This window comes from Pempheris klunzingeri, chromosome 8 (assembly GCF_042242105.1).
Source record: "Pempheris klunzingeri isolate RE-2024b chromosome 8, fPemKlu1.hap1, whole genome shotgun sequence".
Classification (NCBI taxonomy): domain Eukaryota; kingdom Metazoa; phylum Chordata; class Actinopteri; order Acropomatiformes; family Pempheridae; genus Pempheris; species Pempheris klunzingeri.
Genome location: NC_092019.1, coordinates 5,205,240 through 5,781,955, shown reverse-complemented (window position 1 = coordinate 5,781,955; position 576,716 = coordinate 5,205,240). Strand labels below are relative to the sequence as shown.

Genomic DNA, 576,716 nt, shown 5'->3' with positions numbered 1-576,716 from the left:
GTTTGTGTCTACATGTGCTCATTAAAATGTAACTGGAGCACTGTTAATCTGAGTCTTTCATTCAGGATGAGAACATTTATGAAATGATGCACCGTAGCTTTGATTTGGTGTACATATTTAAACTCTGTAGCTGCTTCTGCATTAATCAGTGGTTGTTTTGGAGTTTTGATGAAATTTGTATTGTTTTCTGGACAGAAATGTCCACAAACAGCAATCACAAGCCCAACTTTAAGTCTCTGCCTGACAATCAAACTGAATTGCTATTCTCTTTCAGCCTGATTTTGTATTAATGTTAGTTTATGTCTTCATGGTGGGGGGGGTATTTCTTTAGATTTGCCCTAACCAATTACTAGCAAGTAAGAATATTGTTTTTCACCCCAACTAAACAATATGACTTGAGAGGAAAGTCGAGTTACAGCAAACTGTCATATTTATACTGTATTTTTCATGGATGTAGATCTGAAGGAAAATGATGACCCCATCTGTATTCCCACCTGCAAAACTCTGATTGGTAAATTGTTTGTCCAGCCAGCAGAAGTGGCACTAGACAACACCACACCTGTTTGAATTGCTGAACAAATCAGAGATATGCAGGGATGTTACTAAAGCCAACTCTTCCTACACAAACTAACTGTAGGTTTACTGAAATGCTGTAAACAAACTCTCATATTAACTCACGTTAGGCCATGTTACCCAAACCTTGTGTAATGAAAATAAAAGTGAATGTACCTGAATTGTATGTTTTGTCTGTACATAACAGAGATTATGTAATGATTTTAACATTTACATTATTTTTTACTTCCAAAGCCAGAAAAGCTCCACCTACTCTAAATAAAAAGGTTAGTCCCTTAATACTCGGACTCGAGGCATTTTTAGGTTTGTTCAGAGTCTATTTTTTTCAATTCTCCAAACAAACGTAAGAAACCTTTCTTACATGGCTCCTGGCTCATTTTGTGAGCCAGATTGAGTGGACAGGACTCAGTGTAGGACCAAGAGGAATGTTGTTACCATGTTGCTGACAGCAGCCTGTCCTCATAACTGTTCTAATCTGCATGCCATCTGCATGGATACACCCTCTAGAGACAACACTACAATTGTGTTGCAGCTCTCCGAACACTAGCATTAAGTATTAACAATCTGTAATATGCATCGAATACAGCTCAATACTTGAGTTTTGTTTATAGTTCATGTTTATACTTGAAATGTTGCAGGCTTCGTGTAACTTCAGTACGTAACACAGCCGCAGTTTGACCCCAGGTTTGCAGTTGAAGTCACTCAGCATTATCTTCCCGGGTTGAGGAGGTGTTTGTTCGGATGTCACATAGAGCATTTTGGTTTCCATCCTTGGTTGTCAGCCATGTTGGGTCATCAATTCAAAGTAGTTCCTCCCAGCTGTTTTTGGAAACTGTCGAGACAGGAACAGGAAATAACTGTCATGCCAGCAGCAGCTGAGACGGAGATCTAGGAGCAAAGGCATGAAGGTGTCACAACTGGGCCAGTAATTGCTTTCAGTGGGAGCTGTAATGAAATTACCGCAATATGAGTTCGACTCATTAGTGGCAAAATGATAGACCTGAGGAGGGTTTTTCTTCTTCTCCCAAATCATTTCACAGCTTTTCCACATTTAGCCTGACAGGTGATGTTTACGTTAGTTTGATTGACTGGTGCGAGTGCTATACATACGTGGTGGGATGCCCCATTATAGTGATACATTGTGGAAAGGTGCCTTCCTGTGGAAGCTGATAGCTTCTTCCTCAGCCTCACTTGATGACTCCTCACAAACAAACCAAACACTAAAGAAAGTAAACGCCTTTATCTGTCGTGCCACAGGCTCTGTCCATGATATGTGCCGTCTGTCCTTGGCATACTCTTGTACCATGATGACGATCAATATGTCACATCCCCATCATGGCAGTGGAGCTCATAATGACACGTTGGTAATTACAGTCTTAAAAAAATATCAGATCCGACATTGACCCCCCACTTATCCTGACCTTCATAAGGAGTAATTGGATATGTGACTCTCTGTACCTCTTAGCTGTTGATCGACATCAAGGGGCCTTGCACTTGATTACTTATGTATGCGGAGGGAAGAAAATGGTGTCTGGGGAGTACAGTGCATGCTGGGATGTGCTAACCCCCTGCAAAGGCCTGCTGATCCAATCATGATGAACAGGCTGCCATCCTACGACGCCGCACACTGACTCTCCTTGGAGTGACCTTGAAAGGTGTTGCAACAGTGTGGCTGTGACTCTGTGCATGAAAGCCACACATTCAAAGACATTATCCATCTTGCACTTTGAGGACTTTGTAATGTAATATGCATTAGCTTGGGCTGTATATGATTGATTTGGTCGAATACTAAGTGAGTTTTTGCATCTGATTATGCTGTAACTTGGCCACAGAAAGTACTGGTTTCTGAGAAGGTGGCAGGTGTCCATTATAATCGAATAACAGGAAACCTCAATAGCCTGCTCAGCATTTTAAAGTAGTGCACAAGGTACAGTGTGCTGAACTGCAGATATTGGTAGCACCAGTACTTCTACCTTAAGTGAAGTTCTAGTTTCACACAGCCTCACCCTTAATTTTGACCATTATCCCCGTCAGTGGTAATATTCTGTATTCACCAAAATAAATTCAGAGATTTGGGAAGCAGCGGCTTCACTAAAATGACAAAGAACAGGACAATGGACACAATAAGAAAAGAATATAATCAGACACTAATATAAGTTGCAAACAAACATCTAGGTAAGTTTAACTCTTCTAGAAGAGAAAATGAAACTTCTTTACAAACATCCTTACAGACTGACTGACTTCCTGCATCAACTTTGCACTAAAAAAACCATACCACAGTTGTGTTTGTGTAATTATATTATCACCCAAAGTTTCTAAATATGAAAGTTAGTCATGTAACAGTATACAACTGTATGTGATGACGCAAGATGCAGTATGTTTAATAAGTGAGTAAACATTATTGTAAAAGTATACTAACTATATGAGTGAAGGAGAGAAAGATGATAAACGATATCCAAAAAAGGTTTCTGGCTGGACGTGAACCAGAGATGTTGCAGTTTAAAGTCATCATTTCAACTCCAAGGCCACTGTTCCGCCCTTCATTCTACATTATTATGCGCATCTGTATATAATTATGCTAGATATTGGATTCCAATGTATACATTTCCAGAGTCAAAGTACACAGTATCACAGCCCAAGAGTCAGTCCATCAAGGTCCTGTCAGTGCAGCTACGGTGGAGGTTCATGTCAAAAAAGATGAATCCATTTGAAAACATCAGACGTGGCAGTCAGGTTATGGTGTCCATCTCTTATTGATAAAAGAGCAAGTGCTTCTCTCTAGACTCTACGATTAGCTCTGATGTTTAGCAATCAAACAAGGAGTGATCCACCTTCGAAGAGCCTCAGAGAGACAGACGGGCTCAGTAGATCAGAATGCAATACATCGAGTGGACATGTTGTCTTTTAAGTAAGTTACGGCGAATGTTTTAAATGGAAGTACGCTGTGAAAAGTATTACTGTGTCCTATTTACTATGTCTGAAATGCATGAAGACAAGAGCCATTCTGCGGGAACAAGACATGTAGGAAATCATGCAGTAAAGTAAGTGAGGAAGACTCTGGTCATGCTAAAAACACGACCACACATCATAAATCACACTACCACGCATCATAAATCACACCACCAAGCATCATAAATGCATGCAGGCCTCGGATGGGCTGTGTGCGTTGAGCCTGAGGAGTGGTGCTGCTGAGAACACACCTAGAGAGAGAGAGAGAGAGGGAGAGAGGGAGAGAGGGAGAGAGGGAGAGAGGGGTGCCTGTAAGAACAATGTGGATATAATCAGTCTTGTGGCTAGAGATGTGCAACTGAGTCTGTACCTCCACTGCTCAGCTTAACAATGCAGACGGCAGCAGCATTTTGATCAGGCAGCCTTCGACGTAGCAGGTCCAGGACATAGGAAGTGACAGCATCAGTAATGGAGCCTGAGGACTGCAAAACTCTGCAGGAAAGTGATGAAGTGGGGGCTTTCTGCTGACACAGGAAAGTGGGAGGTATCAAATGTCAAGGGACACGTAAATTCTACTGTTTCTTCTTGGTCCTAAGCAGAGTAGGACTGGATAAATATGCAGGAAAAGGTTTTGTATTTGTCAAGAGTTTGTGCACAACAGCGTTTACACATACACTCAGAAATGCTGAATGCCATAGAAAGCAGCCGAGTGTTACAGGAGCTAAGTTCCATTATTATCTTTTCATTGAATGTTGAACGTGTTTACTGGTTATCTGCTATAATGCCTCGTCTGCTCCACCTGCACAAGTCAGTTTCTCTCTACAATGAAGGTATTGTTCAGTCAAACTTCTCTTATTGATTGAGGGCAGTTGATTTGACTGGCTCAGCCACCCTGATTGATTTTGCACACTATTTAAAGACAGTTTGTGATTTTGGTGTGGAGTTGAACGGAGCACCGGTCAATAATCAGTGGCCGGAGATTAAATCCCAGCTCCCGCTGTGTTTTGACATGCCGATCTTCAGCTGCATTTTGTCTTATTTGTCCTGGATGAGACAAGTCTACAGCTCATTGTAGATTGCTGGTGGCCTCATGTGCTGCACTTTCTCCTCTAGTCATCACCGAACACCATTGGCATGACAACAGCAGATATATGTTGTGGCTGTCTAAAACACATGGCCTTCGTTTTGAGTGCACTCAAGTAACTTTGAGGACAGATCGTATCCTCCTGCTTAAATCAGACTAAAGTTCAGATTGATGTTCACTCTGTTCTGATGAAAGTGGTTTTTAAAAAATCTGCCTTGGCCTTTTTCCCAACAGTTTGGTTTGAGATTTGGGCTTCAGACTAAATTCACTACTTTTTAAATTCACACCCATATTTTTGGTTGTTTTTGTTTTCAAACCTGTGGTCTTCAGATGTCACTGACACTTTACTCAAATGACATCACTGGAGGAAATTCATCTGAAATATTCCTTTTTTTGCAAGAGTACCGTACTCTCTAAGGCCTGTAAACAGACTCCAATGTTTTAAAAAAATTGCTGGATTTCCCCTTTAAAGCTGCATCACTTTTTTTTTGTTGTTTGTTCTTTTGCTGATCACTTGAGGGCAGCAGAACATGCTGATAAGAAAAACAAAAACTTGGTATCTCCATTAAAGTTGTTATAGCAAACATGTTAGCGCTTACACAACATGAGCATTCTTCTGGAGTTGTGTTTCTGAAAAATATAAGCTACTTTAGCGGATAAGCTCCACTGTGTTTACCAGCAAGTTGCTAACTTTGCTGCTAGTGGTCAGCAACTAGTGGATTTGTCAGGAGTTGTTATGCCCCTAAAATCAGCTGCTGTTTGCAGGTGAAAACTGTTAAAAGACTTAAAATGGATCATAGGGTGGAGGGGAACTGCTGAGTTGAGTAACTCTGTGTGGGTTTGTCACAACAAATGACATCGTTTACATTACTCAGTGATTTGATCAAGTATTTATGTCAAAAGATTGATTAGTGCAGCTTTAAAGGTAGAATGAGGATGATTTGTCAGTTGTGATCTGTTAATGCAACATTTAATTTTGACCCCTGCCCATCCCAGGCTCAGTGACAACAGAAGCACACTCCCTCCATCGCGGGTTGAAGTGCTAAGTTTAGGGTGCTTGCCAGCAGTGGAAACGATCTTTGTCCACTTTGTGTTTTGCCGCCATATTCTTGCGTTTTTTCAGCACTATATACGTCATTTTCGTGGCTTCCTCTTGGATGCGTGTCTAGGATCTGGCACCTGATGATTATTGACTGGGGGGTGCACGCCCCCTGCCCAAAGGCTGATTCTCAGAAACATTCGGAACACGGCAAAATAAGAAAATGCAGGCGGAGGGCAGGATCTCTCCAGATACAGACACCACCACACACTTCCATCTAGCCTAGAAATGTCAAGTTATTGACCCCTGAGATTTTAGAAGTCACTGCTCTGTTTTGTTGTTGTTGCTTGCTATCAACTTTGGAAAACTAGAGGAATCAGTAATGTCAGTAATGCAGTGCATATATCATTCACCAGGATATATGCACTGCATATAGAGGCTGCTCCCAGTACTTGTTTGTTTTTATTCATAATATGAGCCTAGCGTTCTCTGGTAATCAAAATGAGTGCTTAGGGATGGGGTGTAGCTCCACCCAAAGGATCCACCTCACCCCATAAACATTAACATATAAATACATAAAAAAAATATCATAAAGTTCATTGCTTTCATAATGTAACATGCATGTTTTCTCTTTGAGGCAGACAGCGCGTTATTTGTCCCACCCCCCCGTCTCCCCCTCCTCGCTCTCTCTCCCCAGCACTTGTCACTCATTTTGATGAGCTGTCTGCTACAATCTAGAGCTGTCCACTTCTAACTGGAGGCTATAAATCTGCAGGAAAAAAGAAACAACAGGACTGAGTGATCAGTGTTTTTCAACAGGTCTCGTCCACGGGTCACATGTTGCTTACTGCTTTCTCCTGTTGTTACTGTGACCTCTCTGTGCTTGACAGCTGCACAACAACAGCAAACACTGTAGGGGTATAGTATAGTTTACATATACACGTGGCTTCTAACACAAAAACAGGCTAATAATTTATTTTATTTTGCGAATTCCATGATGTAACTTAATAAAAAATGAGGCAGTTTTCTTTTGTTTTTTTAATTTATTTTTATTCTACAGTTGCTGCTGAGCTGAGGCCCTTCAATAAGAGTATATCGGGATTGCAGAACAAAGAAAGAGCTATACGTATCCTCAGGAGCCTTAATCAGTTCGAAATGTATTGCCTCACATAACAGATCAATGTACAGAGGTTGAATGTCACCTAGTGAAATTGGTGAAAGTGAGCCTGCAGGCCACAGGCACCAGCTAATGAAATTTTGATGCAGCTTTATTTAGAACTATATTTTACAGGATTACATTCCAGGCTCCGTTTCCAACTTCAAAGACGAGCTTTCACCACTGCTGGGGGTAGCAGGCGTAGCTGCACCACTCCCCAGAATAGGAAGGTTCCTAACAATTTTGTGCTTGGGTTTATTCCCCTTCTTCCATCATTCAGAGGGCTTTCAAGTGATCAGTTCTAATCTGACTCACTTTATTTTTCATCCTTTTCCCACTGCGCTCTGTTAATCCATGAAGTGAGATATGCAGCGGGTTTGTGTGTGGCTCTCTCGATTAGATTAGATTAGTGCTTTCATCACTTGTGGCCAGATGAGAGATAGAATGACTGGGGGGTTTATGGAACTGCCAACTCTTTCCATTTAAACGGTTTTGGAGTGGTGACAGCTTTACCCTAGAATAAACACTTGATGGGCTGTGCATGTTTGATCATGTTAATGTTTCTGCTGCTCATATGCGCTCTTATCCTAGAGGTGACCTGACTGTATTTCACTGGCATATTTTGGTTGTGTCTGCGTTTTTGAGTGCATTTACCAGGACTGCACGATTAACAGTCGTGCTGCCCTGGCATAATGTGTTAGTATAAACGATGGAATTCATTGAATGAAAGTGCTCTCAATTTCTCCCTAAACTGCACCAACAAATGAAAAGTGTGCATTACTATTTGATGAACTGTGCACAGGAAGAGGATTCAAAGACGATTATGATAGTCTAAAGCAATAAAGTAAATAAATAAATAAAGTGCAAGCAAATACAACAACAACAACAACATGAAATTGAACAACCACCATCAACATTATGAAAATTTAACATCATGAAGCTATCAAGGCCACGGGCAAATGCTCGTATCCAGACCATTCAAACACCCACAGTGGGAGGCCAAAAAAGACTATCGAAGCTATAAACATGGCTCTGATCACCACTGCAAAATAAGAGATTAATGCTTTGTGGGGCAAATGTTAATTAATGCATTTCTGCAACTGCTCTTAATGTTGTGCAGCCTGCTATAACAAGGCCCCGACATGTATTTCTATACTTAAACTCTTTCATTTTATGTGCACATCACCCTTCGGCTCTTGAGTGCTGCCAAAACACAAATGAACTACTCCTAAACACTGTGCCTGAATGCATCTTGTGGAGACACGAATGAGGACTTTCCTGCAAATGTGTATGAGCTTAGAAAAAGGCCAATAATGTACAGGTCATGACCTTAATGCTTGTTTTACCTTCAGGAAGACCATAGAGATTGTAGTAAATCGATTTTCATTCAAATAAATGGGGGGGGGGGGGGGGCTACAAATAACAATTTTTTGTTTATATTATTTTTGCTATTTAACAATTAATAGTTTGGTTGATACAGCATCATAAAATAGTGAAAAAGTGTTCTAAAACCCAAGGTGCAGTGTTCCAAAGTCCAAAGATATTCAGATTACTTTCAGTAGATGATGAGAAGCAACAAATTCCCACAAATGGGAGCCAGCAGCAGGTAACGTTTGGTATTTCTGCTTGAAAAGAACAACTCATTCATTCATTTTCATTATTCTTGTTTTGACCAGAATCGTGCAATGCTAGTATACATAATAGAAAGCAAATGAAATCATGGACCACACAGTGCATGCACTCATACTGCAGCCCCTGGCATAGCATACTCATGTTGCATTCAAGTACAGTCAGCCTTCCACTTTGGCCTGTTCTGTCCTCATTACAACCCCTCTCTCCCTCTGATTCTGTCTCTTTGCCTCTCTGTGCTCCTCTTTTTCATTCCCTCTTTGTCCCAGTGCTCCAGCTGGTTGGATGGTTTGTAGCGTAGCTAGGTGAAGCAGCTGGTGCCCCAGGAGATCGCTGACCTGGGGTGAACACTGAAGAAGAGTCAAATGAATGTTTTATTTCATTACTCACATTTAAACACCAGCAGCAGCGGCAGTTCTCAATGTCATCCAGAGGCTAAATGCTGCTCAGCCAGGGGGAAACAACAAAAACATCAATGGCACCATCACAATACAGGGAGACCATACATATTTACATCCACCGTACTGCAAGTCAAGCTGGTGTTTATTTAAATGTGTCTATGTATTTTAGACTACAACAGTTATTTGTAATGCCAACAGCATGTCTCCCTCTTCCTGTTGTCTCTTCCTTTCTTTATCTCTGAGGGTACAGTATTATGTCATGCAAACAGATTGGGCCAGTGGTAGCCAGAGAGCAGCAGAGGGAGCACCTCGGGGTGGTGGGATGTGTTTGTTAAGCATGGTAATTCATTGTGGGGAGAATGCCAGCAGAGCAACTGCCACCATTTCAAAGATAGTGTGCCTCTAACTGTGCTCTCTTTCTCTTTCTGAGCTTTTATCCTTGTAACTGAAATGATTCCATATCTTAATTCCATGAGGACAGATTTAAAAAAAAAAAAAAAAAGGACAGATTAAAATAAATACATATATATACAGTACATATACCCGTTATATGCAAAAACACAGTCCAGACAAAATGGCTTCAAACAGGCAGCAATTAGGAGTCAGATTTTCTGTATGGACGGCTATCTCCCACTGCCATTGCATCTAACTCAATTTGCTGACTGCTGTGACATTTTTGTGATCGTGGAAAAGTGCAGCAGCTGAATTTATTGTTGCAGGGCCTCTGCTTTTTTTGATGAATCCGCTCTGAGCTCATCCTTATCTGGCAGGAAGCACTAAAACATGAATCATACCATTTGTCTTTCTTCCTTTTCTGAAAGTGACTGACCAACAGTGGCATCTGAGGACGCCAGCTTGGGTTTAGGTGACCAAAATCAGGCCAAAAGAAATAAAGGAGTATGTGGTAGTTATTTTACATGTATTATAGATATTTATATATGTAATTTCCCTTTGTAATGATGTCTTTCTAAGATGAACTACTAAGTCAAAGAATTGGGACAAAAACATCTGGTCATTTTATAATCCGTTTAGTTCTCTCATCTGAAGTTGTAGCTACTGTGTGGTCAAACTTAATTTCCAACACTTGCCTCTTTTGATAATTGTGTTTTTACAAAGTCATCCTAAAAGAGTCCCAAAAATGGGTATGGGTAATAAAATGTGATAATTTACCAGTGGTTCAGTGTACTCGCGCAGGGGTAAATTGTAGGTTTTGTTTTGTTTTTTAATTTATTCTTTTCAATAAATGAAACCATATGGTTTTGCTGTATGGGTTTTTCAACATTGCATTGCTCACATTTTGCGATGTTGGTGATGGTGTGTTGAGGTTTAAGATGGTGTTTCATAGGTTCATAGGCCCATAATGGCACTATTGTTGGTGACATGATCAGACAAATGGTTTGTATGTTCAACGACTTTGATCTGTTTGAATATACAGCCTGTAGGGGTTTCTAGCAGACCTCTCTATGGGCCTGACTTTACAGGTCTCTGTAATGTAAGTGAAAGGCATATAGTGGTCTCAGAGCGCCATTAAAACCAAAAGCCGCAAGCTTTTCTTTATTGAGGGGTAACATAATGTGACATTGACTCTGATTTATGACTTAACAACAGATGGCATTGTAAATTTTCAGTGTCATTACTCAAGCTAATATCTTAAACCATTCAAAATACTGTAGTTCGTTCTTTCTTATTGAAGGAATGTTTTTGGAAGACTGATTCTTGATACCTCTCATGTACAAAACAAATTTAACTGATAAAACTAGATTAAGTTATATTATGAAGCTGACAGCCCTGCATGGCTTTTAAGCTGCTTGAATCTCTTAAGGAATGCAGTATCAAATACATGTCTGTTATGAATGCCTAAAAGAGCTCTACAGGTGCAGTCCTCTTGACTTAAAAGCCTTTCAGCCGCCTACCACAGTTTGACGTGTAATGGAGGAGTTGTAGAGAAATCAGAGCATTGAGACACTTTAATGGCAAGTGTGTGTTCCAGCAGTGGGAAGAAGGTGCCGGTTCTACTCATTTTCCACAAGGTTCACTTGAAGGCGAGCAGCATCAACAACACACCAGTGCTCAGCAGCATCCAGCACGGAGCCGACTGCTCGCTCCAATTACTCCACTGTGTGGCCTGTTTTTGCTTACTGTGCTTCAGCTCTGAAGTAGTGCAAGTAAAGTGGCCTGGAAGGCTCCACAGATTGGACCATGTGCTCTGTTTTGGCAAAAAAATCTGTAATCCAGAGAAAGGTGGCTAGATTTTTGTTAAGGAAAAATACTGTATATATGATTTGAGGCCCTTGAAACATTTTAGATCACATATGAAGTTCACAAAAACAAAGAATTGTCTGCATAAGAGAAGATTGACACCACTCACATGTCTGTCCACTAAATAAATATGAAATATGGTGTCTTAGACATCTTTTGGTTTTTGTACAGATATACCAAGATGAGAAACGATATAATGTGTCAAATAGTGCTGGAAGGTGGATTTTGTTACCTTTGGACAGAGCCAGGCTAACATTCCTTTGCCCATTTACAGTTTTTGTGCCAAGCTAAGCTAACTAGTTGCTAGCAGTAACTTCACCCTGCAGTACGGTGGCCAGATGTCCACATGTTTGCAGGGCTGAAATTATGGTCACCCTTCCCTACCCGGCAGCAATGAGAGTTGCTCACATAGTGTTGACTAATTCCTGTAAGATTTAGTATAATCAAACATCGCTTATGTAGGATGCATAGTACAGGGGTTGGTACATTTTGTGACAACCAACAGTTAACAATACAATGTGCTGTGCGTTTTGATTCATGCACTTTAGAAAACTGCATGGTTATGAAATCATTTTTGCCCCTAAAACACACAATCACTCACACACACACACACATACATACACATTTATTTATCTTTAAGTTCCACTGGAGCGTCTCTAAATGATTTCTGACAAACCTACCCAGTGGTACAGAGGCATCTTAAAATAAACTGCCCTTTTCCCTCCATCTCCTCCTGACTGCTCCTGAATTCAAATCACATCTCTTCCCCCCTTTCCAGAGCTCTGTTGCCTAAGGTTGGGCCTGTGACTCATCATAAAAGAAGAAGAGAGTTAGATAATGTGGTACCGCCCTGAACACGACGCACACAGCATACATAGAAAGAAATGCTATATTAGAGTGAAGAATAAGGTCAAGTTCGATAACTGAGTGTTCTGTGGACATCATGTGAATGCACATGGTGTTAGCCTGCCGTACAGCAGAGTCATACTAATGAGTCGTCGTGCACAGGGGATTAGGAATAGATTATGTAAGAGATGGTATGGAAAACATATAAAGCATAACATAAAGACAGTAAGAGCTCAAGGCACATTTATGGTTTTTTTCCATTGCTGATATACAGAACTACACAATGTTTTTAACTTTAAGTATTCAGCTGACTTCCAAAGTAGATCCAAAGTCAAAAAATAATTCAGTAATTATCGTGTTTTAGTTCACGATTCCATGTTCATATAATATTAAAGTTAATAACCAAGTGTCAAGTTAATAAATTATAACTTATTAATGAGGTAATAGATAATGAATGTATTAACTCTTAATTGTTAGCATTCAACAAAAAAAGTCAAATATAAGTAAAAGTAACAGTTAGTTTGATACTTGAAGAACAGAATAGATTAGAATGGAAAAAGTCCATCTAGTTTGGGTAATTATGTGTGTGAGGGAAATATTGTTCTGCTATTACATATTAAAATAAGTAATAATCAGTTAGATTATTAATTTCTTAATGCTAAACTGTGTCACTTGTGTCTCCTCCGTTCACCCAATTAGTGCGATTTCATTTGTTCAGTTTTCTGCAGTCACGATGTGATATATGCTCCTCATTAGGTTTGTAGCACGTAGCACATACTATATGCAGTGCACTGTAAATAATCATGAAATACCATTTTAATAAATCACGATACAAGAGAGGTGCCCCTGCATTTCCAAGTTGCCAAAGCAAATCTTCAATTCAATCCAATTCAACAAGCTGTATTGCTGTAAAATAGAAGGCATTTACAAGCTCTGTATCTGGCAGAAGAGTATCAGAGCAAGGAGCATTTGACTTTCATCAAACATGAGCTGGTTATAAACAAATTCCCGGACCTACTGTAAGTCTGGTTTGTAAATTGTACATTGCACTCCTGTGCATTCTTCTCAAGGCTTGATAAACAACTAAAACTGTTCCAAAGTGGCTCATAGCAGTTCTCTCCAGTTTCACAAATGCTGCCTTTGTAATGGCACCATTCTTCGGCCTCATACTGCTGCTCTGTTCTTATGTGCGTCATGTCTATTGTATGGCAGTATATGTGTATCTGATCCACATCCCAGGAACTGCTAACTCTGAAATCTAATTCTATTCAAATGTAATTCACTCTCCTGACCTGTGAGCTATGAGCTCTCTGCAGTCTGATTGCAGCTTTTGATGTGTTTACAGTCTTACGGTGCTGATTAAGAGCTGGGAAGGTTGTTCTCCACCTGCCACAGCTGAATTAAAACGGGGAGGTGAGAGAGGGCCCGTCATCACCAGCTTTAGCACTTCACACACAAGAGGAGATGTGCCACAAAGTCAGCGGCAACTGCTTACTCATCTGTGATGGTTACAGTTAATTAGCACTACTAGTTTAAAATAGCTGAAATGGAAGGATTTCCCAAATGATTGAGTAAATTCTTTAAAATGCTGGATAGGGCTTTTACAACGTAATTGAATCGAGGAGGGCGTTATCCGAGAGACGTGGGCATGCCAGCTTCATATATTAATTTTCACTCTTCTTGGCCTGTGAAATTGAGACATCCATATTTGATGTCCTGCCCGTGTTTTTCTGAGAACATCCTCTCTTCCGGAAACCAGTCGCTGCTGCCCTGCCATACAAATCATGTGTTTCTGATACGCTCTCCATGTGGGCCCCGACGACCACGCTGTCGATGTCGACAGCGTGGTACTGAGAAATGCATGAATCTCATTTAAAGGACATGTTAAGCAATGACTGGGTGGCTAGCAGAAGTTAAGTCAGGAATTAAATTGTCTACGTGGCATCGCAGCTTTATAAATCATTCTGCCTGGTAGCCTGCAGAGGCACATACAGTCATTGTCTGCATAAATGGAGCATCACTTGCTAATCTTGACATCTGACAGGTTAACAGCGACTGAGATTCAGCGCTGTGTGGGCTTGAATGTTCAGTTATAATACTGCTTCCTTTTCTTTTGAATACCCAAAGACCCTTAGCTGTAATGTGCCTTGTTCTTCTTGGTCAAAGATTTGATATATACACTAACAGAATGTATCCATCCAGAGAAGCTGGCCTAAACTTTAATGATACATAGAAGATGGAGAGGTCCGAACAGGCTGTCTGCTAATCACCTGCCCAAAACTGAGTCTTTTTCTGTTTTCCTCGAGACTAGCCCCTTAGCATTCAGTCATCTCTCTCTGGCATCATTTTGTTTCCTAGTGCAGCCCTAATAAAAAGCCTCTTCAGGGATTTGATTAACTTTGTTGTTTCCTTGGATGATTTTTTCCATTGTTATTCAAGGGTGCAATGCTGTAGGTCACCATGTAATGAGAAAAATGAAATAAGATTTTGAGGTGGCATCACAAAAGGACAACTAACCTGTATGTCACATCCTTCCAAAACCATCATTAAGATAAACTTACAGAAATACAAACTCTTAGATCAGCGTATATCCATGATCATTGGGAAACATCTTAAGGGAGCTGCTCCAATGTTTACCACTGTCTCTCTACTGATGGAAAATATTATTGGCTGGACTCTGTTTTGGTTGGAAGTGGCCTGAAATAAATGAAGTGAACTGGACAGGACTGAATGAATGAAGTGAACCAAAATAGCACTTCAGTCTGATTGGCAAGGTCAGGGCTCAGTGCGGGCCCGTCAGGTTCTTCCACACCAGGCAGGAAAAATACTTACTTGATGGACCATTGTCCTGTTGAACAGTAGAGCCTTTCCCCAACTGTTGAAAACACACTATTGTATGAAATATCATTGTTTGGCATTGTCAGATTTCCCTTAACCCAAATGGACAAAAATAGCCCAGATGAAATGATGGCATAAACTGTGGAGGTTAAAAGCTAGCATGCCTACAACAGCCTTGTTTATAGGTCTTTTTCATAGGTTTGATCATTTCCATCCATGGCCGGATCATAATGCTCCCACACACAGTCAGTATGTCGCTGACAGTGGCTCTAACAAGGCCTGATAAATGATGTGTTCTCTGACCTGAGAGAGGGGTGCAGGAAGCAGACGCTAAAGGCAGTGCAGAGAAACCAACAAGGCTTTTATGACTGCTGCTGTTAAAGGAGCATTTTGCTTGAAAGTGAAGTTGATGTATTACGCAACAGCTGTTGGTGACCTTGACAGTTGTCCTCAGAGCGATACCAACCAACCGACAACGAGTCCTGCATGTGTTTCTGAAGCTCAGTGACGTGATGTAAAAATAACTCATGTGTCAAATAGCAAGTGAAGCTGTTTATATAAGTGAAGTCCAGTGTTTCTTATTAAACAAGTCATAAAGCCCAAATTCAGTCCCACAATCAGAGGAGTAGTGTCTTACAGTGTATCAGTGTCTGAAAGAATGATGTCAACAATTAATACTTCATACTGCTCCCAACATGAAAGGGGCTGCAGCTGCCCGCCCGTCCAGAGGTCATCCTGTGTTGCCATATGGCTGTATGGAAGGTGACAAGTGACAACTGCAGGCACAGCTGGCCCTGTCTGATGTGACGGGAGGAAATCATTTGCTTTATAGTGTGTTACTACAGTAACTTGTGTGTTACTCACCAGACCTGGACAGGTTAGTTTAGATGTGGACTTGTGGTCAACATTTATTTAACGTTAACTAAGATTTGATAAAACTTGGAGGGTAAATGATGAGTAAAAGTACTTTGTTTTGAAGATGATGCCTAATTGGTGTCAGTAACTGCTCAGAACGACGTGACGTGCTGTATTCGTTTCCGATAAGCGCAGAGGGACCTCCCTTGTTAATGTGACCTGTCTAAACCTCTCCTTAGTGCATCACAGAAGGCTCCGCTGAAGCACTGATTGCAGCAAACATTTTGTTTTGCAACTGCTTCACATGAAATTAATCAAAAAGGGTTTTATTTTACCATCAGCCAGCTCCAGAAGATATTCACTAGAGCCTAATCAAAGTTAGCAAGTTTCTATCCCGGAGAAGTAGTAGGTGGTAATTTACATTTTGACATTTTTCACTGATGAAGCAGTTAAGCAGCACTGAAAACCGTTTCCAACATGTTTAAGCAGGGTAAATCCTAATATCACACAGGGCTATGATATTAATGTCTGCTCGCATGCTCTTTACATCCTATGAAGTTCCATTGGATCTCGTATGCCCCCGCTGCCAGCACCAACAGTGCTGTCTTCTGCAGAGACAGCTTGTGACTGCAGGTCCTGGTCTCGCTGTATGATAGTGGTGTGCTCCTCGCCATCCGTCTCAGGGTCATCCTGAGTTCAGTGCCACGCAGAGGTAGTGGAAGCACGCAAGACCCAAGCGGTCATGACCTATACTTGTCAACCTGTCAAGAGGAGCTACAATCAAAGCCAACACTCTGGTATTAGGCTCGCATTAGCTCTTTATCAAAGGATCGAGATTACATCAACATTTCTGCCAATGGGAAACGTAATTGCCGTAGGAGCATATTCTCAAAAGTGGTGTTTTCACGTTTTAGATTAGTCACTGCTTAAAGTGTTTCTTTTTTGATAATTGGTTATGTTGGGCACTGGGTTCATTTCTAATATCTTCTAACTTCTTCTATTTGTTCTTAGGCTACTTCTGAGCCCCTGTAACGTAGCATGATCATAATAGAAGAAGCCCTTTATATGTGTTGATTATTGAAATGATACAGCATAATGCCATATCAGATATAGACATGTTTTTCCCTCAAATTTGTCTTAGAAATGAAGCCACAGTTGCCCACTATCATCAAGAGCAGATAAAACAAAGGTAGGAGATTTAAAAGTACAGCAGAAACGAGACGTAGCACAAAAGGAAATACAGACTCACGTGTGTGCAGACTGGGATTTCTACAAGAGTCCTGTGTATAATTGCAATCAACATCTTTTTATTAGGAGGCAGGCTGTCTTCTCAGGGGCAGAGTCATGTTGGGCCTTCATTAGCAGGCAAGAGGTAGCTCAGCATGATGTGCCTGCTTTCATAAAAGATGCAACAAAAGGGACACTCTTCATCTGGCCTTGTTATCCTTGACAAGTATGACATTTGAAACTAACATATAGTCCAGTGTAGTCATCCCAGTTGCATAATATTCACTCCCAGGCTGAAAGCCCAAGGATGCATGGCCACAATTATCATGAAAGGTCATTTAGTGTAGCAGAATACGGTGCATCCACTCCATTGCATACATAATTCAGGAGCGCGAGCTCAGGGGTAGAATATATTTTCTTGTCGACTCAGTTGCCGCTCAAATATGATGCAGCTCATTTAAAGCTGTTATGGAATTTTATTGAAATAAATTAAATGAGCTTCGGGTTAAGTGATCGAGCAAAGATCTGCTGATGTGAACAGGGCAAACGTCGGCAGTGTTTACGTCAGAATCAAACGGGTGAAGGACACAGTTGGAGCTGCCTCGCACAGTACGCGAGGCTTTTTAGCCCTCAGTTTTCACCCCATGCTGCCAGCCCTTATACCATTGAACTCAGCCTGGAGTTAATGCATGATGACTTGCATGAAGGAAAACCTACATTTGACTGTTGAATAATCACACGATGTGTCGCAGAAGCTGTTCTTGTGTGGTGGAAGTTGGAAACGATGTACTCGGTCTCTATAATCATCTGTTTTCTGGAGAAACTTGTGTAAGAGCTGAATGAATTCAATTGTTCCTCAAAGAAATGGAAGAATTTAATGCTTTCTCCACTCTTGAAAGTCAGTAGTCTGGTGAAATCGAGGTTCTGAAGCTCAGCAGGAAACATTGCAAATGCTAATTTAATGTGTGTGGCTCATATTGATTAACTATAAATTATTCAGTGATTTCTGCTGCTAATGAAGATCCATCTCTTGGTGTACCTGTGAGTAGTCACCCGCAGAGATGTGTGTGTGTGTGTGTGTGTGTACAGGAAGTGTGTGAATGCAGGGAAATCAGCTTTGCTCTGAGGTGTGAGTGAGAGGGAATCCAGTGTGTGTGTGTGTGTGTGTGTGTGTGTGTGTATAAATGCACAGAAAAACAGGTTTTACTCCACAAATGAGGAAAACAATCTCTAGAAAAGACAATATTCTTCACCCCTGAGATCTTTTTGTCTGAGTGCCATCGGCTGTCTGCTATAAATGTCAAAACAATTCAGTTTTTCCCTGGTTAGCCCAGGGATACATGCGTTATGTGTGCTCTTTATGATGTACAGCGCTGCATTGTCATTGCGCGTCTTCATTCCAGGCTGTCAAACAGCTTGTGTGTGTGTTTTATGAGTCTTGGTTGAAAGGTGCCGTCTCTCATGAGTATGTCTGGGCGAATGCATCCTAAGCTACTTTAATCACAGGTAGGAACTGGTTAAAGATAGAAGCAGTGAGGTTTTTACAGTGTTACAACACCAAATGACCACAGTATGTTCATGTGGGGGTTAAAGGGGAAGATCTCAAACAAGAAAACAGTTTTTTCAATTGCAGTTTTTCCTGGCAAAATATATTGTCTGCATGCTTCTTTTTAGATACTAAAATAAGAACCCTTACTTGTCTTGGAGACGAGAGTGTGATTTAGGACTGCTGTAAACTGGGACTCACCTCTCAATGTTGTTGCACTTCCTTTAGTCACCAGTAGAGGCCAGTAGGAAGAGGATGCACAGTCAACATGTTAATGTTGACTTTTTGGCTATTGCTGCTTACATAAACAATTGTTTTTGTACTTGTGCTGGAAAGCCTTAACCTGGTTTTCCACCATGATGTAACCCCTTCTAAATATAAATCTGACAAGATTAATGTCGGGACTGATAATGAATTTTGATGCAACATAAAACTATTTATGTAATGCTCCAGCACCCTCCCCTCCTCCACTACAGGCCTTGGCCTTTCTGATTAAAAGCCTGTTCACCACTGCTCCCCTGTCACAGGCTTTACTCAGTGCATCACAGAGAGAAATGGAGAGATGAAGATAAAGCTCTTTGCATTCCTCTTTGCCAACAGAGGATTTATTTTCATGTTTACACTGGATGTTCTCTTAAACTAACGAATGTCGCCCATGTTATTGTTAAATTTGAAATGACAATACAAACATCAGATTTGACGAGATCTAACTAATAACACACACATAATTTATAAGGGGAGTGCAGTTCACATTGGATTATTAGAAAAAAACAGGAAACACAGAAATCAAAACATAAATGTTACAGTAAAATGAAAAGGGGTGTCTTAGTGGTCTAGCTGCCATTTGCCTTGCCAAACACTCTGACCTGTCCCAGATGGGATTCAACACATTGCTGCATGCTAAACATTAATAAAACCAAATACAGCAGGACCTCCGCCTATAACACATATACAAAGTCAATTCTAACATTATATATACACAACGTTTAAAGAGTGGCTTTACAGCAAGGTATAAAACAGTACTTTCTCTTTTTAAACGTTTGAAGTCTGTTTCACCTCTGACCACCCACTATTACCCATAGGTGCAGTTGGGTGTGGTCACAATTGTTGCTTGTTGCACCTGTGATGATACCAAAAGTGATGTGATGGCATCCTAGAGTACACACATCACTGCAGTAGACGTTGAACCACTAGAGGTCAGCAAAAACTAGATTTTCAGGGACCATTAAGTTGCTCTTGAAAGTAAAATGTGAAAGTAAAATAGTTGACAGAAATATGTAGCCCAATGAATAGAATGAATTCCTGGCTAAGAGGCTCGTTGTTCACAAAGCCCAGTCTTTTCCCAATGAACCAATTTAAATATTGGCGCATCCCATTAGAAACCATTCAATTTCTGACCTCATCTGTTCTGACTTGTTCTTTGCTCTTCAAACGTAGCTGCACAATGTTGGCTTAGAATTTAGCCAAAGATATTTTGTCCCCATGTTCCCTCTCACTTTCCACTATAAACATTTAGAGTGATATTGGCAACATTGCAGAAGAAACAACAAAAAACAATAGAATAAAGAAATGCAATAAAAGAATCTGTTCAATTGTAAAAGAAAGCATTTCAATACATGTAGTGTGACACACAGAACTTAAAGAATAAACTAGAAACCAAGTCAAACTTCTAGTGTAGATCAAATCTTTAAACTCCTGCTTGGCGGGCAGCTGTGCTCTGATGTGTGTGGATTCAGTATATCAGCCAGTATATCCGTTGTTATATATATAACATAACATATGGTGTCCCTTTCACAACAACACAACACTGTGTGACAGTACCTTGTCTCCTAAAACGAGGCAACTAAAGTACCAAAAGAACGAGCCATCTGTTCCTCAGAGGAGAAAGTGCAGGCATCACTTTTTGATTCGTTTATAATGTAGAGAGTTTGTGTGTGCTGGGAGAGGCTCTGACACCCTGCAGCCCTGCACAGGATACACTGATAATGGATGGATAATATAGTCTCAAATGGAGAGAGAGTGATGGGATGAGGTATAGATTGAGTGCTGGACTTTCAGTCTATATCTTTGTGTACATAGAAAGTCAAAAGGGAGCCTTTGTTTTGATATTTGTCCCGTTGATCCCTCTGTCCACACAGAAAGCAGGCTGCTTTTGTACTGACCATTCACTATTTACCAATTACAAACTGTTTCATCATACTTAGACTCAAGCAAACACATACTTGGCCAAAGTAAATGCTTCTCATTGTCTCACAACAGTGCATTTGTTCAATTATTATCTTATTTTTTCTTCTCCTAGAGACTGACTTTCTTTTTACAACTCACTCCACTAAGTTATTTACATCCGGGCAGGTAGATCAGTATTCTGCAGCGCTTGTCTGTCAGGAAGGCATTACAGCCATTTTTCACCTTCTGCTCAGAAACATCATTATGCACTGCTCAACTCAAATCGGGCCGGAATACAGATGGGCCCAGGAGAGGTTTCATTACCCAAAACATTTCAGGGCGAGGGTGGTGTTTTTTCCCAAAGATGGAGACCTGAGATTGTCCTAACCTCTTCATTCTGCTCCCTGCAGCTCTCTGGCAGAGTTTCACAGTGACGGAGAGCCTTGTGGTTTAGTCAGCCATAAAAACTGCTGAGCCATATGACTCTCTTACTGGGCTATTGACAGCCAGTATAAAGACGGTAGAGTTGATTTGTGAGGAAGCAAGCTTTTACCGTCCATACTTAACTTCACTGACTGACTTTAAATGAAAAGGCATTAATATGTTAATCATGTATAAGAGTTCAGAAACAAAAGCATTATTTTGCTGATCTAATTTCACAAATGGTGTTAAGCAGCGAGGTTGAAGCGATGCCTTAGACCAGATCCTCTTTTTCTTAAGGCTTTACACAATCTTTTACCTTAAAGTGAGCTTGTGTAACCTTTGCTAAACACGGTGGCCACAAAAAATAAATGCAACATCATGGTTAATTCTAAGATGTGGTGGAAGAGTAGAACAAGTAAAGAATCTTCAAGTTAGTAAAGTTTCTCAGTGACGTCGCAGTGATTTGAACACTAGCACTGGTAGTTAGAATAAACAACTGAGAAATGTAGTACATTTTCTATATTCCATACCATAGAAGATGTGTAAACCCATCAAAAGGCTCAACTGCTGCTTCATGCTTAACATGTAGAGGCTGATTTCCACTCACTTTGTGCTCTGTCACTCAACATTTTATCAGTAATGCGTCAAGTTTAATGCAGCCTGCTGTAGTCTGAATCTGTACTTTCTCTCTTTGGATGTTTTATCTCCTTTCCTCCACAAGTCCATAGTGGGATAGTTTGCTGCTCTGTGCACACAGGTAGGCACAGATGGCTCTGTCAACAATGCAGCCAGATTGCAGTCAAATGCGCAGTGCCCAGTGTGTTGGGAGGAAACCAAACGCACTTTTGGTCAAGTCATGGCTACGTTCCCTTGGCGCACCGACGGGGCACGGTGCATGCACAGCAAAACATCGCAGAGCAGGCTGAAAAAAAACATCTGTATCTCTTTCCATCACATTATGTGTCCAGTGTGTTTGTGTCGATGTGACTACGTCAGACTGCATGTGCATGTATGTGACGATGAGTAGACAGGCTTATCATTTCTGACAATCACTAGGCTATGAAGCATATAGTCTTTAAGTTTTAAGGAAATATGAAGGACAGGATTGAAAGTCAGACAAATTCAAGCACCAATTCTTCATCAAACCATCACTGACAGTCTTAGTTAGGTGAGACAACTGATACAAGGAAATGGGGGAGGGGGTGGTGGGGCATGTAGCCTGGCTGTGTCAAAAGGTAAAAAAAGATCCACTGACCAACACCTCTAAAGCTCTCCACCTGAGAGTGGCACCGATCCGTTCCCCTAAAGAGACAATAAGCATATTTTCCAGGATATTAAGCTATTTATTCTTGTAACATATACTGCAGGCTCAGCAGCTTGAGAGTAATGCAAGTCATATTGTGCAGTTGGCAAGCATTAGCTACAGGTCTATGAGATTAGGATGACGCAGAGACACAATGCTTAATTTGCTCAAGGTGATAGATATCAGTCCAATTATGATTCGCAGTGTGAGTCTTCAGCTAGTGGCTCTATCTCTGTCTTGCCAGAGGTGCTATTGAGTTTGCATGACAATGATAGATGGATGTGGAGCTAACGGAAATGTTAACTCTGCAGCTTTTATTGCTGCAGTTTTAGGGCAAAGCGCTACCGTGACATTTTGTGACCCATGTGGCAAATCCATGTTTTTAAAAAGTTTAGGGTTTTGAACGCACGAGAACGTGTCACGCGTTGCTTCTTTTTGCAGTTATAATGTAATAGGACAACTTGCTCAAGGCCGTGCAGCACCCATACTTATAAATACTGTCACAACAGGAGCGCTGATCTCGGATCACAGGTCAGGTCACATTAATATGATTTGTTTTTCTACGGATACAGCAGGGATTGTTCAACTTCAATAGCGTACTACGTTTCATTATGCAGTTGCTTCTTAAGCTTCAGTCAAGGATTCATTAGTTTTTACAGTGTTCCCACAGTAAATACAGATAAACTAAACGTATATACAATATAGTTCTGTAGAGCATCATCATTGCTTTATCACAAAGTACAAACCTGGTAGGTACAAGTCAAATATTTCAGATACAAGGTGCAAATGTAATTTATGTTTGTAATTGAGCCCTTTTTTTATAGTGTGGTAACCTATTTAATTTCCAAAACAAGTTGATTAAAAAGCAGTTCAAAATCCAGTTATATACTTTGTTTATATTGTTTCACAAGTGAGAAAATGTGATTTTTCTCTGTGTAATCTCAGTGTTCTCTCTTTTAAAAAAGTGTTTTATATCAAATATGAAATGTATATTGTTATTTTTATCAATAAGTATGTTTTTAAGTGAAATTCTGAAGACAAACTCTGCTCGTCTTTGCAGCACTGTGCTGTGTTTCCTGCATGTACTTGAATTATCTGAGCAGTGAAGTAGGGCTACATGTTCGAGGATAGAGGGCAGTACAATTACGGCTAAACCAGTGTCCCCAGCATGATAAGCGTATGAGCATGGGTACTGGGATTTGAGAGAGTGGAGTGCCTGCTGTCCCAGCCTCAGATGTGGAATTGCAGGCAAAACGGAGGAGAAAGAAAACATAGATTTGGGTCAGCTTTGGCCTGGAGGAGGGGAGCTGTCACACAGGAACAGGGCTGTTTGTGGGCTGCATCTATCTATGAGGCAGCATGCATGCCGCCATCAGGCGTGCACAATACTGGAGAGATTACTGCGTGCATCGCCTCCAGCCTGTCTCCCATATTTTTCGCATTTTATTTGCAGCACACGGATGCATTTTAAGTCATGTTGCTATCTAGAATGCTGTGTGCGATGCATACATTTCACCGTCCTCCATCGCCTTATCATTTTTACCAAATGAGTTAACATACTTTCTCAGCTTCTAATGCTTGAATGAGATCTGTTCATTTATGATGCCTTCTGGTAATATGCCCCTGTTGTTGTTTGATGCATGGGACTTTTATTCACAACCTTGCTAAATAATATGAGTTATCGAGGCCTCTCTCATCACCATAACGTGGATGGAATCTAGATTTTTTTCAGCTTTTACTGATTACGTCTTCGCTGAGTTGCCATCACAATAAATAGGGTGCTAATGCATTGAAGGGACACACACACATGCACACACACACACACATACACACACTCTGATGGCCTGCAATCTCGTGCCCAGTCAGAGCAAACAAGAGCAGAGACAGAGTGACTCATCACCAGATGGCTGAGTGTGGCACATCTCCACCACCAGGAGCCCTTATGCTTTTACCACCTGGAACAGACCCAAAGGACACGGCCTTGGAGCCCGGCCACCCGGGATGCTCAGCGAGGACCAGGCAAAACACACACCCCATCCCATCCCCATCCAGTCTGGATCTTTTTCCTCTTCATAACTGTGCTACTTCTGCATTACCAGCCTGCTGTCTCTGTCTTGCTAGCGCTTTGACAGCTTCCCCATCCTTTTCCTCTCCATCCTGTCTATCTCAATCTTTTCCTTTGTCATCCCATCTACTGTATCTCCCCACATAGACACACTTCCCCCTGCTCCTCCTCCTCCTCCTCCTCCCATCCCTCACGTCTTGGCTCAGGCAACAGTAACAGGCTGAAATCGGCTTGGCCAGCTCAAGCCTTTCTTTCCTCCCCCTCCTCCTTCTCCCTGGTCTGTCTGTGCGTCCCTGCTAGTCTGGGTTATATTGGGTAAATAAATTAGCACAGTGCCCCACTCGCCTAATGAGGACAAGGTCACATGACAGGCCTTTTCCTACGCTTAAGTTAAGCAGTTTGAGGGATCGATTCCATTAGCTCCTTTGCGCAAGAGTCAATGGAACCCATTCTGAAACCTGCTGGGTATGTACCAACTCTTTTCACTGGATCCTTCTTTTTGCCCAAAAGCAATTTCTTTCCCTAATGGTGTCTAAAAAGTAGCTTTATTTTAAATAGAGGTTTGTTTTGAAGGAAGAGAAAGCATAATGAGAGAAAGCTACACACATAATCACAAATTTTGCTGTGCTAATGGAGACCACTGTTGAAGGGAAATAGTGGAGAGGCGTGTTTGTTGTATTGGGGCTTTTTAGCAAGTAAATCAAAGGAGAACTAATGGCAGTGCCTTTTGTGGTAAGAGCTTCTCCCAAAGCTTGAGCTTTGAACAGTTTAATAGCTAATTCTTTAAGTACTATGGTGAATACTTGATTTTCTGTATTTTCTGTCTTCAAACAAGGCTCAAACCCTTTCTTACTGGTTTGGGAGCAACTTTCAATCAATTCTGTAAGGGCATTGGAAAAAAGAACGTTTTAGTTTTAAATGAAAAGACGTAGTCGACAATGCTCACATTTCCTCCCAGGGGAGCTGAATGGAGAGGTTTAAAAGGCTTAGCGGGATTGTGGGGGAAACAATTTGTTTGTCAGAGATGGGTTTGAAAGCATTCATCAAGGAACAGGTAATTTCTCAGCAGTGGCTGTAGCGTCTTAGAAGGCCACTTGAAAACACCCTTCTGATTTTTGACACCAGATGGTACAGTCATCATTAGGCTGCAAAGACGAGCCTTCTGAAGTGGAGCGCGCTGTGTGTCACTTTGCTCACCAGCTTTTCACGGACTCATCATCTCTCTGTGATTATATGATAAGGAATCGGCCGCTAAAGCAGAATAAGGGCCGTCCGGCTGCATAATCATAAAGCTTCAGTGTGGCCTCGCCAGCATCAGACAGCATTAATGGACATATTGGAATAAAATTGAGAAACAGACGAATGTATAAGAAGCTTTCGTTTTTGATGGGAATATTTATACCAGTAGCTGTCATGTCTGGTCAGGAACATTTTCACAGCATTCAGAAAGGAAGGGAGGAATTTCCACTGCAGTGAATTTTTTACTGGATGCTTATTGCTTATTTTTTGGCAAAATGGCACATAACAAAATGCATCTAGGACTACCTACACCTATGTACACGTGGTTACTTCATTCATCTTGTGTGGCTTGGCTAGCTACCCCATATCAAAAGTGTAAATGCACCCAAGAAGCATACAAGACATCCAGGGGTGGTTTGAGACGCATTGAAGCTGGATGTTGAAGAGGCATAAACACATCCATCTCTAGTCTGGATTTTATCTGGATCTGAGTGTAAATTGGTCCTTAAAAAATGTATTCAAATTTTAGCCGCAGATGTATGTATTTTTGTTGCACTGTCACATTAGGAATCAATACTTCAAGTGTGAAGCACATTTGAAGTACTGAAAATTAGAGGAACACGTAACTCAAGTTTTCAGATATTACATACTGTACATCCACACCTTTCCTGGGGCAAAGTGCTCCTTATTATTGCCACCTTATTGGATTTGGGTCTTAATGATGCGGTCAGGACCTGGTGCCCTAGTGGTGTGTCACATAGACACAGATACCTCGGTTGACTCAGACTTTGGCAGAGCAAGTGAAATGAGCACTCCAGGACATGTTTCTAATCTTCACCACTGTACCTTTAATCCACTTTGATCAGAAAAAGTGGATTTGGCGTTTCAGACTAGGCAGGAGCCAAGTGGCCCAGATAGACTCTGATGAAAGCTTGAGGAGGACAAGGCAAGGAAGAGGGCATATGGCTATGTGTCTCTTGAAATTCTATAGTGATCTGCTAATGCTTGTTAAAACTGCACTCCATATTTTCTTGCCAACGATGTGACACATTCCTGTGGAAAGAAACATGAAAAATACATAATCTGACAGTTTAGTTCAGTTGTGGTTTACTTCAGTCATATGGCCATAGGACATATCAGATATATCTTATTGAGGATACATGGTCCACATATGGATGTGAAATCAAATCTGTGTCACTTTGAAGGTAAAAAACATCAGCATTCAGGACAGTCTCCAACTGCAGGGTGAACATTTGGCATGTGAGTGTCTACAACCACTCGACTTACTGACACTTAACAGTCCTGTGGCTTAATGATATTCGTCTGAAGTTGTATGGCGATCACTTTAGCATCATTAATGCTTTATGTTGTGTCAACGCCAGCATGTGTTAAGTCCACAGGGATCATAAATACTCAAGGATGCCTGGGATCACTGCAGTAAGTCTGTTCAGATGGACGTGTCCTTTTAACATGACATCTGCTTCTGCGCACACGCATGCAGAGCCAGCGGTAGCTGTGAAGTTTCCACTCCTCGTCCTCGTCTCTTGACCGTTTGACCGAGCGGCACCATCTGTTTCCAATGAGGAAAGTAATTGATGAGGCAGGGGATTCATCTGAAAGGATGGGAGATGCTCGTGGTATTTTTGGGCACATGTACTGTATGTGGCATACAGTACAGTATTTGTGTACATGGATACGTGTGTGGTTAATGGTTGGATGTTTTATTAAACTGCAGGGAGTTAAAAATGCAGAATTTTGCAGGAACTGTGCTCTGTAAGTTAAGTATTAGACATGAATTAATAAGAACTGAGTCGCACGCCACTGCGTTGGTCTAAGGTGTGTGTGTGTTTGTGTGTGTGTACACGAGGGGGTCACACCTTGAAAGTCATGCATGTGGCAGCTGCATTGTTCTCTGTCGGTTGTGATTAACATTGAACCCTGGAGCAAAAACACGCTGCGTGTGTGTAGTCAGCTCTTTAGACGTGTCTAAAGACATTAAACTCCAGCAAATATCCAGCTGTTAAGGTTATGTAAGCTAAAACAATATAGTTAAAGCATCACATATTGAATTTTAGTCATAAAGATCCTTCATTTGTGTGGAGAGTCATGCTTTTTTCATTTTCTCAGACCAAAATTAAATTACCTGTATTCCCAAAAGACTAAGTAATAAAAAATATAACAGTAAATGTGAAAATTGTTTTGATTACGACTTTTAACTGTAAAGTGTTTTCTTTCATGTGGACATCACTTGGCCAGGCTGATGTATCAGCCAACATTAGCTTTTCACAGATAAATATTCACACATGTCGGCCAATAAGTCATTACAGTTCCGAAATGCCAAAGAGATATTTAAGATAATTTTCATCTACTAGAAAGCAGCAACAAGTTTATTTCTCAGCTGTGAAATATCTCGCATCTTACAGCAGTCGATGTCTGGTCACAACTCTGTAATAACCAAATTGAAAGAATCCTTATTAAAAATATGTGTTTAACATGTGTTTGTGTCTGCAAAAGTTGAAGTCTGAAACCAGGTTCATCTACTTACTCATGAGATAAATCTGTGACTGTAGAAGGTCCAACTTCATCTCAATTTATCAGTGAATTTCTTCTGTTTCCTTTTATAGAGGATTGTTGTTTCTCCTTCTAAATTTGTATTCTGTTCTTTCATCTTACTTTTGCAAGAGCTTTTCTTTTAAATATGCAAAGCAAACAATGGTAGCTTCCCACATTGTTATCTACTACTGTAAATTAACACAGTACACAAAAGCATGAGATTTGTTTACCCGGCTCTTTTAGATGGAGCTGATAGCACTGGTGTTGGTGTGCACATTCCCTGAGGGCTTTCTCCGTGGAGTGAGGTAAACAAAACAGATGTGAATCACAGAGTGGATAAACTCATTAGCAACTTATCATTAAACAGGTTTACATCTGCACTTCCATTTTTGGAGGGCACTGAATCAGAAAAACAAGTACTTGTGTCAGCAGCTATTAGGTCAAACACAAAGAGAGGCCGTGTCTGTCTGTTTCCATCTAGATCATAGTGCAGATATCGATACAGCATTGTACAGCGTGTTGGACAGTGACTCTGCAAGTGCGTGTGTTGTTTCTGAGGGGGTCTTTACTTGAGTGACCTGTTTGTATGTCTGTGTTGAGGAGCAGAAGTCAGCCCACTTGTTTGTTTAGGAAGTTTGCAGGAGATTTGCACTGATGAATTAATGGTGGCAGAGCAGTGGTGCAGAAGATGCTCGAGGGGCGAGAGAGACAGACAGAGAGAGACAGACTGAGAGAGAAGGAGTGAGAAAGCGAGAGAGGTTGGTGCTCCATCCCGCCGTGCTCGACTCCCCACATCTAAAACCCCAGCTGGGGCAGACGATCGCTTGGCGGTGGCGGCGCGGGATGGGGAGGAAGCAAGGGAAGGAGGGGACGGGAGGGAGAGTCAACACGACAAGGACAAAGCAAAGACAGGCTACAGGCTTAATGTGGTTTTTATGTTGGGGTTGGGTGGTTGGGGGGGGGGGGCAGAAGTCGTCATGCTGCACAGTGGCTGCAGCCTTCCACCACATCAACACACTGCTGCTGCAACCAGCGGCCATCAGCAGCGGCCAGTGAAGGGGAAAGGCCAGACTTACTGTTTAATTCATGAAGACTCAAAGTTGTGCGTCATCATGCCTCTTGATGACTTTTGCAGTGCGATGGGGTTAGAATTAGAGTAAGGATTCATTTATTTTCACAGCCTAAGTGCAAATCCTGCAGCTGGTGGAGAAAATAACAGAAACACCTGTAGAATGACTGAGTACTTTGAGAGCACAGTACAATTGAAAATAGTGTTAAGCATGTGTCACAGTGGCACTGATTCACCTCCATGGTTGTTTGACACTATACTATAATGTAGTATATGGTGTTTAATTCAATCTGCTGTTTGTATATAGATCATAAGAAATCTGTTTTCTGTAAGCCTCATTAGAGTAATATATCAACGCTGCCCTGTCAGTCTCTGCAAGAAAGAAAGAAATGTATTTTTTTTAAATGCTGAACTTTTTTCTTTCTTTTCTTTTTTCTCTGCACTAAAAATATTCAAAATACTAGAAAACATCTGCAGCTCCATAACAACTGAGCAAATTTCACCTGCTTATGGAGGCAGCTGGATGTTTTTAGGGTTCGTCGTTTGAAGAAATTTCTAAAGTCAAGGATGATGATAAGCATGATATTGCTAAAGGAGTTTACTGCAAAAAAAAAAAGTAGGAAAACCTTCCTATGATCTAAAACAGCCACTGGTCTCAGAAAGCAACAACACATGCAGCCAGGGGACCCGTGCATACAAATCCATGCTCTACAGCTATCTGGTTCAAATTGACGGGCTAAAAATAGGCAGCAGTTGTGTCTGTGTGATGGCTGGGTATTAGCGAAGATAATACAGGGCAGATAATGACTGTTTGCCTTATTTAGATTCTCATTCCAGTGGATATGTAGCACATACGTTGAATAAAAGCCTTTGTTGGAGTGTGTGTGTGTGTGCAGAGGGTCACTAATCTGTCTTGCAGGTCACCCACATGGTTTCAGTGTTTACTGTTGGCGCAGGAGCTGAAACAGCTTAGCCTCTGTGTACAGCCCAGCATGAATGGGCTTGTACTGTAGTTAATGCACCTGGAGAATAGAGTTTTGTTGCTAGTCAATGAGGTGGGATAAACACAAATTTTAGATATGTTTCCAATGCAGTTATTGCCTTTTCTTTGAAGCATGAACAGTTCTGAACAGTTCTATCTTCTGAGTGTTTTCCTCTTTTATCTTTTGTTGTTCATCTGTGCTGCAGTCATTCTAATGGCAATGATTGTGTGTTAGTAATGACTTCTGTCAAGGACGGTGCATTTTTGCTGAAATTGCTTCGTACGTGAATAGTCAGTAAATGTATACATGTTTTATAGATCTATAATGGAAACGTGTTAGTGTAAATGTACTGAGAATTGTTCATTTTCTGCCTGGTCTTTGACTGCAGGTAAGTGCTGTGCAACTTTATGTCATTTTGAGCAATCGCACGTCTTTGAAAATAGCAATGTTCGCATGTGAACGTTTATCTCTCTTCTCAAAAACTCTGTCTACCACGGTGACAATTGTTCTTTTAATGGACTGACATCTTCTGCCGGAGTTCATCGTTGAATTGAAAACCTTTTATTGAGCTGAGTGTCAGCAATGTGAGGAGACACAGCATGGCAACGGGTATGGGATGAGCAATTTGAAGATTTCACAGAAGCAGAGGAGTAGATTAGAGGGTGTTGAACTGGATAAACCTGTCAGCAGCGTCTACTTCAGGCATCCTGATGTAGCATCAGATGTACAGTCGGTTGCAGCCTTAGGGCAGCAGGCTCTCACATCCAAAGAATCACTCCTCACAGGTGTTGGATCGATTTGCAGCTCGGGTGCTTGTTCTCTAATCTCTCTGTATCTGCATACCTCTCTGTGAATTTTACACTTACTCTTGAAAACAAAGAAGGTGGCCTCCCTTCTCTTAAAAACAGCACAAGCACAGTCGAGGAAAACTATTCACCCACAAGCCCCTTTTATCAGAGCATGCTCAGCCATTAAAGAGTGTACCAAAATATTATCTTAGACTGTATTCCATCAGTTTGTGTTGCTAATTAATACCAAAGCACCATGTCAGTTCATCCACACTCCTTTTGCGATGCCTCATTGTGAGGGGGGTGCTTTTTATGGAGGCCGAGCTGAAAGAAGCTAACAGATGCCCCATTTGAGCTGAGCTGTGCAGGGAATATCAAGTGTAGCTCCCTGCGTGGGGCTAGTTGGCTGCTGTAGCCGCAAGACAGGCTGTTCACTAAGTGCTGCCCGGTGGGAAAGATCAGCCAACTCTCCCTCTCAGCCTGCCCTGACACCATACTGTAAGTCACATGATAACCTGTAGTCAGATGTGGAATGAGTCAGCAGTTTCTGTCAGTCTGTACACTAGGGCTGTCACCTTTTCAAAATATCAAGTTTAAAAAAAAACAACTAATAAAACTAATGTGGATTTGTGTAAAGGGATACTTACATTGTTTGTCTGAGAGTGAAAATGACCTGTGGTTTTACGGGTGTCAGACTGTATCTTGGACTTAAGGAGTCTCCTCTTGTTGCTCGGCAACCTCATGGTCATGATAAGACAGGAGGTCGCAGTGCCGGGTCAAGAATAGCCCACCCATAAAACCATGTGTTGTGTTCACGCCTCAGTTTTTGTGTGTGTGTTAAATGAACAACACTTAATGTGATGATTAGTGAGCTGTCTGAGGGGCCGGTAGGCAGTTTGTTACCTTTGGGTTTCCCCTTTTTCTGCTCTTTATGCTAAGCTGATCAATCAATCAATCAATCAATCTTTATTTTACTTCTAATTTGCATTTTTATTGATAAGAGAACGAGGCTCAGAGGTGGGCGGCTTTCTGTCATGGTCCGCGTTGAGGGAGAGAGAGAGATCGCTAACTGGCTGCTGGTTCTAGCTTGTACATTTACTGCAGCGACATGAGCCGCAATCTTCTTAGTCTTATCCTGAACTATGTTGTAGAATCAGTGTTGAATTTAAGCACTTTTTGTCCCACATTTGAACTACGGCTGTCGATTTTCATTTGAAATTCAAACCTTTTGTTGGATCTGGAACTATTCAGCTATTTTTGTAAAAAAAATCAGCTTTTCTCTGGCAACACAAAATCTGTGCTCTCACCTACAAGTTTGCCACCCCAGCGAGGCAGCAGAGGCACCACAAATGAGTGGAGTTATGTTTACTGTACAACCTTGTCTGCCTGCCTCATGCTACAGGGGTTTCATTCAAATTAATTCATTTGCACTTGACATTTTGGTAAACAGACAGCCTTAATTTGAACTGCTTGAATTTCTAATAAAAGTCACAGTCCTACAGTGCACATTCACCATCTAGCATAGAATTTACAACACAAGTGAAGCACAATTTATTAAGGTAATGTTTCAAAATATATTTAGATACTAATTTAAAGCAACATTTGCTCTGGCTGTATCAACACAGTCACACAGCATAGACCACATGCAGCAGCAAATGTGCCCACAGTCTGCATGGAAGCTCCACCGCTATCAATGTATTACTGTGTGTGTGTGTGTGTGTGTGTGTGTGTGTGTGTGTCTGCATGAGTGAATGTGACTCATTATAAAGCTCTTTACATCACTCTTGGGATAAAACTGCAGTATAAATTCAGTCCATTTTCAGTTTACATCTTCAGATTTAATGGAGTCATTAATGTGGTCTTTTCAGCCATGTTATAGCCAGTGAGCTAATACAGCCGTGGTGATGAGGCTTGTTGTCGTGGAGATTGGAACAAGAGGGCGTACAGGAGCACAATCCATCACAGCTATAATAAGTCCCACCTTCAGAATGCATTGATTGATTGAGAGAAATTTCAAATCGGATTTACTGTTTTATTGATTCCGCCCACATTTAAACCGCATTTCCCGTCATTTGTTCCCAGGCCAGTGGTTGGTTGTTCTTCGCTCGATACTTGTGGCCGTCTTTGAGCTCAAAATGAATACATAGGTGGTGTTTGGTGTAGCAACGCAGCTGCATGTGTTTTTAATAGTAATTATATGTAGTAAAATGAACTCACGCAGGACAGCAGTTCAACTTCATGTCTGCTTGTTTAAATAATAGCAGGCAAATTAGAAGGTTGACAGAGCTTGAAGGAGACTGATTGCTAAAAAAAAGACTGCAGGCTTTTCATTAACAACCGACTTGATTTGACTGGAAAGCACATACACTTAGATCCTAAGTCAGAGGACTGGACTTCTGCTTTTCTGTCCAGATTTGGTGCGAGTCAGTTTGATGTGATTGACAACTGCCAAAGGACAGCATGGAGGCTCTGTCTTCATTTGCCATGTCCATCGCAAGTGTCACTTTCCATTTAGGTGCAATTCTTTGTCTTACTACTCTTGTCTTGTTCTTGTTCTGGGAGATCTGGCCTCTAATGGTCCTTATGTCATCCCTGCATCTCTTCTTATTGAGAGGTTAAGACCTGCCAACGACTTGTCTACTTCTTAAATAAGTAAACCATAGATTCACTCATGTTGTGTGAGAGGTGTGTTGGTGGGTTTGTGTTTGATTGTGGGAGCACACAACATCTTGCAGATTAACATGTTAGATTTATTTAACAGGACAACTCCCACTTCCTCTGCATTTCAGCTTTTACATCAGTTTAATTGTATCACACTTGAGTAGGCTAATGCCTGTGCTCTGTGAATTGAGAGAGTCGCAAAATGTGCCAAGTGCTGCCAATGGTGCCTGCTGCAGAAGGGCATCAGGTTGACCAGCTTGAGCCAAGCAGCCTGCCAACTGGCACAGACAGAAAGAGAGAGGGAGGGAGATGTTTGTTGTGGGAGGATGAAAACTGATGAGAAGAAAGTGGGAAAAGAGGAGAGAGAAGGAGTTGGTTCGGAAAAGTGAAACAGAGAGGAAGGTGGAGGTGGAGATGTGTTACCTCTCACCGCCACTCCAGGCGTCTGCAGCTCATCTTTTTGCAGCAAACCTACATGAAAACTCATCCCATGTATGCACGTCCTGATTTATACTTGACCTATTACAAATACATCCCTTTTACTAGAGCCAGCATTTGTCTGACCTCATCAGCTGGTGCAAGTGACACCATTGGTGACAGATGTTGGTGCCTCCAGCCAGTCATCGCTTTCTACCCTGCAATGAACAGATGTGCAAGTGAGAGCAGTGGCTGGCAGAACGGCGAACACAATACATGAAACTTATGACAATAGACACTTTACTTGCACTAAATGTATGTATGGAAACCAAGTGGCATGCTGTGAATATTTGGGACAAATTTATCACCGTTGTTGTGGTTAGACTATAAGCTTTGCTTTGCAAAACCAGGAAAGAAAATCACCTGATTCTTAGACAGACATTTCAGTCCCAATCGCTGTATTATCTATGGCACAGAGGTAAAAGATCAGACTTTGACTAAAGGTACGACTTGTCAGCATAATACAGAATATCACCAGATGTTTGGTGTGGCAACAGTAAACACAAATCTGTATAACTTTGCTCCACATACAAATCTATCGTCCAAGTCTCTACTGTACATGCTGTAGACTCAGGTCGCATTAAGCTGGAAGCACATTTCAGGAACTTCATTGCAGCTGAAAACTGGGTAAAAGTTCAGATAGTATTTGTGCAGCATGTGATGCCAGCACCAGAGAGGTGGGCGTCTGTGTGCTCTCCATAGGAAAGCAAAGGCTTAACCAGTCCAAGGCCATTTTGCCAGCGATGACATGTAGCGTCCTTCATGCGTAGAGCCCGATTCTGTCTGTACAGAGACAGTGGGGCTGCTCTTTGCTGTTTCAAGGACATGGTGCAAATGAGACTGGCGGGGTCTGGCTCGGCGCCTTTTGTGCTAATGAGAGTGGGCAGTCAATCAAAGGTTTGCTTCAACAAATGAGCATGGTTTCACGTCCACCTCTGCTCTGGATCAGATGGAAGCCTTGTTTATCCGTCTTTCAGACATGCTCAAAGGAGGAAAGGGAAAGAGAATGATTTTGTTAACTTTTTTTTATTGATTTTGTTTTTTCCAAAATGGAACATCCATCACAAAAGTTCACCATGTATCACTGAACCCTCTGCCCACACTGGTCTCCAAGCTCCTCTAATAACAACCAAATAGATTAATTAGTACCAACAAATACACACAGCTCCCAATGAAGCTTGAGAAGAAAGTTCTGCAAACATCAATTCTTCTATCCAAGTTCAGTTAGATGACACATGTGACTGCCTATACATAACTTTTTACCCCTCAGACAAGTGGTGAAAGATTTTTCTTTTCTTTTTTTGAAAGTTCGATATAGACTGCTCAAGGAAACGAAGTACAGCAGGTCAGCTGGACAGTTTACAAATGAAAATAAAGTTTCCAAAAAGACATAAGCTAATATGTTCATATTACCTTTGGCTGGGATAGAACCTCGGAAGACTCAGCTTGTTGGACTTTCGGTATCAAATCTCTTTGTATTTTCTTGCATTTATAGAAAATTTGAATAAAATTATTAGAAAATGGAATTAAAGGCCTGTAAAATAAATTGTTTTATTAGATTCTCAGACCGAACATTGCCAAAATCTTGATATCTTCTTAGAAGCAATTTGACTTCTGTCATGTATTAATCTGGCATGAGATGTGAGCGCAGGATCTTTCACTATAATTTAATAAGTTATCTCTACTACTCTCAGGTTTTACTTTAATTGCAGCAGCTGGTGGTTGTGGGAAACTCTATATTACATTTTCAAGAAATGCACTTTAGTTGCTGAGAGATTTCTCAGCGTGTTTTTCTTCATAACAAATTAGATGCATTGTGGAAAGCCAATAACTATGATAATTAAAACTTTCATTTTCATCTCTGCCGTCTCGCCTGCCCCTCCTGCTCCTTGCAGCTATAATGATCTAACATGATACTCCACACACTGCTGAAAAACTGCCAATACTCAGAACACATCTCTGATTTCTGCACCACCAAAAGCCATAGTGGCATTACGTTGCATCCACTACTTCTGCCGACCAATCGAGTCGCTGCCTGTCGCCGGTGCTCGGCAAATGAGAGCGCGAGAGCAGGACTGAGGCTAGCAACGAGGAGGAGGAGGAGGAGCAGGAGGAGGTGGGGGAGGACAGTAGAAGACTGCAGTAACAGCAGTAACGGTTCCAAGGCCCCGCGGATACACACTGAATCAAATGCTGACGGCTGTGTGTGATTGAGCGGCTGAGTCTGACGGGGTGTGTTTGTGTCTGTCGCCAAGATGGGGGCAAAGAGAGCAAGTGTGCATGCTTTTTATTTCTGTACATGTCTGTATTTGCTGCTTGAGTGATACACAGAGAGCCAGAAAGTGAGGGAGAAAAACATGCCCCGGAGTCACAGCCAGACACTTAATAAAGCAGCTGGGTTTTTTTTTTTTTTTCATCTTTTCCCTTCCCGCCTTGTGTCAGCTAAGATAATTCCTCTGTTAGTCAAGTGAAAGGACGTGGCTGAGGGGTAGTTCTGTGTGATATTGATACATTTTAGGAAATGAATAGCAGCCTTTCCCCCAGCTGTTTGCTTATGAGCCGAACTGTTGATTTATGGACTGGATTGTGATCAAAATGGAGCTATTCGATGTTGTTGGCAGATGCTGCTAAGTGATGAAGAAATCATTAGATGCAGCTCGAAGGCTGGTTGGCTGGTTGGCTGGTGCGGCGTTTCATGTGCTGGTGCCTTCATCTGGTATTGTTTTAGTATTATGTGAAAGCGTTGATTTAAGTGTGCAAACTGATGTCTAGGGGATTTTATTGTATAAATCTCAGCCAGGCTGGATTTCAAACTGAGGCAATGTTGTGTTATTGTTATGGGTCTTACCCTGTGGTGGTATTCAGACCCTTTCAGAATTAGTGCATAAGTAGGATTTTACTGTTGAAGCAGGTCTAGGTGGAGCTGTTTTTTGTGCAACTTTCAGTTAATGAGTGTGGTAGAGTGCTTCCAAACCGAGGGGTTGGGGCCCCTCAGTGGGTCACATGATGAATCATTAACAGGATAGAAAAGAAGAAAACACAACGTTCTGCTACACAAGTCATTTCTTGGACCACTTTTTTTGTGAAACAAGATATTTTTGACTCTTTGGGTTTCAAACTGTTATTCAAATGAAACAACCTGAGAAAATTAAAGAGGAAATCATTTCAAAGTAAAAGTGCTGCTCTCACAATTTACTAAAATGAATTTGAAGTAACAAAAATACACATTATGCAAAAGGAAGTGCCGCGTTTGTGTTTTGGAATTACTTTATATTAATATATTGCATTATTAACACTGATGTATTGATAGATATTTTAGAACGCACCCTTCAAATAAAACAACAGAATATGTTTATCAGTGCACTTTAGAGCGGCACATAGATTGGACTAAATTTACTATTTTGCTTAGGTCATCTTTGAACCCTGACTGAACTTACCTGTGACAACTGTTTCCTTATTTCAGTAACAAAGAAACGAAATGATGACTGTCAGCAGCAAATGGGACCCTTCCATCCATCCAGACCTCTTTTCTTTTCTTGGGAGGACAGTCTTGCATTTTACTTTTGTAGTTGATCCCTACTCCGTTGGGTAATTTAATGTTACGTGAAGGAATGAGTCATATTTTTTGTTGTCATTATAGGTTTGTTTCTCTCTGAAATGTTGTGGAGGACAAGTATGGTTGAGCACAAAAAATGGAAATAGAATTGACACTGTCACTGAACAGCGTACTGCTCCTCCACAGTCAGCCATAAGGTCATTCAGAGTTTCTGTAGTTGTATGCTGCCATTTGTTCTGCGTCTCAGTAGCAGATCTCACTTCCTTATTACAGTGTAACACACAACAACACACACAGCTTCGCATCTTTTTATTCTCCCTTCCACCCAAGCTGCAGGAGTTGGCCTTTGTCTGCCTTCGCCATCGGGAAACAAAAAAGTGAGACATAAAGAAAGTCAAAGAGAACATTGTGGGGGTCTCACAGATTTAAAAAAACAGGAAAATAAAAGCATTTGCTGAACAGGAGATGTGTCGGGAATAAAAAAAATCACATCAAACTAGCTATGCAGCTGTGGGGGGGAATGTAAAATGGACACCCACTCAGTGAGGAAACAGTGCGCCTGATTTCTCGGTAATGGCAAGGCTCTTTAATTTGTTACATAACTAATAAAGGAGATGGGAGGTGGGTGTCACTTTTTGATCGTGTTGCTCAACTTGGGCTCAAGGACTGGCGCTGAAAAGATGCCTTCAAATAGTGAATCCAAACCCTGAGTGACAAAGGCTTGGTTGTTATTCCAGTAAAATATACAGACAGTCTTGCCCGAATCCAGCAGACAGGAAATAATAATTCGGTGCTGGTCATCACTTCTCAGTCCCCTTTGGATCTGCTTTGTGGCTGGCCTTTAGCTGCTACCCTCACCACTTTGATCCAGAGGCAGCCGAAGTTTAAAGCCTCATTGGTCAAAACTGCCACATAACCCTTTGACTCAGAATTGCTGCTCTGGCATTTAGCAAGGGCAGATGAGCGTAATGCGGTGTAGAGCTCCATACATCATTATGCAGAGGTGTCCGACAGCAGAGCAGAGAGCGGCGAGGTCCAGCCGTATTTCATTAGGCTTCCGGATGCAACAGAGGGCCTCATTAACATGCGTGGCCACAGGTTGTTGCTGCCCTCTCTTACTCCCTGTGTGTCAGCATTGGGAGCACAGCTTCAGTCCGACAGCCTTGGCGGTGACTGACTCATTCCTATTAGGCTTAAACTAGTCCGCAGTTGTCCAATTGTTTTGCTATGATTGCCTGCTTCGGAGACGGCAGGAGCTGAAATCCCTGCAATCCATTTCAAAAATTAATTTGATACAAGTCTGATGGATGGATGGATGGTGTGAAGCCAATAGCATGTTGACGAGATGATTAGCAGATTATTCTCTCACAATTAGAAGGCATCTCCTTATGCTCTTGTGTGTAAACCTAATGAGTCCTCATTCTAGTTTCCTTCAAGGAGGATAACAGAATGCAGTATTACTTTTTACAACTCATAATTGATTAACCAAGGCTGTGAAACAAAGTGATTGGTGCCGAGGGCTGGGAATCGGACTTCAATTCTTCTCTGGTACCGACTAAAATGTTTCAGGTAGCTCCAACAGTTGAACTGTCAATCTTGCTCAGTCTTCTTCAGTCTTTGAACGGTTACCAATTTAAATCAGTTTTACAGTTTTTAGACGTTTTTTCTGCGTTTGGATGACATCTAACATTGTTTCATATTCTGGTTATGTATCATGTTCTATTGAAAATGTATCAGTGTTAAAAAAAATAGATATAAAAATCTGCTATCTGAAGAAGGATGTGTACAATGTGCACAGAAAACACATTTTACCCACCTTGAATACCTTGAAACGATTCAGTTAAGAGGTCCTTGAACATTAGTCAAAACTCCTTTACAATAAATAAATGTGATAAGGTATTTCCCTCCTTTTTCCTTTCAGAGTTAAATAAGCAGCATTGGGAATATTGGGACTCTAAGGCATCATTACTGTTAGGCGGGTCATTGTGCTGCCAGCACTAAAACAGTAGTGTATGACGTCAACCCAGCCTTCCCCTATGGACTTTATATAGCACAGCACCCTCTCTGCTGCTATATGGACACACAAATTCCCTGAAAAAATGTGTTGTGTTGTTGCTGCGAGGCAAGCAACGGGAGGCGAAGCAAAGAAGAGGAATGGAAGGCAACGCAAAGGCAGCCCCCTTTTTTCTAGGTCTAATCCCTCTTAGTAGGGGAGCGATAAGCGTGTTTTGACTTAGCCCCAAATTTCCTGTTGTTTATGCATCCTTTGCCAAACCACGTGGATCCCTGTAGAGTCGGATAATCTTAGTGATGCCAGTTTGGCAGGGCTGCAGATATACCACTTCCTCCTGGCCCAGGTCAGATCACAACAGCAGGGTAGAAAACAAAATGCCTCTGCGTCTGTTTGCTTTCATTTTTTTCCCTCCCTCTATTCATCTTTGTGTAAGCATTTGCTCATAGATAGCAATCTGTCACAGCTGGTGGCTTTGTTGACGCGCGCCTCTCATTCCTCTCTGGTGCTCACGAGCTCTTCGCTTGCAGGGGAGATGGAGATTGGTGCAATCATGGCTCAGGACGAAGCCTATTTACCCAGAAAAAAAAAACCCACCCCAGCGTTTAACCAATGGTGTCACAAGCAGCCAGTTCCTCATTGGTGTGAGAGGAAAAGCCCCTTAATCTTGCTGCAATTTCCCACCAGGCCCTTTTCTGGGTTTCACAGTTAAGAAGGGTGCATTTGTGGTGTGATGTTCTCACGGATTATCAGTTATGTTGTGAAACTCCTCGCTTTCTAACACCTCGCACTTCTGGCTTCATACAGGAGGAGATCACTTGTGCTGTAAACACCTAGTGTTGTATTCTTGAGTCGCGCACACCAATCACACTCCAAGTAATTCAGATTGACCGTGCAGCTGTAAATAATTTGGCTTGCACAGATTGACACTTGATGTTTCCAGTCACACTACAATGATGCTATTTATTGCGTACCGTGTAGCTGTGTGTAATAGGTTTGAATCATTTTTGTGCAAAATGTGCCTTTTTTGCCTTGGTCATCATTACAGCACACTTAAGTTAATGGACACCTGCTGTGAAAGAGATGTTCGTAAATTGGATAAGGGATATTCTGCTCATTTGTTGCTCCATTAACAGCAAAGAGAAACTGAAGCTGCTGAAGACTGTAGCTGAAGTAGGTGCACAGCATTACAGGTCTCAAGGTTACCTGAGACAGAAATATGGCTTTCACAGCTGGGACGCACATTCGAAAGTGAGAAAGAAAGCTCTTCCTTCCTAATGGAGCCTCATGGCACAAATGCTTCAAAGTGCCCACAAACATATATGACACATAAAGATGAAAGGACAAAAATAACATCCTGTGCAGCATTTACACATTCTTGTTGTCACACTTAGGTGTGAATGTGACTGCTGTCCCTCGTGGGCCCACACAGGTGATCCGTGAGGGGCTGTGACCAGGACATTGTTACCAGAGTACAGAGCCTGAGGCGGTGGAAAATGTTGGCATCACGGAGCCTGTAAGCAGAAGAAAATGCTGAGCTTACAGTACATATACTGCAGCAAGAACAAATAAAACAAGCATTATTGGACAAAAAGTCAACACCTCAACGGTGGAATGTTTAGGGACAGTGAGGAGAAAAACAAGCTCCATCCTCTGCTGTTAGACCTGACATCAGGTTACAGGGGTGAGTCTGGGATCTTTGTCACATGTCGGTGCCAGTTTACCTCAGTGGTCACTGCAGGTGTTAGTATTGGCCTGGTAAGGTGGCTGTTGTTAAAATGGTGGCAACTGTAAATGCTGTTACAAACCCAGTAGTTACATTTCAGTTTCAGCAAATTGACAAAGGCCTGCCCCTTTTGTAAAACTATTACATCATATGACATGGTGTTATCTAGCATTAGGCTTGTCACAGAAGGAAAACTAACAAAAAACAGTGTTACCAACTTTTAAATAAAAATAAATATTTTTCACACAATCAAATATTTCACATTCTAAAGTGTGAAGCAAAACTAAAGAATAATTCTGGTATTTTCAAGCCAAACTTTTGGAAATGGTCCAGTAGATTCCCTCCATCAGTAGCCAAGAACAGGTAGCGAATGAGATGAAGCGGCTGTAATGTAATCCCAGTCAGAGTATGTCCACTAAAAATGCTGATTTTTGCCACTGACGGGCTCAGATTCTCATTCCAAGTGATTAACATGACAAAAACAATACCTACAGAAATGGACCTTTGAGGTCCTTTTTGTATATTTAGACAGTCATTGCATTGCGCATTTCAAACCCACCAGACTTCATTCACAAAAACAGTGATTTTACCTCTTAGAATGATGGAGTAGCTGGTCTACTGCTGCCTCAAATGGTTAGTTTGTTTGTGTTATTATGTGTTACACAAATATTGTGTAAGACCTGAACTAACTGTTTAAAACACCAAAGTCACACAATAACAGAAACAAACTAATGGATTGAGACAGTGATAGACCAGAAATTCTCAGTATAGAATTACAGTTTTTGTCAGTGGAGGCTGGTGGCTATAAAATGAGCAATACAACTATTGTTTGTGGTTGAACAAAAAAATATCTTACAGGTCTATCTCTGGAGTCTTTAATGTCTGTCCTTAATGTTTTCAGACTCTTGAAATATCAATCTGAGCCTGTCAGTGACAAAAACAGGCACTTTTACTGGACGTAATTTGATTTGGCACAATTGCCCCAAAGGATTACTTGGCTGGTGGTGTTTGCTTGCTGCTACCATTGCCAAAACATTTGTACCTGCCAGCTTTTTGAACCCAAAATATGTAAAAATAGCAGTCCTTAGCCTCTTAAGGTCAGTCACAAAAGTTCTGAAAGTTACTTTGTTGTTTGCCAGACATACTGGGTGATGATTATACTAGTTTGTTTTTTCCAAAGTGCCACTCTTTGTTGATCACATAATTATGTACTGCACTGTCTCATTTTGCTTTCAGACTGACTGTTGGTGCTCCATAAATACAGCGGTATTTTCTGGGACTGTGGTGTTACAAAAAACCATGAATGAACTGAACACAAGTACTCTACACAGGCACACGTGAACATGGATATCATGTTCTTTTTTTTGAGAGACACTTTAACACATTCGACCATTTGGCCTTGTAGCTCAGTGAAACAGAGCTAGAAGAGGGGCTTCTGCTCTACTGATGAGACAGTAATTAGTACAAACTCCTAAGGGAGTGGAGATAGACTTCACACAGCTTTCTCGCTCTCTTTGTCTATCTCCCTCATCCTCCACAGCCACTAACAGCAGCAGCAGGTCTCTACTTTTCACTCGTTCTCCAACCTCATTATGTGCCATCCAAACAAACAGGCAGCTTCCTCAAAAATAGTCATTAGCGCAATCTGGCATATCCAAACTTCTGCGTTTTGTTACACTTTGTGAAGACTTCCACCATATGCAGCTCTATAAGGAAAAGTTGAAACATAAGGAAGAAAAATCAATAAAAATAGAAAAAGAGGGCATTCCTTTAGGTGCTTTCTTTCAGTGTAAGTGAATATATTTGAAGGAAAATGGTCAGTGAGTGTGCTTTTTAAACTAAATAGACTTTAGGGAACACTTCTGTGAAGCAGGATATAATTCCTCCTGGTGTTTATTTGCAGCCAAGCCTGCTTTGTTTGCCTCGGGACAGTTTGGCTTTGTTAGGTTTCAAAAGAACACACACACACACACACACACACACACACACACACACACATTGATGGACAGTATTTCCATAGAGATTATGCATTTTCATTAGCCAGTTAGACACTATGTCATGTGTGCTGCTTTGGTCCATCAGGGGATGGGCACTTGGGTGAAATGGGCAGAAAGATTCTGTTCACTTCAGCAGTTTCGCTGGAATGATTGAAAGTGTGTGCGAGTGAGCCGAGTGCTGGGAATCTTATATTGCTGTTTCAGGACTTTTCCAGACTATAGATAGATAGTGTTTCAGGAGCCATTTTTTAGTAAGATTTGTTTTTTTTTTTTAACTTTCTCTCATAGCATCTTTCTGTGTCAGTGTGTGAGAGCATATGTAAATGCTGAGTGTCTTGGGATTACCTGTTCAGATTAGCCCAGTGAACCCATTTATAAACTGTGTAAACCCAAACCCAGGATTTCACCATCCTTCTAATAGGCTTTGAGGAGTTGTTGTAGGCAGATTTGATTTGACCTAGCTCTGCCAGCCATTACCAGTTCCATACACATTCTCTTTTGCAGGAAAAGGCTTTAGAAGGAAACGTCTTCTTTTAAAAATGCTGTTTTTGCCATTTAAATCCAGCGCAGGAATGAAGGAGCCCATCATTAACAAAGAAAACTACTATATACAATTACAGAATGTTAATACAGCGATTGGCTGTTTGCAGAAAAAATGCAGACCATGAAAAGTATAAAAAAAGGTTTGATTTCATAAATTCATTATACTTTAAGATGCTTCTTTAAGATGGAAGGGGAACTTTACCCATCAATGTCTGTGCACAGCTGCTTGAAAAAGCCTTTTGTATCTTTAGATGAAGCCGAGCAAATGCTGATAAATTGCCGTATTAAGTAAGTAATGTCACTTGAGCCAGCGTCAGTCGGGGGGGCCAGTGTAAAGACATGGGACTTTTTTTAGAGGGTGTGGTTAAAAGCTATGCAGCAGCATTCTGGACCATTTGTAAATAAAAAATTTTTTGCTAATATAGTTAAAAAGTTACTTTAAGAGCTATTTAAAGCATAAACATCATTTCCACCACTACCACAGCCTTCTACACATTTGGTCCAACATTTGTTGTAACTTTGTGTGATTTTGGCTCCAGCGAGGTCTTAACTCTGGACTGCTGCTGTCCTCCTCCGGTGATGGATATTGGATATTGCTTTATCCCTTTTTACTGTAGAGACGGCTGTGCACTGGGAGAGCAGAGCAATGCTAATAAATCCACCCTTAACAAGGGTGTGATTAGCCTATTGATTCTTTCTCCAAACTTCCTTGCCGCTGCAAAAAGTCTGGCACGATTACATTTCTGTGACATCGACAACCTCAGACACAAATACGCTTTGATTTGCCTGCCATTGAACGCTCGTGCCAAATGTCTCACTTCACTGTGTTCACATTGGCACATATAACAGCTTTGTGTGTTAGAAACATGATGATAATGTGCTCTGCCTCTGTGGTGTGCTTGTCCCCTGCAGACTGAAGAAGAAGTCTCAGTCGGTGGATATTGCCACTCAAGGTTTCTCCCCGACTCTGGTGCCGGCCTCGCCCCTCAACAAGGCTGCACCACCTGTTGCCAAGACAACCACCGTCCTCGCCGTGCAGGAAAACAACACTACCAACTCCCAGCGCCGCAGCCCCCGATGTGGCGAGCTGAAGAGAGGCTACACCATAGGTAAATGACACAGGGGCTGGAGGTCTGATCCATCCGCTTGTGTAGAAAGCGATGATGTAAAAACTTAAACATGCTTCTTAAGTGTTGGAATCTTTATGCAAACATTTATCCCCAACATCAATTTTCCGTCTGGTCGAGAGATTCAAACCAACAACCCTCTGTTACAGTTCCATTTCTCTCATCTCTAGGCAAACTATTAACGCAATAAAATGCCAAAGAACATCCATGAACTCATGCTGTAATCATAGTTTTGCCTGCAACGTCAATGTTACATTAATTACAGTTTTCCATCATCATAATATCACCCTTTGCTACGTTCTCAGTGTATTGAAGGGAACATCTAATAAAATTTTGATGTCCAATTATTACATTACCCAGCTGTTATTACGTTATCAATTGCTACTGAGTTTCTGGGGGAGCTTGTGTTATTGTTCCGTGTGTGTATGTCGGTGTGAGGATATTTGAAGTTCACGCACTCTCTGAACTGTTTACACGAACTTCCTGCTCAGGCAAACTTCACCGTGTCACATCCACGGCCGGCACTCCCCGTCTCTCATCTTCTAATTCATTTCCTGCCTACAAATTATAATTACGTGACTCTGATGAGATTTATTCCTGTGATGAATCCTATTTTTGGTGGGGGGGGCAGCTGTCTGCGGTGGGTCTATTTCTGTGTCGACGGGTAGGTTGCTACTGTGAGAGTAAGTACACTTCAGGGAGCTGACTTCTCAGAGATGATGAAATGAGTTTGAGCTAAACGAATTCCAAACTTATAAAAGCAATGCATCTCTGTTCCCTTTATTGATTCGATCTGGTAAGTAAGCTACACAGGTGAAGGTTTGGAGAGAAGGAGCGTGTAAGAAAAACTCTGCAAATAAATGTCGCTAAATCACTGAAAGTAATCTGCAAGATCTTTATTCTTGACTGATTCCTTTTGTATTTGTGGCAACATCTTTGGTGCTTGCTGCTATGCTGAGACTTTTCTATATAGTTCCTTTCTCTGTACTGCATTTTTGTGATTTAATCTATACCACAGCTATATTCATTCCAAAGAACTGCTGTTGCTGCCACAGTACTTTACTTGTGGAATCTGTGTTATGTCAGCCACCTTGAGATGGTAGCAAAAATGATACAAGAATGTAAACCTAAGGAAGTTTCCAAAGACAACAAATATGTCATGTTGAATTTCAGTGACATGCGTACATAATTATACACAGGACATTTAGAATTTTCAATTTCATGCAGAGATTCAGCAATTAAAAATGGCCTCAGGTCTGAAGATTTACCACAAGCATGATATCCTTTCAGTGCAGCCTGAAACAGTAGAAAAAGAATATGTCTAGGATATGTTTCACATACTTATAAGGTTTTTCTAATCTGGAATTCAATAGAAAATAAGGGTTAAAGAGGCTAATTGTTTTACATACTATATTATTGGTATCATGGAAACTGAATGATGGCAAATGTAAAAACACAGAAAAACACAGAGCAGGTCAGTAATGAGAGAGAACATGTTCAAAGCTGTGGGGTCACTCGTGGTGAAAGCCAGCATAGTGTTAGTTGACAAAAATCACTTGTTGTTGCCATAGACTGTATGTAAGAAGTGGACATACCCACAGTGACGTCACCCATTGGTGTGTGCACTGCTGTTTTTAGTTTGGCCGTCACCATCTTGGTTTTGGAGCCAGTAGTGACATTGATTCTGCAAAGACCCTGCCTCTGATTGGTTAGGATTAGGCATGCCTACCTCTGCTATTTTACTCTCAATGTGCCGCAATGTACAAAATGAACATAATGCTGTAAGGCTTGAAACTAGCAGTTGAGATCATAAACTCTTTTGAGAAATGTTTACTGAGGTAAATACATTCATTTTCTCAAAGACTTTCATACAATCGAACTTCATTTTTGGACCCAGTCGAGTTGCCCCCTGCTGGGAGCAGGATTGAGGCACTTCTGTATTAGCTTCACTTGTGTGATCTGTAAGCTACATCCACTTTAATACAGTCTGTGATTGTTGCCTTTTAGTTTCATTAGTATAAACAAACCAACCAATAATGATGGACAGGTATAACTGGGACAAAAAGAGACATTACGTACTGGTAGTTAGCCACTGTATTTAACTAACTCCTTTTTTTAATCAGGAAATACCAAATCACATGGAGGAGGAGACACTCATAACACACCTGTTTAATTAGGCTAAAGCTGAATAGAACAATTAACTCTAATATGGGAAAGTCTCTGCACATGCATACATGTTACCAGGGTTACCAAATGATCTTGCATAATTATAGTGATTGCATACACAGATCATTTACAGTTCAGTGGGCGGATTTAATAATAGTTTAGTTATTTACGCCTTAACTGCACACCTAAATCCACCTTTTCTTGCTTTTACACCTCCATGAACAAGTCAGATTGGTGCTGAACCGAGACTCTCTCTCTCTTTTGGGCGGTCTTGATCTGGTTTTATTGTCCACGCCGGAGAGAGAGAGCTTTCACACCCACCCAAATGCACCAGAGTTTGAAACTGCACCAAACAAGTTGGGTGTGAAAGCAACTTTAGGTAACACAAAGAAGTTAACTCAGAAATACAGTCTGACTTTGTATTAAACATGAGCTGAAATAAAGAAAAACTGCTCATGGCTTCAGCGCATTTTACACCTCCCAACCAAAGTGTCATCAAGATGGATAGTTTTTACTTACAGCATCTCAGGTGAGTTTATGCTGATCCATCAGTTTATTTTCCATTTGACGCCTCTTGCAGCTTTCTTAATAGAGTTCTTGGAAAATCTGAATTTCACTGCATGTCCTTGAGTCTGCGATTAGTCATGTAAATCAGTGCGGCGGCTTAAAACTTTGCAGCAGTGGCTGTTCTGCTGTGGAGGGCAGTGTGTGGGAGGATCATGTCACATGGGGTCACAGGTCACAGTTTGCATCACTGAGGAGGAGCAGAGTCAAGAGTGGGTGAAGGTGTGTTTTTCCCCTCGTGTGTCTGCTGGTGTCACACTGTGATAAGCTTTCTACAGTGTCCTCGTGCATCGACTCTGCTCCTCCGGCCAAGCATCGACATGAGAAGTGTTCAATCTGCAGTCGTCCTTATCGGGTCACTTGTCAATAATCAATGAAGGAAATTGTGGGATAAAAGCTTGGCAGGACAGGTGGAGTGACTGTTGATATTTCAACCCGCCCTTATCATTCATTATCCATTCAATGGCAGCTGTGGGATCTTTTTAAAGCCGCCAGGTTGGAAGTCACAATCATTCAGACATTAAATGAAACGCAGCTTCTTGGGCTTTTACAGCTTTTAACTATAAAGTTACAAAGTGTACAAGCCTCTAAAGCGTGACTCATAGCTGTTAATCATTTGCCTAGCTAGCGTTGGCCTAGTTAAACCACAGATAGATCGAGGCCTGATTTTTCATCACATGATGACGGAAATGCTGCATGTGTCAGTCATTTACGCTGTTGTATCACATAATGAGACATTGATTAGTGACTGTCCTGTCTCTGTAGCTCCTATCTAGATGGGATGCAGTAAGCGGAGCCCTGTGGCATTTTTATATAGTCAAACCCAGTCCAGGCTGCTCGTACAGGGCTTATCATGCTAATTTATTCTAATGGGATAGTAATAATGTGGCAGGCAGCGTGCTGTGCTGTCTGCCTGGCTTCAGACAGACCTGTCATTACAGCCGCATAGCACATTCCCCACCGACATTTTAATAACCCGACCAATGAACCTCCTACCAGGACGAAGCCAACCACAGTTCTCACCTCTGAGGGGAAAGAGCGATTGATATGATGATGATGTTGGTTGATGGCGTTAATGGTATCCTTACTTTAAACAAGGTACTTTTCACATTCATCCGACCGTCCTTTAACTCACAATGAAGAGGAGCAGCATGTTAGCATGAGTGTCAGTAACGTGACCAAAGCAAAAATGGGAGGAAACAAAACGGAGAGCAGAGATGTTTCAGCTCTCAGCAGGTCAGAGTGAAGGATTCATATAGAGAGCATAATATACTCTGGAAATTGTGGGACACGCACGTATTTTCTGTGTGGACAGGAATGACAAGGATAGGAGAGAGCAGAGGGGATATGAAAAGAAAGAAGAATATCAAAGGATAGAAACGGAGCAGAAGCAGAGAATAGCAGAGGAGATGGTGGGGGCAAGGAAAGCAAAACAAAATACAGGAAATCAAGGTTAGGAAGTAAAGGGACAGAAAGAAAGGAAAGGATAGGACAGGAGGGGAGAGGAATTGGAAAAAGAAATCAGAAAGGAAGGGAGAGGTAAAGAAAAGAAAGAGGAGGGAATGAAAGTCCAGGAAAGGAGTGTAAAAGAGGAAAGGAAAGGAGAGATCTCCCAGACGCCTGCAGTGTTGCTTCCCGAAAAGTTGTAACACTTGAAACCAGCTTTCCAGCGCCACGTCTGACCTTTTACATCATTGTAACCAGCCCGTAGCCTCCACCCTGTGAGCACAGTGAGCTCTACTCGCTAATCGAGGGCCAAACAAGAGATGAACCCAGTGTCTCCGCGGCTGTAGACCCATTAAGTATGACTTATAGTGTTCCTGCCCACAATGCGTGCATTTGAAAGGTGTTGCGTCACATTAAGCACACTTCTATCTCTTTGTTTTCCAAGGCTGACTCATGCTCCCTGTGCCTATGCACAGTAGGTGTGGGTCTGGCTCTAGTGTTTGTGCTCAGACTGAAGTTAACTATGACAAAGGTTTATGACTACATTAGGTGAGCGCTTGCAGGTCGGAGATATGCCACTGTCCCTCCTGCAGATGTCTTTGTATGGGTGCAAAGGGAGAGCCTTCACAGCATGTCACTGCAGATAATGGCTTCTAAGAGGAGAGCTGCAGCACTGCTCCCCTCCTTACAGCCCTCCACACCCCCACCTCCCCCAATCCTGTTTTTTCTGCTCTTTCTGCCATTTTGTTCTCCAATCCCTCCTCCGCTCCCTCACCCATTCCATTCCTATTTTTTCCCCTCTGTCTGCACTGTCTCTCACTCTCTCCATCTTCACACTCTCTACCTTGTTATCCTCTAATGTATTTCCTGTGTGTCTGACCGGGGGGGTACAGGCAGAAGGGTAATCTGTCTCAAGGACAGACGGACAGCACCAACAGATTGCTACAAACTGTGGCACCAGGCTTGGCTGCAGTGTTGAGAGGAGGCATTTTATCACATTATGCTCCTGTCGGGCTTATTTCCACGCGAGTGAGACAGCAAAAGTCCCACTTTTGCATACATGCATAAATATACAGCAAAAGGATGACCAGACTGTTGCATTGAGGCTTTGCTTTCATGACAAATATATTTAATTTCAAAACAAAACAGGCCGGTTTTATGGCCTGAATGAGCTTTTAAGGCAAATGCACAGAATTTCTTGACTTACAGTCCCCCAGACAAATATTTTTAGGATCTTCTCTCACAATTTTATATCTAGTCTTTAAATTTGATCATTTTCTAAAATTAAAACTTTCATTAAATCTCTCTGATATTAAAGAGCAGATTTGGACTTGTATGCTGACAAACTAATCAGCCAGAGTCGTCCTAAATATGCCCTCTTAACAAGGCAAATTTTGTGTGTGTGTGTGTGTTTGTGTGAAATTATTCTAATGTTGACACACATTGCTACCTCAGTGAGTATGTGTGACTTGCAGACAGAAACAGAAGTCTGACTCTGCTAACGCAGCATTGTATCTACAGCACCTGACACAGAAAATGCTAATAAACAAGACAGGACCACACGTGTCGGCGTACCCTAATGCCCCAAGAGCGGCGGACCCTGCCACTGCCGCCATGTGACTGATTATTCCCCTGTTAGTTATTCATTGGATTTTCACTGCAGGGTCGAAGAGGGGATGAACCGCTGCTGGGGCAGCAATACTCTAACTGCTGCAGGCTCCTACCAAGCCTTGCTTGATATGCAGTTTCATGAAAGGGACTCGGTGGCCGGAATTAAATTAGCAGCTATTCAATAGATCGAAGGAAATGTCAGGCTGGGTGTCAAGTCACCATCCTGTAGCTTCCTTACTTCTGATACTTTTGTTTTTGTTGAGTGTGGACCAACAGCGGGAGCACTTGTCACACTGTCCTTGAAAAGTATATTTCTAGTATTCGGCAGCAGCTGTATAGTCACAGCATGATCTCGCATGAGGAGCTAATCACTATGGCAGTTGACAGTTATAGCCAGCGCTGCAGGCAGTACACCGGTGTTGCTCTCTTTTTGTGTTTGATGTAATTGTCTCAGGTGGCAAGTCTCTTGTGTTTACACAACCAGATCATAGCCAGGGGTGGCAATTACACACAAGCCACTGTGAGACACCTTTCTGTTTTTTCTATGGAAATGGGACAACTTGAATATCTGTGACTATTTTCAAAGGAGATGAAAATAGTGTGTTTGGCCTTGGTGGTACAGTATTCTCTGGATGATTTGAATTTTCTACTTGCTAGTCAACCTTTAGTTGGATGGCCAAAAATGTCAGATGATTCCAGTCTGATCAAGGCCAGAAGTCCTGTCCACTGCCAGTGACACAGTTAAACCACTGATGACGAAAGACCTACTAAGATCCTGGAGGTCAGGAACCAGATTTGAAATGGAACTGGGTATCGGACTCTGTCTCTGATATGACATGAAAGGTTTAAGGTTCCATTTCTGTGATTTTTGGGCAAAGTTACAGGAAATAAAGACAAATGATGTTTGACAAGAAGGTGGTAATTTGTTAACTAAATAGACCTCTAGGCCAATTGGATCTCTCCTTTTGCACTCTGCCTTTCACAGTCATATTGAAATTCAAGTCAATAAAAAGATAATGGATTATAGTGCAACTCAGCCAGATCTTATAAAGAGCCTTCAGGTCTACTTTTGTTCTTCAACAATTAGCAACTAGCAATAGAATGACACGGTTTACAGGTGTCAGCTTTCTTAGGAACTCTCTTAAATATTCAAATCAGGTTCCTCATGTCATTGAGCCTAAATGTTCATTCATGTTAAACACATCAAGCAGTGACAAAAATAAACCCATGATGGAGTGTATCCTGGACCTTGTTTTTTTTTTCTATCTGTACATCAGCTTAGGCACCGCGGTTGTTAGTAATGATTTGTTTGAGTAATGTCTATTTATCGCTTCTGTAATGATTTGTAGTAGGAAGAGATGGTTTTAGGTAGATGGTTAAATGAAATGATTTAAACACTTTAAAAGGGCTCTTTGTGGTTTGGATGAAAAACTCTTACACACTGTTACAGCAGATATCTACTATTGCCTTTATCCTTTTGGACACTAGCTTAACATTTAACCAGACAAATGGAAATTATGGAAATGTCCTATTTACTCGCCCCCATGCTGTTTATTACAGGCCATGTGGGATGCAGACTGTGAATGAGTGAGAAGAAGGGAGGGATGGAGTGAATGAGTGAGAGAGAGAGAATAACAGAGTGAAAGTGCGAGAAGAGTAGAGCTACCCGTCACGCTCTGACAGCAGCACCCACAGCCATGCCACGCCGCCTTTGCCAGCAGAGCTGCTTGTGTGCGCTGAGATAAGCCCGAGCCCTCTTGCCTTGGCGGTATAGGCTGGTCACGTAGCACCAGAAGGCAGCTTAGCCCAACCACAAATCCAATGGAGGGTCTCTAAAACGCTCTCATTTTCGCTTCCTCCCACACAGTCTTTCTCTGTCTCGTCCTCACTCTCTTTCTGTTTTTCTCAAGGTTGCAGGCTTTTCCCTTCCTGTGCACCTCCGTCACTGTTTGACACCACGTGTTTTAATTCGAGAGATCAGTATTTTTTCCTTCCTAGCAACCACTTAGTGAACATCAACACGCAGGAGGTGGCAACTGGCTGGAGAGGTTTTTGTGGAACTAAAAGGTCAACGGTTTGTAGCATTTCGAGCTGAAATTATAAGTCAAAAGTCCGTAGACTAATAGTCAGCAGACCAAATTTCAATAATCAGTCATTCATTTGTCAAACATTTGGTGGTTACAGCTTGTGGATTTGCTGCGTTTTTTTGTCATATATAATTGTAAGTTTAATATCTTCAGGTTTTAGACCTACGTCCAAACAAAACAAGTTGTCGTCAAGTCGTCACCTGAATTTATTCACTATTTTTGACATTAAATGAGTGATAGAAAAAGTAAATAACAGATTAATCAGTAATGAATATTGTTGCCACTTCTTACTGAACAGCATAAAGCTAGATGTCAGGGTGTAAGATATGACACCCAAAAATATCAAGTGGTCATTGATTAGTAGTTGTAGTCATGCGCAGTAAAGTCTATTGATTCTATTAGATGTGCTGCTTCATATGACGTATAAAAAATGTGTCATTTAAACCAGCAAAAGCGATGCCTTAACGAATAATAATAAGTTTGCTACTTTAATGTTTTCTACATCACTCATTCTAACAACATAGAGATAAAATGTTCGATAAGATATTGGTTAGCTTTGGAGATTAATGAATCTGAATGAATGAATAAATTAGTATTTTGCCACATCTGAAATGGAACCGGGTATCAGACCACATCTCTAATATGACACACAGAGCTAAAAGTTCCATATCTGTGATTTTTTTGGCAGAGGTTACAGGAAATAAAGACAAATGATATTTGACAAGGAAGTGATTTGTTAACTAAACAGACGTCTGGGCCGATTGGATCTCCCCATTTGCACACACGCCTTTCGCAATCATATTAAAATTCCATTCAGTGAAAATGTAATAGATCATAATGTGGCTCAGTAAAAACACTATAAAGAAGGCCTACCTTTGCTCTTAAACAGTTTTAAACTAGCAGTAAAATAACATGGTTTACAGGTGTGTCTCTACAGAAGGTGTCAGCTTGCTCTCTTAAATATTCAAATCAGGTCCCTCATGACATGGAGCCCAAATGTTCATTCATGCACAAACCCATCAAACAGTGAAACAAATAAACCCAGCACTACACAGCCATTCACAGGGCCTTTAGACTCAACAAAGCCAGCCTGCGATTGTCATGTGTTTATTTTCCAAATAATGTATAGTTCTATTCAAGTAAAGCACGGCTTGCAAACTGTCAGGCATTCACAATAATACAAACACATGGACTTGGTCCCCCACACACTCTATTCAGAATTCTCAGCACACACTGGGGGTTAAGGCCGATTGGGTAATGTTGTACAAGAACCACAGTTAATCCTGTGAAAGTGGTGCTGCTCACAGGGTACCATAGTCTGCACTGTGTGTTGATAAGAAAAGCCTGACAACAACGTGCCCCCAGGGCTGCATTCACACTAAACGGCACCAGAGGCAGCCAAATCACACTGCTCCTGCACGTCCTAATTGGGACGTCTGATACATCTGGATTTTGTCTATCAGTGAACAAAAAGAAGTGATTTGCTTTGTTCAGGTGCCTCTCATGTAGCACTGCTGATCTGATGGAGTTGCATCCCAGTGTGCATCAGACAGGAAGGTGTGTCCTAGTTGTCGGTGTTTAAATGTGTCCTCATACAGCTCACTTTGATGTCCTCGCTGAAATAAGGGAGGTGGGCGGGCATGCACTTACACACACACACATACCCACTCTGCAGAGCCCCGGGAGGGCTCTGAAACCACCCACAAAGGTTAATAATATGCTTTAGTCATCCCCAGATAGCATTGAAGCATCCTTGACACTAACTTGGTTACAAGAGGAGAATGTCACCTCTATTTTTCCAGGTTTTGACTTTTTACTCTGTGCTAATTATTCTCCCAGCTCTGTCCATGTTCTTATCCAGACCACACTAGCTGCTCCGCTGAATTAATCACCGCTCTGTGGTGCTGTCCAGAACTTTCCTTTTTTGTCACAACTGCAAATAATAGTAGATAAAAGGCAATGTAAATACAGACAGCATGGCTCTAAAGCAGTGTTTTTTGATTGGAGATGGTTAGCCATATTACGAAGCCTGAGAGAGGCTCGCCGACTGATTAATGCTGGTCTCGTTTCCATTCGGCCCCCCAGAGAGAATGAAAAAGCACATGGTACTCTCAGGCTCAATCAATCTTGCACTAACCAGGTTGCATCCAGAGGCAGATTCTTGACTAAATTAAGGTGAACATCTGTGTAGGCCAAATTTTCAGAAATTAAAGTTAATGTTGTAACTCAGTTTCAAAATAGAAGGACTTACAGCTCCTGCTATTTACAATCTCCAGAGAAATACAGCAAGGTAGCTGCTAGCAGAGGTCAAGACTTGTGATTGCTGTTTTTGGACTTATGCATGCAACACACACACACACAAACACACACCTGGGATAACAGAATCACTTATCCTCCGACTGTCTCAATGTCATGAAGATCAGTATGATGTTAGCTCTGCCATAAATGTCCTTCAGATATTTGGCTGACATTTGTCTTTTCTAAACGTCCCCAGAGACGATACATGTAGTCCTTTAATCAATTCTGTGCTTTTAGGCTACTCCTGTGTCCTTTTGTGGTTTCAAAAGGAAATAATGTAGATAGACTTTGACAGTTCTTTATATTCAGTTGCTTCAAGGGCACTAAATGCAGATTTTCATCATGTGGTCAACGCGGTGTAGATGTGGATCTCTACGCTGACTCACAGCTGGGCCGGAAGCGAAGGCCACTGAGATTTTAACCTACCAAGGCCACTGTTGTTGTTTTTTCCTTTACTTCAGACAGCAACAACAACATCAACATTTTCTTCTGTAGTGTATGAAAGGAAAAAGGGATCAGGCTCACTGCTGAATTTACTGCAGCGCTACTGTAAAAGATCTGAGCTGGCTCGGATTTATTGGCCTGCCAGTGTAATTACGTTGACCGGGAGTCTCTTGGTGGCCCTCTTTTCGTTGGGCTCAATTTATAAATGCCACAGAGCTAGTAATCCCACTGTTTCCCCACTTAGTTTGGAAAGGGCTCCAGCCATCCTCTGCCTAGGATTGATTACAAATAGCTCAAATGAAGAGTAAGCAGTTTTCTTCTGTCGAACGCCAGCACCGGCCCCTGCTATTGATTCTTTTCGCAGCAGAGGGAAAAGATCTGCCACTTCACAAAATTGTTCATATTTGTTTCCCTTTTACTCAAGAATTTATTGGCTCCTAATATTTAAACACAGCTCTGTTTTGCCTGTAACTAATGTACATGTTTGGTTCTGAGGCAGGCTGAGCTAAAAACGTCAGCCAGTGCAAAGCAGTATTTCCTCCCAGAAGTGAGAAAATTAGTCAGTGCCTCCAAGGAGCAGATAAACCATTACACAGTTATGGATGATATTTACATAACAGTTAATTGAATTTACAGAAACATGGAGTGTCAGTTGAAACTGATTAGTTGCGGTTATGTAGATTTTAAATGAATCCTCTGCTCAAGTGTCACAAGTTGTGTTAATGTGGATCCTTAGTAACATTTTCTATCAAAGCAAACCCAACTATTTCTCCATCTGGACTCGGTGTGACATTAGTAATATACTAGTAATAGTTTTTGGATGCTTGAAAAAGTGAGCTCAGCATCAGTGATGACAACCAAGAACTACTGGCAGCTTTTAAACCGCTGCAGAGTTTGCGGCCTATTGAGAAACTCCAGCATCACAAGTTCATTCTTCACCTTGGAGACAGTTTGACAGAAAAACAAATTAAAACAAGTAACACAATTTTTAAAGTCTTAACTCAAGGTCTTCTGACTAGCTTTTTCCGTGGCTTTCAAACATACCTCTGGGTCTTCCCCTGGAGTTGCTCATTCTGAGGAAGACATCCACTGAGGAAGACCCCGAGATGTGTTTTAAAGCTCAGAGTGGTCACCAATTTTTGAGACTATTTTTGGTCTGCCTTTTTTCTCCAATAACCATTCAGGGTATTTTCATTCAGTAATTATCTTCCCTTATAGTAGTTTTCATTGCAGATTCATGGCGGAGTCCGCCATTGCCACAAGGGACTTAAATTGCCTACCTACCAGCACATGGGAGATTCCCAGAAAAGCATCTAATCCAATGTTACAGTTTTAAATGTACTCTCACAGATAGGAGCCTCGCTGATACAGAGCCGTGCTAAGTTATGGCTAATGGAAACTGTTGCTACTGCTTCAAATTTAAAAGCATTCAACTGCTGAAAAACGGGGTGGCTTTTATTGTGAAACAGTCTCAGGAAATGCAATGTATTGGTCACCGGGGTTCGCACTCATTCATCAAAAATGTGTCTACAGAACAAAACAGCAGATTTTTTTCACCACAGATGAGTTTTAAATATTGTAGAGAGTATTGGAACAGGGACGACCGTTAATCTTTAGATTTTACACATCAAAGCTGCTCAAGAAAGATAAAATCGAACATTGTTGTGAACATGAAGTGATACAGTTTAAACATTCTGAGATTTTGAGCAAAGAAAACTCCATTGAATATTTTAGCAAAAAGAAATATGTTAAGTCTGTTTAATCTTTTTATTCCAAGTTTCTTCATTTACATATTTTTACATTCATGACATTACTGAGCAGCAATCACTGTAGCGAAAGAGGCATGCTTTTAGTGCTTTGGGTTTCTCCTTTGTCCTAGTAGGTTTGAACTAATCAGTGGGTTAGATGAGAAAAGATGGGGAAAGCTGGATCAAGGCCAAAATGGTTGGAGTCGAGCTTCAAACACGCCACAGATATGACTCATCCTTATCCACCTTGACGCCTTCCTCCTCATCATCCTTTAGCCTCTTATTAGAGTATGGAGGACTTTGCATTGTACATGCTCCAGGGCCACGTTTGTTATGCACTGGTTTATCCAAGAGGAAGAATAGCTGGGGGACAGGATTTAGCCGGCCAGTGCACTGCGCTGTCTTCTCCGCACGGGTCATTGCTCTGGACATTCACTGGATGGCAGAGCTCTGGAAAACTGTCACAAACAAGCGTAGTTGCAGAAGCTACATACATCAGGTTTGAATGCCTTCTCCTTTTTTCCACCCTGGCTACACAACGCATTACTGGAGGTACAGCTGTGTGGAGTACACGTTGGCCTTAAAGGACAAACTTGTTATGAAAACAGGTTTTAAAAATGGCTCTTGTCATTGGAAAATTCAATTTGGTTCAGTTAAATTCCAGTGGGTTATTAAGAATAAGTGTGTTGTCTTTGGTTTTGCTATTGCTTTATCTAATATCTGTTTAGGCCTTCAATTCTATTTTGTTTTTTGTAAATATCATTATGCCGCATTTTTGTATGGACCCGAAACATCATTGAATTAAGATGACAGCACATTAATCATACTGGTGCTGTATAAAGGATGCTGGGTCATGGCTGTGTTGCCTCACTGCTCTGATGGTTTCTATGTGAAGCCTCAGGTATGATATCGGTCTTCTGGTCAGACATGACAAAGTGCAGGCTGTGGGCATTAATCTGCCACCTTGGCATGATTGACACGTCTTTATGTCATCTGTCCAAGCACATACACATTCATACGCTGCCCTGAGTGCATGTATTAGTAATGTGTATATTTATGTCACAGTCTTATTAAATTACATAACTGTTGCATACGCTGCCCAACTTTTAATTTTTGCGTCCTTAATTTTACTGTGATTTGAAAAACATGAAGAATACATTTTTTAAAAAGTCTCTAGAAACTAGGCTTGTCATGAAGTGGTTCGCCTAGCTTAGTTGTCCAAAGTGATACTCTTACCAACACTAAAGCTCAGTAATTAACATGTTGTGGTTTTACAGGGAGTCACACTTTATGATGTATCTTTAGAGGTGCTGTTAGCCGTATTCTGTGACTTCGTAGAGAGCCAGGCTGGTGGTTTCTTCCTGCTTCTACACAAGTCTTTATGCCAGGCTGACCACATCATTGCTGTACCTCCATACATACCATACATACCTCCTTAACATACAGACATGAGTCGTATCATCTCACACTGCTCATCTCACACTAAGAAAGCGAGTAAGCGTGTTCCCCAGAATGTACTACTGTTCTTCTAAACTATCCCAGTGACTTCCCTACTTTTTTCTCTTTCTTACTTTTTCTTTTCTGCTTGCACCTCTGTTCACTTTCTCACTTCTCCTCTCTCTGTCTGTCCTTAAAGGACTTTATTGCCTCCAGCTCCATATAGGAAAAAAAAAAAGTTCTTACAAAGAGAAAAAACTGCCATTTTGAAAAGTGTCCAAGTTATTGGAAAGGTACAATCATATCAAAGTCTGTATAAAAAAAATCCCACACTCAGCTTTTGCTTAGTGTCATCCCAGCCGTCCCTTGTGTAATAAAGGACTGTAATAATGCTTATTCTGTTAGATTGGAAGAAAATCAGACATTGCACTCTTTCTGAGCACCACGTAATTGCATTGATTCATGTTGTGTTCTTTTAGGATGTTTGTTAGGAAAGACTGAAACAAAAAGAGCAGTAGATATATGTGTGATGGAAAGAAAAACATTATTTGCTAAATAACTTTTAGCCACAGCCTCATTATAAGCTGATTGTCAATACTTTGGAACCCTACAGGATCCTTTGGAACCCTCGAATGTGTTTTATTAACAGAGTCAGTGTGACTCTTGTTAATGAGTCCCTCCTCGCACGGTTAATTACATCCTCATTGGGTCCTAATTCATTAATGTTACTCCTATGGACTCCAAAAGGTTGCATCCATTTAACTACACTAACGTCTCACACCTCGAATGATGCAATATGTCCTCAGCTCGTAATTTAACCAACAAATTATTCATCTACTGCATCTCCTGGGGGGAGAGATTCATTATCCAATTTAGCATACTTGTGGAACGGGCGATATCAGGTGATAAATGAAGAGTGTCCGGGGTGAGGACAGTTTTACAGCAGATGGAGAGCGTGCAGAACCTCTTACCATCTTTGTCGGATTTAGGGTGTCCATTTGGCTCTAATTTCCCCCCATCCCATAGTGCAATGCTGTATCTGTTAGCAGTCTGATTCTTAAGCCCGTCAAGGCGAAGAGGCTTATGTAGAGCAATCGTTGTGCTTTTGTGCTTCTGTTGTAGCTGAGTGATTCACAAGAGGCTTTTTAGTGTAATGATGAAATATAGGACTGTGTCTGAGTTTAAAAGGAATCAATTAACTCCTTTCAAAGAGTTCAGCACGGATAATAAAGTGGACACCGACATAACTGAGCATTTGTTTTGTTTATTTGCCTGACAATGCCTCCATCGTGTAGCCTCTCTTCGCTCTGTATCTCTGTCAGGTTTATTGTGGGCTCAACCTTCAGCGCAAGGCTGGCCTTTATTATTTTAATAAATTGCCCTGTATGAAGAGCGCACTGGTGCGTGCCTGATGCATGTCCCTTCCTCTTCCCTTCCTCCCTCACCCTCTATGTCTCTCTTGTCCACCACCATTGCGCTTTTCCCCCCGCCTTCCCCCTCTCTCTCTTCTTCTCTACCTTAAATTAACAGCACACTTGCTAAGGAATAAGATGTATTCATAGAGGAAGGTGAAGAGAGTAAAAGAGAGAGCCCTCCGCTCAGCAGACGGATGTGTTCCTCCTGCTAAGCCAGTGGTCATCAGTCGCCGGGGCCACCCAGCCTCTCGGGGCGGCCTCAGACAGTGCAGACATCCACAGAGGATAGATGACCGTGAGCGGGGGCAGTGGAAGTGGCGGTGAAAGATAGCCCGCTCTGACGCCACCGGTCATCGATCACAACTAGCCACCCTGTAGAACTGTCCAGAGAGAGCAGCCCAGGCAATAACAGTGGGTTGAATTGTTGCAGCAGTGGGTCATTGTCAGACTGGATGGTACAACAACACCCCAGCCATCACCTCCCTGTTTTCTGTCTCCTGCAGAGTCTTAACATGAAGCCATTAGGGTAGAATATGGAGGCTTTTTTCTACATCGTGTATTAACTGAGCACGGAGACTTCCTCATCCAGCCAGCTCTTTTGGTCTTTATTCTACATTCACTTGACAGAAAACTCTCAGAGAAACAATAGATCCACTTTTTGGATGATTTATTTGGCTCCCTTGCTCGCAAATCTGACTTAAAGTGAGAAAAAAAAACTCTTGGCCGGGGTTTCTTGAATTAGTTAGAGGGAAAAACGCAGATACATAAAAAAGCACAATTGACTGTGACAAGCAGCTTATCTCCTACAATTTGGACAGTTTCTTTGATGTGATTATATTTTTTTGCTTGCGTGCTATTTTTTCTCATGGTGGCATAATGTTGTGGTAGATGTGTCAGCACTGTTGGGAGTATTTCTTTTGGAAGCTAAAGGCTAGTTCCAACCATGGCTCTATAGCCTTTGATATAATATCCATGTACCTAACAATTAGTAGCAGTTGGGGTTGGGATGGCAGATGCCTTGTTAGTGATTGGTTACCTTTACTGCTTTCTACAGGTCAAGGCCCAGTGTTAGTCTGAGTAGCTGTATGCCTCCATGATTGTCTATTTAAAAGCCAATTTTTCACATTACCCATTACCTTTTGGTGTTAGCCTGAAGGTTTGCTCTTGACTTTGACATAAAAAAGAATGACGAAAACAAGGTTGAAATTAATAAGCTTTCAACCAGATCACATAGATCACTTTTCCAAAGTGGATGGAGCCTGATACTTTGATTAAAGTTATGTTATGTGAGGCTGTCTTTGTGATTTTTGTATGTAGTCTCAATTTTTAATGAGTAATGTTGGCATATTGCCTCACTGGGATAGTTGGAGACAGAAAATACATTGAGAGAGGGACAGGACATGCAACAAAGGTCCCTGGCAGGAAGCCGACCAGTTATATGGTACAGTATTCCTCTTTCCCAGTAAGCTGCACGGATGCCCCTGCTGTGTTTAGCTCTCTTTAGTGTGTGCCAGTAACTGGTGACCTGTCTGGAGTGTTTGGTTTCCTTACCTTTCACCCACTGCATGCTGGGTAGGTGCCAGGTACAGAGAATAGTTACCAATGGGCAACACCACTTACTTGTTGATGTCCTTTAACTGTAGCTCACATAAGCTGCTAGATGAGACATGTTGAAGGCTCAGATATGTACAGTGTTCATGTAAAAAGAAAAATGATAAACAAAGTCTGAGTGACAGCAGTCAGACTTACGTAACACAGTGTTGAGTAATTAAACAGCCCCATTCCTCCGGATGATCTGGTGACTCAGCCTGGCATTGTCACGGTCTTAACACAACATTTGATTCATGTTCCCCTCTCATGAATATTTGGGTCCTGCTGCCAGAGTGAAAAACATGTTCATCTGTTGTAGTGTTGACAGCTTTTGAGAGGCTTCACTTCCCCAACGAAAAAGCCTTCGGAGAGGGAGGGATATTCTGACAAGGGCTGTTAAACACCTGTGATTGCCGCCATTGTCTGGATGCCTCAGCGCAATTCCTCCAGCAGCTAACCGTCTTTATTGGTCGTCATCTTGCTTTAATAACAGAGCCGAATGCTCGTGAAACACGGGACAATGTATGTTCTGTGTTGTAAATACACTCCAGAGATGCTCGAAGAAATGCCATGTCAGATCCGTCACTTCTGAGGAAATATCTCTTTTGCCTTACCTACCTCGATGAGCCTTCGCAATAACCACACACTCAAAGGCTTGTTTATGTTTGCCAGCAGGTGCATTTGTGTCGCATGAGTGAACTCTCTTGCTGCATTTTTGCCATAGTGATTTCCACTGTAAACAGGAAGTGTCTGGGAGAAAAGAGCAGATTGTGATTGTGTAAAAGTGTTTGCGTGTGTGTGTGTACTGTGTGCGTGTGTGCACACATACTAATACAGCCATTCCAGTGCACACATGCTGGTTTTCACACCAGCGTGCTGCAGCTCTGCTTATGTAACCGTGCTTGTGTATGCCGTCCATCCGTTGACAGTGGAAAAGCAGCAGCTCCCCAGTGGCCTTTGTGTTTGTTGTTCCGTAATGAAAGCGTTCCTCTTCTCAGGATTAGGCTGCAGCCTACCTGGCTCTCAATGGGAAACTGCTGAGATTACCACTCGCTCCCCAGTGCCCCGCTCTCAGACGATGACAAAGCCTCACACACACGACCCTCTCAGGGCTTTTGCTGGCAGCTGCTGACACCAGGAGGTTTTTATACAGGTTCTTGTACCACTTTAAAGTCATTAAACAGCCCAATTCCCTCACTAGTACATTACTGCACTCTCAAAGGCTGATCTGATCATGTTAGAAAATTAACAATAAGAAAGGTCATATTGAAAGCTGTGCATGTTCTGTAAACAAGGGCAAATGAAAGGATATTTTAAATACTCAAAGTAAGACTGCATAATGACCTATCAGCCTGAAACAAGCAGGGTAATTTGCAAAAAATTCAGAAAAACATAACCCCATAATTGATGTCGGTTAACTAATTAGCTTGAATGTTTCTTTAATCACCTATGAAATACAAAAACAGACAATACATCAAACATGCTAGCTTACATAAGTGGACCAAAGTAACTCTCACAATTTCCATGCAATGAGGCTCATGTTGTCGGATGAGCTCAGAGGGAATTCTTTAATTTTCCCTCTTTGGTCACACTAAAGCTTAATTAGAGAGTGGAGGAGCTCTCAGAGAAAACTAGCCTTTATAACAAGATTCAGCTCCATTGTTTGGTCTGCACTGCTAGGAAGTATATCTCTCAACCTACGAGGTTGAATGGCAGAGAGGAGGAAGCTAAGCAGCCTCCCTCCGAGAATGTTATGGATGATTTGATGACTGCTCTGGGCAGCTGTACAGCAACACAGTATATCACGCAGCTACAAGGCCCTGTGGGGTGGCACTGGGCCAGTCTGAGACCTGTCTAAATACACTGTCCAAGTGCCAAGTGTACCAGCAGGGGCCTGTGCAAGGTCAGGGAGGAAGGGAGCACCAAATAAAATCCCCTGACTGCAAGTCCATCAAGGGTGTCGTACATCAGTGTCCGAGTTGTTGACAGACGGCTTCCAAATGGCGTTTTAAATCAAGCGTAGAAATTTGAAGAGTGTACTCTACATTCTTCAGTTGCACTGTTGCGTAAGACCAGTTTTCCGAGTTTACAAGCTGCAGGTCATTTCAAAGTTTTACAGTTAACTTTTCTCGTAACACATCTTGGATGTTCCACCTTCTCAAATGCTGCTATACTCTGCATATTGAATATCTTTGAACAGTTTGTGCCTTTTTCACTTTTGTTATGACATTTCTGACTAATTCATGAAATTCTTTTCAATTAATCAATAAGATTTGCATCAATAATTAAAATAGTCGTTGGAAGCTGCCTTACTTATTTGCATTCGGGGCGCACCAGGCACAGGCAGATGAGGGTTGTATCCTTGTTAATGGTAAGTTGGGGTGGAGCAGATGTCTCTACTAAGGCAAAGTGATAAAATGTGCTTATTAAACACATTTTGCAAAAGATTTGGTTTTAACATGATCTATCGTTTTTATTATGCTTCCTGCTGCTGTTCACCTAAACTCTGGCTCTGTTCACTGAGGGAGCGTGCGCTACCCAATGCAACCAGCAGATGGAGCACATTCAGTGTTAAATATGGGCCTGACTCTGTCTCAAATCACATTGATTCCAAGTATTCAGTTATCGCAGCTGTTTGAACCTCAGGCCACCTTCTACAGATGCAGGAAGGAAGCACAGGCAGTTTCCCCCTGACAGATAACAGCTTTAAAAGAAATGCTTCACTCTTTATCCTCTGTGGTGTGAATGAGTGGACAAATGTGAACCAGATCTCCCATTTTGATCCATTTTCTAATTCATGTGAACCATTACAGAGCTTCTTTACACTCCTGGCTCCTGTCTCAACACTGTTCTGCCCTTATATGAATAATGCATCACAGTCTTTCTACTTCACTACCTGAATCTGCTGCCCAATTATTACACCCTGTTCTGGTCTGTTGGTTTTTCACTTTTTCCACATTCATTTACGCAGCGTAAATGCCATCTCCTGCTATCCCTCACTTGACGAGCAGACACTTATATGTCACAGGTCTCACCATGCCCCTCTTGAGTCACATATAGTAGCAGAAGTGTACTTTGGCTCCCGGTGTGAAAGTCTCAATTTATTAGACTGTTATTATGGTGGGAGTCAGATGTCACTCTCCTGGGTGTCATAAAGCTCCACGCTTGATGGCTGTGAAATTTCCTAGCAGCACTCTGGAAACTGGTGTGAGTCGAGCTGGGTTGCATCTTCATTTATTTATACATTTATTTGCCACGTTTTTTTTTTTTTTTTTTTTGTTTATTTATTTATTTTTACCATTTTTCTAATGTAATGACTTTTTTTTAGAAGTCCGCCTCTAATCAGCAGCGAATCTGCACCTCATTAATTTCAAATAAACCGTTGGGCCTACATAAGTATCTGTTTAAGACAATGTAGAATTCGACCCTTAGTAAAATATAGGCTAATTAGTCTATCAATAAACTAAATTAAGAAAAGTACATTTTATTCCGTAGTGAAAATGTTCCAAATATCTTTAGATGAACTTTTTTTTATATGTTGGATTGAAAACCTCCTGTGCTGACTTCTTTAGGACTCACTGAAGAATGAAATCAAAGCAAAAATGTGGACAGTATTTGAAATACAGAGTGCCTGCAGTGTAAATGTAGGCCAATGGGGCAGTGGGCTGCTGCAGACAGAGCCACACTAACTCCTCGCACAGCTTGACTCCACTAGGGGCACACAAAAAAAGTTTGCACTTGTTGACGTGTGTCAAATAGTTCCTGTTTTGGAATGCATTGACTGTCAGAGGCTTTTTCACACCACGAGTTTGAGCCTGTTGCTCTACGCCAGTTCTGCGTTTTAAAGCAATGACCGCGGGCTTTGTGACCCTTCCACAGCTTTGTTTTTAGCTAACCCAGCTAGGTTTTGCAGCAGTGGCGTTATGGATTTTATACTTTCTGTAACGGGCAGCGGTGCGAGAGTTGTCAGGGACGCAATCTCTCAGAGACTGTGGCCTGGTGGCGGACAGGAGATGGTCCAAATGCAACAGCCCACTGCTGGGATTACGCACGACAGTATCACCGTCCAACCCAAAGCAGGTTAGTCCAACAATGAATTCCGTTAGCTTATAGTTTGGAGAGGAAAGGCGACGTCGTCACTTTCCCACAGTAGCCAAACCTCCAACGCATGCCTACGTGCAGGAGGGCTGTGCCAGATTCCCTTCAAAAATCGTTCAATTTAAAGTTTCCTCGGCCCCTAGGAAATTATGTTACCTGGTAGGACATATGTTAAGATCAACATACAAACATTAAAGGCCACACTTAAATTCGGCAAAGCTCTTTTCATTAGGAATCATTTATTCCAATAGAATTTCAACTTTTTTCACTTTCACTCTCACTAAAATACAGCGTTTCGTACCTATGAACAGCGTGACAGACGAAAGTTAGGTTTTTAAAAGATTACACTGAGCTCACTCGAATATTTAGGCGAATATTTGCATATTCCACCATACGAATTGGTGAATTACGTGTAATGAGTAGATTCTGCAATTCTCAATCATCCTGCTGTTGCTGTCAGCGAGCAACCTCCATCTGAACAGTGGTGTTTGGTACATCATTTTCTCCTGCAGGGTCTTGACAGCGTGTTTTACAGAGTCTGTGGTTTGAAGTAGTCTCACTGCAAGTAGGGAAGTGGCAGCAGAGATGGTGAGCAGGTACACATTTTCTCCTGAACTAACATTAAAGCTCAAACCTAAGAGGAGTTACATGGAACCTCTTAGTCACAGTAGGCTACTTGCCCATTACATAAAACTAAAGATGCATATGTGTGGGTTTGTGATTATGCATTTGGCTTAATATGGGGATGCAAATGCATTACACAATGGTTGCTGTTGCACATGTAAAGGAAGACTTCCTGGATAGTGTATTAATCAGACTGAGGGTCCCTGTGCTTGCTTCACTGCCTGATTTCCTGCGTCTCCAAATCAGCTAAGCTCATACAGTATCCTCAGTGGTTGCACTGTGCCTGTCCAGGTTTGTTGCGAGGACACGCTCCCCGTAACAACTGAGGCATTCCAAATATTTCAGATCAGCAGGCAGTGCATGCTGAAATTGTCCAGCCAGTGAGTGAACAAGTATGTCCTCAAGGCTTTTCACATCGGGGAGTATCTCCATGTTAATGAAGATTGGATTTTTCTTTTTTTTTTTTTTTTCCCCCTCTCTGCTTTGCCTCTCACACATAATTTATTATGCGACCCATCAGTGGCTTCTCTGACTTTGAATTAAAAGCGGAGAAATGCAGCGCTATTGAAATGAAAAGCAGGAACAGATCTGAGCTCTCGGCCACACGATCCGTCGAAATATCACACAGAATGCTTTGCGCTATTAGCTGGTATTAATTGGTGTTTGAGAAAACAGAGAAAGTTGCGGTGTGAGGGCACACTCTCACCCTGCTCTGGTTTAATGTACAGGGGTTTACAGCTCATGCAGAGTCATCGGGCTCCAGAGCTCGGTGGCAGGCAGGTTAATTGCTCGATCTAATTAGGACAAAGATTAATCAGATGCATGCTCTGCTGCTCTTGAAACGCCACGGATGGCAGTGAGGTTCATTAGCGGTCCCTGTGCCTCTCTCTTCCAGAAGCAGAGTGGACCGTGGGGGCGGCTTGTGTCTGCAGGCTACTGCCCCACTCAGGGGGAAAGAATGAGACTAACCAGACGTGGAGTCAGGTAGTGGAAGTGAGACGATGATATTAGAGACGAGGGTGGGCACAGAGGCAGCGAGTCAGCCATGGGTGGGCACAGCACTGACAAGTTGAGCACTAAAGGGCCCAGTCACACCGTCCACGCTAACCCCGAAACAACAGAGTTTGACATCACCAGTGTGATGCTCACATACCAGAGTACCTGTCTGGGCTCCAAATTCTGTATGAACAATGGAGCAGCACTCTGTGAGTTCACATTACCTGGGGCAGAGGCATTTCTGTGGCCAGTAAAGTGTGAAGCTCATATTTCAGATGTAGCTTAATAAAACTGTTTGTTGCTCTATTCCTGAATAAAAGTCTGTATGTATTATTAGCCACATTTTTGCCCAAGAAAATCAAAGAGGCCATTCACATCCAACTTGTGATCTCACCCCCACATACGTTCACTTGCTATCACATGACCGAAGTTCTACATCTACAAGTCATGTGACGACACCTGAGTGGGCTCCGTCTCCTGAACTGAGGCTGTGAAATGTGGCCTAGGGCAGCAACTCGTGATTATTTCCATAATTGATTCATCTGCCAGTAAGTTTCTCCCTAAATCAATGAATCGTTTGGTCTTTAAAAGGTCAGAAAATGGCAAAAAAATGTTGACCACAAGATGACGTCTTCAGATCGCTTGCTTTGTCAGACCAAATAGATATTCAGCTTGAAACAAGGCAAAGAAGAGGGGCACATCTTCAGTTATAAAACTGACACTAGGTTATGTTGGGTCTTTCTGCGTAATCACTTAAACAATTAATTAATTATCAAGATATTTCCTGATAAATTCTCTGTAAATTAATAGTTTCAGCTTGAATGTGGTTGAAAGATCCGAAAAGCTAGTAAATGGAACTTTTGAGCTTAGATTTTATTTTGTTTGATTAAAAGAGATGAAAACTCAAACAGGATCTTGCCTTAATAGAAAGACTTGGTCACAGTAATTATATGCGTGCACGTTCAATGGCTTTTATAACGGTCATCTCCAGCTGTAGCATCAGATTTCCATTAATTGTGGGCAAGTAACTCAAGCGGACTGCTTAAAAGTTTGCATAAAGTGCTTGAAAAGACTTGGAGGGAGCCTTCAAGCCCTTTCTGATTTCACAGTGAGACAGCCCTGAGCTGAGCTTTATCTGGAATGCGTGTCAAAGTCCGAGGTCACTGGGGTGGTCACTGGGACTGGGAAGTCGCTCCATCTTGACGGGGAAAAGCAGAAGATGCAGTTGTTGTTGTTTTTTCAGCTGCTTGGACCATGATGAATTACAACTGTGAAGGCTGTTTGACATCTTCTGTGTAGTTACTATTAACATCACACAGCTTTGTCACGTGTTGGTTTAAATCGCAGATGCAGTAGTGACTGAGATGAACAGCTTTGCAGAGATTGACTGCAAACTGTTGCAGGCTTACCTGCAAGGAGACAAAAGTGTTGAGAGATTAAAAGGCACCATTAGAGGCACGGCGGCAAGATTTAAGGTATCTACTGTAAATGCAGACTTGTCGTAACTGCAGGCATTGAAAGGCATGCCACAGCACAGCGTGCTCCTGCAGATCATCCTCCGATCATCCGGTCTCAGCTGTAATCATCATCTTATGACTTTTTCCTGGATGTCCTGAGAGATGTCAGCGGTTGAACAGATACAGTAGTGTGTATGCTTGTAATGTGCTTTTTCTAATCTGATTTGATTATAGAAGTCCGTGAAGGAACTAGAAGGACGGAGCTCCACAGATTTCAGATTTCGAGTCGGAGCATTGCCGTGAAGTTTCAGCTTGTATTGATCAAATCTGTGATGAGCAGAGAAGACTTGGTAGCAAACGAAGAAGTAAATCCCAATTATTTTTGGAAAGTGCACATAAATGTCAATTTCTCCCTCTTTTTTTTTTTTTTACCAGATCTTCCAATTTAATCTATATTGAGCTAAAAATGTGCAAAGTCACAGTCAGCTGTGCAGCTTCTGAGCAGTTTATTATAGATCACAGCTCACAGTTGTTCTGGGACACTGATTACCAACCTTTTGGCCTGTGACCTCTTCAAGTATAGCAATCTCCATTTAAGACCAACCATGCATGGCTGCATGCATGTTTGGGTTATGAGCAAATAATCCATAAAGCAATTTGGTACATTTTTGGAGACCTAAGGAGGTAAAACTCCATGTAAACATCCTCCACTTAACAAGGAAAAAAAGATTAGTTAAATAAATTATTTATCTGCTTTCCTGTCCTGTTAATTGTTTTTCAACCCTTTTGGTGGAGTCCCACCTACTGCTCTTGGATTCCCCACTGTAGAAAAGGTGGAGGTGAAGGTGCCATTGGACTACGCTGGAAGGAATATTGCCTGGAAAAGTAGTTTGTCTTGCTCTACATCATGTAGCTTGTAGCTGTTGTGGATTGGTGTTACTGGTGCTGGAATACACACATTTTGTCATGTTTAAAAGCACCACTGACCCAGCATGAGCTCAACTCTGGACAAACTGTTGCAGTGGCCACAATATCACATAAATAGCTCATGCGGCCATATATTAGTAGCAGATGATTCACCAGTGCCACAGTGTAAGAGCAGGTTTGTCCTCCCGACATTGAACTCCTCTATGCATATCTAAGTTCTCTCTGTCCCTGAGGGCGTTCACTGATTTGTCACTGTTCACGTTCACCTCAAGGCTGACACCAACTCTGCTGCAATTATCAGGATGATTCAGAAAGTGCAATCTGCTGATGCCCTCAGTACTGTAATCGGTGATTTTAATCACCTTAATTTCTAAAAAGTCCTTGAGCAGTGTGTATCAGCACGTCACTCGCCCTGCATGCTATTATGAGACCCTCCTGGGATCCGTTATGGCTCTGTCAAGGGAACTTAAGTGGCAGGAGTCCCAGTGGGATCACCGGACCGCAGCATAGTACACCTGCTTAGCACTTGTGTTCAGTGTCTGAACTAATGGCCGCTCCCTGACTTCTCAAGGGTGCTTTGTCTACACAAGCTGGCCTGTAATTCAAGAGAAAACAGTATCAACGGCTGCACTGATACTGTATCTTTCTCCAAGGACTTTGTCACCAAAATGTTGACAGTCTGTCCTACTAACAGGATGATGCATGGGCTATGAGGAAAACTAGAGAAGAGGTCTGCGTGGAAATAAAAACAAGTCCAGATGAAAATAGAGAGAGACAGACTGAGCTCGGTAGCGCCAAATTTAGGTCTTTATGACGAGGAAGGAGGACAGACTGGGACAGATGACGAGACACGTAACGGGGTGGTACTGTAGGCCTGAAAGGATTTCGATTAGTCATACATGTGGCTAATAAGCTGAGAGGCGCTGTACACGTCGTGATTGCCATTTCCAAGATCAGTTATTTTCAAGAGCAGATGTTTCAAAGAGGCCAGATGACGAGCACAAGTGCTGAGTACATTTGACGTTTAAGGGAAGGTAATTATGACCTGCTCTGAGTGCCTTTGCATCTTCATCACTCCAGCTGAGCCAGACGCTGAGCTCTCAGCGTCTGGAAATGTGCAGTCAACATATTCAAGGACTCCACACCTGTGGCAATAATTTCCCTACTAAAAACATCAGGAAAATAAAACCTTAGACTTTGAGCATCCGTGTGACGTTGAAGGTGGGTTTTAGGTTTATGGCTTGCAAACTTCCTGATCATCTGTTAATTGTGACAGGGAAAGCAGCTCTTCCATTCACTGGCTGCAAGCGGGAGGGTTTCTCCATCTTCTATAAGCTCATCAGTGAGGAGCCAAATGTGAGGAGGCCTTTGATCAAGTGTACAGATGATTGTGTCACTCTCCAGCAGGCGGTCAGGGAACACCTGCTGATATCATTTGTCATTGTGAAAAACGTAGAACTTGTGAGCACCATAATTGCTCTGAGGCGAGTGAATCTCTCGAAAAACCTTCCTTGAGCTGACGCTTCTACAAAGACTGGTTAGTAAAGCAGGTTTATCAGACCAGAGACCAGGACTCTGCTTCAAGTAAGTGTATTTAGTCTAACCAGTGTGGCTCATAGTGATCGCAGGTTATTTGTATACAAGATGGACCTGCTCACATTAAGTTACTAAGCGATACAAGTATTCACAAGGCATAACTAAGATGTGCAAATGTACAGTTTTTCTTTTTTTTTCCCCTGAGGGCTTTAACCTCTGTAAACTCATTCATCCTGCAGTTTAACTGCTGCAGTCGACCATTAGGATCAATTCTGGTTGTATAAATGGTGTGTTTTGCAATGATCACCAAAGTAACCACTCATTGTCGGTTCCTATGGTTATATGCCATTTTGCACATATTCTTTGCAGACATTTACCAACCGCTCACACATAGTTAAAGAGGAAGGACGATCGTTACCCTGTCTGCGAATGTTTGACGGAGATTCCCCCTGATCTTATATGTGTGATTCTCACTCCTTACCACACGTCATCTAAAGGAAAAGGGAAGTTGAGGGAAATCCTTCTTTCTTTTCCCCCCATTGGAGACATTAGTCTTTTGTGCCTCCTCTTGCTCTAAGCTTGCTGTATTGTAAAGGATAAACAGCCCACACTAAAACTGTTTGGAAGCTGAGTTTCATTTTATTGCTAAGGAGAGAGACTGTTCATCAAGTTGTCAAGTCTCACCCCTCCTATGTGTGATAGTTAGTCATGCAGATGGATACGCGGAGACGCTGTCTTAATTTTTTGCTCTTGATCTCAGCGGACCTGTCTGAGTAAACGGAAAGCAAGCTGTCTGTGTTAGTGATACAGCCCCTGTCTGGTTGGCCATTACAGGCTGTGGTTAGACACTTTGAGCAGTATTCTATCACATTGCTGATTGTCTTCATATGCAGCGTGTGGGAGATGTTTTCAGATCTTTTACTTTAGTATAAGTAACAATACTGCAATGTAAAAGTACTTACTTACAATTTAAAGTCCTGCATTCACCTTATTTAGTGTATTATCAGTAAAATTCAGCAGAAATGACCCCTCAGTAAATTATCAGGCACACCTTTAAGGAATACTTTGACCTTTTGGGAAATATATTTTTTTTGCTTTTGCAGAGCACTAGTTGAAAAGGTCTACACGATTCTCATTAAGTAGCAGCCAGTAAGCTTAGCTTGACTGGAAAGAGCGACCCTGGCTCTGTGCTGAGGGTTAGAATAGCACCAGTAAAGCTCTCTAGTTAACATGTTATGTCTTGTTTGTTTAATTCAGTGCAGCTGATATTAGCTTCTGATCAGACTGGACCAAGTAAGGCTGTAGCAGAAAAGTTCAACTAGGAATAGTGAGTTATTTCTTCTTTAGGTGCATAATCTGTCTTTGAAGTTATTACCTCTGACACACAGAAATATATGACTATTACCACAGTGTCCTTCAGTGTTTTACTCCCCATACCTCTATTTGGCTGATCCTGTACAGTATCCTATTCAAATCTTGACTCCTGAACAGGAACATTTGCTTTTGGCTCAATAAAAAAGATCTGATAATGCAGAGTTTGTGTTTCTCCCAGCTGAGCTCATCACTTCTCCTGCTATTGATTGGAGCCCTAACCTGAGAGGTTAGTGTTGCTGTTGAGATGCAGAGCGCCGGGGCTCCAAAGGGTGGCATAAACCGAGAAAGATGTGTTGTTGTTTTTTTTAAATCACAAAGGTGGACGACAGAAAGCAGGCTCATGCCAACCCTGCTCCATTTTCTACCATCTGCCTTCTACCAAGAGTTTTCTCCTGAGGTCATCCAAATCCCATATTAAGTGCTAATTAAGTGTGATTACATAATAATGATGAATGGACGCTGGTCATTAATGCCCTTTTGCACATCATCACACATCAGTTGAGTCACAGAGTTGCATTACTGTCATGGTGAAGATGAATCACGTAGTTGTTGTGGAAGCTACAGTGAGTGTACATTATGTATATGTATCATCGCCATCGATCCAGCCGATGCAGAGTTAGACTTCAGCCATACCATTCATCATGCCCCCCTTTACCTCACCCCGCCTCCCCCAACACACACACACAGCCTCCCACCCCCAACTTTGACTTGCAAAGAAATATTGCTCCAAGTGCAATAACCTTAACGCTAAAGGTTGGAGGAATCACAGTGTGATTAGTGAGCCTGGAAACTGAATCCATGTGACAGCTGAGAGGAAGAGGAGGAGGAGGAAGATGAGGACGGGAGGTCTGGAGCTCAAGCCGGACCTCCTGTTTTCAGCTGCATGAACTGTGGATCAAAGTGCTTTCACTGAGTTAGTGAGAAGTACAGTCTTATTTTGGCTCATAGGCATGCATGGTATTCCATCGCTATGTCCCTGTGTGGATGTATATTTGTGGGCAGCAATCAGCAATTGTTGCCATAAACCATTAATCTGACTTATTTATTCTATTAAAAGATTAATAGATTAATCTACCCAAGTATTCACGGTAGGGCTGGTAACAATTGAAATGTTTCCTAGTGCCAGTGTGATTTTCTGAGCTTCAGATCTCTGGCAGATACGTCTGGTCACCCTCCCATTCAGATTCTCAGCAGATCAATCACAGCTGTTTATCTAAAATGTGGCGGGTTTGATACGATTCACCATTGAGGCGTTTTCATAAACTACTGTGGCTGCCGCTGATGTTGGACATTCTTTTGAATCCGTTATTAAATCAGTATTACACCAGCCTGACGGTATACTTTTCTGCAAAAGAAGGACAAACAACTGTCACTGAATACTTTTGTTAATAACAAAGATGTGTTTGCTGTACTTCTGGCAGGATTTGGTAACGTCGCCTGTTGCAGGTCTATCCAATTGCATCTAGAGGCATTTCCCATCAGGCTCGGCTCTACTAATGGAAACTCTGTAGCGCTAATTATGGATGCTAACACACGAAACCAAGGTGGTCCAGTATTTCTTTCTGCTGATCAGGGGTCGAGTCACAGTGACAGCTAAACTAAGGTGGTGATCATCATTAAACCTGCTAAATATCACCATGTTAGCTAGTTGACATTAGCGTGTAGCTCAAAGCGTCACTAGATAAAACTAGCATGGCTGTAGACTTCTGTTTAATTCAACAAGAGAAGACAAACTCTCAGCACAAGCATCCAGGGACTGTCTGATGAAAGAGAATGTAAATGTTATGTATATTTTGAGGATTTACATCAAACAAAAGTTCCTGAATCTCAGCAGACATTTAATGTCGGCCATCTGGCATTAGGTCGTCTTTGTAACCTGTTGCTATGGATACATGTTAGGGAGTACCACAAAGGTTCGATACCCTGTCCTAGCTCAGCGGTTTACGCTCATATTACTTAATAATTCAAATGTAAGGGAACCAACCAGTAGGAATTGATAATTAATACATTAGCTCACAACCTCTATAGAACAGCTGGTTATGTCATCTTTAGCATTAAGATTACAGTGCGGCAGCTTAAGTGCTTCTCTCTTTCATTCAGAACAATATGATTTTAGTAATTATCCCACAAGCTGAAACTACTACTGCGTAATGCAGACAGGTCTTATTTTTCTTTAATAACACCTTTTGCCTTTCAGTCTGCACCAGGTTCGTCACTATGGAAACAGTCATGTACACACCGTCAGAATATTAATTGAAATGAGTGTGTGTGTGTGTGTGTGTGTGTGTGTGTGTGTGTGTTAGCATAAACACACCTCGGTTCAGACCAGCGTCTGGCTTTTAATGTTGAGAATGTGGAAGCAGAATCATCTCGCAGTGTAAAGAATTTAAGCCACATTATCAGCAACACAACGGGAGTGTGATTAGCCGACGTGGGGAGAGTGTTAATGAGAGGACAGGGCAGATCCAGTGCCTCCTGTTCTAGCTCGGACACACACACACACACACACACACACACACACAAAAGTGCAATTCAGCGAAGTTTCCCGTAAAAGCTGAGTGGTGTATAGGCTGGTCTGTGGAGGCTGGCAGTGTAATATAGAGCTGAGTGGTACTGAGAGTGTTGGCAAAAGGATGTTGCCTGTCACACTGTGTTCTCTGTGTTTAAAATGACAGCTCCACTAGACCCATGTACTGTATATTCATTACAATGGAAAGTCTACAGCTTATGCTAGCACCACAGTGGAGTTACACAGCAGTAATGGTCTGTTTCTTGATACGGTGCTGTTGGCACTTTTTCTCTGTTCAGCGGTATTCATAAGTCTTTTGAGACAATGGGACTGTTGATTAAGAAAGCTGACATTTGCTGTTGTTGGTATGATATATTGCCTTTATCTTCCCGCAACTTACAATGAGAGAAGTAATTAGAGGATTCATAAGTGTAATTACTTTCCTGCAGGTCGGAGTCAACAAAATTGTTTTTAAAAAAAAAAAGCGTTATGGAAACCAGCGGAGCTTTATTGGTAAGTCAGCGATGGTATTATGGAATCAGATCTCTAAAGATGAGTGAATGTGCACAGAAGGCTTCGCAGATGTATTTTGTGATTTATACATAAGTGACTCAACAAAAGTTTTCAGTGCACACAAAAATATTTATTGTGTGTATAAATGAAAAAAAAATGCACATATAAAGAAGAAGGGCCCACAAATGTATTTCTGATGCACATACTAACAGTTTTAAATAAATGAAGTAGAAATCCAGAAATATATGAATTTAAAAGTACTTCAAAAACATATTTGGATGTTGTCACACATGTACATGTATACGTATGCAGTGTCCAACCTGCATTTGCAAACTGCTTGTCATGTTTGAACTTCACTGCATTTGTGTGTGGGCTGTTTTTCCTCCTGCCATGATTCAATTCACAAATGCACATTTTATAATAGCTATAAACAAGACAAGCCATTTGCATGTTTCACTATCAATAAATGAGGACTGTGTGCGTCTGGCTGATCTTTTGTTTGCAGCCAAACTTGAAGTCACACGGGTCGCTGGCACCAGAAAGACTCCACACACACAATTCAGTGAACTTGGCCTCTCAGCTCCTTGAATCAAACTACATTAAGGCTTGACTCATGGTAGATAATAACGTGCATATAATAACATACAGTAGCTCGGGATTCATAATGGATGATTTCCTTTTGCACATTGAGAAAGAAGTCCATGCAAGTTGCAGCCCCTCTTCTCTGTAATAAAGTTGTCCATTTAACGACTTGGTGTTAAGATAACGGCACCACCAGCTCAGGTTTAAAGCTGGAACTTGTCACTTGTGTGTGATAGTCAGCGCTTTTTACTCCTGTTTTATTTGAGTAAGCATTTCTGTCGGTACGCCGGCTGATCAGTCTTTTTTCACAGGCTCTTGACTTCATGTTAGAAGTAACGACTCTCCATCTATCTCTATTAGACCGTCGCCCACCTGTCAGGAAAAGAGCATTCACAGTATTTTTTTTTTTTTTTTTTTCCTGCGTTATACTTGTGTTTCTTAAAACAACAGTAACTAACTGAGCTTTCACTCTTTGAGGCTTTATATGAGTTTGGCTGCATGATTATGATAAATACTAAATGACCCATCAGTTATCCTACATGGTGCAGACACCCTTGGCTTTGAAACCCACTAAACCCTCACCTAGTCCTCCTCCTCACCTCCTCTTCCTCAACTTTCATACACTCAGAATGTGACAATGTTGCCGCAAGTGAGGAGCTTGTATCACAACACATTTTGCTCTCAAGGCAGAAAAGCAAATGGCAAAGCAATATTGTTTTGTGTTGTGAAACAGCCTTATTATCTCTTTACCCAACGTTCATATTGGATTTCTGACTTAAGTAGCCAGAAAGTTTTTCTGTAATGTGTCTATTACAGGCTATCAAACTGTGCCAGAGGGTTTTGATGTTGTTCGATTCATTTATTGTCTTTAGATGTTGAGGTCAAAACTTACTTAATGTGTATTTATGTCCAGAATCCCCCCAGTTAAGCTCCCTCATTCTGTTAGTGGCAATGTAACAGCAAAAGCACATGATACATACATAGTCTTATACACAAGGAAATGGACAAAAGAAGTAGTCCCCCAACTAATTAATCACTTCATTGATTTGTAGTTTTAAGTTTAAGAATTAGAGAAGTTGGAAGTTCTTGAAAGCGAATATGATGAAAGTGATTTTTAATTGCTGATTTTTCTGCCAACAGAAGCTCAGAGTCTGTCTGTCTGTATCTGTCTGTCTGTATCTGTCTGTCTGTCTGTCGGACACATTGATTGCCATAAAATTTGGTTCAGACATTTATGGTCTCTTTACTTTGGTTTATGAGCAATAATAGGTTTTGTTCATTGACTTGCAACATCGCCTACAATGGTCCAGCAGAACATTGTTATCAATGCCCATTTTCTTATCTTACCTTATCTATTATTTCAGGTAATTTTTAGCAGTAAACTTAATACAATAGGATGCAAATATCCTCAAACATGAACCATGGAGTTGAATCAGCAACTCTGAGACGCAGTTTTAACAAACAGTGACTATTCTAAGCTTCACAAAAGGGTTGCAGGCCTATTGCATTATATTTCACAGGTATTTCTGTTATTGTGTCCAAGCCATGTGTACAACAAACTGCTGCGCCACTGACTCTGTCCGCCCTCCCTCAAACTTTTGAGGAAAGTCTCCAACTCTAACTAGTCCTGCACAGCACCTGTTCAGTGTGGCTGTGGTGCAGAGCTCTTGCTTCCCCTACTGTTTAGGGTTTTCTAAAAATAACATCTGGGGAGGGCTGTGTAGCCAGCAGGCAGTGAAAACAAGGGAGCAGAGGGAAATTGGCTGCTTGTGTATTCTATCAGACCATGAGGGAATGTTAGTCAGATAGTTGTTGACTCTCGAATTCCCTGCCTGCTTCAGTTTGTTATGGCTGTGTACAAAGTGAGGGGAACTATATATTTAGCAGCCGTGATTCATACTCAACAGATTGCATTGGTACAGAACACAGCACGTTTGAAGTACACCAGCATTTGCATTCATTCCTTGTCGAGAATTTTCCAGATTCATTGCATTTCCTTGGCAGTTGTTGGGTTTGTTAAGTGTAAAAACTGCCTATGGTTTACATAACTTCTTTAATGGAGACACATTACATGTTTTTATTTTCTTTTTAGTTTAGTTTTAATCACTGAGGACATCCATGAATGGCAGGTATGTAAAGAGTCGCTTCACTCTGCACAAGCTGTTCATAGTGATGTCCTTGCAAGACATCCTCAGTGTGCAACTGCCTAATACTTGCTGAATAAGGACAGAGAGAGACCTTCTGAGGACGGCTGCATGTTGTGATAGATGTACACCTGTTGAAGGACTTCTTTTTCTCTTCTCTCTTTATTAAAGAGAAAACTGTGTTTTTAATATATTTTTGAAATGTTATTCCTCTCCTAGAAGCATTTCAGAAACATGTCACGCAGCAGGGGGTTTATCACAGTTTTCATGTCACAGATCCCCACATAGACATATTAAACCACAGAGCTGCAAAAGAGGTGAGAGTCAAACCTGCCACAGGACTCAGAGTCACTGGCATATTTTGTAATTGGGATTATTTGTAGTGCAGGTTGAGCAAAAGTTCACAGTGATGCCTGCTGTGCTCCTGTCTGCAGGCTTGAGTTGCCATGAGGCAGTGGGATGGGATCCATTGTCACGCATTTTTTTTGTAAAGACAGGCATGACTACTTGTGACTGTTTACATCCCAGACTGGTGAGAGGCAGCCTTTGTTTTTCCCGACACACAAGAAGCTCCATTCAGTGTCAGCGAGTCACACAGCTTCTCTCACAGCTGACCCAGTGTAATAGTAATTCAGCACATTAATGAGCCAAGTAAAATGTTCTTTATGGGAAAGACAACTGTAAAATGGCCTACACTGTGGCAATTGTTGTTTTACTTGGTTGAACAACAAATTGGATAACTAGCGACCTCGGCTCACCTCTGTAGACAGGCAGTGGCCACACGCCCGTTTCTTCATGATTTGTCAGTGCAGCCAGATTCTGCTGTTTTGAGCGTGTGATTATCCTGCTGTCACAAGCATGACATGCAATGTGTTACTGTTCTGGTAAAAAAAAGCAAAACCTATGTATCAGAACAGGAAAAATCAAAGTTGAAATACTATCTGGTGTATATTGATGGCAAAAACATTCTTGACTGAAAATCAAAATTCCAATACATCCAAACAAACAGGTGATGATTTGTGGACTTAAAAATCCTTCTATAGAAGCAGTGCTTATTTAGAGTCAACAACAGATGCTTCTGGTTTCCTGTGGAGTGGGATGAAACCAGGGCTTTTGTTACTGAAGATGCCCTGGTGCTGAGCTCCGCTGTGTGTCTGGAGTGTGAATAAAATGCCCATTTCTTTTGCCACCATCCATGGTGAGGTTTAATTTTAGACCAATCACTGGCTCACCATGTGCAAACACCCCTGCAGCTGCTAATGCATATCTCTTATTCTCCTTCGCTCTCCCTCTCTGTCTGTCCTGCTCTTCGTAGCTCACTGTTACTGTCTCCTACAACTCTCATTCTGTGTTATTCGGGAATCTGATTTTTTCTTAAACCTGACTGTGATCAGCCGGCCCCAGTTTAGTGCTTATAGCTGTTCACAAGCACTTCAAGCTACAACAAAAGCAAAACACTGTACGCATCTTTGTTGTCCTTGCAATTGTGCAGCTCACAAAGCAGATCAACACCTCCACTGTTTACTAACCGAGTCAGGTTACATGCAGTCTGCTTCGCTGGCATGACCTGCAATTAAACAGAGACGCAGTGGATTATATTTCATAACAGGAATCACAGTTATGATGTGTTGCCTCTGAATAGCAACTAAAACGCAATCATCCACAACCCCCAGCTCCAATTTGAGTTCTCACACTGAAAGTAATCATCCTTCCAAGGTTTTCATTTGGATGCTGAATAATTGATTTGGCACACGCCCACAGTTTGTGCAGCCATTGTGTTCATTTTCAACTCTTAATCAAAGGTTCTTGTAGTTCTTCAGGTTATTTTAGACGCTATCCTAGTTCGGCAGTCTCGACAAAGTCAAATAGTAGTGCGTCCGAGAGAATGTCTCAACACTGAATTAAGTCCAAATAATCTGGTGGTGACTATTGGTCCTTTTCGAAGACGGTACAAACAAAAAACATTTGATACAAGATTCTTAATGATGTGATTATGCTGAGCAAATGGGGGGGCAGTGCTTTTTGCATTCACATTCAACAATGGTTGAGTGTTGAACACAATGGTTCCCTACCGGGGGGTCCATATCTAATGGGTCACATGATGATCACCGTAATGGAAATGAGAAAAAGTTAACTTCTTCTACACAGAATTGTGCTTATCATTGTAAACTCTTCTTTAATCTCTAATGCTTGTTTTTTGCTTTTTGAATATCTTGGATTGTTGGATAGGTTTGTTGAATGAATCAAGAATCTGAGAAGAGAAAATCTCTCTTTGCTCTAGAGGTGCTCATGGGTCCAAAATGTTTGATCAAAAACAAACTAGCAAAAAAAAAACTACCTAAACTAGACATGCATGAATTAATTTTCAAAAATGAGGGACCCGATCCAAATGGAACCTAAGCACTGTTGGACCCAATCCAGACAGACGTGATGATAAATGGAGCCAATCCAAACTGCAGTTGACCTGAACTGAGAGAAGACAAAGCTATAAGCATGATGAGCTATTACTTAACAAGTCATGGTCAAGGAGAGCAGCAATATGATATTAATGTCCGAAGAACGAATGTAAGATAATTGAAACGGATTCCAGAAATATGCATTATATGCCTCATAGAGTAATTCATAGAAATAATTAAACTGTTTTCATCTCCTGCACCGAAAATAAAATTCATAAGCCAACGGGGCCATATGGAGACAGAAGATAATGAATGTCTGAGAATCAAATAAAAAAGATATTTTACATGGGATTTCCTGAAATATTTTCTTCTGCAGTGATTATGATGTAATACATCACAAAGCTGTTGGTGACTACGTTCGGATCCATTCAGGTGTTGGACATATGCAGACCCAAGACAGTAAAACAAGACCCCACCTATCCTCTTAGGCTCAGTAAAATCTGGACGAGCCCTTGGTTTGGTTTCGGTACTACAGGACAGAGCGGACCTGTGAAGGTTTCTACCTCACAACTCCTAGACCCACTATTTCCTCCAAGTGGATCAGTTTGCCTAAATGCAGCCTTTAAAACCAAGAAATGAATAAATGATAACAAACAAAATCATAGACAGCATGTAGCCTTGTTTGACAGCAGCAGTATTACATCCATATATATTTCAACCCATGCCTATATTTCATGAACGCCACCTACAGTATCATCTTTACGAGACTGATATTTACACCTGAAGCAGCTCTGACTTCCCCTCCCTTCTCACTTTCTACCAGGCAGTCCTGAAACCCCGAAATAGCAACATTGGTGGATGACTCATGTTTTGAGCTATCTGAGATGCCTGATGAGAAAGACAATAATAAAGGGACGCATTGGTCGTGTGCAACACCTACAAAAGAGAGGCATTTAAGGGAAGCATTTGAGGGCACCGGGTCAACGTATGTCCAACATAAATCCTCCACCCAAACTCGGTGACCTCCTCCAATCAGCTCCTTTCTTGGCCCTTGCACTCTGCACCTCAGACCAACAAAGCCTTGTAGATTATTCCTCAAGCCCATTTGCTCCTTGTTCAAGTCAAAGACCAGAGTCAGCCCCTTTTCCAGATCATTCCTTCATTCCCAAGAGTCGCCCTCCACTTTCTTTCATCTCCCATCCTATCTTTTGCTTTCATCTACTTGTTTCAATATTCCATCCACCCTCTTGCCTTCATCTCCGTGCTTTCTCCCAACTTCACCCAGCCCCCCAGCTTCTACGCATGCTTTCTTCCATCATTTTCAGTCACCATTAACACTTTTTATTATTTGTCTTGTGCACCCCCAAAATCAGCCATCTCTACCAATCGTATACTTGGTAGAGATGCCAGCAGTGTCTTCCTCTTATTCTTTATTGTCTGCCTTAATTCAGCCAACAACACACCCTGGATTGTCACCTCTGTATCTGCACCTTCCTATCTGTTCTAGTACCTTCCAAGCCTTCCAGGACCTTTTTTTATTCTGAATATTCCTTTTGAAAATGCCTAAAAACATCTGGAGCTACCACACCTCCACGCTGTTATTCAGCTGCCACTTCCCCATGCTACATCCCCCTGTTACCCACCCAATACGTAGCAGCACTGAACCCTCCCATCTCCTCCATCAACCTTCTGGTTCAGCCCCCACTTTCTTCTTTCCCCATCTCCAGCTGTAGCACCCCACCGCTTCCTAACCGAATCCATCTTCCTCCTCTCCCATCGGGCTCGCATCCAGAGCGGTGGTGCCCCGATGGAAGTCAGCCTGCACTCTGTCTGCTGTAAGAGGCAACAGGGGGAGGAATGCAAGGTGAAGTGGTTTCAACGGCTGTCACTGAGCAGTATGGTGGGCGAGGAGGAAGGAAGAGCGAGCGAGAGAGAGAGAGACAGAGAGAGAGGACAGTGTGATAGAGGGAGAGCGAGGCCAGGAGGGTAGAAGCAGAGCGAGAAGGAAAGAGAGGGAGGGAGAGAGAGAGAAAGTGGTCCAGCGCTCACAGCTCACATCGCTGGCTGGCTGGCTGGCTCGCTCACTGTTGACGAATGAGCTGTCTACCCACGGGGCTGGGAAACGGCAGCTTGTGACAAGCTGGGGAGAGAGGAACATGAATGTAATGCGTACCTTGCCTCGCTTGCTTTCAGATACCGGCCAGAAGAAGACTCCAGAGAAGAAGGATGGGAGGCGCATGTCGTTCCAGAGACCCAAAGGGACCATCGAATATTCTGTGAGTAACGCACCAGCAAGTCCGCTCTGTCTGTGTTAATGTCGTTATGTGTTTTTGTCGCTTTTCTGCTCCCGTGCTGCTGCTGCTGCTGCTGCTGCTGCTTCTGTGTGTGTCTGCTGCTGATGGTCTCCGTAGCTCTGACTAGCTCCAATAATATTCTAGCTGTAGCTGTTGTGTTTGTGTGTTGTGAAGGCACCGTGTCTGCCCATGCTTGGTAGCTCATTAGTGAGGGGGAGAAGCATTTTGTGGATTTTGCCAGTGTAACACGTGTACCTCATTCTCAAAGTGTTTACTTAAAGAGGACAGTGTGTGTGTGCATATGCAGACGTGCAGGGTAGCTGATAGAGAGCGTACGGAAACAATGTATCCTCTGTTAAAGGCTCCCCGTGTAGCAGCACAACACTCAGCTCCATTTTGCATGTTGATGTATAGGTCTATACCTATGTATAGGTATAGATAGATGAATTTGAGCAGCCTCATATGTTTCTTCAAGCTGGATCAGAGCAGGAGTGCTGGCAGGATGTGTGTTTGTTTTTCCATTCGTCTCTGTGCCACGTATTGGAGAGCATTCCACCACAGAGCTTGCTGTGCTCGTGAATGACCTTCCAACTGCGTTGTCATTTCTATTGATTTAGCTCTTGTTTAGGAGAAGGGAGGAGGGGGGTGAGGTGATTGAGAGAGTGAGAGGAGAGAGAGCGAGAGAGAGAGAGAGAGAGAGAGAGAGAGGGCTCTGGTTCCCTGGTGTGAGCTGAAAATGGAGCCCGTCTTTGCTTTGCCTGGTTGTGTTCTTCAAATGACCCTCAAATCCAGCTGCAGTCAGACTGCTTTTCCTTGCCTCTCTGTCCGTGGCAACAGTGAGGAGTGGGTTTGCTGTGGCTCAGCTCCGGCTGTCTGCCTGTCTGCTGAAAGGAGAGGAAGAGATGAAGGGAGGAAGGAGAGAGGAAAGGAACTGATGGAGTGAGGGAGGGGGAGCAAGGTTTGTGGTCTCTCACTGACATCCCAGTTTCTTCTCACAAACTCCTCTCTTTTCGTTTCCCTTTGTGCCGATTATCCTGCCATCGGGGTTTCTCCGGCTGTTGCCCCTCGCTCCAGGAGCTGCTGTAGGTTTCACTGTGATTGGCTCCCGTTCCCCATTCTCCCAACACCTCAGCAACGCCGATGCCACCTCCACATCCACTGCCTCCCCAACCTGTCAGTCATCCAAGACTTGCTGATTGACAAGGCCCTTGTTTATCTCACCGGGGCTTGAACAACCTAAACCCCTACAACAGGATATTTGTCAGAGCCAGAGCACTGTGTCATGGTCCTGATATGAGCAGAAGGGCCACAACAAGTCAGCAAGATGGACAGAAATGCTGGTAGTAAAGAAAAATGGGGAGAGATTTAGTATTTAGTTTGGAAGAAAAAACATTAATATCTCAATCATATAGCATACCAATCCTGTTCTTGCCAGCCATCTCTCTGTTGCTCCTTCCTCCCTATTACCCCCCCCAACTAGATTGCTGCTGGTGTGATGGATGGATGGAGTACTGCCAATGATTGTATCCTGTTGCCTGACATGCTGCTGCAGCACATAGCGAGCAGGCTTCGGGCCGCTGAAAGTGTTAAAGGCGCTATAACCAAGCCTCCCTTACACTGTGACAGACACATGGTTGCCAGTGTCCCAGTGATTGAGAAGCAGCTTTATCTTAAACTCATCTCCTGTGCCGGGGGGATGGCCGGCGATGTTTCCTTATTTCACTCTCCAGCAGATAAGTTCATAATCTATCGCCTGGCACCCACAGGAAAAAGGAGGGCTTCCTCTTACGCTGCCTTATCAATACAATCTCCCTCCCTCTCCCTCACCCCTCTACCTCACACACAGCCTCCCTTTTTTTTCGTATTGAGAAATAACCTGAGCAGCTGCAACCCATCTGCCTAGACACTGATAACGGCAGTCCATTCAGCTAAGTCCAGCTATTGGCTGACCTGCATCCAATTAAAAAAAGTGTTTGAAGTCTGTGGGAACAACAGAGATAGATGAGGAGACAGAAAAGACGCAGACAGAGGTGAGCCACACTGAGAGGAGGGGCTTTCTCTTCCCACTGACTGGGTGAGAGGACGGCCAGTCAAAGTCAAACAAAATGAAGAACTGAGACATTGCAGGCCACACAGATTTATCTCCAGGCACGATTTATCACAACATGGACATAGATGCTCCAGTTGGGAGGCTATTTTGGATTTTACCTGAACTCTGGAGATCCACAGGGTGTCTTGACTAGCAAATAGCCGGTCAAGATACAGGTACAAGATACATTTCCAGGGTATTACAACTTAAGTGTTAATTTTGTCGCTCTAAAACCGAGAGAAAACACACACCTGTTGTAGTAAGGTGCTTGTTTGCTGGCAGACATCCAGACGGGAAGGGAAGCCATGCACACATATTTTCAGTGTCATGCCTCTGGCCATCGGTTATGAAAACGATGCACATTGCAAACAATCCAAGGTAAGTGTAGCTGATCTTGTGACACGGTGGCATCATAAAAACAGTCAGATTTGGCAAGAAAGACAAGCAGTCAGATGATCAAATAGGTTGTAACATTACAGCTCGGGCAGATTATTTTGGGGCGAAAGTGAAAGCACACCCACACAGGCACACACAGGAAAGCTAGAGATGGATAGATAGATAGATAGATAGATAGATAGATAGATAGATAGATAGAAGCGAGTAAAAGTGACCACCACCATGAACACAAACAACAAACAAGCAGACAAAAAAAACAAGACAAAAATGTGGGTAAAGACAAAAAGCTGTACATTTACAGTAGGTTAAACCAGGGAGTTGTTGTTTAAACTGTAAAGGATGTTTACAACAGACTAGTTTGGGTAGTTATACTGTTAGTCCAAATATTACAGGATAACTCTAGAGGTTTGTTTCAGACTTGTCTGATCAGGACCCCATAAAGGATTCTAGGACGCTTCTAGGATGTAGGATGCTTGTAAATAGAGACACATAATGTCCTCAAAAACTACAGCCTGATCGCTTTTCTTACTTCACCCCTGTTTTTTTTTGTTTTGTTACCATATTCCAAGATCTCAGAAAACCACAAAGATAACATCAATGCTGTGATGCACTGGAGTTATTCTTTAATGTGTGAGTCATGTTTAATTTTTTGGCCTGAACCTCCCTACCCACACTCTGTTTCAGTCTATTGCAGTGCTCTCAGCAGAACTGGCACAGCAAAGCTCTCATTACATTTTGTATAGTGACACTAGAGAGCAGTTTTTAGTGGAAGGACTGTCTGGATTCCAGTTTGTAGGCTGGGGAAGAAAGAAAGAAAGAAGATGTCAGCATTCATGATATAGTCATTGTGGCCCAAAACATGAACAGTCAGATAGCATTATACTGAACTCTGTGTGTTCAAGTGGGTTTCAGTAAAACAGTGGTTGTAGTCATTTGCTCTAAAATGTGCATTCACTTTTCCAACGTGTTCTCGGTGTCATTTGAAATACTTATTCATGCTATCGGCTTGGCTCTAGGGATGGCAGTGTGAGTCAGTCAGTCGTTTGGTCCAACATTTTGGTTCAGACTGATCTATCAGGATGGATGATGGTGAGAGTTTGTGCAGGCATTCATGGTTCCCAGAGGATGAATTCTTAAGACTTTGGTGACCCCCACACTGCTCCACTAGTGCCGCCACAAGGATGGAATTTGTGGTTATACATGAAACGTCTCAACAAATATTGGATGAATTACCATGAAAGTTGGTCCAGACGTCTGTAATAGTTTGACCAATGTTTTGCTTTATTACCAAATACCTGCAAAACTCAGTCAAAACCAGTCAGTTGCTAAAGGGCACATCAGCAGTGCCCTAGGGGTGAACTGCCACCTCACCAGCTACCAGTCCACTCTCGATATTGACAGGTCACCCAATGGTTCCCAAGCCAAGTCACTTAGAAGACTGAGCTGGCTGCTAGGATGGCTGTCTACTATTAGTTTTGAACTTCATTCAGTTCTGCAGAACAAAAGAGCAAAAAAGGACAAAATCTCTGAGAATGTCAAGTGCTGTCGAAACACAAGGAGGAACTCTCTCAATGAAAGCGTCTGAAAATGGCAAAAGCATGATTTATATCAGCAAATATCCGATCAAAGAATAAGTAAACAACTCTACGAATCTGAGCAAGTATTCAATGCCAGCTTTCTACTTGGCAGTTTAGTGCCACAGACATGCTTTGGTCAGTACCAAAACACCTGACTGATAACATGTCTACACACAGTTAATGTTCAGTTTTACATGCTTTGTAAATGCTATTCTATTGTAGTATATGATCTACAGTGTGATCCAGATGTGTCATGATTCTGCAAGATGTAAAAAAGATAGAAGCTGATAATGAGCCTTGGTCTCTCAGTCTGCTGGCTGAATGGATTTCTACTGGGCTGAGAGGAAGCACTGTGGGCATTAGAGGACTTGCGGACATTAGATGAGTCATACGCTGTGTGCCAGGTGTGTGTGCGTTCACAGAAAGAGACACACACATCTGCGGCAATCTTAACTCCGCACCCTCCTGACAATCAGTCACTCTGATTGCATTATTCACCGCTGGGTAGAAGAGGAGATCCCACTGCTTCAGCTCTTTCACAGCTCCCTGTCTGGGAGTAGAAGAACAAGTCGGTGGATGATGGAGAAATGATGGGATTGGAGGGGCGTGTGGATGGCAAAGTTAAAAGGGCTGGAGGACGGGGTAGAGGGGAACGCATGTGGAGGAGGCGGAGACTGATGGATGGGTAGCTGGACGGGTAGAAGGGCCGACTGATACATGGCCCAGATGTCAACATCTCACTGTTACATTTAGCCAAACCTTTAAGCTACTGCACACGCTGGAGCCAGTGAGTCTTCTCCTTAAAGTTAACCAAAGGGAAAAGAAAAAAGCTAGAGAGGTAAAATATTCTTATCTTTAATTTTGTGGAATGTATTGCCGGCCAGAGGTGATGAATGACTTTTAACACATTCTGTTAACAAGCGAGGTGACATCTCTAGTCAAATCAGCCCTCAGCCAGGGTTTGAGCCACACCATGTTATTGGGAAACATAAAATGTCCCGTCAAAACAACCTCCCTGCACCCAGCTGTACCCATAAAATCAAGGGCAGGATCAACGCTGCTAGCAGGCTTCTCATTTTTAGACTTTATAAGCTGTATGAACATTTGTTAGTTAGCCAAACTACAAAATGACTCTGCTGTTATCTGGCAGTCTTGCAGGGTAGAATCACTCACATTTTTAGGGACTGAAATGCCACTTTGTATTGTTTTGATATTGAAAAAAAGATAGTGAGGATTTCATGTTTTTGGTGTCAAAAAAAGGAGTGGTTAGTCTGTTGCTCAATAAACATTTTCCAGCCCCGTACATGTAGTGGATATTAAACAATAGCTAGAATCCCTCAGCTATAGTTTAAGTACATCACATTACATCACACTGAAATTTGAGCTGACATTAGCTCAGCATCCAAAGGTGACACTGAGAGCTGCCAACAGGATCAATATAGATTACCTCAGCGTTATTGTCATACTTACATACTTGTCATACATATTATTCTCATATGAGTGAAAATCTGCATGGCAGTCATCACTAAAAATAGTACCTCTTTGGATAAAACTATTAGAGTAATGTCAAAGTAATTTCAGGTATCCCAGTAATTTAGTTTTCACTACGTGACCTACATTAAATTTGTTTTGTTTTCTAGATAGAGATTAAATTTGAGGTTGACTAAAATATTAGTCAGTAGTGCACCTGATGAAAGGAGAGTACTTTCTAACCCTATTTTTCCATCTCTATGATATTTTCATTTCCTAAAATTCAGTTCTCATATCATTTAATGTTTCATAGCACTTCACTGTTTGTGTATTGTCTACGTTGGATAAAGCCATAGGCAGATTTGACCCCTTCCCAGAAAACCCTGACTCCAATATTGCCACAGCTTTGATATTTTGAAGTCATAGTGAATCTCTTTTTGCTTTGCGTGTGTCATTGGGTCCCTATATATATATATATGTTGGTGAATTAGTGGAAGGGCTATGAAAGCCTTGAGGGCCATGGCACAAAGAGAGATCCATCAGAGCTTGAAAGTGAGACAGCAAACTTGTGTCCCCTTGAAAAGGACACGATGGTGTGACTTTCTCCCCCATCACTTTAAAAGGGTCTAAATTTAGGTCTGCAAATGATCAACAAGGGTGTAGTTGCACACAATACACATGCCATTAGGATTGTAATGACAAAGTCACCATAGCAACTGTCATGCTAAAGCTGGGCTTCATCATTCAGTATAAAATGAGGAGCGATAGCTGCTTTCATATGACGTTATGGGCGATTAAACTGTACGCTGTTGAGTTTTATTTCCAGTTTGATGACGACACAGTCGGTTCATTGTGTTGATTATGATTTCTCTTTTACTCGAGTTTTCTCATTTTTTTTTCTTTGACTCATTTTCTCATTTGGCATTGAGAATCTGAGGTGGCGTCAGGGCAAGAGCAGGTCCTACATAAAACTGTGACAGCCAACACCCGTCACAGCTGATGTTTAACACTCTGACCAAGGAGTCGTAGCTCTGACATTGCATCTTTTTTCCTTGGTTGACCTTTTGCAATAACACTCATAGATTTGCACTTACGTTCTATACTTAATGTTCTCACCAAGATGCCAGCAGACTCTTTAATGGAGCTATTAGTCATAGGCTGTCCAGCCAACTGCCCTTGTTGAATCTGTGCGTCCTCTCCTGTTCAACAAGGTGACCATTAGCTAGATGTCAGTCACTCTCAAGATGGCTGCCATGGCCTTCCTCTATCCTTCTGCTCAAAAGGACGGATGACACCTTAAGAGGAAGGAGCTTAATTATTCATCCCCAGTTTGAGATGAATAATGGGTATTATTGATCTGGTGGATAAGAAGATAGGGTGCACCTGACATCGGTGTCTATGATCCTGATTGGGACTGCGCTCTCCTTCTGTTTCCCTCCCTCCCTCATCCCACTGTCAATGTGTCAATAACAGGTCTTTACCAGTGGGTCACATTTGCATGTCTCCTGTCCTCTGCTACTTAATTGAGTTAGAGATAGCTCCCCTTACAGTACGATCAATGACTGCATCTCTCAGTTTGGTGTAGTCACATGTACGTGTGTCGTTTTAGTGGCGCCTTGATGGTTAAATGACGTATGAAGCTAGTTGTGTTGCTAATATTACTCATTTGTGTAGATAAAGTGGTTAATTAAGCTTAAAAGTCAACCTTTAATCATATTATTATTATTATTATTACACCACATTTGGTGCCAAAATCCACCCACCACCTGGCAACGTCGATGTTTACTTCATTGAACACCAGATATTTTTACCCATATTGATTGGCTGAGCTCCTGATACAAGAACTCCCAGAGCAGCTACTTGATACAAAGCCAGCAGCTGTCATAGGTCAGGTTAAGCTTTCAAATATCTAGTTTGAAAGCAAAAAGCAGAGGTTTCTAATGCTAAAGAAACCTGTATTAAAAACCGTATTTTAGCAGCTGTGGACGTCCTGATGTCTGAATGTCCTATGAGCTGGCTTTGTGCTGAGCAACAGAGGAGCCATAAAGCTAAAAATAAATAGTTCATGGATGAGATGGTAGCAAATGGCACCAAGGGAGAATCGATGTTCTGTGTTGAAGCCGCCTAGATGAAAGACCCTGACACTGAAAGAGCCCTTCTGATTATCAACTCCTCATTTTCCCTTCCAAAAAAAAGAAAACACTGTTGTCCCTTAAGACAAGACTTTGAGTTTTCAACCTTAAAAAGGCCAGCCAGGTACCCAGGACATCACACAAGCACAAGTGGTGAGCCAGGGATTGTAAATACTTTTAGGATGAGATGATTGATGATCGGATATGACACACCACAGTAATGATTTTTAATGGTGACATCATTATCCTACTTTTTATGGCTGTGTTGTTGGTACAAGGCGAGTGTGTGTCATTGTAGAGTCACTCAGACTTTGCCACTGTGGGTTTGATCTCTGTGGCGCCGTTCCGTCCTCTTCGAGACACATTATTTATCAAGCTGACATGCTGGTGTCTAAATGAACAGTACAGCTCCCGTTTACTGAGCAGATGAGATGACAAATCAAGAAGGACCTTCATACTGTCATAAGATGTCTAACAGCAAGTGTTAGTGACACAGTTAAGAGCAGATGTTTTGAAATGGGACGATACCTGTCACCACATCCTCAATTTGTCTTTTTTGGGGGGTTTTCTTGTCTAGTTTTTTTTTTTTTTTTTTTTTTTTAAGTCTTGACTTTGGATTGTATTCACTTGATTTCACTCGCTCAAATCCTAGCAAATCTGAGATCATGGAGTGTGTTGACATTCGAACCAGTGCCCTGCTTTTGATCTTACACACAACACAGAGAAATCTGGTTTATCAGCTACTTGTATGCACTACATTGGTTTTCAATTGTTTGCATGAGTCCCGGCACGTCTTGAATCCTCAGCATCGAAGTCACTGTCACTTAGAAACTGAGTTGCCTCAACAGCGAAGGAAGAACTTAGTTTGCTGGATTTGGCCTCTCAATCTGATCCACAATGGAACATTAGAACAGCGATGCAGTTCATTCTTTGCATAACATTATCAGTCTATGACTTCTGATTCAGCTTGAAGACCATCAGTACATTGTTTATATCCAAATGTTTGTTTTGCTGACTGCCTACTGCTGTATGTGTCTCTGTGAAGGATTGCATCTGCACACGGGGAAGATGGTGATCAGAAACCCGGAGAAGGTATTAACAAGCATCCCAGTTTGTGTCTGAGGTATATTTAAGTTACAGAGGGATAAGAGTTTATCCAGGGTTTTGTACAAACATGCCTGCTTCTGTAAGTGAAATATCAGGTCTTGACAGACACTGGAAACATACCTTTTGTTTCTCAGTCCTCCTAAATACTGTGGGTTGGTGGTTGTGTCATTGAATCTACATCCTGAAGGTGGTCACATATCCAAAAAGAATAGAATGGTCTGATTTGCTTGTGATGAAAGACGTTACATTTCTAAACCTTACAGCCATTAGTCGTTGACCCGTGTCTCCGCTGTCTTGGTTGCTGAGCAACCTCCATTTAACTCGATCTCAACTTTGATCAAGTTATTGAATTAATTGTGGCCTGATGAACAAGCATTGAAATTCTAAAGGTATCAAATAACATTTTGAAATATGAAGGATGCTTTCTAATTTGATTAGTTTCTAGAAAATAATGAAATTAACATTTAATCTAGCTGGAAAATTTTATAATCTTGGCAAACTGCTGTTATTGTGTATCTCCACTTTGACCCCTCAAGGAGATCTGTCCATCTGCGACCAGTCAGTAGCCCAGACTGGTCTCCACCCATCCCATCGTCATGTGCAGTGTAGTTCTGCTCTCAACAAAACCTCTGCCAGTGAAACCACAGTCAGCCCTGCACAGCACACTCGCCCAGTCCATACTGCACATCCCTGCTCTGCCTTGTTCATTGTTGTCCAAACAAAGTTGCACACATTGCTGAGTCAGGGAGACTGTATCCCAGCAGCGTGACTGACCTCAGATCTGATTAGTTTGTTCCCCCAGAGGGTAGGGCATCCAAACCCAGTATAGCTTGCAATCTGGGCCTTATTTTAGCATTGAGCACACTCTCAGCCCAGATTTGTCCAGCCCTCGTTAGTTCAGTCCTCTTAGTCCAGCTCAGATTAAAGGGACAGGAAGATAACCAGTTAACCAGTGACAATCATTTTGTCAGCAGCTGAGATTTCTGGACTTGAAAACTCACTTTGCAGATGGTTCTCACTTTCCAAGCCAAAACTGCTTTTATATTGGACTTTGAAAAGACTCTTTCCACCACTTTTTTAATTGCTCCACAGTGGAGGATGGAGCTACAAGCAAATGGCCACAAGACATTTCAGCTCCAAAAGTTTAAAGCTGTTCTCTCGAGGCACAACAAGTGATACAGCAGCATCACTGTCACTGTACTTTAATCATGGTTAGACTTTTACCAGCTGTTTCTGCTGGATTTCTGCCATCATTAGCCAGCTTTATATCATATGACTTACATTAAAAGGGGTGTCATGGCATCAAAGTTGTTGTTTCTCTGGTTGCCTGAAGTGATGTTGCTTCGGCCGTAGCCTCATTATGGATGGCAATTTGCCTGGATCCATTAGTTTGATTTCTAACCAGTTTAAATAACTGTGACCATTAATCATTCCAAATGGATAAACACTATGCTGATATTATTGTAAAATGGATTTGTGCTGAGAAATATACTATGTGTATTATTTAAATTGAAAGACTTGTTTCTGACAAATTAGAAGAAGATGATTTGATAGAAAAATGTCACCTTATGTAGTCCAGCCTCCCTCAGTCCTAGCCTGCCATCAGTTAACTACAAACCAGTCGCTGCTACATTGTTCCTGTCCCCTGTGTTGCCCCGTGTCTCCAAATCTCTGCTCTGCCCAGCAGAAGATGCTAAATAACGCACCTTGAATATATTTGTGCTGATCAGTGTTTGATTTACTTGCCTCTCAGAGCCATAGATCTTGGGGGTGATCCCATAAGGCTTTGTTGCTTTTGCTAAATAAAGTAGACTTTGTGTATTTCAAATATTTGAAATATGAAAAACCAAATCATAGGCTGTGCACATTTCATCTTACAGTTTCTGATTCTACTAAGGAGCTGTCTGACACCCCTGTAATTAGAGCTGCAGTGATTAGTCAATGAATCCATTTGTCAACAGAAAACTAATCAGCAACTGGTTTGACAAATCGACTAATTGTTTAAGCCCTTTTCCCAAAACGTGATTGTTCCTTTTTTCCAAATGTGAAAATTTGCTGCTTTGTTGTACAAACATTTGATGGGGTCACTTTGAGCTCTGTGGGATATTGTGGTGGACATTTTTCATTGTTTTCTAATGTTCTATAAACCAAACAGTTTATTAATTGAGAAAATAATCAGCAGATTAATTGGGTTCAGAAATAATAGATGCAGCCTCATGTGTAATACAGTGAAAGAAGCCTTCTGATAATGCCTTCTAATTTTTCACTTCACCGTGACTTTCAGTTGCTACCTGGAGACAAAAAGTCTGTTTTTGGATCTTAGGTTTGTGCACGTCACCGTTCACTAGTTGCCAAGAACTTCTGAGTTTCTGCTTCTTCCCCTCTGTGTTGTTAAGTGTTGGCATGATCATGATCCTGGTCATGTCATGTGTGACTGCCGCACACACAATGACTCTGTTATTAATGTTCCAGCTTGTCTGTCCTGGTTCCTCAACCACCTGTCTGTGACTGTGCTGTGTGTGCCTCTGTCTGTCTGTCTGTCTGTCTGTCTGTCTGTCTGTCTGTCTGTCTGTCTGTCTGTTTGTGCAAGAATATCCTCCTGGAAACAGGCTGTCATGTCAGGAATTTGGAGAAGCTGTCATTCCTTGGTGTTTTTGTGGGACTGTTTGCACAAGCACACACTCACACACACACAAACACACAGGAAAAGCTGCACACACACACACACACACACAGGCTGAGAATCACTGAGGCAGTCCCATGACTGTTGCACTAAAACACACATTGCCATTATCCTGTCCTAATTATACACAGCTCAGACTCAGTCCTGCCTGTCTGGTTTTCCAGGGTTCTCTCCCCTGAGCTCACTTTTTTTTCGTCTTTACTTATACCCTTATGCCACCTTCCTCGCACACACAGGCACATGGTTGTCATCCTTATTTGGAAGGTAGAAACTCCCACTGGGCATGTTAGATGCTTAACTAGTTCAGACATGTGGAGCACATCTCTGTTGTATGGATTTTAACCGGTGGAGACAAGCAAATGCACCTGTGTCACACTGCAGGGTGCTGCAGCTGAGCACAGGGTGTAGCCACAACAGCACCCTGAAAATACATTAAACCTTGACTTACATGAAGTGCTACATCTCCTGTTTATTTTTGCTCTTATTATGGCTCAGTATGATATGCTTTGTCAGATTGAATTAAATGACTCAATTATTGCTGAGTAGAATAGTCAATTAATCAATTAAGTGACCACCAAAAAAATCAGTCCACTACTATTTTCACTATGCACGCACATGCTAACGATTGCAGCTGGAGCAGACAAACACACTGTTTAGTCCTCACACCTTTCCTCTCTCTTCGTACAGCCCCGTGAACAGCCTCAACATGTGGAGAAGTCTAAGCTTGACAGGCCTGCTGTGCCTAGTTACAGTTGCTAAGCTAAGATTGAACAATCACTGTTCAGAGGAGGGGTTTAGTGAACGGTCAAATTGAAGACATCACCTCAGGATGGGGGAAATTATGGAGGGCTTTTTTCTATTGTTATCTCGTGCTTTGTAGACTAAATGATAAATCAAATAACTGAAAAAGTAATTTAGAGATTATATCAATACTGAAAAAATACACATAAGAATGAAATAATAAAGAGTCTTCTTGAAGTGAAAACAGGTACATGTTGCTACAGGAGTAGCTCACAAGATAACACAAGACTGATGCTGACATTCATGTCATTTCATATTTCTGCCAGCAACATTACTTCCCGTGGGAATCTATTCTTGGTCAACGGCTGACGTCTTTAATTTGCTTAACATCTCAAAATTATGCAAAACGTGCAAAAATCAAGCAGCATGAAAAGCTTTTAAAAGGAATAATCGCTCAGCTCTGTTCAGTTTTTCCTCTCTTCTCTTTTCTCTCATCATCTGTGTCACAAAGTCAAGTGTTCTCTGTGCAGCTTGAAGGAAAAAGCCCCGAACGGAAGCAGGAGTGTGATTTGTGTCCTCTCTCTTGTTTTGTGGTCCAGGTGGAATCGCGGGACACGTTGAACAGCATTGCGCTCAAGTTTGACACCACACCCAACGAACTGGTTCAGCTGAACAAGCTGTTCTCCCGGGCAGTGGTGCCTGGCCAGGTGTGAACCGCCGTGCACGCCCTCACTGATATATTCAGCTGCATCACTTCATCACTGTCCCACAGCAACCTCATAGACACAGCATCCTACTAACCACTCGATCTCACAATAGCTGCTTTTGACAGCTCATAATGCATTCTCACTTTTTTGGCATGATCACACAATCACTAAGCATCTTCCACAGTACGTATGGGAATGTAGGTGGAAAAATTAGAGATGGAAGTTGTTTTTTTTTTTAGGAACATCACATGCTGCATGTGTTTATCCTCCTGCTTTCTCAGAGTAAGTTGCTGACTCATTGTTCACATCCGTACTGTCTGTATCCCCACTTAATTGCCTGCTAATTACAGAGTCACTTGTCCTGTTAGGATGCAATTCCTTGCAAAGGAGCAATTTTGTTTCTAAAAAGGTATAATAGTATGTGGAATCCTTAAATTTTCCCCATAATGTTGTAGTTCTGACACCATGACACAAGCTACCCACCTTTAGCCCACTTAACAGGCTGCCAGCTGCCCTGGCTTTCAGGTTAGTTTTGTCCTTTTTCAGCAATAGACCCAGATTCTAAATTTGTTCTTTAATGGGGGAATGTGACGTTAATCCAAAACGATATTTTGTCTCTGTATTTCTTGGCATCAAAATGAAATCCAAACGAATGGAGACGAGCCACATATGCCAATCTCATTGGCATCCCCCATCTCAGCTCTCGGAAAACAATGCAGAAGTTGAGCTGTGTCCAAACAGTGGGGTGTGGGGAGCACTTAAGGAACCATCATTCCTCCTCCCCTTGCTCAGCTGAAGCAGCAGTTATAGCACAATCAAAACCACTCATTTCTTTAACTATAAAGTCTTAGCTAACTTCCTGTACAAGCCAAAAATGTACAATCAGAAAAAATAAATTCAGTACCAAATTTAATGGCTTTAACACCTAATATATTTAATGTGGCAGTCGTTAACAGGATGCCATTGTAGAGGTATCATTTCTTATATCATAAGTATTCAGGGATACTTTTGCCATCCCTGCATTTGATATTTTTGATGGTAGGCTGAATTTGGAAATGTTCCATGTTTGGATTGCACATGAAGGAGTGAGTAATAGCCCTCTCTTTAAGGATAAGTTCAACATTTACTGTTACTGGCTTTCTTGCCAAGAATTAGATGAAAAACTTGATACCACTCTCATGCCTGCACGCTAAATATGAAGCTGCAACCAAGACATGGTTACTTAAATTAGCATAACGGCTGGAAACAGCTGGCGGGGCTCTGCAAACCACACCTTATGGTTTTTACACTGTTGTTATTCTTGGTACAGATTACACACACCAGGTATAACATCTTAAGTAGTGAGCTGTAGAGGTGCTGGTGAGGATGTTCTTCCAGTCTTTATGCCAGCCTAAGCCAACCTTCTTCTTGCCGTAGTTTCATACTTAACGGACAAGTATGAGAGTGGTATCAATCTTCTCCTCTAACGCTCAGCAAGAAATTATTTAGTGTATTTCCCAAAAGATTAAACAAGAACCTTTAACAGCTACACAATAGATGGAACTCACACTTCATTTTAGATGTGATAGATACGTAGTGTTGTCACAACACACAGATGCACACATTCATCAATATAGAAATACAGCTACATCTACAAATTCACTGGTTCCAGCTTCAAATGCCAATAATCAACACATTAATCAATAAAGAACTTAATTGTTAGCAGCCCTTTTCTGAAATACATTAAATGTAATCACGGAAAATCAATGCATTGCCTACATTCACTGTTTGGAAACCTCAGACACCAAGTAACCATCACCGCTAATTGTGACACGATGACTAACCGTCACTTCTCTCCATTTATCCTTGTCAATAGCATGAGGCTATACACATGATTTCATGTTATTTGTCTTGTCAACCTTGTGGTCGGGCTGTGTGTGTATGCACATGTGTGAAAAAGAGATTCTGTGTTATCTGTCCCTGTGCGCGCATGTGTGGTGTGCAATGAGTGTTTGCACAAAGGCAGCGCCTGTGTAAATACAGACGTGGATTGTGTTTGCAGGTTCTGTACGTTCCTGATCCCGACTACGTCTCCAGTGTCGGAAGCTCCCCTTCCCTCAGTCCCATCAGCCCCCTGTCTCCCACCTCCTCAGAAGCTGATTTAGAGAAGGTGACGGTATGTTGACCACACCTCTGATGCACATCTCACACTCTCAGAAAACAGCAAAGTATATCATCCTTATTGTTGTAGTATTATTTCTGGGTAAAACCAAGAACTGTATGATGCATTTACCACCATAACGATGATACAAAACGTATTACAAATACATGCGTCTTTGTTTTTTGTATGTTATGTTAGCATTCAGTTAATGCTGGGCAAGTTTCAAGTATCATGCGTGTTACAGAAAAGAAGATTTGTTTGATGCAGAGCCATTGTTTTCTTTAATTTGGTCAGAGATAGTTCAACTTAATCAAAGACCAGTTTTCCCTACGTCTTAATTTTAGGCCATTAAACCCACATGCACGCATATTTGTATATGTCTGTGCCTGTCGGTCACCACCATATACACTCATCCTCACACACACGCCATGCACACTGACTTATCCCTCAACAACCGCTGTCACATCTTAAAGCTTTGTTCATTGTCAGCCTAAAGGTGAACATCCAGGATGATGTGTCATGCTGTCAAGGACAGAAAAGACAACAAGAGGTGCCAATAATTTCCAAGGATGGGTCAGACGATAAAACCTGCCTTTTATTTTCCAAGGACAGGAAGTGTGTGTGTGTGTTGGAGTCAAAAGCAAGGACATGCGTGTTGTCCCACTATAATGGCTGTCCCGTCGTTTGCTGTGTGATGGATGTACTTCTTGCGAGACTGTTAAATGATTTCTCCTCGTGGATTATCTCAGAGATCATATGTATGAGAGTATATCCTCTACGTTGTGCTTTCACATCTATAAGACTGTAGGGAATGGAGGAGTTTAGTTGACATACTGAGAAAGAGGACATGAAAACGTAAACTACAAAAAATGTCACTGACATCCAAGGTGACTATAGGAGGTAAAAATCATCTAGAAATCTGTTTCAACTTTGCTAGTAGCTTAATAAGCTGCTTGAACATAGCATGTGTTTAAAAGACTATATAAAGACTTAACAATGAATAACAGTAAATTCAATAAGGCATTTATGACTCTGATTAATATCTGATTTATTTACTTAATATATATATATGGATTCAGCTGCCTGTCCTGTTTCCTTAAACAAACTAGCTGCAGTTTGTCTATTCTGGTGCTTAAAAACCAAGATGGCGAGGGCCATGAAAACAATATGGCGACGCCCTTAAAGGGGGACTCCAGGCCTCAAAGTGGCGGTCCACAAACCAAGCCCTGAGTCCAGATAAAAATTCATACTTGAAATGTAAATACGAAGATGGAATGATGCAGGCGGCACACAAACAGAGGCGGCGCTACGGAAACGAGTCAAGCTTGGCTTCCCCTATACCCGATCTTGCACGCCGAGTGAATGTGACAGCGGGGGGAACACCCTGCAGAAACTCGGCGGCTCAACTCGAGGCCTCTGTTGGTGAGGGACACCCGCTGCATCATCCCATCTAAGGGAGCGGGTCGACTCCAACTCAGTGGGTTTGATCTTTTCAAGGTCTATATACAAACTTCCGTATGACAACTGGTGACATCATCTGTGACATCATTTGTGAGGTCACTATTCCAACCAACTGTGAGGTCACTATTCCAACTGTCATTAGAATCAGAATTAGAATCAGAATCAGAATCAGAATTCCGTTAATAATCCTCAGGGGGAAATTGCTTTTTGTTACACACAGCTCCAAAATAATAAGAATAAACTTCAAACACACAAAGAAAAAATCACCTGTGAAGTAACATAAGAGGCTAAAGCCTTAACACAACAACAGACTAGGGCTGTACTGGAAATGGCCTACTAGACTGGCAGTTTGTATTGAATAGGACAACATGTAGTTTGTCTTATACAGTTTGCAAACAAAAGCAAAATCTGCAGCATGCATGGGACCAGTCTACTTCACCTACTGTGTCCCACAATGCAAGGCGCTTACCGTTGTATGAACAGAGACGTTTCAGAAAGCCATGTAAGGTTTGACTTACTTCTCCTGAGCAGCCCACCTAAAGCTGTTACTGAGGGAATTTCAGGCAAGAAATATGTTGTTCAGCTGCAGAACATTCACTTCTGTTAGATTTACAAGGACAATTTAAGTGCTTGTTCCCACTTTGGTCGACGTGCTTTCTTGGCCGCTAGCCTGTTAGCTTACCAGTGGAATTTCCCATAGAGGTTAGAGAGTCAGGGAGCTTTAGCTCGCAGTTTACTGCATACAGCCAGTGGATGGACTGAACGTATGATGTGGAAGTTACACTGGAATTTGTCATTTTTAATGTGCCAGATTTCACATAACTGGAGTGACAATTGTGATGGAAGTTTCTGGAGCTTCAGAGCTCAGACTTCTCCCCTGTAGTTTGGGATCACTGAAAAGTCACTAAAGTTCATTAATATATGAAAACATGCATTATATGCTGTTTTAAGAAGGCAGCACAAAAACTGCGTGTATATGCTGTGCTTTAATATAAATATATGTCCAAACAGTCCACTTTGTTATTTTCACATTGACCTATGTAGGGAGGCGCAGATTGCCAGGGCATTTATGGAAGAACAGCTTGTGGTGCTTTTTTATCCATGAAGCTGACAGGTAAAATTTACAGAATAAATGTGTGAAATGGGCTATTAGAGAAACTGTCACTGCTAATTTTGGGCTCTTAATTGGTATCCAAGCTGCTGACAGCATTTTATGACCACCTCCAAGCGCTTGTTTTAGGTGATCACACGTTCGCACTGGTGCATGTAAACACTGTATGGTTATAAGCCAGGTTACTTATTAAACCATAAATCTAGGCAATATGCCTTTAATTCCACTGTCACCGTGTTGTCTTGTGGCCAAATTTCCGTGCGTTACATTTCTCCCGCTTGAGCCCCACTAGTGTCACATAAGGCAGAGAGAGACGAGCTAGAGGACGTCAGAGGTGTGTTGTTTGTGTCTGAAGTGACTTCACGTCTGGTCCAGTGAGCCGTGCACATCCTGTCCTCGCCGCTCTAAGACCAGCAGCGTGAGCCGTCTCCCTCAGGTACTGTGTCTGCAGCATCTGAATGAGCCAATCACTAAGCACCGCAGGAAGCCCAGCGGTCCCTTAAGAAATATGACTGTTTGCTCGTTTCCATGGAAACGGACGTCTTGTTTTACCGCTTTTGAAAGACCATGGATGCTGCTGTCTCCATCGCCATCGCTGTCACTGCCGCTCCACTTGTTTAGACACCCTCCCACCACAAACGTTTTCCCCCTTCGTCTGCTCTCATCTCTGTCCGTTAATTTCTCCACGGCTGCCAAGAGAAAGGGCCCCGTTCATTTACTACTTATCTATTTAGGTCATGCCAGCGAGAACAGGAGCATATTCTGCGGCTCTCGACGGGCGAGGATCAGAGAGAGAGGCTGTGACTGCAGAGAAATTAAGCCTTTAAAAGTGATGCCGTGTCTGATATTTAGAGCAACTAATGAACGGAGCAGCTCGCTCTCCCAGACAAGCAGCCAGGCAGCAATTATTCCAGGCAGAGGAAGTGTGCTTGGAAGGCAGAAGGGGAGGGAACATTACCTCACTCAATGTGCCAGCTCTGTATGTGTTTGTGGAGGCGTTTGTGTGTGTGTGTGTGTGTGTGTGTGTGTGTGTGTGTGTGTGTGTGTGTGTGTGTGTGTGTGTGTGTGTGTGTGTGTGTGTGTGTGTGTGTGTGTGTGTGTGTGTGTGTGTGTGTGTGTGTGTGTGTGTGTGTGTGTGTCTATCTGTCAACTCTGCTTTTTTTTTTTTCGTTTTTTTCTTGTGTGTGTGCCGGCCTGCACACTCTTCCTATCTCTGTCTCTTCCTGTGTGTGTTATTTGGTTGTTTTACAGAAGCAAGTAGCATCCAGGTGCCGCTTGGCTTTTAAACCACAGGAAGGACCTTAATAACTCACCCAGCTTCTTTTACTTTTTTTCTCCAGAATCCCCGGCATCTTTTAATTACAAGCCTATTTTGGTGCTCGGCATGCACGTCTCAATGAGGGTATTATCCAAAGAAATGGTTCTGGGAGGTGTATAGTTATAGCAATGCGAGCAGCAAATAGCTAGTATAAACCTGATGAAGATGAGTGCTCTGAAGAGAAACCACTCAGATGCTCTTTTACTTTTAGATATAAAAAGAGTGTGATGCAGCACCAGATGTTTTAAAAAGCCTATTAGATGTTCTGACAAAGAATCGAAACTACTAAACATTATAGAGTTTTCATTGCAGGTTATAAATTTAAAAGTTTCTTTTAATTTACATCAAAATTGAAGTCTAAACTGGAAATGAAAAGAAAAGCATTCACATCATATAGAAAGAGAAAAGGAACCATACTGCCCGACCCAGGGTGAGGACTGTGTCTGTACTGAAAATTATCGTCTTTAGGTCCACTTCTGGAACCGTCTGTGATTCATATGAAGATTTTCAGAGAATTTGTTCCCAGTATTTAACCAGCTTAGAACAGGAAAAGTTACCCATTAAAGCAGCTTTGTGTGTATCTGCTGAACAGGGACAACTGTGGTTGCAAAACGATGGTAAATGCTAAAAAGCACTATAACTGTAGTGCATATGTCAGTGAACGTACTCAGTGATGTCGGTTACACAACAATACCAAGCCAACATACGCTACTGGTCACACCAGACCAAGTAAGGCTGTCGCAGGAAAACCTCTGAGTGTATTAAATTGAGTAAGGAGCCGTTTATTTCTAATGAATGCAACTTTTCATTTGAGGAAGAGTGTGTTAGTTTTTCCCCCAGTAGTTACATAGCCTCGCTTTAAAGTGCCTTCAGCAGAATTACATTTCTTACATTGTGCAGACACCTCCGAGAGGAAGCTGTGGAGTTCACTTCTGGAATAGTTTAACCTGTGTAACGCCTTAAATTGGATCAAGTGCTGCCTTTTATTTATAGAGCATTGGTTTCTGTAATATAAACTATTGTCCGAGGTGTCTTCAGATATTGCTTCACACAGGTCTTTTCCCATGCTTGTCCTAAATGTCTGCATGGGTGGTTGGGCAAGTGCTGTTTGACATGATGCTTTACTCGAAGATAACTTAAAAGAAAGGTGAGTTTTAGGTTAAATGCATTTTTTCTGTAGTTAATGAAAACTAATTAAGAGATTGAAGCTGTGGTGCATAATAACCTTTCAGCATATTGTAATTCATGTGGTCTGAGGGAAAACTAGACTTACGTGTCTCTCAATTGAAGCTGCCAACTTCATTTTGCTGCATGTATGAAGCGAGTGCATACGCCAGTGTTGATGAGTGTATGATGGGACGGATTTAGAGCTGCAGGAGGATTCTGGCGTTTTATGCCTTTTTCAGAAAACTGCCTACCCCAGCTTTAGCACATAAGTCTTCTACTGAATGAATAACCTTTAATTTCCATCATGAGAATGTAGATGAGAAAGAGGTGTCAAATAAAAAGTGTACAGTGTCCGCTGAGTGAAATATGAATCCATCTTATGCATCATATTTTATGCGCTGCTCGTGTTTTAGTTAGCAATCTTAAAGTTTTTCACCATCCTGCCGTGATGTTCAGTGTTTCTCTGATGGAGCTAAAGGCCAGAGAAGGCAGCTCTGAAGTGTCTTCATGCTCTCGGTCTGCCTGCTGGCCTGCTGGTGTTGGCAGCAAAAAAGTAACACATCTTGCAGGCATGGATCGTTGGCTGGCTGTCTGGATGACTGTGTGTGTGTGTGTGTGTGTGTGTGCATGCATGTGTAGCTGGCTGACTTTCTGGCTGGCGGTCTTGCTGTCGTTGGATTATTTGGCAGCCACTGACTCGCTGGCATACTTGCTCTGTGGTCATCTGTGTGGGCAGGCGCGTCCTCTTTGTCCCATCCAGACCCTCCTCCTGTTCATACTGATACGCACACACACACGCGCTTACTCACCGTGGTGGCACAGCTACTACTGTGACCTTCTCTGTCTCTTCCTCTTTTGGCACCTCTTTTGCCACCCTCCTTCCTTCCTTCCTCTTCCACCGGGGCGTGATCTAAAATTAGCGCTGGAGGAGGTGGAACCAGTTTAGCTTATCTATATATCTGGTGCCACATACGTACGCTCGTGATGATCTCATTCAAGTGAACAGGTTTCATCCCCTAAAATCCAGCACCTAATAAAGCCTGCTATGTTTTAGTGAGGACATTGTTGCTAAAAACTGCTCTTCCTGTTTTTTAGCGTGACTGACTCAGTATATAGACTCATCAGGGCGTTGCTTTGAATCTGGCTGTAGTTTTAGGCTAAATAAACTCGAGGACTTCTGGCTACTGACGTTTGCTGAATTCCAACCGTGTATACTCCCTCTTGCAGAACATGGCCGTGTCCACAAGGTGGAGCTGTGGATTGACATTTGCACCATGTGTCACTGTCAAGGTCAAAGCCAGGTGGCACCTGCAGACTTCCTCTCTGAAATTTTTATTATTCCATAGAGAAAAATGCAATTGATATACGTAGCATTTAAAGGGATTTTTTCCAGTTGTGTTAAAGAAATGTACATCCTCTTTATTTATATGGGCTTGCTATACCGCTCATATTTACAGCACATCCCTCCATCCTTCGCTACTACATCACTGCCTGGATAGACGCCATATTTCACAGCCTCTTTTTTTTAGATCTTTTTCCTCCTCGTGTTTTAGCTCAGAGAAACACTGGCTGGAAGAGGATATTGATTTCTGTAGCCCCCACCACAGCTGTCATCTAACACAGTTAACACCCATCTCCTGTCTCCACCATCAGTGTCAGCTCCCCCTCATCGCATCCTGTAGAGCAGGTAGCTGCGATGCCACGCTCAGTCCACCTCCTTCTCACCCCTCAGAGACGAGCTCCTGGTGGCCCCCGTCTGGCCTTGTTTTACCTTGTCTTCTCCTTTGCTCTCGTTGCAATACTCTACCATCCTACCTCCCTCATCTCGTCTCCCCCCTCAGTAGTTACTCACCGTCTGAGGCCAGTACAGCGGCTCTTTCATCTCTGGATTTCAGTGCTATGCTGCTCTGTGCTCTTTCTCTCCCTTTGATGTCACACACACAGAAAATCCTGTTTCCAAGACTCTGACTGGAATCTGGTCACTTCAGCACGCTGACAAGTTGTGACTCACCCCAAATGAGGTCAAATAAAGTCTGTTTGTCTTCATTATGCTATTTTTCAGCGAGGTTGTCTTACCTGTTCACCTTTTTTTTTTGTCTACTACTGCTGTCTGTTACCTTCCTTACCTTAACTTACCTGTGCACTTTTGCAGTTGAAATGTCTTTATGATGTTGAAGGTTAACATAGGTCACAAAAAAGAAATGAGCATCACCCCTCACAGTACTACACTCCAGCTGAGAAAATATTGGATGCCTTAGAGTCCAGGGCAGAACAAACACTGGTCATATATTAAAGGATTTTAGCAGTGCAAAGGAAGCAGCAGCCCAGAAAAGCAATATTCACTTGAAATATGTCTCCTGGCTGTGGCAGCGTGATGCTGCCTTAACTTCCCCAGCCTAAAACTGTATTGATCTGTCAGCGCCATGTATACCACTATACAGATAGAGTCAAATTGTCTGGTTAAGACATCTCAAAGAACTCAGTGCTCACTCTATTTGAAGTTTTTGAAAGATTTCTTGTCATTTTTAACTGTAGAAACATTTGCACAATCTGAAGTTCCTCCAGTCAGTGGGGAATATGTTAAATCTTTGTCAACAAGCCAGTTAACAACTGAGAAATAAAGGAGCGAGAGATAACAATTTATCGCTTAGTTAAGCATTTATTAGATTTTTAGTGGTTAAAATAAGTGTAACTGTAAAAAAGCCCAAGTAAAGATTCCTCAGGCACCAGCAGGATGAATTGCCAGATAATTTTGCGATAAAAACAAAATGTGCCACAGTATAAATCACAAAAAGCGATTTTATGACATGTACTTATTGTAAATGCCATAACTGAAATGAGTAACTTGTGAAATGCCTCACTTGTGTTTTGTGTCCAGTGTAGGATCTGAGTTTGGGTAAAAGGTTGTGGTCAGTGTGTAAACTCTTTTTGCAAGTGCCCCGAAGGATTACATTGCACCCATCACAGCCCGTTCTTGGCTGCAGTCTGAGACGATCTACTGAACCACTTCCAAAACTTTTTGTGACTACCAGTCAATTTGAACCTAAAATATGAAGAAATAAATAAGAAAAATATGAGAAATATAAGAAAAATCATTCAAAAGCTGTATAAATGTTGTATTAAAGGTTATTGGGTTATATTTCATAATACAAGCAGCATGCTATAACAATCCCCAGCCAGTATGCAGTATAGATAGATAGATAGATAGATAGATAGATAGATAGATGTTGTAGTAGGCATAATCTATATAGCATTATAGTAATATAGTATAAAATATATCAAATATATAAACGAAATAATATAATAAATAGATATTTAATTATGTCATTGGTAATTTACCAAGTATCGTTCATAAGGAACCAGACAGCTGGAGGTGGGGTGTCGGAGAGAGAGACGGCAGCACAAGCAGCCAATAGCAGCGTGTAGCAGGAAGGAGGGAACAGCAGAGGTAGTCAGGGAGGAACCACAGGGAGGAACCACGGGGAAGAAAGAGGAGCTGGCAGCTTGATGTGTGTGAGATATGATTGGAGGTTTGGATCAGGTGATGATTCGCTGATGAAGAGAATAAAGGTGGAAATGAAGAATCTATGGTCATCACAGCATCTCCATCAGGTCTCATGCAGGGGCCATGATGTGGTGAAATTAAATTAGTAAGCAAAGTTTTTTTTTTTTTTGTCCAGCTAGAATTTCACATGGAAAGTTAAATAAAAGGACAGATTGTCAGCTTTTGACAATATGCCACCATTGGCAGCCAATTAAACAGACCAACTTAATCTCACTGTTGTTTACTCTTTTCAGTGTATTTACTCTCATTTCAGCCAGTTATCATCCCACGCAGCGGCACGCAAGTCAACATTTGGCATTATATCAGATGAAATCATTACCTCTCACCTTGTGTCGACTCGTGAGCATGAACAGCTCTCAGTTGACGGACAGCGAGCGCGTCTTCCCCGTCTTCTCTCATGTGGACTGTGGGGGACGTTGTGACGGCTGTTATTTTGTTACCATCACATAACACCCATTTCTCCGATGTGCCAGATTTAATGAGAGGGAATAGGAGACAGTGTTTGTTGTGCATGTCTATGAGGGAGGATGTGTTTTGGCAAGTGTAGCTGCTCATTTCAGCCCAGGTGTGTGCTGCACATGTGGACAGCATGTTAGTGTCTGGTCCCAGGTGCGCTCTAGTCAGTGCTAGCTTTCATTTTTTTTTAGGTGGCAAAGGCTGCTCCTCTTTTCATATTTAACCTTGGAGCAGGAAGGCTAGCTTGAATGAGTCATTGGGACATGACTCGCCTGGTAGCGGAGCGATCAAGTGCAGTTGTGTAGGTGAGGTTTGTTCAGTGTAAGTGGACGACGAGGTGGTTTAAACAGACACATTCCTACGTACATTCCTCATCTTCAACAGCTGGGCCTCAGATCTGATATTCGTCAAACAGTAGGTGCTCTCATAACTGAGGGACCCTGCTCTTTTTTTGTTTTACGGATGTTCTTGAAACTATTTTCATCTTCGATCCGTCTCCTCCTTATTGTTATTTTACATTTTTTAGGTTCCTTTGTCCTCTCCCGTTTCAGAGTGCTTGTTTTGGCTGTAACAGATTGGCCCGGCCCCCTCAGCCTTCCCTGGCTGCCAGTGTCTGGGCTGCTTGTGTCGGTGTGGGTCAGTAGCTGCAGGCTGTTTGTCGACTGCACCGGGAGACGGTGAGGGGGAGGTGTGGGGGTGGGTGTCAGGAGGACAGCAGACAGTTGTTATGGGCTCGGGCTCTCTTCTCTAAGCTCTTCACTGCTCTTCACTACACTTCTCCACCGGCTTTTGACATCCTCCCGGTCGAAATCCCCCTCGACGATAACACCCACACACTCCTCTCTGTCCTCTTTTTCCCTTTTGTTCTTTGTCCTCACTCCAATCACTCTCGTTCATTGCCTTTAGCCGTCTTTATCTCGTTGTCTTTTAATTTCTCCGCAGCAGCTTTCCTCTGCTTTCCTTTTTTTAGTTGCTTCTGCTGCAGTTTCTTCTCCTTTATTGCCTTTTTCATCAATATTTCTCCAGTTCCTCACATCTTCCTGTTTAATCTGGCTTCTTTTCAGTCATTCAGTGTCACAGAGAGTCCATCCTGCAGAGCGTTGCTGAGTCAATCAGACCCAGAGTTGATGCCGTCCAGAAAGTGTCCCTGTGGACAGTTATTCAGACAGACTTCCTCAGTCTATCCCCGTGGCTCAGACATCGCATGGCAACGCCAAACCCACCACACCTCGTGTTTCCAGCCCAGTAGACACACCATCTGTAGCAGACTGCAGAGTTACCATGGTGTAGATGAAGAAACAGCAACAAGATTGCCTTTCAGTGTGTGTGTCATAGAATAAAACCGTGTAGTTGAGACACAATACATTCCTTCTTGGCTGTGGATCATCTGACAGATTTTGGAGAAATGAGTAATTATGAGTGGAATTGATTTTTTTTTTAATCATTCTCATATCAACACATCGGTAATCTGTCTTTATTCATTCTGTAGCCATTTTCTCCCAGTTGATGTGTTCAGTTTACATTGTACTGCACATACAGCAACAGGTTGCTCCATTAAATACATGAAGAATACACACACACACACTCACAGATAGATGGATCCTGGTCCTGGTCCTGCTGATGTGGTTCTCCATCAGCCAATGGATGTGCGTTTGTCCTAGGCTACAGCCTGTCCGTTCTTGGGAGCTGGATCTCTCCTTCACTGTGGTGCTCCCGGAGGTTTCTCTTTTCCCACTGGGTTTTTTGAGTTTTTCTTTCCGAAGAAGGAGGGTCATAAAGGGCAGGTGATGCCTCGGACTGATCCACCGGACTGATCCATTGGCTTCATCGACTGCTGGACTCTTTATTAGATTGTTTGTTCGCTCACACTTCTTGTTTATTTCAGTGAACTTTGTAAAGCACTGTGAGACAACTCTGTTGTGATATTGGGCTATACAAATAAATTGAATTGAATTGAAGATACGTGTTAGTGCACAAAGCGTGCGGCTAAATAGACTCAACATCACTCAAGGCACGAGTGGGGCCATGTCGAGGGGTAGTTGGCTCATTAGTATCATGGCTGGATTACTGAGCAGACCTACCGTGTGCAGGCCCTCTGCATGAAGTGACGGGTAACTTTACTTGTTGGAAAGTCAATCAAATGCCTACAAAGAGACACCACGTGGCCAGAAAGTGAAGCAAAGCGACTTAAAAGAGACAATGACCACTATGAGATGCAAAATGACCTCAAAGAAACGCAAAACAACCACAAGGACACTCAAAATGACCACAATAAGGTTCAGAGCAACTACAAATGAGACACAGAATGACTTAAATGAGACACAAAATGACTTAAATGAGACACAAAATGACCTCAAAGAGATGCAAAACAACTTCAGTGAGACACAAAGTGAACAGTCTCTCTCCTCTGTCAGCGGGCTGTGGAGGCCTTGTACGTGTCTGTATGCAGAGGCCTTTTTGTCTCATAATCTGTCTGTAGCTGCAGGATATTTGGAGTAGCAAAACAGCATCTATTTTTAGAATATTACATATATTTACAGTTGTCTACAGTTCTACAGTTGTTGAATAGTCTGGCATTCATTTTTCATTTACACCAAATAAACAGTATAGCTATTAATAATGTACAGTTTGTTATTGCAGAGGAGCACGGATTGGAAGTCTTCACAATATTTTTTTTCTCATTTCTCATATGTGTCCCTCGTCTTTAAAACTGTGCCCCCGTCCGGCCCCATTTCACAAGTTTCCAAATGTGCCCCTGACTCGATGGCATGTTGACTTAAAATAACAGTAACCAGACATCAAATGGTGCCAAAAGCACAACAATTATAGCTTCAGTCTCATAAGACAGTTTTTCACCTAATTGCCTGTTTGAAGCTCAGACACACAGGAGGCACATTCATTTGGCTTCTCTTTCAGCTTCTTTTAACCTGATTGTCTGCTGTGCAGAAAATATCTGTTTATATATAGATAATACATTTAGAGACTCAAACGCATTAGTTTGATGAAATGAGACACAAATTAGTTACAGCATGTATTACCAAGTGAACCAAGCTCTGCCTGTTCGACAGTGCTTATTATTTAGTCTGTTTGGTTGAATGCTATTTAGAGATTTAGACATTAAGCATTCACATAGATGTTTGTGTGTAGGCACGAGGATAAAGTGGAACACAGCTTTGCATTTCGCAGTTTTGGACTCATCACTTAATTTCACTTCACTCCTAACTATAGAATGCGCACTTTTTTTGTTCGTTGTGACAAAGAACAAACTAGTCCAGGCCCAAGAACAGATGGTAATAAGTATTACTAAAGTATGCACTAACAAATGGTTTCTATCTCCTGCCCTATTACACCAATTTCCACACCCCCACCTCTCCTACGTCCAGGACTCTGATGGCCCCCCCAGACCAGAAAGCATTCACCCTCCAGTGTTCTCCGCCCTGCGCCAGTCAAGAGTGGTGTCATCCACCTCCGAGGAGGAAGAGGCCCTCACAGAGAAGTTTCTCAAGATCAACTGCAAGTACATCACTGATGGCAAGGTAACATACCGTACAAAGGACTACACCTATTAATGAGTATGAGCATCTGTTTAAGATTGCAGCATAAATTGTCAGCAGCAGAAAAGCGAACCCTGAACGTGGTGCCTCCAAAGACAGAAGAAGAAGCAGTTGTGTTTGTATCAAAGAATCAAACAAAGTACATAAACGCACAGCAGAGCTGCCGGCTGCTGGTGTTCAGCACACTTCATATTTCAAAAGGATTGGCTGTAAATGTGAAATTATTAAACAAGTTAAAAGAAAAATAATGCACTTCAAATGGAACAGTGAAGCTGTTATTCGGTGGTTTGTTGTTCAGTGTTGCAAACCATTAATGCGATCAAAGACCAATCGCTTCTGTTGAGATTCAGTCATTTACATCAACACTCCACAACACAAGAACGAGTCCGCGAAAATATCAAGTACGTCGCTTTAGCAGACCAGGATCTAATTGCTGAACTATGCTGTCTGTGATGACAGCTGTATATATTTTTTTTTGACTATGAAAGCATAATGTTATGTTGTTGTTTCAGTTACTCTTTCTGTGGCCTTTTGCGATATTCTTAGCAATATCTGAAACCATCAACTGAGACATAAAGTCTGAAGGAAAGTCATTACACCAAAATGCATTGCTATCTTTCGTAAAGTTTCTTATTTTTTTGTTGTTATTTCTCAATTTAAGGGAGAACTCTGGTGTTTTTTTAAACTGGGCCCCATTTTCTACATATTTCGGGTTTGAACTGACATGTACGTACAAAAAGATTTGGAATTGGTCCTCTAGATTATCTTATGTGACAAATAAACTAATCAGTAATGGAAATTGTAGACCAACAACTTCTGTGTTTTACAGGGTAAAATTACTTTTTTGTGTTTGGTGGCGGTGAAGATTGCAATATATAGTCTCTCCCTGGTTAAACCTGTAGGCACCTTACAGGTCTGTCCTTTCTGTTATGTTTTCAGACACTTGAAATAACAATCTGAGCCTGTCAGTGGCAAAAGCAAGCACTTACAGTGAACATGCTTTTGACAGGCGCGTCTACCCCAAAGGAATACGTTATAACCATCATGCAGCTCATTCGATCTACTGGACACAAAATATCTAAAATCAGAGCCCTGGTTTAAAAATACCAGAGTTATCCTTCATGAAAAGAAGAAGGGGAATAAAATGAGAGTACAGTAAATAGTGAGGGAAGATCTGAATAATCCTGTTGACCAGAGCACGAAGAGAAGCATTTCTCCTGCTGACTTTAGTTTAATTCTGCTGATTATACTTAATGGTGTTCAGATGGCCTGTAACCAGGGAGTGTGCAGCTCTTTAAAGTGTTGTAAACTGACTTATCTGAATACATTTTCAGGATCTTAGGCGGTCCTCAGCAGGGTTAAATGTTGTGTTTAAGTCTTCTTTACGTCTGTTTGTTTTATGAAACCGAGTTCAAATTCTAAATCTGATAGCATTATTGTTTGGATCTAAAAATAAAAATGTACAGGTTGGGAGGATAATGATACAGTAACATGAGTAGTGAGTAATAAAAACATACACCAGTGAACATGCACATTTACTAGTGTGTGTGTGTGTGTGTGTTGTAGTTTGGTCATGTTTGATTCAGAGCAGGCAGAATGGCAGCCAGCTACCAGGACGCCATACGTTGAATTACAGGCTCCACCCTGCTGGTCCATCACTGCCTGTCTTTAAGTGTGTGTGTGTGTGTGTGTGTGTGTGTGTGTGTGCGTGTGCGTGTGCGTGTGCGTGTGCGTGTGCGTGCGCGTGCGTGCGCGTGCGTGTGCGTGTCCTGCTCTCAGACACACACACACACACATCCATCGTATTGAACCACTGCTGATTTACTCCCAGGTACCAAATGAAAGCACTGAAGTGGTCAGTACTGGCAGTCAATAAGTTCTACTTGATTTAGAATATTTGTGGTCTCAAATGCATTCGGCCGCCAGTTGTTATTGTGACAGAGGTGCTTTTGATTATCTTTTGGTGGTAGATAAACATTCAAACCTGTTCGTTTTATCTACTAAATGTTCTGGTGCATCCCGTCGTTCCTCACCCATCCCGGTCTTTTGCGGTGTTGATGCAGGGCGCGGTGAGTGGGGTGTTGCTGGTGACACCCAACAACATCATGTTCGACCCCCACCGGATGGACCCCTTGGTTCAGGCCCATGGGTGCGAGGAGTACGGCATCATGTGTCCTCTGGAGGAAGTGCAGTCTGCCGCCATCTACAAGGAGATCACGGACCCCAAGATCAGAGAGACTGTACCCGAGTAAGAAAAAACACGGATTTGTGCGCTGTTGTAGACGACATCTGTTTGCAGTATGTATGGAAAAGACTTCTATGATGACTACACATGTAATAATTGAAAGTATATGCAGCTATAAACACCAACACCGACCTCTAACTCTGATTTACTCCTACATACATTCTTACTCTCATAGTCACACTGCTCATCTCTCTCCACTATTTAAATCCACATGTATTTCTCCCACTCTCACCCTCACAGAGATGCAGCAACCTCGCTATAATCAATGTCACTCTCTGCTGCACCCGTGGTCAGATTGCATCAGCAACCAACCGACAGTTTAATTCTCCCCCCCCCCCACATACCAAAATAAAAAAGGAAACGGCAATTACACCTGGGTTAATGAAGTGTGCCTTCACCCTCCTACGTCCTGATTGCTCAACTATTTATGCAGTAGGAAGCAGTCACTTCAGAGGATTCACTTGTGTTTCCTCCCACAGATTTTGTCTGGGGTTTTTTTTTTTGCTTCTCTTGGATTGTTTTACTGTTGTTGAAGTCAAATTTATGCAGGGATAAATATAGTTCACTATTAGGAAGCCTGTAGTCTTTATTTTATGTGTCTTCTAATGGTAGCAGAGTCTGAGCAGCGCTGTATTTAGCTGGTTGAGTGTTGCCCATGGAGCAGTTATTGTGCGGGCAAATGGCTGGTTTTTGTGCCAGGCCCAGCTGTTTTCTCAGCTGTGGTCCATTGTCTCTGTCTCCTCTCTCCCTGTTGACCCCTCTTCTGCTCTGTCTGAACACACAGCTGAGCAACAAGTCTACAGAATACGATTCTGTGAAGCACGCTGGTCATATACAAGTGTTTCGTCTGTTTGCACATAAACTATAGAAGAAATATAGTTTTTACTTGCATGCAACACTATTTTTTCTAGTTACAACTGGAACTTGTACAGTATTCGGGATATTAACGGTTGTATGCTGTTATCCAAGTATTCACAAAGTTGTTCCAGCAGTATTTGTGCATATGGGGACATCACTTCTGTCCATACAGGTGTACAGTTGGGGTTATTGTGTTGTGCATGCTGTAGTTAGAGCCCACAGGTACGGCACGAGTGGTTTTTCATGCAGCAGGAATGTCAGGTTAAAACATGTCTGACCAGTTCACCTGCTAACATACCAGTTGTTACATTCCTTTCTTGCAAAAGAGATTTTCTGAACTTTGAAACTGTTCAGAAAAGAAGTTTACAGTGTCTGCATACATGACCTAAATCCCTGGATATGCTCAAAATCAAAACCAGTTTAACATGGTTGTGAGGAGCTCAGGGCAGCTCACTGTATTTTTTCACTTGATGAAGGCATCTGTAGACTACAGCCTTCTGCACTGATGCATAAATTAGATAAGCTCTGTTTTAAATTGCCCACATGTGTAGGCTTACTATTCTCTGTGTTCTCCAGAAAAAAGGATTCACGTTTCATCTTTTCAATTTTGTTTGGCCATTTGTTGAATAATGATATTTTCCTGACTTTTAGTCCCTGGATTAAGTCGAGCTGCAAAAACACTGGATCCTACATTTCCTATAATGCCAATAACTAGTGTCTCCTATTAGACCCTCACTGATAAACGCATATAAATTTCAAATTCCATGGCCCCAGTTTGTAAAAGATATGAATTCTCAAGACAGAGCTGAGATCAGGGTAGTTTTTACTGCCTGAGTAACAACTAAATCTGTGATTTGCTTTGAACCTAAGTCCTTATATGGAATGCACAGTCAGTATGCCTACATGCTATATATTCTTCATGCTATAATCTTTTATTATTGATGTAGCTGCTCGTGTCTCATTGCTTCTCTTTCATGTTTCCCAGTGACCTGGAGCCTCTTCCAGCTGAGAGACATCCCTCCCAACAGAAGGAGCCAGAGCAGCGCCTGAGGGAACCAGGGGCCAACGATAGCGGCAGCACAGCCCCACGCAGCACCGAGGGCTCTATCTCCGAAGACGTCTTCACCGAGCCAGAGCTGTCCCCCATTCGGGAGGAGGAGCAAGCGTCTAATGAGGACCTCCGCCAGGACAAGTCCTCGGGCGCATCCACAGAATCTGTGCAAACCGTCACCCAGGTGGAGGCCAGTGGCGCCGGCTCCATGGTCCCAGGCGGTGCCCGCGGCTCAGCCAGCCAGCCGGGGCCCGCCGTGGCGAAAGCAGAGGACAATCCACCAGACACTGCCACAGAAAAAGATAGCCAGTCCCCCATGGGATCCAAGCAGCACAGTGTAGAGAAGCCACCAAGCACACCCACTACCACCAGCAGCAGCACTAGCCAGGCCCAGGGTCCCAGCAGCAGCACCTCTCGTCCAGGGTCCCAAAGCTCAGCCACCCCTGGTGCCCCAGACACCGCCTCCGTCTCAGCCAGTCCACAGGGGGACGCCAACGGGGGGACAGACATCTCCAAAACGGACACTATGCAACAAGGCAAGGAGGAAAAGGGGGATGTAGAGCAGACGCAAAAGGACGGCACACAGGACTCAGCAGACGGTAAACACACTCACTTAGTAACAATTAGAAAACGTAAACCTTGTGGAAAAACGGGTATAAAACGTCTTCTGAAGACTATCAAAGTGAGTTTGTCTCCTCTCTGCCTGCTTCAGAATCATTTCTCTAATGTTGTTTCCTGATAACCTTTCCGTTTCCACTCTGCTGTGGTGCACGAGTAATTGGAACAGAAAGACGAAGGGAAATGGCAGCTTCTCTGTTGTTATCAGGTTGGCGGAGCTAGCCGGGCTTTATGGAGCTTTATGCAGCTCTTTGATCTCTGGCTCTGGTGGTCTAGGCCACTCCTCTGGACGATAAGCTAGAGCCTATCAAACACAACAATGCCACAAACACACCTAGTATCCAAAGGGGAAACGTGATGATGAAACCCGACATCAAAACGCCTTCTGAGACAGGATTCAGAGAGGTGTTATTTATATTTGACATCCGTCTGTGGTTTTGCTTTCATGTGGATGTAGACAGACAAGAAATTCCACAAAGCCTGGAATAGACATATTTCGTGTTGGCTGCCATGTTTAAGATTAGTCAGCTAAGGGCAGGCCGTTTCTGGTCATACCACACATTCGGTCCATCTGACCAAAAGTGAATAAGATACTTTGCAGCAAAGAATATATATACAAAACCAATGGAAAGACATATTTTATATGTATTTCTACATGTATACCTTCAAGTAAAATATACTTATGTGCAAAATATTGAAGTGTACGCTAAATACAAGAAGAAATGAAATAAATATTACAAGTATCAAAATGTTTCCCAAGCTCACTGCAAATTGACAACATAACTCCATCAAAGTATCAAAATGTTCACGATGATGGATTACCTGTGTCCAGCAAGATGATGTTCAGCCTACTGAAATGAAAAGAAAGCAGTGACAGCCTGCAAGTGAGGGTAAAAAAAAAAAAAAAAAGCCAGATGAAGAGAAAATGGCTGTCAAATTCTATGCAAATAGTAGTTGACAGTCTAAAACATGGCGTCCTTTGAGCATATGTGGTTGGCAGAGTTTTGGTCTTTGTTATCTGATCATGGTCTCAGGCTGTCACACTCACTGACTCACTTATGTCCATATAACCCACTCTAGTCGAATTGTAGCTGTGATTCCAAAAGGATTTCTCTCCCTAAAGAGCAGGACAGTGGGAGAGAGATTTGCCATTTTCTCCCCGGCAATTATTCTCACGCAGAGGGCCAGGCTGCAAAAGCACTTCTAATTCACGGGGATCTCAGCAGGGCTGCCCATTATTCTGTGCACATTAGCATAGCCCACACAAGTTAACAGCAGCAGCTTCAAAAACAAGCTGCATTAACACAGAATTAATGCATTTTGAAAATTGAATTGGTCCCATTGAGCTCTGCTGTCTAATAATATTTTTATCTGCCATTATTGGTAGTTATTTTTAGCTGCCCAGCTGACAATATGTGGCAGTACAGTGTCACTGACACATATTGTCAGGAAGCTGAATAAGTGCTCTTATAATAGGCCATTGATTGGTACAAAGGGCATATAAGTGTGCATCTCCATATATTTCTGTCATGTTGTGTCTGCCATAAAATGACTAATGCCAGCTGTAGGAGTGAGTACACAGAAGACAGAAAAGGTCACATGGATAAAGTGGGCATTTTAAAGAGAACACACAGTTAATCAAGAATGTATGAAGAACAAATAGTATGGTTAATGATAAGCTCCCACCACCAGCTGCTTAGCTTAGCTTAGTTTAAGTGTAGTAAGTATCTTAGCTTAGTTTAGCTTATCTTAGAAGATTAAAATGTAATGTTTCTCCCTGTTTCCAGTGTGTATGCTAAGCTAACCAGCTGCTGGTGTGATGGTGCTAGTGATCTCCTCATCTAACTTTCTGCAAGAAAGCAAATAGACATATTACCCAAAATGTTGAACTACTCCTTTAAAATACTTCGTCCTGTTTGTTTTGGTTACTGAACTATATCATAACTACTTTTTAATGCTGTTGTCTGTCTGATGTTGTCCTCTCCCAGGAACAGGGTCGGCAGAGAGGCGGAAGCACCGTTCTCACAAGTTCCTGTGTCTGCGGGTGGGAAAGCCCATGAAGAAGACGTTTGTGTCCAACGCCAGTGCCTCCATGCAGCAGTATGCCCAGCAGGGCAAGAAGCACGAGTACTGGTTTGCTGTGCCACAGGAGAGGTCAGTACCACTGCTACACCGCCCACTACAGCTGAATACTTTGAATACAAGCAAATTATTTTGGTGGCAGCTTTGATTACAGGCAAAAATACAAAGCAAAGTACAGTGTATAGCCTCCTTTGTTAAAGGGGTGGATTAGTCCACTTATAGTACAGCAAGTGAAGTTTTTATTGTAGAAAGAAAGTGGGATTTACCCTCATGTGATCCTACCATATTCTCAACACACCACAATAATCAGCTGAGTTACTGAGGCCCCTCACCTCCAGTCCCCTTTAATATTTGAAACCAATCAAATATGCATTCTTTGTCAGGTCTGACTCCCACTGCGGCTTCTGCCCATCTCCCTGTGCTGCCTCTGCCAGACAGCAAAATGATTTATTATTCATTCACTCTGCAGGGAAACAGAGACACACTTTATTTCTGTGCTGTGGCACACGCACACACGACCTACGCAACAGCAAGGCTATAAAGCTCGTGTGTTTCCTTGTTTTGCATTGTCAGCATGCATTTCACCCACAAAGATGTTCATGAACTTCTTCTGACCTAAACAGAAATTTGTAGTGTTTTACATCAACTGAAAATAGCTTTGACTTGTTTATGCGTTTTTCCAAGTTGGATCGCTGCGTCTGGGTGCACAGTTGCCAAGTCAGAAGTGGTCATAATTAAGTTAGAGCCCTTCACACTGGAAGGAGACACATTACAAGAACACATGCTTCCACACAGGCTGTGTAATACGTTAATGTGGAGAATTAACCCCAAATGCAGCAATAGCTTAATTTAATAACTCACTTTTCCTAAAAGAGCCTTTCATTTGAGTCTAATCTGGAATGGATTGAACATAGCAAAGTCAGTGGTTGCTGTCTACAGAACAGTGATGCTGCTTCGTCTATTTTAATTTCCTAGAAATGAGGAGACATAAAATGGAAAAAAATTTCATAAGGTGAATCTGATCAGTTACTTGTCCAACCTTGAGTTCCACAGACCCTCTCCTGTTTGTAGCATCTGTAGTTTTACAGCAGCAACGTGCATGGTGTTCTCTCAGGCTGCTAATCGCATTTGAATCAGACAAACAGGCGTCACCTTTTTAGTTAGTCACGGTATCATAAATACTTCTTGGATGCACGATGTGTTAAGTGCCTGTGTGCCGTAATGATACTGAATTCCCCCTCACATAATTACCCACCTTGAACTTCAGAAGTCTTGCCCGTTAAAGCTTTGTTGTTCGGCTCATCCACAGGTTGCTTAGCTACAGCGTTTTCCCACCCGGGAAACAAGTTTGCTGCATGCTACTCTTGGGGATGATAGCCCAGAGACACGGCAGAATCAAAGCTCGTGCAGACTCGTACATGTTACTGCTCATCATTATTTCTAACGTGTCTCTTTTAGGACTGCAAGCAAGCGAAGGTGTGTGGGAGAAATGATCAGAAGCTGTTCAAACTGACAACACAGCAGCTCATAGTTTTTTCAGACACTGTTAGACTCTGTGTAGTTCGACCTAGATGGGAGGCGACCCACATGATTTGTCTTTAAGTGTCCTGGCAGTGGTGTGGGAAGAAAGGGAGGCTATTGAATGAGCCATACACAAGCATGACACTGAATACAGCTCAGCCTACTGAGTCTGCCACAGCTCTTTCATGTCAACCAGCCATAGCAGTGCGTGACCCAAACTGTGTTCTGTAGTTGTGTGTAACGTTCTCATGTCATTCACTATCATATCCTAAACTGTTTACATGGTTGACATGAAAAAGCTTCCTCCTCTTTTGCATGAGTGGCCAGTGAATGAGGGGGAGGGGCAAGATTATCGTCATGTGTCAGAGCTACAGGAAACAACAGACACAGTTCCCATCACCACTACACTTCCTTGTTTTGTGGAAGTAGATCGTCTACTATATATATGCATTTAAAACTGCTCTAATCAATATTTTCATCTTCATAATGTATCAAAGGACAATGTAATGAAAGACATTGTTTGAAGTAAACTCACAGCGAATTATCACCCGACTGAAGGTCCCTCAGTTCAGCCGACTGTTTTATGGCCCACAGCTGCACTGTTTTGGTTCTGGTCTCACCATATGCAAATACAACACAAGTTACCAAATAGCTGCTGAACATAGTGTAGCACTGAGCAGCTGAAGAGCCAGATATTTGTCTCAGGAGTTGGAGGGGACCAAAACGGAGCTAAAAGGCGACTGAATATTAGACTTAGATTATTCAGGTGTCCGGAACCTTGACTCCAAATAAATGTTAATGTTGCTGTTTGTCTGTTAGATGTTTAACTGTTAGCAAATGCATTTTTGTAGGAAGAAATTTGGAAAATGATATGTTAATGTTGTGTTTAGAGCTTGTTGCGCTGCCTCAAAGTGTCCAACAAAATCAATGTATGCAGTTTTACTATGTATATTATAAGACCAAATGTTACCTACACTAGCACAAAGCCATAGCTTGTGTCCCAAAATAGCTGATAACAGACAAGAACACAGAGTATATTTGTGTGTGTGTGTGTGTGTGTGTGTGTGTGTGTGCATACATGAATATATAGTTTTCAGTTTTGAGAATTATTCAATCTGTCATTGAGTTACTCTGAAAAAAAATAGGAGTTCAGATGGTCAATTTACTAATTATTTCTAATTGCTAATCATGTACAATGACAGTATATTATATGGTTTTATTCAAGTCAGAGTCCCAATATAAAAATGCTGATATTACTTTTACCTTGAACATTTTGGTGCTGCCCTTAATGTTTTACAGTCACCGAATGACTCATGAGTCACAGGATCTGAGCATCTTCTCTCATAATTTTTCCTGCGTTTCCTCCACCAGGTCAGACCACCTGTATGTGTTCTTCATGCAGTGGAGCCCCGACATGTACGGTGAGGGGATCAGGGGGATGGGTCAAGAGCCTGGGTTTATGGTTGTCAAGAAGAATGAGGTGTCACAAACGGCTGAGGAGGAGCCCATCACTGACCTTAATGTTAAGGAATGGGAGGTAAGGTCTACACAGCTAAATCTGTCCCCTCACCTTGCTTAAAGTGCACCTGTTGTGTTGTCTCAAGCCTCACAGACATGGATTAAATATAGTTCTCCACTATGGTTTAATCCATAAACAATAATCTTTATGTGGTGTATTATAAGTTTATTGTTATATGTTAAACTACATGTTGAATAATTGTGTTGATTTGCTTCATTATGCGATGCATAGTGCAAATTTATTGTGCTGAACTTGGTTTTTAATCCATCAGAATTGTGTAGTCGTCAAGCCTTAGTTTTGTACTCTGCTTCTGTATTTTGCACTTCTATGTACCGCTGCATATGTCTTGATTTTACTGTACAAAATTTTTTGTGAACTTTCTATCACATGTAAGTTATGCAAGTTGTGTGAACACTTGCTTTGCTTGGAAATGCGCTTCTCTGAGCTTCCAACCAAAGTGTTTTGCATGTTTGTGTAATTGTTTACTCTTCTCAGTCAGTGTATTGTAGTTTCATCACATGTTGTGTGACTGTCACTAGTGTTTATCAGCATTTGGCACCTTATTTTGCTGAATGGCAAAAAGGCTAACACCGTTATGAGTTGCTCAAAATATGCAGAGAATGTAAACATCTAGCTTCTGAGCTGGGTTTTTGGTTATGAAATCCCCCAAACTCATGTGGCACTGATGTGGGTTCAATCTATCTTCCTTTTTTCTTCAAACTAACATCTCAAAGTGCCTTTATTGCGCAGTTACACAATGTGAGAGTAGGACTAGGAAGCATAGCTGAGATATCCATCTAGATTTCCAGCACTTTTATTACACATTGCTGCATCATACTCAGCGTGGATGGGTTTTGGTCAAATGAGACTGTTTACGAGGCTTGGATAATGGAAAGGATGCATTCATTGTATGAAGAAATTGATACGATGCTCCAATCCGGTGGCCTGCATTTAAATTTTAATGCAAATGAATGATGTAGGAAACAAAGTGGTCTGATTTGTTTGTCCCCTGACTTCTGGCAAACAGTGGCTACATGATCCATTACAGTTGAATAAGTAAACAGGAACCTGCTGCTTTAGTGTGTTGTGTTGGCCGTACATGAATTTTAAGCACCACTTTTTTTTCATGGATTTTTAAGGAACTAAACAGACATGCTTTAGTAATGGATGTTAGTCAAATTAATAGAGTTTTGTGTAACAAAAAAAACTGAAAAGCTGGTCTTTAATGTTAATTTAGGTTTAGCAATTGGTTTTGGAGTGAACATGTTTTGTTTATTTATTCAGACGCTGGGAAACTACCTGTCAAAATCTAAATATATAGAAATTACACCCCATGGGATAGTGGCGTTACTGTGTCTTTAAATCTTGTCTGTCAGGGGGCGGGATCATCGGTTTTTTAACCAATCACGAGCCGCTTTCCCTCCTGTCCCGCATTGTTATTGGCCTGTAGCCATGTCACACACGTCATACATTGTACAGACCCCCATTAGAAAAAAAGATGTTTCTATTTCAGTCAAGCAGGCTGCCAGGCTTCATACTTACTCCGTCTGTTTGTCTCGGGGCTACACAGGGAGAACTTAAAGGATCTGTAATGTGACTTTCCAGCTTCAACCTCGCCCAGAAAGCAAGACATGTTTTCTAGGAGGGTGAAAGATCAAGAGAAACGCCTGACCCCTAAGTATACCTGTGTATGTTCCTTGTGCCTAGTTCATGTTTTCGGTTTCCAATGATGTATATTCTTGCATGTTCTCTAGCTGTTGTTGTTGGTAGCAAGCCATGCTAGCTCGCTAGCGAGGCTAACTAGCCTGCTAGCTCTTTTAGCCGGTCCTTTCTAGTTAAGTGACTGAGGTTAAACAAAGTAGCCACTATTTGGCCACTATTTGTCAGTCTGGACGGTGCTTTCATCTGATGTCTGTCCTCTTGGCACCGTCTAATAGGATGTGTGTGTCTCTTTAGGTGTCCCAAAGTTTCCAGTGCTAGGTGCCACTTAAAAGATGCAGCTCTTTTTTTTTTTTTTTTCATTCACCACTTTCTTTAACCTTACATGGCCATACATTTTTTTTTTTTAGAGCTACCACACATCATGTTGGGGTTATAGCTCGTTAGGTGACTGTTAATGTGCTTATGACACAGTATTTCAGTCACCGGTCACATCCCAATGCTGACCTTTTTCATGACATTGCTCCCTTCAGATAAAAGCCATTTGATTCACATTGAAAAGTGTGCAGCAGGCTAGCATGCTGCTAGCTTACCCTTTTTCAGGGGACAAATGCACCAAAGTGCCTCCAGCTGGAGGTGAGGAGAGGCACAGATGTATTTTTTATGAGGTTTTGTAGTTTACCGGCTCTGCTACATTATTGAGGGCTGTAACGAGGCAGCTTGTTTCCAGAAAAGTTATTTACACCAATTGCAACAAGGTGAGTGAAGAATCATCTCAGTTGTAAAAGAAAAATGACTGTGTGTGTTTATTATGTATATGATATTGGTGGTATTGGTTCGTTTGTTTATCTTGTGCATGAGGCTTTAAATATCTTTCCTGTATGGAGACAGAGTGGACTATTAAACGCCAACGTTTATTCAGTGGCAGAACAGAGGCAGAAGCTCTGGTGGAGTGTGCAGCGTGGGGTGTAACTTTGCTGGAATGCAGCCATGCTTAGCAGGTCATTGTGTTGGTCTGTCTGGGCTGGAGTTTTGTGGATTGATGGTCCTGACAAACAGATAGCAGGTTCTTGTTCACGTCCTTCACCAGTGTTTTTGCACCAGTCAAACCTCAGCTGTTTTTTTTTTTGTTGTTGTGTGTTTCCAACATCAACGTGTTGGTGGATTTCTCGAAAGCCATGTCACTCCCAAGAATTTTTTATTTTTTTTATTGCATTTTAGTTTGCTAGAAGGAATGTTAATGAGTTTAAGTTTGCTCTCTGCTGCAGTGATGTTTCCACCCTTTGGTTAAAGTGATTTCTTTCACATAGCTGAAGCATCTAATGGTGGTGATATTTAACATATTACACAAACATGCAAAATGACTGAGTCCTCCGAAGGGCCTCATCTTTGTCTCTTTTACCCAAAAAAGGTCTTTAATAGTGGCCTTAAGCCTTTGTTACAGTTTGTTTCTTTTGATATCTACCTTATTATGAAGAGCAGTGTTAAGTTTGCAGGAATCGCACCACTTGGTGCTCATAATACCTTCCAAAACCTACCCTTTTCTTCCCATAGCCAGCGACAGATATGGCAGAGTTTTATGTTCCACCTGTTCCTGTCTTTGTACTACCAGGTAGTGTCTCTGACGGAGTACCACCGTCGGATTGACGCACTAAACAGTGAAGATCTGCGCTCGCTCTGCAAACGACTCCAGGTGCCCTGACCAGCCCTGTCTGCCCCCTCTCTCTGCCCTGCCCAGACCTGCTGCTGTCCGCACCATCATGGTCTCCCATAGGCTCCATACGGCAGGCTTTAGCTGCTGCTGATGTTGCATACTAACCTCAGAAACGCACGGTTTTATTAATCTACATGAAACCCCAGGATTGAGTAGGTTTCATGAGTGTTTGGGCTCACAAAACCTAAACCACAAAAATTATGCAGAATTTGCTATACCAGACAAATTGCTAAACAACACCTCAAGCATCTGCAAATATTTATCAGTTCATTACAGAAAACTTGGACTGATGAGGTTCTCACGTGACAGCAGTCTTATCTCCATGTGTCAGCCTTTCCCTCTTAGACTTGTTGTCGTGGTGTGTTTAGTGCTTCAGCCCCATAGATTAGTCTGGTTATAACACAGTTATTGCTAGTTGTAGACAAATTTGTAGATTTAATTTAGGCCTCACTGAAATGGGCGCTGTGGTAAGAAATTCCCTTTTTATTCTTAAAAGGAAAATTGCCTTTGATGCTGAAATGAGCTAAACTCAAAGAATGAGGCCAGTGCGAGGACTGAGCAAGAGACAGTCAGAGTATTGATGGACAGAGAGACGGTGTGTTTGTGAGAGCGTGGAAGTAAGACTCCCCTGACAGGGTGAATGATGTTTTCTGAGGACAATGCAGGTAGGCCGTATTTGAATGAGGACTGAAACATGAGAGCATCCCATCCACCAGTGGTGAAGCACTCCACAATCAGCCTCTGTTATCGAGAAAGATAAATAACCCAAACAGTCCATTGGTCAGAGAAAATGTCAAACAGTGGAGTGCAAATTATTCATTGGGTTGATTTCCTATTCACTTTGCATTCTCTCCCAGACAGTGTCTCACTGCCCGCTCTCTCCTAGTTCTGCCAGACCAGTCCTAGTCATCTGGCATAGAGGAGTGGCAGGGAGATATTCAGCTGTCATCATCAAATTGTTGGATTATCAGTGTGTTGCTAGCAAACGCTGCGTTTATAATTTTGGCAGGAAAACTGTTGGATTTAAAATGGGAGCTTTTGTTGCTCAGGTTAAGCTATGGTTAAAGGCTAGTTTCCTCATGTTACCTCTTTCATCCCAGCCTTCATGCTACAGCTGTTTAGTTAAACCTTCTTTGCTGTGCAGAATTCATTACTTATCATTTGAGATCCTATGTTTTGGCCTATTCCAGTCTCACTGTGAGCCCAATACTGTTGCCGGTTATTGCTGTAGTTATCCTCCCTGTTTAAATCTGTTGCATCAGTAGCCTGATAAAATGTAAGACAATACAGTGGATTGATGTCAGTAGCTACAATTGAACCCACCCAGTATCAGTGCTTTATGGAAGCAGAAGTGAAACCACTCCTCATCAGCATATATGTGTGTCTAACATTTATTTGTACTTGTAGATCACCACCAAGGAAGAGGTGAACTCCAAGCATGGCACACCCATCAAGACAGAGCTGGAGCCAGAAACGTTCAAACCCAACCTCAGAGAACCCAGTGATCTCCTGGAAGCCGACCAGATAGAGAAGGTACAGACATCTGTCCAAACCTGTCCCAATGCAACAGTGCATCTCATTTATTTATGTGCCGCTAAATGTTAATCACACTTTGAAGGATGGTCACATAAAAAAAAAAAAAAAAACCAACAATAAAGTGCTCCTAAAGAGAAGAAGAGAAAGTGCATCTAAAGCCTGATATGTCTTATCTGTCTGTGCCATGGAGGTCCATTGTTGTCCAAAAACGATTTAAAACACATCAGCAAGCCACATTGTTCCACAGAACATGGGCACTGTCGCTGTATTTTGACTCAATCTCTGGTGCACCAAATGTATATTAATCCCCAACAAATGCATGATTCACTCCGGTTTGAGAAACACTACAGTGGCCAGTTGCTTTAGGAAATTACCTTGCCTTTTCTAAAGTTGAATTACATTGTATTATGATAAATTAAGTATAGGAATATATTTGTTATCTGTTATACGAGCCTTAACCATCAAACATAATGTGTTCTAACTTAAATCATCAGTGTCGTGTGGTTGGCTTGAATGCTGACATGCAAAACCTGAGGACCTTGCCGGTCCTTTCACAAATGTGGTGCATGTAAAACAAGCTAAGTCGTCCATTCCTGGCGCTCCCTTCCAGGATTACTTGTCAACAGTGTGCTTGGTAAATAAATGTATTCACTGCTGTGACACGTCTGCCTAACAGTGGGTTACATTCAGGACTGCATTCAGCAGAAAGAACATTATTTATAGACAGAAATGCCAGCATTCAGGTGACCTGATGACTCCTTACAACACACACAGAAACCAATAAGCAAAAAGTCAGTGGGTTCTGTGTTCTGAGTTAGAGGGGACAACTTGTGCTGTGTGCTGATTACAGCAGAGAACATATGAAGATTGATTTATTATTTGCTGAATTATTTTAATTAGATCTTGATTGTATGCAATTTATTTCAAGAAAACACCTGCTGTGTTACAAATGAGGGAGAAACATTTGAGTCTCTAACCTTGTATGATGTTTGAGGTGTGGTGTGTTCTTTGCAAGCATTGCAAGTTGATACGCACGCACACACAAACACACACACTTCTGAAAATGAGTCCCAGTTGGCATACTGTCCAATAGATTGCCAATATACAGCTTCCTTTAATCACCCTGAGGATGGTGCTCAGAGCTCAGGTCCGGCTCACAGCAGAGCAGAGGTGAGCCAAATCGGGGCTCATCTCCTCGTGGCTTCCTTTCCAGCCTGCTGATTACACGACTGCTTCAGCTCCAGCGCTGGAGGATGTGCTGAACCAACAAGAAAAGAGCAAAGGGGCTGATGAATGTGAACAGAACATTTAAAGGCCTTTGTTCCATACAGAAGAAATAAACGCAGTATATTGTAAAAAGTTGTCACTTCAATTCCATGTTTTAGTCCGTGTCTGTTTTATCTGTCCATTAAAATGAAGCTTACACTGCACTGCTCCTTCAGCGCATTTTGTCTTTATCTCCCCATGCACCACAGCCACTGTTAATCCTTCAGTGTGTCAGCAGGCTCTCTCAGGGAGTGCTGGACCTCTCTTTCTCTCGAGACGGCTCTGTGTTGGGAGCCCTGTTACTCTTTTTTAAACACCAGTCAGTGTTAAAAGGTCACTGCAGATGTAATTGAGCATTGGTGCCTGTGACCTTTCTGTGTTTCATTTCCTCTCCTCTATTTTCTTTATTATTTCCCCCTACAGCTTGCCAGGAATCTCCCACCACGGACCATTGGGTACCCATGGACGCTGGCTTTTGGGACATCAAAGCATGGCATGAGCATTAAGACGCTTTACAGAGCCATGCAGGGCCAGGACACCCCAGTGCTCATGGTTATTAAGGACAGCGATGGCCAGGTAAGCTGCAAACTGAGCAGACACTAATTCAACATGGCAGTAGTACTCTGTTAGATGCTGGAATTGATTTATAGCTTTAATCATTTCCTAATAATTGTCCTACCAGTGCTAGAATTGTATTCCAAGTGTACAGTAGTCAGTTGTTGTTCTGTTTTGTTTCTCCAGGTGTTTGGTGCGTTGGCATCTGAGCCCTTTAAAGTCAGTGATGGCTTTTATGGCACAGGAGAGACCTTCCTCTTTACCTTCAATCCAGAGTTTGAGGTACATTATCCTCCTCACTTTAAAGATGTTAGGTCTTCTGTAAGAATTTGAATATTGAAATGTTTTGGGGTGTTTGAATGAGCAGCTTAGTTAATATGTACCAGCATGTGTTTTCAATGAAGAGGCTTTGATTTATAAACAGCCTTTGCAGCTAGCTGGTGAACATAGTGGAGCGTTTAGCAGCCAAAGAGTCAGACACAAGCTGGTGGAGACCAAAAATGGAGCGAAAAAGAGTGAATGTTGGACTTGTTGGATTCAACAGGTGGACACAAACACGACTTCAAATGAATGTGAATGTTGCTCTTTATCTGCTAGATGTGTTAAGTCGCTGCTGCGTTCACCACATCAACTTTTTATGGTAATATATTTTAGATTAGATTAGATTCAACTTTATTGTCATTACACCTGTACAATACAAGGCAATGAAATGCAGTTTGGCATCTAACCAGAAGTGCAATTTGTAGCAAGTGCAGAAATATATAAAGGATTCACTCCGGTAAAGGATTTTGTTGATATTCAGTTGCACCCAAGTGGCAGATAATGGCAATTAAAAGTAAAGTGTGTGGGATTTTGGCAGAAATGGAATATGATATTTATAATAATGTTTTCATCAGTGTATAATCACCTGACACTGAGAAGTGTGCTTGCATTAGCCTTGAATGAGCCCTTTGTATCTACATGAAACAGGAACAGGAACTAAACAGACCCTTTTCCTCGGAGCCTTTAACAGACTAACTGAGCATTTTTGACAGCTTGAATTTGATGACAGGAATGCTCTGGTTGGAAGACAAAGAATAAGAGGAAGAAGTGGTCACTGGTACTAGCTAATTATTTTGTGCTGTGAGAAGTTTGAGAAAACAAATTCCAGCAAATGGAGGATCAAACTTGAGCTATTCACCTAAAGTAGTTTCTCCTAAGTTAGTTAGGTGTGAGGTAAAGGTTATTGATTGATATCAATATAAATATCTGACTATACATGCTGCTGTTCAAGGTTTGTTTTTATCTTTTAAGAGATCTCTAAAGCCTCACAACTCAGTGGTGCTTTGTGTTTTCTATCTCACATTCTTGACCCTGAAAATAAATGAAGTTCAAGCAACACATTGAATGCACCACTTTCCACTGGGATTGTGTCATTGTTTTTCCTCCATGCACTATAAGAATAAGAGCTGACTGTTATGCCTCTCATTGTATTGTTGTTGACAGTTGTACTGAGCAATCTGCTGATGCGATAGTGCTGTAACTGGATTGTGAAAAGTTAATTGTGGATCCTCCCACTGAGGTAAACATGCGCGGTCTGTTCTCATTAGGATAAAGACTACAGGACAGAGAACATTAGTTTATGTCAACATTGAATATGTCATGCAATATCTTCAAATACGTGTTCTATTGTGTCTGCAACAGGTGTACAAATGGACAGGGGACAACATGTTCTTCATCAAGGGAGATATGGACTCCTTAGCCTTTGGTGGGGGCAGGTGAGGCCAAGCTGCTTTTGATGCTCACAGTATAACTAAACTCTAACAATTCTGTGTCTTAATTCAGTCTGATGATTTAGTATCGTTTAAGTTAGGTCGTCAAATAAGATAATACTGAAAAGGCAGATATGGCACTTCCTCAAATATTAAGAGGGGCTTTTATTTACCTCAACTGCAGAGGGTGCTTTATTTTCTGTATTATGCTGTTGTTAATACAAAATACAGTTTATCAGGGACATAAACACATTTCAGAGGAGTAATCAAGAACTACAAAGTGTTTAACATTGCGTTTATATTGCTGATTTTATTGATGTGATGGAAATATACGTTATGCTTAACTGGCATCCGCCCATGTTTTTATCCCAGACTTAATTTCGAGAACTTGCTAATGGCTTTTATTTTGAGGAAGATGAGGTTTCCTTTTTCAAGACGTATATGTCAGAGAATGTAGAGAGCTGAAGGAATAGTTTGTTCCCCCTACTTAAAGACCATTTGTTCTCTTCTGCCTTCAGTGGCGAGTTTGGCCTGTGGCTGGATGGAGACCTCTACCACGGCAGGAGTCACTCCTGTAAAACATTTGGGAACCCCATGCTCTCTAAAAAGGAGGATTTCTATGTGCAGGACATAGAGATCTGGGCTTTTGAATAACAAAACAGTGCACCACAGGGAAAAAAACAAGTCCTGCAAAGGGCAAATGGAGGAGTCCTCCTCCCTTAGAACAATGGCAACGTCCCAAACCTAACTGCACATCACCAGGGCTCCCCAGGCCGGAAGCCAGCTATCGGATGCTTGTTGTGCGTTACTACTGCAGTTATTACGGAGCTTTTTTTCTTTGTGAAAAATTACCTTTGTGTGTATCTTGTTACAGCCTTGTGCAGCGTCTTTGCAGAGTAGGGGGAGTGTGTAAAGCAGTGAAAATGATGGTAAGATGAGGTGGTGTCGGAGGGATGAGGAGAGGGAAGCAGGGAAGGCCTTGAAGAGAAAAGGACCATCGGAGCTCCTCTCGCCTGAGAGGTGGTGAAGATGATGGCGGCCGAGGTTTGGGACTGCTGCAAGAAGAGAGAACTGCCCTACTGGTCCAGATTGTGTATCTGAACTTTACAGAACCTCAAGGAGTCCCCAGCACCCTCTCAGACCCCCTAGAACTTTGTTCATTCGGTAGGATGTTACTCACTGTGCTGTCAGCCTTGACGGAGAGAGACCCAGTTAGAGGGAAAGAAACAAGACTAAAGCTGAACACATTCCATTACTGTCGGTGACGGTGGAGTGTCGAAATAAAGTTTGAAATTAGGTTTGTAGTAAAACATCAATAGACGAAACTCATCAGCAGCAGGATACGATGACACTTAACTCAGAGAAGAGAGAATATTTGCTGGCGGGGGGGGGTATTTTTACAGTACAGTTTTGGGTTGTCTTCTGAGGCTAAACTATAGAGTATTGTGTATTGTAGTCCTCCTGTTGTTCACTGTCATAGCACACCATCTGAAAGCACATAGCTATAATCAGATCACCCATCGTCGTAATGTTCTGTTCAGTGGGTGTACGTGTGAGTCCAGCTAACACCAGCTCCTCTCGCGAGATGCTGGCTGTACTGTTTGTAGACAGTAACGTGTTGCAATAGATTTGTGGAATATGCAAATAACTGTCCTGTGACCTCAAATACCCGCAGGCTGTGGCACTTTTGCCGCCGCCTGTCACTCTTTCAAGAGAGAAACTTGTAAAGCTTTTACGTCTTGATACACAATTGCTTTTCTGGGTATCATTTGAAAAGCCTGAGACGTGGTTAACTGTTTTACATGCATATATGACAATTATATATTGGTATATATGATTATATATGGGTTTATATAATCATATATATTTTGCTGTTAAGTGTGACAGTGATCTATTTGTGCTGATATTTCAGCTGTTACAATATAATGTATATTACCCTGTAAATTAATGTTAAAATAGTAGATTTGTTCCCATATATATATATGTGTATATACATATGTATGTGTGTATATACATATGTATGTATGTATGTATGCGTGTATATGCACATACATATATATATATGCACATTCATATATAAAGATAAATACATAATGCTATATAAATATATATATATATAATAAAGTGTGGATTGGTGGGTTGCTTCTAGCACTTTAATCTGGTGTAAAAGCGTCAGGCCAGGTTCTTATATTCTCTTAGCAGTAGCTGTACAGTACTTTTTTGTTTAGATCTTTAAGATGTTAACTGTTAGTAGAAAGCTTGCTGCTACCAATATCAACAAGGATATGCCCTAATGCTCTGTGTCTAAAAAGGAGGATTACTCTAAGGTAGGAAGGGGGGTTGAATGTGGCTGAATGCGGCAGCAGGGCGCAGTTTCTCTCCTCATGTGGCTGTCAGGTGAGTCTCAGTAGGTTCAGGTAAGTATGCAGGCAGACTGACCTCTGACAGGCAGATGATGGCAGGCGAAGGGAAGTGTGTACAGTACGTAACCCTCCCCCCAGGAGCTTTCTTCCCCCCTTTCTGGTCTTCCACACCAGTATTTGTGTCCTTGTGGAGTCACAAAGAATAATATGGATAATTCTTCCAATTATTTCACCAGAATACAATGTATCAGTGATGTATAAATAACAATAAAGCTGAATTAATTGTTGTAACCTGGGATATATCTGAATTTGTGATGTTTCTTTTTCTGTTTTTACCTGTATTTTAACTTTTTTTGTCTAACACTGAAAGGGTACAGCTCCGTGGACACGCTTTCACAGTGTTAAAATAAAATGGCGCATTTTAAGAAGCATGATTTAAAGTTATGTTATAAATCTCAAAACAAAAAGAGCAGCAAATTTGCCAATTAATGATTAAGCTTTGCAGTACTATAGTACAATAGTCTGGCCTTCCAAACTCCTGCTGCCTCCCTGTAGGTTGGATTTCATTTAATTCAAGGTGATACAGTGCTTACACATCTTTAAATTATTTAACAGAGCAGCTGTCTTTGAACAAAACAAAACAATTGTGAAATGCAGCTGTAAATGTTTGTGCAATAGTGAGATATGATAGCCTTTTAAACTTTGCATGTCAAATGTAATTCTGTTAAATGCAGTTCAGCTAGAGACAACTATGAAACTGAATTATTAATGAGCAAATGTAACTCTTTATTTTTACTTTTCTACTGCATCATTTAAATGCAATTCGATCAAATCTGAGTAGTTTCTTTAAGTCGATCAGTTTATTAGTTGATTCTAATCACACTTTGTAAAAGTCTGTAATTATTCCAGTGGCTCACACCACATGGACATTTATAAACATGTTGGTCAGAGCGTTGGGAGGCGAGTGGTCACATTACAGGACGACATGATCGTCGCTGATTTGAGTCCAGCCGGTGACCTTTGTTTCATGTCATACCTCTCTCTCTCTCTCCCTCTCTCTCTCTCCCCCGTTTCCTGTTACCTTCCCTGGCTCTGACCAGTAAAGGTAAATACCGCCAAAGAGCATCTTACACACAAACATAAAAACGTGTGTGAAATTGTTCCTCAAGGATTTGTGTATCTGAGGAAGACCAGATTGAAAAAAAAAAAGTACAAATGACCTTGAAAGAACCTTGAATTTTTTTTTTTGGTTCACCACTGGATCTCTATTGATGTAAAAACTTACTATGCTATATTTGAGCATGAGAACTGCTCAGGTTGATGGCCAACAGCTGCATTTATTGTATTGCAGTTGCAGTTGTATTGCGTCATTGTTATTGTGCTTCAGCTCTGACCAACCCAGGGATAAAAAGCTGCAGCATAATGCCAAACTAATTGATAAAACACTTGGGATCACAATAAATCACCTTGGTCCAGTGTATTTCTCCTGAATGGTAAAACACAGCAGAGTAACTTCATCTAGTCTATTGTGAGCAGAGCTGCAACTGGCTGGACGACAAAAATCAAACAGAAATCCTTCAGCTGTGAGTGAGCGCCATCTAATGGTCGGATTTGTTAGTGTTCATCCAGTCAGGTTAAAACTTCTCAAGTTTTCACTGCTATGCTCATTTACTGTCACAGGAGTCGATGCTCAATGTAATAGTCATATTGTGAGGTATTTAATTAACAAGAATAGTTTTCTATAAGTCTGCTGTGATAAAACAGGACAAACGATAAACAAGTGTTGTCTGTCATGTATGATTTAATGAACGGCCCACAGAGCCCACGGCAGGCACAGGTAAACACAACAATGCAGGACGCTGTGATGAATTACAGGTCAGGACTTCCTTGTCTGTGTCAGCTCAGGACAAACAACACCTGAGCATCATCCGCTGACTCGGTCCTGATAGGATCGGCCCCAGTCAACCCCCAAACTTTCCCCCAGGCAACAAGCGGTATCAGTTCTTCACTGACATCCAGCAGGACTAAAATAGTGCAGGGATCATTCTTGAGTTTGGGCATTATAGTTTTGTCAGCATGTTTTCAGGGACCAGAATTAGTTACAAAAACTCCCTTATCACAATATGTAAAGATCAACAACATCAGGTAGGCAGGAGATGATGATTACAGGCAACAAATAAAGTACTGCGGACCTTTTCCTCTTTTTTTGCATGAAATAAGACATAAAATAATAATTTAGACAGTTTACTGTTTTATGACTACGCATCGTCAGTGCTCAAGATTTAAAATTAGGCATTCTTGTAATAAAATATAGAATTCCCTTATTTAATGCAGCCCAAAGCAGCTTAACAGGAAAATATACAGCAGAAAAGTGGCTCTATTGCAAAATTACAAAATCCAGCTGCCATGGTCCACATAGCAGCTCTGTTTGGCAGGAATGATTCCACAATGTTGAATATTCAGTGTAATTCAGTGTGTGAGCCAGAACACTATATGTTGCAATCATTTAGCATATAGGGCAGACTGTGTGAGTGAGCACAAACAGGGCTACACCCACGCTTTGTTGCATAATAAAGTCCAAACTGAATTGAGGCATTAAGTAGGACGTTCAGACGTGACATCTTCAGTAAGGCAGGGGCATAAGGTAGAAAATCCTCAATATCAATCATGGTTTACAATGGCAACGGTGCTTTTTTCAGCAGGAAGGCAAACAAGGAAACTACAGACTGATACCAACTTTTTGGAAGTTGTGTTTTCCTTCCAACTAAGTCAGGACCTCACACTGAGTCTGTGTCCAGGCGACGTGCTCCTCAGTACACCAGGTACTTGAATTCAGAGTAGACGAGCGGGAACATGACGGTGCAGGCTCGGTACAGGATGGCTCCGCTCTTGAATAACGCTAGAGGTTTGGTGCTCCACGACTCCGACTTGAAGGTGAAGTAGATGGCGTACAGTGCCACGGCAAAGAAGTGTCCAATGAGGGTCATGGGTTTGGGTGTCAACCTGGTAAAAAAAATCAGCATAAATTCAACAAAATGTTCAGTCTTTAAAAAAGTACTATGGCATTCTGGGAAATACTCCTATGTGCTATGATGCAGAGAGAATGAGAAGTGTGATGCTATTGTCATTTATGACTCTCTACAAAATTTGTATGCATTGTTTCTTCATTGTGCACGTTGTTTGGCATTACGTATCACTATCCCTGACCATAAACCCTGAGCCTAATCCTGTGAGAGTTTCTCAGATCTACCATATTGATGAAACCTCTCATGTCTGTACAGTAAAAAGCTGCAGCCAGCAGCCGGCTAGCTTAGCTTAGCATAAAATCTAGAAACCAGGGGACTCAAGTAGCATTAGCTGCTTGCTACTCTACACTATGGTTTTTGTACTGCCTTAACAAACGAGATATAATATGTTAATCAGTGTGTTTTAGCTTTATGCTAGCTTTAGCTTAGCATAAAGACTGTAAGCAGCAGGAAACAGCTAGCCTGGCTCTGCCCAAAGCTAACCAAATCTGCCTGACAACACCTTTAAAGCTCACGAATGAATATAGAATATCTTCTTTGATATAGAATATCTCTTCAAAAACCAAAATGTAAAAACAACAAGTGGTTGGGGGCTTGGATCGAGCCAACATATCTGATTCCCTGTTTGCAGTCTTAATGCTAAGCTAAGCTAGCCGGCTGTAGTTTGTATCAACTGTCTATTCCATGTTATTCCTATGAGGACGTTATTGAATGCTTACACTGAGAGGAGCCCGATAGGCCCGGCAATACACTCTCCACCAAGCTTGAAGTACTGGAAGCAGGCTTTCCTCAGCTCATGGAGAGAATCTGGTTAACACAAGACAGGCACACAGACATGATGGGAATCAAAATGAACATTAAGTGTTTTTTTTTGTTTTTTTTGTACTTATGCAATGCAGGAGAATAATCACGTCTGATGCCCTGCCATTGTTTTCCATTTGTTATTAGATGCAGAGGCAGGCAGAGACTCACTGTCGGTGGCTGCAAACAGCTCATACAGGGCCTGGGCCAACACATTCACCACGAAAGAATGTGATGACTTGCGTTCCCAGTGGAATTTTTTCTTTGCCTATTGAGAAGAAGAAAAAAAGAGCAGAGTGTAATACTGCACACTGGTCTGCAAGCTCTCACCTACAGCAGAGGGAATAACAGGGCAGGACTAATGTGATGCAGTAGAGGCTCCAAATATATCTCCTGCTTTTGTGATGTGATTGCTATCAGCGGTTTGTCAGTCACTCATGAGACTCAGGTCTGCAGGGAAACAGTGAAGTATTGGCATTAAAATAGTCAGGTCTAGCTCCTGCATTCACCTGCAGCGTGGCCTCGTCGTCGTACAGGTCGGGGAGATTCTTGAGCAGACTCCTCCAGATGCGGACGTCGTTGAGAGCCACGCTCATCCCTCCTCCTGTCAGAGGATGCCTCATGTTGTAAGCGTCGCCCAGGAGAAGAACGCCTGCAAGCAACAGACTGCTGTTTGTCTCAAAATACATGACCAGTTTTTGTTGGGTTTTTTTTTTTCTCAGCACTTTGTAATCCTCCAATTAGTGCCCGACGCAGTGAACAGGATGACGTCTGGAAGATGACTTTTTAGTGTTTGTCTATGCTTTTTTTTCACATGTTTTGACAGTTAAAACCTCATTACAACAAACTAGTGTTACAGCTCAAATCTAACACACACAGACAGCCAGTCTAATTATGAGGAGCAGTTTGACACCGTGGGGACTTTTTCACTTTCATTCAGAGTTACATTAGAAAATTGATAGCACTCTCATGTCTGTATGCTGCGTATGAAGCTGCAGCAGGCAGCTAGTTATTTAGCACAGAGACTGTATACCACAGATGTTTAAAGAGACCTGGGTACAGCGTTGGAGGCAGGGCCCCCTTCATTCCTATAAAAGTTGCTTAGTGGCGCACAAAGCCAAAAAAGTTCAACTTCCTGGCTATAGAATTACCCTAATCTTCCACATTGTGGGGCCCGTAGACCATGCGCACTAGAGTAACGTCCAGTTAGCTCTCCACTAACTTGAATGGGGATAAACTTTGTAAATGCTATCAGACCGAATGGATCAAATTCTGATAGTGAAATGAATCATGTTGCAGGGGTTGTGACGCACAAAAAAGATGTAGCCACTGATTTACAGAAGTTTCTTTAGCAATTTGAGGCTACAGAGTCTTTGTGCCCAAACTCTTGTTAGTTTGGCCACTGTGACAAATTGATTTCAAAGCCTGGCACACCTCCTTGCTGGAAACAAAGGGAAACGGCTAGCGTTGCTCTGTCCAGAGGTTACAAAATCCACCAACCAGCGCCTCTTAAGCTCCCACAGAAAGCTAATCAGAGTCTTTCTCAAAATGACTAAACCTGTTAAATGTAATAACTGTTCTTTAGGTTAAAAAAAACACTTGTTTTTGTTATCTGTTTAACGGAGCGTGAATTTACAGCAGTTTTTACATTAAATTTCAAACGCAGACTAATTGCAAATTAGCAAAGCTCTTTCATTTGTTTCTTCATACAGTAATGACCAAAGTGATGCGCTACTTTCCAAGACATGCATCATACTGTACATGAGCTGAAAACAGTTCAATAGATTCCCTCTGGCCATCTGTAGCAGCACGGCAGTCAATAGCACTTTAGTACCTGGCTTGTTGACAGGGGAGGGGGGGAGGAAGCTGGCAGGCATGGACCTGAGTCGATCGTTCTGCAGCGCCACCATGAAAGGCTCCTTTAAATGCTCTGAGAGAAAGAAGAGAAAGAGAGAACACAGGCGTTCCATCACTCAGGTGGCTCTGTGGATGAAAACCCAAAGGTGCACGCTGGGCACATGCACAAGAAAAAGCCTTTTCTTTTTGGCGTCTGAGTGTACATTTATCAATGTATCAGTGTGACTGACTCCGCCATTTCAGCTGGACCTCTGTCAAGGTTAGCGGAGCTGGTGCTTTGATATTGTGGCTTTGATATTTCAGCTGAATAGCAGAGCGAAGCATGAATGTCAAATCCCTCCGCTGTAGCTGCCTTCGCCGTCCACCTTACAGCACAGGCAGCAGTCTGGATAAATTCCCACCTACCGTGATCTCTGGCAGCACTGCTTCATGGAAAAGTTGTGGCTGACTTTTACAAAATCTTATTTCAAACTTTGGTCATTTATCACGCAGCAGGGGGTCTCTCTCAGGTCAGAGGTCACTTTTCATTAGTGGTAATTAGAAGAATAAAACCTCAGAGGCACTTTGAAAATGAGGTTTTCATCTGTCTTCTACCTGGCAGCTGTGGGTAGATCTTCTCAGCCATGTACTCTGGGAGGTTGCGAGGCATCTCCCCCCTGATGTCCACGAGTACTCGGGTCTGCGAGGAGGAGACCTGGTAGATGAGCACTGGGCTTGGGTTGGCCAGCACCAGCTCAGCGTGGTTGGCTTTAAACTGGGGACAGTCCTGAGGAGAAGCACGGGGATGATTTTTACTTGAAAAATAGTTGCTGATCAGTTTTCTGTCAGTCACCAGATGAACCGTTTCAGTTTAAGGGCAACTCAGTATAATCAGAGTGATAATAGCAGCAACACCGGCGGCATTTACCGTCATGAGACATCCAACAAAGTGAGAGGAGATGTGAGCTTTCCCGGAGACCAGACTCTTTCTGAACTTGGAGAAGCAGCCATCAGCCACCACGGTCAGCGCTGCGTGGATCTCCTGCAGGACACAGGTCACACGGTCATCACACACCCTGTCTCTCCACCAGGTGACGGTGGGTGAGAGTGGGGGTGGGGGGTGTAAAGTTCTACATGCAGGGCAGAGTTTCCTCCTCTCACCTTGGTGTCTCCAGTTTCTTTATCCCTGTACTGGAGCCCGGTTACACAGCCGTTCTCTTCCTGCAGACTGGTCACTGTGCCTTCTATGAACGTGACACTGGGGGGCGCAGTAACACAGTTAGAGACGTGCAGATGTAGAAATAAAACACTGAAACAACATAAATATCTAATGACATAATGGTTGAAATGCTACATTTTAAGAGCTATTAAGGCCTTTTCCATAAAACATCATTAATCAACCACTGGTAACTGTAAATAGTGATCAGACTTTCCATCTGATTGGGACTGAGAGTGTTATTGTTTGAATGCATATGAGAAAGGAAGTGAGTTCTATCTGCACAAGCAAACCTACATGTAGTCTCTCTAGTCATGTAGAAAATTGAACTTGAACATAGCCGTTTGATCAAAAAAACACTTAACTGAGTGAGTCAGTGAGTGAATCTTGAGTAAGGATGTTTTTTAAATCAATCTAGTCATGTGGTTTGGCTTTGTAGGGCTGAATGAATGAGCATGAGCATGTGAATATGAGATAAAAGGCAGCCACCTTAAACTTAAATTACACTACTGTTCCTTCTAACTCTCTGTCCTGTCAAAAACGATGTCCTCCAACCAGCCAGCTGCTCAGTTGGCATACGGACTCTCTTTCTCAGGACTCTGCTCACTTTGGCTCGGCCAGCGCGGCTCTCCTGAGGCCCATGATGAATCGACCGTGATGGAAAGCACGTCCACACTGGATGCTGTCCTCCTCCTGAGGGTAGGGGATCTCCACCTCTGTGCTGCTCTGGACGTCATGGATCACATAGCCGTTGACCAGATGGGCATCCAGACCCTCCACTGAACCTGAGGGAAAACACAGGCAACAGGTTAAGCTTTCACCGCTCACATTCATCATTCACTCAGCCTGCTGCTGTTTGCTTACTGCGTGTGGGATCCAATGCATGAAGGCTGAATGAGCACAAGTTAAAGCTGCTGTTGGAAGAGGAGGATTTAGTTTAAAATGAGATGAAAGAGTGCAATATGCAGCAGTGCTCTTACCTGCCTTTGTGCCAAGTGCTTGGTATCATTTTAAAAGGTTTAAGAATTCAATTTAACTTAAGAAAAATCAATTAAAGTGATATTTTTAAAGCATATTTAACTCAATAGCACAAACATTCCCTCCCTTCTTTCCCCTAAATTCCTTAATGGTTGGTAAAATCATCCTTTTGGACACTCTAATGCAATATATGTTTATATGGCTGATTTCATCACCATTTCATCAAATGGAAAACGTCTATGTGTATTTCACAATGCTGAATACACATTTCCACCAGATTCATTCTCACATATTTGGTACCTTCAGAAACTTTATGATATCCACTAGAGGTTAAAATACATTTCTGAGCAATAGCTGGCAGAGCAGTGAGGTTTAAAATGTTTTTTCAAAAAATTGTGAGTTTGATTTGAAAATAGAATATAATTGATTGAAGATTGGCAACACCGATAATTTATTGAGAAAAAAAAACATCATCTCATACTGAACTTTAAAACTATCTGTACTGATCACAGAGTACAACATGTAGACAAACAGGAGCAGATGAGATCTACCTTTAACCTTGGGACTGTAATGATTATGCAGAAGGCCTCACCGTGAGGCGCTCTGCAGCAGCTTCTATCACTGACCTTCCAGTCCCAGCTCTTTGAGTGCTCGGTAGCCTCCAGGCTGCAGCAGCTCCCCCACGATCCTGTCAGGCTCCTTCAGGTCCCTCTCCACCACCGTCACCCTCCTCCCGTCCCGGGCAAGGACGGCCGCCATGGCTGAGCCCAGGACCCCGGCCCCGACTATGACCACATCTGGCTCAGAGGCCACAGGGGGGCCACCGGCTGAGGCGCTCAGTGAGCCCGAGGACTCTGGATCTACTTTCCTCCTCGTTCTCCGGCTCTGAAAGCAAAGGAGTCTGATTACACACTGAGCGTGTCATAACCACAGTGAACTGGACTGTGAGGCAAATATGCAGGTTTTATTTGCAGTAGTGGAAAGAAACTAAGTACATTTACTCAGGTACTGTACTTAGTTACAATTTTAAGGTTCTTGTACTTGAGTATTTCCATTTAATGCTACTTTACACTTCTACTTCACTACATCCTGGAGGCAAATACTGTTTTACTCCACTGCATTTATTTGACAACTTTAGTTACTAGTTACTATTTAGGTCATTAATGCAACATATAAATCTACAAACACATTCTGATGTGATCACAGGTTAAGCTTCCCAGCAGTATATAAACTGGTCTCTACCTCTACCAGTTGCAATATTAAAGTAATGATCACGTTAATCACCAGTATTTGTAATCTAATAACATGATATATAAAACAGGCTGCTCTGCATATGAATACTTTTACTTGTGGTATATTTTGATGTGCAAACACTTATGTACTTTTGCTCAGTATTAATACTTGATACTTGAGTATTTTAGACTGCAGCATTGGTACTTAAGTAAATAATTAAAACTGAAATACTCCCTGTCCCACTGATTCTAGCTGCTCCGCTTGGACAATGCAAAAATGTAATGCTTAAATAAAACTTCAGAATGAGAAACTCTAAGTTTAAAAGCTCACAAAAACAGTAAAAAAAAAAAGGATAATAAAAAAAATAATGAAATAAAACACTTCAGATAAAGAGAAACAGCGGACATAGTTTGATCACTGTGTGTCCTCCTTTGTTCCCATAATGAAGCTGACATGTGTCCGGATGAATCGTCTTACCTTCCTACAGTTGCTCTCCGCTCTCTCGCTGCTCTGTGAGGAGGTTTGGGGGATGAAATGGTTGATGACAGGTAAAAAGGACAGGAGGCTCAGAGGCAAATGAAACACCTGAGAGGCTCTGAGCTTCTGGCCATTAAAGAACCTGTCATATGAGAGCAGCAGCCCGACTGTGAGAAATAAGGCTGCGGCCACCACCAGCTCTTTGTGAGCCAAAGGCAAGACTGTGTCGGACTTTTTGTAAAGGTACGTGAAGCTCGCTATTCCCAGGAAAGTCCACATCTTTCTGGATTTAAAAAAAAAAGAAATTAATTAGATGGTGAACGCACTCCTGAGAGAGTTTTCTTGGGCTGACAAAGGAATCACCATGTAATAAGAAACAACTAATAATTACTTTTCATGTGTTTCTTCAGGTGCTCCAAAGACAAGTCAGCCACCCCAATACAAGATGACACCTTAAAAAGTCATAATAACTTAAACACGGAGCGTGGGAGAGATGCTGCTGAATATTTTATGATGATAAGAAAGACGGACCACTTCGGATTGGCTGGTTTCACGTCCCGCCTCCTCTACAGCTCAGCGTCCAATCAGGAGTGACGTGACGGTGAGCAGAGCTCACGCTATTCGCTGATTGGACAGCCGCGCCGGCACCGGGCCTCCCTGCGGCCGCTGATTGGCCAGTCGGCTGGCAGGACGGTAGTATGATGTGATGTCAGTGGAAAGGTGCGTGTTTCATTTCTTTAACAGAGAACGAGAGAGAGGGCGACCTGCTGCACAGATAGTCCTTGTGCGACAGGATACATCACTCTGTGGTGTAAAGCTGGACCATCCTTGAATCTGCCTTTTAAATGTCACAGCTGCTCCCATGATCCATCTCGGGATGGCGAGCTGTTACCATGACAACCAGAGATGTACATGCTAAATAAATGTCAGTAGGCCTGTTCATACAAAAGGCATCACAAAAATACATATTCATGCATGAAATATTTGTGCAGCCGGCTTGTTTGGCTAGTAGCACATCTGCAGTGTGCCAAATGGCCACATCTGTCCATGTTTAGATAAGATAAGATATTCCTTTCTTAGTCCCAAGATGGGGAAAATATGGGACAGCAGACAGGGGGAGATATAAAATATATATATGTGTTCAGTTTAGACGGAGGAGGTATAAAAATAGAAACAATATACATAGAGGGAATATAAAAAAGAAGACAATGGAGACATCCATGATATCCAGAAAAATGTACAGAGTGAGAGCTCTTTCCAATGTCTACAGGTTAAATAAAGACATGTTCTTTATTGGATGGGTTTTGCAAAGCATAAAAGAAAAAATACAGCAATCACAGACACAGAAAAACGACACAAAAACCAAAAAAAGAAGAAAAAAAAACAAATCAGGAGAAAAGAGAAAACCTTGGGAGACTCTGAAGTGAACAGCCGTCCTCATATCTGCAAAGTTTGCATTTTAATATCACACCGAGCTATAATTACACATTTTTCCCGGCCAGATCTAACTTCATCCTTTGAGATTTCCCAATTATTCAAAGAAAGGCTCCCAGATCTGCTAAAATAAAAAAGGGCTTATCCTTTAAGGCTGTGGAGAAGGCTTCATAATAGATATCACAGCATGCAGTCATTTATTTAGAGTGGGAGCTCTGTCAGTGATCCACATGACAGGGATACATTTCTGAGCAGAAGGCAGCATTATATGCAGAAAGGCTTTTACAAAGATCAGCAGGTAGCTCATCAAATAGTCCCAGCAGGCAAGTCCCAGCTAAACCAAGTTCACTTCTGTTAAAATGCGGCTACACAAACTTCAAACACTGGCAGCGATTCCTGAAAAGTATGAGTGGTATTTTAGGTTCAACACCACCTGAGCTCACTTTAGGAATAGACCATTTCATGACTGCAGCGATGAAGTATGTAACCACAAATATGTAGGAGTTTGTTCAAACCTGATCCGCCCTCTCTTCAAAACATGAAGTTAGTAAGGAAATGGAGAGAAAGACTTACAAGATTAGAAATCATGAATCCAAATATAAAAAGTGAAGGAATAGATGGTCAGATAAGGAAGCCCACAATTAAATAGAGGTCTGAATTTACAACAATGTATATAAACATAAGAATGCAGGTTAAAATACTTTATTTTGTGCTCTATATTCTAAAACATCTCTGGATATTCATGGTGTATGATTGTTCAATAGTTAAAATCTGTGTGGTTAGTATAAGCTGTAACATAAACATGATCACTCATCAGCTTCATTGTGAAAATGTTTTATTACATGACATGTGAATAGTTTTATCAAATAAGTCACTCTCAGTCTGTTAGAGATACTTGAATCAGCTCACTACCTGTAGGACTCAGCATCTGTACTTCTTTAAGTACTGCAAACAAGTGCAATTGTTCATTACGGTGTGATTAATAAGGTGCTCCGGTAACACTGTCTGATGTGTTTCATCACAGGTGTTTAAGTAGAGCAGCTTCAACGCTTTTATTATATGTAGTGATTGAAGATGGATTCATATTTTTCTTGCTTCCCCGATGTTACCGATGGCTCACCGTTCTGCTTGATGAAAGCCTGAGAAAACAAAGGAAAGAACATTATAGGTCTGAGACCATCATCTCTTACTGACAAACACACACAGATGACAATCTCAGATGAAAAACTCCACTGATTGGCCAAAAAGCAGGGATGTATGAATAAGTACTGTCTCAATCTGTGTGCTGCTGTGTTGAACTGGCTATGAAAACAAAAAGCTCTCGGACAATAAAGTCTAGGTGGAGATATACAGTAAAGATAAGTGTTACGCTATGCGACAATGGAGATTGTGTAAAAGTAGCTAAATAAATGAGTCTTACCTCCATTTCCTCTAAGGTGGCAGAGCCCTCCTCCACTTTCTGTCCAATGCCACGACTGAAGCTTGAGTATCGCTCCTATTCAAATCACACATAACCTCAGAGACCAAACATAATGCAGCATGTTTCCTGATAACACTGTGCCTGAAAATGAGGGTTTAATTAACGGTGAATCTCAGTTAGCTCCACACACACCTTCACCATACCAGCCATGAGCCCGTCCTCAATAATGCGAACAGCATTTCTGAGTCCTCTTGCAAAGGCGTCCATGGCACCGATGTGAGCGATGAACAGGTCCTCCAGGTCTGTGGACTCTCTGCGCACCTTAGCGTCAAAGTTCAGGCCTCCTGGCTGCAGGCCGCCTTGTTCAATGATGGTCTGGAGAAGATTCACATCCAAACTCATCTTGTACAGTTGATGCACTTCTACTTCTACTAAAGTGATCCAGGCAAATTCTTTTTAAATACTCTAATCTGTCTTCATTCATAAATCAGAGTGTGCAATAGATAAAACTGCACTAATCAATATTTTATTATTATCAATAGATCAAATTACTTTTTACTCTATTAATACTGCTTCGACCACATGAACAGTCTCATATAAAGCTATTTTATTTAGTTTTAGCTTTACACCTGTATCCAATAGTGTTTGAACAATGTCATCTTCACATTGGCAGCAAACTCCAAACTTCCAAATGAGCTCACCTTCATGACCAAGGTGGTGTTCCTGATGTCCATGGGGAACTGGTCTGTGTCCCACCCCAGGTCAGGAGAGCCAGTGTTTGAGTCAACTGAACCCAGCATGCCAAACCTGCCCTCCAGCAAGCAGGAAAGACACCGAATATAAAACTGTAAAAGATGCTGTGAATGTGCCAAAACAGTGTTCACTTAGATTAGATGAAGTTAAATGTCTGGTAACAGTTAGGACGTCTCACGTGGAGGCCATGACAATATCGTGTTCGTATGAGTGTCCTGCCAGGGTGGTGTGGTTGGGCTCGATGTTCAACTTAAAGTGACTCTCCAGACCATAATGCTTAAGGAATCCAATAACACTCATAGCATCTATAGAAGAGAGCAAACTGCGTCATTAAAAGGAATAGTTCAGAGGTACTACTACCATTGTCAGCGTGTCACCTGCAGTAGATGGATGTCAGCACACGTCCAATGATGTTCACAGGGTCAGCAGAAAAACATGTTTCAGTTCCCTTAAAGGCCCACCTAAAAATCTTAATATCAATTAAAATGTATGCAATGTTCAGAATATTATCACTTTGCCATCAGACACCTATACAGGGAACTGGAGCCGTTTTCTCTTTCTCCTCTTCTCTTTAAAGCTACGAGACAAAAACAGTATTTTTACCTCACAGATTACAGGAGTTTCTGGTCTGCTTTTCTGGTTTTCTGCTGCCCCAGCCTACACTGCATTGCTTAGTTTGAATGCCATGCATCTACTGCAAGTAATATACTGGATATGGATAACCACCTCATACAAATACCTTACCATAGTCATACTGGTGTTTGCAGGGCTCCTTAGGCTTGGGTTCGATAAGAAACTGGCACTTCAACCCAATCTTCTCTTTATACTCTGGTGGCAAATACACAGATGCCAAACTGAGAGTGTCACACATCCTGACCAAAACTCAGATTTGGAGTCAAACATATTTTCATGTGCACACTTACTGACAGCCATTTTGAAGAAGTTGGCCATGTGCTTCAGCTCAGCAGCAACATCAGTGTTATGGATGGAAATAAAACCTTCCCTTCCTCCCCAAAACACTGAGGAGACAAATATACCGTGAGGTGGGTAGATAACATTGGTGCATTTAACATATCGACATCTTAGACAGCATCAAGTCCCTCATACCAAAATTTTCTGCACCCAGTTTCTTGGCGATATCCAGCCCCTTCTTAACCTGAGCACCAGCGTAGGCCAGAACGTGACAGTCTGGGTTGGTGGCTGCACCATTCATGTACCTGGCACATAAATAAAAAGTGTACATCACAATATTTTACAACCTAAATGAACATAAATCTCCTGCTAAACCCCAGGCTTCGACTGTCAGGTTTTCTGAATAAAACACTCACCTTGGGTGAGCAAAGAGGTTGCAGGTGACCCACAGGACCTTGATTCCAGTTTGGCTCTGCAGCTGGAGAGCCAGGTCTGTTATTTCATCCAAATTCCTGTTGGACTCCTCCAGGGTGGAGCCCTCAGGAGCCATATCCCTGCAGAAAACAGGACAGACATTAATCAGAGGATTGGGATACACAAGAAACAGCAAATACTTTAGATTCCATTAGTTTTAAATACTATCAAATGTATTTATTGTAAGGGGTTTAAGAATAAAGGCTTTAGGGATTTTATTCCCACACAACCATCATGATTATGTCCTGCTGGTGCTACATAAATAATCTAATAATAATAATAATAAATAATAATAATCTAAGTCTGTTTGTTTAAACCATTTTCAGTTGAAACCTGTCAAAAAAAGCATTTTTTAAGAACTTAAATGGTCAATTACCTGTCATGAAATGTGTAATATTTCACCTGTGAAAATAAGCAAAGGTCACAAAGGAAACACACAATGTAGTTTACAGAGATAGAGAAGTACTCAGATCTTGTATTTAAGTAAAGTAGCAGTGTAGAAATAAATTACTCTGTTATGAGTAAAAATCATGTATCTAAACTTTTAATTCAGTATAAAGGTGCAAAAGTATTACCATCAAAATATACATAAAAAAGTAAAAGTATTCATTAGGCAGAAAGGTCCATTTCAGAATAACAGTTATTATATTACTGGATCATAATCATTTATGCATCAATGTGTTCATTGCTTTGATTCTGAGGCTGGTAATGGTGGGATACATTTAACAACTGAGTGAATACTCAACCTATAATTTTACATTATATTTCATTTGTTGATTGTAGTTTCTATCATTAAGTTGATATAACTAGTAACTTAAATCATCAAATAAAAAGTACAATATTCACCTGTGAATTGTAGTAAAGAAGAAATAGCAGAAAATAGAAATACTCCAGTAAGAGTAGCTCAGAAGTGTACTGAAGGACAGTCAATGAGCGAATGCATTTAGTTACTTTCCACCACTAATAACTTATTTATTCTAATCAGCTGTGTGTGAGTGTGACTTTCATGGTAAAATGATTTCCCTCACACCAAGCTTGGTGAAAAACTCAAAAGCAGCCCGGAGTCGCTTTTTGGCAGATTCCAGGGGAGTTCCCTCATTCCAGGGACGGTGGAGGGTCTGAAACCCAAAAGGATCAGCGCCTGAGAAACACAAAACTTGGTAATAATGCAGAACAAACCACACATCAGCTAACTCCAATTTAAACTAGTGATTCTACTCATCTAGAACAACATCATCATAAAACTCAGCAGCCTCCTGAGTGTTCACAGTGTAATTCCTGAGCCTGATATTATTCACTACCACTGGCTGTGTGATGGCTGACAGGCTGTGGGTATTGGGGCAGCTGTTACCGTACCAGTTCCACAGAAGGAGTGCCAGTAGCAGACGGAGAACCTCAGCCAGTCCTCCATCTTTCTCCCCAGCAGCACCTGCACACAGGAGCACTGACCTCTGAGCAGAAGCCTCACGTAACACTAACCCATTCAATCACTGCATACACAAGACTTATGCAGTGTAAGAATAAGAATAAGAATAAGAATAAGAATAAGAATGACTTTATTTATCCCGGAGGAAATTGTTGTGCCAGAGTGCGGTACAGAGGTCAAGTCACAACAATACAAAATATTGAAATACAAAATTGAACAGAAACTTAGACGCAATAAAATACAATTAAATTAAATAGTCTGTCCCTTTTTAAAACAAAAAGTACAGATTGAAAAGTACAAATTTGTGAAAAGTGTCACAGTGTGTGAGGTGAAGTGAAACTATACAGAATAGACTTTAACAATTAGATATGATATGTGCAAAGTGCAAACTGCAAAACGGGAGACAAAGTGAAAGGATACACAGTGTGTATCCTGTGTGTGTGTGTGTGTGTGTGTGTGTGTGTGTGTCACTCTTACCTCTTCAGCATTATAGTGTTTGAAGCACAGGACTTCTCCTGCCCCAGCACTGGGCACATATGGGATCTTGGGAATGCCTGTGCAGCAGAAATGTTATGCAACATTCAATGAATTAGCTCCTTTGGCTGTGTGATAATGAAACATGCACACAGCCCACTGTTTCTGTCACACACACACACACACACACACACACAGAGTCAAAGGCGAGAGGACAAACAGACGCGTTTGGGCAGATCTATTCAACGTGGACGTGACTGTTGCAGAACTCCAGTTCGGCCTTCACTGTTTACGGCTCGCTGCACACCGGATACTTTGTCCACAGCAGAAACACACACACACACACACACACTCACACACACACTCTGTAAGGAGAACTTTTGAGCAGACATGGTAGGATTTACCCGTGAAGAACTCCAGCTGTGCTGCCATGTCTGGATCCAAACTTCCACAGTTCGTGCAGACAGACTGCAGGTCCACGTCCTTCCTCCAAGACTGGAGCGCAGTTCTCTGCTGACACACAAGAGGTCACTGAATCCTGTTAAATCCCGTTTGTTTCAATCAGGACTGAAGATTTACGTGTTGGTCGCTACTTTTAATTTATTAAAATTTATTTTTACTTTTAATTTATTAAAAGTAGCGAAAAGTTAATTTATTACATGAGTGCAATTCTTATTCTACCGTTTAATCTAAATGACTCTATTTTCTATCCCGTTTCATTTCTCTCCTTTTAAATCCTATTTACAGAACTCTTTTTACAATGTCTCGTGCTTCTTGTGTAGCTTGTGTTAATGTCTTTATGGCTCACGTGAAGCCCTTTGAAATGCTGTTTAAAGGTGCAATGCAAATAGACTTACCTTGCCCAGAGAGGGAGGGCTTCAGTAAAACTGCAGCTGAGTTAGTTCAAGGCTCCCAGAAAAATGTCAATGTATCACTGCAATAGTATATATACTTATAGCACCTCTACATTTCCACAACGACAACAAGATGCTGCTTCTCCTGTTGTGGCAACTTCAGGCTCAGTGCTCACAGTGAAGCTGTGAGCCATGAGATGGTAAATGTCACAAGAAAAACACACCACTATCAGATGCAGGTTTATTTCAATTACAATGGCGCTTTTATAAAATATCTGATGCAGAAACATCAAAAGAAACATAGAAATTATAACAGGACCTCATACACACATAACCCATAAATACGTATGAACACACTTTAGAAAAGTACACGTTATCCTCTGAAGCCTTTGGTCTGAAACCAGGTGGAAACAACAAACATTTGCAGAGGAAAAGTTCTCTATGCACCATTGAAGCCCTGTCATATTTCATATCAGTACAGAATATACAGTGCACACTGATGCTGCGTGGCCTCTCCCATTATGAAACAATGTTTTGCATTGTTAAGGGATTTTACAGTTCTGTGTGATCCGGCTGTCCATTTTTTTAATGCTAAACTTTTTGCATAAGATAAAAATAGAATGGAAGGCAAAACAAATACGACCAAGCACCAGGCACTGTAGAGCGAGGCACTTGAGCACCTAACACCTCTGGTTTGGCATCATGATGTTTGGCACATGAGGGTGGCGTTGCACTTTGAACTGCGTGTGTGTGTGTGTGTGTGTGTGTGTGTGTGTGTGTGTGAGAGAGGTGGGCAATAACAAAAGCCCTGTCCAGGAAGCCGCCGTCCTCTCCTCACTACCTGTTGTGCATCTGAAAACAACTGGGTGAGTTACTTACATTCATTATCCTCATATTTACAAATCCACCCTATAAAGTACACACTCTTGTAACTCAAGAGTAATCTTCGAGCAGCTCTCTCAACGAGCTTTAAGATGAAAGTGTTCGCTTGTTGATCCAGACGACATTACTGAACCATTTGACAAGGCTCCCAGTCTGTCGAGTCGTGAAAACGTACTCTCTTTACTCTTTTCTTGTCTTGGTTTCCTTGGGCCTCGTGAGGTTCGTGGAGTGACCGTGGGCTGGGCCGATGAGAGCAGGAGCTGCTATGATGTGGAAGAGTCTGGCTGGCTGAGGTCCTTCTTCTTCTTCTTCTTCCTCTTCTTCTTCCCACTGCAGGGCTTGCAGACGCAGCACAGGATGCAGGGCGAGGCCAGCAGAAGGAGGGGAGACGTCACCAGCACAATGATGCTGACCCCCACCAGGATCCCCACCACCTGAAGGACAGCACCACAACAGCTTAAAGGCTGCACTAATCTTTCATTTACTACGGTATACTACAACATAGTGCTACTTATCTGACAATTAGATATTTTTTTTTACACTTCTAATACTCTACATCATGTCCTATAGTTCTACATCATATAGCCAAAAGTGTATGGACACCTCTGTCCACATACTTTGGTGTATGTTTAGTACAGTGAACTTTGTAAAGCACTATGAGACACTCTGTTGTGATATTGGGCTATACAAATAAAATTGAATTGAATTGAATTGAATTGAAGGCTTTTTTGAGCTAAGCACTTTAGAATGTCCATATATTTTGGGCCATGTAGTATATATCAATAATCAGTATTGTCAACTATCTAAATCTAAATTTAGAAAATGTGTGATATAAATGCTGCACACAGAAAACTTTATGTGTCTGTTACCGCATTTGGAGGCAGCAATGAAGGAGTTACAGTGGCAGAGGAATTTGTGACAAGCAGATTGCAAAACTTATAGGACCTGTTAGGCAAGGGTGTAACCAAGTCTGTCACAAGTTGTTTTGCAAGCACAACTGTACTTCGACTCTCCATACACGCACCAACCCAGACGCACCAAAACGCAATCAAGAGGCTCACTGTAAACTTGATACTAATCATGTGATAGTGGCATCGGGGAAGGGGGGTGGGTGAAAAGAAAGTAGGTTTGGCGACCAATCATTTTGTTGAACGGATGACGTCATTACAGGGCAGGAATTTGAGATTAGTGCTAGGATTAGTTCAGCTTAATGTCTGATAAAGGACCATTTTGGCAGACTGGTGGAAAATAACAAACCAAAAACAACAAGCTAACAAAGACTTTGTGGGTCTTTTGAAGGGGAAATTCAGCAATAAATGTAGCACCTGGTGAACAGAGCGCAGCTGATAAATGTGCTCTGATGGTGAATGAGAGTGGAGTTACGCACCGTTTTCAGCTTTTGTTTTATTTACAATTAAGTGAAACATGCTGGAATAGACGTTTTTACCGTCCTGTGTGAGTTGCTGTAATGTCGTCACTGGGGAGTATTTCAACAGTGACAAACTGGGTCGGCAGTGCAGCTGGGATGAAGTCCAAAATCTTTACCGTGATGGCACAGTTTTATTAAAACCCTAACCCATGCATGCACTAACCTACCGCCCACGGATGACTGGTTCTGCTGGCTAATTTGTGCAGACAGTAACAGCGTCAGCACAACCCTGAAATTAAACACTGTATGTCTGCTCTGCTGTGTGCTGAGCGGCCTCACCTGGGTTCTGTTCCACATAACCGAGGCCCTCGAGTGTCCCAGCTTGTTTCTGCATGGTCCCTTATCATAATGCCTCAGGAAAATATCACCCTGCGATTAGAAAACACACATGTTCAGACAAGAAATCTACTAAGAACCAATGACAGAGGATATTCAAACACAAGCTTAAGATAGTGAAGCAGAGATGTAAAGTTGGCTATAAAAAGTATAGATTCTTAGAATAGATTCTAAACAGGTGGCTTGGTAGAATAGTTTGTGAGCTTGTGTTCAAAACCATGCATCACATCTGTGTGTTGGGCAGCAGGGGAGACTCACATCCAGATTCTGCAGGCAGTACCAGCAGAAGGTGTGTTTGCAGCTCTTACACAGCATCTGTGCACAGCCCTGGTTCCTCTCGATGTAGATACCACACATGGGACACTGCTTGATGGGCATGTCGGAGTCGCTGCCGGAGCGGGCCCTGTGTATCGGGAGAGTGACGCAGGAGAGACATCAGGTAGGCAGCAAACGGGGCTCAAGAGTCTCTGGGCAGAGTGTGAAATCTTTATTTAGCGGCAGAGTTAAGAGTTTGAACTGGGTTAATTATTTGCCACAAACAAGTTGATGTGTATGATGAGGAATCATTTTCAAATAAGCATGCCTCTTCGATAGATGTGGAAAAATCCTTGCAAGCATTACTACTTCTGTGTTGACTGGAGATGTAGTTAGCATAATGAATATGCCACTCACTGCTGGTGAATCACGAAAAAACAGATGACTTGAACCAAAAGATTGAACAATTAAATGAAAACTAAATGGCATTTCAGAATGGCTGTCAAGCAAGTGTAGAGCAGGCTTTGAGACAACACTTAGATCATGATGTGGGTAGATTAAATGAATGAAATTGGTAAACTAATTGTGAAAATATAAAAAATAATACATGATAGTCAAAAACTATTTCTGAAATACTGCATGAAGTCCTGGTACAACAGCCTTGTGTTTGATGACTAAACCTGCAGGCTGAGGCAAATGTTTTATCAAGTTCAAATTTAAAGTTCCCTTCATTCTCCTCATGCCTGCTCCATCCTCCACAGCACACTGCAGAGACCACCGCTTCACTGCAGTGCACAGGCTCCTTCTGTACAGTGGACTGACTGGCTGGCTGGGTGCCCACCCTCCTCCTCTTCCTCCCCCCTTTGGCACAGAGACAATGGAATTCCAATATAAGTCAGTGACTCCCCAATGACATCAGTCAGTCTGGCAGAGCCACAGCACAGAGCAGCACAGTAATGTCGCCGTACAACAGGGACAGCACAGAGGGCACTGCTGAGGAATACTAAGCTATTAATCCTGAAATAATGTTTACGTTTCCTCAGGGCCTCCGCTGTGAGATGAGGAACTACTATCATTATTCATTCAGTGTAAACATCCCGACACAATATCTGTTTTTTTCAGGTCTGTTTACATTAAATGGAAGGCGAACAGTGAAAGTTAATACGCATCATATCTTGACAAAGTAATTATATGCCTCCACTTTTATAGTTTAAGTTGAATAGTGAATAAGTAAGGATGCTTCAGGATGCGTCACCCAGTCGGGGTTCGTTTTGCGGTAAAGGCCGGCTCGCTGTAGATTATCCCACTTATTCCATGACTTCATACTAAAGAAATCAATCACTTGACATAAAATACTGATTTAAAAATTACTTCATTGACTTAAAAATGATTTTACTGTGTCCATAGCAACACTACACTGCTACACAGAATCGCAGAATGCTGTAATTGACCAATCAGAATTGAGTATTCAACAAAGCCGTGCAATAAAACCCATTAATGCAATTATGATTCATTTACCAGCGTGTTTACAGGAGCAACAAGTGTTTCTTTGCAGACTCCCTTGTGCCCTCAACTAACACACTCATCCTGCTTTCAGCGCAGTATCGTTTTCAAAGAGCAGCTCAGACAGGCGGCGGGTGGCTGACCAAACAGCTGGCTGACTGACCTGCTTTCATGTGAGGGTGAAGGTGAGATCATTGGCTGGCGCTCGGGGCAGGTGTGGCCATCCTGCCAGGGCCCTCTGCACCCGGAGCAGAAGACGGCGTGGCAGGTCGGGCAGGGCACAGCGGCGGGCTCGCCCTCGGTGCTCAGCTGCAAGCTGCACACTGCCTGACATTCAAGCACCGGGCACCAGGCTTTACTCGGGTCCAACTTCACTCCTGCAGAAAGGAAAGGGGGGGTGTGACTGTGCGTTTCTGACGCAAACATGAAGTAACTGAGCAGTTAGTCAATTCATCCGGAGGGGGACAGGGATGCACCAAATTTCATGGAGATCCAGCTGATATCCAAAGAAGATACTTCTGTCTAGGCCTAAGCGGTGGACAGACTGATGCCATCTCTGCTTAGCATGGATAAAAACATAAATGGATTGTTCTCATCTCTAATTGGTTATCTACAAAAAAAACTTTTATTCTACATAGTTTATTTCTAGCAGAAAGGTAGGAATTCAAATAAAGTTCAAAAAATTCTGACGCAACCACAGCAAAAACTGGAGCTTCCATGATCTGACTCAGCTCCCCGTCACCAGCTCATACTGTGATTGTGAATCATAACAGAAAGCAAACATTACTGCAAAACAGCCTGTACTTTGCACTTCATTATACTTCCAATATTATGAGTCTTTCTGATTTATGACCACAGTAAACAATAGCTATCGTGGACTTCTCAGTGTTATGTTATTGTACAAGTGGAAAAGACCAATATAGCTACAAGGCAAACTAACCTCAGTTTGCAATTTGGAAATGTCAACAGAAACCTATTTCAACAGTTATTCTCTTTCTGTTCTCCAGTGCAGATATAAATATTTCCACAACTTATGGTGCAATCGGGTACACATAGGTCAAACAATTTATTTAACTGGAAGGCTCATTATTTCCAGTTTAAGTGAACAGTGACATGAACCTCTTGGAGCATTTGGTATTGAATTTCCTGCTGATAATGTTTAGTTGAACTGAGCCTCCAACCTTCCAGCAGAATAGAATAAAGGGCCACTGGTCACACACTATTCCAGGCATGTGTGGCTCGGCACCAGCTGAAGCGCGACCTGAAATAGCCCAATACCTGTCACCGGTCATCGGCATGCTAATGCAACAATACCCACCTCTCTCGAACTTCAGACGCTGATACAGCTCCACCTGATCTTCTGGGGCCAAGCAAGCTATCTGCAGTGACACAGCACAGAAAAGGGCTTCGGTCATGTTTTATTTACTCAGGGCTTTGACAATGAATTCTGCGCGCATGCAAGAAACAAATAAGGAAAATACAGCATCTTTTTCAAAACCCAAATGCATAAAATACAAAAATACATGATGGTCAAGATTAAACTGAGGCTATTTTGAGTGGTCGCTAATAGTTTAAAGATCATCCAGGATCAACTGATCACTCAGTAACTGTAATTTGCTGCGTTATTTCTAAGACACCTCAGTATTTAGGGCATTTAAGGACACTGGGAGTAAAAAAAATTTAAAGGTTTTTTAATGTCGTAATAAAAAGTTCCAAGATGACATCTGCATACGATTCACGACAAAAATCTTGCAAAGGTCTGCAAATACTGAAGATGTGTCCTTAAACCAATATTAGCTTACAGCAGCAGATTAGTTACAAGGCCAGAAGGCTTTTTTTTTATTCCAATTTTTAAGAACAATTGTCAGATTAAATTAATTATCAAAACTGCTTGCTGTACATTTTAGTTTAGTTTGTCTAACATCTGCCTAATTTCATTATTGAGTAACAGGATAGAAAATACAACAATAAAATCCATTCTACTTTAGAGGGAAGGCATATGAGCACTAGTTAAAGAGGCTTCTCTAACAATAAGTGTCGTGACACAATTGTATTTAAATAAGAAAAACATTACAAATGAGGAACTGAGGAGGAAAAATTCCATTTGTTTGTGTATCAGCAGTTTAAGCGTCCTCTCTTACGTATTCCCTGTGTGGTATCTACAATATGTGACAGCTCAAGGACTTTCCTTTTCTGTCTGACTGCTCAAAATACAAAAGCAACAAGAATTTCCTCAGAAATGTGAGTGAAAATCCAGCTGTACTGGACTTAGATCTTGAAGTTTGCTTGAAGTAGCCAGCAACTTAGAAATTAAAGGAATATTCCAAAGAGACATTATTATTTTGTATTTCATGGCCTCTGAAGTCTTTTTTTGGTTTCACTCATGACCTACGTACTGCTGGTTTTAAACGGAGCATACCTCTGAGTCCAGTAGCGCTCCAGTCTTGCTGCAGGCCATATCTGGGCAGGTGATGGGCGCCCCCCCACCCTCCACGATGGCCAGGTGAACATACTCCTGCAGACACTGGAGGGGGAGAAACAACACAGCAGCATTAGTCTGGATGTCATACCCTTGTAACAGTGACAACTTCACAATATATCATAATAAATATTGTCTTTACTGTCCACGCTCAGTGAAAAATTATACAGAACATTCATGACACATCAAAAGCAAAAGAAAACAGGAAAAGGAGCGGTTGTGCAAACAGGGTAAACCAAATGCGACATGAGTTTATTATCAGCATTTACACCTCAAAAGTCAGGGGTTGCCTCAGCTCTGAGGAAGAGGACTGAGCAAACATTACACAATGGCAGACAGTATTGAGGAACAGAAAATAAAAAACATATAAATGTAACTTTTCTGTGGAAGACAAAAAGTCTTGCATGTGTTTTTTGACTCATTTTTACGTGCAAACCTGTGCTCATCATGTGCTTTCTCACAAAGCACAACCATCCAAAGACTGAACTGGAATTTAGAAAACAAAACAAAACAAGCAATAGTCTGTGCTCTTGGACGAGACTGGAGGAGATATTGTATTTCAGGTTTATAAAATAAAGTCCAACTGATAAGCGAGGTTTACTGTATCAGTTTCCTTCCTTCTCTCCCCATGACGCTGTGTATGTGTGTGTGTTTTATCTGTGTGACCTTGAGCGTACAACACTGACAACTTAGCTAGCCTGGACAGAGATTAACACCTGCCACTATCTGGCAACCTCTGTGTGTCAGGGCATAACACCAACATCACAGTTTCGATAGGCCGGGCACGTATTAGACATGAGCAGTGTATGGTGCTGGACTTCTGTTATAAATACTATAGCTCTATATTGTAGTGATAGCACTTGTTCTGTCATAAAACGCCTGAAAAGGCCTCTGGGAAATGTTTGTGAGCTCCATGAAGTTGTTAAAACATGTCAACAGCTATGACATATCACAAAAATTTCCAAGGACAAGACAAAGAAAGTAAATGTGGCCCTGTGTTGAAACCACTTCATTTAACTGAAGCCGTAATAGAGATATCTATCTAATCTATTTCAAGACCTTAGAGCAGGAAATGGTGCTGCAATAAAGAGCAACATTGAATTCTAAGGAATTCAAACAACGGAGATTTGCCTAAATTGCCCAAAGAAAAGTTTGCGGTTGGATCACTTTTGTGAAATCTTCACCGCCTACAGAGAGTGACTAAATGCATGGACACGAGTAGATCATGATAATCCAGATTTAGCCTTGAGTAACCCAGGTTTGATTTCCATAGCGACTAATGTGTTGTGCTGTGTTTTGGAGACCTGAAACAACCCTGACCTGCTAAAAAAACACCTGGATGTGAGCATCTGTGAGTGTAAATGTCTGGAATAAACTGGTTCTGGTAGTTTTTCTTACCACTGTGCAGAAGACACAGTTGCAGCTCTGCAGTTCCCTGGTGGCTGCTGACGGCTGCTCGCTAAGGCACAGCTTGCAGAAGACATCAGGTCCCGGCTGGGTGTTATCGCCCCGGGTGGGGGTTATCTCAGGGGTCCCAGGTGCTGAATCCTCACCTTCCCGGCTCAGGGTGGGACTCCTGCTGGCCATAGTGGAGCGAGGCAGGCTAGCAGGCAGGCAGGGTGGCAGGGAGGGAGGGAGGAATCAGACTGCTCCTAGCCCTTCTGCTGGGGACGGAGATGAGCTTCAGCCTCCATGTTCCTGAGAAGAGAAACAGCATTAACCTAGTTGTCTCTTCAGCGTAGGTGTGACACTCTTTCCTCTTTGTTACACAACCATTGCCAGACATTCTGACAACACTGAGCTCTGTTTCTGGAAACCTGTCATCTCTTTGGCAACTGGTAAACCAACTGTGATGACTTCACCACTCCCTGAGGCAATACACTGCCATTGTCTCGTTAGCTGAGAGATGACTTCGTCACTGTTTAAAGCTGCGTGGTGCATGAAGTAAAATATAATTATGTGTAATTATTGCAGCGTTATTGATTTTGCATCATGTCTGTTGTTTCTCCATAAACGGCCTGGGTCTATGTTTAGTGAGCCAACAGTTATTGACCAGCTCCTCATTCATTCTGACACCAAGAATTGATTGTCTATCACTTTTAGAAACATGGTCTATACAGGCTCGTGCAGCTACATTAGTGCAGCTATTTTGTTTAGCACATAATTTAGCACAAAATGTAAGGGATTTAAGGGAGTGTTGTTGGACACTTTTCACGAACGTTCAACATTTGTGATCAATGTTTAGCAAAGCTACATTAAAATGTGTCAGATATATGGTTTTAATGTCAAATTACCCATTGTAGTTGGTGAAAAAAGGAATCATAATGGCGCTAGAGGAAATTTAGGGCATCACTAGATTCATCAGGATGCCTCCTCTTGGGACTATGGATGTATGTAAACATTTTTATGCTAATTCATGCAATAGTTGCTGAGATATTTCAGTCTGGATAAAGTGTTGAACCCAATAGCCTGATTAAAATATATTACAAAGTTGCAAGAAGTTGTTTAACACAGCATTAAGCATGAAAGTAATCTGTGGCGTCCGTCTTTGGCTATCAGACGTTACGCACTGGTTGCATATTCTGGGACAGCAGGACAGAGGTGGGTGGATAATAAAGACCTAATCTGATCTTAAATGGAACCAAAGTCACCAAACCCAAAAATCATCCGTTTGGTTCTGTCCAATCCCAAAAAGCATGGGAAATAATAACCCCATAATCTGGGATTTGTGATTAATCCAGTAGATAACAGTGGTTGGACACACAACAGGGTCACACAGGAAACTGTGGCGTTAAAAACACACTCTGCAGCCTGAGCGACTGTTGAAATCACACATTATCCCACACACAATGTTATCTATGTCAGCAGGCTGTTAAAGTTGGCAGGAAACTTTTGGGCAGCTCAGCCAATACAGCACACCACCACCACCAACAAGGATGTCCTAAATTTTTCAGTCAGTGCTCTTTTATTGTGTGCTATCGATCAGCGGCGGCACACTTGCAGATCACAGATAGTGGAGCTTGTGTAGCGTCGCAGGTATTTCTGCACTGTCATGGTGTATCCTCCTGCACTGCTTTCAGACAGGCGAGCTGAGCCGGCTGCAGTCATCGTCCCACAAAGCTGTCAGCCTGTCCTGTCCTGCCCAGCCAAGAACAGCCCGCGGCCTCACATGGGAAAATACCAGGTGTCTAATCGGCTAGCTTCACTGCCTGGAAACTCCTGTATATATATATATATATATATTTAATCACAGGGTAAAGCCTTTGATTCCTGAATAACTTCAAAGTTGAGAGGAATTTGAGATTAACCATCTGACAATAGAGGACTCTAATGGAAGTGTATTTATCTGTCATGCTGCACCTTTGATATCAGAGATATGAGGCACTTTGGTTGGCAAAGAACTGCGGAGTTCATCAACACTTCATGGCTGTCGGACTCTAAGTTCACACGACTGAGTCTGAGGCCTAAACCCTGGGCTGAACACGGCTTCAGAAGCTTGAATGTTTGCATATAGGACTTTATTCTATGTTAAATATCAGTACAGAACGCTGACAACCAGAGGCTTCATCCGAATGACATCACACTATCAGCAACGGCCCTCAAAAGCCCATCCTGACTGTGGTCCCTGCCCTTGAGCAAGCAATTAAAGCTGAGAATGAGCGTCCACATTCTAACTTGAACCTCCTCTGTATTCATTAATCAAAACGCCCTTGTGTGCTAACAGTTCCCTTTAGGTGTGGAGCTGCCCAGTCGGTGATTAGGAGTCCGCACGGATCAAGGTCTAGATGGCATTCCAGCCACTGGGAGGGGGAGTGAGGGAGTGCAGGGGGGTGGTGGGAGTCAAAGCATGATTGTTGACCACAGAGGCCGAGACGGAAAACCAGATATGCCCGGTGAAAAGCTGCTGCTGCTGCTTCTGCACAGGCTTGCCACTGTGTTGGGAAGGAGGCAGCTGGGACTGTGAGCTCGGGGAGTGTGTGGCAGAATTTATATGCCATCATTTATACAGCTGCAATCACTCCCTGTCTGTCTCTCTGGATCTCTGGCCCAATGCTAATCTTTGGGGGAGAGCCTAAAACAGCAGCACTTAAAGTTGAAACACTGCAATATGAAGAAAATGATGGGGTGGGGAAATGCAACCCTTCATTTAGTGCACATCACTTTAACTAGCATCACTGTGGTGGGTATTGAATTAGATTACTGGGATTTAAAGGTGTATTATTCCTGAGGTAATACTCCTAAAAGGGCTGTCTGGGGTATATGCATATTTTTCCTTATTACCCCGAGGTTTGTGTGGTGTATACATCTCATCTGTAACAGGGCATTCAAGCAGACCACACGTGAAATGTGACACATCTGCATCCCCTCAAGGTTGCATTCTCGCACAGGTCAAAACTGAAACCAGCGCACTCACGGTGTGATACTGAATAAATGTTTGAGGTAATGGAAGGTCTGTGTGATGCAGACAAAAGCCAGATGAGCAGAGGGGATAGATGGGGGTGCAGGGGAGGGGGTGGACCTACCTTGCCTGTGGACCACTGGGTGTAGGAGCCGCCTGAGTCCAGATCCACAGCCGCAGTGCTGTGACTGTGGCACAGACACATGTGTTGACACAGTCTGCTGCTACAATAACCTCTGCTGTCAACGCCTAAATCCACCGCCGCCCCGCTGCCGCCGTCCTCACACACGCTCCGAGCTCAAAGGAAAGACTGGAAACATGTTTTAAGCGTCCTGCTCACTCCTGTTCGGCCTGCGTGTGCTGGTGTGCGTCTGTTCTGCCCCTGCGTTTTGTTTCCATCCAGGAAGCTGCGTGCCTGCTCTCTGCCTCTAGGTGTTTTTCACTACATGCATGCGGCGTTCAGGTGCACTGGGAAAAGTGGAAGTCGCATCATGAGCCGCTCATGAGTGAGTGGAGGGCAACTGGCAATGATAAAAAGTCACAAATATAACTAAAAACATCAAGGAATAATATCAGTTTCATGATTGAAATATCATCTAAGTAGTGTTTTAAAAGCCCTTTCATGATTATAAACTTTTTTTTTTTACCACAAAAATCAGATATTGCTTGCTAACCCTGAAACCATCAACCAACTGTACCATCATGGAAGAAAATTATATGCCCAACATTTCAATCTGAGTTGAACCAAAGTAGCCCAGTAAGTACTGAACAGTTGGCTTAATTCAGCTGATCTAATGTAAAACATGTTACCTGAACTCTGAGTAAATGCAGTGAACCAGAGAAAGAAGAACAGTTTACTTACAAAGTGATTTTACACTTGAGGAGGTCTGCTGAGAGAGACCTTTGAATAAAATAAGGCATTTAAATGTGTGTATGCATTTATTTATTCATGTATTTATGTATTTGTTTGCTTGTTTTGAGGTGTAGAGATGATGTAATTTAGATTTTGAAGAGAATTTTGAATGTTAATGTCAAAAGTATATTTCCTGGGGAAAAGAAAATGAGGACGTTTTAATTCATTAGTCTTTATAGTGGTGTTTCTGATTTATTGATATATTCCGGTCAGTGCCATTTTATTTGTAAGTGTGAACAGCACGTTTCATAAATCCTTGCATAATGTGCTGTATTTTAATGCTCTTTAACTTGGAAAACAGTGTATACGACGTGCAGTGAAGGCACCAGCACAGAGAAAGAGGAGCGATAGATAAAAGTCCTATTTGTTCAAACTTAAGAAAATCAATTTGAATTGTTTTGATATTAGGAGGTAGTTGCACTATTACTATTGAGTCAGCCACTGACAGATATGGAGTTTGAAACAAGCAAAGTGTCGTGCAATGATTTCATAGGAGCTCTCAGTCTGCAGCCTGTGCTGTCAACAAGCAGCCGGGTGGAAACTCCAAGTTTGAGGGCGCATGCGCCAGTCGGAGGGGACTTTTGTGAAAGTTTCTGAAGTTTATATCAGTGTGTGCGAGTCGTTTATTAGCAGATTGTATGACTGATACAGAAAAGATGAGCGACTCTGACCCTCCGGCTCTGAACTCTTTTAATAACAATTTTACAGAAGCGAAAGAAAGAACGCCGCTCAATCAGGTGGGTTTGTTATTATTATTATTATTTTTTTTTATTATTGTGGTTATTGTTATTATTGTTGAAATTATTATTGTTCTTATAAGATTGTCGCTAGAGTGATCCTGTAAAACACGTCTGATGACGACAGGTTGCTCTAAAACTTCATGTAACTGTGCATAATGCTGTGGATTGTCAGTGAACTACACTGCATACATCTATATGTCATCTTGCTCATTTTTTCTATGAAACCCTTCTATCACTTTCGCTCACTGTCAGTTGTGGTGTGCAGTAAAGCAGAAAGCCCCTGGCAGAAGAAAGTGCAGGTGGCCTAGAAAAACAGAGCCAAGCCTTAGACGGCCTTGTGGTGTGAACTGTTGTTTGTGAGATATTATGCCATCTGACACTGCTTCCTGTCAATGTCTCTGACTCAGGTGGTGAGCGGTAAACCCTCCAGCATGCAGCGGCTCAGCCAGGTGGTGCAGAGGATGGCACTGAAGAGCTGCAGGAGAGCCTGCCAGCTGTTCTGCTGTCCACTAGACAGTCTGCTCTGTGAAAAGATCACATGCTGCCAAGGTTTATATTGTTCATTTTATAATGACAAGCACGCTGTCCTATTGCTTTGTAAGTCAACATATCATGAGTAAAAATGTAACTTTATCTCTCTCTTTGTTTTAAAAGCTCAAAATCAGCAACTAACAGAGGATAAAACTATACAAGGCAAGTTCTACTTTTTCTTTTCGATTTCTGTTCAGCATCTTTATTTATTCCTCAAATCTGTTTTTGAACAGCTGTTGGTCTTCTTCCTAATTTTACACACTAGCCTTTTAGCCCGGCTTGAGCAGCACGTCACATTTCTCTATACATGTTGCTCTTGCGACAAGTGAATCTTTAAATGCTCCTTGAAACATGAAGGAGTTTTTCAGTGCAGTTTGGCACAGACCCTTTTCTGCTTAGACATGACTGAGGATAAACCACTAAACCGACTAAACCACTTTTGCCAGAGAAACCTCAAATGCTCTCCTTGCTCTGGCTGCCAGCAAAACAGGGGTTTTACCGTATATTCAGGAACTACATGGAACTTTCTGATAGTGACGCATTTCTGTTGTTACGCCACTGTGGAACAGCAACTTCCCGTTCTCATATTCTCTTCCCTTTTCCCTCTTTTCTCCCTCGCCTACTCATTAACAGTGGCCCTGCGGACTCCGCCGTCTACCATTTTGATTTTGAACATCAGCAACTCTACCTTGATTGACTGCGTCATCGGGAATGACACCTACACACCTGCAGTGGCAGAAAGCCAGCCTCTGATGAAGGAATCTGAGCTCCCAATGCTTGGTGAGTGACATACAAATATACAGCATATTTCCTGGAATTTAAAACACTTGTTACAGCAGCAACAGAGGCAGGGGCAAGACAAGCAGTAATAGAAAAAAGAAATAAAGAAAACAACAGTAGAAAATAAGCAATAGTAAATAAATATATATTGTAATGATAATAAATAAATATTTACACTATGAACACATGTGTACAGTATGGAGAGGTTTATGAGAAGATGAGTGAAAAACAGTGCCAATTAGCAACCATGTAGTGACTATGGACTGTTTCTCAGTGTATCAACATCAGCCAGTGATGCTGCTGTTGAAGAGTCTGATGGCCGATGGGAGAAATGACCTGCGGTAGCGTTAGAGTTACGCAACTGCTATGTTGTGTTATTTGCATTTTATTTGCAGTAGATGTACTAGACATATCCCAGCACTCAAACCAAACTCATGAGAAGTGAAAGCATCTAATTTCCTGCTTTTCCAGGTCAGCCGAGGTGCAGCTGCCACTACGGACAGCGGGGGGCAGCACAGACTTCTGCTTCGCCTCCTCCTCCTCATCCATCAGCCGAGGCTCCGAGCATCAACATCCACAGCTCCCATCTCAACTGTGTCATCATCGGAGACAACAACTACATGCACGCAGAGCAGACCCACCCGCCTGACGCAGAGGAGCTGTGTGAGGCTTTGGCCGACAGAGCCGATGCTCACAGTACACACTGAGGCAAAGCTGTCATCTTCAGTGCCCACACCACACTCTGGATTTGACTCTTCAAATTTAGGGCCACATTTATGAATTATTTTCATCATCAATGAATCTGACGATTATTTTCTAGGTAACTGATTAATTGATTGGTCTTTTGAATATTAGAATAGTTGACATCATCTAAGAAAACACCAGATATTCACATTTATGATGCTGAAGGGTAAGAATTTAAGGTATCTTTGTTTAAAAAGAACACCATCTTACTCAATTAGTTACTTACTGCTGGCCAGTTGCAGTTGATTAATTGTTCAGCTTTGCTATTTGTGACAACTGACATCACTTCTATACTTTTGTTTTTGATATTGATTTAAAACCATTACCATATTTCATCACAGCTCTCCAAATGTTGTGAGAACTCCAGCAGGGACACACAAACATCAGCTCCCAAACATTATACTGACATAATGCTGCTCAGTAAAGGGGTTTCCTGTTTTGCAATGCCGGGGCTTCTGCTCCTCTGTCAGACATGAAGACAGAACGTTGGAAGGAAATTTTCACAGCATTAATTTCCCTTATGGAGGTGACTTTATAATGAGTCATCTGTCCAAGATTGCCTGATCTCCTTGTTATTGATATCCACTTATTTTTAATTTCTGACTGACATAATTTGTTCAGAAAGAACAAATGCAACAAAAAGCAGCTGAGGAATTGCATATTGTGCAATTGCATACACAAACAGTACTGAAATACTGCGTGTCTATGACTGACATCTTATCGTGTCATGATAAAGGCATTGATTTTTGTCCAAATGTATGACCTATGGTCAATTACAATAGACTACGTAGTAGTGTTCATTGCTGGGATTCATTTTGATACTGTATCTGGCAATTTTACATTTGGTGTTTAGTCTATAAAATGTTCGTTCGACCTCTTTATCCAGGTTGTATACTGTACAGAAGATATGGAATAAGAGGACTTTGAATCAAGGTTCTACTATTGTGTCTGCTGATATGTTTATTTATGATGTGATGCTAAAATATTCCTTTTCTGTTTCTTCTAAAGTATTTTATAAGACAAGGTTTTGATTTTGTTGTAATGCTGTGTGTTTGGAATAACGTTGAAAAACATGTTTTTTCAATTACAACACAGAGGATGGAGACTTTGGTTTGGATGTGCATTGATATTTATTGTTATATACCATGCAGATGTATTGCAGGCGATCAAGGAATCAAGGAACTGTATTTGTCATACCAACACACATTTACACATGGGGTGGTACGAAATTTAAGCCACAATAGATATATAGAATAAAATCTGAAAAATAGAGGTATTATATAAAATCGAAGTACTAAAGGAAAAAGAGCAGCATAAAATAAAACAAAATTTACACATCTATGGAGAACAAGAAAGAAACAATTAACATAATGAAACAAGCAGCCGAATTTAGCTTTATGTAAATCCAAGGGTGCATAGGGTAGTTAAAAACACAAAAAAGTACAATAGATTTAGGACTATACACACCAAATTAATTAATTCAATAGGAAAAAATTCTGCATTAAAAGCAAATATAAAATATCGCGAGATGTGTGACGTCGGCCTTGCTGGTGAACGCGCCGTGGTTTCGACTGGAATCGGGAAACAACCTCCGCCGACCTTCCTTTCATTCCGGTAATCCGTCTGCGTAGGGTGTGCTCCGGAGCTAGTCTCGGCACACATTTTATTATTATGAAACAAACCAAAAGCTAGAGAGCACACGCAGACATATTTTTATAAGAAAAATAAAAATCGGTGAAGCAGGATTTCATTTGCCTACCCAAGCAACGCGAAGAAGACGCTGCCTTCGAAAACCAACGAAAGACCGAACGAGAGGGACGTTAGCAAGCCGAGCAGTTAGCGTTATTGTTGGAAGCGTGGGTGATTAACGTTAGCCAGCTACTTCGTTAACGACGTATTTCTCCCTTTAAGGGCTTTGTCATTCCAGTTATTATTGCTAATGAGCGAATTTGCTGCGTATACTACAAGTTATACTGTGTGTTAACAGGCTGTGGAAGAGCGCCGGTTTAAAAAAGTCTCAAGTGTGCGAGCCACATCGGTTAGGCCACGCTCCGACATTTTGCTAACCAAGCTAACTAGCCCACGTTGCTAACGCTCTCAATTTTTTTGCGAGGCCGTCGGACAGACGGAGGAAAAGAACAATTTCTCATAGGAGGCTGTTATTGGCAGGCGGTTGTATCGAGCTTATTTGACTTTTTAGTTGTGTTGCCTGAGAAGACGCGTCGTCAGCCATGAATCCCAGCGCGCCTAGCTACCCCATGGCTTCCCTCTATGTGGGGGACCTGCATCCAGACGTTACCGAGGCCATGCTGTACGAGAAATTCAGCCCGGCCGGGCCCATCCTCTCCATCAGAGTATGCAGAGACATGATCACCCGCCGATCCCTCGGCTATGCCTATGTCAACTTCCAGCAGCCTGCTGATGGTAGGTTTATCTTACTGTAATATAGCAAAGAGAGCTACCAGGAGGGAGGGTGTACCAGCTGACTCCATTTTGAACATGTACCATACTGTACATGCCATGTTATAGCGTCTCTGTTGGAAATGGTACCATTGGAGATGTAGTTAACACGTTGGTATGATGAAATTCAATTATTTAAGATGAAGAACTGAAGATTTCATATATCTGTGGCAAAGTTACTGACATGGCATGGAACAAGAGATGTTTTACTTGAAGTTAAGCAAAGTACTAGAGTTTGTTTAATAGGTTAAATACAAATGTGTGAGCCCAGTGTCTGAAAAGTCTCATCATTTGGTGCCCCTTTTTTTTTTTTAGCTGAGCGAGCCCTGGACACCATGAACTTTGATGTAATCAAAGGTAGGCCTCTTCGCATCATGTGGTCACAGCGTGACCCATCGTTGAGGAAGAGCGGAGTGGGCAACATCTTCATCAAAAACCTGGACAAGTCCATTGATAACAAGGCCCTGTATGACACCTTCTCTGCATTCGGAAACATCCTGTCCTGCAAGGTAAGTGCAGTCCTTTCATCGAGTGTGCTTCTGTTTTTGTGTTTGGGTGCTTTACATACAGACCACTCACTACTTTGCATGACTAAAGATTGCACCCGATTGAAGCTGTTTGTGTGTGTGTTTTTGAAATGCATGGTGTTTGGGATTGTTTCTGACTTGATAAAATCTCCCCTTTTCAAGGTGGTTTGTGATGAAAATGGCTCAAAGGGTTACGGCTTTGTGCACTTTGAGACCCACGAGGCTGCTGAGCGGGCCATTGAGAAAATGAATGGCATGTTGCTCAATGACAGAAAAGTGTAAGTGGGAATATAATTACACTCTTGTATCTATAAATGCTTTAGGGAAGTCTGGTTCAACATGTAAGTTTTACATCTAATCAAAGTTTGTGTTTAACTGCATCTTGTCCAATAACTCCTCTGCCAGTCATGCTTAACAGAATTTCGGTTTTCATTCAAAAGAGTTAATGATGAACATCCTGTAGAACAGGACAGGGTTGTAAACATGTCACGGGAGTAGCATTCCAAACTTCGTGATTGTGTTTGTGCAGTGCCGATCATAGGGATACAGCTGGTAGTGTTTAACGTTGTGTACAATGCCAGTACTTTGTAGTGCATTGTAAGGAGTTTCTTTGTCACATTGCACGCTGGGGAGCATGGTTTGACGTGGTCCAGTTCACAATTACACGTTGGTGCCATAGGGAAGATTTCTGAGCTCTAAATGTCTATACTAAAATTGGTTGCAGTCTTTTAGGATGTCCCAGAATAGTCCATAAAGTTGCCAAAGCTCATGTTGCCACCACAGAAACTCATCTATTGAATTTAACTCGAAATATATCCTCCTGAATACAATTTTAGGGTAAATGGTGCTATTGGTGGTCTTTTTTGCCTGAATTTTATGTTTTGTTTTCTCTGCTACTGCTAGAAGTGGTGGATACTCTTTTCAAACAAGTACTTTTGCCTGTCTAAATGATTTGGTTGGAGGCAAATAGAAAATTTAGCAGTGATTTTCTTGAACAGCTTTGGGCAACACCGCTGGGTTGTCCAATTACAATTCAGCAAAATACTTTCAATTCAATACTTGAATGTCCTTGTAATACGGGAGTTGTTTGTCATTTCAGACAAAGCTCCGTCTCGTTCTGTGTGATTTTTGTTTTAACATTTTACATGATTTGTTCAACAGATTTGTTGGACGCTTTAAATCACGTAAAGAGAGGGAGGCTGAGCTTGGGGCACGTGCCAGAGAGTTTACCAATGTTTACATTAAGAACTTTGGTGAGGACATGGACGACGAGAAGCTGAAGGAGTTGTTTGGCAAATATGGTAAGACAGTGAGACAATTTCAGAGACACAGTTTAACAGTTTAGGATGTTATGTGTAATTTCAGCCTGCTAAATGTGCTAAGTAGCTGTTGTATTTTGTAGGTCCTGCACTCAGTATCCGGGTTATGACTGACGAAAGTGGCAAATCCAAGGGATTTGGCTTTGTCAGCTTTGAGAGACACGAAGATGCACAGAAGGTTAGGATTAACTCCATGTTCATCTCTTTGGGATATTAACCCATCATAGATACCTAAATTATTATAAAATTAAATCTCCACTTATGTTACTGCTTTGAATTGATACAAAAACGCCCTCTGTGAATATTACTTCAGTGGTCTGTCGGTTATTTCATTGCAGGCTGTGGATGACATGAATGGTAAAGAAATGAATGGCAGACAAGTGTATGTGGGTCGCGCACAGAAGAAAGGGGAGCGCCAGAACGAGCTCAAGCGCAAATTTGAGCAGATGAAACAGGATCGCATGACCAGATACCAGGTTTGTTGGCCTTCTACTGTGTTGTATGAACTTCATTCAACAGATCACATTATCAGGCATTTTCAGATAGCAGCTTTACATCCGGTTTAGCTGGAACAGGCATCTTCACAAGATCAAAAAACCTTCATGCACACCCTACAAAAAGGGGCCTGGCTCAATAGATAGTGTGTGATTGCACAAGAGTAGATTTCTTTATGTCGCTTTGGATTGACAGATCGTGTTTTCTGTCATTTTCCACATACTAGGGTGTCAACCTTTATGTGAAAAACCTGGATGATGGCCTAGATGATGAGCGTCTGCGCAAAGAATTCTCTCCATTTGGAACCATAACAAGTGCAAAGGTAATGTTGAAATGTTTTGACTTAATTACAGATTGACTTTGTGAATAAGATGCTAATTTATCAGAATAGACTCTTAACTGCTTCTTCTACCCCCAAAGGTGATGATGGAGGGTGGCCGCAGCAAAGGCTTTGGGTTTGTGTGCTTCTCTTCCCCTGAAGAGGCCACTAAAGCTGTAACAGAGATGAATGGGCGCATTGTTGCTACAAAGCCACTGTATGTGGCTTTGGCCCAGCGCAAGGAGGAGCGTCAAGCCCATCTAACCAACCAGTACATGCAGAGGATGGCCACAGTCCGTGCTGTGCCCAACCCTGTCCTCAACCCATATCAGCCTGCCCCACCCTCGGGCTATTTCATGGCGGCTATACCTCAGGTGAGTCTCCGCCCCCTTCCCTTGATAATTAGCTCATATCATTATGTTGCCACCACTCTTTTACTACTGTACTGATGTGCTGTGTCATTAGAATCACTGATGCAAGCCACTTCTGTTCCATTGCTTGGGAAAGAGGAAAAGAGAAAGCAAATGTCTTAATACGTTGGCAGTTAGAGACCATGTAATGATCCTGTCTTTGTTCCGCTCAGGCCCAAAACCGTGCTGCATACTACTCTGCCAACCAACTGGCCCAGCTCCGCCCCAGCCCCCGTTGGGCCACTCAAGGAGTGCGTCCTCAGCGTAAGTAGATGTGTTTACTTCACATTTGACTCCATGTGATAACTAAATATCAGTTTGCCCTCTGTGTTAGTTGGAATGAAAAGGGATGCTGTAGATGAATTGGCAACCAGCTTTTAACTTTGAAAGAAGTGAAGTGTGGGTCTCTAATGTTGTTTCCTCTTCCCACAGACTTCCAAAACATGCCCAATGCTATGCGCCCATCAGCTCCCAGGCCCCAGACCTTCAACACCATCCGTCCCACCACTACCGCCAACACCCAGGTCCCACGCATGATGGCCTCTCAGCGTATGCGTAAGTATTTCACCTTTCAGAACACAGAATCTGCTTCATTTTGCTTCTCTTTCACGGCTCATTAATCACTTGTTTACCACTTTTTCACCTTCAGCCACCCAGGCGCTCAGTCAGCGCCCTGCTGGTGCTTCAGCCACCGCAGCCCCAGTGCGCGCCATGCCCCAGTACAAATATGCTGCCGGTGTGCGCAACCCCCAGCAGCACCTGACCTCCCAGCCACAGGTCACCATGCAGCAGGTGAGAATTCCATTTACTGCACAGCCTCAGTGAGAATCCCTGTGAAAATTTACAATTAATTCATGAACATGATCACAAATTTGGTTTTGTATGCCAAGAACATTAACCAGGATTTGGCAATAAGCAATGTCATTAAGGGTAATTTGAGTTTGTATCATCCAATCCTGACAATATCTAGCACTCGTCATTCACTTGTGTTGCTTGGAGAGAGACTGTGTTGGTCATTTCTAAGTAGTAGTTGTGCAGTCAGTTATTATTGTTGGCTACAATTTGCCCCAAGACTCAAATATTTTCTGTCTCCTTAGCCTGCTGTCCACGTCCAAGGACAGGAGCCCCTGACTGCCTCCATGCTGGCTGCTGCCCCACCTCAGGAACAGAAGCAGATGCTGGGTTAGTAACTCCTCTCCTCAGATGTACACGGCGTCAACATGAACTGAAGTGTTTTTAAGAAACCAGTTTAATTCCTCGAAGTCTCAAAGTCGTTTGACTACAATAGTTTTTGATGGACATTCTTCTTTTCCTCAGGTGAGCGTCTGTTCCCCCTGATCCAGAACATGCACCCTAGCCTGGCTGGCAAGATCACGGGTATGCTGCTGGAGATCGACAACTCTGAGCTTCTGCACATGCTCGAGTCACCCGAGTCCCTGCGCTCAAAGGTCAGTTGATGGCAAATATTTTACAGAAATGTCCACAGGATAATTTTCCCTGTTTTTTATTTTAAGTCTTTGTTCCTCTAAATTTACTTGCGCCTGGCTGCTAGCAGCATCTTTAAATTATGCTGCTTAAATGAGTTCAGTGGTGATGCTTCATATGCTGTAGTTTAATGATGATGTTTTGTGTTTTAGGTGGATGAGGCTGTTGCTGTGCTCCAGGCCCACCAGGCCAAGGAGGCCGCTCAGAAGTCCACCACCCCTGCTGGTGTTCCCAGCGTGTAAGGTGTGTATGAGGGGAGGGATTTTATTTTCAAAAGTCCTAGATAACACAGATTTAAGGAAATTGTATAGAAAATATCACAAGTAAATGAACTGCAGTGTAAGCATTGATATTCATTCTTTTCTCTTTCAGATTGAGCATTTTGAAACCTGCTTCACCGATGGAAAAAGAGAAAAAAAAATTAAACATTGAAAAACCTAAAACTCTGAAAACATCGCAAAATGATAAATCATTTCTTAAAAAAAGAATAAAACAATTGACTCTGCCAGGTCTATGGATGGTTTGACTAGACCTTGATCATAAATAAAAATTTGTGGAAAAAAAAAAGCAAAATAGAGAAAATTGAGATTATAAATTTGAATGCATTCCTCTGTTTTATGTCATTTTACTGTGTCAGTGCTCAGAATATCAGCCAAGTGTTCAGAGAGGTGGTAGCTGAGCATTTTGAAAGGTGATTTGTATTGTAAACTGCTGGCTGTAATAAATTCTCATTCAAAATGTCTGCCTCTTTCATTTCTCTTTGACAGCATGTCCATCAGTAACAGTAATACTTTAAACATTAACACTAACTTGGTTATTACATAGTTGATCAGAACAGTTTTTGTCAGATTTCACTTTGAGCTGTGGTGATTGGGCGGATGCTTTCCTGGGAGTTGGAGTTCCAGCCACTTGTGTTGTGGTGATTCATCAGTGTGATGGACAATACTGTCATCGTCCACTGGGTGTCACTGCTATTTTAGGACATCACACAAGCGTTTCCTTGGAATTGTGGACATTGTTTACCTTATTCATTATGTGTGAGTTTCCTGTCTGTTCTTCCTTCAGACAGTTCTCATGCATCTGTGTTTACAGCTCTACACTTGTTTTCTTGGAGTCGATGTCCTGGGGATTACTGTATAATGTGCAGTAAGAAGTGTAAATATTCTTAGTATTGGATGTATACTGACTGGTAAAATGGCTACACATGCAGCTCTGATTTACATTGATGGTTCTCTATTTACACGAAGTAGGGCGGCTTTACATAGATTAGTGAGTGGCAGAGACTCAGCCAGTGAAACTTGATTTTACTGTGCAGAGACACTGACACCAAAACAGACTGACTTCATCAATCACTTTTGTCACTTTGATTATACTCATTGTGATCTGCTCCACATTTTAAACCATGACAAACCTCTTAGGATGTTCCAAATTCAAATTGATTAGAGGATGGCATTTTTTTGTAAAGGAGATAAACCATATGTATTGAGGTGTGGAAGCCATGCCCAGTCCCTACTATAATGAACAGCACTGTGCTCCTCAGCTGGTGTGTGTTCTCTACCCTCTGTTTACATTGTGGCTGTCACCTGGTTATTGTATCTCATAGCCTCTACAGTTTTTCCTACTACCAATGCCAATTCCTTTAATTTTCCTGCACTTAAGCTAGCGCGCAGTCATATATGTTAATCTTCACTCCATCAAACAAGGAGCAGAAGGGACCTCGTGCAACATCTTGGAACTGACGAAGCGAGTCAGGAGAATGAGGGAGCAGGTCTTGTGGGGAAACCGTAACTGCTGTCACTTATATTTGTGGTAAACATGAGCGACCCAATCATCTGTGCTCCCCTTTAAGATCCAAAAAATCTGTGATGTTTTTGTCTGAAATCTTATGAAAGCTGAATCTATTTTCTTTTGACGCTCATTCATGAAGGGGACCTTCTATATTAGTAGTCTGTATTCAGATAGTGGATAAAACAGCATATTGGTTGTGGAGGCAGAATGGAATCGATCTCTAGTGCAGGCTCAGGGTTGGGAAGCAACTGATTAAACAGGATTAATCAAAATACAAAAACAAGTCAGTAAAATCAGCCCAGATTATATCAGATAAATGACATTAGATTGTAGTTATTACTTGATTTTATTCTTTCATTCTGTCTTTAACAGATAGCGGTTTTAAAATTATGAAACTGTTTTTCATAATTCCTTCCCACATTATGTAGAAAACACACAGCACACCTGTAATTTGTGCCAGTGATGCTTTTTTTTTTTTAAGGGTGATTTGATTCAAGCAACTGTAAATGCTGATTATGCAAAATGCACTTCAAATATTTTGAGAAATGTAAGATAATTGCCATGTAATTTATACTCAGTCACTGATTACATTTTAGAATAGCCTGACCCAACCCTGTGTACGTTCCACCACTGAGCTTCTGGTCATTAGAAATCCCTTTTAAGTTGAAATGCGTGCTTTTACCAGATCCCCAGTGCTTACTTCACTGACGTCATTGTATTATTGGGCCAGGAACCCATTTAATACATCACCACAGAGCCCCACTTTACAGGAGCTGCAGACTCTTCGAAAGTCTCCCCTGACACTCAGACACAAACACACACAGGCTCAAGATCAGCCCTGGTTTAAGCTGAACCAGACTGTGAACATATTTCAAAACCTACATTACATGCCTGACCCAAAACAACTTTCCTGGGGGATTTCATAGGATTATCCGGCTTGGACCCTTATGATGGTTGTTCATAGCTGTTTATGGTTCTCAGAGGAAGGGTTTCGAGCTTAATAGCAGCATCAGTGCTGTTTTCTCAAAGGAGTCTTCTGGTTCTCATGCTTTTTTATTGTAGATGCTTAATGTCCTGTGTATTGTAGGATTTGGAGAACGCATCTATGTGTTCGTTGTGTATACACTGACCTGCACCTAATTGTGAAACAACCCTCAGTTTACCCTAGATTCCTGTTATCACATGATTTCCACAGTCTGGTTCATGCTGTCACTTGTTTTGGGCAGCTTTCCTTCCTAAGTAGGCTTTGCTGCACAACCGTTTCTGACTTGTCTGTGACTATGTGAGCGGCAGTAATGACCACAGCTGTAAAATCCCACCCGCTCATTCATCACTTCCTCTTGTGTCTCTTTAACTAATGATAGACGCAGGGAGAGCTATCATATAATCCTCTCTAGCTTGGATTAGATTTGTCTGTCTGGAGCTGCCCTGTCTGCATGTTCATTAACAAAATCTTTCCTGTACTATATGAGTGACTGCCCATGTAGGTTCAAACCAATTAAAAATAAAAAAAAAGCTTTAGAAGTTGGCCAATCATGGGAGATAATTTCTAAGGCGAGACTCAGCTCAGAGTTAGACTTTAATGTATATATTGCACTTGAGTGTGCACCCTATTTGTTGTATGTTCCTCTTCATGCTTGGTGATTCAACTCACTTTGATCGCTCAGGTTTATTAAACCTGACTTACATTAATGGCATCTATGAGGGGCTGTTAATTTAACCTGATAGATATGATATGTTACATGTCAAGTCCACAAGCTGTAAAAAAGACATGAAACCTTAAAATCCCCTCAATATACATATGCATGTAGATATATTATGCAATTACGTGTCAAAGATGTACACCCAGCAGAAAATAATAGCTATTATTATTATTACTATTAATAAACTTTACTTCCTTTACAAAATCATGTGAGTGCAGTTTGTACAGATGGAGCCTGTGAGTTAACTGTAAAACATGTCTGATATCGACATTTGCTCTAAAATTTAATGTTAACAGCCTCATGTAACTGTGCATAATGCTGTGGATTGTCAGTGAGCTACACTGCATACATCTATATGTCATCTTGCTTATATATATTTAAGAATATATGTGAAGATTACATTTTTTAATGATTATTTATTATGATTATGATTATTATTATCAGTCTGTTTTAGGAATTACATCCTAGACCTCTTGGAAAATGTGAGTGTGGGGTTGAGTCTCGACCACAGCAGAGCAATGAAAACTCCCAAATCTCGCGATACAATTTGAATTTCTGAGCTAGAACGAGAACAGTGAACAACAGAGCGAGCTCTGTAGGAGCTGTTGTCGTCCGAAACGGAGCGGATAGGTGGGACCGAAGACGTAAGTGCTAGTAGCAGTGGGGAAGTAATTCACAGCACTGCACCGGGACCACTGATTGATTTAGTCGAAATCGTTTTTGGACAGCAGGACGTTTCCTTTCGTCTTTGTTGCTGCCTGCGGAACAAGTGTCACTAGCAACAGACGGTATGTTCTCATCGTTTCTAGCTAACCTTGTTAGCCAGCTGCTAACGCTCGGTAGTTAACCTGTGTTAGCTGGCTGGCACTCTGGCAGGCTGGGAACATTTCTTGTGCCTTATAGCTTTATTTTTCTAACGTCATGTGTCCAATTTTCGGCCTGGACACGTGTACCAGATGATGATAATTTGTGAGGTGACGTAAACCGACATTAAACACAATGAACTATGTAGTTAGCTAACCTAACGTTAGCTAACAATCTAACGGTACTCACAAGTCAAACCCTGTTGGAATTACTCCTACTTTTTAAAATCATAATATCAACAACAAAACAGCCGTCAACCAGACACAGTTAAAAGACTGCTGCACTCCAGTTTGTAGCCCGTAAGAAGGCGTTGAGTTGTCTTTTAATCAGCGTCCAGTACTGCAGCAGTGTGTTCAACTTAAGCTGCAGGACTGATGTGCTAATCACTGCCATGACAAGATGAAAGCTGCAAGCAGCCAGAGAAAAAAGTTGCGATTTCAGAGGGTTTTGTAACGTGTCTGTCACACAGTGTGTTCAGTAAAATGTAAAGCAGGGACCTGTGTCAGCTTGAGGAGTGTCTTAGTTGGGGTAGCGAGGTGCTTTTGAGGCGTCTCCTTTCATTTTTCGTGGAAAACGAAGAAAGATGAGAGTCTGCGCTGCATATCTTATTCATCTGTGCTGTGGAGTTTGTCAGGTGACAAGCGGATGATTTTGTCACAACCTTCTGATGCTTCTTTTAACACCTGACATCCCAAGATAAAGAGAGATCACCACTCTGTTGAGATAATAAGCAGCCTCAGGGCTATGAAGATAAGACATAATTGAAATGAATGAGTAGCTGCATACACTGCGTTTGCCCTGTCATTGTCGTTTGCTGGTGGTGACAAGGCAGTTTATCAAACATTGGTAAGGATCATGCAGTCACAAGCTGTCGTCTTCTGGCCTCTCAGTCCAGATACTGCTGTGCTGCCTCATGAAATGAGCCTGAGTAACATGAAACAACACCAAAGTGTATTTCTCTCAATCATTTAGTCAAGGGTGTGAAGTTCATTTTGGGATATATGGTCTGTAAAACACATTTGTTACAATACTAAAACGTATGGATGTATATAAGTGTGGGCTTCATAGCTGACAGTGTTTTTTAAGGATAACATTTTCAGACTACAAACATAAGTAATGGGAATAATTTTATATATCTGTAACAACTACATGAGCTAAATTCAGTAAGGTGTTCTTGATCCTGTATAACAATATGCTTTAATCTTCAAATTCAAATGTAGAGCTTTTTTTTTGTTCTTCAACAGTTTAACTACCCAGTGTTGCCCACTGTTGAGCAACTTATTTATGATGTATTTGCAAAAGGGCTCCAAAGATTTTTGTCACTGCATACAGCAACAGCTATGGCCTTAGATTTTTCAGCACTCTGTGGTGTCAAGGCTCAGTCTTGATCTTATTTTTTTTTTTTTTAAGAGGGACCTTCAGGTTATAGCTCAAATTTTACAATGAACTGTCGTGTGTTCATGGTCAGACTTTCTGAACATTTTCTTATCAAAAGTGTCACCATCTTATGTTGGATTTACACTCTTTGAATGTGCTTTTTTCACATTCTTTGTATAAGCTGTCACCCCAAACATAAACTCTGCAATCTTCTGCCCCTCTGTTACATAGTGCGTATTTGTTTGCATTGTAAAGGGGTGGATAGTTGACTTTTGGAAGGAGTATAACTTTATTCCTTCTATTTGGTTGGCTTTTTTGGGTTGTCACTTGGATAGCGTTTGAATAAAGACTGCAAACCCATTAAAAAAACATTTGAATATTATGCCGAAAATGTATAGAAACCTATCGTCACCCCTTTAATGCTCAAATGTGCAGATTTCTAAAGAGAGCCCTCCATTAGGTTATTCTGTTGAAGCCACATTTGTTGTGTTTTTTGAGTGCTAGAGGCGTCCCCCCAGAGTCATCAGTGTTTTGGTGTCGGAGGCCTCCCTGGGCTTAGCAGCATGTTGTCCAGACCTGTGTGTTCTTCCAAAGAAAGGTCGTTAGCCCAGAATGGCGACCTGGCCTGTGCTCTGTTTGTCAGGACACGTGTGTGACCTCCCTCTCTTGGTCTATGGTAAACACAGCTGCAAGGCTGGTGGTGGCGGCCTGACCAGCACGTCAGGGTGCTGTCATTGATTACCTGACCTGCATCCATGCATTTGGATGATCTGACTCCTCTCTCATTGTTTGGTAGTTTGTAGAGTGGAAATTCTGAGATTTTATCAAGCCACAAACTGCAAGTCATCTCTCTACCCCTCCCACAAATGATGTCATCTGAACTGCATTTCAGATGACTGAAGACTAATAACTTATTAACTGTAAAACGAGAAAGATCTCATGTCTCTTTCCAGCACGTTTCTTTCATGAGCTTTCATCTGCTGCTCATTTAAACTTGTAATGGACTGTTTGCCAAACCGGCTCCTATCACTTGCGTTGCTACGCCTGTCAGACTTTCCATTTTAGCACTAAACTAATCCAGTTTACAGTGATGGCAGTTTATAGCAGTAGTCATTCCATAACCCTGTTTAGATGCTTACTATAAAAGACATACTTGGACAAGCAACACAATGGTTTGATTTATGCTTAATTTTTCAAACATGTTACACTTGAACGAAGATGTGGACTCCTGTAATGTGTGTGAGAGAGCAGCTTGCCATGCAATGGATGTGCACGTCGTGAACAGAGCTTTTTATAATGTAACCTGTAACCCTAAAATAATGCAGCTTGCTTATATTTACTTAAATGAGAATGAAATGAGCATCAGACTCATTGAAATATAGCCTACTTTATCTAACACACCTCATTTTTCACAAGCTACTTGATCCAAATACTGAAGGTTCTGGTTCAAAGCAGTTACGTTAATAAGATTAAATTGTTGATACAATATGAGGGAAAGATTACAGTTCCCCTTGACAGGTAACTACGGTTTTTCTTGTACCCGTCTCCGGCTCAGCTGCCTCTCTGATCTCCACACCATTGTGAAGCTGATGCTTGTTTGTGCCTGTCTCTTTGAGGTGTGTGTAAAGAGGTTTTGATTTCTTCATATGCATAATGACTGGTCCTCTCTCCTTTCCCATTGAAAACTTAGAAACAGGTGTCAGGCTCATGCACAGACTGAATGTCAAAAGGACGTGCAGTGTGTGCATCAGGCAGTGAGTGTAAATGTTACCTTTCTGAAGAAATGCAAGTAGACCTGTGCAAGTAAAATGTAGGATATATCCTACATTTATATGTGTATATATATATATATATATATATATATACACATATACACACTGCAGGCCAATCTATATTAAGTTGTGTATATATTTACTTTTTGCTTATTCTTCAGTGTTACCAGGGGAAATAAATTGCATACTCCCAATTTACCAGTTAATTCCTTTTTATTTCACACCCTCTTCCTGAGCTCTCAGCTGAGCAGAAATGCCAGGATGCTTACCTCATTTCCTCCCCTCTTGAGTGAAGTGAGGGAGGAAAGAGGGGAAGTCTGGGAGGAGGAGGGGGTGCGGGCAGCTGGAGACTGTACTGGCTTTGTTGGGGTTGGAAACTTTTCCTTTTCTTCTCCCTGTCGGCCCGCCTTGCCTCTCTTTGTACACTCAACAATGCCTTCCCTGTTCACGCTGCTGTTGTAGTTGTTGTTTGCAGCGTCTTTAATCCCTTGTATCATGTAGGGTCAGATTCGAAATGCAATGACCATGACCAACAACCTTAAATATTTCTCTTTAATTTGAACTACTACATAGTGTGTAATCTTTACCCCCCTGTAACGGGGGAGATATGCAAATAATTGCACTGATTTGTTTTGATTGTCCTCTCTGAACACACCAATACAAGGTTAAACCTGTCTTTCAGCCACTGACCACTCCCCCAGTTTTCAGCTTGCTCCACAATTTGGTGAAAAGGGTGGGACACTGTTTGACTTTCATCCCACATCAGTCAATAGCTGCCCAGCTTGCCTGCCAGGAGATTGCTCTGTGTCTGTTCATGATGCAGTGGAGGCCTGGCTAATGCATTGACTGTCCCCAGCCCCATAGAAACGCAGGAATGTGCATAGAGGCAGCATTACACAGGAGACAGACAGGCCAGGAATGCAGCTGCAGTGATACAGGGCGACTACACTGGCTCACATTTGTCTGTCTCACATTTGTCTGAGTCCCCGATTCATTCCTATCCTGTCATCATTGCTGTCTCTCTCTCTGTGAACCTGTCCATCTCTCAGTCCTTTGAGCCTAGCTTGTGTCCCTGCTTGTCTCTAGGTGTGCGTCTTATCTCCTAGAATAGCCACGTCCTTGTATTTTAAGGGTGCCTCTTCCAAGTGTATTCCAACTATGTGAAATGGAGTAAGTAATTTCCCATTGTGCTGCTGCATGAATACCACCATGGCAGGCAGTAGCTGATACAGTCTGTTTGTGGGTGGTTTCCTCTGCCCCACACACACGTAACCCCACACACACTGCTTACCACTAATAGACACACAGCTCACTAGTGAGTCTCCGCTGGCTAAGTTTAGACTCAGTTGACTCCCAGGTCTAATTATCAACCGAGAGGAAAGATGGACATTCTTCTCTCCTTTCTGTTAGACTACAGAAAGCGGCAAAAGACCAGGCCTCATCTATAAAAATAGATTCATACTTGAACGTAGTCCTAAGGTAATTTTCAATGGTGTGCTTAGATTTGATTCATAGAATATACTGAGCATTAAAAACCCTGTGTACAAAGGTTCTGAGACGCCCATCTGTAACTTAAGCACTTGTGATCTATTGATCTCAAATGAAATTAAAATTGACAGCAGCTGCCCTTCAATCAGTGATTTCCCCTCAGATAATAGAATTAGTCAGGAATAGCCATGTTGACACACTATTTATAGACCATCAGCTCCTGTTTTTAATTCAAAACAGCTTTTGCCTGGCAATTAATTTCTCACACCATTAATTGATGATTCCTGTCACGGTTCATCTGCACCCTAACCTGCAATATACTCCTATATAACCAGCAGGAAAATCACTTGTGTTAACTGTAGACTTTTTTTAGTGATAAAAAAGATCATCCATAAGATCAAATCACCTGAAAGTTTAAGAATATACTTGAATTCAAAGGTAATTGATTTTGTTTCATCTACACAATCACACATGCAAACCAAACATCTTTTATTAGGCTTATTTGTCATAGTTTTTTGTCTCCTGGCGTCTCATGCCAGAAAACAATCATGATGAAAACACAATCAATATGTACAATGTAGATTGTGTTTAAAAAGGAATTCTGTAAACTTTACTATTTGCATTTGCATCTACAGAAACAATTTAGATATGATAAAGGTTTGAAGAGTGGGAATTTTTGGTTTTAGGTACCTTGAAAGTGCTTGAAAAGTGCTTGAATTTTACTCTTAAAAGCTGTACGAACCCTGGGTTTGCCCTTTGTAATTTCCCTGTAGTTTTGACCCGGCTTATGTTTAATCAGTGTGTCAACATGACAGGAAAAGAATTTAAAAAGGTCCTTCAACTTATTGTTTGTTTAGTCTGTTTGTTTTATGTGCGAGTGAATTTGTGTTTCAGAGTGGTTGTGTAACATGTTCTTCACACCTTGAAAGGACCACTTCACTCTGCTGCGATATAGATTGTTGAGATGTGTTTTGTTTTGCCCAAGTACCCTCTTGTTTGCACTGAAACATATGATTAAATGAGCTGCTGGGCCTGCTTAAAGTAGTGTTGTTGCTGAAGTAACCTCTTCAGATGAGAAACCTTTTTGTATGCTATCTCATATTCTCATTGATCTGTAGCTCGCATCACACTTTAACTTCCCAGAGACTATATCCTTTTCATTTGATTTGAATATTTTTCCATCTTAATGTTGGAATTTATTATAGAGGGAAGCCATTAATCCCTGCAACAGGAAATGTGTGTTGTGCTTTAAAAGCTGAGTGTACCATGTTTCTCAGCTTGTGTCTAGGGAGAGCTGTACTCTCCCAGGCTGCGGCAGGTCAGCCGAGGTCAGCGCTGGATCTGTTCTCTCACTGGAATGCCGAATGAACTCTGTCCCCAAGGAAAGCTCTGGCACGTCTACCAGCTCTCATCTTTCGACCTGCTTTCTCTGTTTTGTTGCTCAGCGCTTACGCACATTCTCACTGCACTGTTATCAACATTTTTCTGTATTACTCATTTGTGCCATACCCAGGTCCCCACTCATGTCAGCTGTCGTCGTATTGGTGATCATTACCCAAGATTACAGAGAGCCTTTTCCTGATTACCCTTCATGGTCATTGCCGTGGTAGAACTGTGTGTAGAGCAGTGTGTCATCGCATTGTGCTCCCCGAGCTCTATTTGAAACAAGATTAAACAATTAGCAATCGGAAATATTTTATGTTTTTGCGTTCTATTGGCTTCCTGTGTCTCTATTGTTGATAGTTCCGCCTTTTTGGGAGTGCCATAACTTCACTTCACTGTTTTATGGCAGCAACCTTTCACCCTTTCATGAAGTTTAGGCCTGTTTTCTGTAAGTGGATCTTCACGGCTGGCAAATAGCTTTTTCTCTGCTAAATATCTATGTGTATACAATATGGGCAACATTTACAGTGACAGTGAAACACTGCTCTTTCTCTCAAAGAAAGAACAGAGGGCTTTTACGGGGTGATTGTGATCTCACCTATGGCCCTAAATAAGATCAAGAATTTGGCGTTTCTTTCACAACGCAAATGTTTTGTTCTGTAAAACGTCATGTGGTTTCCACTAATCGGTTTTGGACACTTGTTTGCAACTGCTAGGAACAGCCTGTCAAATGTGGGTGTTTTGTCTTGTGTTGATTGTAAACAAAGTCCTTATTGATATTTGGGGGCTGTATCAGTGAGAGGAGTGGTGGGTGGGTGTGAAACACACGTGTGTACTGTATGTAGGTCAAAACCTCTCCGTCTGTCCTTGGGCATTTATGCTCTGTTAAAGATATAAATATGTAAGTAATAGACATACTTGATACAGTATTGACAGTGGACCATTACATTTGGGTTTAGGTTAGATTATAGTTGGGCGTAGCAGAGATTTCCTGGTGGAGATTCCCAGTTATGTTGTTATGTTCATGCTTGTGCTCAGGTGTGCTCGTACTTCCCAGTTCCAGTAGGCTGAGATGGTAACGTGACTATGGAGAAGGAAGGAGTTGCAGTTGCTGCAGTTTGTATTAGTTTCTTTGTTCATTTTGCTTCAGTTAAATTTAGTTTTGATGAACTTCCAGGATTTAATTGTGTCTTCATTCTAGTATAAGTTTTGGTGCTTAATGACTTCTTTCCATTGTCTTCCCGTTCGTTTGTCTTTTTAATATTTTTGCTTGCTTCCCCTTTAGAAATGTCACCAAATCTATTAGGGGAAATATCTGTAGTTGTGCGGAAAGCTGCCAAACTGAGGAGCAGGATTTTGTCCTGTGGAGCAAACAGTTCTTCACCTGCTCCTTCAGCACTTTCTGCATTCTGCACTTTCTCTTTCTCATTACTCATCTCTCCAAGTTCGTTGTTGCATTCTTTTCATGTTTTACACTCTCCTCTTTTTCGTGGTTGTCCTTTTCTTACCTTTTTGCTTCATGTCTCTTTATCTCCCCCCTCTCTCTGCCCTCAGTCTCTCTCCCCCAGTTCTAGGCACACTGGGCAGATTTGGATTGTGTTAATGTCCTTAAATCTGCACGCTCAATGAGAAAAGCCTTTACTGCTGACCACAGCCTGCAGCCAATGAGCTGACATAGGTGTTTCATATTGTGAGTGAGACCTAGCCAGGGCCTTCAGATGAGACAGCTGGCCTAGTCTACCTGCATCATCAGTCCTCTCATCACACACACATACACACAGCTATCTGCTCGGCAGCGATAAGCCCCAACAGTCACTCCTTAGCTGATTTAGATGCAGTGGTGGCCTTGTGACAGACATCAAAGTCAGAGTGAAGCTCCTGCCCTGCAATCATCGTTTCATGGTTGAATGCAAACTATTAGCCTTTCACACTCTATTTACTACTCCCCTATATCTCAGTCGCAGTACAATGCACTCACCATGAGTACCACCGGACTCCAGAGTGGCTTGCAGAAGAACGCACAACGCCCTAAGCTTTTTTTCTTTACTGGATTTGTGTAATGTTCCTTTGTTGCTTTCCTTATGGTTTTTCTGTCCTAGTGCTTTGTCAATAGGAGAATACATTTTTACATCCAATAAAAATAGAGGAAAAGGAAAATGTGCAAAACATTCAGTTCCTTTTGTGGGTCTATTCCTGAATCCCATGCCTCCTTCCATATGTACAGGAGATACTAAGGCCAGCCCTGCCCACCACATCAGAGTTTCCTGTTTTCAGTCCTAGCTCAAAGAAAGGAGAGTCAGAGCTGTGGAACAGGGAGGGGATCTCTGTGTGTGTGTGTGTGTGTGTGAGTGTGTGAGTGTGTGTGAGTGTGTGAGTGAGAAGGGGGGAGGTTGTGGGGAGAAAGCGCAGCATGTGTTTCAGAAGTAGAAAAGTGTGGTGCTGGTAGTGTCAGTGGTTTGGTTGCAGCTGTAAAGCTGCTGTGCAGAGTGCTCCTTTTGATCTTTTGGTATAGTGGTACAGATTGTGGAGGTTCCGTTTTACTGCAGTAAGTGCTTATAAAGTATGCACATGCAGTATTTGTGAGACAGCATGATCTGTAGGCCCCTCGAGCTTGTGCGGGTAGTTTATGGGTGTGTGTGTGTTTGTGTCCCTTGGCACTACTTCGTGTGTGTTTGCACAGCGTGGTTCATTGCCAAGGTGTAACCAAAGACACCGATAAACACACACAGACACATTCGGGGATGGACACCCAACAAGCAAGCTGGACCTCAGTAGCAACCCTCTCCTAAAATAACAGACATTCTTTCTCCACCTCCCTCATCACCACTCCCAGAAACACGGAGCACAACACAGATGTAGAATCACAGAGAGCACAGTCAGTGCTGAAGCAAACTGTGGCACAAACCTATGGTTTAACCCTGGTAACCATTACCAGGACAGTGGGCCTGTCAACTTTCTGCTGCTTTTCAGTCCTGTTCTTTGGCCTGAGTGTCGATGATCTGGTCTGTTGAGGTTGCTGCCTCAGAGGACAGTCTGTATTTACTGGCCTCACACTGATTTTCTCATAAAGAGCTGGGCTGTCCAGAAGATGGAATAATTTGCCAATTTCAAATGGTAATTCTAAATCCAGACTTCCGTTTCTCTACAAACGGAGTCCATCTGACCTGTAACAATACTGCATGTAATGACTAGCCTAACAGAGTTTCTTGGACAGTCAGACTAATTTCAAAGAGGTCTGCTCTTGTTGGCTGATATCAAATTACAACACATAAGATATAGAAAAAAGAAAGTTTATCCCGAAGGCTCAGTTGGCTATATTTCTATGTAGCATGTGAGTTGACTTATCACAAATGAGGAAATGGTGATGCAGTCAGTGTGTCTGCTGTTCAAGTGTAGAATAACCTGCTAGTATATATGATTTGTCTTTTACTCTCTGGTACATTTTGAGCACTCAGTGCAAAGACATTATATTAAAACGTAGCAACAGTCCTAACACCCGAAATCTGGTGTTGTTCAGGCTGTAGTTTCTTCTGCCTCTGCAGCTGTGCACTGTTGTAGAACACACACTCTCCCTCTGTCTACCTCTCTATAGCTCTTTGTTTCTCTCACCCTCTCGAATGTGTGAAACTCTCAAGTGGACAGAACACTCATCAGATTGGTGCAGGAGCCATCTGTCCTGATATCATAATTTTGTGGAGTCACCAGGCAAACAAGCGCACTCAGACATGGAGAGATAACAGACAAGTAATTATGTTTTGTCATACAGGAAATTGTGAAATTACCAGACAGATCCACACAGCAAAGTAATGTCGAAATTCAGATGCAAGAGCACACATTCTTGGATTTTTTAAAGAATACAATATGTTAATCTAGCTTTTTGGTGCTGTGTATTGTTACTTTGATCTTCAGCTGTTACAGTTTATCATGGGTGTGATCTTTTTATTTTCCAACATGTCCGTCTCTGCCAAACTATCCTCGAACAAAACATTGACCTGTTTCATTTAGCTCCACAACCGGGCAACGTAATACGATATAAAGATTATAATATAAATGTTTGTTGCTGCTTGAATTAGAGTATACTCTAATATACTCTAATATAGTCTTTCTGTAGACCTTTATTTGCAATGACTGCAGTTTTTTCATCATCAGGCCGTCGTTATCTATCTTTATGGTATGTCCTTTAAACTTCCTTGTGTCACCCGGAAAAATCTCCGGATAAAAATGGTGATGGCCATATTGATATTTATTGTAACATATGCTGTTTATCGCTGTTGATCTTGGTATGATCCACTTGTGCAGCTGCCTTTACAATTGTGACTTATAGTCACAGTCTCGATGCTGCTGCTTCATCGGAAACCACTCTACCAAGGCAAACCCTTGCTCTAATCTGCCGTGCGATATCTCTCACTTCTTCCTGTTTGCTATTACCAGCAGAGGACTGTTTGGGACCAGGCCTTGTCACTGTTGATCTTACAGATACATCAGAGCGCTGTCTCTCTGCGTCAATACTGTCCAAGGTTGTCAACCTTCTGTCCTCTCTTCTCAGCTCTGTGACTGACGCACTGATCAGCTATGCAAACTTGCACTCTGCCAGCTGTGATAGTGACTGAGCAAAAGAGAAAGCAAGCACATTAGAAAACTGCAGTGTTTCTTGAATAAGCCGAGTGTTGGAAGGCCTCGCTCAGGGGAATTAGATGCATGAAATTAGCAGTGCACTAACATTAATGTGCCATCATGCTTGTTTTAGAGCTTACATTATAAATTTAACAGTCTGACCTGAAGACTGTTATTCATCAACCCCTGATTAAGATGAGGCTTTATGATCTTAACAATCATAATAGTTCATGATTACCTGACGGCTGAATTAACTTTCCTTTTAGTGTCTATATATAGTACATCCAAATGTACAGACAAAAGTCTATGAACTAGGGCACACTTTAATCTGTTTCTTCTTCTCTGCCATAACTCCTTCTTTTCTAGTAGAGTAGATGTATGACTGACGCCATTACTTTGCAACGCAATGGTTGCATCGATTATAGGAACTGATGAGCTCTACTGGGACCGGTTCTTGATTCCCATCCATACTACAGACGAGACATCGAAAAAATAATCTGAACTCATTGTCCACTAACTAGCTTTTTCCAAAGCTTTTGATCATATCTCGTTTCTTCATCGGTGGATGGAGATGGCTTTAGTCAATCATTTGATCTACATATGGAACGCTGGTGGTCTCTTTAATGGGATGTCAAGAATCAAAAGAAACTAACATTATCTATACTAAGTACCCATCCAGGTTGTGAGCTTGGTCATTTAATTGATGGATATTTTATGAATCACACCGTCCTCCCGCTTAGACCCTGTTTTGTTTGTATGTTGTGCACACGGAGGCATGTGTGTGAGGATGCAGTGCACGAGTAAAATCAGGGAAGAAGAAAACTACAAACTGGCACACCAAAATGTAAACGATTGTTTCAAATTAATTAATTTAAAAACATTGCTTTTAAAAATCTTAGATGAGAAGTGAAATGCATTAAACATGCCTGTAAACATACAGTTTACACACAGAAACAATGTAGAGAGGAGAGCGAACTTAAACCAGTGCTCTTGTCATATTCACGGTGGATTTTGACACGCACATTCATCTTTTCAAGTGTAATACGCCATTATTAACACAGCTAAACACACATAAAATACTCTTGACAGAATGGCTTACCTAATAGGCTGTGAAAATTATAAAACTCTCCTCCTCCTCCCTCTCTTTCCACGTTTAGAGAAGGCAGTGCCATGCATCAAATTGTCAAACACCATGGATAATGTTCCTCCTCTTTCAGAACTGCAGAATGTGATTTATTTTTTATTGTGTTAGGCTGACTTTGACGACAAGAAGAATAAAGATGCTGCTGTCCAAAAATGGAATTAAATTCCTTCTAGTCTCCCACCTCCGTACTCTTTTCTCTCTCTTCCCTTCTTGCCATTAACCAAAGTTTTCTTCTTTTGCTCTCTCCAGGTTCTGTTGCATCAGTTTCGCTGCAGGTGACCCCCACCCCTTCGCCAAAATCCGGCTATTAGATGTGACCACGAGGTTGATCAGGAGAAGCCACCATGTCTTAAACACAGAGGGGCCCTCCGGAGCCCTGTCCCCCCACCCTAGACCACCCTCCCCCTCCCCCATCCACCACCTTACCCCTTCTCCCAGCCCCATCCCACTCCCAGACCTCCCTGCACATGTGAGGGACAGGCTACCCAGCCCTGGCTCCCCGCTGGCACACCCCTCCCCCCCCTCCGGAGAGATGAGCCTGCAGAAGCACCAGCAGTTGGGTGGGGGTAGCGGTGGGGTGATGGGCTCTGATCGGGACCTGCAGTCCACTGCTTCCTCCATCTCTCTGCCCTCTGTGAAGAAGGCCCCCAAGAAGAGACGTCTCTCCCTGGCCTCTCTTTTCAGAAGGCGAGGTCGGGAGCCCAAATCGGGGCGCCAAAGGTCCCGAGAGCTCCAGCACCCTGGACCCGGAGGGCTTGGAGGGGTGGATGGCATCGCCAGCATCGAGAGCATCCACTCTGAGATGTGTAACGACAAGAACTCTGCCTTCTTCTCTGTGGCTGGGACCGGAGCTGCCTCTGCTGCTGCTGCTGCTGCTGCTGCTGCTGCTGCTGCTGCCGCCTCCACCTCATCTGCCTCAGGGCCTTCTTCCTCTACCTCCTCCTCCTCCAAGGTGGGGGGTGGGGTGGGGTCCGAGCTACTGGAGTGCCCGCTGTGCCTTCTGCGCCACTCCAGGGAGAGCTTCCCTGATATCATGACCTGTCACCACCGCTCCTGCATCGACTGCCTGCGCCAGTACCTGCGCATTGAGATCTCAGAGTCGCGTGTGAACATCAGCTGCCCTGAGTGCTCCGAGCGCTTTAACCCGCACGACATCCGCATGATCCTGGGGGACCGGGCTCTCATGGACAAATACGAGGAGTTCATGCTGAGGAGATGGCTGGTGGCTGACCCGGACTGCCGATGGTGCCCTGCACCGGACTGTGGGTAAGAAGTGGATTTAAATACATGATCACTGCCACAATGACATACAGTGTAATGCAACTCGCGTCAATTCTGACATATAAGCTGTGAGGATTACACACAGTATTTCCAGAAGAATGTGTTTTCCAGTAGATGTGTGCGTTTGTGTCCAGGGTGTCTCAGGTTTATCTGTTTAGGAAGAATGCTGTGTGTGAGATAGAGTGAGGTCCGTGCTTCCATAGTGGGCTGTCTTTGATAGGTGCTATATAAGGTCAAGTATCTGTCATGGAAGAGAAAATGAAAATGTTGAAATAGAGCCTAGATAGAGACCTAGTCTAGCAGCTTGACTTAAGGTGAGGTGTAATATAATGTACCCTAGCAAATGTAAGACATTTAGTTAAAAATTAACTCAGTTTCTTTGTCTAAACATTGTAAATCTTTCCACCTCAATCTAGTTATCTCTAGGTCATAAAGTAATTAGAGGCCTGGAGTCTTTAGCCTGTTCTTTTGAAATAATAAAGAAACATGTGTACTGTTGCCAGTGCTGGTTGTAAATAATAATCACATGACTGCACTGCTTGTAGAGGCACTTTTTGTTACTTAAAGTTAAGTTTATGAATGGATAAAACGTGCAGCCCCTCACAACGCTTTGCAGAATGTGATTTCTTTTATTGTAAGTGGTAGTAAAACGAATATTTGTGTTCTCCCTGAGTAAATCGAGATCAAAGCCATTATGTAACAATAACATAAGGCTGATATCTACGAAACTAGAGGTTATTAAAGAGACCTGTTGCAAGAATATAGCCATCTGTAGCTGCTTTTCTTTTTTTTTTTTTTTTACCTCAGCTAAACTCAGTTTAGTTCACATACCTGTTGTGCACTGTGATGACAAATCATTGTAGTACACCTACCTGCCTCTGCCCGAGTGTTAGTACAGCCTCCTCTGTACCAGCTGTCTGTCTCCTTTACTGCCTCTCTTTCTGTCTTTATTTGTTTCAGTTCTTTCTGCCTAACTCACTGCAAAGTAATCCAGTTGTGCTGGACTGTTTTTCTGTTTAATCCCCGTCATGAGTGACGGCTCGTTGGCTTTCTTCCACCCAGTCCCCCTCGCCGTCGCTGTAGTGTGTCTTTCTAGAGGCCCTGCAGGGTCAAATGGTGACTCCGACTCACTGACAAATCAAATCAGCACCTTATTTATATGCAGCTGTGTGGACGTCTGTCTAAAGTGTCCTAACTGCTGGCTTTTCACAACTCTCAAAAGTAAGGAGGAGTCCAGATGTCTCATTTATTCAAAACTGATTGAACTGTTGTTTTCTCGGTGAGGCTGACTGTGATGTGGCCGGCATGCAGTATCTTTATGATGGGAAATTGGACCGTGTTTTTTGTATGATGGGCATAACCAGCTTCTATCATGTTTAAAACATCTTTCACCCCCCCCTTTCTCAGCCGTTTCCTTTTCTTCCAGGAATTGTCTGAGGTCAGGTGGACATAAAGCCCCCCTTCTGCCCCCTCCCATCCCATCAGACTTTCTTAAAGTACTCTTTGTACCTCATTCTGAAGCCATAGTAACCTTGAGGACTTGGCCAGCTGGATGTTTTGTTTTGTTTTGTGGGATGTCCTGTTTTGTAACCTTGACCAGAATAGTATCAACTATATTTTGAGGGTAAAAAACGTCAACCGTGTTTGGCATGACGTGTTTTATTGTGCTCTGTAGAAAGTTGAAATAGCTGCAGCATAAAACAATGTTGAATGTTTCCCGTGGATTATCTTTCCTGCCCTGCTTGGAGTCAGAGAGCAGCAGGTCAGACAGTACTGTCATTATTAAACATTGCAATATTTTTGACTGAGTTCTGAGAAATTACTACAAAGCCAGAGTATATTCATATATAGATAGTGACATTATATTGGTAGGTTGGCCTTCTAGTCCTGTCACAGTATCTTTTCAGTTCTACCAAGAGACCCTTCAGTCGCAAAGGCCCTGACACCGAGCCAACAGTTAGACATCAGATGACATTTGACCTTCATAGCAGTGAACAGTAACTGAACAGTGTAGTGTAGTTCTTTGGGGTCAGCTTTCTGTAATTGTCTTTACTTCCTCTCTTGTGTCCGCATTTGTCAGACAGCAGATAGTATATTTCATGTGCTGACGGACTAGATCTTAGCACCTCAGTGTGGTTCAGAGGAAACTACATTGTCCAGCTTATTTTTTCCACGTCTCTGCAGCTTTTCTGTGCTCTGTCCTTTCCTCTTGCTTGTTCCTCTTTCCTGCAGCTCAGAGGCTTTTGCAACATCACTCAGTTTCTTATGTGCAATGTTCTAGAGGAGTTAGGGAAATGTACAGAAGGCACAGTTTAAACCAACCAACCTCCTTTTGGAAACAATAGCTTCAGCCTGCTTTTGGTCCACACAATCAAGTGTATCTTTTACAGGGGTTAGAGAAGTTCCCATTCATCCATTCAACCGTTAAGTGAATCCTGGTTCAGAGCAAAAGATATTAAAAACAAACATTATTTACACCATTAATCATCATATTGCTCTTTAGATTTTGTGAAAACACCCCACAGCAGCTTTATTAACCTGCTGTTAGAAGTGGATACAGTATTGGGTGTACAGTTGTTTAAAGGTTTATTGTTGTATTGCCATTGCTGTAGTCAGATATAAACATGTTTGAGTACTCACGTATTTGTTTCCCACAGTCTCTGGTAAGACGGGTATGTAGTGTTAAGTGGTTATAGAAAGAGGACACTGGTGTCACAGTTACTGTTAATGCTGTGCTACATTTATGGGGCTTTAAAAAGTATAACATTGTTGAATTGATCAAATCAAACCAATCATGCTGCCTACTTCAGTCAAGAGTCAAGAGGAGTTGGTAGTTAATGGAGAGAATAAAAAACAGTTGCTGCAGATAAGGCAAGAGAGTAATGCTGGCAGAATAAATTAAATACATGTATTATACCACCAGTGACTGTCAATGCAGTTTCAGAGCTCCCATTCAACACAGCATATTTAAACGTGGGCTCATCAGGAAGTGCATTTAGGTCTGACACTGTCTAACAGTGAAGGATACATGGAAGCCACTTTAGTTTTTTGGCCAAATCAAATTCAGCAGCATCAGCAATGACCAAACAGAAAAACATGATCCACTGAGGTCTGTAGCTACTGTGCCTTCATCATTCACTTAGTGTATGGATGATCAGCTGTGGAACATTTGTTAGTGTGTGCGTTAATATTACAGATCACCAGCTGAATACATTTAGGTTGTCATGACAATGCAATGCACACATTTTGCGCTACTGTAAACTGCACGCCTTCGTTTGGATCATGACTTACAGACTCAGTTCATAGAGAATATCGCTAAGGAAAAGATGGCGGCGCTTTTTGCTTTGTTTTTTTTGCCCCTGATGAGGTCAAGTTTGCAGCACAAGTTACCATGGTGATCTAGCTAGGTTAAAAAAGAGCCATCTGCTGCTTTAGACTCACCACACCTCGCTAACTGACTAATCTCGCTTCGTAGTCCACCACTCTGGGGTTTTATTATCATTAACTTCACAATAAACAGCCACAATAAAGCCGCTGTCCTCTGTTCCCCTAATATCTCTCCAGTCTCCGTCTGCATAGTGTTAAGTGCTGGTGGTTTACTGAGAGTGATTTTAAATAAGACTGACGTCTCTGCGATTCCTCAGTCTGTCTGACCTCAGTAGAGTAAAATGATCCACAGCGGAGGAAGTCTCCCAGGCTTCCCATGGCCCTGTGAGTGAAATCTTGGGTCAGTCACAGAGGGGCCGGGAGGCTTCTGCTACAATCAGATACAACTACGTCACGCAGAGCAGGGTTTCCATCAGGAAATAGGCCAGCCAGTAATTTTCAGCAGTCACCTTTGAACAGATGAGCACTTGAACGTTGTCTCTTTGTCAGCACTCACTGCTTTAGCTGTCACTCTGTCAGACATGTTTGGATGTGCTGTGCTGTGTCACGTAGATACACATGCTATTGCAGAAGACGCAGCTACTGGGGAAACCAGGCTGACAGACACCAGCTGCAGACTCTGCTCCAGACTGCTTAATACAATAAAACTGGTTTAAGCACACAAAAATGTTCCGCCCACATCGTCACACTTATGTTGTGGTCTGGACAGCAGCCTCACATTAAACTTATCGGCTCGGCTGTTCAAAATAGCACTGTTGGCCCTTTCACCCCTTGTGGTTTCCAAGTAAAAATATATTGCTTTGTGTGAGATTAGATTAGATTAGTTGTGGGGACAGCAGCCAGTTCAGCCAGCACAGGCAGCGTCCACATTACATGGTGAAAGAAAAATTACTTTTTCTGAAGGTGTTGCTCAAGTGAGAGGCCCTTTTTTTCCAAGTGTGCTCTCCCGTTATTATTCCTGTTGTTATTATCAGTTAAGGATGAAGTTTTCTCCACAGCGGCTTTTTTACAGCGTCACAGATCAACATAAATGACAACATATTTTTCTTTGGCATTTGCCCGATGACACACACAGTGAAGACAGTGGTGGAGGATGGACAAAGTTGCATTAGTAGTAAAAAAACACAGTTCTGCATCACCTCTTCTCAAATGTCTGCACTTTTATTTTATATGCATCACTTTTACTGATATGCACATCATTTGTATTTATCTGAAGTTACTTTTATTCATCACTGTTTTAATTAATTGACACTGTTGTTTTAAACACTAATGTCTCACATGTTCTCCATGACCTTGGTATGTTTAGACAAAACTCATTCTGTGTTTTCACTGTGATGTATTCACACTTTTGCCTAACGTGTGCTGTTTTGTCTTCTTCTAGGTATGCAGTGATAGCCTTCGGGTGTGCCAGCTGTCCCAAGATCACGTGCGGCAGGGAGGGCTGCGGTACGGAGTTCTGTTACCACTGTAAGCAGCTTTGGCATCCCAACCAGACCTGTGATGCAGCACGGCAGCAGAGAGCCCAGAGCCTCCGCCTGAGGACGGTCCGCTCGTCCTCCCTCAGCTACAGCCAAGAGAGTGGAGCTGCAGGTTGGCCGACTGAACACACAGAAGCACTTTCATGACTGCTCATCTGATTTTTTTGTTTCTGTGTGTATCCTACGCACGTCTGTCAAATCACATACTGATGCTGCGTTGTCTAAATGGGAGAAATGTGGGAACTTGTGTCGGCAGCTAAGGACAGAATTCAGTTAAATGTGACGTCTAATTGTTCCTGTTATGTTATTGCTGTGGTAGTTACAATTGACTCACTGATAAATTCACCATCATGCAGATTGAAAGATGTTACCTGACTGACCAGACATCATTTGTTTGACGACAGTGGTATGGCTGTATTATGCACTCTGAAATCATAATCTCCCCCCTCTGCCTTTCAGCCGATGATATTAAGCCATGTCCACGCTGTGCTGCTTACATCATCAAGATGAACGATGGCAGCTGTAACCACATGACCTGTGCTGTGTGCGGCTGTGAGTTCTGCTGGCTCTGCATGAAGGAGATCTCAGACCTGCACTACCTGAGGTGTGTCTCCAGCATCCAAACACACTGCTCTTCAGATGTTGTCACCTCTGTCTTAATTGCTGTGATTATGATTCAAACAACACCCAACAAAAACTGTTGTTCAAACGCTGGTTTTGTGAGTGGCTATAGGTTTTGTTGCTTGAGTAGTGTAGATCAGGAACCTATCCAGCAAGTTCAAGGTTCAAGATGTTTATCAGCACTCTGGTTGTCAAAGTACACTCGGGAGAGATTCTTTGGCTGGGAGGCTCAGTTGCAGAAAAGAGATGAATGTAAGATAAAAGTTAAAACCGAAAACAAAAGGCATATAAATATGCAAACAGAATATAAACAAAATTAAGGCATAACAAGAGCAAAAAGTGCATATTCAATCCTCCCTGTGTGTCTGGCTAAGTCAAAATAAAGTACACTTGGAACAGTCACGGAGCTGGAGATCTTTGTCCCCACAGGGAGAAACTTTTCCGACTGTTCAAATGAAAAATATATTTCCAACAGCTTCCCCATCATTGTTCTTTTTCCATTAACCTTTCCCCTCTTACCTCTCCCTCAGTCCGTCAGGCTGTACTTTCTGGGGGAAGAAGCCATGGAGCAGGAAGAAGAAGATTCTTTGGCAGCTGGGAACACTTGTGGGCGCTCCTGTCGGCATCGCACTCATCGCCGGCATAGCCATCCCCGCCATGATTATTGGCATCCCCGTATATGTGGGAAGGAAGGTGAGACTGTTGGAAAGAAAAGTTTCCTGTTTATAGTTTTCACTACATGGATGAGGCAGAGCATTGACTCTCTCTGATCTGCTGTTCAGACACGTGACTGTATTGAGCTGTATGAATGAGTTTAAACGGTTTCATAACTATATATATGAGAAACAAGCCCTGCATCGATCATAGCTAACTAGTTATATTGAAAAACCACCACACATACTTGCATTTGTTTTCCCAGGGTCTTGAGTTATCTCAGGCCAGCTGAGGTCTCTCATCAGTAACCTCTCCTGTGTGTGTGTGTCTGTGTTGATACACTTGTGCTGTTCAGTATCGCTCATCAGGCTACGTCTCTCCAACAAGAACTTGACATTACAATGAAGCGAAAGCATTCAGACACTCCAGAATTCCCCGCTCCAGCCTGCCAGCGTGAAGTCCGAGCCAGCAAACTTTTTTTTCCCCCCGACAAAACCAGACCACATTCAGCAGAGATCCCATGACACACGCAAACGTCTGAGCATGAATCACCTGCATTCCTCATACACACACACCGAGTCCAGAGCCATTCAGTTGCAGCACGGTCACGTGTCATATCAACTGTACTTTGTCACTGTTGACTGACTCATACAGCAGAAATGTTGTAATAATTAGAGTGGGAATGCTTATTGACTTGCTTCTCACACATGTGTACTTTTTTGGGTTTGGATCAGCAAAGAACTCAACATTAAATGATAAATGTGTAATGTCCATTTTTCTAATTTTGCTTCCAGCCGTGCTTCGTGTACTCTCTAAATACCTGCCAGTCTTTACATAAAGAAGATTTCTTCAACAGTCACTTACCGTTCGTCTCTGTCAGGGTTGCTATTTAGCCCACTTTCCTCATGATGGCCTTTCTAGTTATGATATCCACTAATAAACCAGCAAATGGTCACATTTAAGATACCAGAATCTTTTTTTTCTTTTTTCTTTTCCAACCTGTATTTCCTGTCGCTGTTCAACTATCAAATAAAGCTTTAAAATTGTATAGAAGAAAACAAATGAAACCAATTCTCATCTGCTCCCCCTCTGTCTGTCAGATCCATAACCGCTATGAAGGCAAAGACATCTCCAACCACAAGAGGAACTTGGTGATCGCCGGTGGAGTGACGCTCTCTGTCATTGTGTCTCCAGTAGTGGCTGCAGTCACCGTCGGTCAGTCTACCCTCCGACCTCTGAGACCTCCTCCCTCTTTCTCTACGTCTGTGTCTCGCTCTCTGCGTGCCTGGAGAGTTTTATTGACATGTCCTTGTTTGACTTTGCTGGCTTCAAGAATTTCTTTTGTTTAATCTTCGAGTTCATATTGTGCAAAAGTTTGTTTTCAAAGTCAAACGGATTTCTCACGAGCTGTTATATAAAGATGGGAAAGTCAAAGGGGATTTAGACAATTTTGATTTCTGTGCGTCAGCAACAGTGACCTCCACTGTTTTTTGTTTTGTTTAGTTTTTTTTATTTATTTCAGCGGTTTAATATGTCTCTGGTGCCTCTATTGCTCTTTGTCTCTGTCACCCCTCAGGCATTGGAGTCCCCATCATGCTGGCTTACGTCTACGGTGTGGTGCCCATCTCGCTGTGCCGTAGTGGAGGCTGTGGTGTCTCAGCCGGAAATGGGAAAGGAGTTCGCATTGAGTTTGACGATGAGAATGACATGAATGTCGGCAGTGGGGCAGCTGCCACCGGTAAGCTTCAGTGCCCCCACCACCCACACCGACACCCAAAAGCGAGTTTGTTTTTGCCCAAGTCAGCAAGCAACAGAATTTGCCTTTTGCTGACTGATACAGTACCGAGTCCCCGACCAAATTAAATCTGCTGCTGGTAACACAGACGTCAAGTGTTCTTTCTCACTTTTCCTTTCACAGAAAAATGTTCTTTTTCTGCTTCCTCTGTGAGACCAAAAGCCAACTGCTTCTTAGAAAAATACTCTCATCAGATTTCAGTTTCATCACACACAGCACTACCTTTTGTTCCTGCAAGAGCAACATGTTTTATCCCTTATTTTAATGAAATGTTATTTAATAACTGAATGTCTACATAGATACTACATCAGTGGCAGACACCAGGAACAACCCCAGTATAGGTGAAGGCAGTGTTGGGGGGCTGACAGGCAGTCTGAGTGCCAGCGGCAGCCACATGGACCATCTGGGGGCCATCAGGGACAACCTGAGCGAGACGGCGTCCACCATGGCCCTGGCCGGGGCCAGCATCACCGGCAGCCTCTCTGGCAGCGCCATGGTCAATTACTTAAACAGGTACTGAGACAGCAGCACATGCCATGGGATTTAAATGTGGTGCAGCTTAGGACTTAAAGGTGCTTTGCTGCGTTGACTAACCCCCCCACCCCCCCTCACATGTTGTCAGGCTGGAGGTGCAGGCTGATGTGCAGAAGGAGCGCTGCAGTCTGAGCGGCGAGTCTGGCACCGTCAGCCTGGGTACAATCAGCGACAACGCTAGCACCAAAGCAATGGCTGGATCCATTCTTAACGCCTACATGCCCCTCGACAGGTGAGCGCCATTTACCTTCTATCTGGATGATGCCAGAACAGTCTGTTCACTGGCAGCACGTCTGCTGTTCTGTGTCGCTGGTGTCCTTCCAACAAACAGTAACATGAAGCAGATTGCAGTGAAATATCCAGTAAATGTACTCCTGCACATACTAAGTGAATATCACTGCTCACACCAGCACTGATGATCAAGGCTGTTGAAAGACTGTTACCCGGCAGAACATTCAATTATTTGTATTTTAAATTATTTAGAGATGTTAATGATGAGAGTCCAATATTTGTTAGGGAAGCATTTAGTATTAATTTATCTTCCATCAGCTCCAAATGTTTTACAGTTCTGTGCATCAGGCTCACTGGTGCTCACTTGAGGCTGAATGAGATGCACACAAACATTTACACACTTGCAGATGCACATATAGTATATTTAATGTTTTTCTTAACATACACTGCAAAAAATCTTGATAACATGTTATAATAAGTATATATTAATAGATACTATCTGTTTAGTGTTTTGGCCCCTATTCTCAGACTCCTTATTCAGATGAACTGAACTTAAATGTTTTACTTTTTGTCTCATGTCTCCCTCTTCCTCCCATGTTCCAGAGATGGGAACAGTATGGAGGTCCAGGTTGACATTGAATCCAAACCCGGAAAACTGCGACACCACAGCGGCAGCAGCAGCGTAGATGACGGCAGCCATGTTGGCCGCTGCGGCTGGACCTGCCCCTCCAATGGCTGCACTTCCTCAGAAGGCAAAGGAACCTCCACCAAGTGGGCCAAAGAGGCATCCTGCTCCTCCTCCTCCAGCTCGGGGGGCAAAAAGAGCAAAGGCAAGCTGCGCAAGAAAGGCGGCGGAGGCACCAAGATCAACGAGACGAGGGAGGACATGGACGCTCAGCTGCTGGAGCAGCGCAGCACCAACTCCTCGGAGTTCGACTCGCCCTCGCTGAGCGGCAGCCTGCCGTCTGTGGCCGACTCCCACTCCAGCCACTTCTCCGAGTTCAGCTGCTCCGACCTGGAGAGCATGAAGACGTCCTGTAGCCACGGCTCCGGCGGAGGCGACTACCACACGCGCTTCGCCACCGTCAGCCCCCTCCCCGAGGTGGAGAACGACCGCCTGGAGACCTGCCCCGCTTCCTCATCCACCTCCCAGGGGCCCGGTGCCGCGATCACCCCCCACTCCCCCACCTCCACCACCTCCTCCCTGGGCCACGGCGCAGAGCTCTCCCCTCTCTGCTTCATCACAGAGGAGAATGTGAACCTGGTGTGCCCCGCTGAGCTGGACTCTCACAGCAACACCAGAGAGCTGCTAAAGGAAACCAACAACAACCACCACCAACCACAACACCCAGCCCAAACCCAGCAGCCGCCCAGGAACTCCTGCATACAGACGGACATTTAAAATTTCAATACCTTAAGTGCTGCACAGACGCTACTTTTATTTAACATCTTTTCCTCCACTCAACTAACAAATCAGCTTACAGTTTAACCTGCATTTTCTGTTCTTCCCTTGTGAAGGGGACAAACGTTATTTGGGGATTTTTTCTGTCCTTCATAAAAAGCAACTCTTGAGTAAAACAGAGATCCGTGTGTCCACTGATTGTCAGAAGGCTTGTTGGAAGTTTTAGGAGATTTTTCATAGTGCCGCCATGTGAGAAATGTTAAGGTTGTGAATGCTGGTTTTTCCGACGGTTCACCCTCTCACCACTCGTAACAGAGCCAGCCCACGAATCTGGTCGCTGTCTTATCGATCTGTGTAGGTTAAAATAAAACCACTGTGCCGGTTTTGCTTGTATTTGATTTTGGCTCCACAATGCGGATGCAACACCACGCAGGAATGTTAATGTTACAGCTTTCCAGAAGTGAACTCAAACAGGGACCAGGCAATATGATTCACTATTTCCTATTTTTTATTTTTCCCCAAATGTATTAGCAACAGCGGAACCTGTGTTCTTGTCTGTATTTATTATTAGACTCTTTTTTTGTCTTTTCCCTGGAAGTTTTTTTTTGTTCTTTTTTTTAGACGAACCCTCAAATGTATAATTATATATATTATTAGGCCTGGGCTTAACATCCTAAATCATTTTAGCACTAAAATCAACACAACTGAGGTTCTCTTCAGATGGACGCACACATAGCTGTTGTGGGAAGTGGAGCTCTGGAGCTCTTTGGGAGCTCGGTAACCACTGGAGCCCATGTTTCCTAAAACTCTGTGCTTTTAGTGCTAAGATGGCTCAGGAAGCCCGGGCCAGGTTAGGTTCTGTGGAGAGCTTGGGGGTGGGTGTGCGGGGTTGGGGTTTGATTTGAGAAAGGTCTCTGGAAGGCCACGGTTGTCGAGATAATGCTGAAAGTCATTATATTAACATTAACCAATGGGTTGGTCAATTCTGTGAAATTGTATCAAGAAAATGTTTTGTCCTGTTCAAAGGTGATTTATTCAGGCTGATGGCCTCGCCTCACTGAGTAAGAGAGAGCTTTGATATCTTTCTTTGTTAACTCATGGTGCCTTCAAGAAGCTGTTTGTGTTCTCCGTCTGTCTCCTCCGTCTGTCTCCTCAAGACCCCAAACAACACCGACTCACTTTAGGTTGCAGAATGTCTGTCTGTGTGAAAGGGATGCTCATTCACATGCAGTCACATACTGTCGTTGACATGGTAAATGAAGACTTTTCAATTGCCTACCAAAGACAGCACTCAGGCTCTTGTTAAATCCTACACCTTTGACTCGTCACCTGTTGACACAGTATGGTGTATCCTTTTGATACCGTGGGGATGAGTGATTAATAGACCCAGGATTATACAGACATACAGACTGCTGGTTTTGTACATGCTTCACAAATGCTACGCAAATAACTGAGGCCCCAGAACGGCCTGAGGCGCCTGCACTGTTACCCATTTTTCTTACTTCGTTGATGTTCTGCAATGCACAAAGGTGAATAGGGATACGTTGGCTTGTTCTGGGTCACCTTCCCTGTTGTGATTCCCGTTTGTGTTGCCAATCGGTGCTGCTGAGCAGACTTGAAGTCAAATTCTGTTTTCAACACTTTATAATGATTTAGAGTGTTTGCTTAAGCCTGTCTTTACTGCTCAGTGGTCCGCAGTGTTCAGGCCACTGAGTCGGCTCAGGTGAACCTCTACCAGGTAGGTAAAAAGCATCCTGAATGGTATTTTGACCCACGTCTGTTGCTGAATGGACACTCACTTTGTGTTCGGTGGATAAGGCTAAATGCTGCAGTCCTCCCCACATTAAAGCAAAACGTTGTTTTGTTTTTCCTTCCTGGTTCTGTTTTTCATTCTTCACCAAAACTCCAGTTTCTTGATCCTAATTTGAACACTAGTGCCAGATATAATTTGTAATTTGTGCAGAATGGCATAAGGTATTTGTATATGTGTTTGGTAACTCGCTTTATTATATGCGTGTAAATGCATATCACAAATAAAAAATGAAAAAAACATGAAATGTTGGTGTCCCATCCTCCATTTTTCAGGTTAATGCAAGTACTGAAAAAAATAGGGTATTCCATTTTTATTTTTATTTTACTTTTTTTAATTTTATTTCATCTTAGCACAGAAGAAAAACTTAACATCTTTTCCAGTTAATTGAATAGCCCTCTTTGAATATTGTACATCTCTACTGAAATATTGTGTTAAAACCACAGTGAGGAGAAACTGTGGACATGTGGAATTATTGCCTCTTGCCCAGCAACTCGTCACACTGCACTTAATTTGGTACATTCATTGATAAAATTGATAAAACATTTGAAAACAGAATGGTTTGGATTCAGGCAGTCCTCAATCTTAAATGACTGGAACATTCAGCAGAATAATTAACAAGGACAAAATGTCTTTAAATAACCAAGGAAATGACATTTTAAAGGATTAAAGTATGTAGCTAAGTGAATTCATGTATGATCAATAAATCCAAGCCATTTAACATTTTGATAAACTCTACTGAATGTCATAAATACTCTCTCTCTCTCTCTCTCTCTAGGAGTATCTGCACCCTCACCAAAATGCAAGTCGACCCCTAGTCTGAAATCCAAGGCACACATCTCATAAAGATGCTGCTTCTCTCCAGTGTGTACACATCTGCATGGCTGAGCTGCTGTGAGGATGAATGTGCAGATGTGCGTTTGCTGGCAGGCTAATTTGGTAAACAAATAGTTAAAGTGACTTAACGTCAGTCCTTATGGAATAGACGCCAGCCTTTGTGAGTGATTTTACAGAAGAGCTCAGATCTGCTAATTGCATAGCTGAAGAAACAAACGAGAGCATCTGAGCCATGTAAGGTTACCAACTGTATTTTCTCCTAAACATTGTCAGTAGATATCAGCTCAACAGATACTGATATCAGACTGCACAGCGATGAGATAACATTCACAGTACATGTGCTCATAATAAAACTGTAACTATTACTTTATTTTATGGTTTGGTCCCACAGAAAGGAACATCTGAAGGAGCTCAGTAGCAAATGACCCCACTTGTGCCTTTGCTAGGTGAAATTCAGCATGCACCGAGTATCATTTCTGATCGCAGCTGGTGTCTGGCAGAAGCTCAGTAGACTTACAGGGTTCAAGAACGGGAACAACTGAGGTGAGCTCTGAGAACAGAACATGAGCAGCTTAGCAACTTAGCAGCCTGTAGGGGAAACCTGCAGCCTTACGTAACATTGTACATTGGACCCTTTTTATCAATACGCTACAGTGAAAGGTCCCACTGTCTGCCTGTCGTACAATGTGGATGATTAGTGGTACAAAAGTAAATCTGCATAGCAAAATGTTCTGGAGAGAAAAACTATGTTCCTTAAACTGTCGCTCTAACATACAGTGATCAGATCATTTACAGCACAGGCCAGTGGGGTGAATGTGACCCAGCTCCACAGTATTCCTCTGGGGCACATCCTGCAGCTTCCTGCCTTTGTGTACTCAGTTCTTGTGCAGTGTTTTGCATAGATCCAGGAGTTGCAGCGGTGCAGCAGCTCATGCAGCAGGGAGCAGAGGGCAGGAGGATCAGATGTATTTGTTGGCCAGATTCTGAACATCGTTCTTTGTGAACTCTGCGCTCTCCACAGCAGACAGATGCTCAAACAGCTGAGTCATGTGGCGACGCTCGTCCTTCTCCAGCAGCATCAGTACCACCTGCAAACACAACATATTATTATTCATCACCAGTACCTGAGCTGCTGGGGACAAAGTGGATGGATGACAGAATAATATAATGATTTATTAGATGTAGTGATTACCTGATTAAACGGAAGGACATATGTGACCTAGAAATAAACCTCCTCATTAACCGTATCTTACCGAGAATCTGTCGGCGGTGTGCAGATGGTTGAGGTGTCGGTACACCAGGCTGGGGTCTTTCTCCAGGAGGTGAGAGTCCAGCGCCTGCATGATGAAGCCGATGGTGTGTCCGTCCAGCTGGGTGCTCAGGAAGCGGGGAAGCATCTCTGGGGTCGTGGAGGCCAGCAGGTCAGCGCAGGCCGCCGTGTTCCCGCTGCAGCGAGCCGCGTTCAGAGCCTGGCCGAACTCGTAGGCGTCGGTCGGCTGGAGGTTGATGGTGATGTCATCTCCTCTGCAGCCGCTCTCCGAATTCGTAACGGCTGACGTCTCTTCGTCATCGTCAACCTGAGGAGGAAGGTGAGCAGGGGTGAAAAAAGAGGATTTCCAGAGGTAAGGCAAGCGAGACGGTTTGTTGGAGAAGCTTTTTAACTTTGAGGAAAGAAGGAGATGCTTACTGCCTGACTTTAACAGAGTGAGTGAGGCCAGAACAAACTAAACAGGAGTTAATAAGTCTCAGTCAATTAGAACTCCTCAATATTCACCTCACTCTTAATAAATCATTTGGTTTTGGTACAGTAATCCAATTTTTGATGTGTTGGACTTTAATGCCACTAGTCCTGTCCCTGGGTTCTTGCATAGACAGTGTTATTAAGCACTTCCATGGCTTGGATGAGCTTGAAACACTCAGTGGATTAGTCAGTAGAAGAGATGAGCCGCTGCATAGAAATAAATCAGGGTATTTGACAAAAAAAGAAAACATCGAAAACACAAGCCTGTGTGTAAACAAAAAATGTTCTGACGAATACAACTGCAGCTCCCAAGAAGCAGCATGATACAAACACACGTTGATCAGACACAGAGCTGCATTATCGACATGAGCGAACAGAAAAAGAATTAGTGCTTTAGCTTGGCAGACGTTTGATATTCTTCACTCGTAACTTTACTTCGGGCGTCTGTCATTTGGTGCTGAGCAGACATCGCTCAAACTTTGCTTGTCTGGGCTTGTTTGGTTAGAAACAGTTTTCTACAGTTTCCATGAGTAGCTGTTGAGAGCAGGGAGACTTCACCATGTAGTGATTCATTGTTGGTAGGTTCAGAATCATGAACAACCTTTTCACAATATATTATGTCCTTTAGTTCGTTGTTAATATACTGTATGCCATGTGTTACACTTGGAAGAGTTGAGATATTATAATAAACAAAAAGCCGGAGTCGTTTGTGAAGGTTTGGCATCTAATTAAAACCTTTATGAATATTAATGGTCGGTGATCTTAATATTCACCAAGAATCCTAATTACTTAAACTTTATATTTATCTTTATCAGTCATTCGTTCTGTTCTTAATGATCGTTTTGTTTGTCTGTGCTTTGCGTGCTTTGACTGTAAGTAAGTTTTAGTCGTGTATTATCTGCTGATGTCAAAGCTTTTTCATAATATAAAGCTTAGCAGTTAAAAGCCCTTTTAACTATTAGATGGGGAATTAGCGTCCTCCATTGGGGGGGTAGCCGAGTGGTTTGTCCTCTTTACTGTTCTAAGCAGGAAACAATCTGTCATAATTAATGATTGTTCGCTTATCAATTACATCGAATTGGTTGTTATTATGAAAGCGTAGTCATTCTTAAATCGGTGTGTAATTTCTCACGACAATTTCAATGGAAGCACAATTTGTCACACGAGTTTATCTGAACAAGAAACTGTCAGGGCTATTGAATCGATCAGATAAATACCTCTGTGATGGGGACAGTCTTCCTGGGTTTGGCCGGTGAAGCGTTGGTGTTGGTCAGACTCTGTCTGAGCAGCACTGTGACCTCCTCCAGCTCCTTCTCCGCCTCCTGCACGTTGGGATCCTGCTGCAGTACCTCCTGCAGGTCAGAGCTGCACGCCAAGTAGTCCTGGTGGACACAACATAGCTTTAAGTGACATTTTACACAGAGTTTCGATATTTTAGTGGCGTGTGATAAATGAATTCACTTTGGGGTGAATTTAAAGATTTCCCTTGAGGTTTCCTTTTCAAAGAACTCAATCTCATTAATGTCCAGCTCTCTTCACCTTCAGGCCTTTATTGGCCAGGGCTCGTCTGTAGAAGGCCTTCTTATTGGTTGGCTCCAGTTTCAGTGCTGCATCACAGTCCTGCTTGGCCTCTGTAAATCTCTCCAGCTTCAAGTAGCACAGTGCTCTGCAAACACACACACGCGTCAGCAAGGATTTTTATTTTTGTCACCAGCAGCTAAATTTATTGGATGCATGATAAAAGGTATCATGAGTTTGTGACTCATCGCCTGTGAATCAGACTTGAGGAAACAGGCTGAAGGCATGAAACTGATCATTTTAATATGAAATAGATGAGATAAACATTCTCTCTCTGGTCCCAGCAGCTGTGTGTGTTTTGCTCTGGTGCGGCTGTACATACAAACTCTATTCTGCAGCAGAGCTCAACATACTGCACACACGCAAACACAAACACAAAAGGACATTTTTCATGTCAGCATCACAGTTTCCTCTGTGACACGATCAACAATCTACCTGCTTATTGTGAAAAAGAAAGCTGGAGAGAGAATGAAGGACGTCCTTGCTGCTCTACGCGCTGTATTTCTCTTTAGATGCAAGATAATATTGATTGTGGCTTTTCAGTGATGAAGCAGGCAGCTGTTTCCTGAGCCAAGGCCATTCTGTTCCAACTTACCAACAATACATGCTAATTTACTACCAGTCACATGCTGATGACTGGTTGGGATTAGCTTTAAGTTCTAGTTTTAATTTATCCAACAGAATAAAATGATTTTCTGGGTGTTTCGTGATGTTCCTGCTTGCCATGGGAACAAACCAAGAGAAAGACAGAGCAGTAGTGAGGAGCAGACAGTGAAAGAGGCCCCAGCAGTGTTTGTGTTTGTTCATGTTGAGAAGAGGTTGAGTCTCTAACCTGTTGGTGTAGACAGCACACTCTTCTGGCTTTAGCTTAAGGCATTCAGTGTACTTTCCCACTGCATCCTGGTACTGGCTCTTCTTCACATATTCATTCCCTTCTTGCTTCAAAGCTGTAAAACGGACTTCTGCTTTCCTTTCTGGAAGACAGAAAGAGTAAAGTGGTGATTATTTATTTCTGCTTAACCACATCAAGAGCACTTTACCTCTCCTTTCTGTGTAATGAATCCAGATTGACACTGACCTCCCTTTTATTTCTGAGAAAACCAAACAAATACGCTGCTCCTCTGTGCTAGAAAGCTTGAGGGTTTAAACCGCTGAAATTAATGCTGCGCTGGCTGGACACAAGGCAAGTCAGCAATCAGTCATGGTGTGGACTAAGGGCTGATCAATCTGCTGCAAAGTGTCTTCTGGGAGGAAAAAAACTGTGCCAGCAGGTCTATTCTTTCACTTTCGAGTTTAAAAATAACAGCTGCAGCACAGCCCAGGGAATAGAGAAACTGCGTGGTCAGTGAACAGAGGTGACACGTCCACTTATATAAAAATTAGGCCTTTAACATCTCCCTCTAGTGCAGAGTCACTGAGAAACAGGAACAAGCAGATGACTGCTGTCGATGTCAAGCAGCAGTGGAAGTTGAATTGAGATCTTTCAGCTGCGTAAAACTAGCAGCACCACAATGTGTGTGTGATATGTGTAATATTTCACATTCCTGTGTTCAAGAAGAGAATTATTTTTGCTAAATGTCAAAAGTTAAAACTCTGAATACAGATTTTTACAGAAGTATTTTATACTGTTGTGTAGTCTAAAATGTAACAAAGCCTTGACTTACTGATGTAGAGCATAAATCTGAATCTTTTTAATTACATTAAAGGAGAAATGCACTTTTAAAATGATAAATTCATTAAGGTGCCTTAAGGCGCATTAAGGCAATTCGAAGCTCTGGGCCTCTGGGGCTATTGTGCCCTTGTTTTACTCTTGTATTTATCAATCCAGATTTCACATTAAGATCTAAACTAAGGATTCACACAGGGCCCTCAAAACACTGTCACTAAACTGACCTCATCAGTCATAGTTATGACTTTTCCAAAACAGACCTGCATCCCTGGCTGCCTTCTCAGCTCGAGCCTGAAGGACCTCTGCGCTGGGTGGCTCCTCTCTGCGGTGCTGCTGAGCTGCCAGAGGCACCAGGGGAATCTCCGGAAGTTTCTCTCTCCACTCTGTACCGTCCTGCTCAATCAGCACCCGGGTGATCCTGGAGGACGCAGATCAGTCAATACATGGATGTTACACACGTACAAGTGGAAGATGCTCTACACAGCCACACACAGACATTAGAAAACACCCACGGAAAGTGTGTTTGTGGTTAACACCTCTCTACTGTGTTTTTTATGCAAGAATCTCATTGTTAATTTGATCATTTCATAAGGACAGATACTAAAGCTGTGACCCTGGGGTGCTCCTGAACTCAAGGCAGCCAGGTGAGTTTCTCTATTGCATAACAGAGAGAGGACATGCACTCCTGAGAGTTATAATTAGTCTCTAGCTGGAGCTGCTTCTGAAAACCAGCTAAATCTGTTAGCCACTAATTACTTTGTGGGTTTGCTCATTTGATTTGTTTTGATTTACTCTACTCTTCTTCTACTTTTCTACTCTACACTTCTCTGGATTCTAAGCATAGACAAAGATTCAAAATGAGGAAATAATATCACTGAATTATTGAAATCTCACTCCTATTTTTATTTCCTTATCCTAATGATATTATGTCCCACCTAGAATTAGAATACATAGCAAAGACATCTTCATTATAGATGTCTTAATCAGAACAAATAAAAGAGCCGTCATATGTGATACTGTGATAAAACTCATTCAGTCAGCTCCGTGTGTCGGTGCAGATGTCCCTCTTCATGCTCTTGATGGAAGTGAGAGGTGAAGGCTAATACCTGTTGACGCTGTCGTGTGCTGCTTGCACGCTGATGTCTATCTGCAGGACGGTCTTGTAATCCACGTAGGCCTTACGGTAGCGCTCCAGGGACTCATAAGCCATGGCCCGGCGCAGGAGGGGCTTGAGGGAGAATGGCTGCAGCTCCAGGGCTCTGGTTGGTATAAATAGATGTGAGGAGACAGGAGCAAAGGATCAAGTCTGCTGTCTTTGCTATAGATGTTACTGTCCGCCTGGATTGGGAATCTATCTATCAAAGTGGATGTGTTCTTGTGTTGCTCTGTAAGTGTAAGCATTGGTGTACATATTTACACTCAGTCGTGTGAATAAACTGTCACACCTAATTTTGCTGTTTGTCCTAGTTGAATCTTAAGCAAACACCATATATTTAAAGGGTTGCACATGGGAGGGTCCCTCAAGTTATCCTGAGGTTGCTGTTTGTAAAACCACTTACAGCACACCCCATGTAAATCCCCACATAAAATAATAGTGATCTGCACCTGAGGTATGCTAAATGATAATGCTGGCTACCAGAAATATAAAAGTTGTTTTGGGTTTTCAAGGTAAAACCCAGTGTAAATTGTGAAATCTGGATTGCCACCACCAGCTAACACACAGGTGCAGTGAATACATTCTCTCACCTTGTGCAGTCCTGTATGCAGTCTTGACTGTTGCCATCTTTTAGGTAGCAAGCTGCTCTGTTAGAATACAGAATACATAGATCTTCCGGACTATCAATCCCTGCATAAAAAATAAAAAAAAGAGAGAGATATTACAAATACAGCAATGTGTGGTACTTATGATAACACAAATACACAACTCTGAAACAGCATATGCATCTTACCAGTCCCTTGGGAACTGTTACAAAGAATATCTGTAATAGGGGCAACAATTCAAATAGGCTTTAAATAACCTCTTCGTTGGTTTAAGTGTGGCTTTAACAGTCAGTATCTATTATGAATAATGTGTAATGTTTAGAGGTTAATGGATGAATCAGACTCTTTGATGACTTGTTGCATCAGCATTGGAAGAGTGACTTTTAAAATGACTTAATGGTTACATACAAACCTGACTTTTCTTCTTCTTGTTTAAGTAACATGTTTCTAACTGAACTTGTATCCTGGGGTATGACTCTGCACACGTTTAACAAAGGTCCCTTAGACTCTTTTTTGAGACCTAAAACAGAACTAATACATCCTTTTATGGCTATTTATCAGGAGGAGTACTACGAGTTCCAGGGCTGACAAGCCAAAAAACACAAGGTAGATGACAACCAAGGACAAGCTCATCCAACCACGTTTGGAATATTTTCTCCTGACAGCTCAACATCTTGCTCTTGTATTAGCTGTTTTCTCCTCTTACCTAACAACAGTTATTTCACTCTGTTTTCACCATCATTATCACTGTCACAGGTCTGACGGATCCACACATTAGCATTACAGGACAGAGCAGCATTCTTTCGTGACACTAAATACAGTCAGCTTAGCATGCCACCTCATCAGATGAAATTAGATTATGGATGGTGACACAGTGAGGCAGTGATGATGATGATGATGATGATGTCTCAGCAACTGCTTACACTTAGTGACGTTACTGTGACAGTGGAGCATGTACAGTATCTTTGCAGGTATGAACTAGGGCATTCATGTACAGACTCAAACACAACTTTGAAACCATGTAAAGGACATTTTCACTTTTGATATTTCGACAGTTTCAGTTTTCTTTTTGACAGACCAATGACACACAGCTGGTTTAAAAGAGGTTTGAAGGGGTTCAAAGAATGTATCCTCATCTCTGCTCTCAGCTCTAGTCTGTCTGCGTCACACGTGGCTTCCCTACATCAGTCAGATGATGGACCTTGGACGATGTCGATATAATGTCACTTTCATTACCAGCAGTGCTGTAGGCACTGAGTACATTATGGCAGAGACAGTATGTTTGTTGGTGGATGAGCGTGACATGCAGCAGTTCCTCTCCCTCCATCAATCGCTCACTTTCTCCCTCTCTGTGAGAATTATGGCTGCAGTCCGACAGATTCAATTTCACAGTGAGTGGTTAGTGGTCATGTGACCTGGACAGACCTGAGCTGAGAGGCTTAGCACCAGGCTGAGGCTAAAACAGAAACACTGTCCGCAGACACCACAGCAGCCACACTGTGACGCATCGCTGTAGGGACAAAGTCACCAAAGGCACCAACAAACAGCCCAACAATTTAACTAGATATTGAAATCTTTACTACAGTCTCTAGACTCTGTGTACACTAATGTGGATGGCTTCAGGGAGAGATTATTTCTGTTGTTTAGCTATAATTTCTCTCTTAGAAAATATCCTTTTCGTCTGATATATTCTTATTATGTCCTGCACTATAATAAAGCAACAACATTTCAACAACACTAGCATTATACCTGCAAGGTCATGACCTTTGATTTACAATTGCATTGTCCAGTTACAGGACACTGTCTCAAGAGCAATGACGATTAAACACCATAAAGAAGTATTTATTCAAATATGGGTGAGACTGGTGATATAACACCAGTCACTTAAACTGTGGGCCATTTGTTAGAAGCCACTGCATGTTTATAAAACACATTTATAGTTAGTGTTTTACAAGCACGCAGTGCAAATGGCCCACAGTATATGTTTACTGACACAGAGACACATTTGATAGTATATATGTATAATGTCATACATCAACCAAAACCTTACACACTATGTGACTGAACAACCAGCCACCAGACTAACAAGAACAGCATCAACCACACGCACCATTCCAACCTACCTGAATCTGTATAGCCTTGAATGGCTTGTGAGTATTTCTCCAGTGCATCGGCAAACTGTCCATTTTTAAACAGCAGGTTTCCTTCATTCTTTAGCCGGGACAGAGGTGGGGGCAGGGCTCCACATGGGGCATCAAGGTTGACAGTTTCCCCTGCATTTCCTCCAGCCGAAGTTCCCTTACCGCTGCTGCTCTGGTCAGCCTGGGCTGAAGCTGTCGAGCCCCTCTTGCTTGTTCCATTGGCTACCTTTTCCTTGGACTCCTGCGTGACTTTGTACTTGTCAGAGCTGCCTCCTTTGCTCCTGCCGTGTCCGTGGTGGGAGTTGTTGAACTCACTGTGTGGACCCCCGTCCCCTCTGCTGTGGGACTTTTTTTGAGCGTTACCCATGTCTCCCCTTTCGACAGGAGCAGCTGAGCTCTCCTCCCCTCCCACAGGCTGGCTGGGTTCAACCGGACAAGCTGGAAGGGAGAGGGAGGGAGGGAGAGGCAGAGGGAGAGACAGAAAGAAGGGGGAGACACGCCCACAGGAAGTAGTCAGCGGTTACATCACAGTGGGGGAGGGTTGGACACACATGACACAGAACCACTTCAAAGTGGGAGTTCCAGGAAGCAGCCTCTCTCAACAGTGGAAAGCGCAGGGTGGGGGTAGGGCGGATAATACACGCTCACATAGTATGTCACGCTACCCACAGGGATATGGGGTGTTTCCCCTCTCTGGGGTTCTCTCATAAGGGCTGGTGATGAGAATGAGTACCCTTCCATAACCACAAATGTTGAAGCTTCCTTAGAAGTTTCGTATAAATCGAGATTATTAGAGGGCAAATGCTGCACCAGGCAGCTACAGTGGGGGCTATTTCAAGCACACATATAGAGACAAAGTACTACTTAATGCTAAGTTTAAAGTACCCTAAAATAGGGCAACAATTACTGTCTCATTGTTTGACGCACTGTATATCCACACTAATTTGTCTGTGATAAACCAGAACTTGTCAGTAGTATCAACCATGCCGATATATCAGCTGAACTCTACTGTAAAACTAAGAAAATAGTCATTTTACTCACCACAGAGCGACACATTTCACTGCGCATTATACAGTGTATAACTGTTAATGTGACAAATAAAGGTCTTAGGTCTTATGTCACATCTATTACAATAGGATCTTTATTTCCATTCAGTAGTAATAATTGAATACTAACTGAATAAGAGCCTGTTTACATGCCGCCTCAATACAACAATAATTTTTCTGCTTAACAACTGCAAGGTAGAGACACCACACATAACTGGTGCTAAAACTATCCATGCTGGGTTAAATATAGCCCAGAGAACATTACTTTCACTGCTATTGATCATAGATAGATTTCTGGGTGCATTCAGGGAATTGAAATGGTGACTGGCTTGTTTATAGTCTGTGTGTGTGTGTGTGTGTGTAAATCAAGGATATAGATATTGATTATGGAGGTGTTGAAACAACCTCACCAGTCTGTTCTGCTTTTGTCTCATGGTGACTGTTGTCATCTTCCTCTTCTACTTCTTGGATGAGGATTTTTTTGCCTTTGCATTGCTGCTCTGGCTGACATGTATTCATCTTCTTCTCAGTTTCAGACAGAAGTTGCTAAATGATGGAAAATTCACACATTAGAGTTTGTCAGCAGGAGGAAGTTAGGAAGGGCGACACATGTACAAACAGACACTACAACCATTCATACACTACTGAGCTTAAGTGAATAGCTTGTGTGCAAATGTCAAAGGAACAACTTCCCTCCTTCCTGATCTCACACAAATACAGTGACACCTAGAGGAGGAAAAAGCTACTGGGTACTCAGTCCCTCTATCACCTACCGTGGCTGCAGCATTCTGTGGCTCTTCCCTCAGCACCATCCTCAGATCTTCAGCAGCCATTTGAAAGTTGCCCATGTGATTATAAACCACGGCACGACGCAGCAGCGCTGAGGATGAAAAATAAATCCCAGTCAGCATAAACATTACAAACACAATTGTTAACTACTGTGCTGTAAAGCTACAAATGTAGTATGTAAAAACATGCTGAAATTTAACAAAAGTCGGTCAACAAACTTAAAGCAGTTGAGACAGTGACCACATCAAATGATGTAAACAGTATAATAGTATTTCTATTTACAAGCATTGTTGTAAATTAATCACGTGCTGCTGTACAAAAAAGGGAAAGTACCTTTCATGTTGCCTGCCTCCAGCTTGAGTACCGTCTGGCAGTCTCTCATGGCACTGTGCCAGTGCTTGAGATTGATTTCTGCCTGAGCTCTGTTGTTGTATACAGCCACAGTTGGTATAATGGAAAGGCTCCTGTAATGGAAGGCCAGAAATAAAATAGAGCTTTATTTATAATGAGGATAATGGACAAACACTGAGAGGTACAGTAAATGGGGATGAAATCAGACTTCATTGAATGACAGCAGTCTAATTAAATTGCAGGCAGCAAAAACTATGATCCCCTTAGGAGATCTAAAATGCCCTCCATAATAAATGAGTTGTTTTTAGAGCCTGACCTGGAATAGTATGCAACTGCCTCCTCATAATCGTTTGCCCTGAAAGCTTCATTGCCTTTGTCCTTTTCCCGACTTGCCAGAAGGAGCTTCTCCTGTTGTGACAACACTGGGTGTATTGTAGAGACCACACATTTCAGACAGACACGCATACAAATTTGATAAATCCAATGCTTTGCAACGAACGCAGAATACACATGAGATGCTCTACATAATACATTACATGAAGCATCCACTTTGGTCTTGAGATTGGAGCGTCCTGTCTTATTAATGACAGGTGGATCATTATCGACCACATTTCCATCGATTTTTTCACATTCTTTTTCCACATCAAACCTGGAAATAGAGTGAAATGTATTAAAGGAAGACATTGTGCGAAATAATGCTCTGGAAGAGCATCAGCTGTGGATAATTGTAATGAAAGAAGCTTAGCTAAGGCCTTTTAAAAAAGTAAAATGCGTGGAACCTTTTATGTACAGTGCCTGCAGCTGCCTGCAGTCTGTTCTTTCTCCTGAATATAATAGACAAATGTAGGGGCAAAATGACTCACTTGTCCCATTCTCGATAAGGACGTGGGAGAGTGTGTCTTGAAGAATTCCTCTTTTCTTTTGGAGCGGAAGTCTGTAATGGCATAAGGCTTTATTATAGCATTTTTCTTGTCCATATGTACATGGTTACATGCATCGTTGGAAATCACTTTTTACCATATTATGTGGAACAGAGCCATTGGATGCTCTTATAGGTGGCATATTTTCTTTCACTAGATCATCAAACGCCGACTGCTGCTTAAGTGACATCTCAGTCCTTTTGGTTTCATCTTGCCACATCTGAAAAGAACAAAGTATTTAATATTAAAATGTTTATAAGAAGAGAGCAGGAAGTAAGCAGGACTGTTAAAATATTACAGTACAATGTGTAGTATACCTTTAACTCATCAACAATGTGGCTCCATTCATCTTTAGAGAGGCTGGATGCTGTGGCTACAGGGTTTTCCTTCCTGAGAGCTCGGCTCCTGGGGTCCAGTTTCTCCAAGTGAGTCTCACAGAACTTAATCAGATGAGGATAAATGCCCGCGTCTCCAGACCTTTACACAAAGTAAAACATTTTTTCTCAAAACTCATATTCCTTTTTAGTCAAGTTTATCAGACTGTATTGTGTGGTGATCTGTCATCCTATTTACAATATTGCATAACATTTTACAATGATTTGAGAATTATCTTAATGGAGTAAATCTCACCAATCATATAATATTTGATCAATTCTGCCTCCCCACTGCTCACACTCACTTACCTCAGTGCTCTCAGGATCTTCTCCAGGTATTTTACATCTTGGCATGTTTGGATGTAACTGTAGTCCAGGTGCTCCACAGGGACCTTCCCGCTGTGGTCAACAGTGGTGGAGTGGTTTTGAAGTGAGAAAACTGCATCTGTAAAGTTACTCATACCTGGGAAGAATTTCAGCTTACTCGGTTATTATGTTAAACAATGTCGTTGTGTTAATAGCAGACTGAGTGATAGCTAACTAGGCTATAACTTTTGCTAGCTCTGCAAACGTTTGTTAACCCAACGTAGCTAGCGTTAATTGTTAATTTAGATAGCGTTAACTTTACAAAATGTGAGTTATGTATTCGTATTTGAGGAAATAACATCAAGGTAAGACAAGCTATTGGATCTGTTGCTCTTTGCTATTAAAGTCAAAGGGGGTACGCCAACTTTACCTGCTGCCGGCTAACCCTCTCACCCACAAAGCTGGGTTCTGTTTGCTGTTGCTATGGCAACCACACACGGAAGTAAGCCGCACGCCAGAGCGGAAACACGTGACGCAGCCAGACCGTGGGCTCCAAATTTGAAAACGTGGCTGTTTAGTTACCTGCAGACGAACATGTAGGTGAACAGAAAGCAACGGCGAGGGGTGCAAGCTGAGGCCTGGGAGTGAGCCTGAGGAGAACAACACTGCCGACGAGTCCACGGGCTTTACATTAACGTTAGCCAAGTTTTATCCACAAGTAGGTGTTCTCTACAACTCTGTTTAATGCTAAATATTATGTCTTTTTGTTGTTGTTGCATGTTCACGACCCTGCTAACTATGTTTTGTGGTTGTGGCTTTAGCATGCTAACCTAGGTACGGTGATAACTCCCACTCTATTTTGACTTTAGTGCTAAACTACACATAAAATGTGACCGCGTATAGATAATGCACATTTAAAATTAGGTGTGTGTGTGTTACATTGACAAACGCCACGTTTATCAAAGTGGATGACCGTGCAAAAACAAATATAACAAATTTTTAGATAAATACCAAGCCCCCTTTATAAGAGTTAACTCGGTAATTAACACGGGTGTTTTCACATCATGCTAATTGCTCTAACATGGACGTCTTTGCGAACTGAGTTGGCTTCATAATGTGTTTTTTTTTTCTGTAAAACTAAGCCTTGTATGTCAGATTTAAATGCAGTTAACTTAAATGAATTCAACATCCATTTTTCAGGTGTGTGTTTTTTTTTTTTTTTTTTTAACAACTGCGCTTTCATTTTTTGGCTAACACCAAGCTGAATTGCCAAATAATGAGTCTGTTATGTTCGCTATTTTTCACCCGTTAACCGGTGCAGTAAGTGGAAATAAAGTGTTATTAGAGAGACACAGCCTCCGTGGGGCCCCGCTGTCAGCTGGCTGAGGCACAGCCGGGCTCGGCTGCTCGTTTTGGCGGCTTTGGCTCACTTTGTAGCGGCATCACCCTGAGCACGCGCCGGGGGATTTAAATCCACAACACGCGCTCTCATAGCAACGCGGAAGAACCAGCTGAGGGTTTTTTTTCTTTTTCTGACAGTTTGTTTGATAAACTACATTTTTTAGAGGCTTAGAACAACTGAGAAACATCTATTTAACTCTGGGTTCATCTCTTATCACAGTGAGTCCAACATGGCAGCTCCCAAATAATTAGACATCACTGCAAACAACATTTAACATATTTAATCTGTTGTGCAATTTGACTTGTGTCGCTTAAATTCTTCTTAAATAAACTTGTTACTTGCCAAGCAGGAACAATTTATCAGCTGACTTCCGTTTTAAACATGAAGACATAACCTGCAAATCGTTTTGATAAGGATACATTAAAACTTGATGATTAAAGATTGATGCCTCTAGCAGGATACTTTACAGTTGGAAAATGAACTGTTCTCTGTTAACAAACTATGTAAAGATGATGCTACTGATGAGCATATCACATCTTTTGTAGCTTGATTTTCTGTGATAAAGTCAAATTTGCTTTAAAAAAAACCAAATGGGTGCAGTTCATGCTCCTCAGTTGTCCTTGAGTAGCTTCACTTCCTATGTTTTTGTTGTCTGCAGGTCAGTTGACGTCCTTTCCACTGTGTTTGGGACCAAAAGTCCTCACAGGAGGAGGGAAATGCAGTGCACTCCTGAATCAAATGGCTACCACGAGAGCTGCAAAGGCAAGCACTGTTACGACGACTGCTCTGACAGTGGATACTCGGGTTTATTCCACAGCCCACGGAGTGTCCGTGGAGCTGACTCCTGCAGGTCTTTGTCTCCAGTAGAGTTCAATGAAACGCCTAAAGAGAACCTCAGGCTTTCTGTCACACCTAAGGAGCGAACCAGACAACCTGTCTGGTTTTTGGAAACCAGGGGAGTCCAGCGGCCGTCAGCTGTGAACTGGTGTGAAACTCCTAAAAGAGATTCCTCGTTGCGACACAAACTTCTGTGCAGACCCACTACAGATTGCAAAACTGATGGCACGAGATCACCATTCACCAAAAGGACTGAATCCTCCATCAGTGTCAGGTCTGAACACTGGCTCAGTGCATCATTTGACTCTCTAGACACTGTGACGGGGGCGTTGGCATCAAGCACTTTAAAACTGGACCAGGATCTGCCACTGTCTGGTAGGAAACGCCGTCTCCTCTTCACGCAGATCAGGACCTCCACTCTTGAAGACGGTAAACTCAACTCTGCTCACCTTTCCAGTTTTGAGAGAAGAGTTTCGATCTCAGATGCAGATTTCAGTGAGAGCATCTCTGCCTCTGATCAAGTTAATATTGAGACTCCATGCTTCACCAAATCCCTGCCTGCCTCAACTAAGGCAAACTCTCAATCACCAATCACACGTGTGACGCATAACTTGTCTGAGAGCTCCAGTGTTTTGTGCACACCATCATCCATATATACACCCAAATACATCAGGTATGGGCTTTTTTTTTATATTCTACATTTTATTGTAAATTTAAAGGATTTATCACAAATCATGCCTGTATTAACCCCCTTCTAACCCCGGCACAGGTCTGTGTGTGAAGACAGCGGTTTCGGTTCCCTGACCCTTGATAAATCCCAAGACTCCTCAGTGGACCATGATGGCTCATTCCAGGAGCTGCTGCTCTCTGCCTCTAGGGGATATTGTGAAACCCCAAATCTGGCAGAGGCAAAGCGGCGCTCCCGTTTGCAGCGTCAGCACCGGTTGTCTACACTTAAAGAAGGGGGCTCCCAGTCTGACGAAGACCCAACGGACAGAAAGCATGAACATCTTCGTCGGTGCCACAGCCGCTCTAAAGACGATGAGGTTTTTGTTGATGTTGCCACCCCTCGCAGTGTCCTTTCTGTTACATCTGGCAATCGCATCACTTCTGATAGTTTGGCCTCTGCAAAACAAGACTATACCACCCCACTAAGGGCGACCACAAACAAACCAGAAAACCTGACACCTTTTGCCAATCCAGAAGTAACTCCTCTCAGGACAACCCCAGCCGATCTTTCTCTGACTCCAGCTTTGCAGTTGGTTCATGCAATGTGCCAGCAGAAAGCCCAGATGTTTGTTGGCCAAAGTCCAAGCCTTAAGGAGCAGCTGAAGTCCACAGTTGCCCTGGCTGAGACCCCGGTGGCGTTCAGGACCACCATGCCATTGGCAGGGCTGATCGGCAGGAAGATGGGCCTGGGGAAGGTGGACATACTCGCAGAGCTGAGGAAGAGGAACCTCAGGCATATCCTGACGGTCATACTCGGCCACCTGACCCCTGAGAGCATCTACAGGTGAGGAGTTCATGCTCTCAACAAACATAGCTGTCATTACTCGTATACATATTGACTTTCATACTTTGTTGGTTCTACTATATAACAGACCATCCTTACTTCTCAAAGGTTAAGTAGCTCAATTCCCAGTCTGTCATTGGTTAAACTGATGATTACTTGTTATGACAGGATTAAATTATAAATACATGTATGAATAAAATATGAACTGCATACAGCATGTCAAGGGTGTTTAGACCAAAGCACAGAACATTACAGTTGTCTAAATGTATCAAATTCAATATATGTAAATGATGCAGTTTGTAGCACCAAAGAGCAGAAGAGTTTATAATAATTCACAAAGCATCCAAGTTCCATCTGAGAAGGTCAGACTTTTGTTTGATGTTTATTACTCAAAACATTGGGCGTAATGAACTGTCAAGGACACAGCCAGCATTAGAGGTGCAATGAGGGCTGAAAATATTGGTCTCACACATGCATTTGTTTGTATTTGGCAGGTGTGGTCAAGTGTGCAAGAGCTGGAATGAAATCATCCGACAAGACAAGCAAGCTAGTTTTAAGAGAAGAGCCCATCTGAGTGAAATAGAGGCTGCTCTTGAGGTAGGAGATTTGCCACATTAGCCACTGTTGTTACCAGTTTCCAATGTCTAATGAATCTCATATTGGTATACCAGTGTTATGTAGGGCACTGTGGATTTTACTCTGGCAGCAGATAGAAAATACTTACTCTAGGCGCAAAGTAAAATCTGCTATGACATTGATGGTGTAAGATCAGCAGTGTTTGGGGAAAAAAAAAAAAGGAATCTAGAGACCATTGCAACAGTACGTTTGTGACCGATGTGATTCAGTGTGAAGTAACATTTGAGCAATAAGGACATCGACTAATAGTTGAAATGAGCTTCTGACTTTGTTCTGTTGTCCTACAGCTTGGTGGAGTTGCCCATGTCCCTGATGCAGAGACCAGACTTGCTCTGCTGAGGAGGTCGGCCCTCAAGACTGTTCAGGCCCAGTCTAGGACCTCCAGCTACTGCACCCCGCAGTCAGGAAATAGCACTTTAACCCCACTACAGCACAGCGTCTTGCTCTCAGGCAGCAGCAGCAAACGGGATAAATTTCTAGAAGTGAGTTTTAAAAATAAAAAATTATTATTAAAAGTGTTATTAATTTCTGTTAAGTGGAGATGAGGTTTCTAATTTACCTTACTGAAGGAACTGCTGGGGAAGTTCATATAAAACATTTACTTCAAATCTTTTCTTTTTCTTTCAGGTTGCCAAAACCCTCTTCAATGATGAGTGCCTCAAGCCCTGCCCTCGATGTCAGCATCCTGCAAGGTGTCACTCGGTGAAAGGGGAGGGTGTGTGCAGCCGAGCCGACTGTGGTTTCCAGTTTTGCACTGCCTGCCTGTGTGCTTTCCACGGCTCTAAAGAGTGTGGCAGCCAGTCTGTAGGCCGCCGCAAGAAGGACATACTGCTTCCAGGAAGCGCTCAAAGCAAGCGAAACGTCAGGAGGCTATGAGGAAGTGAATTGTATTCCTATTTGTTATGCTGAAATCTTTTTAGCATTTTCTCAGCCTTGAAGGTCAGGATGTGGCTGAGCGACAAGGAAACTGATTTTCCAGTACATGAGAGCAACGTCTGTACTTACCAATTTGTCTTTGTGCCTGTCTATGTGCTGTGTTTCCCCTCTTTTTTCAACAGTTCTTACTTGTGTGTTTTTAATTATGAATGTGAAGGATGTCTCACCAGCAGTACAAAAATCGAATTTTGATGTTGATGTACTTTTCCATACACATGGATCAAATGTACAGATTTTTTTTTTTTTTTTTGAATTTTCGACTTTTACCGATGCATTTTCAGCAGTTTTAAAATAAATTTGATTATTTTTTTTCTTTTCTTTTTAACTTAAGTGTCATTTGTCTCATTTGTGATGTAATTGGTCATTTTCAGACTGAATCTCCACTGTAATCTGTACACATGAATTTGTCAGTGTTTGGCGCCATCTAGTGGAATTACATTACTTTGTCTTAACTGCAAGAAGGTCATTCTCTCATTTGACCTTTTTTTTTTTGTCTTTTTCTTTTTAAACATGTTACTGATGTTGTTAACAGTTATGTACATTCTGTGAATAACTTAGAATAAAGTATTTTCTAGTCTTAAACTGCAACAAGAAACACAAACTTGTACTTGTTTCTCTCCAGTCGTCTGTAGTTAAACTTTTACCGCCCCCTGTGTTTTGAAAATGAGTCCACTTCCATAGCAACCTGCACTCGGTGTGTCTGTAATCACACTGAGAGGTTTGTGGCAAGCCGATGTTCAAGTGTGACTGCTTGACTCGACTTTCCGGGTCGACAGTTTGAAATGCTGTAGAGGCTTTTGACTTTTGAGAACAATGTGTGGAGTAATTTCAACAGGTAAGAGCAGCACTTCTAATAAACTTTAATTTATTTTGTTTGGAGCTGGTCTTGATTGATCGACTTATGTTTTGCTTCCTACCTTAAGAGTTTCCCCATCTTACTGCTGACAATTTTGTGAGTACAAGTTTTTGTTAGACATTTCACAACTTTTTCAATCTGTAACACAGTTCAGTTTTAGGATTTCTTTTTTCCTCTTTCAGTGGATGGTGTTAAGATTTGTGTTGTGTGTCTCTGCAGGAGAACTCTCTGGCCTCTGATGGTTTATTGGTTTACTACTTCAATGACTTCTTAAGTCTGCCGGTAATGTAGTCCTAATCTATAGATGTACCACATTTTTGACGAAATGTTTCCACAGTTTTTACACCCTTGCATCCTTTTCCAGTCTTTCCCAGAGGCTTTGCTGTATAACCCGGAGACTGAGCTGTATGAGGTGGAGAGTGGAGCGGCTGAGTTTATCTCCAGAAGAATCAGATCAGTCCTACACCACAGCAAAACAACACTCCTGACTGGTGACTCCACACTACTGGGCAGGACTCCTCCAGTAGACAACCATTACACAGTCTGTGTACGTAGCAAATGAATCTCTGTGGGTGTGGAACTCATCAATCAATACATGGGTATATTTGGTTTTGGAGATGAACAGAAGTCTGTACTGACTTGAGGAACATGCCTCCCTGACCTTTGCAGTGCCTGGACAGAGAGCAAGGAATTCAGTGGATCATGAAAGAGAGATTGCCCTTTTTCCTCCAAAGTGATTGCTACAGTGAATACAGGTACGAGAAGTGCTGGGCAATTTGTTCTTGGACCTACTCTGTACAAAACACATGCAGTTTATTTCATATAAATGCTGCATTGGCTTGAGTTTACATCTTGTCATTACTATAACATGTTTTTATATTATTGATTAAGTTGGTGTTTAATTTAGCTCATTCACTTGTCAGATTATTATTAATTCCTGGCTGTGTGTCACTTTGCTGTCATTACAGCTCTGCTGCAACCTGAAAACACTTGCCTACTAAACTGGATTTTTAACATTATTTGCTCGACTTTATCACATATGATGATCTTCACCATTTTCAAAGAATGCTTTTTGTGAGTGATTATGGAGTGTTAGCCTCTACTGTGGTTACTGTGTAGCATCTGGGAGTCATTGTGATAGCGCTCAAGACTCCTGGCCTACTTCCTCCTCTGTTTTAGTCCACCTAATTGCTTATGCATCTTGCGAGAAGCCTTAAAGCCACATCCCTGCACAGATCAGATGACTTACTGACCCATGCTACCTTGCAACCTGCAAAGCATACAGAAACAGAAAAAAAACAATTTAATCATAAAATGAATGCTTTTAGAAAACACCTGCTTGTGTGTTCTGTGACTGGTGATGCATCAGTTTTTCTTTCTGATTTCTTGCAGACTAGCCAAGCTGTTGTTTCAGTGGGACCCAAATCTACAGAGGAGGAAAAGCAGCTCAGGTCGAAGCACCCTGTCAGCCCCACAGCTGCGGGTTTACTCCCAGTTTGACAAGGAAAATAAAAATGCACTCAAGGTCCTAACGCACTCTCGCTCTCAAGAGAACATCTCAGCAAAACAAGGTACATACTGGTGTGTACATAGTGCACTGTGTATGTGTGCAGGCTGAAGTCTAGTTATGAAGATAAGGGTTCTTCTGTTCTCCCTTTCCTTACTGTTCAGGGTCTGTGAGGATGCCCAGCGTTTTATGTTTACCCTGTGGCCAGAAGGAACATATCGACACAAAATGCAGTGAATCATCCAGAGGTATCTCCAGCTGTTCAGAGCCAGAGAACCCGTGCCTCTCTTCCTCTTCGTCTTCCTCGTGTTCCTCCTCCTCTAACCTTAACCGTGACAACACCCACGAGCTCCAGAGCCCACAAACAGACGTGAGCCTTTACTTCACAGCGCCATCAGCTGGTATTTCAGAGGAGCAGCATCTCACAGAGTCCGGCAGCCACAATTATGAGTCCTCTGACCTACAGCTGGAGAGCCTGGCTGCCAGAGTGGTTAAAGAGGTGCTTAACAATGCACTGAATGTGATGGATGGTCAGAGCCAGGCAAACACTGACTGTTTCAGCCAGACAAATTGTACCAGCACAGATGGATCCGGTGGGAGTGAAGTTTGCCAGCGTTCGGCTGATGGGAGCAGAGAGAGATTGGTGTGGAACAAAGATAAAGTTCAAGAAGGCAAGAGGGGGAGTGGAGTGGAGGAAAAGACAGAGTGGTTTAAGAAGAATTGGGAGGTGGGGAGAAAGGGCACAGACCAGGAAAATGTCCTCCATATTTGTTGCTATGGTTCCTGTTGCCGTGGCAATAGACCAGGCTTGGATGACTTTAAGGAGTTTTTGCGAGGAACGCCAGGAGAGAAGCTGCTTAATCTCTGGATGGATATAGAGAGACTGAAAGCTACGCAGAACAAAGAGCAGAAGAGCAGGTAAACATTACAACACAGTGACACTCAATGCTCTTTCTGGTGTTTTTACAGAAGCTAACAGCCTCTGTGCAACACTTATGGTTTGATATTGAACTCAACACTTTGGATGATAACTGCAGCTATGAATAAAAAAAGACACTGTGCTTGTGTTTTGGAAATGTATTGATAATAATGTAATGGTATTCTGATCAGGCATTTGGTCCTAATGAGGAGCTGGTACCTGCTGAGCAGCAGCCAAAGCAGTCTAAATGTGGAGCTGCTCTCCAGACTGGGACTGACTACCTCCCTCTACTGGACAGAAGAGAAGCTGTGCTCAGTTCAGCCCTTCCTCACTGAGTCTCTGCTCTACTACTGGTGAGATTCACAATTCATAGTAATTAGATTGTCTGATGTTGACCATACATACCGAGCTTGTGTGTGCACTGTCTATTTATATAGTTTTATGTGTCTATACGTATGATTTACTACAATTGCTATTATAATGGACCATCTATGCTGTAATGCAACACCCTTTGCATTTACTTGTCATATGCTATAAGTTATATCCTTATAAGTACAAGTCTTGGCGTAAACGTCCTTGGTAATTCCCTCTCCCCTTCCTCCACAGGGCCCCTCGGTTCTGGACGTCCCGTTGTGTTCAGGCAGACCATAATGACTCCCCTCATCTCAGGCTGCGGACGGAGTGGTGTGTTAGCCCGCTGTCAGTCATACAGCCCCACCAGGGCTCTTTGATCCCGCCTCCTCACCGCCCTGACACCTGCCTGCTGCCCCACACTGACCATACACAGGTAGGAGAGTTAGAATATGAGACCATTCAGTGTGTAAAAGGTTTAATTTTGGGAAGAGAGACATGAAATGAAGCAATAACTCCAACAACAATGGAGCTCTTACAGTGGCAGCAGTGCCTGGCATGCACTTAAATCAGATCAATCAGTTAATCAAACATTAGTCTCCAGCTTCTCCACTGAGGATTTGTTGTCTTCCTCTGTTTTATATCATAATTTGAATATTGGATCATTATTTGTTTAGTGACTAAACAATGCATTGTTAAAAAAGAATTCTCAGAGTAAGAAATAATACGAATAATTATTAGCCTCTAGTTTTAAGTTATTTTTATGTTATTGATCGTATTAAACCTGTGTATGTATCCCATCAGTCATATTCTGGCAGAAGTCAGTTACTGGACAGCAGCAGAATGGAAAAGATGTTGCAGGCGCTGTCTGTTGAATCGTGTGCCGGCTTATACTTCACAAACTTCTGTGAACAATCTGGAAACCAGGTACAACAGCAGCTACTGGATTTATGCACTTTGACTCCATATAGGCCATCAATTTAATCATGATTGCACATTTAAATGTAATTGTTTGGAACCGTAACATTTTATGTTAAGTTGTTTTACACACAGTTCATGATGACAGTTGCCGTGAGGATTGTTTTATTTGTTTCAGCTGTGGGAGAATGCAGTTAACTTTTGGACTGACCTGCAGCACTACCGCGAGCTGTTCTATCAGGACGGACTGGACGCCTACAGAGTACAGAGACAGGCACAGGTCAGCACGCACAAGATCAAGACCAAAGCTGTTCTGTTAAAGATGGAGTTTCTCCATCCTTCTCACAGTTAAGCAAAAATACTAAGCTGTTAATTAGTGTCTGGTTTAACCACGGTATGTGCACTCCACACATGTCAACATAGTGCGACAGAAACCTAAGGTGATAGATAGATAAGTAAGATTGATGTCAGCTATTTAGACATCAATAACACGTAAGGGATAATGTATATATGTAATGTATAGTGAGCTGGTCATTATTACCAAAGGGTGATTCAGGGTGATTCAAGACCTCATCCTTAAGGGTCGCAGGGGAGCTGGAGCTAATCCCATCTGACACTGGGTGAGAGGCGGGGTACACCCTGGAGCGGTCACAGCCAATCGCAGGGCTGACACATGCTTGAATTTGAGTCCAGGCTGGCTGAGCAGTGCATTAGTAGGGTTTGTCCTGCCACAGAACACTCCTCCCAGGATAATTTAATTTTTCTTTTGCCAAAAAAACCCAACTCACCACTCCAGATAATAAATTGTTTATTATTTCATGATTTTCTTTCTTTGGTTTCTTAAGTAAAGTTTTGCTGCCAAGGCCAACTGTGCAACATCAAATTAATTTTGAGCAATAAAAAATAGGTACATTTGTGTAACTCATGTTTTCTGTGGGGAGAAAAGAAGGTTACAGCTAATTTAAAACTTAAATTAAGGCCCTTCATTCAGAGGAATACAATATCCAGAAAGATAAAGAGGCCTCCTTTACAAAAGACGCCAGGAAAAATCATCACGATAAATTAAAGTTGGAGCGAACAAATGTCTAAAAATGTATGAAACTTAAACAGCAATAAAAAACGAAGTCATCAAAAGGCAATGAAAAAGGGACCACGTATAACATTTTCTGTTACCAACCCTTTTACACACACACACACACACACACCTGCTCTTGTTTGCGTGCTCCCTTGGCCTGCCACTCCCGCTCTCCTCCCTGCCTCTCTCTGCCCTCTTTACCCCTCACTAAGTGGAGGGATTTAAACATCCATAAAAACAAGTGAGTCAGACCCCCCCAGCTCCGCGCCAGTCCAGTCACCCAGAACCACCCAGTCTGGCTGCAGCTGGACCACGGAGGAAAGCTGAGCAGTCCTGTCCAGAATACCTCACAGTGAAATCCATTTTCCTTCAGTTAACCTTTAGTTCACCAGAAGAATGACATTTAGATGATCTTTCCACAGTGCCGTGGCCAAGAGGGTTAAATGAGTGACATTTATGTGGTGTGATGGCAGCAGTGATGAGAGATAGTGAATATTGTGTATGAGAGCACCGAACAATGGTGATGATGGAAGTGATGGTGGTTGTGAGGAGAAATGTTGCTCAAGTGATGACATTTTTATGATCTCTTCTCTTCTCTTCTCTTTTCTTCTCAGCTCCTTTACTCCACCTACCTCTTCAGCTCTGCCAGGAGGAGCATTGGCGTTGATGAGGAGGTCAGAAGGGAGGTATACAACCGACTGATGCCTGCTTTTGAGGAGTTGTTTGACAAGGTTGAGGAACACACACTGAACATCCTGATGGAGCCGTGGACACTGCTGGTCAGCAGGGACAAAGAGTCCTTCCAGAAGGTATCCTCAGTACAGCCACAGCTTAATTCACTTCCCTTTTGACAAGCATTTGCCCTGTTGTGCCCAAGTGAAGTGCAACACACACAAGACATGTGTGTTCATGTTAGTGTACGTATGAATAACGTAGAGATGAAATTAATTAGAGTTATTATTTTGAATTTCCTAAATGTGGTTCTGTGCATGATTGGCTTTCAGATTGGGGAATCTTGGACCATCAAATGTCTGACATTTCTGCCCGAAAAATGACGTAAATCATTAACTGGTTGATTTGAAAAATGGTCCTTGCAGCTCTAATTGGCTTCGTGTGTGTGTGCAGGTGTGTGTGCAGGAGGAGGTGCGCTGCGTCGACACTCAGGAGCACAGGGAACTCCAGCGCCTGTACGAGGAGTCACAGCACAGACTAAAACAGGTCAGCCAGCATCCACGAGGTCCACAGATTTATAAGATGTTGGTGCTCAGCCGATAGCCAAAAAGCACGCACCACCTAATGTAAACAATAATGTGAAAAAGGCCTGTCCAGGATTTCTGAATCCCTCACTAGAAATAACGGTTATCTACCGCTCCAAGACTAGATTACTTGGCATGAACATGCCATTTAAAAATGGTGTCATACTGCTGTTATATAGGAGAAATGATCCATGTGACTCTGTGCTTTCATGTGACTTTAATACATCTAAGAGGCAGTTTTAGACATGATGTGATGTGGAAAAATCACTGTTAAGAGTTTTATACTACTTTCCTGCTCCATGTCTCCATCTCTGTCACTTATTCTCTCCTCTACAGGTGAAGCAGTGCGGGTCAATGCTATTTCCCTCTGCTATTACACCTTCTACTCCCTTCTCAGAGGGCCCCAGAGCGCCTGACTCTTGGTCCAGAGTGTCTCCAAATTTCCAAGGTTACCGTTTAGGTTCCTTACTCCGTCATCGCCATGAGATCGGGCACTTTATGTCTTTCCTACAGAAACAGGACGCCAGGTGAGCTGTGTAACCATGGAGACTTTTGGCCTTTGTTCAGACTTATGTCCCCCAACTTTACCTAAATATGCATGAAATAAATTTACAGCATCACACTGTCTGACTCACAAATGTGCATCATATTCACATTAAAATTAAATGAATGCAGCATGAGATTGTGCAGAAAGTGTATTGTTTGCTGGATGTATTCAATGCAGAAGCTGAAGTTTAAGCTGAGAAGAATAACTTGCTGTTGCTGTGAACATGTGTGTTTCCGCTCAGTATCCATCTGACGTGCTGGTTGGATATGGAGCAGTACAGGAGGACTCCTCAGAAGGACAAAGCTGTCAGGCAGGAGAGGTCGTCTCATATTGCAACCAAATACCTCAACAGGAAGTACTTCTTTGGCTCTGACAGCCCCGCCACAACAGAGCAACAGAATGACGTACGTCAGTCAGTCATATGATTTAAGAAAACATTGTGCTCAGTTTTACTGGCAAACATACTAATTTCACTATCCACTATCCAGTTCCACTGAAATTGAATTATTGTCAACTTCCTGGGAAAGCAATGGAGAGGCAGGGATGGGAACATGGTGCCCATAACATGACAATCCCAAGATGGGATGTGAGCTCCAGCTGAGGCTCAACAACCAGATTTGATAAACAGAGGCTGCTGCGGCTCCCACAGTTTCCCATCTCCCATCTTTGGCATCCTGGAGACTTCATGCTGACAGCTCTGACAGCAGGGTGTCAGTGGGAAACGGAGGATGGGAGGACATGGTTAGAATTAAAACAAGATAAAGAAGAAGAGTGTGGTTTGGAACCAGAAAGACAAAGAGGATCAGCTCCAGTAACAATGACAGTAGGATAAAATCTCTCCTGACATTTATAGTCTGAGATTAGGTTTCTGTATTCTAGGATTACTGCAGGAGGGCATGCTGCGTAGAGTTAGGATGAGTAGATAGGACAGTGAGCCTGATTTTCTCTTTCGGGACACCAGAGATGGTTGCTCTGTAGTATTTATTATAGTGTTGCAGAAAAGAATGGTTACTCATTTGTGTTATAAGATATAGGACAGTGGTTGCCAGGCTTTTTTTTTTGTTTGCTGCAGCTTCCCTTAGATAAACTCAGCGTTAATCTAATCTAATCTATATCACTGCATGTTCCAAATGTGTTTATTTGAACTGACTTTAAACTGGATGTTATTTAACAGTATCAGTTACATCAAGCAACAATGTTTTCATATGACTGAAGCTAAGTGAACTAATACAGTAGGTCCGCTCAGCCAACTGCACTTGTAGCAAAAGCTGGAAGTTTCAACCCTTTTGTCTGTTGAATTTAGCTGACTATTTATTTATTTAACAACCTATCTACCCACCCAAACATGGAGTACACTCACCTTGAGGAACAGAAAGAGAAAATCTGAATGAGGTCACATTTAGCCGTGCCAGGATGTCATTGTGTATATGCATCTATACCTGTGAATGCATCAGCTACACCGCAATAGTAATACATATAGTATATAGTAAATACAGTATATATGCATAATCAGTATATACCCAAAAACACTTTTAACACTTGGAGTGACGTGAAGAGAAACAGAGCACCCAAACTATTCCTTATCCGAGCTGTGCTGTAAATACAAATTGATAAAAATAGTGATAAATAAAGAAATAATGGAGGTGATTAGTATGGAACAGACATTAATACACACTATGTATGAAAAAACAAGTACCTTTAGATACATTTTTATTGGTATAACTCTACTCAACTCTATTTGAACTATTTATCTGTTACTTTCAGCTAACGTTCCAACTGTTATCTGATGATTAGCTTCTCCAGTCATTTATCCGTTACTGTCAGCTGGCTATTCAAGCCGTTTATTCATTACTGTTAATAGTTTAATATTCACAGACTGGTCTCCTTTCAAAAGGCTGAATGTTTCTAACTTTTCTTGACTTCCCCGCTAGCTTGCCAACTAGTTTTCACACTTTTTTTTTTTTCTAAATTAGCTGAGCCACTACAATATTTCCATGACCCCCCCTAGACAAACACCCCTGGATGGGGGTCACCATTACAGGACATATTAAAGTAATGACTATTGAAAAGCCCTGATTTCAGCATGCTCATGAAGCAGCGGTTAATAGAGAGACATACAGTGTACTTGTTGACATGACTTCAACTCTGGCACATGACCTTTGTCATTTGTCATCCTCATCTCATAAATCCCATCAAAATAATGATTATAACTGCATTTGAACAAGGATGCCAATTCTAGTGCTTCTAACTCTGCAGGACTGGGTCTGGCTGCTGCTCTTGCATCTCAGCGTTGGTTCTCGTCTGCGTGAGCGATGCAGAGAGACTGACAGCTTTACTGCTTTGGCCCTTCACTCTTTCAATCACTCAGTCATCCAGCCACAGATTGGCCTCCTTTCATCTACTGACTCCCACTCCAGTGCCACGACTGGTTCTCATTTCTGAAGCCTGTGTGCGAGTGGATGTGTGCATGCGTGCCTATGTGCGTGCAAAATGAGATGAGAGAAAATATAAAGGAGATAAAAATAGGGAGATATGGCCAGATCGATGTATGAAGACAGAAAGCAGACAGGGGAGATGAAGGAAACCGAGGGATTGTGGGAATGATGAAGAGCACAGCGGGAGTCAGGAAGGAGAGATTTCAGTCTGGTTTCCCACTGTTGGCAGTTTAATTCAGAGTCCACCTCCTCATATGTTCTCCATGTTGTTTTATAGTAATCTACAGACATTTACACTCTTTAGCATTCATATCCAAGACATGAATACACATGCGACCATCTGCCTCTACTGCGTCTTGCTTACGTTCTTTCTCTGTGTGTAGATATTGCGTCTTGCCGGTGGGCTGGAGCGTCTGAAGCTCGACTGTCTCTCAAACCCGGTCGTCATGGAGATCCAGGACATGGTCAGGAATCACATTGAGAAGGAATGGCTGCCTCTCTTCCTGTCCACAGCAGAGTTCACAGAGCGACAGAGACGCCAACCAAAGGTGGACACCCTCATTCTTAACACTCACACAACTGACTGGCTGTCTCAGAGCAGAAGTTTCTTAAAACACATAAAGAGTCAGAAGAGAATATTGATACCACTCTCATGTTTGTCTCTCTAACACAAGGCCACTTAGTTTAGCATAAAGACCGGAAACAGAAAACCACTTTGTGTGTGTGTGTTGTGACAAATAGAGGATCCTTCTTATCATCTAACCGTAGACTGTATAATAGAAGTGGATGTAGCCACAGTGGCCTCAAGTTTGGCTTTACAGGCATCACCATCCTGGTTTCATGGCCGTCACCATCTTGGTTTTTTAGAGCCAGAAGCAGGATTCATTCAGAAAACCGCCTCTGATTGGCCAGTCAGAGGGTCGTCTTGTCCTATAGCATACCCTGCTTATAATTTACTAAGTGAACATCATGATGTGTTGAAAATGACTTGAAACTAGCAACTGAGACCATAAAATGTTTACTGAGAAGTGAGAAGTTGGTTTATTTGTTTATAGACATCCATGTACTTCTGTTTGGAGCCAGTGGAGCCGCCCCCTGCTGGACATTAGAAAGAATGCACGTTTATTTCACTTACAAATTGGCTTCACTTCTCAGGTTTGGAAGCTAAGTCCACTTCTTTATTACAGTTTATGTATTTAACATACAGCTAGGGAGGATGAATCCTATTCTAGTTTTTCTAGATGCTTGGAGAGGGAGAACTGAGGGTTTTCCAGTTCGTTGGAATCTGCAGTCTAAAAGTTTAAAAGACACCATGCAGTATGTTTGTTGTTGTTGTGGTGTCTGGTTGGGCAGTATGTAGTCATTATTAGCACACAACCAGTTTATGATGGGCTGCCATGATGGTGTGCAGCAGTGGATGCTGGGAGACTAGCGACAGCTGTGAAACCTCTGTAACGGTGGTTAAAGTGATTATAGGTCAGACACCACTGAGAGCTTTTGAACATTATTTGCATGGAGGATTTATGGGCACATTGTTTTGGAAAAGTGTACAAATTATTTGACGATTAAAAGCAACAACCTTGAGATTTTGATGTGTTCCAGTCCATAATTAAAATATTTTGCTGCTTTATAAAAAAAAAAGAAAAAGAAAACCCACCTCCTCCTGATAAATATATTCCAAGCCTTTCTATACATAACACATGGCCATTCACTGAGCAGGATATTTGACATGTGCAGAGATTATTAAAAACGTTGGTCTGATTTGAAATGCGTTCATCATTTTTTATTGTTTGTGATCCCAGAAATCAAAAAAGTGGAAGAGATTTGAGCCCACTGCCAACCCCGACTAGCATACTTGTATTAACTGTACTTGGCACAGTAATAGCATTTGGCCCTGCTGCATCACGGCCTTGAGAGCGGACAGATAAGACGTCAGACGCCCATTAGTGGCTCTGCTATGTGAGAAACCGCTAAACGCTCTCTCAGGTTGCCTCATCAGGTGGTAACACATAAACCACAGATTCCGCTGCTCTGTCTCATTATGTTATCAAGTTTACTGTGTTTGGTCACACGGATCCCCTCATTAAGTAATGAGAGGTAGACGTAGTTTAGCATTACGCGCTGGAGGAGGAGATGAGTGGAAGGGTGGAGGCTGGGGGTTGGAGACAGGACATCAGAGAGGTAAAGATCTCTCTAAGAGGAGATTTCAGGGCTAAGATCAGAGGAAATAAAGACTGAGGGAAGGCTAAAGGTAAGAGGGGGGAGAGTTTAGTTACAGGCAGTGACTGAGAGCAGCAGGTTTCAGAGGTGTTCAGTGTCCCTGTTTATTCCAGTTTACTCAGTTTCTGACTTTTGACCTGTGTTTCTGTGTGTGCGGCAGCCCCAAGCAGCAGACAGGCCCTCACAGCACGTCTACCGTCGGCGCAGAACGAGGAGAGAAGCCTGGAAGGTAAGGAGAAATCCTCTGGGGAAGCTGGATATTTTGAATGGAGAGAAATAAGGCATTTCCTGGCCTGAAAGCATGTGCGATTTAGTTCATGACTTGGCTTCAAGCACTGGCTTTGTCAAACACCATTCTGGCCTCGTGGTTAGTTTTCCCAAATTGGATCCAGGGTAAATAAGATTAAAGCATCAGCATTACTAACCTTCCTTTAATAGTGTTTGGAGTGTTTTCCATGCTGCTCTGTTCCCGTCCTCTCATCTGAGCTCCACAGCAGAACACAGATATAAAACATGAGCGTTTCACATTTTAAGCAGGATGATTACAGGAAGGACTTTTCATACATGTGACTCTCATCTTTATGATCATTATCTCACCGTTGGCAAAGAGCAGCGTTTCTGAATAAAGGAGTATCATTATCTCATTTTTCTGTGAGCTAAGACCGTAGCTCATAGGTCACAGATCAGCCTTACTGCTGTTGTTCAGGAGCACACTCACAATCCTCTACCGCTGGTGATTACGTGTGTTTTATTTGTGCTCTTGTGCTGTCGTGTGTCCCTGCAGGCTGAGGGCTTGTGGATGAGTTCCTCCAAAGAGATCCTGCTGTTTCGACGGATCCTGCTCGACCCCGTCACTTGCACGAAGTTCCAGCACTTTGTCTCTCTGAAGGGAGACTTCCTCGAAAATGATGTGCTATTCTGGCTGGAGGTGCAGAGATACAAGGTAAAAGACGTAGAAAAGCCCCGTGGTGTGCCTGTCACGGCAACTGGTCTGGTGTCTGTGTCGTATGCCACTCCACTTTCTCTCTTCTTTCCTGTGTCCCTCCATTATTAACTCTGACAGGAAATTAGAAAATATTCTAAGAAATACTTTAAGTCCCCCTCCATTAAAAATGTGTTTAGTGTTACTTCACTTGGATGTTCACTGAATGACTGATGAACGGATGAGTTTGTTTTCACATTCATCTGCTGAAGTTTGACAGTGGTGTATCAGGGACATTGTAGTTTAAGAAAAAAACAACACAACAGTGGATGGAAGTAATATTCCCTGAAACTAAAGTCACAAATTTACAAGAAAAAACTTTGTTACCTACCTTCCTTACTACCTCATTAATTTGTGGCTTAATCTCAGAGTTTTTCAATTTTTTCTCCCAAATTTAAAACTTTATAATCTCTGAGAATATTTAAGTTTCCACTTTCATTGCAGAGAGTATGCTTTTTTTTCTCTGACAATCTTAGACTCAATGGAAATGGCCTTGCACAGCCACATTTGAAATGAAAGTTAGCATCTTTATTGATTCAGAACTTTTCAGTGAAGGAAAAAAAACCCTTTCCATGTTCAGAATTCACCTCTTAGTTCCAGAGATGTTCCCAACATTTCATGTTCAGTGAGAACTTCCTAACAACACATTTAATTTCTCCTCTGTCTCGTCTCCTCCTGTGTGCAGGACCTCTGTCATTCCCACAGTGACGACACCACCATCCAGCAGAAGATCTCCACCATCATTAACTGCTTTATCGACTCCTCCATGCCCCCCGCCCTGCAGATAGACATCCCCTCTGAACAGGCCCAACACATTCTGGAGAAACGCAACGAGCTGGGCCCTTACATCTTCAGAGAGGCACAGGTAGTGTGTGTGTGTGTGTGTGTGTAACTGTATGGACTGTGTTGTATTTCTTCTGCTGTTCAGGCTGCATGTGTGCGCTCTGTCTGTGTATGTAGATGTCAGTGTTCAGTGAACTGCTGAAGTTTTGGCCTGAGTTTCAAGAGCTGAGCAGCAGTGTCCAGGAGGAGCAGCTCCTTCCTCTGCTGCAGGAGAAACGAGTCAAACACAGAGCCAGAGTGCGGAGACAGAGGAGGAAAGAGGAGGAGGAGGAGGAAGAGGACGAGAGGAGGAGAGCTCAGGTGAGGAAATAACAATGATTGACTGATGAAAATGTGATCATACAACTTCTAAAGCTACTGCACTAGTGTCCAGAAAGGGAAAGTAGTCCAGTCTGTCCTGTTTTACACAGGAACAGCTGAAGAGCCCAGAGTCCAGTCTTCGAGAGGAAGAAGAGACAGATGATGAAGACGAGGTAGAAGAAGAGGGAAGAAGTGAAAAAAAGCCATCAAGGACACAGGGCAAAGTGCTGCTGACTCCCACACAGCCGGTAAGGAACAGTCTGACGCTCCCGATGGGGAAACATTGCGAATGTGGAGCCAAACCAAATGAAATGATTTGCTCTGATAACTATCTGAAGGCACAACATATTAAAATAAAAACTGCAGTGACGATAAACTGAATTACAGCATGAAGTCCAAATGAGGCCTCATCAGGTCCAACCACAGCCTGTAAAGGAGAAACTAGATCCTCTAATTGAACTGTTTTTCTAATCATGTTAGATTTGACTGCGTTTCTGGAAATGTTCCCTCAGTTGTCGTGGTCCTACTCCAAGTACATGGCAGCTCTGAAGAGAGAGGAGGTGCTGCTGAGGAGACAGAGTCAGCTGGAGGCCTCGTTCTCCACAGCCTCAGGTACACACACACACACACACACACACACTCCTCCCTTCCTCCCAGGGCTCAGTAAAACTCCCACATCTAGCACTTTTGACGACGCTCTGCTACTAGACAGACTAAACGCAGGAAACCATAACACTGAAATGACATTTAGTCGTTCCCACGGTAAAATCCAGGCTAAATTTCTAAGGCGGCTGATATTACCTGGCAGCTGAAGCCAAACCATTGTCAAACCGCCCCCCTCCGCATGTCAAAACTGTCTCATTACATAGAACTTGGGCCAAAACAGCCACTTCAGCCTGTCCATTAAGTGTCAATGTTCTGTGCAGGAGTTAGACTGAGCCCACGTTGCGTGGACGTGCAAATGAAGCGTGATGCTATCGCAGGCGTTAGTGAATGAGGCCCCTTTGGAAATGAAGCATGGTGCAAAGTGTGTTTTAATGGGAAGGTACAGAGAGGGAAGCCAGTCAGGAGCACAGATGGAGCTCATCACTGATTCCTGAGTGGTGAAGATGAGCCCAGCATGAGGACCTGGGTGACAAACGTGGAGAGTTAGGAGGTGTTTGTTCAGTATAAACAGGAATATATCTGCACCCTTCAGACAGGGAACATGTGCAAGTTGATCTTGATTTGAGCTGTTTTGTTTTAGTCTGATTGCCTTGTTCCTGTTTGAGATGAGTGTTTTAATTTTGATTGATTTAATTGCGTTGTGTACGGTGAAAACTGGAATTCATGTTAAACACAAAGTGCAATGATAAAATATAAAAGAAGGGGAAGGACTTCATTAATATTCACTTCTTCCTACTCCTTTTCAGACATGAAACATTTATGCAGTTTGTGACTCTGCAAACTAATACTCCTTCAGACATAAACAACCCTTTTTATTCCCTGTGAAAGCTGCAGCCGTCCATATGTTCAGAGACTGCAGGAGCAGATGCTTCACACGCCGTCACTCGACTGTCTCTCTCTGTGTCTCCAGGCTCGTCCTCTGACTGCAGCTTTAAGTCGCGGCCGGCAGCAGCCCTCACGCCGCTCCTCCAGGACGGAGAGTAAACAGTGTAACAGATATAATAGTAAGTTAAGAGTGAAATGAGACGTAAACACACATGACTCAGTTACTTTGTCTCTCAAGTGGAACAGGCTCTCATGTGTTACTGCAGCCTGCGACATGCGGTGAAACCAAAATGTAAGAAGTGACGCTGTTATCGGAGCACGGCGGGTGAAAACTGAGAGCAGAGCTGCTACTGATATCTGGATGATGAGGTAGACGTTTGAGGCTGAGTTTACATGTGATGTCAGAATATGTTTTTAAACCCAGTGTGATTAATTCATAGTACACACAAAGATGGACTAACATTTGATCATTTTTAATGTTTTTATTAAAATTATTTCTATTAATATATTATCATTTACATACATTAAAGGCATTAATCTTACATAGAGCTCAACATTATAAAAGGCAACAATAATAACATGTTTGCACTGAGAGGGATTGGCATCGACGTAAGGTTACAAAGAACAGTGTTATTGTCAAACAAGTGTTACATCATCTATAAAAACATTTTGGTTGACAGCTGGTATCTCTAGCGTCCATCAACATGTATATAATATTGCACTTAACATTGGCATGAGACCCAGTGACTACGTAGAGAATGTAAACACCAAGAGCTTATTCTGCAGAGTGAAACACCACAGACTGTTTGGATAGAAATGAAACAGGTCTGAGAGACTCCTGTTAGGTGTGTAGAGGAGGTTTCACGCTGACTGAATGAGCCCCGATTTAAAAACACACTGTTGGTCCAAGAAGGCTTAAGTTTGTTTTAGTGTTCACTACATGATGTGCTAATTGAAACGTCTGAGCTTCCACGTGTTTCAAACTGTTTCTAATCCCTCTGATTTTCTCTGTGGCTGTATGGTGGATAACTAAAATATATATTTCATAGACAATTTGTAAGAATTATCTACACCTGTAAGGCATGAATGGCCGGGTGGACTTACTTTAATAAAAGAAATTCCTTTTGTACATCAACAGATGTGTTTTGCATAAACGGGTCACTATCTTTTCAGAGCCAAACTACGGTTTATCCCAGGATTTTTTAAGGCTGAATTTGAATTGGACAAAGAGCTTTTTTCTTCCTTTTTTTTTTTAAAGCATAGAGCCACATGTGTTACTGTGCATTAGTGGAATCCGATGCGTAAGGCTTTGTTCTTTACCATGGTGAACTTGCTGACAAACACCTTGGCGAAGGCGGGATCCACCAGGTAGCGGTAAGACTTGGTGACAGACGGCGGGGACTCTGCGAGCGTCACTGGGGGCTGCAGCTGGAGAGCGGCGGCAGACGGGGAAAGAAACTGGGAGGCTCGCATCACGTAATCCATCAGTCGCCGATACTGCTGCTCTGACAGACGCTCGCGAACGCCGTCCACCTGCCAGAGGACAGACGCGTTTAGCAACACACCGGAGAAAATGAAATCTGCTGAATGTGGTGTCCAGTCAGGGGCCATCAAAGTTTGTAGTCAACCAACCAAATGCTACAGCAGTTAAATTAATCTTCAACCAGACAGGAATCAGTGAGAAGAAGTGAACTAGCCACGTATTTGCTGTGGATCAGCAGGTCAAAGGTCACTGCCTCTTAAAGATTCAGTGGGTTCATGTGGAGCTGCTGAACTTCATATTAAAGCAGCAGCTGCTCATGGAAATATGTACATGCTGAAGTGGAAGTATGCACAAAAAAAGTTTAGTATTTTTATGGACACAAGACTAAACGACAAAATAAGTGCTTAGGAGTTAAGTGTGCCACGTCAAGATGCATTCCTTCAATTAGACTTCAGATATGGATGCCGTCTATTCTTCAGAACAGAAATAAGGATTCAAAAAAGTTTAAATTTTATGATTTAAATGTAATAATTTATATCAGGAAATATATCATCTTTTCCAAATTAACTGTAGTGTTGATGTGGCACATGATATTCCCCATGTGACCCCTGTGCGGTAACAGTCTCACCTCTGTGTCGCTGGCTACTGTCTGCTGCTGTAAGGTGAGGGTGAGCTCGCCCTGCTGTCCCGGCTCCTGCTGACACTCCACCTGCAGCGGACACAAGGTTTAACATCCACGTCCCTGTCTGCACAGCAACACTGCTACAGAAATGATTATTTCTTACATCTATGTTGTTTGGGACAGAGTTATTGTAGTCTTTGTATTTTTGTTATTGATTCAGTTTCATTTCAGATTCGTTTTATTTTTTATTATAATACGGGGGTGTATTTGTCGAGGCAAGATTTTCAGATCAGAACTGATTACTGGCTATTGGTTATTACATTACAAACACAGACTCCCAGTCATGTAGACGTCTCAGGCTTGTCTTGACAATTTAAAATAGAGACACACAGGAAATGTCTTTTGTTCCTGTCAGTTTGGTCACTCTAGTTCACTCTAGTTAGCTTTGTGAGTACACAATATTGTTTCAGTTAGTTTAGTTTTTATCTTTAAAAACTAAACACATATGTTTTGCTACACCTAGTTTAGTTTGAACTATAATAACTTTGGTGTGGAAGACTTTTTCTTTCTTCCTGACTGCTGTCAGTTACCTCTGTGATGGGGAAGGCCTGCTGCTGGGTGTCCTCACTGAGGCTGACCACAAACAGCACCTCAGAGGTGAGGAGCAGACAGCCAGCGTGCTCCTGACCCGACCCACTCACGATGGTCACCTCCAGGGCCATGTGGAGCTCCGGCCGCCCCAGAGACTGAAGCATCTTCCTGTGGTCAGAGAGCAGAGAAAACAGGGACGGATTATAAACAAGTTATGGTATAAACATTAGGCTCGACACATGTGCTATAGGCAATAATCACGTACATATTACTTCCCCTGCATGCATGAATACACACGCAGGCCTCCTAACTTCAGATGTACACTTTCCCTATAAACACAAGACCACACAAGGTGCCCAACTAACCTCAGCACACACAAACAAGAGACCATACGTGTCTGCACACATCCTGTAATTTACATTTCTACATGTTCTCTGTGCGGTTCCTATTACACACATGTTCGATCGGGAAATATGTGCGCAGGAACTGAAGTCTTCAGTCATGTTTTCCTGACAGTGTGTTTACTTTGGAAGGCAGGTGTTCAAATTGCAGAGCAGATGTTGAAGCTGCCACAGTAGGGACAGTTTGGTTCTGTTCAGTGTTACTCTGCTCTAACAGTCTGACCCCTCAAGTGTCTGGGCTACCTGTAGTAGTAAAAATAATTGATGGATGCCTGATGGAAACCAGTTTGACTGCAATGCAGCATGAATAAAACCACAGGGGAGCATTATCTCAGCGTTCATATATTTTCATCTGCCTCTAACATTAGCACAACATACTGCTAACCCCTTGGGTGATGACAACTAAAGTGGAATGTCCTAAAGAAATATTGTATCTAAAATTTGGCTTTTTTCCTCGTGGCAGCTGACAGTCGACACTGACTGCTATTAGAAGTAAATGTTTGATAGCTATGGAAACCAAACTAAATTGCGGAAAATTCATTATGAAATGCCATAAATGCTTTTTCTGCAGCTCCTGATAACCTTCTGGAGACGGAGGCCTCTTATAAATTTTTTTATGATAATATTAAGTGTTCCACTGAGAGAGCACACTGGAATCTTTGAAACACTCATATCTAATACAGTGCTGTCTATGCGGCTGCGCCTCAGGCCACATTTTTACAATGCAGGACCCAAAGGTAACCTTCTGCTTGGCACCACATGCGACCTTTGTAAACCGAGCCTCTCCCAACCTCCAAACCTTTCCAGCACACAAAGGATGGTGTTCCTCCTCCATCTGATGGCACTGGGAAACATCTCTGGATAGACTCACAGTTAAACAACAAGAACAATTTCTAGCTGGCGGCTTTGGCAGACTGCTTATAAAAACCTTTTAACATGGCTCGATGAGAACAAGGGAGGGCAGCCTGGCTACCATGTGTGGGATCAAGGTCAAACATCTTTCCAGACTCTTTTTTTTGGAAAGTGGGTAATGAACCCTCCAAGGCTTTTTTTTTTTTTTTTAAAACAAGACAGCAAAAATGATGAGAGTGAAGGGGGAGAGAAAGAGCAGCAAATCCTGGAGAGAGACCAAGAAAAGCAAAGGCGAGAACACATGTCCCATTTGTAATGAATAGCTGGACAAAAGCAGAGGAGAATCCTGCAGGAGGACTGAATGTGTCTGCGGGTCGTACCAGACGTATTTTAGGTGGCTGTTTGGGGCCTGAGCCGACTTCTCCTCTGTGGGCAGGTACAGTTGTTTAGGAAGCTGCCACAGTCCTGCTCCATGAAGGATCCCTGATCAAAAAAACACACACAACAAAAACACATGATTAGGACGTCTCTGTGCGCACGTGTCAGAACGAGTTCATAACCCGTGTGTGTGTGGTCAGTTTTCCTTCATCCTGCTCTAGCTGTCAGCAGAGCAGCAGCAGCAGCAGCAGCAGCAGCAGCCCAGTGAAGTCATCAAGTAGTTAAACCAGAGCCATAAAGAACACAGTGAGATCCATTAATGCCCCTCACTGCCGTGGTGCTCTGCAATGCTGCTCAACTGTGGTGTGTAGGTATATCTATGTGTTTCATTAGACAAGAACTATGACACACATCACTGCAGTTGATTTGCATGTATAAGCAGCAGATTGTGGGTTTTTCTTTGTGTGCAGTCATGAGGATCCACGTGGATCTGCATCAGTTTGTTTGTGTGTGTGTGTGTGTGTGTGTGTGTGTGTGTGTGTGCTTTGTGTGTTCTGCTGAGCTCAGACGGCCAGGTAGATCTGAACCAGACCCTGGGGAGTCATTGCTCTTACACTGAGCCGTTAACCTCATCTGTAGTTTATGTGCTGTAGCAAAAAACCTGTTAGCACCAACACACACCACCTCTGAGCCGCTGCCCACACCCCATCCCTATCTTCTACCACCAATAAAGCAACTCACTCCAAAGACCTTAACTCCCTGTATACATTTTTTTGTTTGCGCATGTGTGATTAGGCTTATGAATGTGTGTGTGCCCACCAGACAAAAGGATAAGAGTCTGTCCATCCATTGATGGATTTATGATTTTCCTATAACTAATTCATGTACGTGTTTATTAGAGTATTGTTGCCTAAGGCTCCTCAGAAAGTTCTACTTCAGATCCATTTGTTGAGTTATGTTAAACTTGAAACCGTGCTGCATGGCCAAATCTCTCTTCACACTTCAGTTTACTGCTGTGTGGCAGTGGTAATGTTCTTTTGTGTTGAAGACGTGAAAGCCTGCATCTCACCATGCCAAATGTAGTTTAAATGACTTTAGTTAAATTAACAACAAATATCCTGTGCTGGATGTTTTCCCACAAAATGGGGAAACTCGTTGCCAAACATGACAACATAAAAAAGCTATTAGCTTTCTATGGACCTAGAAGTATCAGTTAACCCAACATGGGTTAGTCATGGGTTTAATTTACCTAATGTTTAGTGTGTTTGTGAAGGGGGCCATTATAATAAACAAAACTAATCAGGCTTTAACGACCATTATGTGTTTTCTAAAAAAAAAAAAAGAGTCCTGCTTCTGAAACAGCTCTACAAAAGGAAAACACAATGAATTCATTCAACCTGCTGTTATCTTTGACCATGCTGAACTCACCGTATCCAGTCTGGGACACCAGTTCAGCTGCTCCTCCGATGGGCTTGGTGAAAACCCCCACAATGCCTTTCCCCACTCCAGAGATGACCCCCCTGGCTTTGCTACCAGCCGAGCTCTGCATCTCCCAGTTCTTCTGGAAGTTCTGCATGGGCTGGTCCACGATGCCTGCTATCGCTCCTGAGAGAACACAAAGATTGTTCTTCATTATGGTGCTTTGTTAAATACAATAAATAATGGATGACAGAGTTACAATTACACAATACAAGATTCACACACATTTCAAGGCTCATTCATCATTTGTGGACAAAAAGGGGCGAGCCCTGCTGGTGATTTCACCTCAGTGAGAGATGAGAAACAGACTTAGACAAACAGAATCCAGAGAGTCATAAATGGGACTCGCACAGGGATTCAGACATGCTTTTGCCCTGAAGAAAATATCTGACCATTCATTCTATGCATGACACAGATGTGATCGTCAGTGAATCACAGGAATTATAATCCACTGGAACCCAGAGCGGTGCGAGCAGCTGTTTGGTTTCAGCGACGTTATGCTCGGTGCGTCTTTGAGACAGACGTGAGCTTTACTGCCCTCTGGGTGTTTATGGAGTCCCCGCTGCGCCGTCTCATCGCTCTCTAACTGTGCGCAGTGTGTGTGTCTCTGTGAGTTAACGCCAACAGACAGCAGATGAAATATATGTGGGTAGAGCATGTTTCCTGTTGTTCATGTTTCACGAGTGCTACGTAAGGGAGGAGAGGCCTTACATGTTTCTGAAAAAGGAACAAAACTATACTTTCAGTGCTTGAGACCGAGAGTTCACCCCACCGACTGAACACTGGATGCATCAGATTCACAGTTATCTGGATCACTTTCTACCCTCTGTGACTAAAAACAAAACTGCATTGAGTTCCACCCTTTCTGTCAGTCGTGCCGTTTCTCATCCAAGTCCACTTGTTCAGTGTTATTGAGAAGATGAGTAATAGTGTGCGGTAAAAACATGAGTTGCAGGACCACGAATGGATTTATTCTGATGTGAGTAAGGGTAAGGGGCTTTGTAGCAGTTAGAGGATATTACGTTTGATTTTTTACATTTTTGATATAATGACTTTGTATTATTTAACCACATGGTCAGTTTGTTGTTATTGTGTATAAGTGAGCGGAAAAAAACACGAGAGGTGATGACAAAAAATTACTACTGCAATATGCTGCTGTACTTGTGACAAAGAATGTTTCAAAATATGTAAAAATAATGATACCATGAGAGCCATTTGAGTGAGAATGTGTGTGTGTGTGTGTGTGTGTGTGTGTGTGTGTGTGTGTGTGTGTGTGCGCCCACATACCTAACAAGCTAATGCCGAGTCGTGACAGCCCCTGCCTCAGTCCGTCCCCGAGGCTCTCAGGGAGCTGGCGCCTCCACTCCTCCTGCCGGGTGTAGTGCTCTTCATCCAGAGACAGACGGTCCATGTTCCTGGCCAGGCTCGTGGCCAAGTTAGTGATGGACGTCAGCGTGCCTGAACACGAATGTGACACAGTCAAACTCAAAGGTCGGAGTTTGCAGCGACATTATGGACACAGCCAGTCAGTAAAGAGGCTCAAATTAATGAATGATTCCAAGATTAAAACAGGGAAATTGTGTGAAAAGATTTGGAAAGATTAATTAAGTACTTTGACACCTCTGCACACATGAGAACTGCCAAAAACCAAAACTGCTCATCACACAGCTCAAACTGCATTTAATGAATGTTGTGCTACATGATGACAAAGTGTAGAAACAGTGTTTATCAGACGATGTAGGTGAGACGACACTAAATGAGCTCTCACAACATTTTGTAGTCCACAAATTCAAATGTGTGTGCAAAAAGATAAACTTTTTTTTTACGGTAAAATGAACAAAAACATTAGGATCATCTGTGTTACCTTTTGAGATATGTTTGACGAAGGAGGTGGTCCCTCTGGACACCCCGCTGACGAAGGCTCCAGGCCCGCGGGTCAGGCCCTCATACGGCAGCCGGAAGAAGTCGGACACACCGTTGCCGATGCTCCGCACCAGACTGGCAGGACTGCCCAGGATCTCCAAAGATCCCACCACCCAACCTGAGACGGTCAGATAACACTTGTTATTAATCATCTACTTTTTGATTGTGTGTAATCCAGGTAATACTAGGAGATTTAGTGCAACAAATACTGTGTTTTTTATTCTTTTCATGATAAGCAGCCACTAAGAAAAGAGGTTTTAAAACTATTTCAATGCCTTCAATCTCCATTTCCTGCATTCTAAGGAAGTTTTTTTGAGTTGCTAACCAGTCACTTTTCTCTTTCAGTTACAGAAAACTTGGACTGGAAGCAAATATTTAAACAAATAAACTTTAACTGTATTATTTTTGGAGGTAGCCACAGTGGTGTTATGATACACAATTTACAGAACATAATGTCTAATCCCACAGTAATTTTGTATTCAACAGAAATCAAAAGAAATACATCTGGAACACCTGCTCTTCAGAGGAACATTCCACAAACAGGACCCTTGAGTAAACTCACTTTCACTATCCTCGACTTGCCAAAAGCAGTTTAGAGCGGGAGGCTCTCCCAAGCTAAACATTTTATGGGAGAACTCACAAAAATGCTCTTACATCATGATTATATGTTTAGCTTTGCGTTAATTCTATCTCATACTCACACACACACTCATGCACACAGACCTACACACTCCTGCATGAAATCATACATGTGCCACAGTAAGATTTATGGCCTCCTACTATCTCACCTCTCTCATTCAACCATGCAGTCCCCTTCAGATGGCACGGCTCATTGATATTTATGCACTGACAATTGCATCACAAAAATCAAATAGCCATTTCTCAAGACGCCAGACTCTGCTCTGCTCTTATTCTCCGTCAATTTGCACTTGAGTGATGGACTCTAATGGTAGGAAACCAACTCCAGTGGGGCCTCGTGGTTGTTTCTGCATCACATGCTCTCCCAGTTGTGGTTTTGGTAAAGCATGAAGTCCTGACAGGAGCTGATGTTTACAGGGCTGAGTCATGCTTTTAAACACACATACAGTACATACGCTCATACTGCAGTGTATGCATAGAGTACAAAGTATACGCCTTTTAATATCCATATGTCCATAAGTCTTTGCATGTGTATGCGTGTGGATTTACGCCTGTGGGTGTATGTGTGATCGTAGTACCGTACATCCGAGCACTAATCAGTCCCAGAATGCAATGCTTCCCGGTGCCCCTCATTCCATGATGACTCAGGAAGAGGAGAGTGCGGTTAGGTGACGTGTTGAAATACGAGCAGAAATGAGGGCTCTAACGAGAGACAGCGGGAAGGAAGTGTCCGTCCAGAACGGTGATTTCTGATGTGGGAGTGACTGGGTTAAATCAGAACATGTGTGGAGGCTTTGACTCGACAGGAGGACAACGCAGGAGAGAGGTACAGAGCCTCTAAAGGGCCCGATCAGTCAGACTTAGACATGGTGACCATTCACAGATTATCTATAATGTGCTGCCCACACATGAATCATAAGTCAAACTGTATGATAAAGCAGTAAAATATGACAATGACTGAATCTAAATCTTTTTCGAGCCTCCAGCGATTCAGATTTGGCTTCCAGAGCTCTACAATTTTACTGCACTTTTCTGCCACAAAGCCATGGGAGCCCTTGGGTGCAATAATTTCATAGTTCGGCTCTAGACTTGAAAATACATTGTGGAATTTCTCACTTGAGCGCACATCCTGTCCTTCTGTCCATATTTGCCAGAACTGAGAGAATACAATCCATGGATTTGGGTAACATTATCAGTCTAGTGTAATATATGAAACACAAGCTGGCATCAAGCACCAGTTGCTGTATGTTGTGAGTGATGTGGCAGCAGGTGGCAGCATGGGGCACTTGAGAGCGACTCTTGACCCACTACCTACCAGCTCTGAAGAGGGCTCCGGCGGCATAGTGCATGGCCAGAGCATGGACCAGCTGTCTGGCCGTGGTGCACAGCGGCCCCCTCTCAAACAGAGAGAAGGAGAGGGGAGTGTGGTCTGAGGCGATGTACAACTTCAGGGAGGCGTGGATGCTGACCAACAGGTTGACCGGCTGGATGGTCAGCCTCTGCAGCCGCACAGGGTGAACCAGCGCCTGCACCGACTGAAGCACCTGGAACATTTTGCCACTTTTATTATTGAAAGTAATGACCACAAATACTACTAATGATGACATCATTTACAAACATACACAGCACAGACAGGAGCTCCTTTAGGGAAATAGGTACTGGCTGGAATATCAGACAGTAATAATGATATAATATAATTTTCTACCATGCACTAACATTATGAGATACATAAGTAATTCCTGTCCTCAAAAGTATCATTTACGCATGAGATGATTTGAAGATGACGACATGAGGGAACTGTCAGCGTATCAGATTTACATGGACGGCTAAATTTAAGCAGTAGTTTCACCATTTTTACAGCAACAGAAATATTTCTAGTAAAAACTGCTGAATGGAAATATTGCTGCGGACTATACTGCTCCAAAAGGAGCAGACCTCATTCGTAGGCATGCTGATGACCATAACAAAGTTGGATGCTGCTTCCTGTATGCAGCAGCCTGTGTATTCAGCCTCATCAGTGTGTAAATAAACACCATGTGATAAATAGTGTACCTGTTCAGGCAGGACGGGGGCAGATGCAGACTCTCTGCTGCTCTCTGCTGTGGCTGAGGCAATGGCACTGTCAGGGATGTAGGTGTGGAACAGGGTCTTAATGTAGTAAACAAAGGTGTCCTCAAGGTAGACTCTGGCAGGCTGGAGCTGGAAGGTGACCTGAGGGGAGAGCACACAAAGCTGCTGTGAAAACTGCTGATTCATAACTCTTAGGACAGATTAATTTTATGTTATAGGCATCCTATTATATTGTTTCTGATCTGTCATGCCAGAGAAGCTTAATAGGGTCAATACAGCTGTATTCAAGTGTTAAAGTCTTTTTTGACACTTTTTTTAATGTTTACATAATAAATGGAAAAAAAGACTAATGCTAATGTCCATTCTGGTAGCAGAAGTGTGCCAATAAAAAGAAGAAATAATGAGAAAATATGAATTAACAGCCTATGTTTGGGTTAAGTGACAGCAGTGGAGTACTCAGGTCCCTTATAAAAGAGATCAGATTGCAATGAGAATATGTAGTTGAATAAAAGTTTCAATAATATGCAAATGCAAAGATTCAAGGAAAATGAATCTAACCTCCTCTACAGTGCATCTGTCCCCTGCCAGCACCATCTTTAGCTGCAGGAAACAGGAGCGTCTGAACTCCTCCAGGGCTTCAGGAGACTCAGTGGGGTTGGCATCGCTGCTCCACGGACCCCCGGACTCAGCCCCCCCCCTCTGATCCTGGCACAGCAGCACGGGGAAGTGGAAACTCGCTCGGTTGTACAGCTGGTTGTCCACTTGCAGACTGGAGCAGTAGACCTCGATCAGAGAGGAGTCTGGCATCAGAGCGGAGATGGGTAGTGCGTTCATGTCAGCGTCAGCTGCCACTTCGGGGGGCAGGGAGGTGGGTGCAGGAGCCAGGCTGAGGAGCAGCTTGCTCAGCGTGAGTCTGAGCAGCTCCACAGAACCGGAGGGGCTGGTGATGTCATCACTCAACACCACACTGGCTTCACTCAGGAGGACTCTAAAGGACAGCTTGGAAGACCTGAAACAAAACAGAAGTTACTGATGTCAAAGCAATGTAATAAAAAATAAATAAATAATGCATAAAAGGACTGCAGCCATTTGCACTGATGCATGTCTGCCATTTGTGTGAGCTATCATGTGTTTAACTGACCTTTACAACAAAGAAAACATCTTCAATTTAAACCTTATGATTGTGATGATTTGTAGAAGATAAAGAGACGGAAATCACTCATCTTGTGCTGCTGACTCTTCCTACCACAACAGCACATTAACGAAGATGAAGTAATTTGTTTACATTTACCTAAGATGTGATTATATTAATTTCCTGTTTTGCCAAAATGACAAAGCAGCTATGTGTTGATGTAATGGAATAAAGCTGTAATACCATGTTCTACTGTACTAATTTTACTCATGACAACACAACAAGGTTTTATTGCCCTCCTGTGGTGAAAATTATGCCTGTTTCTTCATGTTTGGGGTCCAGTAAAAACCGCTGAATGAAAACATTGCTGCTAACAATAATGATGAAGTAATTTGAAGTAAATACAAAAGGGGATGAATAAAGGGCACATGGGTAGATACCTCGAGGTTAGGAAGAACAGCATGCACGGATGATTTTTTAATGTTCAAATATGTAGGGAGCATAAAACAACAACAATAAAAGCACTGCCTGTGCACACACACCTGCTGTGCAGGTTGATTACAGCGTCCACGCTGCCCTCTGGTGCCAGAGACAGAACCAGGGTGCCTTTTTCATACCGCACATCTATGTAGAGACACCCAAAGCCTGGCAGGAACACCACCTGAGCAACAACACAAAATAAGAATCTGTGATGAGACAGATCAACACACTTGGATGCTCTCTATGGATAGAGAGGGTTGAACATAAACTTTGAGGAAGTAACTTTATCCATTCACAGATAGCTCAGCTTAGTGCTCTTTTAATGCTCGTTTCAGAACATACATGTGTCTGATTTTACCCTCCACCACTTTTGGTTCACAGTGATCAGCCCCTCATGTGAGGAAAGGAAGCAGATCCCTGCTGAACGCTCCGCTGAGCAGTCATAACAAGTCCAACCTTTTGACCTCTCACCCCTACCACAGGGGTCAGACTCAGACCTCACAGTAACCAGAGATACGCGGCCTCAACCTCAACCCCAACCTGCAGCTGCCTAGACACAACACCAAACATTACACACGCTGCTTGTTTAACAGCTTGCTACCCCCACATTACTACACTGACCGCATGTGCACACACACACACACACACACGCTACATGAATGCTTTTACCTGAGTGCCGGGGCAGTTGATATCTATGGGGTCAGTCCAGTCGGTGGAGCTGTGGTCTGAGGTGGTTTTCAACTTTAGTGTGGGCAGCATCTCTTTCTGTCTGCACTCTGGGAAACTGGAAAAGTGGTGGTAGAGCTCATGGTGCATGGAGCAATTAGCAGGCAGGGGACGGCAGAACACCTCAGTCCTCGGAGTTTCTATTGAAGAGAAGAGGAGAAAAATGTAGTGTAAACAGTAATAGTAAGAGGAGAGGGGTCAGTCCAGTCTAGTCGGGTCAATCCTTTCCTACCTTTGACAATTTCCTTAAGCAGCAGGGGGATAGGACACTTGTTGTGGATCAGCATGCGAGAAGATGGGTCCTCATTGAGGGTGATGTATGTCACCCCAAGGTGCTCCTGATACGTCAGAACTATGCCTCTGCAAATCAAAAATCAAAACTTAGATAAACAAGCCAATAAATAAACTGTCTACAGACAGATCCTATCCCAACCCCTTCTAACCACATGCAGATAAGAGCTCACACACACGCAAACACGTCAAACGTCACATTACTGCTATGTCCATTTGCAAATCTCTGAGGTGCATCCATGGGCAGAGCCCTAACTGAAGCCAGGCGCTGACACACTCTTATTCTGTGAGCATGTGTGTCCATATTTGCGTTGCTATTCATCTATTTTGTGTTTGGCTGCATGTTACATTTACACACAGCAAATGAGAGCCAAGCTGGCCAGTCAAACACCAGAACACAAGGGTGTGAAGAGAAGAGTAATATGATGTATAGAACATAGTCCAGTTCTATGTACTGTACGTACCCTTTGTTTTTGTTAATCATAACATTAAATAACTTTTTACTTTATAGCTAAAATTAAGAAAACCAGACATATGAAAAGAAAGAGAGTAAAAAAATAAGTAAGGCAGTCAAAGGAAGAAGAGATGTGCTACGAGGGATCAATTTCGCAAGACAAGCAGAGACTGACAGTGGAAATGTTGAGTGCCTTTCTCCTTTTGCTTCATCTGCAGTATTTAACAAGCTGTGACCAGGCACAGTACCTCCGCACTTTATGTCTGGTGCCAGCTGAGGTTTGGTGCCCTGCTCTAAATGGACTGTCACAGCCAGCAAACCGCTAATGCTTTGCTTCACCCACCTACTGCTCAGGCCACCCCCAGAGTCCGGATCCCCTGGAACAGACAAACTCTGCCTTGGGAAGTCTGGTCGGATGGGAGCGGGAAGGCCCCATGCTGCAGATCCAACTCCACCATCAGGCCTGGGAAAGGAGCTGAAGAGCATGTGTTTGAGTGGCAGAGGGAACTCCACCATTCCCTGGACTCTGGTTTGGAGGAGGTCCCAGCATGGCACTGAGAAGGGTTTGGCCTGGGACGAGTCTTCAGAGGGAGCCAGGCTGAACACTGCTGTCTCTGGTATCTCACAGGCCTGAAGGAGAGGACATGGTAAAAACATGAAGAAAAGGAAGGGTGGGGAAAAGTGGAGAGGAGCGGAGAGGTGAAGTGGGGAAGGAAAAGAAGATGTGAAGAGACGATAAGAGATGAGAGGAGAGGAAAAGAAAGGAAAGGAGAGGAGGAGAAGTTATGGAGGAAAAGGAATGGAAAGGAGAGGTGGAGAGGAGAGAAGGAAAGAGGGCAGGAGAGGAGAAGAGGGAGAGGAAAAGAAAGAAAAGGAGGGGAAGAAGAGAGGTGAGGGAAAATAAAGGAAAATAAAAGACGAAGGAAAAACATAAAAGCAACGAAGATGGAAGAGAGGAGACAGAAAACGAATGGAGATGAGGAGATCAAATGAGAAAAAAAGGAGAGGAAGTGGACAAAATTTGTGTCAGTAAAGGACATGAGATGGGACATGAAGGCCAAGAAGAAAAGAAAGACAGTACAAAGAAGATGCAAGTGATTACAGCAGAAGATACATGCTAAAACCACATTGTTATTGTACTCTCTTCTTTCTCCCTCTGAGCTTTGCGCTAAATTGGTAGCAGAGAAGCCCTGCTGTGTTGGTTTAGCAGCCAGTGAGCAGCGAGTAGCTGAGGACTACAGGGATTAGGCACTAAGCATGATGAATAGACCAAGTAGAAAGGCATTCCTAGCCTTGTTTGTGGTCTGTGTTATTGTTAAGCCCATTGCCCGCTATTTAGTTTTTTTAAGCTCTTTTTTTTTTAAAGGTTTTTCAGTCAATTAGTGGCAACTGGCAGGCTCTGCCATCCTTCTTTAAGAGGATCTGAAGGCTCGTTAAATGACATCACTACATTGTTGCTCTCTTTGGGGACAAGCAGCAGATGAAAGCGAGAAGGGAAACCTGCATCCAATTCTGGGTGTTTGTCTAATGTCCCTATGAAGTGCCATTGCCACATGGTGAGAACGGTGGAGGGAGAGAGCGGGAGAGCAACATGATCTGATGGAAAACGGCTTACTACATCTGAGCAATGTGTATGTGTGGTAGTGCTGTGGTGGATGTGTGTGAGTAATGTGCATAGGGAATATACTGTGTGTGTGTGAAGCTTCAGAAACTCTGGCAGGACAGGACAGACGGAACAAAACACACACACGCACACACACACACACAGACACACACAGACACACACAGACACACACACACACAGACACAGACACACACACACACACACACACACAGGCCTTTTGGTTTTGAGGTAGCAGTGAGGCATTGAAACAATGGGCCCAACCCAAGGTTTACACTATTTCACAGTTTTACAGAGAGCTAACAGTTAATTTGGTGGGGACCTAGAGACTGGGCAGGTGCTGTGATGTATGAAATATTAGTCTTGTATAGACTTCTCTTTAGTACTAAAAAAACAAAGATTCGACAACAAAAAGATTCTGCGTCTGTGCATTTGATATTTTACCATGAACAAAAAAAACAGAGCTGAATGACTGACATTATTTCATTAAGACAAAGAAGAAATCCTCTGTACTCTTGTGAAACTTCCTCTGAATCACACCACTGAGGTTTATTTGATGCATGTTTGTGTGCATGATAGTCTGTAAACAGAGTGTGATTAAATTTAGCGCAGGAGGGAGGAGAGGGGCTGTTTATGCGAGCAACTATGCATATTACCTGCTCATCGGTTCCCAGTGCGTGGTCAGTCAAAAGAGGCCGGCAGTGTATCATGTAAGGAGTGTTGTTGACAAGAACTGTTCTGTCCTCTATCTGTAGGATCTGGATGCCATGTCTCACCACAGACGACACGCAGAACTGACACAGCTACGGGGGAAACAACACAAACGAAGATCTTATTACTTGAGAAACCTGGATGTCAGCCTCATGTGGTGAGATACAGAGCTACTTAAGTTGTTGAGGTGTGTAAAATGTATAAAAATCACTATGCTATTCAATAAATACATCAGAAAGTGTAACATAATCTGGGATATCACTGTCCTATTAACAAAAGCCAAACGTGTGTGGACTTTCCCTGAGATTTCAACAAATTTCTTCACTTTCCTCACCTGGAATACCCCTCTCTAAGTTCATTCAATACAGAGTTGGCTGGACATTAGAAAAGCTTTAAAGTGTGACTGTTGTTTCCTTCACCTTCTGTCTGCCAGGGAAGGCTCCCAGTGTGATGTCGGCCTCTACATATCCCTCCTCATCCAGAGTCACCACCTCCGAGCCTGATCCCTCCTTCCATCGAGGAGAAGTCAGATCATGGACCAGTTTCAGCGCTGTGGACTTGTGGACGGTGTTGGTGTGGGCCCAGTAGATACCAATCTGGAAGGCCTCCTGGATTGGTGTGGGACAAGAGCGCATGAAGGGGGGGGAGGAGAAGGGACAATGAGAGGGTGAGGATGGGAGGCAATCAGATAGAGAAAATGAAATCATTGTCAGTCATGTCAGACAAAATCTACTATTAAAACCGACTGTATTTGATTGCATTTTGGAAACGGTTACATGCTAGGGTCAGCTGTGGCTTCATTATCAACAACTCTGCACAATGTTCCCGACAGTGTCCATGTTCTCAGCGTAGCATTTTCAAATAGTCCTGGAGCTGAGGAGTGTACGACTTCCATGGCTGTTGGCTTCGTTATGAGAACATAAATTAAGCGCTCTACAGATGCTTAAGTGACACAGTGATTGTTCATCTGGCTCTGCAGCATCACGAGAAATGCCGATCAAACACCAGCCCTCTCACATAAACCGATCAACTCTGAAAGAGCTGCAGCCGAAACCAAATCTTCCCTCCACTTGTCATGCCATGATTAATACCAGGGTGCCATGGAAACAATGTTTTATTTGTTTCTATTTCACAGGCTATTATACATTTACAACTCCTTATTTTGTTTCTTTGTGCTGAACCGTATCTGCACTTGTTCTTTGATATGCTGCCTTTCCTGCTTGGCCCTGGGTTAGCAGCAGAAAAATGTGTGTGTGTGTGTGTGTGTGTGTTATGTTCCACAGGGGGAAAACCATCTGCAGACGTCTTCTGATCTCAGAAGCCAGTGAGAGGACATGTCTACAGTATACGGTGACAGAGCTTGGCTGCAGATAAAGACTTAAGTTGGGATATATTGTTGTAATGCAGCTCTGGTGAATGATCTCAGGTTTTGGTCTTATTAGTCAAGACTGAAATTAGGAGAGAGCTGTTTTAATAATGAGGGCTGCCATGCCACAAAGACAGGTCTTGATGTAAAGACAAAGTACGCAATAGATCACACAGTGATCTACAATCAAATTAGGAAATTATATAGTCTATTAATGCCTTTCAGAATCTGAGTTACTTTTACTGGCAAGTACTTCTGAAAGTACTAAACTTTTGACTTGATGGGAAACACTTGAAAGTTGACATTCATACAACATGATCCCCTTGATTTAATTTGATTTAATCCTGCAGTAAGTGGTAAAAGAAAATTAAAAACAGATAAATTGTGTTTTTCAATATCTGCTTTTAGATGTTAAGTTCGGTGTACTTGTGGAGTACTAAACAGTCTGTGAATGTTGTGGTGTTCTGTGGCTGCGGACATACATTTTCTTATCTCCATTTGGGCTTTAAGTCTTTAACAGGAAGCCTATGTTACAAACTGAAGACATGGAGGTTGGAGGACATGGGCATTATTCTGAAGGAACTTTGAAGGTTGAAGGAAAGACGCTATTAAGTTTCATGGTGGGAAATGCAGGAGCCAGTATTTTTGGAGCTTGGGATTCAAAGTCAGGATATCTTGGCCCATGCAGCGTTGATTTTGACTCTTCTTTTCATAACATGTCTCTTGCAGGGTACATTTACTGCACTATTAGGCTCCCTACCTTGAAGTTGGGTGGCACAATAACCTTGCCAGCTGGTATCTGCAGCACAATGGTCTCCCCTTCAAAAAGCCACAGGTCCCATTGAGAGTGGTTGGCCAGCAGGGCCCAGGGCAGCAGCTCTACCAGCAGAGTATTCAGGCCAGACTTCCAGCAGGATAACTTCACCTGCATGGGACTGTCCCACTGGGCAAGGGGCTCCAGCACTGACCTGTGGGGAGATGACACATTATAGAAATTATCTTAAGCATAGCAATTAAACATGTAATCCTGACAATGCTGGTGCCAAGACTATAGACAAGCTGAACATATTTCTACTGCAGTAAAGCTATGGGTGCATGGACTATAAACACTTCACCCTAGATGCACAGCGTTAATGACATATATAGACAGAGACAGGCACACAGCTACCTGTAATGCAGTATTGATAAACAACCAATATTGTCAGAACAGCTTGGTAATAAAACTCATTCATGTGCAATCACTAAGATTAGGGATATAATTTCTCCTTTCTGCTCATTTAATTTGGCTACAGACGTGGTTTACACAAATAAAGAGCAGCATGCAGCCTTAAACAGGCATTCAAATGTGTTGCACATAAACAAACAATTCTCACACTGTTATACTATGCAGACCATTAACACTGACAGTCAGTCAGGCTAAACAAATACATAGAAAGAAAAGGTCTGCAAAGAAGTTAGGCAATACAAACAGATAGAGAAGCAGTTTACAAGGCATCTGGGAACACACATGGGCATGTGGAGACAGACAAACAGGCAGACAGACAGAAACACACAACCATTTTTCCACCAATCCACTGACACAGCAGACATTTCACGGTAATCATCGTCCTGTGAGCCCTAAACAGTGCTGAGTGCCAGAAGAGAGCCAAACAAACAGTTCTCTCAGACTTACTCTGAAGTTCAAAGGCATCAAAGGCGACCCAGTCTTCCCTCTCCCCCAAGGCTGCCTCAACTCTGCTCAACCTACCAACCTGCCCTCTCAAACTTGTCACACACCCAAAGATTCCCTGCTGTGAAACAGGACTAAAAAAAAAAGCACTGACGATAGTTTTTCTTTACCATTTACTGGTGTTTGCGTGTGCGTGGTTAAATGGGACATTGACCTTGAGGCTGAGGGCAGCGAAGTGCAGGGCTCATAAATCACATTACAGGGCCCACAGAAAGGTAATTGAAAGAAATGTGCTCAGCAGCTTCTGTCAGAACCAGCCAGCTCTGGAGCTCAGAGTTTTAGATGTGTGAATTTTGAGAGGCACACTGCTCTAAACACACATACACACACACACAGCCTGCAGCTAGAGCTTACCCTAACCCCAACCACTACAAGATGTTTGTTTAATGATTGTGGAGGTGCCTCTCTGCCATTAAAAATCCAACAGAGACAGAAAAATAACATTTACCACTTTCAACTTCCTCTGCCCTTTTAAGACACAATATTTACACACTCCCAGCTACGGAGTTCAGTTGGTTTGGTTTCTCTGCTGTGCCAGGGAGACTGAACCCTCGTTCCAAACAGCAACCTGTATCACTGTTATCAACGTTAAGGAAAAATACACAAATCACAATGTGGCTTTCACTTGCTGTCCAAGTTCTGAGTATGTTTATAGATACCAATCAGTGCTATTAATCCTCTAATGACACTTTTTCCTTTGTCTCTTAATGTTTTTTCCGTCATGCTCCTGAGCATAAAGTAGCAGATTTCTGGGTTTCACACAAACTGCCACTCTCCATGAAGGGAGTCATGCTGGGATGGAGGAGAGAGGCCTCACTGAAACCTGACACCAAACCGCCAGATAGCAGCCCTCGACTGAGAAGCAGTGTGTGTGACATTTAAAGGTGAGCGATGTCTATGGTGGTGTGCGTATGTCACACAGTGTTATGTGTGTGTACTCAGTGTGCATTAGCGTACGTACAAAGAGCAGAGAAACTCAGGCAACCACAGGCAGACATATGGCCCACATGTCCAGCAGATCCACTAGGACTCTTTGTGACTGGGAGCCTGTGGGAGAGCATGTGGCTACATCTTTTACCGCTGCTATCAAGAAGTGATTGCTTTGTGACAAAAGATGATTCCCAGAGTGACATTTGTGGACAGACTCACATGTGTGCGCTGCCTGATGGTATACGTGAGCTCATGCATGGGCCGCATAAAAACATATGTGCGCACGTACACAAATATAGAGTATACACACTGTACGCTCTGCAAAGCTGTGCCAAGTATTAACTGCATGCAAGGCCCTGTGACTTGTGTGAGAAAGAGGGACTGTGACAGAGTGACGGCCTAAATCTCTGGTCTATGGGGGCGGCAGTGGGAACCCTGCTGATGTCTGATGCATGGCTCTGCATCGTCTTTGCAGTTAACTGTTTTATTATGTGAACAAAGAGTCAGCAATAAAGAGAAGCCTCCCTCATTAAAGGGCTTGCTTGCACAACATTGTGCTTTGTGGATGAAGCTGTACGAAGCCTACTATTAATAAAAAAAAAAAAAAAACAACACTCTGGTGGGTCTCGATGAAATTTGTGTTATGAAATCCTAACAGCCAGATTTAATGCTTGCCGTAGAAGAGCTAAAATAAAGATGGAAAAGAATTATACATGTTGACTTGTTACAGGGGATTATGAGGTGTTACAGTATCTTGAGGGGATGAACACTCATAATGATATAAATGTGAATCTGACTCACAGCTTGCACATGGGTCAGTGCCTTACTTCATAGTTTTAATCCCACCCAGGTGTTTGTAAGTGCTGACGGGCTCAAGATTTTTTTAATAAAAGAAAATCAACATTATTCATGAAAGGAAAAACAGAAAAGGTTTAAGATATTTTCTGCTTTTTTTTGGATAGTTGCCATTTACCTTTATAGACACATGAACACACTTTGCATTCTTCTGTTACAAAGACACATTCTCACAAATGCTGGGCACTGAACAAGCAACTACTAATGTGGAGCACCTGTCTGTATTTTTGGTGACGTAGGGCCACGGCGGCTCAGTGGAGGTCTTTGGACCGTAGAAGTCAGCCAGGATGTGCTCCAGGTTGTCCTCATTTCCAGTCTTGTTCACAATCTGTTTGATTAGGCTGGTGGAGATTGGTACAGCACAGTGGGAAGCATCTTCATCCTCCCTGGAAGACGGAGCACAAGCACAAAATCATCACAGATTTCTCTAAGTGTGATACATGTGTTTATTTGTCTATGTGGGAAAATGTAACCCAGCTTTCATTTGAAACAGATACCTCACAAGACATGTATATTCTCAGTGATTCTATCTTCACCCAACAAGCTGCAGGTCCTCCTGCCAAGCAGGCACTGTACCAGCTGATTTCACTTATCTTGATTATCTCCTCCTCCGTAGTGGAGTGTGATAAGTGATTGCTTGAAATGAAAACCTGCATACTCTTAGGGTCACAAAGGCACATAATGGTGAACCGTTACTATATATTTTGTCAGCAAACCTGGCTTGGAAGCATGTTTACTTATTGTACGTCAGAAACAATTCAAAGCTACTTTTTAATTTCCCGATGGAACAAGACATCTCTTGACAGCAGCTGACTATTCCCATTGTTCTGTTCAGAACAATTAAAGTAACCTCCGGCTAAACTCTTTTACTTTTTTACCCTGAAATCTCCAAGAGGGTTGAATCTGCCTTTTGTTTTATTTTTTTTTTCTTCCTGACATGCAGTGTTGCCTTACAAACACAAATTCACAAGATCATAGAAAAAGCTAAACAGCAGTAAATAATCCTATTCGATATCTCAGCCCCAGACACTGGTCAATTATGGCTTTGCAACAAGAAGAAAAAAATAACTAAATCCAAACACTGTAATAGCTTCTTCTATTTCTCTGGGCAGCATCCAGTTCCACTTGGCTAAAGCATAGCAGCCCCCTTACCCCAGAGCAGTAGTTTATTAATAGAGCTCATTGTGCTATAAAAGGAACACAGGGGCTATTGCTTATGGATCTGGGGCAAGACAGAGGAGAGGGACAAGGTGTTGACAGGAAGCTTTTCATCCAAAGCAGTTCCTGAGGGGGGAAACTGGAAGAGGCTTCTGATTGTAACCCTCAGCTTTCTAATGTGGCGGCCAATATGAAGAGAGCAGGACATAACGGTTCTGGTTAAGACTTGTCTGTGTCTCTTGTGTCGCAAACCGCAGCTCTGCTCTCTACCTCGTCCATTAGAGCCCACAACTATGTGTAATTACAGGAAGGAAAGACGAGCTGTTGACCAGCGAACATTCAAGATTGGATCCGTCCTAGAGGTTTGGGGTTGGTGGGCTTGTGTCCATGTGTGTGTTATATATGTGTGTGAAGGTGCATTTACAATTGTGGCTTGTAGTGTGTGTTTGTGAGGATGGAGAGGGACGAGGGATGGATTGAGCTGGGGGGACAAGAGAGGAGGGTATGTAAGTTTGTGTGATGAGAGGTGGTTAGGCAAGGGACGGATCGTAAACACAAGGAGCATTGTGGTTGCAATACAGAAAGACAAGACACTTAGTTGTTTCTGAGCTTGCTTTTTGTGCACATGAAAAGGATTTATCTGCAACAACAGGGGCCAAAATATTCCCAGTCACTGTATGGCCACTGTGGTTCCTTTATGGCATCTGAAAACAAAACAAACTTTGTGACCAGATATCTAAACACAAAACGGTTACAGCGAAAAATTCTCTCAGGGGGAGTCAATTACACTCAACGTTTACTCTGTTTATTCAGATCACCACTAGTTGCTACCAAAGGGGTGATTTTTCTTCCATGGATTCGCATAAAACAACATAGATTACAGATGTACAGATAACAAATACAGTAGGAACAACAACAATGCAGTATGTACATGTGGTATTTATTTCCCCTGGGGCCACCCACACTGAAACATAAACACTCATGTTACTGAAAGACACTTTGGACTAAAGCGTTGTGACATGACACATAAGGTACCATGGGGATATTTCTAGACTATATAACCTACAGATGAGTTAGAGATATGTGGCATTTCTTTTATAGGCAAATCTTGCTTTAGCTAAACATTTTGACAATTGATTCAGCTTAGTGGAGCCTGGTATGATAAACTGTATAAAGAGCTGTCTCTTACAAGAGGATATGGACAATATGAGAGAGTGTGAACACACGCTGACAAACTGGGACAGAGAAACAGGCGTAGAAGTGATGTATGTGACAGACTCTGCCCATGATGAAGTGGCAACTGTCACACTTACATTGGCACATAGCTAACCAAGACAATGACAGACACAGACCACACACAGATAGGAGGACGCATGTGCGCACACGCTACTCATCCACCCGCGCAAACATGTGTGCATACACACAAACAATCGACTCCACACACGGACAAATACAGAGTCACTATGGGGCCAAAAACCTGCTCTCCGTTAGGGCCTGTTTCTAAATGAGGTGTAATTATGGTCCAACCTGACATGTTGGAATTGGAGCTGTGTCTCAGCTGCTGCCAAGCTGGCTTCCTGTTCCCCTGAAATGTGCCTGGATTCCCCTGGATCATGTCTTCATGTTGGCTCACAGAAACCAGAATGTGGTGTGAGAGAATCTTAAGTAAGTGTCTCTCCATCTTTGCTTAACTGAGGCATAAAAAACCCATTACAGAAGACCAGAGTCACACTCTGTCCTTTTCAGCAGTATGAGCTGGTTGCTGATGACATAATATAACACAGGACTGAAAGAACTAAATTGTCCAGTGAATTTGTCCTGCTGATCAGCAACCATCTTGGCTATGAGAAAATAGGGAGGATGGAAGCAGAGGACCTGCCAGAGAGTAAGCGGCAGATGAAAGTCCTCAATTATGAGGACAGATAGAGTTGAGTTAATATATAATGCGATGTGTAGGATGTTTACAGTATTTCAGGTCACTGACCGTTATTTGGAACTTGGTCTTTTAGGTAAGAATGATTTTCCTTGCCTTTTAAGGGTGTAAACTTGGACATTTTGGGAAATACTATGTACTAGATGCTCCAATGGTTTTCTTTGTTGTTTACCTGGCCTGGAAAGTGAGGTGGTGGGTGATGTCGGCCTCAGTGTTTAACAGGGGCTCCTGGTGGCCCTGTCCATGTATCAGCTGGCTCTCTCTCAGTCCTAGACTCCTCTTCTCTACGTGGACAAGGACTGGATCTGGCAGGTGGCTCCTCATGACAAACAGTGGACTGAAAACCACCTGAAACAGGGCATTCATACAGAACAGTCATCAGTGAGTCATACTGCATAACCAAACTGAGATAGTTAGCTGATCATGATGATGATCTTACATGTTCAATAAATTAGCTGCCATTAGTCTTAATAATGTCAGTTTTCTCATTTTGAACTAATCAATGATTTCCAGCTGTTCTACTTAGATGCAATGGGTTGAAAAGATAGCAGAAAATTATACAACACAGTACAGATCATTCACGTGAACAGTAACCAAACCTGACTGGTCTGAGATAATTATCTGTCAAAGTGTGTGTGTATATATATATATATATATATATATATATATGTACACACACATTATAAAAACTTTGTAAGGAAATAAACACTGTCCATGTAAGCGTATGTCCATAGATACTCACCACTCTCTGTTGCATGTGAGAGTCAGGTTCAAGTGTGATAAGAGTGCACCACACATAGAGCAAAGAACCACTGGAGCAAGGCACCTAAAAGGAGACAAACTGGCTGTAATTGATACTCTCATCACCTAAAGTCCAAATTGTCCAATTAAAAATGTTTCAATGAAAGATATTCACAAAGAATTCTGTGCACAAGAGAACGTAGTGTTTTCAGCACATCCCTAATCTTCATCGTCATTATTTAAAACAAGAAAAAGTTGGATCAAGGACATTCAAGGACAACTTGTTTGTTTGCTTGTGGTTAGACTATAAAATAGAGATATCTGATGATTCAATGTCTTACTGCCTCTCAGTCACTGACAGAATGTTTACTGCCTCCATCCGTATCGCATTATCATGTTTTGTCCTAAAAAAAATTAGTTTCTTGGCTTCTTCCAGTAGTTAAAAGTTAAGTCTCCCTTAAGCCTTGCAACACAATATCATGGCTGAGGCGACTGACAAGTGTTAGTGCCAGATAATGGGCCTTTACAGGCAGTTAAGTCTTAGCAAGATTTAAAGGCTGAGAATGTGCCCACTGAAGGCTGAGCGCTCTAAATGTGTCACTGGTGTTTGTCCCATTTACTCCACGCTCCTCATTAAAGCCTTGGGATGCCAAGGCATATTACAAGTGGTGTAGTTTATGACAGACCTGGGACTTCATTTACTGGTGGGGACAGCAGAGTGGAGCAAGGAGGCAGAGCGAACATTCAGTTTTAATATAATGGGCCTTGCAAAACAGCCTCATTGGGATGAGGGAGTGAAACTTTGGTAAACAGACACTTGTAGGCCTGATCCACCAAAAACACTCACCGCTGGGATAAGGTCAAGACGACCCTCTGTACTTTGTCAAAACTAAAGGACAAGGGTAAAAAAAGATGTTGAAAATAAGAGTAGGGAGGAGGAAGGTGAGATATGAGAATGAGGAGTTACTTCGGATGGATTACTGATACAGATAATCAGGAGACAGATGAGAGAAGAGACAGACTTCGACAGGGGAGAGAGTTAGAGGCCTGAACAGGTGGACGAGCTGAATGCCAGAGGATGAAGTAAATAAAGGAGAGGAGTTAACAACTACAAGATAGATGAGTGAGCCAATGTGTGGGTGAGAGAGTAAAAGCAAGGGAGGAAACCAGAAAGTGAAATAGCAGGAGACAAACGGAGATAGAGAGATCTAAGGACCCAGCTACTAGTCCAGGCAGCTCTCTCATTCGGAGCCAACCCTCCATATGTGTAATGAATGGCTGATCTGAGGGGAAGAGATAACAGCGGAGGTTGGCGTGGAGTCAGAGATGTTCAGACCCACACACAGAAGCTGGAGCTGGAGAGTGCCTTGCCGTTAACAGCATGGGGCTTATATAGGAAGAAAACAAAGACAGAGGCACAAACAGAGACAGAGAGAAAGAAAAATAAAGAACAAGCAAGAGCAGCAGGGATGGAGAGAAGGAGTGAATGTCTGGCGCTAATCCAGCGGTGTGAAAGTGCCTTCAAAGCTTCTCCCTGTGCCCACATATCAGCTAGTGTTTCCTGGCTATGGTTAGTTTTGTTATGAGAGAGCATAAACTGTATTTTCTGCCTCTCAACATGGTTGGGTTATGGGTTGGAGGGGCCTTTGTAAGCTTATCTGAGGGGAAGATCTCAATCTGCTCTCTAACTGTGAGTAGCAGCGTGGAAGCTCTGCCACTGTGGCCACCCAGGAGAAGAGGATCCGGCCACAGTTGGTGGTCCAGTCACCAGCCCCAAACATGTGTGAGTGGATAGAGGGCCGACTGGAAGTAGTGGTGTGTGCAACGTGAGCGTCTATCTGTGTTTGTCTGGGTAGCACATTCTACAACTTGCATTTGGACAATTCCATGGGTAATGGAGCTACTACAGTCCAGTCTCATGTGCTTTTCCATCTGCCTGTATGTGATACTCAGGTCAAACAGCTTAGGCCGAGGCTGTTTGTGTTACCGTACCTGTACGACAGAGCTGCCGCTACCCTTATCCCTCCTCTCCAGCTGAACATCCTGGGACCAGTCTTCATCGCCCCGGGCCCTCACACACAGCTCTGTCATCTCTGCGTCCTCCAGCACATACGAAGGCAACTTGGCCCCTGCTTCCAGGCAGTCACAGTGTTCCCTGACCACCGTCTGACTGTCAGGTCCTACATAGTGCTGCACCACTCGCAGCTCAATGTCCTGAGTCAGGTAGCTGCACATCACCTGCCGCCCACAGATTATCACCTGGAGAGGAGACAGTCACATGTTCATATACTGTTATAAATAATATTAAATACTAAAGTAAAAATCTCTAGCTAAGAAATGAGGTGCATTGCATGTTTGTAGCTATGAAACGAAAACTCACCACCTGTCAAATCTTAATGAAAGGTCACAGGTGCCAAGAAATGCATTGCACCTTCAAGCATGAATCAACAAAACTTTCACTGTTACTGAAAATGATTCTGAGGACCTGATTGCTTCCTCACTGCCTGATCATTTCTCAAGGTCTTTGTCAATCACTCCATAAACAGTATGTACTTACAGTCATACAGGGTTTCTGCGCGGCTCACAGAGTTACACATGACACTTTTTTACACCTTTTTAATGCCGCATAGAATACAAGTTAATATGTTTTTCACAATCCTAATGGACAAGTGTGATGGAAAACCAGGAGGGCCGAAATATCCTAGAATTGTTTATGATCATGTAAAAATTTGTAGTTTACTGCAGTATATAACAATAACTCCCCATGATACAATTCATTAAATCAACACCACCTGAATCCAGAGAGAGAGCATCAAATAGATGTGGATGAATTAACTGATTAAAAATGATTATATAGTTTCTGCAGGTCTGATGCTGTGGACTAAACATTTATAGGTGTGTAATGTCTTCTGACAGCCTGCCATCACATGCAAAAGTATTTTATAAATAACATTACTGCCTCCATCAAGCAAGAAGCATTTAACACACTTAAGCCTCTGGTAAATTAAATTTAAGACTTAATACCTTTGAAGGCCTGTTTAAATAATACAAATTCAGTCCTTTTTAAGACTTTCCAAGAGCTGCTGATACCCTGTCACACTACTTTTCCTTTAGTCTTATGTCATGTACCATTGATACACCCGAAATCTGTACTTGTGTGGACATATGCTGTGTGTATTTGAAGATAAAATGCATGCACACACACAGAGCCAAGTCACAGCCACCAGGGAGCTCTCATCTGGGAGTCACACATCTAATTGTGCTCAGAATTGATTGCTTCCACAACTCTGTGAGTGTGAGTGTATGTTTATGTATTTGCATGCACGGCCGTGTGTGTTCTGCAGGTTGAGGCAATGATAATGATCTTGGAGAGAACGATCTTGGCCCCTAATGAGGGAAATCTCTCCATCAATCATTACTTTATATCCATAAACTGACACACAGTCACGTCAGCACCATAACACATTTTCCTCCCGTGACAGCCCATCTTCCTCCATCGCCTTTCTGCACTGACACACACATGTGCAAAAGTAAAAAAGAGAACGTCTGTTTTAGAGAGAGAGTTACAAAGATGTGAAGATTTGCTGCTTTTCTCTTTTTGAACATCACTTTAAACTACCTAATTTTTTGCTCAAGCAAGACATTTGCAATTTTACAGATGAAATGATCTCTCAGTGATTGAAAAATAATCAATAGACTGATTGATCATGACAGCAATTGTCATTAATAGCCCAAATACTCCTGCCTTCACATGTGTTCTACCCCAGGCATCAAAGTGTACCCAGTGTGTGTGTTTGCGTAATTAGAGAATGCATCTGTGTGCAGATGTGTGTGTGTGTGTGTGTGTGTATGGTATTTATTTGAGGGAGATTTATACGAGGGGGATTTTTTAACAGCAGTCAACATGAGGTGCCAATATGAATGATAAGGAGGAGGTCACAGTAAAAGACCAGAGGGTAGATAGACGCAGGGGGAAGAGTACAGCAGTGTGTGACACTTTCACAGGATGAACCCCCCCGCCACCAAAAAACATAAGATGACTTCTTCCTCTGTAGTGGCAGCTGCTGTCCCACTCTGAGGCTTTGTGTTGTGAATTGGATGTGACCAACGCTCATACCCTATCATTGAATCCAATGGGAACAAGATGTAAGCAAAGTCTGGGACAGACGGAGGAAGGAATGTGAGAGGCCGAGCCTGTTTTGTCTGGAGGACGGGAGGGAGACATGTGCGACACTTGACACTGTTTACATAACAATGTGTCACTGCTATAATCTGATGGCATCGCTGCATTTTCAGGAACACCACGACTGTGTCTTGTATCACTGGAAAAATCCAAACACGATCCCCCACTGCTCTTGGTGTAAAAAGGCGAAGAAGGCTGGTTTATGGATTATGATTTCCTGTGGATTGATGGAGTACATTGTGTTTTTGGATGGCTTCAAGCTCATAAGCTTTTGTTTTACTGCTATAAAACAGATTACAAAAACTGACAAAAACAGAATACAGTCTGTTGTTAGCCAAGCAACAACTAAATCATAACATACAAAAGGAAAAGGAAAAAAAAAAAAGGAAATTAAAAAGTGCTCATCACAAAATGAGCACTGGGAAAAAGGCCAGGCTTCCAAAGTGACCCATAGCAGCAGCAGTCAACAGGCAGAATGCAGCAAACAAGTTCCTCATTTCTGTGTAGTTCAGAGCCGCTCAAAAGGCTTCTTACAGTTTATGTGTGAGATAATCTGCAGGATCTCTATATTCTTGCTTTTATTGAAAACTCTGGTCTTTGTTTATTGCTGTGGTGTATTCACACCACAAATCTTCACTTGTCAATTAAAAAGTGTTGCCAGTACTGTGAGTCTTTTGCCCTGGATTTTCTGTAAATAAAATCCATGTTGGGTAATGCTCTTCACTGTCTCTTCCTCTATTGTTTAAACCAAAAGCAAAGTGGTTGTAACAATGATTCCAATTAAACTTGATGTTGCTAAAGGAAATTTAAAAAGCACAACATTTTGCACAACACACTCCAAAACAATTCAGAAAAAGCCAGTAAGTTTATTTATGTGGCACAGTTGAACTGAATAAACGATGAAAAATGTGAAAAACACATTTTTCTTTTCTTGCATATTTTCTCAGGCTTATATTTGAAGGTTTTGGGGTGCTTTTTGGTACAATGAAAACCTGACGAAAACAAAAACAAAACCGTACCTGTTTCTGGACACCGTTGAGCTGCACCACCTTGATGATGAGTGAGGCTGTGCGTCCTTTGTACTGAATTGTCCTCAGCAGAGTCCCTACATTGTCCACACTGAAGGCCTCTGACCAGCGCCAGTTCCCCCATCCCTCAATGCAGATGTGCAGCAGCTGCAGGATGGGACAGAGCAGGACACACACACACACACACACACACACATGCAGCCATAACAAATGCACGCACACCCAACAGAGACAGAAGACACCAGACATCAGAGGTTAGTCCTCTTGCCCTTTATTTATCCCCGAGCAAAAGGCAAGTAAACAACAAGATTCTTTGTTTAGAAGATTTTGGTAGGGGGGAGAAGGGAGACAACAAAGTTCCTGTTTACTGGTGCTGAACAGGCCTGCTGCTGTTGGAAGTAGAAATGGAAGGTCGCACACAATAAACTGGCTGGTGGAAAACAGCTGATGTGGAAGCCTGATTATGGCTGTGTGTGTGTGTGTGTGTGTGTGTGTGTGTGTGTGTGTGTGTGAGTGTGTATACTTGTGCGGTTGGATGTGGAAGGCTCTGTTCTCCACACATATAAATAACAGTCAGACAGTTTGCCTCTCAGCCTTTTCAGCTTCATATCCATCACTTCAGTGTGGAGCACATCCATGTGTGTGGCTGGGTGGAAACACATTCAGGAGGACAGCAATAAACAGACGCTGTCCTATCTTTTCACATTCAAACTTTACAATGGTGACAATTTTCCGACCGACAATTTTCCACAATAATTCCTTGTATTGTGGTCCACAACATGTCAGCAGGGCTGGAAATATGTAAAGAAGTATGATTTCTAAGACAACATCTGTACATCTGTAACTGCAGACAGTCTGCAGATGGGTGTTTTAAATGCTTTCTTCATTACACAATATCAATATCATGTGCAAAACGCTGACTTAGTTTTTAATAAGGTGCCAAGTGCATATTGCTCCAGCTTTTGCTACATGCCCCCTCCATCTAAATCCACTGTCAAATAGCATAAAAGGCAAGTGGACTTGCAAGTGGACACATGTGAGCTACAGTGAGGTCACACACAGACTATCTGTCCACGTCTCACTACAGGATGCTGAGCACTATATGACAAGGAAACTCATTTGTCAAACAATGTGAGTGTTTTTATGAGATTATGGTCACAATACAGGAGTGGAACCATAAATATGTAGGCAGATCTAAAGCCTTCTCCCCTCCTGAGGCAGCGTGGCTGACCTTCCACCTGACTGAACTCTCTGTGTCAGCCCTGCTGACAGCACAACTTCAGCAGTTAGAGAGGGAGGAGAGAGAACGTGAGAAAGACAAAGAATGTAAGTTGGTGAGAGAGTCTAGAAAGACAGAGGAGACAAGGGAGTGGGGGGAGGGACGGGTTCAACACCCTCCCAGAGGAGCAGCGACTAGATTGAAACCCTGAAAAGGGCTTTTGAAGATTTACACTTTGGCTGGTTGTTTCAATGTGCCGAACATTTAGCCAATCTGCTTAAAGAAAAACAAATTACTCCTGAGGTCAAAGAGCACGAGGGGACCCTGGTCAAGATCGTCTATGTTTCTCTCCACCGCAGTCTTTCCTCACTGTTTGAAGGCAGATTTCTTTACAATAACACTCTTAATCAAAGCCTGAATTCGCTTTCTTCGAGATCATCCCTCTTCCCTGTCGGCTGAGTGGAAATGACATAATTTCTCAGATCTCTTGCTCAGTGGACTTGCTCACAGGGAAAGTGGCATAGTGGTGTAAACAGCCAGGTGGTGGAGGTTAAGGTTAAGCCTAAGGGTGGAGAGCTGTTAGATGATTCCCTAAACCAGCACTAACATTATAATCAAGACCAGTTAAGATCATGGTGGTTTAAGGAAAACTTTGAAAATAACTGTAATGTGGGATTTTCTGCCATTCTGCTCCTACTCTGTCTTTAAGTGACCTGGTGCTGAGTGAGATGGAAACCTTTTAATTTGCATTCAACTTCAAAATCTTCCTCAACTTCTTAGTATTAGCCTCTGTCTTTAAGACAGTGGCACTGCATTGGTGTTAATTATGGTCAAAATCTCGAGGTGGTAAATGCACTCTGCTCTGCCGCCGCACCATCTGCAAGGAGCGATTTGTTATTTCACCACTTCTCTCTCCTTTAACCCCTCTGTTCCTCCCTCTCTCGCTGAGCACTTTATCGTGCCTGTGGCTCAACTTGACCTTTAAGGGAGAAGTCATAATAATGTCTCTCCTCAAACTTCAAACAGCGACTGCGCTTTTGTTTTAATTCATCACTGCTCTGACTCAAGCAGTGGAAGAAAAGAATAACCCAGCAGTGACACAGATGAACTGGACACGTAGGACAACAAGAATGAAAAATAAGAAGCTGTTTTGCCTCTTTATGACTTATCCAACTGTTGTGACACTGAGAAAACCCAGTCAGCCACATGTGGCGGTTTTATGCACATGGATTACGCCCGACCTTACACTAGCAATATTCAGTGTCTTTGTAGGATGGGGTTTAATGTGAAGCCAAAATTCATAGATTACACTGTCCCTCAGTTAGTCTATTAGTTGAACTGAAGGATACATTCACGTTTTCTAAGTCTATCTCAAAACAGTCACATGACCATTGATCTTCCTCACACTTCTGAAGTCTCATATTAGCTTCATATTAGACAACTGTGGACTTCACCTCCCATTATTATCATTATCATATTGCTTTAGGGGAGGATTTACGTGCAGCTGTAACAAAGAAATATCAGTTTTATTCTGTGTATCATTATGTACAGAACATTAATATTACTTATATAGTTGGTGACAGCACGAGATGTCACTAATGAAGAGGGGAAACTGTAAGATGAAAATTAAAACTGGTCATTGCACTAACTTTTGAAACGTAAAGAGTAAGAGTCAGGTTTCTTCACTCAGTTTTTCATTTTGCTTGTGGTGCCCCCAGGCATGCTAAGAAACCAAAGTCACATCTGCTTTGTAATTTGAAGATCTCTAACCTCAAGAACCAAAATGATGAAATACCCCCCAGGGCCTTACATGACTGTAAAGCCCTAAGTTGCCTGTACTGTATAATAGCTTGACATGGCCAGCATGCCAAGGTGACAAACAAAATTGGACTGAAATAAATGGAAAACATGTCAGAGTCTAAAGCCAACGGAAACTTTGATGAACATGTGAATTTTAATAAAGTGTAATATCTATATCTAATCTGAGAAATATGATTCTCATACTCTAATGGTATCTAATGATAATGAGAAAAACATTTTGAGCAAAACCAGCCTTCAGTTTGTAACCTCAGATGCAAATGAAGTTTTTATCTCATTTCCAAATAAATCTCTTCAAAAACTCCTATACTCACCCTCAGCAACTGGCTCTGAGTTGAAGAATCTTTGTCCAAAACCAACTAGAAATCCATCTGTCATATTATAATCCTTTCCCAAGTTGGATATTAAGTGTGAAAGCAATGCGAAATTGAAATCTCAATCGCTCCTCGTTTCCTTTAAGTCCCCAGGGAGAGAGTGTTGTTAGGGCTGGCTGATGGTGGACACATTACTTGGCTGCAGCTTTGGTACCAGAGTGATGACGATTAATAAACTGACTAACTGGATGTAACCGTACATAGTATTTTCATTGTGTGATTGCACTGTACTGTATTTTGTCTGTTATCTGTTTTGCTGATAGTGAGCAAGATTTAATCAGGTTATGTCACACTGTTGCTTTTCCAATAACAACCACAAACCCCAACATTCACTAAAATCCAAGCAATTATCCAAATGCTTCTCCTGAATGTAACTTGATCGGTGATTGTATTCTCCATCCTCATCACTATAATCAAAGTACAATTATTCTTCTCAGTTCTTTAGAAATGAACAGACTACAAGTTACTGATATGCCTTTTGGTTTGATAGCATATCCCAACCTTGTATCATCATAAATGTTTGTCCAAATACACTGATACAACTAATATACAGCTCCACAGAGATAGGGCTGTCCTTTCCTGCTGAAACTAAATCAGCTCGATTCACTATCAGTCCAATGTCCACAGTCAGACACACCATTACAGGGATTACTTGCCTTGTAGTGGTCAGACATCGTGATGATTAAAGCTCAAGTTTGATCTGGTTTGTATATTACCATATTACCACTGGCTTTCATGGCTTTCCATTTGCTTAAATAACTTTCAGGTATTGTTGAATGTTGAGCCCATCGTGACGCTTTGACATATGTTTTCAAATCAGACAGTCTGATGGAATTGTGACTAACCTAAATGTAACAAGGAACACCTGTCGACTAAAGCAAATCAGAGGGTCAGAGTCACGACGCTAAAATCCACATAAATCATGTCAGGATCAGCGCCTCATGAACTTTTTGGAACCCCATCACCCAGATTTCCCAGTTACTATGGAAACGACATGCAGATTCCCAAACATGGGACTGACACATTCAGAAATGGTGTAAACTTCTGAGAAATAGCATCAACACCTGCCCAAACAGTAAGTTATATCCAGTGAGTCAATCAACCAACCAAAGTCCATCCGGGGTACGATGTCATGTCTACTGCCTGGTCTATTGTTTAATCCTGTCCCAAGAGAAAACCGTTAGCAACAACATTTCCTGTAAAACACTGTCAGATACTCATAACCAAAGCAATGACTGTTAACTTCCTGGTTAACACAGAGTCATTACCTCATTTGTGGGTGGCTAAAACTCAAGTTTCTGCGTTGATACTGCTGGTGTCAGAATGAAGGCACAGGCATAGATGGCGATAAAGATAAACATATACAGTTGTATAGACAAAAATCACTCTCTCACACACAAACACAGGCATACACACACCAAATACCCTCCAACCCCTGTCCTCTTGCAGACAGAGCGAGTCACTCCTGCCACTGTAACCACTATCCGTCTATTGTCCTCTAGAAGGAATGTGCTTGGGCGTACATAACACAAATTAAGTGTCTGTCCGCAGTGGAGATGTAATCAGTGTTCCTGGATGCTGCAAAGACGCAGTGGTTGTTGGTTGTCTACCCATTACTTCTTTCCCTTCATTCCACCACTCAGACTATAATAGGACATTTGAGACTCAGAGAAATGGACTAGAGGTATAAACAACACCAGTAGCTTTGCACACTAGTTTCCATAACAGGCTGGGCTGCGCCAGGTCTTAGATGGTTGATTACCACCACCCAAACAAACTTTACATCTAAATTAGACTTTATGAAGCTTGCAACATTTTAGAAATATGAATAATAAATAAAAATAGTCTGACAAGGCTGCCCATCTTATTTAATGTCATCTGGGCGTAGATGTGAAGAGAGAGATGTGGAACAGAGCCCTGTCTTGTCTGGTGAAATGACTCTGGGACCAGGGAGCTAGCTAGCCACCTAACAAATGAGAAACAGGTTTATACCCAGACAACAAAACAAAAGAATATGGATTACTTTGAGAATGGGAAAGAAAAAAAGAGAGAGGTAGACAAAGTTGAAGTGCAGTGAGAGAAAAAAAAAGCGTAAATCAGTTAAAGAGGGAACAGAGAGACACAACAGCATTCTTGCTAGGGCAGTGAGGGCTAACCCATGTAACATGAGGGAATTATGGTGGCTTTAACAGCTGTCTGCAATGCTTCTCTTCTCCTTGGCTCCCTCTCTCTGACAAAAGAAGCAAGGCAGTGCGACATCAAAGGCCAGATTTGCAAGTCTAAGAAGCGGTTTGAGAGCTGGAAGAAGGTACAGAGAGAAGGCATTGTGTGGGTCCGTGGTTGACAGAGGAGACGTTAAGAGGTTTATGCTTGACTAACACTGTTCCATAGTTCTCCCTCTGGTTTCTACTAAGGCATCTTAGACATCCAGCGCCTCAAGGGTTCCAGGAGATGCAGACGCGGCAAGTGTTTGCACCAAATGAGGGGAGCTGACAAAAGGAGTACTGTCTGAGAGGACAGAAGTTTGTAAACCGCATGGTGGGGGGATGAAGAAGTCAGTGGTCGAGGACCCTTGGAAGGACAGAGACCTTGTCTCAGTCTAAAAACACAAACAAACAAAAGCTTGCCCTGGGCTTCTGTAGAAATATAGCACATATACAGTATACTGGAAACTCAGTACCTATACAGTACAGAAGCAGGCGTACAGAGCTTCACACATGGCATGTTCAGACTCAGACCCACCCAAAAAAACATCTTTCTACGTACTTATTCATGTTCAGTGTCACACGACATTGTAGCTTATGCCAGCTAACTGGACAAACAGCAGGAAAACATCAGTCCACTGGAGGGCTAACGTGTACCGTACATAAACAAATTTGTTCAGACAAACACAAATAAACAAACACGCATATTGTGCTTAAGTGAACAAAAAGTGGTATGTTCTTGATCACAGGCTGTCTAGGCAAGAGGAGACCTCAGTCACCCATACTACGACCACAACTAGAGTGCCTCTAAACTACCAGCAACTGTGGGCTGACTGGAGTCTCACTCAGACGACGTGAATGACAGCACTACAATGAAACCACAAGCTCTCTCGCTAAAGAACAAATGCGGCATGGGTTAACCCTATACAGCTACCCCTAACCACAGAGTGGTACGTTGTGTAATGAAACTGAAGGCCAGGAAAATGTAGAAAACATATCACAACAATATGGTCATACATTCAAAAAAAGTATCGAGATCCAAGTTTTTACAAGTCATTTTTGTGCCGTTCATGCCTGTAAAGTCATTTGTGTGTTTCATTTGCTCTATGTCGCTGACAACTCACATGCATGAACGGCACAAAAATGACTTGTAAAAACTTGGATCTCGATACAGCTCTTATGTTTGGACATAATGTTTAAATGTTTAATGTGTGTTGTGCTAAGAAAAGATTCCTTTGAGTGTCACTGATGTATCTTCTAAAATGTTTTCATGGTGAACTGAATTTACAGTATATGGCAAGACGCTTTTCTCAGTCCCAGGGGGGTCATGTGACCTGTAGTTCCTTCTGTGGCCACTATACCAAGCTCACCGTGCAGCCCTGTGCTGTTCCTATGGGACTGGTCATACAGCACTAAGGTGCTGTCCGTGGTGCTGAACCCCGGGCAGCACCAATGGGACCACAATGCTCACTGATTCCTTACCTGCATCTCCACGCCTCCAGCTTCAGGAGAGAACCAAGCACCAGGGTGGTGAAGCTAGGCACACACTGTATACTTTCAGGCAAATTTTAGCCCAAAATTGGTCACCAACTAATTTTTGAATCAGGATTTCTGGCATTTTGGTCGGCCGTGTTCCAGTTTGAGCATTTGCATGGTTTGAATTCAAACATGGTTGCTGTCAAAAGAACTGTAATAACTGTAGTTAGCTAGTTTTGTAGCTGTAGTCTTAATATGATATAGTCGTGATAAAAAACTGAACTTTACTGCAGAACAGACAGAATATGGTTAATATTTTCTGCTTGATCCATACATTATGAGCACAGAAGTCGCAGGTTCGCAGAATGGCTGATCAAGGTCTGATTGAGTTAATGCAATAAATGAATGAATGAATGAATTAATTAATAAAGATCAATAAAAATGCACAGTGTCTGCCCAGCTTAAGAAAGTATGCTACAGAGAGAGCCAACCATTATAAAGGGATGGATCCAGCGCTGGAGAGCTAGTTGGTGGGTGGAGGATGGTCTTATGCCGGTCTAACCTCTTACGGCAGGTGGGGTCTACTCTACTCTTCCACTCATTAAGTCATTACATGTAAGCGTAAAAGAAAATCAGCATTTGCTCCACTTATTGCTATCTGTCCTCCAACTGTACTCAACGACCAAACAACAAGTGGCAATGACAATATTTGTCCCAGTGTCGCCCTTTCCATGATATATATCCAAAGAATTCTGGTCTGTTAGCACAGTGGAAACACAAGGCACAATCAAAGTCTTACCGGTTCTTATCAGTTCAAATTATGAGATGCTGCAGGTTATGGAGTGTTAAGTAGGACCTAACTGTGCTGCAGACTCACAGCCATGAGCAGAAACTCGCCATCTGGCTGTTATGATCTGTGTGGTGACTATAGCTCCAGGTATACTGAACAAGTCATATAATCCTAACTGTTGTACTGTAGCTGTTCTCATCCTCTAAAAAGAAAAAAGACAAATGCATAAGACATGTTAATGAGAGGTTAAATCTGCCATTGTGTCCCCTTAATCTAAATTTTACTCTAACTATACACAAAGTAATGAAGAGGTTGTCAAAAGAAAAGATAATGACACAAAAGACATCGGCCTCAGTGAGAGACCTCATTCTGTAACTGACATCATAGCACAACATGAGTTGTTGGACTGTTAAGACTGGGATCTCAATTGAATAAATTGAATAAATCTGCTGTCACAATGTGGCCCAGGGTCATTAAAACATACCAACACTTTTGTCATGTGGAGACCAACCAGAAACAGTTCTGCTGCCCAAACAGGGCTGCAACCCGTGGTTTAAGACCCTTTGTTGTAGTTTCAAGGCCAAGGATTTGATGGAGAGGATGAAAACATATTTTTTAAACTGCTAACACATTGGCATGTTTAAAAAGATTTACATAGAAAAACAAATATGAGATTCTAGCAGCTCAGCTCTCATCAACATGATAATTAAATTAATCTCCTCATGTCAGAGAGAGAGCTTCCTCTGGGACAAACTACACAGGGAGTGGAATTACTCAAATATATATACACACAGAGTCATGACAGACCAATGGCACACCAGATATACAACACGAAATCAAAATAAAATCTCATAGCATGTCAGTAAGAGTAAGAAAACAAACTCTTCTAAGGATTGGCCTGAGTTTTGAAGGGATGAGCAGGAATTAACCACATTAAAGACGGAGATAAAAAGAAAAAGCGAGCTGTGAAGGTGGAGACTCACTGTGTTTCTCATGAAGACCTTCGCTGTGGCAGCTGTGGTAGAAAGCTGAGGAATGTATTGTTTTAAAATGGTTGGAAGAGGACCAAGTGGTGGACTGCTGAAAGATGAGAATGGGTCCCCAGAATATTCAGGAGTCATTTCAAAAATTATTGTGAATGTTATGAAGCTTTTTCTTTGTCTTTGCAATATAAGGCGAACATTAGGTTCAAAACTATCTTATTAATCACTAATCAAGCCTGGTCCTATAAGCACTGCTGGAAGAAATACTTTCAGCCCTCCATTACTATTACTACACTGTACTATACTGTACTATACTATATTATATAGATAAATATTGACAAAAGGCAAGTACAATTTCTCAAAAACTGGACTTGTGTACTGGAGGTGCAGTTGCAGACTGAGCAGTTGCTGGAATGAACAGAGGTGAGGAGTGAGGCCTGTAGCCCGGGAAGCAAATATCCTGGGAACATCAAATTACCTGTGGCCTTTGACCTCTTGTTGTCATCGTGTGTATACGGAATTTCATACAGCAGATCTGTCTTACTAAAAGAAAAAAAAGAATCCTCAGAGGAGTGTATATCTGTCGAGTTACCTTGAAAGATGTGCAACAGTGAAAGTGTCGAACTGCTGATGAAATTAATCTTAATAGAAACAAACACTACACACATGCTCACACACACAAATAATCATACTACAGTACATTAACAGACACAATTATGACCACATATTCACTTAATTGGCATGCAAACATAATTTTTGGAAATATGGATACCACAGTCAGTACAGGGAAAAATGAATGTGGAATTATCTGATTAAAATGGCAGATGATAGAATAAATAAATAAGAAGGTGGTTATGTGGGGTAAATAACATTGTCAGCAAAAGAACTCTATCTCTGAGGAGCTGGATATTCTGTATGCAATATGTCAAAAATAATTTATGTGGTAACGATAACTTACTAAAAGTGAGTTTTTATTCAAAATTAATGGAAAATAGTTTGAAAGTATTTATAAACTAAAATTAAGGACATATATACATGCTGAAAGTTTGGCCCTGAATCATTCTGTTACATCTCGCTTCTCTAGAAGACAAAGACCTTTAATTTCACAGTTGAGAACTGGTATTCTTCCTCTGGCCATTGAGGGTGACGGATTTAAAACTATGCAGGAGAAAAACTGACTGGGTCAGCTGGGTGATGAAGGAGAAAGTGATTCTGCTTTTCTTTTATACTGAACACACTATATGTCTATATTTTTGTTTGATATGGGATTCCTTTTACCTCTTTCTTTTTCCTTAACTTTATTGTTGTATTATTTGAGCGGTGCTGACTGGAGGCCAAGTCCTCTTCATTCACCACAGACATTAACCATGTAATGTGGACCAGGAATGTCAATCGTGCATAGCTGAATAAGGTTGTAACCTCGACTAATGATGACTGTTGTGTTTGTCTGAGGTTATCCTACCCGGGAAGCCGTGATGATGATGATGACGACCTTCTCTCTCAAAGGACTGACTTAGATTCTGACCCACTGACTCACACACAATTTGTATCCTGTTGCCATGGACACAAAATGTTAAAATAACCAGTAAAAAATGCATCTTCAGCTTTCAACATTCAGCCAGTATTTATGACATTTGTTCTTAATAATCACTATGGTGATTTTTATTTATTTATTTCATTCCACTGGTGGGTTGTTTCAGGAGACATGCCTGAATGAAGATGAAGATAAATGTGAGTGTGATCGCACAGGATGAATTACTGTAATGATGAACTTTTTATAATGACTCAGTCCAAATGAACAGCAGTCCCTTTTATCAGCTTCGCTCTCTCCTTCTCACTGATCATTCAATCATGTGCAGCTTAACCTGACTGGCGCTAATATCTCCCACAGGGTCAGTCTAATCTACTGCATTTAAGGCCATAATCTTGGACGAACAGCACAACTAAACCACTTCACTTGAGGGCAGTGTTTCTTAAACAATGGGACAGGACGGTGAAATATGAAATCCAACTTGGCAGATGAATTGATACATTTTATGGAATAAAAATATCTATTTTGAATAATGAGCTGTAAAAGTTGAACCCTGCTGTAAGGTGAAAACAAGAACCCGGATCCCCGCACTGACACAACAAAGTGTCTATGGCAAGTAAGCAACATGAGACACTCATCATAATACACACATGAACAATAGCACATGGCGTACACTGATGACTGTAAAAACATTCTCTCTCTCTCTCTCACACACACACACACACACACACACACACACACACACACACACACACACACACACACACACACACACACACACACACACACACACACACACCCCTATAACAAATACCTCCCTGTCATGCCTGCTTCCAACAACACGGCCAATCTAACCACAAACTAATAGTCCTGGGCTGCTATCTCCAGCACATTACCCTCGGGAACCACACACACGCACACCAACACAACATTGACACACTTATAAACATGGACCGATACCACACACACACACACACACAACTCCGACAGACACACATCTAGCAAGAGAGAGGGAGAGCTCTTCTGTAGAATCCCGCTCCTGGAGTAAATTACAATTTATTCAAATTGTGAATATTTCTTGTAGGCACTTAAAAAGTCCTTCCCAAATCCAGGGGGCTTTTTACGCCCCTCTCCCTGCTAACCACACAAACCACAGGGATTTCCATCAGCAAGGCTGCATCCTGTACCAAGCAGCCAGATATTTCAACCATCCACACCACACCACACGCCAGAACCCTGAAAAACAGCAGGGTGGGGACAGTGAGTGCGTTTGTGTGTGTGTGTGTCTGTGTGAGACATATATAAACTGTACTTAATTATAGAAAGAGTGTGTAGCTATACGCTTGATCACCATGGTATTTTCTGATCAATGTATCAATCTCTATATCCATAGCTCTCATACATCATATATAATAATATGATATTATATCATATATATATATATATATATATATATATATATATATATATATATATATATATATATATATATATATATATATATATATATATATATATATATATATATATATATATATATATATATATATATATAAAAATAAAATAAATATATATATAATAAAATAGCAAAAACATTTATAAATGGGGGATTTTGTGTGTTTATAAACTTCTTCACCTTGGCTGGTAAATGCTAGGGTGTGAAGGCATGCTGAGCCTGAAAGAGAGAAAGTAGACTGAGAAGCCTGACAGACTCCAGGCCTTAGGAAACATTTTATCACAGTGTGTGCGTGTGTGTGTGTGTGTGGTTCTGAGTGTGCACGTGTAGGTATGAATTTGATCAAGTGTTTGACCACAGCCGGCTCTGAGGACGTGACTGCCTCAATCGACCCTTTTAATGCATCTTATGGTTATGACTGACAGAAGAAATGAGGGGGGTTGAAAGAGTGGAAGGGAGACGGAGGGAAACAGAGGAGCAGTGAGAGGGAGTGTGACCTGAGCTGAGGTTCACATTTCACTGCAAAAACACTCTGCTTGAGCGTTCTTCTGAGAGAAGTGACAGATATTCTGAGGTATGTCAACATCGTGGGAAATGTACACTGGTTAGACCGCTCAGGATCACACACATTTAGCACTCTTCTTCCACAAAATGGACACACAAAGGCACACACAGGAGATTGCAGGATTTTTAATATGCCTCCCTGTTTTAGTTCAAGCTGAAACAACAGCAGGCCTGTTCATTTTGGAAGTTCATTCCTCTCTCTCCTGACTCTTTTTGACCATTTCTGTTGACTGGCACGAGTAGATTAAGATAGGATTAAAGGATTTAATATACGATAATAAAGCATAGTTGGCAAATCTGCTCATCTATACTTCATTAATGGATTGCTTGTGCATCGTGAGACACATGGGGAAGGTGGGAGGGACAGCAAGATAGTGAGCAGACACATTTTTGGCTGTATTGCCACTGTAAACTTCTCTAAGCCAATCTGAGTGTTAAGAGCATGGCTCATCCTTTGCCCCTGCTTCCCTTTTTCCATGTCCTCCTGTATTCTCAAGTAGGTCTGTACAGTATCCCCCTTGACAAGTCCTTGCTACCCTCCTTTTGAATTTCTCATATTTCCCTTTCCATTCTGTCCTTATCGCTTCTTCTTCACTCCCACCATCACTCTTTCTGTCCCCCCATCGTTCTTTTTTCAAGATGATCTCATGTCCAGTGAGCTCTCAGGGGAGCTGGAGAGAGAAAAGGGGGACAGATTACTTTACAACAGCAAATTAGTAGCTCTGGCTTGTGTGTGTGCCTGGGGGACAGGTCAGCTGGGACACACACATCATACCAGAGCCATGAGGACAGGCCTGCTTTCTCGACAGGCCCCAGGCCTTCTGGACAAGACAAGATTGGCCATGAACAATAAGGGTGGGGAATGTCTAAGTGTGTGTGTGTGTTGTGGATAAAGTGAGGAGAAGGGGCAAGCTTATAGGGTAGAGACAGATGATCCCTAGACAGAATGATGGTGCTAAGAGGGCTAGGAGGGTGAAATTAAGCGAAGAGGACCATGACCTCATGTCAAGAGAGTGGACCGACTCAGACCAGGGCTGATGAGAGAGCAATGTGACCATGGATGATGTATGGAAGATTAAAGTTGCACAAAGACATCCAAAAGAGAAGGACTGGGACCACGAAAGCCCAGACCAGACCAGGCCAGATGTGGAGCAAGGCTTTAGGGGTAATTCAAGGCCATGATCCCAGCTGAGAGGACAGCACTTACTGGGGTGTGACAGAGATACAAAGTAGAAAGTCGCCTTGTAGCCAGAGTCCAAGAAAGAACAGGATAGCCAGGCGGAGGCCAGCGGCAGGACAAGCCAGACAAGGGCTAATGAGCTCAGCCAGCATGGTCGTAAACACCAGAACACAGGACGGCGTTAGGGGGATTGACCAGGGGACAAGGACAGCGCTGGGAAGCTGTGTGCTGTTGTTGGAGAGCGTTAAGAGAAAGGCACAAATGTCCAAGTGAGACCCCGAAACAGAGCGGAGGCCAGAGACTGTCCAGGTCTGCTGATCTCATCGAGTTGATGGAGCAGAGGCATCAAGTATAAAGAGAGAACTGGACTGAGCCGACGTCTAGGGAATACTGTCCAGCTATGTTTTCTAAATTGTGGCTTAGGGTGTGTGGCCTGAAATGGGTTTTGGCCTGTGTCTGGTGGGTCCCTACAGTACATGGCAAGAAAAGACACAGAATACTATGCACAGCATTAGCATATCACCAGCATGAGTGAGCTAATTGCACTGTGGGTCCCAAGCTGAAAAGTGTTTACTGATGTACTTGGAGGCGTTACAGCACTGGGGAATGAGGAGGGGATGAGGGGATGTGAAAAAGTGCGAAAGGAAAAAGACTGGGATATGGAGCTCAGACAACATAAAAATAGTTGAAAGCTCAGGTCTGCTAGTTGGACAGTTCGAGGACAGAACAGACAGCTGACTAGACACATTTGTCCATGAGGTGATGAGGTCCATCATTCAAACAGTCAGCACTGTGGCCGACACTGTTTGGAGGCACTGTGAGCTGTTGTTTATTCACAATAGAATTAAAGTGAAAATGGAAATGATGTAAAATGAGACTCTATTTCAATGATGAGTGGGGTCAGAGTGATGAAGGAAAATGAAAGGCATAATGGGAGAGGGCTTAGGGGGTTTAGAGATGAGGGAGGCTTGGAGTAGATGGTAGGGTATGATAGGTTTAAAGTTCACAGTTGGGGTGTAAAATGAGTAGAAATGTACAATAACAATACAAAGCCTGAAAGAATCCAAAGCTTAGAGCAGGATACGGCATGAGGTTGCCAAGACATCTGACAAATAGGCTACAGGTCAGGGATTAAGGGGAAGGTCTTGGGGTTGAAGTGGAGACCAGGCTCACAGATAGGAAGTAGAAAGGTTGCTAGGGAGAGTGAGGAGGTCTGGGGAATAATGGCTCGTGATGATCACAGTTGTTTTAGACACTCCAAAGCATCACGGGACATAAGCAAAACAGCACAACCACTTATACTCAGTCTGGAAACTGATTTGTAAGAGCTACAAAAACACACTCGCAGGGACAAAGTAACCATTACAGAAATACAACCCTTTCTCTTATCAGTGTCACTATTTTTATAACCCTGAAATGTAATTAGGTGTGTATGCTACAATTTGCTGAGGCGGACACATTGGCAGGCATTTTATCATCAAGCTAAATAAGTTAGCTGAGTGTTTTTGGCAAAGTTGCACTATTTCTTATTTATCTAGTTTCACAAATCATGTTCATCTTGAGAACACATATTTCATATACCACAAACACATGAAGGAATAACACATGACAGAACCATCTTGGAATCACATTCTTCATCTCTGATGACATTTGGCCCATTCGGACAATCTTTCTTGCAAAACATCCCTGAAAATACAGAGGTCATTTTGACTCACTGCTAAAATGAGATGTGGTATTTGCTGCTCTGATATGCCAGATTGCCACTCTCCAAGGGTGTGTGTGTGCTTGTGTGTGTGTGTGTGTAAGCGAGAGTGAGGTAAGAGCACAGATTAACCATGGTCGATGATTAATACAACTTGACTTACTGACTTACTGCGAGCAATTATGGCCATGTCTTTTCTCAAGCTTGACTTTCTCACACTCGCCGTGGAACACATGGGGGTCCTGAAACATGTGCGATCCAAACACACACACATATGCCACAGATCGCCAGCCCACCCTCGGCTCAACCTCAAAACCACAAAGGGTTAAATATAATCAATCTTCTTTAACAATGCTGTCAATGCACTGTTTGAGTGCGCTGACAGAAACACACAGATAGTGGCTGCAAGCTGATGATGGTGTGTCCAGTGTGTCTGTGCGTATATCTCTGTGAATCTGTGGACAAGATTTGTATGATCAAATCAGTATGTATTTGTATGTGTAAGCCATTCTTTCCGCCATTGGTATGTATGTATATATATATGTGTGTGTGTGTGTGTGTGTGTGTGTGTGTGTGTGTGTGTGTGCATGTAGGTGCACACGTAGTACATGTGTATCCAGGTACACACTTACATGTTTCAGAATGAGTGTATGTGAGTTTATGTTCGTACTTCTATGTGTGTACCGCTTGTGCAAATAATCGACTATGTTAGCAATCTATTCTGTGTATGTATGTCTGTGTGGGCATGTCTGTGTATATGTTCTGTGCACACGTATAGAGGATGCATTAATGTCTTCTGGCTAAAGTTGTGTGTGTGAGTGTGTGAGTGTATTATAAGCATGAATGCATGTGAATATATCTATTCTAAACCTCCAAACTCCCAAACTCCACCCCAAAACCACAGGGCCGATGACGAACCTCATATTTCCCAGCCCCTGGGCTATGTATGTATATGTGTGCTTGTGTGTGTGTGTGTGTGTGTGTGTGTGTGTGTGTGTACAATACCTGAGGGGACTTGTGGGATCTCCAGCTGTACTGGTGACTGTGGAGGCTGGCAAGCAGCACGTTCTCATCTGTGTCCACCTGGCCAAAGCGCAGTGTCTCGTGGGTGTCGTTACAGATCACATAGTGGCTGTAGACCAGCTCCTCAGCTTCTGGGTTCTCATTCTGGGAGAAAACAGAGGTAGGAGGTATTGGTGGAGGGATGGAAGAGGAGGAGAAGGAAGAGACATAGGAAAGAAAGCTTGTGAATAAAAAAGAAAGCCGATACTTTCAGCAGGTGTGTATGTTTATGGTGGGAGTATAATGCACAGTATGTGTGTAGTGTGTGTATAAGCACATACGCAGGTGTCAACAATGCATGTATTCTCAATCTGAAAAATGCAGATCTTAGAGGTGCAGCTGTCAGCCAGTAGGAGAAAGACATGAATGATATCATCTGTGGGAGCAACACAACCTCAACAGGGGAGTGAATCATATCAGTCTGACAGCTATCCAGGCTGAAGCAGCTTACACTGGCCTTCAGGGCCAAACCTACCCCCCGGTCCCACATAAAACTTCCAGGAGGCTTCTCTCTTTAGAAAAATTTCAACTTTTACACATGCTTTTTGAGGAGCTAAATGTTTGTCATTGGTGAGGTAAACAGGCTTAGAGATGTCAACTCATTTCAAATCGCGACTCAGTTTGTATGCATGGTTTTTCCTAATATTTTCTCAACGCTCAGAACAAAGTGGGCCTTTAAGTAGGCATTCCTGTTCATAAGAGTCATCAATATAATGTGGTTTGTGAGGAGAAAACAATATAGTGGAGTCCGGGCCACCTACAGCAATGGGTCAATGAGAAAGCTTCGCAGAAAACTCAAGTCATGTGAGTCGTTCAGGGATGCTATCCACTCTTACGTCACTTTGCATGCAAGAGCGAAGAGCTCTCTGGCCTGCTATTGAAAACACTGGTTTAACAGGGAGAAGGGAGTGTGTCAATTCTCCTGCATACAGGAATTCAAGTAAACTATTTCAAAACAGCACATAGTGTGCATGCGAGTTGGATAGCGAGTGCATGGGTGCAAGTGTATGTGTAAGTTTCAGTTGAGCTCGTTCCAAAGGCTCTTAGGCCCTGATGGGATCTCTCCTGTGTACCCCTCCCTAAATACTGACGCACATGACTGTGGTTCAAAAAGCTTCTCAATAACTACTCAACTATCCCAACAAAGAAGGACCCCAGCCTGCTGTGTACTTTTAAATGGCAGGGGGTTGATGGTTGATGGTTAAAAGAGGCTGGCAGTAAAAGCTCAGAATCTGACTGCCAAGCACGTTCAGGGTCCTGGGGTTGTTGATGCTATTGAAAACGGATGGGAAAGTTTACACCATTAAAAAGAACACTTGATGATAGATGTGTGTGAGAGAGAGAGGTAGAGAGAGCAAAATATAGATGGGACAGCTGCGACAGTGGGTTCAAATCCATTTCCAGTTTTATAGTGGAACACTATCTGTGCTCCCTTTCGAATCTGACACTGCGATTTACAAACTTCCTGCTGCCATCTTAAGATGCCATTGCTAAGCCCACTCTTTGATGGTATCGTATTTCCGCAACGATTCATGAGGCCACATGATACACACATCAGAAAAGCTTCCTGCAGTTATCATAATCACTCTGTATATCCAGGGATTTTAAGTGGACAAACATTAGGACAAAGATATTTAAACAGTCAACACATCTTCCTTGTTAAAGAGCACAAGATGGCAGCTTCTTCTTCAGACGAAGTCCTACCAGGAATCAAAGTATCCATTTCGCTAATCCACCCGGATAATATTACCTTCATTTTCACAGAGTGTAGCCCAGATCTGCATGGTAGAGTGGCACATATATAAATGGCAAGGTACAGTAAAATGTCTGGAAAACAGATTGTAAATAACGACACCCAGGCAAGAGAAATGCTCATGAAACAGGACACGATGGAGGAGATAGTGAAACCTGTAAAAGGGGCCCAATGAAACAATAATCAGATCTAAAATCACCTACATATTCCTCTATAGATGACCCTCACCCACACATCTGCTACAAACAGGAACCTGATCTCTCTCTATCACTTTCTTTCCGGTTGCAAAGGAAAGGAGAGAATCATCAGTACATGGGAGGAACAGGGGGAAAAAAATAACAGGAGGAAAATTCCTGTTGTCTCAATTGCACATGTAACAGCCTGTGAACGTTCTGTGAGAAAGCAGAGTGTGTAAATACTACTGGGCTTTTGTGTGGCTTTCCACCAAAGCCACTTCCCTGGGGTTAGGGGCTGGGGGGAGCAAAGATTGAAAGTGGGGCTGGGGACCGAGAATTGAAAATGGAGGCATGGGACCTGAGGTTAGTGTGGTGGGGAACTGAGGTTGGGGCCATATGGGGCTATCAAGTAGTTGATGCAAAAGGAGAAGAAATTCAAAAGTAAATAAGGTATTCTATATTAATTTTGCTTTTATCTTCTGAATCAAGGAACCCTCTAAAATGTATAATAGTAGTTTTACCTAACTCTTATTTCAGTTTTACATATAACAGAATTGTTGGCGTTTAATTTGGCCTTAAGTCTAAACTACCTAGCTGGAGTCAGAACTTTGCCCCTTGAAGGTTGGTATCAAATCAAAGCAGTGCAGTAGTGCTAAGGAAGAAGAGGTGAGCCTGCTGGCTGGGGGACATGCTGACTATCTTATCTTATATCTTATGACTGCCAGAGAGGCCTTGGTGATATTATCATGGATACAAGAGCAGTCCATGTTACCATGACGACAACTGTATATAATAATGTATTTTGGCCATATGAGAATAAATTACAACCATATACCAAAAAGCGTCTTTTATTTCTATTTACTGATATGCATCTGGAAGTGCTCCAGCTGTTCTGGTTGTGGTGGTCTGGTATGGCCATGCCAGGGTTGTGAGGTTTCAATTGTGTGGTAGTTGAGGAATCTTCTCCACGGTTCAATGCCGACCCTACAGGCCACATCACAACAGGCCTGCCTGCCAGCCTTGACACCAGGAAACATGAAAATCACTGAAACAATTACACACGTTGGGATACATCCTTCTGTTGCGGAAGGACAGAGCCTGTTAGCATTTCCAACTGCTTGTAATTACGTTTTCAATTAGGATCAAGTTTTTCTGTGCATGGACAATGTGTGCATGAGTGTGTCTGGAATGTAAGCCGGATCAAAGATACGTTTTAGCTTTACTGGGCGGCCCTTTACATCCATCCCTATAGTGCACCGCATCACCAGACGGCGTGTGCTGACAGTAATCGCACCCATACAAGGTTTTCTCGCCACGTACAAGATTTTCTTTAAGTGAAAACCCTAAAAAACGAAACAATATTCCATGAATGAACTGATCACAACTTTCTCTGAAGTGGACTAAATATTTACGAGGAGCATTTCCTACAGAACCAGCCTTTTGTACTTGACCTCTATCTACCCCCTACTCCAGAACTACCATACTCACATGCTGCACATTTGCCTTATAATTATGGTGTGTTTTTTCCTTGTGTTCAGCAAAGTGGTAAAGGCTGGAGGTAGTTAAAAGGTTCTGTACCAGTTACAAGGCTGCTGCTGTTTAGACCAATCAAGACAATACAACAGCCTTAATCATTTTATGAATCAATCCCATACCACTGAACATCCAAGTGCAGCCTTCAGGGTTTGTGCTTGAGTGTCTGTCTGCCCTGGAAGACAGACGGACTGTGTAATGTACAAGTGAGGAAGGATATTCTGTGTGCGTTTGTGTGTGTGAGCATTGTGTTCCTTTATTTTGGGTCTCCAGATACTGGGCAAAGATGGCATTCAAAATGCCAAACATATCACCCAATCAGTATCAGAAAGGTCTTGGCTAAGAGCATACGGCCAACTCATAACCTAACTAATCATGCTTGGCATGTTGGGTAAAGCCCACCATGGATACCAACATGTTCAAAACACTCCAGTAATGCTGCAATATGACTATTCATTGCAACACCACCAACGCTCTAAAGTCTTATTTATGGCTAAATTAACCAGCAGAAATAGGGAACATTCTCTAGCTTGAGCTACATGATCCAATGATGAAGCCATGGGTCAATTACGACCCATCATCCAATACGGTCGGTTTAATGCTTATGATGAGTCAACGATGCCACTGGGTGAAAACAAAAGTATTAAACCTCTAGCCAGAACAATCATTTTATAGTGGATTTCTATACAGCTTGTTTAATTTTATTTTCCACAGGTAAAAGACCACAGCTGTTCCTAGAAAAACATGGGCTATTATTTCTCTCACCTGGCAGTGAGAGTCTGCATGCATGTAAAACCACGAGAGTACCTCACGTCTCCAGAGGCCAGTATATGAGTCAGCACAGCCACAGCTGAGCAGAGCAGAGCCATGATAGGGCATACAAAGCCAGAGGGGCCAGGGTGTGTGTGCGTGTGTGTATGTAGTAGACAAGTGGGTGGAGGACTGGGGCCAGATGAAGTCTTGGCAGGTGTCACCACTCAAGTTTTACCGTGTTTTCATGGGCATCACTTCACACACAAATATCCTGGCTACCAGAGGCAGTGCTGAGAGCTGAGAACTGAGAGATGACGAGGACCATAGGCCTAGAAGCTCAAGAACAGACACACCGTAGCCTCTTACTCAGAGTTTACAGCAAACTGAAAGGCAGCTCCATCCTGCAAATTTTATTACCACTGGCACACAACTGAAACCATTCTCATGAAATCCATTTTGTTGTGAGTTTGTTTAGCTGATACTCCATCTGGGACAAAAGACCGTCTTTCAGTTTATTCTCTAAATGTACATTTTCTATAGCTTTCCTCTATAGATTTACGAGTCCTTGGCTCCAAATGTGCTGTAATAGCTATATGCAAGTGCTGGTGATCAAACAACAGGGCAAATCCCTTGTTACGTTAAATGTCTGAATGTATCCTTCTATTTAAATGTACAAGTTAATAAGTCATCTTCCAATATCACTGATTATTTTGGTCACTTCAAATGCACTTCCACACGCAACAGTTTAAAAATAGCCTGTCTACATTTTCATGCAAGAAATCAATACCATGTTTTGCATCTGACATTAGGCCTACATGGGGTTATTTAAAAAAAGAAATTGAAAGACAACTTCAGCCTTCAGGACCTTTAACATGCTCCATTATTCCAACCCTCTGAAAGCAACATAAACAATCTTCAAGAATTAAATAAAATAATGAATAAATACAATAATGTAAAATAATTATCATTAACAATGTGCCTGATTTTTGTAAGTCAGTTCATGGAGTGAATACTTAAATGTATTGTTTGGAGTGCTGTTAAATAAAAAGCGCGCTGCAGTCTAAACCTTACCTGTTTCCAGCTGAGCAGGGCAGTGTCAACAGTGTGAATGGCATACTGGCTGATATTGAGGAACACCGGGTCCACAAACACGTTCACATCCAATGTGGTGTTCTGAGGGCAGCAGGCGGCCGTAGCCTCACCCTGAAACATGCAAGAAATTAGTTTCTAAATTGTTTTCACATTTCAGAGTAAACGCTTCGAATCAAAATGTGGAGACAGATGTGAAACCAATATATCTAGCTGAGCTCTACCTGTAGTACACAAGGCTGGAGGAGCTGAAGGTGTGTTAGGTTTCGGTACTCCAGCAGCTTGCAGTCTAGCTGGGTGGAAAAGCTGAACTCCTGACACTGACGTGGTCCATTGCTCCACTGGCGTAGGAAGACCCTTGGCTCCCGAGTACCAATCACAATGAACTCCTGCTCCTGAGGTAACTTCCTGTCTGGCAGGAAGGGACGAAGTTGTCGAGATGGAACTGGAGGAGAGAGACACAGCATCCACATTTAGTCAAGTCGTGTCAAACAATACTGAATGTAAGGTAATTAAAGGGAACGAACACTGGCTCTGTATTTTTCCTGAACTAACAAAATACAAAGGAAATCTGAATCCTCTGTCTCACAGTTAGACTTCAATGCCTCTAAATTAACCTAATACTCAAACCTAATAATTAATGTGTGTACTGTGTATTGCTGTGTCCTACCTGTGCCCAGCTGTTCTAGGTGGTGGCAGAGGTGAATGTCCAGCTGTGCTAGTTGTAGGGAAACACCCAGAGATGGGACAAACCAGGGTGCAAAGCAGGAGTCCACTCGGGTGCAGGCTGCCAACGCAATTGGAGATACCAACTGATCGCAGGGCAGTTGGGACCCACACTCACTGTCCGAACTGCAGGGAAAGGGGAGATATGGTTAAAAATAAACAGACTGAGACGTTTTTCTGCAAGTAAACAAAAAATAAACAAACTCTGAAAACACTAAAAATACAAAGAAATAAAGACAAATTAACTGAGGGCACTCTGTGAATATGAGACTACTTCAGATGGAAATAATAATGGAGAAAAATTAGTACTATACGACTCTAATTCAGCATTTGACAGCTTTAAGGGAAAAACTAGCAAACGATTATTGATTTTCTATCAAACTTTGTTTTGCAATATCAAAAGCATGAGCACAGCTGTGGAATAATTGCCAGAAAAAGTCTACTCACTAATTAAAACAGTCTGATCTTTATTTGTAGCTGAATGCTTTTGTCTCTTGCCCAGCATTTTACAAATTGTGTGACGTTCTCATCAGAAATCAACAATGAGACAAATGCTGCAAAGGAATGAAAAGAGACAACAATATGGAGAGGGCCTCCTCACTGTCCGAGGTTGTGAGTTTAGGTACAAATTTTTTCTGCCGCAGTTTCCAAGAGAACCTCTCCATGGACATTAATTGCATGTCATGGTTGATGATGTTGAATGGAAGGTAATTGAAGTGAATGACCATTTGCTCTGTAATTTGCTGCTACCATGATCCACCATAAAAACTCTAGCAGGAAACGCTCAAGACCTGAAAAATGCTGGTGCAGCAGAGTGCTCCTTAAAAAGATAAGCATCATATGTTGACAATTTTCATTACTTCCAGTTGGCAGGGCAGCCAAGTTATTTTTCTAGTGGAAACTAAAGTAAGGCAGATGAAACGAACGAGTAAGGAAAGGGGAATCAATTTTGATCAAAAAAGACAAATAATTTAAACATAAAGGAAATGTAGTGTTTGGAGTATGATTGTAATGAAACACAGATGTATATTTTGCTTTACACTGTATCTGGTACTGTAGAGTTTTTTCTCCGTTTCTTCTCTTACATGTTTTCTCATTCCTCCCTTTTTGCTCCTCTGGAGCTCTCTAAGCCACACAGAATGTGGGCTTGGCAATTCTCTTCCACTAAAAGTTCCTTAAGTCCCGAGAGGAAGTAAAATGGGGGGAGAGAGTAAATTAAGATGGGGAAGGAATGAGAAAAAGTCAGAAAAAAATGAAAAATGGGTGAAGCACAGAAGATGTAACAGGATGCCGGGTGAGACATGGGAGAGATGAAGAGAGGAAGCAGTGGTAGCGAGAAGAAAGGAGTAAAAGCATGCTCTTTGAGGTGTTACAGCGCTTGGCAGGCCCAGTCTAACCCATCCCATCCCGACTCAACCCAGCCCAACCCAGGCCAGGCCTAGGAACTTATGAGCCAACCCAAAGGGGGCTTTACTCCTCTTGCTTCCCCTCGATTAGATACACTCAAGGTAAGCAGGAAGGAATCCGGATGGGCCCTGACAGGCACTTGGTGTGCTGGGAAATCTCATTAGGCCGATCTGAACGCCTTCCAAGCCCGCTCCCTGCTCCTGCACACCAGATGTGGGGCGAGGGACACATTGCTAGCTCTTTGTGCTCGGCGGCCTGGGTGCGCTCTCTCTCTGCTTTCCCTCCCACCGGACTGCACAACTACTGCAGATCCACACACACACATCGCTGTGTAGACACACACGCACTGTCTCAGATACAAGCTCGGCTGTACAGGCGTACTTACAGATCCCTACAAGCACAAAAAAACAGCGTGAGACAGTAAGATAAAATATAGAATTTTTCCTGACCTCTGTTCATCTCCTCCCTCTCCGTTATTATTGAGCACTATCCTCCACAGGTCTGAGGCCACCAGCTCCTTCTGCTGGTCGGTGAGGCTGAGGCTGGGCAGCTGCAGTTGGCAGGCACTGCTCTCTGAAAGGCTGAACTCCCGGTATGCAACAAAGGCCTGCTGGAGCTCGTCCCAGTACTCTAGGCTGCATGGTACCTGGAAGGAAAGACATAGTAAACAACTGACACATGTAACCTCCAAATATGTATTTTATTTTGGCTTGTATGTGCCTCTCTATCCATCTTAGGGACAGTCTCAAATGCCCTTAACAGTAAAGGCCTTGTGGTAATCTAACTACTTATTCAAAAATGTGCCTGTAAGGTGCCTATAAGGACAGACTACATAAATGGAGTATACACGTTGTTCAGTGCTGTTTATTTTAGTGCAGCAAACACAGTAGGAATGGTAGACAATGTCAAAGAGGTTAACACCTCACCCCTGTACTCTTGCTGATGCAAATCTTCATTAAACATCTGCAGGTCAAACAAACCATTTCCCTCCACACATAGATTTAGACTGTTTCTGAACAAGGTATGTGCCTCTGCTCACCAGTCAACAATGGCTTAATTCCAGTGTTTACTTGGATGAAATCACTTGGGCACAAATGTCTGTCACCATTATTTTTTCCTTGCCTCATATTTTCCACACAGCCGGCTGCTGACAACTATTGAACACAGACTAAAAATGATCACAGATATTTGTTTTCTCCTCGAGAAAGCTTGGAGGAAACGTGCAGGAATGGCTCTCTGTGAGACTTCATGAGGAGTCAAAGACACCAAAGACATAACCAAAATGCTTCTTTGCATCCCTTTGGGTTGCCTTATAGGGTTACACTGAGTTCTGCATGCACTGAAACAAATTTGGTAACAAATGGTTATTGTTGCTGTTGAATATACCAAATATGCATCAGGAACATGCATGAAAACGTCTTTATGTTATGGTTTTGCTGTAAAAATCATACTGTTTTCTACCCGTGTATCAGATATTCCTATCTTAAGGTGATGGCTTTGCTCCATCCGATGACAGCATTTTATTGAGTGTTTTTATATCCCCCACTTAGTCTCCTCTACAGATGGACACAAGTGGTGTCTTACTGTTGTATCCCTCAGATGTTCTTTACTTTAACTTAAGGCTCCAGTTCAAACAAGCAGGCTATTGTAACCCCCTCAGTGTAACCCTGATTACTCATCAGCAGTAGGATTACTGTAAGGCTTTGTTATTGCACAACAGGTACTACTTCAGTCCTGTGGATCCCCAGTTACACATAAAGTATTAAGCAACTGCAGTGGTCTGCTAATCATCAAGCATTGATACTTTACTGACCCTTTCAAGACAAGGGGAATCCCTGCCTTAGGGAAGGAATGAGCAAGTGACTTTTTTATACAACCTTGATTTTTACTCACTTCAGACAAACCAAATCTTTAATTTCTCGTCTAGTTGGAAAAAACTATAACACTGACCGCAGACCACCAACGCAGCAAGACTACAACTCATCTCCATAACAACGCTGCATGACCACAGCATAACTAAACACCAGGCAACTGGGTGCTACGAGACAGCCATTAGCATTGAAGTCCTGGAGCTGTTTCTCACACTGAATAACAATCAGGTTATGTGAGTGTTCTCACATTATGTGATGACTGGTAGGGCTCCATTCATTCCTTTCACATTGTGCCAAAATTAGCATAAATGTGTCTGGTGCTCCTGTGTGAACTAAAACAGGTTCTCGGGTTCCCTCGACCACCTGCACAACTCGGCTACTGATGGATCAGAGGTGGCAGGGAGCTCTTTGTAGCACACCTGAACGATGCCAGGCAGTCATAAATGTGTGTGTGTGTGTGTTGTGTACATTGTTGAACATACACTGTACACTGCACATGTGTCTGTGACAATCCAATTGTTTACCGGAGGTACAAAACGTCCTGGACGATTACCAAACTCACAGAACTGTCAACAAGTTGGCACGTGGGTATGTGAAAAGCTTTGGGCTGACAAAATGTGTTTGTATGTGTCTGTGCATTCATGTGCCCGTGAATTGTGTGGGACTGTACTGTTGGGGAGGAATGCATGAGGTAACTGCAGCTTACATCATATATGAAATGCCACACAGGTTTTCCTGGAATCAGCTTCTCATAATTGTACCTGACAGAGTGGTGCACCCGAAACCCCAACGCTGAGCCACCAGAGCGGAAACTCACTGAATCTCCACCGAGAATTCCCAGAACTGCGTTGCTAAAACACAGAGGGTGTTTTTTTTTCACCTGTGATATTCTATACACATGACGGCATGCAGAAATGAATATGTGAGGTACATATATGGTATAGTGGAATACATTTGCATGGTTGAATTTGCGTCATGTTCCCATTGACTTGTAGCCCTGGCCTTGGAGGAGAGTGGAGATGAAATCGATAACGAGTTCAAAAAATGTTATACGGATGATGGAAAAGGAAAGAAAAAAATGAAATACATTTTTGTTGAGTTGGACGTCTGGCACTGGCTTTTGGGAGGAGAAGGCACCTGTGTATATGTCGAATGGATTGTGTATATGTGTTCAAGAAAAAGAGTATGTATAATTGTACGTATGAAAGACAATATGCGTGTATACACGTGTGTATACACAGGTGTGCGTATGTATGTGAGTGCAAGATACAGCCTGGGCAGTGTTGGTTTCCGCTGCCTGATTGTGTGTGTACCTTATCTGATAAACAACATGTAACTGTGAATAGCTGACATTCCCTTGGCTGGATGGGTCCAATCTGTGCTTTCTTCAAACGCAAGACAAAGAAGGATTGGCAGCTAGACCTCTGGACATATCAGCCGAAGGGTTATCTTGAATGTTATCATAATTCTTGAGTCAAGGTTCCATTTTGGAGACGGTTCAATACCTGGAGAGTGAAGCTGAAGACTTTTCAATTAGTTTAATTATTCAAAACTATTTACAAATATATTCAAATCCAGGACTGTTGGCAGCATTGTGTATATACAGATCTGATTTCCATTCCTGTCACCCACCTCTGTTTCTGCCAAACCACAAACTACTACTCTGCATGGATATACGTTTCATTGACTGACTGACTGACCGATCACAGTCTCTCAAGACGGCAAACTAAAGCAAATACACAACACACAGAAATGATTTCAACTTCCATGATCAACCCAGGTGCGATCACTGCTAAAGTTCAAGTATGTCTCTGCAACTGAAGACTCCCCTAGCTCCCTCTGAGGCCGTGGCTGCTGACATCCACAGCCTTCTCTGCCATTACTCTTATTAACAATATCAACACTGCTATTAGGTCTTCTGTTATTTCACTGATGCCTATATGTCTAAAACTTCCACTGCTAGCTACCTCTTATCAGCCAGCTGACAAATTGAATTGACATCGGATTGAGCAAATGTTTATTCAGGAAATGTAATGAAAATTGTTCTGAAAATGACTCCTGCTATGCTGTCTCAGGTGGGCTAATATACGTTAACATTAATCAGTGTGGAAAATCAGGAATAAGCCCATGCTGAGATCTTCATGCTTAACTTTTTTTTGTTTTCCCTCTGTAATGCCAAACTTTTAAAAAGGGGGATTGCAGTTTTGGTGGATGAGGTGTAAAAACTCCAGATCAAATTAACCACATGGACAGCCTTTTATTTTTATAGTGCATTAGCTGTGACTAATGCAGGACTGCTTGAGCGCTGTCCCACTAAAATAATAGTTGTCTTGGCTAAAATACACTCTTTCTGGTTCAATGTGTCGCTCTGAAATGAAATACCCTACTGACTCCCCTCAGATTCTAACCCCCTACAAAAGCCTGCATATTTTTACTAATTGGAGAAAAAGAATGCATCAATAAAAACGGCTAGCTGTGAATGGGACGCTGTTGGTGGACCTGTGTTTCTCATAATAACAACAATGACAGAAACAACAGCTGCAGGAGCGGTTATGGCTGAAGGTTGCCGGTTCATCTCAGGCCACAGAGGTTTTATGATATCGGTCGCAGGCCAGCAGGAACGTGATGGCAGTGCAGAGCCCTGCTGGTACATGAAAGGCTATCCCACGGTGCCATGCACGAAAGCAACAGCAGGGGAGCAGATGGTGTGATGTTTGTCTGAAAAAGTCAGAGTGATTTGGGCAACTGCCCAAACAGCGAGTGCATAATCAAATTGATACATTTGAATATTAAGGAAAGCTAGCATTAGCAAAAGACAAATGTGAATGTAAATGAGAACAGAATGTGTTCCATTCGTCCATTTCACTATATGAGGCTGAACTCAAGCTGGTGATCTCTGCTTAAACAAAGTAAATTTCCTCCTCCTGCTCCCCTGGTCTGGGGTCAGGCTGAATCATAGCTCCTGTGTTTACTCCCTGTTTCTCAGGCTTCAGAACCCCACAGACAAACGAGCGGGATGGAAAAACAGCAATAAGGACACCTGCTTATGATTCAGAGAACTGGACCACACGGCGGCGAGAAGGTGAGAATGAGTCACCTTCCTCTCTCCTTCTATCCCTTCCTCACTTGAGCTCTACAGGTGGGAGCCTGTGGATGCTCCGTCAGAGATCTGTCGTTTTTCAGCTGCCCCCCCCCCATCTCACTCTCCTTCTACTGTATGTAAAAACAGCACAGAAAGCAAGTTGACTTTGAGTAATGGAAGGAGGTTTGAATTCCCCCTCTGAGATACTGGAACCAGTTGGGAAACCACAACTATTTAAATGCAGGAAATCTTGATTTTATAAAATGTTAATATGATCTGCTCTGGGGACAAGCGAGCAGAATGGCTCAGAGCAAGAACCCCCCCACCCCACCTTCATCTATTCAGCGGAGTGGAGACAGGGAGCAAAAGAAAAGATGAGGGGGGGCGTGTGACATAAGGAGGCAGAAGAAAGAGAAGGAGAGGAGGAATAGAATGAGAAAATGGAGAAAATGTGGAAAAGACCCACTTTTATTTTGTTCACCTCACATGATCCTTTTCACGCTCCACCTGCTGGTAAACAGCCCTAAATTGGAAAAACGTTACTCCCTAAATGACAGAGAGGAATGACAAGACAATTTAATGTTAAATATCACTCTTTCTTTTCTCCTTATTTCTTTTTTCTTTCCCTATGCCTCTCACTTTCCATTTCTCAAAATCTATCAGCCTCCATCTCCGTGTGGCCACATGGTAATTTTAGAGGCCTGAGAAATTATGACTGCCTTCTTTCTCTTTCCTGCTCTCTCTCCCCCTCTCTCTCTCTCTCTCTCCGCACACTCAAGATGTAAAGTAAATGAAATTCCTTTGGAACAGAAACTGAGCCATTACTGTTTTTTGGATTTTTATGGCTGCATTTCCGTTCTCTGTAGCTGGACTTTCTTTCTGGTCTTGCGAGGAATAAAAAATGAATTAATTGAGACTTTTGAAGTTTTGTAGAAAGGAAAGCATAATCCTTGTCTGCCAGAGGCTGAAATGAATTCAATCTGGGATCACAATGACTTTGGCTAATGACCAAAAGGTCCTGTTCAAATAACCCCACGAACCAAACTCCTCGCCTCACACACACACACACACAACTGCCTTAATACTACGTGAGTGTTTGCACAAAAATATGAGGTAAGAGAGGCTGTGTAACATATCAGTAAACGGATCCAATGTCTTATAATTACTTTACAATCACTCCTTTCAAAAAAATCCATGATATATGATACCGTTTTTAGCAGTGTTGACAAAATGCCTCAGAGTAGCTTTCAACAATGGATTTAAACCAGTTTAACATAAACATTTTGTAAGTGATGTTTTTCATTAATGTTACCAATAATAACTTTGTTAACATATCCACTGCTATAGCTGTCCAAGTGTTCTATTGCAGACATGCCTGCTGCAGGGCCTGGCCAGGGTATTTACATGGATGTCACAGTAACACAAGCAGCAGAATTAGATTGACTCCCGACCTATGACTCACTTAAGGCTTGTACAGTGGTTTCTATGAGTGCAAGTCTCATTTCTCCTCCAAATAAATGCCAACTAATTTTGCAAAACTGTTTTTATAGCTGTCAATAACAATGATACTTAGCATTTATTGCGAGTATGTGAGTGAGTGAGTGAGTGTCTCACCCCACTGCATCTCATCCCCACATGAAGTGGTTTCAGTAATAGTTGGGTGCTCAGAGCCTCCTCTTTTCACCACTTCCCCAGTGGAAGTCTCATCACCTGATTCCTTTTAACAGACTTGTCAGAAGAGACAGGACCATGCCAGATGTCACGAGAAATGTGGGGAAGAAGATGTGGAAACCACATGTTCATCAACCACTAGTTCCACATCTCCTGCTGTGTAATACACACTCACACTCACACAAATACTGTATGTCTACAGTCACAGACATCCATTTTTAGGCAAAGATATGGATACAGTGCCGAGACCTATCTATCTCCTCTCTGACATTTGATATACCAATGTCAAAAGTGTATGACAGATTGTAAATACATGTGAATCATGTGAACATGACATGCTGAAATATGTCTGCCAGCTTGTTGTGTCTCCTGTCACCCCTCCATCTGCCCCTTGTTTCATCAGCTCATGAAGGATCATCTCTCTCCCCTGGACGAAAGAAAGTGTATTTTCACACAGATCCTCTTACACAGATGCTCCTGTATGCACCACAGAAGACACCACCTCCCTCTGTGACCATCTATCTCCATCCTTCTTGACTCTCCTCTCACTCCGTGTCTGTTAACCTCTCTCTCTTCATTCCCGTCAGCCTACTTACTCCCATTAACCACCCTCTCCCAATTCAAACTCTGTCTATTCCTCTAACCCTCCCTCCTCTACAAACACCAGCTCCCTCTGTTCTCTATTGTAACTCAATATGCGGCCAATCAGCAAGAGGCTTTGGAATTTTGCTCATTACAGACTTTACAGCTGCAGAGCCTCGCAGGGAAGCCAGACATGTGCAGCACCTTCCAATATCTTGTCTCTTCTGGGCCGGCATAAACATACGGAAGAAAACATCTGTACTGTAGGTGAAATGGCTGTGGGAGTCCAGGAAGGAATTTGAGAGATAAAGGGAGGAAATTGGGAGATGAGAAACCTATGCTGCAGATGGAGGAAAGAGGCAGAGGAAAGAAAGAGGAAAGGTAACCTAACCCTAACCCTTGAAAAAAATTAACTAAAAAGTCTGTTGAAATGCACTGGGGATGTAATAATACTTAATATTGTCAATCAATTAGTGAGAAATACTTAAAAAGGAACGAGAACAATCTATTTGCTCAGGAACATGATTGGGTTAAGCTTAGCTTACAGGGTGACAAAAATAATTTTTGCATATTGTATTATCAGAAATTCCACTCCTGATCAAATGTCAAAAAACAAGAGTCTGAGCTATTGTAGCTACGACAGTCTCAGGCAGCTATACAGTACCTAAAAATAGCATATTTATGCTTAGGAAAAAAAGAAATTATGGAGGAGGATGTAAAAGAACGTGATTTGGGAACCGACTTGCCTTCGAGGATGATAAGCTGGAAAGCGAGGCGGAGGGAAAGAAAGGCGGAGGATGAGTGATTGGAGGAAAAGTGGGATGTCCTGTCTCCCACTGAGGCCCTGTAGACTCAGTAGCTGCTACAGCCTGCCAAATTATAACCTCATCTGGGCTTGGAGACACCTGGCTACTCACACCAGAGCATGCAAGATGACTTCCACAGATGTCTGACCATGTATTACATGTTTGGAGGGACAGCAGGGGTCTCTGTCATTCAATAACACATAGGGTATGGGAGTTCTCATGACTCATGTCATGGGAATTATAATGACATGCAGCCCAAGACAGTTTATTTCTCTTTCATTGCAGGTGATGTTAAGCAGAGAGATGTGTGGATTCTTTTCTCAGTTTATGCCTCTTTCACGATCTTTATAGTGGCAGGACTCGTGTGGACCACAGCACATTCTGATACGAATGATGAATAAAACATTTGGTTGCTGAACACATTACCACTCCTTGCTTCCTTGGAGTTTCCATATTTATTCACAATGTGCTGTGTGTTAGGTTGAGGAAGAATTTTCAGAGTACTGATAGAGACAGAGGAGTATAAAGAGCACCTGGGACTTTGTTTATCCCCGACTCTGGAGTATAACATGTTAACATTTTTTCTAATCAAGAGATATGTGTTTCAGTCTCTACCTGCAGGACGTCTCCCAGGTCGGCAGTGCTGATCTCAGGGTCCTCTGTGGTGTTGAAAGGGACAGGAGTTATCCTGACAAAGGTAAGGACGCGGGGCTCAGGGTACCTCCACAGCATCACACCAGGACTTTCCTCCGTCTCGCTGTAGAACACCACCTCATGGGGTCCTGGCAGTCTCTGGGAAGCTGTAGGGAAAGAAGAATGGACAATAGTATTAGAATAACTTAACAAAAACAAGGCTTATGCTGTGCTTTATAAGAGACCATAAAAAGGGAAAAGATATTGGTGAGGTGCTAAGAAAATAAGAAAAGGAGATGAGGAGAATAGTTGACAGGAAACCAAAAAAAGAGGAAAAACAGATAAAGTACAATAGCTGGCTGGAATAAATACAGACTAGAAAACAGAGGATAAACTGATTAGATTACCAGTTTACTGCACCACTGTCTTCTGGCACCATAAAAAACACCACTACTACATAAAGTTTCATAACAAAAATCCTGTTTAAAAGGCTTAACTGCCCCCCTTAAACATTTTCAGATGCTTTCTGAATTCTGATTCTAATGAGGAATGAAAGATAGTGTGTCAATCTTTTCACATTACGCAATTAACCTTTTATGGCAGAAAAACAAAGTCAAAAAACAGACAAAACAGCTAACTTTGCCTGTTGCTGTGATGTTTTTATGGTTATTTCTACTATGGAATCTAAACCCTCCAAAACAATATCTCCAAAAAAGAGCACTGTAGATGTTTCCACGCTCTCAGAATGTTTATATGTGTAAGAAGCTGCATATAAACAAAGTGGCTGAGTAAACATTTTTGCTATTGAGTAAACAGCCATTGATTGGACCATGCCAAGCACCTGCAAAAGCTGGATAACACTGGATCTAAACTTCTGAGTGGTGTTTGACTTAAGTCGCTGCTGCTGTTTGGGATTCAAGTCCTTTGGAAAAATGTTTATTTGAAAAAAACAGTCAAGCAGAGAACTGCTGCTTTGTTTAGCCCCTGGGGGTAAAAACAGAGTGTCTCTTTGCAGAAAACACATTTCAGGGGGCAGAAAAATCTGTCTGTGGCTAATTTTTCCCTTTATGTGAAGCGGTGAGTCGCCCACTTGAAGGTGGACGACGTATTGTTCTTTTGAGAAAAGGGTGGATGACAGAAAAAGGACACTTTCTTGAGGTTTTGGTCTCAATCGAGTTAGCTTGAACTTAGAGAAAGTGAGAGACGAGGACAGAGACTCCTTCTACCCTTCCCTTCATCCATCTTTCATCTCCTTCTCTGTCCATCTATCCCATCCATCCCTGTGTCAGGCCCCGGGGGGCCACTCGCTGTTCTCTGCACTCGGGGACCCGGTTTTCTCTGGCTGTTGACAACATGTTGCCGACAGATTGTGCTCTCTGTTCTAGTTCACTACTGTACGTTCTCCTGCTTCAGCCAGCATATTAAATGCATCAAAGACCAGTGGAACAGTGCAACAAACAAAGACTCAACCACAGCTGACAGAGTGGACGGCTGGTCTCCAGCCAGAGAGAAGTTTGATCCTCTGTGTATAATGTTCCTGTGTGTGTCTGTGTGTGTGCATACAGAGGACAGCACACACAAAGCACAAAGAGAGGGAATAAACAGCATGTTACTCAGAGTGGAACCAGGCAGACATGTCCGATGAAACCTCTTTCCACAGTGGGCTTTGATCTGACTTTGATTTAAGGCAATGTGTATCTTAAGTGACATCTCACTTTGGCACAGAGGTTCTTTTTTCAGTTAGCACAAACTCAGTTATAGGAGTTTTTGAATGATTGACGATGGTAACTGTTCATCCTATGTATTTGGGGACCAGTGCTTACCACTGTTCCATCCATTTTGGAAACCTTGTCAAGAAATAAGCAGGAAAAAGTTATGTCCACGTAATATCATTTTACTCTGACTCCTGGATAATGCTCTTCAAAAAGCAGTTTTGTCTGTTTGCCATGACTGCAACCAATGTCAGCTGATAAAGAAAAACAGCTATTCATTTTTGGGAGTGTGGGCTACTGCTGAATATCTCCAGCTGTTCTCTGAAATGTTCCACAAAGTAATCATGTCATTAGAAAGAGGATTAGTGTACATATTAGAGTATAGGTACCTAGATGTAAGCCTGGCTGCACTATCAGCATAAACATTCACCTGAATCCTGGATGTACTGAAAATGCCCTGTACGCAGGTCATCTGAGCTGTGCTCTGTCCGAGGAGAGAGAGAGCCTGGAGAGGGAGGTGGCTGGGCGTGGCAGGCCTTGCCCTTGGAACTGCTATCAGTCGAATCCCCTCTCTGGAGGTTTAGGTACACCTGTAGGTGCTCTTCCACCAGCTTCAGGCAGTTCAGATGTTCCTGGCCCCAGAACACCTGTCAAGAAGGAAGCAGAGGGGGTAAGATGGTAGAGGAGACAGAGGCCAACGGGGTAGGAATTGAAAGCAAAAGAGTAATATAGGGGAAGAAAAGACAGAAAACTGAAGAACAGACGGTGATAATAAAAAAGCTAGACGGTCACACAGACTCACAGCTGATGCATAAATACCTACGTTGACGATTATTTAACATTCTTTTCCAAAACAGGAGAAGAAGTAGTCAGGGTTACCCTCGTCATCACCCCTTCACATCCTTTCTAACATTACCCAGCACAACCTTACATCCTCCTCACTTACCCGCGGCATTCCCCTTCCCGTGCTCCATCAAAGCAGTTCTGCCTGGGGTTTGGACTAAGGACCAGGAATCTCTGAGTCAAAAACTCTTCACACATGGAGCTGCCTGCCTGCTTGCCCGCTACTCACTAGCTTGCATGGGTGGGTTATGACTAAACTCCAAAAACAGGAAAATTTGGGGATTTTTTTTAAGAGAGCACTAGAAGAAGGAATCGGAAGGAATTCCGGTGGTTTTTGTACAGCACTTGATTAAAACACCACAAACGCCAATATTTACAGAGGGAAATGTATGGTTACGTATTAAGTGTTGAGTTGCGAGTCATGTTTCTGTTAATGGGCACGCAATAAAACCTTTAAAGGAACCATTGAATGTGGGGGAGGGGTAGGGGGGGGTTCCCCCGGAGAACTAATGTGGAATAATACATTAGTAATAATGCATTCAGTTGGTCACATAAAAAGGGACTTTTCAGTGTGGATGTTATGTAACATCTCAAAGGAAAAAAGGCACACATAAGCTATAACCCCCCCTAAAAATAGGCTTATAATATTCCACCACTTAACCAGGAGATGTGACTCAAATCGAACGAAATTACGACATGAAATTCATACGGTCACCGCTTCAACTGCAAAGAGGACAGAAGCCGTGGCAGGCTGGAATAGGAACAGCAGATTTAAGAGGAGTGTGATGAGCTGTGCCTGTAGGTGCCAGCTTATGAATGCAGTGAGGATTAATTTTGAAACCAAATTCACTCAAGCTGAAATAACGTTTAAGTGAGCATGGCCTCATGATCCGAGGCTGTTCTTCAGCTGAAACAGCCTCACTCAAAAGCCCAGGTTTAAGTGTCCTTGAGGAAGATACTCAATTCTAACCAGGTGCAGAAGTGCTGATCTGACCCTGACCTCTAGAAACTGTAGCTATGCATGGTGATAAATCTCGTGATCGAGGATGCTGAATTGATGCCACAGCTATACAAACCTGCAGCAGGCCTCCCTTCAGGTCCAAAAGCAGTTTAGGGGGGCCGGGCTCAGGACCGGGGCTGCCACTGTGCCGACACCACCGAGCCTCCAGGGAGGTGCTGCAGGAGAACGGTCCCAGCAGGAGACGGCTTCGGTCCTTCAGACCCGTTCTCACCAACGCATCTTGTAGCTCCAGCTGCACAGACGCAGCCTGAACTGCATCTAGGAGGAAAGAAGGAGTAACAATGACTGGCATGTAGAGAACAGGGTGGAACTACAGAGGGAAAACAGAAGGTAAATGATATGTCACAAACATTTGGACTATGATGAGGAAAAATATCTTGTCAATAATATCCTTTGTGGTTTGTGGATAAAGTTGGAGGGGCCACAAATTTATAGATTACACATTGGAAATAGAGAAAAGAGAGTTCAAAAAGATGAGAAAGATGTCTAAAATAAATACTTCTTCAAAGTGAAATATTGATATCCCTAATTATGTATAAAAAATAACACAGTTCATTGATGCAGGTGTAAGTTAGCCTGATGAAACTGAAACACATAAACAATTTAAAAAAAAAAAGAACAACTTCAAAATTCAGTTGCACGAATGCCTCAACTATGTTGTTCAACTATGCCAGTCTGGCTATGTGATATCAAAGGCAAACATACTGTGGAAATATACCAACCACATCTCTGGCCTCCAAACTATCACACTCATTTGATGTTTATAACAAACACTTGGCTCTCTGAAAAAGGAAAGCATGATTTTTCCTCTTTAACCATTATGTGCATACTGTATGTTACTGCCTTTGCCTTCATGTTTCTTAATGGATGGACTGATGACTAATGAAATCTACCAATTTCATTTTAAGTGGGAGAGAATGTACTAGACGGTGTCTTTAATCATACTGTTACAGCCAGTTGCTAGAGTGATGTCTAACATTGTATTTGAGTCTGAGGTTATAAACAGCAACAACAACATGCAACCATCATAATAACAAGAACAGATGTGACACTTGAAGAAAGGTGTTCCGGCGTCATGGTTACACCAATCTGAACCTGTTTAGACTCAAGTTCAAACTCAATGTTTCTGTGATTTGGTAACTAAAAGGTTTAGCAGACATGATGACAGTGTGAAAACTGATGAGATCCAGACAGAAGAGCCAAACACCCACTCATCCTGAAAGAACTAAAAGTAGCAAATTTAATAAGGACAGCATTCTCTGTCCTTTCCATTAAAACAGAGATGTGTCACTGTGGTCACAGGCTGTCCTGAACCCTTCTGGTGCCATAAATCAGTGGACTGAAACCCCCTCTGCTAGTTGTTGACATGGGAGGGCTGATCTGGTCAGTTAAAGCTGCAGCAGCAGCAGCCCATTTGGAAACCTCTATAGTAGATGACTAATAATGCCCTGAGAAATGGCTCTTTAAACACGTCTTTTAACTCTAGAAATTCTCACTCCAGTCCTCTTGGCTGTAAGTCTGGGAAAGTAAAAGAAAACAGCGGCACACCTGTTTCAGTCCCTAACTATAAGTTATGTATTGTATTCCCTATTATTTATTAATTTGACCTTTAAAATTTCAACAGCAGTACAGATCCACATTTTAAAAGATATGCTTGACTGTCACATTAAATACAATAACGCAATAATACAATAGTGATGTTTTAACACTGTAAAATGCTTTTGTGCTGTATCTCTAAAACAGACCAAGATGTACCTGAAAATACCCAGAAGTTACACCATGGATACGTAAACGGTCATAAAACGGGCTTGTCCTTTAACTCTACATACAACAGAATATGTATTTAACTCTTAAGTGTTGGTTATGAGACGTGCCAGTTTCACAAATATGCCAAATGTATGTAGCGTTTTATACAAAAAACAAGTTTTGCCTATTTATTATTCAGTCGTTTGACACAAACGTTTGACTGCACTGTGCTTAGGGTTCACTTGGGGTAACGCAGGATAGATGGAAAGGCACATGAAGGGAGTGGGGGAGGAGGTGATAAATGAAGAGACAAACAGATATAGACATGGAGGGAGGGAGACAGTGTGAGATACGGAACCAGAGAGTGTGAGAGAGTGTAGCGAGCGAGTTATGATATGATGAAGATACAACACACACACGCGCACTCACATCTTTTCAGGCTTAGTAAACTGACTCAGGAACATCTTATTCAACATTAGAGCCCAATAACACAACGGGGGGGTTCCAATGAAAGAGGGCTTCTCTTGCATGAATCATTCTAGGGGAAATATTATACTAGGATGACTCATTTCTCCAAGGAAAGACATTGTTGATATAAGTTGGCAGTTTACCTGCTAATATCTTCTGGTGTTGCGGCGCAGAGAGGGCTGTTAGAGATTACTTACTGAACTGTGGACATCGGGTTTATTTTCATGGCTAGGATTTATTAGACAGCACACGGGAACTCCCAAACTGGCTTGTTAAATGGAGAATCTTTCATTCACACACAAGTATAAAAGGAGACACAAGCACATAAGTGCAGAGACAAACTCACAACATATAAAACTATAAAGCCAAATGTCTGCATACATACACTTGTTAATGCAGATGAGCAACCATGCACACCCAGGTGGACACGTGGAAGCAAATACACCCACATACACATAATGCATATCAAAGCATTCAGTCCTGTCTCACCATGCGTCATTTACAGCCCAGCTGACCGCAGCATCCTGGTGTTTCAGCCAGCAGAAACAGCCAGCACTCTTAATAATCACCCTAATTGGGAGTGGTTTTAATGAGGGGGGATCCCTTTCTTTCTTCATCTCTAACTCCATTCTTCCATCCTGGCTGAATAATAGTCAGAGGCACATTTCTCCATGATCTCTCTATCCCCACACACTGTACCGTGTGACCATATTACTGCTATGTAGGTTCGTCTCCAGAGATGTGTCAGCAGACAGCCCAAAGACATTACACTGCTGAGCTGTGAAGTGCTGCCATAAGCAGGGAGGAGAAGGGGGAAAAAAAGGGAGGTGGTAAAGTACTGGAGGATGAGGCAGGCGGCACCTGTGTGCCTGTGTTTGCCTACATAGACTATGTACAATGTTTAAAGATCACAAGTAAAACCACGTAAAAATGAGGAGAATGAAATGCTTTATGATGGGAATCAAGAATAAAATAGCAGCAGCAGCTTTTTGGAGTTTTGACCTTAAACACACACAAGAGAGCTGAAAAATATTAGAGACCAGTGAACAGACGGTAACCATCCAGTCTCCATCTGTAAAGATGTTTAAACCTGGGCCTTGTTTTTACATATTTTGGGTTCAAAATGACTGGTAGGTACAAAAAGCGTAGGAATTGGTCCAGTGGATCGTCTCCACCGGCAGCCAAGAATGGAGAGGAGTGCGAACAAACTACAGTAGCTGTAATGTAATCCTTCAGGGCAACTGTGCCAGATCAAAGTATGTCTAATAAAAGTGCTTGGTTTTTCCACTGACTGGCTAAGATTGTTAGTGTCTGACAACAATATAGAGAGGATCCCTAGAGACAGATCTGTAGATCTTTACTGTTTAACTGGACATAGCCAATATAATGCTCAGTTCAAAGACACCAGACTCCATTGACAAAAACAGCAGTTTTACATGGTAGATGCTGGTGTACCGCCGTCTTGATCAGTTTGTTTGTTTGTGTTAATGTGTGACTTTGTCGTTTAAAAGGGTCAGTTAGGACATAACAACATATTTGTGTAACACTTAATAATATCAGCATCTCCTCCTGCGAGGTAAAATTGGTGTTGTCAATAGCAGTGCCCTAAAGTTTTTGTACCTACCAGCTATTTTAAACCCCAAATATGGAAAAAATAGTGCTCAGGTTTAAAAATACCAGTGTTATCCTTTAATCCAGCTCGGGCACCTTATGTGAAAAACACATAAACACAGATACACATGTGTACAAAGAGCTTTCACAGAAACCAGACAGAATAAAACAGGGATAAACAACAATATTGTCTTATGCCACACACGCACACACGCACACACGCACACACACAGAGTCGTGTTTGCATCACTTTGCAGGACATTACATTGACTTACATTCATTTCCTGGAGACTTACCGTAACCCTAACCATAACCACTACTTGCCTAAACCTTAACCTAACCCTAACCTTAAACCAAGTCTTTACCCTAGAATTTAATGATGTGCATTATGGGGAGTTGCATTTTATCCCAAAAAAGGAAGGCAAGTCCCCACAATGTGACTGTGTAAACAGATTTATATCCCCACAACGTGAGTAATACACGATAAACACACACATACACACAGACACAGACACTGGAGTAAATAGGCAGCTGTTGTTGTGGAGGTATTTGAGGTGGCTCCACTTTATGAATTTGGGGTTTAAAAAACTGGCTGAGATGGAAATGAATGAAATAGATCCTGGCATATGAAAACAGCGATGATACACAGACACAAACGCACGCAGACACAGACATTTTTATACTTTAACTGTTTGTGTTCGCAGTTTCACAAAAACATAAACAGTAAATTATGCAGTATAATCATTTGGTAGTTGACACTGCGGTACTTTTCCAAGTCAACAATACCACCATTTAGCCTTAATTAATGGTACAGACAGCAATGGCCTCTACAAAAATGATCACTGCAGGCACCCAGCAGTACCATGACAGTACGTCAATGTTTTCCTTAGGCATCTCTGACATCTGCAAGCCCCTCAGAACCAATCAGTGGAAGTCATTTAAACAGCCACAGACTCGCCACAGTAAAAACACTCATAACAAAGCTGTGAGACAGCATCAAACAGAGGCTGACACATTGTAACCTGTGTGAGGAGCACTGTCTGCAAACACACACACCCATACACTAACACACAAAAAAGACACAAAAGAAAAAACACAAAAGAATATGCGCATTTACTGCATTTACAAATACTTTTAAAAACTAGCACAATATCAAAAACCCCAAAATACACACACTTTGTATGTGATCAGTTAGATCAAAGTATAATCCAGGAGGTTCGGTCCATGTGTGAGTGAGAGAGCGAACTACAATTATAGAACTACTGTGTGTCAAAATACTGTAAAACATAACACCTACATGTATCTCAAGCACTCACAGTCAACTTGCCAGTAAACCAGTGCACTCAAGCACATCCTCCGCAGGCTAACGCACAACCTATGACACTGAAGGAACAAAGTGGGTGGTGGGGAATAGGGAGGATGGAAATCTTCCTAAAGTGAAATACATTTCTGGCAAACGCTTGGGCAACATTAGATAAGATCGGAGACGTTGATTTACCACGTCGGTTTCTCCCTGGCAGCCGTTATCTGACCACTGACTGGCTGATTTATACCCTGGGATGTACTGGTATCAATTAGAGGAAACCTAAAGGAGTCATTACCTAACTAGCAGAGGCCCCTGAAGACTGTCTGGGATGGTAAGAGTAATAGAAGTAATATACTGTCACTCACCACAGAAATACACTATTCACTCACCACAAGACCACTATAGGACACTAGAGGAAACTGGTTTTCGAAGCAGGGGACACTGTTGGCCAAAATGGCACAATGCAGGGAGCCGTGCGTCATCTAAGCCGTTACACAGTTACTGATGAGTGTTGATGGGTTACATATGGGTTAAATGACAGTTGCAACGCATAAGCAAATTATGTATGGTAGATGTGTGTTAATTCCTTAATATAAAATTATAAATGTGATCTCTTTATTGGTAGATGTGTTCAGATGATGCTGCAAGTAGAAAGATTTTATTCCCACAATTTTCGCCATTCTGCCATTGTGTTACTCAATCTAAGTCTGATGGTTCCTGACAAATTATCAACTCTTAGGTCGAGTTTGGCCATTCTCATTTCATACAGCTTCAGGCTCGGTGCGGTTTTGGTTATTTTTTAATGTAATTTAATAAGAAGTTGCTCTCTCTCTCTCTCTCTGTCTGGCTGCTCCAGTGGTCTGTGTCGATGTGTACATGTGTCTGTGGGATATGTTGTAAGTAGGACATGCAGCGCCCAGCAGGAAAAGAGAAAGAAACTGCAAAACTAGCCCAATGATATGTGCTACATTAGCCTGGCAAACCAATTCTGCTGCCCCCATTTTCACCAGCATATAGTTTAGTGTCTCTGCTGGGACTCCGGCCTGCTCCTTCAAATTGAGGGCGTGCTGACTACAACCTACTGTAAATGATACGAAGTACCTCATACTGGCCCACCTCAAATATTTAAACTATCCATCTAAAGACATGGGTACGAGATAGGTTCAGGTCTCAGTTTCATGCCTGTGATGTCTGGCTCCTCACCTCTAGCTCTTGTATCAAGACATACATCATACACATGGTAAGAATTAGAGACATGAGTATAAATTTGCACAAGTGTTCCTTTAAAATAATCTATTGAGAATACAGAAGGGAATATGTTCATCTTTTAAGATCACATACTGAACTGAGCCCCATACTGCTAGTTACTTCTGACTCCACATGGCAGGTAACTACATAGAAACTAGCTAATCGCTTTGTTTAAATCAAGCAGTCTGTTCAGTTGCTGCTGGAGCTTTGGCAAGCAAGTTTAAGTAACTGCCAGGTCTTTGTGCTTGTAGTAAATAAAGCTAGTACAGGAAATGTATTAGAGCTAAAAGAATAGTACATTAATCAATGGATTGACTGACTGACTATTTTGCTAATGGATTAAAGGAATTTCTTGAGCATGAATCTCTCTTCTAAACTGTAGAGATTTGCTACCTCTCAGTTGTATGTGACAGCACATTGAATTGAACACATTGAAAGCACTCTCAGGAGGTCACTATATTAAACAACTAATCAAGAAAATAGCAGTCAGATTGATAACTAATTAAGGTAATCCTTACTTGCAGCCATCATACTGTACGCACAATATTTACAACCATATATATATATATATATATATATATATATATATATATATATATAACTACAGCAGTCTGACAGATTTCTCACACTTCAGGTCTACGATTCTGTTGCAGGAAGTTTTTTTTTTTCTTCAAAACACCTGCAAATTTGGATGCACAGAATAATCCTCAGGCAGGTAAATGGGCGATTGCTACATGCAACCAACCACTTCACAAAATGAGCAACCTGACCTGCCGAAGTGGTCTGCTGGGCTAAAGCAAGCTCAGGTGAAACCATGTGATGAGGACCCATACCACGGGGACAACTTAACTGCAATACTTGTTCTTCTTGACCCAGCAGTCATGTGTGTCAACATATACCTTGTTGGACAGTTTTTACCCCCCCAGTCTTCACTGTGATATATTTCTATTATTAATGCTTTGAAAACTATTTATTGGTTGGGTTAACATGTCAGATCACAGTGGGGTGAACTTCCAAATATAAATCTCCTTAAGTTTGGCTTTGCTTCTCCCTGACTATTGAAACAGAAATAATATGATAAATGGAAAAGAGAGTGGCTTTCTTTCAGCACAGTAAACAAACTGACATGACTGTAATTCAAAGATTGGCCAGGGAAACAAAATAAAACTTGAAGAGACATAAATGAAAAATGAAAAGACATAAATAAGTAATGGGTAGCTTTCACTTTGTTCCACGAACAGAAGTTTTTCTTTACAAGTGCACTGGAGTAAATCACCGTGAAGAAGCAGGGGGTCCATAGAGGCAAAGGACCGAGGAGACAGCTTTGTGTGTGTGTTGTTTTATGCAGATGAAAAAGTGTGCAGTACTTCCAGGGTCTGCTGATATGTATGTGTGTGTGTGTTCTTAGGGATTCGGGGGCACTCTATGGGCAGTCTGACGGAGAGCTGAGAGATTAGGGAGGGTCTTGTTTCATGGACCTTAAGACATATGTTCTCTCTCTCTCTTGCCCGCCTCCCTCCTTTCTTTCATTGAACTATAAATGCCCCCCTACCTTGGGGAGTGGTGAGCCGTGGATGGAGGGAGGAATGCGAGGCTTCCACTTGCTTTTCATTAACACAGGATCTGGTAACACACCTCACTGTCAACCTAATCCCCTCTCTCTCCATCTTGTCCCCTGGCAGAGGGGGGCTGCCATGACCAGGTACAGAGCCCCAGATGTTCCACGGATGAGGGGGGTGGATGACAGGGTCTTCACCCCGCTGCAGCTATGGATGTACGCTGATGAAGACAGGGTGGGGTGGGGTGAGTGTAATGGCATATACTGAGGAGACCCCTGTTATTGCTCACACATAGTTGTCTGCTTGTCTTCTACTTTTCCCCCTTCTGTTCTGTATTATATCTCCTTTCTTCCTCTAACTCTCCTCCTTCTTCTGTTTTTCGACTCACTGTTTTTCCCCTAATCTGCTCTTCTGTCAAACTTCAACTCATAAACTTTTTAAATTTCTTGTTCTGAGCTTTTTAATTTTGTTTCTGTATTTCTTTTTCTCATTGTGTACTCATGTCATCGATCATAGGACTTCTTTTATCTGACACCCCATTCTCTCCTCTCACATTTCTGTCACATCTCCATTTTTTCTCTCCCTCTACTTCTCTATCTCCATCTCCCTCCTGCTTCCCTTCTTTCACAACTCTTCCTTTCCCTCTTCCTCCCTCTCTTGTTTCTCTGTGCACACTGGCATCATCCTGAGGTCTGCTCAGGATGCGGTCCATCAATCTCAGTCTGCCACTGCGGACCAACAGAGCAACAGCAGCAGCAACAGTAGTGGTACATACTGTAGCGGTAGTAATACTACATTCTCCTGTCTTACATCTCTCATGTACTGCCTCCCCCAGGGGGGTTATTCCCACTGACTTATTGTGGCAGCTCAAACGCCCAACCTAACAGAATGGGAATCCTAACCTTTATCTTCCTAAAATTCCAAGGTATCCATTTTCCGAGGTACAGAGCAGACTGGAGAGGCCGGAGTGCTGAGTGATGGAGGCGGTGCAGCTGAGGCTAAAAGTCAGCAAATACATCTATTGTCACCAACGATCAGTCAGCGTAATTGGAGACAGTTTGTCTCCTTGCGATGGCAACAAATCTGGAAACACTATGTGAAGAAGCCCTTGGGGGGGGGGGGGAAGACGTACGTGTTGTGACACAGATCTATAAGAGTGCTGAAGCTATCAAGAGAAAAAAGTAACAACTGAGTGAGACAAACATGTTATTCAGCAAGATTATTCCTGACGTTGTTTTAAATACCCTTTCCCATGCAAAAAAAGTGCCATGTAAATGTTGTTAACCCCCACTGGCATTAGCCACAGGTGTTACTCTACATGGATTTTTTAAATATGCTTTCAGAGATGATGCAAAGAGCATCAAGCCCTAAAATAAGAACTTCATAGAGAACTTTCAAACTCTCAGGTATTTCAGAAAGTGCTCAAATATGATTGATGAGGAGCCGAATGAAGCTTTTGCTCCACATGATGACAGCATTAGTTTTATGGCAGTTAATATGTCTTGTTCAGAACAGACATACATGATGTTATGCTTTCTGGGCCATAACAACAAACAGCATTTCAAGGAGTTTGGAGCCAAACTGGATGTCAATAAGTACCAGTGGTCCTGATCCCAATATTTGTATTTGCGTCCAGTCAAGCTGTAATGTCTGCACAGCAGTGGTGGCTCGGGTTCAAGGTGCTGGTAACTGTGTGGGGAAAACAATACCCTTGAAAAGACTTGACTACACGCTAATCTCTATTTCCTGTGTTTACTGTAAACAAATCAAAAAACTACTATTAACAAAACTCTTTTGAAAAGTAGGAGGGAAGAGCATCCACTATGAATACAAGAGTCATTTGAAAGCTAAGTGCGCGGGAGGGGATTAGCATTCATATTAGTACAATTTTCTCTAAACTCCATGTTTTTTTCCATTGCACTGCACACACACTTTCAACTGTTTATCACAGTCAACACATCAAAGATGGATGAAAGCTGGAAAGCTGGTGAAAATCAGAGCAGGGCAGCAGCACTGAGCATTGTGTCACTGTGCAGTTATGCAGATTTGAGTAAACAAAGTGCAAATTGTTTGAGGTTTTAATTAACATTTTCGACAATCATTTTATCTGAAGTAACCGTATATAACAACATCTGTCAAACAGATGCAGGCACTTAGGGAGCTCAGTTCCAGCTCTGTCCTCGTCCCTCTGCAACCCCAATCAACAAGGGATGTGTTGCTCAGTGGTACTGAGACATTAACCATCCACTCGCAAAATTATAAGGCAAAGTGTTCTTTGTTATCTATGTCATGTGGCACATCAGCCGCTCAGACTGTTTTAATCTCCTGTTTCTACCTGCTATCCAATTTAGAAGACATGCCAAAAAACAGCAAAAACTGAAAAGCAAACCAAAAATTCCTGATCATCTGTTACAGCGTGTCGGCTCGCACCCAACAGCACGGAGAAATTGGAAGCTTTTTAATTTACATTAGCATTAGCAGCTCTGATTGTCATAATGGAAACACTGTGATGCCTCCTGGATAATAGACAGTGTTGATGAAGGAAGGGTTTGGTTTTAACACAAAAGCAAACATCTTGCTCTCACACACACTCATACATAAACGCATGAAAATATTTCTTCCTCAGGCCCAAACAGACACATAACTATGCAATCAAATTCACACACAGGATAACAACAACTTTAGTTCCAAGAGTTACACACACGTCTCACTTTACAGTTTACTGACAAACCTTGTTTTTAGCAGATGACGGCTTTGTTAGCATGTGTAAAAAACAGCAATATTTCATAGAATAATGAAAGCAATATTAGTATTCGGTTCCCAACCTTTCCCAATGTGAGTGAATGACAGATCTTCCAACAACTCTGAGACATCACATATTCTTCAACAAACAAGGGCGGATAGCGGAAAATCTGACTAACTCACTGCTATGCGGTCAGATACTGGTCAATGAATATTCAAAAACTTCTTACATAGGTCCGTACTCTCACTGGCTACAGTATTAGACTAGATTTACTCTTACTTTCCTTATAAAAACCCAATCTTTAGTAAAAAATTTCCTCAGGGAACATGTTACAAAAATTCCTCAACATTTTTATCTAAATGGATAACAAAATGTAAGTGTGGCGTGCACTGGGAATAGCTCTTTGGAGGTTGTCCACATCAATACTTGCCTGCTTACATACTGATATGAAACAGAACAATTTGTTCTCAACAACATTTTTCTAAGAGGTATTTAGAGGCCTGTGTAACTGTACTTTTTTTTTTTTTTTTTTTCAAAGGTCCTGGACCGGTTCCTGTTGGCACACATAGTGAGCTGTGGTACTAGACAAATAACACACCACAAAAAAAACATGTACATTTAGTGTAGTGCATTACTGAGTCTTAAAATTGTGGTTGCTTTAAAAGATGATAACATCTGCCAAATGGGGTGAAGTCATTACAGTTGTTTCCAATGTAGCTCCACCTGTTTCAAGAATTTCCTTTAAACAAGTGGCAGTATCTTGAAATGCAGCAGAATAAGATGGATCACATCATCGGTTTGATGTTTTTTACTTTTCACATGAAGAAAAAAGTAACAGTGACTCATTTCAGGTCCTTGCCCTTGTTACTGTGGCGTAATACAACACGGGTCATTTAGTGAGCTCAGAGAGGTCTTAGCAGGGGGTTGGAGAAAAGAAAAAAATAAAACATTTTGACTCGAGCATCACAGATCTTACAGCCAAGAGTTAGCTATGGAGATCTTATGAAACAATGGCTTTCAAGTCTACTTTCCCACCGACCTGCCCCCATCACATTGTAAAACCGTGATGACAACTCAGGTAATTCAACAGAACTTTTTTCTGAGCTCGGATAATTTACAACTAATACTGTAACTTAAAGTTTGGGGTTCTATGTCTCTGGTTTAAACATGAAGGTGTACACTGAGGGTTGGAAGAACTGTGACCATTAATAATGGCAACAAAGATTGGTAACAGCCGCAAATTATGTTTTCCATTTTGTCACTTCCTGTGGTGTTCAGTCAGTTACAAATTAATTCAGCAAATTACAGAGTATGGTTTTATGTTTCTGCACCTGTGATGCAGGGCAAATGTGTTCCTTGCACTTCTCTACTGTCTCCACTTACATAGGCTCAATGTTAATTTTTCGGTTTCTGCAATAAATTAAAGATGTTTGTCTTTTACTCACCTTCCATCTTAGGCCCTGACTTCATGTTCAGACGTCCTGTCATGGCAGACACCGTTACTGTCACGCTGGGCCTCATTGGATGGGCCTCTGTTTCCATGACAACTACTATTTGGACAGTGTGGACAGAGACTCTGTGGAAGGAAAGTGCCCTAGGGCCTGGAGCGCCCAGGGCCCTGGTGCTGCTGGGTTTACCCAGGGCCAAGACGTGATGGTGTGTGTCTGAACGAGAAGGAAAGGCCCTGGGCATTGTCTTCATAGGGGAGGAGTGAGGGGTGGAGGAAGCAGACGGTGGTTTACTGGAGGAATCCCATGTGTGGTTTGGTAGGACTTTGTTCAGGTACGCTTTGGCCTGCTCCAGCTTCGCCAGTGTGGGGTTGATTTTCAGAGGGCGTAACAGCTCCACATTCAGCTCAGCTATGGAGAGAGAAAGAGACAGAGACAATGAGGGAAAGAAAACAAGACAAACAACAGTGAAGAGAAGAGACAACATGAAATTAGGTTTTAAAAACTGCACAGTCAGCAACACTCCCTCTGTGGACAGTTTCTAAGCAGCCTCTCTTAAAATGGGGGAATATCTCTTTTGTTCATCCTGACTTACATTTATGAAGTGCTGAGTGAAAAAGAAAACAGGACAGGAAGAGTCTGCAATTCTTTTGGGCATAACTTAATTGTTGGGAACAAAGCTATTGAAAGAGAAGTAAACACAATCTAACTGATCTCCCTCTAGGGTTCTGTGTGTGTCTGTATGTTTGTATTTTTGAATGGGAATCATATCATGATTAGCAACCTAGTGACACACTGTTAAGTCTTCGTCTGTACTAAAGCAGGCCCTCTTTAACAATGTTAAACACAGGGCTCAGATTGAATAAATTCACTGTTGGCTGGGACCCTTGCTCTTTAAAGCCTACTCTTGTTATTTGGAAACCCACTATAAAGTGGACACAATCCATTTGGGGGTTTTAAGAAAAGGCACCAGTGTCACACTGAGCAAGATCTGTTGCTGTCTAACTCAAGGAATACTACATTGTGCCGCGTCTCGTAAATCAAACTGTGAACTCCTTCTCTTCTTCTAATCACTTGGCTTTGCATGCAAGGACCTGTTAAACAACAGCTGGGTCCCGTCTCAGTCTCTTTCTCCTCGTCTTATATGCACATATATGCACACACACAATTACGGCTGTCTCACTGTAACATCCTGACGTGATACTGCTGAATAGCACAAGAGAATCTTTTCCTCATGCCAGCCACATAAATCCGACGCTCTCTCCCACTCTACCTCTCTCTCACTCTCTGGTGCACTGCAGCCTTCAAACACTTGACTGGAATTTACAGAGACACATGAATTAACTCAATGCCGTTTTACACCACTTCCATTATCCCATTTTTCCACTTGGTCATGATGATGGGAGAGGGAAGCAGCCGAAAACAAGCGCAGCTGTTTTTCATGGTCTCATCAAGGCATCAGTGTTTAGAGGGTTTTTAAGGGTTTCAGGCCTCCCGTCTGCCTCCTTCCCAGGTAGGAGCACTGGATGACATGAGTGGGAGTGTTGCCAACAGAGGCAAACACACACACACACACACACACACACACACACACACACACACACACACACACACACACACACACACACACACACACACACACACACACACACACACACCCAGGATTCTTTCTCATTTAATCCAGTGGAAGTGAGGCACATGGTCAAATGGCTGGAGAGAGGAATTGGAGGAAAGATAGGTGGAATTTGCTGTGCAATGTAGCTTATCATTTCCACTTGACTTATCACCAGGAAACTTTCCAGTGGTGGAATAAATAGGCCGTATGCAGCTGTTCATCCAGGTTCCTCTGCTCCCCTCCCCTCCAGTTTCACCCTTTCATTTTCTCCCTATGTTTCATATAGCCTATCCTTCTGCTTCTTTCTCAATCTTTTCTATCTTTCACTCTCCCTCTACTCCTCAATCTAATCAACCCCTCCCCCTTATGTAATCACATAAAGCTGTCTCTGATCACCCAGTAAGGCCCAGCATCGGGGGTTTGCGTGGCTGTCCGCACAGGGGGACCTGGTCCTCATTATCGATTGTCCTCCCTCCTGAGGTTCCTGTTTTTCCCCTGTCCTGAAAAACCCATCCTACCCCCTTCACCCAGCCAGTTCTGGGGTGACGGTAAGGGATATATTACCTATTTAATCAGAAACTCACCTGGCCTGCATGAGCAGTGCTATGGATACAGCTTGCTATAAACACAAAATACTGAACCTACATCTAACTTTTACTTGATGTGGGACTTTAATCATGAGTAACAGTACGTCTTTGGTAGCCTGGATTCATCTTTGCCATCATCTTTCTTACTGTGTCAAAAAATATAGATGTGAAGGGGTGTAGCTCTAAATACATTATATACATGTGTACACATTATGTAGCTGATACATATATTTTGAGGAACAGCAAAACTACATCTGGACTTTATCTGGACATTGTTGTACGAGTTGCCTGCTCCAATGAACTGAGCTACCATCTACAGCTTTGTTGCACTTGCTTTTATACCTTAAGGAGACAAAGATGCACCAATGATATTCCCTGCAACGACATGTTACTTTTACATCATACCAGTAAGGCTAGCGTAATTCCCTTATATTATATTTATGCTAAATAGAGAAAAAGTACAGCATGCAGCATATTTATCAGTTCAATCATAATACATCCCATTAAATGACTTATGACATATAACAAACTGCAAATTTATGAACTCTTTAAATGCAAACTATGCAACATTTTATGAGGACGTCTAATCAGTGTTGTCGGTAAATGCAGTCTATTGAAAGGAATAAAAATGAAATAAATGTAGGCACTGCCAGCTTGACTCTGTGAGCATGAGAACTCAGCTTTCTTCATCGATATAGTTTTATTGCATCAGTGGGTCACATTTACCATCAACGCTGATTGGACATCTATATAAAAAGTGGCAAAGTTTCCCTTGAAGGAACTGACAGATTAGTTACAGGAAAATCTCAGCAGGTTAGACTGTATCTGGATTTTAAATTGTGGGAACTCGGAAAGAACGCTCCATGGAGGACCCTGGAAAGGAAGAGGAACACAGCATCTGTACAGTTTCCCCCCGGCTTTATCCAGGAACCGATAAAGCACATTTTTACTGCGGTGGAGCAATGTCAAAAGACGAATCTTTTGAAGAATCCTAATAAAATCACATCACAGCATTATATGGCTTCAAGTCGAGTGCATCAGTGTCATTTCCCTTCGTTTGGTTGTCTCTTTGGAGATGTGTGTGTGAGACAGCATTTACAGTGATGTTCCATGTGGTTTCACTATCCAGGCACAGACGACGTAAAACGAGGAAACTAAAACCTCACAACAGGAAAAGAAAGAAATATTTATATATTCACAAGCCATGGCAGATTTATAACTTTTACAGACTAAGCTGCTAAATCCTATATTTATGTATTAAGATGTAATGCAACACTATGACAAAAACTACTCCCAACCATATACACTGCAGCACCTCTTTAACACCGCAAAGTGAAGAGCTGAGAATACCTGGACAAATGGCAATCTAATTCAGCTGCCTCCAAATGTGCTTGTTATGCTTTAGGAGGGCAAAGACAGTTTCTTTAACGGGGAGGAAATGTCAATTACTGAAAGAAATGTGGTGGCACTTTCATCACCAAACAGGGGGAGTCAAAAGAGGGTTTTTCTAGCAGTGGCATTCTCACATGAGTGTTTTTATTGGGAACACCTTGGCTTCAGTTGTAAGACTAACAGCTATTTTAAGCAGGAGACTGTCAGTGGAGTGCCTGTGCAAAGAGCAAGCATCAAGTCTAGAGGTTGAGAGGTGGTGTTGGTGTTCGCATACCTTTAAAAAAAAACGGCACTTAATGTGAACAGGCTGGGGGGAATCATAGACTGGCCCTTCTCAGGTGTCAGCCTCTATTAGCGCTGGAGAAAGTGGGAGATCAAGGTCTGACAGAGGCACATACACACACGTTTATATCTCTGCAAAGTGGTGAGGGAGATCAAATATGCTTATTACCCAGGTTACTGTTCCTTTTTGGCGAGGTCATGCATGACGCCGTCCCCACTTTGAACCTAGTGTTGGGTGTATATGTGTGTGCAACCACCACGAACATTGTTTTCATTCCGACCCCACCTTTGATTTCTCTAGCTGACTTTTACGCTTGACTCTTGACAGCAGAAAGTCTACGTCGGACACAGGTGGCAATTACACAGTGAAGGGTGTGTGTGTGTATGTCTGTGTTTGTAAGCGCTGATCATATTTTGAGGGGTATCTGTTGAATCCCACTGTCACAAAAAAAGCCTCATACCAAGTAAGGCCAGTGACACGCGCCTCAGATGCCATCTGACTCGAATTAGAGTGGTTCTGGTCGGTTCGGAGGGGCACAGTCTTGTATACAGTAACTGACAACATTTCTACGAACCCATAGCTTGACGGGAACCAGGGACACGGGCGAGTAATGGTTCCAATTTGTTCTAGCTAATCTATCACCTGTTGCTTCTCTTGTCTCCAAGTGGTAGCAGTTACATCTCTGGACTCACTCACTGACCCTCTCAAAGACTGGGACTGAGTAGGAAAGATGAGAGAGGGAGGGTAGGAAAGTGTATGTGTGTTTGTGTGTTCGCTGGTCAATCAATGAACCCTGCTCATGTTGAAAAAAACAAATCCGACGCGGCCTTTTCATGTACATGTTTGCTGTTCAAGCCTTGAACCCTTCTGGTTGTAAAAAAACGTGGCTTGCTGTATGCATCTGCATTAGTACTGTTTATATGCATATTTGTATGCATGTGATGAGTGGCTGCTGAGTGAGGGTCAGTGCTGAAACACCATCCAGTTTACAGTACACATGTTACAAGTGTTTCCCACTCGGCATCCTTGGGAGGGCAGCTTTGATTGGTCTTGCCGAATGAATGCCGCTGAAATTGCGAGCATACTGCTGTAAACACACAGCGAGACATGGCCTCGTGGCGGTCTGCTCTCAGTTTGCGCCTCGTTGAAATAAATCAAATGTGAAGCATTGTCGAATCAAAGTAGAGCCGCCAGACATGATACATACACATCACTGCGCACACACACACACACACACACACACAGACGGCAACAGACAGTCATAAAGACTTGCACATGCAAATAAACCATCTGTAAAAACAATAGGGCGTGGATAAATAAAGTGCTTTTTCTACCTAATCCTCTCTTTGCTGATGTTCTCCTTTTTGTTTCATATCCAAATTAGGTGAATCAAAACATTTAAACTCATCTGACTAGAGCCATCAAAACATCTCTCACCGGGTCAAGAGAACTGCACTTTTTTACTGATGATGTTCAGACTGATAAACGTTTGAGAGTTGAAAATTATTCCTGTTTGTCTCCATCTAAACATCAGTGAATCCCACAAAAGTCAGCATCAGTGTAATGATACTCTTGCTCTTTGCAACTTCTTCTTTTGCTCCCCCATCCCTGAAGAGGGTAATTATCTCCACCAGAGAGTCGTCTCACCAAAAAACACACAGTTGAAAATGTGTGCCTGTGTGTGTGTGTGTGTGTGTGTGAGAAGGGGTGAAGGGGAACCAGTAGCATGTGTGGTCAATTCTAGATATTTCCAGCAGAGCCTGACCTGGGGCAACCTCACACTGCGCCTGGATCCTGTCTGACTCATTTGGGAGGGTGCTGTTTATATGTGTGTGTATGTAAGGAGAATGAATGTGAGTGATTATGATTGAAGTTATCCTACTGAGACAAGGATAGCTCTACACTTCACTAGTTCAAGGGAAACACCTGACTGTAATTGGACAATGTTGACATCTGCACTACAACTAAACACTAGAATCAGATGTAACCGCTGGATAATGTAATTATCTTTAGGATATATGACAGGCAGTAATCCAGTGCAGTGAAACATCCTGGTAATAAATACGATACAGTTGTAGAATCAATGCTGAACATTATACACTTTGTAATAGATCAAAAAAACCTACATTTATTTAATTATCTATTTAATCTTTAGAAACAATACAGCATCTACTGCTGTTCTTCTCTCTTGCTCCTCTCCAAGGAGATGCCACAGGTCATTATATACTCTCTATATTATAGCCGAGCCCCTCTTTACTCACTACCCCTACCACCTACCTGCCTCTCCTGAATATGATGAGCCCCCGTGAGGAAACTTTTTTGCTATATAAGCTCATGCCTCATGGAAAGGTCATGCTCACTGTAATTTGACTGCTGGCGTCATCTGGCATGAGCAGAGGGGTATATGGACATTGGTGTTGTGTGGCTGTATTGTGTGGCTGCTGCGATGTACAGAGAGCTGCATTGTGTTATGTGATTCCAGGCGGACAGAGAAGCTGAGGGCTTTCCGCTGACAGCAGGAAGGGATGCGTGTGAGCGAGGGGGCAAATCATCATCAATAACTCCTACAGCTCATCCTGGAGCTGCTTTTGGTATACGTGCGCAGTAGGTGTTCATTATAGTATGCATGAGGAAGAAAGAGGGGCTATATGTCAAAATATGTTCGTAGTTGGGTGTCAGTGTGTGTGTGTGTGTGTATGCATGCATCTGCAGCATCTGTTCTGCTGGGTTCAGGGAGCTGAACTCTGAAGGATGTCCTGCGCCTACACACACTCTCCATGAAACCCTCATAGGGATAACAAGGATGCATGCACTCATACACTCAAAAGCCCACTCACGCTTTTAGTCATTGCTGTTCTGTTTGAGTAGGACGTCAGCCACACCCTTGGATCAACAACCTTAAAGATACTCATATGGATATCAAATCAGTCTAAAAATAGACAACCGAACCCTGTGAAAGCAAAACCACAGGAGCCCGACTTTATACACATGCACTAATATCCACAGGAGCTGCTGTTCAAAGTAATATCAGTGACATTAGTGGCCTGCTGTAGAAAACATCTGCATTGTCATTGAGACTGCTCATCACCTGTGCACACAGCAGAAAAGTAGACCTTTATGTTACGTCTGGTATGTGCTTGTTCACTGTACAAGTATATGTGCTCCTCTTGCTGCTTCACAACAGTAGACATTTCCACTGACCTGGTATTAAATGTGAAACGGATGCTTTCAAATCGTAAACGAGCATGTTAGCATGAGTGTACAGAAGTTTCATGTGTTAAACGGTGTGTTTGTATGAGTGTGTGTGCATGCATGATTCCCACCTGGTCCGTTGAGGAAATCTTTGATCTGGAAGCAGAGCAAAGGGGGAGGGATGCCCGTTTTACTGTCCACCTCTCCTGCTACTGTCTGCAGCCAAAACACATTGTAGTCCAGAGACTCTGGCAGAGTCTTTCCTGGGTCTGGCCGAAAGATGAAGACATTAAGAAGGGGGCAAGGGGAAAGGAAGAGAACAGAGAAGCCAAAGAAATAGTGCCAAGGTGTCAGGAGATGAGTTGCTTTCGTAGTCTTAGTAAATACGTATGTGAAAACACCTCTGACAGAATTTGCAAGAAAAATAAAGCAAATCCAAGCAAAACAGTTCAGCTAAGAACTCTTTCCCTGTTTTCTATTGCTACATTTCTACTTCAATAAAATCTAGTTTGTTTGTGTTTTGGACAAAATTGTTCTGAGGGAACTTTGAACAATGCATTTTTCTCCTTCGTCTACTTTACATACTGTTTGTGGATGTAGGTACTTGCCAACCCTCCAATTCTCCTGAGAGTCCCGTTTTTCAATTCCCCCTTCCCACTGTCTTCCCGACTCCACATTGCGAGAACAAAACCACTCCATGAATTCACTAAAATGCCTGATTGAGGTGGAGGTTGGCAAGTATGCTGATCAACCATCCGTATTCATCATTGACCATGATAACTGATTTGGCTTTCCAACTATAAATGCTTTAAAACTATGAATGTGGTTGCTGAACAATATTCCTGGAGGCTGAGGAGTGATGACCCTAACCCCTGCGATGGGTATCACACACTTCAGCATCACTGGTGGAAGAAATTGTAGGGAGAATACTACAAGAGATTTTATATATATATGTCTTCATCTTACTCTAACAGGATCCATTAAGTAACTCGCCCCCACACAAACTTTGTCATTGTCCTCTCCTGATTTCTCTTACCTAGACACTTGTAGTCAGAAGCTACTCCTCTTAAGGCCACGTCAAACACAGACAGCTCCATCCTCTGCTTGCGGTGGTGGCAGCTAAGCAGAGCAGAGGGTTGCATCACCTGGAGGTACAGGAGAGGTTCCAGCACCTGGTCCCCAGCCCCTCTTCTCCCTGGCTGCCTTACTATGGTCACACCCAGTGCTTGGCGGGCTGAGGAGCGACTGGGAGCTGGCAGGCCGTCCAGGGAGAGCAGGCTGCCTCTCAGCAGCGGGGAGGCTGGCTGGGAGGTGTTACTGTTGAGGATGTCCTCAGCAGTCAGGCCAGCAAGGGAACCCTGGGCAGCTGGAGCAGGATCTGGAGTTGGGGAGGCCGAGGCTGGAGGAGACTCAGACAGGACCTCAGTCTGGTTGAGGGCACTCTTCCCCACCTAAAGTAGATGCACACAGATCATTCAGTACTGCGTCAAGCCTCATTTTACAAAAAATTCACTGAGATTATTTGACGCATCGCTTCACTAAGATACTGGAAACATTACTAAGGTGCCTCTGTCCATCAGAACATGGCATCGTGCAGTTTATACAGATCCTGTTGACCATATCCATACAAGGCAAAGTGGCTGTTCATAAAAACACATTGTACCTGATAAAATGGCCACTCAGACATTCTTGTTATTAGGAAAGAAATGTGTTTGTTTTTCCATCTTGTGCGGGACAGTTTAGATCATGTTACTCCTGACTAAATGTAAAGAGCAGCTTTTTAATATACAACATACATATACACTTTTAGCCTTTAGTCAGCTAGACGGGCAGTGACAGACTGAGGGGAACAGCACAATGACAAACTCTACTGTACAAAGTTATCAGATAAAACACATTATTAAATTCAGTTATACTATAATTTGGACTGTATGAAATGACTCATCGACAACAAAATTTTGTAAAATAAAAATAATATTGAAGATGATTACAAAAATGTGCAATTTTGTACTTTGTACTTTAGTATTTCTACACCATGTCCTTATATAAACAACACATCTTGCTATTGCGCACAGTTTGAATAATTACACACAAAAGGACAACTGACAAATCCAGGGAATGAGTCATGAGAGAGCTTCCATGTCACAGGCTTTTTGTTTACCTTATCCCCTAGTTCCCTCCTCTCTGGTGTACTGGGGGTGTCGGACGATGAGGGAAGGGCCTTTGGGGCGCTGGAGCAAGCATAGGTCATGACAGACAGCCTGCTAGCGGTGAGAAAGATGTCGAAAGGGATGAAGCTGAGGTTCTTGGTGATGGTGGACTTGTGGGAGGGCCTAGCGATGCAGTGGTGGCTGGCCCCACTCTGCTGCTCTATTTGGACGATGCGAATGCGAGCGCTGTCGCTGCCGAAGCCGCTGTCCTGCCCTGTCCCACTGTGACGAGATGAGGAGTCAACACCTGCCGCAGGGTCTCGACTGCCACGCTTGTGCTCACATCGACGCACCTGTACACAGAAACAACAAACGGTCAGGCTGATTTAGTGAGTTTTGAAGTTGATGGCAAAGGTCTCTGAGTGGGAGAGTAGGTGGACTCACAGTAACATTAGTAAGCCTTCAGCATAACAAAAGATCTAGCTGAAGAAGATCTCTTATCAGAATATACAGTTTCTGTTTCTGGTTAAAATGTGGATCACCTACTGAATTATTTCAGTATTCTAAATGGTGGCCAATGTAGTTTGCAGGCACATCTGTTGTTTGGTTCTGTTTTATTCATACACAACTTAGTGATCATTAAACAGTAAGAACACGACCCTAAAATAGAAGTTACTAAATGACCTCTGCGAAAGACTTTGCCCAAGGTAGAAACAAAACATAAACTTGACGACCATTGACACATACAGTACCCCGCTATTAACTAGAAAAACGTACACACACACACACACGAAAAAACAAACCGTTTTATGTCGAACCAAACCAAGTGTTAGAATTGCAGAGATTGCAGCATAAAATAGATGAAAGTTTGTTTCTTGTATTGTGTATTACAATAGGAGGACACAAACCAAATAACTTGCTTGATTGAAACCATAGACAAATTGACCAAAGAAGGAGAGCATCGTATAGCCACAGAGACATTAAAGGCATGCTCTGTGACTTGTCCTGTGGTCTTAAAATCATTTTGCACTTTTTGCAATATTGGAAATGTCTTTCAAAAAGGGCCTCACCCCGGCAAATCGAATTGTTTCGTGCAGTGACTGTGGTATTGTGTATAAAGCAGCCGAGATTTTATGCTTGGCTCCAACTAACGGATGTCGGGAGAATTCCAGCCGTTGTGGCAATAAAAAGCTTTCAGTGACAGATGATATAAATCAACGTAAGTAGGTTGCTGGGTTTCAAGCTGCAATGAAAACAGGCATCTTCATTCTGCTACCAAAGCATGCCATCTTCAAGAATAAAGAAGCCGCCACTGGCTCCCATGGGACAGCAACGAGACAAACATATAAAACTAAATGCTACCTACCAAATAGTAAATTACTGAGCATGTTTATAAAGAACTGACACGTGTGGGTAAATGGAATAAACAGAGAAGTTTACTTTTCAAAAATTTCCCAAGCGCATGGAAAATATTTTGTAGATGGTGAGAAAAAAACACTTCTAACGATCCCCACAAAAGCACTCCCTTTTCTCTCATACAGCAGAGCTGAGACCGACATAAACAGACAAACAGAAAGACACAAGTAAAAATGTAGAAAAAGATCTTGCAAAGAGGGCAGATGTAAATATGTCATATCAACTAGACACTCCTCTTGTAGTTGCAGGCTTCTCAGGTGCTTCACGGAAAGGCTTGGGCCTATTAATCACCATCATTTCCAATAACATGTCCAACGCCGGCACCTCATTATTGAGGCCTTTCCCCCCATGTTCCTCACCCATGTTAATAGGCACAGTGTCCGTTTCAATTAGCTACTGTCTTTTGAGACATGATTATGATAAACTGAAAAAAGAGGAGTTATACAGAAAGAGAGTTTTCAACGGACCAAAGGTATGTCCAATGTATTCTATCCCACCCTAGTCTGCTCCAACCTGCACATGGTTGCTATTACAGCATATACTCTCAGCTGCCCCCCCCCACCCTCTCTTTACATCGCTCCCTCCCACCCACTCCATGAGAATTTTAAATGTATATTATTGCTGTGGCGGAGATAGTGTTTCAAGACCTCCAGGCAAATACTAAACCCACTGGCAGCACATTAGACAGAATACTTGACTTATTAGATATTTCCTATTCTAAACAGTGTCATCAAAGGCTAAGAACAAGAGCCATATAAAACGCCGCGGCATGCCTGCCCGCCTGCCTGTTCTGTTCTGTTCATCCAGGCTCATGTGTGGGGCTTCCATAGGATCGGCCCTGCCAGATCTCTCTCGGTTCCCTGGTCTAATGAGGACAGGATGTGTGCACTTCTTTTCTGTAGAAATGTAAGATTTTCCAAGCAACGGGGAGGGGAGAGAAGGCAGAAAAGGGCCTGGACCTGTCTCCATGTGTGTTGTGTTAAGCGGGTGAAACTTGTATTGAGGTAAGGAGGTATTTGAAAAAGTATTCAGCAAAGGCAAAACGTCCACTCCAAGGAGCGCCCCACGTTGGACGGGACAAATAAGCTGCACAGCAGCTGGGAAAGAGCAAGAGCCAGGAGAAACTGCCAGATACTCTTTACGCTTCTCTGTCTCTCTTCCCAAGCTTAGGCTGTACACATGCATTTACAATTACAGCAAATACCCCGTCTTCTCTTTAACCACCACTACTAAGAGAGTGCCCCCTAAGCAAATTCTTGGTCTATATTTAGATGTGCTTACAAGTGGAATAACGGATAATGGGGAACACAATTGGGGGCGTAGAAGAAAAGAGACAATGACAAAACATACCACAGCACACAGTTGATCATATAGTTTGAATCAATTAATGCAATCAGTGCATTCACAAACATGTACAGAACACATAAACACACATGAAGTCAGTTGCTTTCCCAGGGTCGGACCTCAGCTATGGCTTTAAAGCATTTAGCTGGATTCTTTTTCTGGGCTTACAGTAGTTATGTCCCCACTGTGCTTACTCACTGAAAAAGAGAACAGGTATACACAGAAAACATAAACCTATGGCTCTGTAGTCAATATGCTTTAACCTTTCGCCAATTTATTCATTGACAGAGGGCAATAAATTCAGAATATGAACATGCACTGTTGCTGCAGGCCTGGTCCCAGCTGAAATCCCCTTTTCCAACCATTACTTTCTATTATATTATATAATGGCTGCACTGAAGCGCTGTTTCCAGATCCCAATGCAATCTTTCTCTGGACTTAGTTGATCATGGTCATGATCATGAACGTACGACTACACACACACACATATGCACACAACACCTCCCCGCAACCCCCATCGGCCAATCATGAGGTCATCCCCTCAGAGTCTCTAGGCAGAACATTCTGGAAAATGGAGGATAATCCCCAAAGTGTGAAACCATGAGTCTCCCAAGTGCCAATCATATCAGAGTGCATCTGTACGACTTCTGACCCCTATTTCTGTCGGTGTAACTCGGAACAGCTTGGCTAGAGGGAGGCTAATATGCGGAAGCAAATGTCACATCATCCAAATGCCACCCGTTTACAGTGTTGGCTGGCTAGTCGAATATGACAACACAACTTTTACATCTGAATACCACATATGCAGTTGATTGTTTCCAGATGAATGAAAAGTAGGTTGCAATTCAGGTTCAAGGATCAGGGAACATGAAAGTCTGGATGTTTTATAAGATGGTAGAGACGACCATGGTAGTCGACAGGGAAGAGTATAATAAATAAAGCCAAAGTAACAAAGGTGACTATTATATATATATATATTCCCCTTAACAGCTATATATCCTCAATAAAGTCTGAATCCAGTCAAATTGTATAATTACTGGCCAAGTTTTCTTCAGGGACAAGAAAGGCACCAAAAGACACATGTTGATTATATTTTAAGGATGACAAAAAAGACAGACAGTCAAAGATAAGATAATAAAGACCTAAAATATTTAAAAATAAACAAAATCTGCCTTGAGTTCGTGTGTAGTAAGATATGAATGAATTGCATGCAAAAGTACAAAATGCCACTAAAACACACGACAGAAACAGAGAAGGTTTATGACAGCAGAGCGTCACTACTGAATAGTTACAGTAAATGTGTGTTGCTGATAAAATCCAATTAATGGTGAACTGACTGAGTGACATTACAAGGAGGTGACAACAGTGCTAATTGTGGGAGAAGGTCAAGGCAGCAGTATAAAAAGAACTTGAACATGAGTGAAATAGGTCGGCGACTTGACATCATTAGAGAATTACAGAGTTGTTCAAATAAAAGCTAGAAGTATGTGGGGACAGAGCTGTCACAAAGAGCCAGAAACAGATTACAGGCAACATGTTTAACTTTATCATGTGTTCTCCCAAAAAAAGCTGCTGCACATGCATCCTGTTTCTGTTCCTGGCTGTCTCCTCCTCAGCCGTTCTAATCATGGTAAAATATAGGCTTGTTTATTAACTTTAACAGATATGACAGTCACTGTGGAGAGAAGTTGCAATTAGTAGCTTTTTTTTTTTAAAGTAAATGAAACCAGTGGCAGGAAGCTGCAGTAGTCGTAGTAGTCAGGTGAGGTCAGCTGAGGAACTGACCGGCTTATTAGGCATTTCAAGTTTGAAAAATTGCTTCGTGTTTATCGCAGTTTTCCCATGATCTCTTGAATCTTTGGTAGAATTCCCTTTGAAATGAAAAACACGGAAGTCATATTACTAAATCTTTTTGACAGAACTATTCAGTCGAGCTACTTGCTTGCAGGACGCCTGCATGGAAATTAACTTCTGTATCTTGACTACATCAGAGTTTACAGGTCCGGCCCCTGCTGTGCTACCCGCTATTGTTTCCCAGAGCCATAAAGCTGATAGCAGGCCTCTGTGCTTTTGTGCTAATGGAAGAAAACCTGAATGCAGAAATACCTCATGTTAATCAAAAATAATAACAATAATACTTAACTAAATGCCATGAAGGCCGCAATTCATTCTCTCATTTTCTTGTGGAAAACAGAGGGGGGAAGGCATTTATAATATGAAGTCACCGCTCTTTGTACACTGAAACAGCGGTCACAAAGCAAAAAAGGGCATCAAAGGCAGTCATTTAATACATTCAACTTTGTTTCAATAACAAAGGCAACCTGCTATGCACTTCAGCTGAACCACAACAAAGAAGCAATGGAAGGTCGCGACCCCGGAGCTTGCAAATGGATGCCGAGTGCTTCAGAGTGACTGTCAACTGTATTTTAAACACAGTGTACTCCAAAGCTTAGGGCGCCGAGTGGGGCCATTTTAACAAGCTCCCTCCATCCAGTAATGCCGGTGGGTGGGTTCACTCCTCCAGGGTTTAACAGCGTGTTTCTCAAAGGAGCATGAGAGACAATATCTTTTTCGTTCCCTCTTCCCACAATCCAGGCCCCGCAAGCATGTCTCTTTAGTCCCTCAATCTGTGCTTTGGACAGAATTAGAGAAATAATATTGTGAGAATATTTTGCTTACCATGTCAGACACTCTCTTGTTCCCCTGATGCCACGTGACGTACAGGGGGGAAAGCAAACATCCGTGTGACAGTAATAATTTATGCATGTTGACATTCCTAAAGCCCTGGGTCAGTTGGAACACTTTCCATCCGGAAAGACCTAGTGGAGGAGAAGCACGGAGAGGCGAAGACTGACTATGACATGGCTGGCCGAAATGGAAGAACACTTGTGAAACACCTCACCGAAAAAACAAAGCAAAGACGAATAGATAAGAAAACATGAAAACAGAGATGATGCTCTTCCGTTTTCAGCTGCTTTACAAAAAGGAAAAGCTCTGGCTTAAAAACAAAGATGCAAAATGATAAAGTCTGTAGAATGAAAAGAAAAATTGTGAAAGAGTGAGTTAATGTGGTCCATCTGGGGAACTACAGAATGCTGCTCAACAAAAACCTGGCTCTGGGAGATGCGGCGGCCAAAGCCTCTGTTTTATAATTGATTGAACTTCAAAACCAATTCCCTCCTATGCCTGCACACAACATTAGTTTGCTCACAAATATTTTGCCACAAATAAAAAGTGGATTGCTATAGCTTAATAAAGCAGAGTTGGATCCAGAGCTCTGACATTCAGCAGGCTGCAGTGCGTCAATACGTTGAGTACTGAGGCCGTCCCTGTACGACTCCAGGCTTTCGAAGGAGCTCGCCAAACCCACCATGCCCCGCTCATAAGCTTTGGCAATCAGGAATGATTTAAAAGGTCTGACAGACAACACCCTTAAAGCTCAACAGGAGACTTATTGCTTCAGTCATCCTCAACAGATCCACCAATCTAAACCAAAACCCTAATTCAGATCCACCAATCAAATCCAATGCTTGGGTTAGGGGTGATTGTGAGGACACGCAGGAATTACCCCATATCGCTGCAATAACACTGGCTGTTTGTATAAGCAGGAAGCGATGTAGTTGTATTAGTCAGTGAAGATGAACAATTCTAGATTAACACCATGAGTGTGTTAGTGAAAACAAACAAAGGGGAAAAGTGGCCCGACCGTCATGATGTAAGTATTAAGAAATGATACACAGACTTTCTGTGTTCATCCGACATAATCTCTTGGCTGGAATACGATGCTGCTGAATGGACTTATTACCAAATGCTTCCATCATCAATGATAAACAAGATATCAGCCATAGGGTAAACAAAATAGGGGCTGTAAAGACATTGAAATTCTATGATAAAGTTACCTTGGAGCTAAATCGAGATGAAGAACTTGGCAGAACGAATGTGGCTGATAAATGGATGAATAGCCTGTGTACATATATCACAAAACATCTACATCAACTCCATGTCCTACATTCTTGGACAACTGCAACCAGACTCTTAACATTTTATTTGGTAACTTATTAAATTAAGATGAAGGCCAGATGTGGAGAAAGGTGTGATTAGAAGACACACTACAGCGAAAGTGAAAGTGGATGACAGACAGAAGTACCCTGGGGTCCGTCTTAATTGCTGTGATCCTGGCCTCAATAGCAGCAGAGTCTTCGTCAGACTTTCTTCCCTTTGTCCTCTCTTCCGTCTTTCCATGGGAATGGAGTAGAGAACAACTGGCTCTCATTAGCTGTCACCAACCCTATTTAGGTTGGAGATTTGTGTGGGGGTAATTTTCTAATCTAATATTCAGGCTCCAGTGTTCACACATGCCAGGAGTCCCTGAGTGAGGTGGGCTTGATGGTGACAGTGGCGTCTGAAAGTTGTGGGCGTGAAGCGTCTGTCTATGGGCGAGCTACTGTGGGAAATCCTGCATGTGAGTGAAATGTAAGATCTCAGAATTTGTTAGAGAGTGTGTCATTTGTATTTGCAATTTGATTTTAAATGCCTATTATTGTGTCTTTAGTCCAGTCCATACAAAGAATGAAATGTAAGCACCTTAATGTAATTCTTTCATTTCATCATCAGTTATATTTAGTGGGTCACGCACGCACACAGTGGAAACACATCCACAGTACGGCAGAGAGCTACACAGCAAAGCAATCATCAGGTTTCAGCCTGGCCCTCAAGATCACTCATCCAAGCTTTCAACTTAACATCATTAGCTTTGGCATTATGTTTTCAACAAACAAACAACAAAAGAGACTTCAAACTGCATTGTCTTCAACATGGGTTCGGTGGTTCATGAAAGCAGACGTCTGTGAGACTTCAAAAAGCAGCAGAGATGCCTTTCATTAGGTCAAAAAGTGTTTTTCTGAAGTGCCTCCCTGCACTGCCTGGCGGCCATGTCTGTATTCTCTGCTTTAGTAACAAGGTCACGGGGAAACAGCAACAGCAGGGAAAACAATGACGACCTGAGGTGAGACGAGGATGTTTGCAGCAGGACAGGGTGGGAGGTGTTGTGTTGAGGGGGGCAGATGAGCCCCAGGTGGACTGCTGAAGACTGCGAGTGATGCTCCTGTGATCAGCCTGCACCCTGGGGAGCCAGCGCACACACATACCCTTGCACGGACACCACAGCCTGTATACGCATTCAGGAATGAGTACACACAAACACACAAATAAGATTAAACACAAATTCAAAGAGCAGCGTGAAGTCAAGAACAATCCTGGCTCACTGTCTATTTACAGAGCTGAAATTAGAAGAGGAGGATTGAAGTAATCTTCCTTTAATTTCTCTCTGGATTTCCTCCCAGGGCTGAGTGAGACAAAGGCTCTGATGTGCTGTATGTTAGGTTCTCAAAGGAGAATGATGCAAGACCCCCTGGGAGTGGGGAGGGCCTCAGTAAGGGGGATATGGAGGACATGGCGAGAGGACACACTGGTACAAGTAAATACTAAATTTAAAGAAAGAAAAAGCTAAGCTGACCACAAAAACAACCTCCAGATTTCAGAATACCTTGGCTGAATTAGACAAGCCCCGTGCCAGAGGACATTGCTGGACAATTTCAGGTGTTTAAGACCAAATAACTTGGCTGCACTGGTGGGATTCAGAGGCAGAGTTAAACATGGAGGGAACACCTGTAAAATTTTCATCCGTGAAAGTAACTCATCACCACACACATCCACACACATTTTCTGTTCTGGCTGGAGCACTGGCGATTCAAAATACTGCAGCCCAACTGAAGACATTATCAAGAAGTGATTTCAGCTAGTGGACTATTCCAAGTGGTGGAATATGTGAGGTGCGTCAGATGATTCATCTTTGTCATGCACATCTGAACCACTGGAGCAGCCCCAAACAGACAAACTGAAACAGGTGAGGTATAAAATCAAGCCCACCTCTTGATTATACAAAACATCTGAGCTATGTTTCTGAGTTGGGTCTCAAGTGGCATATGGCACCTATCCGTGCATATCTATCATTGCATAGACTTCATTTGGGTTTACATGCCTCTATCAGGTTTCAGGGTCAGTCGCAAGCCTTAAGTACAAAGACTTCATTCATTTCACACATACATTCATAGATAGCACTCGAGGTATACATAGAGTCATGTTTGGCTCTTTGGACATGCACTTGAAGAAACATATGACACAGTAAGACAGTAAGTAAACAGATATCAGTTGGGTCTGCAACAAAGGACCATTTCTACTATCAACTTGTGTTTGATTACTTTCTAAATGAGTGATTAATACTGTTTGGTCTATAGACTGTCTATAATAGTGAAATCAAAATTCTCCAGACCCCTCAAATCTCTTGTTTTGCCAACCAAAAAAAAAATCAAAAGGTATTCAAGTAATTTGAAAAATAGTTATCAAAATTACTGATGATATTTACAGTCCATTTGATTCACTTCATTTACCCACTTCATATAATCTCTGCTTTGATTAAGACTGAATGTGGGGATGCATAATATTTAATATTTCACTCCAAGTTGACCTGGAAAACATCCCAGCAGAGAGATGCGGAAAAAAACAAAATGTGCCTGCCCTGCACACATGGAAAATCCTCCAAAAGCCTGGAGTGATGTGTGAATTTTGTGTAAGGGTAAATATTTAGTTTATTGAGAGTAGTCCAAGAGGAACTCAGTAGTACTCCAGTTGACCACGGGACTTGAAAAATCACTGTGAAGAAGAAGCAGGATGAAGCAGATACTGTACATTTGGATCACCAAATGCAAACATCTACATCCACATACATGTCTGTGCATGTACGCTCTTCACACACACACTTTTACTGCACCATCCAAGTTAGGGAGAGAAAACTCAATACTCTCCATCACCTGTTATTCTAGGTGGAATCTTGCTTATACAGGTGTAGAGGGGAAAAAAAATCTGTTTCCTCTTTTCACCTCTTCAGACAGAAATTCTGGGTTTTTTCACTGAACAAAGTCTACTATGGTGTGTGTACATATGAGTCTGCACTAGCTGGCCTGGTGTGCCCTGCTTTTACTAGTCCCCTGGGTGGGTGACCCTGCTTCCCTTGCAGGCAGAGAGAGAGGGCACTCCTGACTCCTCCTCACCTGAGTCGACACCCGATCTCCAGGTTCACGGTGGGGGCCCGCTCTCCTCTCCTCAAAGGCGCCGTTTGTTTCCAGACTCTAATAGAATTCCAACCTGCGTGATTTTATCTGGAGTTTTCACGCCAATTTTGCCAAAACCGATTGAGGAGAGAGCAAATTCAGCTGCTACTGATCTCAAATAGATTGAGTTTCCAAGGGGCCAATTTAACAATGTGCCACGGTTACGCTTTGAGAAGAAGGTTGGTTTGGGTGCTGGGGCTGAACAGGGAAGGTGAGTTGTTATGACTGGCTGTCAATTAGCAGTTGATTCACACAGGAGGGTCAGTGAGACATGAACAAAAAAGGGAAAAAAAGATACGGTTTCATAACAAAAGAAGGGCAGTGAGATGAACACTGGCTATGAAAATATGTATGTTTAAGATAAGCTGAGACAACGACGCTTACTTAACAGATGTAAGGCAGCCAAAATGGAAAAGGAGATGGCTGCGCAGGGAGCCTTATTTATTATTACTCTCAGCAGCAACAGGGCGAAGGAAAATAGTACTAAGCAGGATGGGAAGAGGTCAGGGTGAAAGGGATCTGGCCCTTGGAGAGGGTTAATAGCCAGGTTGACTGGTTAAGAAGTGACCTCTCAGGAACGTCAGCTCCCACATTTACAGACAAATACTTTGGAGCCACAAAGCACAGAGCCAGGAATCAAAGCAAACACCAGATTCAGACTCTATTATTCTCACTGTGTCATGTCTCATCTCCTTGGATTTCTCCCTTACTCCTTGTTCCCTCTTGCATTTTCTGTCATTTGGCCATCCTCGCTCAAGCTGTCTCCACTCTCTTACTGTCTGCTCTGTTCCTTTTCCATGCTTCGGATTTTCACTCTCATCTAATGTCTCCCTATTTCGGTTGGCCAGCAGAGCACATTAAAGCTCCTCTGACACCTCACTGTCCTGGAAAGATCGGAGGTCGAGACAGAAAATTCAGTTCTCAAAGCTCAACAGCTACGAGACAATATGAAACACTCATCACAAAGAGGAGCGGTCTTGGAAATGGTTTACTTTAAACATACACAGACAGGGATCCAGCCCCAGGTTGCTCACCAAGCCAAGCTTGTCAACAACACCATGGCTTAGATAAGCTGTCTTATGTGCTTTTGACATTCAGCTAAAACTCCTACATGCACAAGAGCTAAATTGTTATACAAGAGGGCAGGAAAGGTCACCAAACTTCCATTCTCCCACAGTGAAACATTTAGTAGCATTTGGAGAGAAGACTAAGGTGCAGGAAGGTCTTCATTTGTCTCAAAGATTTTATTATTTTACATACGAAACAAGCGAAGCCAGCAAAAAAAAATTATGTCAGGAAAATTTGAGGTGTCTTTGCTGACTTCTCTGCTGCTTCTTGATTGGCTTCTACAATATACATATTTCAAAATCTGTGGAATAATCATGATTAAAAAAAAGAGAAACCCTTCACTCACATTTAAACTGTAGTTGAGTTGTGTGGATGACGTACACAGTAAAACACTGCCTCTTCCCCACTAATAACCTAAACCTGCACTCCAAACCCACTGACAAACCAAACCAGCTACCGACCAGAGTGTGTCCGTGCCTACTGTAAATTAACTTCTCACAGCGGTTAGTCTGGGCTGGCGATCTACCTCGCTGCCTGTAGTGGTGCATTAGTCCAGCTTTGCGTGAGAGTGCAGCTTGTGTGTGTCCGTAATGCAGCCGTTTAAGACTACACAGATGTAATAGTGCAGTAATATCATAATCTACACACTGTCAAATTCTATCTGTCTTCAAAGGAGGAACTCCTTTCCACTGTCAGCCAGCGAGTTACTTAACAAGCCAGCGCTGGAAGGACCAACACTTTTCCAACAAGGAGCCGTGCCAGTCCCAAGAGGGAAAAAGAAATGAATGAGAGGAGATGAAGAGCATGGAAAAGAGAGGAATGTGATAAAAAGGAGAATGAAAGAAGAGTTGGATGAAGGTTTAAAAGACATTGGAGATTGAGAACCAAGACAAAGTAGGTGGTAGATACTAGTAAGTGATACAAAAGGGAAGGAAATAAAAGAAGAGAGAGGCAAAGGGGGAGAGGAAGAGTAGAGATAAGGCTGGTAATGGGTGATTGGGAGGCTTCCCCCATGTGTGTTCACTAAAAACTGTGATTCAGATGTTCCTGTGAGGCCTGATACCTTGTCCCGAACCTGGGTACTGCCTGTAGTGTGTGTGTGTTTGTGTGTGCACTGGCATCAGTGTGTGTGTGTGCATGAGTGTTGGAGGAAGTCTAAAGCCCTGTTTCCCATGCGTGTAATCATCCCAGGATGAGGTGGAGGATGAAACCGAGCGGGACTTCCCCTGCACCAGAGGGTATTTTCCTCTCACACTGTGGTACAAGCACATGGCTGACCCGGGCTGCCTCTGCGTGTGTGTGTGTGTGTCAGAGAGAGAGAGAGAGAGAGAGAGAGAGAGAGAGAGAGAGGGAGAGGGACATGTCAACATGACACAAGGGAAATACTCTCTATTCTTGCTCTTTACCAGTTTGGTAGGACATTACTTAAATACTTTGGAAGCTTGCCATTGTGGCAACTGCATGACAGCCAGACAGTGATGCCAACAATGAGAGGGTGCACTGTGAATCTACAGGGACGCATTAAGGTGGCAAATAAGAGAATGATATGGTGTCTGTGTGGAGGAAAAAAGTGGTCGTTAAGAGAGAGAAGAGAGCGAAACGAGAAGCCGCCGGGAAGATGGAGGGATTTGCAGACTTTCACAAAAAGTCATTAACTTCTCTGTCGCTCTCTCTGAAGAACAAATAACATCATAGCAGAGCTGACACACAGAATGCAGACGCACAACAGGTCAGCTGTTCAGTCATAAAACAGCATTACAGCACTGGCTCCCAAATAAAAGGCTGCATGCAGTTACCACGCAGAGAATGTGGGGGCCATGTGTATCTATGTGTGTGTGTTTGGACATGTGTGTGTGTGTGTGTGTGTGAGGGTATACACTTCTGTGTTGCTGGGTGACAGTGGTGATGACAGAGCAGTGAGATAAGTCCCAGAAGCCATTCTATCATCTATTCATAGCTCCCTGACTGTGGGACCTCCTGCTGCTGAAAGCTGCCTGATCTCAACCCAGCCTCACTTTATCATAATTAACATCAACCAAAAAATACAGAGATGAAGTCAAACTGTGACGGACCGAAGCTAATGCTGCGATAAACATTTTAATAATGTGACTTAAAGAGCAACAAATCTACTTATGGGTTGCTTAGAAATCATGCTGCATTCGCTTTGCATCTCAAACATGATTTATGTGGAAACTGTGGACAACGGGCTGCAATGCACAGTAAATGTAATGTAAAGGTTATAAGAAAATAATAATCTAGGACAGCATCCGTATGAAAGCATGTAAGGATCATAATAGATGTGTGTGTGGACAGATTCTCTCAAGGCGCAGCTCGGTGATTAGAAATGACTGAACTCACACACAAGGCTTGCACACATTGCCCACGCGCCTGGCTCGCCTCACCACTGCCAGGGAACCCAAAAGCCCCTACAAAACAAATTCATTAACCCGGACAATAAAACACAGCTGTGAGGGGCGATGGGAACTGTTTGAAATCAGTGCCCGGGATTGTGGAGAATATGTTCAAGGCAAAAACAGCGTGATCTCAAAATGTCTAAGAGAGAAAAAAAATGTAAAAAAAATATATAAATAAATAAATAATAATGAAAGAAAGAGGGTCGGAAAATGAGATGGAAATAAGAGAAAGTAAGCAAGGAGCAGTGTTTAATTTAAACTCTTGCTGGGGACAGCGCTGACTGTGAGAGCGGAGATGCTTTTCTGAAGCACAACAAAATTCCCCTGCACCAGATGCTTGAGATCCACGGCCTGTTTTTAATTGAATCCTTTGAACAGGTTGTATAAAGGAAGTACAAACAAAACTGTCAAGTACTATAAATATCATCACGGAAGTTAGCTTTGAATTGAAAAAAATCCAGATTTTGATATTGTGGAAGCTGGCAATGCAAATACATCTGCACTTTATGATTATTATTTGTAACCTATTAGCAGCGGGTGGACAGGCATCTGTTTTGTTCTATCCAGTTAGTTCATTCTAACTATATCAAATGCCTTTACCTGTTCCAAACTTAAACTCTAAACAACGCCAGTGCGCATACTACCGATTTTATTTGATGGTGGTGTGTCTAATGCGTTAGCAGGGGGTAGACAGGCTGCTGGCAGAGCAGACTGCAAGAGAAGAGAAGCAGCCCTCAGGAACGGTCTGAGCGTGGAGTTACACAATGCTGTAGTTAAAAGCACCACTAGAGGGCTCTGCAGCTTGTATAATGAGCTTCTGCAGACTGGAACACACCGGATCGACCATGTCTTACTCATACTGGCCTCCCTCCTGGGTCTGGGCCAAGCAGCCGGACGGACGCAGTCGCCAAAAGACTTACGACACTGAGATAGATGGAGGTACAAATAGTTTTACACAGAGTGTCCAAAAAGTCAAAGCCAGACCACATTTATTGAGAGTAACCTCCATGCTCTGCAGCTGCACAGAGGTGAAGACACACACTGACTGACCTCAGTGTTAATGATACTGTTATGCTCCATAACTGCACCACTATAAAACCAAATGAGTAAAGAACATGGTATAATGCACCTGAAATTAATATGGTATAATAAAAGTAGTTAAACACAGAGTTCTCAACAACTGTGACCAAAAAGTCAATATTAAATGAAAGTAGAGGTATTTTCCCAAGCATATATTCTTCATTTCTCAATAGTGGAAGGATGATCATTATATTACATCACTCTGGATCTATGGGTCCTTTCAATTTCAGTTAAGCCAGCTGAAGGCAGCAATAACGCAGTGGTTAGATGTGATTTTCTGAACAAAGACTTGTCCCTGGATAAACTGGGAATCATGGCTGGGGAAAAGAACACTTAGCAGCTACTGTCACAGTGCCCTTGAGCAACACCCTTGATCCCCAGCTCTTCTGGAGCTGCTCAGCACAAATGCACAGAAAACAGTGGAAATTATAGAGGAAAATCTTGTGCATATATGTGAAGCTAGTTCTTTCTGGAAAAGTTGGAACAGATACCCGGTTTACATTGTCATGAGGTAAAAAAAAAAAAAAGGTGAAACAGAACTTTAAACTTAAAAGTTTGGTAAATAACCACATTTTCTTATTTTTAAACTGTTGCAAATGGACCTCCCAGAATAGCTGCTAGCTGAACTTTCTCATCCTGCCTTGAACCTGGATGAACCCTCCACAGCCGTTAGCTGCCCCTCAACAGCATCAAGCCATGAATCATTACAAGTCAGGGGTGAGGGCTCCGAGATCACCCAAATCAAAACCAGATGCACGGCAGGCACCTCCTTAGGACTAACTGTAAAAATAACTAAATAAATGAATAAATAAAGAAGTCAGCAAACCATGTCTTTCTCTCATTTCTTTCTATAGTGTTAGAATAGTAAATCTGCCAAACAGTGTGACTGTAAGATGTCAATTTGAACATTTCACTCTGTGATGTTGGTTTGCGTTCAGGTGGCATAAAAAGAAGGTATTGTGAGTCTTGTCTGTAGCAGTTACGACTGCACTGTCAAGCACATCTACAGAAAACAGAGAGTGATCACTGTAATATCCCATCAATGGATATTTAATTTTCTTCTGGGAAGCCAACAGCGTCACTTTACAGAAGCCTCTGTCAGGGTGTGAGTCATCTGACGGAGCCAGTGCACGTCAGTGCACACATCCTCCTACAAAGAACCCTAAGAGAAGTAACAACAGTAAAACCACTCTGTCAACCCACTTCACTTCATCCCTATCCCCCTCCTCTTCTCTCCCCTGTCCCCTTCGCTCCTCTACGACTCCCATCCTCACCACAGCTGGTAAATATTTTTATATTGTGTTCCATTAGAAAGCTTTATTAAGCGGTCAGACAGGGCAAATGGCGCCTGGGAGCTCCCTGTCCTGTAAACAATAGCAAGGACCCTGAAAGCTGCAGCTGAGCTCAGCACAGTAAACTAAGGTCACATTAGAGAACTGCCTTGCTCTGAGTGAGTAAATATTTAAATGTGTTAGAATCACCCAAAGTAGTCAAGGGTGATAGTTAGGGGCACCGTATCAGGAGAACAGTCATGATGGATTTTTGAGCGAAGCTGGCAAAGCCCCGTGCTGTGATGATCGGGGCCCTCCGATCGGAGGGCCAAGGTGTGATGTATGAGCATACAATGGGGCCAGGCTTCACATCTGTACTCCCATCTTCTGATTACAGTATGTACCTCAGTTTTTTTCTCAGGAGCATCCATGCCCACCATGTTGTCTCTGAGAAGCTGCTGCAGGAGCTGCACCTGGGCAATGCTGAGGTAGAAATCCAGACTGCTGGTCACATTTACCTCCAGAGAGTGGCCACACACCACTACCTCCTGGAGAGAGAGAGAGAGAGAGAGAGATGGGGGAGATAGTACAGGAGGACGTGAGTGAAGAGAGAGAGGTGGGTGGAGAGAGCAGGGAAGACATTCAATAACACACTGGGATTGTTTGTGACTTCATGGACTGCTTCTCTCTTTCTTCACTTTTATAGTCTTAGCCTATTTACTTTATTATCTCCCTTCCGTCTTGCTCCGTTTAGCTCAGTATTTCTCTAGTCCCCCTGTCCCTCTGACCTCCCCAAGGTCCCACCCACAGCCAGCAGTTCAAACCTCAGCCTGGAGGCTACATCTAACAGGATATCACTCACTAACACTCTGGGTTGAACCACACACACATGGGCCAGGCCTGTAGTAACTACACACAATGGTCTTTGGCCACTACTGTGTAAACATAATCTATTCAAACCCACTGTTTAAAAACATAAAATGTCTGCTAATATTTCATTCAATATCCACTGTAACATTAAATCACCATTTGTATTTGTTTTTCTCTCATTTAGATGTATAAAACATATTAAGAGTTTTCTCATCATAATTATCATTAGCAGTTGTAGTAGCAGTCATTGCAACACACAAGGTCATAATATCATAAGGTTAGAATAATAATAACAGAATATGTTGCGTGGTGAATGAAAACAGACTGTGGATCGTGGATGTAGATCATAATTTGCAGATTTGAATAATTAATAATTTTAGCTTTTACATTTGTGTGGTAAGAATGTTTAAAATCTGGTAGAAACATTTAGAAGTTGGTTGAAAATCCGCATGAATTTTCTTATAGAAATTGTTGTAATACACTTTGAAGTTCAAAGTCCTGTTTGTGTTGTTACTGGCTCTGAATCTCCACATCTCAGGGAGTTCACAGTTTGTGTGTGTGTGTGTGTGTGTGTGTGTGTGTGTGCGTGTGTGTGTCAGTGCAAACTATGGATTAGCTGTTACGCATTGTCAAGGGGCACGTTAGCGTGGACGGACGAGGCATCAAAGAGGCAGGAAGTCTCAAAGAGCCGTGCCAGAAAACATCAGCTGTATAAGCAGAAAGGTTTGAACTCTGTGGGTCAAAAGCCTCCATTACATGGCAGACTGGCTGAGGGATTCCTAATGAGTAAGTTACTGTATGTTCAGAGGAAAAACATAAATACTTCTGACATCTCACATAATCAATGTCTATTTTCATATGGACAAAGAATTGTGAGAGTAATGGTTACATTCATGGTTATAAAAGGCCACGGTCAAAGGGGACAAGATGTCAATGCAGTAGTGAAAAAACTTCTACAAAGTAGATGAAGAAAAATATGCATTTTATGACTTCTTAGAAAATCCCTGCATCCTGAGGACCTGTTGTTGTTAATGATCAGATATTAAGGAAAAGAAACACCTCATAGTCTGTTTTAAGTAGCGTACCGTGTCAAAGATGAAAGATGAAAACATTGAGATGTAATCCTGGATTTATACAAAGCTGTATTAAGTCGATACTGACCTCTGCCTGTCCGCAGTCAGGGGATAGATTCTTGCTGAAGATGATGGCTGGGGCAGCAGTCACCCGAACAGAAAAGTCAGTCAGGATTGGTGTCAGGATGGCCCGCCGCTCCTGGTGCCTCCTGATACTGAACAGAAATACATACTGGATCAGACTGTTGGCAAACTTTTGTCCTTTTAAAAACTGCTAAAAACTATGTGATGGGTATAGGTTATGACAACGTAATGGACATTTTCCTTTAAGAAGTATTAGTTGCTGAATTCTACTTTGGTTAAAAGTATATTGTCCTGGTGTTGAAGTCATCCTAGCATTACACTACAATACAAACAGCAACCATAAGGGACCACTTATTCACTAACTTTACTCAACCTTTATTTACTAATAACATGTTATGGTTACCAGTTGTAAAATATTTGTAAGACTGTCCCATCTGCCTGGGAATGACAAGTCAACACAACACAGTCAAAACCACAAACTGTTAAAAACTGAGCTTTTGTTTTGCCCTTAGCTGACAGACAGACACACATTTCAAACTTCCTCTGGCTTTTTAAATTCAAACCAGTAGGATGAAAAGCTGAACCCGAAATAAGAGACTTCAAAATTGATTTTCTCTTGCAGGCCAGACCTGTGAAATATTCCCATAAGTGAGCTTTTTTAAATTTCTGGTCTAACACATTTTAGCTGGAAGCTTGAATATGGTTACAGAGACAGAGTGAGACGTTATTTGACAAGTCTCAATTGGGAACACCCCTTAATTGTATACACAAGATCAAATAGAGACCTTCTCACATCAACTCTCTCCATTTCACTAATGTTCATTCCCACAATCAAGTCATATTTGTGGGAACATTTGTTAGCAGTAAAACAAATATACTGGTGGGCTTTATAAGGTGGTGTTAATTGCCACATCTGCTGCTATTAAAACAATCAAGCGGCACGGCTTCCAATATTTACAGTTGGCCAGGATTATAAAAGGCCCTGTTTCTAGGTGGCCTCGAGTACAGTACTTAACCAGAACCAATATCATATTCACTTCTGCTACACAAATGTGCATTACCAGTGCCCTTAAGGGATTATTTTCTGATACATTTCTTTGCGTAGAAGTTTGAGGGAGGCCTAATTCAGAGTTGAAATGATCTGTGAGGCCAATTGGTGTTTGCTAATCTCCCCTCAGACAGGGATTGAAACAATGAGTGTCTCGTTGCAGGGGACAGGTGCTATCATTCACCAGCAGAGCAAAGAGGCGTAAGGCTCGGTTTACCAGTGATATGGGGTCCTCTGGCTGGGCTGAAGAACTGTGTGTGGGTTTGTATATGTGTGTGTGTGAGTACCTTTGAATGGGTGTGGTGCAAGGCACAGACGATAGAAACAATGACTGTGTTTTTATACAAAGCAGCACGGTGTGAACAGTAAGTGGAGAGATCTGTGGCATGGACAAAAAGAGAGAGGCCTGCAGTGGGAGGCTGACGGGAGGGGAGATGGAGAGAGTTCACAGCTCCATGACACAGGGTCTTTCCTAGCCGGCAACTACACACTGTGATGAGGACAGATCCTGTCAGTGCATCCATGGTGTTGGAATTTCCTCGCAAAAACCTCAGGAAGCCAACCTAGGCCACTGCAGATCCGCAACTACTGGAATTGAACGCACAACAGTGCAGTGAGAACATGCCATGAGTCCAATGATGGGGGGGTGGGGGGTGGGTATGGATGTAGGGAATGAGGGAAAGGTGTGAACTTTGGAAGTGGTGTGTGTCAAAACTTGTTACAACCGAGGTGGTGTATTTCTGCGGGTGATTGCAGCAGACAAGTAAAGCTGTGAACTTGACTCCCCTTTCCTCAGTGTGTTGGAACATTTTAAATCACATGTTCAGTTATGACTAGCTCGTGGTAGTGGCTGACGCTGAGGTATACAGTGCAACACGCAGCAGTACAGCAAAGCCCATTTTCCAACAGAACCTCCAGTAATGTTCCTGCCACGGCGGGGAGAAAGGGCAACGAGGAGGCAACCACAGCCACCCTGAATGATTTGTTTGGAAGCTAAAAGTGAGATTTAGGGTGAAGTTCATAAACCTCAACAGCAACAGAAACTCTGACCCTCTCAGTGTGATCACACAGAAGCATACTTACTGGTGTAAATCAGTCATTAAGGATATGAAAATGAGCACAGATGCAGCTAAAACCTTCTGATTATTAGAATATTGTTCACCACGCCACACTGCATTGGCATCACTGATGTCAAACTTTCTTTATAGTAGAACACTGTGTGTCAATCCCTTGGGTAAAAAAGTAACTGTTGAGCTACATGTTAGGTCATCCCATAATCAAGTTCTGAATAGAAATCCAGACCTGCAGCTCTAGTATGTCTAAAGAAAGTTAAGAGTCTACTCAAAAGGCATTCAGCATCTTCTGGAGCCCAAAGTGTGAGCCCAAAATCTCACCTCATTGCCCTGTCAGACAATCTGGCTTTGGCACAGGGCCCAAGCAGCCCTGTTTTCATCGACAGAGAGACAAATTGGGAGCAAAAAAGAGAAAATGCGAGTGGATTGAGCCTCAGTAGTCCCTTGCTCATAAGCTAGCTCGTCAGACTCAGTAATAAGAGTGCAGGACTGTAGCGTAGGTCCAAGTCCGCTACTTTAAAGGGCTGTTTTACAATAGGCCATGGTTGTCAAGGTTAGAGAAGGTCAAAACAAAGGAGGACTTTGGGATAGATAATCGACAATACTGGGGAAACAGAGGGAGAGTAAAAAGAAATCAGGGTGGTCTTATGGTTCGAGATACTGTCCCATAGGTCCACTCCTTTGTCCTGTTGAAATGTCAAAACTAAAGGTCTACTTGCTTACTCATTCTGAGTCACTCTGACTGAATTCATCATCTGCTGTAGATGACTAAGATGAAATATCAACAATTAGGCTTAAGAATATTCATCTTTTACCGAATGAACAAGTGTGGAGTAAGCATGTTCCATTGTAAACATTTATTTTCTTGTTTATTTAAAATATGAAAAAGTGAAACAAATATGAAACTAAACTAAAATAAATACAAAAATAAATACATTTTCCTTTTCCCATCTTTTTAGAATGATGTTTACCCCAAGTCTTCACAAGTTTGGAGCTTATTCTAAAAGGTGTAGTCAGCAGCCTAATTCTGTCTACAAAATGTGTTGGCTCATATTAGAGAAGGTAAATAAACATACTTTTTAAGGTATTTTGGGGGTAAAAATGCCTTCATTGGATAGTGTACAGCAGGGAGCTGTCAGGAAATGAGGGAAGACAGAGAGAGAGGGCATCACATGCAACAAGGTGGTTGCTACAATAAGAGGGTCGTACAGCAGAGTGAAGGGCTCAGCATCGGTTTTACCAGCAGCAGTTTGTGTTTAGCTGGCAGGGCTCCAAACACTATCACACTGTGTGTGTGAGCGTGTGAGACATACAGTAAAGAAAATTCATGATGAGTATATCTGATTGTTTGTGTGCGTGTACATTAAAGGGTATGTGAGCTGGAGTATGTGTGTGAAAGGTGTGTGTATCCAAGCCGGTCTCACTCTGTGCTCCAATGACCTGAGAGCACTCTGCCCTTAATCAGGCCCGTGTTGATTCTGCGCTGCATTCTTCCACAAGGCTTATTTTTAGTTGACAGGGAACAAATCTGGACTCTTTGCCTGTGATTCTGTGATTTTTGGGCCTGTTCCCTCTAAAAACAAGTGGAAAAAAAGGATGTGGGGCCAAACAGGCTGTTACACTCGTGCTTGTTTTAGCTCCCGAGTCTATAAAAAAATGACAGGGTTTGTAATTATGACTGTGCATGGAGAGGCTGCATGATAGGGAGCTAACTCAATAACTACTTGCTGCTCCCACATCAAGAGTGATGAGATACATTTTGGGACATTCACTGCAGATCTCACACATACAGCACCTGACTAGGGGTGTAACGATGTAATCTAGCAGCAATACAAATTATACTTGGTGCAATCATTGTGAGGGATTCATCCAAAAGCAACAGTGTTCATTTACCAGTAAAGAATTATTGTTGTATTTATAGTCATCTTTTTATTGGATTGATTGATAATAGTGAAAATATCAAATCATGCTACCATTATCCATTAATGTGTACGTTTTTAACGACTGGTGAGCCTGATGAATGTCATTTCAGTAATCACACCCTTTTAGTCCTGGTTTGACCCTTGAGATATACGGCTGTGTTTGGATTACTAAGTGGTCAATTTCATCTGTGATGTTGGTTCATTGTTGTAACTCACTGGGAAGTTAGCTTGCATTTGTGTTGTGTAGATGCTTGTGGTGGAGGTAGTTATGTTAGTGATTCCACCAGATACTGCAGACAACAGAACACTTTGTGAAGAGAGAGATAAGATGCTGCTGTTCACGTGCTTTTTTGCCAATAATTTCATTGGTGCATATGTACAGCATCATTTTTCCCTTAATGGTAACATGCAGCGTGTCTCCTGACCTGCTGGCCATGTTCCACTCCAGCGCCGGGTTCTGGGAGCTTCTCTCGCTCTCCGCTGACACACCTCCTTTGACTCCCTCCTTCTCTGGCTTGAGTTGCTCCCACTGAGCCGTTCCAATGTTGATGGACTGGAGGTCGATCTGGTACTGACGGTCCTCCACCTCTGAACCCGGGTCACGCAGGATGCCAAGGTTCAATGCACGTCTAGCGGGAAGAGAGAGGAAAAGGCTATTTGGTCGAGGCACTTTAGGATTCATGCAGTGCGTTGATGATTCTAGGAAACCCATGGTAGGTTCAGGCATAGATCTTTGACAAAGCGTATCAAGTCGACAACAGATTGAGGGGTTGAGTCACATTTAAGTAGTTATGTAAGTTCAGCTAAACAAAATGTACAAAAAGTGAAGAGGTTTTATTTACAGTTGAAGGGGTCGTATTGAGTCAGCCTGTATTTATATAGTCAATTACAAGCACATGACTTCAGGAGTAGACCAGGTAGTCTGTTACACTGAACCAGTAAAGAGGTCCTGGCAGCAGGCCCTGACCACTACTGACTTCTTTCTGCAGCAGCAAAGTTTCGTACAGGATGATTTATGACTAAATCAAAGCCTCTGGTGCTTGTATGGCCAGGCCTCCGATAAATAACCCTGCAGGCCTCAGGTGAAATCATTTGCCTTTTATAAAGTTCTGATTCATGCCAGCTTATCATTGGCAGTAAACATTGCTTAAACCCCTGGCTGGACGTCACAGTAGTCTGGAGACCGGCGCTCTTACTGGCTCCCTCTTTCTATTTCTGTCTCCAGAAACACAGGACTTCTACAGTATACACAAACTGTAATATGGTAGAAAAGATGGAGAGATATGTCAGGAGTGGGCAGCGCTGTCTCTTTAGTTGAACTGCTACAAGTCTAGTGAGCAAACACTGTCCCATCAGCGCCAAGAAAAAATGATGTCATCTATTTTGCCTTTGAGAGACAAGATCCTGACGAATTCACGAGGCAAAAGGAATAATCAAAATTCAACATCTGCATATGACATCAGGGCTTTCGGTTCGTTATGATATGTTTATTTGTGCTGGTGAATTCAAATGAGAGCTTAAATGGTATAAATAAGGGCTTAAAATGGCTACAGATGTAGCGGCAGCATGAGTAGTTTTATTTGTTTCGGCAACGTCAATGGCAATTTTCATATAGCGTTTCTCTCCCTTAGCCACACTGGAGAGGCCTCTACCAGAGCGTGATGTTATGACAATACGCACCAAGTACAAAAACAATGGCAATGGGAGATCAGAGGTGTATAACTGGATTTAGCTGGATTTGTTGACATACAAACAAGTGAAACAGATCCTTAATCAACATTTGGAACCACATTTATCAACAGAGTATAATATAAATCAAACCAAGAGCCCTGTAAGATTTGGGTGGGATGTGTCAGTCTAGATTCATTAGGGCTTTTGTAACAGTACCTCCATCACCCTCCCCAACCCCAAACTGTATTTTTCACATTAAACAAACCACAGTTACCTCATGTGCTTTCCAAATTATCTCTTAACTTCAGCTTATTTAGGAGAGTCTCTTACTCACAATCAACATTACATTGGAGTCAGCAGCCAAGTCTCTGCATTGCTGAGCTGCAGGGTCATCTCCAATGACATAAATAAATATGATAAACATTTGTCTTGGTCATGCAGCCAGTGGAAACCGGTGTGATTTAATATCAAAAGACATATTTCAGCCAATCGCAGGAAACAAGAGAGCTTCATTTCTGACAAATGAGCAGGGGAGGAATTTTGGAAGTTCCCCTTGGGGTGCAATAATAATTGAAGCCAGATTTTCTTGTTGTACATGTGGGGGGAAAACACTGGCGGTTTGACATATTTGATTGGTCATGTGAAGACCACACTGCTTGGCCAAGAGGAATCAGAGAATGCCTTGGGAAAGCACGGCACTCACCCTGCCCACCATATACATGGACGAACTAAAAACATACAGAGCGAGGCAGGTGGAACACACCCTTATTCTGGGTCTCACATGCCATTATCAGACATCTGCCTGCCACTACCAAGTGGAAAATATAGAGCAAAATGAAAATAACAAGTCATAAATGACATGCTTTCGCAGATGAGGAAGGCGAGGAGGGAGGGATAGGGAGACGGGGTGAGAGAAAGCAGGAGAGAAATTTTTCTCAAACACAAGTACTTAGTTTTGCCCTTGTTCATGAGCCAAACTGATTTTAATTGCAGGAAAAGACCACAGAAACATTATTTTTTACGACAAAATTCTGCTATTTATAAAAACGGATCAAAAGCTCTGCAGTAAGAACGCTCTGTTTCATGGCATTCATGGCTATTATTTTAAAAAACATTTCTCCCTCTTCTGACACAATTTAAACCCAATTTGAGTCCGAAAAGCCACTGGGCCGATTTCGCATCAGAGCTGAAATATGAGGGCTCCCATCCAACATTATTATGGCTCAGAGTCAAAGCCTTCATCCAATTCAAGCCCTCCAGTGGGAAACAGCAGACAAAATAGTGAAGGCATGGCAGTGTTATGTATCTTGAACGCAGGACTTGGAAAGAGCGATTCACTGGTACTTCATCACTGAGAAAAAAATAATGATGTTCCAAATTCCTTTGAACAGAAGATATGCAGACAAATTTACAAATGGGCAATTAATTGCAAGTTATGTTCCTCTGTTTAGCATTCTTTGGGTCTACGCATGTGCTGGGCAGAGCATCAATCAAGATTTGTGTTATTAAGTAGACGTGTGGGAGGACTGAGTGCTTAACATGTAGCAGATTTGCGATTGTGTGCTGAAGTGGTAATAGGATTCAAGAGGGGAACCTTCTGGGCACATGCATAACACACCAGTTAAGTTACACATTAGCTAATGTGCCTGTATACTGTATACTGATAAGCAGCTAATGAGCTCACGCAGACGCACAGCGCTGCTGCATGCCATGGAGGCATTAGGTGTAACCAGCAAAGGATTTATTTTGCTGCTGAGCACAACTTTGAAATCATATCCAGACTTGGAGTATAGAACTTGCATGATAGGAGAGTGAACTGTAAGACAAATAAAGTGAAACACACTTAAACAGTGTTAGATGGATACAGAATCATATTGAACAGAGCCAGTAGGTAAATGAGTAAAAGGGCTTGTTGAAAAAGAGCGAAAGTGGAATCTTGGGAGAGCCTGATTACCATGCAACAGTTCTGAAAGCTAACCGTGGTTCAAGGTTGTAAAACTAACCACAGCGGGATCTGGTTGGGGCTTAGGGCCCGATGGTAGGAGTGTGGGAGCAGTGGGCTGTGTCAAAGCCTCTTGCCTAGGGGATCCTGTGGGGCAGGGTGTATCGTGGCCCTTGGCTTTAAATGGCCTCCCACTTTCCTATCTCAAACTCCATCCATCCCCCCATCCACGTCCCCTGCCCCAGGCCGGCGGGGCAGGAAACACCGGGGTAATACCAAGCGCCGCTGTCTTCTGGATCTCGTCACTCTGAAACCCGCAACCTGAACCCACAACCCCAGACCTGTTTTTCACTCCATTTCCCCAACAATCACATGCAATACATGTCTGCTTACACGTTCAACAGAGGCAGGAGTGTATGTAAATGTGTGTGTCCATGAGTCTGTACTTGTGTGTTTAAGAGAGATGGGGCCCTCTGCTTCTTCTCTCCTGGTAGAACATACATACTGAGTAGAAATTTCATTGAGATCTCAGACTTAATTCGGCCAAGTCAAGCTAAATTAGGTTTGTACACAGATGTGCTATATTTCACGAGTGTTCCATGTTCTCTGTTTTGAGCAGACCCAAACTACTGTATATTTGAGCTGAAAGAGCACATGCTACGTGAAACATTAACGGTGCATGGCTTTGCTGTGTCATTTAATTTTGTGGTGGGGTCCCTTCCACTTCATTCAAAGAGTAACATCCAAGAGGCAACCAGTTTTTGTAAGACCAGCAAAAATAGTATCACTCATCCATGAATTCTAAAAAGGAAAATGTTCAATTGAGGTTTTGATATTCTTTCTCCATGGCTCCAAATGCTATTAGCCAAACACCATTAGCACCCAGCAGCCTCCATGGTATTTCTGTTGTGGAGAGGCCAAAGCTGAACAGTGGCTTGCAATCCATTTGCTATGACTCCCAGTGGCTTACAGGGGAGTCCCATTGGGCCTTTGTGTGTGCCGAGGGGGAATTCATACGCATCATGATTCATGAAACTTGCAATTACTTAGTAAGTTAAGCACCCCTGCCTACGGTGGTCCGCTCCGAATTGCCAGAAATTTTGCAACTTCTGAGCTGTGGATTTATGACCCCAGTCAAGTCCAATTGCTGTTAATTTGCATCTACCAATTATAGTAATTAAGGATCTGAATTAGAACGCTGAGCAGCCCTCGGAGTGAGAGGGGAAAATGATGTCGTGGAACATGGCGAGTCAGCAGAATATAAGACCCAGTCACTCAGGGATTTTTATACCATTGCTGCTAAAATGAGTTTTGATGAGTGGAGCTTTTTCAACAGGAGTCAAACACAGTCACAAAAACATCATAATATCCAAGACAACAAAGCTGCAACGATGTTCCAAATTTGTCACATTTGGCAATAACAAGGCACTTACTTGTGGTTTTAGGCCAAGTACAACAACTCCAATCTATAGTTGATTTTTTTTTTTTCTCACAGGCATACCACACAGTAAACATAAATTACTGCTTTCCTGCATTGTGTCTGGGCTTTGATGTGCTGACAAAAACACAATAATCTCTCCTTTTTTAGCCCAACAGTATAACTCATCTCTCCCAACAGAAGCCTGTTATTCATTAGGCTGATTGCACTTTAAAGACACGCATACTCCACCAATTATATCATATTTACATAAGATCTTAGGAGGACACTGTCTATATACAGTACAAGCAGGGTTTAGCTTGAGCTCATACCACCCGCATGACGATGGCACACAATAGTAAGGAGTTGAGAAAAAGTGTTTACAATTACACGGTATATAGCAAAAGTCAGTGTTTGCGCTTTACAGGAGTCCTTTATCTCCCATGCAGTTTACATGTCAGATACGTTACATTGTTATAAACACAGTCGGTATTAGACGTGTTGGCTCTGAAGACACTGGCTAACACGTGTTTGCCTTGATGGCCTGCTAAAGACGTCAGACTGGCCGCTGTAATTTATAGGCTAATCATGCACTAATTCAAAATCTGCTTCCTGCATCAAAGCTCCATGTCGCAAGCAAAGCAGCCACGAGTGAAGACTGAACAGATACATCATTTGGCTTTGGCTGATGTGTATTTCGTGGAATTTGCGCATGCCAGTGACTATACACATTAAACCGCTAATTCTTCATCATATTCCATGATTCATTGAACAGCAAAAACATACAGTTTGCTACAATCCCATAATGGACACTTACTCATTTATTAACACATTATAACAAGAGTATTTTTAAAGCCGTATAATATCACATATCCTTGGCTGTAAATCAGTCAGAATGTTGATGCAACTCCAGACTTACATTTCACTCTGAAGTGCTCTGCAGTTTGTCCCTGCTAACAGCACTGCAAGGGCCATTTATTGAAACGCACAGATGTCGTCCTCATCTCCACTGCTTCTGTTCTGCTTTGCCTTTGCACACACGTGCACACATGGACGCACTGACACACACATTGCCTGGTCTGTTTAGCCTTAACTATGCTCCTCTCCTGGTTCTGCTTGCATGTAGCTCTAAGCATGGAACATTCCTGGGACAGTAATTCACTGGGTTTTTAAGGGCACTGACTTCTGACTGGATTCCTTTATACAGTAGGTACATCTGCAACGGATCTACTGAAAAAGGCACCTAAGATCTTCATTTGGGAACATCTGAAGTAGTGGCTGCTGCTGAAAATGACTGACAGGTTTGTGTGAGTGTGTGTGTGTGTGTGTGTGTGTGTGCTTGCATCAGCTCATCAGATCGTTGCCTACAATGTACGCACTTGCAGTTGCTGCTGGAAATAACAACAAATTCACTACACGTGCGTTTGCATGTGTGTGTGTGTGTGTGTCACACACTGAAGGACAAAGCTACCATTTTCTCCATAAAAGTGAGTGGGCCGCTGCTTGTGAAATCACTTCCTCTGTTAGCAGTAACAGATTTGATATGCTTCCTCCCTGCTCTGAAAATGGACATAATGCTGCTTTTATAAAACATGTCAGGCAGAGTTTTAGCAGTGGGTCCCTGATGCAGAGGTGTGAAGGGAATGCCTCGCTGACTTCCTCAGACCTCAGATTGAAACCAGATTTATGTCCCCACCAAGCAATTTTACAATGATGTAATCCCACCACCATTTTAATTTGAGAGGCCTTATCTTTAATTAATCACTAAACACATGCGTGGAATAGATTATTCATAACTGGCTGCACTGGGGAACATGGCAGGAGTAGCCAAAGATCTGGCTTGTCCTCCTATGCAGTCATTTTCATCAAGCAAAAGTAGAACAGGCACATACCTCAATGCTACTTTTACACTAATTAAAGGAAAATGATCCTTTTGCTGGAGGAAGATTCCAGATCCAAAGTCTGTCCCTGGTCTCTGGCGAGGCACTCAGCGTGTTCACTGATCTGATTGACAAAGCCTGAAGTGAATCAAACTTCTTTTGAAACATGAAGGAGTCAGAATCACCCAGGACCAAAACCATTTATTCCAGCTGACGCAGTTTCAAGTAGATTGATGATAATTGATGATACAGCGAGAGCAATACTTGTACAGCTGCACCTCACATGTTGTATCAGACATGCTGTCCGGATTGCCAGAAAATACATGGAACAGTGGTGCATATTCCTCTTATCATTTCCAAATGCTAAAACTGTTGAGCAGAAACACACTGAAGTCCTCAAAACCATAACTACACGCTATCAGGGCAGACAGGCATAGAAGCACACGTAAATACAAAAAAATCTATGGCAAAACTGGAAACACATTACGCATTAAAACACAATGCTCACAGGCACATGCAATATACATTCACTCTATGATGGTTAAAGTCTTCAGAGCATTCCTCGTGATTTACTCCTGCACATAAATTGTTCAATTCGTGCTCCGGCAAGGAGGGTGTTTTATGGAGCTGTAAAATTAGGCCCACTTTATGGATCCAACAGCATGAACCACTACTGTTTTTTCCACTTGATATTGATTAAGCGGTTCAGTATTGCCAAGCTGGTTCACATTAGTATACACACAGGCGTGTTGTGTGTAGTTTTGAGGATGCTCATTTTTATCTGTGAAAATGAGGGTCTTTGGCAGAGCACTTTGAAGTTGATTACACATTGTTTACAGCAATTATTGAATTCTGACAAATGTTTAAAGCAACAAGATTACATATCAAGGCCTTATCCTTCTTCGGATAAAGAATGAAAATTTTCCTAAACAAAGTCAGGGAAATGATGACCATATTTGATTAGGTTAACGTATGCTGCAGGTTTAGTAGACAGGCTGAACAAACATGTAATCAGATAGCTAAAACAGTAGGTCCTTCTCGTTGACGTTTGCCTTGACCTTAAACAACATTTTGTTCTAATTCAAATTTCCTTCCAGCAAACAAAAAGCAGAATGAAACAAAATACAACGGGCTTGCTGCTGGAAGCTCCCACATAATGGAATTAAAAACTTATGTCTAAATCACAAGCTTTGAGGAGAGACAGGTCGGACTTTGAGAATATGAAAGCGGCTTAGGAGCCCCTGGTGCGACCAAAGACTACACAACTACAACCGGTTTCTCATGAGATAGTGTCCAAATACTTTTGTGTCAGCAAGGGAAAACAGCATAAAATAATTACAATAATCTGGGGCACACATGCTTCCTACATCAGCTAATTCTTCCTCCTCTGTAAATGACTGCAGAGCCAGTGTTTATAATTCTGAAGCGGATCTCGCATTCATCCAAACCACCGAGTGTATTTATACAAAGTGACATTTCTATATGGGAGATTTCCCCCCTTTTCCCACTCTAACTGAGGAAATCAGTTAGTGGAGGGGTGGGGGTGAACTCCTTCGCTTACCTAATTCCACTAGTGTTGCAGTTGATTTGGGGGGAGGGAGAAGGAGGGAAAAATGGTGAAAAGGGAGAGTGTAACTACATTTGAAATCAAGAAGAAAGATCGTGTAAATGTGGCACAAATGCCGTTGAAGTTAAAGATTGAGGTAAATAGAAGAGGGATAACTGTAGCTTAGCTCTGAGTCTGACAATGTAAACTCAAGATAAACGATTTAAGGAGAAATTTAGGTTAAAAAATCTTCGATGAAGTGATAGAAAAAACAGCTTAAACCTATAAACTCATTAACATTAATGACGGCGTCTTTCTCTGGAGTGTCTAAGTAAGCCATGGGAAATATGGTGTGAAAGAAGGTGAAAGAGACTGGTCCAAGAGATAAGGAGTGATAGAAACGTCATATAAGAAGAGATAACTGGGATGCCATCAACAGGTTGCTGAAATGCAACATTTCAGAGACTTTCTGTGCAGGAGGTGAGAGCTGGAATAAAGGCTGCATTCAATCAGCTTCATCTGGAGCCTGTCATACCGAACACGTGCAATGACAGCGTTCCCTAACAATCAGCCTGAGCCTGGTTGTTTCTGTGTTTGCTGGCACTGCACCTTGTTCCAATAAGGAGGAAGAATCATGTCGAATTTGAGAATCACAGAAGAGAGAGGGGAGATGGGGGAGGTGAAAGCTGTGGAAAGTGACAGAAAAGGACACCTCTGCATGAGACAGACTGAGTCTTAAGACTGAACTGCAGTTGTTAAGAAACAACGTATAAAACATTAAATAACTCAGTGAAAGATGATAATGATCGAGACATGAAGAGGAGCCTTTCTGCTGAAAAATAAACCACCTTCAGTAGTTCCTTGCTACAACACCTGCTCTTTGCTTTCCGCTTTCTCTTTTGTTTGTATACGTTCTCTTTACATAATTACCTAATAATCATTTACTATTCTTCTTCCAGTTTCCTCTTTCACTCTCTCTCCCCTCTCCTCTCTTGCCAGTCAGTACTTTTGTACAGTGACTCCAGAACAGTTGGGAGGAAGTGGCCCCTGCAGGCCAGGCTCCTGACAAACCACAACTCTAAACAGGCAGGGCTGTGAAAATATGGCATTCAAACAACACAATGTCAAAACTTCTGACCACCATGCCGACATCCAAGCAGCTGCAGGCACTGAGAACCTTTAATGGGAAAAAACAAAGAGAAACAAATGGACAGAAAAAAAAAAAAGGTAATAAAAGAAGTAGCAAATCAAAAACATACAAAACAGAGCTTCAGCTGTGTCTGAGTTGAGCTGGAGACTGGATTGTGCCTTTTATTTCATTAAAGGGAACTGAGAGATGAGAAAGACATGATGCTAACATGTCACCCCTCTGTGCCTCTGTTGAACAGAGTATCTGCCCCTCACAGAGGTCTTAAAAGCATACAGAGCCAGAGGAGCAAGTAGTGTTGGAAGAGGTTACAGGGACTGATTGAGTGAAGGAGGCCTTAGGAAGAAAGGAAGGAAGGAATGAAGAATGGAAACAAGGAAGGAGGGTAGGAAGGAAGGGGGGGGCGGACAAGGGAATGAGTAGTGCTTCTGTTGAGCAGAAACACTGTACAGAGAACAGTCCAGGTGTAAAGAATTAGAGGAGATAGCACTTCAAACAGGGCTCTGCTCGGCCTCTTTCCTGTGGCCCTGGTGGCAGGAAATGCTCTACAGCATCCTGTGAGCTGACCACAGAGAAACTGACGATAGGGAGCAACGAGAAGACCAAATAAAGTGGGTGGTGAAGAACAGAAGAGGGCACATGTAGAAAATGTTAAACAACATCCTGCAGAGAAGAGGGAGATTAGGGGATGGACAGAAGAAGGAGGAGAGTAGAGGAAATTTTGCAGAACAAGGGAGGGAGAAGAAGGGGGGAGAGTAAGAGAAGGTAGGAAAACCTTTACAACTTCCTGTGAGATGACTTGGCACTAATGAGCTGGGTGGAGGGGAGTACGGGAGATGGATTGTAGGACACATGAAGACTGAAGCGTGTATAGACAGGGGAGTAATACAAATCAGCCATTAAGTTGAACTGGTCTGTTAGGGTTGGGTGGAGAGAAGGAAGAATTAATTAAGGGCAGGAGGAAAAATGAATTAATGGCAAAATACATACTTGAGAGATCAGAGCAAAGCATCTCAAAGGGTTTAATGATTTAGAGCAGAACACAACAATATTAGCTTACTCCCAGAACTATCTCTATATTTAAGCCAAAAAGGTTGAATTGTACAAAGAAAAACCTGAAACTCTATCCATCAGTTCCCTACTGTTCTTAGTTGGCGTCATGTGGCTACAAGACTCTGCATTTACAACTAAGAAGGAAGATGATTAGTGACACTTCAATCATAGACAGATAAACAGGTTAAATAGTTCACTTGTACAGTATATGTCTCACATATGTGTGAGGGGCTTGATGTGCAGAAGTGTAATTGTTTGTACATGTGATGTTTGCTCAGTGAGTGATAAGGTGTGTGTGTGTGTGTGTGAGAGAGAGAATGTTTTTTATGCCTCTCTGTACAGAGTCTGACATGTCAGGTTGTGATGTGTGAGCCTCTTGTCTCCCTGTGCTGCCTGTCTAACATGTGTCCGTCAGCTGGATCTCTCCCTCAGCCTTCAAACCAGCCTTCTGCTCCTCAAAAGGACTCTTGTGTGGCTTTAAAATGCTAATAATATCAGCCCATTACCAGGCTATACATAATGTGAGGCCTTCAAAAAAAATCCTTTCAAAGCTCTTCAAACGCCTCCTCAGTTGTTAGAAGAGGAGATGGAAAAATATCTAGGGGGAACAATGATGCTTTAAACACTGGCTCCTCGTCATTACTGAGGAATGGAAGGAAGTCTTGCCAACAGTTGGACATTTCATTTCAGCATGAATATATGGAGCAAAGCATATTTGCTCAAGTTAATAATTTTTGCCCCGGTTACATGTGCGTAACTAGAGCCTTGCATGCATGCGATGATAAAGTGACAGGGGTGGGGTGCTGATTGGAGGGGTGTGTGTGTGTGTGTGTGTGTGTGTGTGTGTGTGTGTGTGTGTTTGTGTGTGGGATAAGTTATTGAGAGAAGAAAGGGGACCACCGCAGTAGAGTTGTCTACACGGTGGCTTCACATTTCCCTCTGTGGTTCTCTCAAACCTGCAGCTGAAGTAACATGACTGACATTCACACACACACACACACAAAGAATCTCACACTGCACTATGTTGTCAAGCGCCGGCCTCACACTGCGTGTACCCGCCAGCCTGATAATCTTGATCCTATATATAAAAGAGAGTCACTTTCTCCATGCCAGCATTGGGCCACTAAACTACTGTACTTGATTTGGACACTCTATAAAAAACAATACCTGAAGGTGCACAGTCACAGTAACTCAATAACCTCTTTTAGTGAAATACACGAGAAAGGAAAAGATCTGCATTCTACATTTGGTTCATTTTTGCCAAACAGATATTCAAAACAGCACAAAAATGTTGATGAACATGTGGGCTGGGATCAACCTGGAATGTGGTACTCAAGCTACACAGAAACTTTAACAGTTATAGATTAGTAAAGATTTTAAGAAGTGACTTCCTCAAAACCTCAAACACATAAAAGAGGATATTCACTTTCCACACATGGCATCTGTGTGTTTAAGAGGAATATTTGTGTGTTCAACAAGACGGTATAAAAGTGGCAGGACAAGCCTGGACATACAATATGAATGTAGAGGGACTAATGAAACCCATTAATTGGAGTTGGTAATGTACTGTATGTGAAATAAGCTCTCTGGTATTGAGCGAGACTGAGTAAAAACAACTGGTAAAGACCAGGAGGAGGAAGACAGACTGAGCCCACTTTAGTGCCAGCCTCTGGTGCTTTCAAGTCTGGTTGGGCCTCCTGGGGTTGTAATGTGCCTCTTATTACACAAGCATTAGGCAATTACGCCACTGGTTTCATATTGGCTTCCCAGAGCCACAGAAGAGCTTGTGGCTTCACACATGGACATTTGAAAGCATCTGCACATTCCTTCTTTCTTGAGGTTGACTTCTTTTTTTTTTTTTTTCCTTCTTTCGTACTTCTACTCGATCCTCAAATTGACTCTGCTCTGGTCTGATTTTCTACTGTGTAGCCCACTGATTACTGCCACTTGGGTACTGACAACACACACAGAAATTCAACATCTAGGTTTCTTTTCCTACTGAAAAAAAAAAGTTATTGCAATACAATAGCACACTATCATGTTTATAATACAATATTGATATAACTGTTCTGTGTAATTTGCCAAAGAATTACACAACTGACAACTGTAACAGCATTTCATCTACAACTCCACACAAAGCCCTGCTGCTCTCGTCTCAGACTTCACTGTGCATGTTGACACATGGCTCTAGTTCAGCTATTTCCATGTAAATCCCAAGAAAAGAAACTAGACAAAGTGGAGACACAGTGACTATCAATACCGTATTCCTGAATTCCCCCAGCAGTCCACCTGGACTCCACTACTGCTGTATGACTGGCCAGTCAGAGTCTCCCTGTCAGTACAATGACAGCTTCAAACCAGCCACTCAGGAAGCCAGAACATCAACATGTCATGAGCAGGGAGAAAAGGAACTAAAACACAATAATGCACAAGGCTGGAGTTTGACTACACACATGGACACGTACACAAAACATAAGCACTGCAATTACACGCGCACACACATCAGACTTTGACAGGGTAACACTGGTAGAATGTGTGTATCGCATGCTGCAGTTGAGCACAGAGCTTCCTAGGTTGGTGGTATGGGTGTATTCTTAGAACCCTTATATCCTGCTTCAGGATGAACCATTTACACACACACACATACAGGCACAATCACTGAGCATGGAGCCATGCGGCCAGGCGGTCAACCCCTGGATCAAGCCCTTTTATGAGTGTTGGACAGCTGAGGGGTGATCCCTCTCGCCTCTGTCAGCACACATCCCGACCTGACTGACAGCACTATGACAAAACACAAGAGCGGTTTCCGGGAAGCTCTGAATTAAGGTCTGTCACCTTGAGTGCCACCAAACAACTCCACACAGCTTTCAACAGCAACGCACAGATGTTAAAAAAAACCAAAAGGAAAAAAAGGGTGTTTGTTGGGAATCCATACTGCAGCTGTTACCATGTTGCTACCAAAATGAAATTGGTTAATTTTCCAGTGAGGCTGACAATGGGCATAACCATTATTTTTCACCCTGAAGAGAACCATAATACATTGGGCCTACCCTCTTGGGAGCATTACAGTGTTAACACATGGTTATCCACCCGTTACTTTTAGAGATCTTCCATGACATATGACAATGCCAGCCTATAGGTGATGCTAAATGAGAGGTTGCTAAATGAATTGAAAGGATTCATCCTCGGGGACCATGATTTAATTCACCTATTTTAATCACCTATTTTCAGATTTCTTGTGTAGAAAGTTAACAATCTGACAACAGGAGATCATAGAAATTATTATGTTTCATCCTCTGAGGACCATGGTTATCCACATCTAACACTTTTTTACAATATCATGTCAAATGTTGAGTAAACTGGACGGTCTCTGTGACCTTATGTTGCTACCACAGGAAATACTGAGGTATTCTCAAAATGAATAGAATTCATCCTCTAGGATGAGATATCAAGATGTCCGTAGCACATTCCATGGATATCTATCCAAAAGTTATTAAGATACATCACGCTGGACCAAAGTGTTAGACCAATGGACCCACAGTTGAACGGGCCACCCCAACAGCCCCTCAACTTTATGCCAAAAAAGAGAGGGAAAATAAGTTGTGGGTTACTTGTTTGATTCCCCTGCGGTGAGTCCTAATACCCCCTTCTCTCCCTCTTCTCCACTTTCTCCGCACACTACATCGGAATCATGTGCATAAAATGGCCATAAATTGTATAGCAGGACTCAGGCTGGGGTTTTCTCCCTCCTAATCCCCCTAAACCTCTAACTGCAGGCCGAGGAATACAAGTGTTGTGGTGCAATCTTCTCACAGAGCAGAGGGCCTGAGAATAACATCACAGAGGCCACAGATATTTATGGAATGAACCACAAGCTGTACACAGAAGTCAGCAGACACCACAACACAGCACACAAGACGCTGTATACAGCTCCCTACTCATATACAGCACAAGACACTGCCGGCTAAACACAAAGTGCAGAACTGCAGTCAAAAAGCCCTCCAATGATGGATAAGTGGAATTACAGAGACAGAAAATCAGATGATAAAGAAACAATATGATATATGAGTAAATAGGTGCAGCTATAAATCAATGGTTTGATCCAGTTTGAATTTCACTTGTATTAAGCTCTATGAGGGCCTCTGGGCAGACAGAAAGAGGGATGGCTGGTGGTCAGTCTGGACAGCGTGGAGTACACCCTTAAGAAGACGGATAGCCTCACACTGACTGGCTGGCTTGATTGAACACAGCGGTCAGATACTCTGGTCTACAGATTAAAGATCAAATCCACTAACATTCATCTGGTTTCCTCTGTTCTGCACCGTAACATTAACTCTGCAAACATGAACCAAGTCTTCCCCTCTCTTAGAGGCACATGGCATTTTCTCCCCTTCCAGGAAATCAGCTTGCAGGTCATACGATATGTTCGCTGTATCATCTGGGAGACAGAGAAATCTATCTATCACACTGGTTCCCACAGAAAAGAATGACAAATATCACTTTATCCAAAGAAAAAAAAGGTGAAGGGGGAAATAATCCACCTCAAAGCCACAGCAGTATTCAGTGGCTGAGTCTAAACTTCCTGTTCACATTACAACACGTTGTCTGAGGGCTGTTTCAACATGAGCCCTTCAGAACCTCCAACCTCCGAAGTCTCATCTGTCGGCTCTGCGCAGGCTTTTCTGTCTGATGCATACCATAAATTCTAGGGTAAACTTTAATAAAAGGAGGCGTATGATTTACTCCGGGTAGTGGCTGTCCCCATTTTTAAAACAATTTGATGTTGCATTAATCCTGTGTGTCAAGGCGATGTGAAATATGGCCACTGCGTTTACCAGCACCAGGTGTTTCATTTGCTGGACTGACAAAAAAAATGTTTATTCTGGCTGACCCTCCACTCCTTGCTTATTTTATCTTCTTTCTCTGTAGAAGAGAGGGAGAAGGGTGTACATCTAAAGTGAGGGAGTACAAAAGAGAGGTTAAAAGAAAGGGGGAGAAACAAATGGAGCCAAATGATTTACAGTTGACCAGAAAGGTCTAGCTAATCATTTCAATTGGATGTCTCTTTCCTCATGCCTTCCAGGCCCAAACAGAGCACAACAGGAATGAAGCCGGGCCTCAGGAGCCTTCTTGCTAATGAAATCTTTCACACTATTAGCCACTTTACCTCTGTTTGACTGCTGGGTGGGTCTGTTACAGGGCTCCTCTGCTGGCTGGCTCCAGTCCAACAAACTCTCATGGCTCAGTGCCATTTCCTCTTTTCAGTCCTAAAAGCTTATACCGGCTACCTAATTACATTACGACAACTGGACATTTGCCTAAAACACACCATAATTACTCTCACACAATAATGTAGAATCAAAGGGGATTGCTGCAATAAGATATAGTTCAGTCACAGTCAAAGGAGAGGCAGCAATGACATCAATATACACATATGAACCAACGAAAAGATCAGAACACTTAGCCGAAAAAGGACCAAAGCAATTAAAGAGATTTACTAAGTTGGTTTGGTTTTGCCCACAGTTCTGTGTTAATGACACACTGGTATATGTTCACAAAAAGACAAAATTTAGAATAGCAGGAGAGCAGACTAGGGAATTGAGATCCTCTAGTTATATTTTTAAAGCCTGAAAGTAAAGACCAAAATAGATAGAGAGAACTTTGATTCAAAGGGTTCATGTCTAGCTGGGTAATCCCCACAGACACCACTTGTACTGTTCTAAAATGCTACTCAAATGCTGCTGCATACTCAAAGCACCATGTAGCAATGTACTACACCAGCAGGGAGTAACTCCTTTCAGCACTGCTATTACAAAACTTAATTATGTGCATCAGAAATGTTCACGGCTGCACATCATTTAGATTGTTCGGCAGTGGCAGCTTAAAAAGATCATACTGAAGGGTTCTTTTATTCTGGTGATACAGATATTATGATCATTGCCATCATTGCCTCTGAAAGAAGTTTATCATTAAACCTGCTCAGCAGCCAGGGGAGTTTTCAAAGCAACTCCTAAATCAGTGTATATAACTGTAGGTCCTGGGTGTCACTGTGTGTGGCCCAAGCAGCTCTTCTTCTGCGCTGCGGCAACGAAGCAAAGCCGGCGCACTTTTTGCTGGTGTAAACAAACGGGGAAATGGGGCACTTGGCAGCCGACTAAAGTGAGTGATGAGGCAAGTGTGCATTGAAGCATCTAATGAATCATTTGCTGGGAACTCTGGGTTTTATGAGTAAAAGAAAGATGAGGAGGAAGACAAGAAAGAGGCAGACCAGCTGAGAACGTAAAAAAGACAGAATGGCATTTCATATTAAAAGAAAAGAAAGTTGGAGGGCCGCAGCTGTCATACAGACGCCTGCGAGGATCATTCAGTGCTTTGCCTCAATGTGAGGACAAGAGATTAGAATGCATAAAACTCTCAGGGTCTCCTAATCCTACTACTTGCACAGCAGCAGCAGCATGTGAACCCCAGTGACCGGTGGTGAATTTACTGAGGTGACTGCTGATGCTGTGACAGGTCTGCACCTTTGAGCAGAGCTGATGTGCTGAGGGCCTCTAAGCAGCTTTATTCCACACCTTGCCTTCACTCCTACTACCTCAGACTAATAAAAATAGAAATACTACCTCTGCTCCTACTAAATGAACAATCTGTGAAATGTGTAGCTGTGTGTTCATAGTAACCAAGCCTGCTTAGTTCTATAGAATTTGTTCCAATTACGTATCTGCACACTAACTACATGGTTATGTGGTTTATTGTAATTAGATTGTATCTGTGAAGAGTCACAATTATTGACTTTATGTTATAAAAAGCCGTTTTTCAAATCTGCGTCACTTAGTGCAGTGTAATGACAGTTCTCACAAATACCATGTTAACTATAGAGTGGCAGTTTACCACAATTGCAACTTCTAGTTACTGTCATATTAACTTGTAGATTTAACACTATGCCAAGAGCACAAGAGTTTGTTAGAAAGACTTACTGATCACCTAAAATATTGTAATGTAAAACAAACATGTCTAATTAGGGTACTCATTGTCTCTTTAAGAACCTGCAGTACAAACTTTGCTGTAAAGGTTAGCAGCCAAGCTAATTTTTAAAGGAATATCATGAAAAAGGTTTCTGACCAGTTATATCACTTACTGTCAGGAGGGAGGAAAGGGTAGTACACCTCTCTCCCATCTCTCTGAGGACTTGTATCCCTATATCCAAGCATACACAGCCATAGCAAGGATGTTACTATAGGAGAAGGATGCATATAACGTACTGCCAGGGAATTTTATTAGTAACAGGCAGGGTCTTGGCTTCGAGAGGCTGTGTTTATCTGTGGAGGGGGGATCCCCATCACAACCACTTATTAGGACATATATGTGGGTTTAAACAGGCAGCCATTCAACAGCAATAAGGGGCTTGCTTACTGACCACAGTGAGCTGGGACTGGGACCAGTCTAACCAACACTGGAGCGACGGAGAGGAAAAGCGAGACAAGCAGGAAATAACAATTACACCGAAAGAAAAAAAACAGAAAAAAAAAAGAGATATAGGCGGGTAAAAAGGACAGCAGAAGGTGAGAAAGAAAGAAAATAATGGATGGAAGTATGAAAAGCAGCTATTTAGATATATTCATATACTGGAACCAAAAAGAAAGAGCAGGAGAGAACAAAGGGTGAGGAGGGCAATGATATTAAAGAAAATAACAAATATTGAAGAGACGGGCACATTAAACATCACAGATTATGTTAGGGAGAGAGAAGGTCAGCAGGAAAAAAGGAAGAAAGGAGGGGGAAGGAAGAAAGATGGCGATAAAGAAGGATGTGGAGAAAAGGTGAAAAACATAAGATAAGGAAAAGAGAGAGAAGACAATCAAGAAGTGTTGAGAAAAAAAGCATAACTAGACATTTGGTGATGAGGAAATACAAATGCAGAGGTAGAGTAGATTATAAACACCAGAAACAAAAATGGGATGAGAAAAGAAAATAGGGGAAAAAAAAGAGGGATGGACAAATTATGCTACACCAAGAACAGACGCACTTTGGAAAGTGCATGAGAAAACGACACCGCAGGAGGGAGTGAAATGGAGTCCATTGATACAGACACATCATGTTGACTTGGCTCTGCGTCACCACTGACACAGCAGCCCTCTCTGCCGTTTCCGTGGAAACGCAGGCATGTACACCAATCAAAACAAAAAAGCAAAAAACATATTTTGCGGCAGCGAGATGCTCCCTGAGTCTCCCTCGGACAGACCATGAGGTAACCGAGCATGTGATGGAATCTAGAGCTGTGTCATCTAGGTGTGGGGATGTCGGGAAATGTGCAGGGTATTTTAAGACACAAACACACACACACACACACACATATGTAGAAACACGTGCAGACACATGGAGTCAAGCAGTCCCACAGGGAGGGACAAACACACAGGCAAGAATTTAATTTTTCATCATTTAAACTTTTGTCGGAAAGTAATTATTTAACTCAGTTTTGATTTTTTTCCCTTGAGCAAATGTTAGTCATAACTTGTCGTCTGATCACAAAAGGGGCCATCGTGTCAATCCACACAAACACTGAAGCAGAAATAGAAGAGAAGTGAAGGAATGGTGTTGTTGTTTAAGGCCACAGAATGCTTGTTAGATTGACTAATGGTGTCTGAACCCAAAATGCTTATCACGTGTTATAGAATAGCATTAGGGCCAAATAAAGCTCCAAAATCTATACTTCCTCTACATGCTCCCACATATCTAATCAGCACTGTAAAAGTAGCAGTAACAAGTTTATAAAAAGGCCATCCAAAAAATTATTTGCAGTAAAAGTATACGTTGGTATATGTATGTAGATAAGTATGAAAAATATGTCGTGCTTTTGGAGCTTTTGTTGCATTAAATGTAAGAATATTTCATATATTTATACACTTTATTTGTTTTTGAGAAAATAAAATCTTCATATCTTTAACTGCAGCATCTAAAGCATCCAAAAATATTTTATTTAATTTCTAGTTAGCTAAAAATCATTACAGTTTGTTAAAAAACAACAACTATGTCAGTAAAGTTGTTTTTAATGACTAAATAAGTTACGTTAAAGGCATCTAGCTAATCATCAGTCATAAGTCTTATCAATAAATATGTCTTTAAAACTTACTGAAGCTGATAAAGGTCAATTTCAGGCCAGGATATTAGCAAACTGATACACTTATTCAACCCTCACACGTAGACATTTTAACATTTAACATGTGCCCTGTGCCCTTAAAAAGGGGATACCCAATCTCCACATGGTATTTGAAAGAAGGGTTCCCACTCAACCCAGCATAGCTTTCAATTGTGTTCCATAAGTGAAAAAAATCTCACTGGAAAGAGGGGAGAGAAACAGAGAGAATGAGAAAATAGGAGTGGGAAGTAAAAGATCTGTGAGATTTTACAGAGGGCCCAAACCACAAGAAAGTCAGGGCTGAATGCATGCTGGACATTCTCTGGGCCGGCGCTCATGTACTTGGAAAAAGCCCGCTTTTTCAAGACAGGAAAATGATTTCAGCTGTGTAAATTGACAGCGGCCTTGTAGCTGGAGATGGAGAGGGAGAAAGGGGGTAAGCCTGCAGCTCTATGTCATAATTCCTGCTTAGTGAAGAAGCCGCTGGGGACCTACTCCTTCAGGGAAACAAAATTCAACATCACATGATCAAGTGAAACAGTGTTAATTGTTACCAAATGAACCTGGTGGGGGATATCAACTTAGCTCTACAGCTTTACAGTCAAACAGGTTTATTTTACCTTCTTTGATGAAATCTATCTACTCTAAATGATACATACACACTGTCCACTGAAAAAGTTGAGGTTGAAAGGGAAGCTGAGGCGCTTTGAAGTGTGTCAGAAACAGCGTTGGTTGAACAGTATCAAGATATGCTCAGTCAGGATGTTTACACATGGTCGCTATTTTAGCCTTCACTCTTGTCTTCTCTCCCAGGGTGGCATTATAGTAAATCATGGTTTTAGACACTTTGAGGCAATCATTTAATGTACAGTAGACAATAACAGCATGGCTGCTTAGATCAGTCATTCAATTATGACAACGGATGTAATTAGTGGTGGAGCTTTAAACAGTATTGCAGCAAATGGCTACCGGCACTCACAGACATATTTCTTCCTATGGCCACAGTTGGTTATAGGTTGTAAACACATATTGGTTTGCAAGATTGCAGACTTCCATTATGACTTTCCTCTGTACCACTTGGGGGAGCACACACAGTACAACAGAGCACAAATGAAGCACATAACAGTGCTTGGTAATGGTGTGTCAACATGTCCCCGATCTCAGGGTTATCAATCATGTGACTCAGAAGTGTGATCGTCCTAAATTGGAGGGCAGATGTGAACAGGGAAGGTGGTGAGGATAATGCATGGTTAGGAATGGAAGAATGAATACAGAGAGTGGTTTGACATAATTCCTGGGTTTCACTGCAGAGAGGGAAGTGGTGACTCTTGGCTTCTGTGTGTGGAGGTTAAGGGGTTGAGTGAGTGTGGGTGTGTTTGTACACATGGTCATGCCTCCCGCTAGTGTTTGTGACAGAGTATGAATATGTGTATTTTTGCGTGCATATATACAGTATTGTGGCTGTGTTCATTGCACATTTGGGTGCGAATGTATGACAGCGTGTAACACACGTTACTGTGTTCTGACTGTGTATATTGCTTGCCTATGTGCTACATGGTACATGGTAGCGTGTGTGTTCAGGCCAGGGTGGAGTGTCGTGCGAGGCAATCTAGGAGCAGATGTGGGCACCACAGCCACAGAGCCACCAATCCTTTAACTACCAGAAGCAGAACATTACTGGCCAATATGGAGTGAAATTGCATGGCTGGTCAAACTGGTCTTTGGGGTGAAAGTCTGAGAAAAACTCCAGATTATTTTCCATGCCCACAAGATCATCATTTATCATCTGACATGATAACAACATGGCCAACTTGTCAACAAAATAAATCTAGGCACAGTTTCCATGGAAACAGAGTAGTTACATCTCATTAGCTGTACTAACTTGTACCAAAACGAGGATCATTTTTAGCATGGTACAGTACACTGTGTGAAAAAGCCCCAAAAGTCCCTGCAAAACAGTAGTTATGGTTACTGATCAATACCATGTTTGCTCCAATACATCAAACGAGTAAATGAGAGACTGTGAGGGAGATAGCTTTGGTACTCTGGAAGAAATTTGGACAAAGTTGGACAGAACGTGGTATTCCCCTCCATCCTGCCTTGATGGTTACAGACTGTCAGGCATGCCCACAGGCCTAGACCCCCTCTGCCTCCCCGCTCGATGCAATCTGTCTGCATATGACACTTCTACCAACTGAAGGCAGCAGTGAAGCCTAAAGTGGCCTCTCCTCTCCTTATGTTATCCACCTTGTTTTTTCCTCTTTTTCCCCACTTCACGTTTTGTGTCAGCTCACATCTCACTTGCAGCTGCGCAAAGCATTTGGCACCACTTTTATCTCCCTCATTACATGTGTTTGCCAGCTCCATATCTGCCCATTTACACAACTGCTCTCTCTCTTTCTCTCTCTCTCTCTCTCTCACACACACACACGCCGTGGGGTTGTGGTTTTGAAGCAGCTATGACACAATCCAGATTCTCTTAGCTGCCTATAGCAGGGAAATGTGTTTTGCGCAGAGCCATTTCCCTCAGAAGTCCAGATTTTCCCTGCCTAGCAGCTTTGATCCACATGGCACGGGGGGCTTGTGTCAACAGTCTTGTGTTTCAGCTGGAGGGCCCGGCGGACCCCCAAGGTGTCACTCACTGCTCTTTGTCATTGTTGGGGAAGCTTAACCACTATGTGGCGCTGTCACAGTACCCGAAACACCTCCCACCTCCCATGAGACAGAAAACATCATGAGGACACTGCACCCATGCCACACACACACACACACACACACACACACACACACACACACACACACACACACACTCGCCTCACAACAGGTTTTATGGAGTGTGACTTGAGTTCAGACAAATTTGAGTGGCACCTTTAATGAAGTGTGGTCAAATAGTGAGTTTTTTGGTGGTTTACTACTACTACCAGTGACGTGTGTTTTCAAAGCAGAATGTGATAAAGCTCTGTGTGTGTGTGTGTAATTAGATTTTATAACAGAACAGGTGTCAAAGCCGACAGTTAAAAGACTGTGTGGTAGACTCTGTGATAAATGCCTTGCACATCATCTTCCACTGCGGATAAACATACAGTGTGTGCAAACAGAAGAGATGGAATAAAATAGCAACATTTTAAAGGGAGACTGTCTTTTTTCATTAATCAATTATTAGGAATTGGGAATGGAGTTTGATTATTCTGCATGCATGCTGTTTTAGTGCATGCAGACATACATGCACTAAAACAGCCATAAGTGAGGGACTTAGCAGTAAATATCCATTTTTGGTCAACCCCATAATCTTATGGAGTGAGGGGAGAGTTTGTCTTACTGGTAGATGTCTTTTCGCAGCACAGTGCGGGTCAGGGGGTTATCAGCCTGAGGAGCCATGCTGACGGAGCCCAGCTTTAATACCAGGGTGTCTTCTTTTTTCACACTGGGATCTACTGGGACACACACAGACATAAAAACAAATGCATTGAATATGGAGGGAAATATTCTATACATATACTGTAAGCAGTCACATTCATTCTATGTTACATTTTTTTTACAAAATCTTAAATAAATGTGAATACACACAATGTATATGAAGCACAAATACTGTGGGATATAAAAACACACAGCACACACACACACACGGCCTTAAAAGTACAGCCTGACCACTATATGTCATTACTACCAGCAGACAAACCAAGCCTCCGGTTTATATTCAATAGGAGTGTATTTAACTGTGGTTGGTTCTTCAGAACCTCAACTATTTCTCTTAGCAAATGTCTCTGCATACTAATGTGGCCACTCTGCTGAGTCTGGTTGACAGGGACTTTCATGCAGACACCACAGACATGAGGAAGCTGAAACACAGCCTGTGACATAACACTGTCCCATTGTTATAAAGTTTTCCATGTGAAAATAACAAGTGTGCGCTCAAAAACTACAAGCACTTCTCTAACCTGATGCTGCGTGTTTGTCTTGTGTCGTGGGGCAAAAGACCCTGATCACACTGGTGTTGATGTAGATGAGAGGCAAGCACCGAGAGGTCAGCGTGTGGCTTCTCATTGGCTGACCCGCTGACTTTCCACGCTCTCTGTAGCGTCTCGGTACCGTAGCCTGAAAATAGTCCAAAACATGAATATACATTACATTTACACAATCTTGATCAAGAGTTTCACTGTTTTAATAGTTGATTAAAATAAGAAACAAGTGAATAAATCCTCATCATGGAGATTACATCAAATTACAGTAAAATTAATCATTAATTTCAACATTAACGCTTATTCAGAAAAGCTTCACAGTTGTTGATTTTCCATGTGGTTGCAGACTTGACATATAACACAGTTAAAGGCACTGACAGACACTTTTTTCCTACCTGGAACACCCCTGCTACAGTAGCCAATAAGGGACAGGATAGCAGCACATCAAAGGGCTGTGCTGTCAGCAGGATTTCCCTCAGGTACTGCGGTGAGCTGTCTGCCAGAGGATCAGTGGTCACCCGCTGACTGGCAGTGGTAGCACAGCTGCGTGTTGGCCGCTCAGGCCGGGTGGTGAGTTTGTGACGGACATTTTTGGTGACAGCCTGGGTGTAGGTGATCGATAGGAAGCCGTGTTGCTGGTGAGAGCCCTCCAGGACCTTGGCTGCCGTCTGGCCGATGGTGAGACAAGACAGATCACACTGATGATAGGTACCATTACACAGAGCAAGTGCAGATGAAGCTTACACTGCACATTATTTCGGTCTGATTTCTTGGATGAGGGTAAGTCTTGCTAATAACTATATAAATACATTTTGAGCATAAATTTTCTTATCACATCACTAATTTAATATCTTAATAAGGAAGAGCCATCTTTTACCTTCAGTAATATTTATTTGTTCGGGATTTAGAGTTTGAAAAGGCAGGTTTTCATTTACCGTTACATTTCAGGAAAAGACTTAACCTCAGCCAAAACAATCAGCCGTTTGCGTTCCCATCTACAGCTCTACAAAAGCCAAGCTTAAGCTAGTAGCTAAAAAAGTTGAGAGCAAATGCATTCATATTCTGTGCAGTAATTTAGACTGGACCACCAATTCAGTCCTCTTAATGAGATGTATGGATTTAATTAATGACTGCAGCTGTTTTCTGAGGCTGAATTATTTCTGATTCATGAGAAAAGGCAGACCTCCAATCTTATGAGTGATTTGCAAAGCAAATGCAAGGTGAAAAATGACTGAAATACCCATTAAGCAAAAGAAAATAATATACAATTGTTGCATAATTAAAAGAAAGGCAGGTCTGTTTAAGACATCAGAGTCAAGTCTGCAAAAATATCCAGTAACAGTGGACTATTAATGAAACAATTTATTCACTAGCAATCTTATAAAAGTATAAAATCAGCGCCCAAACATAAGAAAGCACTCCTCAGAGATGAAATGTGTTATATAAGTACCCACAGAGGTATTTATGTGATTGATTTTATTAATTTGTGATTGTTACTATGACTTCATCAGTGGATAATTTTTCAATACAACACTTGAATTGTTTAAAACCAAAGTGAAGCGCTGTCTTACGAAACATCTCTGAGGAGCTCACTGAACTCTTTTGAGCCACTGTTAAAGGAGGTCAAGCAGAGTCAACTAAAAAGAAGAAGAGATGGATTCTTACAGGAGGGAAAAAGCCAGAGAAGTGGCTGAAAGTGTCTTGCTTGCTGACGGGTCGAACCAACACAGTGCGTCTGTTCAGCTTGTCAGTGCAAGAGAGGACCACTCCTCCACAGCTGCCTGAGCTCCGAACACCCTCCTCCGTACTGGAGGAGAGGAGAGGGAAGGAGGAAACAGAGAGACGGAGAGAAAGCGAGAAAATAGATATCAAAAGGGACAGAGACGTAGGAAGTCACAGGGGGGGGCCAGAGAAGGTAATTGCATAAATACAGATAGAGAAGGGTAGGAAAAAAGACAAATGGGGGAGGAAAGACAGAGAAGCATGAAACTTTAATTTTTTGGAAAGATTAAATAGAGTAAACTGATTAAAACCAAAGGAAGCTGCACCAGCTTCAACCAGCTGAAATGTTGTGGAATGGCCTTATACTATCCAGCAATAAGAACAACAAAGTGACTGTTGATTTCTGGGATGAGCAGTATTTTGAGTGAAAAAATTACATTTTAAAGGCACTCAAAATCCCTGTGCACAAGATAAACACTGAGAAAAATACTCGATACATCTTTTAATCATTTTATCTTGTGTACATTCTTTACTGCTTCATTTAACTGCTTCAATGATGTCAACAGTGCTCTGTAAAGCACAATTTCATTTGTTAGGTGCCAGTATAAGACCATCACCATCAGAATAGAGAATGGAGGCCCACATACTACAGTAGTCTCCTCCCACATCAACACACAACACACACACACACACACACACACACACACACACACACACACACGCACACGCACACGCACACGCACACGCACACGCACACGCACACGCACACGCACACACACACACACACACACACACACACACACACACAGAAGAACGGCTGCCACCAGGATTCATTGGTTTGATTATTTAGCCAATCAGAGCCACTGGAGAGACAGGGGAAAGTTATACTGTAAATGGAATTTATTTGTAATTCTGTTCTGTTTTCATGAAAGTTTTAAAGCATATCAAAATATTACTCTTGTGGACACTCTGCATTATTGCCAAAAACAATGTTTTTTCTCATGACTCCTGTCTGTCCAGCATGAGCAGAGACGAGGGACCTTGATTAGGAGCAGCAGATGGCCAGATTGCTATGGGACAGGCAGAAGCCTCACCACGGCTGTCTCCTTGCACTGCAGAATGAGTCCTTCATAGTGGCCAGAGTGCCAGCCCTGCCCTGGCCTGGAGAGACACACAAGGCCAAGCTTTACTTGGGCATCTGGGACTATTCAGAGTGTACTGTAAGCTGGGGCTGACAACATTTTTATCAAACTTTCAGCAGCCTGGAGGCATACACTGAAACTCCAGTGAAGGTAAATTATGTACATAAAAATGACCATTCTTATTGAATGTTTGACCGTGCTTTGAGAAATCAACAAAAATGCAACACATTTATTAACTTGAGGAAAAGTTTTGTGACTAAAGATTTCCATTTTTGTTGAGGCCATCCATTAGAAGCAGAGAGCACCTGAAAGCAGACATCACAACAAGTTAACACGAAGACAACAATGATTATTCTCAATTTGCGGCACAAAATCAACACCAAATCTACAGTATACGAAACACAAACAGATATATATACATGCACAAAGTTACTAGAGCTACTCGAGGATGCCAAATCATGCACAACACATGTATGGCAAAATGTTTCACACAATGGAAATAGCTCAACACCATCTGCATCGTTTCTTTTACGCCCCCTTCTCCCTCTTCATTACTCTCCATCAGAATCCTGGGAGTTTAGTGAGAGAGGAGGAGGCCTACTGGTGAATGTGTATGGACGTGCGCGGGTTTCATGCATCGTTAGCGTGTGTGTGTGTCAGTTCTTTCTGTGTGTGTGTGTGTGTGTGTGTGTGTGTGTGTCTATGTGAATATCTTTTTGTAATCTCCCCTCTCAGCTGTAAGAGTGACTAATCCATATGGACCCCCCACAGCTCTTCATCTCTCCCATCATCCCTCTCTTTTCTCTCTCTCTCTCTCTCTACTCCAATCCAGTCATCCTTCACTTCAAGCCATTTGCCGAACAGCTGGAAGACATCAGCTCCAATTTGTGTGAGCTGCTCCTTGGAGTGAATAAGGGCGAACTGTCACCGGCCGTCCTCTCTCGGGGGGCATCTCTGCATTTTAGAACAGTTCAAGGAGCACCGTTGCTAGGGGAAACCTGGCTGAAATAAGGAGGAGAAGAAGCTTCCTAATTTCTAGACTTCCCACTGGACAGGAGACGCCCTCCAACAGAGTTTAATACCCAACCACCCTATCACCTCCTTGCTTCTATGCTTCCCTTGAATTCACCTCCTCTGCTCCATGATGAATGAGCCCCACACCTACGAGGTTCAACGCCCGCCTATTTCGTATTCCACGGGGACTCGCTCTCTGTCGTTTTCCTTTCCCCCTCCACCCTTTCTTGTCCTCCTCCTATTTTGACACAATCAGAGATTCAATTATATATTCACCTCCCATATTTGCCTGCTCTATCTAACTTTCCATTCATTTTCCCACATTGAGATAGCTAAGGCCAGATGAGACATTTTCTCTGTCAAGCTTGATTTAATCTGACCCAATGCACACAAATAACCTGGGCTGGGTGATGAAATACCGAACAATTATCTGTTCAGAATGATTAATATGGACTCCAACCCCTGTGGGCTCTCTTCTATATGTGGATGATACAGATTAGAGTGGGCCAGGAGCCCAGAGGTCCTCCACTGTGTCCTAAACAGCCATGACTGTAACCTGGCTTGGATGATGGAGTGCTTCTGCCTGCCAGAACTTTGGTTGGTTAAAACTGCGTTCAGACCATGTTGTTAAATGCACATTAAACTGAAATAACCTAGAAATGAGAAAATTGACCCATTATCTACTTAGGAAGGCATAGAGGTCTACTAAAAAGATTAAGGTTGGCTCTGTCTCAGAGGCAATTGGACACACACCTGTGGAGAGCAGAGTAGTATAAAATAATGACCCACAACACCTTCACACTCTAAAACCTAACCACTGACATTGTCCTGGCTTAGGCTGATACTTCATACTGTACGTAACACATGTGGCCTGACAGAATATAAATCAAATGGCTACAGTGAAACTGGGAGGTCTGTGAGAAGCTTGCTAGACAGTCAGGTTCAAAGCCAAGATGATCGCCTCACTCCCTCTCTGACCTGTACTGACATGCCTAGTACACAGCTAAGGTGATTTTAAAATCTGGCAAATCAGAATCAATATCTATTATCATTTTAGTGGTGAGAGCATTGATTGCTGATAATGGGGTTCAATATGTGCACAGGGCCTCCGAAGGTCCATCTCTCTGTCACTGTCTGGCTCGATCAGAGATGGAGGCACTTCTAGGAACAGATTTACTCAGGCACGGAGCACACTGACACACTCTGGTCTGCTGGATGCAACATGCTGGGGTGTTACAGATCACTGTTTCATTATCTCCTCAGACAGAGACAGGGGCAATTGCCTCCAGCTAAGTGGTCTCTTCCCAACAGAGCAAGACCTCAGGCACGTACACAGCACACACGCTGAGCTGGTGACTCCATCACAGAGGTATGCGATTAAAGCAAAGTGGAAGAAATACAGGAAAAAATAAAGATAAAGATATTGGAAATGAGGCCAATCTTTAATTGATGGGAAGAATGTGAGTATACGGCATGGAAAAAAAATAATCATTAGTCACAGCTTCAGTTTCACCATGCTGCAGTATGTGCTTTCATAATTTCAGAGCCCAGAGCTAGATTACCCCATTTTAACTGGAACTTGACGTGGGGAGAGATTACCATAAGGATGCAGTGGAACGTTGCCCGGTGGTTTTCCTCCCTTAACAACGTGTTAATGTTTCTGTGAATCAATTCAGACACCGCAGGCTCAAAGAAAATGACTGACGGGTTGACTGAACTCCTCTGCTTCGTGAGTCAGAATTGGGCCAGCCCGGAGTCCGTTCAACCCGTCCGTCTGGCCTGTTGGTCGATCTGGCTGTCTGTGGTCACCACCACAGCAGCTGTCTGGAAAGACGATGACGCTGAGGTGATAATCCGAAAAATCACCCGTATGAGCAGAAGTGGGAAAAGACAAAGTGTTAGTGGTATTAGTGGTAAAGTGTGTGTGTGTAGACTCTGGGACTGTGAGAGCATAAGGGTCTGGGGGCAGCAGGGGGACCCGGTAGACAGAGAGACTGACTGGAGGGTCCCAGTTTATCACTTCTTCCACTGGTGCCACACCGTTTAGGCAAGACGTTGTCATCAAGGACTGTTCTGCTTAGTGACTTAAAGATTACCACCGAATGCATATATGCATTTACATGTGAGAGATGTACTCTACCTGCATCTGTAGTGGTCGATGTTGAAGCTGACAACTTTACATTTGATCTTTGTGTAAACATCTTGGACGTCTACTGAGGCACTCAGGTCTTCTAGTTCACTGATGATACAGATCTCTGACAGAAACACAGAAAGTAGAGCAGAATGTTTTTTTGACATTTAAGATTATAAAGTGAATCACAGTGGAAAGACATGTATTTAATAGACAACATAACTGTGAATCAATCCTAGTTTGCAACACTGCAAATGCAGGGAGTTCCTCCCTCTGTTTCTCTTTTCGCATGCTGTATGACCACCAGTGTTTGGCAAGCGGGTGATACATCTGAACTCCAACTTCAGGAGAGGAAGTTTCATCTGTGCGTGTGAATCTAATTTCTGTGGGCAAGGACCTGTACTGTGGCTAACCCTGTCCAGGTCTTGCCTTTGGTCCTGATCCAGCTGTTGTAGTCAACTCCTGCGCAGTGGACACACAGTCTGTTGTTGAAGCTGATTAAGGACAGAGCCTCCGTACACACTCATGCAGACACACAAATACACATAATCACAACCCATGCACGGTGGCTTGCTGCCCACAGAGGTCATACTGAAATATGTGGGTAAGAATCAATGCATGAGTAAGATATCATTCAGCCTGTCATAATGAAGAGTGTGTGTTTACACAGTACTAAGTGTTCATGTAGACTCATCTGTGTGGGTATTCATTCAAATCTATGTGCGTGCCTCAGTGCACCTTGTGTGCAAACAAACCCACCCACTGCAGGCAAAGTGACTAAGCTTCATAGAAGGACTGATTAACTTTGTACTGAACCGAGCCTGTGAGCTTAAGTGTTGGTTCTCATTGTTTCCACAGAGCAAGTCCCACAATCATAGGCTAGCTTGGGAAAATGGACTTCATGCATGTGAAACTATGGTTGTTGTTGTACTGTTGCCTTGTGGTGATTCTGAGAAACGCAGAGGTTCCTAATGGCTTATTAAAATTGAAACACAAGGCTTGTCAGCTGTATTGTGGATACCGTGTGGAAAGAACTCTCCTAAGTTGTTCGATACTCAGAAACTCATAGTCTCCGAACACAGTGTTGATATTGATGTATGAGTTTTCTAAACCCACCCTGTAAGAGTACTGGAAACCCTTAGTCCCGTTGCCTTAAATGGTTCATCTTGAAAGAAGGAAAGTGTATCACTGATTTGTGCCTTTAGCAGAGCCTCTGGAGACTCTTTCTACCTCTAATCTTCCGACACATAATAGCATAACATTATACCCAAGAACCAGTACGTCTGGAATGGCTGTTTTTCCATTTCACTCGAGAGACAAGAATCTTATTTCCTTTGGAGTTGAAAAACATATTACATCATAGCACGTTGTCTGCATTCATATCTGTGGCTTAGTTATCTTCAAGAATGTACTCGTGATATTAGGCATCTAATATACTGCATACACACAATTCTTGTTTTCAATAACATGCTTAATGTGTTGCACACAGAAAATCCAGTGGTCCCAACCACTTCATCTCCCAACTCAGATGGCACATATTAAGCCCAAATCCTAAGTAATGCCTATTTAGGATGTCTCTAAGTCAAACCATCTCTGTGATGTCCTCCAAAACATTCCTTTTCCACCATTAAAGACCTTAAGCTCGGCGATCTGGTTGGCAGATGCTAAATATTACAGCCACCAATTAAAGGTAAATCTAGCCTTTCATCGCCCCAGTAAATCTAAAGGGGACAAGAGGCGGTTCGCTTGGGATTCATCACCCATTTATTTATTTGTCTTTTCCCTCCATCCCTCCTTTGCTCCAGCTGCTTTTCCCTTCCAATTGCTCAACATTCAAATGAAAAAAGAGTCGTGAGCTGATCACTTAAAGTGTTGATACAGCAGGGCTGTAAAAACTCTTTGACACTGTACTGTACATTAAAACTAATCATGCTTTACGTATGAAAGTTTTCTCTTTTGTCTTATAACACAAATTCACCAGATCTCAAATTAATTTAACAAAAAATAATAAATGTATTGTTTGTTCACACATAGTGACGGCTCATGCTGTCTAACCAGTCATTTCATTATTCAGGTGCTGGTACCATGAAAATACAGCACAAAGACTGAACAGCAAATAATTACCACAAGTTTGAACAATTATATATCCTTAATCAGCAACAGAGAAAAGAAAATGTGCTGGATTTCATTGCATTTAAAAAAAAGCAGCAAGCATTGTGTCATGGTTAGAGTACCTGTCTTTTTGGCAGATGGGTCAGGAGCAAACAGTTTAACTGTGACTCTGGGTAACATCCACTGCATCCAAAGGCTGACCTTCCCGCTGGTGCTGCCAATGCTGCTAGTTTTCTGCTCCAGAGTCACTGTGTCTGCAAAGGGACTGTCATCTCCAGCAGGCACTGAGTCACCCTAAGGAGCCAAAAACAAATCTGTTCAATCAGGGCTGAGAAGATGGTAACAAGCCATGATTTGTGGCAAAACTTGGCACTACTATGAAAGAATTCAAACATTTAAAAAAGATTTGTTTAATAAATCTAGAACTGAAGGGTGGAGGAATGTCCCTTTATTGTCAGTATCAATAAGCCTTTAACACTTCACATCTTAATTACTAAGTTTAAATATTCAGTTAAGAAATACAGCAGTCAAACAGTTTATCAAAGAACATATGCATATAATATACATTAATACACAATAAACCATAACATCGAATCATACCGTTTGTGTTGCAACTGTTTGTTTTCCTATCTGTTTGTATGCGTGTCCAGCCATGTGTTCGGTAAATGTGTACGTGTGTTTGAAAGTGTTGTCGCTGTGCACGTAGCCATAACAAAGCAACCACCAGCTTTCAGGCCTTATGGTGTGTAGATGACATCAGTGTCTGGTGAGCAGAACTTCACTCAGAGCTGAGCGATGTGGGGGGGAAAAGGACCATTGTGCGGAGCTGTCACTGGTGTTAACCCCAAACTAAGCCACCAGCACCCACACGGCCTGCTTTCACTCAAGTGCGCCAGGACACACACGTTTCGCAGCCTGGGAGAGAATGGGAAGTGAGGACCGGAGGCGGGGGCGGAGGTGGGGGATGAGGTGGAGAGGAGAGCAGGATGCGGCGGAGGAGGCTGCCTTCTGTGAGCTCTCATCTCATTACTGGGGGTTTGGCAAGGCACTAAGGATGACAGCACTGGGGACATTTTTTATTTCTCCTACTCTCTTCCTGGTAAGTCTGTTTTCCAAACATGTATCTGCGTAGCTGACTCGGAAAGTGAAAAGGCTGCAAACAAACAATATGGCAATTTGCAACTGCAGGTTTCACTTTTTCCAGAGCTTCTCCCATCGCAGCGTGGTAATGACAGATTGTGTCATGGTTATCGAGCCTGGCTGTGGTTGGTGAGGAGGTTATCAACCATCTCAATTAGAAACCCCACAGCTGCTGGGCTGATTACAGTATCTTAAAGAGGATCCAGATGAGGAAACTATGTCCCTGTTCCACAGATGGGGGAGGGATGAGGGCCCCACGCTAATTTGCAAATTTAATTTAATCGTGCAGTTGAGGGTGGCTGACAGCAGATCTCAATAACGACGGATGACAATTATATAAATAAATTAAGGATCATGCCGATTCAAAAATACATTCAACATTATAGTGTGGTGAACACTTGAAACTGATGAGAATCACGTGCTCCATGGGAAGCATTAGCTCCCAGAACAAGAACAGTGAAACATATCAATTTGACGATGACGATGACGATGAATGACGATTTAAAATAAAAATGCACCAGACCAGGACTGAGCATGAACTTAGGCCTGAGGACTGGAAGCTCTGCAGGCAGGGGAAGTAGAGTCCTATATCATATTAAATACATAGTCTATATGTAGTCTTTAACGTTATATATACAATTTCATAACCCTACAAACGATGAACTTACATACTGTAACTATGTACAAAAATACCACAAAAACAACATTGAATCACTTAATTCCACCAGAACTAGCATTTATTCCAATCAAGTGTCTAGCAGGGTCATTATGGGTTTCCATGGAACCAAACACTCAAGGTGTGAGTATTTGTGTGTGTACGTGTGTGTCTATGTGTGTGTAATGACAGTGACTGGCAGTGAGTAACATGAGCCCAGTAGTAATGGTGTTCAGTCAGCCTCAATGAGAGATATTCTAATGTCAACTGCCATTTGGGGACTAATTATTGTTGAGCTGGAGTCAAAACATAGCACTCAGTATGTGTGTGTGTGTGTGTGGTTAGGACTGTTTAGTTTACAGTTCTGGCCAGTCGGTAGGATTAGGCTCTGTAATGTCATGTGTGGAAACAGGAGCCAGCCGCTGGCGCTGTGGGAAGCTCAGACCACTGTGTACTGTAGCGTGGTTACGCTGGAGCATCGGACACCCAACTGCTCCCGCTTCCCAGCCAGAACCACCGCTGTCACTTAAAAACTCTCAGTCTCTTACAAAACTTATTTCACCGGGGTCAGAAGAGAGAGACATTAATAACAGACTGACATCCCTGCAGTTTTTTTGTAATCACACGCTAGCTTTTAAAACATTTTTTGAACTTCAATTAAGAATTCTTGCCAAAAAATGAAAGGCTGCAACTGAGAAAAAATAAATAATCCCTGAATGATGCATTTGCTTTTAACTACTATACCCCAACCAACTGAAAACCTCAAATAAAGAAAGAAAATAGTCCAAAAAAAAGAGGATATTTTCAATAAAACATCTCCAAATGAAAAAAATAAGCACAAGTGAAAAAACTGTAAAAAAAAAAAAAAAGTTCATGTTTTTATCATCGTAGGAAAATTCCCCATCCTCTTATCAAGGTGAGGCCTTGAAGAACAGATGTGGTGGTGCGGTATGGGTAGAGGTGGACTCCACCACGTTCCTGAGCTGCAAGACTGGGGCCACACACACACACACACACACACACACACACACACTCTCTCTCACTCTCTCTAAGAGGGAGCTATTTTCCCACACCTCCACAAGCCAAGTTGTAAAGTATACAGTTTAATTCCTGGGCCTCTGCGCTATAAACGGGCTGAGGATCCGGGTTTATTTTCTTTGCAGAGTTTGTCTTTGCTCATCAGAGAGACCCAAACATTGGAAGACAACAGCGGGCTGGGAAGAGTCACAGAAAGATCGAGGAGAGAGTGGAAGAGGGAGTCGTCTATGGACAGGTGGAAGGATGGAGAAAGGTTGGGATGGTATAAAGGATGGGAAAAAACTAAAAAGGATATAAGTGACAGAGGCTTGATAATGCTGCACATGAAGATGTAAAAGAAAGGAGAAGTTGGATAGATGGAATGAAAGCATGGATGGAGGAGAGGCAGAAAAGAAAGATAAATAATTACATAGTGGGAAAAAGCAAAAACAGTGATGTCCCCCTACGATGAATAGAGCGGCGTGAATAAGGGAGGGAAAAAAGACTGAAGAGAAACTCTGTTGAATAAAAACTATGTTGTATCAATTCATAAGTACTAGCAAAACACATGTATATGCAAATGTTACAGAATAATGTGTCAACTCAATAAATGAGGGTGGAGGAACGGCTCAGCAGGGGCTGTAGGCGAGGGGGTTTAGGGGGTGTGGTGTGAATGTAGCTGAAGAACTAGAGGACTGAGGAGGAGGGTGAGGAGTGGGCTTGTTGTGGAGAGACTGCTGCCACTACTGCTGAGACTTATCAAAACAGCTCCTACATTCTTGCTCAATCACCCAGCCTCCCAGAGGACTAAACACTTCTACCAGTGTTTGTACTTAGGTAAACAGTGACAAGTGGGCTGTCAGGGGCCTCCGTGGCCTTGTTACAGACGCACTATACCATAAGGGCTCCACTGCCATACTGAACTGCTGCCACTTCTGTGGGTCCACAAATGACGCAAGAACACAGACATGTTGATCGCAGGGGAAACAAATGCAGACACAGATGCACATCGACATATGAAACACTTTTTTTTTAACGTATATGTACTCACACAGACACACTTTATTGCCTCTCAGGGCGGTATGATGGTTGTGCTGTGATCCCAGGGGCCCCCTATTGCTGGCGGGGCTCTGGTGGTCAAGGCGCATTAAATCCTGGGCTGGTTGCCACAGAAACACTAATCAACACAATCATTTTTATGAATCCTACTTCACACAAACATACACATATATATTACACCCGGCCCAGGTGGCCCCAAGGCCGCGGACCCCCAGCTGGTCACTGTTGCTGCTACTGTACTAGACTTGAGAAAAAACTCCTGCCACTTTATCTAAGCCCAGGATAAGCATCACCTAGGGACGAAAGGAAAAATAACACTCAACATTTGTTGTTGCTGCCTAAAAACTCTGACTGTGATTTTTCCATTGGCTTTGCACATGCCTGCACGCACTGCTACACTTCATACTTCATTCTCTGGGTTTGATATTTTATCTGAGCGAAAAATGTAAATACAGGTTATTGTTTTCCCCAAATTAAGAGGCAGGTTTATATTCAATCAAGGCCCAGCTTACACGAATCAAACAGAGCTCACAGCCTATCTGGAGTATCTGTTCTGGGTAAGAAAAAAAAACACTGTAAGAAACACAAGCACTGATGAGATTTTTCCAGCTTTGAAAATCCTGCCCAAACAAAACAGATTTTTTTTAGACAAACTGCATGTGTTAGCACTGACTCAACTACTCATAACAATAAAAAATACAATATTTGCTCTTAAAATCATAAATCAGCAGCAGAATTATGTATACAACACAGACTTACACAGCACGTGTTATTGCATGACTCATAACACCTTAGATATAAAAACAAAAGCTCATACTTGGGTGTTGGCAGGGTGCAGTTGTAAGGCCTCAATTAATCAAGGAGTACAACATGAAAGGTGTGATGCTAAAAAAACAGAGTAGGCGACTAAAAAAGTTCAAAAGTGGCTGATATCGTGCTGTGTAACATGGTAGAAGGAAGAATAGCAGCGGTGAGTACACAAATGAATGAAATAGTTAATCATTTCCCTGCGAGAGTAAATTGAGTCCGTTCCATGATTCATTAGTGGCAGTCGCAAGTTTTTCTGAAGAGGCTTGTCTGTATGAAAAACAGTAATTTTGATGTGCAGAGTCATGATAAACTCTTATAGATGATAAACACTCATTAAAGGCAGGGTCCGCAACTTTTTTAGAGGTCTGACAAAAAAGAAAACGCTGTCTGAGGCTGCACAGCACCGTCCAGTTCATTTGATTCATTCATTTCATTTGGTCTGAATTAAATGTCTGTTCCGACCTGTCTGTCTACCCAAGTACCTGACGAACTGCAAGCAAGCTACAAGTCCACCCATTCTGGTATGACTGGAGTCTTCCACAAGGCTTAAGCTCGCGAACTAGTCACAAAAGACTGGCAAAGAAAGTGCAGCCAAAATTTGAATTAAGATTCACCGACAGACTGTCGTGACCTACCAGCAAGAAACACACACCCACCAAGCTGAAGAACAGGGGAGAGCCACTGCTGAGCGCAACAGACTGTCATTTAGTGAACAAACAGCACAAAGCACAGCCTCTGAGCCGAGTGAGCAGTAACTCTGGACTAAAGGTAGTGTTACATTTGTGAAGGCATTTACCAGATTTGTTTATTTGTTAGGCTGAAAACAAAAGAGATGCTGTCAGTCAGTGGTTGTGTACAGAATGAATGAGGGACCCTGTGGCAGCTTCACTGCCTTGGACTCATCCTTCAGCACTACTGTTCGTCAGGCAACACGTTCATGTGTTGTGGGGTAGTGGCTTTGGAGGAAAGCCTGAAGGGACGGGGTGGGATGCTTTACTTACTTGCTACTTTCAAAATCTAGCTTCTCTTTGCTAGTTGCTCCAAGTTTGCAGACTGCCTTTAAAACAGTGACCTGACAAAATTAAATGTGTAGCTGGGTGAGAACAACAAACCTCAGTGGGGGAGCCAAAATCTGCAGAGGGGCTGCAGGTGCTGGTGTCTGGTAGGGCGGTGCCAGCACTGCTGCGCACTGGGGAGGATGGAGCAGCGCCAGCAGAGGGTTCTGGGATGCTGGAGGTCTGACGCAAGATACCATGCCGCTGGAGACGAGCCCACGTGGAGCTCCAGCTGAGGAGGAGCTCGTACAACAGCTGAACCTGGAGAGTGATGGAAGCAGAGAAGAAGAGAAAAACAGGACGTTAAGTTGGAAAGCTAGTTATAGCATTTTGAAGGAATCCTATTCTTGACACCAAATATAATCTAATGTAGTCTAATATAAGGGAAAACTATAGTGCAGGATTCTTGTGTCAGTCAATCTACTTTGTTATCCAAGAACATGCTTCTATAGAAAGATCGTTCTCATTGTGCACAGACGCGGCTTTGTGTGCAAAATTTGGCAACACAGCAGACTAAACTTTCAATACATGAAGTCTACTGTGCCAGTTGAGTGCCTTAAAAGATAAACCTAACGCACCACAAGTAGTCTTAATATTTGAAACCAGATTCAAATGTATTTTTGCCAAGTTCTGACTCAAACAGCTGCACTGGGGTGTTCTCATGTAGTTCTGACTTCTGACGCCATTACCATGATTTCGCTTGGCAGCTTTGTAGCTATGTGACAGTAAACCTAGTTAAAGTTGAGAGAGGAAAGAGAGAAGGAGGAAATATTAGCCAAAAATGGACCACTATCCATTGCTATTTCTTTCACTCACCGACTTAGCACCCTTTAGACTTTGTTCTCGTCATCCAGAGAGGTTTCATTTCCCAAAAGTGATTTAAAACCTATGTGTTCGTCTTTCTATTAAATATCTAATTATTTGAAAGGCACAGCATGTCCATACACATGCCTCACTGTACAATTTTGTTATCCATAACAACAAAACTCCCAAAGAAACACCCACAGAGGAAAGTTACGTTGTGTCATCAATTTCCCCTGAAAAACTCACCACGGCTAGGAAAAACTGAAGGCTCGGCGTCAAGTGTTCTCAACTATTTATCATGTGTTCACATGAAAAGAGGCCTTAGCTTTAAACAACAACAAAGCCAAAAACAAGAGTGGAAAACATGAGGGAAGGCAGGGGAATGTGATGTGATGCTTTCGGTTATTCATGCATTCACTCAGTGTTCTTTAGAGAGGAGAGAGAGGGAAAGAAAGGCAGAAAAGTGACGCTCTTTCACAGTGAGCTAATTTCTGGATTTCAAATGCTTCGCTTCTGCAGCCAACTAACCCCGCACCCCCCACCACTGAGGGTCCCTCAAAACTAAAGGTGCACAGACACATGAGCACACACACAAAATAGCTTTCTCTACTCCAAACACATTTTACTCGCTATTGCTCACTCACACACATGCACGCCTATTAGCGCACACATTACAGGGAGGCCTTCCATAAATAAGCATAAATCAAATGAAAAGCAGCACAATACATTACAGCTGGGCCATTTCAAACATGTCCAGGAAGAGCTGCTAACGCCGATCCAGCAGCCGTCCAGGGACGGGGCCAACAGCTGTCTGCCATACCCAACCGAACTGCACTGCCGACAGGAGATGTACGGCTTCGTGCTCTCTCCTCTCAGAGTCTTGGGCCTGCAAGTCCAACCAAGCACAACAAGGCCTACTGCACTCAGCAGCAGATGTGGAGGAAGAGAGTAAAGAATGCCGAGCAGAGAAGAAAAGGGAAGGGGTTAGTAAGGTGAGGCTGAGATGAAGGGTTGTTACAAGACCTCTGTTTTATTAGAGTCTGGGGTTCAGTCTATATCCCAACTTTCATGATGATATTTTTTGGTCCATTTCTCTGTTACCTCATTCCTTTCATCCACTCTCTCATCATTTGTCTTCAGATTTTATTTTGCCCTTCTCACCAACACTTACCACACGCTATCCTTCTTTCCCTTCATCTCTTATCTTCCCTCAGTTATTTGCTCCATCCTTTATCTACTTCCTGCTCATGATATCCCTGATTAGTGAAAAGTAGGGTCAGTTGGTCCAGCTCAGCTACTGCTGTCAGAACACACACACTAGCATTCTTACATGAGCTCACAATACAAATGCCACATTTCTCGAGTTGGGGAACTCAGCAGAACATTTGGGGGGGCTGGGTTCTCCAAAGACCTGTCATCTGCAGATCAGGAGGTCTGGTAGAGTGCAGTAGTACAAACTGGAGACTGAACAGAGGCTTCCACAGTCATTCATAAAAACACAGATGAAAGACAGGAGAGCATGCACATGATGAGTGCTTGCGTGCCTTTATCTAGGCACAGTTTACATAGAAGCTTCACAAATGTGACACATCATTGAGTATGTGTGGGGACTGAGACTGTACATCTGTACAGATCTATATCATGCGAGTGTGTGTGCATAAGTTCACTGGAAGGATGTATATGTACATGTCAAAGGTCAAAGCAAACTGTGGCGGTGCGTGTGAGTCTGCTGATTTCGAGGTGGTCTTGATAAGGCAAAAGTGCAGCTACTCACCCCATCCTGGTGACATCAAAATGAATCATTCACTCAGACACAAATTCAGATTGGAAACAACACGCACCACACACAGCAAGCACTGCACTACAAACACACACACACACACACACACACAAGTTTGATGTGATTACTGTATTAAATGTAAATTTACAGCTTAAGTACCATTATATAATTTTGATATGTATCAAAGGGAATAAGGGAGTGACGATGTTTGAAAATAAAAGAATTAACACCATGCGAGATGACTGTATTCACAGTCACAGTCACAGTAACAACAAAATAACTCTCCTTAATCTGTTCCAGGATATGACAAGTCACCTTGGGTGTTCTGTGTTAAAATGGAGTGAACATGTGTTGGAAACATGCATCAAAGCTGATCTGTGTTTGCTCCTTCATTTCTATGCATACATTATGTGTGTGTGTGTGTGTGTGTGTGTGTGTGTGTGTGTATGCCAGTGCATGGCCTGGCCCCTTTTTCTCTCACTCTCTTTTACTACCGCTTATCCCTTATTTTACTTTTAATGTTTTTCTCACCCCTTCAAATACACTTACCTCACTTCCTATCTTAGCTGTAGTTGCACCCTAATATTTTCTGTGACTCTAAAATCCATTCAGAATCAAGCCTTTTCATGTGCGCAGGCACTTTCATTGAAAGAATAACACACATGCTTTTAAAACCACATATTCCACACCTGTAGCGTCCTATAAAAATAATAAATAATGTTTTAAAAAGCAACAGATTAAAAAAACTCGACTCGAACCTTGACCGTGTCACCCCAGTTTCTAAAAATACTTTTGTTGGTGCAATGAAGTAATCCATCGAATATTATGGGAAATGTGATATAATGTGACATAAATGCAGTTTAGATGCCAGGGAAAGTGGTCAGTCTCTTTGGTTTTATTTGTTGACTTTAAATGCATAAATGTCTAAAAATGAGAGTGATTCACTTTTACATGCTAAATCTCCACCACCCAAACTCTAACAGTGCTGGTGGTACTGATTGTACAGCAACTGTGCAGCACTCTGACATCCCCATATACAATCCCACAAGTGGCAATGCTAATTAGAAAGAGGAGTAAAGTAGTGTGAGGTCTCTTTTGTTCTGGAGAGGGTGGGGTTGCTGGCAGCAGTTCTCACAAAGCTGCTGCATGATTTGAAACGGTACAGTATTAACTTATAACCCCCCTCGAAATGTACGTAAAAGGAAAGAAAGAGAGAGGAGGTGAACAGATGGGAAGAGAGAGCAGAGGGATTGCGATGAAAGAAAAGGAGAAGACGAAGAAGAAGAAGAAAGAAGAGGCAGGAGAAGAAGAAGAGGCAGAAGAAAAAGAAGAAGAAGAAGAAAAAGAAACGTTTTTATTGGACCCAAAAACTAATAATGACTCATCATATAATCGCAACAAGCCTTCCCAGCTTTGCCAGACACAGGCACTCCATTTGAAGGGGAGAACAGAGAGGAAGGAAGAAAAGAAACTTTCCCTCAATAAACGACCAGCACTCCTCATCTATGGGAAAGTTTTCACCACTAACAGATTAAGGCCTTTCATTTGTTTCTGGTACCAATTCCCCTCAATATCACCATGGCTCATCACTGTGGTCGGAGACATTTAACAGTGTGACCACTCAAAAGGTCGCCCCAATTAAGTGTTTACAGAGGAACCTAATTCAATACAGCTAATTCAATTGCGAAAAAACAAAACATGTGTAATGGTACATGTAGATGTGATTATAGTGCTGTAACAGCGCAATGAAAAACAACGCTGAGACCTAACCGGGAGACAAACACGTTCCGTTTCCAATCTGTCAATTTTCATCACGCCCTCACTAAAACATAATAACACACTGTAAAACAATGATGATGAGTCCTGCAATTGCTCACTTTCCCCCACTCAGACCTCTGAATGTTTGAACAAAACAAACAAGGCAACACTCTCTTGTTTACATTTCCACTTTGATGAAAATTATACTAGGTAAGAAGATGAGGCAGTTTGTTTATTGGAGTCAGTCTATATCAGAAAATCATGCAGAGGCAGGATTTTCTTGCCAGAGTTCGTGCGTTCATATTTCAGGAAAGTTTACAAGGGGATGATTTGTATAAATATACATGTAAATCTGATGACTACTTTGTGAGATTCAGGTCTGACTGACTGACCTGAGGGTTGGAGCACTTGACGTGGATGGGCTGCAGATCAACGTGGAGGCAGACTACAAAGGAGTGTCTTCCTTCAGAACAGCTCTGCAACTTATGGGATGTGACGGCAAGTGTGGAAGTACAGCCCATAGGCTCCAACAGGCTCAGGCTTTGCTGCTGTCCCAACAATGTGTATACACTGAACTGACTCAGGCTTACTGTCCACGGGAAGGCATCACCTGGTGGCAGAAATGAGAGAGGGAAAAAGAGACACACATAACAAATGTGGGAAAGGGTTGAAACAGTGGGAGAAAGAGGATGAAAATTGCAACAGAGGGATATTGGCATAGATTGAGAGGAGCACGGAGGATGACAGAGATGTCATGCAAAGGGAGAGCAAAGAACACAAGCCAAGAAATTGTGAAATTGAGAGGAAGAGAAAGAGATATACAAGAAAATCCAGAAGAGAATTGGAAAAAGAAGAGCGCAATATATTTAAATAGAGGGATAGTGAGCACATTTTACATCAAAGCCAATTTCTGTACATGGGATGAGAAAGCTTCATGGAAAATGTTAAAGATGCACAAAGGAGTAGTGTCCTGTCTCAAAAATAACATTCTACACCCAATAAGCAGGTAGAGAATCCCATCAAAACACATCATAAAATAAGGGTCTATTCTAAATCTGTGGGCCTGAGACAAGATGCCACAGTGGGGGAGCTGAACCTGTTAACTTGCCAAACCTGGTAGAACCATCTTACAGAGAAGAGGAACTTGAGCCATGAAGCGCACATTTCCCATGCGCCGTGGGCTGGACGCTTTGATCCAGAGCATTGAAAATGAGAGATGAAGAACTTTTCAAAGGGTAGGAATGTATTACCAAAAGCATGGGTTGTTAATTTTAACGGCAACATTGACAAGGCTGCTGATGTCACTGTTTTTGCTGTCGTTTTTCTTTCTCCTCCGTTTTTGAAATCTGTATGCCCAATTCTGATGTCATTGAACAGTTGAGAGAAAAAAACAGGAGGGTGGCCCCCTGTTTTTTTTTCTTCTTCTTCTAAAGAGAAAACACTGCTCACCCGTCTGACTGTTGCTTATGTCAACTCTACCAGGTGTGCACACCACATGTGCAAGATCTATCTCTCAAAGTTGCTCTACTTAAGTTTGTTTGTCTTTTGTCATGGTAAATGAGTAGTAGTGGGTCAAAGGTTTGCTCAGTGTTGAAAAGGCTATAGTGATGATGAATTCACATTATGTAGCCTATTACTATTATGAAAGCATTCATTACAATTATTAATAAAAGCAGATTCATTTGTAATAAAAGCTAAGTAGATTTTTCCCTCCCATTGAAATTTATTTTCCAAGACTCCCATTCCTAACCTATGAACCTATTACCATCATTGTCTTCCAAATGTAACATTTTGTTTTTGCATTTAAACTCTCAAATCAATCTTTTTGACACCACATCATTTGGTGTTCTCACTGAGTATCTGGGTGTGTGTTCTTCTCACTCTAATCAAATTTAAGATTTTAATAGACACAGTTTGAAAACGTACCTTCCTCCAAGATGGGCTTGGAGACCACAAAGGGGAGCTCCTGCAGCGGTTCCATGTACTTGTGCCCAGCACTGAGGACGCTGATCTGTGGCAGGCAGACTACCAGAGTCCCCGGCATGGAGGCCTGGTTGTGGTACCAGCTACGGACGGTGCCGGGAATGTCACCGCAGATGATGGTGCTTGGGGAGGGGAGGCTGTCATTAGGCAGGAACACACAGCATGACTGCAGCTCCAGCTGGGAAGGGGAGAGAAAAATAAAGGATCCATGAAATTATGTAAATCAATTCATTGTCACTTGATCACTGACCAACCACCTGGCTCTGCCCTCCGACATAATTTTCAGTGAGCTGCCCGTGTGCCAAAAGTGCTCAAGGGCCACTGCTTTGTGCCAACATTACAACATTAGAGGATTTGGAGTGCACTGGAAAGGACCTCAGAAAGAGTGTGTGCACAATGCTGGGTGTTGCTGGAAAAGATTGACCATGGTTAATAAACATTTCCTTTATTTAAAAAATGGAAACAGTCCATGCCACATGTAATGATGCATGTTGTTCTGCTTGATGCTGATGATAAACTTGACTTTGTTATATATTATCATATCATAAGACCATTACTGTACATGCTCTAACATTACTCATAATAACCTCAGTCCTGTTTTGGGCAGTAGGTTTTGCCTTTTAAGTAGAATATAAGACTTTGAATGCCCATTTAAAACCAATGTGAAATTCCATATCTAGGAAACAGAACACCTTTTACAATTTCAGGGACTTTGGACAGTAAAATCTTGAACTTGAGATCCATTCCAGCTGCATTATGTCACACATATTTCTGCTCACCAACAAAGCAAATTTACAAGCCACTAGGTCAGTAACCAGTAGCCAGTAGCCAGTAAGTGTAAGAGCAGTGTCTTTTTCCATTACACCGAGGCTGCACTGATTTAAAAGACCAGTTAACAGAAAGAGAGGAGTGCAGGGTCCAGGGGGCAGACAGCAGGTGCTGCCAGATACTCTGTGTGTGTGTATGCATGTGTCAGTCAGAGAGTTTCTCAGTTTAATGACTGGCAAGTAAGTACTGTTATACTGTAATATGTTTACACACGTCCTCCACTGATATTTGCACGTACACTTGCCCAGCCTTCTGGTAATATCACACGCAAATGTTGGAATGCCTCTGACAGGCCTTTATATGGAAGCCAGTTCTCCCGGCTTTGATGAGAGTCAAGAGAAAGACCGAGAACAGTCGAAACTGAACAAGGCTGAGACAGTGAGATGGAGAGCAAGAGTAACAGAGAATGAGAAAGAGAAAGAGAAAGAGAAAGAGGGAGAGAAAGAAGGAGAGATGCGGTTACACATTCATCTCACGCTGCTTCCTCTTTTGATTACTCTTCAAAGGGGGGTTTGAAATCTGAACACTTTTGCACACTGACACATCAGGCTTTGGCCTTTTTTAAGAGCCGACACGCAGGAAGAAAATCCATTGACACTGCCTGGTCTGCTGCAGATCTTAGCTAGGGCTAAGCTGTAAAGCAGGCAGACACACGGAAACCGCTGGGTTTAACACTGTGACTCTGGTCTGCACCTTGAGCTCACTGCCTGAGGCTAATGTTCTCCTGCTGGACCTCTTCTGGTTTCGTCATACCATATACATTATTTCACATATATTACTTCTTCTTCTGCTTGGGCTAATTCCTCAAGCATTCAAATGTTTTTTGAACAATGGCACTGGCTGATAATCAGCAATGGGGTGTCAGTATGAAGAACATAAGCACACAGTAAGGAAAACCCTGGAGACTTTTTTAAACTATGTTGAAAACAATAAAACAAGTGACCACAACCCACAGAGATGCCTTAATATTAGTTAGTTTGTTCCACCAGTCATCTATAAAAACAAAGTAATCAAATATCGTTGACATGAAACTGAGAAAAACAAGCAAAGATTCACAATTAAGCGGCTGCAACATGCAAATGTTTGTTTTTTTGTTTGATAAATTACCAAAATAATTAAGGCATTATCAAATTTGTCACTGATTAATTTTCCTTTAATTGACAGTTTGATTAATTGACTAATCATTTCCTTTAGTGCAGAACCAAGATCAAATGTAGAATCGAAAGTATGCACACATGTATATCTCTGTATTTAACTCTATTACTGCTACAGATAACGATGCATGCTAAGTTCAATCATAACAAATAGAAAGTAATCTTATACTTAAACATTTACTGTTTCAAATGGGTCATTTCAGAGCTACTATACAGACCAATTGTAAATGATCAACTACAGTTACATAAAGTATTTAAGTTCCTATGCTGTGTCTGATGGTTGACTAAATCTGTCACCATATATCAAACTTCAGGAGTCAAACTTTTATATATAACCATGGGAAAATATCAAACACAAATAAATGCTCACTGATGAAGGTTCACCCTGGTTAACTACAGAAGGAAACTGTTCTGTCTGCGTTTGAGAAGACACAGATGTAAGATTTCACCAGATATTTTATTTCATTTTAACCTTTTTATTGGCAATTGTGGGGTATTTTTATCAAAAATAAATATGAAATATATCTTGTTAATAACTTTTCGGAAAGGGTGAGTTAATGATTTGACATACTTCAGGTCAGCCCATGTTTCTGGAAAAACTTAGCAAAGGAAAAGGGGACTTGTTCGGTACTAAGAGTAGGTTGCACCACAGGAGTACATATCAATAAAACCTATGGCAATGGGCATCTACTGCATACATTACCATCACAGTCACTAGTGTGAGTGTCTATAATAAAACATAATCTAATAGCCCTTAATGGTGTTTGCTTATGACTATAATGCTTTGCTGTTGTTCCCCATGGCAACACAAAGCCAAAGATGATGTCAAGTGTATGGTAGCTAGAGACTTGCCACATCACACAGTGAAATACTAACAACAATCAGATAACATCTCACAGATGACAACAGAGGAAAAAGTTGAACAATTGAATGGCATTCACTGGGCATAGCGACCACTGTTTCTAGATGTTTACACTATAGCAAAAAGGCTCAAAATGCTTCAAAGGGCCTAAGTATGTAATGGAAAAGAAAATGGCCTGTCAGTCCTAAATCTGGGTGATACAAAACTAATCTTTAATCGGCTGTTTTCTTCTTTTCTCCCCCTTGAAGTGACAGCTAATAAAAGCCACAAAAAACAAAGAAACAAACATGCTGTAATTCACAATGGCAACAGTGCATGAGTCCTTGTGAGAGCAAGGGCAGTGAACATTTGCTTTTCTTGTGACTGAGGGAGTTTAGGTCAACAGGGTAAATAAGAACAACAGGGAAGTGTGTATACCACGCACTGGGGACAAGAGGCTGCAGCCATGAATGAATATCTGTTTTCAAACTCCATAGTTGCATGAAGAAGGACGATGGCACAGAAAGACAAGGACAATACTGCTACAGCAAACAGATGAATAACTGTAATGTTAGTCAAATATCCTGCCAGGGTCTGGGTTAAATCGTGCTAAAGTCTGTGGGGCCAGAAAGTCCCTGAACAAACTACTTATTGTAATCCATACCTACTCCAGGAGGCATCATGGTTACTGGCTGAAGTTGTATCCAAGACAAATATGGTAAACAACTAAGATCAAAATATAATGAGAAGTAGAAAGCACTCAGAAGGAGAGCATGCCTCTGCCAAGGCTGCACAGTCATCTACATTTGTTATTTTAATAATAGAAAATGTTTAGGAATGTTTAATCTGCATCTGGATCTGAAGCAAAATACACAGAGTGATAGACAATCATGGGATGAATGTGCCAATTTTTTTAAGTGAGTACAATAGTTCATGAGAAAGTAGTAAAAATGTAGAAAAATGCTCTATCTTGCAATACCGAGAAATCCTTAAAAATCTGCTTTAAAATCTCTTGTTTCATGAGTCATGGCATAGCGTTTTTGTGACTGGATGATGAATCCTGCAGGGACAAATGGGACAATTCAAAGAGGTAGTAAGAGACACAACACCCCTCATGCTGGTATACACAATCCATTTCCTCTGTAAATTACAAAAAGAACATCACCTTTCCCACAATGAACATCTCCTAGTCAGTACGAGGCACTTAGTAAAGTAAAGTTGAGTTACAATGACAGGTCAAGCAGAAGCAGCACATCCACTTCTGAAAACATTAGCCTATTTATTCCTGTACTTGTATGTAGGGTTCCTCAAAGAATGTCAAAAAAGATCTCCATACTTATAATTCATGTCTTTTGGCACAGCTGTCATGCATGCCATATACTATTTTGTATCATGTGAGGGCAACACAAAGCTAGTCCCCTGTGAATACTGCACGTGACTCAAAAAACAAGAATGTTCAATATGGCTGAATGCATTCATGTTCACTTACATGATGCCCTCTTTAAGGAAAACTTTGGCTTTCCCTGTCACAGCAAACGACTGGTTATTTAAAGACCAGTTCAGACCAACTCATGCTGAGATGAGATGAAAATACCAGTCAAACAAATTGACAGAAAACTGTAAATGCCCTCCCTTGGTTCTGCGGTTGTGTTACCCGTCTAGGAACATGAACTCAGAACCCTCTGAGAGCCTACTGGCTATTCTCCACCCTGTTCCCTGGGCTACCGCTAACAGCAGGTCACCTTGGTTAAACTCGAAGACTCTCCAAGGCTCCCCTTCTGTGGTCTCATGTTTGAGCTGTGACTCACACACACACACACACACACACACACACACACAAACACAAGGAGACAGATATACAGTATCCAAATAAAGGCGGCAGGGGTAACAAAGGGCAAGACAGAGAGCACTGGCAATGGCGAACAGCACTGACAGATCCAAAGAGAGAAATATTCTGAGGTCAGAGTGTCCCATATGCATCACTGCTTAGACCACTGCCAAAACTGCTGACAACTCTTTCCCCTCACCAACTGTACATCCCTCTATCCCTCCATCACCCGAGCCTCCTGTGACTCTGTCCATTCGTCCCTTACACTGCCTGGCTGTCAGTGTCCAGGTCTCTCACCATGACCATGCATTGATTCAGGGTGGAAAGTCTGTGTAGAGAAGTTGTGACTGGAGTAATGGGAGGAAAAGAAACCCAGAGAGAGGAGAGGAGAGGAGAGGAGAGGAGAGGAGAGGAGAGGAGAGGAGAGGAGAGGAGAGGAGAGGAGAGGAGAGCTGGTGGGAGCAGTGCTTATGTCACAGGTTATTGAATGGTTGCATACACAGAAAAAAAAAAGTCAAAGCTGAAAATCTGAAAGTGAACAAAGTGAGAGTATGTGTGTTTAATGTCACAACTTCAGGTGTAAAAGTTCAGTTGAGGTTGTGCAGGGTCATGTTTGGTATTCCACACAATTGTGTTTAACAGCTCTGTAACAGGCCAATAAACACAGCACTGAAAGCAGTTAGCCTGTGTGACAATGTCCCCCTACTGCGAGCAGATGGCCATGCCAGGTTTGTGTATGTTCGTGTGAAAGAGAGAACGCATGCACAATGTCCTGACAGGACAGGAAACTGACAGACATGCCAGCTTGACCTAAAATAAGTTACCTAAAAGTTCATTCCGTCACATGTTTGGGAGGCAAAGGGCCACATTTGCAGCATGTTACAGTACTTACAAGCCACTCACAAGGCTCAGCAAACTAAATTACATTTTTATCCATAACAGCATAGTGAAAATGGAGAGGCAGCTTTTCCAAGTGCAGCAAAAGGAAAGTTCTGAAATGAATTTAAAAATAGAAATGGGCACAAATAATATCTGAAAGCCAGAAGTATAATTGCAGTGTGGAATATCTGTTACACAACTTCACCCTCTGTGGGGTTCAGGGTAATGTGGAATAAAGCTGCAGCAAGAAAAGACAGATAGACGGCCTCTGGGAACGACTCAGGTACAACAAACAGTACATGCAGCACAGGGTTGTGCGGCGCTTTTGGAAGTGTGTATGTACGAGCTATGTTTTAACAATCGTAATGGTGAGACATTCATTTCAGATTAAGAGGGGTATCTGGAGTTGAACCACACTGGATTCAAGCTGAAGCCTAATGTTAGTTCGAAGTCTAAGAATGGTAGGTGTGTTCATGTGGTATGTATAGCATTATAGAGGGTTCAGTGGGGAAAAGAGGAGTCAAAGAGTCATGATTCCTCATTCCTTTTGTCCAATGACATCATGTCCTGACAAAGTGAAACTAAATCATTAAAAATAATAAATGGAGTTAACTGTCAGTGGCCTGGGACTGCACTTCAGTTACCCACAGCCTCTAATGACAGATTCATTGAGGGGAAAAAAAAACACAGAGGGACAATGTGAGTGTGTGTCTGTGTGTGTGTTTAAGGGCAGGGAGTATCACTCGCAGCACACTCTATTAATATACTTCAAAAACAGCGGAAACACTTTCCAATTTTGACCAGGAAATCTCCTTTAAAAAAAAAAAAGATTGGAGCCAATCAACTCCTTATGAGGCTGCACGCGCCCGGCTTTAACTGTGAAAACATGCTCACATGACACACTTACACATTTACAAAGGCACATACACACATGCATCATATGTGTGCTTGCATGTTCACATATAGTACATGCAAACCTTAACACACACACACGCAATCAAACATAATTTTGCCCCTTGCAACTGCAGTTATTTAAATTCAGAATGAAAAGGAAAAAATAAACAAAATAAAAATAACAATAATAAAATTCCTGTGGCTCCAAGCCAAAACACCTGAATTAACATCCCCCGTCTTCTTTTTCTTCAAACAAGTGCTGCTCTGAGAGAGGGCCTCCCCCATCTCTTTTTAATATCCTTGCTGAGACTTGGCGCTGTGCTTACCGCTTCCTCTGAAGGATGGCACCTGCAACAGCAATGAAGTCAGTTATACAACACTGCCGAAGCTATAAGGTTATACCCCCCCTGTACGGCTGCTGGGTGCTGAGTTAGTTCACAACAACAATCTGGCTGCTGCATCCTCTCTCCTCCTCCTCCTACACTCCACTTCACCCTGAGGGTGAAATCACCACAAAAGACGTCCAAAGGCTCGACTGATGGGAGACTCCCCTTCAATGTGATTCACACAGAGCAGTGAGGATACTGCTGTTTGGCCAGAGACAAAGACTGTGTGCGCGTTTGTACTTATAAAGATGCATTTTACTCATTGCTGCCTTTCATCAGTCCATCCCTGGTATGTAGAGAAAATGTCTATTATCTGGCTGGCTCGTTCAGAGATGAGATGTTTGACAGTACACAGCCATCAGGGGAAAGACACTAGCTGGAAATAATATAGGGATCTGCACATCATGTACCACGATAGGTCAGTGCTCATCAGTTGTATAAGTCTCAGGGTGCACGCTGACAACACAAGATTCGGTAAAAAGCCCCACAGCCCCAAAGAGTGAGAGTGCCAGTGGTTTTTGAGTGACAGTCTGGTTATTTAGTAGGTGACCACTGCTTATCCTGAGACTTAGGCCTTGATCCCTTCCTCTTAGGCCTCTAAATGAACAAGGATCTTCTTACACTTTGATCTACAATCACTCAGAGTCTAATTCAATCTGGATTCTGGATCAGGAAGCCAGCACATGCTGTCAGGAGTAAATAAATACTACTAGAAAAGAGACAGATGAAAAAAAAAAAACAAAGCCTGAAAAACGAAACATATCCATTTGGAAAGTACTTTGATTAAATAGTAGGATGCCTAAGGACACTTTTTTTTTTTCTTTGTGTATTTCTTCCTTCTCATCCCTGCCTGGCATCACATCACAGAGTTCTAAATATGAGATTGTTCCATTTATTGTGGTAAGTTCTGCTCAGTTTTATTCCTGATCACTTCCCCGCTCCATCAGATAGCGTTCAGAATCCAGCCACATGTGTGGACCCTGCTTCAAATCTTTCAGTCTTAATACCCCCAGAAAGCGTCCTCTACTTCCTCCTCCTCCTCTGAGTAAGCATTGGAAGTGTGTGATCTGTCTTGTGTAGCATTTGTCCCGTGAGTCTTTCTGAAGATGGTTTATCTGGTTCCAGCAGAGCAGGTTCTAATAGAGAGGAAGTTGAGGGCCAAACACACTTAGGCTTTAAAAGGCCGGGGCCATGTGGAAATGGCCTATATAACCACAGGAGGCTCTTAGGATCCGCCGTGCCTCGCCAGTAAATGACAGAACAGTGAGTTAGATGGAGGACAGCGTGTATACTCTGAGGAGCAACTTCAGCTAAGACTGCATTATTCTCAGATAGTCATTCTTAGACGCTGAGTTAAATGTTACAGACATGAACTGACAGATTGCAAGAAAAGCAGAAAGACTGGTCTTGTCTGAGAGAGAGATCTGGAAACATTAGCTATTATAACTAAACAACACAAGGTTATACGTTCAGAGCTTAAAACTGTGGAGATTGTTTTAGAAAAAGTCTTCAAGTGCTCCATTGTATAAATGAATCGGTGTGCTTCACACAGAAACTGCTGCTGACTAACCTCTTCTATCTGAGCCGATAAACTTAAAAACCCGAGTCTACATTTTGACTTTACTACATGATGAAGATATAATACCTGGTGGCTACTCTTCCTGCACAGCTTTCCATAATTCTGACAGCACTAAATACAGTCTCTGTCATAGTCAACTTGGACGCAGGCAGTTCAGGCATTTGTCCTGTGGCACTGAGGTCAGATCCGCTGTTAGGCTTGCTGTTTTCATATCACTGCAGGGAAGAGAAACTTGGAGGCTCTGTACAGACCTCAGCACAGCACAAACCCTGTAGGCCAAGATCACCTCTCTGTGGAGCGACCCCACAGCATGTGAAGCGCGCACACACTTGGACGTAACCTTGCACATTCAAGCACGAATCTACTGACACATTTCCCTCTCATTTTCTTTACTACACTCTCTTTTTCTCACACACTTGAGTACACACAATAAGCAAGTCACGACACACAGGAAATCACCCAGAGATAGAGGAGAGGAAATTAGAAACACCCTCTCAGCATCCCAGGTGAAAACATTTGCAACTCTGGAGCAGAAAAATCTCAGTGGAGAGATCGGCAGCAAACGGAAAACACATCCCTTTGTTTTTAAAAACCTGATACCTCTCCAAATGTAATCTTCCTGTTTCTGAACCAGACGGGACACTGTGTTTCCTAAGTGGCCGGTCAGATGAACAGAAGGTCCACAGAGCAACCCCCCCCCCTCAATCCAGTCTCTCTGGATACTCCACCCACTGTTAACCTTCTGCTCCCCCTTCTTCAGCATATCCTCCTGCATTCAGCTCAGTCCAAAAACACATTTGGAATAGTGAGTGTAATAGTAAATAGTGTAAAAACAGTGTAAATAGTGTCTCCCTGTAAATTAACATGATTAATGTGTGTATCTGAGGATGACACTGTGCAGATGTGTGTTGCGGTGCATGGATGTACACAAATTAAGTTTTTCCTGCAACCCCAGACTGCAGCTTTCTTCCCTGATGTCTATGTGAAAGGCATCTAAGCGTGATGCCTCCTGACAACAGATAGGCTAGGTCTCACCCACATGCCACCACAAGCAATAAGCTCGTGGCCTGGCACAGCAGCACAGCCAGGCAGCCAGCCATCCCTGTGGCCCTGCATTCCTCTCTTCTAACACTGCTTACAGAAGCTGACAAGCGCTGGAGGTCTCCCTGGCCGAGGTGGAAATCTGCAAAAATAAACGCTTTAGGTGACATGAAGGCTTTGTTTGTTTCTGCTGGCCCGGCTGTTTGTGTTAGCGCGGTGGGTTAATTGCGACTTTGATCGCTGCGTTTATTGATCCAACAGTGGCCTTAGGAGTGCGGCTGGCCTGGCCTGCCTCGCCTGCTCCCACCCCTGATCTCAAACAATCACACCTCCACCACCCCAGTATGCTGAGCCACTACAGATGGGGTCTTAGGGGTGGCCATGCCAAACTAGGCCTGAAGATGCACTGGGAGAGGGCACTCAAGACTGGGTGCGCTCCAATGTGAGTTCTCAGCTGAACAGAGACAGGGACAATTAGGATGGAGTGGCCTAGTGTAGGTGAGAAAGACACTGCCCATTAAATGGGGATGGGGTGAAGTGGAAAGTAATGGGGCTAAAGGTCAGGCTATAGGTTATAAAAGAAACGTGGTACAGTTGAGAGTTTAGACAAAAGCCTTCACAGACAAGGACTAATGGTATGCAGGTTGGACTGTAGTTTGGTCAGATGTATGAAATAAGTTTGGCTCTGTTTATCTAGTAGTAGTAGCGTGGCCAGATAAATTTTGCTCTGAGCCAGCTGAAGTGAGTGGAGGTGGCTGTGATTATGTTATGCAGTATGTAATACTAGGCCAAGTTGGATCAGATTGGATGAACTGCAGATGAAAAGAGGTTTTATTGGCTAAGTCTGGCACATTTTCACCACTATTGATTTATGTGGTGTGACCCAATCACGTAGGCCAAACTGGGCCGTACTGAACCACAGCTGATCTGATTTGACCTGTGCTTGGCATGGCTTTCCCCTCTGTCCCTGGACAAAGGGTGGAAGCGTGCTCCAAGAATTTAACCAGATTCACCTCCAAACAAGTTTTCCACAACACATTCAGAAGATCAGGGTGAAAACACCATCATTTTTCCCTGACAATTTTTAAAACATCCCAATCTTGAAATTGTAGCTGCTGTGAGTTTTTATCCTAATGAAAATCAGTTCCAGGTCTCCAGGCCTCCGAGGTTCAAGAGGTTACAGACACAAGAGAATCCTGGTAAGCACTTTTCCAGTGCAGCCCGTTGAGAGGGTCAAATATGTGTGTGTGTCTATAATGGCTGTGAGGTCATCAGTGTATTGACACAGCAGCAGATGATGGAACGGGATTCTGGCCACACATGCACATGAGCGCTCCCGTCAACATGCGCACATGCACGCACACACACACACACACAGTGTTCTCACCCAGTAAACAGCTAATGACACATCTACTGTTACATTGTGAGGTCTTGATTTAGATCAGGCGATACCAGAGAGGATGAGTGTGTAATCAGGAGAGAATGTACAACCTCTCTCTCACTCTCTGCTTCATATTCCCTCAGTACCTCCACTGTATCCCTCTCTGTTCATCCTTCTCTCCTTCTTTCCTTACAATTTGCTCTATGTATCATTCAGTGTGTGGAGACATTTGTGGAGACTCAATGATAAGAAAGACACTTACTTCTGTTCTCAGCATTAACCTCTCTCTCTGTTGGCACTGGAACCAATCAGTACTTAGCTTTCTGTGAGACAACCAGGGACTACTAGCAATAATATGAGCCTATTCATGCCAAACATATAGAATTCACCTCAGTTTCAGACTGATGGAAAAAACAAGACTGTTTGGCAGCATGTAACTTATGTAATTTATAGGAGCTCAAAATGTACAATACTGTTAGTTCTTCAGTGTGATAGATACAGTAAAATATACAGATTTAAGTCCGTTTGTGTGCAGGTGTGATTTAACTGTCAATGTTAAAGTCAAACAAGCATGCTATGTTTGATGAAGAGTACTTCTGAGAGAACGCACAGGGAAATGTGGAGGTAGCTTTTGTACGAGGGGAGATTACACATTCATTTAATTGCCCTTTTGTCACTCTACTTATTCTAAAATCAATTGTACTGTCCTGATTTAAGCGTCTTTAACCTAAAACAATCCAAATCCAAATTTCTCAATGAGTAGCTTATGGCCCTATTCATAGCTGGAATGGAGTTAGATTTAATTTTCACTGAGGTTAATCATGATAAATGTAAATGTATGCACTTCACCAACACAGATCACCTAAATTTGCAGTATCCACCAAAAAAATGTTTACATTATGCAGTAGATGAGATAGCAACCCTCAGGATTTATAACATGGCTGTCAAGTTTGAAAAATTGACAATTTATTACCACAATCCACAAAGAAGCATGGTGTTTTAAGTGGCACAAAATTAAAGTTGTAATTGCAATTCATTTGGAAATTGTGGAGTCTGACTGACAGGGAGGATGAGGTGCTGAGTGGAGGGATGATAGGATGGAGGAAGGGGGGCAGAGGATGAAGTAATGTGCCTGCAGAAGGCGCTCCAGCCGGGGGTCAGATCCTGTTCATGGAAACCAGCTGGCCAGCTCCAACTGAGCCACACCAAACATACAGTACACATGATCTCCCTTCTATCTCTCTCTCACTTTCCTCCTGCCTTCAAACTCATCTTCTGCCCATTTTTTTCCTTCTTCCTTGCTCGCTAACCTCCGTCTCCTTTCCATCACTCTACCTTTTCTACCCCACTGCTTTTTCTCCTCTTTTTCTCTCACAAAAAAAATATCCTACTCATTAATGCATGGCAGCTGCAGGGAGCAGTGTTACTTCATTTTTCCATGGCAACGGTCTCTCTGTTTCAGCAGATCCCATTTCAGTTTTGGTAGCAACGTGCTCCTTTGCCAGCGCTGAACACATTCATGTGTTAAATAGAAGGAATTATTGCAAAATTCCTGAAATAGAATCACCATTCTGATCACTTGCAATTATTATCAGGCCAGAGAGAGAACATGGGTGTCCTTCGGGAGAACGGGGCGGAGAAGGGGTAATGACAGAATGAAAACGGGTAAGGGTTAGCAGTGGGGGAGAGGGGCAGGCAGGAAATAAGATGGGGGAGAAACACAGGGTACAGAGAAAGACACAAGAGGTAACAACACAGAAGGCAAAGTGAGGAGTTCAGGAAATGTACTGAGTGCAAGGAGTAACAGAATGAGTTGGAGCGAGAGAAAGAAGTAATACTGAGGGTCAGAACTCTGAGGCTGAGGGCAAGTGGCCATTTTAAGATGTGCCAGGCCACTCTGGCCAGGGTGACAACTGCAGCACTGCCCTTCAGCCCTAATGCAAAGTGACAACTAAAATAACACCACCTACACATATTATAGCCTTGCATGACCAATGGCCTGAGGGGCTCAGTTTGGTCCCTCTGATCTCACCCTGCCTGTTACAAAGGTGTCACAAACACACGGGCTCTTTTACTCTTAGTGAATTTCTTTTTAGCCCACTTCCACATTCTCTCCGGTCATCTTTCCTGAGGTGTATCTAAACTAATCAACAACTGTATAAAAATGTGGGGCCCCTATTTGTCCAATTCACATAGCTGCACATGTAACCTTAACCATTTCTCTGTGAGTCAGCCAGCTTGTCTGCTTTCAATATGAGCTGCCCATCTGTCTTAACCATTACCATCATCTTTATCATTGTTCGTTGAGGAGACTAAAAGAAGTACTTTGATAGCTTTGAATGGATTACAAATAATGTTTCGGCCATTTTCATTGCATGGTGAAAATCGCCTATCATTCCTAGTGAGGTAACCGGAGAAGAGGGTCTTAGAAAATTAGACAGATAGGAATGTACTGGATTTGAAGTAAGAGAGGAGCCATGGCTCAGGATCATTTCTGGGGTTTGGTTGAAGCAGTCAGCTACAGATAGAGCGTGACACTCATGGATCCAGATAATAATCTGTGCCCTAACCACGCATGACGGGACATCACCAGGAATCAACACTAACTATGTCTGTCATTGAAAAAGACAAGTATGGTGTAAAGAATGATTTTAGAGCAGAAAGCTACAAATAGACAGTGCATGTTCTGCTTTTTCCAGCTGCTATTCTGGGTTTGAGTTTTGAGTGGGATATGTGTCTAGGACATTACATAAGCTATATTCGAGTATAGAGTCATACTGTAATGAAATGCACAGTGCAGAGGGACAGAATTGCTTAGACAGATCTTTTGAGGTTATGCTGTTTCTTGAGGTAAGATAAGGGATGATGCAGCAAAGTGCATTAGACCATGAGCGACTTCAATGTGTGATCCAAATGTAGGATAGTAAAATGAAAATAAAGAACATGTTTCATCCCCAGTGTCCTCTGATATTTGTGAACTGCTGACACTAATGGAATAAATGACCACAGACAACAGCCAAACATGAAAATCTCTGTACTGTACCTCTTCCATTCTGCATTATCACTCATTTCTTACGTACTCCTATTAAAAACAGCCCTCAGTCAAGACCTCTACCTCCTTGCCTCTTGTTGTGAATCTGTAGGAAAGAATTTATGTCATGGCGACAGAGCATCATGACTGCATCTCAGACCAGGGCTATGAGATTTCTTAAAACAATTTACACAATCATCAGCTATCACGTGTTCCTATTCAGTTTAAACAGTCTTAAGTGGCCTCAGCAGCCATAGAATAATAAATACTTTTGTGACGTTCTCTTCCCCAATCTTATTCACCCACCTTCGCTCTATCCCTCATGCTCCTCTCTCTTCTGTAAAAGACGGAGAAAGCCCTGCATGCCAAATTGGGCACATGTGCAGCAGAAGTGTGAGCCATTAGGTATTCTGTTTACACCACACTAAAATAAATGGAGTGGTTTAAGTTTGGGGATATCCAAGGCCAGTGGTACCAGCTGTTGGGTCGTTCGGTTTGGTCTGCTTCCACTCCCATGTCAACAGGACAGACTGTTTCCTAATTACTGCTGCAGTATGTGGTGTGGTCCCAGTCGCACAGCCGAAGGGGACAGAGGAAAGTGGAGGCAATGACGGGCTCAGCAAACTATTAGAGGGTTGAGTTAACTTTTGTGGAAGTACTGTAAACAGCTCAATGGGCTGACATGGGACCTGGGCTCTGGAGAATTATTTCAATTCACATGCGTCATGCTCTCTTTCATGTTTGACTGACATCAGTTTGTGTGGTCCGCGCAATAAGAATTAAGATGAACCTAGAATGTTGTTGGACTTCTGCATAATTAGTTATTGTTTATGTTCACAAAGAAACTTTCCTAAAAGCCACATTCTGATCAAAGACTGGTTCAGTTTACCTGCCCTTTGAATTCTGTGTAAGAGTATCCTTGTTGCCATGAATAAAACTGTAAAGAGAAAACTTCTTTGATGACTTGCCTGCATATATAGTACACTGCTGAAAAGGTATAAAAATAGAACCCAATGAAGTTATGATCCCTCTAGGGATCTGAGAGATGGTAGTCTGACAAGGTGCTACAGTATAGTATGGTATGGTACGGTATGGTATGGTATGGTATGGTATGGTATGGTATGGTATGGTATGGTATGGTACGGTATGGTACGGTATGGTACGGTATGGTATGGTATGGTATGGTATGGTATGGTATGGTATGGTATGGTATGGTATGGTACGGTATGGTATAGCAAAATGTAAAAACAAAATAAATACTGTAGGTAAATAAGGCCACCGTCTTCACAGTAATGTTTGCACACTGTAGACCAGCAATCATAAATGAATATAACACACTACTGAACACAAAGACGTCCATGTGCTCCAATCAGTGATCTACCACATGAGCGCTGTGTGCGCAGACACACGTGTTCATACACCATGACGTCCTGTTCCTGCATCAAGAGAAGGCCTGTCAGAGAGTTGTCAGCACTTCCTGATGTACTTCAGATGGGGCCGGTTGTGATGTGGGCTCTGCTAACTGGTCCAGTCAAGATGCAGCAAGCAGCCACACAATGGGAGCACTTAACTACCCAGTTAGACACTTAAACAGACAGACAGGGACATCCAGCAGGCCGGTCTGTGAACCACAAAGTCAGCCTGCCACAAAGGGACATGAGACGCTACGTATGCATCTGTATGCAAAACAGGCTAATGGGCTAACAGCTAACAGAGGTCCCTGGAAACCATATGGCCACAACCACAGAGCTAAGCTGGGCTGGGTTGAGCTAAATCTCAGCAGTTTGTCGTCACAAAGGAGTGAAAGAGGAAAACAGGGGGAGGGGCAGTCTGACTCAAAGTTGGAATTCTCCTCACCTTCCGCCATCTGCATATCTCAGTTTTCAAAGTACTCGGCGCTACGTGGAAAAACCACTTCTGAGCTATATGCTGAAAATGGCAATGACAGTCGGAATTGATGTGGCACATTGTTTAATGCCCCACTGACAGTGACGTGACCAACGTACCAATCCGGTCCACTTCACACAAGCTTCGTGATAATAGTTTAATACCAGTCTTTTTAATCAATGTATTTAATTAATCTACGTAATACCATGTACGACATTGTCCATTTAAGTTTTTTTTTTATGGTTTGGTGTTTTCTTTTGCAGGGATTTAGCCATAACAGAATGGCTTTCTTCAGCACCAGCACAGCGCTAAAACAAAGCGCTGAGATAGTTCTGACTACGCAAGACTAGGAGAGGCGTTAATGATCACCAATATAGATTTGGGACTGGTGTTTGAAAACATATAGTTGCTGCTGGCATTGGGTGACAGCTAAAAGCTTCTGTATAAGGTTAAGTCATAGAGCAATGCATTGGCACTGCTGCTAATACTTGAACCACGAAGATAAATGTTGCAAAGATTGGTACGTGTTGGGAGGGCAAGACAATTAAAGTCATTACTGATAGATATTTGGATGCCAGCTCTCAAAGGAGTCAGTGTGTAGCTGAAGAATATTTCAGCAGGGTGGACATTGGGGCATGAGGACATGCCACTGCAGGAACATTAAAAGATTATTCATAATCAGCCCAGTAGAGGAAATGGGTATCTTGTAAACTTGCTTCTGTAATCAAGTAACCAATAATGCAGAGAGTATAATTTGGTACCTGTAGAGTGAGACGTTTAACAGCATCCCATGAGTGAGCGATGAGCTCCTTCATTTTCTCCTCTGAGGTTGTCCACGACTCTTCTGCGGGGGTGTCAGGCATTACTTTCATTGGGATGGACAGGGGACGTGATTCTGGGGAAAAAAGGAAGTGAAGACAAAATACATCAGATTAATACATTGTTTAAAACCAACTTTTCTTAAACAATCAGTCATGTTCTGGTTTTACATTATTTTTCATGTGAATTAGGTTTGTTTAAACTTTTGGTTCTGTGATGAAATAACCGCTTTACCGCAGAAGTACTGTAGCACCCTGTAACATATTATACAAAAACAATATATGGTAGATGAGAAAATGTACTGTCCTTCATTCATTCTTTATTTAACTCGTCATAATTCACTGTTATTTTCATTTGCTGTACAGTATCATGTTATATGATGTTTAAATGACACTTCATTGAGGTGATGTAATGTTGGTACTCAGGTTTCTTGTCTCCTACAGTAAGAGAGGTAACTATGAGAACTGAGAGAACGAACACACACATACACACACTGTCCTAGACATGACATGTCCTAGTGTGCCTGCTGTGGTCCAGACGAAGGCTGATTGTCTGCGCTGACACTCATGGCAACAGTGAGGCACACAAATCACACAGCAACAACCGCTTCTATATTAGCGTTTTTAATGACCGTGTTAAACTGAGGGTCAAAACACACCTTCAGTGTTCAACAGAGCGTTGTGAGAGAGGAGGACAGGCAGATAAGGAGAAACTGGGCATGAGAGAGAGGTGCAGAGGCAGAAACAAAGGGACTGAGACAGAGGCTCAGAGACAGAACAACCATTCAACCAGGTTAGCCTGAGGTCTGTGGATGTTAAAGCCATCAGGGCGTCGGAGGTGAGGGAAGGGGGGTCTCTCTGAAGACACATTAAGACATATTCCATGATTTAAAGGTCTGCCTTGCTCAGCAGCTCTATCCCACAGTTGTCATGAAACAGCGGTGATGTCACAGCACCACCGTGCCTCCTCAGACACCACACGCCCAAATATCACTAAAACAGTCGGATTGGTTGGCAAGGCAACAAGAGTGTGTTGCACGTGGGGTAATATACGAAAAGGATGGTCAGTTAACCTGGTTTGAGGTTGCTGTGGTAGCCTGCCTAAATCTTGTGGGTGGAAACCTCTGTGTGTGTGTGTCTCTGCGTGTGTGTGTGTGTCTCTGTGTGTGTGTGTGCATGTGTGTGCATGTGTGTGTGTCTGGCTGAGTGACTAAGGTCACAGGTGCGTGTGTGTGTAAGTGGAAGAAAGCAGACTGAAGGCAGAGATCATCATGTCTGGACTCTCTTACAGTATTTTCTCACACTCAGCATCCAGGTGCCTCTGGCATTTAGGGACTATGAAATACACTGTACTTGTCATGATGCCTACAATCAGTCCGTGTACTATGGATGGTACTCTCATTGCACAGTACATTTTGTACATTTTACAGCTCATATTTTCCAATCTGCCTTCTCCCTCATTCTAATTCATCAGCTACATTGTTTCTGTGAGCCTTGTACACAACCCGTTCCAACATTCATATACTTTACTAAATATCCACAGTCACAGATGGCAAAAATTGACTTTGACAGGACAGATTGTGTTTCACAGACTGTCTTTCATTGAGTAATGTGCAGAGAGTGCTGCTTAAAATGCTGTGATATCATTGGGTTGTCAATAGAGTTTTGTTGTAGAGGGCTGTATGTGTGTTAGAGTATTCCTGCCACACTGCATTAGAAAGCTGTTTCCTGTTGAACTCTGCAGGGGATCCATAAAGACATGACACAGCTCTGTGGCTGCTGCTCTCTGTCATGTGGCCTAGCTGTCTAGACCTAGTAGACTTTACCCCATTGGGCATGCTGTGTGTGTATACATGTGTGTGTATGTCTGTGACTATTTGTAGTTTGCGACAATTTCGTGTATCTGCATGTGTGCTTTTTAAAAAATGTTTCCAGAAGTCCACATTGACACCAATATCTGTGCACATGGACAAGAGCGTTTGTGTGCGTTAGTGTGGGTGTGTATGATTTTCAACTTCATTGGTGGTTATCACTGGCAATACCACGGTCTCACTACTACTTACGTCATTGCCGCCCCAGCCCTCCAAGCCCCCGCCAAGCCCCACCATACCCGGAATACGTCCTCGTCTAACCAAACAGTGCCTTACCACATTGGAAAATACAACACAAACATATGTATATCAACAAACACTGCCCTGACAACACATAACAAAAAACACGAAAAGAGACCCCAAAATGAGTTCCCACCCCCACCAATCATCATTGATGAATTCTTAAAGTAAACAGAGACCACCCTTCTGAGCTTCAGATCATTAATCCCTGTCACAATTGTACCATGTCCCTCCAGTTCTCCAAAATAATCTATTACACACCACAAGAGTGTAAGCGTGAGGGTGGAGTGGATCCTGCATGACTGGAAGTTGGAGACTATTTGGCTGTGTGTGTGTGTGTGTGTGTGTGTGTGTGTGTGTGTGAGTGTTTTTAAACTACGACTATAATTCCTTTCAGTTTAAATTGCAATTACGAATATGAGCTTACATGGGTAGGTACACAGTGTGCAACAAACAGTACAAACATAAACCTCTGAGCTAATTCGATAATGCACAATATGCATGGAGTATCAATACATGTGTGGATGTGGGCACACATGCACGTCAGCACAGAGGCTGAAACTGGGCCAACAGAGAAGGCCAACGGCTGGTAGAGCAATAACTATCAAATTCAGCCTTGAACACGCTGCCCCTTCACGACCTTCTCACCTCAATTCAATACCTTCAAAAATCCCTGCCTTCAAAAATGTTATCTGAGTCATGTTCTAGACTCTAGAACCTAGAGGAACCCATCACTCTTCTTGAGGCCATTACTTTTTGGATAGGCCTTCAAGGTGGTACAGGCTGCAGTTTTCATCTAAAAACTGGTTATTACTGTAATCCGTTCGACCTCATGCCTAACCTTCACCTGAAAGAGACCATGGAGAGGATGTTTGATCATCAATTTTTTTTTATTTTGGGGGTAGGCCAAACTGTGAAAGTCCCTCCCCAGAGAGAGTCTGTTAGGCCAATCAGAAAGTGCGTTAAAGTACAACATAGGCAGTAACAATGCAGGCCAGCCTGCATGCAGCTCCCCGCTTTGTTTTAAATACCATTCCAGGACTCTGTTTGTTAATCCTTGGGTCATTATTTGGAATGAAACTGCCACATCTTGTTATAGTGACTTGGCGCCCGCCATTTCTACAGGGAGAGGATTGGGGGGGGGAGAGAGAGAAGCAGGCAGGGACAGAGAATGAGAAAGGCAGAGAGAACACAAGAGGTCTAAATTCAAATGAAAGAGAAATATGACAGGAGCGCCCGAAGCTCTTAAACCTGCCCAGGCCTAACAAGTCCTGAGAGGCCTCTTAAAGTGGGGTTATTCCCCCTGTCTCGTGCCATCTCAGCCATGTCCTCATTTTCACCCTCAGTTAGGCCATTAGGCTAATATCGTATTGGCCAAACTCTTGACCATACACCCTTCTCCTCTCTTTTCCTTCTCTATTTTGTTTTCGCTCTCTCCAGCCACTCCCTCTGTCTTTCTCTCTTAGTGTTCAGCTGGTGTGTAGAGCTGCCAGTCCCGTCCCCCATAAACATTCTAGTGTTCTGATGGTGATTATTCATCCTCTTTAACGGCTCCATCACATCTCCCAGCAAGTGAAAGGCCCGCGTCTTTGAAGCCCACAGCCTGAGCATGTGTCAAGTGATCACAGAAAACGCAGAGACCAGAGCCCCATTACAACACGTTGACTTTAAGGCGAGAAACAAATCAGTGTTGCCTCATTTCATGATGTACAATGCAACACTGCCGCAGCAGAGCAACACTGCTGTAAAATGTGTGAGGGCGTGTGGTGTGGTGAGTGTAAATCGCACGTCGTACAAATGTGCAATTCGCGCTCTGAATGGGAAAAAAAACGCAGACACGCACAAATTCACTCTGATATACCCACAGTCACACAACACTAGCATCTTAACAGCACCAGTGAAATTTCCACTACAGATTTAACGATGGCACGAAGTATCCATATGTCCTTCCTGAGTGGTTGAGCAAGTCAACCATAAAAATACCCTCACTGAGGCATTTCCCCATACTGCCTGCTATCTTTCTGGTATGTTCCCTATTGCAAATGGTTTATAGTGAGTTGAAGTGTTGTATATTCTGTTACAGCTGCGTGCAGAGGCAGCAATGGGGCTCTTTAATAAACCCGCAAGCCTATTTGTTTTGGATGCAAGTCTGTGTTTATTTAAATATTTACGTGACTCCATTTGTTATGGCGTTATTGAAGCCGCCATGAAAAAGCGATGGTGCGGCCAGGCTGAGTGAATGGGTGAGGAATGGGGGTGGCAAGAGGACTGTGTGTGTTTTATAATAGTCTTATCTTGCCCATTTATTTCTACTTCTCTGCACACACTGCACCCATATACAAACAGCATGATCTCTCTTTCTGCCAGCTGCACTTTAGGAAGTCCCCCATTCAATCAAGGTAATTGTGGAGCGAAGACTTTTTATTTCAGGCAAGTGGAGACAGACTCTGATGTTTCTGGCAAGAAGAGGACAAAGAAGAGGATGATAAACATTTCTCATTGCAATCGTCATCACTTTCATCATCATTATCATCAGAGTTCAGAGTGATCACACACAACGTAGCTATCCAATCTGCACAAAATTCAGCTGAAATAGAGGAGAGGAGAGAAGAGGAGAGGAGAGGAGAGGGAGCTTCAGCCAGCCAGCCCATGACACAACACATGAAGAATGGAAACAAAAAGACACGTCTTGTCAATGTGACACCAAAAGACTTTGAAAAGTCCCTTGTGAAATAATCTCAACCCAGTTTCCAATCTCCTCCTGTTCCTCTGTCATCTGAACTAAACCTCCTCCAGCTTTCACGCTAATCCACACTACGTCTGATGAACCACAACTCAACCCCAACTTCCCTCTTTGCTCCTCTCACTTCAACCTCAAAAACCACAGCCAACATCCACAAGGCCTAATACCCTTTATCATTCATGAAAGCAGAAAAGGGATACATAAGGACAAAACTATTCCCCACAGACTGCTCCGTCTGTCCTGGTAGTCAGCAAGACGTTTGCATGGACTCAACAGCGTGCAGAGGCCCAACGCATAGCAAGTCGAGTCCCATGCAGACTATAACCATTCTTCTCTGGGGGGGCCTCCTATCTCATTATTCGTCCTTTTTCTTGTTTTCTTTCCCCACTCCAACCATCATTACCTTGATAAATTATTGACTTTACCAGAAAAATTAAACTATATAAATAACTCCACAATGAAAATATTATCCCCTTCTGAAAAGTGCACAGCAGCCAATAAAAACCTGCCTGACTTCCATCAGGCTACTTGGGCTTGTATTATAGTTATGTATGGCTGCGTAGTTCTGCCTGAAGTCCTCTCATCAGTTCTCTCTGTCTTTTATGTATGTGTATATGTATGTATACATTAGTTTCTCTCTGCCGTTCCTTTCTCTAAAATATATTAATTTGTCTTTCCAGAATATATGTCTCTCAACCATGAAACCTGGACTTTCTTTCCTGTTCCCAACCTCCTTTTTCTGCTGACACGCCACGGTTGAGATCACAGAAAAGCCATCAGTACGGGAAAGTTTTTCTGAGGCCCATAGTCCTGACCACCACCAGATATTGTTTTCTACCTTACAGATTTGCAGTATGAACAATGCAAATGTTTCCATTTCGCTCTTTGTATTTCTGGTCCTCCCAGTAAACAGCAAAATTACATCTAATCCCATCATCCAGACCACTAGTAGACAGGAACTAAGACAACAGTTCTCATTCCAACCTTTAAGAAGCACAGCCAGATCGTGGGATATGTTTCTCAGCAAAAGATGTATGTTCTCAGAGCGCCAACGGCTAATTTTAGGATTGAAAAGGAAAGCCAGTGAGATCATTACTCTGGTAGATGTTAGAGAACAATGAGAAGCTCGGGACTTGGGAGGCTCTTGATCAGAAACACAGTGCTGCTGCCAACAAGAACATTCATTAGGGACAAATAAAGAAAATACTTAGAGGCTAGTTTTATGTGAACCAATTTGTGGCGTAATTGTGCGGGCAGACAGAAATCGACCTCAAACTGAGGAGGAACGACTTGTTTTCAAAGTCGTCGTTCCACAGCCTTTCTTGTAAAGGATAATCACACAAAAACAACTGTTAACACTTCTGTGATGATGTTACTAAGCAACATTCAAACAAGCTCGTAATGTGAGTTAATCGACTAGTGCTTAGTTTTTAAAAACAAAGTCAATATCTCGTCTTCTATAGTCCATCCTTTAGACTGTATTGTTGGACCAACGTAACGATCGCTAGCAAAAAGCCTGATGGACTGAGCAGAAATATTATCTATCCTATGAGACAACCAGAGTCATACAAATAAAAAAGGGAGAATTCTGATGAAACTTTTATGTGACCAATCAACTCAAAGAGAAATATGATTCTTTATGTGAGGAGACCTGTGTGTGTTTAGTAACATGAAAATGTCTTTAATGTGTTTTACCGTGTGATGTCTCTGTCTTCCACCAGAACTGGCTTTGGTCCAATTCAGCCAATGCTGGTTCTGAGAGTCAGCGGTGTCTTGTAACATGTACCCTGTATATTTAACATGTGCAATGACCAAAGCCAGAAAGGCGGAGAGACAGAGTGAAATATTCTGTTGCCAAATGGAGCTGAGTGGATATGGGTTCTGAGATTTGAGCCGGGCAGACCTACAGCCCCAGTATGATATCACCTTGCCCTCGGTGCTTTCTGGGGAAATGATCTGCAGTGAACTGGTTCTGTGTGTCTCTGTACATTTGCCTACACATTAACAGGCACCTTACAAAAGCCTGCAGGAAAGTCCCCCTTGATTACTACGAAACTGTAGCTAGGCTGAATGTGGTAACAAAACAACATAACACTCTCTTTACATCATAAAAGTGCCAGGCATGCGTTCAAATGGCCAATTGGAAGCAGGGACATCTAGCCAGTGCAATTGTTCTGAGAAGGCTTTGAACTGTTAAAAACTCTGAAAATGATTTTCTTCCAGTGGATTATGATTTTACTGTAATTCCCTGAGGTGATTTCTGTGGGGAAATCAATAGCTCCAGCGGAAAACTATGATAATCAATAGGCACAGAAAAAGATTGTTCTCGCCAGTTTATAATCAGGCGGAACAAAGCACCGCTCTATATCAATATTCCATATATCCAGCGCATCGGGTCATTTAATCTATAGCAGTATTTCAAACAACCACACTCTGGACATGTTAACTGTTAACTTATATTTTGGAATTGACCACTTTAATGCACGGTTGGAGAATGCACTGTGGGCTTCGGAGGGTCTCGGGGGGGCCTGGGGCCAGAACAGTATGTATCCTGGAGCAGAAAATCTCACTGGAGAGGAACTGAAACAGTACCCTACCTTTTCTGTCCAGTTTCTACATTGTCTTGTTTTTGTCGGTGTGTTTCAATAACAGCAGTACAGGATTACTATTGTTGTGGGATGGAAAGCAGTGACTTAAAATACATAACATCTTTAATATCAGCAGCTCTTCTCAAAGTGGCTCAAGAGGAGCCTGAGAAGGAGTACCCAGGCTTGTGGTGGCATACAGAGACTACATATTTGAGTTTCAGTAAATTGATTTGCAACAAAATACCAGCGTTATAGTTCCTATAAGAACGTCATGACGTGTTTCCCCTGAAGGTCAACTGAGTAGCAGCACCAGTGGCAGTCCAGTTGGCTTGCTGCCCCTGTTGAGCCCAAGCCAGTCTTATGTGTTTATTCCCCATGCATCCCATTGAATGGCAGTTCGAACACGTGTTGAGTCCAACTGGCAAACAACCTGCACATCTCTCCTCTGTTTACCTAAATAGATGGCTGAAGCCTGAAAAATAAAACGTCTGCTGCAGTGATTACAAACCCCCTTGGAGTCCCCCGAGAAATTATATTCCAGCAATAAACCTACACCTAAAAACGGCCTTGTCATATATCTGGACATTTATTTGGAGTCACGTTAAAACAAGCACATTAGAGCTATCGAGGACAATGCCAAGTGATAATTTAGCAAAAAGGAAAAAATGCGTTTCTGTGTACCCGCTCCAAAAAGGGAAAAATAAGCCGGGCCCTTTCAATTCATTTCTTAAAACAACACAATTTACTTCTGAAGGCAATTATTAATTTGCCTGAAAACCTTGCTCCATCACAGCTGATGAGATTAGGGCCCATCAAGACACAATGGTCATTTCTCAACTACACTGACATCAGCTTTAACCTTCAGTAAATCATTACCGCTTATTAATTCAACCTAAGCTAAACAGCTGGGTCGGATGTCCTGAGGTAAACACACAGTAATTACAAATAGATTCTTAAAAATCCGTCAGATGACTCGTTGCAGTCAAATGAGATTAAAAGCACCCTGTTGACAAGAAAAAACAGAAGACAGTTTTATGTCCAGCTAACAGTCAACAAAGCATAAACACCACAGGCAAACATGATAAACTAATAACCACGTTGGATTGAAGAGCTGACCCTGGCCAGTGTTTTTTTTTTTTTAACATAACAGCTCGACCAGAGTGAGCTCCCATCATCCCCCTCCTGTTTAAACATCCAGCTCCTTATTCACAGTGTGCTCCACACATGGTAAAGCAATTAATAAATCATCTTTAGAGAGCCTAATTCCAATCATAACATGTTAGATGTCAGCAGCTCTTCTCATGAGGGGGGGTGGCTTTACAAGGGAAAATCCATCCTAACAACAGAATCCACATATGCTATTCCCATGACCTTGAGCCTTTTAGTCCTGTCTAACCACAGTTCTATAGTGTTGCACGTTAGTTTAACTGTACACAGGGTTAACATTTGTGAATTCCAGTTATGGGTGGATTTTTACCTGAGCTGCCTCTGCAAATAGCTCTTTCCACAAATTCCTGCATTAAACAACTAGTATCCAAAGGGAATGTAATAATCAGAGTACGCCATTCTACATCTCAAGTTTGTGTATCAAGTGTCTACCCTCCATGGCCAGCCGACCCTGGGGAATATGAAGAATTAACATTCCATTCATCATCCTACAGTTAATCACAGGAACAATGAATTATTAAGAGAAATGAAGTGGAACCGCATTTCAATTTGTGAATCTCAAACAGCATATCAAGTATCACCACAATCCAACGACTCCAGAGAATGTGGGGAGTTTATATTCTTAACTTATGGCCCTGGACATACTGTCATTTTTGCATACAGAGAAACAAAACTAGTTAATTGCAGGAAGGATGCATTATTATGTAACAAGAATAAGGTGGAGATGGAGTTGTGGGATCAAGGAAACAAGAGTACCTGCTGTGCTGTAAGCTCCTCTGCAGTGTTGAGCTGTAGTCTATCAAGATCTTCTGACAGCAGGGAGGCTTATTGTTTCACCATGATTACAACCACAAGGGCTAAATGCCTCTGCCCTTTTCTTATTCTGATTGCTTGCGGAAACAATTTGTAACTTTTCATTACATCTACTCCTGTAACACCGCAGCAATTTCCAGAGAAGATGCTATTCATTTACTTACAAGCTCTATTCCAGTGTAGAGCGATGAAGTGGGGGCGCTAAGGGGTTGAATTACAAAAAAATACAGTACCAGCACCTAGTTACCAATGTCTTGTTTTCACTTCACAAGAGAAATATTTGGATAAGAAAGAGCTTGAGTCTGCCTCAGTATATGTTTCTAACTAACTAATGTAGCCCAACAATGAGATGCCTTATACAAATAGGTCTAACACTAAACACTCCAACAGACACAATTTCAGGCCAGATGTACTGACCACTTAACATTTCAACAGCCAACACAGTGTGTGAATGTATGTATGTATGTATGTATGTATGCGTGTGTCGTCGGTTCGGTCTAAAATCCAGCCTTTGTTTACAGTCATCGACAAACACCTGTGCGGGAGACAGAGTGAAAAAAATGCAGACAGCATGAAGACAGTAAAAAGACCCCATGAAAAAAAGTGAAAAACAGAAAGAAAAACAGACATCTAGCCAGACAGAGAAGCAGCTTCACAGACAGAAAAACAAAAAGTTAGACAGCAAGATGGAGGACTAGAAGGCCATGCACACTGATAGCCAGTGTACTCTAGAAGGTTGAGTGTTGCTGACAAGCTACAGCCTGACTTAGCTTTGTGTGCAGCGTTGGAGCCAAAGTGACTGTTTACGGACGACCCCTAATGAGAGAACATACTGTTGAGATGTGAGTAAGCAAAGATGCTGCGGTATGGAAAAGCTATTAGTGCAGATTGGATGAAACGAGGAACGGGGAAAACCAGGAGGAAAAGGCGGCATGACCTTTTAGCTGTGAGCTTTTAGAATGAGCAAGGAAAGAACCCTAATGGCCTTTTTTAGTCTCTGAAATGTCAAAGGAGCATTTTTCCTATCAAAACACTTGACATGGGGGAACGTCATGCACATGCAATGTTATTTACAGCTACAGGATGACTTCACCTAAAACAGAGACTCATCATCACTCCTGTTGGGAGCACATTTCCCATGAACTTAAAAAAGAAGAAAAAAAGACAAACAACCACTTGCTTATTTCCCCTGACTCGTCACTGTGATGCTTTGGCAGAGAATGTTACAACCATTAAAGTGTTTAGAGGACCTGGAGCCTGAACACTGTGAGAGTCAAACAGTAGAGACTGAGGAGACTTTCTAATGCATTTACTGTATTTATTCGTTTTTAAACTCTGTAACTAATTCAGTTACATGGAGCTGGCCAAGATGTTCCATTGGATCACATTAATTAAATATCTAAAGGGTGAGCTGAGAGAGAGGAGGTGAGCTATTAGGAAATACAGCACATGAGTATTAAATGAAAACCATTTCTGCAGTCTGCAGTAAGGCTCTGTGTTGTGTCATGGACAGCTCCTAAACTGAGGGACTGCTCCAGCCATCATCCCAGGTAGGGGTGTAAGAGTGCGTGTGTGTGTGTGTTTGGTGCTTCAGATTTTTCGTCATTCACTATACAATATCCCTGAGGTCCACTACACAGATGCCTCACACTGATGAAAATAACATTACAAGGGTTTTTCTTTCTGCATTTGTGCACTTGATGAATTATCAGTAACTACATTCAGCTTGTCCTGCCACCATCGACGACCACAAGGGCGCTAGAAAAGTGTAATATGCAAATGTGCGAGCTGAACCATTATATATGTCTCAATATAGTTCCAAAACTATAACAATCATGTACAAATGTTTTGTTGTATGTTTAGTTGCACCACACCATTCTCTTTGCTACAGACATTAGTGTTACAGAGTTATTAATTTCTTGCTTGTGAGTCACATCCACATCTGATCCAACATTTAATTAATAGTTTCTTCCTCGGCCCATGTTACAGTTGTCCACCAAATCTCATAAAAAATCGTTTTCCATAATCCTCCTATCAAACAAACGGCACCAAAAACATGAGCTCCCTGGCGGAGGTAATGACCTAGGAGCTTATGGAAATTGTCGGTGTGCTTCACAGTGAGTTCCTGATACTAAATCAAGCAGTCACATCCGTAACAAGATCAGGAACAGTGTCTATCCTCCCTCTTTTTTGTCGTCCTCTCCTCTGTTCGTCTAATCTATCCATCTCCATCCAAAAGGTTCAGAGTTTCCTCCTTGGAGACACTATCGATTTGGGAAATGCTGCAAACGATCTAAGGAAGGACCACAGTATTGCTGAATGTGAGCGTCTGTGTGGCATCCACAGGTGTAAACACACAGAAATCTGCTTTCCTGAATGTACACGTCTGCCTGTGCGTGTGCTGATGTGTGCATTTTGTGTGTGCATGTGTATGTGCACTGAACACATTTGTTTTGAACAAGGGGGTCCCAGAACGTGGAAAACTGGCATGGAGGGAGGTTTCACACAGCCAAGCCACTCATCTATTCTGGGCATTCAGAGGCCACAGTAATACTACCAGAGGAGGAAAACAGAGGAGGACATGCCTGGATATGTGGTGTCCTCTGAGAAACGGGTTCACTCAGGTGTCAGCAAGCGGTTATGTAACAACATAGTAACATGGATTCATTGCATAGAAACAAGGTTAAATACAGTAAATTGTTGTTATTCCAGTACTGAAAGACCATATCCTTAAACTTAGAAACAGTGGCAGTTATTTCAAGTATCAAGGGAGGAGTAAATGTCATTGCAGTTTGCATTTGTATGTTAATCTTTACACTAAACACATCTGAAAACAAACACAGAGATCTTTTATAGAACTTGAGGCCAAACCTGCTCCTTTTATGTTTGCAAACCTCTCTCCTGCACAGATTTGATCTCATGTTATTGAATGACGTGCTACATCACAGTGATTCAGTATTACACCTGTGGCACGGCTTTGGGTTGGTAAACCTACCTGTCACTGTCTTGGTTTTGATCGGGCTGCTGGCATAGTCTGAGGCCTGATTGGAGGGCTGTTTGGCCAGTGGTGTGCTCCCCACTGACACCTCGTCCTCTCTCCTCTTTGACAGAGGAACTGAACCCGGAGTCTGCAATGACATCACAGCAGAATGAGACCATGTTTTACTGTGACACGAACGCATTAATTCATTCCCTGAAAACAGAATGATATCAGGAGTAAGTGTAGAAATCAATAAAATATTTATATTTTGTACCAACAGTGTTCTGTGTTAGTAAGGCTGTGACCCTGAGAGATAACTTTAGACAGCTTCAAATATCTGGGTTATTCCCAAGACACAATGCATAATGCAAAGTAAGACAGAAATGGAGGCAGAGAGAGAAAGAGAAAAGAAAAATGCAATGGAACACAACAGAGGCCTCCAAGACCAACAAGGACTAGTGACAGCTCCCTGTTTTTTTTGACCAGTCTCCCATGCTGCTGTCAGGCCAAACATACACACACACAGACGCACATACACACACACACTAATGCATATGCACATACACACAGGCTGGCAGCGAGATGGGTGAAAGACAGGAGAGTGGAAGGTTGGTCTGAAATAAGGAAACCCCATTAGCTTCAGCCAGCAGCAGCACTCAGCTATGATGCAGCTGCACAAGGCCACAGGCCAATCACGTCCTGCGGCCTGTGTAAACACACACACACACACACACACACACACACACACACACAGATGAAGTTGTTTTTCAATGACTGGGTCGGGACCCAAAGACTGGTTGTGGTAAGATTAAAAATGGGCCCCAAATTACATTAGTGTTTGAAACTACTGACTGAGGTATGACGCCAAATCCTTCCAAGGTTTTTGCAACTTAACATAGGGTGAATGAAATACTGTAGGCCAGTAGGTTAGTTGCCCAAAGTCAGGTTTGACATCAAAATCATAGGCAGGTCTGTTAAAGATCTGCGTACAGAATGTTAAAATACTCTTTAATTAGAAAGACACTTTCAAATACACCCAAGGCAAACAAACACTGCTTTAATCACACATGCATTTTTCATTTAGAAAGTGTGCATCACACTAAAACACTGTAGAGAACCATGTGATAGTTGTGGGTTCATGTGTTAGAGAAACTGCAAAATAGTTACAAAATTATATAATTCAGTTTCTACACTTGGAAAATATGTGCTTGGCCACGTTTTAACACTCTCTGCTAAAAGCAGGTACCTTACCCAATGACCATCGCTCATTCCAGTTGGATGACATAGTATGAGCTAACTCCTTCTACCGCACACACAGGAGGGAGTGGGGGGTGGTTTGGTTCTCAAGCTTCTTTTATTCTCTTCTTCCTCTCTCTTCGTTACCTGCTTCCTTAATCATCTTCCTCTACTTTTCTGATTTCTCATGAGTTTCTTGCTTGCTCTGGTAGTTTCGGTTTACTTTTAATTCAACTTTCCTTTCTTTTCTCTGTACATTCTTGATACTGTCCTCTGCTTTCCTCCTTTCTGCCTCTTGATATCTAACCATGTGCCTCGTCTCTCCATTGTTTGTGACTCTACTTCTCTCGGATACTTTCTACCCCTGTCGATCCCTCTAAACGTCCCCTTCATTTTCCTGTTTTCTGGTACGAGTACCTCCCCTCTCATCGCTTCCTGCCATCCTGACCCCTACCAGTCAGTGTCCTCTCCTCTGTCCTTCACAGGCTGTTGTCTGGCCTTCAGCTGAAGGCCTTGTCTAAACCAACCGGGCCTTGAAAAGTGGCCCTGACAAGCAGCTGAAGTAGATGGTCTCACAGAAATACACACATGTACACAGGCACAAACACACTAAGCCACACTTTTGCTGCAGCATGTCCACATGCACGGCAGCCAGTGTTGTGTATCCTTCACACTGGCTGCAGTTCAACTCATAACATCTGTTTACCCCCGTACAGTAACAACCTCCAGAGTAAAGGGTTGGTGCAATTAACTCCCTCTCTCTTTGCCTGTCACACACACATGCATGCCGGCAGCCTCTACAAACTGCAAGAGGCATGAAACAGAGCAACTTGTTGAAAAAAAAAAACATTTAAAGTATTACAATATGATACTTTCATGCACTATATATATATATATACGTCTTTATGTGCCTTTATGGGGTGAACCTGGGCTATATCCCAGGCAATCAGACTAAGCATGTCTGCAAGTGTGTGCGTGTGTTGTGTGGGCACAGAACATTCAATGTCCATAACCATCACCATGACCCCTGTCAAATAAATAGAGAGAGACTGGATGGAAGACAGGGAGCAGAGCACATGGAAAAAGGTAGCTGGGAAAGAGAAAGCAAGGCAGAGGGACACAGAGGGAGAGGGAGGGAGGGAGGGAGGCATTTACATTCGCTTCAGGCTCTTATCCGGAGAAACTTGGGATGGATGTAACAGTAGAATATGCTTCAGGTACTTTATTAATACAAATTACAAGTGAATGGTGTAAAACAGATTTAAATGTTGACACAAAGATGGATGACGTACCTGCTGCTGCTGCCTGCTGCTCCCTCTGTGAGGTTGGTACAACAGCCATGTGCAGAAGACTGGGTCCACGTTGACAGCGATGCCCTGGACACTGACCAGTAGGACTGCACCTGGACAACACAAAAACACATACAGAGAAACAACTCATTAGAGATTTAACAGTGCAAAGTACAAAACAAGATATATGAGCAGATTTTACAAAAGATTTTACAAAACTAATAGGAAAGGATGTAATGTACATCTGTCTTGCCTTAACAAAACCAAAATTACTGCTCACTAACTCAAAATGGTTGTTTGAAAAGACCAAAGTGTTGGGTTGATGATACTAAACTTCAATGATGAAAAAGATCAAGATCAAGAGATGCTTGAATGACTGGCTGAAGTGGAAACTATCTGAACTCACGGACAAAAATGTTCTAATGCTGTTGCTGCAATTATTTCTACAAAGTAGGAGGCACATCGATACGGATCACTGAAATCAATGTAAGGTAATAACCAATGAGTGAAAGTGACTTAAGGCAAATCTGCTCAGATTGAGTGTCAGGTTCCTCCACTGCTGCATAGCTTACAGTGTGTCCTAATGACCTGCTGGTGGGTATCAAGCCTGCCTGTTGGAGCGCAGCAAGGAGCACAGTTTGTTTCAATTGCGCTGTTCAAAGTGGTATCACACTAAGCCAAGAAAAACATTTTCTTTTGATAAATTTCTATGAAACTCGAGACTTTCTCTGGGTTTTGGTTTACTCTTAAATAATAATCTTTACCAACAATAAGCGGGCCCTGAGGTAATGCATTAGGATCCTATCAATAATGATTCCCATGCCGGCAGGATTAGCGTAGGGTCTCTGGCGTGCCGTGTAATGTCCCAGCATGACGATAGGAGGATGTTTCAGCTCTAGAAGGTTTTCAGCAGTTTAATGGAGCTTTGGACAAGACCCCGGTCTTCTGTTTCAGGCCCCGAGGCAAAGCCGTGTGTGTGTGTGTTTAAGTGTGAATGTGTAAATGTGTGTGTGCGCTTCACCTCTGACAAAGCCTGATTGCTTGTTGCTTTGCCTCACATTTTAGTGTCTGCAAAGCACAATTATAAACTCTCCCTTGACACACACACACACACACACACACACACACACACACACACACACACACACACACACACACTCTTGTTACACCAGCTCTTTAACTTGGCAGAAACGACTCCCTCCTCCATTATTCCCTGTGAACAATGCAAATAAAACGGCTCTAATTTGCTCCACTTTTACAACGTTCAGTGATTTGTGGCCTGTGAGCCTGTGTATGTATGTGTGTGTGTGTGTGTGTTTGCAGTGCGAAGTAAATATGTGCAAATAAAAACGAGCAATATGAAACGTGTGTATGTCAATATGTGTGTTTTGCGTGTGTGTCTCGAGTACGATATTATGCAGTGTACGGTTTGTGTGTATCAGTACTAGTGTCAGTTCATTCTTCACCAGGTGTACTTTAATCTGAGCTACAGTTTATTACTGACACAGAATCCTTTCTGAGCAACAGGGAAACTTTCTCATTGGATCAAGACAAACTGAGTCACATTTCTTCTTCTACTGCTTCATCTATCATACTTCTCTCTTTACTTTCCATCCCCTCCACCCTTTAGTCTCCTCACTATTTCCCTATCCATCTACACCTCCAAACACCCTAACAACAGCCATACTGGCATTTGTTCAATTTGATTCTGAAGCTGCATCTTTTATCTCTTGCTCTCCATTACATGACCTTCTCTCCCTTTATGTCCATCTGTCACTTTCCCCTCTTCCACCCTTCCTTGCCCCCCCCCCCCCCCTTATCGTCTTTCACCCCTCTTTACCCTTCCTTCTGAAACCATACCTCCACCCTCCCTCGTCATCCTACATCCACCTCTCTCCCCCTCTTGCTGATGAGGAATCATAACCTCAGCCCTGTGGCTTGAACTCCTACACCGCAGTGTGGCTGCTTAATAGGCTTTGGCTGTGGCTGTAGAGCTGGGGCCCGACTTCAAGTGGTTTCATCATAGCCCAGAACAGCATGAGCAGTATAGGACCCAAAAGGCTGGGAATGGGCTGAATAGTGAAGATGTATTCAATAAATTCACCCTAAACTGTGGTCTACGGGTTGCACTGAGCACGACAAAGCACATTCAGCAGAAATGAGTCATAGCACAATAAATCCTAAAACTTAGTAGATGGATTGTTTATTTAACGGTTATTACAGAGATAAATGAACAAATAAAAAGATATAAAATGCCTAATTGCAGATAACTCTCTCAACCAGAGAAGCTTAGCTGTGGTCTTTGCACAGCATCAATACGTGTCAAAGCCAATACAGTCTTAAGGCACAGCTTTCTCTCTAACCTTAAGGAGGAACAGTCATAAAGAAAATAGAAAGCAGTAGCTTTGGTCATAGTTTCATCTTGGGATATCTTGTGAAAAATTGTGTGGATGCTCAACAGTGCCAGAGCCCATGCAGAAAGCCTTTTCAGTGCCATTACAACAGATGTTGAAGTTTCCACTAAAACAAAATTGTCTCATCATCAGATAAATGGAGCTGACTTGTTGAGTGTATTAATGTCTAGTAAGTTGGTTGCTTGAATAACTAAGTAAGCTGAAGTTACTGGCAGTGCATCAGCAGTGTTATGACTGTCATCTTATTGTGGCTGCATGTCATGTCTGCTTGGCTTCTGCCAATGACAGCCGTGACCATTCTGATCCATCACAACACCACTCAAAAAGCTCTCTTTCTGAGATTAACAGACCAAACAAGCTTTTTTTCCTCGCTCTCTTTCTCTCACTCTGCCAGTTTGACAGTGACACAGAAACAAAATATGTGTTGACCTACGTTCTGAGGCTTTGAAGACCAAGGCTTTACCATCCACACTGTGTTTTCTTGTTTCATCTCTGTGTTGATATAACTGCAGAAGAGTGACACCTCCTTTGAAGCGTGCAGCACCATGAAGCGGCCTGGCATGCTTAGAGGGCGACCTCGGCAGCAGGCTAACTGTTGTTTTTCTCTGCTCTAACAGGGTGGCATATGGGTAATTACAGAAAGTGATGACAATGATAACAAAGGTGTTTTTCTTACTTCCTAAATGATTCCTCAAGAAAACACCAGAAAACTGCTCAGTGGCCTAGACTCTGAAAATACATACAACCGCAGAATGTTCATGCAGTCATCTGCGAAGACACACTTACCTTGACTCACCCACAGTGGACCTATTAATGTCAAAGGTGTTTTTTTTCCTCAGTGGCTTAAGACCAGTAGAGTTAAAAGAGAGCACAGGGCTGCTGGTGTTGTTTTACGGCTGTCTGACATCAGGCCGCTCACAGCCTGAGGCTACAGTAGAGCATTAGAGCAGACTGAGAGAAGGCCTTTAACCTTTAAGCCATGTCTACGTTCTTCTGTCAGTCTACTCTTTTCTAGGCCAACTTCCCCAGTAATCTAACAGCCACACATCTTCCTGTCTTCATATTGTCTTTTTATCAGGTTACGTGGTTTATACATTAACATTTTTTAATGCAAAATCTGCTTTTGTTCAGTCATTGCAAGCATGAAATTCAATAAACTGGGAGCGGTTAGGTCAGTGCAAGTTCAAAACCAAGTCCCACAGTGGAGACCAAAGCCCTGATTGGGGTTACAGAGGGCACAACCTCCCAACTACAGGGTCATGGCCCCGCCATCAGAGTTACAGACGGGCAAAGAGAGGTGGGAGGCACTCACCATCCACCCCCCAGGTAGACGGAGGGAGCAGGATTCATGTTCAAGCGAGCTAATCGTCCCCTCAGAATCGCTTCATTGTTGGACGTGAGGCAGCTCTGGGACCCTGCGTCCAGCTACTCCAACAGAAAATAAATAAATATAGCCCAGCCCGCGTCAGCCAGATGACTTCTGACAGGTTTGGTTAATTTCGAAGCCAAGTAGCAAAACAAAACATTACGCCAGCGTGCAGGGCCTATGCTGCCTTTAATTGCTTTTCCGATGAGCTCATGACTCGAAGGTGTCCTGGAGCGAGCCATGTAGCCCGACAGGTGTTCTACTGGTGTGTGTGTGTCAGCGTGAGTGTCTGTGACTATGAATATGTGCGTGTGTGTGTTTGTGTGTATTTGTGTGTATGAGTGTTTGTCAGAGAGAGAGAGAGAGAGAGAGAGACAGACAGAGAGAGAGAGCTAGCTGTTGACACCACTGAAAAGGGACTCAGCTGTGTGTGGGAGGGTGTAAGGAACAGTGTGAAGTATATGTTATGTGTGTGTCATTTGTGCGTGTGCTGTAGGACAGTGAACAGACACTAACTCACGAAGCAATGCCTCATCTTGTTCACTCACACTCACACACACACTCACACACACACACACACACAAACCACTCTTTGACACACATTCACTGCAGTGCTGTTCCCCTGCCGTGCTGTGACCCAGCTGCCCGGGGGCAATGCCGCCGCAGGAGCCCAGGGGCTCAGGAAGGACACAGGCAGGTTTGACTGGAAACAGATCCTGGCCTACGGAAAGCCTGCTCTCACTCTGGGCCCGTACAGCTCTCTGCACTGGATGTTAGTGTATATGTGCGTCTATGTATGTGTGAGTGTGGTTTTAAGAGAATATAAGCATACATGCGTAAGTGTGTGTGCGTGTGTCTTTCAACATGGCCCGACTGCGGTAGCCTGCAGCTGACAGGCTGGACCCACATCGTAAAGGTTGACTATGGCTTTGGGCACAGTAACAGTAATGGGCAGGAGGAGAGCGACAGAAGCAGTGAAACACTTTAAAAAAAACACTGAAAGACACATTCAGAGACAGAGGGGGGGGAAAAAAGAGAGGGACAAAGACAGAAGGAGGAGACAGATACAGTGGATAAACAGAGAGAACATATAAAACAGTGGATGATGAGAAAATACTTTTTTAAGAAGTCAGTTTCCTAATCTACATGATAAGTGAGCAGGCCTGAGAATTTGGCCATGGATCTGGATGATTTATGGGATGCCTACAGTAAGTCTCCATACATGCAAAGTCCTGTGAACCGGATATATCACATACAGTCAAGTTTGGATAAGCAGTAAGTGTGCGTGTGTGTGTGTGTGTGTGTGTGTGTGTGTGTGTGTGTGTGTGTGTGTGTGTGTGTGTGTGTGTGTGTGTGTGTGTGTGTGTGTGTGTGTGTGTGTGTGTACGGTACAGAAAGCTGTATATCAACACATGCACACGGATGGTTTTGTATGTAGTGAGCACAGGACTGTATCTCATCCACAGAGCGATCTATCCCTGTTCAGATCAGGGCTGAGGCTGCTTCTTCCCCATCTGCTGGGTTCTGTGACTCTTAGTTATTAGCTGTTGACACATTTCTCAGGCTAAACGTGACAATGTTGCAGTGCTGTTGTGGGGAGAGTTTTGGGCGGTGCAACAGTAGCAATACTTTCCCTGTGTATGTATGGGTGTACATGTCACTATGGCAGTGTGTACCTGAAGAACGATACAATCTAGAAAATAGATATTCCATATGTGATAGGAAGAACGAAGCCCAGCACAGAAAAACAAAGTTCAAATCATTTGAACAAGTGCCTTTAGAAGTGTGATTGCGACCAACAATGGTTGCTTTTGTTTTTGTTCATAATGTGAACAAAAACGTGTCTTAAAATGAAACTAGTGCCACATATTACACAAACACTACTTGTTCATGGAAAAATGCACATCTCTAGGATGTACTGTGGATCAGTTGAGGCCAGATGAGGGGTTTAAAACAGCGGAACAGCAGCTCTGTCGAGCGCCATATGTTGATAAGGGCCTCCATAGCCATGCGTATCCTCCTTCTAGTTGATTCCTCGCCTTCATAAATCCCCATTAACTCTCGTGGTGTTGAAAAGACACTGCACAATCAGTGCCTGTGCCCCTGCTGAAACCCTAGCAGCCCTGATTTGGACTATTCCAGCTGTTATCTCTCTTCCTATCCTCTCTCTCCTACAACATTTCTCCGATATGCCCACAAAAACACATGCTCTCTCTGTCTCCCTCACTTCGAATCACACCGGAGGAAAAATGCTTAAAGTCACGACCAAATGTGACCTGGCCCTTGTCAGCAAGATAGCCAGCCTTCTTAATGAGAGACAAAACAGACTCGTTCCTGATTGCATTAATGTATCATTACCGTATCCATCATGGACATACAGTGCACTGTGTGAACTCTAAATGAGCCCCAGCGTAATGTAAGAGGAACAGGAGAGACACTTCTGAGCTCATTAAAATAAACAGACTTCTGCTTCTGCTGCTGCTTTCCCACAGACAGTTTCAGTTTTGCATAGTTACCTTGAAAACTCCTTATCGCTGCTATCATTCAGCTGGCTCATGGGCTTTCTCTACAGTTCAAGCTGAGTTCTCCCAGTTTGTCATGAGGAGAGGGGGAGTCAAGCAATTTAATGTCTGTCATTAGCTGGGGTTCCTTCCAAGTACTTTTGAATTACATTGTAAAAAAAAATAGAAAAAAACTCAATGCAAGTGGCAAAATGTGAGGTTTACTTGATATTGCAATAATGTTTCTAATACTCTTGAGGACTCTAAAAATGTCCATGAAGAGGTTAAGCAAATAAAAATCAGAGGAAATACTTTGTCAAATAAATAATGATGCGAGTCTATCTTCATATAAATATTAATACCTTGGCAAAGACTAGAAGCTGTTTGTATTAAAAAATATATAAATATTTAGTGAAGGTTTGGATAAACACAAATCAAAGTGAACACAGAGGAGAAAACAGCATGTAATACACTAACGTGCAGATGGGCAGGAAAGCTCAAGCTCAAGAACACTCAGCTTGAGATGTACCGCCAGCTTATCTGCACGTTACTTTGCAGTCATTCTTATGTTGACTTTTTGCGCGCTTTTGTTTATTTAATTGCATTAAAAGCTTGAAATATCTCACTCATTGCAAGCAAAGGGCTTCCGTTCTTCTTTGTTTTGTTTTTCTCTCTGGGTCACTTTGGAAACTCCAGCTGTATTTGATGTGGATTCCCAAAACTCGTCCAGTACAATTGCACAATGTTTCAAAAGTGGCTTTGGAGGTTCTAAAATGTTTGTTAAACATCGCTCCATTATGACCCACACAAATCACATATTGGTTATTACTTCTGCGTATGTGGGATGTGCTATGGTCTCTCAGATTTTTGTTTTTCCACAGACAACACAGATGGATACATTTTTTGATAGACAAAAAATAATAAATAATGAATAACAGCTTAGTGGACACTCATCCATTAATCCATTTTTGTTATGTTATTTCTGGTGTTTTATATTTTGGAAGCCTACTGTGTTTGGTTGACCCTAGTAGATGGAAGAACATTTGATTCACAACTTTTGCTTGACATCTGAACAAAGAAAATGTGGCTTCCTTTTTCTCTTTCATTTCTTTTCCTCTTTCTTCCATGCTGTCTCTTTATTTAAATTGGTTGTCGATTGTGTTTTCGCTTCTGTTCTTTTTTTTTTCCTAACCTCTTTAAAACATCCTGTCTCCTGCTATTGCCTCTCCTATTTTCTGTCTCCATCCACAAACTGACCAGCTTTATAATCCAGCTGTCTTTTGCGACAAACGTCAAGATGGTGGACGTCCAGCCCCCATCTTCTCCAGTCATCCTTTTCAGCTCTTTCCACGGCCCTCAGCTTTCTGGAGAACACGCAGGACAATTGAGGACAAGATCCTGTCTTCAATTAGCTTCAAGTCTCTCCACCTCTCTGCAGAACCTCTGCTCACCCAGTCTTTCAGCTTGGCCTTTTGTCAGTTCAGTAGACTTAGTAATGATCTCAGTGACAGATCAAAGTCTTCTGGCTGAGATTTTGGGTCACTCAGGAAGCTGGGAATGCTGCACGGAAGAATTTGATGTTTGCACGGCAATGTGCAATGGATTCTCCCCCTTAGTCTGTTTGTCTATGCAGAACTGCATCTATCCATCTACCGGTCTGGCTGCCATCCAGTCAACTGGTCTGACTATATGTCAGGCAATTTGTCTGAGTGAATGAGTGAAGTCAAGTCATGAGTGAAGTCAAGTTCATTTCAAATACTCTTTCCATCTTGGCAACAGCTTAGGTGATAAGCGGCCACTGATGAGGCGTTTTTTCACTCTGCTCCTCAGAGATCAATAAAAGACCACAGCCAGCATTTAAAAGTTTTTTTCTTTGGATGTTCAGTTCATTACTACTCATGTTAGCTACCGAGTCCTTACATTTATTCCAAAGAAAATGTTGTTCCTGCTGCCAGAAACGGAGGAAAAACATAATTTTCTGTACACCAGAGGATTTCTTAGTGGGAAAACCTAGACAACACCAAGCGTTGAGAAACTTTCTCGTAAAAACCTTCAGAATCCATAGAGAGAATTTGTGTTTTCTTATAACAAGTGAGAGTGTTGTCAAAATAAATTCAATTAAAGTGAATGATTATGGTTTTAACAAATGGTGTTTTCACAGAGAGAAAATAGCAGCATGTTTGCCAGTTCAATCTACGAGTGCAGTTGGTCTCACTGCAAGTATTATTCTTCATAAGTCATCACTGTGTCTGTATTACACAGTTTCTGTCCAGATGATCAAATGAGCAACTGTAATCTATAACATATGTTATACACGGAATATACACACACATTTATACATATATACAGATAAAAGCATCTACTTGTACACTACTTGCACACATTGTCTGTATAAGTATGGTGTGCTTGTGAGCATGTGTGTTTTTACTCTATTAACCTCAATAACTATCACTGTATCGCCTCTCACATTCCCATGAATGTGATTTTGCACTTTGTCGGCTAACCGACAGCAGGATAATAAATACATGAATTGGATCTGGAGAGAGAGAGACAGAAAAGTGGGGAGTGGGGAGATGTTTATATATAATACCTAACATCTCTTAACCCCTTCTCCTTCTATCTATCTCTACTTTCTCACTTTCAGTCTCTGTGGGTCCCTCTCAGTTCCCGCTTCCACTATCCACCTCATCCTCTTCTTGCTTGCCACAGTAGATTGAAGATTACTCCTCTTAAAGACATAGCCTTAAGTGGTTGCACATTTGAACCATTTAGCAATTTGGTCTAATGGTTTCAGGATGAGCCATTTTAGCTGCAATGCATGAACGAAGGGATGGAGGGATGGAGGGATGGAGGGATGGAAGGGGCGTAAAGTACAATGAAATACTAGTTCTGATTGGCTGGATTTCCTTATCCAGGAAGGGGGTCACTGCGGTGTCAACGCTTCGAGGGACGGGCTCAAACAGAGATAGGATGATTACAACTGAACAATTAGAGTTTAGCAGATGGGGTAAATATTCCAAGGTATGTTAGCAAAGAGAGGAGGAATCTTATATAAGGTTATTTTAGATTCATAAAGCTTGCATTAGAGAAAGGTCATGGCCAAACTGATAGAGGGGGCTTTTTGGAGGACTGGGACAGACAGGGAGAGATAAATGTTCTCCTGCTGGTGTGTCAATTAACCCCTAAAACCCTAACCTTCGCATGAAACTTTGAGATACAAATACCATGAGTCTAGATGACAGATAAGCATGAAAGCTCAACAAGAGCGTATAGATTTTATGTATGTGTGCATGAGTGTGTGTGTGTGTGTTCTGAGGAAGAGCTCTTTGGCATCTTTGTCCTGTAATTAGTCACTGTTGAATGAAGCCATGGTCTGAACACTCCTCGCTGACAGCAGAGTAAAGGCAGAGAGTGCGTCTTGTTTTTGGAGGATGTCACTCATGTCTGCACACACACTGATGATAAGGAAGAGGTGTTTATATCCATCAGCGCTGTATTTAATACAGTCAGACATCACACATACAGACATGTTCGTGTGCACACACACACACACACAAATAAAGAATGCTTGGGCCACCTGCAACACAGGACGTCCAAACTACTATCATCTGCCCTACATTAACAAACCATGGCACAAAAGCGGTGATGAGTCAGCTACTCTAAACACACTTGAAATGCTCCCCAGACTGGCTATTTTGCAGACCAACAGGACAGACAGGGAGGAGACAAGGATAGTGGGGACGGTAGGGACAAAGAACACAAGAGAAGGGGAAGAAACAAGGAGAAGAAACGATGGGAGGAAAGAGGTGGCTTAAGAGAGAGGAGAGAGGGAGGAAAAGGCGGGAGATATATGGGGAGGGGGGGGGGCGAGCAGAGGAGAGGGAGAAAGGACAAGTCTTTGAAGGTAGAAAAGCAGCAGCAGCACCAGCTGCCCGAGAGGCGACACACTTATCCTTCAACTTCTAATCTGAGAGTTATCATCAGGACACATTCTACGTCTACAGGGACAAAGACAACCTCTTGGTCCAAGGCTCTCTTTTGCTGTCTAATTTGTAAAAGATAAAATAAAATTTGTGTCTGAAAACACACAGACGCTCATGAATGAGAGAATGCCCATATGAAGCCATAAATGAACTACGCTGATGCACATAGTAGACAAATACTGCTGTCAGGCAGAAATTAGAACAGTGCAACACTGGGCTTATTCTGTAGACTGCTGTTCATCTCATAACACCACGGCACCATTCCTTATACATGCAATGCTGAGACACTGCAGACGGTGAGAGCAGCAAAGGCCAGCTCGCCAACAATCCATCTCCCCTCCTTCTGGACGTCTGTCGGCTGATGAAATAAAGGAAGATGACATATTTGGTCATGGCGGGACAACTCCCAAGGTGATCCAAAAAAACCCAACATGAATGTCTCAATGGAAATCTTGAACTTGATGAAAATGTTTTCTGTCTAGACTTGAGGACTGAAATCCACAAATGAACGAACCTTGAGAATCAGTGGCCCGGGCTATTTAAAGGAATGTAATGGGAGAGTAGGAGACATGCTGGAGGAAAAATTATTCTAACCATGAGATCTGGGTATTGTTTATCATCATTAACCCTTAAAGTTATCTTCAAAACATACTCTTTCAAGAGGGCTTTTACTATGGGACATGCATAATTCATTACAGTGATAATGAATTGACATAGTCCACCACCTCTGATACTGGTAACAACAGCTATGGTAAAAAGTCTCCATCTCTGAACCATAGTTGGTCCATAATTTGTTTAGTGGCATTACATAAACCTTCACACAGTGGAAGAACGCACACCAAGACCCCTGCTCTTTGGTAAAATCCTCAGACCAGGAACTGCCAAGAAAATAGCTTGTGATATCAGGAACCATGTTATTGCACGAGCCTCCCAGCTCCAAGTTATCGCTAACAACTCAAAATGGCAAACCTCGTGGCCTTAGATTAACTGTATTCAATCATTTTCAGATATGCATGAAAACCTGATAAGCGCATGCAAAAAACGTTCCCCCTAGTTTCAGCCAGCCCATGAAACCAGGTCCTGTATTTATCATGGTGTCATGACTGTGGCTTGTTTTCATACAACTTAAAGCAGAAGAACTCACATATTTAACCCTTAATTAAGCGAATTGCTATGAAAATGGCAAATGTAATTGGGACAGGGGGACTGGTGCGTGACCAGCTTACATTTCAAGTACCAGTGAAGGTAGTCCATCTTTATGACTAAGGAGAAGTGACCTACGATGGCTATTCTTCTATTATTAGAATCTTTATTAACATGATGGTGCAACTTTTAATTCTGAGCAAGAGGAGACCGGTGGAAGCTAATCTCTAGTGGCTATTAGTGTCGGGAACTAGTCGTTTCATCTGCAGGCCTTGTATATGCTGTGAGGGGAAGAGAGTGGTGCTAGGACTGCCTGTGTTTACTGCCTGTTTATCTAAGTGGGCATGTGGGGGGCTGGAGGGCCACGGCAGGTCAAACCACACACAGCGAGAGGAGTCCAGGACCCCCGGAGGACCACTAAAAGTGATGATATTTTACAACTACTGCTCAGTCTATGACTACTGCTGCTGCTGCTGCACACACACGCACGTTTGTAGCAACAGACTGTCATACACACACCCTGACTCAGAGTGATGAAAGTTTATTACTACTGTGTTGAGACTAAGTGCCCCCGGGGCAGGAAGACGAGTTGAGGGTTCCTGTGGACCTTAAGGCCCCCAAGGCAAAGAGAGGGAACATACAGCTTTGAGAGGGCCAAGCATGTATACACTAGATTGTTACTTTAAATCAGCTGTATTTAGATTACACATCAAGACTGAAATACACTAATATAATTTCAAGCTAACAATGCATTAACAGTGTAAGTCTACCTCCAGTCATTTTATACACACAAGCCAATGGAAAAAGTAAAAAAACGGAGTTACAACACTTTGCTTGCAGTGTGTTGACGATGAATTACAGAAAGTTAAATCACAAGCCTCAGATTACTACTGAAATCCAACACTGTCACACCTATGTTGTGACAGAAAATATATGAGAGAAGTTTGTTTCAGAGCAGATGGTCACACTGCTACCACCTGTGTGATCTCCATCTTTAGTACCATTTTGTGCACAGAGGACTGCTTTGTGCCTGCAGAGAGTGAGAGAGAGTAGGGGATACTGGGAAAGCCACTAGCAACCAGCAAATCAAAGGCAAGCAGTCTGGTTTGTTTTCTCACGGTACAGGGCCGGAGTGAAAAAAACGACTAAATAAAATAAACCTTTAATTTGACTGAAATTGGAGGCAACAAGCGCTGCTGTAAGAAAAGGCTGTGAAGTGTGATTTCTTGCGGTTTGGGTTAATCCTGATTGAGGAGCCCCTGAGTTGAAATGTCAGCAATATGAGACTAAAACAAAAATAATTACATCCAGGGTTAATGAACACAACTGCCTGAGGCACAGGGAACTACAGAGGAGAGGGAGGGGGAGCAGGAGAGAGACAGAGAGAGAGAGAAGGACAGAGAGAGAAAAGGTTAAAAAAGACAGAAAGAGAATAAGAGTACTCTAAGGAACAAGATGAAGGGACAAGCTGCCCTCATTTCTCAAACAGAAAGGGTCAAAATCATATACCTATATTTGTCTTCATCCAAAGTCCCTTTGGTAGAATAATAAATTGTAAGTGAGCAGGCTGGCATTCTGATACAGGGTCATTCATCTGGGCCTTTGCTTTTCCCTGGGTACTTTTTCCCCTCAGGACTAAATTACTTTTATGGCTAAAGGATAAAACATGAAGTATGGCAACACCATACCTCCCTTTTAACTACTGCCATGCCCCTGAAGCTTACACCATCTCTCTTCAGCCTGCTTTCATCTTTGCTGTTATGTCTACACACACTATCTCAGCTGTGCAGGGAGCTGCCCATTACAATAACACTGGTCACTGGTGCTAGGACGCACCTGCACATTGCACTCCTGCACTAACGTCTACGTGTCTGCGAGTATGTCTCTGCGTATGTGTGAGTCCAACAAGAACTTAGAGTGGGCTGGTAGGTAGGTATACAAGTATATATTATACGCACAGTATAATGTGCAACCTAAGAAAGTTAATATATCAGTAGAAACTTGTGTTTAAAATGAAAAAATCTGTTTGTTAATGATACATCCCAAATAGCTACATGAATGTTTTTATTTTCAGGTAACCTAAAACACTGATGCTTTTATTTTACACTAATTCAATTACTTAAGTATGCATCTTTGTTTTTCTTATTTCGGCCACAGCTACATCACACACTACAAACAGTATATTCATTTAGTGTTGTCGGACTATGTTTCACTAACTGTGTGTTAGTATTGGTAGAGTCCTTTGGGGCACCTATGAGAATAAAGCACAAAACTACCACTATATCACGCTGCACCATCTACATGATGTGTCAGTATACATACAGTAAATATACTGTGAGCCGATGGTATTAGTAATGTATACCCACAGAACCTCATGTCCAATTTGTCATTTTTGGAGAAATGGACGGAAACGTAGCTCAAGTATCAGTTATGAAGTACTTTTTTGGAAAAGTCAAGTTTGTATGTGTATGTGTGTGTACATCAGGACACTCCACCTCCGTACGTCTCACCGTCTGTGCTCTTAAAACGCCCGGTGCACAGCTGCTGGAGTGGGATGCGTCCAGGCAAAGAGCCCCAAAGAAACAACAACCCACATCAAAGGAGTTCCATCAGAGGAACATGATTATCAACCTTTATCCTATGAGTCTAGGAGTCCTCCTTCAGACCAAGCATCACTCACTGCTGGGGAGGTAAGGGAGAAGAGAGGATGATTTGCTAAATACACGCTGACCACAAGCTGATCCCTTACTCATGTCTTCCTTCTGTTTTTCTTTCTTCTTTTGACCATTTTTGTCTTTGTTTAACTCAACTTCCTCAAAGCTATATAGTGTACATGCTCACGCAAGTACGGTCAGACTCAAAGCCATCACAGCCACTCCATCACTTATCTTTCCATCAGGTGCACCAAGCCCTACACCTTCAGCGACTGTTGTTTCAATATCAAAAACAGAGACAGACTAGTGACATTTACAAAGTGCATTCTACCTCTCAGTGTTGTGCTTAATACCAGGAATACATTTTGTGTCAGACAACATGTTGGACTGTGAATGTGTCATTTTGGAATCAGACGCTCTCTCTCATGCGTTATTGTTTTAGAATAGGTTCCACTGTTTAAATTAATAGTATAATATTACATTAGTCAATCTTTGTATCCCTGTTCACCACCACTGGTAACTTCACTACGTGAGCCTCTCCGGAAGCCGAAGGAAACCATGATCTGACTGTGAAGATCGTCTTACTTTCACTGTAAGTCAATGGGCTAATATAATCTTTGTGATGATATGCTTTGGGGAATCCAGGCCCTGGGCTGGGTGCAGCCAGTCATCTCTTTCAGCTCCAGAGAAGCTGAGTAATAAAGACCAGACAAAAGGCTAAAATGAATGGATCTCTTATTCCAAGCCCAAGGGATGGTCAACATGGGTCCACAGTGCATTACCTAACTTTAAAGGATTGTGTTTTGGTTGCAGCGAGGTCAGGGCCCTGAAACAATGTTGGATCAGGCAGGAGATAGTGTTGCAAAATAGTGAGTTCTGTCGCAGCGAAGCATCCAAGACATGGACTTGACCCGCATGAAATCACGTACCTGGCTTAAAGGTTGCCTAAAGGGATTTTAGATCTCTAGTAGCGCTATGGAGCTGTTTTATAATGAGAGGGTCCCCATTCTGTTTATCTGCTGCACGCACGCATGCGATGTGATACACAGTCTTACTAATGGTATCACACTATTCAACTGATCAACAGGTGGCAGTAACACACAAAGATATGCTGCAACGTATGTATGTAAACACAGATGTAAACATTGTTGGATTTAAAGGAAATGCTTTCAACACATTTGCTAGCCCTCAAGGACGGGAAAGGAGTGTTTTGGTGAGTAACATTCGTAATTAGGAACACGCATGTGCAAGCACATAGTTTGGATGACAAACTACATAACAGCAGCTTCAGTATTTAAATAATCTCTGTGCCTTCCTGTCTCCCAGTGATGCAACTCTGTCAGCGACAGTTATTCACTGTGTATCCTGAAGTCATTCTACATTGTATGTTTCAGACGTGCTTCACCTTAACAAAACATTTTCCCTCTGCTGCTAATGACCAAATTCGGCAGACAGATCACATCTACTTCACAAATGTAGTGCAGGAGCAAAAACAAACTTGTATTTGCAAATACACATGGAGTACACAAACTCAAAGATACACACAGACACACACACACACACTCACACACAAACACTAGATTGTAGTGGAAAAATGTGCAGTCAATGCTGTGGATAATGGGCCTGACGTCAGGCGGGCCTATAAACCAAGCTCAGGTGTGGGTTTATTTTTCTTGGACCTATCAGATATGTCATGAAATAAGAATCTCACTGACAGACTCACGGCTAAACAATAAATCGCTACTCACACTTTCAAAAATGTTAAGTAGAATTGCTGTTCAAATAAACCCTGGCATCTCCTCAGGCACGCAGGCTATCGTGCCATCTGACACATCTCCCAGTCTCACCACTACCAATGGCATAACACCATACAGTGTATGTCAGGGCCGCTGTGTCGTCACTACGCCCCTCTGCAGCGGTGCTGGACTGCTGCTGTGGGAGAGAACATCTGGACAGGGCACGAGAGGTGCTCATTCATTGTGAATGAAAAAATAAAAACTTTTGTAAGACACATTTAAATGTTTTACTCACTCGCTGTTGAGTCATAACCAAAGGACATTATGAGTGCAGTCTGCATTACAAAACTGATTACTTTATGTGCCTTTGGGTAAAATGAGCTAAACATTTTGAAAATGCTTCATTACAGTATATTACAGCTGCATACACCCATTTATAATGCAGGGTCTGGCTCTGACATGCTCTTGGGTGGACCTATAATGTATGTGTATTTAAGTTCCACATGTAACCACAGATAAAAATAAAAAGGCAAAAGATTATGTGTCACTTTGTCTGTCAGACACTAAAAGCATGACACTTAAAAGGCGGTAATGAGACAGATGAATGTCATCAGCATTGCTTTGAGTGGAGATTTTCAGGACTTTTTTTATTTGCCTTAAAACTGGCTTAAGTCTACAAATATAAACGTAATGAATACTCTCATGTGCTGCAGATAATTGTCAAATCCTTATTGTACTTGTAATAAATTTAACACAAACTTTCGGTGTCGGCCAGCTCTCCAGAGCTACTGTTCACTTCTGGCCTCTTCACGTTTAGGACGTTGATACTGAGGCTGTCCTTTGGTCTCTCTCTGGCCCTCTCAGGTTTCCTCTCATCCCAACCCACCATAAAGTTAAGGGAGTGTGGACATGATCTGTGGAGCTGCTGGCTCACCCCACCACGACCTGCCTCCAATGCTTTACTATGTCTGATTACATCTCTTGCTGTCAACCACAAAGGAGCTCCCAGGAAAGGTCATTTGTAGCCCATGATACCCCCCAAAAAAATCCGCTGTGGTTGGGATACAGCCTCCATAATACATTATGTTTTGTGTGGTGAGAGGGAGCAATGCTCTCAATTTACCCGCCAGTCTTCATTCTGACCCTCACTTATGGTCTTATGCCACAGTTCCAAGAAAGACTTCTTGGAACTAATTATCTGTGTACATGAAAGCATGGCATTACTAAATTATATAAAGCTGAATCCTAATATCTTATTTCTACGCATGAAGATGACAGATATAAATCGTGGCAAACCGTAAGGACAGGAAGGTCGGGAGGAAGAATCACAGAGTTTACCTGACATTAGAAGACATAATTGTTTAAGGTGGAGACTGAGAAAACAGTCCAGAATTTACAGTTCAACCTAAGGACCAGACTTTCATGTCATGTCTGGTTCAGAGTATAATAAATGCTACTATGATTTCAAGACACTCACTTTGAACTCTTTACTGTGATCTCAAGATGTGATAACTTTGCAGTGTAATATTTATGGTTTTTATTTAAAAAAAAAAACATGGCTTTGTAAATAAAATAATTTTGAAGACATGTTATCATAAAAATCAGCCAAGGCAAGGACCAAGGCAAGACCACATCTGATGAAAGACATACACTATAAAATATCCCTTAATGTGGCAATAGTGACAACACTTATTGGAAAAGAAAAAGAAAGTCTTTCAGTCTTTTATCTCTCATGAGCAATACCTATTTAATTAAATAAAGTTACACAAAAAAATGAGCCATTGTTCACAAGGAACAAATTTATAGAACAAAAGCCACAGTTAGAAAAACATAGCTGAGACTCATTCAATCTAATGTTTAAGAGACAAAGTAGGGAAGGGAGATCAGAATCAGAGTTCACAAAGTTACACCTGAATTTAAGAGAGTTGTTGACAACACTTGAAAGCTTCGCCCATTTTCACACATAATTTCTCCTTATTCCCTACATATTTTTCACTTATTACTAAAATATATCATCAGATTATATGAAATTTCTACTATAAAGCATCTGTACTGTTAACCAAGTGTAGTTAAATGTTGGCAGGCTGTAGAGGAGTCATTTCCGTAGACGCCATGTTCTGGTTAAAGCTATTACTCATAGCTATCAGTTTTTATGCACTTTGCAGGGACACAGTGGGTGGTAAGAGGGTAGTGAGGTATGGAGGGCAGTCAAGCAGGCTATATCATATGTTATTATCACCAACAATTCTAGATATTTCAAAATTAATAAAACACAAATAAAAACAAATCACAAAGCACCTATTTTATTGTATGGCACCGGCAAAGTCATGCACAGGGCATCACAAACATTAGACCACTGGAGGGGTGTGTAGATGCAGCATTTTCTCTAATCAGATCAGCTCTGACACCATCAGTCCTGCCGTCACCCTCAATCAGCCTTCAGTTCAATTCACTTAGGTTTTGGCATGACTAGAAACAAAAGTGGTATTGCCAAAAGCAAATTACGAAGAGCTGACAGAAACAGAGTATCGAGTAAGAAAAAGAATTAGGCCTATTAAGAATAAAATAAACACTATCAATATAATTAATTTCTACTTATCTCTCTCTATATATATACATACATCAGCCTCTCTCTCTCTCCCTTCTCTCTCTCCCCATCATTCCTTCTTTCTTTCCAGCATGTCAGAAACACAGACACATCTGTGCCCCCCTCACCACCACCAGAGCTGAGGTTTATTTGACTAGAAAATTACCCTCCTCGTGTTTAACATATCTCCAATATTGTCATCACCAAATATTTATTTGTAAAGGAGAGGACCTCTGAATGGCCACATTCCTTCTGCTTCACAGCAGTTACACAACTTTATGCACAAGCGCACAAACACGCACACGTATGCACTCACACAAACACATGCCCACAGCCAAGGCTAGATGTGTTTATGGGAGAATTTCACACAACCATCTTGCATATTTATAAAGTGCCTGTGTGTACTCGCCGTTTGGAAAGTGACTGTGGGTATTTGCATGATCATGGCTCCTTAAAAAAAAAAGCTCCAGTGCTCCTGACCCTCTCTCCTCCTTCTGTGTAAACTACCGCTGAGCTCCCTCCACATTATGACATTGTGTTTTATCATTTCCTCAGGGGAAAACATCTCAGTGACAGTGAGAAATAAAGCATGGCTATATCATGTGTTAGTGAATTATCAAATTATTTCACAGTGATTGAGAGTTCAGTTGATTTTTCCACAATAACAGTGATTTGGTCCACTCGCTGTGTGAGGCATCAGGAACATTATGCAGACATATTTATAACCACTATCAACTGAAGTTGTGCACCACAGCAATGTGTCTGATTAGTGTTGCTGCACTGAGCCCTTAAAATCCTGTGTTAATAAGCTAATTTAAAATTACTCCCTTAAATCCATGTTTGATGACTTACATGATAGTTAGTCTCTATCAGCTCCTGAACTCTTCACCACCTTTGCAAGGTCATACAGACGTGTACTGCATGTGTCATCCAAACTTAAAAAACTATTGAATAAAACACCAGAGATTACTTGGAGTGTTTGCTTTAGTCTGTCTAATCAGGCTGAACAATCAATCCCAAAATAATTTACTTCATATAGTCACTGTGCCCAGGGGGGTAGTCTACCATCAACTTGACAGTGGGGGGGGTGGGGGGAGTCAACATAATAAACAGCACACCACAAGGGGGCAGTGATGTAACAAGGACCCGGAAAAGGTCAGAGAGGCTTCCTCATTAAGAACTGACAGAGGAGCGAGAACGGGGGATATGGGGGTGGAGGCTGAAAACAAAGCGAGTCTAGGCCGAGGACAGGAGGAGAGGGAAAAAGATAAGGTTGGAGGACAATCAAAGTGTCAAAGAAGGGAAGAGGAGAAAAAGGGGAGAGAAGTTAGAGAAAAAAGGGGAAAGTAGAACAAGGACGTCTGAAAAGAATCTAGGAGAGTTATGACATATATACAACTGCAGAGAGAGCAGGAAATAACACTAAAGATTAAGGCCACCGAGTGTCAAACAAAACCAAGCTGCTCAAATAAGAGAACTCCATTTAAAGACCACCCAACTAAACGCTCACCTGTAAGCTAAAGAGTTCAGTATTAATTGGTAAACAGATTCAAAAATGTAAACAACCTGACAAATACCAGCAGTCTGATTTTTCTGCTTTTTGAATCTAGCCCACCATCCTTGCAAACCAAACAATAAAATCCTCATTTGGATAGTGTACTAAAAATATTAAAGCATGTCTGCCAGCACTGTCCTTTGAATGGCCGTCCACAGAAACGCAGATGTGCACACACACAAACAAGAACTATTGGCCTCCCAGAGAGCTGTCCCAGTAAAACCACAGGTCCCAGAGGGACACGCCCTGCTGTCTCTGTAGTGACCCATTCCTTAAACAGGCCTGGAGATGTTACTGCTACACTGAGCTGCTGGGTCATGAATGCACTGCAGAGGGAGAGGTCTGAACTGTTGCTCTCCATACCAAAAGTCTGCATGACCTCCTGAACAGGTCCACGGCTCGGCAACCACAACGGTCATGTTGGTGGCCTCTCACACACTTTGAGTGTGTTTGTTTGGTATGTACTTGTTTGCACCACTGTAAGACTTCACTGTCATGAAAGGCAAAACACATCAGTACTGAATCAGAATATTTCTGGGACAAACTAATGGAAATGTTGTTAGTACGAAACTTCTAATCTTATTTCACATTCAACAAATGCACTGTGTTTACTGCCCGTATGCTTTTCTTACAAACATTCTGCCCTGGTTCATACCATCTCTGCCACAAACACTGTCCAATTCCCAGTGTCTAAGTGTGTGATATCCTGCCAGCACAGATGTCTAAGCCTTGGCCTGTTTGTCTGCTTTAATACCCCCATATTGAACTCCCCGATGTTTTACACGTCTCTCAGCCTCACACTGTTTTTCTCTCTGCCTGCCTGTCTTAATGGCAGCCTGCGAGGGCAAACCACAAAGATGAAGAGCCCAGTGACCAGTGCAACACATGTGGCAAAGCAGAGACACACACACATATAAAACCAAGTATTACTGTACTACTTGCTACCAAACCGCAACCGAGTCCAACCAAACTCGGCACACACTCGTCCCACCCAATGCTGCGTCATCCTGGCACAGCGTGGGCAATAAACAATTCAGTTTAGGACAATCACATGAGAGGCTCAGAGGAATCCTGAGTCAGAGAGGCCAAAGATTTCTGTATTTAGCTGTAAAAGCTTTTGAAAAAAAAGAACAGCCAAAGACGCACAACAGCACAACAACTGTAACATTGACATTTAATAATTTATAATCAGCCAACCAATTAGAATCCCTGCTATAGCCCTTTAATCCTTCTCTGTGTGTCTTCCTCCAATCCCCATACAGTAATTGGGTTTTCTCTAACATTTTTGTGTGCTCACTTCAAAAGCTGCTAGTAATTACTCACATGCATTAAAGTGGAGACCACAAACAGCCATGATGCCGCACTCCTTTCAAGTTCCAAATGGTGTTTATTAAGCCTCTGTTTCAAGACCAAATTTTCAGTGTCCCTTTAGTGTAGCATTTTAACTCAGTGGCAGCCTGCTGCAGTGGTTCCACACTGGTCACGTTTCCTGCGTCCACTGTATCTGTATCCAGCCGTCCCAAAGCAATAATATAAAATAGAACTTCAATTAGAAAAGTTAACTTTTTACTTTTTTTAGGATTGGACGTTGTGGTGGTGTTGTATTGGAACACACTATATTTTAAGTCTTGGTTATCTAATTACATACATGGAAACACCTTACGATATATAATAAGTATTGAGTGTGAAGCTGTGGTCCATTATCCAGAGTGTCAACCAGCCAATGGAGTGAGACCATCAAACCATTGTCTGTCTGTCTGACAACCGTCTCCAGCACCCTGCTGGTCTGTGCTGTTCTTTCCCTCCCTTGGCACGAGTGACCCTCTGTTCACACCTGGAATAAGGGCAGGGGGTTTCACAGTGTCATTAAAATGCCCCTCAACATCCCTGATACTCCGGTAGCTCTCTGTCACGCTGCTCTGCGCCTACATGTTCACCCTACCACCTACTGTTTGGGTACCAGCTGAGTGGATCTGGATCTGCTGGATGTCAAGATAAGGCATCTTCCTTTCAACAAGGTCTGCTCAACTCAGATCCCTGGATTACACCAGATTACACTGGATTTAAGCACGGGGAACATACAATGGTAACCCTTAATTGATCTTGAGCATCTAAATATAATTTATGATTCTAAATCTACAGATACACCCATTTGCCAAATTAACTCTCTCTTGTATGGGGCGTACCTCTGGCTCTGCGGCCTTCTGTAGCTTCCCTGTGGCAACAGAGGAAGCTCCTGTGAAGGTTTCTGATAGCAGAGAAGGACTGGTGGCTGATAAGGGAGGTGTGAACAGCAGTGTAAGCTTGTCACGGCAGGGGGCTAGAATGACAGACCATCAGAGGTTAGAGGGTTACAAGGCTAGAGGACTGGACATCAGAGAGCTGGGCAGTGTTAGACCTAGCTGTCATCACAAATATATTTCTTATAATTCTTTCTTATGAGAATATGGCTACCTATACACATGCACATACTCACTAGGGCATGTGCTTCTTTTTATTACTATATCACTCCTGAGAATTATTTTTAAACCTTGTCAGCTACTCATCTTAAATTGATTTCTGTGAGCTGTTGTGTCAGGTTTTCTTTTTTTCTTTAGATCTTAAAATCTTCAAAAATAAAGTCTGAAATCTGTTTTTCCTGGTTAGTTTTGGAGTTTGTTACTGAGAGCCACAGCTATGATTTCTATCAATATTAGATGTACGATCCTCGCTGGATTTATCTAATATAAAATTGGAGATATTCCAATGTATTTTGGGAAAGATTTTCTGAAAGGAACCAATTCATTGATGTGTGAAGCAGAAATGATTTCCCATGTAATACCAGTTTAAAGTACTAGCAGAAAGTAACATTTTGAAAAATATTAAATTACTGTAGAAAATCTGTGATGGAGAATGCCTACTAATAGTTTAGGCTTTTTGCTGATGTCAGTGGTACATTGGGTAGACGTAGATGTGGATGGTTAGAAGGGCTGAGGGCTGGTTATGGGGTTTATTGCTAAGATGCCTATTTGAATTTCCAGAACTGGCCTGGTGTTGATATGAGTTGTGTGGGTCTGGGTCGCATTAGAAGTACGGGTAGGACTTGATGCTGCTCTTCATACAACTCTACAGTTCTCTGAGTCATAAATCCACCATGTGACTTGGTGATAAGGTCCCTTTGCTGACCACCACCCCCCTCCCTGTCTGCTTCTTATCACACTATGGCACTATCAGTCCCCTCCACCATCCCACCTCATACCCCCCTACACGTTGTGGAAAAGCACAACGTTATGACCTTTGACACCTTAATCAACGGGCATTAAAGAGCCTCTTAAACAAAACTGATGGACTGGGCAGATTGGACTGACAGGGCGACTGACTGACTGGCTCAGAGGCTAAGAGGGATCCAGAAGCAGCGGCGCTGAAATGCAGTCGCCAACACATTGGAGGTGGCAGAGGTGGTGGGAGAGTGTTGGCCATCACAAGGGCTTACAGATTAGCCTGGCTTATTAGTTCAGAATAGAGACCTTCCACCCTCTCAGGATTGTCACACATCGCTTTGCTCCTTGCCCGTTCAGACCCCGTCTCATACAGTGTCTGTCAGACGCAGATGGAGGTGAAAGGTTGAGAGTGATTCAATGATCCTGTAATGTTGGAGGACTTAACAAGAGCCGCCAAGCTCAGCAACAAAAAGGCACACAAACCCGGACACCCATTGCGTCAGAAAATACACACAGACACACATGCGCCGAAGCACAATGGTCTTACGCAGACTGTTCTGCTCCAAGTTTTTCACCACAACAAAACTCAGTATTAGCACATGTCTACATAGATAAAAGACTTCTCCTTTTGAATTTTAATGATTTGTAACAAGCGGTAAAGTGACGGCATTTGAAAAACATGCAAAGTGCACCAAGAGGACAATGGTGCAGTCACAAAACATGGCGATTAATCAGAGAGAAAATGAGAATTAGATCAATGTGTTGATATAGCAAGGATGAAGGAACAACGCCTGTAACTTATACTTAAAGAGGGTAATATTTCTAACTCATTCTCCAGTGTAATAGTGACCAAGATAGGGGTCGACTAACGGTTACTACACCAAATATATATACAACAAATCCACTAGAGGTGGTGTTTCCCTTCAAATCTTCACACCGTTTTGGTGAGAAAAATATTTGCTGGTACAAACAAATGAACAGTTTTATGAAAATGTATTTTTTATGAAATACATAAAATACACCATGACTGGAAACCAAGTTGTGTCACAACAAACTTCACACAGTTTTTAATTTACTCATCAATTCAAATAAATATATATGAAGAAAATATAACACAAGGTGTTGCGGCCAACAGTTTTTCCAAGGTTTTCAAATGCTGACCAATAAGATCTGAAGATTATTTAATAGATTATTCTGCACTAAAATGAACCAAAATCATGGTTTGTTATATCATAAATACTGATGAGGAATTTGGGTCTATGTTGCCTAAAATCTATTATCCATCTCATAGATGTTATTTACTGTGTAAGCACATAGTCATGTCCAATCTTCTGCATGAGGTAACAGACCCCTGTGTATTCTGGCCTACTGCTTACAGAACACCACACATGTAGACGAGTCATCTATCTCTGTGTGTGGAGAAGCAGACTGGATTTAGTGTCTGCACCTGGCCAGAGATCTTCTGCCTGTCCAAAAACCAGGCCTCACAGTGACACTTTAAAACAGAGCAGACTCATTCAGCAGTCAATCAGCAGTCTTCGCTTCCTCCCCTCATGCTATCTGTCACAGCCCCCTCTTTCTCTGCTTGAAAACACTCGTCTATTATCATTCTAACTCACTTTGTTGTTGCTTATGACTAATGTGTCAACATCTCACGATACTGTGGATTCATGAGATAGAGTTTCCATAAGTCCCAAAGCAGATGAAAGTCTTTCCTCAACCGTAGGATCACAAATGAAGATTACGTCTTTCACTTCACAGACAATTATAAACCCTGAAAGATCATGAAAATCAATTCTCAAATCAGCTTTACTTGCTCAGAGATACCACATTCAGATATCCCATGCAGCTCTGTGATGCTCACTCACATAAACACATACCACTCCTAAAAACCATCCTGTCCTGTGGGACTTTCTTCTATGTATTGTTTTGTATATCACATATGTGTCTTAACTAAATCTGTACTCCTTTTCTAGCAAGACTAGAGAATAGCAGGAATGTAGACTACATGGTCTAAAGGCCTTTCACCCCTACAGACAGAAGCCTATTGCTGCTACTGACCAACGGGAGCACAGCAGAAACTATTACCATCTGTGGCAGTTCAACACATTGGTGCAAAATACCTAAACACTTCTTCATGCATACACATAAGCACAAACACAGTCAGACAACAGCAGGGAGCTTTAAGTGCACCCCACTGCTTTCATCTCACATTCGATCAGATAAATTAGCTGCCTGCTGGTTACTGGCCAGTAGGCCTCCTAATTCAGGGGGTTCACACCTATCTCTCTGCCAGCAGGGCAGTAAGTGCTGGAAACTGTATAAGGAACATCTTGATACCAGAACAGCTTCTGCTTAGCCCATACTTCACAAAAGTCACAACATTTAGGAAAGGCCTTGACTGTCTTTCCTAAATGGTCCCGTCAACCACAGAGCTGACAGGAGGCTCTGAGGTCCGAGGCCCCGGAGCAAAGTCTGCACCTTGGCTGTGAAACTCAGCCTCACAGAAGCGAGGATGTAGCCCCTAGGCTGGGTGTCAAAGCTCCATCCCAGTCCAGACAGTTTATGCAGTCTGAGAGCTGATTAAGCTAATACACACTGTGGGTATAGACACACATTAGCCACAGCTTTCAAAACACCAGATCATATTTCGTAGTAAAATGTTTTCCTTATTAATTTTGGTAATGAGTATGTTGCCAGGTCGGTCTGTCTCCGTCTCCCTCATGCTCTCTCTCTCATCTCACAGAGATCTAGATGTCAAAAAGTGTGTTTATGAGTCATGACATAATGACAACCTTTCGGTTTTGGGCAGAGTTTTTTTTTTTGGCCTTATTATTTCTCTTCCTGTGAAAATAAAAGAAATCCCAGAGAAGCAAAGGGCGTCACTAGCCCGAAATGCTGATGCTGCCGATAAGGCCAGAGTGACTGATAAATCTGAAACACAGATTAGAGTGAAGGCACAAGGTTGTAGAAAGGCAAACAGAAGTGGAGAAGAAGCTACAAACTTAGCAAACCTCATTTGGCGTAAAATGACTGCACTTGTTTGGGCTAGCCTCTATGGTGTGAGAGGGTGAGAAAAAAGGGAAAAGAGAGCATAAAAAAGAGGTGCTCAGAGTCAGAGAATGACAAGTGGTCATAAAAGTGTTGCTGAGTTGAAGATGACCAGTCACAAAGCCTTGCATGGCCTTCAGAAACACTCAGGCTCATGTTACCAGGAGAGGCTGAGGGGGCCAAGGGAGCAGGATGCTCTCCTCACCCAGGACACCATAACTCTCTCTGGGCCAGAGCCTCTGTCACTACAGCCTGCCCTGGATGGATCTCCCAATCACCTTCCAAATCTGTTCTCATTGACAGCTTCCATTAACATTCCTGCCCAACCAGGCAGGAGAGTGACTGAAGGTTAAGTGGGTTGAGAGGATGAGGGGTAAGAGACCAGGGCCAGGAGCATATGGGCAGAGGGTGTAAAAGGAAAAAAGACGAGAGAGTCACAGAGAGAGGGCGAAGGAGTGTTATGACCCAGGTAAAGAGCAGAGAGAGTGATGGAGAGGAGGACGGGGTTGCAGAGCAGGGCAGGCCAGCCCTGGGATCTGGACCTGGTCTGTATACCACAATGTGAGTGCAGGAGGACACACTAAATTACACTGACAAATAACACTACTTACAGGTCTGCACTGCTGCTGTGAAGGTATGTCTGTTTAGAGTGAGTGAGTGTGTGTGTGTGTGTGTGTGTGTGTGTGTGTGACAGTGAGAGAGAGAGAGAGAGAGAGAGAGAGAGAGAGAGAGAGGAAAGCAGAGAACAGCGAAAAACAATAAATGTGTTTATTTGCTTGTCCAGACAACATGAAACTATTTCAAAAGGTTGAAAATGTAAATGCTTACTCTTTGTGAGTGATTTTTGTGGACGTTAAATTAAAATCTAAAAAGTCTAATTGCTTTTCCTTTATGATTTAGGCTTTAACATTCATTTTGTTGTTTTTGACAAATAAGTTTGTGTCTTAAGAATGCATCTAAAATCCTTGAAGGAACATGAATACAAAATTATAAACATAACTGCTGTACAGAAAAACAACAGGAGTGTTCTTGGATGGATTCAGATTCATCAGGGGATGACTCCTGCTCTCCCAGGTCAGCACTGGACAGCAGAGAGGGTAGGTTGACATAAACCAGGCTACTGAGCACCCACTCCCTCCAGCCATTATTGATCAGAGCTGAGCTAAACCACCTCAGTTACACGGTGACACCAAGGTTAGCATAATGTAGAGGCTCAAAATCAGTTGATAAAGACATTGTGTCTTTCATTATGATCATTTCCTGTATAATTCTCAATGTGTTATCTATTACTCTGTAGATGTCCACAGCAGACGTCACTTTACAAACTTGCTTCTACTCTATGGTATCGTACCCGCAGGAAAGTATAATTCAAAGTAAGATCACATAACCGATCTCAATTTAACATCAATATGAGATTTTGACCATTTTCTCATTCTTCTTAAATGCACCACCTGAGAAATAACCTTCCTCCTGTCTCAGCCATTTAAGATATTAAAATGCTTTTTTATCCCTCTTACTGTACTGATATTTGTATCAAATATTATAGTCTGACCAATATCAAAATTTTGTTTTAATGATCTCATTCAGGTCTTAACTTTCCTCAAGTCTCAAACTGGAACAGTGATCTTAAAATAATAAGATGATTTCTTTCTGATGAGACAAAGAAAAGACTATTGTGAGGAGCTACATTTTCCTCTGCGTAAGGCTACAGGCCTTTACAAGAAAAAGAAAAAAAGAATAAATGTCAGGTAAAAATGTAAAAGAAGAGAACCTAGAAGAAAAACAGACACCAAATGGCTGCATCTGTGTTTATTGACTTGTTAATCTGCACTGACTTGTATGTCTACCAGCCTTTCTGCCATGTATCCTTTTAAGCTGTATGCCTAAAAGTATATGCAGCACACAAAAAGATGCAGCCTACAATATGCAAAGCTATAACTTACATGGGGAAATATGGATGTGTGTAAAGTACAGCACTTAGAAAATCCAGCTGTGGCGCGACCCAGCCAAGAATAAACATCAGAAAGATTGTGCATTAAAAACTAACTACTGGGTAAAAAGTTAAAGGATCACAAAGCCCAATGATGCGTGACTCTCTGCAAACAATATTTGTGTGTTTGAAGTACTACGAGCAACTAACTGAAAATGAAAAACTGAGAATTGTATGTCACATTCATTAATGGGACTTTTAGTGAAAGCAGACAGCAGAAGTTAAATAAAAAAGCAATTGAAGGAGCAGCGCTGTGTGATGTTAGGCCTTTCAAACACTTCCAAATCAATTTCAATGTTTTCGTCTTTGATATACTCAGTCTCAATGATTATTGGGACATGAATCTGACACCATCAAATGTTACAGCCAACTACTGCATAGTGGAAAATGTCAAAAACATAGAGGGGAAAGAAAAGTCAGGGTGAGAGCCGAGTGTAGAGAGATTAATATACTGTATAGCATTTATCTTCAGTATGGTAAGGTAAATATGCCTTAGCCTAAAAACCAAACAAGCAAAAGTTTTATGGCAACTGAAATCCATTTGAGCTATTTTTCTCACTTATGAACAATTTGACAGTTGTGTAAGACATGGACCAGTTGATGCAACGCAGAAACTAAAGGCAAATGTTTTTCTTTAAATTACATTGCGGGAAATCAAGGAAGAGGAAAAGTGAATTATAACATCTTTCTTGCCAAATATAGAGAGGTTAGTATGTGACGCTCAAGTAAGGGCAAAGTCAAAAATAAGCTTAAAAAAATAAAGGAAGTATGAAAAGAAGGAAAGTGGGAAAAATATTAAATGATGTAATTCATTTCAAACTTGGACATTTTAAAATACACACAGATTTCCTACTTTACATCTTCCTATAAATCCTACAAACACACTTGGATGTGACAGTGTGCTGGAATGATTCTTAAAATGGCCCATATCATCCTGAGGAGTATATGCACACGTGTGTGTGTGTGTGTGTGTGTGTGTGTGTGTGTGTGTTTAATGAATTTAAATGAAAGGCTGTTCCATGTTTGATTGAAACTCTGAAACCATATCACCCTATCCTCAGCAGACTAAAAATAAAGCATTAACAGTCGTTCTATGAAAGTCTCACCTCATCCAAACTGTGCTCCATAGAAATCAATCACAAAGTCTAATCCCCCAGCTGAGAGCGACAGCTGGACAGTAACACTGTTTTAAGCAAAAGCTGGTTCAGTTGAACTGCTGGTGGTGAACCGACATGAAATTGACATGAGCATGAGTTCAGTTTTTAAAAAGAGACATGTAGGTATTGTGATTCAACCCTGAAACTGGTGATGATGGAACCATCAACATTTGTTTCATGTGTACGTTAATACAGAAGATGCCCTCCACAGTGAGATTACTTCATCACAGGACAAATGTATTCTTTAGGTTAGCTGGCCAGTCGATGATATTTCTAACAACCACAAGTTGAAACACGAGCACCCACACATGCTCCTGTCATCTTTGCTGCAGTCTGAATGAGCAGAACGTTAAAGATTGTAGCTTTAAATCTGTTTTATTTCTGTACTACTGTAGTGAGCGGGTTAAACCTGCACGTAGTCATCTCACCACGACTTTTGGTTCTTTTATGGGAAATGACACCAAAGATGTTCCTGTGTGGGGGGGGGGGGGGGGGGGAGAGAAATGAGAGCTCTACATACAAAACAAGAAGAATTACAGAACTCTAAGGACAGGGAACTGCTTCCATATTTAGGAGATAAATACGTGACGATAGAGCGAAGACTCTGAGAAGTCATTCTTCAGTCTGTCTGTCACTGGGACAAATCGCAGTGGTTTTGGATCATAGAACGAAATATAATTTGAACAACAGAGGGCCAGGGGGTGCGGTAAACAAAACCTTTCATAATCTACTTTTTGTGTCTCTCCTCTCAGAAACAGATGATGCTAAACTGTGCTCTTTGTTGGCTCCAACAGTGTCACTGAACACGAGCCAACCCTGAATAAATTGCCAAAGACCCTGTAGTTGGTCCTATGGAGAGTCTTCTCTCTCTCTCTGTGTAAGAATAAGCCAGTTATATGGGAGAATTTAACGTTAGTGTGGGTTGTGTCACATTCCATTCTTGACTGAGCCTCAATGAACCCTCTCCCCCCCCTTGGGTCTGGTTCCTACCGGCTGATTCTGTTAATTACTTTGCCTTTTTTATTCTGTGAGAAATCTCTCTCGCCGCCACCTCCATCCAGCCCAAAACTACAGCAGAACCCCCATAACCACCATTAGCTTAATTAGCTTTATTAATTACACGTAAGTGCTCCAGTAATAATCCCAACATCAGCATCAAAAGGCTCGTATATAATACAAGCTCGTACCCCTTCTCACCCCACATCGCATTTCAATTTGTCTCACTCCTCAACCCCTTTTTCATCTTTTCACCCTCACCACTGCTGCTTTATGTGGGACTGTACTTAGCCCACTAACTTTTAATATTTCCTTTTTTCTTTTGAAGAGCTAGTGCGGCAGCAGCTCTGTGTGGTAAAGCATTGCCCACTGTGTGCACACAGACCGAGTCGGGCGAAAGTGCAGCCTGGGAAAATGCGAGCGGAACACAGAACAAGAGGGGAGTGGAGGTGCAGGAGTGTGGGGGGGAATGGGAGAAGAGATGAAGGAAGGGCACGGTACGGGAGAGGAGGCCCACTGCGGCAGCTGAGCTGTGAAGAAGCTAATGGGCTCTCATCCTCTTCCCACGCCCACCGCGTGTTTTCTGATGGGCACTCAAGCGATGAGACACATATTGGTTTGGCTACCGGCACAGAACTACAACAAGCCTGCTTCAATACTGCTTTGCTCGGCCGCATCTGTTTGAACTCTGGTTAGACTGTATGTGACTTTAGCACTGGCAGAGTATGAATCAGTAACCAACTTCTAATATCGTGAGGAGGTGGTGGCTGCTCTCACTCGAAGTTGGAACGGCAATAATAAGAGATGAAAGACAGAAGCATGGCTCACAGACAGTGACACTGGTAATGTGATGAACAGGGAGCCACTGTAAATTAATGTCTGTCTCTGTCAGCAAAGACGAGAAGGCATTAGAGAGGCAAATTCTCCATTACAGGGCAAGTGCTAAACCACAGCTTGTCGCATCAGCATATATGTGCAGTTTATCATCAAGCATGAAAAGAGAAGGTATTAAATCAACAGTGTCATGAAGAGTAAAAGAAGTTAATAATTAATATTTCACCAAATAATGTTGGTCCAAGTCAATCAAAACCTATGCAATTACTTCACCAACTTTAATAATTGTTATGTAACATATAAGACAGAATGCATAACAGTGAATTAAGTACATTTGGATGTTTAAAAAAATCAGCACTGCACAAACACAGCGTACCAGTTCAACTAAATCTAACTAAACTAATTCCAATGCACATAACATAAGACAGTGTTCTGGCCCTCTGCAGTCAGTCTGGACATTATCCCCTCTAATTTGTGAGAATAAAACCCCAGGCCCCTGATTAGGTGATCCGGGGAAGCCAATTGTTTTGATTGTGCTGTGTGATGTTTGATCCGACTGTGTGGAATGTGGCGACCTTTGATCCAGTGACAACATTCAATTAGATAAGGTTAACCAAATTGACCTCCTCCACCCCTGCTACTCAGCCCAGAACTGGATAAAGTGTAAACAGCTTGTATACTACACAGTGAACCGGGGATTACTGCTGTCAGCCTTTAGCAAACGGTCAGCATGCCCTCTCCCATTCACAGCACATACACCACATGCACTGTGTTTCTGCTTTAAAACTGGTGAAAACTACAATAATTACCTTTCGCTCTCCTCTTCTTTACTCACTAATGATGAATGAAGAATCTTAAAGGATACAGCTGGCAAAGTACTTTAAGTTTGGGGAAACTTTTTGCTCTTTCTCTCTCTCCCCCTCTCTCTAAAGAGCCTAACCTGTAATTACTCATTGTAATAACTCGGCAGTCACACGGGAATTTGAAATGATGGGAGTGTATAGAACTTGGGGGGAGCTTTTTAGTGGACTTGTGTTAGGCTCTTCAGTGAGTGTCTCACTGACAAACTTTAAAAATGAATTGCACCTTAGTGGGAAATGAATCAGGGTGCCCTGGGAATTACATTACGCCCAGTAGCTGACAAGCTAGATCACCATTTTCCAGCTGCTGAGAAACCAAGGACAAGCATCTCCCCCAACCCACAAAAAGGAAATTGGAAAAAAAAAGTTGAAGAAATGAAATTACTTCAGGTGTTGTCTCAGTTAGAATAGAACATAAAAACTCAGCATTAAATGAAATGCCACTTGTCTGTTGCCAAACATCAAAGTGCAGCTATTCCACTGCAAAATACTAAACTGGCCTTTCTGGTCTGTGAAAGCAGATTTTTTTTAAAAATGTTTTCAATATTGGAAAGCAAAGCTTTTTAAAATCTGACATGCAGTGTGACTCGTGAGCTGGCATACAACTGTTTTACAACTGTAACATAAAGACATTTATTTCAATGTGGACGTCAAACTTTTAACAACAACCTGAATGAAAATATTAGAATGGATGGAAAATGTTCAACACATTCAGGGCATTTTAAAATGTCTTGCATTAGTGCTGGAAATGTTCACACCAAATGCGATGAAAGAGGCCCCCTTAGAGCCATTACAGGCAGTCATTAGGTCTTTACAGAGATCATCTTAATGAAACTGATGAGCTAATTCTTCCAACACTTTCACACGGTGAAAGGGGCTAATTACTCTTTCCCTTTCTCTCTGCCCTACCTAGACGACAACTTTTAGAAGTGAAAAGGCAGTGACCCAGATTGACCTCTCTTCACACTCAAAGGCTAAATCTTCATTTCTATCTGACTCACTTACACACCGCTATGATGCTTTGCACTGACAGCTAACACCAGACAAGCCTGTAAGTTGACCACTGTGTTCCCCTAAGCTGCAGTTAGTCCTGGGTTTCTGCAGCTTGAGCCCCGTCCTAGACGGAGCATTACTAAGCGCCCCTGCTTTATTACCACCACCTGTTAATGTGCTATAAATGATTATATTATTTTCATTGATTAATGTTTACATTACTTGCTCTGGTGTTGCTTGTGTAATGTTGGCTGTATTATGTTTAACACTCCCTAACTTCCCAATTTGCTATTTATATTCCATTTTCTGTTTGGTGGATTCTGTTACTTTACTGTTGCTATGACCAACTTCCCCACAGGGATCGTTAAAGTGCAATTTGCTCTCATCTATTCTCCAGTCTAAGCACGAACCCCTAAACTCCGTCCATTTTGACAGGATGTAAAATAGCCAATACCAAATGACCACATGGGAGCTGTGATATCATGTAAGAGTGGAGGTTAGCCTCCACAGCAGCTTTAGCCCCAGTCACACTCCAACCCGACCCCATCTCTAAATCAGTCCTTATCCCCTTGTACCAAATCTCTGCCCCCTGACCCTCGGCCTCACACTGCAGCCAGGCTTTAAGCACTGTGAGAGTGGCCTAAGTAGCCCAACACTTCACAGATGAACAGCCTCAGTAATGGGCCATGATTGACCTCAATAGCCAGCTCTGAGTGGGTTCCCTCGGGTCTAATCTGCACATTACCTGCTCTGCTTCACACACACTGCCTGACGAGACATGATGAGAGCAGCTGCCTTGAAGATTAAACAGATTGTTGAGGAAGTCACAGGGTGCTTAAACAAATAAACAAATGGAACAACCTCTTATGGTCTAGTGTAATGCACTTGAATTAATTTTTAATCAGATTCAGTGTGGACCCATTTGGACCCATCTGTACGCTGCAACAGCTGGAGTATTTGTACTTCTTGAATATATATACACACACTTTCAGATATCATCTTACTGAGGTATTTGTCTCTCAGGTGTTCAAAATCACTGCAAGGGAAGTTTTGGTCAAGTCCCAACTCCTAAAAAGCTGGCCACATCACTTTACAAGATTAGCTGAAGAAAGCGTCTCTTGCATTTTCTCACAAGGACGTACAATAAATGTATTTTTAGTACCATTTTGTCTACTGTAGGTCTATCAGCCAGAGAGAGTTCAAGCCAGCAGCTTAAAGCCATCAAGCTGCTGCCTGAGACAAAGCCAGACTGTTGATTTAACACTCAATGGAGTGAGTGAACACATGCAAAGGAGGGAAAAAGAGCATGATAGATGGACATATGAAAGTACGGCAGGCCTTTGAAAGATTGTAATGGAGGAGGCTACCATGGGAGATCCCAAAATTCACACCCCATCTACAGTGTCAGTGCAACCCATTGAAAGGCTACGGTTTCAGAGACGAGGCACATAAAGCACGTGTGGCAAGTGTTTCTACGTAAATGCCTGCCTGCGTATGTGCACGCAGTGAATGAAGTGCATGTATGCGCGTGTGTTTGTGTGAAACGCTCAGATCAAAGTCAGGTGGCGCTTCATTCCCACCTGCTCTCATTAGTCTTTTTTTTTTTGTCTGCAGACCCAGAGCACTGTAAGGTCCCACCTGTTTCTGACTGCTGTGGACAGGTCTCTTAGGACACACACACACACACACACACACACACACACACACACACACACACGCACGCACACGCACGCACGCACACACACACACACACACACAGGGCAGCATGGATATGTTGTTACCATTATAAACAAGAAAAGATGCTTATGTATAGATATCTATCCATCTATGTATGTATATACTTTATCTATATGCAGCATGTAACAGAGTATGTAGGTGTTGATGAATCTATGTAAATACAAGCACTGTAACTACATTTATTATTTTTTTACTCTATATTGACTATGTTACAGTGCGAACATCGTAGTTCAGTTGAGTTGAAGAGTGGACTCTTCAACTCTGTGTAAACACTCAAACTCTGAAACTATGTCTTCCTTCCATCTGTCTAGTATGAAAACAGTAATTGAGGAGAAAACAGCTTTAATATCTATTAGGGAACTAAATATGTTTAGTATTACAGCACCCGGGGAATTCTCCAAGGATTAATTCCATGTAGCTTTCATAATTCCCTCCAATATGTTTAAATTAAGATTAAAGATCACTTTGTTCCCCTATTCCCACAGCTCCCATGGTATGGTAAAGAGATCAAAACTGGAGGGCTTTATAGGGAACATCTTTAACATTTGCTCTGCTCTCAGTGTGCTTGATTAAATGTAACATTTTGAGATCCCAGAGTTCTGAGAAAAGCATAAATCATTGTCTCGCAGCTGCTGGCGTGCCTGGGGAAAACACATGCTATCCCTCACTCTCTCTCTCTCTCTCTCTCTCTCTCTCTCTCTCTCTTTTTGTCTTCTCTATGATCATAAAGCCCACCCGACCCGTTGGTCCCTCCTCCTCTGCTGCAAGTCAGGGTGGTGGTGGTGGTGGTGGGGGGGGGGGGGAACACCTGCAGGCTGCCGCTCACCCTGAGGTTCAGCATAAACCCCAGCTCCTCACACGCCCTCTCGCCCTCTACTCCCTCACACTGGCCCCGTCCAAGGCCCCCTTAGTCTTTCTCATCCATCAGCAGTGACAGGCTCAAGACGAAGCCAAGGAGGATAGTCAGACAGCCAGCCACTGTCCAGGGATCAAAATGATCAAGCTGTCTCCTGAGTAGTGCTGATAATTTACACTTAGTGTAGCACTGAAGATCACTCTGAGTGACATGACCTAGAATTTCAGGTCTTACTGAACCTCAAGGCACAGCTCTTCTCTGATTAAATTCAAACATAATTTATGGATCTAATACCAGTCAAGGAATATAGGCATCAGTCCCAGCGTGTGCTAGTGAAGGATGACATGTCCCTGGCTCTCAGCTGGGCCCATGTGGAAGACTAACCTGTGCCCTTCTGATCCTGCCTGCCAACCTGGATTGCTGCCTGCTTTGACTAAAAGCAACTACCTCACCGACTGGGCTCCACAAGTCTGACTCCTCCTATAGCTGCCTCACTTTCTTCTTCTCCATCCCTCTTTGTTTTTTTCACATTATTTAATAATGGCATTGATTTCTCACTATTCATTGTGTCCCACGCTATAACAGAGCACACACATGAATCATGTTTGGTTCATGGAGAGAGAGAGGAAGGAGAGAAAATGAAAAAGAAAAAGGGGACTTGGCTGTAGTGGACTCTGCCACTGCCAAAAAATGGTATCGCTGTTGGGTCCATCTGGAACGACTGCTCAATTAGTAGAATTCGTCTGGGACTGTCAGGTTGTAATGCAAAGGGTTAACAGCAAGATATGAAATTACTATAAGCCTTTGGATCTACAAAAGAGGGCATTTCAAAGCAGAGCTGCTTAGTTCTTCTGCGTTAAAACCCACGCCTTTAATTGTGTTTAATTTATTAGAATGTTCCAACCTCAGCTCTGTTAAATGAAAACACATTAGTCTGGATCTGCAGGAGTTCTGCAAGTGTACAGAGACTCCCTCCCACCACCACCCCCAGCTTCCCAATCCAATCTCTCACTTATTTTCTAAGTAAATTGGAATTTGGTTTTAATTCACTGGTAAACAATTAGACAGAAAACAGATGTCACTGCTCGTATTTAAAGGAACGTATCTCCTTGGTGAATTAACATTGCATGAAAATGTAAGAGAGATAGAGAGAAGAAGATTAAAACATGTGCCAAAGTTTCCATTAAAATGACTAAGACTATGCATTCATTATTACTTCAGCGCAATGAAAAGCAACATTCCCCATTGTGCTTTGAGGTTTGTTCTAAAAATATTTCTTGCAGACAACTGTGTCACAGAAAGAGGCAGTGCTCTAGATTTGGATGGAGACTTGTGTGATTGGCCATAAGTATTAGACCACATATACTGCATCAGAAGTGACCTCAGAGATATGGGTCTTTCTGAGCTCTAAAAAAGGGATGTAAAACATGGAGGAAATGGCTTCTGGGATGAATTAAAGGATCCATAAGGAAAGTGCTGGCAATCTCCAGAGCCTGTCACATCCTCTAAGAAATGAGACAACACAGAGATCACACATACATGACCAGTGGGGAAACACTGAAAGCAAGGCTTCCCTCATAAACCTTATACACACACTCACACACACATCAAATGTATGTGATTGTGCATATGTATGTGAAAGTATACATATATATATATATATATATATATATATATATATATATATATATAATATATTCAAAATCTTCTTTGGCTACAATCTAGTAGCGTGATGTCGATTACAAGTAAGCTCCCCCATCTTCCTTAAATAAATATTATGCTTTGAGAATTGGGCGGACAGATCCCACAGCACTGCTGTGCTTTGCGTTGCATCCCTACAAAAACCAGAAGTGACTAATCAAATGTAAAATAGAATATAAAAGTTGATTGGGCTCATTATATCATAATGTTTTCAGTATGTCTATTACTCCCCTACCAAAGTCCTACACTCGATGCATAATGATCACGCTTTAAGAATTTGCTAAATGGAATCAACAGATCCACATGGGACGAATAAAATGTGTTTGATGCCAAGGCCAAGTGCTCCAACATTTCAGAAATGTCATGATCACAAAATGTTGTGCCTCTAAGTCGGCCCCATGGGAGCAAAGGGTGCAGCCCATTTAGACTGGTGCTACTCCACCTTTCATCTCCGGCTGAATGAGGCGTTGCATCCATCATTCCATTAACACTGCTCTAACAGGCTCCCAGTCACCCTCAGGATGACAGCAGGGACATGGGACATGTGGACAGACCAAAACCTTTGATGTAAGCCTGACCACCATACAAAACACAGACCTATAAGTAGACACCCAAGAATGTCTGTGCGCACACACTAACTTTGCAAGCTCTTCCCTCAGCAGTTTGACATAACACACACACACACACACACACACGCATGAGAGACATGTTCCAGTCTGGTGAAACTGTTACCATCAAACCACACTACTGTCTCGCTTTGACTGTATTGACAGGTATATTGCAATTTACAGAAAGATTTCTGATAGAAATACCGCTTGTGTCTGTGTCAGCTGTTCTGCAGTGCCTTGTGTTCAATTAAAAGTGGAAATACAATATTTAATGTTTAGATTAATTTAATTCATTTAGGGTTGTTCCTTTGTGCCTACCAGCAGCCAATAAGAAGTTTGAATCTTTTGTCAGTCCTGTAAGAAACACAGATGTATTCATAAAAAATGTGAAAAGGAAGAGTAGTAAGAGTACTGTGGATGTGAGATTGGAAGAAAAACAAAAAGGTTAAAAGACAAAAGAGGGATGTGGGCAGAGTAAGAAAGAATGCAAGCACGAAAAAAAAAATAACATTAAACACAGGAGAAGGAGAAAAAAGAGCGGAGTATTGATGCAGTGATGAGAAGGAGTGCAGGCCTCACTGCTCCACATCTGCTGGAGATATATCCAGTGCTTCTGGGAGTCAGCCCCCCGCCACCCTTTCACCTTCATCTTCTTTCTCTCTCCCCCTCTTTTTGCTTCCTTTTGGTCTTCTGGTTTGTGTTCAGATCAGGTTTTAATATTCAAAAATATGTACTGTCTTTATGAGCCATTGCTTTGCTGAAATAATATGCACTCTAAATCAAAGTAATAGTCTGAGGCTGTGCACTAAACAGAATTTAGCAGAGTTCCTAAAAATATCCATCTATGTCTGTGAGGCAGTAAAGGGTGGAACAACCTCCTGTCAGAAATACAACGTTGCTTTTAAAATCTACTCTTATGTCACTGCAACTTTCAGGAAATTTATTCAGTGACTGTCCTCACATTTATCAAACTGTGAGTTGCCTATGAAATGTTAGCTTTTCCCTGCCTTACATTTTCAATTTATAGCAGTGTGTTCACTCTCTGTTCACTAGCAATGAGACAGTGATTGACTGGGTGACATTCAAACAGCAACAGCACAGAATTCCTGGTTAGGAATGGCCTCACAGATCCACTCTTCCTAAATCGTACTTATCTTATTACTTCTCTCCAGTGCATCCTACGCTACAGCTGTGTCTTCTCCTTACAGTCTGAAACCACCTGAGGCCAGCTCTATCTGCATCTCAGCGCTGACATGTTCGGGGCCCAGGGGCCTGATATGATTCAGAGCCTAGTTTGGGGGTTTACGTAAGTCAAGGCCGCACGATGAATCTCTGCAGCCCTGTATAAAAAGTGATGTACAATTGTGAATGAAGACAGCTCTGAAAATAAATACTGGAGGTGCACTGTTTTACACGGTCACCCCAGGCTTCTCCTGTATCTGCTGTTGAGCAGGAGGGGGTTGCAGGATAACGGCCCAGAGTGTACTTTGAAACTTTGAGAGACTCACCTTTAGTGGGTTTTCAGAAACATGGGAGCAATTGAGGGCCATGACATAGGAGAGACTGTCAAGTACATCTACTTCCAGAGGTTTCAATCTTGCCTGGTAGAAGGGTGGTTGCAGGTGGGGAGGAAAGGTTAGTGATACTGATATTCATGGCCTTGTTCACAGAGGAAAGCACTACAGGAGAAATTTCTGCTCGAAAGAACACTGCAGACATAGATGAGGACATACCTGGCTACTGCTGTAGATACATGAGATGCGCAGAGATGTAGGCGTTAAATATCCAACTCACTAAATAGAGGACTACACCGCTTTGAGCTTTGGAATGTGAATTGTATTTTTAATCTTTTGGAAGGACTACTGAATGATCCCACGCCCTCCCTCTAAACACACATGCAAACACCCACACACACTCTCGCACTGACACCAGAAACATAATCTGCGGTCTAAGGACGCAATCAAAAACTGCAACCTGACATCAGTGCAGCCTTCAACAGCAATCCTCGAGTGGTTAGCTGTTGTTAGCCAGCTCAGCCCAGCACTGACAGAGACTAACTGCTGTTTAGAGAACTCATGCTGCCTGTAAAGAGACGAATAGTTGCCAACCATGCCTCAAGGATACTGGAGTGGAAAACACTTATCGGCTTTACTAAACAAATAACTGAAAGGGGGCATTGCGTGACATTATGGGAGGAAGGAAAATATGATGAACTAAACAAACCGAGAGTCTTGCATTAGATCACCAATAATTGAGATGGAATATGGACTACCAGTTCTTGTCACGAGTCCAAACACCACAACCACGACCGGAAAATGAGCTAAAAAAACTGATATATCAACACAGCATGGTGATTTGTTATTTTAAAAGTACACAGGTTGAGTAAGAAATTGCAACATGAGAGAGGGAGAGGAGAGGAGAGGAGAGGAGAGGAGAGGAGAGGAGAGGAGAGGAGAGGAGAGGAGAGGAGAGGAGAGGAGGAAATGCATGCATCTAAAGACATTTAAAAAGCTTCTTCTTCTACCTGAGTTCCTGCAGTCATCTCCTTGCTGAGGGACCTGAACAGAAAACGCCAGCAGGTCGGGGGCAAGCAAAGATTCTGGCTTGCGGATCTCATTAAGCCAGCGGCTCATATGGAGCTCTTTGGTGTCAGATGGCCCCTGAATCAGAGGGACCAGCTTCTCCTTAATCCCCTCTCCTGAACCTAAGAGACAAGAGTTAGAGGCTGATTAATATATTTACAAATTCCCCAGATATCAAAATCAATAAGAATCCTTGTCTCGAAAGCTTCACAGATTACTAGAAAACACATTTAGTACAAAAGTTTCAAAGCTGAAATGGAGAAAATGAAGTTTTACCGGTTTAGCTTTGCTGCAACAGCATTTTTCTGACTGTACAAGTGTACAAGTCGCCTTATATAAGCGTTGTTTTAGTGTCTTCTAATAACTGAAGTGGTTCACAAAATAGTGAGGACACTATGTGCCTAAAAGATTTTAATAAAAAAATTAGCTTTTTTAAAACAACTTTCAGCATTTTGTCAACAATTAAAGGAGTCGGTCAGCATTTTGGGTCTTCGAAGCAGCACTACACAACCCAAAGACACCACGTCATCCATGTTGAAACTGCAGACGAAATCTGTGGAAAAATGCTATGAATAACATCAATAGTCTTTAAAATCATTGTAAAATATGTCGAACAGAGAAAATGCATTGGTAAAGGGAACAGCTGCCGCAAGGACAGACTGACCACGAGGAATATGATGGACATACACAATAAACTAGGTGCTGGAAAAAACAGTACTACTCACCTTTGTATCTGTGTTTGCTCAGGTGATTTATTTACCCCAAAAGTTAAACTTCTACGTGTACATGTACACTATCTTATGCATCCCCTACAGATGTTAATTTTGAAATAAGGAAATTAATTGCACATGTTTTTTTCCTTGTATTTCTATATTGACAGCTGCAAAAGATCTTATAATCTGCCTGACATCATGTGTGTAGTTTGACCTCGTGAACTCCATGCTATGACACTAGCTGCAATAACATCCTTGCCATCAAAGACATGGCCAGAGCCCAATGACAGCGCCCCAGGAGAAAACAGCAACTAAGTCACATAGTTGGAGTGAAATCAAGATAAAGACTGAGCGGGAGAAAGAGAGGGAGAGAGACAGAGTGGAGTGTGTAAACGGATAAGTTAAAGAAAGTAAAAGAAGAGTCTAGTCGGTCTCACTCTCTCCCTCCTACACAGGCAGTAAAGTTTTAACAGGGCACAGCTGCACACACCTGGGGTCCTGGCGCACACTTTTACAGCTCCCACGGTTCCCGAGGCGCATTTCACCGTCGCACGGCTGCAGAACTTCAGCTCCAGGTTTTGGACCGAGCCCTCGAGAGTCGGTGACGGGCCTGGAGACTTCACACCTAATAAAAAAAAAACAAAGTGAAAATGAAGTGCAGTCCGGCAGGTTTAAACACCGCTGCCGTGGCTTCGTTAAACACTTGATTGGCCTTTAATTGTTCTTGACCCCTTTCTTTCCCTCTCTGTCTCTCCCGAAGTTCTGAGAAACCAGGTGCACTTAAACACAAATATCACCAACACCAGGCAGTGTGTTGCGTTTATCTAAGCTCTGGCAGGGAGAACAGTGGTGCCCTCTGTTTCTAAGGTTAACCAGTTGTTGTTGTGTGTATCATTATGAGGACTATGTTAAATAAAAACACATGCACCTTACAGTAAGCTGTAAACATTTGTTAAAACAAAGTGAACAGCCCCCTAAAGCTACAAACTAAACAACAAATTCTACCGTAATGTATGACACTCCTTTATTTACTCCTGACTTTTGCTACAATGTCTGCCAGTCCCAAGAAAATTTGTTTTATAGGCACATTTTATTTGTATTTTTTTATTCCTCTGGATTTAGAAAGCTTCCTGCGAAAACATTTACAGTGTACTGGTGATATTTTGGACACACTACTGCAAAGCCCCGACATCACGGCCATATTGTTTTAAAAAACTGCCCAGGAAGGATATTAAAATAGATAAAAACCCTTAAATTGTCAAGTGCTTGCTCTATCTGTTTTACAAGCTCTCAGTAAATCTACCGAGTTGAATGACTTGAACATTTTAAGTTGAATAACAGGGACTATTAGGAGAATGAGTAACAGGCCAATATAAAGGATATATCTTTCCAAAACAATATCCAATACAGTCACACCAGTATCCAGCTTAGTGTCAACTACATTTCACCTAACACCAGCATTACATCACAGGAGCCTCAAGTGCTCTTCACTCTATGATTATTTCTCTTAATGGCAGCCTAGTGTGGAAGAACCTTCTGTCTGCCATCTTTCCAAAATGAAACAGTTTGCACTGTGGTAAGGAGCGGGGGGGATTACATACTCGCCATTATGATATGTCAATGTTATTTCTATGGTGAGAGGCTATTTCAAACACATAACAGGAGGAGGATGGAGAAATAGCTGGATGGCTAAAAGATACTGTAGAGTTTAGGGAGTTCTGCGCCAAACCGCCTGTTGAGAGAGGAGAGGAGGATCCATCCATCACATGCTACATTCTTCCAGTGAGCTGGATCTGTCCAAGGGAATCACATTAAATTCTTACATCACCTGTTCCAATAAGGCTTTACTTCTCAGAATAATCCCCTCTTACAGTGATAGCACTTCATTTCCTACAAGTGTCCACAGCACTACGTTTACAACTTAGTGGGGTTTTTCTTTGTGTCAAATGCTGGCCCGCTGACTGTGGGATCAACAAGTCAAAAGAAACATCTTGAATATAAACACAAATACATAAAGAACCGATGAAGAACAAATGAAACAGATGGATCGGATACCTGGGATTTATTGCCTATCGGTGAACGAGTAGGTTCTGTATTAATAAGGCACAGATGAGCAGTGCTACCAGAGAGGCTATGAAAGCACAACAGGTCATTATTTGGCAACAGTTCCTGAAGCTACCAGAAAAAAGTTGGTCTTTGCATCTAAAGGCTTTCTTTCATCTACATCCACATCCTCTTTGATATTTTTTTGTTATATTTCTTATTAACTCTTTTACCAGTTTTCTGGCTCAGATTTGGTTTACTCCCCATTTATCATCTCCTCCCTTTGTCCATCTGTTTGGTAAAGTCACTACTGTTTTTGAGTTTTTACGTAGGTAGTCAAAAATTGCAAAGCTGCATAAACGATAAAAGATAACTGGGAGAGGCTCTTTTTCACTAAGATGACTACATTTTAGGTTGCAGTTCTTGATCCCAATCAACTAGAAGTTTAAAGGTAGTTTTAATGTAAAACAGAAGGCAGTGTGGATAAGAGCAGGATTCAAGTGGACACATACATGCAGCACATTTAACCAAGGGAATTACTGGCAATTGCTAAAATCCCTAACCACTGACTTCCCTCCTCTCCCTCTCTCGGACAAATTACCCAGCAACCTCTTCACCTGCTGTCTGAGAGGCCCTCTATCAACCCAGATGGAAGATGGGAACGTTAATTACCCTCCCTCTGTCTCTCTGCCTGCTACTTAATATCTCTGCAGGTCAAACAGAGCAGTGCTGCATGTCTCTCTGTGGCTTTGGTTACCTGCTTCTCTATCGGCCTCCTCTGTCTATAGGACAGCTGTTCTATATGAAGGGAGCAGAACAGACTTATACAGTATGTAACATGTATAAACAATGTGTTTTCAAGTGGTTATACCCAACATATACCTTTTAATATTACAGTGAACAAATCACAATGTTGTCATAATGTTTAGCAGAATCTATCTTAAGCTGGTGTTATTTTTAAGACTTAAGACCACAAAGATCAGTTGTTTTTTGTCTCTCCTTCCCACTCCTGCGTTGCTAAGTGTGTGTTAGTTTTGAGAGCATACAAGCACAGACAAATTTTCCTCTTGACGTCCTCAGTCAACTAAAAATTAAGTACCATGGTGGAGCATATTGTTTCAGAAAACTATTAAGGACTTTTGTAATCTAGTTTTTTCAATTGTTTAGTTCATTTAAAGAAGCTTCACATACAGATGCATACATTTGTGCTATATGATGTGATCCACTAACAGAGGGAAGGACAGAGAATGACATGACAGGCCTCCCGTCCTGGAAACAATAAAGCTTACATACATTTGCCATAAAAGGAGTGTTCCAGACATTTGGCTATATTATTGAGTGTGTCTCAGTGAACCTAAAAACACGTGACCCATCCACCCTGAAAGTGCAGACACTTATGGAGAATGGATATCCAGATTTACTGACCATTTGGCGTTTTTTAAAACAGAGCTGAAGGAAAAATGATTGCAACAGTGATGAGTAGGCCTCCACACTGACTGACTGTTCCCTTGAGTCTTTCATTCTTTCTGGAATTGATGGAGATGTTAAAAGAACAAGCCAATCTGGAACATGACGGGGGCCGTTCACTCCACTCTGCTCTTTGATAAATGGCACTAGGGGTATCACTGTAACAAATCCCTCTTTGCCCACGTAGATGTCCTTAAGGCCACGGTGCACCTGCTGGGGTGCTGGTTGTTGCGTGGGGGGGCTCTGGACAATGTTTTGTCCAGCTGTTAGACTATAAAAAAGTGGGGTACACAGGAAGGGGGAAAGCACAAGGTTTGGTGGTTTGTCAACCTAACAGTGGTATTCAGTTTGGTTTATGTATGTAAGATGTATTAGTGTGTGTGTGTTACACCCAGACGTGTGTGTTTCCGTGTTTCTGTGTGTGACTGAGTGGGTGAATGTGTGTGGTGCTGTTACTCTTCAAGCACGGGCAGGTGCAAGAAGTACATAAACACACAGCTAGGGGCCAGAGGCTAAGGCACTCCATCAAACACTGTGAGGGCAACTACGGGCAGCTGGATTTGCCATCCTGAGCGCTGAGCTGGATAGTCAGTAAAAGAAATATTAAGGGGTAGAAAGAAAGAAAGAATAGATAAAAAAAAAAAGAGAGAAAGCACACACCGATGGAGCAGTATGGGATGTGGAGGCTGCTTTTTTGGTTTCTGCATACCTCAATAGTTGGCATGCACATGTGTCAGTATGTCCGTGTGTGTGTGTGTGTGTATGTGTGCAAGACATCTGCAGACTTGAAAGCCATGTTTTACACATTCCAACATGTCCTGCTCTCACTGCTTTGAGGAATGGTATGGGAAAGTTGTCTGCCTATAATGCTAGACCAGGCCAATGGACATTTTAAACCAAGAAGCACAGTGTTTGTATAAGCATGCATTCACAAAACACTTAATAATACCTCAGAAATACGAAGCAATTTTCATTTCCTATGTTATGGAAATGTTTTTCTAACAAATAAGCCAGGACATGCACATGGGAGCACGGAAACTTTATAAGAAGAAGGGAAAGGAAGAAGTGACCCTCGCTCTTTTAATGTATGCTCTTGAATTTTAGAAAATATCCACAGTAGCCATTGCAAGCTTATGCAGAACTTTCTACTTTTAGAGCTAAAAAATAAAAAAATGATTCATACTACAAGACCAAAAATGTATATGGACAGAGAAGGATAGTAGGTGCTAAAGCAGTTATTACACCTCACATAGTCACATGACAGTCATCAGAAAACCACATATAATGGCACACATTAATGCACTAGGGATCAGTCTTACATGTGATGATGATCAGCTGACAAGAGGATGTACATGATCGTCAAAGCCTAATGGCCAGGTAGACAGACAAAAACAGACAGAGAAGGAAAGAGAACCAACAGTACTAAAAGCTCCAAGTTTGGCAATGGGCCCACAGCAGCTAGGGGGTTGACAGAAAAAGAGGTAGACATGGACAAGTTGGGTAGACCAAAAGCAGCCAGCTGAGCCATTAAGTGCTGATGCAGAAACAATAACTGTCTCTCCTAAGTCAGGAGGGGCTGAAGTAGGAGCAGTAAGTAGGAGCAGGAGGTCTGCTGGCACTTTGCCCAGTACTGACACACAGCAAAAATACAGACACATGCAGAGAGAGTGGGACAGGAAAACAGACAAGGTGAACCAGTAGTGGTTTGTCCTGCAGTTAAAGCTGAGAAGAGAGCGGCTTTGGCACGGGGACAACACAAGTCTGCAGGGGAGAGTCATCACTTTGAACAAAATTTCATTTTATACTACCAGAAAATGATTCAGAGGATTGTAGAGACTTTTCAAGAATCATAAAGGTAACTTTAGGAATGCATGAAACGTTTAAATAAAATCAATCACTTGAAGAAAGTCGGTGACATTTTCACAGAGCAAAAATATGTTTTGCTATTTTACACCAGCAACACAAGCCTATGAGTAAATCAGCTTACAGTCAATAAAGGACAGCAGATACAGTCAATTTGGAGTCCTGTGGTGTAGCATACAGGAATGCATACATTCTGTTAAATATATTGAAATGTTTTTAAATAAATGGAACAGGGACTGGGGAGTGTACATGAGCACATGAGCAGTGGTTGCTACCATTGTTAAATTCACACACACTTGCAGGCCACTGTCAAAAAAAAAAAAAAAAAAACTCAGTTAACAGGCAATTCTTCTACAGAGGCAAGATTTTTAACTAAAGAACCCTCACAGTGCGGCTGGGGGGAGGTTAAGCTGCTTCCAGCACACTGAGCAGAGGTTAGACTGGTGGGGTATGCAAGTGGTACTTGCTGCCTATAAGGGTCATGGTATAAAGACAGTGATGGGGTGTAAGTGCTGGTGGTAGCGGAGGCTGGGGGTCTAATTTCCATGATTACCATCCCCTCCAGGTGCTGCCTGCCTTTCCGTCTGCCCACTAAAGCAATGACACATGTTCTCTGCACATTGAAACCTTGGTTCTCTCTGCCACCGAATTACCACAATTAAGGAGTCTTAATGCGGAAGCAATTTGGCCAACACTAATGGGCCTAGGCAGTGAGGTTTAGAAAGGGAGGGGGGGTAAAAACAAAATTCAGAGCAAAATTCAGTGAAAGAGTTATAGAACAAGTGAGAAAGATGAGAGAGTGTGAGAGGAAAAAGGGAGAGACAGAGACAGATGTGCAAAGAGTGATAGAGAAACATGTGCTGTGACATAGAGGATTCCCGCATTGCCACTTGTAAGGAGACGATTAGCTGGTGGTGAGATAGGCCATTAAAACACAGTTCTGGATGAGAGGGCCTGCCTCTCAATCTCCCATATCCCTAGCCTAATGCTGCCCTGACAAATTTGGTTAGCAGAAGAAACAGGGGCGTTCTGGCTTTGAAGTAGCAGCCAGGGTGGGATGCCAGTGTGGTTCCACCATGAGAGAGATGCTCGCAACTACAGACCGCAGCTAATGACGCTAAACCAGCCCCTCCGTCACTGAAATGTAACTCTGGATTACTGCTCTCTCTCTCTCTGACTCTCAAGATCTCTGTGACTCTATAACTCACGCTCGCTCTTTTTCTAAGGCTCTCTCTCCTCGACTCCTCTTCCCGTATGGAAGAGAATTAAAGAGAAACCAAGCAGAGAGTTCTTGTTAATCAATAATCCGCAGAGATCAATATTTATGTCTCAGCTTTGCAGAGGCTGACTGTGTCTGTGTGTGGTGGTAGCCAAGACGTGACTGGGGTTTTGGTGCTGCGGGGCACTTCAATGGGAGTTACAGTGGAAATTTATGGCCTTGTGACGTGGAGCTATGTGCTCAGTCGGCACTAGTCACTACCCTTAGATGGGATGGTTGGCTCCCAGCAGGGAGCCAGCTCTGCAGACACTACCAGATGACATAAATACAAACAGATTTATTTGAGGCTGTCATTGATTCAGGGCTTAGTAGCATTCAGAGCAGTATGCTGTGGGTGCTTTAAAGCCCATTCTACTTACTCTGCATTTTGTTTCAAGTCTCTGTGATGCTCTTTGCTTTGTGTGTAAAATGAAGTTTTCAAACATGTTAAACCGTTATTAGGCTTCTTAATTACTTATCAAACAATCTCTTCTTTCACTGCCATATGTAAAGCATCCCTTATGATTCTTATTCTTCACACCATTATTTATTCTGGATTGAAAGTAAAGGCTTAACGTGATGCTTTCCTGATAAAGTTAGTTATTTTCATTACTCTTTGTTAGAGTGAGTAATATACAACACAACTATTTATACTTTACTATATCTTTACTGTGCACACCTGAACGTGTCTTCCTAGGTCTGTTTAACACATTATCTATTGATGGAACATTGTAGGAGCCTAGAAGTCTTTACCACGGTTACGTTTCATAAACCACTGCAGGGGGTTTTCATATCGTATTTCAGTTTACCCTCCACAGGGGAGAGTTGGGAGCTGAGCGTTCCAGCTCTAAATGATGAAAGCTTAAGTCTACAGAAACTGTGCTCAGCCCAAGCTTGGCCAGCTAACTAACTGCCCTCCTCAACTACCCGCGACCAGCCAGGTTTCTAAAAAGCATGATAGATCTTCAAGATCAACTACCAATTTAAGTGCTATACCGTGCCAATGGTATATTGGATTTAGCGGTAAGTGGAAAGATGCCTCAGAGAAACCATCAATGATTCATATCAGAGAGCAAAAATCAAAAGTTGGACATCAAACTCAAGCATACAGATCCCGAACTGGGATCATCCATGTCCTCCAACATGCCCTGAATCACATCTTATTTCCCATGACAGAAAAGTGGGCTACTATTCAAACAAACAGAGGAGAGAAAATCCTTGGCGCACTCTCAGTTGACTCCTGATTTTTTAAATATCATCTTTCACCAGAAGCTAGCAGACGGTGTGAGGAAAAGGGGAATGATGAATGGAGCTTCATGGTGAGACATGACAAGCCTGTTGTCCCCCGATAAATGTCTGAAGTCACCAACCACAAGGGGGAGGTGTGTGTGTGTGTGTGTGTGTGTGTGTGTGTGTGTGTGTGTGTGTGTGTGTTTATCTGCTCTTGCATGTGCAAACCGTTGTTTAGTGAACGCTAACTTGAGATGTTGTTGACGCCAAGCATTTCATGTTCCTCTCATCCCATTAAACATACAAACATCCATGTAATCTGAATCCTAATTGTGGGACAACACAACAAACTTCTGTTTTGCATTGACTTCACTGGTTTCTCTCATTAGCTCCGGAGTGAAGTGAGCGACAGAGAAAGACCAGAGAGCTTCAGGAAGACAAAAGAAAAGAGGAAGGCCTGAGTCTGGATTGACTTAAAACATCACCACAATCTGCCAGGAGTGGAGCGAGGGCCGTCTGTAGCTCATTGAAGTTTTCATTGACAAGAGCCGTCTCAAGTTCCATCCAAGATTTATTTATCGGCTCACTGATGCTGACACAACGTGTTTTTAATGTCAGAAATAAGGTTGCGTATGGATGAAAAAGCCCTCTTTCTTTCCTTTCCCTCCTGCTTTCTTCCTGCCCTGATGTCAATCCGTGAAGCAGACAAGTAGACAGGCAGAAATTTCTCTCAAACCAATAAGTTACCTCTTCAAAGAAGTATGGATACTTGATTGAGGGGCCAGGCTGCGCTGAAACAGACATCTCAGGGTTTTCATAAAGCTTCCCATCTCTTTACTGACATTTGTGACAACCACAAACCATGAAAAAAGGCTTATGTCCTTCCTTCTTTCACTTTCATTGTGGAACAATGAAAAAGGGCTATCCAAATAACGTCCATGAGCTAAGTGTATGGGCCCATTATATGACAGGGCAAAGCTGCATGTTCCTCTAGCTTGTCTTGATTAATAGATGGGAGACATTAAGGTGGTGAGTAAGAAGGCCATGTCAGCCAAAATCTGCACAGGAAAACAATGGAAACCTGAGTAGAGAGAAACCTTCCCTGTTCAGTCTCACAGCCAGGACTATGCTACCAACTGCTGCATTATGGGGGATGAGAAGGAAACACCAGGGAGGGAGAAAAGACACACGGTACATTAAATGCACAATATACCAGGGATTATTTTACAGAGGTGACAGAGTGATATGAAAATGGACACTTTTTCCCCTCCAATACCACAGAGCTATTACCGAAACTTATTATGCCGCAGCGTCACAGGGGGATTTGCGTCAGACCCGTGCTCCTGAAGGCAGTTAGATCACAGGGATGTGGACTGCTAGCCATGACAGGAGAAGCCTTTTTCATGCAGTGCAAAAATGCGTAAAAACTGTTGTTGACGTGGTCTTCTAAGAGACTGCATTTGTTTCCAAGCAATGGGAAATATCAGTGTGAAGAAAAGTATAAATAAGTCTCCCTGACGTAACCTTGAATAGTCTTGAATCTTTTTTCCACTCTTTTCACCGTTTTTCTCCCAACTGCCCCTTCCCCTGTTGTATGTGTAGGGGGGACTTGTAAAAACAAAAGACTTGTTTTAATAATGATAGTGTTATGAGTGAGAGCATAAGTCCTGGGCTATTATTATCAACATGCTTCTAGTCACTATGCTGTGAGAGCATAGGCTCTCTGTGTCCAAACATTCTTTCTGTCATTTGCCTTAAATGGGATTGTACGCTGTGAGTTCAGGAGTACATATAGAATTTGCTAAAGACGGAGGTGGGCATGCATCTGTGCACTTTACGTGTGTGTGTATTTGCGTCTAACCTGAAACTCAATTAGGTGCAAAAGCTGGGTTTAATAAAGGGAGCCAATGGCCAGTTGTGTTTCTGGGCACTGAGGTCCTCCCCACACTCTCAATCTCTTTATTTCCTTCTTTCTGTCACTTTTTTTCTTCAACCTTTATTTTCTTTCTCTCTTTCATTTTTCATTCTGCTCATTATATCGTTCACTCTCTCTCTTCCTCTTCCTCTGTTCTTTTCCCTCTATATCTGTCATGCTCAAGTTATGTCACAGCTCGTATATCACCCAGCAATCATCTAGAGCACGTCTGGTGACCACCACCAACAAACTTCTACCAATGCCCCCCCTTCCTCTTGTCCTAGTCCAGACCACCACAGAGCTCTGCGGCCAGAAAACCAGCTGTGGTGGCTGCATTAAAGCTGAATCCATCACTGGTGGAAATGCCAATTTTATGCTGATTTAAATGACCTTGATCTTTTGTCTTTTAAAATGAAGCCTTTCACAAGATCAAAATAATGCTCAAGCCATTCTGCTCTGCAGGGTAAGATGGTAGAAAGTTAACAGCATTAGTCTCAGCTCCACTTCCTTTTGCCAACTTGGTTAGAGATCCTGCACTGGTCCCAGGGGGGTTAATTTAAGGAAGACAATGTCAAGGAGAAGCTTATTAATATGAAAAAAAACAGTCAACCTGAGACTGGCTTAAATGAATGGCTTATTGAATTGCTCATGTTTATTGTAGCCGTCATTTTGATATGGCAAAGAAACCAAAACCAAACTTCCTCAAGACCACTTCACTTCATTATGTAATGCTTGCAGTGGAAGTCCTTGACCGAAAATCAGTGCCTCAAATATTGGTCAGCTACAACTCATTTTCAAGCAAATAACATACGCAGGAGAAAACAGGCTAAGAGGACTTTCTACCACTGGCTGTATTTGAAAGGAATGGACAGGCAAACTCATCCATCTTCTATAATGAGCAGTCTAAAGTTACTCTAAGTCTGGAGCATCCCAGCGTCTCTGCGTGTCATCTGGAGGGTTTACTGCTATGTCACGGATGCGAGGACACAAGAAAGACTCCTGATTTCTGTTTAATCAGTGAGACAAAGAGCGGAAACACAAACACCATACACACAGGCATGCATGGAGGCAGGCCAATGAACATGCACACATGAAAACACACATGCAGGCACTAAACAGTCTTATTCTCACAATCATATGTGTAATATAAGCAATATTTATAATACATGGACAAGACATTACTGAGCCATGCTCCCCCAGCCAGAGTTGTACCATCTGCAGGTTTAAGAGCTCTCGTTGACTCATCACTGTATACTGAGCGATAAATACATCAGTTGAATTTGAAAGACTCGGGTCCATTGGGGATGTAGTGCATGAATCAAAATCCAATAAAGCTATCATCAATGAGGAAATGATGAAAAATACAATCAGAAAACATTCGCAGCAGATTCCATGTGCTCATGGCAATGTACAGAATAACAAATGTATGATTTAATCAGAAAACCTCACCATGGTAACTTTGTTTAAACAGTGAGTGATATTTAACTATGGAGGGTAGTTAACTATGACAGAAGTCATTTTTCACCATCATCATGTCACTGTCAAAGGCACACATATGCATATTTTTGAGATATGGAATGTTTCCTGCAAGATTCTGGGATAATGCACTGTGTAACAGAAACCAAATAAAGTTTTCATGAATAGACTGATCAATAAATAGAGTTTTCAGCCATCTAATATCCAATTATTTGTTGAGACAATGCACTTCAGAGTGTGCAATGAGAAACTGAATGTGTGCACTGAAATTACACTTTCCCTGTACCAAAATTAGACACACATTCACCATACTCTCGTGCACAACACACTGCATGCTCACACATGAATGCATGCAGACTCAAGTAGTGTGTGGGAGGTCACTGTGGTCAGTGTGTCGCTGAATCTGAGGTTAGCAGTGGCTAGAACCAGCGGTAGGCAGGAATTACTGGCTCCTCTCTACTACTATTACCGCTACTGCTATTACTATGGCTGCTACTGCAAACCACGAGGGCATCCTGGAAGTGTAAACAAAGAAAACGTGAAAGACGGGCTACCCACTGAAAATCAGAGATGAAAAAAAATTCAGGTTTACAGAAAGAAAAATTTAATTGTGTGAGACAATAAATTCAGCAACAAAATGAGATAAAAGAGAAAGTTAACCGTTGGCAGCATTGCACATAAATGATGGAAAGAAAGGACAGTACCAAAAGTGAAAAAAGCAAAAAACAAAGCAAGAAAATGAGAAAAATAAGCCAACAAAAAGCAAGAAAGAAAGAGGATTTCTAAAGCAAATGTGGGAGTAATGATGGAGGAAATGCAGCAAAGCAGAGCTAAAAAGAAATGCATGGAGCGGTTACCCTCACTGGACAGCTGACATGGCTGAGGGCTAGAGGGCACATACTATGAGACTGTGCACACTAATGTGTGCACAAACACACACAAACACACACACACGCCTCCCAAAGGACTACCTCTCCGTTTTCACCACACAAACCAGACACATAAAGTATGACGTACTGTTTGCTGCAGAGCTCCCTAATAAAACATTACACTAGTGTGAGCTTCACTGGAATGCAAATACAGAATGCTGGAGTAAAGTGTCACCACAAAAAACTCAACAATGTCCCACAGACAGTTGTGTGACAAACCAAGCCGTCACGCAACAAGCACTGACTGACAACATCTGATTCATGAGGAAAATAAGATTTTACGGTTTGTTTTCTGATTTCACTCAATCGTCTCAGGGCTTGCAGACCAAACACAGGCTACAGTCCATATGGTGCTCGCTGGGTTACTGCTGCCACTGAGCAGCACTGTAACTCGAAGTCTTACAAGTCCTAGAGGCTGTGTTCCAGTCAGCTGCAATGATTTTAAGTCTCTGACTGCTGCTTTAATCTGAGTCCACCAATTATTTTGAAGAACATTTTACAGTCTGTCAGTACCTTGAGATTAAAACTGAAGCTTTTTTGAGTTTTCCCCCCTTATTGGATTGTGGAATTTCCTTTGGACAGCGAAGTGGCTCCCCCACGAAGGACACTGACCATCTGTGTTATCAGCTAGACCTCGATATGAAACACCTTCAACTATTGAAAAACAGTGTAACATCAAAGGACAGAAGGGAGGAGACATTCCTAAAGGAATGAATAAAGCACATGTTCAAAGTGAACAGCTTTTGTTTGCCATGTTCAGTGTTTGGCCTCAGCATGTGTGTGCGTGTGAGAGCTTTGTCCTGGCAATGGCCTGACGACCGCTGGTTGGTGACACAAGAATGAATTAACGCAAAATTTAAATCTGGATATAGGATCTGAATCTTGTGAGCGTTACTACAGACCCATGCTTTTACCACAAACAGTAGCAGCCTGTCAGCCAGCGAGTCACAGTAGCGGAAAAATGCAGCCACTGCTGAGATTACAAACACTTCTACTGCACAGCGAGCCAAATAGGTGGCACCATGTCAGTAGTTTAGCAGCGCTGTCCCCATATTTGTAAAGAACGTAAAATAAAGAGCACTGCCTGATAGTGAGGACTTTTTCAACCCAGAGCAAAGCAGAGCAGAGAGGAGCAGAGGAGTGAGTAGGAGGGCAAGTAGCCAGCACAGAACAGCCGGCACAGTCCGATCATGACAAAACACTGTGGACACAACCACAGCGCCCACAGGAACCAAGACGATTCAGCAAGGTTGCACTGGGTGCACAGGAGAATGCACCACGGCAAACATATTTCACAAGAGTTCACAATAGCTTACTCTGCTAACTTAACTCCTCTCGACTTCTCGCTTCTCCTCATTTTCCATTTCTTCTCCACACTTAAGCTGTCACACCAAAGATGGAGAGGGATTGGGATAGCTAACATCTTCCTTAAGGCCTATGAGTGTCACCGCAATTTCAAAAGCAGATACAGTATGAGACATCTTTGGTTATATCATAGGAATTATTGCTGAGTTTTTTCCCCACAAAACATATACTTACACAACACATCACCTATTCCCCTTCACTCTCTTGCCTTCTAAACCCAAACTCTTTTCCCCACTGCTCTTTTTCTAACCTGCCAGCACACAGACCAGATGTGCAAATGTTTCTCCATGTTGCTATTCAAGCTCTGTTCCAAGAGAAAGCCAGACTGAGGGGAGAGGAATATTTGACTTCACTCCACGGGAGACCAGTTTCATAAATTTTGGCGGCTACACAACGGTGAAAAAGGTAGCTTGGCTGGCTCGGCCAAGAGAGAATGTTGACGGCATACCAAACAACATGATCCTAATGAGTTGGAAAATCCCTGGCCCTCCAGAGGACTGTCCAGATGCTACCGTCATGAGAAACGCTACTGTTTTATTGAATTCAGACTCCCCTCCCTTTCTTTAACAAGGGGCAAAATTTATTATTTGACCATTAAGGCATCCTAGGCGACATGAAGCGTAAAACTGTTTCAGAGTTAATTTGCCCTTGGCTGCAGGTCCAGTACCCAACGCTGGGCACAGGACAAGCTGATCTTTATGCCAAAGTGTCTCCCGTGAACGTGTATATTTGGAGACCTAAAGTTGTAGGTGCTTGCAACCTTGGTATAGGGTCTGTGGCCTTTTTGCTCATAGCTCACATGTTACTATCAGGTTGCCTTGTTTTGGGCAAATGATAGTCTGGCACATGATGTGCTCAGCCCTGAGAAATTTTCATAAGAGAGTCAAATCACTTTAAGCTCTAGCCAGTTCCATATATCTCTCTTGACAATTTACTGGTACTGAGAAATAAGCTTTATTTTATGGAGAACTAAACAAACAAAGGACAGCAAATGTACTTTATGAGAAAAAAGAGATTTCAATAAATCAACCACAATGATGAACGCATTAACATCTAATACAATGGTCTAAAAGAGACCAGATGAGCAAAGTCATGTAGTTTGTTCTTTGTTCTACGACTATTAATGGTTGAAATACAGAGTGAACCACAAAAGGACGCATTCATCTTTTGTGTGGGTGTTTATCATTTTGTCAAGGGACTGAGTTGCCATTGCAGAATTCTAATTGCTACCCTACAATAACAACTGCATTATGAAAACAACAGAAAAAACACAATGACCCGATTGCCACGCTAAGCAATTACAAACACATGCATCTATAATATACTTGCTCCCTTTCTCTTAACACACCTAATTACTTGTCAAAGCCAATGCACAACCAAACAGCACAGTGTTAGTCGGAAGACCAGGAGTCATGTCACTCTCACACACACACACACATATATACTGTATAGATACACTGCGTATAAAAAAAATAGAAACACATTTATCAAACACAAATCTCTAGCTACGTTCAAGTGAAGTAAATGAGCCACAATTGCTCCTCTCTCTCATTATTGCTTGGTTTTCTGCCCTACCGCCAAGACGACTCCGCTGTAGATGCTCATAGATCAGCATAAAAAGATTTATACCTTTGTTAGGTATCACAAGTTCATGAAACTGGACTCTTGTGTGTGAGGGATTTGCTGTAAAATATGGTGTACTGTGGAGCATTTTGTTTACCTGGAGATTTGTACACCTCATTGAGCAGGCTTTCGCTAAGTGTCAATGGGACTCCGTTGACCATGCTGTGGGTCCAGCTCTGACATATTGCTTGGAGCAAAAGCGTCTGGGCTCTTGTGGCCTGTACAGTGAAGTGCGGAAGCTCAAAAATACACTCTGTGGTGGGGACCGAGGACCTTTTGCTCCTGCAAGAGAGGGACAAAAGAGAAAGAAAGACGGGGTTAGAGAAAGGCTAGTACATGGCAAAAAAAAAAAAAAAAAGACACAGTTAGAGCAAGGATGTAGTGACAATAACAAATGAAAGCATGGAGAGTCACACAAAAGTGCCGACATACACTTATTAAAACAGACAGCGGTGGAAACAAACGGTTCACGACTTCCACGAATCCATCAATATCACCATCGCAATATAAAACAGCTCATTGATAGCACGAGTGGCCAAATAGGTAGAACTACATTCCAACAGCAAATTGAAGAAGTACCAAGTGCAAGCCAAGCTTTCCTTAGTTACTTGGCAGGTAGGTGTAGTTTGCCTCTATGCTGCCGACCCTTCTCTCCCCTCCGTCAAAGCTGTGATGATGATTTATGTGAAGAGATGTACAGCCCAGAAACCTGACCCTGAAAAGAATCTTTACGCATTTAACATTTCATCTGTCTCCAAAAGTGTGGAGGGAGAGTGTTTGTGTGAGTGTGTGTGTATGACAAGCTGATGAGTTGAGCGTTCAGGGGGATGAGGTAACAGCACAGTCGGATGGTCCTCCAGGCCCCTGTCCATCATAACCTCAGTGGACCATGCTCTCATTTATCATCTGACACACTCACACACACGTTTGTTTTTCAAGTCCTCCTTTCTAGTATTTGCCTCACTGTCTCCCCTATTCACTCTGTAATCACTCATTCATAACCAAACACATTCAAACGCACGTCTCACACATATCAGATACCACACACACAAACATCTCGACACACATGCACTGCCCTTCAAATCCCTGAATCAGGTCTCGGAGCTCTTTTTATATCCAGGCTGTGAAGTCATGGCTCCTCGGTTCTTAAGATCCCATCCATGACATCAGCAAAGGCAGAAGGAGGGATTCCCCAACACGCATACACACACACCAGCCAAGGTATGGCATTATTCACTGAGAGAGCGAGCACTCGACAACCTCACGATACTGATCTCTATCTGTCACATCTCGCTCTCTCCCTGCTTCCCCCCCTTCCTTCGCGTCCCAAGGAACCTCCGTTGACTGGAAAAACACCCAGGGAGCCTGAACTAAACACTGCAAAACAAGCCTGTTTGGTTCCACTCCTGTTTTCCTCTTTTCTGTTCTGTGAGGTTCTTCAATTGGGTTTCTGAGGACTGGCGTTGCCCCCTGCCTAGATACTCGTTTACTTTTTGAGGATGTGTGCGCACACATATGCTCGCTTAACTGCATATTGTAATAGCAGCAAGCAGCACTTTTGTTGAAAATAGAACTGTGACTAATTCCAGGATGGCTGCGGCGTGTCAGGAATGAGCATCACAGTTCATTTAATCACACATCCATTTTGGTCTGGTCCCAGTTCAGAGTGTGGGATATGTCACGGGGTCTCTCCCTCCGCTCAGCAGCTCTGCAATCGTTTAACTCCTCTACCTCCCTCCCTCTCTTTCTCTTTTCTCTGTGTCTCTTTATCTTTCCCTTTATTCTGCTCCTGGGTGGTTCTGCAGGGTGACATGAGCTGTTAGCTGCACACAGGCAGGCCCAGAGTTTTTAACTGCCTGCTGTCTCAGGGGGGACTACTATGATACAAAAAGCGAGAGAGAGTTTGATAAAGATGTAAGAATACAGGAAAAACAAAGGCAGAAAGAAAGAGAAACCCAAAACTTGACAGGGTCAATGAGTTTACCTTGACAGCGCACATATACATTTTGAATTCCCTGGCAACATATGGTGCATTTGGCACCACGGTGAACCACGCAATGTCATGCTTCTCTACTATTAGAAATCACTACTGTTGCATGCTATACAGCAAAACATCAATCAAACCAATTTTTATGTGCTTTTTTGTGTGTTCAAATGCTTTCATGCCTGTGTGAGTGCGTACACGTAGCTAGATATTGCTGCGGAACAAAAGAAAGTGAAGGGGACCCAGCAACAACAATGTCCCCACATGCAGAGCAAATGTGCCTGCAAAGCCACTTCAATGGGAGGACTGGCAAGGGATGAAAGTTTGTTGGCTTATTCGAGTGTTTATAGCGTTTCAGGGGAGCTGTCATGTGCATGTGGTTGTCTAAAACTTTAATTATGCACCTGTTTTTATTATATTATGCCCGATTCTTTGCGAACAGCAACTTGGATCTTGGAGCTAAATGAGAAGCAGAAACTCTCATTAGGGTGCTTTGGGAATGCTGGATGTGAGGACAGCCAGACACTCATCGGATTTCATTAAGTAGCTGGCACAGGCAGTGTTTCTTGCTGCAACATGGTAAACAGCTTTCTGGCAGGCAGCTCTTTCACTGTTAGCAAGGGCCTTGAAGGAAACAAAAATGTCCAAGAGGTAAAAATAGCAGCTCTAATACCTGCAGTATCAAGAACAGTAACAAATGACTACACTAAACATATCTTAGAACATTGAAAATATCTGCAATTTACTGCTATAGTGTAGAATCCATATTAGAAACAGAGTCTGTAGCCTGGGGAGCAAAACTCATTAAAGCATACTTCTACTCTTATAATGTGGAGACCCACCAGAAGTGGGCCCACAACCCATTTTGGATCCTGACTCATAATTTAAGAAATCAGGCCCTTGGCTTGAACTTCAGTACCTCATTGAATAGGCCGTCTCTGACCTCACAGTAGTCCTTTAAGTCAATAACTTTTTTATTAAAACACAGAGGCCACCAGGAATATGTTAAAAGGAAATCAAAATTAGTCAAGACCTATGAAAGATTAGGTGTTTCAATTTCAGCCAATAAAATATGCTTTCCTCTGGTGTATTTCAACAACATTAGGCCTCATTTCCCGACCTGTCCCCTGTTGGTGCCGTGACTGAGTGACGAAGAACTAGACCGGGGCTAGGACAGGCCAGTTGGCGGACCTGATGACTGCTTGGCTAGGTAAGTGGCTGACTGGCTGGCACAAGGTCTTTCTGTCCAGTGTCCCTGTCAGAATCATGCAAAACAGGGCATGGTGTTGTGCAGGGGGCGTGAGTCAGAGTCATGAGTACCATACCAGCTGTGGTGCTCTATGCCTAGACTGTTTCCTCTGTGTACATGCTCAAATGTGGACATAAAGCAGAGACTGCAAATTATTTTTAGTCATTAAAATGAATGAGTGAAATCAAACAGAGAGTACACTTAACAGAAGACCCTCTCAAAATATTTTTTGTTAGCTCCAAACATGGCTCAGAGCCATTTAGTGATTCTATTGACTTAAGCGCCATTACTAGCATAAGGTGTCATTACCTAAGCCTAACCTTCCATTTAAACAGCCTCTGGGTAACCCCGTGTCCGTACCAAACCCTTTTCACATTATAATAGCTGAGATCCATTTGGACCATTGGTTCTCAGGCTAATCAGCTTCCTAGTCTGGTCTGAGTGTGGTCACGACTATATTTAGACAAATACAGCTGGGGCTCCAGCTAACAGGCTGTGATTGCTGTTTTACAAAGGCCACACACAACCGCAGAAATGCACATGGACACACAACCACAAAAACGTACATACCTGTACAGACAAAAATGTTTGCCAAAGTGCACATATATTTACATGCCAACACATATGCTATCACACAAGCACACATGCATACACACCTGTACACGCATACGTACAAAGCAACAACAGCAAGTTGGCTGGCCAGAGCACGAGCAGCAGCAGTAATGAGACCACAACAAGGGGCCGCCTGCTCTAACAACCTGTAACTGGAACAATTAGAAAACTAGCTCCCGACACTTGAGTCTGCGAAGATTGTGCATGTTTGTGCGTGTGTACATGCAAGTTAAGCACCTATAATAGCGGCAGGATGCATGTTCTGCAAATTGAACAAAAAAGTTAGATGTGAGTAAAAGAAGACGAGAAAAATACGATCAAACCACGTAGAAAATACAAACGAATAAGAGGAAAACAGCAAGCATAGGCAAGAGAAGGAGAAGGATTGAGACCGCAAACTTGCAAGTCATATGTTATTCTCCAGGTAAAATAATACTTAACATGGGGAGTCTCATTAAAAAAGCCATTTGGAAAAGGTCCAGCACAAACACAGGAATAGCAGAACTGGTGGGTTGCTGCTTTGTACTTTTACAGACAAAAATAAATGTAGCCTAATTAAAGACGGCTGGTTGGGGTATGTGTCTGTGTGTATATACAATTAAGTGAGTGTGTGTTGCGTACATGTAGATGTCCACTAATGTGCTAAAGTGTGGATATGTTGGCATTAGTGTAGATGTTCTGACAGAGGACGCTACTGAGAGAGCAAGCGTAAAGCAAATTATAATGCATGAACTGCAGGGCCAAATGTGGTCAGCAAATTCTTTTTTCAAGATCAGCATCTTGCCATGATTGAAGAAATATCGCCAAGAGCAGCTGGTCCTAATGGTTTACACAGCGTCCCAGAATACAAGCTTGGAACCTGCGCACAGTTTCCACAACCTTAATTTTTGTTATTACTCATATCCTGTACAGTACCAAAAATCAGTTCCCTCACTCTTTCCAAAATACAGTGGCACAAACAGCTGTGGGGGCTGGGCGGTCGGCAGGAGATGTGGAGCGAGGTGTCCGGTCCGTCAGTGGACCGCAGAGAATGAGGGAGGCACACTCACAGAAACATACATTCGCTGACACAGGTGGATTTTGTCTGTAATGGGAGTTAAATGGGAAATTCCACATGAACTGGAACACGATACACCAATAAACTGTTAAAAGTTAAAAGTTAGTGGAAGTCTTCAGAAAGATAATGCAGTCTAGCTTCAAGGCAGTAAAACAAACAAAAAGTCAACAAGACAGTTAATCACTTTTGACTAGCCTCACAATGTGCTACTTTCTCTTGACTTAAACTTATCTGAGACCACAGCAACGCCAATGTAATCCATTATGGGCTGACATATTTGTCTGATAGATACAACAGATAGCCACCGTCTTGGGACCAGTGATAAGTTATCTGAGGTTTCTACAAATCATTCACTGTCACACCCTACCTTAATTAACCAACACAAACATTCCCCAACTCAAACAGTTAACAAAGTCCTCTACTGCTTTTGCAAATTTTGGAGCTTCTTTGGAGGGAATCAGACTGAAAATGGAGGGAAGAGAAGACTGACAGCTTGTACCTTTAGTCTTTTCTTTTTTTGTGGTGTAGATTGATCTAGAGTATTGCAGAATTCCCCATCTCTCCAAGCCAAGGTCACTGACCCCTCTTGAAAATAACCAGAGTGAGTTATAGGCTGCTCTCGAGTCCCCTCTTTTATCTACAAAAGACTCACTACAGTGTCTTGCAAAGACTCCAAATGAGCATTATAAATCATGCAAGCACTTCACACTGAACAATAACACCTAAGTGGCCAACTTGGGGAGTGGGATAACTCGTCATTTTACCACCTGGATGTCAACTGGGTTGAATCACTGGCATTTGAAAAAAATAAAAAAATAAAAAATACTTCCATGGAAGAGGGAGGCAAGCATGTGTTGAGCCAAGCAAAAAAAATAACTTGAAGTGAAATAATGGAGGAGAAAAATGGCACCCCTAACTCGTTTATTATAAGTCTTGCTTTGCAGTTTCTCATAATGTTCTTTCAAGTCATTTGTTTCATTGACTGTACATGGTCTATGTCACTGGCTTGATGGGAAATGTAACCAGAGCTGCAGCTGAGCCTCTGATATAGAAAATTTAGCAAAAGCTGTTTTCAGCAGCAGCCACAAATGAATCACAGCGATCATTACGGCTTGTCTGCCGTGTATTTTGAATCCGGCTGAACTCCGGCTGAAGGAAGCTACATGAGCAGAGAAAGTAGAAAAGTGATCACTAAAAAGGATCACATTGATTTTAAAGGAACTGTTCCAGCACAGTGAGATTACACATCACCGTTTACAAGAGACAGTATTTTTAAAAGTCAGTGCAGCATCACAGTAACTGGCAGCCATCTTTTACTGATGTAATATATTCTAATAAGCCTCACATCACACCATCTGATATTAAATTATTTTTTCCTTTTTTAACTTCAGGTATTGCATTTAATTTCTATTCTTTGGTCCATCTATTCTTCTCTACTTAGTGTTTTTTTTCTGTATGCAAATCTAGTCTTATGTTGATTTTTCACTGCGATTCTGTTGGTGCAGTAAGTCATTACAATTTTATTTGATCTCTCAACCATAATCTGTAATGACATCCTTTCCCTCACCTAACCAAACTCTTTAAAGTCTCTGTACTGGATCTGGGTTTGAGGTAGGGGGAGGCAGGGACTGTGTTTGTGGCCACAGCTCTGAGGTTTGTGGTTCCCCAGGGTCAAAGGTGTTCCATGTGTGCATTTCTCAATCATCAGTCCCGAACAGCCCAAACTCTTCATAGAAAGAAACACTCCACTCTCTCTACTCTATCACACATACACACAGCCCTCCCCTTCCTCCCATCTGGAGCACCCCTGACCCAAAACACACACACATATGCGCACAACTTCATACACACACACACTGAGATCCTTCTCAGGAGAGGGCTTCATTACACAGGGATTACTAAAAGAAATGTTTTAATCAAGTTGTGCAGACAGCTGCAGACCGCAAGGCGAGAAAATGGCAATGACGTGGTTCATCAGGCGTAAAAGGAAAACACATCAAGAGGCCTGTGTATGCGTGTGTATAATGGTGTGTCGAAATGTGCACGTAGCTTCCTGCCTCTGTCCAACATGTCCAGCTGTGAAGGACACGCGGTTCCTTATAAGAACCCAGAGATAAGAGACTACAGACATAATGTCACATCTATATATTCAGATTTTGCTGTAGACTATTGTACGTCCCGTTGTCATAACAACAAAAGTTGCAGTCAACAGAAGCACCGGCTGTCCTTTATTTTGATCCAAATTAGTTGTCCTCAGTATTATTCTCTCAAGGCCTTTGACCTCACGCAGATGGTCAGTGAAAATAAGAAGACAGACTCCAGTGAGCTTTTCCCCTCAAGCTGCCTGGTTAAATTGTTTTTTTTTTTTTTTTTTGTGGCGTCACCAACATTTCCTGTGCTGCATTATCAACTGTGGATTTTTCTTTAAGCACTGACAATTGGACGGACTTGTCTCTGGGAAGCGATGGAGCAGCACTGAGGCCTGGTGGGGATGAGAGGACAGTGGAATGCACACCACAGTAGATGATAATCCACTCAGAGCTGCTAATCCATCTACCCTTCCCTATTTCCCACTGTTTTCCCTCCCTCAAGCTTCGGTTCCTCAGATGACTAATTCAAGCATTAATAGACTCTTTCAGTCAACTGAAAACATCTACAGCTGCTCCTGAATTCACTATCTTAGCTCAGGCCAATACATCTCATGGTATAGTTAAACAGACATTCTTGGATTGCAAGAATATTGCCTGTTGAGAACATTACAGCCTTTAATATACACTTCAGGGCCGAGTTAAAACCCATGTTGATTTAAGCTACCAAATGACACTTGTAATCATAAGGGCAAGTAAACAGCTTCTACAGCAGAGCGACTATGGTTTGTGAGTGTTTGAATGCTGAAAGAAAGGCATGCAAGCCTCCATCAAAACTGAGACGTCAATCAGTGAGAGCATAAGCCTCGCAGTCGCTGATGCCATTTCCTTAATACAAGGCTCCTCAATACGTCCATTGATCTCTGTCAGCCATAAAACTAAATAAAACTGTCTGACACCAGATGTAGAGAAAAAAAAATCCTTACCCCAAAGTTGGCCGAAATACTTTATGGACTGTGCCACACGAAATATGATGTTTTACCTTGCAGCTCACAATCCTTTGCACTCCCGTGCTTCGGAGTGAAAAGTGGAACAATATTACATCATATGCCATTCCAGGCTTTTAATACACACCTGTTAATACATAAAGCCTACTTGTTGCAATGTGTGCCTACATCCCTTCAGCCTCATCATGTGAAAACTTTTTTCTTTCTGAAAACATTCACATGTTTCTCCAAGAACAAGGAAGGGCCTAGTTCATGCATTTCCTTGTTCGACTAAATGAAATCCCTGCTGCTCTTATGGCCTCCGAACCACAACTCAAAGCTGAGCATGACCACAGCAACCACACGTTGATTTAAGGTCATTCAATTATCCTTCACCGAAACAGCTCTCAGTAACTTTAACCCTGCCTACACAGGCCTCTCAGTGAAGACCCTGATGAGAAATACAAGTGATTACTTCATTATAAAATCAACACTAATCAGAGTTCGTCGAGGAGCACAACGGTTGACGCAGAAGCTGTGTGTGTGACATCATTCACAAGATCTCTGTCATAAGTCATATAAATGTATACTCAGAGCACAAAAATGGACTTTTCCATCCAACAGCCACTCCCAAATCAGTTTTCATCGGCCAAAATGATTATTCCAATTCCACTTGTTAACGATATTGCCTGCCAAAATGGCTAGTAGACAAATGTAACAGCCACAGTGAATGCTGTTCATGTACATTTGCTAAATTTGACTTGGATCTCTATGGCTCACCATTGAAGGACACAGAAAGCGTTTGTCCTTCTGTTCTTGGCTGTGCTTGGAGACATAGACCAGGAGCAGCTTGCTATGACTAACTATGAACAGGAGTAATGAGGCATTACAATCACACCAGAAGCCTCATGCCTCAGATGCCTCAAGCAGCCTCCATAAATCACAACATGAGCTAATCTGGAGTCTAGACTACTGGTCCAGACATGGTAATGGACTTCTGAACTTCACATAAAAAAAATCCTACAGGTAGAGCTAAAATCTGAACTAACCATTAACAATATTATATAGTTGGATTAATAATTAGATATCAAGGGAGAACCAAGATTCTTTTCTATTCGGAAACATTTGCAGGACAAGTCAGCTTTTTGTGGCTATATAACATGCACCTGTAATGCCACATGCTTTAAGAAATTATCCCCTCAGAAATAGCTGAGCGAGGAATAGGGGCTGCTAAAAACGCCACATAAAAGCTGGCATGGGGCTGAATTACGACCTGCAATGCGACGAGCCACACTAGGCTGCTGCTGGTTTGTTGGTTGGTTGGTGGGCCCCGGCCTTGGCCTGCCTCCATATGCTGCTGCCGTCAGGTGGCCCTGCATGAGGAATATTATATGGTGTGAGCCTAAGTGTGTGTGTATGTGTGCATGTGTGTTCGGGTGTCAGAGGGAGAGAGTGAGGTTAGGTTTTGGGGAGATCGATGCAGGTGGCACTTCTAACATCCCCTCCCTACTGCCACCTCCCGCTCCTTCTATTTTTTTTTTTTTTTTTGCAACGATTTTATCTGGATAACAGGTTTAACAGCCAGACCAACTGAGACTCTGTAGAGTCCCTGTGAAGTTGGCGGCTCCATAGACTGCCTTTCATTAGGGATAAGTACAGCCTGATGCCTCTCAGCTGCACTTTAATTCACTGGGAGTGAAAGTTCATTTCAGAGGATTTTGGACTTTTGCTGACCAAATGACTGTGCAGTTAGTACATTGTAACATATTCTAAGTAGGGAGGCTCTAACTTTAATGTTTTTCAACAGTAATCTCTGTTTAGTATCCCCACTGCCTTGCGACATGTTTTTTTTAATTTCAGCAAAAATTCTCCCATGTCACTGAAAGTATTTTGAGTGGTATTTGTATTCACCCATTAATAAGTCCTCTTCCTGCAAACTGCAATAGGCTGCACGACGCAATACTGAAAAACATACATTTTTAAAACAGATGTAGGTAAATATTACATTTTGCTTCCTAGTGGAAATGGCTGCTCACATTATACTCAACACTGCAGTATGATTTTCAAAATTGACATGCAAAATTGGTAAAAACCCCTTTAGCATGTAGTTCTTGAGATGATCAGAGTTAGTGGTGCTATTTTTAAAGAAACCTTATCTCAGTGTCTGAATTAGCTCCTTCTTGTAAGAATCTGCCACCACACCCCATCCTAAGATCTAGTGACAGTGACCAAGTGGACCCAAGCTTACTGTTTAACGACAGCTCGCTCTCATTTTCAGTTATACATTAGCCATAGTGATGCCGAGACATAATGTCACAGGGTGTCAGTCAACAGAATCAACTTCATTATAATTAGAACAACCAAAAGACAGATTTCACTTGGTTGTGCAGTTTCCAGCCTCTACAGTTTATTCCCACATCTGCAAACATACACAGCTTGGGGTGCATTACAACATTTGAGGTAATTTTAACTAAGGCCAGGAGGTTAAAACATTACATCTGAGCTGAGGTGCCCATACAAGGGAATGTTGGTGGAGAAGGTTGCACTAGCCATCCTAATGTACTCCAACCTGGAAATCTATTGCCCGCTTTCAAGTGACTAAAAAGAGCAGATCTTATATTGGTTTGACTCCTCTCATGTTCATTTCTTCAAAAATGCAGTAAGGGGAACAATAAATTGCTTGATAGCAATTGCAGACTTTCTTGAATTTTTATTTTGCTTAAAAAGTGAGGGGGGAAAAATACATGTCAGGCTAATTGGATATATCCAAGGTCTAACACACAATACCAAATGCCCAGCAGAAGCCAAGGCTGGCAGGGAGAAGATGTCAGCGTACTTTCCCCAGTGAAAGCCCCTTGCTGCCCACTGTGAGAAGCCGGAGCCTTTGTGGTGAGACTGAAGGAAACATGAGCTAGAGTACGCATTTTGGGCCAACTCATCAGGAGAGGTGCTGGGTCTTCACAGACGCTCAGTGCCTCTCCAAATCCCATGTGATCACCTGGCAGTCATATGCACTTACTTAAGCATAAGCTGGGCGCACAATGACAAACATGTTTGTGTCTGTGTGTTGAATCTGTGTGTGTGTGTGTGTGTGTGTGTGTGTGTGTGTGTGCAAGAGGCAGAAGAGAGGGATGCAAAATATGTGTATGACATCAACTTCTGTACTTCCCTACTGGGAGCTACCCTTCTCTCGTGTCAGTCACCATTTACTTTTAATAGAGTCAAAAGGAGACAAATCTAGAGCTACCTTTTATATTGGTAATGGAAAATCTACATAACAGAACTACTGAAGACTGACAAAGAAGCTGAAGAGCGGGAGCTGTTTTTCTCAGACTTTTTTCTCACCGTTTCTGTGTCTATCTCCTTCACCTTCACTGAAGTCTCATGCTTCCTACTGTCTTTCATATTTCCATAAGACTTAAAAAGCTTGTACAGCTCTGCTCAGCGTCTGCTCAAAGAACAGAACAATTTGGAAAGGGCTGGTGTTAAAGTTACATCAGCACTGAGAAGTCCCAAAACAAACATCAACACAGTCAAATTAAACAATACCACCTGGTGGAGTGTATCTTTGGGTTCCCCGATGAACTTGTGTGTCACTCAGCGTTCACCTTCAGGAGAGGAACGTTCCGTCTGACCGCATGTCTATCACCAACTTACAGTGAGCACATGTAATCTTGATTACATTTGTGAGGAAAACAATTCTACATTAGAGACTCATGGCTCAAACACACTGAGAATAAAGTCCAGTGACTTTTGTGACCATTCTATTTCTTTTAACCATTGTCTCTACTTCTCTGTCAAACCTGCTCATCATCATTCTTTCAGGAGCAAACTGTCAGGTTGTGTTAATTAGATCTTGACGGTAGTGACACACAGGTCAGGAAGGAAGACAGCCGTACCTCCCACTTAGATAGATAGGATCAAATATGAGCCACTTCAGGTCTGAAATGGCAGGTTCAGAGCTCATAACCCTGCACAATACAACAAGTCCCATTATCATCTAGAGGAAAGAGACTGACAGTGAAACAAACAGGCGACTGTTAGAGAAGGCCAGGAGTGCTCCTCACCTCTCCAAGTGTCGGAAACACTTTAAATTGGGGATGAGAACGAGATGAAGTGGAAATAATCCTGTTAAGGGCAGTAGAAGCATCTGGGGTATTACATGTTCACCTATTCTGAGGTATGATCTCAACACCATCACATAGACTAACATCTATTGAAATCACACTAAGATAAGGACTCCAGGTGCATACTGTTACTGAACATGTACATGCTGTATTCCATCAAAGGCTGCGTACAACAAAGAATAACAGAGCACTTTCTTAACGTGTCAGGGAGACTCTGCGAGAGGTTGTCAGTGTTATTTCTAAGGGCTGGTCCAGGCTGAAAGAAAAGCCATGGGAGGGCACTGATCTGGAAGGCTCTCTAGAGATGAGAAACATATAGTGATTGTCAGAAAGAAAAATAACATCCATTTGACATCTGAATCCACTATTTGAGGCAGGCAGGGCAGAAAAGAGAGAGAGTGGGGGGGGGCTAAAGATCAAACAAGCGGCTAGCAGTCTCTTATTGGGAGCAGAGAGCACAGGGAGTCAGGTTCTGTCTACAGACATGCACCGCTCAGAGTGAGGGCCTTGTGGTTCCCTTTGTGGCCCGCTAACCACTGTACAGTAGATACAATGTTTGCCTGGAGAAGAAGTCAGGAAAAGTCAAAACCATCTGCAGCTCTTTGACATGTTTAAATCTAAACTAATGGGGGGAAATCGATTCCCAAGCTAATGCTCTCGCACAGGTTTCCTGCTTTAACAGGCACTTTGACTGCAAGGTGTGAGAGAAAGGGCACAGGGTGTGTGTGTGTGTGTGTGTGTTTGCATCAAGGCCGCTCCAGATGATGATTACTGAACACAGGGTGATGGAGTGAATTATTTTTCCAACACATTTCTGTATTTCAAAGACTGGAAGATCATTTATTGCTCTATCGACCAGACGTGCTAGAAAGTTGTTTTAGAGCGCTGAAGCGTCTCGTTCTTTTGCTACAGAGTCCTATTTTATGCACAACAACTAAAGTACAAGGAGACACAGGTTTGAAGTTAAAAAAGTTCATTACATCATTTTCAGTGAGAAGTAAAGCCAAACCCCATGACACTACACACAGGTCCGTACATGCTACTGTGAGAAACTTCATCCCCTAAAATGTTTTTTCTTTGTCTCTGCCTCTCTTTCTTCCATCCTCCCCTGGATCCATCTTCCCTCATGCCTCTTCCCTGCAATGCCTCTGCCCTCTCTACGCCCACCTTCTTGTCTATTCTCCATCTTTTTTTTTTGCCCCCTTTCACTTCTCTCCATTCTGTCTTGAATTAGCTGTCTTCAATCTCCACCATATTGTAGCTCCTCTCTCCTTTTCCATTTCTCCTTTTTCCTCTTCCATTCTCAAAAAGAGAATGGGAGAGATTACTTTTGATGGCTTCAACATTTAAAGACTTCATATTCATTTCTTGTCCATCTTGTTCAAATCTTCCATTTGTCCAACTGCTCCACCTCTCCGTCCTCTCCTTTCCCTTCTTGTCCTCTCTTCAACTCCTAACCTTTCTTCACCTCTCTAGGGGACATCCCCAATGACTCATCCTCTGTCTGGTACAAGGACAGGGATATAGCAATACGTTTTCTCATCTCCTTAGACAGCGTTGTCTTATTTTCCTATCCTTGTATTTCAAACCATCTGAGAAATTGTTTCAGTTGTTACCCGATGACTCTGTTTTTCTGTTTTCCCCACTGACCGCTGAAGAAGTGGCTCATCCATCACTTTAAATACCCTCTGATGCACTGCCCGCAAAAGGCTGAAATCCTCTTCATAAAGTACAATGCATGAGCCTGACAGCACACACACACACACACACACACACACACACACACAGTATAAAGATATCCAAGTATGCATAGAAGCAATCCCAAGCACAGATACACAAAGGGAGGTGCACACACAAACCTTTCCGAAAACAAAAAATAAACGTTGGATGTATGTTTGCCTTCTTCATTTTGGTTTGCATCTTTACTGAGTAAATTAAGGGGTGATTGTCACCTGTAATACCGTTAACAGGTAGCCTGGGAACCAGACAGATCTGCGAGCTCATGTTTTATTTTCTCTGGCACGTGTCTGGTCCCCTTCTAATTCAGGCAGATTTCCAGTCAACCTGGCCCAAGTCAGGCCAGTCACAACTGCTCATTCAGTATGGGGTGGGTTTGATACAATGACTGTACAGAGGAACACCGCTGAGGCATTTTCATAAAAAACAAAGATGGCTACCGCTGATGTGGAATGCTCCAAACAGGATTTGGTTACATTTTGGTCATGTTGCTCTGATTAGTTGTCGGTCTATCTTATTGTGTCCAGAGGCATTTTGGTCTGCACCCATTGATAACAACCCTTGTAAATTGAAAAGTAACTGAGAGGTTGAAGAACTATTCACATTTGAAAATTGGTTTGGCATTGTCAGGCTAATCCACAGGTGCTTGTATGTGTTGACTGTAATCATCTTGTGCCGCCAGTTATTTTTTTTGTACATCATATCCGGATATAACAAAATAGGTACAGTACTCCTACATTGATTTCTGCACACCAGACTTAGAAGCTACTGAACATTTGTAATGCACAGTGAAATCTTTTTCGAAAGCCTTCTCAGGATGTGTCCAGAGCTCAGTGATGTTGGGAAGTATTTACTTGACCCAAACAACCAGAAACAATTTAGTCAGGAAGATCAAAACAATCATGTCCGTCGTACCAACAGGATTATTAAACTGTGCTGGCTGCATTCATGCAACCGAACAATATCACTTGAGTGATTAGCATGAAGAACACGCAGAGTAAACCAGTTAAGACCAGCAGTAATGACAGACTTGCAGAAGGACAAAACATTTTGAGACACTAATTTGACACTTAGACACATTGGTGTTGGGATTAAAACAGTCTTTCAAGAGTCAATCAAACATGAAGCAAGTAGGAACCAAAACAGATGAAAATTTCAGACAGAGCAAAACATAAATAAAGTAAGTGTAAAATGATTGTAGAGTAGGGTTGGGCTTTGTTTCACGCTTGTTACTTCAATCCCAATCATTTTAAAAAAGGGAAAATATTCAATGTTGAAGCCTACAAACAATTTGAGGAAGCAGTGACAGAGAAAGCTAAGTTATGCTATCCATTTACGTTTAAAGCTCCGGTAGATAATGTATTTTAGATTTTGTTACATTCGTTGAAATTCTCTTTACATTCTGACGTCAATCATTAAATCCAGTATCTGTGGCTCTCGCAGATAGGGCTCTATAATATATGGCTTTAAACTCAATTGCAGTTATTGATTGGGTACATCAAGGGGAACTCAAGCTGCCTCTGTGCTCATTCAAATTTTCAACCTCAATGCAAATGCTACAAACTCACCAGTATGCAGGCATCTGGATTAGCTTCCCATAGAGTGCAGTGCTGAAGGAAGGGATGATGGGGATGAGAGGCAGGAAACCCCCCGTATTGTCCTGGCATGTCAAGCCTGCCTGGAACTCAAACACCTGGAAATAAAGACAGAAAGAAAGAAAGAGAAAGAGAGTGTGAGAGAGGTGGTGTGAGGGAGAGAGAGGAAGGGGAGGACAGGGGAGAAAAAAAACATGGAAAGAGACATGGAAATTCAGTAACGTATAGATCCAGCCATTTACTCCATCCAGAGAAAAAAAACAAACATGTCAGCTCTCATTGGGTTCACACAGCCTCTGACAAAGAAAACACAGAAGCAGACAGACTCTATCCGGCTTCGGCAGATCTGTCACAGCCCAAATCTGTCCTCTTACAGAGGCAGAAGACAAAACCATCTTAGCATCCTTCTGGACTGTACAAATAGCTGTCAGTATCTTACAGTCTGGGAGGAACTCTTGTGTTGAACATTCACATACAATTAATGCGCATTAGACAACTACAGACAGCTGCAAGTTTCCTCCTGTAATAGTTTTTCAAGGGATAATTGATTACATGGCAGAGGTGACGTGACCACTGCACTGTGATTTACGAGGATACACATAACTGAGTCTTGAACACTGGCTAAAAAGCGGGTAGATCGTGCAGCTCATAATAAATAACTCGGAACAATGAGAAAGTAAAGAAAAAGGGGGCAACAAAAACATTACTGATGAGCTGTGTTAATTACTATAAGAGTTAGAACATCAAGGAAGTAAGTAACACTTATGCCTGCACATAAACAACACAGTTATAAACAAACCATAAGGATCCGATTGATCTGGTTCAGATCATGCCAAGACTCCAACATCACTGTCTAGTAACATTTAAGTATTTTTCCAAGAAGAGTTTTATGCTCACTGACCTCAATGTGGTATTTTTTAGGGACAACGTGTCTCATAATCGCGTTCTAATTATCTAAGCTCCTTGCAGCCACATTGCTAGACACATAACGTGCTGCAACCTCAATGTTTACATACTGTTAATAGTGAGAATGGTGGATGGAGTCCTGTTTAATATTGGAGGTAGTGGATAATGGCTGAGCCCAGCTGTCCCACATGCAGCTGCTGTATATGCACAGAGCAGGATTCATTCAATTCCTGCAAGTGAAGTTCAACCAAATGACTTTGCTGTGCAGATGGCCCAGAGCGGACAGACAAAACTTTGGACAAAACCAAAATGATAATTCATTTTACATTTATATTACACACCAGAGTAGTATATCGAGAGGAACTGTATGATTGCCAGATAGAGATGTAGACATAATAAAAATCCCACTTTGAAATGCAAGCTTAGGGCCATATAGCCACAGACTGATTCGCTGCAGCTTCCTCTGGGAGACTAGATTTCAAATGCCGTTCCTCCATTCAGCAGCCCCAAGCAACTGGTTATCCAAAGAGCCGAAGTTTTCAATTATGATTCGTCTATTTACTTCTGTGGCCTCCTTGTTGAGCAAATAGGCTGACTTTGAGTTCTTGTCTACAACCATGGAAAAGTGAGACAATGGCTAACCGCTACCCTCAAGACAGACACCTTAGCTCTGACAGCCAGTGTCAATAAAACACAGATTAAGATAAGCTTTAGTTTAGACCCATTTCAAATCACTTCCTGAAGTGGGTGAATTGCGGCCAGAATGACCTCCACCCTGTCAAGATTCCACTGCCAAAATCCAGAGGTAGAGTTAGTACCTTAGCAGATGCAGATGCTGATTGGCTGATTGGTCAGAATGATCCTTGGCCACTGACCAGCTGACTGTTAACCCTGCAGTGACCCTGTGATAAGGACTACCAGCATGATGTCGAGCAAACATCCTGCCTTTAAAAAAAACAAAACACCCAGGCCATACCCCAGATTACTCCAGGTCTGTTATCCAGGTCTGTATTCCTAAAAGGTGGATTAGCCTCCATAGTTCTATATGTACTCTATGGGAGCTCCAGATCCTCACATAAATTACAAAGAAGGAGCTTAAAACCTCTTTATTGCTAGTAAATGTATAAACTGATTTGAAAAACAAAGTGGGAGACAAAAATGTATCTCACTGTTGATACTGTGGCCACCAGATATGACTTTACTTTCACCTGTATTTAAAGGAATAATGAACCAAATAGTGAGTACTTATACTACCAAGACACATTCAGAAGAATGATTTACAAATATTTTGCTATGAACACATATGTTATTTGTAGAGCATTACTTCACATTATATATACATTATCATAGAGCTTTTCAACCTTTCAATCTTAAGTAAGTGACCTAACAAAATAAATGGCATGAGCATGCATAAATATCTATTTTCACAGCTGTCTATGCTCTGAGATATATCGTGATTTTCTAATTCTAATAGCACAAACTTTGCATACTCAATAGTTACTTATAAAATGGACCTTATCAGGTTAGGCAATCAGGTTAAAGAATGTTTTCCAAGGAACCAAAAGGTTTTGTCTTAGGCCCCAGCTTGATGTTATTGGCAAGTGAAACTATAATTTAAAATTATTAAATTGTCAAGTTATCAAATGTATCTTTTGAGCTTTAAACCACCAGTCAAGGCTTTAAAATCAACGAAGTAACAGCTGCACAAAATGAGCCTGTAGCAGGACAGAGTTGGACTGGTGCTCATCAGAAGCTCAGTGCTGAGATTTTTATGACCAGGTGAAAAGGGGTCATCAAGGTCATTAAAAGGGTCATTAAGGTTATTTCAGAGTGGAGTTAAGACTGTGGTCCTGTGGTTGACCTACTGACTTTGGGTTATAGTGTGTGGAAACTGAACTCTGAATTAGTAGTATGTGTATTTTGTTTCAACTTGAAACATGAAAGATTAATGTAAAATGAAATAAATACAATAGAGAAAGATACAATATGAGTGGTGTATGGGTTTTGTATCGTGCATTATAAAATAACTGCACTACCGTACCAATTAACACTTTAACTAAAAGAACAAAATCAGCAAACACAAAACAAACCTGAGATGTCCAGGTTTGAACTGCGATCTAGTTTGCCTGATTTTCTGACTGATTTACTGGCAAATGACATTAGTTTGGTTTAGTACATTGCAGGCTAGATAATTAAGAAGATCCGACTGAGCATTTTGAATAAGCTACTTCAGAAAACAAGGAAATACACCAGAGGCAGCAACTTTGGTGATTGTGCAGTAAGAATTAAAAAGTCCACTGAAAGTGCTGCTTATTCCGCATAAACCAGACAGACATTTATGGGGTTAATGAATGAACAAATGAATGAATTACCCATATTTACATTGCACTTTTTAGAGCAGAGGCATCGCTAACACGCATTGCAAACACACACTAAAACAGTAAATGTTGTCATATTAGGGAAATGTAGGTTATACCTAATTTTACAGTTTAACAAGTACTAAAATGCTTTTGCATTTTTTGCCAATGACCAATTATGCAAACTGATGTCAGATGCCCCAAATCATGTTTTAAAAATAAAATATGATGTAATGGAATTTCCTGTAGCAATACATACAATTACATAAATATGTTTTTCCACAAACTTATCAAAATATGCTATAATTATGAACAGTGTATGTAATGATGGAGCAGTGGCATTAGAATGTACCAGGGGCCCCCAAAATTGGATGGCATGCCCTCAAACCCCCCTAGCAGGCAGCATTTTCCCACAGGCTGGCTACTCCGTATCGCTGTGGAAAGCCCCGGTATTAAATGCAGAGGAATCAGTTGTTGATTGCTGTATGTTCTTTTTTTGTTTCATGTATACAGAAAAGACGGCTGGGATTTGATAGGAATAATGTTGAGCTCACCTTGAGGTAGAAGTGTGCATAGCAGTGATGCAGCAGGTTGTCAGAGGGCTGGCTGAGGCTGCTGACAGTGCTGACCAGCTCTGGAGCATACATGGGCACTGAGTGTTCAATATTAACCCTTTCCACTTGGAACTGCACAGAAGGTAGAGGGCGCACCGGCTGAAACACTGGAATATTGACCGGCCCTGGTGCAGTCTGGGAGATTGAAGATATATAGAGAGGAGAAGGATTATATGTGAGAAGACATATTGCAGATATCTCTAGGCAGATTCTCTCTGACAAATAATGGCTGAATTTGATGTTTTAATTGTGTATTTTTACTATGGACCTCCTGTAGAGTCAAGAAATAGGAATTATATTACACGATATAATATAATTACAAACTAAAATAGCTGTATAATACAATGAAGTCTTGTTTTTCCCCTCACTACAAGAATACAGAATGTACTTATGCTTTTTGAGATATTTATAAAAAAAACATTTGTTCTCCTCAATTAATATCTTGGCAATCACTTTTCCAAAACCCAAGCTGCCTTTCAATTTGCTGCCTCTTCATATAGGAGCTTCAGTGTCAGTAGATGCAGTGTACATTGAACAGTTGACATGCATTGCATTTATAGACTTCACAGTCACCAAGTGTCTCACCATCTTGTGTGGATATCATTGTTTTTTCCTACTGCTCTGCATGCTAGATTTACACACCTTAATTTTATGTAATGACTCATAACATATTAATGACACCTAAAAAAACGAGGATCTCAAGGAAGACAAGGATAGAAGGATGCTTGTAGAACAACGTTGGTCTGTGTGCACTACCTTGTATCCCATGATGACGGGCATTAGTGTGTGAAGGAGGTTGAACTCTGCCATGGAGACGGTGACTGAGACTTGGAGCAGTGTGAGACACGTGAGTCTGGTTGGGATGAATTCCTCTAAGTTTGAGATCTCTTCTGGAGTAGCTGGACCATGGTTCTCCTCAACCATTTCTACAAAGACAATGACACAACAGGAAGAAACATGTTAGCTTTGGAACAAATACCGTAACATATTACAGAGGTACAGTGTGTAAGATTAACCATATTATTACAAGACAAAAACAACCGATTTTCCTTTGTACTTTAGAAGTGAATCTAACCACGAGTATGTGACCTGTGGTACATTATTTGAAATAAACTAATGGAGTGGGAAAGGCCGAGGACATTTGGATTTGAGGACCACAGATTGTTTTACAGAGAAAGAGGTTCTCTGTAAAGCACACCGACCTCTTTAAGTGGGCGCCCCTCCTCTATGCCTGCAGGCATTAAAACAATAAAAAAGTATTTTCCAACAAAAACCACCACCTCATACACTAAATAAAATAAACATCACTATAAAAGTATTGGCATCTCCAAGCAATATTCATTATAGTGACTGTTTCCCAGTAGCTTTGTTTTTGAACTATCTCATAAAACCACTCATTCAATCAATAACCAGAAATTTCCGGAGAGGCAGAAAATGAAGTGAACCAAGTCAACACGGAACAGAGGCTAGCAAGGTCAGCGCTTACCAAAGTAAGGAGTGACCACAGCACTGAACCACTAAACCGTGTCCGGGGCCTGAGGTGGACCAAAACCTGAGCCCTTTGTTACTGAACAGCCTTGGCTCTGGTCCCAGGACACGGGCTTGTTTCAGTTCAGTAAAGGTTCTGTTGGGCCCCATTCCCAGCTTCAAGGTGGGCTCAGAACCTGATCCCAAAGCTGTTTTGCTCTTTGGCCTACTGCCGCAGCCCGCATCAGGTTCATCTGGCACTGCCATGTCCAATTTAATCACATGCCAGGACTCAAGTGAATATCCACAGACAACATTCAGATGACGCACAGCATGCAGCTCATGTTGTACACAGAGTCATGATTACAAACACGAAAACACTTTTTATTCATGACACACAGAAAATGGAAAAATATGATAAAAACAACAGACAAACATCAAACACTGGCATAAGTTACAACTGTCATTCCCCTCAACAGGACCAACTCTGAAAGTCTTGTTAATTTGTTCCTTCTATTGTTCTTAGGCAATAAAAGCATTCACATCAATGAACACAATGTGAGTAATTTGCAAGTTGGAACCGTCTGCTCTGAATGGGAGAGGATCTTATAAAATACACAGACACCAGTCGTTTTGACCTCCATTTACAGCTAGTTTTGGGGAGGAAAGTGATTCTTCTTTGAGCTCTTGGCAAAGATTCTATGAAGAGGAGATAAGAATAAGAGGACAGGATGAGTACAAGTATAGAGCAGCTGTCACCTGTCATCATTTGCAGACCAGACAAAACCAAGTCCTAAAGACAGTTAGCACTAAGATCACCTGTCCTTTCAAACTTAGATGATATGGATGCATACTTTGTCAGTAAAGCTACCAAAACTTCTGTTAAATATTCCTTTCTCAAGTCAAGAACTACTCATATATTAACTTACATGTTTCTGATTAAAAAGAAAAGTTATAGCAGTAAAGCTGTGCTGAAATACATGGGTTTTAATCTTTTAACTATATTCTAAAACTAATATTTAATACTTTAAGTGTTTCTTTTGTATCAGTAAGAGTACATCACTAGTAGATCTGAAGAACTAGATTAAACAATAATGTAACTAAATTACAGCATATCAAAGAAGAGGAGAGGAGAGTTAAGAAAATAAGTGAGGCGTGTGTTATTTTATCACTCCATCAGTTATAGATACCTTGGTGAAAAATGTTTCCTCTTTTATCTACTCTCAATTTCTCAATCCCCCTTGGGGGTCTAACTATACTGACCCTTTTCCAGAAAATGGCAGAGAGTGAAGACACATATAGAAACAGGAAAGAACACACTGACCTAACCAGCTTGAGTCAAAAGCTCTATAGTAATTACCCCATCATCTATTATCTATCGCAGATGCTGAAACAACCGAAACCTACGGATGTTATCGTTTCACAAAAATGAGAGTTATTGCTACAGATATTACACACAGGCACACATTCCATGTTCTTTCACAACATCCCAGGGATGAGCTCATCAATAGCTGTGCAGGGATGATCACTAACAAAGGTGTTTGGCTTATCCTCCCTCATGTGGTCCAAAAGGTCACTACTTTCATGTACAGCTGTGTGTTGAAAGATGGGTTGTGCAAGGAAATAACAATGTGATGAGGATACTGTACAGTACAAACTGTTGCAGTTTCTGATCATCGGCAAAACAGAACAGAGTAGAATAGAACAGAAAAGAGTTGAAGACAAGAGAAGTGAAGAGACAGCGATGAGACTAGTGTAAAGTTAGTAGAGTGAAAGCAGGAGATGTCTGACCTTGCTGTGGTTTGCAGTAAGGTTCATACTCGTGGTCCATGGCACATGTGACCATCTTGAGGATGCGGTGGACGGCGCTGCTGTGCAGCCTGATGTTCAGAGGTCCCACCACCAGCTTCTTGAAGGATGTCTCTTGAACAACAGGTACTACCTCCTCCGTATTCGCCACCGAGAAGTCCTGAGAGCCTAAGAACAGAAACAGACATGCATAACATACTTAAAATACATACAGTGTTGTGTGTGTGTGTATTACAGACTTGAGGCTTCTTCTGTCAGTCAGTATGTAATAATATTAAGTCAAACTTGAAAAGTGCAAGTAGACACATTAGCTTCTGTATTTAATGTACAGCGCTGTGCCTTTTTGACATACATATTTAGGGCAGCAACATTTTTTCACAAATTATTACAAGTATAGAATCTCCTCATCTGTTGGGATAAAGCACAACAAAGATTGCAGCGGTGTAATGCAGCAGCAGGGAGCAGCTCACGGAGCCATGAGCCACTGGAATGATGAATATTCCAAATGTCCACTTCTCTCACACAGCTGTCCCTTCATTCATCGCAGGCCCCTGTTCCAGAGGTCCACTTAAAAGACTCAGCTCCCCGGCAATAAAAAGGGAGAAATTAAAAATAAAAGAAGGGGCTGGATGAATGGCAGAGAGGGAGGAAGAGGACAAAGGGTCATAACTTTCTTCATTCCCATTACATTCCACCACTGCATGGAGCATTCTTACAGCTCAGAGTCAACACTATGAATTTCACTTTTTAGCTGAAAGGACTAGAGGGGTTGGGGTGTACCGTGCACTGAATTCTGTAGATTTATAAAGGGCAATGGGCAATGCCACTTCCCCTTCCCTTCTTCTGTGACATTTGGCTGCAATGGCTTATGCCTAATATCAACCATATGGCTGCAGTTAGAACAGTCAGTGGAATCATGAGGAGGCTAAAATTAACTGGGATTTAGACAATTTAAAAATGTCTCAATTTCCCATGGATGAAAAAAAGCATTTAATCTGTAGTGTTACCCTAATGTGAAGTCAATGGTGACCTGGGTTGGTTAGTATTTCGGTTGACTCAGAGTTTATGTCAGTCCCATGGCAATGGAAACTAATTTGTTTGGTTGACACTGGATCTGGTCCGCGTCCGAGAAGAAGAGGAGAAACACTGACAGAAGAGAAGCATTCCAATTGGCACGGGTAACCACAGCCATCCCGCAGGAAAGAAGAGTGACACTTATCCTGCTGACAGAAATGACTTTGACAGCTCAGGATGACAGTATCAATGTTTTTTTTAATTTAGATTTTATCTGTAGCTGACAGCAGGAGGAAACAATAGAGTAGTCAGAAAGAGGCAGAGGCAGAGGGAAATAAAATGAAAGAGAAAAAGAGGGAGGCAACTGCCTTGGTGACATTAGACTAATAGATCAAATTATCTATTCAAGTCACTGAATTGGTTCAAACAGATTTTTGTTTCTTGTGTCAGTTAAAAAGGCAACTGTGCACTATATCATCAGAGCTTTCTGCCAAATGTAATTGTCACTGTAACTGGTTTCCACTCGGTGAAGCATGAGCACCTCACAGCACATTTGCACTAGATTCAGTGACACACAGGCCATAAAGCTATCATATTATACTTTTGCCATTAGGCATACTAAGGGGCTGCACTTTATCTACATTTATCGTCTTGTTTTTTTCCCAGTAAGTGCTGAGCGCGTCAGAGATGTTTTTTTAATCTTCTTGTGAATGTCAGTCATCATTGTCATTCTTGTACAGAGAACACCTTTCCAGCAGCACTGAAATAAAATGCTCAACAATCACACACTGAGACAATCAAAGCACTGAGACGTTTGTGGGCCAAATATAACATTTCACATTGAAGGCAGAATGTTTTATCTCTTAATGGGAACGTCAGATCTTCTAGACTTGAATAAACATTCTTGAGTGCTGCAGCTGAGGAATGAGAAATCCTGCCCGTCTTAAGGCTTCTGCCAGGAAGAGTGACACCTAATTAGGCAAGAGGAGTCTATTCACTTTCTCAAGAGCTTACAGGTAAAGAGACAGGGGGAAACAATGTTTCAACAAGCAGCGGGGAGAAAGAAACTCAAATACGTGTCAGCGCAGACTAAACACTTCTGACAGTTGCCCTCCAGGTAAGTTTGGGGTGAGAGCGAGGACAGGAAGGGTCAAGGACCAGGTGGCTGCGACTCAAACAAGACAAGTTCTTTCTTCAAGTTTCTAGGAGGCTTGTTTGACAGGGAGGAGAGAAGAGAAGAAAGAGGAAAAGAGATGGAAAGACAGAGTAGGAGGAAGAAAGAGACCGTGGCAGAGAAAGGGAGAACATGACGGATATAAAGACAGAGAGAGAAGAGGTGGCAAGGTGAGCAAACAAGCTCAGGGAGGAGGAATGGATTAGACAATACCTTTGCCGCTGCTGTTCTCCATTGTGTAGAGATAATCCATGTAGAAAGCACCAAAGCGCTGCATGCCCGCTATCTCCGTGTAGGTCTCCTGTCAAACAAAAGTAGAGTAAGGTAAACAAGGCAGCAAGGGAGCAAACACGCTGATAGCATTTAAGAGTAGTAGTGACTGGGGTCATGGTCTATAGAGCAAAGGGGGTCAAATCAGATATAAAAGAGTTAGTGATGGGTTGATCTGCTGATCATTTCATTACTGGCCACAATATCACTAATAATTTGAACTATTTCCAAGAACTTCAAATGAAAGGAGATACTCGATGATAGCAGAGGACAGACGTGAAGGTATTTCTAATGTGGGATTAAATCATAACTAACCAACTTTTAAATCAACTTTTAAGAGCACAAAGAGTTGAATATAGTCAGAGACAAGAAACTCATTTACTACAAATTTAGTCCTTTATTGAGTAATAAGCTAGTGATAAAAGGAAGTGGAGGTCTCCTTATTCAATTGGTGCTTGGATGTATGCCACTGGATGACACGCATCTTATCTAAAAAAAAGAGTTGACGTTTTCGTAACAAATAAAAACTGTATTACTGGAATTATGGCTCATACTTTCAACAGAAAATTGGGAAATGTTATTTGGAAATCTTTATGAAGATATCAAGGTGCCCCTTTTAAACGCATGAATATAATGTAGAATGTACCTGTCAGCGATGCAAACAGATATGGAAAAAATTAACAATTGTTTATGGCTATTAAAGCAATCTGTAACTGTCAGTTGCTCAACAATAAAAATAGCGTTAGAAAATGTCCAGATGGAAAAACTAACTTTCCCATCCTCTTCAAGGTTAACACTTATTAACAGACACATTCAGACCTATAGGCAATTTAGAGTCTCCACTTGACCTAAACCTGCATGTCTTTGGATTGTGGGAGTACACAAGAGCACTCAGAGGAAAGAACTGGAAGAACTCCACCAAGGAAAACCCCCGCTGGCCACGCCAGGTTTGAACCCTGTTGACAATGCTAACTTCTGAAGCACTGTGCCACACCTAAGTTATTTACTTACAATTTACACTATTAACAAATAAAACCTAGCTAGGCAAAAGAACTGAGGGTTCTTATCTTATTTCTGATCTATGTGGGTGTCAGTGTATTGTTGTACCATAACTTGTCATCAGTTATTAGTCTTTAGGTCAAGAGCTGTTGACCCTGCCCTAGACAATATTTGAAGTTATACTTCTACTGCACATCAAACCACTAGCAAACAGAGAGAATGAGTGAGCAAGCAAGAAACAGAGAGAGAGAATGAGAGAGGCCCCTCTCACACACATATTTAACACCCCCACCCCAGACTTACCCACTAGTTGTCTAAACAGAGATTTCAATAGAGCCTTATCAGAAAGGCAGGTTAATGAGTAATATTTATTAGGGGACCTCTAATGGCTCTGGCATGCTTTTGGATCAAAGCCATTGGCTGGTTTCAAAACCGCTAATGAATTAACACTAAAACCTTTGACTCTTAGAAGTACGGATAGATGGATGGATGTCCAAACAATTGCTTCATTTAGGGTCATGAACATTTCTGAGCAGAGTCAACACTAGAGCTGTGATAGCTGATGAAGGGAGCTGAGACTTATCAGGAATAATGGCTTTAACACTACTACTTAGATAGCAGGGACATTCCTCTACTGCAGCCAGCAGCTGCGTGACTGACAGAAATAATCATAATAATAACATCAACAACAACAAGTGGCAGTGATTTAAACAAGAATCACTTACTTAGATGAGAAATTATCGACCGTTAAAAAGGACAAACTATTGTATTAACCACTAAATATGGTAACAGCTGTAACTGTAGCCTTTTCTAGATGAAACCTAAAGAAAGACTGGATGTAATTATCAGATTATTGTTTACTGACCCAGAAAAACTACTGTATTAACAAAGTGTGCGTTAGTGTGCTTGCTTTAGCAAGTCGATTAAGCTACACCCACACCACTGCGTGATAGGAAACATCTTTTGCTCTCTGGTTTTGGCAGTGACGGACCGTCAGTGAACCCTTCATAAAAATAAAGAAATTTAGGCCTAATGAAATTTCTTTGCCCTAATTTATTTGTTCTCCCAACAGCTTGACGACCTCAGCACTACAGATGTTTCATTTACAGAGGGCTGTATCGATGGCAGGTGTTATTCAAGTAAACAACAGCAGTGAGTTCGTTATGTTTAATGCATTTTTTCAGAGTATTGCTGTTGGTAGTATAAGCGTGTTACTGTGTAGGCCTGTCCGCCCAGCTGTGAGGTGCGTGTTGGGTTGCTTGTTGGCCTGGCTTGGAACTGACTGCTTAATTTTTGCCATATGGTTTAGTCTCTGCTATCAGTTCTGTGGGTATCATTTGAATGCTTAGTGGTTAGTCTTTTAGAAAAAAAAAGACTGATGCTGAATTTACAGTAAATGTCACAAACAACCTGTAATGTTGGTTTTATTCACCACTGGCAAAATGTTTTACTGAGGTAGCTGCATGGCTGCTCCAAGGACCTCGAGATGAAATGGATGAATGCCATTCCATTTTGGCCTTTTTTAACAATCAAAACAGTTTTTCCCCCCTAATAAAATTTCCCAAATTAGTACATTTGGAAAATGATTCTTTCGTACAGTAGTATTGTGGATGTAATTCAATTGCTACCTTGTGGTTAGCGGCATCCAGAATAAACTCAGCCCTGACTCCATTGTTCTCTGGACTGCGGTAGTCAAAGAGAGAGTTGGTTAGGTAGGTCATTCCTTTACTGCTCAGGCTGTCCCCGCAGCTGAAGAACACTGCATCCTGCAGAGACACAAAGAAAAAAAGAAGATAGAAATGAGGAGTGGTATGCAGCAGGGGATGCACAGAGAATGTAAGAAATATTTCAGATTACTTTGGATGTCTTAAAAGGGTAATCCAGCCCATAGATAGTACATGACAAAAATATAACCAGATGTATTTCAAACTTTTAGATATAAATAATTTGCTGTCCCTTAGTAAATATAATACACTGTAGGTGAACACACATTTTAAAAATCAATGTTAGAAAACCTTTAAAAACATAAAGTTAACACATAGTTAATAAAATACATTGATTTCAGCTGTACTGTACATGAGCACATGTTGCCAATTGCATTGAAATGAACTGAAAATAACTAAATTGAATTGAACTGAACTGAATTGAATCAAACTGAACTGAACATTATGGTGAATTACAAAAGGCAGCTGGATCACGCTCTTCCATAAACAAACTACACCACATCTCTACCTCCTGAAAGCTCTTGGGAGTAATAAAGGCTGTAGATGACGTGGTTTAAGTGAAAGTGATCTCTTTTCTGGGCTTTTAAACTTTCTCACTCAAGTTTTTCCCTCTTTTTTCATTTTTCTTTGAGGTTCTTTACCTCTTCACGTCGGTTCATGTTTTCCTCAAAATCCCGTACTCCCATGATGCCTTTCAGGCAGAGTGCCCGGCAGCCCACAAAGCCAATTTGACAATCGAAGAAGGGTTCCCCCATCATCAGCACCTGGAATAAAAAACAGAGGAAAATACTTTACCCAGTTTTTATTCTTGAAGATTTATTCACCTTTATATGAAGAACAACGTGGATCCTGGATAAACTCTGGAGATCTTTTCCTCCGGTGAAGAAAATATGGAACGCAAATGCCTACATGCTTAAAAAAACAGGAACCTACTCATTCATTATAATGAATATTAATATACTTGATGTTATATAGTAAAGAAATTTGAGGGGAGATTCCTGGATGTGACTGAGTGAGGCTAGTTAAAAACTGAACAGAAGGGGAAAATGCCAGCTTCAGAACCCAATCTCCCTGAAAGAGAACACCCAGGATGTAAAGCGTCAACAGAAGCCTTGTAAAACCATAACAGTGCAGTAATTCACAGAAATTAATTTGACTGAATTACCTTTTTACATGGCAATAAAACATAGAATGTGAAATTCAGGACAGTTCATGATTTATTGTGGACTTATCACCAACAAGCTTCTCCACCATAACAAGTCTGAGGCTACATTGGTTTGTGGCACCATTTGAGATTGTGGGCTCATTTTTTGAGAAAAAGACCAGGGGTCACACAGCTTCTATTTTCCCTTGAGAGTGGGTGTGTGTGTGTGTGTGTGTGTGTGTGTGTGTGTGTGTGTGTGTGTGTGTGTGTGTGTGTGTGTGTGTGTGTGTGTGTGTGTGTGTGTGTGTGTGTGTGTGTGTGTGTGAGTCCAGCAGCCCCTGTAACCACCAAGGTGTGGTTCTATCGCACTCAGCATGCCTTTGCTTCACCCAGCAGACAACTAAACAGAAAGCAATCCAATAAAACTTAACGTTTCACCACACAATAATTACAAGGCCTAGTTTTCCCTGTTTTACTAGCCATCCCTTTGCCTTTCAACGCTTTCACTTTTGGTCCCAGTTCAGACTTTCTCTCTCTCTCCTTCCAGCGAAAGCATAAATTACAGAAATTGGAATTGGAAATATCTCAGAATTCTCACATCTGGTAGAAGGCTTAGGAGGAGAAAACCCCTTTCCTTCTGCAACCAGGTAATCAGAGAAAAAGGTTTAAAAATATTTTCTCCGCCGAGGGGGAAATGCGGAAATGATCAGAATTGGGCTCGACTCAGACACAGATTCCACTGTCTTCACAGCAGGCCACAGATTAGTGACCTGAAGAGGCTTTATAAATGTACTTAGGGAGGGAATTAAGAGGAACCTCTGTCCAACAGTGAATAAGGAGACAGAAATAATAATAATGGAGGTTCGAAAGGGAGGACAAGCGTCTTTATTGGTCTCTTCTGGTCATGATGGGTAACAAGTTGTTAGGTTGCTTTCCAGATGGATACAAGTGGTAGAGGGCAGCTAAGGAAAAAAAAAGTAATGGTTGTGCCCTGGTGTTGTTTTTACAATAACGATTAATAATAACAGAATTAATATTGATTACAATCCATCGATTGACAACATGGTTTAAAATCTATATCAGGATACATTTTTACATTTGCCTCAATAACAATTCATGAATATGATACAATGAAGATGGCGGATGAGTCTTACCTCAATAGTGATTCCCTCTTGCTCCAGGCACAGGACCTCTCTGGACTTGACCTTCTGAGGACTGTAGTAGCTGCTCTCTGACTGGGTCTCTGTCAGCTGAGACAAAAGACAGAGAGGATGCTCTCAAACAAAAAACAAAGATTTAAAAAATGCATTACTTATAAGTCAATGCTATTTTGCCTCTAACTTGACCAGGGTAGAACTAAAAAAGTACTGTAACAATACTGATTTAAGTTGTGAAAAAATACTACTCACATTTAACTTAACAATATATAAAATTGCTTTCTGACAGTGCTGGAACCAAAAAGATGATTATGCATTGAAAAACCATTAAACCAGATCATAACCAAATAAATAATCCTTTAAACTGCAGAATTGAAATGGCAAGTGAGCAACACTGGTTAATTGTAGGAGTCGAGAGTCGAGATTTTGCCACCTCAAAATTTCGGGAGACGGCGAGGGAAAATTATGTTTTGTTTGGCAGAGTACGCAACAGTTACAGCCATAATGTGGATGTCACAAAAATGCAACACTAACAACCAGAAAGCATATGTCTCTTTGTGTGTGTGCATGTTTACTCACAATTCACTGCAGAATTAGGTACATGATTTTGAAAAATAAACAAGATATGCAATTCTTTGGAAGTTAAGAGCAACGAGGCCCGTGAGAATAATGCTTAAAACCAGAAACAATAACATCCAAACAAGGTCAGATGACATTTTCTTAGATCAGAGACTGAATGCCAGCCTTAGGGACTTTTTGATCGTTTTCTCTTCGAAGCTTGGACTCAGTCCAAAGACATTCATCAAACCACATGACAGCCACTCCTCTCTGATTTTGGAGGAGGCCCACTCTGGCTTTATTGGGGATGACAATCAGAACATGACTAAAGTACTGAGGAACCAAGGAGCAAAATGAGAATGTACAACTGCTCATTGAGTAGTTGGGTAAACTGAGAGGGATAGTTCATTACAACATTGTAAAAATAGTGTGGAGGCAGTGAAAGCGAGAGTGTGCGGTCAAAACTAGTAGGTTGGGGTGAGAGCGCTGTGAAGCTGTGGTGCTTTTGAGGTTGGCCAGTCTAAAAACTGTGGGTGTAGAGCAGAACTGTGCAGGCCCTAACCCATTCAACTTTAACACAGGAAGCAGGTGCAGAGCAAGAAGCAGCTGTGCCTTATTATCCCTTCTGATGGAGCAGACTCTCTCACCCTTGCTCCCTTCCCCTATTTCGATTCCGACGGTTTAATCACGTGCAGGGACCACCCCACCCCAACCCGCAGGTCCCCGGGAGCAGCGGTGAGCGAGGATGTTAAATTCTGACAACATCAGTGCATAGTGGCACTGACAGTGAAGAGCTGAGCAAGAGCATAGCATTGAAACACCAACACAAATGCTTAGTACAGCCAGTAACACACAGAGCTACTGCTGCCCTTATGTTCCCTGCTACCTCTCCTTTATTATATTTTGGCTCATTTAAAGGCTTTGGGATTCCAACACAAATCAAATGATTATTTATGAGGCATCTTGGAAATGTTACAACGTTGGATATGAATGTTGAGGTACTTTGTCTTTATGTCATTTCTAAGAAATGAAACACGGTGGAAAGGATCCGATGAAAAAGTTGTAAAAGACTTTGTGAACACTTGAAATTTGCTATAAATGAAATAAATGAAAATACCAAAAATAAAGAAACAATGTTTTTTAAAATGAAAACTGAAGTCTGGCATGCAATGAGAGTTTGGCATGCATGCAAAAATGAAAGAGGGGAACAAATGGTCAGTGCTGAAGCATGCATTATGTATGTAAAAGTCATTAAAGTATACTGCCAATTTCTCTGATCAAACAGATCTGGGGAGTAATGGGTCAGCAATCTAAAAATACCACTCTGATTTCACGTTCATGTCAAACTCAGGGTTCAGGCAGTGGCTGTTCAAAGACATGCAATTCCCTCAAACTAAATACTTCCTCGTAGGAAAGAGACGAGAACGTTTAAAAAACCATCCTTTCAGCTGTCTGCAATTACTCCAGACGAGAGGCAATTAATTGATTAAAAGAACTCAAACAATACAGGAACAATTTAAACATTATTAGAAAAGCACCAAGGTCTGTTTGGCCTGAGACATGCCTCCCCTTTACTGATCACACATGCTGTCAAGTACACACACACATGTACACGTACACACACACGCAGTAATGTGATCTGAAGTGCCTGAACCTGAGGGGAAACGCAGATGAATTCCAACTATTCTGAGTGAGCAGGCAGGATTAAAGTTTGGGATACATTTCTGAATAGTCATCATACCATGTATAATGTTTAAAACATTAACGTGACCCGAGACGCCAGTTAGCGGTTACACCACCCTCGCCTGTACCGCACACTACCCTCCGCTGTACCGCACACAGAGACAAAGAGGATTGTTACTTCCTGGGGATCAAGCTGTTATTCAAGACTCAAACTGAAAATTACCCCAAAACATAAAATGCAGGGGTGGGGTGGGCAGTGGGAGTGAATAAACAATAATGGTGGCAAGAAAAAACGTTGTAATTGTTAACACAACAATATCTTAAATAAGGAAATTCTATATCAACATTGGATACCATTATCTACAGAATTTCCCGACTTACCATTACAGCCCCGTGCAAGCTGGTTCTACCTTTTGTGTAATCTCCATATTCTTAAGATTTTTGAACATGAATTTCTTTTTGAACATGAATTTTGATATTTGACATAAAGTTGATCCTTGTTCCCAGTAACGTGAAACTTAACACTGTTCTGATATTCACCCAATCGATTCTAGCCCCCACATGACGTTAATGATTTGGTAATGATGATATGTATTTTGTTCAAACAGCTGAATTACCTTGAAGGTAACAGAAGCTTTGGTGCAGTAGAAGCCTATGGAAACAATAGGGTCTTTAGGTGTGTGCTGTTGGGGGTTGTTGGGGATGCCTCCTGACTCTCTTTGCTGGTAGAGGCCTTCCTCATTCTCCTCCTCTGTGCCTACGATGGCTGGGACGAAGGACCAAGCCCAGGACACCCAACCCTGGTCTGCGTCTTCAGCACCCACCGACTGCATGTAGAGGTCTGGGCTGGAGTACTGGCTGGTACCCTGATTTTCCAGATCCACATTCATCCCTGAAGGAGAAAAAAAGTATTGATTCATTATAAAACAAATATAAGCATATGATTTTCCAGTAGTTTAAACACTGATGGTAAAAGAGTCAGGATTGGCCTGCAGGTCTACTACAAAGAGTCTTTTTAAGATGCTTAAGATAAAAACTTTGGCACTTACAGTGCAGTGCACACAAAGCGGAAACAGCATAGTAGAAAAAAAACAACACAATTACCCTAAATAAGAATCCTAAAAAAAACAGGAGGGCCATTGTCTTGTGCAGAAAACAAATATTAAATTTGTACACAATTGTGTTGCCAACATTTTTATTACATTCAAATCAGGGTTCAGATGAAAAGCACTCAAGTACTTCTTAGTATGTTTTTACTCCAACAGATAAATCAGTTTAAAGAGGCAGGTTGTGAGATCAAACTGGTCAAACACAGAAAAAACTGTTGATAATGGAAGTGTTTGTGCCCAATGCAGCACATTAAATTAATTTGTCCATGCCTTCAGGGTAGTTTAATATAAGCAAGATGTTTCAGCTGTCAACTGAACACACAAAAACAGCACAGACCAAGGCAGTTTCACAGTAGTTGCTGCCAATGCTCCAATATGCAGGTGTGTACTGTTGCATGAACTCTAGAGAGAGAGAGAGAGAGAGAGAGAGAGAGAGAGAGAGAGAGAGTCCGTTCCAATACAGGCCAGAGAGCAGAGCCTGTCAGCCAGCATCCCGACAGAGGAGAGCCTTGACTGGGCCCAGTGGATCTCTGTGGTGAGGGCTGTCTGAGCTAGACCCAACAGCACAAGCCGCATCCACAAACGCATGCAGCGTAGGGTCGGGTCACATATTTGTTTAGGAGCCAGCAGGCTGAAATGAGGCCTTGAGGGAGGCTGGGTAGCTATGAGCCATCAGCACAAGCCGAGATTGGCTAGGGATGCCGGTAAAGGCTATGAAGGCTCGACTGTGGTAAACTGGAGGAGGTGGCGTGATTGGTCACACCTTCTGCACCGACACACAGTGTGAGTTATAGACTGGAGAACTGGCTACTGTAAGGCTAAGGCCTCATACCAGGAGAAGAGGGTAATGTAGATGGTGGTGGTGGAAAGATTGAGGCTGAGTGGAGGTGGGTCTGTCTGGACATACCAATCTCAATACTGGACAAATATTGGACAAGAACTTGGGTTAAAGATAAACAGAATGTAATGACAAGGTCTTGTGTCAGCAATAGGAAATGTAAGCAAAAATGTGGAAGTAACCAATGTTACCAAGATGTAAGTCAGTGGACTAGCATGGCGGTGGTGCGGATTAACGACGACAACCAGAAGTTTTGTGAGGTATATTCACTATTATCTCTCCCATGTTTCTCAGCAAACTATTTGGGGGTTCAAGGGTTCCTCAAACGACCATTCGCCGCTTCGGTCGCTTATTTCCGACCTCTGAACTCGTCCCATCGTATGTGTTTCCATACACGTCTTGAGAGAGGAAGTTGATGTCAATACACAAGAATGTGTAATCCCATTCCTCGCCGCCTCACGTCCTCTGTGAGAAAACAATATTGTCCGTGAGGTCACAGCTTAGGAATCCCAGAGGCTAAGGCGGTGAAAATTATGACATATTTTAATTAAATCTTTCACTTTGCAAATTGGCAGTTGGAAATCCCATGTTATGGCTTTTTATCCCCCACCTCTCCTACCCCGATCTCTCTGTCCGATTCTATCTCTCATTTCTCTTTTTTTCCTTTTTGTTTTCACTCTATGCAAGCCTTTGAGGTGTCAGTTCAACAAGTTAAGCTCTTTCGCTTCACGTCACAGCCTGACGAAACCTACGTTTGAATTGCGAAGCAATCAAAATAAAAGCACAATTACCAATCAAGTGATCAAAATAGACCGGCTTAAGGAGACTTTGAAGTATTAATCCAAAGAATTGAGTGAAAAATTCCAGAGAGTGAGACTGATGTGGGCTGGCCAAAATGTATGCTGTTGAGGAGTAGAGCACTATGACCACACAGGTGTGAAACACAACCAACACTCTTCTCTGCGTCACCATGAGAGTAATCAGAGCCTGATTGGATCAGACAACTCACAATATCAATGTGGCACCACATAATCATGCATATGTCCATAAGCTCAAATGCGCTATGTAATAGGATGTGTCAGGGTCATGGGTGGTTTCCGTGAGTCCGAGGTCTCCAGGCAGCGGTATATGTCTAAGCTAGCGAGGGAGTGAGTGTGCAAGTGAGTGAACAGCTGAGTGACATTGAGACAGAGAGAGGGGAGGAGTGAGAGAAGGCAGTGCCCTCGCAGGCCAGTAGATGTCCCTCCATGTTTATAGAGGGAGAGGTGGACCGGTTACCTGAACACTGAGCAAAGGCTACTCTGTTCATCGTCTCGTGCATCTACTCACACACAGGTAATACAGCACAAACACAGACACACTTCAGTGCACACGCCTACCTAGTTTGATATAAAAGAATGGAACACTTATAAACATGTGTGACGCATATTGTTTCACTTTAACACTACCAGCGTGACATTACATCAAAATGTTTTAAAATCCGTTTTAGCAGCCATGGCAGGAGAATATAAAACGCTCTGCAAGACAAAAAGTCGTTTCATCCATGTCCATAGACGTCTAAACTCAATGGCCTGTACGTCTTCACACCAATATTAGAAAGTGAAAAGATGATTAAAAAGAGGCCCTGTCACGTCACTGGGCTAGCATAAGGGAGCCACATGGGGTTTATAAGGGGGAGATGATCTGGCTGATACGTGTGTGATGGTTCATTCCATTCAACAGGCCACTGAGGACTCTGAGGTTCACCTACACAGCAAATACTAGACCCTATATGCATGCATACATACATAGTGAAAAACACCTACCCACATACACAAGCGGACAAACAGACAATAACTCCAGACGCTCCCATTAATGCTATGCAGAGTGGTGCGCACACACACACACACACACACACACACTGCCACACTTCAGCAGCCACAGTGCTTGGTTCATAATTCTTCACATACTCTTTGAAACCATACAGCTTTCGGTGCCGTGACCAGCTGGTCCATTCAAGCATGTTAGTCATCCATGTTTCCAACCGCTGAAATTTTTACAGTGTTTCACAGACTTCATTGAATTTCTGACAGTAGGAAAACCAGCCGTCTAATCCTGACTGAAATGTTGCTTTGCTTCGTGACACACAAGTATCCCACACCGTTCACCTATTAGGGCTATTCATTAATGAGACATTGGCTCGTACCTAAAAGAGAAAGATTCAAACAAACAGCATGCCGCCACAGTGAATCATGGGCACATAAACACATTACAAGGCTCTTTCCACTTTGTTAATTGGCAAAAAGAAAAACACCTTCACATGAGGAAAAAATTAATATTCAAGAGTAAGCAAAAGTAAAAAAAAAAGAAAAGAAACACACACACACACACACAAAGGGCTTTTGAACCAGAATACATAGCAGAGACCACAAGCACCCTATGGGAAATCAAATGAATGTGATGAAGTACTATGTAAGAAACTGGGATCATGTTCCAGCAATCATGTGACAATGATTGTTTCCTACAAACTACAACCCACTAAAAATAAATATGCATGTAAGCCAAGTCAGTCACTATAAGCATCAACATACATAAATGTTGTAGTACTCGGAACCTATCAATGGTAAAGGCTGTCTGTGCTGGTTAAGAAAAACACATTACATATTCTTATTGTACATAATAAATCATTTCAGCTGTAATTCTGCTACTATTTTCAAAAGAATTCTGCTTTATTCCTTAAATCTGAAATGAATACACTGAAAACCATATGTTCTTAAACAAGCCCTAACCCCTCCCAACAAACACACACCCACCTACTACAGTACATACACGTACCCCCACCACTCTGCCCCCCTTCAGCTTCTTCACTCTGTCGATTACTTCCAGCATAACAAGATCTGGGGGGGCTCAGGTTCCAAGAGCTGGTCCCCTCTTGTATATTTTTGTGATGGGATACTAATTCATTCTCAGAGGCTCTGCATAGCAGTAGCATGACAACGACTCTTACATCTGGCATTGGACACCGAACTGGAAGCTGCGCCAACTCGCAGTAAAAGTTCCAGGCCAACAGGCAGGGAGCGAGTTAGAGGGAGTGAGCGAATGGGCTGTATTGTGTTGGGCCGCTTGCTTCCCCTCTGCCCACCACTTCCCCTACACCATAATTTGCTCCCGGTGCTACAGAGGCTGATTTAGCCCGATGGGACCTGGGACTTGAGCCTGTTCCATTTGGCTGAGATGAGGATGAGCAGTTGGGGAGAGTTGAGATGGGCGCTTAGGGAATGAGGTGGAGTTTGTTAAGGGGGTGGCTGCAGCTATTAAAAGTATATAGTCTATGTATACATAGGAGACTGTGTGTATGCGTGTGCATGTATGAGTGAGACTGCGTGTTTGTGCACGTGACAGTGAGTGTGTGTGTCTGTATGTTGTATCATGTGTATGTTTTACTCCTGCTTCTGGATGTGAGGAGTAAGATTGGTGGTGACTGGTTACGATGGTGCTCCAATCAGAAAGACAAAGATTGGCCTGCGTTTGATTCATCCTGGTTTCTTCCCTTCACCCTCCTCTCTCCTGCCTCTATCCACATGGAGGGGATCAGGCCTGACGACAACGGTCTGTGTTGAGTTACACGCTCCGGCTTTTGTTTGTGGAAAAAGCAGGAGGAGCGCACACCATGGTCAAAGTGATGTTAAATGTCCCGTTTAGGAACAACAGCAGCATATGGACAGACAAAGCCCCTGAACAGCACAAGGCAACATGCAGAGCGTCATAAGATGAAAACGCTGTCTAAGGAAAAATTCAAAGCTTTGTGCATGGTCTGGTGGCTCATTAACCACTTCAGAGCTTTGGGCCACAGTCTGTCTGAGAAATATGACTTGTACAGAAACCATACTAACATACAAATGCTGCATCCCAGTGAGACCTCATTATACTGTATAATTTCCAAATTAATTTTGATAGAACAGAATGATGGTTGTAGAAAAAATGTACTTCTTTACTGCTTTTGTTTGGCCATTGCTTGGTGCATGGATATAAATGTGCAGCCACAATACAGCAGTTTCAGCAAAATGGAATATAAACAGCCATAAAAAGAGAAGGACAGCCTCATTGCACAATTTAATACTATTAATGTGTTTTGTATTTATGTTTTAGTTGATAGATTTATTTGACAATGTTTTATCTTTTCAGTATCAATATAGCTGTCTGGGCTTCTATGGTAACTGTGCCTCCACCTGAAATGAAATGTTCTACATAAAAGAAGTTGTGCTTGCTTGCTTGCTATTTTGTAGGTTAGCTAATTAAAACATTAGGAGATGTAAATCTGCAACCGCCACAGTTAGTCATCAAATGTCAAATTTGAGTACAAGTAGTTTCAAAGAAAGCCTACTCAAGTCTTTTGAAAACATTCAAAATAATATAAAGCTACCCAGAAGCTTTTAGGTCACCAGAAGTTAAAAACAAAGCACTGCCCTCCCTGTGAGACCTCACTCACCAGGTAAAATTGCTCCAGTCTCCCTGACGTGACCACTGCCCTCTTCTCCGTCGCCTTCTTTATGTCCTCCGATTTCCCCATAGTAGAGGGCAATAATCAGCTCTAAAATGCGGATAAACATGGGTAGCTGTTGATCAGTAATGGACAGCTTCAGGCTCTCCACCATGGTCTGGATCTGAGGATAGAGAAGACGAGGATAAGAGATGGTTTTAAGTTTGAAATTTGATTTGTTAAATTATATGTTTAGATGGGAAATGGGCTACAGGCCCAACCACTTCTGGTGGGCTCCCACATAATGTGAATATAAATGTTCAATAAAAAAAAAAAAAAGGATAGAGAAGCCCCAGGCCCAGTAAGAAGTGCTATGGATTCCCCTCTGGCTAACTGGCAGACGCTACAACTACGAACCAAATTGTGGTCTGAATGTGAGCAGATGTACAATGTAGAGTAATAAGAAGAAAGGAAATATATCCCATCATATAAAGATAATGTATGGATAAAAGAAGTAAGGTCCAAATGAAAACAAATGTACTCACATAATATGTGGGCCAAGAATTTAGTCCAACATGTTTGCTATGATTATCTACAGAGGCTATAACTTACAGAGGGGTCTGTATTATACATTTTGAATCATACAGTGTTAATAAATTATAAATAACAGAAGACACTAAAATATAGTCAAAATGGGCTAACAATGTTATTGCTTAACATGCTGTGCCTACTCTAAATGAGGAAAATCTTGAATGTGTGATTCTGTTAATGGGACACCATGAACACCTCATTGAAAGTCACTAAACCACAAACTTGTTACTGACTATTTGTAGATGTGAATGAGCCAGTTCTGCTTTAACTCAGCCTGCTGATAACATTTTTAACGGATAAATGGGACCAAATTAAATTTACCATGATGCAGCTGTATAGTGGAAAGATGACAAATGCAATACAGATACATAAACCACAGACAGTCTGCAATCTAAAATGTTCTGGCTCTCATTTCAACCGAGGCTTTTAGAGGTTAAAAATGCTATGACAAAATTATGTCAGATAAATTATTATTAAATATGTCAGAAAATATAAAAAGGTTGATCTTAAGCTTTGGGGAAATAACAGCAGTTATCTGGCTATTGCTAAGATTTTGAGCTGCTCACTTTGATGACAGATGGGATCTTGGAGTTGATGTTGTCATAGGTAAAATGGAGGCGTGTTCTGAAGGAGCACTTGTACAGCAGCGGGTCCTGGTAAAACTCGATCTTGCCACTTGCATTCCTCTTGTCCAAGCACACAGTGCAGTCGGCAAAGTTGATCACTTTCCTTAGAACCAGCTCTGGAGCTTCGCAGAGAAAAAAGAAAATAATAATTATGCACTTGGATGTATCATTAAAACACAAGCAAATACAATCCAACACACACTAACAGAGAACAGGCCTCGACAGTAAATCCTCATTATCTGTGAGGAAATCAGGGGAGACGGCACGCAGCAGACATCACAGAGCTGTTGTGTAATTTCACATTTACAAGAGGTACAACCAAGTGGTTTGTGTTTTTGTGTGTGTTGTGGTCTGTGGTGTGTGTGTGTGTGTGTGTGTGTGTGTGTGTGTGTGTGTGTGTGTGTGTGTGTGTGTGTTGGATAATCACACATCATCAGAGTCTCAATTGTCACTGACTCACTCACCCCTGACAGACTGATAACAGGACTCATCATTGCTAGAATGATTTCATTCTCTAAACAGTGCCAGAAACTATTGTTGTAACCACTATTTGCTTCACATGCTGGAATAGAGCCCCCCTTAACAAGAAATTCCACAGTGATAACAATGACTGAAAATGACCACTTCATGATTTCGCTGTTGATATAGGCTTTAGTCACTCCCTACAAAGAATGTGTTTTGATGGTAGTTCAAGTTCAAAATAATTGTAATTCTCTGGCAGTAACCTGAGAAACCCAGGAGTTTGTACTGTACAAGAGCTTCTACATGCAATGGTACCGTTTAAAGAAAATGGAAATAGGCATAAAGTATTGTTGCAGTGAATAAGCGCTGACTAGGAGGATTTTAAAAGTTTATCGTCATTGTGGAACATCTACCCGATTTGGGAAAAGCTTAACATGTCAGGCTTGAGTCCCTGTTAGCTCCTCATCATTAAAGGACAAGTTAATTTTCAAAAGGGTATGTATATAAGGAACAAAGCAAGATGACAAATCAGAAATTCTGTGAAGAGTTCCATTTAGTCAGTGGTTCTCCATGTTATATGTTTGCAGTTTTAGTTAAAGCCATCAATCAAACGCTACTGTACCTCAGACTGTCCATAAGTCACAGTCCACTACTGAGAAACATTACACAACTAATAAGCACAGGTAATGGCACAGGTAAAATGACTGGTCAACAAACTGATATTGATCAGTGCGGCTCTTATCAGGCATTCTAGCATGAATAAGTAATTTGTGTCTCTACATCAAGATCAAGATAAAAGATAAAACTTTTAAGATAAAAAGTTTAAAATCCCCACCTCATCCATTGTTTGTGGTTTCCAATGTGAGCTCTTTTCTGTGTCACTGTGCCAATGCAGAGTGTGTCCAATCCACATTGGACCTACACATGCTTCAGCCAGGGTGGGGAGTTTATCATGAGCCTGAATATGACACTCTGGCAGCTGACATTGGGCATTTACCCAAACAGCCATGTTTAAACGTGTCTGATATGTCTGTTTGACCTTAGTTTGAACTAACAAAATTAAACACTTACTCTAATTTATAGGTTCTTGTCTCAGTGGATTTACTAGTTAATCCCACTACCAAGGAATGTAAGCAGCCATTGCTCACCAGTGATGTCCATGAAGGCCCTCTCCCATATATCGTCTACAGTGTAGCACTCTGCGGAGGTAATGTTGACCGACAGCACGATGTCATCCTCCACGTACTTCAGGATCAGGTTGTTCACCACAATATTCACGTTGTTCACCACGCGCCTGATCAGACTCTGCACGTAGCCTACAAACACATAAGCACAAGATGTTTACAATACACACCAAGTCCACAGAAAAAGGTAGCCAAAAAAAAGGTAATTACAAAGAGAAACACATGCACACAGGACGACACAGTAGCTATATTACAATATATCAGGATACATTGACTTAGTGTTGAGACACCATAAAAGAGTAAAATCCAGAGCTGCATTCTCTGAAAGTCTAGGTGCAATACTACTGACCCCTGGCATCCTCATGGGCTCGTAAATAAGAGGAGGTCCTGACATGTTATTTCTCACCACAGTCTATCCCTTGGACATTTACAGCAAAAAGGAGCTAAATATCCATAAGAAAACATTTTTGCTCCTTTCCCTGCCTGAGCAGCGCTACAAATCCTAGGTGAATTTATGAATCTCTGAAGAGCTCTCCTCTCCTCTCACTGATGCAAAGTACTGTTTAACCCAAAACTATGCACATGCTGCCTCAAACATATCCCTCTCAAGCCCATTAAACCACTGAGGAGCCTTAATGTTCACTTAAACATACGCAAGCGTGACCACATAATGCATTCGCACATGCTACATACAGTACTCTATAATAATAATTATACAAGATATGTGAAAACACGCAACATCCATTCATTGTACAGCACGATGACAAGTTTATGTCATCATTTACTTTTAAAACTTGAATGCACTGCGTGATACAAAAGGAATGAAATAACAGGACTTAGAGAGGAAGGGCTTTCAATCAATTTTGTACAAATGAAAAGAAACAAGAATATAGAAATAGATTTTTTGGTGAGGGCGAAAAGGTGGGGTGCGGCGGCTTTGTGGCAAAGAGGCTGAGGGATGTATTAACCAAGAGCAAGCAGGGGAGAAAGAGTGGCCTGATAGATTGTGTTTCAACAGAGCTGGGGGAGCTATCCTGTAGTGTTACCACTACCTTCTAATGGCCACAGTGACGCCCAGAAACAGAAGCTTCGCAGGAAAAACATACATGGTAAGGTCATTACTCAACGAAGTAAGAAAGAACTTAAAATATTACAGACAGGGGAGTTTCGACCATAAAATATGAAAATATACAGCAATAAATCCTCCTAACCACAGGACCAATGGCATTATTCATTCCTCCCATGTACTGTTAAACACAGTCACTACAAGTTAAAACATATAAACCTTTAATGCTTTTCCCCTATTTTCCAAACCAAATGTTTATCTTCCTGTATCTACATGCCTGGCTCAGGGCATAACAGAACCGATAATTAGGCAGAACTAAATGGTGCTGTTGATGAAAATATTTATATGAATTGGTTAACTGTTCTGCCACTTGTACACAGGCCCGACTACGCATTAGCATAATCCAATTGACAAAATTCTCATGAGTTTGCTGCCTGACCAAACAGAGTGGCAGGAAGAGAGGATGACATAATATAAACTCAACTCATAAACGCAATGTGTGTTCGTGACATTTGTGCATGGCCTCGCATGCATGCATGTGCCTTTGAGTTTGAGCGTGTGCCTGGCTGTTTTCATGCGTGCATGAATGTGGCTGTGTGTGCGTGTATGTGTGCCTGTGGTTTTGGGGTCAGTCAGAAAGCTGCTGTCGCACCTGCAGCCCGGGCAGTAAAACCAGCACTTTACCCCCTGCTATTTCCCTCTCTGGATCTAATTTACCCGTGTCAGGGTGTCTCTCCCTCTCTCTCTCTTTCGCTTGCACTCTCTTACACTTGTTATACCTCTTCTTGCCTCGCACCAATTCCAGGGCCCCAATCCGTCTCTCTGCGAGCCATCGCGCTGCTCTGAACTTCTGTAAACAATTGACACAGCCAGCACCTGTGCTGCGGCCCACAGGGAAGGAGCCCACTTAAAACTGTTCAACCATAAAATGACTGGAAAAACCAGCTCCTTTATGTGATCTCAGAACAGTCCAAGTACTCTCTTCTGTGCAATACAGGAAAGAAACACTATACTGTCCATGCTCACCATTTTTCCTGTATATGGAAAGTATTAGCGGCTATCAGCCTTGCCAGTTATTAGCCATGGAGAGAAAGACTGACAAGTCCATCAGACAGTACATGTACTATAAGTCAGTCCTGCTGTGTTATTCTGAAATGCAATTAGTACAGTTAGCCAAGAGAGCACAAACAGTAGCGACTGTGTGACATAGCAGTTGAGTATAGTTCCCAAAATCTCTATTTAATTTTCATCTTTAAGATATAAAATACCAGGAGCGTAAGCATAGGGGCACGAGGATTCTACTTCCACCATGGCAAGTTTCTTGCAGGTCCATGGAAACACTATTATTACAAGGTAACTATCACCAATAATATAAGCCACTTAATAATGTTAGCCAGTCTATTAGCACTAAGGGCCTCTTATAGTAAAACTGTAGATTCACAGGACCCAACCATGCATGGTACAGCAGGTCCCCAGAACAGAGGAAAGCTCCAGCTGGAGAAAGCTCCAGCCTTTACCAGTATGGGATATTCTCTATCCATAAGTAGCATTTTCCAGTAATACCAGAACAGCTGCTGTATTCATTTTCTGAGCAAAGGCCCCAGTACCAGGACAGCAGTAGCACTGGACCACAGATTTATCTCAGGAGTGTGTTTGCATTTCAGTCCATGCAAATCTCAATCTCCTACAATCACATGCATACTTACTCAACCATGCACGCAGGCACAATTCTTGGACACACTCAAGGGAACACGACCACATTCTCATCTGCCGCATAAATGTAAGTGTAAGCACTCACACAATAGTAAATACACATGTAAATAAACACACAAACACTCCAGAGTAAAAGTAGGAATGAACGCACCCACATGTACACTGAACTTAGCCCATATCATAATGCGCATTGTGTGCTTTTGTGGCAGGGTGTGAAAGAATAATCCCTTCCAGACAGCAGTTGTTATCTTTAGAAATTCAAATCGAAATTCAATCTGAGAATTATTAGCCAGCAACAGAAGAGTGATTCGGACAGGAATTAGGTCCCCATATTGTGTAATCCAGCTCGATGTATTAGTTCAATAGAGAAAAACAGGAGAAATGGTCTCCAAATGCTCTAGAACACCCAACAGACAAGATCAATATAAAAACTATGCAGGCATGGGAGAAATTACACAAATGAATATGATGGTTACAGATGTAGTGCCAATCAAATGTCTAAAATAACAAGTTCTCATGCATGACATGAAACAATTTGGCAAGAAGTTTAAAACGATCCTCTAATAGATGTGGTGCGTCTCCCATGACACCTGTACATGAGCTTTCATTTACGTAGAGAAGCTGTAATAGTGCAAAGAAACTTCATACTAAATGTCCTAATGCACTCAAAACTGAACATTTCTGTGGCTTCTTGGAAGAGTTCAGCTTTAAAATTGCAAATCTTGAGCGTAACTTTGATCTACCCAACTCACAGGTAGCAGGCTGAACCTAGACTCAAAGCAAGACTTGGCACTATTAAATCTCTTTGAACTCATATAAAACAAAACACGTTTTCAACAGTGTGAATGGGGCCAAAGCAGGAATCCCCTGGAACAGAGAAATGCGGTTCTCACAAACGGTGGCCGCTGGTCCCCCACAAGCAGCAGTAAACATAATCACTCACAGAATCGCCCAAGGTGGAAGCACTTGGTCTTTGGTCTTTGTGTGGCTACCAATCCCATGGCATATGAATTAACATCACTATTTTCCACCACAGGGAGAACAGGGAGGATAAATTCATTCAGTATGTGAGAGCTTAGGGCCAAATGACTGGATAATTGCTGGTGGCTGCTTTTTAGTGTCGGCCCATGTTTTGTTTTGGTTGTTTTGAAGGGGAGGGGAGCAGACGCAGTATGGAGGTTTGTCGACGTAGACGCTGACGTAGAGGCAAGACTGGCCATTGTCCTGCCATGGTCTCACTGCTGACAGGTCTTCCTTTAGGCACACACGTTTACACACACTGTCACTCTCCTGCAGCCCATCCACACACATCTGCCCGTGTCCATCACTGCCCTCTGAGACAGAGGCAGTAAAGTGCAACTGACTTCAAATTTGGGGAAGCATGCGTGTGGCTTAACAAAACAAGGATGGAGGCGAGAAAGGGAATGTTCCAGAAACAAAATACTAAAGTTAAAATGCAGCATTGAACCACAACAGCAGCACTTAAAAGGTATGGTTAATCTGCAAAAATAGTCACAAAACCACTTTTTTTTTCCCCTCACCATGACTCATTAACTGAAAGTGTTGGCGGCTATTTGCTTATTGTACGAGCTCCCTGGTTTTGTCACTGTTCACTCACTCACAACACTGAGTTGCTCAGTGTTTGAGAGCGTGCGATAGCCGACATACCCAGAGCACACATACAAAGGATCTGACATGGATTGGGCTTCATACAGCTGATAGTAGATCCATTTAAGCCCCTATGACTAAGATTTGAGCATTTCTGATTTTGGCGAATCTTCAGACCACTTTTGTTGTTGTATCAAACCAGACACTGGGACAGACAGTGGGGGGGGGGGTGGCATGTGTTTCAGTATATTTGAGGACATACAGTATATTAAACATTACAAGGCCCTGCAGATCATAGAGATTTTCTTTGGCAGAGACAGAAATGCAATAGGTACTCCAAACAAGAACATCTGTACCTGTATTATGACAAGTATAAACTAAGGTACTCATGAGGTTAATGCATGAATGTCTATAAAATTGCCTGTGTGCACAACTACAAGATCCTCTACTGTGCCCCTGCTTGTAAAAAACATATTTTAACCACATTTAGGGACTCCTGATAGACTCATTTTGTATCTTATTCTTAGGATAACATCCTCTGTCTGAGTCATAGCAGGTTAGTTTTACCTCATCTACCTTTTAACCTCTACCTTTTAATTAGGAAGGCTGGGATTACAGCATTCATCTGCTTCCTCGCTGTTATTGAGGTGCTGCAACCTTTGACCTTAGAGTTGTCTCTACAGCCTATAATGGGTTGAAACAAGGTCCACTGCTGGAGCAGTCTGTGGTGCGCACACAAATGAACACAGAAACACTAAAAACATACACACAAAGTTACACTCGGGCGCACACACACACACACACACACACACACACACACACACACACACACACACCTGGGAGATCTGTTGGAGGCAGGCCCAGAGGGAGATGCTGGGGTGTGAGGCACCCTGCTTTAACAGCTGGGAAGAGATATTATCTCATAACGTCAGGCCTGGAAATGGATCCTCCCCAGATACAACGAGCCAGGAGTGTTCATACATTCATGCGTACTAGGTCTCTAGGAGTGTGCCTTATGGTTGGGTGTTAGACTGTGACCTTGCTCTTAAAGCTCAGGACCTCCACATACTTCCTTTTTTCTTATTTTTTCTCTCTAAAAGCCACATCTTTTCTTTACATTGTAGTCTCCCCCTTTGCCACCTTTCTTTCTCATATTTGCTGTTTTCTCTGAAAACGTTTTCCATGCCCTTAAAACTTTTCATTGGTTCTATTTTTTCCACACTGTTGTGTCTGAAAGGTCTTTACTTACCTTTTATGTTGGTATTTCAATTAGGATTTCAATTACATTACTAAAGTTTAGCATCATCCACTTCTACGTACATTTAAATAACATTCAAATTGTCTATTGTAAAGAAAAAAGTTTACAAACGAGCATGAGGACTGTCTATGCTTCACTCTTTCAAAAGGATTGTTACAAACTGATATTTTTATAAGGCGATTAACCAGCCCCAATCAAACAAGGCCATTCTTTGTGAGGTGCAGTAAAGTTCTGGAGTGGGGCAGGAATGGAATCCCTGGCCCTGTAGGAGGCATGTGGTCAAGTGGCCTTGTTGATAAGAGCCATCACTATGTGATTTATCGCAGACGCATCCCCCACACTCTCTCTGGCTGATTTACACTGGTAAAAAATGCAATGCTACACAGCTCATCCCAAAAATAATATTTTTCACATTGTAAACTGGTATTATCTACATTTGAATCTGACACTGATCGCTGCAGGTTTTTGGCTAGTAACCAGCCAGTGGATTTAAATCCAATTATTTTGTCTCTACAGTATTCTTAGAGGCTGGATTGGAAAATCAAGATTTCTCTGTAGTGTAAATAGCTCCTAATCTCAACCTCACTCCGTGGCCCCGTCCTCCCCCACTGAGCCCATGCCTGCACTGGTGGTCATTCTCTAAGCAGGGAGGTGGGATAGCCTCAATGGCCCCAGGGCCATCACTCACCTGGGGGCAGGTCTGGGTCGCTAGGGGCAGCCTGCTGGATGCGGCGGGGCTTGGCCACGGTCTTGGAGCTGTCTGAGACACTGCGACTGGTGGAGCTAGAGCCGCTCTCGTGGTCATCCTGATGAAAAAACAAACATGCACACTAGTGAGGATAGACAGTGGAGTAAACACTCTTCTGCACAGAGCCCTACAGTATTTAGTATTTAGATCGGCTCTGACAGTTGATCAATTACAGCCAAATTAAAGTAACATTTCATCTTACTACAGTGTACAGTAGTGGCATAGTAACACAACAGTGTGGCAGTCCTAGTGTCCACAAGCTAATCTTTGCATTATATAATGCTTTAATTCATTTGAGTAACCACACTTCACAATTTTTCCTCTATCTGTCAAATTATTCTTGACATGCAGTACAGCTTAGTTGTCCTGTTTCTGCACCACAGAGGTCACAGAGTAAACAGAATACAAACTAAAACTACAACAGTTCTTGTGTTGAGATGCCATTTCAATTAATCATGGCAAAAACACCAGTTTAATCCTTAATTTTCTCCTTTTTTCCAGATATTAGCCAACACATGAATGCAATTTCATGTTGTTAGTCTAATGTAATTGTTTCCTTTATCTGGTCATTGAAGGTAGTCAAATTATTGGTATGCATGTAAGCTGGGTATCTTTTGGCCTACATGGCTGTGTGCACACTGAAGAGTGATTAGGGGAGCTATTAGGGGAGTGTGTACCATCAACACCGTTTCTGAGCCACCGCCCCTCCCCTCACATCAAACCTTCCCACTAACCTTCCTCCCATCCCCATTTAAAAACCATCTCCATGGGCTGTACAAATAAACTCTGGTCCTTGGATGAGAAGGGTGAAGGTCTCTCCTCCACAACTGCACATGTCATCTGCACTCAGAGACCAGAGGCCTGTTAAGCCCAGGAATGCAAGTACAAGATCGGTGTGTGTGTTTATATGTGTGTAGGAATGACGATGAAATGGACATCCCCATCAGAGATGAGCCTGAAAATAAACAGAGTGAGCCAAGGTTTGGGATGAGGATGTTATTTATTGGTTCAGCTTGAAGAGTGTCTCAGCCTAGAGGGTGCTCTATGACAAAGACATGAGGTGCAATTAAAACAATAGGGGCATGAGGACAGACAATGGTGGGTTCATGAGACTGTGGTTTAAGGACTGACAGCCAAGCTGGGGTGAATATAATTTTATATGAAGCTTAGCAAATCGAAAAATGCACAAAAATAACACAGAGAGAGCCTCTAAGAAGAAGTTCCTCTTTTTGTTGCTAATATTCTAACATTTTAGGGAATATGTTTAAACATTTTCCTAAAGCTTTAAGCAGAAAACCAAGGCTCTCATATCTGATGTCATCAAGTGACAAACCCTGGAGAAGCTCCATTAACAATAAAGAGACTGACTTTGTGGACTTGTAAAATTTCTACAAGCAGATTGTCACCTTCTCCAGAGGGTCTTGGCCATCGAGTTTCCAAGTTTTTGTACAGGCTTGTTGTCCTCTTTCCAAGACTTAGGAGGGACTTGCATGTTCACAGCTTTTGATTCCACAGCTCATTATCAGAGATTATGGGACTAAATTTTGCCAAATCTGTTTTTGCATGCAGCGGATACATTTTTGTCAAATCTGGAATACAGTCAGCACTACTGTAAAAACCTTGTCAACTATAAATGATCAGTTTGGAGAATAGGGGAGACCAGCCGACTACATCAGAGTCAAACTATTGCAGCTATACTTCTACATCTCTACAACTACTATGTATAATTGAACAAATACCTCATATTCATATTCACAGTAGACATAAGCCTGCAACAGAGGATGATAGAAAGAAATGAAAGAAAGAAAAGAAACAAAACATATTAGAACCATTCTAAAAATAGAGAAGTCAGGAAAAAGGTGAAGAGTTGAATGAGTTAACCCCCAGTATGGCACTAATTAGGGGTTAGTGCAGCATTGTAACCTTTTGGTAGTCAGCCCAGGCTGTAAGTTAGTCAGACAGTCCGGACAAAGAAAGGGGCCAATCACATGTGTTTAGCATTTAAGCTGAGGATCAGCGTGGCAGAGTGTCTCAGGAGTCACCCCTTATCCTGACTAATGTAAACACTGAGGGTGTCAAAACCAAATATATTTGGCTACTCCATGCACACACACTTCATTCACACGTACTCAAATGAGCACATGAAAACCCACGGCCACACCTTTCAGGAAAGTCACATGCGGCAGATACCGTACATACAAGTACCCCACACAATTAACACACCCCCTGGTTCTGACACTATTTAATGACAATGGACCGTTTTCTCTCTGTGTGGTTGAGTAATGAAGATTACATTTTAAACATACTTTGCATAATTTGAGCTGTGGACACAGTGACAGAGAAGCAAGTATCCCCCAGTGCGGTAAAGTAAACACACAATTGCCAAAAGAGACGAGAGAAGTTCTGGCAGAAATATTTACACTTTACTTCAGTAAGGGCCTTTGCGGTAGAGCTGCACTATACAAGCAGTTCTTTCCCCATCAGAGAGTGGTGGGAATTGGTAAACACAAGAGTAGGAATAATAAATACTTCATCAAGACTCCAGGAGAGAGATTGGCAAATAATAAGATGTAAATTTGTTGCTCATTATTCACACTTCATTTGTTAACTTACTTCAAAAGTTGCATCTACAAAATGTAAAGATAATACGGTAATAAAGAAAAAGGGCTGTTTTTAGATGAGGTAAGTTTATAGTGAGACATGTTCACATGTTGAGGTGTTTAGTTTACATCACAATACCCTGCTTGAGCACAATACAATTAGAAACAGTCTCCCTCCCATGTAGCCTCTCATATCTATACCTAAAGGAATGCCTAGCCCTGCAGGCCAAGAGTACATTGAGTTCAACAACTCAAACTGCCACTAAAGAACAAGACTGCCAAATTTGGAAGTAGCGCAATTAAGCGCTCAATGTCACCGTGGGCAGTGAGTAATTCTCCAGAGGCGAAAAATGCCTTTTCAGAGGGAAGCCCTGGGACAAATGAAGCCTGCCTCAGCTGCTGCCGGGTAAACTGATCCCTCCACTGCCACGGCAGGGCACAGGACAGGGAGGGAGGGATGGTGGGATAGAGAAGGAGGGATAGACAGAAGGACCAGGAAAAGGGGGGGGGTTGCTTCCCCTGCAGGCATGTCAACTCAGCTGTTGACCAACGATGACGGTAGCAAAAAGGGAAAAGAAGGACAAGAGACCAAGAGATAAGTGGAAAAAATAACACAGGGAGAGAAAGTGAGACATTGAGACCAGTATTGATTGAGAAACAGCAAGACTAAGAGTGTCTTGGAAATAATAAGACCAATATAGAGGCATAGAAAAAAGGAGCAGGTCCTGGCAGTGTGAGTGACAGGCGAGGGAGACCCCCTACTCAGAGGGTAAGTGGGCACCCATGGAGGGTTAGGGCACAGGAAGGCCAAGCCTGACCTCTGTCCCCCTGCAGACGTCTGGCTCAGCCAGGGACCAGGAGGTGGTGTGTTGAGCCTGTCTGGAGGGTCGACCCACATCTGAGCTGCTCAACACATTAGCTGAACCCCGCCACCACCTCCAGCTATTAGAAACGGCAACTCCAAAGATACTGTCACAGTTTCCCTTGTACAAACAAACGGACCAGAACTCACAGATACCAGAAACCAGTGGAATCGTAACTGCCATTGGCAGTGTCATTTATATGTAAACTGTGATATGAATAAGTAAAACAAATAAGTAAAACACATTTAAGTGAGCTATTTCAGGTCACAGCAAGCAGAAATTTGAACAGTGTGATGTAACAACACCCAGTAGGGAATAAGTTGCCGAATTTAATGTTCTATTAAATTCACATGGTTTCTAGGAATCTATTTAACTGTTTGAAATATAAGTTTAATACACACTTTAAAATGATCTTAGGCTACTGGTACTAACACATATATTACTCAAAGTAGAAGGGGAAACAGAATAATAGTCTTACTTAAATCTTTTGTCATTTGACATCACTTTGACATCTGTTGGCCTAAAACAAAACAAAATTGCCAGACTTTGTTTTTATTGCACAATGCACATTTCTAGAATATGACATTTTCTTTTTTTTCCTTCACAAATTACAAAGCAATTTTTCACTTTTCAGTTGAACACACAGATTAAAAAAATGTTGGCAGAGATCAGCAGTCGACTAGCCTGCCTGCGACTGTCAGATCTTTGAAACCCAAACATTTTTAAAACTGGTCAATTTCACACAGTTTCAGCAGATTAATGGCAGCATGCAGAAGACCATTGCTGGATAAACACAATCTCTGTTATTGTTGTTTTTCCTCTGCAGGTTGCTGGCAAACTCATGCTGACATCAAAGCAGCAAACCTGGAGATTGGAGGCCAGGCAGTGGAGGGCGAACGCCTACGGAGTGAGAAAATAAATGAAGGAAACCCAATAGCTCCTTATCTCAGACAGACCCCCATCCTGCTCCAAATCACTCGTATACACATACAAGCACAGACACACACATTGAGTCTGACAAGCAGAGGCCCTGTCCCCCAGGTCAGGGCCAATGGAGCACCATCTCTGGGGAGGATCCAGCAATCAGACCTCCTCTCTTCTTCTTCAAAACCATCATAAACAACACATTACGCCCTATAACCTCATTCAAACTGATAGAAAACCAAAATTAAACTGACTACCAAGGAGACACTGTGGATGTGATGGATTTCAGATTGTTTTTCCAGAACAATACCAAAAAATATTCACTGCTAACGTGATACACATCCACTCAGCAGAGAGCACAGTGCTCTGCTCCTGAAGTAGTGCCTCTGTGCTCAGTGCTACTTTGTGCCCTCTCTCCTCCGAATGTCATCCTGCTCATTCAACCTCTGCTCCTTCACCTGTCCCAATTTCTTCCTTCTTCCTCAACATCTTGCTAATTTTCTCCTCTTTTTTATACAGTTGCTTCTGGTTTGTCGCTGTCATTTTCTTCATCCCTCCACTTACTCTAGACCTTCTCATCCCATCCATAACCAGCTTGTCTGAAGCTTGTTTTAACAGTGATGACCCTGACTCTCATAAGAAAGGTTTCCAGCTGGCAACAAGATGAAGAGGGAGACTTGAAAAGTTTCAAACATACAGTCACAGTTTGGGACGGTTCCAGTAATGTGAAATGGTATGCAGCCACTTCTTTTACACTTAAGCTGCTCGGCCCATTGATGACGACCCCACTGGAATGTAAGCTGAAGAGAACAGAGCTCATCGCAGTTGACTCAAATTACCTTTTCTTTAACGTCTCTTGGCTTCGAACACATCCATCAGCTCAACTAAAAATTAGCTGCTAATGGGTTTTTAATGAAACTGTAACAAATGCAGAAAGCCATTACTCCATGATTAAAGACAGGGTTTCATTTTCTCCTAAAACGGAGGTAGACTAGAGGAGGCTGTTCCCAGCTAAAGCTGTAAGGACAGAATTTCACACTCCCTCAAATCAAAAACACTCATAAATGTGCAAAAGTTCGTAATATTACTATTATACTCCATAAAGATGCCTACCCTGTACACTAGGAGCACACACTAAAGACAAATACATGTACAGTCTTACACACAACCTAAATATAAAGACATACTCTAAAAACACAGCAGAGTGCAGCTGGAATCCATGGCAGATTGGAGGGATTAGAGCCCGAAATGAACCCAGATGAATATCACATCGTGTGACATTCTGAATAATTATCTCAATGAAAACAGCTCATTACAAAAATGTGGTCTCTCTCTCTCTCTCTCTCTCTCTCTCTCTCTCTCTCTCTCTCTTTCTTTCCCCTTTGGTTCAAGTAATTAAATCCACTACTGGGAAAGAAAATCCCCATTTACAACGCATGCACTGCACTAATGAAATATTACAGTCCTGAAATGTACACAATGTGCTGTAGTTTTTCAATAGAACTGGTGTGTTCCTTAGCCTTGAGTTAGTGTGAGTCAGTGTAACGGAGGACGTACAACTTATGTAGTAGAGAAAAGTTCATTTTCCAAAGCAGTCGAGCAACAGAAAAAGCTACTTCCATGATTTTGGAATAAAAAGTGTTGCCATGAAAAATCCAACAGTATAAAATGCAGCTAAAATGTCACAAATATACTCTACATTGTAATGAGATGTAAACGCTCAATAGTCTACAACTTTTAGGAAATAACAAAGATGGCCAAAGTCAAGCACCGTTATAAACTGCACAGCTAAAATCAATGTGCTGGTTTCTAATGTCAAAAATAAAGTAAGACAATCCACTTCAATATGCATCCAACTGGGGTTTACTTAAAGCTCGCTATTTTCTCTGAAGTCAAATTAATTCTCAGTAATTTGTATTTTTTAAAACCTTCATACCTTTATAATTATCTTAACCACAACAGAAAATAGACAGACTTCTGTGATTTCTTTGGAATCATTTCAAAAAGGGGGGTTGCTGTTTACAAGTTCTGCAAAACCCAAAGTGTTACTAAACACATTTCTTCCCTGCAAACAGTTACAATGAAAGCACTAGGTTAATTTTCCAAGCATATGCCTTTTTTCTTTCAGAAGCCCAAAAATATAACATGTTCATTAAAGAGGGGGGAGCAGAGACATGGAAAAGATTCCAATGCTTCTGCCAAAAAGAGAATGCACAATTACAAAACTGTTTCACTCTGAAGCTGGAGGAATCACAACGACAGCACCGGTGATGTCATGCTGGAGGTCTCTGCCAAGAGTGCCTCCACTGTACCCAAGTCAAACTGGCTATGTTTAATATCTGCCTCCAGCATGCCCAGAATAACAACAAAGACAAACAGGGATCCCAGTTACGGACCAGACCCACAGGGAGCAACAGAAGGACTTCTGATGTCTCAGTATTTCGTTTGGACATCTTGTTCAGCTGTTGTTCTCGCATTATCTTCACCTGAGATGATACAATTGGCTGAGGTTGCAGTACAGATCTTTTACTGTGGGACTGTAAAACATCTGTACACCTGCCTCAAACCTCTTCAGTGGTGCACGGTGGCTACAGAGGCTTGTCCTACAGCATCTCAGTAACATCAGTGCCATTATTGCCCATTAGTACATGACACACTCTACTAAGGACCTATCATATTCTGCTGTATTGGTTTAAACCCCAACATTTTCTTTAGTTTTATAAGTAAACCTCAAGTAATACCGGCCGAAACCAATCTTGTGTTTACAGTACAGTAGCTGTTTCTGCTCCAGTAAGTGTGCATAATTCTCCATTAATCTAGTAAATCTCAAAGCCAGGGTATTCATGCGTGAAATCGGTTTCTTTTGTTACAAAATGGCTTTTTTGCTGGTTTTTTCCCCACAATAGTAAGCAGGTCAGCAGTAAGACATTACAAAGCTGAGGGAACGCTGAGGTCAGCGCTCTTTCATCCTCGCTAACAATGTTTGTTTTCCACAATTGTAGTTCAACAAAGGATTTTAAGTCATAGTAACTCCAATCCCAAGACTTGATTAAAAGCCAAGAACAAGTAATTCAGACAGCCCACTGACCAGTCCTGATGTAGGTGCCGTGATGGAATTTGGAACCAGGCTGAACTGTCTAGATCACTGTGTCTCCATTTTCTTTTCATTGGAGTTCATTCAAATTCTACCGAGTGACCACTTAATGTTAACATACCATGTTCCTGCTGGTGACCTGTACTTAAACTATTATTGCACCTGACACACCAAACTGCTGCCTCACTGGTGGAAACATCAAAGAAAGGGAGAATGAAAGAGGCAGAACAGCGTGAAAGAAGAGCAAGAGAAACGGTGGTTAGAGAACAAAAAGCCAAGTCAGAAAAGAGGAAAAATGGGAGTGAGACAACAGGAAAGTGGGGGAAAAATCAAAAGAGAAGGAGACACAGAGAGAGAGAATGGGAAAGAGGGAGAAATTGTTCCTGATTTAGATCTGAGAGGCTCTGGTCCTTCAGATGTCTCCATCAGCAAACCACAAGCCCAGGCTGAGCATGTGAGGCATGCTGCTTACGCTGGCACAGCTACCCCCTAATGCTAATAACTGCAATGTGTTAGCTACAATAAAACACTCCACACAGACCCCTTACATTCAGCTGCATACAACACACACACACACACACAACTACGACACACATGGGGGGAATTCCCAAACACAGAGATAGTATTTAAGTTGTTTAAGCACCTGTTAATTTCTAATTCAAATAATAACCAGTTCACAGTGATTTGCCGATTACTTATGTAGCTAATCTAGTCGAGCAAATTGTTGCTCATTTCTTTTATGATAATAATTCACAATCTTTACAAATGGAGAAGAAAATAAGCCATCCCATAGAGATATCTTTCTATCTTATTTCAGTGTTTGTGTGTTGCTGAAAACTAGTGGTCAGGACCTGGATTTAACATAAACTGCCATTCATTTGTCAAAAACAGAACAACCCTGTTCCGAGCTTTGCCCATTATTCCATACTAAATATTGAGCACATTATAAAAGACATAAGCACCCCTTGAACAATGTAAGCACCAGCTTCCAAGAACAGCGCAAGCAGTGGCTGAGGCTACTCTGACAACTTAATTGTGCATGTGAGGTGCAGCTGGAAGGCACGAACTGTAGAGGCCTAAGTGTTCTTGGAGAGTATCAATGCTCTGAAACCAGCAAGATAGAATAAATCAAACCGAGAGAAATGGGAGAGGACTTTCCGTCAATGTTGAGAAATACCAAAGCCATACTGCAGGAGGTTTGAGCACGCAAGCAGAATGTAACAGGCCTTATGTTTGCATAGCTTTTCCTATACCTGGTTCCAAAGCAAGTGAGTACTGTCAACTTTCATCCGCTTACTTGAGAGATGGAAAACTGTCAACTTTACTTTGGAAAAATATGATTACAGTTTCATCACTGCAACATCTTGGAGTCATAATCCAGTCCTGTCCATGGATCCCAGTTATCTTATTGACTTCATCAGTGTAATGAAAGAAGACATTTTTCATATTTTGACTTAAATTTACATAAAAGACAAAAAAGCAATGAAACAAGAGGCCTGTCCCTTTCCAATAGTCAAATAGAGAGCAGTCCTGTTTTATGAGGTATAATCACATTTACATTTACATCTAAAACTTAGATTTGAAAAGTTACACGTATAATCTATGAGGTTAAAGGTGAGATTTGAAAGATTAACATATGGTTTGAATTTTTAAAATGGGATTTGAATATTTTAAAATGTAAATGTCTTTAACACCTGCTTTGCGTTCATGTCTGCCGTACAACGTCTGTAATGTCACTCAACTTTTATTTCAGAGTTTCTTGACACAGCATGCAAAGTTGTATTTAGTTGTAGCAAGCAGCAGAGGATTAACCTTCTGTTACTGCCCAAGCGGGTTTAGGTTGTTTTGAGCTGCTCTTTGAGTTTCTTTCCCCAATTAAAACTGTGTTAGAGATCCCAGCATGCAAAGCTGAAAGTACAGATTTGATTCTTTTAACCCTTTAACCTTCCGCTCAACCATATGGTAGAGCACATTTTGACTCACTAGATCTTATTGAAAACATGTTTTACTTACGACATCTCAACCGTTTGGTAGAGGCCAATATTTCAAAAAATGTTGTAATTTGTGCCCCAAGGAAATAAAATATATAAAGAATAAATTTTTCCATCACTTTTTTCTTGGTGCGGACCTTAAAGGGTTAAAGGGATATCTTAGCAAAGACACTTTCAAACATTTCACTTGTCCCATCTTTTTCTCTCAAGCCTGTCTTTCAACTTGTCAAAGAGTAATTTCAGTTTTATAAAATGTGAATGATTATGACATTACTTCATGCTCCCTGATCTATCTCTATGATGCTGTGTCTCTACTAACCAGCACCCCCATATCTCCACTCTCTGGAAATTATAACTGTCAAAAAGTTGTTATGGAAGATTGGGACCAAATACAACTCAATTATAACGTGTGGATTCTTATCATTTTGGTCACTTTAAAGAAGCAATGTGGTCAATGTCAAGCCTGGGCAATACAACTGATCTGCATGTTTATTATCTTTTCAGCTAACCATATGCCTTCTCCACACAATCTCTTTTTCTTCTCTCCCCCACCATGGAGAGTGACATGTTGTGCAATTATTCATATTACATTCTTCTTCTCTTACCCACACATTACAGGCGCTCGTGCCTGCCAAGATAAAAGCAAACACTACTGATTCCGGCACACTCTGGGGCAAGTGAAATCTAACTCATATACCAACACACACAGTAGAGCAGGGGAGCTCCTTCTGAAACACGCATCATCAAGTTAAGAATCATTAATCATTAACATATGAAACATTTTATACATTGAATATAGATCTACACATAGAACTCAATTCAGTATTGGAAGAAAAAAATGTATGCTCTGCTAAATAACTTGTGACTCGCACCTCATGTGTGATTTTTACTGGTTAAAATGTCCTGACTTTATAGCGTCATCATTTCTATAATAAGAGTGGAATTATTCATAGGTCAAAGGGGTGAGGGTCTGCTAAATGGAGCACACACTCAACCTGAGACATAAAAGACAGACCACCCACAGTTTGTGTAGCGTGGAGTCCCACAAGCCTACCTTTCTCCGCTGAGAAATAACACACAGAGGCTCACAGTTACTGTGTTACTCCTTTTTGTGACTTTGTCTCACCAAAAGTCTCTACGGATAAAGTTAGATCAACTGCATACTTGTGTCACACTCACACACACAACACAACACAAACATGATGATCTTAAAACCGATATAAAGTGGAAAACGTCTTGCCTAATTTAATGCAATCACTTCTTATTGGGTCTGTTCAGTTTAAGACTCATGAAGTAAATGGTCTTCTAATTACAAAGCAGTATCTTCCCAGATTTTCTATCCAAAGAAATAAAGCGAACATTAGCCTTAATTGCAAGGTAATCGTTTCCCATGCTGCAACATCACCAGGAGCACCCAGCAAGTAATAAGCTCCATTGAGGGATTGCTACAGTCCGGATGGCCTGAGAGCAGGGATTAAACTGTGGAGCGGCAGCATCCTGCCCATGGTGTATTGATCACCACTTGACTCACTGGATGCAGGAAGCCACTGGGTTTAATTTTTCCCCCAACCGCTTTCCTGTGTCTGAGGACTGTCTGAGGAGCTGAAGTAACCTCGTCCCACCAGGAACCCAAACCTCAAAGACAAAGCAATGTAACGCTGTGGGTTGTGTAGCATTGGATGACTCACAGGCAACGGTGGCTGGGTGCAGCTGGAATGACACACTTGTGCATTGCCTTCTGCAGATGCTTTACATCAGTTTGGAATGCCAAACACAGACCACTGCAATGGTTCACTCACTCTATGTTGAGAACTTGAATGAGAGGACAGACAAAGTGAATTTCATGACTGGTTTGAGTCTTCGAATCATGTGTTGTTGGAAAATATTTATTTGGCTTGTGGACACACCGCATGATTTTTAGCTTAACTTTTTTGTTCAGCGTAAACAGAGAATTACTGAGCAGAAAATTTCAGCATCATTACAACTCTGAAGCCTTCCTGAGATTTAACAATCCTGTCACCAAGTGGGTTGGCCTGAGGCTACTAATGCACAATACATGTATTGTAGCAAAGACAGTAGCCACACCCTCATATCTGGTTATAGTCTAGTCCTCATTGTCATCAGACCCAGTCTGACCTGAATTATCTCCCTGTCTTGTCAATGTAAGACAAAATATTAATATTACAGTTGAGAGTTTATTAGATCTATGCACAATCCAGCCTGTGCACCAGTAAAAACTTTGCAGATGGGTCATGAAACAAACAATGGAATGCAAGTTTTTGCATAAGTTTACTTGAAGGCCTGACAAACTATAAACAATCTGGAGGATGGCAATTTTTTATGATAAAATGGCTAAATACGACCCACACACACTCAGATCCCCCCTAAGCACATAGTAGACTATGATTCACTCTACTTCTGTCTCAATATAGTTTTCTTTGTCTCTCATCAGAAAACTTGCTCTGGCTTCCAACCTGCTTGTGAAATCCGCAGTGTGCCAACATTACTCCATCTTTTTATTATTTACAGTCAGAGATGGGTTTTGTTACTACTATGGGGGGTTGGATTGAAGGAAAATAGATTCTCCAAAGCTCCGTGTCTTCGCCCTCTGTCTCCTCAGTCCTGAAGACAAGGCCCCGCTGAGCTGATGATCAGACGGATTTATGGTGCAATCTCTGTAAGCCATTTGCTCCCTGCGAGCCGGAGAATCAAAGGCAAGATTTCCGGATGGCATTGGGACAGAGATTATCCAGTTTGTGCTATCTGATTGCAAACTTCCACAGGCTGTTTTCTTTTACTTGTTTAACTTTTTCCTTTGTTTTCTGACTTGTGAAAGATGAGTATCACGACATAAACAGACTGGGTCTCACTAGATGGCACGATGAAAATTTTAGTCCTCATTTTTCTCAGATGTTCACACTCCATCAACAAGAATTACATATCTTTACTTACATCATAAAGTAAAGCAGAAATACAAGAGACCACTATAACTGGTTGCACACAGAAGCTGGATCCAGGTTTCCTACTTAATGGGTTGTGGATTTAACACCTGGGTGGCAAAACCATGTTAAAGCAGTAGCATGCAGACTAAAGCTCAACAACAGGAAATCAACTGTATATCAGAGGTCACAATGTCATAAAACTTTTGTGTAATTAATTGTTTGATATCAAAAGGTCATTTGTCACATCTATAAATGTCTGTTTAACATCTGAAGTCAGTGCAGCAATCCTTTGTCTCGTAGGTGGTAGACGTATCAACAGAATAACAAATTTGGGTATTTAAGAAGTCTTCAAAAAGGGGTTCCCTCATTCACATGTATTATCCATTATTTAGGAGCAATGAGGTTTGGTGGTGTAAAGCCCTAAAAATAGTTTGGAAGGAATCTAACAGAAGAAAGGCCTAGTTGGACCATATGCCAAACCAACAAGTCTCAAAGGCACCTCCCCAAATCATCTTGAGGCAATGCATCAATCAGAACCTCCACATCAGTGGCAAATGCACTCAGCGGCCATAAAACTCCCAGATCAAGCAGTGAGCTGAGCCAAAACCAGAAAGGCTCTCCTCTGTAAACCCAAGCCCTTATCTTTGTCTCGTAAAAAATAAAGAGTGCCTGAGAGTGTTATGATCCACTGTAACTGCTGTCCAGCCAGTTCCTCTCTGTCTTTGCTGATCACACCTAATCTTCAACATCTGGAGTAGTTTACCACGATGTCAAGAAGAAGAAAAAAAATGTGCGTGTAATTTTGCAGCATTACATCAATGTTAGCTGTTAGGTCTTTCATTAAGGCCTGACTTCAATGCTGCTAATTTCTATTACTGCAACTAGCAAGAAAAACAAGAACAAAACTCCTAAAACAGCCACACGATAAATCCTACCTCCTACCAAAGGTTTTATCCTTCTCCTCATTATAGTGGGAAGCTTGAAGGCAGTAATGCCTTAAACCAAATGCTCAACATCACATCAGGGACCAGTTTCAATCCACCACATCTGCGCTGAAATCCTTAAAAAGACAACAGCACCTAGTGAAAAAAACAAATGTACCAAATATAGAACAACTGTCCTGGATGTGAATAGTTTGGTGTGAAACTGGTAAAACTGAAGATTGCTGCTAACTCCTTCCATGAGATTTTCATGGGGCAAATAAGATACTAGATGGAGACCTTATGAGTTCTATTAATAACCCCAGTTTCCATAGGGGCTCTGTATATAGAATGACAGATTTTAAAACCATTGTTTTATCCTGTGCGGCGCTTGACATTGTCAGACTGCTTTTTAATTTAGAACGGGCTCAGATCAAACAGGTCATTCATATTAAGTAACTCAAGAAGGGCCACATTGAGTGCGTCTTTGCACAAGGAGAAAGAAGTTAAAGTTGACTACTACAAAACCCTTTCATCCCCATGACCAATCTCCTGTTACATACATTGAGCTCTTAGGCCTCTTAGACCAGGGCTTAGTCTAATTTCACATGGAGATGTCCACACTAATAATTCAACTCATGGACTACAATGATTTACATTTTCAGACTTAAACTGAATGAAAAAATATAAAGGCAGAAGTATTTATGTGTGCATTAAATCGGAAATCTAATGTGTATTAAAGAAAGCATATGCACTGTACTTCAGAGCACGGTGTGACTTCAGGACACTAATAAAACCTAATGAATTTTGTTTGTAAATGGCCTTCAGTTTGTAAAATTAATGTAAAAAACAAGTTGACAACGTTTTTTCTAGTGCCATACTTTCTGCACTACAACTCCTCATTAAAGCTTATTTTAAGCAATTACACTGTCAGCAGGAGCTGTAATCTCCAACTGCTGCTAAACGCCCAAATTTCCACATTTGCTGGAAACTATAATTGTGAGCTGCTCTTGGTGCTTTGCAGATGGGTCCTATTGAGCAATCTGAATATCCCTAATATTACCCAGTTCCTCTCGAGGGGAAACAGGAACATTAAAAAGGTCCAAATAATTCCGGTCAAATTACACAACCCTTAATGAACTTCAAAAGACGTACGGATGTTTTTACAGGCCAGCGCTCGGGCTTTAACAGTAATTATGAAAACAAACCATATTAATGATATCATTTATCATTTCCACACTTTGGCCACATGAGGCCCACCACAAAGTTCCTGTCTCTACTGGACAAAAGAAACACTAGTAATCTACTAAACTTAAAATGTAAGATTTTCCATACACGGATCAATTTTTTTCAGCTCTTTTACAAATCCTGTGGGCCATCACCCAAATTACTTGAGGGCTTCAGGGAGAACTGCCATGGCTCAAGTTTTGCATGTACCTACGCCAAACTCCCTGCATCCCTGCTAGAACCTGATTAAAACTGGACCTGAGCCTGACATGTATATGAGCAGGATATCTAACCTCCAGAGAAATATAATCTTGTTTCTGTGAGACTAATGTGACAAAAGCCTAAAGACCTTTTCCTTCTTTCAAGGAAGTTCTCTCTGGGCTGACCAAAGTGGGAAACTGCCACCACAAAGATGACATGGCAAATATTGCTGTCTATTAATGTTCCAACAAAGTTGAAAGTGTAAAAAAGATTAAATAAAGGTAACACAAGTTACCAAATTACACAACTCTATAGCATGTAAGTAAATTGGCTGAATTCTCTTGGCTTAAGAACACAGTAGTCAGCCTCCTGTCTCCCGCTCCCATAGAGGAGAAGTGTAGCAGCTCATTTAAATTCCACATGCTAGAAGGACTTCTGCTGTAAGTCTGGCTTTGCTCCAAATTATGTCTCATGGGTGTACATACCACTGAATAATTTGTCCAAACGTCATTTGCAATTCCCCCAAAATCTTTTCTTGACTGGAAGCCCTTTAGAAAACATCTGTAACAAATAGTTGTTTTGAGACTACATGCATTACACAAGCACTGGTATAGGTACATGACCTTAAGCTGTGTATGAAGCATAAAAAACAAGTTTAAATTTCCATCGAACTAGAAACCTGATCGCATGAGCAGTAGCCACCTGCATAGTATGATATTTACCATTAGTTCTGGGTAGCTCAAGCTCATGTGTTACAAATCTTTTTGCCGCAGTCTATATAATTAGCTGTAATTGACTTCCCTTGAAATGTGTTTCTTCTGGGACATCTGGCCTTGAAACTTCAACCTTCCCAGAAAAAAACAGCGCCAAGCTACACTTTCAATTTTGCAAACTGCATGGGTGGCAAAGGTAGCACCAGTCTCTTCTGCAAAAACAAATCTAGCTAATCTCAAATCCCTTTCACATACCACACTTCAAAAATGAAAATAAGTATAGCTAAACTAAATACAATAATATAAATATTTCTCTTGGAATAGCCGTTCTCAGATTTATCTCCACGAAGATGCATGAAAGGGCTTAAAGCGGCATTTTTTACTGATAATTTACGAGGACAAAATCTCACACTTGGTGCGCACAGGTGCCCTGTGGAGTTTTCTTGTAAACTAGAAACGTTTCTGTTTACATTTTGTGTTACTGATCAAAATGCATTGTGCTTCCTTGAGGTCTTATAATAGTGTTGAATGAATTTCCTTCCTCATATAACATTTGCAAAGCCGATTTGTCTGAAAATGGCATCGTTTACATCCACATTTACAAGCTTCTTCTTCTTTGCTGCTTGAGACACTCAAATCAGTGACCCAATCCTAACAATTCGAAAAAGAAATGCTCCATAGAGCTACAACAAGCTAAATACTCAGCAGGGGACGTTTAAGCAGCCTGATATGACACACTATTTGTTTTTGAGTGTAATTCCAAATCTCATTATTGATTATGAGAAGCACTGTTTACTTCTCTTAGGCTAAATCAAACAGAGACTAATTACAAAAGAAAGACTGAGATGAAGAAGTAGTAAAAAAAAAACACTCAAATTCAGCATTATTTGCAGGTAACTGATGCAAATGTGAGATCACATAACTGTAACAGTATTCAAAACAAAGATTTTTAGACCAGCATGAACTGGAAATGAAACGGTATGTCAAAGTTCCTCTTCTTGTGATTTTCTAGCAAGTCAGGATTATGGTGTGCCTTTGTCACAGCAACTGCACCACCGGGTGAAGCTTGGCACAGTCAAGCTCAACGTGTTTAAAAGAAAGAAGAAAAAAATCTGCATTTGTTAATATGAAACAAAGGCCATTACGAAACTTCTTGGAGACACAGAGAGAAAAAAAGGAATGAAAAAGCTTAACTTTGGCATGAGGAGGAATTTCACATAAATAACAAGAAGATCTGGCCAGCCCTGTTTTGGCCCTGTAGTGGAATCGAGGTTAACGTGTTTCTCATACCAGAAAAGAACTAACCTGGGCTCCATCCTTCAGCTTGAGGATACACTCCATGGTGTTAATAGTGATGACTACAGGCTCTGAGCCCAGCTTGGTCCAGGGTACGTGGATACGCAGCTCATGGATATGACCACTCATGAATGTAAAGGGCAGCTTCAACTCCTATGAATGTGGAGAGACATAAAGAGATGAAAACAACAGATAGTTATGAAACTATAGTTAGAATAATCTGTACTATAGCATTACATCTGGGATGCAGACAACATTGTAAGAGCATGTGGCGAACTGACTGCTGGGGTTTCAAGAACATTTGGAACCTTCATTCATCCATTTTCTAACCCGCTCTTTGAAACTAATGTTTGAAGACGAGAGGATAGTAAAAACAACAGCTACAGATTACATATTGGTCACGCTTTTAACAAAATCAGTCAGATTTTCTCAGAAGCAGACGAATCACTGTTCTGCATCTTGAACTACTCTGTTTGAGAATGAGTCCCATGAAACCAGATTGCCTACACACAGGCTTCACATGCCTCCTACGCAAGTCTAAGCCAAAATACCAATAATCAAACATATTTCTGAGGAAAAGCTGTCATGGAGCTATTAGTACATCTGCTCGATAACCCCGGCAATGTTACGTCATTACAAGTTACTCTCTGTATTAAAAAGATGATCTCTAATTACACGTTTTAAAAGAGGAACTGTTAAACTGACTGCAATAAAACAAAGGCAAAGGGAGGATAATTGCCAACGTTTTGACACAGCGTTACACATGAAACTCCTAACACAATTCCCACTGTCTGTTGGCTTAAAGCTGCTTCCAATAAGAACTTTCATCACAAGCTCTGCTGGGTTAGGTATTGTTTTGGTTTGCTCTTCAGAAGCAGTCAGAATCCACTCAAAAGAAAATTCTTTTAACTCATGGCAGATTGATCTAATCCAGACATTACAAGTGTAAAAAAGAACACTGTGTCAAAATAACACTGCGGAGCAAAATATCTGTGTAAATCCATCCAACTCCTCCAAAATGACAGTAAAGAGACTGTATATGCACCTGGCTGAGCAGCATCGCTGCATTTGTTTTCTCTCATCCGAGTCAAGGCAACAGACCATGACTTTGTACGGTACATCATAGCTAAACTGCAGACATGGTTGAATAGAAAAAAATATGCTAAAGGGACACATGGTTCCACTCATTCTTTCATTTCCAAACATTTTACTTTAATTTGTGTTCTAAAGGGAACAACTTAAATTCTGACTATATTGTAAAGGCATTCTGCAATGCTGCACTATTGTGTTTACATGCTTAGCTGCTTCATCTCCTGCTGGGGGACTAAAATGCTAAAATTACTCATTTTAAAATACTAATTTTAGATTCTAGCCAGTAACAGCTCGATAGTATCATGTATGTGCCTGAAGCAATAAACAAAGTGCAAACAAAGTGTGGTGATTCCAAAAATCACTTCCCCAATAACAGAGGTGTGAGTGGCCAAACTCTAATCAGAGACATAGATGGAAATCTAAGAACCTGTGTGGCCCAAGCAATATGGACTTATAATCCATATAAGTTCCAGTAGAAACAATGTGCACTGGCTCATGACCATCATCTATCATTACTGCATGACATCCTTTGCCACATTGCCACTTTATGTGCTATTAAATGTGAAAATACATGGTCTGTCATCCCAATAAGTCTCGTCTTGGTTATGTGAGAAAGTTAAAAGGTGCAGGGGTTACATTCAGCATACAGTACCTGTTCCAGCACATCCAGCTTCAGGTCCAGCTTACTGAGCACCACATCTCCTCCCCACAAAGACAGCTGCAGGTCAGATGGCTTCAGATTCTTAATGTACTTGTTCACATAGCTCATCAGGAGCGGTGTCACATAGGACTCCAACATCTTGTCCCTGTCCTGAACACACATCAAACATTAAAGAAAACACTGTGATGTTATTCAATGCTGTGTCTATTTGTACATTTCAGTATTTATGCATTAAATCCCCAATATCGTCTTAATTAAACACTGTTGCTTCTGAGACTTGGCCCAAAGAAGAGACATTTTTCACAGGAGATATTTTGATATGTCACATCACAACAGCACAGGTGAAATAAATAACATTAATGATGATGACTGCCAGTTCCAAGGCAGCAGCACTGCACATGCCAGCTCACTCTCATGGCCTATATGGAGCCATAATTCATGATATTGAGTGTATTTGTGATTTTGCTGCTATGACAAGTCAAAATATCCACCGATTATTACAGGCTCACATTCTCTAGTAGTAGGTTATATTATATGATATGATTTCATGATACAATATATTGATGTTAACCTCAAACTGATGCAAAATTCAGCACTATGTTCTTATGATCTTTAATAGAAAGTTCATATTGTTGTGGTTCTAATCCTCCCTAAATCAGAGAAATAGTTGGTTGCAAACGTAACATCCGTAACATCACAGCGATGCAGGGTAATGTTTTGTGTTTGTGAACCACCATGTCTTGGTGGAGAGATGCCGTTGTATCTCTCTGTAGCCTTTGAGTATTTCTCCTCTCAGCTTTTGGACAGGGGTTTTTCAGTTACTCATCATAACGTTGCCTCATCAACTACAGCTCTGTCTTGTGGTGTTCACTGAGACTCTGTCCTGGATTCGATATCTGATACAGGCCCCCCGCAAAAAGTCCCATCATCATTTTTAGATTTTTTCAGTGAACATGAAATGCAAGAATTACCATTCCCACTAAAACAAATAATTCTCTATCGCCACATGGCTAAATGCTTATTCCTGCTCCTGCTGCCGTTGTCCTAAAGATTTCAATCAATCAGATAATCAAGCTGATAGACTGGGCTTTGAGTCTTGACCAGCACGTCTTTTGTCTGGTTCACTCCTGTTTCTACCTGCTGAGGAGCATTGCTCAACTCAGGCCCATTGTGTCCCTAGTTGAGATGGAGATAATTATTCACACATTTACTTCATCATTTTTTTACTTTTACAAATCAATTTTCACCTGCCATTGCCTACAAAAGGTCCTCATGTAACACCAATTTTGATTTATTTATTTTTTTACACTGGCTTCCCATTAAATTCAGAATGCAGTTCAAAGTTTTTGATATCACATTGAAAACCTTGTAAGGTTACTACTACTACTTCAAAGACATACTGCAGTCCTAAGTTAACAGTAGCACTCTGAGATCATCTGATCTCTCTCCCATTGGACTTAAGATATGTGGACATATTTCAAAAGCAGCTCAAGACCCACTTGTCTAGACCTATATTTGTTTTTTAGTATCTTTTTCAATCTTATTATTCTTTACCGTACATCTTTGACATATGCTGTGCTGTCTGTTATTTGTGCAGTACTTTGAGATACCTGCTCACGAGGGATCCTGCATTCACTCGGTTGCCAGTTTATTAGATACACCTTATGTAGTCTAATACAACAGGCCTGTGATAAATCATGAAGGTTATAATGTTCAGTCTTTTGTTGAAACATGAGTAGATTCAGCTGTGGGGTCATTCTGGAGGATGTACTTTGTAATAATGATAAACTGCACTTTGTTATACAGAAAGCTGTTTCAATTTGTAACCTACCATGGCTGACATAACTGGGGTGGACAAAATAATAGAAACACCTGGTTGTATAGCACAGTACAGTAGTGGTTCCTTCTCTACTCCTTTGAAACAGTTACAACAAAACCTGAAGGGAGGTTTTATTGCAGGGTGTTGCATTAGGTTGTATTATTTTAACTAGGTGTACTAATAAACAAACAGCTGAGTGTAAATAAACTTACTTACCTACTTATCCTATGACAGATGGTTTATAAATATAAAACATGCATTTACAAACTAACTAAATTAGAAGTGTAAACTCAGGCTGCAGGTGCAACTACAGTTGCTCGTGTAGAGCTGATATTTACACTTATCCAGCACAAGACTAAAGAGGAAACGCTAGCAGTACTTAACGACCCAATTTCGAAATGCAGAGCAAATTCAACTAATGTAAATTGCTGCTTTATGTGAAGCAGTGTGTCGTCCTAGGAAATACGAAATTTAACTTACTGCGGAGTAGTTAGCCAGAGAGGCTAACTATGCTATCTTGTCATTCTAGCTATACACACCACAGTAGCAGAGCTAAGAAGCTACGCTAACTGATGAGAAGAAGTCGCCCTAACTTCGTTTCGACTGGCTCAATCGTGTGGCCACCGGTAAAACAGAAAAAGACCCTCCTTACTTGACTCCAGGGTGTATCCTGTAGCTATCTCTTCAATTCGTCGTTTAATATAACATGTTCATTCCATTAACTGACGTTAGCCACATCTCTCAACAGCTCCACCGCAAACGTCATCAGTAAACACCAACGCGGCTTCCGTATGCCTTGCGTTGCCTTTGTGACTGTAGGAAATTTACAACTCCATGTTCGGTGCACATATACAACCAAAGTTAGCGGCCAAAAAGACACTCGAGAGTTCCTGTGATACATGACTGGGTTAAATATGATATTCACAGACAGATGACGGAGATTACAAACACAAATCAATGAGAACATCAGCTTCTTCATGCACATTGTCTCTTCCTAATTTTTGTTATTGAGGGCACCAGGTGCCGTAGTACCAGTTGGGTTGGAAATAGACAGAACAGCAGCTCATATCGCTGGCGTTTCAAGAGAAGTTTTATCAAAATGTTCAATCAACATGTGCTTGTAGTCACACCACCGACCTCTCTGTGTAAGTTAGGATTTACGAGGAGTACATGAAGGCATCATTGTACATCCGCACGCCGCTCACCTTTAAAGTGAGATCAGAGAATAAACTCCACAGTGGAGTTCAACGTGCAGGCAACTGTTTCTCTTGAAATGTTTTTTAAAAAAGGCTATGTCCTACATCCTCATCACTGATGAGGTTTCATTTTAAGGACAGAGGTGCCTCTTCGCTTACTGAGACAGAGACCTACGGAGCCGTCAATGAAAGTGAATAATGAAGGAACAATAGATGCATCTTGCACGCACATGTGACTTGTCTGGTCTCCAAACATCTCATTTGAGAGCTCATCTAACCATAAATATGAGCTCAGGTGTCATAATAATCTTAATATTTGTAGCTGTAGGCTCACTGAAGTACACAGATTGAGTGTTAGTGGAATAATAAGTGATTTGAACCTACTTTGGATTAAAATGCAGACGCAAATACTACGGACAATGAATGCTGAAGCAAAAAACTATTTTAAAAAACTAAATTAAGCTTGTCCTTCACAGGCCTTCTTTGGTTTCTCCGGGACTATTGGTGACCTTGGAATCATAAAACCTGGCTTATCAGGCAAATATAAAATGGGAGCGAAAAGCAGGTTTAAGCTCCATCTCTTCTTCCCTACCAAATTTGGACACACTAGTAATTCCTGCGGCCAATGGCTTCTTTGGCTCTGTCTGAGCAGCCTCCATTAACACTTTTGTTGCTGCAGTGGTCACTTGTCTGCCACTGAGTCGCTTTTTGATAGTTTGACAATATTGAAATTGCCAATGAAAGCACACAAACAAGCCATAACCTACAAAAACAAATAAATCCAAATTATTGTGCGCTTTGGAAAACTACCATGGCCCAATATTGTTGTGAGTTAAGTTCGGGTCAGTATCGATTCAGGCTGATTTTTAGGGTTTTAGGGATTTTTCAGATTATGGTATTAGAGGCAGTGTGGCTGAAATAAAAACAAAAAAGTGGATGTGTGTCACAGGAGGGTCACATGGAGCTCAGTGGCCTGCAGTCAGAGCAGCCTCTCCCCTGTCAGCTTGATAAAGCTTCCTGAGTACACAGTCCACACAGGCCGGTCACCGATGAAGTTCACCATGTGACTGTCCTCTCTTTGCCAACTGTGTGCGTGCGTCAAAATAGCCCCTGGGTGCGCAAGCGCTAGCTCGCTATTACTGCCATTATTCTGGGGTCAATTCGGGCTCTAAAGGAAAGGAAGATTGTGTTTTAGACAAGACTGAGCTTAATTCAGTTAATTGTTCACCCTACACTCAATATAGTTTGGTCATTAGGTCCAGTCTGGTGTTGTGCTGGTGCAGAAACTAGTGCTGCAACTCTGAGAGCATTTTACATCTTAAATCCAGTGATGAGTTATTACATATTTTCTTTTATTATTGTTGTATTTAGATACAGTGATCCTTATGAAGAGAGAAAAATAATAATAAATTATTTCCATCAAGGGTATCCTGTGCCATTCGATAAATCTGATTTGGAAAATTTTGCTGATCAGTAGCCGGTTTTTCATCGGTCAAGGTTTCAAGACATGAAAATAAAGAGTAATCCAGGAAAGATAAAATATTTGTGTTTGTTTAAAAATACAGCAAGTGTTTGTTCACTTGTGAAAAGTTATTCTAATTTCAAATTATATATTTTTTTATGCACACGTGTTGCATGAGTTACAGTTACATTTGTCTCCTTCAGCATTACATGATCAGGTCACATTCAGGCTTCAGAGTTTATTTACTTTCGTTTATTTAAGTCGATAATAATTTATCATCTATAATTGTATTATTTCATCACAAGATAATAGGCCCACTGCTTCAAATGCAATTTTAGGAGTAACTTTCTCAAACTATTAATTGAAAATAAAATAAAAATTCCCACATTCTTATCGCTATTATTATTATCGTTGTTAGCCAATTATTATTATCGCGTTTACATCATCCATCTTTTCATATTTGCATCGTTTGCAGGGTTTCATTTTGGCGATGAAATGTGAAGCATGTTTTTTTATATGATTAATAAGAAGCTCAATTATTTTCTGTAAATGTGAGCCTGGTGGAGGAGTTGCATGTTGTTGCCTTTTCGTTTAGAAAATAATTAGGAAAGCCTGCACTGTGTAATGGACTGGGCCTTAGTTAATGGCCTATCAGCAGCAATGAGCGCCGTTTTAAATCTTCTGTTGTTATTGTAGCCACTTGTTCCAGAAACCTATTTTCGAGCCCATTAAATATAAATGCTATTTTTTCAAGCAATTAATTGCACTGTCAGGTGAAAATCAGAGTCATCAGCAGGCAATAATGGGTGGTGAAACCATTAAAAACCACAGGCCTGAAGGCCAAGTAACACAGGAGGACAGAGCGAGGAGGAGGAGGTCAGAGGGAGAGGATTTTACTTTGTCTTCACTGGAAAATAAAAGAAAAATTTATTTTTCTGCTCCTTCTGTCACAGACCGATGCTCTGATGGTTAATATTCAAGCACAACATGATCCGATCAAAGGTTGGGTGGATAAAATCTAAATCCTTGTATTCATGCCTGTATTTACACACATCCATCTAAACCTGGCTGTGAGTGTCAAGTCCAAAGCACTCACCATTCCCCCTGGACCTGCTTTCTATAATGTACTGAACCATGGCTGCATTGTGTAAATGAATATTTCCACCTATAGCTCAAATAGATGCAGGTGTGAAATAAACGAGTTTAACTTTGTTTTTTGTTGAATGAAGCGTGATCATTTCCCTCCGATACTGTCAGCAGACAGTATCGGCCACGTCTCATCTCCTTGAGCTGATTTGCTTTCTTTGCACCGGTGATCTGATATCAGAGGTCATGTTGATAAAGACATGTGATATGGCTGCTAATGCTGCTAATATAATACTAATCAGCCTCTCTAGGCTGCAGATATTGAAGATAATAATGATGTTCAATAATTCTGAGACTTACAAAAAGCACTACTAGGTGGATGGGAGACCAGTCTGCATGAATAATCATTATGTGATTATATTTTTTTATTAAAACAACATTTGAATTGTTTGCTACTCACAGTTATTGCAGGTGATTTTGCATTTTAATTACTCCTCTGCCCCCACGACTTGTCCTGAAAGAGACTTCATGCTCCCAATAGTTGCTAACGGATATCTTCTGGTCCTCTATAAAAAGCCCAACAAGTCAGCCCCACTAAGCTCCCACTGGCTGCTGGCTGTAAACATATAGACTATCACTTTGATGGCAATGGTAAATGCTGTCGTTTGATTATTGCTCTTGAGGCTTAACATTGTGTCTCGTGTTTAAAGGCACCGGACTCATGAAATAAAGACAGAAAATGCAAATGTATAATGGAAATATTTATTTCTAAAATACAATTTAACATACTTTAAACTTATGACTGTTTTTTGACAACTTTATCATTTCAAGGTCGAAAAGAAAATAAAAAAAAACAACATTATGTACATGGTCTTGATATTTACAGGTGGTGTGAAAGCTGGACGTGGCCTTGGCTCCGCTGCTGTCCCACTTGAGGTGCAACCAAATCCCACTCACTTAAATGTGCTGCAGTAAACGTGTCCTGATTTGGAGATTGTCTTTGAACAAACAAAAAAAAAGTCGATGACTTGTCTTCCTGCGTTTTTTGTCCATTGTAATTTTGTTAGTCTGTCCAGGCTAGAAGTCCTGATGTGGGCTGTGCGTCAAACTGTGCCGTCGCAAGTCACAGTTGCGCCGAAACACCTTTCCGCAGCGGCCACAGCTGTAGGGCTTGATGTCTGTATGGGTGAGAAGGTGAGTTTTCAGGTTACTTCTTTGATTAAAGGTTCTTCCGCATGTGGGGCATTTGTGGGGAGACTCCTGTTTAGATTTAAAGCAAGCAAAGGATTATTCCCTTTAATTGTATAGAACGTCTGTCAACTGTATCTTTCAATCATCTAAATAACTGCACTATTGTGTCCATTATTAATCACACTGATTCACACAAAGCTTTTTATATAACTTCTATGCGTATCTCTCGCTCACATTTTAGTTTTAATTTGGTAATTGGCCAAACAATCGCTCTGTGAGACTTAATCATTTATTAATATCCCCATGCATGCAGTAGACCGTGCACAACAGGTGAATTATGATCATAACGTATTACTTAGTTTAGCGAGGATAAAATCATGGTGACTGTTAATATTTTCAGCTTACCTGCATATGTAAGGTTTTATGGACGGCTAGAGTTCGAGACTGACAGAATCCCTTCCCACATTCTTGACATTTGAATGGTTTTTCCTTGGAGTGGATGTATCTGTAAAACAGAAATAACACTTAATCAAATGTCTGCTCATGCATGGATTCGCTTGTAGCTGTTACAAACCCCAGAGTCCCAGGGCGAAAAACCTCTACTGTGCAAGTTATGGGTGTCCAACTTTATGCGTAAAAGTGCTTTAGCGCCCTCATGGAGAAAACTCTGGGAACAGGCCCGCCTTCATGTCACACAAAAATTAAGAAGCTATATCTTAACTGCAGACCCTGAAGAGGTAATCTAGTTTAATAAATATATCTGCCATTTAAATGACGCACACACTCAGGATTACTACTGTGAATTTCAGACCCCCCTCTTAACCCAGTGCATAATTATCACAGTATGTATTAAAACCCTGATCCTTACCTGTGGTCTCTGAGATGGTCTTGTCTTCTGAAAGCCTTGTGGCAAATGTCACAAGTATACGGCCGCTCGTCTGTGTGGGTCCTCTCGTGGATGAGGAGATTGTAGGACTTGGTGAAATGCCTGCCGCAGAACTTGCAAATAAATTCCTTTTTAGTCTTGGATGGGAGCCTGCCCCGGGTGGGTTTTCTGTCCGGGGACAGCTTGTTCAACCCGGAGATGGTTCCCCCTAGTCCCGATGCCAGCTTCTCCAGACCCGCAGCTTTCGGCGGGTCCTCCTGAGTGGCAGCGAGGGCCAGGTTGGCGAAGTCAAACCTCGGCCTGTCCTTGTGCAGCGAGGGGACGCCGTGCGCAACGCCGGCTTGTTTTGGATGGAAGAGCTGCGCTGCGGCTGTGAAGGGTAACGCTGGGAAGGGAATCCTGGGGTCCACCAGACCCTGGGCGGCTGCCATCTCTGTGATAGTCGACCTCAGTCCTTGGATGTGCGGGTAACCAAGAGTCCAGTGGTTCATGTGCATGGTTTGCACAGCGCTGAGGCCGTACAGTCCCTGCAGCTGGTCAGCGGGGAAAGTGTTGACGGCCTGAAGGAAGGAGTAGTTTGTGAGCTGGAGGGCCGGGTGCAGGGGGATCGGAGCGTGCAGGGCTTTGCTCCCCATCTCGGCTCAGACCTCTGCAGAAGACACGGTGAAAACCCTGTGGAAAAAAAAAAAAAAATACAAAAGCATGAGTGTTGTGTGTAAATCTCACACTGGAGCCAGTAATTCTGTGGCACCAAAAGCAGGCGAAGTATGACCTTCAGTTAGTGATCATGATACAATAAAAACCACCTGTTTGCCTTCACACAGAAAGACATTTTTATACGTGTTTTCACTCTAATTTAACACAACAGCATTTATGTTAATATATTATATTCCACAAGTAAAAACAAATACATTTTCAGATTATTGTGCAAATGAATTATTTAATTAAAAGAATTTGCACAGAGCGTTGGAGCTGATTGGATAAATACAATGAACATCTTGTTATGATGGAGCAGTAATTTTCTACTCAGACTGATGAGTAAAACCTTGTTTGTCATGAGCAAAAACCACGGAGACAATACAAACAAGTGTTTTACGCATTAGCAAGTTTGTCCCTGAAAACGGGGATGCTGTTCAAAGCAAATGTATAAAACAAATCAGTCATCGAAACTGTAATTAAATTAAGTGGGTGCAAGACGACTCATATGGCACCGATTAACACTGTAAATTATATATCCAGATCACTCCGAATGAAGCACTAAATCTCATACGAGGTAATTAGAGAAGACACGTTGTTGTTTTTGACGGTTGTCAAAGTTGGTGTTTCACAATGCAAAACAAGTGCTCTGCATGGAGATTTGTAGAAGCTTGGAATTTTGCAAGCACTGATCAAATATGTTATTAAGTGCATGAGTCAGAGCAAAACACAGAAATGTTGGCTAACACTCACAAGAAAGTCGCTTCAATCTGTACAGCTTTTCATTTGAATTTTACAGGCTTGATGCTTTTGCTGTTTAGGTCTATTTTATTTCATGCTCCGTGTTTTGGATGAGGCGCGAGAGAACATGGTAGCAAAGAACCTGTGGGCATTTTAACCTACTTTTCTCCAGAACAATGTTTGCGTCGAATAAAAGCAGCTGCTATCCTGTCTTGAAATTGTTGGACAAATACGGTGAGCTGACAGTGCAAGATAAAGGAGGGCCTGGTTCCGTGTTTTTTTGGGGAGGGATGACAAGTTATGTTTTCCCACACAGAAAAGTCCTCCGTGTTAGTTCAAGGGACTGGCAGCAAGCCAGCGGTGCAACGGCAAGCTGACCTTTAGTTTTGGTGGAGAGCAAGAATAAGAAAAAAAAAAAGCTCAGTTTTGTGTTTTTGGATGGTAGAATATAACACTTAGAGCTGCTGACAGATTGGACTAAATCATATTCTAACATAATATGTCACAAGCCTGATGAACCTGAAACTTTCTGGAGATTAAGGCATTATTCACACTTGGACAGGGATTGCAGAGTCAAAGTCCTGCGAACATGGAAGCCGGAGGGCTGGTCGCTTGTCTCGGTCTTGTCGTTACATTTGTTTCGCAGATCTTTGAATTCTCTCTGCTTTGCTTTCCCTTCCACAGATGGGATAGGGTTAAATTACATTTTGCACAGGTGCAACATAAGTCACCATGCAGGCACTTGTTGTTCTTTGCCCATATGTACAACTTTGTTCAACCTGTTCTTCTCTCAATAACCTTTGGACTTCATTTACACTTTGACAGCAGCTCAAGAGCCGTGTCGTGCTCTCTCAATCCCTGTCAGTTTCTTTTTTGGCAGGAGGTTTTAAATTTCTATTAGTCGTGACAAGCCTCTCCAGACGCGAAGGCCACTGCTTGTTTCAGCGCTGCGGACAGAGAGCAGTGATGTCAAAACGTGGGTGAACTATGAACTCAAGCTGGTGGTCATCTGAAGCAACAATATTTAATTTTGCGTTTGATCGTGAACAGCTGGCATTCTTACTAATGGTCTGATCCCTTCAGTTTGTAGGTCAAACAGTCTGAGTTAACTATTTTCTTTAGATATGAAAAGTTCTAAGAAGAGAGTTGGGGGAGCTCGGTCCCCTTTCTGCAGGAGGCTGACAAATACCCTGCCAAACAGAATCTTACCCCAATAAATAGCTGCCAAAGGTCCTGCGGTATGTCAGTAATCCACAGTAACTATAGAGGCGACGAGCTCCAATAAAGCGCCGCTAAAAGTTTTCCAAGCTCCAAGTCCATGAAACTTTCATGTAGCCATGCAGTCAACTCTGATGCCTCGGACCTTTGCAGAGATGTGTCAAGTTGTGAAAAGTTGTGGAAAGAGGCGAAGAAGTTTTGGAGAAGAGACAGACGCAGCGTGGGAGTCCCGTCCAGAGCTGGGGCTGGAAGTGTGCGTAATGCGCACCGGTCCTGCACTTTTCAGGGCTCCGGGGCTCTGGAGAGCTCAGCCCGCCCTCCGACACGCCTCCACCCCCCTCCTCTATCATTAACTCCAATGTTCCTCCTCTGTTTATTTGTGTTTGGATAGCAACTAGGGCTCCAGACCATAGTAGAAAAGAGTGCTCAGTTTAACCTGCCTCCACCGACACCTCTCATGTACCATGTAGCCACGGCTGATACCTTCTCCTGGAGACGTGATTGGAAGCGCGGGAGGAAACACTGGTGGTTTTTTCCTCCAACTCCACGCTTTTGAAAACGTGCTTTTGGATACTGGTGCAGTTTACAAGGTTTTTTTTTTTTTTTTTTGAAACCGTAGACCCCATTTGTGAAAATGGAGCGCACATGCAAGAGCCACCACATTAAATGGTTTTATTTCTTTGTGGTAAGAGTAAAAAAAAAAAAAAATCTGAGGTTTGTAAAATCCAAAAAATCAAAAACAATATCATGAGATCAGCAGCATGGAGGGAACAAATACACAGTAAACAGTAACGTCACTTGTATTTTTCAGACAACGACCTGCTCTTTTATTCCTTCTGTGCAGTTTTTCCTCATTAAATTGTATGAAAACACTTTAATAATTACATCGTCACGAAAACACCGCACAGGCTGCCTGTGTTATCTACAGCTAAATAGTCTCATTACCACACAGGTCAGCTATGTTCTTTTTATTATAAGCCTGATGAATCCTGTGCAATGAAACAGCGTGTAATGTGTAGATGTGTCACATGTATGTGTTGCTCCAAAGCAAAAAGTCTCATTCTCACACACTTTTCTGTTTAGGACGCTTTCTTTACTGGGGTTTAGAGAAGCGACAGAGAATATGAGAATAACTGGACTACTCTTGACTTAGATTCCTCTCAGGCCACAGATTTAGGAGCAAAGTCATTGAGATTTCTGACAGTCCGAATCCAGAGTTTGAAGCGCGCCTCTTTGAGCTACAAACAGAGAGAAATGACCTTCCTCTCAGAGAAAGCTGCACGTCAACAGGTTGCTGTTAAACCAGGATGTTTCATTTGTTGAGTTTTCCATCAAAACGTAAAGCTTATTGGATGTGAATTTAAATCAAAGGTATGTTGGTGTTTTGGTGTTGCTGATTCTTTCAGTCAAATGTTTACATCTGTCTTGTGTTCAGTTTTTTTTTTATTTTGTTTTTCTCTAATCATCAAATCATTTGACTACATATGACAAAACGACCTGAGGTAAAATGTTCTAACATCAATATGCAATCAATACAGCAGGACTGGCAGGGCTCTGCAGTTGCTGCAGGTCTTGTCTGTGCTGAGACCGAGCTGCTGTGCAGAATGCAAGTCTGCAGCGCCGCCTATTGGGGCCTTAGCAGAACAACAGGCCGCGTCCTCCTCTGCACAAGTGTTAGCGGCTCTGACAGAGAACTGTCTGCTGGAGCAACTCTGCATTTTCTGTCCATCACCGCCGAGAATAACGCTTTAATGAAAAGAGCTGCATTACTGCGGGGAACGCTTTTTAAAATAATGAGTATTTTTTGGAAAGTAATTTTCATCAGACGAAAAACAATAACGATTTCAGTGTATTTTGTTACTGCAACGGATCATTTGAGCTGCTGCCCAACTCATGCAAGTCTTTAAATCAAGAGTTAATCATCAAAAGAGCGCACAGGGCCAGACCGAGCTCAGTTCATTAGGTGAGAGATAACAACGAAAGTACATGTCTAAGGCGTTTAGTCTATTTAAGAGCTCGTGTTGCTTAATTTTCGTTTTCTTTGAGCTGCAGAACATTTTCTGCACACAACATGCTTGTGGTTTTTCGTTCGGTTTCATATCACCCAGGCCTCTATCTTCACTGTCAAAACACTGAGCAATTGCAGACAGATTAGAAGACACATAAACCCCTACATTTTTACATTATAGATGATGGCTTTTTCCTCAACATATCGTTTTCATTCTGAAAATCTATAACAATGAAAATTGTGTTTATTTTTGGTCCTTGAAAAAAGGACCATTACAACAAGCAGTATGTTGTTTTTTTTAATATATTGATCTTGGGCTGGTGTATAACACAATCACCAATAATTACATTTCCATTCACCAGCAATTTATGCAGTAGAAAATCATTAGAATCTCACAAAATATGTAAAATATTTCTGCGAAGAAAATACTAACTTCCTCGAGAAACCAACTTTTTTTTTTTTTTTCTTTCTTTAGTTTAAGGTTTGAAGCAACAGCGAAACGCTCAGATCTTGTTTCTATAACATCCACGATGAACCGACCGCATGATGTTTACATGACATGGACTCATATTTCCAGATCCGCATTATTGTTTGATTAGTAATTCTTTTTCTACATTTGAGGCTGTCCTTATACCTCCTACATTACTGTTCCGACAACAAGAGGACAATAATTATAATAAAGGACGATGATAGTGGTGCACAGTGGAGAGTGTCTGTCTGATCATACTTCTGTTTTGTCTCACTGCTCGTACCTGCTGTAATATCAGTTATACACTTAGAAATATGACTCAGACAGTCCATAATAAGTTTATACCGACCCGACAACACTTTGTAATTGTATCTCTTTTTAATGTTCCTGACTGGACGTTTTGGATGTGGCCTCTAGTTTACAGTTGTGATTTTACTGTTGGACCAATCTGTGCGATAGGATTACTGTATTCTTTATAGTTGGGGTAAAGTCAGAGCCAGAGAGTTAGTGCCTTGCCCTTTGGCCCTGCCCCGAGTCCCCTGCAGCCGCCATCATTCTCTATGATAATCTGACTCCCACAGAGTATCAGTGTTGCAGCTCAGTGCAGCTGCCAAGCCTGTAATGGCCGACACTCCTCTTCCAATAACACTGAGTGACAGAGGAGAGGACTAGCAAAGATTATTAATAAAGAGTAGAGCCCTCATGAGTTTGCACAAGAGGTTTAGACAGAGAAACCTCCTGATGATTTTGATATTAAAAGGGGTTTTTGATATTTGGGGTGTCATACTCTGGTCTAAAGGAGGTTTTAAAATCAATATTTTCTAGATCTTATTCAGGCTTTTTGACAAAAATCTTTTCCTATTAATATTCATGTATTTAATGTACTTGGTGGTCTTGGTTAGGTTGGAACCTGTTTATTTCTTCCTTCAACAGAATTAATATAAATATATATAAGTGATGTGCTCCTGTGACATTCATTTAGCTGTTCACTGTCCCAGCTCCTAACATGTATACACGCCTGTCTGATGTCAGAATATAATAATCTGCTCCAACAACCATATTTTGACTCTTGAATATCCTGTCATATGGTGTGACCTTCGATTGCTGCTCCTTACCTCTGTTACACCCGGATGTGGAGTCCTTGACAGAGAATGCGGAGCTGCTGGTCTGTTCGGGAGTCTGCCTGGCTCAGTTTGTGTCTCTCTGCATTGCTGTGTCTCTGTAAGTGCTGTCAGACAGGATGTCAGGTCCATACTGTAAGAGCAGGGGGGAGGCAAACCTGTCACTCTTACCTGCTGTGGTTTCAAAGCCCCCACATCCTCACTTACACTCTCACTCATCCTGTCCCAGCAGCAGCTCTCAGGATGGGTGTTTTTCACTCAAAGACCCCAATAGTCATATTTTCCCCTACATCACACTCTTTCACCTGAAATTGTCCGCTTTCAGGAAAGAGGGTTATGTCTCTCTTGTCTCATGGGTTGTTGTTTGAGAGTGAAAAAGAATTATATAGTGTCTCCTTTTGCCAAGTCGTTCTGTTTTAAATGACTGTGTCATGAATTAGTTACACTCTGCTCAGTTTTTCAGACACAATAAACACAAACTGAACTTTAAATAATTATCAAATAAATCATTTACAACTAGCCAGAAAAATAGGACAATAGTAAAAACCTCTTTTGGGCATATAATTTTGTGTCTGGTGTTCGAATAACATTATTGTGGTATTACTGTTTTTATGTTTATTTATGATTGTTTTATTTTCTGCTAATAGGTAAAGTTTACAGCCCTGGTTTTGTTTAGGCTTATTAACTGTTCCATCATGGCTGCCATCCTATGTATCACTCAACCTTCTACATGTTTGGACCAGTTAATCTAATGCAGTTTTAGGTTGTTTTCATACTCTTTTTTCAAAATGTATATATAAAAGTAAAATCTGTTGAGCAACAAAAATATTTAAAGCAAGAGATCTGTCAAGTTCATATGTGTGGCTGGGCTGATTTTCAGCTTTAAAGGGCATTTTAGAAGTTTTTGGTAGCACATTAAGACCATTAAAGCTGATTTATACTGTCATAAGATAATACCATTGGCTATATCTAAGTACTTTTTTGAAGTTCTGAATTTAAATGACATCACCTAAAGCTATTGTTGGCAGCTTGGTGCTGATGTCAGCGCTGTTTGTCTGAATCTGACAAAGAAATATTGAGAATTATATTAAAGAACACATATCAATAAAATGAAAATAACACAGTAACACACATTTCCACCAGTTTAAATTGGACACATGGTCCAGTGAATTAATATACAAACTGGTTTGAGAAACCAGACAACTATGACATTCTGCAGACCTTCACTTTCCTGGACAGTGCAGTGCACGCTGTAGTTCAGCCGTGACAGCCACATACACGTCTGCCTGCTTTATTGTGCAAGATTGCCCCCTATTGGATGACTCTCAAATTACTATTTCAGGACCATTTCATGCTGTGCCATCATAAACTGTGTTATTCAGTGATAGGTTTATTATTGTCAGTTTTAGAAGTAGGATAAATGTTGAGTTATTGGCCACATGGCTCTCAAAGGATACAGCACATGCCTTAAATTCAACCTCTGCGCTTCAACACACAAGACATGTGTGTTGTCTTCTATCTTTTCTGGAAATGCATAATGTGCACATTTCACTACGACCTTTACTCATGAGGAAAAGCTGGAGGATAGACTCATCAAGTGTTTGAACAGGAACAGCAGACTGGCAGTGTGTCGGTATATACAGTACATTCCTCTGGTCTCCTGCATGATCTCTTCTCCATCTGCTGTCCATTGCCACTCTCTTCACTGGTCTCCTGCCATCTGTTTAACAGTGCTCGGCACCTTTGCGTGACCAAATGCCTTTGCTCCCTGAAACGTCATCCACTTTACCAGAGAGGCATAGAGAAGAAAACCGCCATGATAGCTTGCTCCTTCAACCAATAAAACCCACCAGTTAATGCTGCTCAAGCCCAGCACCAAATCCCATTTGTCAGCAAATAGCTTCCTCCGGTTGTCTGTGCTGGCCAGGCGCTTCTGTGGAGCTCCCTGCCATTAACATGACATCTTTAGTTACTTGTTGTCTGATCTGATGGCAAGCAGAGTGAAGAAGCAGTGAGGAGAAGGAGCAAAGAGAGGGATCTGTGTATGATCAGAAATGCGCCTCAAAGTATGCCTGGTCGGACATCTGATTTCTGTTGAATCATTGGCTGGTTCAGCTGATGGCCTGGTAGCCTAAAATCAACACCGTGTCCATTTCCACATTCATTAGAGTTCATTTAACCTTAAGTAGGACTTCTTTATAGATTATTTTATCTTTAATATATGGTAATATCCATAGGTTTTTATTTTAAGTCAAGCGACTGTAAAAAAAAAAAAAAGGCCGTATTATACAATAGCTGCATCAAAATGACTTGCTGTGCCTCTTTGGTATCCGTGGTGGGATGCGATGAAGGGAGAGGTCAGGAGACGTGAGAGTTACAAACTTTAGGATGGAGGGGAAATGAAAAACTGGAATGGATGGATGGAAAGACTCTAGTAGAAACTGCATATGTGTAGACGGAGAGTGACAAAGACAAGAGAAAGACAGATGAGGATTAGTGCAAACCATATCCCATCCCAGCTCATGACAACTGTGTGTAAATGTGTGTGTAGGTGAGTGGTGGTGCTGGAGGATCTACGAGTATAAAGCCAGCAGGGGAGCAGAGGTAGGTGAGCAGTATTCTGCAGGCTCCAGGATTCACTTCCTCCACAGCTACAATATAGGCAGAGAGGGTCATATCAAACTGTCTTGAGCATGTTCTCTCCACTGTAAGGTCACTGCATTCTGCAGTGTTATACGTGTACGTCATGAAAAAGGTATTTTCCCAAAGCATGTTCTGAAGCTCTTCATGGCTCAGCTGTGACAGGCGTGACCTTTTTGTTGCCGGGCGGGGATTCTCTGGATTCAGCTGCTCTGCTGGTGTGAGGGCTGTGGTGCTTTTTAAAAGGTGCCTTATGCCTTATTGCCCTCCACACATTGCATCATGGCTGTTTTGTCTCTTTTCTCACTGAAGGCTGACTGACTGGCACCTCAGTTTACTGGCCTAGCTCAGTTAAAATATACTATGAATCCAAGATTTTTTTGGAACCATTCCTACAATTGCGTAAGATAATTCTGTATTTTCATTTTCATGTGGAGGCAACACATTGAGCACACATTGTCACACAGTGTATATGATGGAAATTCATATTTTTTAAAACGTTTGTTCTGATCCATTATTAGATCACAGAACTTGCCAAATCTGATTGCAAGCATGTCCATAGAGAAAAGTCCATATGGTGTATTTATAAACCTTTAAAAGTATATAATAGTAACAGTTACTTTTTGGAAATACGCTTATTTGTTTACTTGTTGAGAGTTATATAAGAAGATTGATATCTAGATCTGTCCAAGAAGTAATTGAATCTGCATAACAGCACCCCTAGAGATCAATAATTAATGATATCTTGTAGGGATGAGACTTTCTCTTGAGCGGTGATGTACTGGGTTGCCTGGCAACAAAATTCCAGGAAGTTATTGTGCCTCAGTAAAAAACAAAACAAGACCAAACAAACAAAAAAGTAAAACCACAAGTGGTTCTGATTTGGGTCTGTTGGCCAATAATGGCCATTGTCAGTTTTGGAAAGTTGTAGAAATGGTCGGACTCACTTCCCACAAATTGCAAAAGCTGTGAGGGAAGGGGGTTTCCGCTGCCGTTCAATCATCTAACAAGTCGTTTTGAAGAAGCATACTAGCAGCTTAAGAATGGCATCAATCTTATGAAATAACTCCCATGAAGACAGCATATGAGGTTCTTTCCAGAGTTGTTGAATTACCGTTTTAAAACTACGCTGACACAGCCTCACAAAATGATCATTTTAAGTTATATGTGTCCATTTTGCTCAATACTTGTCCAGTTGTTGTATTTCTGTATTTCTTGCTGCTGTGTCAGCCTGAACTCTGTCTGCTTGTTATTGATGCTGTGACTTTGTGGGCCCAAAGCGTTGGAGCTCCGGGTGCAGCTCTGCTGCCTGCACTCCCTACTGTTGCTCAGCTCCTGCTGGTGAGGTGATGGACAGTAAAACTCTCCCAGCACCTGTTTCCTGGCCATGCTCATGTGCTGTTAATAGGCTGATGAGAGACATTAACAAAGTTACTGCAGCACACTGGAAGGATAAATCAACACGCAGTGTCTCATCCAATCTGTCAGAAGTGACATTTTTAAAAGGTTCTGGTGACTGCTGCATCCGTCCTGTACCTGGGGTGAGATGGAGCGATGGAAAGACAGACGAATGCAAGGGATGGAGAGATTTAACAGAGCTTGGATGGAGAAAGTAAAGCAGAGTTTAAAGGATAGAGAGATGAAGAAATGGAGGAATGGCAGAATGGAAGTAGGGACTGGTGTTTGAAGAAGCAGTGGAAAGCTGGAGAGATAGGTGGATGGAAAGAGTTGATGTGAGGAATGGAGAGATGGATGAATGGCTCTAAAAAGTTGTTGATCCAGACTACTAGTCATGATCTTGTGTAATCAGGCCTCCTCGAAAAACATTTCTGTGATGTTGTTGGATGAGGAATGAATAATGCAATAGACCCGGTCATTTTCCCACATCAACAGCAACAACAATAACATTCATCCTGTGTGATTTCATATAATTTCTTTATTCCCCTGCCTTTCTCTCCCTTTGTGATGTGCCAGACGTATGCGCATTACAAAGAGAGTCAGGAAATGGCTTTCCACTTAAAAAAAAAAATGAGAGCAGATCTTGACACTGTTACAAGAAGGACCTTTGGCTGCAAAGGACCTTTGGGACAGCTACTCTGCAGGCAGGACCTTTTCTCAGATTCTCATATGAGTATAGGACAATCTAATTAAATTTACCCGCAAAGAGCAATATATCTCAGAGTGTTATCATTAATCTGCCAATGAGTCACTGAGATGCTATTCACAAAGACTGAAAAGGCAAACATTTTTCTCACTGCTAAAAATATCCCTGCTGGCAGGAATCCAGCCTTGTTGCTCCTCTCCCTCTCATTTTCCTCACGCTCTTTGAACTAAAATAACATCATTTTTTGAATGGATTCTTGTGTTATTGATGGATGTCTGCTCCGCTGTGGTTTGAGTTAATAGCTTGGATGCCTGTATGGTTGCATTTAGCGTGTGGACACACGCATGCATACACACAAACACACACAAAAAAAAACGCTTTGAGGCATTTTTACAACACTTAAGCTAACACGCACACACACTAAGTAAATGTTAATGTACACAGGTGCAGTCTTTAGGGAGGTTGCTTTTGCTCTCTCATCAGTCACTCGTAATCACTTCCCTTCCAGCCCTGTAAATCACCGTCTTTTACTGATGCATTTATAGGATGCATGTTCACAACTTGTAGCCAGGGAAAAGTTTGACCACCACCAGGAATACATTATAAGCTTCTGCATCCATACAGTCATACAGTCAATACAGTCACAGGCAGGAAATATTGTTTTATAAATGTCTACTTAGTTTCTGAGATGTATTTGTGCTTTTAATAGGGTTTTAAGCTGTTTACGACATATGGGTGAGAGTGGAGTTATTGGTCAAGGGGGGGCCCCTGGGCGGCTGTGGATATTGGCAGGTTGCACGGCTTCACCAAACTGGTCCTGGGGAGGTCCCAATGACCTGTTTTATACCAACACTGGTGCTTTGTCGTAAAACCAGGGGGAAGTCGAGTCACAACTTGAGTATTTGTTTGAAGCGGATGGAAAAAGTCCCCCTGTGGCAAGACCATGTGAGTGTTGTGTGCTGCTGTGTCTGATGGGAGTGGAAATGCGCAGAAAAACAGGCTACTTTGTCTTTACGTAGACTTTAGATTGGTGCCCAGGTTCTGGTAAAATACTCCTAATACCACGAGGAAAGAAAACCACATTCCCCTCTTACTCTTTTGGATGGAAACAGTCTCCTGTCACTGGTGTTTGAATGCTGTAATTGGACGTTAAGGGGCTCGCACAGAGAGGTGTGATGTAGTGTTAAAACTGCTCACAAATCACATATTTCTCACCTCTGTGGAGGTTCAAATCCTGGCACTGGCATTCCCCGGCCATACCGCTCCTATCGCGGCTGCATTTGAAATTCACACAGCACTGTCCTGAATGAGACAGATGAAGAAAAGTGTCGGCACGGAATGGCGTTTTTCTAGATTTAATATTTCCTAAAAGCCTTGAATTTTACCTGTCACTGCAAGAAAAAAAATGTGTCTCTGCATATACAGTGTATGTCAGAGTGATGGATGGTGTACGTGTGTTCCAGGATTATGTTGTATGAAAGTTAAAGGGCCCTGGGGTTGGTCTGTGAAGCACATAATCTCAGTCAAAGTGCTGGGCTGGATGAACCAAGGCTTTATTATTAAACACCTATGAGAGGGCCTTGAGCTGGTGGAGGCCCCTGCACATCCAACTTAACGCTCTCTGGCGGCTCTCATCACACGTCCTTGCCATTTGGGCATGAAATTAAAATGCTTCTCAAGAATCCATTTACTACTGACCATGAAATAGGAACTGCATTATTATGCATTGATGGATTCTGAAAGGGCAATCTTTGACACCCTTTAAATGTGCTGTCATGTCATTCCCTTGTGCTATCTTTCCAATCTTTTTTTCCCTTTTCATTATATGATTTTTATCTTTAAGTAGAGAGTATTAAAAAAAAAAGGTAATACTTTTGGCAATATGTTTCAGATTTGATGGCACAAGTGAGAATTGGCTATAAATGATGTGGTATTGATTTCACATGTGGAGTAGCACTACCAGGGTTGAAGCAGGAGAAGAGGAAAGGGAATGCGGTCCTTGGGATGTGCATGGAGGGCTTGCTGGAGGCTCTAGAGAACTGGGGCCCGGGGCCCCGTTCCACAGCTCTGGGAGTTGTTAAAAACGCTATAGAGGTTCCATATCCACTATTATTCTGACTTTTTAGATTTATAAATCTCTGCTAATACTCATGGTGGGTGCATTACTGGTTTTAACATGGAAATAGATTGCAGCTCCCCTGGTAACAGTGCTCTTGGTAATTATAAATGAGCCCATAAAAGCAACAATTTTTTATAGAATCTGGCATAGTTGATTTGGTAGTGCATAGTGACTTGTACAGGTCATTTTGAAGCTGACTGAAAGGGAGGTAGTGCAGGCTTTTATTCTACTGTAACACTGATACAACGGAGTCCTTAAGTCCAATGTCCATGATATTTCTTGTCCACTTTTTAACTAAGTGATTGAATGAATCAATAGTTGACTTTTTTATGATAACAATGGATCACAGGATTGCTTGTATGTATATGTATATATATACTGTAGCGTACATTTGTTTTCATTGTAAGTGCTCTTGTAAACCCACTGTGCACTACCTGCCGAGCACTAAAGCACAAAGAAAGTAGCTGATGAACACTGTGGAGCATTTAGCAGCTAAAGAGTCAGATGTTTTCCTCAGATGTTGGTGGAGAAGAAAAACAGAGCTAAAAGAAGAGTGAATAATTAACTTACTTTTTTTTACCTGGTCGTCAGAAACAACAAGTTTTCCATATCAACTTAAAAGTGAATAGGTCAGTGATTTCGTAGCTTGTTTCTGCTTCCTCCATGTGGCAAAAAAAATCATTGCATATTCATAAAAGTTGATGTATGAAGAGGGATGAGGGGATGTATGAAGATAATATTCTTACTCAGTCTTGTCCATGTTTTCTGATAAGTCCACACATGCTGCAGAGATGTGATGTGACACAGGGGAAGGTTGCTCCGACTGAAGTTCCCTCCATAGAGAAACAGGGCTTGTAATGTAGTAATGTGCTTTTCCTGTGGAGTAGAAGTGCTGCACATGTAACTTTGGCAAGACCCAGCTGGCCTGGCCTCGATAGCTGGAAATTTTTACCATGGTCCACATGGCTAATTTGTGTTTTTATTTAGCTGTTGTGTATCTGGGACTTTTGGTTGGGGGTGGTGGTATGGAATGGGTGGGAGGGGGGGTGGTGGTGGGTACAGCAACAGTCAACAGATGCTGTCAAAGTGACCGCAGGGAGGAAGCAGAGACAAATGCTCCCCATTACAGCGCTGACTGCAGCCCAGTGGCCCAGTAACCAGCAGAAACCAGCTCCATGTCTATGACTCTACAGCTGGAGATCAGCTGATCCTCACTGGCTACACTTACAGTCAAGTCCCATTCACTTCTTTCCTTGCTTCAGCTGAAAAAGGATACGTTGTGGCAGCCATTGTTGGACCAACACAGAGAGATGTTCAAATTAAACACATGATGCAGAAGCATTTGTCAAGGCTACCACCGTAGCAGCTGTTGAATAATGCTGACTCAACTCAAACTATGAGTCCCATTATCGTTTTTAACCAATTTTAACTATCCACTCATGCAAGCATGCGCTGATTGACAGGTTGAGGACAGTCCCAATTGGGATTTTGCTTACAGTGCAACATGCTAGACCACATCCGAGATGATTGGTTTTCAGTGGAACTGAGCTGTCTGGACACTGTCCAATTGCATTGTTCATCTTAGAGACATATTTGAAGTAAAATCTGGACAGTTTTAATCAAATGCAACCACATGAGATGTATAACTGACATTACCAGGCCAAATGTGGGAAACCAGAAATTCAATCTTATAAGAGCTATAAGATCTAATCCCATATTGAAAATGATATTTGAATGACAAGTGCAGGTTTAGACTCAACTGACTTACAGTAGATAGTCTATTTGTCAATGCACTAACTTCTTTGACTTCTGATCAAAAGATCTGATGATTATGGATATTTCAAGCCCTAAAGAGCACATATGATAATATAAAATGCGTCTATTCTTTAGTCTTTCTTGGCTCTTAAAGGCCTAAAAACATCCATTATGTATGTCAAACTGTTTGTTTCTTTTTGTCTGCATACTTCCAGCTGGTTCCTGCTTTCTTTCTGATAAATTGGATCATATTATTATTCATTATCTCAATTATCTTTTCACTCACCCTGTAAGTGCTAGAAGTTCATTCATATGCTTTGTGTTACAGTGCAGAGTGAGAAAAAAACACATTTTTCCCAGCACTGACTGAGTTAACAGCACAGTGCAGCGTGTCCATTGGGGTGATTTCATTGGGCTGTGAAACCAACGTGAGCAATGTTCCTGACCCCAATCAGGAGTCAGACAGCGGTACGGGGGTCACCAGAGGTTACATCAGGCCCCTCTGTATGGACAGGCAGGGAACTGTAAACCTGGAAGACCAGGAGCCCGAACTCTGTGTGTTTACCTCGCTGCTTTTACAAGTGATGTCACCACGTTGTAAAAAGATACAGTTCTCGGCGGCCCCGTCCTTTTGTTACTATTTGAGAGAATAAACACGAGCTAAGTGCATGGAGAGAGATGGAAGTAGAGGACTTTGTGACTGGAGGGTAAGGGGAAGTGGGCTCCTGTGGTGGATGATGCGTCCAAGCGGTTCAAGTGGGCTGTGGGGAACTGTAACTGTCCAGGTGCTGCGAGCTCGGGCCCAGCCTCTGCTGGCCAAACCCTGCTCACTGGTGAAGAGGGAGGTCCTGCCTATAAATATTCAGCCATCCTTTTGTGTACAAGGGCTTCAACGGCAACAAAAACACCAGCAGTTGTGCTGATGATTCCTCTGGGCCTTTCACTGTGGATCTACATGAGTGTGTGAATCATAGCGTGTGTTTTCTCCGTTGAAATGAAAAATAGACTGAATCACATCCTCAACTTCAGTGTCCGTCCTCAGAAATCACCTTTTGAAAAGACTTCTCATTCCAGCTCCTTTGGAATTCCATAAATATCCAGCTTCCACTTCATATCCCTGCTCGCTTTCTCACTAAAGGTCTTTGTGGTATTGCAACAGCAGTTCTCTTTACATAAGTCAAAGCAGCGATGTGTGGTGTAAGTGTAGCCGTATGCATTGAGGCAATGAAACAGCTTGTGTTTTATGTGAGCTCTCCCGGCTCAGACAGCTGGGTGGTTCCTGGGGCTGTGTTAACCTACAGCGCCGGGGGTCCCGCTCTGCACTGTAGTGGTGTAAGTCAAGTTAAGCAATTCCAGCCCAGCTGCAAAGACAGGATTCTTTCAAAATCTGGATATTCAGATACTATAGAGAATACAGAGACTCCTCAGCCTCCCAGGACCTCTCCGTTGAGCTTGCATACTTCTGCTGAGAATCACCTTTTTAAAAACCGCTGCAGCCGTGAAACCCCATCTTTCTATTGACTCTGACAGATGATGCCACATACCCGGACAAACCTGACCACTGGAATAATGTGGCAAACCTTTAAGCCTCTCTGGTCATTTTACTGATGAAACCTCCGCTGTCTTTCTGCGTTTCTCTGTCTCTTGGTTCAAGTGTACTTGTATGGTTCCTTGGCTTGGACTTTTATTAGCTTTTCCCGAGCCTCAAAGAACTTGGCCTGGCCTGGTTCTCCCAGGCACTTTCCCACTAATGAAGTGCACATTCTGCCGGAGTGCTTGGCCGAGCCCGATTCCTTGGCCATCCCTTAATGGGAATTTCCCCTTCTTCCATGCATCCCTGCCTGCCTCGCTCTCTGCCACTGCCACTCTGGTGTGTGTGACTCATGTTCAGAGCAACCAGCCATCAGCCAGGGGACGTTTGATTCATAAACCTTCTTACACTTGTTTGCCACTGTTGGACTGGTTGGCTGACTGTCTGGGCATCTGGCTGGCTGACTTGATAAAGGGCTAACTTATTGCAGGACTGGGTGGCTCAGAGTGGGATAAAGGTTTAGAGGCTGAGACACTGAGTGACGCTGGCAGCGAACTGTGAGAAAAAACTATAAACAAGTGTCTATGTGTATGTGTGAGTGAGTTAACTTAAGAAAACATTCATCATCTACACTGACACATTCAAGACAAATACTTTCAGGTGTTTTGACAATGAAGCTACAGAAAAGATGCCACTGCGTTGTGATCTCTGAATGCAGAGAAGAAAATAGGGCTTGATCAATAAAACTATTTCAGACATGATAGGTTCCTTCCACATGTTTTACAACAAATAAAATCAAGTTAGACCACCAGTGACAGCACCTGTTGCTCCATAACTGAAAGCAAATTAAACTGCACTAAATGCTTTTTTATTCCATTATGGGCCTCTCAGCATCTGATTTTTATGAATGTCTTAATCACTGGAAAAATAGTCCCTGTATGTTTTTGCTGTGCAGGATGAGGATGAGATAGTCTGCATCCTCAAATCAACCTTGAAGGGCTTGTGCTATCTGCATTTTATGAGGAAAATCCACCGGGAGATGAAAGCTGGGAATATACTCTGTGACAGGGAAGGTCATGCGAAACTGGCTGGTTGTGGCCTGGCTGGACATTTGACGGTGAGCTTTGATTCCAGTGGGCCTTCCACTCTCTAAAAGTCAACATAATAAAATCAGGTCTCCCTTGGCGGATATGGCATATGATAATCTTTTCTGTCCACAGTGGTTTCACTGGCAGCTATTAAAGTTAACTTTACTGATGCAAAATAAAAGGCTCCAAGCAGTAGAATCTAAAAGTGTTTATTTCCACACAATCCTTGCTTACATTTTATGTCCAAAAAATGTTGTTGGGCAGGCAGCTTTCAAGAAACTTTAAAAGCCCCTCATGAGCTTTAATCTTGTCAGAATCTAGGTCTACCTTAAGGAAACACTCGGGAGCTGCCAGAGAGAGAGAGAGCACGCTGAAGATAGGAGACAAGAAGCTGGACTCTCCAGACTGTTCACTTTATTCCTGTTATCAGCGGTCATCGTGTTTCCAACTAGAAGTTTGTATTTGGGCACTTGCTGCTTACTGAGGACAATTTTTTTCCCACACTGGTGTATCTTCACTGCAGTCATCTTATTCCTCCTGTCTCTCCATAGTGATTGGCTAATGTTCCTCTGAGGGGGGTCAGAGAGCAACAGTTAGCTCCCAGTGGGTGGTTAGTCAGTGGAGAACTCTTTTTGGGCGATGAACTGTGCTGTGCTTGAGGGCAGGAGATATACAGGCTTATCAAGTTTAATGAGGAAGGATTAAACTCGCAAAATATATTCAAAAAAATCATAGAAAGCACAGAGAAATGCACAAATGTGCACAAAAAGCTGTGTGGAGCAGTCCTTGACTATAACCTCAGAGTTTTTTCGAGCACAACAACACAATCCGTCAAGCCCTATAATGGCAGGCTTACACCCTGCTGAAGTGTCCTTGAGCAAGAATATTGGATCCCCACCAGCTCCAGGAGTGCTGCTTTGTGGCTGATCCTGACCTCTGACCTCCCTGCGGACGAGGCCAGATAAGGGAATTTCAGCCTTGGGGACCAGTAAAAATGGTGACAGAGAGACAAAAAGGGAGAACAATTGTGGAGAAAGCAATTCATCTTCATCAACTCTCCATTCTCTATGTTCAGTGACATTTCATCCACTAAAGACTCCTGGGATGTTTCTAACCAGAGCTGATGACCAGTGCCACCTGGTTTAGAAGCGAACATCTGCAAACAGGCCCGGCCCGCTGCTGATGCTGGCTGGGTGGTCTGTCGTCTATAGAGCATAAGCGCCCCATTACTTACCTGGCTGCATTGTTTTACTTTTTGGACACTTAGCCATTTTTGCTAAGCACTTGATGATTTAAAGAGATCCATAAAAACTGCAGAACCGTGACCCTCAAAAACCTGTGTTGGCTGGGACCGACACATTGGGAACAAGGTGGAGCTATAGGGAGGGTTTCAATTTAATATGGCTGGAATTTATATATGTATATATATATATATATATACATATATAGTACAATAAACCATTTAAACCTCTGGTTTAACGCATGTAACACAGAAATAATTTGAAAAGAAAAAGAGCGAGGGGTGAGAGGGAGCTTGATTTTTTTTTTTTCGGTTTACAGCCAACGAATCTGCAAAGTTCATCATCCATTTCTCCGACAAGGCAGTAAGGGAGGAGAGGACTGGATAATAGCATGTAATAGAGATGCATTTTACAGGGTCATCCTTGTTCTTGTCCAGGCTTCACTGGCCACTGGCTGTGGAGGCCCTCTTTTCACACTGACGGTCCTGTTTGATCTTCTTCCCTGTCCTTCATAAGATGTAATGTTTGAGCCCAAAAAGTCCTTTTAGCTGACAAGAGATGCTATCCAAAAGCCTGAGCAATGGCAGTTCTATGTTCTCTGGACACACCTGTAGGGAAATGAAGGGAACTCACAATTGATATATCCCTATTCAATGAGTTCTTTATGTCTTTACACTGAAATCTTCCTTGATGGAGGGGAAAGGCCACTAAAACAGCACTTTTTTATTGAAACCAGCTCATATGATCTTTTAGGAGGTTTACCAAGTGGCGGGCGGAGGAGAATGCTGCTGTGCAAACCATAAGCCTGCCTTACACATTGCCTCCTCTCTTGCTGAACCCACGGAAAGGCCCTATAAAACCTGTGGTAGGAAACAAAAAAATGTGTGTGCCAGAACTTGGCCTTCAATAGAATATGACATTTTTTCTCTCGAAATAATAGTTGTATATGAGTAAATTTAGGAGTGTTAAATGGCCAGTGAGGATATGACCTATAGCTTTTATAAGCCTAGTTATCCTTGAAGAATGCAACAATGAGCATGAGCAATCACATCCACATCAGGCGAGCCAGCATGGGAAAAACTGTCTCACAAAGATACCATGAATAAGTTGAAGTGATAAACAAATGACGGTGATGGAGTTTAAATGTGGCCCTTCTTCATGTGGTCTGGGCGGTTGTACTTGGGGCTTACTGTTCTCTTATATCCATATGCAATCACTGAAACACTCCCAGCATGAGTTTTTTTTATTAGATCACATAAAGTAAACAGTCCCAGTGAGTGTTTTTGATAAATGCAATTTGCTGCTACGCTCCTTTCCAGGCTGCATCTTGTGTTCAGCCTGTTGTAAGTTAATTTGCCAGATCAACTGAAAAAACAGAGAAATCTAATGGAAAACACTGCCCTGGCATCCACACTGCATACCGGTGGTTGTCTAAAGAATGGGAGCCCTTTAATGTGGTGATTGCATGGTTTCAGTTTGAAATTTAGTTTCCGTAAAAAGAACGCACTTTTCCGTTGTGTTTTTTCCTTATTTTATCCCTATTTCCTTTCAGTTGTTGCTTACATTATCAGCTTTGTGTTTTTTCCAAGGTACTTACACAAAATAATCACTTATGTGATATGAACTTTTCCTCAACTTACCTTTTTTTTTTGTTTTTACCACATTTTGATTGTTTCTTTGCAAACCTTGGACAAGAGTAAGGGTGGTAACTCTAGTGGCTGCAGCTGCTTTCATTGTAGTCAGGCATATATATATATTTTTTTGTGCCATCTGCACATGTGCATGCATTATGTGTGTGTGTGTGTGTGTGTGTGTGTGTGTGTGTGTGTGTGTGTGTGCGCGTCCTCACTGGGAAAGTGCTGCTATGGTACCAGACCTTCCATAAACCCAGAAAACTTCCATGAATGAAGGGTGGGGAGCTTTGGGTTCTGGGCAAAATAAGCAGTCCTGGAAAAATCAAAGGAGTATGACACCTGAGGGAGGTGTACTCCCAGCCATAGTTTTCATTTATGGTTAGCTATAGCTGGTCAGGAACTGGGTTTGACACTACTGCGTGCTTCCTCTGTGTCCTTCCCCACTGTGCTGTGGGCACTTCAAGCCACTGGCTTGCTCCTACAGTGAAATGCTAGGTTCTCTTTCAAAACCATCTCTTGTGCTCTGAACTACCTGTCACCCTTTCAGGAAGTTTCAATTGTTTCATTCCAGAGCACACCAGAGGGCTGTGACGGCTGCAGTTTTGGCTGCCCGTTTCCTGTATGCCTTCATTTCTGGCAGAGCTTTGTCCTCCAATACAGCTAGCATCTGCTACAGAGGAAAAAACACATCCAGCAGCCAGCCAAACATGAATCTAGCCTTTCCAAAAAAAAAAAAAAAACACTTACAAGGCTCCAGGCTGAGCTATTCTAGAGCAATTGTGATACAAAGCATCATAAGGCAGTTGTATTGACCCTAAACCTGGCATCCTGCTGGCTATAGCGTAACCCGCTATATAGAATTCAGACTGAGTTTAACCGCCGCCGTCTTTCTTAACATAACCATCAAGTGCCCCTGATCATCATAATACCAAAATCACAAGTTGTCACTCTGAGGTATTGTGATGGATCTGCTTTACGTCCAGCTTGTACTGTGCAATGTGAAATGATCATGTTATTATATTTTCTTTACCTAGTATTAAGATACACACGCTGACATTCACACACTTCAGCACACACAAGCAAATGTTACATTTCATCATATTCACCACCCAGCTCCAATCGACATGGACACAGAAAGTAGGCTCCCTTATTTTCTCTGGAGCAGGTCGAGGAGTTGTGGTGTAGGTCTAAATGTGGGTTATTGTTATTTGAGAGTATGTGCTGGAATATTGGGTGTATCGATTGCTTTTTGCCGCAGGCCCTCTTGGCCAGGCCACAAGAGCCGCTCACTGTATGCTGCCAGTAGGCCCATTTCTGCTACACTTATTTTTAATACAAGTATTACATGACTGTGCTCTCTCAAGGTTTCAAAGGAGAGGAAATAGCAGATTGAATGTAAACAAGATTAGCTTCCCTCTTGTGCGGCACAGCCAGCTGCTGCTTCCATGGTCGGCCGTAAATCTGCCCAGTGGCCCGTGCTGTTTGGAGCTGTATGCTGGAAAGAGAGATGTCAGCCCTGATTCTGTCAGCGTCTCTCAGTGGTGGGAGGTTAGGTTGAGCTGCACACCCTCCAATGACAAAATGAATGACACATCTGTAATCATCAACATTCTCACATGTGATTCCAGAGATTTCATGTCGAAGCTTTAATTTGTGCAATATGACAATTCATTTCAAAGATTATTTTAGCTGCTATCTGTGCTGGCTTCGTTGCAAGGATGTGTGTATCTTCTTGTATCTTCTGTATCACCTCTGTCATGCTGCACTTCATCCTTCCCTCCAAGGCAGGCCTTGGTTCCCTCTGCTCCCTCAGCCATCAAAAACTAAATATAGCAGATTTGTTGCTCTTTCAGAATATATTCCACCTGCCAAAATACACAGGCCCTGCTTTCTTAACCTTGCGCAGTGATCTGTGTATTTGGAGTGGAAATGCAGAGAAAGGAGAAGCCGTGGCGCTCAACATGGCTGGCTTTAAGGCTAAGTAATGACACTGTCGGCTTGTGTTTTTGGACGCCGTGAATCCACAGCAGGGAGCTCCCCATAACTGCTTCATTGTAACTCCATGCTATTACTCACATCAGAGAGATATTGATATTGATTGCTGCTGGAATGCCTACCTATGCTGGACTTACATGAGCAGGTCTCGCACTGGGTTCTTACTCACACTGTAGCGTCTCATCTGTGATGGAAGCTTCTGGCTTCGCTCAATTGAAGGAGAATTACAGCAAAAATATTTTCTTTTAGAAAGTTAACATCAATAACATTGAAGTGGTATAGTTCATTGAGCTCATACCCATTTACCCTCATTTTTCTTTACAACACCCCTGTACAAAATCCATTTATTATAATGCGAAAGATGAAGTCATCTCTGCACGTAGAGGAGTAATGTTTTTTTTGGGTTTTTTTTTTCATTTGTAGCTATTTAGGAGGGGAGATAGGAAAAACTAAAATATTAGTGCTCGAATACATTTTGTATCGGTAAATTCTCCTTAGATTCTCATTGTTTTTGTGCCATTTGAAATGCATCAAAACTCAAATGACAGCTGAACACTTAAAGCATGTTTTTGTGGGACCCATTGTCTCGAAGAATCAGCCACATTTTAATGTTGTAAGAACTTCTTTTGCTCCTTTATAAGATACTCCAGCAGCATTGAGCAATGTAGTACATGACTATAAGCAGAAATCAAACAGCATCTCTTGCTTGGAGTACAATCAAATGAAAATGTCCAAGAGAATCTGGTTGATATTTTTAAGAAATGACTGCATTGCTCCTTTCCAGATGCAGCAACTTGTTCTTAGAACTGTAATCAGCCATCAGAGTGTTTGTGCTCTGTGTCTTTACAACATGCAAGCAGGCTCTAGTGGGGTTCATCAATGCAGGAATGTGAGTGACTTCACAAGGCTTTCAGAAAAGAACACTTCATCTGTCACTTCAACACTTTAATCTTACACACACACAAATAATGCCATCATGGCATCTGTTGTTGATCCGTACGCTGTCTCATTTTGTTCACAGTAGGACATTCTCACTGAGTATATATCAGTAAACTATGCAGCAATGCCAACATATCCATTCACATGTGCTGAATGTTTGTGTTAAATTATCGTTTCATTTTTAATTTGTGTAAATTCTTACATTAATACATGCAGCAACCACAGTTTAGTTCTTTTAGGCCTGCTTGCAGCCTGGCTTTGGCAGCGTTATTCTCTTGGTCCACTATGCTGTTCCTGCATGAAAGATGTGTATCTATTTGATGACGTACCATGAAATTTACAGTAGACATTCATTAATGCCCTCAGGATGAATTGTAATATCTTCTGCGACCCCTTAAGTTTTCATCTACTGCCACCATCAGACAATCAAATTGTCCAATAGTTTGGTTTATGACCAAATACTTGCAAAAATAATGACATTCCCATCAGCCTCACGTGTACTTTGCGTTTAGCGCTAATCAGCAAATGTTAGGATGCTAAAACACAAATCTAAGGTGGTCAGCATGGTAAACATATCTGCTAAACATGAGCATGTTACCATAGTCATTGTGAGTCATTGTTAGCATGCTGACATTTGCATTTATCTCAAAGCAGCAACACAGTGCCAGAGTACAGCCTCACAAAACTGCCAAGCACGGCTGTAGACTTTCAAAAAGCCTGCATGTGTCTGTATATTATAAATCAAACCCAGTATGAAGATAACCTGCATCAAAAAAGAACTCGTGAAAAGTGGCGTCGTTGATTTATGATGCCACAGCCTGCTGCTGTAGCCGTGTGGATAAGCACTTCCTTTTGTTTACACCTGAGTTGAGTTACAAGATGAAGGCGAGCACATGAACAGCATCAAACTCCTGTCATCAAACTGTTGTCTGTTTCAAATGTATTTAGTTACCACACATATACTGCAATACATTACAACTCACAAAATATGGGGAGCATTTTTTAAACCTGCTTCACACTCCATAACAATGATGTGTGATCATGTGCCACTAAAGGCTGCGAGTGTGCTGGTTTTCATTCTGACCAGCTGATTTCAATGATTATTTTCTGTTCTTTCCTCTCTCTCTAATCAGTGAAATCAGCTGATAAAGCCTTTGGTTGGAATAAAACCCTGCATGACAACCTCTATGGCACATGATTGCCTTTCTCTCTTTTGCTCTGTAGTTACTGCTGCGTGTAACAAAAATGTCCTTTCTAAATGGCAGGAAAGCATTGAATGGGCAGGGGATCATTTGGCTTTAACGTGTGCATGATGGAGTTCAGTTTATTTGAAAATATTGTACACTTTGATGCCGTCTTATTTATATATGTATCAGAAAGCCTGATTACTTTGAGAGAGAGTTCCTGTAATAAGGTTCCTCATAGTGGAAATGGAAACACAGGGCAGTGGCAGTACCCAACACTCTCCCTCCCTTCCTCCCCACTCCCCAGTGTCTCTCTCCAATCACCCTCTCATTCCCAGGCTCTGAATGTGGGTGTCCCGTCGGGAATTCAAGTAGCACATTGGGTCGGCCACTCAATACCCTCTGTTTAAAGGGATTCATTGCAGACTAATTGGGATAACATGGCTGGAAATGTTGACCTTGGTATTTCTAAACAAGGTTTCAATTAACTTGTAATAAGGCCAAGCAGCCAGGGCCTAGACGGATCCTCCACATGTAGAAGGAAATGCGAAACATGCCCCAGTTGATGGTTGGCTTTTCTTAACTTTGATTAATCACTCGGAGAGTAAGCAAGTGGGACTGGTAAAATAATTAGAAGGGAAAACACCCTGTTCTTGCCCGCAGTAGCATTTAGAGAGAAAGCTGAGTTACTGGAAGATGTGTCAAAGCATCGTCTGTTCCCCCTTTAAATACAGATAAAGCACATTTTTGTTTGTGACTAAAAAAATTCGAATAAATTGAACGAGAAACAATACCTCCATACGTCTAACTCCCAAGATTTTTTTGGACAGCCCTAATTCACAAGGCTTCAGTTTTTCATTTCTCTTATTTGCATAATGAAATCATGTTCATTTGAAGTGGGAGAGTTGTTTTTGAATTGCCTCTTTATGTCTTAACTTTGTTTCTCCCACTGAGGATAGCCTTATTCAAACCACAGCTCAGTTTCTGTCAATAACAGAATGTGGTGTTTCCCCATCTTTGAGTAATACAATCAGAGAAAGTACAGCTGGTGCCCTCTGTTGTCCAAGGTGTGACTGTAATCGAGTACAGTCCAAATACATAGAACTGCACATATGTTCTGTTTTTAACAATGACGTGTCCCTCACAATCTGCCATTAATTTTTTAAATAAAAGTCTCCTTAAACCACATGCTAAACTGGCTCTGACTTACAGAACTGATACTTTGAGGAAGTTTATTATTTCACATTATATTGTGTACAGGCTCTTAGATCTCGGTGCCAGTAGCTCTGATCCAGCAGGCCTAAAAATGGGCTGCCAGAGTTTTAGATTTGGTACAGGAACTGAACTGAGCCACCTGATGAGAGACAGAGTGGAGTTCTGGCTAAAGATGGGCCTTCACCCGCTGTTGAGTCAGCACTTTTCCTATGTGCATCAGGTCATTTGGAGCCACAGGACACCAGCTGACCTGCATTGAATTATCGTTAATTCAAAAGTCAACCGAGGAGCGCATATCTGTGGGCTGCTCCGCTGACAGGAAGACACGAGGACGGCGGGATGAGGAGATGGACTCTGCAGATTAAATTGAAACTCAATGAAAGTGGACAGCGAATTCGCCCTCCCTTTCATGTTGCTGCGGTATCATCAGGTTGACAGTTTTGTGTGTTTGGCTTCCTCTTGTTCTTCTTCTCTCCCTTCCTCCTCCCCAACTTCCTCCCTAATTCTTCTTTCCCGCTATTTCGAATGATCATGTGTCCAAAGAATGTCTTTCTGCAAGTGTTTAACACACTGGTCTTTGAAGCGCAGTCCAAGTGGCTGCTTTGTCTGTGCTTTGTTGTTCTAAATGCTAGCTGTATTAAATCACCTCCCAGTCCCCAGCCTGTGTGCTTCATTTTCTCCAAACCTCCATCTACATTCTCGAGGAGGAAGTCCTGTTCTGCACTGCTGGGGCCGTTGAGGGACTTGGCATATTTACACAGGTTTTTAATGCAATTCTAATAGCACCGTGACACTTTAAATACTGATTTTTGTTGCTTTTGGAGCAGTTTCCCCCAGCATATATCATCAATCTGTAGACAGGAGCTGACTGAAAAAGAGCGAGTTGCTTCTTTGTCACTTTCAATAACTGGCAACATACTTTCTCTGTCTCCTCTTGTGTTTAATCTAAGCCTAAACACATGTTGCCAAGTGGGAGATGATGGAAAAGAGTTATAATTGACAAACTGAAAGATGCTCTTGATTAGAACTATATTTCATATTTCAGACTTTCAAGAGTTAATAAGGAGAAGTGCTCCAACACACAAAATGAACCCATGTTTTAAGGGAATTCACAACAGGTCATATAGGATAATGTTTCACACATGAAACACACCCATACTTCAGTTTAACAGCGCAATT

General features: G+C 42.2%; 11 protein-coding genes across 15 annotated transcripts; 5 read left to right on the top strand and 6 right to left on the bottom strand.

Moving 5' to 3' along the window:
- The first annotated feature begins 65,904 nt into the window (after positions 1-65,904).
- On the top strand, positions 65,905-132,055 carry oxr1a (oxidation resistance 1a). 3 transcript variants are annotated; one of them, XM_070834696.1, is made up of 15 exons: positions 65,905-65,975; positions 83,245-83,327; positions 96,140-96,247; positions 98,289-98,396; positions 110,849-111,001; positions 113,083-113,267; positions 115,108-115,772; positions 117,780-117,945; positions 120,766-120,931; positions 124,185-124,265; positions 125,694-125,819; positions 127,512-127,664; positions 127,830-127,925; positions 129,327-129,400; positions 129,913-132,055. In XM_070834696.1, the coding sequence occupies exons 1-15, from the start codon at positions 65,909-65,911 to the stop codon at positions 130,046-130,048; spliced, it is 2,367 nt and encodes a 788-aa protein (XP_070690797.1). In that variant the 5' UTR covers positions 65,905-65,908; the 3' UTR covers positions 130,049-132,055. The 3 variants fall into 3 exon arrangements, with proteins under 3 accessions (XP_070690797.1, XP_070690796.1, XP_070690798.1); XM_070834695.1 differs by having other exon boundaries at positions 98,289-98,402; XM_070834697.1 differs by lacking the exon at positions 124,185-124,265 and having other exon boundaries at positions 98,289-98,402.
- A 2,512-nt stretch (positions 132,056-134,567) lies between these two features.
- sqlea (squalene epoxidase a) lies at positions 134,568-141,603 on the bottom strand. Its single transcript, XM_070836015.1, has 11 exons — positions 141,325-141,603; positions 140,241-140,499; positions 139,244-139,421; positions 138,582-138,678; positions 138,349-138,462; positions 138,036-138,207; positions 137,419-137,514; positions 136,094-136,236; positions 135,756-135,852; positions 135,503-135,590; positions 134,568-134,760 (listed from the first exon to the last, which is right to left on the bottom strand). The coding sequence occupies exons 1-11, from the start codon at positions 141,601-141,603 to the stop codon at positions 134,568-134,570; spliced, it is 1,716 nt and encodes a 571-aa protein (XP_070692116.1).
- A 2,036-nt stretch (positions 141,604-143,639) lies between these two features.
- LOC139205540 (uncharacterized) lies at positions 143,640-148,692 on the bottom strand. Its single transcript, XM_070835790.1, has 14 exons — positions 148,622-148,692; positions 148,221-148,297; positions 147,674-147,746; positions 147,346-147,458; positions 146,694-146,719; positions 146,260-146,397; positions 146,039-146,148; positions 145,855-145,950; positions 145,676-145,759; positions 145,110-145,236; positions 144,880-144,985; positions 144,371-144,553; positions 144,179-144,253; positions 143,640-143,897 (listed from the first exon to the last, which is right to left on the bottom strand). The coding sequence occupies exons 1-14, from the start codon at positions 148,647-148,649 to the stop codon at positions 143,814-143,816; spliced, it is 1,320 nt and encodes a 439-aa protein (XP_070691891.1). The 5' UTR covers positions 148,650-148,692; the 3' UTR covers positions 143,640-143,813.
- Positions 148,693-149,298: 606 nt separating this feature from the next.
- rnf144b (ring finger protein 144B) lies at positions 149,299-160,746 on the bottom strand. The gene is made up of 8 exons (XM_070835229.1): positions 160,479-160,746; positions 157,354-157,653; positions 155,896-156,000; positions 154,795-154,855; positions 153,640-153,853; positions 151,977-152,121; positions 151,662-151,751; positions 149,299-150,387 (listed from the first exon to the last, which is right to left on the bottom strand). The coding sequence occupies exons 2-8, from the start codon at positions 157,540-157,542 to the stop codon at positions 150,217-150,219; spliced, it is 975 nt and encodes a 324-aa protein (XP_070691330.1). The 5' UTR covers positions 157,543-157,653; positions 160,479-160,746; the 3' UTR covers positions 149,299-150,216.
- A 4,915-nt stretch (positions 160,747-165,661) lies between these two features.
- Positions 165,662-171,815, top strand: pabpc1a (poly(A) binding protein, cytoplasmic 1a). The gene is made up of 15 exons (XM_070834698.1): positions 165,662-166,486; positions 166,838-167,031; positions 167,212-167,327; positions 168,211-168,350; positions 168,452-168,546; positions 168,707-168,844; positions 169,090-169,185; positions 169,284-169,556; positions 169,766-169,856; positions 170,025-170,147; positions 170,242-170,384; positions 170,690-170,774; positions 170,910-171,040; positions 171,230-171,320; positions 171,450-171,815. The coding sequence occupies exons 1-14, from the start codon at positions 166,294-166,296 to the stop codon at positions 171,317-171,319; spliced, it is 1,908 nt and encodes a 635-aa protein (XP_070690799.1). The 5' UTR covers positions 165,662-166,293; the 3' UTR covers position 171,320; positions 171,450-171,815.
- Positions 171,816-175,276: 3,461 nt separating this feature from the next.
- Positions 175,277-199,453, top strand: LOC139205529 (E3 ubiquitin-protein ligase RNF19A-like). The gene is made up of 10 exons (XM_070835776.1): positions 175,277-175,356; positions 187,460-188,476; positions 193,260-193,468; positions 193,816-193,960; positions 194,508-194,670; positions 195,732-195,846; positions 196,208-196,369; positions 196,726-196,939; positions 197,049-197,192; positions 197,795-199,453. Exons 2-10 carry the CDS (start codon positions 187,743-187,745, stop codon positions 198,591-198,593), a joined length of 2,685 nt encoding a protein of 894 aa, XP_070691877.1. The 5' UTR covers positions 175,277-175,356; positions 187,460-187,742; the 3' UTR covers positions 198,594-199,453.
- Positions 199,454-200,740: 1,287 nt separating this feature from the next.
- Positions 200,741-214,071, bottom strand: spag1b (sperm associated antigen 1b). The gene is made up of 18 exons (XM_070835867.1): positions 213,920-214,071; positions 213,554-213,713; positions 213,334-213,456; positions 213,180-213,250; positions 212,853-212,965; positions 212,633-212,738; positions 212,299-212,429; positions 211,950-212,056; positions 211,587-211,722; positions 210,113-210,568; positions 207,975-208,074; positions 207,335-207,487; positions 206,489-206,646; positions 205,392-205,533; positions 204,521-204,647; positions 204,199-204,363; positions 202,494-202,817; positions 200,741-202,328 (listed from the first exon to the last, which is right to left on the bottom strand). Exons 1-18 carry the CDS (start codon positions 214,069-214,071, stop codon positions 202,200-202,202), a joined length of 2,853 nt encoding a protein of 950 aa, XP_070691968.1. The 3' UTR covers positions 200,741-202,199.
- Positions 214,072-216,034: 1,963 nt separating this feature from the next.
- fbxo43 (F-box protein 43) lies at positions 216,035-219,248 on the top strand. The gene is made up of 5 exons (XM_070836075.1): positions 216,035-216,828; positions 216,925-217,668; positions 218,163-218,265; positions 218,592-218,786; positions 218,932-219,248. Exons 1-5 carry the CDS (start codon positions 216,035-216,037, stop codon positions 219,178-219,180), a joined length of 2,085 nt encoding a protein of 694 aa, XP_070692176.1. The 3' UTR covers positions 219,181-219,248.
- A 1-nt stretch (position 219,249) lies between these two features.
- LOC139204793 (regulator of G-protein signaling 22) lies at positions 219,250-235,099 on the top strand. Its single transcript, XM_070834792.1, has 22 exons — positions 219,250-219,282; positions 220,316-220,378; positions 220,461-220,643; positions 220,766-220,851; positions 221,489-221,667; positions 221,993-222,521; positions 222,714-222,875; positions 223,129-223,309; positions 223,699-223,800; positions 223,970-224,071; positions 225,481-225,675; positions 225,992-226,084; positions 226,459-226,649; positions 226,911-227,073; positions 229,488-229,652; positions 231,485-231,553; positions 232,109-232,267; positions 232,992-233,171; positions 233,267-233,449; positions 233,560-233,697; positions 233,962-234,061; positions 235,026-235,099. The coding sequence occupies exons 1-22, from the start codon at positions 219,250-219,252 to the stop codon at positions 235,097-235,099; spliced, it is 3,330 nt and encodes a 1,109-aa protein (XP_070690893.1).
- A 342-nt stretch (positions 235,100-235,441) lies between these two features.
- LOC139205776 (intermembrane lipid transfer protein VPS13B-like) lies at positions 235,442-544,763 on the bottom strand. Its single transcript, XM_070836087.1, has 68 exons — positions 544,671-544,763; positions 542,191-542,349; positions 540,456-540,599; positions 523,616-523,733; positions 517,247-517,414; positions 515,577-515,758; positions 514,429-514,603; positions 508,631-508,905; positions 505,770-505,865; positions 504,113-504,235; positions 503,376-503,513; positions 500,692-500,779; positions 498,273-498,458; positions 495,771-495,940; positions 494,955-495,149; positions 491,111-491,235; positions 475,801-475,985; positions 461,025-461,159; positions 459,764-459,943; positions 419,321-419,430; positions 416,808-416,940; positions 404,334-404,467; positions 387,787-388,021; positions 386,253-386,470; positions 381,576-381,779; positions 375,905-376,076; positions 373,680-373,794; positions 369,327-369,468; positions 368,057-368,329; positions 367,641-367,797; positions 367,022-367,133; positions 344,339-344,542; positions 339,875-340,001; positions 338,248-338,391; positions 322,093-322,434; positions 320,968-321,382; positions 320,063-320,200; positions 312,860-313,273; positions 300,789-300,991; positions 299,300-299,516; positions 297,140-297,324; positions 288,962-289,158; positions 287,050-287,231; positions 286,604-286,824; positions 286,362-286,493; positions 281,019-281,180; positions 264,708-264,863; positions 261,498-261,764; positions 259,507-259,590; positions 258,937-259,112; positions 255,889-256,059; positions 252,920-253,127; positions 251,213-251,401; positions 250,739-250,885; positions 248,805-249,091; positions 247,949-248,076; positions 247,660-247,856; positions 247,053-247,171; positions 245,937-246,387; positions 245,361-245,519; positions 244,624-244,852; positions 242,611-242,787; positions 242,034-242,204; positions 240,696-240,872; positions 239,270-239,372; positions 237,636-237,804; positions 237,052-237,132; positions 235,442-236,473 (listed from the first exon to the last, which is right to left on the bottom strand). Exons 2-68 carry the CDS (start codon positions 542,335-542,337, stop codon positions 236,225-236,227), a joined length of 12,213 nt encoding a protein of 4,070 aa, XP_070692188.1. The 5' UTR covers positions 542,338-542,349; positions 544,671-544,763; the 3' UTR covers positions 235,442-236,224.
- A 3,747-nt stretch (positions 544,764-548,510) lies between these two features.
- osr2 (odd-skipped related transciption factor 2) lies at positions 548,511-556,144 on the bottom strand. Of its 3 annotated transcripts, none has more exons than XM_070835387.1 (4): positions 556,087-556,144; positions 549,822-550,511; positions 549,359-549,458; positions 548,511-549,022 (listed from the first exon to the last, which is right to left on the bottom strand). In XM_070835387.1, the coding sequence occupies exons 2-4, from the start codon at positions 550,472-550,474 to the stop codon at positions 548,840-548,842; spliced, it is 936 nt and encodes a 311-aa protein (XP_070691488.1). In that variant the 5' UTR covers positions 550,475-550,511; positions 556,087-556,144; the 3' UTR covers positions 548,511-548,839. The 3 variants fall into 3 exon arrangements, with proteins under 3 accessions (XP_070691488.1, XP_070691487.1, XP_070691489.1); XM_070835386.1 differs by lacking the exon at positions 556,087-556,144 and adding an exon at positions 552,486-552,730; XM_070835388.1 differs by lacking the exon at positions 556,087-556,144 and adding an exon at positions 552,486-552,730 and having other exon boundaries at positions 548,511-548,940.
- Positions 556,145-576,716: the final 20,572 nt, after the last annotated feature.

Excerpts from the sequence above, each read along its gene's own strand:
- LOC139204793 (XM_070834792.1), top strand. The coding sequence starts at position 219,250 with ATGTGGCTGAGCGACAAGGAAACTGATTTTCCA. Across the intron at positions 219,283-220,315 it reads ACAAGGAAACTGATTTTCCA|GAGAACTCTCTGGCCTCTGA; the intron begins GTACATGAGAGC and ends GTGTCTCTGCAG. Across the intron at positions 231,554-232,108 it reads CGAGGAGAGAAGCCTGGAAG|GCTGAGGGCTTGTGGATGAG; the intron begins GTAAGGAGAAAT and ends GTGTCCCTGCAG.
- LOC139205529 (XM_070835776.1), top strand. The coding sequence starts at position 187,743 with ATGAGCCTGCAGAAGCACCAGCAGTTGGGTGGGGGTAGCGGTGGGGTG. Across the intron at positions 188,477-193,259 it reads TGCCCTGCACCGGACTGTGG|GTATGCAGTGATAGCCTTCG; the intron begins GTAAGAAGTGGA and ends GTCTTCTTCTAG. Across the intron at positions 196,370-196,725 it reads CAGTGGGGCAGCTGCCACCG|ATACTACATCAGTGGCAGAC; the intron begins GTAAGCTTCAGT and ends ATGTCTACATAG.
- oxr1a (XM_070834695.1), top strand. The coding sequence starts at position 65,909 with ATGGTCCAAATGCAACAGCCCACTGCTGGGATTACGCACGACAGTATC. Across the intron at positions 65,976-83,244 it reads CACCGTCCAACCCAAAGCAG|ATACCGGCCAGAAGAAGACT; the intron begins GTTAGTCCAACA and ends GCTTGCTTTCAG. Across the intron at positions 115,773-117,779 it reads CACACAGGACTCAGCAGACG|GAACAGGGTCGGCAGAGAGG; the intron begins GTAAACACACTC and ends GTCCTCTCCCAG.
- spag1b (XM_070835867.1), bottom strand. The coding sequence starts at position 214,071 with ATGAGTAACTTTACAGATGCAGTTTTCTCACTTCAAAACCACTCCACC. Across the intron at positions 205,534-206,488 it reads GAAGGCAGCCAGGGATGCAG|AAAGGAAAGCAGAAGTCCGT; the intron begins GTCTGTTTTGGA and ends TCTGTCTTCCAG. Across the intron at positions 202,818-204,198 it reads AGACTGTCCCCATCACAGAG|GTTGACGATGACGAAGAGAC; the intron begins GTATTTATCTGA and ends CTTCCTCCTCAG.
- rnf144b (XM_070835229.1), bottom strand. The coding sequence starts at position 157,542 with ATGGCCAGCAGGAGTCCCACCCTGAGCCGGGAAGGTGAGGATTCAGCA. Across the intron at positions 156,001-157,353 it reads ACTGTGTCTTCTGCACAGTG|TGTCTGCAGGAGTATGTTCA; the intron begins GTAAGAAAAACT and ends CTCCCCCTCCAG. Across the intron at positions 152,122-153,639 it reads TCACCCTCACATGAAAGCAG|GGCCCGCTCCGGCAGCGACT; the intron begins GTCAGTCAGCCA and ends CCCGATACACAG.
- osr2 (XM_070835387.1), bottom strand. The coding sequence starts at position 550,474 with ATGGGGAGCAAAGCCCTGCACGCTCCGATCCCCCTGCACCCGGCCCTC. Across the intron at positions 549,459-549,821 it reads GACCATCTCAGAGACCACAG|ATACATCCACTCCAAGGAAA; the intron begins GTAAGGATCAGG and ends TCTGTTTTACAG. Across the intron at positions 549,023-549,358 it reads ATAAAACCTTACATATGCAG|GAGTCTCCCCACAAATGCCC; the intron begins GTAAGCTGAAAA and ends AAATCTAAACAG.
- pabpc1a (XM_070834698.1), top strand. The coding sequence starts at position 166,294 with ATGAATCCCAGCGCGCCTAGCTACCCCATGGCTTCCCTCTATGTGGGG. Across the intron at positions 168,845-169,089 it reads ATCGCATGACCAGATACCAG|GGTGTCAACCTTTATGTGAA; the intron begins GTTTGTTGGCCT and ends TCCACATACTAG. Across the intron at positions 170,775-170,909 it reads GGAACAGAAGCAGATGCTGG|GTGAGCGTCTGTTCCCCCTG; the intron begins GTTAGTAACTCC and ends TCTTTTCCTCAG.
- fbxo43 (XM_070836075.1), top strand. The coding sequence starts at position 216,035 with ATGCAGTGCACTCCTGAATCAAATGGCTACCACGAGAGCTGCAAAGGC. Across the intron at positions 217,669-218,162 it reads ACCCCTGAGAGCATCTACAG|GTGTGGTCAAGTGTGCAAGA; the intron begins GTGAGGAGTTCA and ends TGTATTTGGCAG. Across the intron at positions 218,266-218,591 it reads AAATAGAGGCTGCTCTTGAG|CTTGGTGGAGTTGCCCATGT; the intron begins GTAGGAGATTTG and ends GTTGTCCTACAG.
- LOC139205776 (XM_070836087.1), bottom strand. The coding sequence starts at position 542,337 with ATGTTGGAGTCCTATGTGACACCGCTCCTGATGAGCTATGTGAACAAG. Across the intron at positions 514,604-515,576 it reads AGATCCCATCTGTCATCAAA|ATCCAGACCATGGTGGAGAG; the intron begins GTGAGCAGCTCA and ends CTCTATCCTCAG. Across the intron at positions 491,236-494,954 it reads ATGCACACTTCTACCTCAAG|GTGTTTGAGTTCCAGGCAGG; the intron begins GTGAGCTCAACA and ends CTTTATTTCCAG.
- LOC139205540 (XM_070835790.1), bottom strand. The coding sequence starts at position 148,649 with ATGGCAGCACAGCTGGAGTTCTTCACGG. Across the intron at positions 146,398-146,693 it reads TATTACACATTTCATGACAG|GGATATGGCTCCTGAGGGCT; the intron begins GTAATTGACCAT and ends TGTTTTCTGCAG. Across the intron at positions 144,986-145,109 it reads GATATTGTCATGGCCTCCAC|GTTTGGCATGCTGGGTTCAG; the intron begins GTGAGACGTCCT and ends GCTGGAGGGCAG.
- sqlea (XM_070836015.1), bottom strand. The coding sequence starts at position 141,603 with ATGTGGACTTTCCTGGGAATAGCGAGCTTCACGTACCTTTACAAAAAG. Across the intron at positions 139,422-140,240 it reads CAAAGAGCTGGGACTGGAAG|GTTCAGTGGAGGGTCTGGAT; the intron begins GTCAGTGATAGA and ends GTTTTCCCTCAG. Across the intron at positions 135,853-136,093 it reads ACGACGAGGCCACGCTGCAG|GCAAAGAAAAAATTCCACTG; the intron begins GTGAATGCAGGA and ends TCTTCTCAATAG.